This window comes from Panthera leo, chromosome A2 (genome assembly GCF_018350215.1).
Source record: "Panthera leo isolate Ple1 chromosome A2, P.leo_Ple1_pat1.1, whole genome shotgun sequence".
NCBI lineage: Eukaryota > Metazoa > Chordata > Mammalia > Carnivora > Felidae > Panthera > Panthera leo.
In genome coordinates, this window is record NC_056680.1 from 69,661,512 (window position 1) to 70,238,227 (window position 576,716).

General features: G+C 40.4%; 2 protein-coding genes, 1 long non-coding RNA gene and 1 other non-coding gene across 6 annotated transcripts; all 4 read right to left on the reverse strand.

Moving 5' to 3' along the window:
* Nucleotides 1-422: 422 nt before the first annotated feature.
* STK17A (serine/threonine kinase 17a) lies at nucleotides 423-38,889 on the reverse strand. 3 transcript variants are annotated; one of them, XM_042914349.1, is made up of 8 exons: nucleotides 38,541-38,889; nucleotides 28,094-28,306; nucleotides 17,638-17,782; nucleotides 6,191-6,317; nucleotides 2,450-2,498; nucleotides 2,182-2,361; nucleotides 985-1,100; nucleotides 423-885 (listed from the first exon to the last, which is right to left on the reverse strand). In XM_042914349.1, the coding sequence occupies exons 1-8, from the start codon at nucleotides 38,735-38,737 to the stop codon at nucleotides 776-778; spliced, it is 1,137 nt and encodes a 378-aa protein (XP_042770283.1). In that variant the 5' UTR covers nucleotides 38,738-38,889; the 3' UTR covers nucleotides 423-775. The 3 variants fall into 3 exon arrangements, with proteins under 3 accessions (XP_042770283.1, XP_042770274.1, XP_042770285.1); XM_042914340.1 differs by having other exon boundaries at nucleotides 423-1,100; XM_042914351.1 differs by lacking the exon at nucleotides 38,541-38,889 and adding an exon at nucleotides 35,543-35,846 and having other exon boundaries at nucleotides 423-1,100.
* LOC122205707 lies at nucleotides 6,813-16,889 on the reverse strand. The gene is made up of 2 exons (XR_006196218.1): nucleotides 12,755-16,889; nucleotides 6,813-9,305 (listed from the first exon to the last, which is right to left on the reverse strand). It is a non-coding gene; the product is annotated as an uncharacterized LOC122205707 (long non-coding RNA).
* Nucleotides 38,890-57,863: 18,974 nt separating the features above from the next.
* On the reverse strand, nucleotides 57,864-458,907 carry HECW1 (HECT, C2 and WW domain containing E3 ubiquitin protein ligase 1). Its single transcript, XM_042914353.1, has 32 exons — nucleotides 458,866-458,907; nucleotides 457,794-457,876; nucleotides 431,313-431,405; nucleotides 428,172-428,273; nucleotides 352,256-352,313; nucleotides 294,191-294,515; nucleotides 285,605-285,712; nucleotides 250,496-250,590; nucleotides 209,177-209,252; nucleotides 203,332-203,501; nucleotides 168,657-168,799; nucleotides 166,565-166,665; nucleotides 163,686-165,023; nucleotides 158,518-158,619; nucleotides 153,844-153,994; nucleotides 145,959-146,098; nucleotides 144,080-144,201; nucleotides 140,418-140,603; nucleotides 129,518-129,652; nucleotides 120,834-120,939; nucleotides 119,818-119,914; nucleotides 114,566-114,649; nucleotides 113,599-113,708; nucleotides 108,223-108,343; nucleotides 107,383-107,496; nucleotides 106,409-106,561; nucleotides 76,814-76,912; nucleotides 76,142-76,271; nucleotides 71,057-71,203; nucleotides 69,584-69,698; nucleotides 67,392-67,590; nucleotides 57,864-58,388 (listed from the first exon to the last, which is right to left on the reverse strand). Exons 5-32 carry the CDS (start codon nucleotides 352,280-352,282, stop codon nucleotides 58,277-58,279), a joined length of 4,806 nt encoding a protein of 1,601 aa, XP_042770287.1. The 5' UTR covers nucleotides 352,283-352,313; nucleotides 428,172-428,273; nucleotides 431,313-431,405; nucleotides 457,794-457,876; nucleotides 458,866-458,907; the 3' UTR covers nucleotides 57,864-58,276.
* TRNAQ-UUG lies at nucleotides 105,039-105,123 on the reverse strand. Its single transcript has one exon. It is a non-coding gene; the product is annotated as a tRNA-Gln (tRNA).
* Nucleotides 458,908-576,716: the final 117,809 nt, after the last annotated feature.

Below are 576,716 nucleotides of genomic sequence, written 5' to 3' on the forward strand. Positions count from 1 at the left end.
GTGTGAGGAGGGAAACAGCCGAGAAGCCAATGCTGGTTTAATATTACAGGATTACTTAATCTACCTTGACCTTAAAACCAGAATAATGGGAGGTGAAAAATCAACACCACTCTTATTAGTGACGTTGAAGAGAAAAAAAAAAATGAGCAAGGGTTTTCACTGATAGGTTATAAGCATTAGGCAAAAACAAAGACAAAAGAAGTCAAATCAAGTCGATACAAATCAGTAATAAAATATAAAAATAAGACATTATTAAACTATCATGGATGTTATTCTAGGTCTCAAAATTTGAAAGATACCTAATTAAAATCTTACTCCTCCAAAAAAATCCAAAGTGAAAAAGTATCAATTTTAGTAAAGATATCAATACATATATGCATATATAGATACACAAGAATAATGCAAATAGATTTACAAAGATGTTAATTTGGCACTTTTACTTCGATTTTTAAAGAAAGTAAATACAGATTATCTTTGCATAACAAATTTTCATTCTGGAGAAATAGGATTTAGAAATAAAAGGTTCAAACATCTCCCTTCTTAAAAATAACATTGACACAGATAACTTTACCCGTTAAAACTCCTGGTTGGCAACTTTATAAATCTGTCTTGATATATCTAAATCCACAAGTTTGACAAAGTAATTTTAGTTTTTTTTTCTATCAGTGATACCTGGTTTGTCCACTTTCAGTACATGTACCATTTGGCCAGAAGTCCATAAATAATATTAATGTTTTCAATGTAGAAATCTTAAAGTTCTAAAGGGAAGTATTGCTCAGTAGATAAATTCTCCTGGAATTTCTTGTAGCAAAGGTTCCTCAAATTTAAATCGTTTGGAAATGGCCTTTTGCTCCATTTTCTCTTTTTCAGACTGTCTGCATTGTCCTAAAGTATATGAAGTAAATACAATTAACTCCTCTGTTACAACTGATTCCTCGGTTTCTGGTTTCTGAGTATCTGAATTAATTTCAGGCACAGAATCACCTTCTTGGAGTGCATTTGCTTCTTCTAATGTCCCTTTCACCTTGAAAGAAGGATCCTGAATACTGCTCTCTGTCAACCACGGATGCTTTAGACATTCTTCAGCTGTGGCTCGATGTCTATAAAAAGATACACATTTTACACTTAAGTAGTTTAAAACTTCAATTATAAACTGGAGCATAAGAGAGGTGCCTGGGTGGCTCAATTGGTACAGCATGAGACTCTTGATCTCAAGGTTGTGAGTTCAAGCCCCATACTCGGTGTAGAGATTACTTAAAAAAAAAAAAAAAAATCTTAAAAAATAGTGAATGAATAAATCTATAAATCAACCAATTTAATAAATCAGAACGTAAGGTAGATTTATTGTATTATATTTTGGGAGTTATGAAGAGTTAACAAGAATCTTATTGTGATTCCTGGATAAGACTGGAAGTTTTGGTGTTTGTGTGCAATGCCATTCCCACAATCATGAAAAATATTTTAAGTAAAATGTCTCTGAAAAGTCCTTTTGGAAGACCAAACACAGCAGAGGATATCTGTTATACTGAGATGCAGCTTACATTTTCTAGAGACATTCTCATTTTTTTTTTTTTTTAATTTTTTTTTCAACGTTTTTTATTTATTTTTGGGACAGAGAGAGACAGAGCATGAACGGGGGAGGGGCAGAGAGAGAGGGAGACACAGAATCAGAAATAGGCTCCAGGCTCCGAGCCATCAGCCCAGAGCCCGACGCGGGGCTCGAACTCACGGACCGCGAGATCATGACCTGGCTGAAGTCGGACGCTTAACCGACTGCGCCACCCAGGCGCCCCTAGAGACATTCTCATTTTTTAAAAAATGTTTATTCATTTTTTGAGAGAGAGAGAAAGACAAAGCACTAGAGGGGGAGGGCCAGAGAGAGAGAGGGAGACATAGAATCCGAAGCAGGCTCCAGGCTCTGAGCTGTCAGCACAGAATCTGACACATGGCTCAAACCCACAAACTGTGAGATTGTGACATGAGCCGAAGTCCGATGCTTAACCAACTGAGCCACCCAGGCGCTCCGAAACATTCTCAGTTTTGACACTTTTTCTTTCAATAGGTATAATAAGCTCAAGGTCTTATCTAGCTTAATGTCTACACTTTTGTGTTTCAGTTTAACCTGCTTTTGTTCAGAGCATACTAAAAAATTGACAAAGATCAGTATTAACTAATACTTACTCAGGTTTCTTAACTAAAAGTGTCTTAATGAAGTTAATAGCAGACTCAGACACAACATCAAATTCTTCCTCAGAATAGCTTAAGTTCATCTGAGAGATGTTTAGGAACGTTTCTTGTTTATCATCACCTAAGAAAGGCGATACTCCCGTAAGCATGACGTATGTTAACACTCCAATGCTCCTAAATCAGAATGAAAATGTAAGAAAAATTAGTGACTTATTCATTTCTTGAAACTAATTTGATTAATTTTTTCATAAATAGCTCTTACCACATATCTGTTGCCATGCTGATAGGATCATAACTAAGAATTTCAGGAGCTAGTATCAGAAACAGAAGAAAACATTTAGGTGTGTGAAACAAATTCCTAATTTGCTTTTCAAGATAAAAGTTTTTTTTAAAACCCACCAGAAATTCTAAGACACTATTCAAGATTTGGGCTAAAATAAGTTAACATTATATATATTGTATAAATTAATCTGAATTATTATAAAGTCTAACTAGATATAATTAACTTGTTTATTTTTCACACCTGCACCCTCCATTGTTGGGTCTTAATATTTTTAAAATATCTGAATGCATAAATAGTGTAATAGAAACTGATAACTGACACCTTTCTCTTCCCATATCCTCTATAATCATGCATTGTATCTAACAGATTACTACTTTCAAATCTTTCTCAATGCATCTGTGACTCTCCTTCCCTACCTCCCACCCTAGTCGAGGGTACTTTCCCCTCCTGACTTCCCCATTCATTCCACATGCCTGATCTATTTTCCATGCTGTAGCTTTAAAAGGTCTACCCACTGACAAAAAGTCAGCCAACAAAGTTAAAAAAAAAAAAAAAAAAAAAAAAAAAAAGAGCCCTGGGCATTCTCAGATGACATGCATCACACACAAAGACAACAAAGTTGCCTCTGTGGAGTTTGTAAAAAACAAGTTTGCTTTGATAATATTTAATTAAACTGCTGTCACACATACAGCAATAGAAAGACATTCGCAAATGTTTAAAAACTTAGGAGAGGTTTATGAAAACCTCCTTTAAAGAAAAACCTACTCATTGATACAATCCAGTCAACCAAAAGATTATTTTTTTTCAAAAATATGCAAATAGGAAGAAAAGATAGGCAATCAAGTACTGGATCCATTTAAAAACAGGGGGGAATGAAGATGTTCCAATTCTAGGAAAAGACAAAACAGTCAAGTCACATATTCATTACTGGTTGGGGACAACCTTCTCCCCTCGTCCGTCCCCTGAATATGAGGAATGACAGGTTGGGAGAAAATGTTAAGTAGGTTAAATTTCCTCAACTTCTACTTCTGAAACTGACTTGTGGAACAGAAGCTACAAGTATTATTTAAAACTTTATCAGTAAAACAATTTTTAATAGTTCAAATTTAAAAGTTTTAAAAGAAACTACTAGAAAATTTAAAATGAAATGCATAGCATCCAAATTACTGGAGGGAAAAAAGTAAAATAAGAGACCATAGAGCAAAAGATGGTGGGAAGACCATATGATTTCACTCATTTGTGGAATTTAAGAAACAAAACAGATGAACATAGGGGAAGGGAAGGAAAAATAAAATAAGATAAAAACAGAGGGAGGCAAACCATAAAAGAGACTCTTAACTACAGAGAACAAACTGAGGGTTGCTGGATGGGAGGTGGGCAGGGAGCCGGGGGGCGGGGGATGAGCTAAAGGCTGATAGGCATTAAGGAGGGCACTTGTGATGAGCACTGGGTGTTGTATACAAGTGATGAATCACTAAATTCTACTCCTGAAACTAAGATTATTAGTATGTTAACTAACTAGAATTTAAATAAAAACTTGAAACATTAAAAAAAGATAGTGGGAAGAGGGGGTAGGAAATAAAAACAGCTTCCTTTTTTGTGATTATATGCTGAACACTGATATAAGAGCTTGGTATAGCAAATCCAATAAGGCAGTATTATGGCCCCATGTTATGGACAGAGGAATGAGAGGTACAGAGATTTCAGTACTGAGGTCACATACACAGCCAGTAGATAGCATACCGTTCCCAGGCAGGTGATACTGTGTAGAAAACAAGGTGGGAGTCTTACACTCATCGCTAAAAGTCCATGAAAGAAAGAGGAGAGGCCCCCTTGTTTTTCTTTATTATATACTTTTGAATCATTTAATTGGGATTAGTTGTTTGGGATTGGGTTTGTATTACTTTTATAACAAAGATACTTCTATTTTTTGGAGGGAAAAAAAAGCTCTCTTGGTAGAAAATTTAGAATTTACCAAAGAACAGAAAGCATAAAACAAAACAAAACTCATTCAGGGCAATAATTACTATAAGATTCTTAGCTCGCAACCCTTCATTCTAGTTTATAATGCTCTAAACTGGCCGAAATATCTGGACTACCTCTTTCCCAGATGAAGCCCTATTAAGCCACATTCTTAAACCTTACTTTGTGGTCATGACACTTGCTGAAATTTAAGTATTCTAGCCACAAAGAATACATCAACTGGGATGAGCACTGGGTGTTGTATGGAAACCAATTTGACAGTAAATTTCATATATTAAAAAAAAAAAAAAAAAGAATACATCAACATTTTCAAGGTTGTTTTTCTGCCTGTGATATCATTTATTACCTAACTAAAGATCTGTTTCAAATTGTAGAACTTATTTTTTTATGTTTATTTTTGAGACAGAGAGAGAGAGAGGGAGAGAGAGACAGAGAGTGTAAGCAGGGCAGAGAGAGGGGGGGACAGAGAATCTGTCAGCACAGAGACTGATGCGGGGCTTGATCTCACAAGTTCATGACCTGTGCCAAACACACATGCTTAACTGACTGAGCCACCCAGGCGCCTCTCAAATCGCAGGACTTATGTTAAAGCTTTGAGTTATTTTTTTGTACTATCATTGCCAAACAGCTTGGTTTTCCTCAACCCTATCGTCCTCCCAGCCTTGTGTCCTTGGAATTAACTTTCCCCTGTAAACAAAGTCCCGCTATCCTCCACTCCTTCAAGAATGACTTTCACTGTCTCTTCTGTGAAAGGAGGCCTAGGCCGCCCCAAACCCCGTAAAATGCAGCCTGTCTGCCCACCTGACACTTCTACTGTCAGGTAAATATGCTTCCCTTCAGGCATGGGCCCTGGGTGCTTGCTGTCATCGGACACAAAAACTATCCTCCTTAACCTGCCTGCCATCACCTCTGACAACTTCCACACTCGTGTTCATGACCCATGCAGCCACCAGCATATCCATGCTTCTTGACCTACAGGTCTAAAGAGCTGCCCTTCCACAGCTACATCCAAGGCCTTAAAATTACAAAGGGCTGTTTCATCTCTGAAATTTTAAATGTTGATATTATAATCTCTGGTCACAACCTTTAGATTATTTCACTGCCTTGCTCTGCTTACAGATATCTTTTTTGTTGTTGTTGTTACTCATTCAAACCACTATTCTTTTGCATCCTATTTTTCTTCCAGTTTATCAAAAAGGTCAAAAAGGTCATAGTTTATTTATTTTTGTACCAAACGTAAGAGCCACAGTTCATCACTTCAGCTGCTCTCTTACTAGTACCTTCACAGTTTAATCTCCTTTTTCTTTCTGGCAGAGGCTCTCAACCTTGTATCAATCCAACAAAATACCTCTGTTTCACACATCTATGGAATTGCAGGGCTTGCAATTACTTTAACAATGTTTACTGAACTTGAAATTCTTTAAAGGCCCTTACTTGTTTAATATCCTCCCACTTTCAGATAATATGATATCCTACACTTTGTGAAGAAAATCCTCTTCTATTCTTTTTAGAAGTAATACCTTCAAATTCAGTTAGCCTTTCGGGAAAGGGATCATCAGTTTGGTACCTTAAAGTTTACCATTTTTATATTTAATACAAAGGAAGGAGTCTCTGATGGCAGAATTTTAACATAGCAGATGGCTGGCCCCACTATTAATCATGCCACATGTGAATTTGCTAATGAAGATGATGCCTGACCCCAAACACACAACACAACCCAGTCTTATGAATACTTACCCACATATTCAGGAGTACCCATAATTTCTCGGAGCTCTTCACTGTTCTTCATTATTCTTGAAAGACCAAAATCAACTATCTTAATGTCACCCAGTGGAGATTCACTTGTCAGCAGAATATTCTGAGGCTAAAAACATAACATCCCACTCTCCAAATTAATGAAACCATGACTGAATAGAAAGAGCAAGTAGTGCATAAAACATACACATTTCAACTGTGAAACTGAAATTGACAAATTTAACAATAAGCAGTCATTCATTAAGCAAATATTTTTACAATGTACTTACGATGTGTAAGGAAACAGGCCTTGTACAATCTCCTTCTTTACACTGGCTCCTGCTCAGACCATAAATGTGCATCTACCCCTATTTTAAAAACAAGACCAAGCTACTCATAAAGGAATCCCCTATGACTCTGCATTTCTTTCTAGCCAACATACTTATTGCTATTCCCTCACTTCTCAATGCAGTTGATTCTGGATTTTGCCCCCTCTCCTAGATCTGTCCTAAGATCATAAAATCTTTAATAATCAAAGACCCACCAAATCAATGGATGTCTTTTAGGCACCATTTTATACACACTGATTGCTACATAATGTACTACTGGCAACCATCCTTATATGCCCTCTTGGACATTTTCCTCCTCAATAGATCCCTCACTGTTTTCTTAGGATTTTTTTCCCTTCTTTCCTTTTAAATATTGGTGTTGCCCCAGATCTCTTGCCTACTGGCCCTCTATCTTTCAGCAATCTCATCTACTATCAAGGCTTCAGCTACCACTTACCTGCTGATGACCTCTATCTACCTTCTACCCTAAGCCCCCTGCCGACTCATAGCTCCAATTAAAATCTATCTTGTCATTTGGCTGAAATGGGCCACACCTTCAGCTCCCACTACTGAGCAAAGGCCATCAGTTCAGTAAACACCTCAAGAACAGGTTCTTCCTTCAAACCCCACTAAACCCATGCCTCCCCTTCTGTACTCCCAGTCTCAATGCCCAGCTCAGCAACTAGGGAATCATCCTACAGTAGTTCATCTCCTTCATTTTCAACCATGTCTCACCCTTAGTGAAGTCACTGGCATGCCAATGCTATTTCTTAAATTGCAAAAAACCTGCTGCTTAAAGTTTGGGCTTTCATTATTTCTTACCTGGACTACTAACCTCCTGCCTCTAACTGCCCCCACCTTCAATCCATCCTTCACTGTACAACGATCTCATCATAATGTAAGTCTGATCATGATACTGATGCTAGTCCTCACCAATGGACACACTCTCAAATGGGATGTATTTGACCATGGGTGAGAGAGAACTACCCAAGGCCACAAAATCAATAAGGTTCATATTCCTGGAGTCATTTTTTTTTTTTTTTTAACCCAAATGAAAATAACCTAAGACACTTTTACATAAAAAGTCAAACAGATATATTATGGACTAGAATATAAAATTCATTAGAATTTTTGAAATGGCACTTGAAAGAAAAGTTTGTGTTGCTTCAGAAAGTCTACACTGTCTTCTGCCATTAAGAAAATTTCCAAAGATAAATTGAGAAGCACCAGTACTAACAAAGTATAAATACCTCACTGTAGCACGACAAGTGTTTTATAACCCAGCTTCTGCTTCCTCTCTAAGATTAACCTTCTGCCACTATTCTGTAGGCAATCTGTGTTCCAAATCCAACAAGCTGTAATCCCTAAACAAGATGTGCACTCCCACATCTTATGCTTTTGCATTATGTATTGCCTTTTCTCAGGAAGCTCTCTCCCGGACAAATTTAGTTTCGTCATTCACTCCATGCATGGTGGCTCTCAACAAAGCACTGATTCCTCAATAAAGCCTTTTCTGATGCCCCCTCTGGTCTTCCAGGGAGGGTTTGATGCCTGACCCCTCTCTATTCCACAACATCTTATACATAGCAAACTTATCCCACTATTTAGCTAATTGTATTTTTCTGTCTTCTCCATCACACTGTGGTTCTCCAGAGTTTTACAATGAATGTTAACATTTCCTTTCCTTCCATGCATATTCAACCACTCCACTGGGCTTCTGTGTCCTCATTCCTCTACCGCAGGTCACTAAAATCCAGCGACGTATTTCCATGCTTTCTGGACTACCACCTTAGCAATGCTTGGCATTGCCGCCACTCCTTCCTTGTTTACAAACTCTTTTTCTCTTGGCTTCCAGAACAAACACTACCCTGGTCTTCCTCCTAATACTCTGGCTGCTGTGTGTGTCTCCTCATCTTCCTTTAACTGGGCCATTAAATGGTGGGTTTCTCACAGCCTGATCTTGAGGCTTTTTGCTCTTTTCACTCCACACTCTCACTTCACACAAGGTATCTGTACCCAAGGCTTAATTATCACCTATACATTAGGAGTCACAGATTTTATCTCTGGCTCAGACTCTTCAACCGCTTACCTAATCTCTCTCCTTTGATGTCTCAAGGCTATCTCGAATTCAACATGCCCAAACCAGACTCCTATTTTCCCTCCCAAATCAGATTTCCTGTATGTCAATGGTCATTACACCCCAGGGAATGCCATCCTCACCCAGCAGGGTAGAAGAAAACACTAAGAATCACCTTCGTCATTCCTCTCTCCCCACTTTCTCCTCATTTAACTAACATGTCACCATATCCTACTGATTTTAAATCATAAATGTAAGCACTTCTAAACTTTACTTATTTCTCTCCAACTAGAGAACAATCATTCAAGCTACCATCAATTTTTGCTTAATTGCAACAGACCCTAAATGGTTTGCTAGGATCTATTTTGCCCATACTTAGCCAGAAGGAGCTTTTGCACTATATAAATTTGATTGGTCACCCCCCTGCCTAAACCCTTCAGTAGCTTCCCATTACTCTTAACTTCCAAATGTATTTGGAAGCTGCTAATTCGAGCTCCTGCCTAGCTCTCCAGCCTCATTATCAACTTGCTGCCCTTGGCCCAGGGACAGTGAGTCTCAATGGACACTGTTCAGTCTCTCCTACTTGCCATGCTCTCTCTCACAAAAGTATCTTTGTATACTTTTTCCCCATTCTTCTTTTCCTGGTGTCAACTTGCTGGGAAGACCCAGGAGGGCAGTGAAGCAGATTCTAACAATGTTCAACAGTGAAGAGCTGCAATATGAAAAAAGAAGTTGAAGTGTAGACAGTCCCTTTTTAAAGGGGTTCAATGTTGACCCAACCATCCATTCTGCCCTTATCAGAAAATACTTGTAGATTATTCAAAGTCTGGATTCAGAAACAGAGGATGGGGAGAATCTAAAGATCCATGAGCCACAGTACTGGTCACTGTGATAGCACCAGGGTCCATGCCAGCACATGGGAGGCACACGTTATTTACTTTTTGAAAGAAAGGAAAAAACATAACTAACTATAAAAAACAATTTGAAGGGTGTCTATTTTGTGTCAGGAGTGGAGGCACTGTAAATATGAGTGATAACAAGTCCCTACTGACAGAGAGCTCACCATCAGAAGAGAAAACAGAAGCACCTATATCAGGCTTGACTAACTCTGCTGTGCATTTTAAGTGTTGTCATAGACAAAGTGCTCAGGTAACAAATAAATAAGAGGGAATAGGGGCGCCTGGGTGGCGCAGTCGGTTAAGCGTCTGACTTTAGCCAGGTCACGATCTCGCGGTCTGTGAGTTCGAGCCCCGCGTCAGGCTCTGGGCTGACGGCTCGGAGCCTGGAGCCTGTTTCCGATTCTGTGTCTCCCTCTCTCTCTGCCCCTCCCCCGTTCATGCTCTGTCTCTCTCTGTCCCAAAAATAAATAAAAAACGTTGAAAAAAAAATAAAAAAAAAAAATAAGAGGGAATAATTCAGCCTTGGAGAATTACACAGGAGGTAAGTGAGCAGACCCTGAAGGATAAGAAGGATTTTGACATTTATTAAAAAAAAAAAAAATTATGGACTGCATACTGGAAAAATAACAGAAAATAAGGCATGAGTTCCCTGTTCTTTTGGAACCTTACATTCTAATGGGGACAAACAAATATGAATAAATAATAATACCTCAGGTAGTTTTAAGCACCAAGGAGAACTCAGAGTAGGGTAATGGATGACAGTGCCTGTTGTGTGTGTTTGTGTGCATATGCATGTTATATTCAGAATAGTTGAGGAAGGTTTCTCTAAGACAGTATTTGGGGAGAAAGCAATGCTAAGAAGGAACGTCATGGCAGAATACTTTGGGGAGTGGGGTAGGCAGGGAGCATTCCAGGGAGAGGAAAGACCCCACCCAAGGCAAGGACAAGCTACTAGTGGAGGGACTGCACACTGGAGAACAGCACAAAGGTGAAAGGGACAAAAGTGGTGGCAGGCACAAAGAGGGTGGATGGACAAGAATCAGGGCTTTCTGAGCCATTCTGGAAGAACTGGAAGAAGTCAGACCACAGGGGAGGGCAAGAGGACATTCCAGGAAAAGAAAACGTCACATGCCAAAGAATACAGGTGAGCCAATATATAGCATGACACATGCAAAGTATCATCAAATACAAGAATGTCTCTGAAGAATGTGCCTTTATCCTATTTTTAAAGTCTTGAAAGGGAGAGCGTGAGTGAGGGATATGATGAAGCATGGAATGAAAAAACACAGAAGAAACTTTACACATTACAGTGGCAAAATCCACAGCCCATTGTGACTGTTGCTGTGTAGGAGCAGGAACAATAAGGTGCTTATGTCATTCACTGACTAATATAGTCAGGTCAGCAAGAGAGGACAACTGGTTCAATTTTGATTCTCAGACCCAGAATCTGAGGTGCCCGCAGAACCACCCAGAACAGTTGGAAATTCAGTCTGGAGAGAATATAAGGCTGAGGATACTGCTTTGGAAAGCAAGGGCACAGAGGCAAGACTAAAACCATGGAAGTAAACAAGAGGAAGAGAATATGGCAGAAGAGAAGTGGCCAAGATGAGTTTTGGCTGATAACCACATCTAACGAGAGACAACAAGAGTGATGAAGGCACTCAGAAATGCAGTCTGAGAGGGAGGCAAAGAACACAGGCATCGTGTTGTAGTAAGAAAGGAAGGAGAGGATCATCAAATGGGATGAGGGGAAGAATGGGGACTAAGAAAAAGCTACTGAATATAGCAAATAACCAAAGTCTGAAAGACTTCTGAGAAAGTAATTTTTAGTAAAACCATGGGAGAAAAAGCTAGATTATAATAGGTTGAAAAGTAAGTTGAAAGACTAAGCGATCTTTACGTTACAGGCCATTCTGGCTTAATTATCTGTGGATACTCTCTAAACTGGTGCTATCCTATGAAAGGTACTGCAAGTCACAGAATGTAATTTAACATTGTCTAGTAGCCATATTATCAAAAGTAAAATGAAACAGATGAAATTATTTTTTACTTCAATATGTCTAAGATATCCCTTCAACATGTAATATATAAATTATTGAGATATTTTGCCTTTTCTTTTCCATACTAAGTCCTTGAAATCTGGTGTAGAGTTCACACTTTGAATACACCACAGTTCTCAAGTACTCAACAACCACAAATGGTTAGTGGTACTGGACTGAACACTGCAGCTATAAACGTTGTTAATAAAAAAGGATCTAAGTGATATCCCAATAAATGTTTAGGAATTCTTAACATCTCTTGCATAATGTCCATATCACCACTATGCAATCACAGACTGTACTTCATTTTGAAAACATATGAAGTTTTGAAAACTTCATTCACAAAAACAGACTTCTCAACAGTGAAAATAACCATACCATGGCTCAGTGTAATCTGTGATTTTATATAAAAACCTGTTTTTTAAAACCATAGAAAGTTTTGGCTACAGTAAAAACCTAAAACTGAACAAAAAGACAAAACCAAATTGCTGTCACTATAGAAGCTTGGGCTGCAGACGCATGCTAAATTGTTATAAATACCCAAACCAGGTAAAGCACCCCTGCCTTGCCACACACACACAAAAGGAGTAAAAATGCTCAGCTGATCAGTGTTAGAATCAATCTCTCTTTTCAATGATAAAATAACGAGAGGTTTTGGTAATATATATAAACAAACTTCATTATAAAGTGACATTCTCCTTGTTAATTAGCTTCTAGCAATTTCTTCAAGGAAAAAACCTAGGATTATGAGTCCCAAGACTTCTCAAGGTAATTTTAGTTTTATTATATTAATGAAATACTATAGTAAAATAAAATGTCATTATTCAGGCAAATTAGATGAGTGAAGTTTGGTTCTGTTATATATATTCATCACTGAACGTGTTTTGCCATTCCCAGTACATAAAAAAATGCCAAAAGAAATATTGCCAAGTGGAAATCTTCACCATATCTTAAGGTTCATTTTATGATTAATAAAACATGCACATTCTGTGAAATGTTCTTAAATATCATTTGTTCACTTAAAACAGCTTACATGTTTTCATAAGCTTAAAACAGCTTATGTTTTGTTTATACTTTACATTACTTGGGAAATGCTTTCTTTAGTAAAACCCACACTAGTTGGGTGTGGTGGTAATGTCGTAAATTCTCAACTAGTGTGATCAAATTATTAAAACGTTACTGTACTTGAAATCTAGGCCCAGTCACATGCATCTATCACCTACCAACGTGAGAGAACTTAAACAGTTGACAGAGATGTTGCTAGGAAAAAACACATCTCATAAAATCAGAATTCTTTCATGGAATTTCAGTTAATGTTTATTATGTAGTTTCTATCAACTGTGCCTTGGTTTGAACACAGGTACATTTTAAAAACAGATCTTACTCCTCTAAATAAAACAAGTACAATTACAGGACTATAATCTGTCAGTCTTTGATGGCAAAATATACCCACTTCCAGTAAGTGAAATATATGGGTTGAAAACAAAGAGAAGTGCATTAGCATTACAGCTTAGACCTCCTTTCTAGGGAATCCAGTTCATGATAAAAAAGCTGTGGTTCACAATATTTAATTCTATTTAAGATGCATGAATCCCAGGTGGTAAGAAAGAAAATGACATGGTCAATTCAGAGGCAATGAAAGTGGGGGAAAAAAAGGAAACACACAAACTGTCCTCAAATAGACAAAGGCAGTAGGGAGGTCTTTGTAAAATCTTATTTCTCTGTTTCATGGGGGAATCCTTTCATTTATCTTGGTATTTTTATCTTTGTACATAACCCATTTAACATTTACTGAACAACCACTTCTGGGTAAGATCATTGTAAAGTTGAGGCTAACTTGCTTATTAATTAGCCTTAAGGTGCCATGGATAAAATTTTAAGGAACATTTTTATCAGGCAATGAGAATTCAAGTTAATTGGCTTTTTATTTATTAAAACCCAGGTCATAGTACAGAAATAGGTTAATAATACTGTCTAAATCAGTCTGGGGGGCTGTTTAGAAATGTTCAAGTAAATGTTACGGTTTCAAACTGTCAATGATCAACTTAAATCTCAGAAGGGAAAGCTCTGGCTTCCTGGTCTGCTCCTGCGCTTCTCATCATATACATCTACCAGGGTGGACAAGCTAACAACTGAACACCTACCAACAGAAGACCATCCAAACACAAGGAGCACTGGGTTTTAAGACTGGATTTCTTTGTGTTCTTTTTGGTCAAGACCTTCCTCTGACTGAAGTAAAAGCAGGCCACTATGCCAATGGCTAATTCACCAACTGAGATTATTTTGAGGCTTTTAGGTTTGTTCTGACTTTGGTAGAGTTGTTGTTTCTCAGATTTGTCAGTCCCGCCATGATTTACATGAAATGAATGGGCTTTCTCCTAATCATAATCTAGTGTCTTTTCTATTTTTGTCGTCCTAGAAACACTCCAAAATCTGCATCTGCTACCCCTCAAAGCATTTGCCATATTCAATTTAAGATATTTGGCTGAGAGTCTTCAGTGAATCAGCCTTTGGCAAACTGCCCATCTGGAGTCTGATCTGAAGCCAAGTAGCAGATTTCCCATTGTGTCAATTATCTCTTTCATAGGAGCAACTATAATAGTTATTCTAACTTCTAACTACTACTTGTCTCTGTGACAAGAATTTCCCATTTTAACCATAATGGAGAACAAATAGTCTACTAACTCAAAGTTACCCTATACATAGGGATTACCAAGTTTCACAGATTTAAAACTATTTTTTTCTCTAATTCACAGAATTAAACCTTTAGAAAACATATTTAGCTTTGTAGCTTTCAAGCTCTTATAGAAACTCAGAGTCAACATTACAAGCATAAATTGTCATTGGGCGGACAGCTGTTAAACGGTGTAGGACAGTAGACCCTCTGTCCAGATTCACAGAAGTCACAGAAAGTCAACTGCAGATGACCTTTTGGTAGAAATCATTCCTATCTGCACTCCTGCCACACCAACCCGACCTCCAACTTTCCCCCTCCAGCAGTTCACTTAGAGACAAATTCTGACTGCACATGTGAAGACTGTGAGGGCAGAAGAAAGGCTGAGGACCCATCGGGCCACCCTGTCTTCTTTCTAGTTCCTCTGGGCCTAGGCAACATGAAGAGTCCAGCTTCCAACATCAAAGGCCCATCATCAAAGCCTCTATTAAATCCAGAAAGAATTCTACACTAAGTGTACTGGGGAGAAAGGAATATGATTTATACTGAGTGTATTGGGGAGAAAGGGATATAATTTCCAGTTAAACCTGGTATTCAAGAACTTAATTTTCACCCTTGGCTGCTTTCAAGTAACATCAAAGATCCATGACACATAGTGTTGGCAACCTGACTTGCTACTTAATTAGTTCCTAAATAATAGTCATAGGTTGAGCTGTCATAAATTGAAAGCATATTTCCTATAAATGCAATGTTATTTAAATTGGGGTTCATTCCTAGAAGTCCTTTTTACTTCACAAAACTAGCAAAACATCATAAAAAATAAAACTTAAGTGTGTGAAACCAAATATGGAAACAAGCATAGCACAAACTTTACTTTTGGGAATTCTTCTGCATGGCTGAGACTAACTGAGGCTTCTTATAGTCTGAGTCCACTGAAGTCTGGACTGCAGAGACCATCTCTTTCTCTGTGTTCCTGAGGGAAGCACAGTTGGGTATTTCTTACAGCAAGGATCTTTGAATTTCTAACCATATGACAGGCTAAAGTATAAAAAACAAAGCCCCAGTTCCCTCACTCTTGCTATGAGGGTTGTACCTAGATCTCTAAGGCCACTTCAACTTTAATACCTTGGGACTACATGTGGGTACACACATGTCCACACTTACCTTCAAAAAATGACACTATAACTACCATAGTCTACAGTGTTATAATCATGCATTTTAGCTACCGTACTAAAAAATTAATTATCTTTTAGAAAAATATGTTTACAGAATGAATTTAAATTGACATTTTTCAGAAAAAAACAAGAAGTTTCCGAACTGTTTTCTTTCCCCTATATTTTTCGGTAGGACTACTATTTGAGGGAATATCTATTACCCTTCCCCCTTATTTCAAATGGAATTTTATCAAGTTTACTTTGGAAGTCAACCTCCAGAGTACACATTGTTCACTCTTCCTTGAGAGTGTTCCTTCATGCAGTAAAGATTAGACACAATTATTTATACAGTATTCTATCTATCAGGTGTCACGGTGTGCCCTACAGCAGGAGTTCTCAAAACGGTGCCTGGACCCATAGTATCAGCATCACACACCCCTTCCCTGAATCAGAAACTCTGGAATTGGGGCCTAGCAATTTGCTTTAATAAGCCTTTTCTGGTGATCCTGATCTCTGTCAAAGTTGGAGAAGCACTGCCCTAAGTGTCTACTTTCTGCTACGGGGCAAACTACAGCAGAGGTCAAGATAGATTGGGAGAGGATGAGGAGTGAAATGAGGCAGAAGTCCAAGATAGGAAAGCCTTTTTTGGGTCCAGGGGTTCAGCCTCCTCAGGTGATGTTCCTTCCTAACCTGAACTCCGCTGGCTAATAAGGAACTGGAGCCACTGGTGTAGTCCTTGAGGAATGTTTCATTTCCCCATAGCTACACCTGGACTTCATGTGGTAGCAACCATCAGCAGGGATCTTAGACTTTTCTACCCCAGATGCCTGAAGGACTATGCTAAGGATACTTGTAGTGGACATTCACTGTCTGTCTCCTGATCGCCCACCTACTCTCTATTCTTTCTGAAACAGAACTGGTCTGAGAATCCATCCTTTCCCCACTCTCAGTCCAAAAAAAACTTGGGATGGGAGGAGGAATTTAACCCTCCCAGGTTGGAGCAAAGGACACTGGTAATGCTGGCCTGGCCAGTCAAAACCCAGCACCCCCAACGTCCCCCTGACACACTTACTAGTTCCAGACTGATCTAAGTCAGTTTGATGAGAGTGAATCTCAGAACTTCTGAAAGAGCTAATAAATAGAACCTGGCTCCTTCCTGCTGAATCTCTGGACAACTGTAAGGCTAAAATGGCAGCATCTAACTTACTACCATCTTACTGCCATTTTTAGAAGGTAGAGCTGGAGACCGAAGAAAAACCAACTATGTACTTGCAATATTTGAATTAACGAATAGTGGCATTCCTTAAGTTGGAATTGTCCCTGGAATTTTTAGTTAATAAAATTTCCTTTTTTGCTTCCCTTACTGATCACTTGAAAGCATCATAACTGCCCTTTGTGTATTCTTTCCTCCCTCTTCCCCTTCCTTCTTTGATAATTTTAAACTAGAAATCTACCCACCTCCGAGGCCCCTGGGTGGCTCAGTCAGTTGAGCGTCTGACTTCGGCTGGGGTCATGATCTCATGGCTCTCATGAGCCCCATATTGGGCTCTGTGCTGACAGCGCGGAGGCTGGAGCCTGCTTCGGATTCTGTGTCTCCCTCTCTCTCTGCTCCTCCCCTGCTCACACTCTATCTCTCTCAAAAATAAATAAACATTAAAAAAAACAAAAGAAAAATAAATCTACCCACCTCTAATTTCTTTAGTTCTCTATTTTATTTACTGCTGCCTAATTTTCCACAAAATGGTTTTTCAGATATCCCTGCTAAAAAGTCATCTACCACTTCATGATATTTGAAACCCCTGGAATCTGGTCTTTCCTCAATTGTCAGCATCTCCTATTTCATCTCTCAATTCCAGTGACACTATTCCATTTATGTTTGCCCAACAAGTACTCTTAACTCTTGTGAATTAATTTTATCCTCTATTTTCTACATTTTCCTATATTTTCTCTATCTAAATCCCATTTTTTTTTTTTTTTAAAGGTCTAGCTCAAACTCTGTCTCTTACCAGGAAGAGTTCACCTACCCCACCAATATCCTCTAAGCTCTGTTTCTTGAGCAAAGTATTATTATTTATCTTTCTATGTACACAGATGTGCATTATCTCCTTAATATAACTAATTGGTTAGAGGATAAGAACAGACACAACCTTTATATCCTTATTACCTAATAAAATACACAATCTTGATAAATGTTTTAATAAATCACTGTTAAAAATATTTTACATCTGTAGTGTCATTCTCTAGCAATCTCAAAATTGTAAAGTAATCTAGATCTTACCTTCAGATCAAGATGTACTACATTATGAGCATGTAAAAAGCGAACACCTTCTAATATCTGCCTCATGAGTCTTTGAACATCTTTTTCTTTAAAGGCGTCTTCTCTGTCTGCAACACACTGGTCAAAGATTTCACCCCCAGCAGCACTAGAGAAGGATAGAAGCATACTTTAATTATAAAGGAAAAGGACTCATTAAAAATATTTAGCCTTTTGTTCTTAATATTTTACATATTAAGTGTCTTTATTTAGGTAAAGTATAATTTGAGTGTGTGTCCCTATATCCATTTTTCTTTTGTCTTTTTAAAATAAAAATGTGAAGCCTCAAATATGAGTTCAGATTAAGAACTTCAAAAATTAAACTTTAATGGTAAAATGTATTAACACACTCTCAAGTGAAAATTTTTTGAGAATTTTTGGTTGAAAAACACATAGAAATATTATTTTTAGAAAAAATACAAACGATGAAAATAAAGCAAATGCTCTTCAATGAATTAAAGACCCCTTCCCCAATCCTACAGCCACATCTAGAGGTAAACACTATTCTCCCTTTGGTGTACTATATCCTTCCAGAGTTTCTAAAAATATATACTTATTAAATGCATACAAAAATATTAGTTGCCTGGATTTTTAAAAAAACAAATGGTAATATAGGACACATTCTCCTGATACTGTTCCACAACCCTTACTTTTAAACATGTCTTAAGAATCTTTCCATGATGGTTTTATATTTATCTATTTTGTAATTTTGAACTCTTACATCCCTGTGAATAGATAAACCATACTTGATGTAACCATTCCCCTTTGAAGGTCATTTACTTTCTTCCTAATGATTCACAACTATAAACAATGCTGTGATGAGAAGGCACATTACAATTTCTCATATGTTTACTCATGTGTGAGGAGCTCTCAAGGGTAGACATCTAGAAAGAAACAGCTGGACTGAAGGGAATGTGCATTTAAAATTTTAATAGGAAGAGCCTATCCTCTCCAAAAGAGCAGTACTGATTTAAATTTTCTTTCAACCTCTGGCCAAAGCATCTCAGTTTTTCTCTAACTAATTTTGCCAATAAGGCGGGGGGGGGGGGGGGGGGGGGGGGGGGGGGGGGGGGGGGTGGGGGTGGGGAGGGGGAATCAACATTAAAAAATGTTCATTTCCCTTCAGCAAAAAGTCCATACTTAAACATTCATTCATACCATAAATAACAGCTCGTGTCATATCACAAAATTTCTTTTATGTGTTAAAAAAAAAAAAGGCAAGATTGCTTTCATAAAGTTGCTATAGAATTGACATGGAATACCTAACTGCAAACAGCCATGCTGCTGTCAGACAAGAGCTACTTACTGAATTCCTTTTCAGAAGATAATTTAGTTATTTCCTTTCCTGTTAAAGCAACCTATTTCCAAATTCTGCCCATATAAGGAGACACAATTTGTCACCAAAATTAGATAAGAACATATTTAAGTTTAGCTGAGCAGCTGCAGGTGACGAAAGTGAAAGAATAATTCATTGGCTGATAAGGTTTTCATTTTGACTAAACCTACACAACTGAATTTTTATTACATTTTGATTATAGCATGAAAAAAACCATGTGTGAAAGCATCAAAACCATTTTTGTTATTTAAGTGTAAAATGGCCATCGTGCATCTAGGCACAGTTAAAGTAATATACAAGTCAGAAGAAAGGAAATGGTGAACATTCACAACACAATTACAGAGTAATAATGGCAGCCTAGGAGTACCATATACTGTTAATATGGATTTGATGACCTAAAGTAAAAGTCAGTATGAACTGTGTCAACTCAGTCTAAGCAGCACGATGCACCATGATATAACATATAGCCCACGTAGCCCTCTGCATACACACACCGCAATTTGCCTGTTACACTCAGAACTGTCCGTGTTCCTCAACTAAAACAAAGAACTGTATTTTTGGTTGAAAAAGTTTTCCAATCACAATTTATTGTCCTCTGAGTCTTTCAGCTCATTACTAGCATCCACAATAAAATTCACTATAGGTCAATTTACATAAGTACAATGATTTCTTTACCTAAAATTTAAGAGCAATTTATTGTTAGTTCTTTTCACTATAAAGTTTACCCATTCTTGCCTTAACATAATTTAAGTACTTTACATAAGCACAAGATACGAAGCACAAAACTACCATTTTCTGAAAATTTTCAAGGATGTATTTCAAATGCAGACTATTAACAAAGCTGTAAAAGCTAGCCTTCAGTGACCAGCAAGACTTGCATATACCCTCTGATACAATCACCCTATTTTATACCTGCTTAAATGTAAGCTTGGCCCATTAACTCATTGTCATATTTACTAGTGGAACTAAACAAAATTATACTAAAGAACAATTTGCGACATTAAAAGCATTTGTTAGGCATGGTTACAGGAAATGTAAGAATATTATCAACTACTTCACAGGAAGTATCTTCCTTTACATAAAGCCAGAGAAACACTACATTTTGTTGTGCCTATCTTTTAACTACAGCAAGATTTTCATGTATATTATGGTATATTTACTTTAGTAGTGCTTGTTTTCCACTACTTTAAAACTATTCAGAAACTCAGCAATTAACTTTATTATGAATTACACACAATTTTTTACCAAAAAAAAATTTTATGAAAACATTAATTCAAAAACTTTTTACAAAAAATTTTACAAAAACCTATTTTTATAAAACATATTAAGAACTTTTAATTTCAACTTTCTAGTGGCCCTTAGAAAGTTAGGGGATAAGTATCTTTTTGATCAACATTATGCAGAGCCATATACATGATATTTGCAGGCTAAGAGTCACTGCGTTTTCTTGGTTGCCTGCACCTTGTCTAGATTTTAGCTCCCAACCTCGAACATCAAACACTCCTATTTCTATAGAAACTAGCATTTCCATTTCCATCCTGCTTAAAGGGTTGGTTTAGATCTTTATTCCTTCACTCTTAAAAATGAACAAATACCAATCAAACATGTTAGGTCTTGTGCAATGTGCTATGGACAGAAAGATAAATTAATTATAAGTATGGCTTATGACTTCATGTACCAGTAGGAGAGAGAGAAAATGAAACACATTTTAAAGAATATATGTGCATAAATATATATGGGTGTGAAATTATATATAAAGTGATGTGATAATTTAGCAACTGAGCAATTAATTGGAAAGGAGAAAAAAAAAATCTTAGAAAAATGACATTTATTCTGAGCCCTGTAAAATGAATAGGAATCCACCAGATGAAATGGTAAGAACACATCCCCAGCATAGTGAACACAAATAAAAGGGCATGGCGGTATCAACAACACAGGATACAGACTCACTAAAGGTTAAGTAAGCTGTTACTTCCCCTTTCAGCCAAATGGTATGGAACTTACCCTTCAGCCATGAACAACTAGAAAATGAGCAAAGTATATAAGCCAACTGTTTTCAGACAGAACATAGGCAGTTAGGACCATGACCCCTGAAAAGAGGGACACAAACAAGATGGGCTCTACTGTTTCTGTCTTCCTACTTGGAAGTAATTTATGGACTGTGGTATAAGGTGAAGGAGAAACCCAAGCAGAATATGGCGGCCTTGCTAAACTGAGGAAACAGACTAGGAGTTTGACAAAGTTGGATTTCATAGGGACAGTACCAGAGAGGAGTGAGCTACACAGAGAAAGACTGATCCAAGTAGTTCAAAATAAATCACAAGCAGGATAAACACAAGGCAAATCAAGGCACATTATGCACAAATTACTGAAAGAAAAAAATATTTAAAAAGACACTTATAAGGGAACCAAAAATCAAAACAGACTTCTTGTCATAAACAACGCAAGGCAAATGACAATGCAATGCTATCTTTAAGTGCAGACAAAAGAAAGTATGTCTAAAATGCAGGATGAGGTTGGAAAAGGACTAGCAGGAGATGAGGCAGAATAGAACACAGACAGGAAAGCATGAGATGAGGTCAGAACAATCTGAAACATCCTAGGTAAGGCAATAAAAGTGCTAATATATAAAGCTAAATGTCTCCTCCAAAAGCACTCCCCACTCTCCCAAGCAGAGGAAAGCAGGACAACACATGGCTAAAAGCTTTGGAGTCACACACTTCCAGACTAAATCCCAGCTCTATTTGCAGTGTGACCTTAGGTTTGATTACTTCTCTGAATTTTTTTCTCATATAAAATCCTGTTCTAAAATTTATAAATAAACAAATTCAGTAAAGTTGCAGGATACAAAATCAATATATCAAAATTATTGTGCTTCTATACACTAAAAATGAATCTTCAAAAAGAGAAATTAAGAAAACAATCCCATTTTCTATGACGTCAGAAAGGATACTCAGGAATAAATTTAAGCAAGAAAGTGAAAGATCTATACAATGAAAACCGTAAGACACTGATGAAAGAAATCAAAGAAGATACAAGTAAATGGAAAGATATACCATGCTCATGGGTTGGAAGAATTAATACAGTTGAAATGTCTATACTATCCAAAGTGATCTACAGATTCAACACAATTCCTACCAAAATTCCAATGGCATTTTTCAGAGACACAGACAAAACAATCTGAAAATTTTCATAGAACCACAAAAGACTCTGAAACGCCAAAGCAATCTTGAGAAACAACAAGTCTGGATTTGAGAATATTTTCCGATTTCAAAATATATTACAAAGTACTACTCAACAAAAAAAGGAATGAAATCTTGCTACCTGTAACAATACAGATAGACATTGAAGATATTATGCTAAGTGAAGTAAATCAGAAGGAAGAAGACAAATACTATAAAATTTCACTCATATATGGAATCTAAAAAAACAAATGAACAAACAAAACAAGAAACAAAATTCATAGGTATAGAGAACAGACTGGTGGTAATCAAAGGGGAAGAGGGGAGAGAGGTGTGCAAATGGGCAAAGGGGGTCAGTTAGAAGGTGATGGATGGTACCTAGACTTTTAGTGGTGATCACTTTGTAGTGCATACAGATATCAAATTATGTTGCATACCCAAAACATGTTTTATACCAATTATATACAATTTGTAAAAAATTTCTTGTGGAAAAAAATGTGTGTGGGTGTATGTATGTATCAAAGCTATAGTAATGAAAACAGTATGGTATTGGCATAAAAACAGATCTATCAGTGGAACAGAATAGAAAGTCCAGAAATAAAACTATGCATATATGGTCAATTAATTTACTAAAAAGGAGCCAAGAATGTACAATGGGGAAAGGAGACTTTCTTCCATAAATGGTTTTTAAAAAACCGGGTAGCTACATGCAAAAGACTGAAACTGAACACTTATCTTACATCGTACACAAAAGTCAAATCAAAACGGATTAAAGACTTGAATGTAAAACCTGAACTATAACACTCTGAGGAGAAAACAGGCAGTAAGCTTCTTGACATCAGTGTTGGCAACTTTTTTGAATTTGACAACAAAAGCAAAAATAAACAAGTGGGGGCTACATCAAATGAAAAAAACTTCAGCAGAGCAAAAGAAACCATCAACAAAACGAAAAGCAACCTACGAAATGAGAGAAAATATTTGCAAATCATATTAAATGATAATGGCTTAATACCCAAAATATAAAAAGAACTCCTACAACCAATCTGACTAAAAAAGGGCTAAGAAACTAAACAGACATTTTTCCAAAGACGACATCCAAATAGGCAACAGGTACTTGAAAAGTTGCTCAACATCATTAATCATCAGGGAATTACAAATCAAAACCACAACTGGGTACCATCTCACACCTATTAAGATATATATTTTATACACTTATGTATAAAATGGAATATTATTCACCCAAATAAATATATTCCACTTATATGTGGAATCTAAAAAAGTAGAACTCCTAGAAACAGACAGAATGGTGGTTACCAGTGGGTGGGGGGAGGTGGCAGAAAAGGAGAGCTACTGGTCAAAGGGTACAAACTTCAAGTTGTAAGATGAATAAATTCTGGAAATTTAACATACAGCATAGTGATAATAGTTAATACTATATTATATATACTTAATACTATATTATATACCTGAAAGTTGCTAAGGGAATAAATCTTAAATGTTCTTACCATACGTACACACAAAGGTAATTAAGTGACTTGATGCAGGTGTTAGCGAATGCTATGGTGGTAATCCTTACCCAATACATGAGTGTATCAAATCAACATACCCTACACCTCAAACTTACAAAATGTTTTAGGTCAACTGTACTTCAATAAAGCTGGAAAAAAATTTTAAAATAAAATAATGTATATAAAGCATGTAAATAATTTACATAAAGTTGGCTGACTTAGCTTAGTGCCTGGCACATGGTAAATTCTTAACACATTATGACTGTTACAATTTGTGTTCCCACAGCAACTAGCATTTCAAGTAAAACACCAACACTGCTGCAATCATTTATATTTCTCTCACTAAACCTGTAGCACCTGGAGGGAAAGGGCTATGCTGTTTTCACTTTTATACCACTTTTCACTTTTATACCTATTAGCACTAGTGCATATGGCAGGTATTTAAGTGTATGTGAAATGCATTACTGAAATAGTGATCATAAACCTGCCTGTTTCTGTAACAACAATCTATTGATGTTTGCCATGAATTTTGATACCTCAGTATCTAAAAGTATATTTCTAAGACTTTCCCTTCAAACAAAAAGTAGAACACAAACATTTTTAGCCAAATCATACTCATTTGTGGTTATAAAAACATGATCATTGAAGCAATAGAAGCCACCAAAGGTTTCTAAGCAAGGGAATAATATCACCACATCTATGTCTTAATTATCTAGCAGCAGTCTGAGGAACATCCTAGAACTGAAGCCAGGGTGATCAGCAAAGATCTCTCTCCTGTGAGAGTCCACAGGAGAGACAATGAGAACCCAATACAGAAGAGAAATAGCAAGTACCAAGAAAAGGGGACCAGTAGGGGAAAGGCTTAAGTGTAAGACTTGGTGATTTATTATACATGAGCTTTTAAAGGAGATAAACAAAACAAGGATAGATTCAAAGTTTCTAGCCTGAGCTATGAAATAAATAGGGCTATTATCGAAATGGGGAACAAAAGAAAAACAGGCATTACCAGGGTAATGCAGGAGTGCACACATATCGATCCTGAATTGGTAATGATGTGTGGTTGGATGCAGAGATATGCAGCAGGGAGTTGGAACTTCAGAAGGTCCAAGGTTGTAGACAAAGATTTGGAAATAACTGCATGTAAAGAATAGCTGAAGCCACAAACATAGACTGTTACCATTCAGAGTAAGTGTACAGAATGAAGGTATGACAAGAACAACACTAATGAACTTGGGGGAGCACTTGTATTCATACAGAAGAAGGGTAAAAGGCTGAGAGAGAAGTTTTTTGTTTTTAAAGAGGACCATGAAAACCAAAAACATCATTTCAAGAAAGTATAATAAAATATTTACAGAGAGTAGAATGAACACTAAAATGAGGAGACTGATTTTGGCAAACAGGGTTTGAGAAGAGCAGGTGCAGCAGACGAGTAGTAATGGGAGAACTGGCACATGGCAGATTCCTGGGTCAATGAAGAACAAAACAGACCAGAAGGTGAGGAAAGCTATAAATTCAGACTGCTCCTTTAAGGACTATAGATAGCAATAAAGGAAAGAGCAAGCCAGGACCATGGTTTAAAGACAGTCAGAGATGAGGAAAAGGAATCTGAGGATAGGAGAGACAGAAACACTGGAAGATGAGGGAAAAGAACCACCTTGGGAGAGGTGTTCTTTCAAGAGCACCTTGAAAGGCTTCGAGAGGTCAGTGAACTGATTAAAAAACAAAACAATGGCGCTAGAAAAGGAAGGAAGAGAATTAAAGAGCACAAGTAAAGGTTTAAGCCTTGGAGTTAAGTAGTGAAAACTTCTTTGAACAGAAGGGAAGGACTGAGAGGAGTAAAAGCAGAGGGACACTGAGGGAGTGTGTGCCATCCTTTATTTTCTCCATGAGGGGAGAAAGGACTAGGTATCTAATAGAAGATGGGAAGGAAGTGATGTAGCAAGAGTATTAAAGATTCTGATTAGCTCCTTTTGGGGCTGGGGGGGTACATTAATAGAAGGGGATGAGAGATTAGGTAAAAAATCACCCAATGACAGCGAGAGCCCAGCTGAGGACTCTCACACTTGTAACGAGCAGGTCACAGACTATACAAAATCCTCCCCAGAGTGTTCAGGACACAGCACGGGCCAGGGTAAACAGGCAAAACAAGTTGCAGAGGAAGATGAAAAGGAAGAAGGAAATAATGGAAGGTGCTGATGAGAGATTAGCTAAAATAACTACTGAAGAAGAGAAGGGAATCACAGGAAAGAAAAAAGTCAGGAGGTGGCTGAAAGACTGGAAGACCTAAGAAGAGTTCAGGGTTGAAGGCTGAAGAGCAGGTTTGGTGAGAACAGGAGAGGAACAAGATCTGGTCAGAGAATAGTATTTTGCAAAGTCTCCTCTAGATCAACTTCCAATTCTGCCTTGATCCTCTCCAAAACAAACTGGAAACCAAAAACCTAGGTAGGCAGGGGATTTATGTATGAGATTCCTATACCAACATTTTTTAAAAATCATAAAACAGCTCTATTCAGATATAATTCACATATATTACATTTGTTAACCATCCACCAATTTAAATATTTTTACTATTGTAATTAAAAATACCTTGGGTGAAACACTTTTGTGCTTCTCACTGTTCACATTTAACAATTTTTTTGGAAGGGATTCATATAAGTGAAATTACTGAATTAAAATATATGAATATAATGTTCTTGAAGTACATCATCAAGAGGAAGACACCACCAAGAATTTGCTTCCTACAAACTCTTAAAGTTTTTAAAAATAATACTACACATTAACTTTTAAAATTTTTAATATTTAAAAAAAATCTATGTCAATACATTTATATCTACCTTATCTTTTTAAATCACTGCACAGTAATTCATTTTGTAATATTATCACTTATTTAACCAACTCCCTCCTATGTTAATAATTAGATTATTTTTTGTTACATTTAAAAAAAAAACTTCACTGAACATTTTCTAATATATCTTTGCACAACTGGCCTATTTTCTTGTGAAAAAATATTTAAGTGAAATTGCTGGATGAAATAGTGTTGCTGTTTTTTTTTTTTTTTTAAAGCTTTTGATATATAACTCCAGCCTGTCCCCCAGATAAGTTGTACCATTAAGACAGACTCCCACCTGTAGTATAAATCAGATGGTTCAACCCATGAATATCACCTTTTCTTTATCATCTTTGCCACTCTTATAAGGGGAAATTGAAAACTTATTTTTAAATTTACATTATAAAAATTATAAGAATCAATACTTTCACGTACATATAGACCATTTATATATGTATGTCTATGTGGAGTTCTCTTCATATCTTTTAAAAAGAAAAGCAGGCTCAAAATGGTGTCACTTATACCAAGTCACCAAACTGGGGCTTAATATCTAACCCAAGTACAGTTTCAACCTCCCCCCAGAAATGTAAGTCTCAATCAGTCAGTCAGAAAATTTCTGATCAGCATCAATAGGAGTCTCACATGGGGCCTATCCATCCCCCAAAAGAAAATGAGGTAATCCACCTAATGAGACCCTCTGCTCTTTCCATAAGGGAAGGTGATGGATCTTGCTTGAAATAACCCTTTCTTTTCTTTTGCTAATAACTTCTTGCCATACCCTCCTTCCTAGAAAACCTATCCATTTTGTACAATGCCTTGGAGCTGCCCTCCGCTTGCTAGAATCATTTAATAACATTGATTAGATCTTCAATTTTATCTGGTTGAAAAAATTTTTTAACATATCCTTTGTCCATTGTTTTTAAACTGGGAGGTTCATGTTTTTGTGTAATTTGTAAGATCTAGTTACACACAATAAAGAAATTTTAAGCATTCTGGGTGAACAGGTATGAGAAGTACTTTCCCTGAGCTTGTCTTTTCCTTTGTGTTTCTTGATGTAGTAAGGATTTTAATGTATTCAAATCTGTCAATCATTTCCTTTGGTAGGAGAAGTAGAGAGGAAAACAGGATTTCTTAGGAAGAAAAAACTGTTCATTTTCCAAAGCTGTTTCCTATACTGTCCCTCCTTACTCAAATGAAAACATGGTATGAATCAAAAAAATTGTTTCTGAAAGATTAACTCAGACTATATGAACATATAAAGGATTGTAGAATGTCTTTTAATATTACCTTGGTATCACTTACTTTCTCACGAATGCCTCTAAGAATATAAGAGAATTTTACCCTACTATCAGGAGAATTTCATTAAAGAATGAAAATGAAAAATCTAATCTACATGCATTCTTGTTAATTTGAAAAATGTCAAATTAATATGAGAAATACATGAAAAAGTTCTGGAAATTCTTCAGATTTCCAGAGCCAGGCCCCAACAAGTATCACAGATGACTAGCTTCCTATAAAGGAAGTGTGAACTATCAAATAAACTCCATTTAAGGAAAATAATACTTACTATTCCAGAACTAAAATCATTTCTGATGGAGTTTCATAGACTTCATGTAAATTAATGACCCAAGGATTATCCTGTGCTAGTTCAAGAACAGCAATCTCATGAATTATTTCCATTCGACAATCTTGGCCTTTTCTTCTTTTTCTCATGAACTTTGCTGCAAATTCTTTTCCAGAATCTTTCTTTATACATTTCCTCACCACTGCAAATTTCCCCCTAGAATTAAACAAAAACATTCACTGTTAAACTTGACAACTTTCTAGAAATGGTAATAATTTTAATAAAACTTCCAAATACTCATCAGTGGATATTCAAATTTAGATTATATTCAAACACAAAAGCAGCACTATCATTTAGGAATTTAATAGGATACATCTATCTATAATAAAATGTAACTGCAAATCTGCAAAATTCCTTCTAAACTGAGGATAACCAAATATTAAACTCAATATTTTTGCAGCTATACATAATTTAATTTGTTACACATTTATACATAAGAATGATTTAAATCTTTTAAAAAGCCACTTGACTTGTTAGAAACTAGTTATCAGAACTCCTAAAAGAATTGAATTGACTCTAATACTATAACCTTCCAAAATTAAAAAAGTTAGGGATCTCATTTATATATTTCAACTACAGCATAGCTGGAAATGTCTTGTTTTCCTATAAAGACAGATACAACACACATTATTTTGATACCTTACACTATCATTTGTTATTAAACTAATAAAGCAAGTCACAGGGGAGTTGAACTAAGCAAACTAAGGGTATGAGCTCTGAAATCAGATGTGAGCTTGAATCCCACAAATAGCTCTACAGCTCACCTGACATATAACCTTGGGCAATTTATTTAACCTTTTTAAATCTCATTTTCCTTATCTGTTAAGAGGACACACTGGAATCCAGTTCCTAGGGTTGCTGTGAGAATTCAAGTACAAACACATATCAATTGCTTAGCATGGGACTTGCCACATGGTAAGTGCTAAATAAAATATTATTAAACAAATCATTGATTTGTGATAATCACCCATAAATACCCAATCTTTATACTGGAAGGCAACTTAGAAATCACAGGGTTGTTTATTTTTTAACCTATTGCCAGATGCCAATGCCTTCTTTCAAACTGTGAAGCAGTCTCTTCCACTCCTGGGTACATTTTTTTAAAATTAATTAATTTTGAGAAACGAGCGAGCACGCTCATGAGTGGGGGAGGGGCAGAGAGAGAATCCCAAGCAGGCTCCGCACTGTCAGGGCACAGCCTGATGTGTGGCTTGAATCCAAGAACTGCGAGATCATGACCTGAGCTGAAATCAAGAGTCTGTCGCCCAACTGACTGAGCCACCCAGGAGCCTCATTAATAAGTTTTCATGACAGGCCTAAAGTGAAGGGTTGTTAAGTCTGGGTCTTTTGCTGAACAGTATAGAAAGACGTTTCTTTCCTGAATTTCAAAGACCAGTTTGTCAGGTATTGATTGCAGCTAACATGATCTGTTAACTGCCACTCCCTTTTCCAACTTTCAATCATTCTTTAACCCCATAAAGGTTTTTAAGACTTTCTCACTATTATGCCTCATCAGAACTGCTGATAAAATAAAACGTGCCAACCAAATTTGAAGCAACCTACTTCAAGTACAATTGAATCAAAGGGTTGCATGATTATTATTTTGTTAATCCAATATTGCTTTAAAAAAAAAACTTGACAGGTTTTTCATAGTTCATATTGGGCTGGTAAATAAACCACCTAGATCTTTTTCCTTTTGAAAATTTTCAAGCTGGTGTACTCATACTTTATTTAAAGGCAAGGTTTTCATTTGTTCTGTTAAATTCTAATTTCTAGGTTCAGCCCCAGCATTTGACACTACTGATGTAATTTTGAGTACTAATTCTTCCTAGCTAGTATTAACCAGAAACATGTTTTTCATGCCCTCTGTATTTTTGCAACCACCACAAATAAAAATGTTAAATGATACATCCTTAGGCATAGACCTCTCTAGCTGTTCAAATAAGTAACAATCTACCTAACAGCACCCTTGTTCAGATCAAAGTTTTTTGTTCACAAAAATGTGAAAGATTTCTACAGATGCTTGGAGGGATTAAATCATAAACATATTCATCACAGACTAATGCCTCCTTTTATTTTATCCTACAAAATCATTAAACTAACATTTCCATCAAATTTTAAGTGTTTATTTTGAGAGAGTGTGCACTTGAGTGCAGGCGTGGGGGAGGGGCAGAAAGAGAGGGAGAGAGCCCAAGCCCAAATCAGTGCTGTCAGGGCAGAGCCCAACCTGAGGCTCCCATCTCATCATGAGATCATGACCTGAGCTGAAATCAAAAGTTGGACACTTAACCGACTGAGCCACCTGAGCACCCTTCCACCAGATTTTAAAAGGTTCCTAATGACCTTTGGGTTCTTTTGAGAAAAAAAATCATTAATAACATGACTTCTTTTAATAGCTGTGAGAAGTTTTAAAAAGAAGAGAAAAAAGAGAAAGGTTCATTTGTAGAAAACTGACCAACATATATAACTGATAGCAAGCATATGCCTGGTATATCAGAAATAACTCGGTTGAACTTGCCTTCAAAATATTCCCACATCAAACATACCAATGTTTACTGTTACACACTTAAAATTCCAGGCAATACAGTACTCTGCAGTTAAGTAAAACACTACTTAATATCTGGCCAGAATGTGTATTTTTTTAATGTATATTTTTGAGAGAGAGAGAGAGCGCGAGCGCGAGCGAGCACGCACGCGCTTACAAGCACAGGGAAGGGGCAGAGAGTGACAGAGACACAGAATCTGAAGCAGGCTCCAGGCTGTCCGCACAGAGACAGACGCGGGGCTCGAACCCAGGAACCATGAGATGATGACCTGAGCCGTAGTCGGACCCTTAACCGACTGAGCCACTAGGAGCCCTGAGAATATGTATTTTTGAATAGATAGGGAGACTAATGACCCAACAGAGAAAAGGATCCACACACATCACTAAACTGCAAACTCTGGAAGCCCTTCTTACAGAAGAGCTATTGCTAAATTCAGGGACCAGAGGCAAATAGAGGGAAGAAACCCAGATGTATTCGACATCTGGGGCCATGCAACTGTTTCTTAGGGTCACCAGCACAGGTCCCAGAGCTCTCTTCCTACACCAGTGACTACTCTTGACATCATCTTAGTTTCTGTGGAAGCAATCCTCACAGTTTTAGTTTTATTCTTCCCACTGTGTCATGCACTATATTGCGAGTCAGCAAACTTCTTTTAAGGGCCAGGCAGAAAATTTTCTTTTGCTGGTTTATGTTGCCACTGTTCAAGTCTGCTATTATAAAATGAAAGCAGACATAGACAAAAGGTAAATTAATGGGTGGATCTGGGTTTAAAAAACAAAAAACAAAAACTTTAGGGATACTGAAATGTGAATTTCACATAATTTCCATGTCATGAAATATCACTCTTCTGATTTTGAACCATTTAAAAAATGTAAAAATCATTCTATATAGCTTGTGAGCCTCACAAAAATAGGTGGCCAGCAGTAGTTTGCCAATCCCTGCATTATTCCACACTGAAGAAACTCGTCCATCATTCTGATACGGAAACTGAGAGTAAGACAGCAGATCATGAAAGTTTTGATGAAACTTGTCTTGCCTTCATTTCTAAATGACTGGTGCAATGAGTAGGGAACTCTTAAAACTACTCAAGGAGGAGTCCAAAGGAGATCAAGACATTTCTGGAGCTATTCTTTGTGTAGAGCAACACAGTACACAGGAATGTGAGATTCGGCATTCAAGGTGAGGAGTCCTAGTGAACACATTAAATGAATTACATTATCACAGCACACCCCACAAGGATTCTAATATGTATGTTTTACCACAGCTTCATGGTAAAAATTGTGATTGTACCTAATCCTTTAATTTTAGGTTACTGAGACAAAGGCATAAAAATAAATGTTTCTCTGACACTAAGAGCCAGTTATATACAGACTTGAGGTAGATGAGATTCAAAGGACATAAGATGTTTGTTGCTCATCTACTTTATCTATTTAGCCAAAATTCTTCCTGGACTACATAGTTTTTACAATTTCCTGAGCTCTTCATCTATTTCACAAATATCTATGGTTCACTATTACATACTGAGAACCCAGGTTTTCATTAAACAGTTTTGGGGGGAATATAAAAAAAAAAATCAACGTATTTCAGAATTACTTAATGATAATGTATTGCAGAGTGGTGGTAAAGGAAAGATACATCAACAATTATTACAAGAGAAAGTGACATCTGAGTTAGACACCAGTCTAAGCTTCCTAAGAACAAGGATTAGGTTTTAGTTAACTTTGCATTGCCAGTGCCTAAGTGGTAAAGCTTAGGAAGGCATGGTGAGCATCTTTAAGTATGTATGACATGCTAAGGAGTTTGAGTTTTCTCATGGTAAAAATGAGTACATTAGAATTTTTAAAATAATTGTTTTTAAAAGATAATTCTGATAGTCCTGTGAAGAGTGTATTGCAAAATGTTAACAAGAAATCAGGGAAACCAATAAAATAATTCAAGGCAGTGGGACTCAACTAAAACAGCAGCAGTAGAGGCTAGGAAAAGACAATGCATTTAAAAGAAGGTCAAGGCTCATTAGCACCCCTGGAATTGCAGGCAGAGATGAGGGGAAAAGAGAAAAGTAGAAGCAGAGGACAACCTGTAGATTTTTACCTGAATACTGGATAAATGTGGTACCATCAACTGAGACTGATTATAAGAATGGTAACAGGTTTGGATAAGGGGATAATGTCTTAGGTTTTGGATGGGAGAAGTTTTATTTACTGGATAGATTCCAAATATAAGTTCCAGTGCTGTCTTATAGACAAAGGTGAACAAATAATAGAATACATAAGGTTTAGTCAAAGATCAAAAACTGGAGATGCTAATTCAAGTGGTATATAGAGGAAGCAAAATAAAAGTGATCTCTGAGGTTCTGGATTGGTTCTAGATTACAATAAAGTGCTTTGTTTATATCTGTATTATATTATTTAAGTTGGTCTGACATAGTACAATTTGTTCACTACGCCTGTCTCCCTAGCTAAACTGAGTTCCCTAGCGAGACCTCCCTTATCATTCATCTTTGTATCGCCATAGTGCCCTGCACATGGCAGGTACTCAAACAGGATATCAGCATGCTGAATATATACAACTGTTCTTGTTATTTTATTAAATAAAAGTTCTAAGGCAACTTAATCTCATAAAGTTTAATATCTTAACCACATTAGACTACTTGCTATTCCCTTTTATTGACTTTTTCTGCCACTGTGCTTATTTATTTTATTGCCAAAGGCGAGAGGAATATCTTTCATCACTACTACTGAAATTCCATCCATTCTTTAAGGCTCAGCTCAAATGTTATTTTCCCCGTAATATTTTCCCATGTGGCATGTCACCTTGCTGATAAAGGGAGTAGTGATTGATTTGTTACATTTGAGAATAATTTCCAGAGCCTAGTAAAGTGCCTTATGTGCTTAACATATAACATTTACTTAATAGCACTGGAGTAATACCTTAAATGTAAAGAAGTCCCATTCAAGGAAGACCTAGAATATATTCTACCTGTCTTCTTTACCTCGGAAAGGAAAACAACAAAACCCAAAATATCTGTTGACTCTAAGTATAAAAATTCATTGAGTCCATCAGACCAGATATCACCATGAGTAACAAGAACTGGCAGGGCTTTGAAAGTCAGACTTTTAAATTCTGGCTAATAAATGTGTATGTAATCTGAGGCAATTTACTCAACATTTCTGAGCCTTAATTTAACCTCATCTGTAAAATGAGGTTGATGACACTTACCTTGCAAGACAGTACAAAATTACATCTCTATAGTGTGCAGCATTCAGAAAATGATCAATAATCAGTAGCTACTTTTATTGTTTGGGGCACTAAACTCAGTTCTATGATAATGATAGTAATTTGTAAAAAAGAATCCTAGAACAGAGGAGTTTTGAAGGTGGTCTAATTTGAACTCTCTACTTGATGCAAAAGTTCCCTCAATAAATCTAGTTCCTTCTTTACCTGAATAGGTGAATCAATGACAATACCTACTTAGCTTTCTAACACACTTGGCTTAATAATCCGACTGTATAAAATTTTGTTACTTATGGCTTTGTAAAAAGGCTGAAATTCATTAAATCTTTAAGTTTATGCATTTTAAATTACGATTTTAACTTCATAAGCCTGAACTTTTTAAAATTAAGATAGGTGACTTAATGAATTCTGCCTTAGAACACAAGCCATACTTCCTAAGTAATTCCCGTTGCTGAACCACATACATAGCCAATTTTTTAAATCCATCCAAAAATATCAGATTACACACAACTATTGGTAAATATTCTTCAAACTAATACCTAGTAGCCAGGAAATCTTAAATAAGAATATCCATCCTAAACCAAGGCAATTTCTACATGGATATTATTTAATAAGGGTCTTAATTTCTAAAGAAATTATGACTTACAATTTATGACACATGCTTAAGTAGCTGTAACATACAAAAACCTGAAGCCATTACCTACAGCCATGAATCCAGGTAAAGAACACACAGCTCTTGAAATACACCTGCCCCTGCATCTGCTTCAGCTTGAACATTCTCTTATTCTCTGATAAAAATCCTTCCTTGTTCTTGTTACTCTCAACTGCTTTGAGGAGAAAGCTACAACATCCCTACCCACCATAAGGCCCAAATGAAGAGGGAACTATAAATGAGGAGGGTGGTCTAATTTGAACAAACACAGGGTTTGTCCCAACGTGGAACTCATAAAAACTCTGGGAAATTGCTTTAGCTACAAGATAGACCTCAGATTATTCTCTGAGAAACATCCATGACTTCTACAATGGCAGGGATTTCAGAGTCCCAGCTAAGCGGTCTATCATAAGAATCAATTTCTGCCTTGGTTTTCTCATAGAAAATGGGATTTACCAAACATGCATGTGATGAGAATTAAATAAGATAATGCATGTGAAAGCACTTGTGTAACTGTACATTTATGTAGTACTCATTCAGCAGAGAATTCATCTCTTTTGTCCCAAAGGGAAATTCAACTGTCAGTATATAATATAAAGAACAAAATATATTCTTTTGGCTTTAAAAATCCTTTTTTAAAGATAAAATTTATGAATACATCAAAAAATGTTAAAGTTGAGGATTAGATAATAAGATCACATGCAAAGCAAATCAGTCAATGTGAAATTACTATAATTTTAAATTTCTAGAAACCTCTTTTTGTTTCTGTACTGTCAAACTCAAGGCAAATCAACATTATGAAAATATTCTCAGAACTGAAGGTCACGTCTCCCACATCTATAATCATTAATGTGGTTTACACTGGCACATATCCTGCCTCAAGGAAAGGCAACAAGCTTTATGAATAACAAGTCAAGCTTTTAGCAACAAAAGAAAATTTTACATCATATATTTACCCACATTTAGGTTGCTATGGACTCTGTTGGAGACATGAAAGAATGTGACATTTCATAAAATAATCAACATCACATCCTGTCATTAGATGGATATAGAACGAATATTGACCATTTCAAAAATCCTCTTCAACCATTTCACTGAAAGCTTTAATTTTCTGTAAGATAATGGTAACTCCTGAAAGAACTCAATTTCTTTGTTTGAACAGTTGGCTTTTCACTCTTCAACATTTTTGACTAAATGAAAGACCACAGAATATAATGTCCTAGGAAAACCTTAAGATCAATTGGTCATTAAAATGTAACAAAGGTAACTTTGTAAGTTCTATATCAGAAGGAGAGGAGTTATATCAGAAATGCAACCACAGTTTATAGTTGGAAAAAGAGACAACTTCATTACTACTGAAAGGTTTATGAATAAACACTCAATTATGTCAGAACCATAATATACAGGCAGAATTTGCAAACTTGGAACAAAGATTGTTTATGACACAAAACGGAACTCTTGCTTCCTGAGAGTTCCAAACAGTTCCTCTACCTTTTGCAATGAGATTTCATCACTTTTGCCATAGAGAGAAGCATGAAGTTGTGCAGGTTTTCTTGTTTTGGCTTTCTGGTTACATTAAAAATAATGTACATTTATTGTTACACAATGAGTTATATTTATTGAGTCCTCCTCCTAAGGCAGGCACAGACTTAGTGCTATAAACACGTGTTCTATTTAATTCTCCGCACAACTCTAAGTCAATAAATGGTTAGGTAACTCACTTAAGTGTACATAACTGGTAAGTAAAAAGCTAAGATTCAACCACAGACCGCCAGACTCCAAAGCCCATGTTCTTCACCACTGCATTAAACTTCCCTGTGATCAAAAAAACAAAAACAAACAACAAAAAAGAAGAGGAGGAGGAGGAGGAGGAAGAGGAGGAACCAAAAAGAAACAAATAATTTTGTTTTTCAGTTTTAGATTTTTTTTTTATATTAAGTATCTAACTGCATTATTCTGCTGCTTCAGGAATTATTACTTGCATAAAGAAATTTACATAAGCAAATATGTATAGAAGATAAACACCTATAGGCAAGTGAATTGCATAATGCAGATAAAAACAAGAGTTGAAAGGAACATTCCTAGAGGAATCAGTAGCAACACCTGGTAGGGCACACATCAATTTTTTCAGATTAAATCATTCATTTTAAACTCTACAAGACAGTGCTTGCCACCTGAAGATCTTTCAGTTTTGTAATACCAGTTTTCCTTTTGTGGAATGAAGCCAGACAAGCAAATAATAATGGAAAGTCTTAGTTTTCTTTCTCCAAGAGATCAGGGCTACTTCAGAATGTCCGGAATTCTGATGAATTAGAATACCTAGCTGAGTAGGTCCCTAGGTCTTCCCTGTCATATTTAAAGTGTGCACAGATCCAGTTCATCAGTGCCTGCCACAGTCAAGCATTACCTCTTGTTCTGACGGATGTTTTTCCTTTTGTTAACATTTGGAATAAGTATGACATTTTAAAATGGTAGGATCCCCTCCAAAAACAAACAAACAAACAAAAAAAACAAAAACAAAACCCAACCAACCAAACAACAACAAAAAAGCTACTTTTTTTTTAAAATTTTTTTAATGTTTATTTATTTATTTTGAGAGACAGAGCATGAGCAGGGAAGGAGCAGAGAGAGACACAGAATCCGAAACAGGCTCCAGGCTCCGAGCTGTCAGCACAGAGCCCGACGCGGGGCTCGAACTCAAAAACCGTTGAGATCATGACCTGAGCCGACGCCGGTCGCTCAACCGACTGAGCCACACAGGCGCCCCACAGAAAAGCTACTTCTAAACGCTACCTTAACATTTGTAAGGTAGCACATTTTCGATATTGTTTGTAACCAATGTTGCAAGACTCTCCTTTTCCAAGACTCCAGAGGAAGGCTGTCACGATTGTCAGACCCTTTCCCCATCGCAACATGGTGTTATTTTGCAACAACAACCACCATTTCTTGAAGGCTGTGTGCCAGGACCTGCAGCACGTGCTTTACAGGCATCTGCACAACACCCCCCACGAGACAGGTACCGTCATTGTAGGATTTTATGGGTGAAAAACAGGAGGCTGGGGAGTCTAAGTCACCCGCTCAAAGGCACACATGACAAGCAGGCCGGGACTTAAGCTCAGGTCGGACTCCAAAGCCGACGCTCTCGACAACTTCTCCAAAGTGTTCGAAAGCAAAAAGGAAGTCAGTCCTCAGGCCCCGATCACTGGATCATCCCTCTTCACACAAAAAGTGAAGTATCCAAACAGGCTTCGCTGTTTACCATTTTAAAAGACCGAATCAAGAGCGGCGTGGGGAGGAGAAGGCTGGGGCCAGCTCCCAGCAGAGTAGAAAGAGCGAGGCAAGGGACAGGCGCCTGTGAACTTAACAGCCACAAGGACCTGAATATTCTAGAAGTAAAACAGCACAAAGCCAAGGCACCGAAACTGAAGTCCGCCGAAGGCTGAGAGGTTCACACAGCACTGACTCAGAGGAAGCTGTCACGTCTGGAGCGATCCGTTCTTACAGCCACACAAGGAGACGAAGAACACGCACGGGTCGGAGGGCAAAGCCAAAGCCGCCTGCACAGCTCCGGGTCTGCTTGAGCCTCGCTGGCTCCGGGAAAAGGCGGCGGCGCGGCTCACACGCCACCCCCCCCCCCCCCCCCCCGCGCTCCGCCGCCTCGAAAACACCTCAGATGCCGAGAGGGCCGGGAGCGGAGGCAGGGGGGACGTCTCGGCGGCCCGCCGTTGGAGACTTTCTCACACCCGCTACCAAGTGAAAGCCGCACGGTCGCGGGAGCGCCGCGCCGGCGTCGGGAACCAGCGGAGGGCTGGCTGGTGCCACTCGACCGCCCCGATATCGCCGCCCGCACCCAAGTTTGTGCCTTGTCACAGAGCACGCTATCGGCCCCGGCGCCGCCAAGCCACCGCGCCCGCCGGCCTCGGCACTTATCGGCCCGCCCGGCCCCCGCCCTCCTCACCTGCCCAGCTCTCGGCCCGGGCTGAGGCTGTAGCCGTCCTGGAAGGGCTCGGTGCGCACGGCGGTGCGGATCTCCGTCAGCAGCCCGCGGGCCTGGGGTGGGGGCGGCGGCCGGCGCGGCGCGCCCAGACTCCGGCCCGCCCCTGAGGCGGCTGCCGAGGGGGAGCCGCGGCTGCCCGGCTTCTCCAAGGGGATCATGGTGCGCAGGCACGCTTCCTTTCCAGCCGCCCCGCTCGCTCTCAGGTGCCGGGCGGGTAACGGTCCCACCTGCAGCTCCCTCGCGCCGGCCCGAAAGACCTCCCGGAACCCGCTCTCCTCCTCTGCGCGCTTAAACTACTGCCGGCAGTCTCCCGGTGCCCCGCCCCATGCCCCGCCCCGCCAGACTCCCGGGTGCCCCGCCCCATGCCCCGCCCCGCCAGACTCCCGGGTGCCCCGCCCCATGTCCCGCCCCGCCCCCTGGCCCTACCCCTCCCCGTCCCCTCTTGGAGCTCGCCTGCCTTCTAGAGCGCCGGATACCTCACGCGCGCCCTCTGCAGCCGAGAAGGAGAAGGTGCAGCCTGGGGGCCGCCCTGGCCTCGGGGAGAAGAGAAACAGCACCACCCTTCTGTCCTGGCGGGGGAGTTGGGGGGGGTGGGGTACCCACTGCCTCAGCCAATTAACACACCTGTTGAGAACCCGAGTGTTCCAAAACCCGATCCCTCCTCAGTGAAAGGCATATGAGTTGCCAGCTGGAGCTTTACTTTGGGCGGGTGAGGAATGGTGATGAGACTCTGATCTCAGCTGCTGTACAGCACGTGGGAGTTGGCCAGGGCACCTGGTTCCTTCATACCATTAGGAGGAAATCTGGAAGCAGGAGTTGGGATAAATATTATTAAGCCCTCACACTAGCCCTATGCAACAGACACTGAAACTGTCTGTAGTCTACTCGGTTTTTAACATGGTGTTCTCATCTGGTCTTTTAAAAAAATGTTAGCTCGGGTTTTTTAAAAATGTTTATTTATTTTTGAGAGAGAGAGACAAAGTGTGAGCAGGGGAGGGGCAGAGAAAGAGGGAGACACAGAATCTGAAGCAGGCTCCAGGCTCTGAGCTGTCAGTACAGAGCCCTACCTAGGGCTGGAACTCCGGAACCGTGAGATCATGACCTGAGCCTGAGTGAGATGTTTAACCCACTGAGCCACCCAGGTGCCCCTAAAAGGAATGCCTTAATAAGGTGTATCTCTCAAAAACGTACAGAAGCATTGCTATTGAAGTCAGGGGCGTAACAATGATACTTGCCACTCCTATTCACTCCTAGTCACTCCTACTCAGCGTTGCAGTAGAGAAGGGAAGCAGTGTCATAAGACTAAAATGGTGTTAATATTAGAAAAGAAGAGTTAAAAAGGTCAAGAAGGAAAAGACAAAGTCATTAAATATAGACAATTCAATTACACTTCTAAAATATCCAAAAGAATTGACTGAAAAATATTAAAATTAAAAAAAGAAGGGTGATTAGATATAATAAAATAAAAATAAATCAACAGCTCTTTTACCTCAAAACAATATGAGGCATGCAGGATAGTGAGGATACTATCCCATTTGCAATAGAATTAAAAAAAAGCATGCAGAAACAACCCTAATAAAAATGCACAAAGCTTACATTTTATTTTATAATTATATAGAATATAATTATTCTAGAAGACATAAAAAAAGACAAATAGAGATACATAATCTGTTCTTAAAGAGATTGGATCCTGTAATTTTTTGTAAATCAATCAATACATTTAACAAAGTTTAATAACCCAACAAGATTTCTTTTGGAACTTGTTAAGGCTATCCAAAAGTTATTATAAAGAATGTTCAAACAAGAATAGCAAGGAAATTTTTAGAAAAGAAAGTTTGTAAGAAGAGAATTATCCTAACAGATACTAAAATGTAGTATGAGATAAGACAGCTCAACATAATAGAGCACAGTGTGCAGTTTTGAGATACTTTTTTAAAAAATTTTTAACGTTTATTTATTATTGAGAGACTGAGAGACTCAAGGCATGAGCGGGGGAGGGGTGGGGGGAGGAGTGGAGAGAGGGAGGGAGACACAGAATCTGAAGCAGGCTCCAGGCTCTGAGCTGTCAGCGCGGAGCCCGACATGGGGCTTGAACCCATGAACTGTGAGATCATGACCTGAGCTGAAGTTGGTTGCCCAACCAACTGAGCCACCCAGGCACCTCAGAGATGGAGACTCTTAACGGAAAACAAATGATGGTTACCAGAGGGGAGAAGGGTAGGGGGATGGGTGAAATAGGTGATAGGGATTAAGGAGGGCATTTGTGATGAGCACCAGGTGATGTATGGAAATGTTGACTCATATTGTAAACCTGAAACTAATATCATACTGTATGTTAACTAACTGGAATTTAAATAAAAACTTAAAAAAAAAAGAAACTTAAATAGGCCCCAAATATTCTAGATTATTAAATGTAATAAAACAAGACTATAAAGTCTAGAAAGAGTATGTAACAATTAGCTGATTTCTAAAGGAGAAATAATTTATAAACAGTAAAGTAGTGGGGACAAAACTCACAGGAAAACATTTGGCTATCAAAAACTTAAAAATTCTTGCATATCAAAAAATGTTATATATAAAATTAAAGGCAGACCAACTACAGAAACATTTGTATCAAACATTATAGACAAAAATCATAGTAAATTTATAAAGAACATATAAATCACTAAGAGGTATGCTAAAACTATATTAGAAGGAGGTCCAAAAAAAGACATTAAAAATTTTTTTTAAATGTTTTTTTATTTTTGAGAAAGAGAGACAGAGACAGAGACAGAGCATGAGCGGGAGAAGGGCAGAAAGAGAGGGAGACAGAATCTGAAGCAGGATCCAGGCTCTGAGCTGTCAGCACGGAGCCAAATGTGGGGCTCAAACTCACAACCCGTGATATCATGACCTGAACTGAAGTCAGACACTGACTGAATGAGCCACCCAGGCATCCATTAAAAAAAAAAAAAAAAAAAAGAAGAAGATATTTTAAAAGGACAGATATAATAAATCCATATTAATGGTCAAATTTACCAGGAATCAAAGAAATATAAATTAGCCAATGAGGTTCCACTTTTGCCAGTAAAATTAGCAAAGATTTTTAGTGCTATTCAATTCCCGTCATCAGTGGTAGTGGAGGAAAAGACCAGAAGGATAAAAACACAGGTGCTTTTTATTTCCTTGTTTGATTCTATGTGTATTTTACCGCACGTTTCCAACAACTCTGATTATTACTTTCTTTTTTTTTTTTTAATGTTTATTTATTTTTGAGACAGAGAGAGGCAGAGCATGAACGGGGGAGGGTCAGAGAGAGGGAGACACAGAAACTGAAACAGGCTCCAGGCTCTGAGCTGTCAGCACAGAGCTCGACGCGGGGCTCGAACTCACAGACCAGGAGATCATGACCTGAGCCGAAGTCGGCCGCCTAACCGACTGAGCCACCCAGGCGCCCCTCTGATTATTACTTTCTATAGGGCACCTTACCTGATTCTATCAGACTGAGATAGAATGTGGCCTGTCTGCTTGCATATCATCATGAGCTTATCTTTATCAAACTGCATTATAAATGCATAATTTTCTCTCTTCCTAGTTAGATAGGATGGAGACCATTTATTTCTGTACCCTCAGTGTATAACTGACACTCCATAAGTATCAATAAATGTGGTTGAATTGAATACAAAACACTCAGTTATCTTTCAATAAGGGAAAAATTAAATGAATTATGATATATTTAACGGATAGGCTATTATGCAACACTGTTCAAAGGGTTAATAATACTGAACTATACTTGCTTTGCAATTATAGCCATAAAGATGGTTCAATATTATTTCTATTATATATTATATTTTAAAAATGCACTGAAGAGAGAAGACACAGAATTATCATTCTGTGATTGTCTTTGAGTGAGGTGACTATTGTTGAGTAATTTTCGTTTGTTTTGTACTTCCTAAATGTCTTTCAACTATTATGTTACTTTTGTTATTGAACTAAATTTAAAGCTTTGTTTTTAAAATAAATATTCCATAGTGCAGCCATCCAGGCACAGACAATGGTTATTTTAAACACCACTCACCTCTACCCAGGTGCTCCCTATCTCTCCATTTATTGATGGGGGCTTAAGTCACAGCCTCTTTCTCCCAGTTCAATTCAAATGGAAGCTTGCCGGGGCGCCTGGGTGGCTCAGTTGGGTGAGCATCCGACTTCAGCTCAGGTCGTGATCTCATTGTGAGTTTAAGCCCCATGTCAGGCTCTGTGCTGACAGCTCAGAGCCTGGAGCCTGTTTCAGATTCTGTGTCTCCCTCTCTCTGACCCTCCCCTGTTCATGCTCTGTCTCTCTCTGTCTCAAAAACAAATAAACGTTAAAAAATTAAAAAAAAAACAAAAAAACAAATGGAAGCTTGCCATATGTCCAAACCTCTGTCATTTTTTAAATATCAGAGCACTGTTCTGGGAAATGATGTGCAAGTTACAGATCTAAGCTCTTTGAGGATAAGTATGCCTGTGAGACCGGCAGTTCAACTGAAAAACATAATTTCCTTTGATATCTGCTGTCAAAGAAAAAAGATTGATTTGTACTTCTCATTTGGGTGCCAAAATTAGCATTTAGGTCAAATGTAAGACTAGGCTCTAATCTGTCAGTGACTATTTCTCGGAATTCTGTTTAGAAAGGAGTAGCTTATGATGGCCATCTCTTTTTTTTTTTTTTAATTTTTTTTAACGTTTATTTATTTTTGAGACAGAGAGAGACAGAGCGTGAACGGGGGAGGGTCAGAGAGAGGGAGACACAGAATCCGAAACAGGCTCCAGGCTCCGAGCTGTCAGCACAGAGCCTGACGCGGGGCTTGAACTCACGGACCGTGAGATCATGACCTGAGCCGAAGTCGGCCGCTCAACCGACTGAGCCACCCAGGCGCCCCTGCCATCTCTTTTTTCATTTTCTTTGCCATTTAGCATTTCTAAGCCAAGATGACATTTGAAAGAATGATAATTGTTCTATCAGAGTTATATATGATAAATCCTGTGAGGAGATTTGTTGTGAAACTAAAGAAAAATTCACAAATATTGAGGATTCAGGCTTGATAGCACCAGGATCTGAGAGAACATAAATGAAGCCGCTATACCATGTAATACAATAGCTGTTTGGTGAATGTTGTGGAATCCAGTGAAATGATCAGCTAATACTCTTTGATATGTTGATAAATGTGCAACTCAATTCCTAGATTACAACTTTCTATATAACTTTGAAGTGTTTATTGGCTAAGGAAATTAAATATCTTTTTTTAATGTTTTTTTTAAATTTTATTTTTAAGAGACAGAGAGAGGGAGAGAGAGAGAGAGCCAGAGAGAGAGAGAGAAAGAGAGAGAGAGAGAGAGAGAGAGAGAGAGAGAGAGAGTATGGGTGGGGGAAGGGCAGAGGGAGAGGGAGACACCGAATCAGGCTTCAGGCTCTGAGCTGTCAGCACAGAGCCCAATGGGGGGCTGGAACCCATGAACCATGAAATCATGACCTGAGCCGAAGTCGGCACTCAACTGACTGAGCCACCCAGGTGCCCCAGAAAATTAAATATCTTAATTCATGTAGAAGATATAATGAAAAGTATAAGAAATATTTTCATAAGTTGAATGAAATTCTTGCAGTTCAGTGTTTTACAATGCAAATATTAAAATGAGAGCATGTCAGCTTATGAGAGAAAATGTGGATCCACTTCAGAATGGTTGAGAACATAATATAACTGGTATTTTATTGGCTATAATGTTTGGAGTTTGGGGGTTATTATTACGTAAAATACATAACAGATTTATGTAAATCTTTGAGCAAGAGGCAGAGGGCATCATCAAGACCGCCTAAACAGCAGCAGCTTAGGTGCCTAGAATCCCTCTCCTAAATCCTATTTAAATATTCATGGAGAGATGGACGTTGAAAAGGGCACTTGTTGGGATGAGCACTGGGTGTTGTATGGAAATCAATTTGACAATAAATTATATTAAATAAATAAATACTCATGAAGAGGATGAGGAAGAAATACCCACATGAATTCTGAAAAATAAAAGAGAAATAAAATCAACCATAAAAATGACTCTACAAGAGAGACAAATCAAGAAACAGACTCTTATCTATAGAGAACAAATTGATGGCTACCAGAGGGGAGAGGGGCAGGGGTTGGGTTAAACAGATGATGAAGATTAAGGAGTGCACGTGTCATGAGGAGTACTGGGTGTGGTATGGAAGTGTTGAATCACTATACTGTATTCCTGAAACTAATGTAACGCTGTATGTTAATTACCTGGAATTAAAATAAAAACTTAAAAAAAATACCCCCCCCATGACTTAGTTTCTACTATTTACAGTTTGATATCTGAAGGCACAACATTAAGAAAGATTAGTACATTTACTTACAAAATCCTTTCTGATGATATCTCCCAGGAAATGAAAGGAGAGGAAAGGTCAGCCTTCTTATGTTCTATGAAGACTGCAGACACAGACGTAATTGTTTTGTACTGGACTTTACTGACCTGATGCAGGAATGTTTAGGAATGTTTTAATTCCTAAATTCTGTCTCCTATGCAAGATAAGGTGGTTGAGGGGCACCTGGGTGACTCAGTCAGCTAAGGGTCCGACTTTGGCTCAGGTCATGATCTCACAGTTCGTGAGTTTGAACCCCATGTTGGGCTCTGTGCTGACCGCTCAGAGCCTGGAGCCTGCTTCAGATTCTGCGTCTCCCTCTCTCTCTGCCCCTTCCCCACACATGCTGTCCTTTTCTCTCAACAATAAATAAACATTTAAAAATTTTTTAAAAAGATAAGACTGTTCAGAAATGAAATTTATTAAATCCCTTGACTAAATGTATTTTAGGCACTGTTTTTTTAAGACTTCGCTTCAGGTACTTTCTTGAGGCCTCAAAATAACAGCATCTTGGTCTGTAGATTAAACATAATCTCAGTAAAAATCCCACTGGATTATTTTGTAGATATTGATTCTAAAATTCATATGGAGAGGGAAAAGACCTGGAATATCCAATACAATGTTGAAGGGAAAGAACAAAGCCAGAGGACTGACATAACCCAAATTCAAGACTTATCACAAAGCTACAGTAATCAAGACAATTGGTATTGATGACATCAGCAAAATGGTAGAATTACAGGTTCCCAAATCACATCTCCCACAGAAGCAAATATTTGATAGCTACCCACAGACAAAAGTGACTGTGAGAATTTTGGGATCTGGGAAGGAGGTTGTAACACTTCAGTGGAACCCAAGACTGAGGACAGCCACTTTGAGAAAGCAGGCTCATGCACCATTGGCAGGCCTGTTGACTATCATCTCAGCTGTGGAACAGAAGCAGCCCTGTCCTGGGTGGCTCAGTTCGTTAGCATCTGACTCTTGACTTGGGCTCAGGTCATGATCTCATGGTTCAGGAGACTGAGTCCCTCATCAAGCTCTGCACTGACAGTGCAGAACCTGCTTGGGATTCTCTCTCTTTCTGCCCCTGCCCTGCTTTCTCTCACTTTCTCCCTCAAAATAAATAAATGAACTAGAAGAAGAAGAAGAAGAAGAAGAAGAAGAAGAAGAAGAAGAAGAAGAAGAAGCCACCTTGTCCCTCTGTGGACTTGGCTCAGTCTCTGCTTGTCCTTGGTTCTGCTACCAGCCCCTTCTACCAGGGGATGCAGGAGCCATGCCTGTCCATGCCCCTAGTAATAGGGCATGTTGACCTCAGACCCAACTACAGTCCCTGAAGTAGTCATGTGACCCAACTCTAGCTCCACTCCAGAGGATCTTGAGGCAGTTATACCTGCCTAGGAACCTGCTCAGGGACCCAGCAGTAGACAAGCCCATGGGCATCTCTGCTAAACAGGTCCACCAGCTTCAGATCCGTCTGTGCTCCTTGAAGCAGTCTTATGACCTTACTCCAGATCTGCTCTGTTGCAGTCCAGGGACAGTCCTGCATATGCAGGGACCAGCCCAGGAATCCAAAATGAGAATGCTTTAGGGACCTGGCAGAAGTTACACCTGTTTCGTGCTCCTGGTAACATACCTGCCAACCACAGACCTGACCATGGACCCACACCTTTTGTAATTGTTCCACAATGCTTTCATAGTCTGCTCTACTGTTTTATTTCCCAGTCTTTGTTTTCTTTGCTTTTCAGTCTCGAGGTTACAATTGAGATATCCTCAATTCTAGAGATTATTTCCCCATCTGTGTCCAGTCTACTAATAAGCCCATAAAAGGCATTCTTCATCTCTGTTGCACTGTGTTTGATCTCTAGCATTTCTTTTTGGCTCTGCCTTAGTATTTCCATCTCTCTGCTTACATTTCCCATCTGTTTTTGCATGTTGTCTATCCGTTAGACATGTAGCATATTGGTCGTGGTTGCTTCCCAGTCTAGTCATTCCAGCATCCCTGGCATTTCTGGTTCTGATGTTTTCTTGCTCTTTCCCTTCAAATTGTGTGTTCCATTTTGGTCTTTTGATAGGCATAATTTTTCTTGATAGTCAAACATGAGGTACTGCATTAAAAGAATTGCTGTACATAGGCCTTTAGTAATGTGGTGGTGTGATGTTGGGGAGGGAAGTGTTCTATAATCCATGATTAGGGCTCAGTCTTTCAGTGAGCCTGTGCCTCTGGACTGTGAGCTTCACAAATGTTTCCAAGTCAGTTCGCTTCTCTTTCCTTAGCTGGGAGAGTATGGAGTTGGGTATTTTCTCTTCTCCCAAGTGGAATTCTAGACTGGCTTGGAGTCTGTGGTATTTCCTTTTCCTGAAGTCAATTAGACTCTAATAACACCCCAGCAGGTTAAGATCTGATTAACTAGTTTCCTATGAGGACAGGCCTTGACAAGAACAAAGTGCTCTAGGGACACCTGGGTGGCTCAGTTAAGTGTCCAACTCTTGATCTTGGCTCAGGTCGATGAGTTCATGATTTGTGAGATTGAGCCCTGCATCAAGCTCTGCACTGACAGTGTGGAGCCTGCTTGGGATTCTCTCCTTCTTTCTCTGCTCCTCCCTCCCCACACACGTGTGTGTGCGCGCGCGCATGCGCGTGCACGCATGCTCACGCACGCATGCTCACTCATGCACACGTTCTTGTTCTCTCTCTCTCTCAAAATAAATAAACTAAAAACAAACAAACCAAAGCACGCAAAGTGCTCTGGGATGTTTCAGAATGGTTCCATTTGCCCTCTCCCCGCCAGAAGCTTGATGAGATTATTCTCTGATATCTACTGTGGGGACCTATTAAATATCTGAAAGTAGCTGTCATAATATTGTGGAGGCTTCCCTGTGACTGGAGTTTTTGACTCTCAGATTTGTCCACATTGAACTTCCAGCAATTTGTCAATTACAGTTCAGGGTTTCCTACTTTGGCAAAGGTTCCTGCAGCAATTTCTGCTCAAGAATCTTTGCTCAGCTTTCTCTGTGTCTTTCCCTCTGTTATGGATCCAGGGAGAGTTGATTTTTGAGTCTGTTCAGGTTTTTATGTGTTGCTAGGACAGAGTGGCAGTTTATAAGCACCTTACATGCAGAACTGGAAATGGAAGCCTCATTAGTTTTTGATACTCTGTAGAAAATTAATTCATTAATTTATTTAAGAAATATCCAGTGAATATTTACTCATCCAGGAACTGCTCTTGGTACTGTAAGGGTAAAGCAAAAAAATATCCCAGCTTTCCTGGAGTTTACATTATTATGGAGGTGATACAATAAAAAAAACTGATATACAGGTGACCCTTGAACGACATGGGTTTGAACTGTGTGGGTCCACTTATATGCGACTTTTTTTCAATAAATGCAGTATGGTGCTATACTTGTATTTTATGATTTTCTGAAAAACATTTTCTTTTCTCTAGATTGCTTTATTGTAAGAGTACACATAACATACAAAATATGTGTCAATAGACTGTTTATATAATTGGTAAAGCTTTTGGTCTATAGAAGGCTATTAGTAGTTAAGTTTTGGGGGGTCAAGAGTTGGATTTTCAACTGCGTGGGGAGTCAGCATCTTAAGCTCAGTGTGGTTCAAGGGCCAACTGTATAACACAGTGTCAGGTACAAATGAGTAAGCAGGAATAGGGAAAAATATGAAGCAAGAATAGGACATAGGGAGGGACTGGAGGCAGTACTTCAGATACACTGGCCAGGAAACATCTCTGTGAGAAGGTGACAAATAGGGAGAGACCTAAGTAAAGACAGGAAGAGAATCTTGCGGACATGCAGAAAAGCATCTCAGGCAGAGCAAATCATGACTGCAAATGCTTTCAGGTGAAAAACGTGTTGGGGGGTGTGGCTAGGAGAGTGAGGTAAGAGATAAGAGAGGTAGCAGCAGATCGTGTAGGGATTTATAAACTGATGGAAAATCATTGGAGGGCTTAAACTGAAGAATGACATGATTTAACACATGTTTTATAATGATTATTTGGCTACGGTGTGGAGGATAGGGTGTAGCATTGTGAACTGAATGTGGGAGGGCTGGCTAGGAGGCTATGACAATCATACAGATGAGAAATTACTATGGCTCAGACCAGGGATGTGGCAGGGGGATTGATGAAAAGCAGTGGAATTCTGTCAAGCTAGGTTCAACAGGAATTGTTGGTGGATTCCATGAAGGGTTTCTCCGAGTTTCTCTGCAGTTTCTCTGAGTCTTGAGTCAGGAATATGTGCAGCTCCATGATGAAAAAAACCATCACTTTTGGCAGGTCACCAACCTGAAGAGGCTTCTAGTTTGTTCTCATGGGTTTCAGTTTATCTTAGTTTTTTGTTCTAGTTCACCCCTGCTTTATGTCTGACTTTTCTTCCTGATTCAGGCCAACCAGCAGCTGCAAAGCTTCCACAGATTTATTCACCAGCTCCCACAACTATGTAAGGTCTATTTTTATAATAAATTCCTTATTCTGAATCATTCGGAGTAACTATACTTTCCTGATCAAAACCCTGACTAATCAAATATGATATGTTTATTAGCCCACTGAATAGAGATGTTCATTGACCAGTTGAACATGTAAGTGTAAGAGATGTTTTAGCTGTTTCCACGAGTTAGGGATGCTTCATGCTTTGTTACTATCCTGTGGTAAACATTTTTTTTTTTAAGTTTGGTTTTAATTATGTCGTATTGTGGTCAGAGAATGTGGGGCTATTTTTTTTTTTTTAATATTTCTTGTGCTTGGGAAGAATGCATATTCTCCGTTTGTTGAATCGTATGGGTATTTACACAATAAGTGAACATAGATATCCATAGAACCCTTAATAACTCTTAATAACCAAGATAATACAATTTTAGGTGAATATTGATGGGGACTAAGAAGGTCATTACATATTTGTGAAATAAACAAGACATAACAATCATTACTTATATACATGTAATACATAGTCTCAAAATATATGAAGCTTAGTGAACTACAAATTCAAGGAGTTTTGATTTATAAATTACACAAATTAAACAAATTAATAACAAAAATTAACAAACCAAGTCATATTTATGTATGTGTGTGTTGCTATGCCAATGAAGCAAATTGTATTTCCTGTAACAAAATGAAATTTAAATACCATTTATTAAGCTACACATCTACTTTTTGAAAGTCGAAGGTCAGCACTCTAAGGGTAGAAGTTCAGCATTTGTATGTTCTTACCTCAACCTAATAGTTGAATTTATAAGATAAAAACCAACTGAGGAATATTTGTTTTTACCATGCAATTCTGATAAAATTACATTTTATAAACACATCCATATGAAAAATACAGATTCACTTATTTTAGAAGCTACATCTTCCAAGTGCTGTGAGCTGTCATATACATTTTCATACAAGTTAAATACTTAAAGAATTCAAGTGGCTTGTTCCAGACCAAAAAAAAAAAAAGAAAAAAAGAAAAAAAAAATAAAAAGGAAAGAAGCACAGTGTTGTCCTTGTCAAGCTTGCCTTTCTAGGTTTATAATCTTCTCTTTCTGATTTATGTATTCTATTACTTCCTTGTCCATTTGAACATTTCAAAGTACTTATTTTATGCCTCTTTTAGATTGTAATATTTCAAATTCCTCCTGTTCCTTCTATCTGTGGATTCTCTTTCTGGGCAGTGGAGTTCCTAGAAAATATTATTTTCTAATATTTTTGTTGATGAGCTCATATAAAGATGTCAATTGTCTTCTCTCTTCAGTATCATTATTAATTTAAATTAAAGAATGGCTACTGTGCCTAGTGTGGATGCATTTATAACATTAAACTCAACTTCCAGTGCTTGGTTTCAAAAGTTACCCCAGAGAGGAAGAGATGCCTCCTGGTCTTTGAATCCATTATATACTTCCACAAAAATGATGTGTAACAATCACAAAATATCACTGACATATAACCATAAACTTTCATTTCATGTTTCTGGGGTCAGCTGCAATTTGGCTTAAGTGGCTTTCATAATCTTGGCTGCATTTACTCAAATACCTGGGGGTCAACTGGCTGTTGATTGATTTAGCCTGGTCTCAGCAGCGTTCCCCATGTGTTTATCCTCCTCTTATACCACACATGTACTCCCCATGACAGTAGAGCATCAGGAGAGAGGTCAAGCTCAATTGTGCAAGTAATTTACATGCCTCTGTGCTTGACTCCCAGTAGGAGGTGACTGCACAGTTACAGGTAAAGGGTATGGTTATAGAGAGGGATGAAGAATTGAGGCCATTTTATGCGAGCTATCACAATCTTAGAAAAGAGACATTCTCTATTGTCATTTATTTTTTCCTGCTAAAATAATAAGCTTAAAAGAAGAGTAGCTCTTTTTATAAAGGACAAATATAAAAGTCTGGATGTGATAAAACTCATGACCCAATTTTTATTACATTTAAAAAAGTCATGAGGATTACGTAATTATAGAGGAAAAAGAAAACTATGTGAAGTACTTTTTGGAATAAAATGGAAAGAAATACAAATTCTTGGGCACACATAAGATGATTAATCTCAACAAGTTTTGACACTAACTCACTCAGAGGTTCCAGACATTAAAATAAATCTCTTTGTAGCTGTAATCCCCCAGCTGTTTAAGATATGAAGGTGCTTAGGCTGATTCAGTCACTTCTAATCCTTTCTCTGTTTACTGTCATTCCTGTCTGCCTTTCCTCTCCGGTGGAGCCAATGGCTCCTGTTTTCTCTTCCCCGTAGCATTTTGTTTATTTATTATTATTTTTTTAATGACATCATATCTTACTTGGGAGTTGGGGTAGGGTTGGGTGCGAGGGACTATTCATATCAAAAACAAGGGCCAAATCTCACATGAAGCAGAAGAATGCACTGCATATTGCTAGACCAGAACTCACTGAGGGCAAAGACTGCTATTTCCCCCCTGTACCTAGCACAGGACACAACATGTAATAAGTATTCAAGGAAGATAGTGTGGGGTGATGCTTGAGTGTTTGGGCTCTGGAGCCTGGCTTTCTCCTTCAATCTTGCCTATACCATTTATTTTGGACAAATGAATTAACTTCTCTATGTTTCAGGGTTTTTTTTCAGCTTAAGATAGGGTTATAAGTTATTTCATAGGGTGATACATGAAAAGCACAAATTAGGTTTTTCTTAAGTAGTGAAAAAATTTATTGTGATCACAGTCATCTTCATTAATCCAGTGATTAAACTGACACCACAATATTAATTATTGATTTACTATATTAAACTATTTTAAAAAGCAGTAAACTTATACGCAATGATTTTTATTCCTTCTGTGATTAGTATTAGAGCAATTAGAGAGCCTAGTGAATAGTGTTGCTGTAAGTATGTTAGCTTTTATTATTATTACAATTACTGTTGGGGCTGATGACAGCTATTAATGTGGCAGGAAAGAGGATAGTATGGACTGGATTGTGTCCCCCATAGAAAATATGAGCACCTCAGAATGTGACCTTATTTGAAATTAGGGTCTTTACAGAGGTAATCAGGTTAAAATGAGGTCATAGGACAGGCCCTAATCCAATATGACTGCTGTCCTTATAAAAAGAAGAGATTTGGATGCACACACAGAGAACGTCACATGAAGATGAAGGCTGAGGTCTCCAAGCCAAGGAAGGACAAATGTTGCCAGCAAATTCCTGGAAGCTAGGAGAGAGGGATGAAACATATTTTCTCAGAGGGAATCAATCCCACCATCACCTTGGTCTTGGACTTCTACCCTTGTTTAAACTACCCAGTGTGTGGTCCTGTGTTGTAGCCACCCCAGCAAACTCATTCAGAGGGGCTATAGCCATAAGCAGCCTGCGTCCTTCTCTGGTGAGTACACATTGATTCCTGGCATTCCTTATGGTATGCCAGATACATTTCAGCTTCCATCTCTCCCACCTTCCTGGCAAATTTATTTTTCTTTCTTTCTTTCTTTCTTTCTTTCTTTCTTTCTTTCTTTCTTTCTTTCTTTTCTTTTCTCTTGAGAGAGGGAGCACCAGTGGGGAAGAGGGAGAGAAAGAGAGAGAATCTTAAGCAGACTCCACACCCAGACTGACAAGGGGCTCGATCCCACGACCCTGGGATCATGATCTGAGCTGAATTCAAGAGTCAGCACTCAACCGACTAAGCCACCAAGGTGCCCCCTTTCTAGTCAATTTCTTAATGGTTCTGCCAGGTCTAGGAGCTCAGGACCCCAAAGGATATTTTGAGGGCATACCTTTAACCCTCAAGATAATGCTTCTGGCCTTGAGCAAATCATCTCTCCTGGTCTCAGGTTCTTTATCTCCAAGATGAAACTCTTCAGGCAAAAGCGTCTTAAGTGTCTCTCTCCAGCTAAAAATGTGATGATTCCTGCAGCAGTGATAAAGGTTAGCCTGACCTTCCATAACTCTCTTCATTTATTCTGTTAGAGAACCAGCCTCTATAAACATACTTAAACTTCATCTAACTTCATCTGGAATATAAACTATATGTGCTTTTTTTTTTTTTTTTTTTTTTTTTTTACAGCTGTCAGCATAGCATATTGGAAAAACATGACCATAGAAATCAGGAGGTCTGAAATCTAATCTTGATCTCAGAATAATTACCAGATTAAAATATAAAATAATATCATTTACTGTCTATAAATTATGGTTTAGGCTAATTTTTTTCTTATGCCTTAAGAGAAAAATCATTTTCAGTTAGAATGAATGAAAGTAAACCCAGCATGTGCATGAAATGAAATATTGAGACTTCTTAGATTTTTCCCTTTCTCAGTCCTACCTGCACTCTTTTTTAAAATTAAAAAAAATATATTTATTTATTTGAGAGAGAGAGAGAGACAGAGAGAAAGAGAGGAGGAGAAGAGACAGAGGGAGACACAGAATCTGAAGCAGGCTCCAGGCTGTGAGCACAGAGCCCAACGCAGGGCTCGAACCCACGAACCGTGAAATCATGACCTAAGCCGAAGTCGAACACTTAACTGACTGAGCCACCCAGGTGCCCCATATCTGCACTTTCTAATAATGTTTTTCTTTTTTTCCCTCAAAGAATAAATCAGCTTCTGACTGCCCAGTGACAGCCACATGGCTTGTCTTTTAGAAGTTGGAAAGGAAGTAATACCACTGCAATTTGGGAGTAATGATATGTGTCATTGGACACAACATTTTGGCCTGGTGCTAAACCTTTTCCTAGGGTCACACTTGGTATTAGGCTGTGTCCTGAAGTCTTTGAGAAGCATCTCAACATGTAATTCAATAAGCCAGTGTATGCGTGGTTCAACATAAAGGACACTCACAAAGGAAGCCCACGTGGCTTGTGTGCAGTTCTAATAGGCTTACACAAGGAACTTGTTACAAAAGCCGTTCCTTTATTCATGGGTTTTTGAACACAGACTATGCTTTTTTGATAAATAATTTTTCCAGGGATTGTTCTTCATAGCGCTGGTAGCCTTCCATGTTGTTTTATTGCTTATATCCAATGAGAACATAGGCATAATACAAATTGTTATGCATTATCTTGGCTTTTGTTTGGAAGAAGGAACACACACAATGCCATACCAAAGTGAGTTTATTGACATTCCTTGAAGGTGGTATGATGGAAGAGAAAGCTCTGCCTGAGTATCACGTGACATTTCTCTTGCTGATGTAAGCAAAATCAGCCCAGTAATGTGGACTTCTCCTGCTATTGACTAGAACAAAGACTTTTAACAAAATTGTTATAGACATTTCCTTAGATAAATTGGAAGCTGCAGGAAGTAGGCTAATGGAACAATATTTACTCTATACACTACCTCTAGGCACCTTTTTTTTTTCTACTAGAACAAAGGGACTACATGTCACTAACAGGAAAATAACACTTTCTCTTTTGGACCTCATGATGGCTAGAACGTCCATCCCAGATTTTTATGATATAGTATTGCAGTAGATTTAATAATGAACACTGAAGTACATAATAATAATAATAATAAAGCACCACATTTGTTATGTAAAGTTCTAACTACTTTCATTTGAAAGTGTTTCATCTTGACTGGGAAATCATTTGCGGCAACTGAGAAATTTTTTGAACCCAAATTTTGGACACACAGTTTGACACATGGACTGACAATGCCATAGATGTAACATTAAAACTGTTCTGGAAAGTCTGGCTTATTGACTTGCCACACAAATATACTTACCATGAATGGACATGTGGTCATGGATTAAAAGAGAAAAAGATTTAGAAGCCTGCCAAAGAATCCAGATCTCTTTTTCTTAATTTTCTCATGGCCCGCTAAGAAACTGTGCTACAGCAGTCAGTGATGGGAAGGAAAAGTTCTCACAACCACTGCCAACTTCTCTCTACATAGGAAGTAACAGAGAACTCCTACCCTGAAGAGGCAATTTCTAATTTTAGGAGTATCATTTTCATGTGATAGAATAAAATGTCATATCCATAAAATTATTATGACACTTCATAGCATTTTAAAAGCATTTTTCTACTTGAAAGATAAATTTTCTCTTGCTTATTGTTCTTGTTTATCCTCTAGTTAAGGGTAATACACTCTTACCAAACTAACTCTAAAACGTTTTGTTTTAGGAGAATTGTGGTTTATAAGTAATTAATATAAAATGTCTCCATGGAGAAAATTCATACTTTTAATAAAAAAAAAAATTAGAAGTGGTAACAAACAGATCTGCCTTGCCCATTGAGTCACATGATTGGGGGAGGTTTACACCTCCAGCTGATGGAATTAATAGCATAATTATATATGTAATGAAAAATTATACATAATTTTCATGTATTCCAGCTTCACATGTTAGGGAATAATAACTAAAGAAACATGACTTGGGACATGGGGAAATCATAGAATCATTCCATAACAACTGTCTGTTCTCCTCTTCCCTTTGTTTACGATTCTGTGCAAGATTGTCATACAATCTGGGGCCCTGTCAAGCAAGATTTGCTTCCTTTCAGCTGACTTTGACATCAGTATTTCTTTTTGGAATTTTATACTTTTATCAAATACTGATCTTGTAATGAATGCTTCGTGGGACACATTTAGAGCCATGGCATCAGGGCAGGAGGGAGGAGGAACAGGAAGAAGGAAAAGTTAGTTGAAAATCCATTTATGCCCGAGATATCTATCTCTATATATTTTCTTGGATACCTTGTTCCTTCTGTGTATGGGTGGAATAGACATCAAGTAATCTAATTAATATATTAATTAGATGTTTGTGTAAATGTAAAGCTCCTCACGAGCAGGTTCCATCTTTTGAACATCTTCCTCCCTTGCCAATGCCTAACAAGAGAAATACTAAAAAGAGAATGGATGCTTGAATTAATGAGTGTTTACACATGTATAACACCAAGTTCTAAAAATGAAAGATGCTCCCTATACTAGATATGATGTTCAAAGAGTTAAAATGGTGAAATGATTTGTATTACTCTTATGCTCTGATTTTATAAATAACAGCTTCAATGGAATTCATAACTTTTCAGACACTGAAATATGTACTGAATTTTACAGATCCTTCAAATTTATATTATATAACTTACACATTCCATCTTACCTTGGCAAATAATAGAAGCTAAATTTCTGAACGTATTACTTCCTGATTGACAATAGATACACAGCAGCAAGGTGTGCTGGACATTATAAATAATTCCTACTAAAAGAAGTTTCATTTTGGAGGGCAGGAAAAGCAATGTGCTGCCTGTACACAAACCCATACAAGGAGCAGGAGGCATGGCTTCCTGTGAAACTGACTTTGTCTTAAATGTCTCACATTTCTCCCTTGTTTGGTATATTGGAAACAAACGATGTGACGTTTCAACAGTGAGGCCCCTTTAGCTCTTCTTTTCCCAGTGAAGAAAAACACTTTCACTCACGACATATTTCAGACAACATGGATAACAAGTTTAGAAAAATAGAGATTCACCATTATGTTTGCACTTATTCCAAATGGAATCAAGAGGTTAGGCTGTCTTTGGAGCCTGCAACTGTTTTCTTGAAAACACTAAGTTTTCTGAGATACCTCTTTACTGAGTGCTAAAAGAAACTGGATCTCTATTCTGACAAATCAATGTGCCTCTGGGGGTGTTAGGTGTCTGCTCCTGGAGGATTGCTATGGATGAAGAAGGAGTATTATATTGCCCTTGACCCCGAACAAGCACCATCACTCTCTGCAGCTTCTTGTTTAGTGTGGTCCCCATGGGACAATCAGATGTGAAGGAATTTGAACACCATCATAAAGAAAAGAAAAAAAAGAAAAAAGCATGAAAAAAACAGTATCAAAGTTAAAACAAAGTTTGTTTGCCAAGCAATAATTACCTGGCTTTAACAAAGTCATGAGATTATCTATACATTTTTTTCCTTTGTGAAGGAGAACTGTAGCTAGACCGAACAAAGCAAAACAGAACAAAACAGTACAGAACTCAGGTATTCAAACCAACCTAACATGGCCTTCTTCCCTCTCTCCTCTTTGCACCATCACATTCCACACAACACAATGTGGGGAGAAGCCTCGTCCTTTATGCTACATAATGAGATCTCCTTCGTGTGCACAAGTTTTCTGCTTCTTGTGTGGTAAGTGCTCATGAGGGGTGCACCCCTCCTAGACTTCTCTAAACTCAGGTTGAGCCACAATCCCCACAACCATTGAGATGCACCACATTGCATCAGCAGGAGGCGTTTTTCTTGCTTTTGTTTTTTGTTGGAAAGTGTAATATTTGCACCATATGCCTAGGCTCGTTCCAGCTAATGGGACTGATGCCACATATGAATCATGAGTTGAATGTATAAAAACTGCAGCTTTGTCACTGCTGTTTCTGGATGGATAGTGTGCACAGGGAAAAGTAGAGTGGGAGCAAAAGAAAATGTTGATTGACTCCTAGACCTGGAGTTGCTCGTTAGAAATTATAAAAAATGGTGGCTCTGCTCAGAAGACATGGGCATAAAAAAGCTCGGAATGCTTAATGCTCAAATTTCCCTAAAATTATATAAATGGAAGTAAACTTTTATTACCATTTGGTCAAGTGTAGCATAACTTGCATTCATATTTCATTGTTAGTAATGGAGGTATGTGGAGATACACACAGACCTTGAGACAGCTGTTGTTTAATATTGCATACAGGCTAGCAGTTCATTGAGAGTAGAGGAGATAAGCCTGAAGGTAGGATCTCAGAAGAAGGCAGTTCTTCATGCACAGCTTTTGTTAATCCTGATTTGGTTTGAAAATGAAAATCATGGAATACCAAAATCAAAGGAGAGTTGATTCAGGGAAAGGGCAAGGGGATGATCCCAGAAAGGGTGATGTGATTGCCAGGAAAATGTCAGGTGAGTTTCCATTTCCTCATTCAAGTCCAAAGGTGCTGGTTTCTTCTACTGCTGTTAGCAGCTTTTCATATAACATGGAGTATGAGGGATAAGGTGGAAGATCCAGTCGGTTGAAGCATGTGTGTGCCCTGAATGGGGAGAAAAGATTGGTGAAGGTGTTTGTTTCAAGGTACAACTGGTCTGTATGTATCTGTATGTATCTGTGATCAATCTGAAGGTATGAAGCAAAAGGGAATAAAAAATGAGCACAACCAGGTTTTGGACCACCATATAAGATTGCAACTAAGAACGATGGCCTTCTAGGCATGAATAAACTAGTTGAGGGAGTAGAATAACTAGAAACATTTACAAGCAAACCACACTCATCAATCGACAATATCAGTTTTATTCTGCAGTTGAAATATGAATTGGATGTGATCAGTGAAGGAGGCAGAAACATCATTAGTACTACAGGATCATATTCCCAAGTCTCCTTGTCTAGCTCTGATTTCTGGGCCACAGTAAACCATGTGTATTGATGTAGAGATGCCACCGGATGCCCTGAAATTCTGAGATCCAATGCTCTATCAAGTCAGGTGTGCCCTGGAGACAGTGTGACTCTTCTGTTTCAGGGGGACACAGCTAACCTGACATCAGAGTGCGTCACTTCCAAGAACAGCTGAGCTTTTGGAATAGTCTTCCCTGGTTGCCTGGAGCATCCCTGTGCCCTGAGTTCTGCCTTATTTGTCATATCCTTCATTCATCCTATGGGCCCATGCACACCAGTATCTGGTCTAGATAACGAATGGCTTTCCCTGCCTTGCACTAATGCACGGACCAGGACCAGACCCCGTATTACCTACATAGGGCTCAGTGGTGAGCCCGAGAGGCCCAGGACACAGTTTCCCCTCGTGGAACTTCAAATAACCTGACTAATTTCTTCCTGTCAGATGTGCTTTGTTTTTATGGAATTGTTGGTTGAGGCCAAGGTCTATACCAAAGTAGGGAGAAAGGTGGATGGGTGCAGCTCAAGGTCAATTTAATGTCTTTTGCTTCCTAAAAGGTGTGTTGCAATGGTGTCTTGAGAAGCCAACCAGCACAGAAAAGGGCACATGAAAATGGAACGAAATAAACTAAACTAAACTAAACTAAAATAACAATAAACGAGAAGATAAAACATCACAAAACAAACATATACACAATAAGACTAAACAAAACTCTAAGCAAAGAGACCATTCCCCTTCATTTGAATTTCACTTGGGATACTGAATTCTTCTTTTAATTACAAGATCCTTAAGGAAGTTGTGTATTGTTTATACCTTTGTTTTCAGAGTTCCTGACCAGGCTGATGCAGTGCTCAGGGTATGAGAGAGATTATTTGGGTGATGGGGAGGTGGGAAGAGGGAAGAGGGAAGAGGGAAGAGGGAAGTTGGGTTCTCCTGCACGGGAAGAATAGTGGGAGGATGCTGATGTTTTTGCCTCTCAGCATCCATTTCTCCTTCTCCTGGCCATAGCTCCCTCACTGTTCTTGGAAAACTAACCCCCGAACTCCTTGTGCCCCCACAAGCTCCAAGGGTGGGCACAGGATAGGAGTGTATCTGGCCTTAGGTCTTAAGGATTTACCTGGGAAGAAGCATAAAAATAGACCAAGATTAGCAGAGTCTCAGATTATGATTGAAGATTCAAACAGGCCTCTGTTGACCTCACAAGAGAATAATTAAAATATCTTACCTAAACTCATTTGAGTAAAAGTGGAAGAGCACTCAATGTAGGATGACAATTACAGCGACCCTTCTCTATGTTTAGAAAGATTAAAACAAAGACATGCTCCGGTTTCTGGCTAACCAAGTTAAGTAGGGTGGGAAAATCCCAAGTATGCTTCTGAAACTAGCTGAACTAGTTAGGAGCAAGGTATGAGCAGCCATCATTGCCTTGGTTTTCTTCCTCTGGCCATTTTAACTGGCACTCATGAGTGGAAATGTTACGTCAAAGATCCCATATTTGCAAAATAGCTGGAACCAAATGAATTGTGTAGAAGATACTTTCTGGGAATAATCTGAAAGCATTAGCAAATGGCACCTCTTCAAGACCTAGCATGGCTACCCAGTTTCTTCGAGTTGGTTTTACTGCATTTATCACCAGCTTTGGTTGATTCTCTTAAGTAGACTGTAGTTTGTAATTGAGAATGAATGAACACAATCAAATCATGGTTTGATTCAGCATTCTTCTTCTTTTTTTTAATGTTTATTTATTTTTGAGAGAGAGACAGAGAGAGAGAGAGAGACAGAGCACGAGCAGGGGAGGGGCAGAGAGAAAGGGTGAGACAGAATCTGAAGCAGGTTCCAGCCTCTGAGCCATTCAGTGCAGAGCCCAATGTGGGGCTCGAACCCACGAACCATGAGATCATGATCTGAGGTGAAGTCAGACGCTTAACCGACTGAGCCACCCAGGTGCCCTTGATTCAGTATTCTTAAATGCTTGCAGTTCTCCAGGCATGGTTCTGACAGCATAGAACACCTGCTCATTCCCTCCCTAGGCTCTGGGCCCAGTGCTCCCGTGTGCAGTAGGTGGCAGAGAAAGCACAAAACCAGGGGTTGGAAGACGTCTATTCTGATTACAGCCTAGCCACTTGCTAGCTTTATCACCTTGGGAAAGTCAGTTAATCTTTCTAAGTCTCAGTTTTCTCACTTGTAAAATGAGGGCAATAATATATGCTTTGTGTACCTCAGGGGGTTGTAGTGAGGACCAATGTTAGAATGCACATAAATGCCTTTTGTAATCTGTGAATATTTATTTATTTATTTATTTATTAACTTTTCCTTTCTTTTTTTTTTTTAGTTTTCTTTATTTTTTTAATTTAATTTTTTAATTTTTTTAAATTTACATCCAAATTAGTTAGCATATAGTGCAACAGTGATTTCAGGAGTATATTCCTTAGTGCCCCTTGCCCATTTAGCCCATCCCCCCTCCCATAATCCCTCCAGCAACCCTCAGTTTGTTCTCCATATTTATGAGTCTCTTCTGTTTTGTCCCCCTCCCTGTTTTTATATTTTTGTTTCCCTTCCCTTATGTTCATCTGTTTTGTCTCTTAAAGTCCTCATATGAGTGAAGTCCTATGATTTTTGTCTTTCTCTGACTGACTAATCTTACTTAGCATAATACCCTCCAGTTCCATCCACATAGTTGCAAATGGCAAGATTTCATTCTTTTTGATTACCAAGTAATACTCCATTGTATATATATAACACATCTTCTTTATCCATTCATCCATCCATCGATGGACATTTGGGCTCTTTCCATACTTTGACTATTGCTGATAGTGCTGCTATAAACATGGGGGTGCATGTGTCCCTTCAAAACAGCACACCTGTATCCCTTGGATAAATGCCTAGTAGTGTAATTGCTGGGTCGTAGGGTAGTTCTATTTTTAGTTTTTTGAGGAACCTCCCTACTGTTTTCCAGAGTGGCTGCACCAGCTTGCATTCCCATGTGAATCATCATCTAAACATAAGATTCTCTTAATAATGCAACCACAACTGCAGTTATAATTTCCGGAACTGTGTCACACCTGTGGGTACTCAAAAGCCTCTTTCATATAAACCACTGGTAAATGAATCACCCACCCTGATCTCCCATTTGTGCAACTGATACTTTGGAACTCCACATGAATCTTTTCAATCATGCCAGGTCAATTTTCACTCTGTTGTTGTTAATCTAGGGTTCCAGCATTTTGAGATAATTCAGGATTTAGATTGTGCCAATCACTGTATTATTTGCCCTTATACTTTGTAACATCTACAGTGTCTCCTTGATTTTTTCCAAGTTGTTGATTAAAATGGTAACCAATGATAGCATGCTCCTCCCCAGAAGAGACCACTTTAAGGCTGGCCAAAAGCAAACAACACTACTAAAAGCAAACAAAGCAGCTCTCTGCTGCTGGTTGTTCAGCTAGTTGGGAGGCCAATTTTAGAAGTCCTGTCTCCCCTTCATGTCACTTTCTTCCACTGTCCAACCATAGCCTCCCTGTACATATGGTTCTTACTCTCAGGGGTGCCTGAGTGGTTCAGTCGGTTGAGTGTTCAACTTTGGCTCAAGTCACGATCTCATGATTTATGAGTTCAGGTCCGGCATCAGGCTCGCTGCTGTCAGTCTGTCAGCCTTTCAGCGCAGAGTCAGCTTTGGATCCTCTGTCCCCCTCTCGCTATCCCTCCCCCATTTATGATCTCAAAAAGAGAGAGAGAGAGAGAGAGAGAGAATAACAGATGGTTCTTACTCTCAGTACTACTAAACCTATTCTTTTTCAACTTGAACCTCTTGGTCCCCAAATCCAGAGGCCCATTCTCTGCCCACACCTCCTCAAGTTTTTTAAAAGCCTTTGATATCTTTTCTTCTTGAACATCTCTCTCCTCTTGCCTTCTCTATGGCTTCTCAGTGGCTGTCAGTTTCCCTTTCAAACTCCCAATTGCTCCCTCAAGCCTCCTTTGTAGCCTTATAGCCTACAGAGCAGGGTTTTTCACCTTGGCACGACTGACATTTTAAACTTGATAATTCTCCATTATGAGGGGCTGTCTTGTGCATCGCAGGTGTTTAGCAGCATCCTTAGCCTCTACACTAGATGCCACTAGCCCCTCCCCAACAACCAAAAATGTCTCCAGACATTGCCAAATGTCCCCTGGGGGGCAAAGTCATCTCTCCCATCCCTCTTGAGAGCCATCCCTATAGAGTAAGTCAATATCTACCTCAACCAGGCCTTCCCCTCCACCTGGGCTTGGGCTCAGTTTACATCTGCAGTGGAGCATGTTGTTAGAATTCTGTTTGCAACTTTTAGGCCAATCTGCCCATGACTCATAGTTCTGGAATCCCTGGTTCCCACTCCAAATGTAAACCCTTAAGTTCCCCTCCTCTCCTTTATTCCATCTCCATGCTGCCTTGTGATGTGTCTATTCAGACTAGCTTCCACGCTTTTCTTTGGAGCCTCTCCTCTGTTCCCTCCCCAGTCCTTGTTGTACAGTAAGGAAACTCTCCCACTCTCCCTTTCTGGATGTGGCCTACAAGTCTTAGTATCCTGTCTCAGTCCCCATGAGTAGAGATGGTCAATGGTCATCCTGTCACATTCTTTGATGTGAATGAGCACTTTGCTCACTCTCCACTACCAATTCTAGATCATTACTTTTGAGTCTTTGATAAAAAGTTTCTGTTCCTTTTACTCAGCTATAACAAAGGATGAGATCTTGCCGTTTGTGACAACACGGATGGACCTTGAAGGTATTATGCTAAGCGAAACAGATCAGACAGAGAAAGAGAAATACCAAATGACTTCACTTACATGTGTAATGTTCAAAACAAAACAAAGCAAACAAACAAAAAGCAGAAACAGACTCATAAATACACAGAACAAACTGATGGTTGCCGGGGGTGGGGTGGGGAGGGAGGTTGGGCAAAATAGGTGAAGGAGAGTGGGAGGTACAGAGTTCCAGTCACAGAATGAATAGGTCACAAGAATAAAAGGCACAACCCAGGGAACATAGTTAATGGCACTGTCATAGCATTGTATAGTGACAGATGGTAGTGACACTCATGGTGAGCACAGCATAACCAACAGACTTGTCCAATCACTATGTTGTACACTTGGAACTAATATAACATCTTGTAGCAACTATCCTTCAATTAAAATGAATAAATAAAAATAAAGGGAAACAATGTTTAAAAAATTCTATTTCTCTGAATCTTGTGCCACTTAGATTTTTTTCTATTTACAGGTTTTATTTGGCATTTTATTTCAATCAAATAGGATAGATTAGAAGAGTGTACTACCTGCAGGTAATAAGGGTAAAGTATTGTTTTTTTTTCTTAATTTTTTAAGTGTTTATTATATACTTTTAAAAGAGAGGGAGAGACACAGAATGAGCAGAGGAAGGCAGAGAGAGAGGGAGACACAGAATCTGAAGCAGGCTTCAGGCTCTGAGCTGTCAGCACAGAACCTGATGTGGGGCTTGAACTCATGAACAATGAAATCATGACCTGAGCCGTAGTCGGACGCTTGACCGACTGAGCCACTCAGGTGCCCCAGGGTAAAGTGTTGTTTTGAGGAACTTGTATTTCAGACAGACAGACCTGCACACACACACACACACACACACACACACACACAAACACACAGAAGTAGATACACATGTACTGGGTTGTGACGTTATGTAAAAGGTATTTCTTTCTGTGGCCTGTGATTAAAAAGTTTGCAAATCAGTGCTCTAGATATACCTTCCATACCTTCTGACCTTCCAGCTATAATTACATTTATTAAAATCTCTATCACTTTGCTTAAATCCTTCCCATTCTCAATACATTCTCAACAGACTGTGTAGCTTCTGAGTCCACATGGATGACCTGTTCAATGCCCTAACATGCTAGCTCCTTGACCTCAACCTTAGTCACTGTCCCACCTGTCTTACACCGAAGTTTATCAGGCACTGTAAAATTACATCCTAGAAACCATTATTCTCAAAGTCCTCTTTCCTAACCCTCCTATAGTTTTGGGGAGGCAAGGGCTTGGATTGATGTAAAGGTTTTATTTAGCTGGGCTATGATTCAGGTTTGGTTGCGTCAGTATTTGGCATTCTCATCTGGGCATCCAGTTGTCTGTAGAGGGGAGATCTGCAGACAAAGCAGCTCCAGACCACCTCTCCTCCCAGTGTGGGCAGTGTGCATTGAGCTCACATTCTCTGGGAAGTCCTGGGTCATCCTGTGTCTGCTTGACTCTCCTGCCAGCCTCTGGGCCCTTCCCCGCCCCAACTCATTGTAGATGTTGCTCCCGCCCACCTCAGGGCCTCCTGCCACCTGCCACGTCACCTGGCCAGGTCTTTCCAAACTACCATTCTTAGAAGTCAGAAGTTACTTCTTTCTCTTCACACATTGGTGACACTTTTTAGGTTCTTGGATCTTCAGAAAATGCACAAGGAAGACTAGTTAGGGGTTACTATCCAGGGGGTTATTTTCACCGTCCTCCCAGGAGCATCTCAGCCTTTGCTTCTTGGGGTCCTCCTGGTCCAGGGTGAAGTCCCTGCCTCCCCAAAGAATCCTCTCTGGGGTTTGTGGAACAGCAGACTTTTTAGGGATGCCTTGGCCCCGATGTGAAGAGCCTGACGATAAGCCCAACATCCACCTCATAAGCTGTTTGTGTAGGTGAATAGAATTAATGCACAATTCAAAGCTACTCAAAGCAAATACGTAATTAGACTCAATCTGTGATCCCCAAATGACAAAAGCAATTCCTATTTCCATTTCCTAAAGAACAAAACTGAGACTCCTCAGCAGGGGCTTCTCTCTGTGATTCACCAAACTATCTCTCTCAACCTTATTCCTTGTGAGTATCACTTAGGACATTCTGTCCTCCATGCTGGCCCAGCACTCCTTCCTGAACACATGCTGGCCACCTCCCACCCCCAGGCCTTGCTCAAGCTGCTGCTTCAGCCTAGAGTTCCCCTCCACCCATTCCTTGGCCCTCAATGCTCACCTAAATACCAGCTTCTTTGTGGCATCCCCTCCTACCAGCTCAGCTGGGATTATTAGGTCTGTGTTCTACATCCTCATAGCACCTTGTTTTTATCTTCCCTTCTCAGTGCCCCTTGGATTCCACCTTGTGTTGTAAGTTATTACTACTGGGCTGCCCTCTTTCCTAGACTATAAGACTACCTTCCTCTGGGAAGGTAGGTGGTTGTATCTTAGTCCCTCCTCGGGGCGGAGGCTATCATCAAATGGTGACTCAACACATTCTCCAAAATAAGAACAGAGTGTTTCCAAATAACCTTGTCTTTCAAATCTATCATTAAACTAGACAAATGGGAATCTTGCCTTTTTAGCATTATTTTCTTGCCAGATTTAATTCAGTAGGTTCAGCCATCAGCAGAACCATGCAAATGAGCCCTGAGGGGCTGCTGAGCAAGTGGGTGAAGCCAGGGCTGAAAATTGTGCCAAGGCTTTTTGGCTGTTATTAACCAGCTGGGCATGAGCTCTGTTTCCTGGGCCTCCTGATGCTCACTGGCATCAGGTGACTTGTCTTCAGGACATTAGAAGGTGTGGGAGATCTGGATGCAAATCATAGTTCAGTAAATCCTTCCATCGGGATTTAGCAATGGTATCTGGGAAGTCATGTGGAAATGGAGCTGAATGAAATGTGAATCTCCTTTTATAATTAGAAAGTATCATAGAAGAAAGTAATATGGATCAATCTTTTCTTTTGTTGTTGAGTAGGATTTATTACTGTAGTACCTATACAGAAGCATGTCTTTAGTGCTCTTTATTTCAGGGCAGGAAAAGGCTGCCCAGAGTGGATTATGAAGGACCCAGGAAGTGTAGGGATTAAAACTCACAGTGTAGGAAATTCATCAGTTAAACTGCCGGGATCTTTAGTGTCTCCTTTTTTGCATTTATCCCACAATAATCTCCTTGACAGCTTGCTATATAGAAGTCTCTCTAGAGGCCTGAGATACATATAGTCTTGTCCTCACATGGTTTAAAACACAGTAGGATAGGGGCACCTGGGTGGCTCGCTTGGTTAAGTGTCTGACTTCAGCTCAGGTCATGATCTTGCGGTTCGTGGGTTTGAGCCCCATGCTGAGCTCTGTGCTGACAGCTTGGAGCCTGCAGCCTGCTTCTGATTCCATGTCTCTCTCTCTCTGTCCTCCCCCACTTGCTCTCTGTTTCTCTGTCTCTCTCTCTCAAGAATAAATAAACATTAGGAAAACATAGTAGGAAAAATGTGCCACGTACATGCATAACTATCCTACAGAGTATCAAGTGACATGCTGGAGGAGTACAGATATGGCGTTGGAAGGGTTATTTTGGGCTTCCAGCCTCTCCTCCCACCCTCCCCAGGTGAGACCTTCCTCCTTAAATTAAACGGCTATGTACAGATTGGAAAGCTTCCCACAACTCACACACGGACCATGACATTATTGCCCAAACACCATCAATAGTCCAAAAATAACTAAGAATACGGTCTAAATTCACATCCCAGAGACTCTTCATTGGCACCTTTCATCAGTAACTCGTAACAAACTGTAGGTGGTGGGGAATTCTATCCTAAAGGATCATCATCCAAACTTAATAACAAAGTATACTTGGTGGGTTTCCTGAAGGCTGGCAGGAGCCCGTACCTGGGGAGAGACGTAATCTTCCCCCACTTCTCTATGCAGAAACGCCGAAGCCCATTGCTTCCTCGAAGGGCTGCGAAGCCTTCATAGGGCACGCTTGACGTTCCCGTGACGAACTGAAGTAATCTCAGTCTCTGCTCATTATTGAAGCGCTCCACGGCGGCCCAGAACCAGCGGATCACAAGATGCCCGTCATGATAACCTGAATGGGGCAGAAGGAGGAAGGGAGGATGTGCAGAGAGGAGGAGGAAGGGAGAGAGGCGAAACACGCAGCAGGTGCAATGGGGACCGACTAGCTGCTGCTGGCCTGCCGATTTCTCTGACGGCCTTCACACAAGTCTAAGACCATCTGTGTAGCTAGGTCAAATTTTATAACAAAAGCAGATTTAGAAAGTAGCCATTTTATTAAAAGATTTTATGCTCTGAGGGGTGTCCTCAGAGATGTCTGCTTTCTATGTAAACAATTGGGACCACACTAGTCATTTTCCTGCCTCATATAAATGAGACAAGGAGTGGCTAGAGATCCTTGGGACCCTAAGAGACAAAACCCTCTATGAACATATTTCACTGTATTTTCTCTGTTCTGAGGTCTTAGCTCTTGGTAACTGCATACCGTGGGACAGTCTAGGACTTAAGAAGGACGGAAGGTAAACAACAAGCGTAGAGAACAGAAGATGCTGGAATCTCCAGTGGCCATTAGTGATTAGTGCTTCCGGAACAGCTGCTCTCAGGCCATTTGGGCCCATGGAAGAGGTATTGAGCCGCTGTCACTGTACAGTTGGGAGAGCAAGCTTGGGTCACCTGATTCAGGTAAATGATTCACCACCCCTGCAAATGCAACAGGCACTCCAAGATGGGAGAGATGTATGTCAGCAGGGGTAGAAAGAGAGAAGTGAGGTGTACGCTGAGCGCAGGAAGGCTTTGTGGGAGTGGAGAACAGGAGAAACGGAGAACAAGAATGAGGAAGAAATATGCAGGGAATTGCAAGCTGACTAGTGCAGAGAGGGGTCTGAGGGAAACTGGCTGAGGGCCATAGAGGGCTGTAGTAGCCAGGCAGAGACACTGGGACTCGACTCCTTGGTTTTCCCCTGCCATGCCAAGAAGTGCCCAGCGGTCCCACACAGGCTTCTCATGGCTGAGTACACTGGGGAGACGAGGGAGGCTGGGATGGCGGGCCCAGCTTTCTGTCTATGGCTCCAACTGAGGTTTCTCTGTCATATTTTACACAAAGAAATGGTTTTGAGCCTTAAAAACAAAACACTTTCAAAAGTAATACGGAGTTTGTTTTGTGGATAAGGAAATGGCTTGGTGAAAATGTCTCAAGAAGACTAGTTTGGCAGCGTGAAGGCCAAGAGTTAGGAGAAGTTTAGGGTTTGGAGAGACAACAGAACCAGGTTGCGGCGAACTGAGACGGAGGGGAAGAGGATTCCAGTTCCAGCTGGAGCAGAGACGCTTCCTTGCCAGCATGTAACCTAGCTCAGGAGCTGGTCTCTGGGTGGCCATCTCGGTCATGCAACTACATGCAGTTAGGCCAGAGATTACAGTAATGGGGATCACCTGAAGGAACATTCAGGATGGAAGTCACTGGAAGGCTTGTTAGGAGAACCTACTCTGCGTTGAAGGCCAAATCAAATTAAGGCCAAATTTTATTCACTCTTTAAGAAGTTCTGAAATATATATCATATATATAGCTATAACATGGCATTTTATCTTATATTTATAACTATACATGGAATATAAATATAAAAGGAATATCATTCAACCACAAAAAGGAATGAAGCAGCGAAACACACCTTGAAAGAGAATGTCTAATGAAAGAAACCAGATCCCAAAGACCACAGACTGTATGACTCTGTATGAAATATCCAGAATAGGTAAATCTACAGAGACAGAACGCAGAGTGACGGCTCTCAGATATGGGAAGCAACTGCCGAATGAGTCCGGGGTTTCCTTTCGGGGTGAGGGCAATGTTTTGGAACCAGCGAGAGGTGATGGTTGCACAACATTGTGAATGTACCAAATACCACCGCACTGTTCACTTTAAAATGGTTAATGTTACGATCTGTCAATTTCACTTCAATATAACATGTTTTATATTGAATATATTATTATATAAATAAATATTAATATATTTATATGGAAACATGTTTCACTTCAATATAACACTGTGTCTGTGCTGGGCCCCGCCGTCTCACCTCCCCGGTACTCTGTGTTATTCCGCCAGTCATTCAGGTCGATTTCCGCCGTGCCCGCTATCACCAGCTCCAGCTCCCTGGCGTCGAACACAGAGACAAGCCTCGAGTCTACTACCTGAAATACAGATTAGGCTTCAGGTACAACCACACTGAAAGGTTTTGTTCACTTATTATTACTTCTGTGGGTTAAGCTGGGAAACTGATCATCATTTACAACTTTTATTTTCTCTTTAAAACAATTTTTTTTAACATTTATTTATTTTTGAGAGAGACAGAGAGACAGAGAGAGAGTGGAGGAGGGGCAGAGAGCGAGAGGGAGACACAGAATCTGAAGCAGGCTCCAGGCTCCCAGCTGTCAGCATAGAGCCTGATGTGGGGCTTAAACCCACACACAGAGATCGTGACGTGAGCCAAAGTCGGTTGCTTAACCGACTGAGCCACCCAGGCTCCCCTACAACTTTTTAAAAAATGTACTATCATGTTTAAGTTCAAAATCGTGACTTACACATTTGAAACACAACCCATTCACGAGCTGTGAACTCAAAAAAGGTCCCAGGGTTTTCACTCCCTCTGTCTCAGAATGACGTTATGGGCAAACCTGACTTGACTTTCTCTAGTCACATTTAAGTTCCAAGTATCCTTGCATTTTAAAGGCAAAAATCCAAACACTGTGTAGTGACTTGATGTTAGTATTATCACTTCACTTAAAAGGTATCCTCTCTTCCACATAAAACTATGACTTGTTTCCTAGGAATGGGCATTCTATATTAAAACAAGTGTATTTTCCTTCCTTTCTCCCCTCTCTTCCTTCCTCCCTCTAAAGAGGGAAGACCTCCTTTGTGAGGGCGCTAAGCTCTGACTTTATACCTTATTGCCAAATGTGTCACACACAACTGAACACCTGAGGTCAGTCGGTACCTCCTCTAATCAAAGTAGAGATGGACAAGCCAGTGAGCCATGTTGTTGTCCATCACGGCAGGGAAAGAAAACTTTCCAAGACTCAAGCCTTGAGAAAACATTTACAGTGTCTTGTTTCTTAATTGCAAAAGTTTAAGGGTGTCGACGTTTGGAGCATAGGAAGCTGGAAGCTGTCCCTGTCCTCTTGATTTACCACCTCAGTATGGATTACGTGGCACCGAGTGACACTACAACAAAAGAGAAATCTACCAAGAGTGGACAATCCCCCCGAATGCCTTCGCTTCACTTATTTTTATTTCGCTGAATGAAAGGAAACACACACGCACAGCTCTTGACAGGAGATAACAAAAGCTTTCCTATCTGGCACACTGGGGCCACAACAATATCTTTGTGAGAGCATTTTTCACCTACCGTAAGAGTTTGGTTTCCCAGAGAACTCTGACACCTTCTTCATCCACCCCAAGGGTGTCCTCTTTGCCCTCTGGTGACGGGAGCTGAGCCCTTTGCCCGCCTTGGTTCTTCTTCTCCGTTTTCCCCACAAGCCACCCTCCTCACCTCATAGAAGCCCCGCACCAGGGCCTCGGTCTGCTGCACCACACCGCGCTCCACCCGCCACTTCACCATCCTCTCGATGTACTCCTTCTTGTTCTTCTCCGTCACCTGCGTGTTGGCTCCTCCAGATTTCAACTCCCTTTCCGTTACCTTGTGGGGAAACAGAGAGACTGTGATGCTTGTCAACTCAGTGGATCGTGCAGTGACTCACATCAATTCTAGGAGGATGAACTATTTACAAAAAGTCCTCTTCAACGTGGCTTCTGCATTATTGCCTCCTTAGTTCTTGTTCCTTTCCTGGAAGCTACTAAAAAAAGCTCTGCGTGTTCTAAGATGATACTGATGCACCTTACTGCAGTTTTTGTTTTATAAAGAGGAAACATGTTTCTTTAACTCAAGAGGCATAATGGAAATAAAAGAAAAGTGCTCCTGGTTGTCCCAGGGGAACAGATGGACCAGAATGTCCTTATACCATAATCACACATTCAATTTCCCCAAATCCCAATTAGATCAAATTCTCAACAGCCACCAGCCTCCCCACCCGAAGCAGATCATTGGCAGAAAAATAGCAGATAATGAGAAGATGGTTTTTACATCCCAGTGTAATAGTGGCTGAAGAATGACAGACTGAGAAAGGAAACAGAATGACAATGCCACTTAACGTGGTGACACTTGTTTGTTAGGACAAACGAGTCACTGAGAAAAGTTACGATCTGTGTTCTGTCTTTTGAAAGGCAAGAGGGTGGGTAACATATTAGACATTTTTTTTTTTTTATCAGAAAGCTTTGGTGTTTGGAGGGGGTCATCTTAAATTCACTTAAGGGGCTCACCTCATGTCTCAAAGCTATAAGACATGTAAGGCATACCTCTACTTAGTCATTGGCTTAATAAACATAGATATGTATATTTGCACTCATTGACACAGCTACCTGAATAGTCCACAAAAGGCTGACAGTTATTTTTCTCTCCAGCACTTAGGTGATTAGTGCTAATCACAAAATACTGGCCGATTATAACATCCTAGTTGCCACTAATTCTCCACATTCCTTGGAACCTCTGATTTTTAGCTGCCCAGTAAAAGACTTTATTTCCTAACCTCACTTGCAGCTGGGTGTGCCCTGTAACTAAATTCTGGCCAATACTCTGTAAGCGGGAATGTTGTATGGCACTTTCAGGAACCCCCTGAAAGGGAGGGGTTGTTGCTCCTTTGTCCTGATGCCTCAGGCAGGAACATGATGGTTCGGGAACTATTAGCATCTGGGCCATAAGTGCAAATGCCCTTGGTAGGTGTTGCAGCCTTGGGTTGCCTGCCTCTACACTTTTCTGTGAGGGAAGAATAAACTGTTTAGTTTCAGCTGGGTCATTTTGGGTTTCTTCTCTGGCAGCTGACTCTAATCCTAACTAACACACCCAGGAAACGCCCATCATGTCTTTCACCTGCATCTATCTGTCTGCTCTGCAGTGTCTCATAACTTGCCAAAAGAAGGGCTATAACTCGGTTTCCTAAAACCCAAGTCATAGTTCTTAGTGACCTCATTTGAAGAGGAACGAGACACCCATTTACAGAGATATGAGTTATTCTAGACCTATGGCACATCCTCTTTGGGAACATCTTAAACTTTTCTGAGTTGTTCCTATGCCACATACCTGTGAAGGATGGCTCTTTATTTTTTAGATATTATTTTTTCCTTCTAATTTTATATATTCAGTTATTTGTGGTTTACCTCATTTTTTTAAGTAGGTAATATGCATCCATGGAATAACATTCAAGTGGCATAAAAGGCCATAAATGAAAAGCAAGCTTCTTTCTCATTTCATCTCCCAGCCATACAATCTCCCTACCTGGAGAAAAATTGCCCTTACTTCTCTTCCAGGAAGATTCTATGTATTTATCAGAGAATATGTATATATCATCTCTTTTTGTTCACAAATAGTAGCATATTATATACACTGTTCATCACCATACTTTTCACTTAAAAATGTAAGAATTGTTTTATACCAATTTAGAATTGACTTATTCTATTTTTGTTATAATACCCTATTTATTGTTTATGATTTACATGTAAGTTGATGGGCTGGGATGTCTTGCATTTTTTAACCACACATCCCACTAGCTCACTATTCTGTTGTGTGGATGTATCATAATTTATTTAACCAATGCTCCATTGCTGGACATTTATATTGTTTCAGATCTTTTTCAAGTATCAACAATGCTGCAGTGAAGATCTTGATACATTACTCATTTGAATTAGGTGTGAATAAATATATTAGCAGGACAAATTTCTAGACATGGGTGCTGAGTCAAGGGCAGGTGCATTTATTTTCTTATTTTTCTTAGTTTAATTATTTTAATTTTTATTTAAATTCCAGTTAGTTAGGGGCACCTGGGTGGCTCAGTCGGTTAAGAGTCCGATTTTGGCTCAGGTCATAATCTCATGGTTTGTGAGTTTGAGCCTGCATTGGGCTCTGAGCTGACAGCTGGGAGCCTGGAGCCTGCTTCGGATTCTGTGTCTCCTTCTCTCTCTGCCCCTCCCCAACTTGTGCTCTGTCTATGTCTCTCAAAAAATAAATAAATGTAAAAAAAATTTTTTTTAAATTCCAGTTAGTTAACATACAGTGTAATATTAGTTTCAAGTGTAGAATTCAGTGATTCACCACTTACATACAACACCTGGTGGGGGTGTGGGTAGGTCCATTTAGAATGAGGGTAGCTATCCCAAAGGTGCCCTTCATAGAGAGTGAACCAAACTTCTATCTACACTCCCATACAGCGTGTCTGTTCTCTACACCATCTCCAAAACAGAATACTGTTAAACTTTCTGACTCAAGATAATCTCATAAGAGAAAATGGCATTTCGCTATGCTTTAATTTACATTTTTTTTTTTTAACGTTTACTTATTTTTGAGACAGAGAGAGACAGAGCATGAATGGGGGAGGGTCAGAGAGAGGGAGACACAGAATCCGAAACAGGCTCCAGGCTCTGAGCTGTCAGCACAGAGCCCGACGCGGGGCTCGAACTCAAGGAACGCGAGATCTTGACCTGAGCCGAAGTCGGCCGCCCAGCCGACTGAGCCACCCAGGCGCCCCTACATTTTTACAACTTGTGAATGAGATCGAGTAGTTCCTCATATTTCCGTTTCTGGGAACCATTTATTTTTTGCTAATTTTCTATTGTGTTGTTGGTCATTTCTTATTGATCTGTGGGATCTCTTCCAATGTTGAAAGAATAGGCTTTTGTCTGTGTAATACATTACAGCGTATTCGATATTATGCCATGTTTACTTTGCTTATGTTGTATCGTGGCCACATAGAATTAAAACAATAATTTTAGTTTGCTATGTCAATCTCTGCTTTTATGACTTTGAAAGTTGGGTCATATCTACAGGAGCATTCCTTACTGGAAGATTAAAAATAAAAATCTTGGCATTTTCGTCTTTTTATTTATTTATTTTTAACAGTTAGCTTTCTGATCCAGGTGGAATTAATTTTGGTGTAATGAGTTAGGTTAGGAGTGTAATTTAAACTTTAAGATGACTACCCATTTGTCTTAATAAAACTTTCTAAATGATTACCTTCTACTACAGGACAGATATAAAGAATGAACTAAAAGAAGTCACACACAGGGAACAGTGTATTTTATACTTTCATCTAGCACAAGGTAGGACAGTCATGTGAATCGTATATTCTTTTTTTTTTTTTAAGATTTTATTTTTTAAGTAATCTCTACACCCAAAGTGATGCTTGGATTTACAACCCTGAGATCCAGTGTTGCATACTCCACTGACTGAGCCAACCAGGTGCCCAATGAATCATATATTCTTGAACATATTTACGTGTACCCTTTATAGTTATAAGGAGAAATAATTTTTTTCTCAAATATGGAAGAGGGTATTATTCAGAATACCTGAGTGTCCTTTACACAAAGGAAATTCAACAGAATGCTGACCTGTCCAAAATTTATGATTATGGTATGGTGCTGCAGGGGTCAGTGGGTACCTCTCACACAGACTCAGCACACTGTGCACATTCATCAAGATACTTATACAGCCTATCAACTCAATTCTCACAACAACCCATTTCAAATTATCATGTGTCAGAGGCTTTTGAAATCTCTTGTAAGTGACTCAGGCTATGGTTAACCTGAAAAACTGTAACCCAGAAGATTCAAAGGTATATATACTGGTGGGAATAAAAATGCAAAGCTTTATCTTATTAATAGTATTGAGATACGTGCAGTTTGGAGGAGCAAACATCTAGATGCTAGTGATAAAAAAAAGTATTTTTGTCGTTGCGCAGATAACAGAAATACCTTACAAGTGTATTTCACACTTCAAAAAATGTTTTCTGATCCATTATCACATTTGATTTTCAAAAAACTCTCTAAAGCAGATCCATGTCATAACAAGGAAAAGAAAGAAGACAAGGAAGTAGTCCTCAAAGAATTGTATTTTAAATGGATGAGATTCTTTGTTTTCTAGATTAAAAAAAAAAAAATCCCATTACTTTACGATCCAGCAATCCCACTCGTCAGTATCTATCCAAAAGAATTGAAAGCAAGAACTTGAACAGGTAAATGTATACCTATGTTCACAGCAGCATTATTTACAATGGCCAAAATGTGGAAGCAACCCAAGGGTCCATCAACAGATAAATGGGTAAATAAAATACGGTATATACATATAGCAGAATATTATCCGGCCCTAAAAAGTAAGGAAATCCTGTCACATGCTGTAATGTGGATAAACCTGGAGGACATTGTATTAAGTGAAATAAGCCAGTCACACGAAGACATATACTCTATGACTCCACTTATGTGAGGTATCTAGAGCAGCCAAATCCATGGTAAGAGAAAGTAGAATGGTGGTTTCAAGGGATTGGGGAGAAGGAAAAATGAGGAATAATTGCTTAATGGCTATAGCTTCAGTTTTGCCAAATGAACAAGTACTAGAGATTATACAGCAGTGTGAATATACTTCACAAGTTTGAACTGCAGACATAAAAATGGTTAAGGTGGTAAATTTTGTGTTATGTGAATCTTCCACAATAAAAAAACAAATGGTCTTTTCCAAGCACCACATCTCACAAACCTGTCCAAAAACTTCTTCGTTAACAGTGAAAGTGAGGTCTAGGATATCTGTGATGTTGTTGTCCTTCATCCATTGCAAACTCTGGTGAAATTCCTCATCCAGATATTCCAGATCACTTAAATCACAGGGCCTGGATGCATCCCAAGGGTGAAAGGTAAACAGATTGTTAAACAAACGGCTGCCCAGCCCTGGCTAAAACAATATACACTGAGTCTAACAACTTGATACTTTTGAATACATTGATGAATCTTTCCATTCATTCGATGCTTTTTTTTGTTTTTGCGAATGACAGTAATAAACATGGGATAGTTACTGACTCAGGAACTCTTGATGGCAATTGGATAAAAGTTTTAAAACATTTAAAAACAACTAAGTTTTAGATCAATTCTACTTAGTAGTGTAATGCAAAGTTTGTAATGTTACTGTAATTATTTATACAAACTGATTCATATCCTTTATATGATGTTACAATTGTCTACTCCTATGCTTACATAAAAACTCCAAATGCCTTTTTATTGTACTAAAAGGTTTATGTGATATCTAAGCATTCAGGAAAGTGAACAAACAGGAATGGTTAGGGCAAAACAGGGACAAAGGGTCAGTGGTGCCAGGGAGGTCAGCGACTGTTGTCCCATAGGCAGGGCTGCGGACCATGGCCTGCAATACACTTACAGTCTCAGGAGTGCCTTATAGAAGGGCCTTGTGAAGAAGGCATCAAGAAGGTACTGATGGATCAAAGCCAGGCCTAGGATCCGACCACTAAACCTGAACCTGGAACACAGACAAGGCAGAGCAATTTAAGGCCAGGTAGAAATTTACACTGTTAAAAATTTCAATTTGTATTTGTGTTTGATGTATTTCTTGATAATACTCATTGTAAGTTGTTTAAGGAATTTGCCAATTAATGACACAAGGGAGGTACCCATTCTCCTTCTCCTTCTTACTCTTTACCATAAACAATGCCTATGTGCTTGGTATGTGCTAAAGGAACCCTCCTTTCCCCCAGGTACAAGAATAGAGTCATTAGGCTGGAATTCTCTCCTCAGAACTGATGGTATAAGGACCCAAGAGAAGAAATGCACTGTAAAGGGGAAGTCTGGAACCTAGATAAACAGTCCACATTGAACCTGAGGAGGACCTGAACCCAAGACACAGAAAATTTTTTTGGACCGTCCATCCTTATCTGTTCAGATATTCCAGAGATACCACCTGAAGGTCAAATGTGCACCTGATACCTGCCAAGAGGTGGAGAATTTGAGTATGAGTCCCATATGGCAGTTGTGCTTACAGTCAGTGGGAAGAGTTACATTGAATCACATTGTGATAAGCAATAAGCTGAGCGGACATTGCTATTAAATACTGCCAGCCACATGCAAACAAAGAACAGGTCTCTGCTGGAAGAATTGGTCCTGTAGATCTAGCTACCTCCAGCTGTAAGGGCCTTTACCAATTTAAATCCTTGTTGGGGCAAATCCTGGGATTTTTTTCTAATATCCTGGAAGTTTTGCTAATAACCTGCTTGGCTGAGTGCTGAGGCTCCCTTGGTCCCATTGTGGCCCTGCTCCGCAACCAGATTCTTATCTGCTTGGTCTAACACCCTGGTTTCCTCACTGTGTGGGCCTTGGCCATCTCTGGCTCCTATGTCCATATAACAGGGGTCTCCCTGGTCTCTTTCCATCCAAGTAGATTTTTCACCTAAGTGTGAACTTAATTGTGATTTTTCAGATGGTCTTAGTTGGAATTTCCAATTAACCCATCTTTACTACCTTTCATGAGGTTCTTTTCAGGCTCAGAAGATTTCCTATTCTTTACTATAAAAATTGTTTAAATTAATAGATCATTTGATCCCATAGAATAAGCATAATTATAAACAACACTTCAAATTGGCAATAGTCCTGGGGCTCCTGGGTGACTTAGTTGGTTAAGGGACGAACTTTGGCTCAGATGATGATCTCACAGCTCCTGAGTTCGAGGCCCACATCGGGCTCTGCGCTGACAGCTCAGAGCCTGGAGCCTGCTTCTAATTGTGTTTCTTTCTCTATCTTTCCCCTTCCCTGCTCACACTTTGTCTCTCTTTCTCTCTCTCAAAAATAAAAACATTAAAAAAGTTTTTTTTTTAAAAACCCAAAAAACAAAGAAAAAAAAACAAATTGGCATATTTCAGGTGGTCAATTGTATTTGCAGGAAACAACATGGGAATATTAACATAGAAATATTATTGACTCCAAAGAGACTAGAGGCAAAGGGAAGCTCAGTGAAGGCGTTATGGGCTGCACCGTGGATGGAGAAGTTCATAGGATAATTAGACATCTTAGAGTCCTTGAGTCCTTGCGGCCAGGGTGCCCCACCAGTGCTTCATCCCTCAGTGCTCTCTCCTGCCCTGCCCAATCAGTCCCAAACATGGTTACCACAATCCTGTTTACTTCTACTCCAATATAGGCTTACCCATTCTAACTGTACTCTAAGCATTACAGCTGATAATTCTAGCATGATGATGGGGTTGGTGACCATCCAGATGGAGATGACCAAGGCCACCCAAAGCAGAAAGACAGCAAAGATCAATACAGGTGCCTGGCTAAGTACCCTCCTCATTTGGAGGTGGCCCCAAAGGGCCTACTAAAGAAATATTGTAATCTCAGCAGGGACTAAGTACCCACAGATATGGAGTAGATAAAAATATTACACAAAAATCCAAGTTTCAACTCAATGTTGAAAAAATGGAATATTTCAATGAATTGTGAATTTTCTAACAAAATATAAAATTATTCAAATCTATTCAAGAAGAAGTAGAAAACTTAAATAGACCAATAACTACAGTGTGAACTAGAAAATTATAAGGAAAAAGGACTTGTACAAAATTGATGCTGGGAATGGATATATATACCCATGTATTTAAAGACATAGTCTTTCAAACCCTCCACAGATAGAAAACTCCCTTGCTATATAAATAGTTCAGAAATCATAAAAGTATAGAAAACTCAGTTCATCATTATGAGTTACATCACCATAAATGGAATCTGGAAAAGAGCAAAAGAAAGAAAACTAAAGACATCTCACTCATACATTAAAAAAATCATAAATAAAACACCAGAACCTACCAATCCATTCCCAGAACAATGCAAAGTGATTAAAGATATTTGATTTTAGGAAACTGAGGACAGTTTAATATTAGGTATTCTATTATTAGAATAAATTATGATGTCAAAAGACAAAAGTCATATGGCATTTTTGGTTGTTGTTAGAAGCTGAAAAGTTAGTTGTTAGTATCTGCCATCAATCTCTGAGGAAAAAAATCTTTGTAGTAACCAGGACGAGAAGAATCCTTCCCTACCATAATGAGGAACATCTATCTCAGCACACTATTTAACAGTAAAAACACAGAAGGATGCTGGTTACCACCACCCTTTACAATATGCCTGGTATGTGACCTCGTGCAAGGACTTAACTACCTGATTTCCATTTCCTCTTCTGGAAAACTGCACTCTTTAAATGATATCATTGTCTTATTTTATTTTTTTTTTTATTTAAATTTTTTTATTTGACGTTTATTTATTTTTGAGACATAGAGAGACAGAGCATGAATGGGGGCGGGTCAGAGAGAGAGGGAGACACAGAATCTGAAACAGGCTCCAGGCTCCGAGCTGTCAGCACAGAGCCCGATGCGGGGCTCGAACTCACGGACTGTGAGATCATGACCTGAGCCAAAGTCGGTCGCCCAACCGACTGAGCCACCCAGGCGCCCCTCATTGTCTTATTTTATGTGGGCTTCCAACACCAACTTGTGGTAATTAGAAATATTTCAGTTTAAGTAAACTTCAACTAGCTTAAGCCAAGGGGAAATTCTTTATAAGTCCCTAGTGGTGTCTCACAGAATCCAGGGTCAGGAATGCAGTTGGGCATCAGAAAAATGAGGGACTCAAGTGACTTCTCCCTTCTGCATCCACCTTTTCCCTTTGGCTCCTCTCTGTGCACATCTGCTCCCTTCTTCTCTCTTGCCATCAGCGCTTCTCATGGTTTTCATCCTGGAGTTCAAGAGCAACTTGAGTCTCTTTGTCCTAGGTCCAAATTTCCAGCACGATTTCTTGCTTGTTGCAACTCAGGTTGGATGCTCACCTTGGATCAATTGTAAGTGATCAGGAAAGCAAGGTCTGGGGAGGATATCTCAGGGTTTGGTGTCTTGCTCAGCACTGTGCAGCAAAGATCACCACTGCCTACCTCTCAACAAAGGGCTGTGACCAGATGGAGTGTGGCAGATGGCATGGTTTCTAGCACAGCGGACTTGCAATGCAGACCACCAATAGACCGTTTGTTTGTTTGCTTTGAAAGGAGTAGACCATAAGATGGAATTTCTAAAGACCAAATTATACTGGTTTCACAGTATAGGCTGATGCAGGCCACTAGTAAGCTCTAGATATTTTTTTGTAGCTGTGCAAGCAATCTATGATAATGTGGTTTGGCTTTGCATAAACACAGACAAGATGGCTCATAGCCAGACCAAAATACATATGGTAAGATATATTCCAGAGTGATGAACTGTGATCTAGAATGAGTTTGTGTAAAGCACGATACAACTGTACAATTCAAACCCAAAACAATAGCTTAAAAAGCATAGATTGGAATGGAAAGCCGCCTTTACCAGTTGATGAATTGCCATGGTGCTTAATTTCATTTATGAGAAAACATCTTCTAGTGATCCTGCACTTCCTTTATTTATCTCATTTAGCTTGAACAATTACTTGTTGGGAGAGTGATTGTATGTGTTGTTACAAATGTGTAGGAATTATGAAATGGAAAGAAATTATGTCTCTTTACTTCTGTATTAATAATTGAAGAAATTATGCACATAATTTATTTTATTTTTTTATTTTAAAGTGTTCTTTTTTTAATGCTTATTTATTTATTAAGAGAAAAAGAGAGACAGAAAGTGAGTCAGGGAGAGGAAGAGGGAGGGAGTCACAGAATCTGAAGCAGGCCCCAGGCTCTAAGCTGTCAGCATAGAGCTCGAACTCATGAGCTGTGAGATCATGACCTGAGCTGAAGTCCCATGCTTAACTGATTGAGGCACCCAGGTGCCCCTACTGTGCACATAATTTAAGCAAAAAAAAAAAAAAAAAGTTTGTTTTGATCTAAGTTACTTGGCACAAATGGGTTTTTTAAAAATGTTTATTTATTTTTGAGAGAAAGAGAGTACAAGTGGGGCAGGGGTAGAGAAAGAGGGAGACAGAATCCGAAGCAGGCTCCAGGCTCTGTGTTGTCATCACAGAGCCCAATGCAGGGCTTGAACTCACGGATCCCGAGACCATGCCCTGAGCTAAAGTCGGACGCTTAACTGACTGAGCCACCCAGCACCCTGGCACAAACAGTTTTAAGGACAGATAAAAGTAAGTCACTACAGGGGGCACCTAGATGGCTCAGGCAGTTAAGCATCTGACTTCAGCTTAGGTCATGATCTTGCGGTTTGTGGGTTCGAGCCTCGTGCTGGGCTCTGTGATGACAGCGCAGAGGCCTGGAGCCTGCTTCCGATTGTGTGTTTCCCTCTCTCTGCCCCTCCTCCTCTCATGCTCTGTTCCTCTCAAAAATAAACATTAAAAACAAACAAAAAAAAGTAAATTGCTACAGAAGTACGAGATTATGCCTTCCCTGCCTGTGAGTATGCATGGGTCACTTTAATATCCAGGCCTCAAGCCCCCATTGCAGAGCCCCCATGAGTGAACTTGCAGGGCCTCTGTCCTTCCTTCCTCCTCAGGGACCCCATAAGGAGTCTCATCGGATACTGCAGACCAGCCTAGCTCTCGGGGTGTGGCCCTGTTCCTCCTTCTTTGCTGGGCCGCCATTCTTAAAACCATACTGATCTCAGCAAATCCCAGAGATAGTTAATGTGCTGCATGTTCTGGTGCCACTGCCATCGACCCCCAGGCTGCTGCCCAAGATCTACGCTTCGAAGAGGCTTGTGCTCATTTTTATTTTGCTGGTAGGGAAACAGCTCCTCGGTATTGACCTGCTCTGGTAGAGGGACTTCACAGCACAGTTTCTGGGGACCTGAGAGTTTCCTGGGACTCTTTTTGAAGTGCATTCATTGTCCTTGAATTCCTAGGCTGGCAAAGCCATGGTGGGCCTAGGGAGCAGCTACCACCCCTCATTCACATCTCCAGCTCAGGCTTGCTGGCCACTCGGGCTTGCTGTGCCATTTTTCTGCTTCTCTTGAGCTGTGTTATTTCTGAGGACCCCAGATTCCCTGCTCACACTTGCTTTTTGTTGGCTTCCCTTTGCAAGCATATCAGACATGTCCACATGTGTTCAATTCCACTGAGGGACACCATTCAACTTCTCTTCACAGGAGGGGCCTCGGACCCCAGGTGAATCAGAGGATGCAAGTGAAGACAGCATGGAGATATCTGAGGACACGAGGAGACAAGGCATCTCCCTCAACTGCATGTACCAGGCATGTCTAAATCCACACACCAGCTATACCAGGGCAGGTCCCACAGGGGCCCTTCCCCTTGTACCAGATGGTGGGTCTCAACCTTTCCTCCATTCCAGCTACTTGAAGGATACAGCACTCTGATGGGTCAGGAGTGGGGCCTCCTTGCATCAGTAATCCTCAAGTTGTGGGAAGACAGAGTTTCCCTCTAGCTCCACCTTGCATATAATATGAAAACTACCCAGGATATTCAGATATGCCAGCACCTTAAGATATATTCCTGACTTTTTAAAAACACAGAAGCCATTTTTCCTATTTGTTTACTGATCAGAGATGAATCCACAGAAACCCATTTGGACCCAAGACACCACAAAAATATGATCAATGTAGCAAAATACCAAGAACTCTATATTTAATAGAAAAAAAAATCACTTCTATTGAGAGCCAATCAACAACAGGTTTCACTGGTAAGAAGGAATGGTCTGTTTTCCTTCAGGGGAAGAATATGCACAGCTTATAAGCAGACTTATCGACATAACCCCACCAACTTTGTGATTTGTAGAAATAGCACTTGGACCCTAGTTCTTTCCCATGCATTGATTTTCCATGCATTGCAAGTTTCTGTTATTGGCGTCATCGACACTTACCCTCCTGCCAAATCAAACCAAACCAAACGAAACAGAATTGGGCATTTTTGAGTGTAAAGAAAAATATGAACAACATAGAAAATACCAAATAAAAGCACATCAACTCCATTGCATGGGGGGACATCTTTCACCCTGATGGGTCTTTCCCCTGCATATCCCTGGATGAGCACAGACACACTTGTGTGTGTTTATGGGGTTGCCTTGACACTCCTGCTCCTCTGCAGCGTCCTCTTTTCACACCACAGGACAGCTCAGAGGCCCTCACATATCTGCAAATATAGATTTTCATCGTGAGATTTAAGTAAACTGGCAAAGTATTACAATTTCATAAATGTTCTTCACTTGGTTTGGCCCCTCCTGCTCTGATGGAAACATAAGTATTTCTCATCTTTATCCATCTGCTCACAGGTATTGGGGGAGGCAGCATGCAGCCAGTTAACTCTGGGACCATCAGAGGACTTTTGAAATGGGCAGATGTCAGTCTTCAAACAGCCTCCTCAATACCTCACTAGATGTCTGGAGGATGAACGGAGTTGCCTCTGTTCTCATAAAGACATGGAGGGAGATTATGGCAGGAGATCTAAAAGGAACCAATGTCACTGGCACGGATTTATCTCAGTTCCATCTGCATTTTGTACATTTTAGTGAGTTCAAAAGGTAATGGAGTTTCACACTTTCTAGCACATCTTCCCACATGGCTTAAAGGCCCAACAAAGACCTGACTCCCCTTGAATGTATTATTGTTTGTTGACTCATTACTCTCTGGGCTATTTGCTAATAATTCAAAACAGGCAATTTGGTGGGAAAGAAAAAACTGTCAGTTCTGGTGTCAGGCTGCCTCAGGTTAACTCTTCTGACCTGTGTGACTTTGGACAAGCTGCTGAGCATCCATGAGCCTTAGTTTACTCATCTGCAAAATGGGGGTCATGATGGTACCGCTTGTATAGAGCAACTGCTAAAACACTAAAAGACTCTGTCCAAGGACTAGGGGAGGTCAGTCTACCTGGGTATTTAATACATATGATCTGTAGATCCCTTATACCAGGCTCAGAACCCCAGGGCTGTACATCCATGCTGGATTGAAGGATGAGAATTGGACTAAGCCAGTGGACTAGTCTGCTGTTTGCTGCTGCTGCAGAACCGCAAGCTTTTGCTCTGTTTACACATAGCATTCAGGCGTCACAGTGCATGATTTATTGAAATGAATTAAAAATTATCATCTGATTTTATCCCAGCGGAGCACAACTAAACAAGCCTACTGAAAATTTCTGAAACATCGTATATCACTTGATGCCTGTTGATTAGGTTAATTGCTCACATTCCCAGTATTGATAGCAGGTCTCTAGTCAAGAAGAAAGCAAGAAAGACTGAACTGCAGAGGAGACTAGGTGACTGAGGCAATGTATTGAAAGACGTGGTGAATGTTTTACACCAAGAAGCCGACATAGCAGGTTTCCTCCTCCTTCCCCCTCTCCCTCTTCAATCTCCCCAATGGAACTTTGCGTGAGAGCATGTTTTAGCAGGAAGGTATTATGTAATGATTTCACAGTGTATTTTTCAACTGATTCTTTAAACAAAAACAGTTTGTGCAATGGCAAAAAATTTAGTCAGGAAGTTTAGGAGAGGAATTTCTTGTTCACAGGCTGAATTTAGGGTAGTGAAAGCAGACGGCTTGCCAAGGGAAGAAAATAAAAGACCAAATGACACCTTGGAAGGACAATTTGGAAAGTGAAACGAAACACTCTTAAAAGGCTTCTAATTAATCCCTTTATATAAAAGTGATATAAAAATGGAATAAAACCCTCAGTGCACTATCCAGGCAATATGCTAAGTCTAAAAGATTCTGTAGTATGTATCTGGCATTAAACTTGCCCCCCTAATAATTGTCTCAAGGTGTCGTTGGGTTTGGTGATCTTCTCATTTTCTTCTTGACTTATAAGTAAGCCTTCAGTCTCCCTCTGTGTGACTCTGGTTTCTGGATATTTTGATGCAACACTACTCAGCATCATAGAGGCCCCTTGCATCAGCTTCAGCCTTGAAAGACCCAAAGCTGACCCCATCTCCTGGCCTTCCTGCCTAGAAAGGTAATCAGATTATTGAGTAATCAGTATATTGAGAACAGTAAAGAGGCTGGACACTTGGTTATAACATGCTTGGCTCTTGCTGCCTTTGGTGAGGGGATAGCAACTGGAGTAGATGTGGGAACATCTGGCAGGAAACAGAGATTTGCCCCAAATCCAGTACAGTTTTCAGACTTTGGAGGCCTCTTCCAAATGCCACAGCATCTCCTGGAGCAAAAACACCTGTCAGAAGCAACAATGTACTGGCAAATCCGAGGGGCTCAAAATCATTTTGTTGAGTCAATGAATGAGGCCATAGGGCTGCTAAAACTACACCCATGCCAGAATGCTCCCAGAACACCATCACAATGGCCTCCTTTCCAAGCTGTGACTCTGTGACTGCACCCACCTGTGCCCTGCCTAACACTTGCAGACTTGACAGCAGGTGGTTTGTATCAGCTGAATTCTAGAAGGCTCTCTCTGCAGAAACCATGTTTTCCATTCCTGCTACTTTCTTGACTGCCTTAGGTCACTGGTAATTGACCAGACTTGTGGGGTTAAGGTCTTTTAAGAGGTCTCAAAAGAATAGAACTTGTTCCTCAACTGCAGCACTATTGACTATTGCTGTCCAATGCACTCTAAGATGTCTGACACTACCTGTGGCCTCTACCCACTAGATGCCAGTACTTGTTGTGATAACCCAAATTGTCCCCAGACATTGCTCAATGTCCCTTGGTGGACGTGGCGGCAAAGCCATCCTCTCAGGGGAAGAATATCCAATTAGGTGATCAGAGTCTCCTTTCTAACTGACACATAGGCACCACTTGCCTCTCCTGGACCTTCTGAGGCAACGAGGTTCACCAATCTTAAGGCTTTATGCTCTACTCTGCAATACCTGGGCAGTTGTTCAGTACTCCTAGAATCTCTAAGTATACCTTCCTACTCCACCAGATGTTATTTTAGACTCCCACCAGGAACTTGGCCTCTAGGTTTCTCTTGGGGAACCGATGGGAGGGAAGAATGATTCTTTCCAAGAGCACCAGACTGTGTCATTCTTTCTGAGCAGATGACACCTGATCTGAATTAAGCCTCCAAGAGAATGAGCATTATAAGCTTGGGGAACAGCAATGTCCAAGGGGGACACATACAGTTTGTTTGAATAACAGAGAAGAGCCTAGTGTGACTGGACCGCAGACAGACAAAGGGGGAATGGTAGAACATGAGTTTGGAGAGATACCCAGGGCGCAGTCCATGGTAAGGACTTAGGATTTTATCCAAAGTGTGACAGGAATCCACTGGAGATTTCATGTAGGGTCTATGAATGAACTGATTGATATGCTGAAATGATCACTCTGGATGCTGTGTGGAGAGAGGTGAGTCTGGCAAGAGTGGAAGCAGAGAGAATAGTTTAGAGGTTCCTGCAGTAATCCAGATGGGTGATGATGGTATCTTACACTAGGTTGTGATAGTGGAGGCGATGAAGTCAGATTCAGGATGTATTTTCACGATAGAGCCAAGAGGATTTGTTGATGGACTGGATGGGAGATGTGAGAAAAAGAGAGGCACCAAAGACATTCCATGATCTTGGACCAGAGCGATTGTGTAGATTGTGGTGTCATTTATCAAGACGGAAAACACCAGAAGAGAAAGTTGCAGGAAAAACTTGAGAGTTCTCTTTCAGACATATTAGGTTTGTCACGCCCATTAAATATCTGGGTAGAGCTGTTGAGTAGGCAGCTGTACCAATGAGTCAGTACTTCCGGGAACAGGGCCTGGCTGCAGATATTAATGTAAGGGTCAGCAGGATGTAGGTTGCAGTTGTAGTTATGTAGCTGGATAGGATTTCCCCAAAGAAGCGTATGCAGATAGAGAGGTGGGCCAAGGGCTGAGCATTCATGGATCTGAAAGATGAAGAGGCACAATAAAATATATTGAGAAGAAATGGCAATGAGGTTGGAGAGGAACCAAGAGAACATGTTTTGGGATGGAGACAGAGACCAACTGTGTCAAGTGCCTCTGAGATCAGGTCACAGGAAGTCTGAGAGTTGCCCAGTGGATTTGGCAACCTTGATGAGAGCTGTTTCCACGGGGGTAAAGGGGAGGAAAGGCTAGCTAGAGAGAATGGGAGAAGAGGAAGTGGACAAAGTAAGCACAGATACTCTATATGAATGTGTCCCTAAAGAGGAGCAGTAAATCAGAGTGGTAGGTGGAAAAGGGTGTGACACCAAAGAAGGCTTGGGTTTATTTTTCACATGAGAGAAATTATGGTGTGTTCATGAATTTCCAATTTCAACAAATTTACTGAGTGCCTTCTATGTATGAAGTGTGTAGAAAGATGACAAAGGTAAATGTTCATTCTGAAGAGTTTACAGGACAGTAGGAGGAGAGACATAACAATGCAGCATTTCATTGCCACATGAGATGTGCTGTAGAAAAGTACACAGGGTGTGTGAAAACACAGAGGAAGGACACTTGTTGATTTGGGAGGGATTAAATCTAGGCAGGGTTCCTGGAGGAAGTGATGACTGAGGTAAGCTTGGAAGAATGAGTAGAAATTAGATCACTTTAAGGCAGGGAAGGGGTTTCCAAGAAAATAAAATCACGTGAGGAAAGAGGTAGGAAATAGAATGGAATGTGTTTAGAAACGCATGCAATTCATGATGACTAGAGCACAAAGAGTGAGGAGGGGCAAGATTAGGCTGAAGAAAGAGGAAGTAGGAGGTCCTGCAAGGTCTTATTTTCCACGCCAATAAACTCAGCCTTTAAATCATAGAGAATGGGGACCCACTGAAGGGTTCAAGCAAGGGAGTGATATATTTGGTTTGTGATTTAAGAAATCAGTCTGCAGTCAAATGGAGGGTAGACTTGAGGAGGGCAGATAGGAGGGTGTATTAAGTATGTTCAGGTCATTGTGAGAAAAATTTTGGAGGTAAAAATGTCAGGACCTGGAGCTTTATGTGAGTAGAAGAAGGGAAGGATGGTAGGAGGTGGTTCATGGGAGAGATTAGATGCTAACTTGGAGGAGGATCAAGATAAAGATGTCTAGTAGGTATGTGGATAAAAGAGTCTGCAGCTCAACAGAGAGGTCAGGCTACAAATAGCTTTAGAATTCATATTGTAACATGGAGAGAACTTTATAAAACTATAAACTTTGATTCTATTGTTATATTTTTATAGAATTATATCTATCTTCCCATCTATCCAACCGCCTATAAAATATCATGGGAGGACTTGAGACAAAATATTAATAGTACCTACTTCTGTGTGGAGATATTTCCTTATGTGAATTAAATTTCTTACAATGAATGCACAATACTGATATTATAAAATTATATATGTTTATTTATGTAAAAAATATGTAAGTTAAAGTTTCCATTAAGGGAAGGACTGATAATCGTTCACTGGGTTTGTTGATTAGGTGCTCATAGAAAGGGCAGTTTTGGTGATGAAACTGATCTGATACTGACATCAGATTCAGTAGGAGATTGAATGAGGGAAAGGAGTCATAACCAGGGGGAGAAGGTAAACTATAAAGATGGATGAGAAAGAGAAAATTGCTGGAGCAAGGGTGTGGAGGAGATGGAAGCAGATGGATCCAGAGCCTAAGTGGAAGGGTCTGTCCTGAACAGGAGGAGGGCAATGCCGAGAAGGTGTCAGCACTGGGAATTTGTAGCTGGGGTGGGAACTTGAGGTGGTCACCTCAGTGTTTCTACCTTAGTAGGATCTGAAGTCATCTCCCCAAAGTGAAAAAGTCTGGTTGGTAGGGGCTTTCAGGCCAGTGGAATGCAAGACTCATCAGTCCAAGGACTGGTGAGCTTTGCTGTACAACCTGCTGAGGTCAAAGAGTGTGATTTAGGACTATAACATTTCTCAGGATTATTTCATTTTCTTTGGTTCTAGAGGTACAGGAGACAGCTCTGGCACTGAATGTGGGAGAGTGTGTTTTGACATTGAACCAAGGTGGCGTTTTGCCCATCAGATGGAGTGTAAGCATGGAGGCCTGGGGTGAAGGGAGCCATGCCAGATGGGAAGGAGATGGCAAGTCTGAGGCGCAAATGAACTTGGTGAGCAGCTGTGATAGGGGGAGGAGGTGGGAACACTGGCTTTAGAATGACTGATGGTGGGATTTTAGAGTTTTCAATTTCAAATATGGCACAGTTCTGGGTGATAATGAGTCTGGGAGAGCCATTATGGGAGCAGGTGGATGAAGTGCAATGTAGGTCAAGGCCTCTGGGGTTAGGGAAGTTAGGTCTATTCTCTACACCCACCTTTATTCACATAATGTTTCAAGGAATGTGTAAAGAATCCCCTCCTTCATATTGCCAAAGTTGTTTAAATATTGCATATGCGAGGCATTTTTATTTGGTTTTCATAGCGCCATGTGTGAGGAAACAGTGTTGCTGAGAAACCTTGAAATTTTCCTTATCTGCCACGAAAGAGACTCTGCCAACACAAGATAATGACAGGATATTATCTTCTGATTGCTAATTAGCAACTAAAATGAGTGTCTAGCCCTGATGCCTGCCAAGTGCCCGCTATTAATATCAGCCTTGCAGGGAGCAAACGAGTAAGAACAAGGCTGCTTGTTCCTCAACATGGTGGCCAAATGAACGACTTCTTTTTAGAGAAATCTCTTCTAGAAGTATATAATGCAAATTATCTGTGTCTGTAGTGGGTTGAATGGTGCCCCCCAAAAATATACATCCACTTCCTAAACCTTGGAATCTGGGAATGTGAACTTATTTGGAAAAAGGGTCTTTGCAGATATGATTAAGGATCTCAAGATGAGATCACTTGGATTATTTACATGGGCCCTAAATTCACTGACAAATGTCCTTACTAGAGACAGAAGACAAGACATAGAAACAGGGGAAAGGCCACAAAAAGACAGAAACAGAGATTGGAGTGACAGCCACAAGCCAAAAAGTGCTTAGAGCCACCAGAAGCTGAATGAGGTAAGAAAGGATTCTCCTCTAGAGACTTCAGAGGGAGCATGTCTTTACCAACACTTTGATTTTGGGATTCTGGCCTCCGGACTAAGAATGTCCAGTCTGTGGTAATTTGGTATGGCAACCCTAGGAAAGTAATATTGAGCACAAATATGGAATCCAAAAATCCTCTTCTTCAGGTTTCTGGAATGCATATTGTATATTCTCAATAAGCATATTGTTATGTAGTTTGTAAGTTGATCCACTAAAGTCATAATATTTAATTTTATGAAAGAACAAAATTTATCTAATTTTGAATGAGACATGGAGTCTAGTTCCATGCCCAGAATTATGCAGAAAAGTTGGCCGAAAAGGGCTGCTTGCTGGATCACTAAAATACTCTCAAATCTGCTATATTCTCATCTAACTGAGTAACTTAGGAAAGTTAAGTTTCAAAAATCTTAATTATCTGAGCTACACAGAGCAGAGAATATAGGAATAGCAATGTCGCTGTGCTCTAAGCAGAATCCACAATGCCTAACTGACCCTTTAAACGTTATGTCCCTCTCTTGCCTATGACTCATTGAGCAATGCACAATATTTCACTAAAACTCAGGTTAAAAAATAATCAATTTGATATTGCCTAAACAACTATTAGGCCTACTTGCCTTCTTTCCGAAAAATCATAATGAGGTACCTACCATTTTTGGGCACTGGCTGGTTGTTGGCCTACTTGAATGAACACAACAGAAAAGGCTCCCAAGTTCCCATGGAGCATACTATCTAGCGACTTAGGGTTCAGGAAATTATTAGAATTACTGAAAGCCTCAACTACAGTGACATTCTTTAATTTTCATGTGAGTGGCAAAATAACAGTGGCTCTGACAACACCAAGTTCTACACATGTACCGATGTAACCAGGAAAGCAGGGTGACTTGAAGCTACTTAAGTAATTGGTTCTGAATTAACTGTATTGATAGAGGGAGAGTATGGGAAACATAAACCAAACAAAATAATAAACAAATATGATATTGAGGCTTGCAACTATGTTTTATTTGGCTTCAGTGTTTTGAAGATTTATCTAGTAACTGTACTTTTCTTTAGATGATAGAATTAGTTGATATTCTTTGAGATTATAATATAAAGACAAAGTCCCTAGGAACCTGGACAGTAGGGAAAGCCAATTTTGGGGTCTACATTTGTTACTCATCATCTGAAAACTTGAAGCCCTTCTTGCCCTTTTTGCCCTTAAAGATCCCAAAGTCCCAAGGCATCTGCCCAGCCTATGCCTGGGGGTCTGTCTCCTGGATCATATTAGATACTTCCTTAGAAACCAATGATCTCCCTCCTCAGATCACTTGGATCCCTTGATCCTGTTCTCAACTTGATTAAGGTTAAACATCTGTCCCTGGCTCACCTCTGCAAATGCCATTCTCAACACTTTTTCTCAAACAGCTTTACTATTTTCAATTTAGGAAACCCATTCTAGGTGGTTCATATTGATCCCAACCCTTTGTTCACTCCCGTTTCTGTTGCTGCCAAACTCCACCCTTCCCCCTGCCATGAATATACATCTCATCTCATGAGATTGAGGCTAAACAGAAAATAAACCTCTATATTTTCACATAACTTATGTCTCTTTCAGTTTCTCTCAATAGACAAGGTGCTATTGACTCTCTTAATTCCATTCAGTATTTAAATAAATCAGAAAATGAACAAATTTCATGGAAAGTGCATCTTTCAGTGACTTAAACAATAGCTCCAACTTTGTCAATTTTTATACTTAGAAAGAGTCAAGCCTATGGATTCTCAGCCATGATGTTGGCCACATATTCTAATTTATCCTTGGGCTTGACATTGTTACTAGAATGCTCTCCTTTTTCTTTGTGCTCAAAGCAAATATTTAAGGTGGGCAGCATCAATTATCATTTATTTAATCAAGCCATAATAAATATATTCATAAAAAAGAGTTTGAGTCATATAATCAAAGCATAATTTTTAATCCCCATTTTATATATATGATGCAGTCAGGTAATGTAAATAGTCTGGTCAAATTAATTAACTCTGATTCTTTCAGAAGCATTCCTCAGTTTAAATCCCAATACACCAGGGAAATCAAGAGAACAGTAAATGGCATCTCTCCTTCCTGTGCAGCAAGGAGTTTCTTCCACCCTTCCACCAATGATTGATCATACAAAATCTGCTATAACTTCTTTTCCAATACTGTAAGCACACAGGAGAGCTGGAGCAAAATAACAGCCTGAAAACCCAGATCTTCTCTACAGTGGGAACTTTTTTTTTTTTTTTTCTTTTAAATCCTTTCAATTTTAGGTCTACAATGGGCATGTCACAACTTTTGCACTCCTCTCTTCCCTTCTACAAATAAGGGATAATAATGTTAACATTTGCTTACCTACCACACAGGAGAATTAAAAACAAGAGTAATTTAATGTTAATAGGTTCTTTGAAGATGAAAAGGCCTTTGTAATTGCTAAGATATATTCTACTTTATAAACCTATCTCAAAGATACTCCTCTTTCCTTATGCTCATAACAATTATTAATTAAACATAATTATCCTTTCTCAACCTCATTATTTAAGTGCATACAATATTTATGATGTTCCCACACAGTGTACATTTCTATGCTTTACCAAATATCATTGCCTTCGTTTTTGGATTTTTATGTTTTCTAACTTCTCACACTTTGGTAAATTGAGTGAAAATCTGTTGTTTCTGCCTGTGGTGATTTCATTACTCTGTGTGAAAACTGCATGAACTTCTAGCTTTCTTCTTCCCATGTCTCTGAGGGCTCATGAAGCTGCCAGCATCTATGGCAGTGTTTCTTCAAGCGTGGCGACCCTTCTGTTGGCATCAGACTCCCTGGGGTGCTTGTTAAAATATGGGTGCCTGGAGATGAGACTCTGTGGATGGGTTCTGGAAATCTGCATTTAGAACAAGTTCTGCAGTTGCCAACTAAAGAGAACCATGGGCTTCATATCCCTCGTCCTTTTATTTATTTATTTTTAAATGGGAAAAAAAAGGTCTGAAAGTAAGAAGTGAAGTTTTGCCTTAGTTATCAGCCATTGTGCTTTCAGCACAGACATCAGAGAAGGGATGGGGTATAAAGCCCTGTCTCTTCTCAAAGCAGAGGGTACAAAGTGACCTGCTTGGCCTCCCCTCAGGCCACTTACCTGCAGCCACACACATCTGTCTGTGCCACCTGCCACCCCGATAAATAGGAAGGTTCTTCTTTTTGCCAAAGCTAATCCCCTTTACACATTACCAACCTCACGTGTGCATCTGCAGCCTCCACTAGTCAGTTCTTTCCCTCTGTCCAGGAAGTGGGAGCTGTCCCGGGTTCAAAGATTCTCTCTTCACTCGTGTGACAGTGTCTTTCCTCCTGTCCCTTCAGGGCTCTTGTCCCATCAATTTTCTGCTCTCTCTTAGAAGTCAAGTCTTTGCCTCTTTTCTTACATCATCTCCTTACATGCTTCTAGCTGCTGCACACCGCTAGGCTCCCAGAAAGAGACACTTTTCAGGGCCATTGATTGCTAAAATAATTTTTTTAATAGAAGTATAATTAATATACACTATCCTACTAGCTTCAGGGGTACATCATTACAAATTTATACATTACAAGATGCTCACCACGGTAGTCTAGTTATCATCTGTCCACCATACCAAGTTATGACAATGTTACTGATTCTATTCTCTATGCTGGACATTACGTCCCCATAACTTACGGAAGCAGAACTCCCTTTGGAAAGTGAACACACCTTGCAAACATCAGGGGCAAATGCAACAACAATAATATCCCTGCTACGGAGCTGTTCTGGAACAAGTGTTAGGAAAGTGAGGTTTTGATTCTTTGCAGCTCCTAGTCCTCCCAGAGGGGTGACATTTCCTTGTTCCTTGTTCCGTGCCACACCCACCATTGTTTCATTCCCTGTTTGGTGCACATTCCTGCTAGCTGAGTTCAGCGTTTGGCCCCAAGCTAGTCTCCCATTTCCACAGCTTATCCTGGGCTGCACTTGGCCCTGGCATCTCCACCGGTGGTTTTGTCTGTAATTGCTCCCTCCTGGTCTAGAGGAAGACTGAGGCATGGTATTGGGCCCTCCTGTGCAGCTGTAGGCCTGCTAGAAGGGACAGGGTAGCCGGTGGTGTAGATGACAGCACTCAGCCTAAGAGAACCGGCTGCCTGCAGCCCTCCCAAGGGACTCCACTGGTATTCTGATCCCTGAGAGGGATGTCCTCTAATCTTTGCCCCTGGGTCCATGTGGCAGTGGTTGTGGAAGCAAATGATTACAGTAGGTGGGAGGCTCCCTTCTGGATGGACAAGAAGGAAGCAGAGCATGGAGTTAGGGGCCTGACTGCACCGAGGTTCTTGCCTGGTCCCCACTCAGAGGCTGAGTCATGCTGCTCAGGTAGCCAGAGATGTCTAATAGGTGACTTGTTCCAATGTTGACTGTGTTTTTATGACACTAAAATAGGCCTGCAGAAATATTCTTTATCCTGCAAAAATGTTGCTGCCCTGGTTCAGCCACAAGACACTTAATCTCTTCCGAACCCCTTTCCATATGGGAACATTAAAACAGTTGTTCTCAACCGGGAGACATCTGCCTCCCAGGAGACATTTGGTGATGTCTGGAGACATTTCTGGTTGTCACAACTGGGGGTGGTGATGGGGTGCAACTGTACCTAGTGAGCAGAGGCAAGGGACACTGTTAAACATTCTCCAGCACATGGGACAGTCCCTACAGTAAAGAATTATCTGGCCCAAATGTCAACAGTGCTGAGGCTGAGAAATTGCGGATCAGATCGAAGGAAGCACTCTAGCTCTCTCTAGCACCTTCTCATGTCCCTGTAAAATGTGAAGGAAAGAAAAATAGCATCTACATTTAAATGCATATGGGGTGCCTATTACTTACTCAGTACTTTTACAACCACCATGCAGAATAGGCACTGTTATCTCAAGGACGCTGAGATTCAGACAGGGTAAGACACCAGACCAGGCTCACACAGCAATGAAGAGCTGGAGTAGGAATTTATACCCGTGTTTGCCTGGCTCTGATGTCATCACCCTTGCTGAATGGCACCCTGCCTTAGGAACTGGAGAGCTGCCTCCATGCCAGAAACCATGCTGGGTGCAAAGGGTAAACAAAGACAATGGGGGTGGGGGAGGGGGGGTTGCCTGATCCAGTTTCAGAACTATCACAGATCTTTACAATGCAAGGAGCCAGGGAGAGATGGAAAGAGAAATGCAGGCAGGAGGCACCCAGAGCAGTGTTTTTCAAACTCTTTTGAACAGACGCATAGAGATAGGGAAGGAGAAGGATTTGAGTGCGCAGGTAAGCAGCCACTCTGCTCCTGGAGGTGACAGGCTCTGCTTTCATTGTTCTGGGTACTGGGATTGAACACGAATTCCATTGGCAAGCAAAGTTTCAGCTAAAAGTATTTGAACGCCTTTGTTTCTAAAAGAACTCAAGAGAAGATGAAGTTGTTTTTCAGAAGAAAGTTCAGGAGAGCAATAAGGAAGGAACCACAAAATATTTTACATGGGCTTTAAGGGCCAGTGAAACATGGACCCCTGTGACTGAAAGAAGAGGGACAGAGGAACATTAGGGAGTGGAAGGGAGTGGAGTGCAGCCCCGGGGAGATGAAGGGGGAGGACAAAGTAGGAGCTGGCCAGGGGAGTCCGATGGTGTCTTAAGGCCAGAGGTCTCAGAACTCGGGCTGTCCTGAGGATCTGAGGAAGCCGTACTTCATTCTGTAGACAGTGGGAATTAGTGAAGATTTTTGTGCCGAGTGACAGGGGGAGGGGTGGCAGAATGAGGTGGAGAAAGGAGGAGACCAGGCTGGGAGAGGCAAGGTAGCACATGTACACATGGCACTTACAACATGCCCCAGGAGGCTCCCTGCGGGGCCGTCCCTGTGCCCAGCACCAAGTGCCCAGGAATGGGAGCGCACAGAGGAATTCATGCCTGAGACGTGCTTCCCTCCAATAATCAGCTAAGCCCTTTGTAGCAAATGGCATTTTAGCTATTAGGAATTTACTTTTTAAAAATTACACACATGTAATTTTTAGATAAATTTTTATTGTTGTTGGTTTTGTGTTCTCCTGGCTCGATTGGCTCCTCTCTCCTCACCTCATCTCCTGTGACTCACGTTGACTAAGACGTATCCTCCCGCATTTTTCATATAAATCCTATAATCACATACTAATTTATTTATATTTATATATCTGTGTTTATACACACATAGGTTTTGCATCAATGTTTCCCAATTTTGGATCCTATTGTTCATACTTTTCTACTTCTTTCTTCTCTCTACATATCTTGAAGAAATCCCCCTTCATCATCTGGCAAGGTTCTATGTCAGTGCTTTGCTGCCTCATGTCACTGTACAATGTGGATCTGCTGGAATGAAGTTAACCAGTCCCTGAGGATGGACATTTAGTTGCTTCTACATCGTGTCTTTGCAGAGGATGCTGAAATAAACACCCTTGTTGGTTTTGTTAGGCAGCACAGGACAGCTGTTAAAAGTCTACATTCTAGAGCTGGACTGAGTTTGATTTCTGGCTCTGACACTTATTAGCTGTGTTACCTTGGGAAAGTATTAAACCTGAGTATCAGTTCCCTCATTTGTAAAATAGAAGATCATAATAAGATGTGTAACTCATGTAGAGCCTTTAAAAGATACCTGGTCCATAATAAGCACTTAATAAGTATTAGCTATTATAATTATTTTTTAAAGTTTAGTTATTTATTTTGAGAGAGAGAGTGAGCAGGGGAGGGGCAGAGAGAGAAGGAGAGAAAGGATCCCAAGCAGCTCACAGAGCAGAGCCTGATGCAGGACTTAAACTCAGAGTTGGATGCTTAATCGACTGAGCCACTCAGGTGCCCCAATATTAGCTATTACTATAGGAGTCCTCATAGTTGTGATTTTGTTTCTGTGAGATAGATTCATGGGCCAAAGGGGTATATTGGGTTTTACATTTTTAGTATATATCATTCGTTGCATTTTTAAAAATGCTGTAATAATTCATGTTCCTACTGGTAATACATGAGAGTATCCTTTTACCCATATCCCTTTCCAAAAGTGATAATATAACTTCTTAATTTTTGCCAATTTGATAGTTATGAAGTGATAAATCTTTATTACTTTATTTTGCATTCCCATGGCCATAAAATTGACAGTAAAATTGAAATTCTTTGGCTTTTTGATTATTTGGAATTTTCTCTTCTCTGAACAGCTTTTTCATGGTCTCCTTTGATTTTTGTAGAATTGTCTTCCCTCTTCCTTTCAAGTTGTAAGATCTCTTTGAAATCCATACTATAAATTTGCAATCTCAAAATCAAAAGCTTGCCTTTTGACTTTATTTATGGTATTTCTGTCATCAAAAGTATTTTAATTTTAAATATTCAAATATATCTTTTCTATTATAGATTCTAGGGTTTCAATAATGATTTTAAAAGTTTCTACCACTCAAGGTTTCTGAGTTTCTTTTATGTTTTTAATGTTTATGTTCTAGAATATCTAGAGGTTTGAATTACTGAGGTTTGAAGAAATTTTGTTACATTTTTTTACATATGCTTTCAAATTAGAAATTGAACCTATTTTTGTTGTTGCACAGCTAATTGTATTGGCATCACTAACTAATGAATCCATTCTTTTCCAGCTGAATTGAAGTACATATATTAAATCCTCAGGTCTATTTCGGATAATGCAAGTGTTCAAAGGGAGCATTCTTTCTAATGGTTTTGAAACTTTTCCAGAAATTTCTCACAAGTTCTGAAGAAAGCTGGGTTAAGAGATGAACAAAATGGACACAGTCACAACTGGTCATGCACATCTGAATGGTGACTTCTATCTAAACTGATTTATGCCCCACAGCTACTCTAGGGCATTGTTGGGAGGGCTACTCAGATTCAGTCATAGATGAGAGCCGTGAAGCTCTTGGTCTAGGAAAGATCCTAGGGACTGCTGTTGGATGACTTGGGGCAAGGGAGTTCATCTGATCCTTGACTCAAATGAAAACTACACACTGACCTCTTCTGTAAGGAGGGACCCCTTCTGTAAGGGGAGGTTGAAGGGCCAGGAGACATCCAATGGGATCTTGTGACATTGTGGTTTCTAACTACTAATTCAAGGCTCTGCACATGTAGCAAGGGATATTTAAAGTGTGTTATCCAGGACTTCTTAAGTTCCATAAAACTCTACAATTATACTTAATACCCACTTGGCCAACCTCTAAACATGTTCAAAGGAGCCTCCCTCCTCCCCCCAACCTCCCCTTGCTAAAGACCTGAAAGCAGAAGATTTTTACCACCCAAGTAGTGTCTGCTTGGAAAGGGAGAGAGGTCAGGGTAGAGGCAAAGGCTTTAAGAGATTTTCGCTTGAGAGGTCCTAGAATTTCTGGTTGTGACACTGATAATGTTAGATCTGTCACCATTACTGACATGAAATGACCACATGGACTCTAGTTGTTGCACAAAAACTGATTAAGCAGTGTCAGATTTGAAACCTGGCTTCTGAAAATTCTTCTTGTGCTGACAACTATGGAAAGAGTGACTCATACCACAGTAACTGCTTAAATGATGCATGATAATACTTAAAACAGAGTGTGTCTGACACTCCAGCATGTGGCCTCAAAATAGAGAAGGTGTTCACCTATTTCAATTGTTTAGACATCAATGCATCTTAGATTTGCTCTGGGAAAAGTGGCACTTAGAATCATCAAGACAGAAAAAGAATTTCTAGTGGTAATTTCAGAGAGGACAACTGGTAGAATCTTTAATGACATTCAAAAATAAGCACTTGTTCTGAATCCCAAGTATTCTGAATTAAAAATTAAAATGAGATTGAAATTCTTATAGCAAAGGATTTTTAACTGAGGGTTACTCCATCCATCCATCCATCCATCCATCCATCCATCCATCCATCCATCCTTCTTGCCTCCATTCCATCCTTCTTTCTTTGCTTCCTTCCACACATATTTATTGAGTGCCAAATTGTGATTAGGAAAACAGACCCTGGTCTTACAGGGCTTACATTCTAGGGGGAGAGGCAAACAATAATGAATTATAAGTATATAAGTTAAATATATAAATATGCCTTATTTCATATAGCAATAAATTCTGTCACTATAAAAAGCTGTTAAGTTGGAGAATTATAAATGGATGGGATATTTTAAATTGAGTGATCAGGCCTTTAGAGATGTTTAAGCTGAATGTGAATCTTTACTATTCAAGCATAATAATCTGAAAATATATGCATTTTCACCATTCATACTTTATAGTAGATACAAAAATAAGATTGGAGTTTTGCAAATTTATAGTTTTGTTGCTTCCATTCAAAAATCTATGAGAATTTCTTACTTGATATTTTCTTATACATCATATTTGGCAAGTGGGAAATTTCATATACTTAAACCCCCATCATCTATAATCCAACATCAAGTGTTGATCATTTGTTCATTATCCTTCTGAAATAACTTTCCATTACCACTGTTTCTGCCCTAGTTTATTTTCTTTTGAAAGAACTATTTCAACAGCCTCTTAAATGACACCCCATCACCCACTCCAAATCAACTACTTATAACCAGAGCTGACTTTCTAAAATACAGATCTGATCAAGACATTCCTCTAAAAATATTACATTGTCATCTTCATGATAAAATCTGAACTCCCTGGAATCCCATCAGAAGCCCTTTCCTACCGGACATGAGGATGCCTTTATATCCTCCTTATGTCTCATTTTGCATCCACACCAAACTGACGTGTTTGTTCACCCCTCCACCCCACTGTGAATGTTGGGACCTCTATCTGGAAGTCCCTTATTCCCACTCATTCTTAAAGCTCCTTATACCTAATACCAATTACCATACAATGTGATATGTGCATAATAAGGTATATATGGCAATTATCACTTTGTATTGTAATTTGCCTTATTAAGTACCTGCCTTTGCCTTAGTATGATGTTTAGAGCCTGATGCTGGAGCCAGGTTGCCTGGGTTCCAATCCCAACTTAGTTGATGACTATCTCTGTGACTTTGGTTATGTCTGTACCTTATTTTCTTCATCTGTAAAATCAGGATACTCAGTATCGGGTTATAGTATTGTTATACAAAAATGTCTAGAACATTGCCTGGCATGGTTAGTAAGCTTTCAATGGATGCTTTATTATTTAGTTTTATATTAATTTCTGTATCTCCAGGGACATAAAATCAGCATACAATAGAGATTAAAAGAATAAAAATATCAGCATATGAACACCTCACTACTATGCAAATGGAATAATCATGATCAAAGAAGTAAGATATGGAATTTGTAGTATTAGTTTGAGATTTTTGTAGTCAAAGACACATACGGTAGATATACAGTTTAGCAAATGGTAATAACTCTAGTGGATGGATTGAAAGTCCTGAATTGTAGAAGCTCTTCTGGTTATTTTTAATCCCTGCCTTACACCTTCATGGGTTTCCCACCATTCCTTGCCTTGCATGGTGACCTTGGGACAGGCTGCTATGGGCTACAAAATCTGGAGATCTCTTGCCTTCTGGTCTATGGTTGGTTTGGCTGATGGGACTGGAAGATGGAAGAAAGTGTCAGGATACTCTTTTCCAGCCAGTCTCTGCCTGACTCATGTCTTTTGTGACCACAAGTCCCATGAGAGGACCAACAGGGCTTTAACTCCATCTGCTCTCTCTTGCTTGTCATGAGTGTTATCACTGCTGATTGACAGGATCCTTATCACCTTGGAAAGTCAGTGGTACAGATAAATAAAGAAACAGCAATTACAAGACATCCTTTTAGGGCTATGACAAAAACTTGGATTTTTTTTTTAGTTTAGTAATTGTATATATAGATTCCTCACTGTATTTATTCATATTGGGATCTCTTGACACTTGACTAGAAACAAAGGGAAGCAAGTGGAATCCATATACCCTTCTATATATGCTTTGGATTTCCCTGGCTGTTTTCCAGTGTATGTGAAGCCCACAATTAGCAAGCAGGAGCCAGAGAATTTCAAGTGGCTGCAGTCAGGTGGGAGCTTGCAGGGAAGGCCCCTCTGCCCATCTCTTTGGGTAGTGCCTGGCCTGCAAGTGACTGATGGAGAGGCCCTGAGCAGTGTGAGAAGAGATGGAGGCTTTCTGTCAGTAACAGGTAGAGTTTGGGCACCGAGCAGAGTGCAAAGCTCCCAGGGGACATGTGCGTTTACTGCTGACATTGTAAGAGCTTTAAAACCATAGATGATTTTAAAAAAAGTGTGACTTTTGAGCAATTAATTGCACATGGAAGGTATGAGCCCTCTATATTAATGGCCCTGGTACAAGGAAGGTGTGGCTTGTGGAACAATACTCATTTATGAAGCCAATCTTCAAAGACATGTTATTTCAAACACCTCAAAGTAGCAGGTGTGTGCTAAAATAAAATAAGATGGATCTGTCTCTGCTCCAATGGAGTTTACTTTCAAGGGGGGAATCACATAAAACAGAGTATGAGACACAGAAGAAGGCCAGAGAAAGATAAAGACTAGAATAACAAATGAGCAAAAAGTGACCAGTGCAAGGATGCCTCCTCCAGCCACACCTGAGCAACATTTCAAGCCTGGGTGATGTTTGAATCCTGCAAAGCTGACTAATTTTCTCACTTTTCATTTCTGGTGTATATAGTGAAAAGGAGGGAGTCACTCCTCCTCCCTGGCAGACCCCTGCACAGGCCTGTTCTGCATCAGGAACAATTTCCAGCTTTACAAAGTCAAGGCTGTGACCGTGATGGGTCTCCTAATCTTTATGATCTGTTTTCTTAGGTGTGATGTATTGGTCACATCAAGAATCATCTTTCTAACTGCGCATGTGGGTGGTGGGATAAAATGTCCTGGGGACTAAGGAAGGAAGGAGAGCCTTGCACCTAGGTCTAAGATCAGCCACAGCTCTGCCCAAGGTTGGGGGTGGGGGGAGTGGCACCTGCTTGGGCCATCAGATTTGAGAACTCAGGATTCAGGTTTCCTCAGTGTTGTCAACCTCCTGGCTGCAAGGGTGACAGTAACAAAGCCTCGGGCGGGGGCCTCAGTACCCACTCACTGCCCACACATTGTGCAAGGCCTAGAGTGACGTCAAGGTGTGAGCCCTCCTTGGCGCCCCTCAGTATAAGGCCCACCAAAGAGCTAACCTAGCACTTGAGGGAGCTCAGTTTTCTTTGTAAAACCATTTGCTACAAGACACAAGGATGGCTCGTAGGAAAATACCCCGAAGGGATAGCTGCAGCATCACCATTTGGCTGAGATGCCCACAACCCAGGTTTCCCTCCCAAAGCTAAAGCAAACTGTGCCCCAGTGCCTAGGTTTGCTCAGCCATGGCCATGACCGCCCAAAGGAAACCTGTTCCCTGCTCCCAGGACCCCCAAGGTGAGGATGAGAGAAGAGTTTGAATTTCAGGGCTTTTTCAGGGACCCGCGACTCTGCCCACACCCACGTGAATTTCACCATACAATCTGGCGCCTGTGCTGGTTCTGCATCCCTTGTCTCCACCAGCCCAGGGCTAGAGGGACTGGAGGTTCAGAGCTTCAGCCTCACATCAGAGGAGAGGTCCCTGCTCACTTTATAACAATTTGTTGTGCAACGTGCAGCACCACAGGGAACTCATCTGAATGAGCTTTGTGTAGACTGCTAGCTGCTCAGAAAGCTACCTGCAATTTTGTTCCAAGCTAAACAGTAAATATCCTCAAGGAGACTGGGAACGTCCTCAGGCGGAAGTCCTCACATCCCTTCCTTTGGGGAGATGAGGTTAGCTAGCACCTCCAGGGCAGTCATTTTCGGGCCTTTGACCTTTCTGAAGGAGCCATCCAGAGAACTCTGTTACTGCCTGCAATATCCCCGAATAGCCAGTTTCCTTCCTCACTGCAGTGAAGTAACTCACACATGGATAGAGCATCTTTAGCGCCTCTGTGCCAGAGATGAGCAGAGGGCAACCAGCCAGATTGACAGCAGGGGCTGGGCAGTTGGCCAGCCACCTTATCCAGTGGCAGGTGACTGAGGCCACCCTCATGTAGCACATGAGCAGGTCACAAGTCCAGCAAGTCTTCTGTGCTTCTCATTAGACCTCCATCTGTAGCCTCACTCCCTGTTTGCACGAAAACATGCTCAACTGCAAGGTTTTCTTCAAAATGTTGAGTCCCCATAATGCCACCATAGAGCTGACCCCGTGACCCTGTGCCACCATCCAAATGCGGCTCCCTTGGTCATCTCAACGCTCTTACTTCCTTGATGACCTCAGTTCTGTTCACTGAATCATATGTTCTGGAGCCCTGGAGCCCTGGAGCTCCCCTTCTATTGCCTGCACACCCCCTCTGCTTCCACCCCTCCAGCCCTCCTCTCCCTGCCCCAGCAGGTCTCCCCTGAGCACCTCCTGTTCCACCAGGCTGCTCCTTCTGTTGTCACTCTCATCCTAGGCGCGCAGCTCTCTGCCCATTCCTTCTTAGCTTTTTCAGGGACCCGCGACTCTGCCCACACCTTGCACATCCATGTTGTCCACTTCACCGCGGTCCTCTGCTCTGCTGGCCCTCCACCCAAGCTCTGCGGGCTCTCACCTCCTCTCACAGCTAAGTCACTCGGCTGTCTTCCAAACCTCAATTTCTAGCCCAGATGCTCTCCTGCCAACCAGGGCTCTAGTTCCAGTTACATAATACATCAATCTGTCTTTATAACAGAAACTGCAAACTACCTGTAAAAGAGTGAATTCCTCATCTTTCCTCTAAATATTGTTTACTTCACATAACTCCTGTTACAGCTAGCAGTATCAGCCCACCCAACCGGGAACTCCAGACACATGCTATACTTCTCTCTCTCTCTCACCTCTACATTCTGTCCGTGAACAAACTAGCTCCATCTCTTCTCCCTCCAGGATGTCCCTGAAGTCAGTCCCTTCCTTTTTCAGATGCTGCCTCTGCCTGAGTTTGAACCTCTATTTCTCCCCTTGACTCATCAACAGCTTTATAGCTAGCCTTGCTCTTTCCAGCCTTACCTCCTCAAATGTGTCTCCATGCTATAGCAAGATTTGTTTTTCAAAACCACAAATCCGGTGACAGCATTCTCCATACAGGGTCATCTGCCTCTCCCTTCCGTCCCCAGCCTCACCTCCCACCACAACCCCGAGGTCATTCTCTGCTCTGATCTGTCTTCACTGCTTGCTGAAGGCTCCATTCCCTTTCATGCTTTTCAATTCTTACTTCCCATTTTGGTTTCTGCGAAGGTCTTCTCTCCCTTTCTCTGCTGAGTCTCCTGTTCAACTGTTCCTTAAGACTTGGTGCAATTAATCATCCCCTTTTTTTATAAGATATACTGGGTTCACTCCCCACTCCCCACCCCCTACCTTGGGTGGAGTGAGACATTTCTTCCTGTGATTTAGCACAGTTCTCGGGCTTATATATGCACCCCAGACTTAACACACACAAATGCACATGCACGTTAAGTATAACCTGGCATTTAGGACACTGTAGCGTAGCTGTTGGTCTACTCTTGTGCTTCTCCCACTCCCACTCCACAATTTCATCTTTATATTATCCTGACACATAGTACATACTTGGTTTATAATTGCTAAATTCATGAAGCATCCCCATAATACCTTAGCATAGTCATATGTGGTATCATATTTGATGAAAATATTTATTGATTGCTCATTCTCATTCATGACTTCTAAGGCACCGTCTTTTTTTTTTAAATTTTTTTTTAATGTTTATTTATTTTTGAGACAGAGAGAGACAGAGCATGAATGGGGGAGGGTCAGAGAGAGGGAGACACAGAATCTGAAACAGGCTCCAGGCTCTGAGCTGTCAGCACAGAGCCCGACGTGGGGCTCGAACCCACGGACCGCGAGATCACGACCTGAGCCAAAGTCGGACACTTAACCGACTCAGCCACCCAGGCGCCCCTAAGGCACCGTCTTAAATTTCATGCTCACAGTATAATCTGTGTATGTAGGTACTCTTGTGCCACGGGCACTACAGCACTCTCTACTGTTGGAATGAACCCTGCCTGATATGACCTAAGTCAGAGCTGGCATTCAATTGTCAGGGTCATAAGTCCCCTTAAGGGCCACTTGCCTGCTCCACCGGCCCTGTCTCTGTGTTTCTGCCTCACAGACTTCAACATCCACTCATTGATAAATTACAGGAAAAGGAGCAACAAAGGGCAACCTTTGGTTCTTCCCTTATGTCAAACACTTGATGTAGACACAATGCTGCCTCAGCTCAAGAACTTCAGAGCTCAGAGTTTTTGGAGAGAGAGGACGTGTGCAATAGCTGGAAGCTTCAGCAGAGGTGAGTTATTCGGATGCTGTAAACCAAAATGCGGGGATCAGGGCTCTGAGCCCAGGAGGCCACGTATCACCCCAGGAATTCCCTTTGCCAGTAGCTGCTGCAACACATGATAAACAAGCAATGCCAGATAAGAACCCACATCTGCAGTTTCCAGGACTCATTTCCCTCTTAACAGCAGGAGCACCTGCAGTGAGAGTGGGGGTAATTTTCAATCCAGGTGTGGTGGTGCCACAGCAGGAAAAAGCTTGCAACCTAGATGTCCTATGTGGCTTTTTGGAGACTTCTAATACCCATATCTGAGGTATCTCATCCACAGAATTGCATTGTGTTGACTGATGCTTATCTTCTTACACATCTAAGTGGTAATATGCCTCAATAAAAGAGAACAAAAGAGAGATTGGATTTTCAAGTCAGGAGGATGCTCAGAGAGCACCTGGCCCAACAGCCTTATTTCCCAGTAAGATGCAGAAGCTGACGTCCACAGTGCTAAAACCTCTGGTCCAAAGTAAAAAAAATTCAAACCCACAAATACCTCTAAGAAGCCTCCAGCAAGGACTAATGATTTTAGTAGAGTTTTCAATATTTAGTAAAAATTTCAACATTCAACTGTGTCTACTTACCTTAGGGTTTCCTCAGAAGGCAATTACTGGATTTTACATCAATTTGCAATTGATAGTAAATTTGCAGTGTCTTTAGCAATTTATTTCATGTTCTGGGTGAAAATTAACAGTCTTCCTTCTAGGGCTTTGCTGTTCACTCTCATCACCCCTCATAAGATCTGGCCCTCTGCTCTAAACAAGAAATAGTGCTGCTCAAGAAATACAATCCTACTGACTCCTGACCAGGAAAGACCAGAACTTACAATCACAGAAAGCCAGCCTTCCAGATCTTACCATTCAAGATGGTTTTCCACAAATGCCGACATGGGGCTGATCTGCACCGTGTAGGTATCATTTGCAGAGTACTCAAAGAGTCCGTAGTAAGGGTTGAAGAGCTCCTGAGACAAAAGGAAGAAGAACTCTCGCGAAGGACCACTGTAGTCCAGACTGCAAAGGAAGCAGAGGCCCGGGAAGTTCGTTACATGCGGGAGGTGGGGGCCTGTTTCTATCCAGGTTCTAGTGTGTTCTTTCAGACTCAGTGCAGGGAAAGCAGAGAGCAGCCTCTGTTCTTTACAGTGGATCCCTGCGGAAGCATAACTTGCTGTAGAAAGTAAGGATGCAGTAATTGGTAGGGATGTTGCTTACTAGATGTCCATGAATAAACCCTTAGGGCAGTATTTCTTAACCTTTTTTTCAATCATATAACACCTATTGTATAAACCACACAGCTGGTCCATTGAAAAGAAGGACTTTGTTGTGAGAGGCATAAAAGAATTTCCCGTGATAGTGCATGTGTATGAACTGAAAGAACTTCCCAGTTTGTTTTGATATACTCTCCTAGGTAGGCCGATCCTCCACTGTTGAGATGGTTTTCTATGAAATCACTGAAATGCTATGAAAAATTTGGTATGTAGTGGTGTATGCGTGTTCTAGGAGGAGGAGCTCTGTGATCAGATATTCAGAAGTGTATGCCACCTGAAAAAGTGAAGATCCAACAGCTTAAGTCTGTATTTTTGGCTCATGCACAGTATAAGGGTATAACCTCAGACTCTAGCACATGTCAATAATCTTAGGCTTTTGAAGAACATGAAATCTAAAGCTTGGCAATACCTGGAGAGAGAAAGACCTCCTGGAAGGACATGATCAGAATCACCTTGGGGCAAAGCTAAGAGCCAGCCTCCTCTTTCCTGAGCAAAATAACCAAGATACGGTGGCTCTGGCCTGCCCACATTGAGTGAGGTGTCTGCATAAAACTGCTGGTGCCTCACCCCTCCTCTCCAACAAAGGTAACGTAGAGTTTGTTTCGCTGAAGCTCCTTCCGGGAATAGGCCATCACCTGATTGAAGGTTCCTTCTAACAAGTGGTCCCGACGAATGATGAGCCTGGGAAGAAGAAGCCATGTGGGCGGTGAGTGGTGGCTCCAAGCTCTGATGTTGGAGGGTGTTCTAGGTGAGCTGTGGGTGCCCTGCCTCTCCAACAAGGTGCAGATTCCATCAGTTCAGCAATGGACTCATTTTAATGCTCTTTGCAAAACATTGGGAGCACAAGGACAACATGTACACTTTTATAATTGGATGTATTCCATCATACTGGACTACTTTTAGGATTCTTTTTGATGAATTCCAAAAAGAATCTCTTAAGTTGGATACCTCAGTTTAGACTCATATTTTAAAGATAAAAATAATAAACCTAGAGGGGAAAAATACAACTATTCACTTAGACCCCAATTACAAAGCTATAGAATCCATGGCTTTGATCAATGAGTTAAATTTGTCCCCAAAATAAGTAAAAGGAAATATACATTATTTTATTCTGTTCAAGATTCTTTGTTTTCTGAAAAGGTTTATCATTAATTTTATATATATGTCTTTGCTTGAAATCTGATTTTTCTCTCCCTCCTTCTCTTCTCTTTCCTTTCTTTCTGCTTCTCTTCCAATTTAACTTTCTTTCTTCTTTCTTCCCAACTTTTTTTCTTTCCTCCTTTACATGAACATGAATATTACCACACCAAGGAATCCAATCTCCAAAAAGTATCACAAAGGTTATGGGGGAGAAAAGGATAGAAAAATCTAGCTTCTGAATTCAGGAATAAGCACAGGAGCACTCACTTAATTTTCCCTGGACCCTGACCAAATCCTTTGGCTTCCAGTTTTCGGTAGAAATTGCGGAGCTTGGCCTCGAAGTCTCTCCGGTAGGGTGAAGGGGCTCTTGCACTGGCTCTCTGTAAACCTGCAGAGAGAAGCACATGGTCTGAAGGCCATCACTGATACGTGAAGCAATGTTAGAAGAAGGGCCAACCAGAGGCACATTCCTATGTCTTCATATTTTTCTTCTCAAAGAAGTTTCCCTTGATTTCCATTACTCTTTCAGTTACTTTTATAATAAATGGAAAAAATATTAATAAAGAGATAAAGGAATTCTGATGACAATAAACATTTAAGTCTTGCACTCCATTTCAAGTTGTATTTCTCTTAAAAATACCTTGATTAGCATATCTATTGGCTTAATTGTACTTAAATAATCTAAAACAACATAAATCAAACTAGTCTCAATTTTTCTTGTAAGTTTCTATACTATAAGAAGTGATTGTAACTATGATGAGGCAAGTCAGACTGTAATACATATGTATGTCATACTTCTCTAACTATATTGATCCTAAATTAAACATAGGTGTCCAGTAGGGCCCAGAGCATTTAGGAATTTGAATTAGATTACCTTGCATCATAGAAGAAACATTTATAATAATAATAATAATAACAACAACAGCAACAACAATAAGTCATTCACTCTATATAGAAGAGAGTTTTTATATCATTCAGGATCTTTGTAAATGTTTTATTATCTTTATACACTTTTTAATGAAAATAAGGAGTGGAAAAAATAACATTCTTTTCCAAGTTTTACAGATGGATAGAAATACAGCTTGCCCCTTCAATAACAAATAAATAGTTATATTTAATAGTTATTACTTATAAACAGGTATTATTTATTAGTTATATTGTTAATATAATATTAATAGTCATATAATTGTATATTATTATATATAATCATATATTATATATAATAATATATAATTACAATGTATGTTATAATTATATATAATTATATAATTAATAGTTATATTATTAACAACTATTTATTAGTTATTGAAGCCCCTTTAATTACTACTTATTATATTCCAGGTATTGAATCTATATTCTAAAGAAGACTGATACCAACAAACTCACAGGAATGAGAATATAATTACAAGTTGAGATGATTGCTGCTCATGAAGGAATGGAACTCAGTTCTTTGAGATCATGTTCTTTGAGAACTTGCCCTCTGGACAAGTTCAGGAAGGCTTTCCTAAGAAATAGCTGAAGAACAAGTAAGCATGAATTAGACTAAACTAGTTAGGAAAGGCCTCTATTGAACTAAGACAAGAGATGAGCTGGGAGAGGAGCAATCTAGGTAGAGGATCAGCATGTGCAAAGGTACTGCAGCAGAATGGAAAGTGGTGCTCCAGTTTATCTGGACCACAGGGTATAAGGACCAGAGTGATGCAACACAAGCGTTGAGAGGTGGGCAGGAGATGATCAAACAGGATAAAGTCTACTTTGTTAGACAGTTTTGTTTAATGCTAAGCACAATAGGCAGCCATTGCATGAGGGCTGACATGATGAGACTAGAGTTATGAAAGCATCAGTCTTTCTGAAGTAGAGGCAAAAATAAATGAGAGGGATAAGGTGGATTTAGAGAGCTTAAATTGGACTAGGGTGGTGTCAGTGGAGGTGAGAAGTAGACAGACTGGAGGTGTGTTTAGGAGGCAATGAACTGGACATAGGTAGTGAGGGAGAGGTGGGCTTCAGATTTTGTAATTGAAGGGACTGCAGTGACAGTCATTGAGAGGGGAACAATGGAAGAACAGATCTGTAGGGGAGATAATGAGCTTGGCCTTTGATGGCATTATCTTTGAATGGATGATTGGAAAGAGATATAGGTTGAGAGAGAAGAGAAGAAACCTGGGACTGAGTCTTGAGCATGGTAGGAAGTGAAGGATGAGTTTGAAAAGGTGGCCAAAGTAGTAGATGAAATGCATACAGTAGTGTCACAGAAACTAACTGAAGAGGTGACTTAGGAGGGAGAGCAGTCAATAATGTCAAATGTGGCTTAGTGTTAAATGTGAGAATTACCCAGTGAACTGTGTGCCCAGATGTCATGGTGACCTTAGTGAAGACACCTCCTCTAATGCACAGGTATGGAGCAGAAGGAGAGGCAGGCTTTGTAAGCTTGTAGGATTGGTAGCAGGCATTTGAGAAAATGTTTATCTAATGGCTTCAATTTTCTCAGTGAAGGGAGAAGGGACATATTTGCTAGGAGAGACACAGAGGGTTGGAGGTTTGAGGGGAGCATAAACACTTGAGATTGCAGTGGAGAAGTTTACAAAGGAAATGTGGCAGAGTTTTCTTTTGGGTGTTCAAGGTCCATGTGAAGTGAGAGATGACTAACTTATAATTTATAATCTGCCCTGTCAGGTGAATTTGATCAAGAACGCCTGAGCACAGATGTAGAAGATGCAGATAGCACACTTGTCTAGGGGCACAGTTCTGAAAAAAAAAAAAAAAAAAAAGAGGGGACCGTGGAATTTATATCACTGGCAGAGATGTTACTGAAATAATGAACCATGGAATCTATGCCAGATAAGGGAAGGACAGAAGGGAGGGGAGAGGTGTGCATGAACTAGAGGTCCTGATGAAGGCAAAGGACAATAACGGGGACAGCAGTTGAATAAGTGTGTTGGACGGGAACAGGATGCTTGAGTCAGTGATTTTAGAGATGACAACAAGGGTGGGAAGGTGACTGTGGGAACAAGTGGTTGTGGTGGGGAAGGGGAAGGTCATTCCAGACCAGAATTCCAGAAACCTGAAGGCCAGGGAAATGAATGGGTATCCTTGTGGATGTTGAAGCCATTCAGGATGATGGAAGGACTCAGCGAAGGAGAGGGAGACTATGAGACAGGTACCATAGTCTTTGGGAATAAGAAAAAGGCTGGTAGATGACAGCAACTGGGGGTGGGGGGAGAGACATCTGAATGGTACAAGCAGGGAAACATGAAGGGCACCAGCCCCACCTTTGGGCTCCCCAGCAACTGAAGTGTGAGGGAACCAACAGCCACCACTTGAAAAGATGTATCCTCAGTGAAATGCCAGGTTTCAGGCTACAGGTAGAACTAGAATACAAGTCTGTAGGTGCAAGTATCATTTTCTGTCCAGTAGATTACAGTATATTTTATAATATGATTTTTATGCTTCTGGTATTACCACTGCCCATGATGTATTTTTCTAATCATTTATGCTTTACAAAGTACTTTGGCATAAATATCTACGATTTGCTATCTCTGTAGCACCCAGATAAATTTCATGAAAGTCTAGAAAAATGAGAATTACAAAATTTAACATCAAAATTTTTGGATTGCGTAATCTAGAACCTCATGATCAGAGCTAGGATAATAAAGAATTAAAATGAATTGAATGATTGTTTGGATTCATGGTATTAGTAATGCCTCATTAGGAAACTTGATTCCTTTTATAAAAGTCATACAAGTAATACTCATTTAGCAAATAACTCTTTATTCTCTATTATTTTTCTATTTGTAATATGATATCTCCCCCATGCAATGATGTTAAAAGCATACTGTAGTGTCAAATGTTTCAACCAAAGTGCAGATACTTTATCAGGCTGGAACAATCTCTATAAGAAAATGGCAGATCATCATGCAGATGATGGTCCCCGCAAACGGAAGGCTCTGCTTCCCAAAAGTAAGTCATCCTGTGTGCACAGGAACATTTGACTGTCCTGATGCTGGCTCTGGAAAAGCTCTTTGTCCTTCTTTTCCCAGGCCATGGCATCTCAATTATGTTGTATGTCAGAGGCAGCACACATTGGGCATTTCCTCAGCAATGCCATTGGTGCACTGGTTTGGAGGAAATGACAAGGAGACACTGACTTAGAAACAGATTTTAGCAATTAATAAACTCTAAGAGACATTTCTGAGTGACATGAGTTGGAAGAGGCAAACTAAAAGATATTCTAGTTTTAGAGACCTATGGCAGTACTGAGTGATGCTGAGTGAGACATCCCTTCTGAGGGACTGAGCACACTGCTAAATTCTGTATTTCTTGTGAGTTTCTCCACTGGTTTCAAAAGCCAAGCTCAGATTCTGACTCTAGAAGTTGTGAGATAGGAATCTACTAGGTTTTTTTTTTTCTTTTCTTTTCTTTCTTTCTTTTTTTTTTTTTTGAGAGAGACAGAGAAAGAGAAGGAGAGAGAATGTGCATGCGTAGGTGCAGGTTAGAAGGAGGAGAGAGAGAATCTCAAGCAGGCTCCATGCCCAGTGAGAAGCTCAATGTGAGGCTTGATCTTATGACTGTGAGGTCATGACCTGAGCCCAAATCAAGAGTTAGATGCATAACCAACCTTGCCACCCAGGTGCCCCCCTTACTGGATTTTTGAAACTAAATCCCTTTACATTTATCTATATATCTATATCCCTTTACTTTTAAAGTTATGAAAAGAAATTTGGGTTTATCCTCAAGACTTAGAACAAGGTGGTATTGCAATCAAACAAGTGAGGAAAAACTTTCCAGTGTCTGGATCCCATTTGGGAGTATGAATTTGACTTACACTAATTATCTGGATGAACCCAGGAACAAAAGCTTCTTTATTTTCACTAAACAGTTCAGTATACATTTCCTCATTTGGGACAGAAATTACCTATAACGAATTTCTGTGATATGAGTAAATTAATCCTAACACATAAAGAAAACTGTAGGGGAACAATTTCACATGTAAGAAAACTCTTCGACAGACAGCTTGGTGGGTACATAATGGTGGTCCCTAGTAACCATATCACCTAGTAATTCCTTTACACGTTAACACAAAGTTACTAAAATCGGTATCTAATAACATTCAGAATTATAAGGCAGAATGTTTCAGAAAGGGCTCTTCCCTTCTAAGTGCTTGCAGAGTACCTTTGGAATGTAATAGTAATTTAGAACAGGGGTCAGCAGACTTTTTCTGTGAAGGGCCAGATAGTAAATATTTTAGGCTTTTGTGGCCATCTGGTCTCATTGCTACCACTCAACTCTGCTGTTGTAGTATGAAAGTTGTTATAGAAAATACATAAATAAATAGGTGTGGCTGGGGTCCAATTAAATTCTATTTATAGACACTGAAATTTGAATTTCATATAATTTTCACATGTCATGAAATACTGTTTTTGTAAAAACATTTTCAAATTATTTAAAAATGTAGAAAGCATTGTAGCTTGGGGGCATTACAAAAACAGCCAGCAATTTGTCAACACCCAATGTGACAGTGTGCTTTCAATCAGGAAATTGAAAGGGATGAAGGGAGAGAGGATGTATATACAATCACCTTTTTTCCTCTTCATCTGGAAACACAGATGTCTCTACAGGATACAGAATGCCAAATATTCAAGTTACCTGGGGAGTTCTGAGGTGAGGAACAGGGTGAACAGCGGGGAGAGAAGCTGTACCCGGGATGAAAGGCAGTCTGCAGTGGGACGTAGGACATAATCTCTTCTTCAAAGAGACTGCACAGTGAGAAAAGAAGGAGAAAGAGAAGGAAATGGTAAAGGAGAAGGATGAGAAGGAGGAAGAGCAGGGGGGAAGAAGAAGAAGAAGAAGAAGAAGAAGAAGAAGAAGAAGAAGAAGAGGAGGGGGGAGGAGGAGGAAGGAGGAGGGGGGAGGAGGAGGAAGGAGGAGGGGGGAGGAGGAGGAAGGAGGAGGGGGAGGAGGAGGAAGGAGGAGGGGGAGGAGGAGGAAGGAGGAGGGGGAGGAGGAGGAAGGAGGAGGGGGAGGAGAAGAGAGAGGAGGAGGAGGGGAAGAGGAAGGAAGGGAAAAAGGGGAGGAGGGGGAGGAAGGAGGAAGGGGAGGAAGGGGTGGAGGAGGAAAAGAAGAGGGAGAGGAGGAGAGGGAGGAGGAAGGGGGAAGAAACAAAGGGGGGAAGAAGAAGAAGAGGGAGGAAGGGGAGGGAGAAGAAGAGGGGGAGAAGAGGAACAAAAAGAAAGAAAGAAAAGAAAGGAAGGAAAAAAGTTAGTTTTCTGTCCATGAGTGTTCACGAATTGGGGTGATAGTGGTTACAGTTCTCACAAGGCAACAAAAGCACTTAGGTTCACTTAGGCAAAAGCCAGTATGCAAATTCTCAGAGTTATTTTATACTCTAATTAATCATACAAAAATAAATTCTCTATCAAGTACTGTACACAGTTCTTGATACCCCAGTTGTAAATGTAAAGAAAGCAATGGACAGCAGGTATAAGGGTGGGGCCCTACTTTAGTTGCAGTCACTAGAATCCTCTAGAACAAATGTTGAATGTTTCAGTCATAGCTGTAGTGGAGAACTACCCAGAGCAGCTTTTCCAGAAGGGTTTCAGGCTTAGCCCCTTACCTCAGCAAAATGACTAGATCTGCATCACAGGACAACTTTTCAAGCCCATGATTACCCTCAGTCCGAATGTAATGGATTTTCTCCCTAGAACAATGTGGGAAAGAAAATAAGAATTACACACCAATACATAAGCTAAGGAATAAATCCCTTTCTGATTCATTTTGTCTGTCAATATGGCTGAATAGCAATTTTCTAATGTCCAGTGAGTTTTGTGGCATTTTAAGTTTCTATTGCAGGTTCCCATGATGCTCTACTAGGGACCACCCTTCCTCAGACTCACACAGGGATGGAAGCTGAGGAACACAACAAGGATAGGACCTCAGATAGCAATGACAGTCAGGAGTGAAGATGGATAAAGAGAGCTGCTGGAGGACTGTCATGGGCTCATGGTGTCTCGGGAGCCATGGGAGGAAAGAGCAAGAGGAAATCTCTTGAGAAAACTTACGCCTGCTGGAAAATGTATAATGCCACACTGAGTAAGGGAGGGTCTGGTGTTCAGAATGCCAGAGTCCCCTAGGTCAGTCTGAGCACAGGCATCAATTTCTCTGTTTAATTACAATTTGCATTCTCTCTTTCATGACCTCCAACTATAACCTGGCAAATTATTCCGAGTCTATAGATAAATAACATTTATTTTGATCAAATGAACTTTGTACTTTGCTTCTCTGACATTCAAATACTCAAATATTATAGGGGTGCCTGGGTGGCTCAGTCGGTTAAGTGTCAGACTCTTGATTTCAGCTCAGGTCATGATCTCACAGTTCGTGAGTTTGAGCCCTGCATCAGGCTCTGTGCTGATAGCATGGAACCTGTTTGGGATTCTCTCCCCCCCACCTGCTCTGCCCCTCCCCCCCATAAACATTTAAAAAAACAAAAACAAATGTTCAAATATTACAAATACCACAACCAATGGTTTTTAATGGTTTGAAAAAAAATAGAGCAGATGTTTCCGCACATCATTTTGCAGGGAGGATGTGGAAACCTAGCCAAGAGTGCAAACACCATGCCTCCTCCACCACCTGTTTCTTCCTCCGGGTCCCTATGTTCTTGATTCCATGTTCCTGAGCTTTGGCCTCTAAATCCTGATACCACCTCACAGGCCTCTTGTTTGGAAGACTTTTGTGGTTAATTGACTTCAGCCCCACAAAGGACTCTTCAGTTCATATGTCCTCCCAATGACAATGTCCCTAGGGCAGATTATCCTGTTGCCCTAGGTACCCATATGTGGGTAAGCCCCTGGTCTCCTTGCTTGGAGGAAAAATGGAGAGAAAATTCTAGTGATTGCCCTTTGTTCCCAGGGTCCCTGAGGAAACGAAGTCCAAAGGGGGTCAACTCTACTAGGGCAGCAAAGTAGTTCTATTATCTCACCACCCACATGGAGCATATCCATGTATCAGCCAAACACAGTTTTCTGAGACTTTCAGTGGCTTTCCACAGGACATTGCATCCTCTGTCACATATATGAAAATTTCATGCAGACCCAGTGGTCTGGGGGGCCTCCAAATGCCTCTGGGACTCAACTCCAGTTCCATTGGAACTGGGAAAGATCTCTGAAGGCAAGAAGGCCATCTGCTCCTTCAACATATATCCCTTGCTCACCAGGAAAACTCCAGTGCAAAAGTCTCCTCAGAGCTCAGTTCAGTAGAGCCACCTGCCTTTCTGAAATCTTGACATCTCCCTTTGTAGCTTCAAAGACCTCAAAGCTTAATATCCAAATGAAATCCTTGACATTCTTCTATCATTATCACTGAATTCTGATCTTGTCTTTTGTGGCCTTTAAACACATGCTATAGCTATATATTTGACTTAGGGAAAACAAAAAGTCAAATTTGTCTATCGTCTGCCTTCTTCAATAGGTTGCAAATACCATGCGAAGTAGGGCCAATGTCTGTTTTGCTATGCTACTGCATACACAAATCCAGCACAATCCTGATTCAGAATACTGGTACAACAAAAGCACTAGTTGAAAGAGGAATGAATGAATGAGGACTAGTACCATGTCCCTTAATGTGAACAGATGTCATTAACCTCTGGGTTTTCTGGCTCCATCTTGCCTCTCCACATGTGGCTTCCTTATGATTCACTGTTGTCTGCTGAACACAGTTTTCTGATAACTCACTCTCTACCCTTTAACTCAGCAACTGGCTTTGTGGACCCAAGACAGTGGATCGATGGCTCCCTGAGATGAGCAATGGCTTAACAGGGTCACAGTCTCCACTTGGGGACAACAGAGGAAGCAGGTTTTCTTTTCAACTTCTGGACCTATAAAATGGAGCTGATGCACCCTCACAGCACATCGAGGGGCAGGCACAGGCCCAGTCATGGTAACTAGTGCCTGGCTTCCTGCTTCCTGTAAGCCTGATTCCCTGAGGAGCAATTTCTTGTTCTTGTTCTCCCTTTTTAAATCCATGGCCTCTTAGTCGTTGTGGGCCTTCTGTTTTTGATGAGATATTTGGGTTCTCATCTTGGGTCTACAGGTCCTTAAAAGAATCCATATCTTAAAGAAGTTATTAGTTTCTGTACAAAATAATTGCCAAGATTTTTTCAATTCCAATATCTCCTAATTCCAAGTTCTGCCATATCTGGAAAATCATAATTATACAATTCTGCACTGCAACAAAGCCTTTAAAAAGTCTTTTAAAAAGTCTTTTTAAAAAAGTCTTAAAAAAGCCTTTAAAAAATATCACTATTGCATGTGATACTATGCAAAAGTACAGAAAATGGCTTCCCTTCCCTTGAAAACAGTTCACTCTTTTACCCAGGGGATTACATTTTTCACTTTTAAAATAACTTAAATGGGACTCTAGTGCCTTTGGTGAGATCAAATTCCTCCAAAAAATAAGCTGTGAAACTCATTACTTAGTGGTAGAATCAGAAACATAAAAAATGTTCAAGAGCAGCAAGCTCTCAGAAATTTTTCAGGTAGTACAACTCCTCTGAAAATCCCTTGAAATTCCCTTAAATTATGATGTACCATGAGTCAGAGAATAGCCCACAAATAAATGACACAGTAATGAAATGGGTAGAGCTGAACATAAGTGGAAATGACAATCACTTGTGTGAAAGTTCATCTGTTCATGCTAAAGATCTTTCATTCACTCTAAATGTAATTAGTCCTTCTTCTCTTCAAAGAGGACTAGGTTCTGAAGGGGAGAGTGACACAAAGGCAAAGAATGGAAGGTCCTGCTCTAAGGAACCTATGTATTGTGGGGAGACATCAGTATGGACAACTATAAGAGATAATGGAAAAATATCCTAGAGGTACAAAAAGGAATGCCGTTAAAGCAAGGTAAAAGAAATACTAAAGTTTGCCTGGGTCAGTGAGTCTTTGCATTTGGTTTGAGCCTTTAAAATGAGTTAAGAGGTCCTTCAGAGAAAAGCCACTCCCCAGGGGGCAGAGGTAGGAGATGACACAGACTGTCTGGTGAAGATAGAAGACTCTAGAAGGAAAAAACTAGTGTGGGATGGCGAGTTAGGTTAGGGCCAGACTTTGGAGACCATGGAAACTGTGCTTAGAAATCCTGACTTTATTTCACAGACAATGGGAAGGTGTTTTTTTGTTTTTTGTTTTTTGTTTTTTTTTGAAGGGAAGTAGTAGTATAATTTAGTCTATGTCAAAATAAGGTAATTCTGGTTATAACAGGGTGAGAGAGATACATGGTATCTTCTAGGACATTCCTGCAAAATCCAGGAGAGAAATGCTGAGCACCCAAACACAGGCCGTGACAGGGAAGAATTAAAAAAAAAAAGCTGGAAGAGAGAAAGTGAGGAGGCAGATGTTTGGGTTTGGAGACAGAGAAAGAGGGAGGAGTTGAGACAAGGCAGTGCGGAGGACGTGGTTCTAATTCACACAGAGTAAAACACAAGGGAAAGAGGTGTCAGTGAGGGTGTGTGTGGAGGGGGAAGGACAGCGAATGATCCACTCTGGCATGATTAATAGGAATTTGAATAGCAAAGAGACTATTTTCAGGTGTTGGTGATTCACTGAGGAAGTCAAGGCAGAGTATTACAGTTGTCAACTAGATTCAAAAGACCACCAAATGGGAGGTAAGGAATCAGAGGCATTCAGTGACTGCATTCCCACCCACCTTGCCTGATCCTTTATACACATACCCATAAAAGCATCTCCCCAGTGCCCACACAGTGACCTGTTTCCAAGGAGATTAAGGGCAGATTTGGGCTGAATAACATGCCTCCATCAATGGTTCCCAAGAGCTGGAGCAAGAATTCGAACTCCAAGGGGACACACTTAACCATCATGCATTGCCAGCTTCCAAAATGCTGTGTAGTCAACTGAAGCAGAGTGATACTGAGATAAGTGGGATTTAAGTTCGGAGGATATTTTCCCTTTTTATCACTTTTGGTGGCTATCCTTTCCAAATGAAGTGACTCAGTTTCAGAGACACTCATGCAACAATGACATTAATGGACAGTAAGATTTAACTAGTTAGAACATATATTTTTGATACTTTTTGTTTGCTTTTTGGTTTATTTTCTAATGTGTTCATCTAGTTTTTGGTTTACCATTAAACAATGATATTTTAAAAATAAAAACATTTAAAATGGATTAAAGACCTAAATGTGAGATCTGAAACCATAAAATTCCTAAAAGAAAATACAGGTAGTAATTGCTTTGACATCAGTCATAGAAAGATCTTTCTAGATATGTCTCCTTTGGCAAGGGAAACAAAAGCAAAAATAAACTATTGGGACTGCCCCAAAATAAAAAGCCTTTGAACAGTGAAGGAAACCACCAACAAAACAAAAGACAACTTAGTGAATGGGAGAAGATATCTGCAAATGATACATCCAATAAAGTGTTAATATCAAAATATATAAAGAATTTGCACAACTCAACACCAAAAATCCCCCCAAAAATTCAGTTAAAACTGGTCAGGGGACATGAATAGATTTTTTTCCAAAGAAGACATACAGATGGCCCATAGACACATGAAAATATGCTCAACATCACTCATCATTAGAGAAATGCAAATTACACCACAGTAAGATATCACCTCACACCTGTAAGAATGACTAAAATAAAAAACACACACACAGAAAATAAAATAAAATAAAAAACACATTGTGGAACTTCAGAGAACATTAGAATTCCTGGATCCTTCAGTTGGAGTATTCAAGACATAATTAAATGCATGAACAAAATGCATCATAAGCTTTTATGCTCTCTCCACAGATATGTTGTCCCACCTGGACGACTAGTTGGAGCTACAGGGTGAGGGACAAGCCCTTACCTGAGTGTGTGGTTTCTCGCCAGGCTTGGCTGACGCTCTTGCAGCATTTCAAAAATGTTTGGCTGGCGGAGAAATGCCACAATCTTGTCATTATATGCTGAAACAGACAAAAGTGCAAGTTGTGGTTGAGTTTTCAGCCCAGAGATGATTTCTCTAATGGTTGGAAAATAGCTGCTTGATACCAGGATTAATGCAAGAGTTCGAAGGGCAGGTAGCACACTCATCAGAAAAATGTAAGCTCTCGAGGGCTCTTTGTCTGTGACATAATAGCATTGTCATTTCTAAAAGATCAAACCAAAGTGAACTAGATCTAAGTTAATTATCCTTAATATTCTAAGACCTTAACGGGGTGTTAACTCACCCCTGTGTGAATAGGTGAAGGAGAATAAAATCATTCTTCCACAAGCTATTTTACTCTCTTCCTTCTGACTTCTCTTGGTTATTTTGGCATAGTTATTATGGCCAAAGATTCTTTGTAACTTCAAAGAAATCCATTTCTGAACACTTGACACTTACAACCTGTGGCCATGGTTGATTTCCCAGTAGTCATAATGGAAATATCCAAATCCATTTGGGCTTTCTTACCTCATTTCCCTTGATACAAGTGGCACGTGTTTTAGAAGGAGGTGGCTGAGGTTAGGAATGAAGACTACACAGACTTGTCCCCAGACACACATGGGAAAAGAGGTCTAAATTACAAACTGCATCTAGTAGCAATAAGATCCATCACCTCATTTAAACTATGCTCTCCTGTACTCAGCTAACAAATCACTGAAAGGAATAAAGAAGGGGCTGAGAGCCTGGAAAATAACTGAGACAGGGAAGAGGGAAGAACAAATCAAGGAGGGGAGGGAAAGGGAAAAAGGGCAAAGGAGGGATGGAAGCAAAGGGTAGGGGATAGATTTTATCATAGGAAAGGAAAAAGAAAATACAGAATCCTGAATATTAAAGGACTTGTGATAAGAAAAACAAGGCTAAGGACTGGGTATCCAGGATCCCAAAAGCATGATACATACCTAGTGGCAATGACTCATGTTGATGTTGGCTTCGAATAGCAGCTACCAGGCTGTGTCCTGGCCTGGCCAGTAAAGAGGCTCCTCTGTTTCGAGAGACTTCTGAAGCCTAATTTCAAATAAAATTGTTAGCATTGGAAATATTATCAAATTCAGATGGTCTTTTGATACTAATTTTCCAATATGAGGGGGAAAGGACCCAGATATCACTTAAGTTAAAAAGCAATGAAGTTACAATCTTCAAAATGAATGGAAATAAGCAAGTTAAAAAAAAGATTAGGTAGGATGGTTGATGTGCTATGTTAGGGTTTTTAAGAAAGTGATTGTGCATGGGGCGCCTGGGTGGCTCAGTCGGTTAAGCATCTGACTTCAGCTCAGGTCATGATCTTGCGCTCCATGAGTTCGAGCCCCACGTCGGGCTCTGTGCTGACAGCTCAGAGCCTGGAGCCTGTTTCAGATTCTGTGTCTCCCTCTCTCTCTAACCCTCCCCCCATTCATGCTCTGTCTCTGTCTCAAAAATAAGTAAATGTTAAAAAAAAATTAAAAAAAAAGAAAGTGATTGTGCCAAATGTCCTAAATGTTAACTAGATTAACATACTGACTAAAGAACATTTCTCTTCGTAAATATGTTCAAGAGACATAAATGAATTCTACATGAATACTATCAATAAAGATGGGTTTATGACCTTAATTTGTGAGAGTTGGTACTGAACTTCAGAACTGAATGTGGAATGGACTTGCTCTTTCCAACAGCACGTATCACCCTCAGATGGCCGCTCTTTGCTAATTGCCTATTATTCCATTCACTGTGCTGGCTACTCTTCCTTAACATAGTATCTTTTTATTTTCTCAAAATTCTGGAAGATAAGCATTATTAACCACATATTACAAGCAGAAAATCTGAGGATTGGATAAAATTAAGTTTTTACAAAATTTTCAACTGTAAGAGGCAGAACCAGGATTTGCTTGATTGCAAAGCATTTGTTGACTTCTCTCATGCTGCTAGCCTGCATCCAGTACCTTGGTTTTGGATGGGCATTTTGACAAAACGTCATGGAATACAAAACTTGCACAGCTTAAAGCTGATATTTGTGATGATTGATTTAACTCAATTTTAAATTTCAGAAATCCCCTAAGTCCTAGAGCATGACGATGAACTTTCTACTGTGATTCCATGTACATTCTGTTTCTTAAAGGACTCTTGAAGGGTAAGCTATTTAAACAGAGGCTGTATAGATCTTCCACAAATATATGGGTTTGCTGTAGAGTATGACTCATTCTATGATATTTGGTAAAGTATGCCAAAATAGGCTTTAAAAACATTTAAGAATTACATTGAAGATTACTTTGTAACATACTTATAAAAAGCTCAAACATCCAGACAAAAAAGGAGAGAAAATTCTCCCTCTGAGACCAGTATACAATTCATTCCCACAGAATTCAGGAGAGGTACTGAGATCCTATGCTACAAAGTCCAGAAAGGTCAAGTCAATCTCAAAGGGGTCATTTAAGACGAGACCATGTGTCCTAGTGCAGATGACAAACAGGACAGATTACTTAGGGCTTACTAATTAAAGACATAGTAATTGCAGGTTTTCCTTCGGGTCCTACTTCCATACTTCACACAGACAGGATGAACATCCTTCCTTTGCAGAGATGTGCTATCAGTTCACTGTCTGTACATGGCGGTCTTTGAACTGCTCTTCTGGAAGTAGCAGAGATGAAGATCCATCCCTTTTCTCTCCTGGTTCTTCTCCTTGCTCACTGCTTACTTGAGGGACAAGGAAATGGATTCTGTGCCATTGTGGTGGACTTCTCACTTCGGTGTCATTAACCCTCAGCTACTGTAGCCAGCCACCAAGATTTAGAAGTAGGTACTTCGACAACAGCACTTTCCAGTCCCAATTAAATGGTTACAACGCAAAGTGGTAAAAGAAAGGTTTGCTGGCTCTTCAGATACACAACACCGAGTCTCTACGTTTCTTCCACCATGAATTAATATGTAAATATGTAAAGCCTTTCTGGCACTGAAATGTTAGGTTTCTTTTCCTTAGAGGGAATTATGTCAGTCTGCTTTATTGTGTGTTTGAAATATTTTCCATGCTGTAAAGACAGGAATCTCAAAGACCACTCAGCAGAAGATTATCTAAATGATGCATTACAGAGAGAAACTGAGGAAGTGGATCTGATAGCAGACTTCAGGAAGGCATGACTGTAATACAGAACTCAGGTGATGTCTGCTGTCACACCCTGGGCTAAAGTGTGTCATTGTTGGTGGGTTGCCTGAAATAAATGGGGCTTTGAAACAGGAAGAAACTCACTTCTCTTCCTAGCTGTCAGAGGGAATTCACGTGTTACAGATATGCTTTAGGGGAAAATGGTGCCTTCTCCTGAGGTTACCTGTTCACCGGCAAAACCAAGCCAGACTGCAAAACTTCAGAAATCAGATGAAGGCCAGCCACCCCAAAGGTAGATGACTGACTGATGAATATGCTTCAGGACAATGACGAGTGAGATGGAGAAAACAATCCAGGGGGAAGGTGCGGCATGTGGGGTACCTGAACCATAGAAACAACTGCCAAGGGCAAAGGAGGTGATTGCAAAGTAGTACTGGAAGGTCTACAGATGAGCTGGAGGATGGGAAGGTTAAACAGAAACAGGCTTCTCCAACAAGGAGCCAGGAATTTATAGGGATAAGGACAGTTCCAGACAGGGCTAGAGAGAATTCTGAGATTGGGCGAGAGTTTAGTATGTGCTAGGATCCTTGTAGCCCTAAAGTAATACGAAATGGTCCATCCTGAGGAATATTAGGTATCGACTGAGTAACTGATTTGGATCTCACCGCAAACATGATGCTAACATTTGCTTTCCGAACTACTGAAAATGACTAGAAGTTTGAATTTTCCATTTAAAACCAAAATTATACGACTCACTGAATTCCCTGGCATTTGACACCTTCTGTGTTCCCGAATTTCTCAGGGATGTATGTGAGAGACAGACAAAGAAGGGACTCCCCCAGTGGCCTGCCTCTCACCAGACATGCTATGACTACTCTATGACTGGCTAAAACCCAGTTTCCAGTAGGGACTACTTTTAAGATTTCTTTTCCTTTTGATGTTGAAATAGCTTTAATCATAATTGCAAATGTGAAAACTTCAAACATTTAGCTCTCCAGAAAAAAAAGTAGATATGCTCAGAAAATAGTTTACAGTGACTGGTAAACAAATTTCTCTTCTGTGTTGCAATTTAGAAATGTAAACTGGTGTGTTTTTTTTTTTAAAGATGTGATTGAAAATTGCAGGTTTTAGACTGAATTTGGGTTAATAATCAGTGAATACTCTCTTTGAAAACACTGGAGATCTGATGATGAAAAAAATAGTGAGTTCAGAGGAAAGGCCCAAGTGATGAATTTTAATTCATCTCTAGAATCCTTTTGTGTTCTAAAAACAGATCATTAACAAAGTTTTCAGAATTAGCTTAAGGAAACAAAAGAGAGAGAGAGATCTTGAGCTATTCAACATATTTATAAAAGCGAAAAGTGGGCGATAAATAATGTACAAAGAAAGGCTTGATTTAAATTGTGGTAGATCTATATGAATAAATATAGAAGAATTTTAATTGCATGGGGACAGTCTACAAGGTACTGTATTAGTAAAATAGGATGCAGAACCATAGACAACATGATTCAATTTTTTATTTCCATGGTTACCAGAAAGTGTCTCCAGATCGGGAATTATACTCGCCTTTTAACTTCTTTCCCACCTGTGTCTGTGTTTTCTACACTCATTGCTTACTGTTGATAATTCAAAAGTTTATTTTCATAGGTGCCTGAATTTTATAAACTTCCAACCAAACTGTAATCAAATATTGGTTGCATGGAATCAAGAGAAAAATTCCCAAAATTTAGAAGCAGTGCAGAAGTTACCTCCCCACACTTCCCTGTGTCATCCGAGGCAGTGAAATAACTTTTGTCATCAAAAAATCTCACTGCAAAGAACGACCAAGAGTGACTTCTGCTTTTAAAGTGAAAAGTCAGTTTCTCTTCCCTGCCAGATTCTTATCCTTTCATGAGGCAACGCACCCATGTGTGTACCCTTCCAGAACTTTTCTATGACTAACGATTTTCTAAACTGGTAAAAGAAATAAAACTTAGGTGCTCTGTTATCCTTCCTTATTAATGTTAATTTATATTGCTAATTGCAGTATAAATAAGGCAAATGTGACCTCCAGTGACTTCCTTACTGATAGAGAGATGGAAACCAATATTTATAGCCCTATATGCTCTTTCCATTTGTCTGTGTCCATTTCCCTTGGGACATTATGGGAAGATACAGACTTGTTTTGTTAGTACTTTTTTTTGTGTATTGCAGACAGACGTGACCCTGTACTAAAATGCAGGCTAAAGTGTCAAATAATGATCTTTTTATGCATAAAGTATTATATTCCTGATAATGGCTTTCAGCAAACTTCCTGAAAAATGTTCACTTGAAGTAAAGGCTAATCCAAAAGACACTTAACTGTGTCTCTTTTAATAACCTATCTTAGGGGTTTTGAGAAAAATTTTTATCAATTAGGATCCTGAATATAGAAACTGATTTCAATTCTATCCTTAAATTCAATTGATAAAAATATCAACTGCTGAGCAACACTCGAGAGAATGGCCCATGAAGGTGAACAGAAAATAACTGATTCCTAAGGTTGTAGTATAAGAAACATCTATAGTAAATCCCCCATTGCCCCTGTTATGTGACACAGAAAAACGATGGATTATAAAAACAATTCATTGATTATTTGTGAGTCTAATTATTCCATATTTATGTCTGCTTAACTGTCCTTTCAAATTGGATATCCTGCTGTTTTCATACTCATTATCAATTTATCTAACAGCAAATCTACCATTGTCCCCAACTGGCTTTCCTGTTCATCTTACCAATGTGTTGATAATGTGAGTCAAGCCCCACAGACTCTGAGAGTCACAGAGCTAGCTGGCCATCCAATTCCCTTGTCTCCACTTGCAGATGAGGAAACTGAGGCCCCAGAAAGGAAAGGAAGGAGCAATGATACACAGTTCCTCTGTGGAGAAGCCAGAGCTGAGACTCTGTCTGCTAACTGAAGTCCCAGGTACCCCTTCCTTTGCACCTCTTGACCACCTGAGGCTTCTTCCCACACGGTGTCCATTATCTTCTGTCTCTTTGCTGCTTCCAAGGCCTCCCCACCTTATACCTGGTCTGTGGCAGAGGCCCCTGACAGGTCTTTCTCTCGCAGATCACTCTTTGCCACAATCCTTCCTCCTCTTGGCCATCATTATCTCCTTTCTAAAATACTAGTATACACTGGACTGGGACTTAGGAGATCTGAGTTGTGGTCTTGAACACCCTGTGTCACCTGAGTTTTTGGTATTTAAGTTTACCTGACTTTAAAATACAATTCCTAACTAAAGTGGCATTGCCACATGGGAATATTTAGAAATGCTTAGGGGTATTTTGTTTTGTTTTTTTGTTTTGGTTGTCATAGTGACTGGTGAGGTGAGGGCACTCCTGACATTTAATGGATGTGACCAGGAAGAAAAGGTCCAGCAATGACATAAGACAATTCTACACTTCACAAAATTGTCCTCAAAATGCCAATAACCTTCTCTTCTTGAGGGACAATGGGTGACTTGATCTCTAAAGCCCATTTTTATACAAAAACCATCATATTATTCCTCTCAATTTCATTCAGTGGGCTTTTAAGAAAGTGCCAACCATGTGGCATTCAAAACTTAACAAAAACCAAGACAAAAACCAAGTGGAAATGGTATTCTGGTCATACCAAACTGTTTGTTGTGTCTCTACTGACACTTCTCAATCCTACCGCTGCATCTCTGCTTATGCTGTGTCTCTGAGGGATTGCCATTCCTCTTTGTTCCTTGCTAGATTCTACCAATTTTCTAGGGTTGGGTCAAGTACCTTATTTTATTTTATGTAAAAAAAATTTTTTTTAACGTTTATTTATTTTTGAGACAGAGACAGAGCATGAATGGGGGAGGGTCAGAGAGAGAGGGAGACACAGAATCAGAAACAGGCTCCAGGTTCTGAGCTGTCAGCACAGAGTCGGAACTCACAGACTGCGAGATCATGACCTGAGCTGAAGTCGGACGCTTAACTGAGCCGCCCAGGTGCCCCAAGTACCTTATTTTAAAGATGCCTTTCCTTGGCCTCTTTTGAACTCCTATTGCATTTGTCCTAACATCTCTCTTGGCACTCAATCATATTCTAATTGTTCTTGTTACTTAACTCTGTGTTTTTTTGGCCTGGCTTCAAACATAGAATATAAAATTCTCCTAGGGAGGGATCATATCTCATACTTCCTTGCATTCCACAGTGCTCAGAGCAGGCCATGAACTTAATCAATGTTTGTTGAGCAAAATCACATCACGGCAAACACAATTAACCTTTCTCACTACCCCCTCCCTCTGTTTTTATATCAAGATCCTCCTATCTTCTCATTCCCAGGCTGCGGGCTCTCTCAGCAGGAGGAATCAGATATTTGTTTTCATAGAGGCTGGGTCTTTGTTTTCTCTGGTATGCTGCTTCTAGATCAGATAGTCTCTGCCTCCCAGCTTTTTCTCTCTGTTGCTTTTCTTGGTTTCTCCCTGTGTCAGTGCAAAGGTACCAGCAGAGAGTGGATGCACAGGGGGACGGGAGGGGTTTGAAAACCTGATGAATTGAATCAGTTGGCGAGTGGATGAATTAGGAAGAATACAGATCGCTGGTACACATTGATGCCCTTTCATTGTTACGTATTACAGTCTTTCTGGACTGATGCAGGTGGTCCTTTGTCATTAATGTTGATATTCAATGTAACTGGGCTTGGGCTATTCAATTGTATTAAATGAATGTTTTAGAACTGGTAATGCAAGTGGTACTCGTGATCTTAATCTCGTTTCAACAGAAATGTTTTAGTACTTGTATTTTCAAGTTAATTTCTTATAAATGTGAGAGATCTATATCTTTAGGGGGTTCATCTTACATTTGAGTAATCTACATTTTTGTTTTATTGATACCGAATCTGTAGTACTCAGATTCTTTTATCAAATGTGATTACTCGATATTAACACTGAAACTGCCTTAATAAAATTAAAGAATTTTAAATAAACAGCATATTTCAAAATTTTAAATAAATTTAAATTTTAAATAAATTTTAAATAAACAGCATATTTCAAATTGATGCAGAGTTTTGAATCTATCCACTATTATCTCATAAATGTTGTACTTTCTAAAGTATTGTAAAAATGCCACCAGAGAAGGATACAATGCATGTTGAGATGGGAAGTCAGGGCACTGTTTTCCGTAATCTGTGAATGTGCCTGCTGCTGAGTGTGTGCTACCTGAGCATCCTGACACCCACATAACCCTTGGGGATGCATAATATGCCTTCTCTGCATAGTCACATACACATTTTACATCTATGCAGAAAGGAAGAATTAACACGTTTTCAGCAGTTTCCTAAAACAATACCTAAGATGAGCCATGAAAGAAAAATTCATTTTATCACACTGGCCTTAAATCGTGAATGCCCTTGGTTGGAAACAGTTATGCCTGTCAGAGCATTCAGATGATTTCCTTAAAAAGTAGTAAAGTGGTGCCGATACACCAGCAACAGGCCCTTCCCCTGAGACTTATGTTTGCTGTCTGGAGTCTGCCAGGTAGATTGTTATTTTACCCATTTCTCCTGAGATGTTCACTCTAGTTCTCCCAGGAATAACTCTTGGGGGACAGGGTGGGAGAGGGGGATACACACACACACACACACATATATATTGTATATACAATACATATATATACACTTTTTTTTCCTACACTATTTATTCATTTTTTACTTCATTGTAATCCAACTCTACAAGCTGTTTTATGAGAAGTGGTTCTTAGCACCCACATCTCCTGAGATCCTGGTGATTTTTATGAAAACATGGTACCGATACTTGGGAAATGTCAGTCAGGACATAAGAAGGGATTTGCTCGTAATATTGCCAGGAACTGACTAGAAGTAGAAAAGAGCTATGTTTTGAGTTTTGGCTTGAGAAAGGAGGCCAGGAAAGGGTATGGAATACAGAGATAGCAATTCAGGAAGGCAAAGAACATCATGTTTTAAGATGATGTTTTTCATCTTTTCAGCTTTTCATGATTCAATGGAAGGTGACCACAGGCAGGTAGGAGAGAGCACAGGGTAGGATGGGAACAGAGTACTCATGTGCCTTGTTGATTTCCCCCAATCTTTAGTTCATATATATAGTATTGATGTCTTCTCCAGGATCTATGAAAAGCCAGAAGTTTAATGTCGGTCACACACTGTATGATCTTTTAAGAATTCACATGTGACTGGAAGGCCTGAGGAAGCACAGCTCCAACCATAATGTAGGGATCTCCTTCCTGACCCTGCATTTTCAATTTCCTTTAAGCTAGACAGATTTTTCATAGTGACAACTGTTAGGACAAAAGGGAAGGCAGAAGGAAGGCGATATCAAGATGGGTCTAGGGAGTTCAGTGGGTGTCCCTGACTTATCATTCTTCTACAGAGCAGTGTGGATATGGCAGAGGCCCTTGAGGAACAGGCAATCCTAGATCCCAACCATTAAAACAGTGCTGGCCCCACTAAACGAGGGGCCTAAGGAACTGTGAAGGTGGCAGGGGACCTGGGGGTGTTACCTCTCCAGCGCTGTAACTCCGGAGCCTCTGGAGGTGCTGTCGATGTGTCAGGTGATTGGGAAGGCGACCGTTCTGAAGAGGGATTCGGGGGTCAATGAAAGTGGTGGCTCGACTATTGTGGTCCACGAAAAAAGACTGCAGACAGACCAATAAAAAAGAACACTGCGTGAGAATGAGCCAAAATGAAGTCAGTAATGTAAGGGAACGCGACGGGGCTCAGTCTTCATGTTTATTTCTGTCCCTCCTTTTTATCTGCTCAAAACTAGACTGAAGACTGGGGCACTGTGCATCTGTTTGCTCAGTAGTTGAATGAAACAATACCAGCCATTGATAAGCACTTTACAGTACACAGTTACAGAGTCATGATCACAGCATTTTATTCACGATGGAAAAGAAGAGAAATGGAGACTTTGAGACAGTAAAATAACTAGTAATTAATAATTTGTGAAGCATTCTATTTATTTTTTAAATAAATGCTCTTTTTTTTTTTGGTTAAAGAATTAGCAGTCTCCCTGAGAAGAAACTTTAAAAGGATAAAAAAGTAAGGAGAAAGCCAAAATCATCCCAAATGTCACAATCTAAGGGTAATCACCAAAATATTTTGATAAATTTTTTTCTATTTTTTCTTTTCTTATGCAAATATACAATTATTTACATCTTTTCCCCACATTGGTACTTACAATTTTGTTGGAAGAATTTTTTCACCTATTATTTTTTGAGCATTTCCCTAAGTTATTAGACATTCTTTTAACACAGAATTTTAGTAAGCATATGGTATTCAGATGGATGCATAATAATTTCAGCACCTTCTGTCATTGGACATTTTACTTTTTTACTGCTTTAAAATAATGCTTCAGTAAACACTCTTGTTCATAAATCTTTGCAGTATGTCTGATTACATGTTCCAATATATGACAAAAATTATTCTTTAAATCTAAAATTACTTCTCATAAAAGAGAAAATTAATACTTTCTTTATAATGTCATGAAAACATATTTACATCCCTAATTTACTAAAACTATGTTTTATTTTTAAAATATAAATGTGTACTTAATTTTTATCATGTACTTGTATAGCATTTCTTAAAATAATCAACTAAAATTTCTCCTATAAACTATTGGTTAATGTACTAGAGATAATAGATTTACTAGTAGTAAATGAGCCTTACATCTTTGGGAGAAAACCTACTTAATTGTGGTGGGTCACTCTTTCAATATACTATCTAATTCAACTTTACTTTCATTTATTTTTATTTTATTTTATTTTACTTTTTTTTTAATGTTTTATTTTATTTTTGAGAGAGACAGAGACAGAACACGAGTAGGGGAGAGGCAGAGAGAGAGGGAGACACAGAATCTGAAGCAGACTCCAGGCTCTGAGCTTGTCTGCACAGAGCCTGATGCAGGGCTCAAACTCACGAACCATGAGATCATGACCTGAGCCGAAGTCGGATGCTCAACCAACTAAGCCACCCAGGCACCCCTCAACTTTATTTTTTAATATGAACTTTCTAGAACTCAGGTGAGTTTTGCCTACAGTTCTGTTTTGTTTTTTTAAATCAGATTTCCCTACTTTTACTCGTATTCGTGTGTGTGTGTGTGTGTGTGTGTGTGTGTGTGTGTGTATTTAGTTTTACACAGTTTTATCACCTGTGTAAGTTCACGTATCCACCACCACAGTTATTGAATGGTTCTCTCCAATGAGGATCCCTCATGTTGCCCCTCTGTCACACCCATCTCCCTCCCTTATTCCTCCACCCCTCAATTCCCAGCCAATCACTGATCTGTTCTCCATTTCTGTAATTTTGTCACATCCAGAATATTCTATAATGAAATCACACACTATGTAACCTTTTGGGATTTTTTATCCCCCCACACAGTACAATTCCCTTGAGCTTCATCCAAGTTGTTGTACCAATAGTTTGTTCTTTACTGCTGAGTAAAATTCTACGGTGCAAATTTACTGAAATTTGTGCCAATGATTTTTGCTTTTTGTCTGGTTTCATTAGCAAAGATATGACTGCTCCAAAAAATGAACTATGCTGTTTCTATTTCTATTTTTCCCTTCACTATGGAATAGATCATAAAGAAACGTGGCACTGGGCAAGTAATTCATTGTTGCATTTTCCAATTTATTCCATAAGTCCACTTGATTTCTTGTATTTCTTAAGTCAATTTTTAAATCACATATATTTATTTTTAAATTATCCATTTCTTCTAGATTTTCTTTTTAAAAAAAAATTCTTTTAACATTTATTCATTTTTGAGAGACAGAGCACCAGCAGGGAGGGGCAGAGAAAGAATGAGACACAGGATCCGAAGCAGGCTCCAGGCTCTGAGCTGTTAGCACAGAGCCTGACACAAGGCTCAAACTCATGAACTGTGAGATCATGACCTCAGGTGAAGTCAGACACTTAACCGACTGAGCCACCCAGGCACGTCATCTTCTAGATTTTCTAACTTTGATTTCAAACATTTATATAAGTAGGTATGCATTTTCTCTTTAAAATTTCCCTGCATCTCTTATAACTCATTCCTTGTTTTTATTTATTATTTTCCTTAGATTGATTTATTTCTCTTCTAAAACAACTCTTACCTTTATTTCTTATACTGTTTTCCAGTTCATGAACTTCTGGGTTTTTATTGTCACATAAATTTTGGAAATAAATTTTTGCTTCAATTACTGTTGCTTTTTAACCTTCTCTATTAATTTGAAAGCTTGTATTTTAAAATTTTTCTTGTTTGATAATAAAAACCAATGTGCAAATCCTTTGAGCACAGTCTTTCTATATCACGTTTTATTAAGTACTGGTGATATGCATTTTCAATAATTTCTCAATGGTTTATAAGTCTTGATTTTATTTAAAACCCAATAGTCATGAAGAATACTGTTTTGAATCTCCAAGTGGCAAATAGTTGGTTTTTGATGATTGTGTTTAAAGTTATTGTTTATTTTTGTTGCTGTTTCAAGTTTTTATTTAAATTCCAGGTAGTTAATATACCGTGTAATATTGGTTTCAGATGTAGGATTTAGTGATTCAACACTCACATATTACACCCAGTGCTCATCCTAACAAGTACCCTCCTTAATCCCCATCAACCGTCTAGCCCATCCCCCACCCACATCCTTCTATCAACCCTCAGTTTGTTCTCTACATTTAAGAGTCTGTATTATGGTTTGCCTCTCTCTCTGCCCCCACCCCCCACCATGTTCATCTGTTTCATTTCTTAAATTCCACATACAGTGAAACCCTATGGTATTTGTCTTCTTCTGACTGACTTTAAATTTGTTGTTTAAAATTTAGCTCTATTACTTATGGCCATGGAATGCAACATGAGTATTTTATGCTTTTTTGTTTCCTTTGTGTTACAAAATATTATCCCCTAAAAAAATGTTCCATAGGATCTTGTAAAGAAGTTGTAAACTATTTATTCCTTATTAAAAAGATTGTGGTAAAATGTCCAAAACACAAATTTTGCCCTTTTAATAATTTTTAAGTGTCCAATTTAGTGGCATTAAGTACATTCTGAGTGTCGTGCAACGATCACCACTATTCATCTCCTGAACTTTTTCATCTTCCAAGACTGAAACTCTGTACTCATTAAACACTAACCCCTCATTGCCTCCCTCCCCCAGCCCCTGAGAACTTCTATTCTAGTTTCTGTCTCTATGAATTTGGCTACTTTTAGATACCTCATGTGAAATATAATACTTGTCCTTTTGTTTCTGACTTGCTTCACTTAGCATGTTTTCAAGGTCCATCCATGTTGCGACATGTGTCAGAATTTCATTCCTTTTTAAGGATGCATAATCTTCCACTGTTTGCACATAGCACATTTTGTTTATCCATTCATGTAATCTCTATTTTTTCCACCTTTATTGAGGTACAATTGACAAATAAAATTGTATGTAATTAAGCTCTATGTTAGCTCTATTTTTAACAAAAGTATATATGTTCCATTAATACAAAATTATTCAAATCCTGACTTATTTCGTCTGTTTGTCAAACTGATGGATATAAAACACATTTTCCTATTGTGTATTTATTTCATTTCCTTTTGTATTTCTCTTCTAGTTTTCTTCATATGGTAGATGTTATTTCACTCATAAGATATATGATTATTGTAACTTTATTTTAGTTGTGCCATTGATTAATATAAAATCTTACTTTGACTCCATTTAATGGTTCTGGATTTGAACTCTCCTTTGTATGATATTAATATACCGCCACTGATTTTCCTGTTAATGTTTTCCAATTCTATTAATATTTATTCTTCTATTTTTTAAACTCTCTGGATCATTTCTTGGGTATGTCTTTTAATAAGCTGGATCTGTTTGTTACTAAATCTGAAAGTGTTTTCCTTTTGGTATGCAGGTTTATCCTATTTCCATCTACCACTATGACTATTATGCTTGGCTGTGCTTATGTTATTTTATTTTTATTATTTCTGATTTCTTTGCTTCCTGGTGGATTTTTTGGTGTTTTATTATGTAAATTGTATTTTGTTTGATTTTATTTTTGTAGGAATTTGAAACAGCAATCTTGTTTTCAATGGTACAAATAGTTGCCTTTTAAGTTGATCAAATAACTATATTTAGCCCTTGTTTTTCAAATTATCCAATTTGACTTCTCTTACACTCAACTGGGGACTTAGCACAACCTTCTTTGCCCCGTTCTCTGGTCCCCTTTCTGCTTCCTTGTCAATTTTATTCCAGGCTAGAGATATGATTCAGATTGTCTTTATACATTTATTCCATTTTCCTTATACATATTTTCCCATATTTTATTGAGTCTTTTCCAAAACATTTTAAAGCATTTTAAAATCAATTATTTGTATTAATATTCCTGTATTTGATTGATAAATATTTACCACCATAGTCCATTTATACTATGTTTTCCCCATTATTGATTTCTTGTTCTGCTTCATTTGTGAGCCATCTGGAAAATGGCTTTTGGTGTTTACTTCGGACAGGGAAAAGAGGATGTGAGCTCTGAAATTTTTCTAGTGTCTTCACAATTGAATGACACCATTTCTGGATATGGAATTGTGGGGCTATAATATTTTCTCACCAATAACTTGTACTCTTTGCCCTGTGGATTTCTATAGTTGAGTTGTATAAATGGAAAATTTTAAGCTTGTCTTATTTTTATCCTTTTTTAGGTGACTTTCATATTATCATGGCTATACATTGGTAAGATTTTTTTAAATCTCCATCTACACATTCCAGAGTATGTGTAGATATAGAATTTATGTTAATTGATTTTACTATAACTCAGTGAGCCCAATTAATTTGCCTACTTGAACAATTTATTTTAGAACAGAGTTTTATTTTCAATATTTAATTAATAATTTAATTTAATTAATATTTATATTTAGTATTTAATTTTTGCTGCTGTACCTATTATTCTGGTTTCTTCTTTAGAAACATCTATAGATCATTCATCAAACAGAGATGTTTATTGACTGCCAATTATATGCTGGGAATATTCTAGGTCCTTGAGGTTTCATCAATGAGCAAACAAAGATGCCTTTTCTCAAAGAGCTTAGAATTCTGCGAGGAGAAACAGAGAAAACAGTAAATCTAACAAATACATAAATTATATGGTGGAACACATGGGTTAGAGATCTTGGGATGCTTTTTGTATTAAATTAGGTGGTTAGGGTAGGCCTTGCTGAAAAGGTGAGATTTGTTCTTTTTGGTTTTTACTTTTTTTTTTTAACCTTATCCCTCTTTGTTTGCAATCTGGTTCCCTCCCTCACTTTGAGGCTAGTTTCCATGTCCTATATCAGTGATTTGATTTTACACAGCATCAGTTATGCTCTGTTTTATCCCTATGCTATTACACTTTGCTTTTCCTTGCAATCTTAAAACGTTTATTTTGTCTGCTTTTTCCTTTTTAATGTTTATTTATTTATTTTGAGAGAGAGAAAGAGTGAGCAGAAGAGGTGCAGAGAGAGGGAGGGAGACAGAGAATTCCAAGCAGGCTCCAAGCTGTCAGTGTGGAGCCTGATGCAGGGCTCGAACCTATGGACTGTGAGATCATGACCTGAGCTGAAACCAAGAGTCAGATGCTCAACCAACTGAGTCACCCAGGGGCCCCTTTTACTTCCTTCCTTCCTTCCTTCCTTCCTTCCTTCCTTCCTTCCTTCCTTCCTTCCGTTTCTCTTTCTTTCTTTCTTTCTTTCTTTCTTTCTTTCTTTCTTTCTTTCTTTTTTAAATTGTAGTAAGAACATGTAACATAAGACTTACTCTCTTAACAAAATTTTAATTGTACAGTATTAAGTGCACAGGATGGAACAGTACTGTTAACACAATGTTGTGCAGCAGGTCTCTAGGTCTCTAGAACTTACTTATCTTGAATAACTGGTAAACTGCACCTATTGAACCTGAACTCCCATTTCTTCCTGCACAAGTTGCTGGCAACCACCATTGGGCTCTGTTACCCTGAGGCTATTTCAGATACTTCATATAAGGGGAATTGTACAGCATTTGTCCCTCTGTGACTGGCTCATTTCACTGAGCATAATGTCTTCTAGGTTCAACCACCTTGTAGCATGTGTCAGAATTTCCTTCATTTTTAAGGTTGAATAATATTCCACTATATGTATATACCATATATTTTTTATAAGTTTCTGAATTCCAGTTGATTTAGTGTAATATTAATTTCAAGTGTACAATATAGTGATTCAACATTTTCCTATAGTGCCCAGTGCTCATCACAAGTGCACTCAATAATCCTCATCACCTGTTTAACCCAAGTCCCCCACCCACTTCCCTTCCACTAATTATCAGTTTGTTCCTTATAGTTAAGAGTCTAGTTCTTGGTTTGCCTCTCTCTTTTTTCCATTTGCTCCTTTGTTTTGTTTCTTAAATTCCACATGAGTGAAATCATATGGTATTTGTCTTTCTCTGACTGACTTATTTCACTTAGCATAATATTCTCTAGCTCCATCCATGTCATTGCAAATGGCAAGATTTCATTCTTTTTTATAGCTGGGTAATATTTTATTGTATATATACACCATATCTTCTTTATCCATTCATCAGTCTATGGACATTTGGGCTCTTTCCATAATCTGATGATTATAGATCATGCTGCTATAAACATTGGGGTGCGTGTATCCCTTTGGGTTTAAATACCTAGTAGTGCAATTGCTGGATTGTAGGGTAGTTCTATTTTTAACTCTCTGAAGAATCTCCATACTGTTTTCCAGAGTGTTTGCATCAGTATGCATTTCCACCAAGAGGAAATGCATTTCCAGTGCAAGAGGGTACCCCCTCATCCACATCCTTGCCAACACCTGTTTAACACTTAGGTCTTAATAAAAGATGTTACCTGAAAGATGCATTATGTACTGTGTAGTTTCACTGAATTAAAAGCAGCTCTATTCCCATATGCTTCTACACATAAGTTTACAAACACATCTTTTTTTTTAAAGTTTTTTAATCCACTTAGTTAACATTCAGTGTAATATTAGTTTCAGGTATACAATTCAACGCTTTCTTACATCATCTGGTGCTCATCACAACAAATGCACTCCTTAATTCCCATCACCTATTTCACCCATCCCCCCACCCACCTCCTTTCTTATATACCACATTTTCTTTACCCATTCATCTGTCAATGGACATTTAGTTTGTTTCTGTATTTTTGCTATTGTGAATGACGCTTCAAGGAACATGAGAGTTCAGATAGCTCTTTGAGACTTTGATTTCAATTCTTTTGGATATATACTCAGAAGTGGGATGCCAGATCACATGGTAGTTCTTTTTTCTTATATCTGCTTCTTCTCAGCTTTTTTTTCCTGTTTGTGGCTGCTGCTTCTCACTCAATAGAAGTCAAGTTCTCCTAAACATTTTGTGGATGATAATCAGATACCTTTGAAATGTTTCTGTTTTCTGAAGAATATTATACTATGAGATATATTTTTTCTCAGATAAAGATTCTGTTTCCTTCATGTCGTAGTTTAGTCTTCATAGGCTCCTTTTAACTTTGCTGTTGTGTGTCCATTCCTTTGTAGAGGTTGCCTCTGCCTCATCCGGGCCCCAGATAGGGCCCGCAAACCTGCCCTCAAACCTGCAGCCCCACCCCGTCTCTGGTGGATGAGCCCCCTCATCGGCTCAGGCCTAGACCCACTTGAAGCCCACACACAATCTCTACCGAAGTTGGTAGGAGGCTGTGTCCTTTCCAAGACAAGAGATGAGTCAGATGCCATTTGGTCCTTTATTCCAGTCCTCTTGAAGTGGTGCAACTCTCAGAGGTCTGTCCCTGTCACCCTTTGTGGGGATGATCAAAGACCCCAAACAGCTAGTCCTGGTCCTTCTATTCCTACTACGGTATACACTAAAAACGAAGGCTGTCGTCTCTGCATGTGTTAATAAAGCAAGAAGCAGATGGGATGAGAAGGTGATGTGGCATTCTGGAACCTGCTCTGGCCATCTATGAAGATGGCTTTTGCATAGAGAGCTATCACCACACCATTTCTCGGTGAGTGGGTTTCCTAAATCCCAGGCTCCTATGCAGCACATTCTTTCCAAGTCAGAGGGCTGAGCCTGTAGGATATAGTCCAAAAATATTTTTCTCAACTTATTCCCATCATTGATGGGCTTTAGCAATGAGGTATTCTCGCATTCTTCCCAGTTGCCAGTCTTGATGTTGGATTTTTGTGTGTGGATATTTCCCACAGCATCAAGAGGAAGAACAGCAGATATTACTAATCTGCTGTATTATCATAGATTCCCACATCCACTTATTTGCTCTTTACATCTGGCTATAAAATCATGAAGGCAGGCATTATTACTGCTACTTTATGATAACGTGGGGCTCAGCTATAAAGGGACTTGCCCCCAGTCAACGTGTTTAGAATGGGATGGGGCAGCCTTTTACACATCCCCCTCCTCCTATTTTCCCCTCTATCCTCCATTGTTGCTCTTTACTCTGTGGGTTGTGATGACACATTTCTTTAAAAAAAATTTTTTTTAGAGTTTATTTATTTTTGAGAGAGAGAGAGAGAGAGAAAGAGAGAGAGAGAGAGGGAGAGAGTGGGGGAGGGAGAGCAGAGAGAGAGAGCAGAGAGAGGGAGACACAGAATTTGAAGCAGGCTCCAGGCTCTGAGCTGTCAGCACAGAGCCCGATGCAGGGCTCGAACTCACGGACCGCGAGATCATGACCTGAGCCGAAGTCAGACACTTAACTGACTGAGCCACCCAGGCTCCCCAAGCCCTTTCATTTTAGATGCAGACTTTTTCTTTCTTTTTTTGTATATGATACCATCTCACTAAACAAAATTAGGGGGGAAATGTTTTTCCAGAAATATGCACTTCAAGATGACTAAAATTCTTGGTGCATGTCTCAGCTGCTGTGCTTCTTTGCTACTGTGATGACCAGGAGGCCACGTGGACCACGGAGGACCAGGACTGATGGCACTGGGAGGGGGTTTTCCCTGGCATCCCACTGGGCCTCCTGCTGTTTGAACCCTAGTGTGAGAGCTGCAGTCATGGCCTCATGGTGATCTGAGTCTAAGCAAGGTGTTTGCATGAGCATGGGCTATTTGCATAATACACCATAGTGACCCCTTCTGTTCATTGATTCATAGTGGTGTACTCTTCGCAGCTTGGTTAACCAATAAATGTATCTGGGGCCACCACAGACCACTGAGATGAGGCATGCGCACCCCAGCTCTGATGAGATGCTCCTTTACTTTCTGTTCCGGCTCAGGCTTTATTTCCCACCCTAACACACATTTCCAAGTCCTCCCAGCATAAACCACTGTCATTCTCCAAGTGGAAGACACATATGGTAAAAGAGGAGGTCCCGAGGAGCAGATTCTGGCTATGGTGGCCTTTCTACTACACAAAGCCACCCCTGCCCCCTATCCCAACTGTCTTCCAACTCATCCAACCACACAGGAGCCGATCAGACAGTCTTATGGAACTAACACACTTGCATTGGTGGAAATCCTTTCTCCACACACTCCAGAGAGCCAGATTCTGAGACATGCTAAGGGTTTGTGGGGAGGAATTTGTGGATCCCAGGGGACAACAATGCCCTATAAACCTACTTTGGGGAACTGCAGCTTTGCACATTGACCATCACAGGGCATAGGAGCTGTGTAATGTAGTTTCCCCCTGAGACATGTCTTCTGACAAAATTTCTGATTCCTTTGACCCCAAAAAAAGGGAGGGATTCTCCCTTCCGCAGATCATAAAGGAATACACAGAGACTATTCTTTAATAAACAGTTAAGCCTGTCCTATGAATACCTTTGATGTCATTGATAGTGATTAAGAAAAAAACATGTTTGTTTTAGCAAACTCAACTACGCTTCCAAAACATCACTGGGAAAGATCAATTTGGTTAAGGTCACACGAAGGCACAATGCAAGCCAATAACATCACATGGGCCTAATACACCCTACCTGTTTGTCAGGCTGTTTTAATGAGAACTGAAGGCTTATTAGGAAAATCACAACAAGTAATCTAATAATGTCACTCCCATTTAACTAATAATTTCATTCCCTGAGAGTTAGCTGTCTAAGGAGGCATAACAACAGAAAGGTCATTGAACAGACTCTGGTTTCAGGTTCCAAACCTAAATTTAAAATCATGGAAACAATAGTTCTCAACTGGGCATGATGATTATACCCTCCAGGGGACATATAGCAATATCCCAAGTTGGTGGGGATGCTATTGGCATCACTGGGCAGAGGCCAGGGATGCCGCTAAACTTCCCATACAGGATGGAAACCCTGCTGTGAATAGTTACCTCTCTCTTCTTCCTGGTAGCTGATGGCACATCTCTGAGACACAGACTTTCCTGTCCTCACAATTTCCCTGCTCACTTTCTCATGGGTTTTCTCTTTCACATAAAGAGCCTGTTTAATGACAGGCACACTCACCTTTCCCTGCTGGTCCGTTTTGATCTCCCAGCCCCGGGGCAATTCCAGCCGCGTGTCTGCAAACATGTTGATGAAATTCACCAAGTCACGGTTGTGCTGGTAACGTTCGAAATTGCGAGCGTCCCGCCGGACTTTCAGAATCATGTGCTTTAAGCAGGTGCTACTGGTGAAGACTCGGTAGGCACCCTGAGAGGGGGTCAGGGACGATTTGGGTGGGGTGTGGGAGGGGGTGGGTAAGAAAAACACAGACCAAGTACACTTTGAGTGCCACGAAGTGTAACCTGATAGCTAACACAGTGATTTATTGTGAGCCTTGAGGGGGAAACCTCAGAGGTGGAGATCTTGCCCCCAAATTAAATGTGCACCGTAAACACACATGGGCCTGTTGGCAATCTCTACCCAAAGTTCCTCTGCAACCTTGGACACTGTCGACCTCCGGGTGCGTCTCAAAGGCTCTCCTGCCCCTCGTCCCTCCTCTGTCAGTCAGCACCGGACTGGGCTCTCTTGAGTCTCCTTCCACCGTTGGGACCATTGCTGCTCTCTCCTCCACCCTTCCTTCCTAGTCTGCACAGGTCTGCCCTCCCTCCTCTTATAGGTCTGTAACAAGGAGGATTAACTTAAGGTCCCTGGGGATTTAAGGCTGGACCTTTGCGTGTGGACGAGTTGGAGATGAGAAGACAGGAAGAAAGTTTCAGGAGTTTGCAATTGTGCCAAATTGTGGGAAATAAGTTTAGGAATTCCCTGACCCTGCACTGATGGGTTAACAAGGCATAAAGAATTACAAAGCCATAGGATGCTCACACCCAAGTTTGGGTAAACAAGATTAGGTAAATAGGTGTAGAGAGGGCCGGGCAAAGGCCCCAGTATAGAGAGGGTGGGGCAAAGGCCCCAATGCAAAGGTATATGAGGTAAATAAGATTAGGCATTGAGGGTGGTTATACCCCCCAATTTAGTACTATGGCAGAAAGCTGCTTTCACAGGAAGGAAGGACCAGATTAGGTAAACAGGTAAATAGGGCTATAGACCTCTGCTGGATGAAGTTGCTCAAAGCAGAGCTAATTAGCAAAATAAAGGCACCTTGTTGACCCTGAGGTAGCATGCTTTAGCTTTCTTATCCCCTAGGGAGCTAAAATAAACAGACACGGCACCTCATGTCTTCCGTTAACAACCATCTGCCCAGCACCAGGATTTTGTTTTATACTGACCCAAACCTCTAACACTGGATATCTTCGAAGCCCCCTTTCCCTCACACCCATGAGTTAATGTTCACAGATTTACTGTCTCTTTGTGCACGTCCATCACCATGTTTGTAAGACTTCTGATCCTAATAAAAACAGAGCAAGGACCCTTAATCAGGGCTCTTGTCTCCTCCTGGACATTAGCCATCTCGCATTTTTTTTTTTATTTTTTTTTTATTTTTTATTTTTTATTTTTTTAATATATGAAATTTACTGTCAAATTGGTTTCCATACAACACCCAGTGCTCATCCCAAAAGGTGCCCTCCTCAATACCCATCACCCACCCTGCCCTCCCTCCCACCCCCCATCAACCCTCAGTTTGTTCTCAGTTTTTAACAGTCTCTAATGCTTTGGCTCTCTCCCACTCTAACCTCTTTTTTTTTTTTTTTTTTTTCCTTCCCCTCCCCCATGGGTTTCTGTTATGTTTCTCAGGATCCACATAAGAGTGAAACCATATGGTATCTGTCTTTCTCTGTATGGCTTATTTCACTTAGCATCACACTCTCCAGTTCCATCCATGTTGCTACAAAAGGCCATATTTCATTTTTTCTCATTGCCACGTAGTATTCCATTGTGTATATAAACCACAATTTCTTTATCCATTCATCAGTTGATGGACATTTAGGCTCTTTCCATAATTTGGCTATTGTTGAGAGTGCCGCTATAAACATTGGGGTACAGGTGCCCCTATGCTGGAGAGGATGTGGAGAAACGGGAACCCTCTTGCACTGTTGGTGGGAATGCAAATTGGTGCAGCCGCTCTGGAAAGCAGTGTGGAGGTTCCTCAGAAAATTAAAAATAGACCTACCCTATGACCCAGCAATAGCACTGCTAGGAATTTATCCAAGGGATACAGGAGTACTGAGCCATCTCGCATTTTAATCCTGTATCCTGCTTCCTTGCTGGACAAGAAAGAACTTTAGAACGACACCAAATGGTGCACAGGGCTGGTGTGCATGTGGTGAAAGCAAACACTGCTTGCTGGCCCAGTGCTCCAGGGCACCAATATCCAGCATCTGTGCCCCCTTTGTGACTCATCCCTGTACTAGTGGGCAGATGCTCTGGGTCTAACAATGGATGTCCCAGTAGCTTCTCAAATATAACCTGCTAAAAACTGGTCTCCTCCCCAGCCATAGCCTCTGTCACCTAATCAAACAATTGCACCTGCTAATGGAAACACCCCCTAACTCAGGTGCCCAAAGTGGAAAGGACTCAGACTTTCTCCAGTCCTCACTCCCACCACTCCTCCATCACAATTGTCCCCCTTTCCATTCTCCTGGCCCCTTCCTTAGGGCGGGCCTCCATCATCTCTCAGTTATGAGCCTGGATCAGCCTCTAGCCTCACAGCTCCTTCATCTTTCCTGCACTTCTGCTCGAGAAGATGTTGAATCAAATGTTGGACCATGTGACACAAATGCCTAGGACTGTTGTTGGTTCCTTTCAAAGTAGAACCAGGCTCCTTTTCATGATTTACCCTGCATTTTGCTACTCATTCTCCAGCCCCTCTTCCCAGCTTTGTGGGTCACCACATCCCACCCTCACAGACCCAACCCCCGGCTGGGTTGGGTCACAGCTGTGTCCTCTCTCCCTCTCTCTGGAGCTTCTCCCCACCAACTTTCAACCTTTATGACTCAATTCAGCAGTTGCCTCATCAGGGATGGCTCCCCTGTGTTATATCTCCTGTGTTCTCAGAGCATTTCACTCCTCCCTGAGGTCAGGCCCTGTCCTGACTCATCACGCTGGTCTTTGTACATGTCTGTTGCTGCAGAAATTGGGCAGCTTGTACCGTTCAGGTGTCACACTGTCTCTGTAATGCCAGCACCTAGGTCTGTATCTGTCCACAGAAAATGTTTGTCAAATGAAAGGATTAATGAATATAGTGATAGCATGTCATTGCTTTCCTGAAAATACAAAAAAAAAAAAAAAAAAAAGAAAAAAGAAAAAGAAAAACTGTATGTAAAACTCACATCAAATATAACTTAAGCATGATACTTAAACAACTAGTTTTATTAAAAGGAAAACTAGATATTTATCTAGGAGAAATCTATTTCAAAATTTCTTTAATGAAAGTGATTTTATAATATAATCCAGGCTGAAGGGAATCTGTCAACTTCAGAATCTTGTTCCTTTAAAATTTTAACAGTAAGAGAAACATGCATTTACTTCTGAACCACTTTCACTGACATTAATACATTTGAGCCTAACAAAATTGAAGAAGCAACAGCATGGCCAATCCAGCTTTTCTCCTTTTTGGGAGACTCACAGAGAACAAAAACAGTGGGCTGAGGTGTTTTTTTTTTTGTTTTTTCAATCTTGCCAGGGTTAAAATGCTACCCTCTTTAATCTATCAAACAACTTTGCAAAAGAGTGTTTTGGGTTTGATGGGAGCCAGGTGGGCTCTTTATGCGTTCTGGAGCACTTACATAATTGGCGTGTAGTACAGTGAAAAACTCGGGATTGGTAATGAACTTCACTGCTGGGGACTGCAGCAACAAGGTGATTTTTTGTGAGTTCACTGGAGAAAGTGACCCTTCTCTCCTCAGATCTGGAAAAAAAGTGAAGCAAAGCAAAGGATGCATCAGAAAAGGCATTTCAAATACAGTGCTTCTCTCTACAACAGCAGCACACAAGCCTTCACCCAGACAGCTGGAACAGACTGTTGTTTTGAATGGTGATCTGATCAGGTGTCACAGTGATAGGAGCAGGTGTCGTATCACTTTGTGTGTGCCAGTTAAGAGTCATTGCTTCCTAAGAGACCTTCTGCATAACTTCAGTTAGGCTCAGGTCCTTGAACATCTTGTCCCTTTTATTACAATGACTTTACTTCTTATTCTCTTTATGAGTTGCTAACCATAGCTTGGCTGTTTGCAGGAAGGAGCACAATTCTTGCCCTCCCTGCATCCACACCCACCTGTACAAGACTGCAGCTTCTCCCCTTGGGGAGCTGGGGTAGCCTTGTGCCTCTCCCCTTGGTGAATTGAGCCAACCTTGTACCTTGCATTAAGAAACAGGATTTGGCAGAAGTTCTGAGCCAGGGTTTCAAGAAGTCTGTGTGTCCCCACTCTCTCTGAGAACCCTGCACCTCCGTGAGGACAAGCTTGGCCTACCCTGGTGCAAGATGAGACACTACGGGGAATAGGGACAAGCCGGCCCAACTGAGGTCCTCTCAGGCCGGCCAGCCAGTGGCTAGTTTGATAGCTGACCCAGGATGCGTGCGTGAGCCCTGCGGAGCTCAGTGCCAATGGCTCACCTGTGGGAAAGATGCAGGACTGGGAGTTTAAGGTACTACACTTTGGGATAGTTTGTTACACAGCAAATGCCAAGGGATCTAATACCAAACTCAGAAAGAAATTTTCTGTTTATTGTTTTCCTAATGTTTTTAATTACTCAACCACTTTACCACATCTCTCCCAGAGGTCGAAGAAATTAATAACAGAAAAACCTAAGCCAGTAAGTTTAGCTACCATATGTGGTAAAATGAATAGAATGGATGCAGTTACAATTGTTGGTGGGACTGTGTACACACATGAAAATGTCCACTAATCTGCATCACTGTAGGCAGCTGCGAGCTGGCAGAACGGGAGGCACATTCCTGCTTGCTCACTGCTTCCAGTGTGCTGTCATTTAACCCAATTTAAGAGAGAGGGGATTATTAGGATGTCACGGTGATAAGCTTACATCATCACAGGTATAAAAAGCTGAAGGCAGTCTCCTATGCCTTTCGAATATTCTTGTCTGAGCTCCACTCAGGCAGATTCAGAGACATGAAAAGCAGACCCCTGGCAGATGCCTCGCCTACAGTATTAGGTAAACAGACTCCGGGGTGGAGTGCATCAGGTAAACTCTCCGGAAAACCTCTTTACTCCAGGTTGCTCCCTCAGGGGGAATTGTATTTTATTCTAAATGCAAACAAATAATTATTCCTAGTGTTGTCATGGGGCTTCTTTGAAGTAGACTGTGAAATTTCATTGCATGTTTTATCTATAAGTGGAAAATCCTTAGGACACCAACAGATAAATTTACTTAACACGAAATGATTAGGCCACTGAACAAATTGCCTTGATGCACAAGTATGAGTTCTCTTACTGTGAATTCACTTCTCCTTGATGTTCCTGGTAGGAAACTCCTGTCTGTTTCTCCCTGCTGGCACCAAGCCTCTTTCCCCTCCACCCTGACCTCCCCAATTCCATTCCCAAGGCCCACTGCGAGGCACCATCCCACAAGGCAGGGCAGGGGCTCACACTCTCTGTCACACTGCCGCTGAATGCCATCCCAGGAGTCTCGGCCCCCCTCCTCCCATACCTAAGCTTGATTGAGAAGAGTCAGCCTCTGAGTCGCTCCCACCACCTCCACTGCCTCCTGTTGGGACCTGCTCACAACTTTGGCCTCCAGAATCTTCTTCTGGTCTCTCTGTTGCAATGGTTCGCTGAATATTTTGATACCTTTGCATCAGAAAATGGAAAGACAGGAATTAACTTTTGCTTATTGGCTTGTTGGGGGCTGATGTTCTGAATCAGATAACTGGAGAAATCTGTGAAGAATTGTCTTGGATGTCAGGAAAGAAATGCTTAAAATTCCCATAAGATACCAAAACAATTAACAAGACAACTATCTCTGGATGGCTACACTTCTTTTTGTTTTGTAAACTGTGATGAGTTTCAAGTATAGTGACATTTTACACATCAACACAAATAATAACTAGTCACAAAAACAGCCTCTGCCCTGCATTAAACAAAACCAGGCTAAGTCCAAAATAATGGTATGGGAAGTAATTTAAACGTTGTAACTAAGATATCACATTACCTTTACGTTATTGTGACAAGTCTACAAGCCAGAATAACAGTCCTGCTCACTTACTTTTCTCCGACAGGTAACTGATACCACGGGCAGGAATTGTGGAAATATTAAATGTTAGACACATGCTGGCTGACAAATGAATGTTTTCTGCTGATTTGAAGGCTCATTTTATTTTTCTTCCCCAGTTGGGGAATCAGTCAGTTGGCAGTTGGCCAGGTACTTGCTAAATATTTACTAACTCTTCCAATATGCCCAGGCTGTATCCTGGACTTTTAGATCAAAGTCAGGATGAGAATAGGATATCACCCTCTGAACATACATAGTCAAGACAGGACAAGGGTGGGGACAGAATATAAGCCATGACTCTAGCAACGTGAATTAACTGTCCTGATGTGTAAGACATAGATGCGGAAACACCTAGCTGCATGTATATATATATATATATATATATATATATATATATATATACATATACACACACACACACACACATATATATTTTAATGTTTATATATTTATTTTGAGAGAGAGAGAAAGAGAAAATCCCAAGCAGGCTCTGGGCTGACAGTGCAGACCCTGATGCAGGACTTGATCCCATGAAGTGGGAGATCACGACCTGAGCCTAAATCAAGAGTTGGACACTTAACTGACAAAGCTACCCAGGCACCCCACCCAAGCTGTATATATTTTGAAGTCAGTGTGAACCTTTTGGGAAGCTTGTAGGGAAAGAATGTGGACTACCATGCACAGAAGGGTTCACCTGGGGGACTCTCAGATGCGTAGGGGTGGCATCAGGGTGTGTGGTTCCCGGGCGGTACTAAGGCATCGGGGGGGGGGGGGGGGGAGGTGGGGAGTGCTGACAGGATGCCCTGGCCACAGTTTGAATGTGATTCTCTAGGCACAGAGTTGCCAACTTGACCTGTGTCTGAATCACCTGCAGCTTTGTTAAAGCACAGATTGCTGGCCCCCCCTCCCAGAATTTCTCGGATCCAGAAGGTCTGGGAAGGGAGGAGGCAAGAGTTTGCATTTCTAACTCATTCCCAGGTGATGCTGATGCTGTTGGTCCAGGGACCAATTCTGAGAACCACTGATGTAGGGGCTGGCTAGCTGCTGAAAAAGAGAGAGAGGCTGAGCTATGCACTGAGGATGATGATGCCATCTGGGTGGGGAATCCATTGGAGGAGGAGAGTGTGAATTAGGGAAAGCAGCTGGGAACCAGCCACAGCAGCAGTCTAGGCTGGAGGTGCTAAAGGCTTGGACCCGGGCAAGGATGGTGGGTCATGGTGGCTCTGCAGGCATGCTGCTGGGGGGGGGGGGGGGACCCACACACTGCAGGGATACTAAGATCTCCTACCTCTGCCCCCCAAATCCTCAGAGAAATTTCCTAAACCTCCCTGCCCCTGAGAGCCTGCTCTGTGTAATTCACGCTGTATTTTGTAGGCAGATGTCCAGCTGTGTTGTTCCCCTGCTCTCCTTCCTCCATGCCGGGTAGCCTCCTTTTCCTCCCCATATAACCTCTGTTTTGCCTAATGTCTCAGCCTGCTGAGGCACATGACCAGGATTCAGCTTCCCTTTTCCTCAAGGCACAGCCTGAATGGGAGAAAAAGCCAAATTCAAGAGAAATTTAGCCATAGAATTTGTGTGATTTTACAAGTAGACTCAATAGGACTTGGGGCCTGCCTGGATGTGGAGGTTGAAGACAGAGGACACAGTTGTGAAGGCAGGTGAAGGAGTCAACACTTAAGAGGAGGACAGGCAGGTGGGGAGGGAAAATTTGGTGTGGATTTGGATACTTGACTTGGAGGTCGTTAAGATCATACAAGTGACAACAGCCAAGGGAACGATGGTTGCTGTATGAGTCTTGTGCCCAGGGAAGAGATATGAGGGTAGAGGAAGAGGTATGAAGAGGAGGAGAGCGAGAATCTGGGGAGCAGTGAATAACCAGGTCTGCAAATGCAGTCTAACATGGGGCGAGGGGGACGTACCATGATAGACAAGGTCTGTTGTGGCAGGGCTTCTGAAGACCAGTGACCTCTTTCCCTGACCTTAAAAAAGAATTTTTTTCTCAAGTGTGGTCTCTAGACTGACCACTTGGGAGAGAATCAGCTGAGTAACTGTTATAATCGCAGATATTGAAATAAAATTGAAATCTGCATTTCTAAGAAGTTCTTCAGGTAGCATTACCTACATCTACATTTAAGAATCACTGGTTGTTTCTTTACATTGTATTTTATCTAGAGAGGCTCAGCCACTCACTCCTGACACCTGTCAGAAGACACCTTCGCCTGTAGCAGTTACTGTGAGGCATTCCTGAGAAGGCCTCTAATAAGAAAACATGGAGGGGGCAGGAATGAGCAAAGAATTGTACAGAGAAATACCCATGTTTATTTACCCCCTTGTGGGGAAGGTCAGGAAGGATGGCTGTCTGAGGTGTTCTCTTTGTTGGAACTTAGGGAGTGCCCCATGGTGGGAGTAAGTGTGCAACTTTGACCAGGGGAGGCATGGGGCCTGCCAAAGATCAAGGGAGCTGCTGTCGGGAGGATCCCCTAAATGACTCATGGCAGGTTGCATTTTCCAAAAATGGTTCAATAATATTTTTAGTCCCACATGCTCTTCTAGAACCTTCTAGACTCATCTCTTAAGAAGTAGAATCAATGCCCCCTCCCCTTGAGTCTGGGAAGATCGTGTGGTGACCTTGACTAACTGACAATAATGTAAGTGACAGTTTGTAATGGAATGCTGTAGCCATGCTGTGAGGAAACCCAGGCTACACGGAAGTCCACATGTAGGTATTCTGGCTGACAGTCACAGCTGAGGTCCCAGCCAACAGCCAGCATGAACCTCCAGATATATGGGTCACCAGCCCAGCCCACTCTTACTGCAACCATAAGATACCCTGAGAGAAAATGGCTTCACTGAACCCAGTCAACCATGAGAACAATGACAAGTAACAATAATGATAATAATAATGATGGTAGCAATAAATTATCATTGTTTTACACCACCAGGTTTGGGTGGTTTGTTACTCGGCAGTAGATACTCAGAACAGAGCTTAGACAAAGTTGTAGCCTCACATTTCCTTCCCAAAGAGCAGTGACCACAGAAGAGAATTTTAATGAACAAATATGATCTCATTTGATGATGAAGATGTCAGTAATTTCGCAACCTGCTGTGTCTGCAGTTGGACCTTGGTTGTCTTGTGCCTTACTGCCTCAAATTTCAGGTACCACCCTGATCTTTGCTGAAGTATAGGGGAAGTTTTGGGGAAGAAGGTCACTCAGCAGTTTGTGGAGGGATCACTCAGCAAGGGCAGGTTGGCAGCCTTAGAGGCTTGCTCTGCTTTAAAGGTGAGAGAGGGAGTCAGAAAGCAGGTTCTCTTACATTTCATCAAGAACCATCCTTCAGTGTCATCACTGACTTTTTTTTTTTTTTTTTCAGCAAAAGGCCAAATTTTATATAAAGAGTTTATGGAAATTGGTAAGAAAGACAACTGGAATATCTAATTTATAAATGAACAGCCCTCCCCTCACAGGCACACACAAAACCAAACAAGGAAAAAACCTTCCAAAACCAAGCCAAAGCAAGCAAAACCCAAACAAAGCCCAAGAACACACAACTCTCAAGGGAGGAGCTACACTTGGTAAAAGAAAAGCTTAAGGAAACAAAAGTTGACCCTCCCTGTAAGAAGTGAAACTAAAGAAGAACCAAAATACCAGGAGCACCTCTTAAGTCAACAAAAACATACCAACAGACAAGACCAAGTAAAGCTATTGTTGCTGGCATACTGAAACCGCAGAAACACTTTAAAAAACATTTAGGCATTGATATCAAATACCAAAACCACAGTGATCCCCCTTGGCCTGCTCTTTTGGAACTATAACCCCCAGGAAACATTCTACATAAGACAATACTAATATTTAACAGGAACTTTAGCCTCATCCAAAATAGTGATAAAAAGCAGCGAGGAAAACATCCAATAAAATGGCAAATTAACTAAAGTACATCCATTCATTGGAATACTACACAACCATCTAAATGATACTCTTAAGGCTATGTAGCAATAGGAAAATGCTTATAGTGTGGCAAGTGAAATGTGAATATAAAACTAACTATATTTTATCATCACAACTATGCAAGTCCTGTGCATGTACATGGAGATTAAAGAGAGGTAAGATTTTTTTCAAAGGTCAACCTTGGGGTGGAAGAGTTATGTATACATCACTTTTTTTTCCTATTTAAAAATTCCATTTCTCAATAATAGAAAAACTTCATCCAAATAACTAAAAAACCAACCTTAAGTGTATTATTTAAAATGCGAATATATACTTCTATCTTCTGTTTGCTCAATAAATATCTGTGAAGGTAAATTTAATTAATTCAGGATATTCTGAAAGTGTAAGAATTAACTAGAGAAACTGTCTTACACTGAGTCCTGTTAAACTCTGGCACCATCCCAGGCACTGGCAGGGATACAGAGAAGAATAAGATGGAAGGTAAGGACTGTGCTCGAGGCAGGCACGATCAGTCATAGGGTTGTAGTAGAGGTGACCACGGGCTCTGTTTGGAGGGTTCTGGGAAGATTTCCGGGACCACACGATGTTCTCATTGAGCCTTTGCAGAATGGAGACGGATACCAGGTGGAAGGCAGACAGTGAGGGACGTCTGTGCAGTAGGAGCACGTGGCAAAGCTATAAAGGCTAGGAAGGGTGTGCTAAGTTTGGGGAATGGCCAAGTTTGAGTGTGGTCACCATAGGCTGCTTTGTGCACTCTGTCTGCATTTCTCAGTGTGTGTCTCCTTGCACAAACACACCTGACTTTCACAATCATGCTGTCAGGAGTCCAGGGAAACTCCTTTGATGGGGTCCAGGGCAGGCCACCTTAAAGTATGCCATTTTGGCATATTGATTATTTTGAATTAAAGTTACTTAAAAACCAGCCAGTGCAGAAGGACACTCTGACCCTCCTCTGTTCTCCTGAAAGCAGGAAATGAATTCGCCTTGTGAAGGGCACCCTTCCTGTACCCGGAGGCTGGAAGTCATCCTTATCACCAGGGATAGGGAATCAGGGTGGGGAAGACTGTGTAAACAAACCTTGTTACTCTTCACTAATTTATTACCCCAAGCCGAAACTTTTTTGTCTTGTCAATTCTTCATCCCCTGCCCCACCCCAAATGTTTCTTTCTCTAAAAGATATAAAAGCTGTCTGCTTTGGTCACTTCTTTGAGTCTCATATTTCTAGGAGCTCCCATCCATAAGAAATTAAGTTTGCTTTTCTCATGTTAATCTTACGTCAAGAACCTAGAAGTTTCCTTCCTTAGGAAGTTTTCCTCCCCTACATCTTCTTGCAACACTGACAATATTTCCGTTTTGCTGTTAGACAGTGATGGTTGTAAACTCCTCCCGATAACCAACTGCAGGTTATCAAAAACTGACCCCCGTGACTGATCACATCCGTGATGGGGAAAAGACTGGCAGTATACTTTCTGTGGCTGCTGTTATCATGCCAAATCACTAAAAAACCGTACATGCTTCAAAGTGATAGCTTAAGATAAGTGCTGAAGAGCCTGAATACTTATCTCAAGGTCATCTGACCTTTCCTTCCCTAAGCAGGCTTTTTCACAAGAAATAAGTACTTTCTCAAATCTTTAAATTCCTTTTCTTTTTATCTGTCCAGATGGATGCAGCAAAACACAACTTCCTATTCCGCAAAGTCTGGCTGCCTCTCCCAGAGTGTTGGGCTCCATGGAGGGCACAGGAATTTACACATTAAAGCCTTCAGAACTTCTCTAGAGGCCTGATTCAGGATGGACTTGGACTAATTTTTATATTATACAACACGAACATGATGAACTTTCATGGATTTTTATGTCAGAGGTCAAGGTGCTTACTTTGCTTTGATTTATTGTTTTCTTCTAGTGCTCAAACTGCACCTCTCATAGATATAGCCTGGTGATGCTCTCCCAATTTCAGCCTCTCTGTTCTGGCAAGACAGACCTAGAGACTATTTCTGCCTATGGAATTTCAACCCGGGCTCTACGTAAAATGAGCTTGCTGTGTCCTCTACATTTTTATTTACAGGAGTTTGGTTGCAATCATCATGAAAGGACTCTCCCATGGAGTTTTGGTGCATTCATATCTAGTAAAACTGGGTTATCACATGTTCCTCTTGTAATGTGTTTTCTTTCTGTGGGAATGACTGTAGAGAAATGCACTGCCAATGAAAATCCTTCCTGATTCTCATTTTGACTTTAAACACTCGGCTACTGATGGAGAAAAAGTGGAAAGTGAATGTCTTCCCAATGCTCAAGCAATTAAAGAATCCTGATGATTTTTACCAAATCATGCTGCTCTGTGTACAACAGTAACTAGAAGTTGAAATTTTTTGTCTCTGTGTATTTTTTCATAGGACTAAACTGTCCACTTTATTTTTCTGGCTGATACAGTTAATTTCCAAAGGAAATCTGTTATCAAGAGATGTGTCCCTCAAGCCCATGGGGCTCCTTATTCTTTATAATTCCTCCCAACCATTCCTTTATTTTGTACTAATGAGATGGCATGTGGAGACAGGTGAAGTTTGCATTCCTGGCTACTAAAAGTATCCCAAAGCTGCAGTCTTGGCCTGAAGCAAGAGGTCATACGATGCTCATGCTAGCTTACAGCATGAGAGAAATGTTATGTTGGGTCTCATTTACAGGTTAAAAACAAAATGGCATCTTTACAAGTTAAGTAAGGGTCTAGCTTTTAGACAAAACAATTCTCAAAAACTGTTTTTAAAGATTTCTTTTTCTAAGATGAAAACTTTTTAGGAATTACTATTCCTGAGTATATAGCAATTAGGAGACCAGCGCAAACATGAATACAGTGATTTAGAACAGGGTTTTTTTTGTGTTTTTTTTTTTGTTTTTTGTTTTTCTCCAGGCAGCTTTTAATATTCTATGGAACCATCCTTGGCATGTTTTCAGCTGTTTGAGTTCTGGACCCTTTTGAGAGTCTCATATGGACCAGTCGGACAGAAAAATGTGCATCCATATATAATTTTGCATACAATTTCTGGACGGTTCATGGAATAGGGGCACCCTCATAAAATACTGGGCAGGGGGCGGGCGTTCTGGGGGCTGTTGGTTTAAGAACACCTCGTTTCAAGCATGTGCCATCAAGAAGTTCAGAGGATTGTCTATGCTTAAATGACATTCAGACTTTAGCTTGGCTCCTGCCACTAAATTCTGAGTCTAGCTTCCCAAGTACCTACTGTAAATGGTTTTCTTAAGATACATAATTACTTCCCAGTCTCCTCATACAATCTGAGCAGAAAAGTGTAAGAGGGGGCTTCTCTGGCTGCCACTCTCCTTTCCCAGTGCTTCACAGGGGCTCACTGCATGCTGATCACCAACCGCCTGTTGAGTTGCTCCATCTGCTGGATGGACCCCGATCTCCGCATCCCATCGGGGGTGGCTGCTGCTGTCGGCCGCTGCCAGGTGGTCGTGCGGTTCACGTGGTCCACATAAAAGACCCGCCCATGGCTGTCAATGCGAGCTTCCCAGTCTAGTGTGTAATAAAAAGGCAAAAATAAAAATCAAGGACAAACTATTGATTCATGTGAAACAGATACCACTTCCGGGTCTTCTGTGGGTAGAACTCCCTATTGGTTACTGGCTGAAGGCCAGACACTGCTCACAGCACCTGCCCTGACTTCTGAGGTACTGGTATTGAATTGGCATTCCAAAAGAGAGCCTATTGGACTCAGCCTCTCTGCTGGGCCATTTTAAACAGTAACTGTTTCCTCAAATACGACCTGTGTTAAAAAGTCTAACATTTTCTAAAGAGAAAGGCTGATATTTACTTTATTTCTTCCTTTAACAATTTCCATCATGTCAGTCTTGTTGGCTACTCAACTTACAGCTGGAAGACTGGAAGCATCCTGCACTGAGAGTGCACAGTCTGATGCTGGAGAATCCTTTTTTTGCTAAATCTGAGGGACAGCAACTAGTGGGTGAGGGAATGATGGCCCTCATGTTCAAACCACCTTTAACTACAGTTCTAAGATACTGTACCTGAAACTTCAGAGGACCTCTATTCAATACTTAGCAACCTTGATTGATTGCCATTCCTCTTGAGAGGAAGAATGGACGGATTTGATCCCTTCAAACCATCCTTTTGACAAGTTGTAGGTTCACAGTGTATATTCAACCCACCTGTGGCTGCCAAATATCTCTTGACAAAACAAAACAAAACAAAACCAATAACGACTATTAACACACATCAAGCGCTTAAATACCTCTTTGTTGATAAATAACCATGGCAAACAGCAGAGGGAGCCCAAGACTAAGATAAATTCCTTTACTTCTCAGATTTCAAAACCAACAGACTGAAAGGTAGAAGCATGGATGATACACTACATAATACATATGGGGGGGTGTGTGGGTGGGTGGAAAAGTCCTCGAAACTGGAAGAGCTGGAAATAATACATACATATCTGAGCTTCACACACAAGAGCAATGTCTGCTGTACAGCAATGGGCAAAGCTTTTGGAGTCCACATGTGAAAACGTGCTGGAAATAACAGCTTCATGATAAAGTTATGCTGAAAAATGCATTTGATTAAAGAAGAAAAAGCAAAAATGGCTGCAAATGGAGGGAAACTATTCAGCTTTTTAAGTGAAAAAAGCAATAGCTTTTGGGAGTAGGTCAGATATTAACAATTCTATTAAAAAATGATTATTCAGGTAATGACATAGCAACTCTCAATTTTCTTAAGGAAAAAAAATCAATGTATTTGGTTTAATTTTGGTATTATATGTGCATGGTACATCTGTTTGTGAAGATTGTGGCTTATGTCTGACATTTACCTGAGGAATTGTCAAATAATGCCCAATGAAAACCAAAATACCAGAAAACACCAAATTTACCTTATCTAAGACAAACTGAAGGAAAATGGAGTCAGATTGTATAACTATATTCTAGGAGGTGTTGATTGAAATTGCTTACTATATAATCCAGCTCAACTGTTAGTTGTAAATGTTAATTAGCTCACTGATGAAATTGTGCATATGTGTAACTACTAGGTAGTTAATGTTGGAATTTCAGTGATTCCCAAATTAGTAGCAATTGGACACTTTTTTTCTTGAATTCAACATGACTGTCTTCCAACAAAGAATGAACATTAATCTTTGAAGAGTATTGTGGTCTCTAGTTCAATTAAACACACTCCTCCCAACACTCTCTAGGAGTGACACCATGCCAGGTCCCCTGGACACACTGCTGAGAAACTAATGCCTCCGCCCTCCAGGTTCCTATAGTAAAGGAAGGATTCCTTCAAAGACATGGCTCAAGTCTCAGAAATTTGCTAGGGAAAACATTAGAGAATAGCGCAGTGGTAATAACAATTTCACTGTACAAGTTTCCATATTTCCAAATCTCTCATGGAAAAGGATGGCAAGCCAGGTGGACAGGCCATCCTGTCAATATATTAAACAACAAATAGTGCTAATTGTAAATGCATAGTGCTAAGTTCTTACAAATATTCAGAAAGTAATAGCTAAGCACACTTATAGATTATAAGTGTATTTTCTGGATTGCTTTGTAAAGAATTTGCTTTCACATATTGTGTAAAGAAAGACAGAATTTCAGGCCTCAGCATGTCCTGATGGATTTAGGACTGTGTTGTGTAAATAGATTTCTGCCAGTGATTACCTTCATGATGGTGGGGCAAGTTAGGGTCATTCATTTATGACTGAAAGACCTATAAGATACAGAAGTATATCTTTTCCAAGAAGTCTAGGAACAATGTAGAGCCTAATAATGTATCATTTTTAGTTATTATACTAACAAAAGCCTGTGAAACTGTTCCTCCCCCCTTTTTTTTCTTTTTACTTTAACAAATGCAATATCATGTTTGTAGTCTAGACCTTTCCCTTGAACTTTAGCCACATATCCAATTGCCTTCTTGACATCACTACTTGGATAACATCTCCAGTATAACTTGATCAAAACCACACTTCAGATCGTTCCCACCCAAACATGCTCTATCATCAGCCTTCCCTTCCCATGTCAGTTGAGGGCAACTCCATCCTTCTAGGTTAAAATTTTTGAGGTCATTCTTGATTCCTATCTTTGTCTCACACATCACATCTAATCTGTCAACAAATCTACCTACAAAACATATGTCTAGAACTTGACCAGTCCTCACCACCTCCACTGCTTCCACCTGGGCCTAAGCCACCACTGCCTCTCACCTGGGCCACAGTGATAACCTTATGTTGGGTCTCATGCTTCTGTCCTTCCTCTTCCAAATTTAACGCCAACAGAGCAACCATAGAAACCTAAGTCAGAGAATGTCATTTCTTTTCTCTACATCTACAATGTTCCCCTTTTATTCAGAGTAAAAGCCGAAGCTTTTAAGTGATCTACAAGGCCCTCTGTGATCCAGTCCCTGATATCTCCCTGACCTTATCAGCCACTGCTTTCTTCCTTCCTAAATCCATTCCAGACACACTGCCTCCATGCTGTTCTTCAAACCTACCAGGCAGGCAGTTCTCTTTTCTCAGAAAGCTCTTCCTCCCCAAGGATAACCTTTTTACTTCCTCTAAGGCTAGCTTCAAATGTTGCCTCTCAATGAAGCCTACCTGACCACCCTATTTAAAATGGCAAACCAGCCACCACCATATACTCCAAATTCCCCTTAGCATGCTCTGCTCATGCTCTGCCATAGCACTTATTACCATCTAACATGTTATACTATTGCCTCATTCACTCTTCTTATTATTCATAGGTCTCTGTCAGGCTAGACTATAAGCTCCATGAGGGCAGGGATCTTTGGTCTGTTTTGTTTGCCTAAGATAGTACTTCACACAGAGTGAGCATTTAATGAATATTTGTTGAATGGATATCAGTAATGAAGTCATCCATGTACCATATGAGATTACCTAGAAAATTGTTATAAGGCTTCACTATCAGCTTCTGTAATATTTTTCAGGGTTGCATGAACAGAGAATTGAAATCTATGATCTTGTTTTCATTATTGAAAGCAGCTTGTATAAAGCAATTCTTTGAAATATACTTACATTCAATTATTTACAAGGTTTGTGTACATAACTAGTTATTACTCTTGCATGGATTGGAAGTCAATTCACGCATACATGCATTGATAGGTTATTTATTGTGGGGAAAGTGTTCCTTCACTGGAGAGAACATGTGATAGATATTTTTACATAAGTGCTAAGTAGAAAGTATAGACACTGAAATTTTACTAGTCTTTTGTGGACTATCCATAAATCAATGTATAAATAAAGAAATCGGTTATCAAAAGTTAAAGAACATAATGTTTGCCTTGACCCCCCCAAAACAAATACAGTGTTCTTTTAAATGTTTACATATTCAAGGTATTTATTGCTTTGTCAGTGATAAATTACAACTGAATAGGACAAGAATGGTGCAAATGCAAAATATATCACATTATCAAGAATCGATCCATCAGGGAATAGGCATTTTTTCTTAGTTTTGCGTTTTGCAGTTACCAGAAAATGATGTGGAATACCATCCCTAAAGATAATATGTATATATTTTTTTCTGGAAACCCCTAAGAACTACAGAAGAAATTTGAGACTGTCTCCTATTGATGGAAGTTGATAGCAAGGAAAACGCAAGTTCTTTCATTCTCTTGGGTGGAATGTTTTATTATATGGAGGTGCCTGTGGCATAATAGGTCCAATGGAGAACAACAGAATTATTCTATTTTGACCTGTGAACTTTTAAATATGAAATAGTAGAATTTAGGACTTAAAGGTCAGGTGCAGTTTGCAAGGACTAGTCAAGTCTTATAAAGAAATACTCTCTGTTTCAGAAGGTGAGGGGGCACTGAAAATACTGGGTTATCTCTTCAAGACCACATACTGAAATCATTAGTCCAAAATGCCCCATTTTTATAGTAGTAGGTGCCATATTGATTTTTGATCACAGTGTGAAGTATGGAGTTGGGGAAGAGTTTGGATGTGTACATACAAGTTCATACTGACCTGTTCAGACTTGATAGGAAGAATTAAGACATAGATTTTAAAAACTAAAGCTTACTTGGTGGAAGAGGCTCATCGATTGTTGGGTAGTGATGATGTTCAGGCCTCAAGGAAGGAAGCTGGCTTACTGGCTGGGAATTATGGAGTATAGGACATTCACCTACGGACAAGATAGTCAAGACATTCAGATTCACTCATTGCTGCAGCAACGCCATCAAAAACGCATGACTGTAAAACAAACTAGTACAAGAAAAAAAATCCCAGGATGGGAAATCTGTTTTTTATGTCAGTTTGCTACATTCACAGTCATTCATGAGAGAGGGAGTAGAGGGCACTTTTTTGTTTCAAACCCCAAAGAAAATAAACACTTCATGACTATGATCTGTACCACACAGACCAATATGTGGGGATCAGGGTCTGATTCTATAACCACCTGACTTTTCTTTGATGGGAAGGTGGCATCAGACAGGGACACAAAAGAAAATGAGCAGAGCCTGACTCTAGCCCAGCTAAAGAAACAGGCCTGTCTGAGGGAAGTGTGGCATTTCTAAGGTCCCATAAAACTCGGTGAGCCAGTGTAAAACCATAGGTCCTTATCTGGATCGGTTTCATCACAGGGCTGCTAAGATGCTGTTTTTCAGGTTTTGTTTTTGGAATGAGATTCTTAGATGGTGCCTTTCCAAGATGGGGCTGAGAAACTGGTGGGCCAAGAAGGCATATTCCTGTAGTATGGGAGCGTAGGGGCTGGGGTGGGGAGCCAAGCAGGTATGGAATCTTGTGATTGTTCCAGATTATCTTGAGGAAAAACCAGACAAGTCAGGGTGCTCTGGAAAGAGAAAAGGACAAGAGACGAAGGAAGTAGATAAGAGGCAGGAAGACTGAGACAGGAAAACTTGAAACACAGAAGTGGGATAGAAGGAAGAAAGACGGACATGGAGAGATTTTAGAAGTAGACATATCCACAGAATGCATGCCTCAATTATTATAGACATAGCTGATATTATTGTCATTCACACTTATAATAGACTGAACAATGTCCTAAAATGATGTTCCTATCTCATGACATCCTCAGGTCCTGGTAATACTGCATGAGAGTGGCTATGTGGAAGGCAGGCCAACTCACCAGCTGTTTAGGGCATATTATCAGAGGCAATTGCTCTTGACCTTTGGAGAGCTAGAAGGGCCACGAGACAGCCCCCATTCAGACTGGTATCCCTCCAGCTCACACGCTCATGGCTCTCTCAAAATAGACCCTATTAGCCAGAGGACAAAGGTCAGGCCTTCTCCTTCTTCTGCCCTCCATGGCTGATGGAAATATCACGTGTTCCATTATCCCTTGAGTCAAAAAGGGTAGAAACTGAAAAACGGTGGTTAAGATCTTTATGGGATCTCACATTTCAAAAACTTCCTAGAATGTCCATACATGGAAAGGACGGTAATTTCTTCTCATTCTGGATCCATAAAACTGATGAAATTAATTAGGAAGGAAGTTAGGCAGGTTGAATTTGGCAGTTTGATTCCTAGAGCTAACTGTAAAGCAAAAACAGAGATGTATTCAGGAACAACGGATCCTTTTAAATGTTAAGTATATAGCATGGTTTCTTGTGCAAACTTTGGTATGTGACTCAAATCCTGGGGTGGAGTCTCAGTGCACAGCTCCTATGAACTGACTCCTGCTTCAGATAGGGGTTCTGTTTTTAGTGGATCTCACACTCATGTTTGTCGTTGTAGGTGTTTCGTGTCAGAAACTAAAAAGCAATGGCACAGTTGTTATGTCACCAGCTGCTGCATTTTCAATTTGGTTTCTTAAAAAGAACAACAAACTTACCTCTTGTAATTAATTCAACCAATCAGGTTAATTACTCCTCCAAGCTAGTGGAAACATAATATTGCCGCTCGCTGGGGTTAATGGAGCTGACCCCGCCTGCTCGTGAAACCCAAGCAAATGCAATGATGTGACGGGCGCAGCTCAGCCTACTGAATGGATGGAGCGCACGAAAGAAGCAAGCGATTCTGTTCTGCAGAGGCCACGGCTCCACACACTCACCCTTGCCTCAAACACAAAGCAAGTGTTCAGAGCTGCTAGAATCCCTGAGAAGGAAACATACTCCACTTAAAAAGTTAGCCTCACTGCTTATCTGCTTGGAAGAACCCTCACTCAACGAGAGTCAAGCGCTTCATATGTATTATCTTATTTAATCCTTCCCACAAGCCTTTGAAATAGATTCTACCTCTGCACCCATTTCAGACAAGGGCATAGAGCACTCAGGTAACTCGGCTTGGGTATCACAGCCAGAAAGTGGCGGGGCTGAATTAAACCCAGGAGGCCTGACTCCAGGGCCCGAGCTCAAATCACAACTTTATATTGCTCTTTTCATTCGATCTGCAGACAATTTTTTAAAAAAGTATTTTATGTTGAGGTTAAAAAGGAGGTTTTCACAGAGGGGGGAAAAAAAGCAAAAAACAGATACAGAACACATCTTCCCAAAATTGCTGCAGATGCAGTCTTGCGGGCATGGGTATGGTAAGTCTACCTTTGCTAAGTTAACTGAAAGAATTTGCAATCTTAGAAGTCACAGTAAAGGGGCACCAGTGATTCTTGTGGAAGAAGATTCTTGTGCAAATATCGGGTGGGTTGTGGTGAAGCCCTGCTTTCTCAGAGCATGTGCCAGTGAGGGACAGAGCCACATCACTGACACAGGTAGCTCAGGGGCTCACTGCTGACAGGGGAGAAGATGGGCTGTGAAGAAGTCACGCGCCAACATATGCCCAGCCTTCGTGAGATTGACAGTCTCAGGAATCTTCGGATTGCCCCTTGCAACCACCTGAGTGAAGCCTGTAGGTGCTTCTTAACCTCTTCTGAGTTTATAGTCTGCAGAATTCAGGAATTCAGAAATGTCTTTAGAAAACTTCCCTGTGAAGACTTCCACTAGGTCTCTGAAATGCTTTCCTGTCCTTTCTGTTAAAGAGGAGTTTTCCCCCATTGGGCTGTTAGTCCCTCAAAGGCATGTTTTGTTTGTTTTGTTTTGTTTTTGTTTTCATAATGCCTTTATATATGAAGGCAATTGTTTACTGAGCCAATTTTCAACTAATCATATGTGGGTTGTCTCCCAACACAGCAGTCAAAATATATACCATAGGCTGCAGCAGGTTGACAAACTACGAATCTGGCCTTGTTTTTATATGGCTCTGAGCTAGGTAAAACTGTTTAAAAAAAAAAAAAAAAAAGAGTAGCCTTTGGTGAGAAGAGTTGCTTAATTTTATCTCTTGATCTATAAAGCCTGAAATATTTATTGTCTGGCCCTTTATAAAAAAAGTTTGCCGACCTCTGGACTAAAATATCCCTGCCAGCTCCTAGTTGCGCCCTTTATGTGTATCCCCAAATCTCCTTATACTATACTTATTTTTAATTGTTAATAATTACTGAGCACCTTTCACAGGTTCTGACACTGATCCATCTCCCTGTGCTCAGCACATAGCATCTGGCCCAGAACAAAGGGACTCAAAACATCCACATTAAAGAAAGGAATTGTCTGTCCCGTTTTCAATTGTGCCTTTTCCTATTCTATGCCGCTATGGTTTCCTCTCTGTGTTTCTCTTTCTTTTCCAGTCTCCTCGCACTTCTCCTTAGCCCATGTACCACTTTCTGAAATGTAGAATTGGGCATGGCTAAATACTCAGGATGAATTTTTGTGCTCATTTTGGTTCCTATAAAAATTTACAGGTGTCAGGCATTTGTGTAGGTGCTAAGAATGAAACATAAAGAAAATACAGTTCTGGCCCTTGATGAGCTTACAATCTAGAGACAATACCACCACCTTTGTTTGGAAGCTAATATAAGCAGTAGAACAGAAAAATAGCAGAATCTATATTTTTTGCTCTTAAAACAACTGAATTATTTCATATTATTTTGTGCCCTTTGAATTATTTCCCCCATGTCACTGTCACTTGACTGGAAAATGGTTCCCAATTCTGGATAAAGAAATGTGAGTTAATTTTACACACGATTCCACAGGCATGACTAAGAAGAAACATCTTGAGTTAAAATACTGAATACATTTTAAACCTGAAGGTGGCAGCTTTTAGGTTAGAATCCCACTTGAAACAAAGCAATTTACGAATTCCTGTTATTTTTCCTTCCATTAGCCAAAATAGCCAAAACAAAACAAAACTAACAAAAAACAACAAAAAACAAAACCGTAATTAATTACGATAGCTTTGTAATGTAGTTTGAAATCAGAGAACATGATGCCTCCAGCTTTGTTCTTCTTTCTCAAGATTGCTTTGTCTATTTGGGGTCTTTCATGGTTCCATATAAATTATAGGGTTGTTTGTTCTATTTTCGTGAAACATGCCATCAGAATTTTGATAGGGATTGCATGGAATCTTGCAATCTTGCAATAATACTGCTTTGGGTAGCATGGACATTTTAACAATATCGATTCATCCAATCCATCAGTATGGAATACCTTTCCATTTATTTGTGTCTTCATCAATTTCTTTCATTACTGTCTTGTAGTTTTTCAAGAGAACAGGGAACAGATTGATGGTTGCCGGGGGGAGTGGGGGTGAGAGAAATGGGTGAACTGTTTTTGTTTTTGGATTGAATAATAGTAAAAAAAAAAACAAAAACAAAACAAAAAAACAAAACCAACAATAACGAGAACTGAGCAGACAGAAATAATGACAAATATATGTAAGCTATACATATCCATATGTACACAGGCTAAGTTAAATTCTAAAGCAGAGGTAAAATCAATGTTCTTTCAATTTATATTAACATTTATTGCTAATCTTCAGTATGTTTTGGGAAGTGAGCAGGTATTTATACATTATCCACTGAATGTTGATGAATATTTTCTGCTTATATCATGAGATACTCCTGTTGGTGCTCTGGTCACTGTCAAGACTAGAAAGGTAACATGTACACTAACCAGTTCTAATGATTAGTTAAAAGAGAGATGCACACATACAAGTGCACACTCACATGAGTGTGCTAGTTGTGATTCTTGGTGTCTACCTGAGAGGTGGTGGATATCTGCTCTTCACAGTCACGAATACTTACATACACATATACGCATGCACACATACATGTACAGGACAGGCGTACATTGCCCCAGCAACCCCACTGGAGACTGATCCTCTCACTTGTTTTTAAACCATGTTGGTGAGACCTGTGTCCCCCTGCTGGTCCTATTCTCACTCTGATCAGGTTTGAGGTCTAACCTTCTCTCCGATTGCTTGGCCCTGCCACGGGGGATTCCAGACCTTCCACGGTTCTTGCCACGCTGGCGGCGGGGGCGGCCAGCTCGTCGTGCCACGGCCCGGCGCCATTTGCCGACTCCGGGTCCAGCTCCGGGCTCTGCACCGAGTCGGGCACAGATTCGAACGCACTGTTCTCCTCCTCCTCATCGTCTTGCGACGAGAAGACGGTGCTCTCAGAGATCTTGGCGCTGTCCACGGAGGAGAAGCGGGTGTGGCTGGCGAACCTGCTGCCGTTGTAACAGGAGGGGCTATAGCAGGAGGCGCTGTAGCAGGAGCTGCTGTAGCAGGACGTGCTGTAGCACGAGGAGCTGTAGCAGGAGGGGCTGCAGCAGGACGTGTCACAGCCCTCGCAGCTGTGGTCCCCGCCCTGCCGGGGACTCGAGTCGCTCTCACTCCCTGTGCTGGGGAGCGTGTCGCCGTCCGGGCCCAGGCCGTTGGTCAGGCCGGAGTGGCCGGGGGTCGCCGTGCCTGGAGTAGCCCCCTCGAGTTCCTCCCCATCCTCTTCGAGGGGAGGCGGCGCGGCAGCTAGCGTGTCCACCTCGCTGAGCCCGTCTTTCTCCGAGGCGTCTTGGAGGGTGGCCTCCTCCTCGGCGCCGTCGTCGCTCGCCGCGCCGCCGCCCTGGGCGGAGGGCATGCTGTGCAGCAGGGTGTGGATGCGGATGTAGTGTGTCCGCGGGGTCTCGGGGTCTCCGCAGGCGGACGCGATCACAGTCTCCAGCTCGGACACCGGCAAGGAGCACGGCCTGCTTTTCCTCTTCACCGAGGCCCGCAGCTGCAGCCTGTCCTCCCCCTGCCCCAGGGCGGACACGTCGCCCTCCTCCTCCTCCGCCTGCTCCTTCTCCTCCTCTCCCCCCGCCCGGCTCTCTGTGGCCGCTTCCTCTGCCTCGGGCTCCCCGGTGCCGCCCGGGCCTTCGCTGTCCTCCAGCAGCCCCGGTGGGGGCACCTCCCCACCCAGCTCCAGCCGCTCCGCCAGTTCTTCCGCACTCAGGGCGGGCTCGGCGTCCTCACGCCCCGGGCCCAGAAGCTCCCCAGCCCCGTCAGGTCCCACAGAGCCCGCGCCGTCGTCTCCTGCCTCGTTGGTACCTGCCGCTTCCTCAACCGGCTCGGCCAGCTCCAGGCTCCCGTTCCCGGCAGCGTCCCCGGCGCTGCCCTGGCTCAGCGGCTCGGGCTTGGAGCCCCTGGGGAGCTCCGGTGCCTCGCCGGGAGGCTCCCCGCGGCTGCTGGCCAACAGGCTGTTCATGGGGCTGTCCTGAATGTCCGCGGACTCAGGCTCGGCGCTCAGGGACATCTCCTCATCATCTGCGGGCGAGAAGAAAATGTCATTTCTTCCAGAAGAGCGCATTGTGGGGTTAGTGTATTAGTGTACTCTGCCGGCCATGTAAGCCATCCTAAGGGATTTCTGGTGAGGATATTGGATGTAGGGTGGATGAAGGTTTCTCATAGGCCAAAGCTCTGCTAAAAAAATCTGTAAGGACTTCTTCTGTTAATGACAATTTGCTGTCATGATATATTTCAGAATTCTGTTTCAAGGGAATTCATAGTTTTGGTTAAAATATCCAAAGCCTAGAACTACCCAGTTCCCGGCACATAGCGGGTGCTCAACAATGTTGGCTTGGCGGAAGACTGCGGAGAAGACTTGGGGGGGGGCGGTTATAGGGTCTTGCGCATGGCAGCTAAGGTTAATACTTGCTCAGAGTGTTTCCTCTGGCTGGGTCCACCAGGTGGCAGAATGGGAAAGCTGGGTTTTTAGCAACTACAGAGAAGAAAATGGCTAGTTGATGGGAGCAACCACAGTCCTTCGGTAGCTCAGACCCGGAGGCCACCAATATTTGGAGGTTATTGCGATGGAAAATAAACACATCTCCACATCAAGCAACCATTTAAGGAGCAGCAATCACTGTTTAGTTCTCCTTCCTCCCAGGTGCTTTATCTATTGGATCCCCAGCCCAGTGTGAACTTCCCATTTCAAAAGCACTAGTGCAATTGACTCATTCAAGAGGAATGATCTCTCTTGGTGAGCCATAGGCCCTCTTTTTTGCTACAGTGAGGGAAGAGTCAATTTTATTCTCAGGATGAAGAAAAGGCTGAGTGAAAGGACCAAACAGCATGTTTTCTTCCAATCTGCATTATATATTGGGCATAGACAAGTACAACAGGACTTTAATGAGCGGGCAGTGATAAACTCCAGACCCTGAGTTTTCAAAGCCTCATTAGCTTTAACGGCAACTCGTAAATGTGGCCCAGAAGGACTGGCTAATTCTCAGCATGATCTACACTTAGTATGGGAGTTCAGGAGAAGAGCTAAAGTGGAATTAGGAGGCATCTCATCATTCTTATTTGGAAATGTGTTTTGGCTTGAAAAACTGGACACTGGATGATTCTGAAATTTTCTGTCCAACTTATGTTTTTCATTGTGATAAATCCATTGGATAATAATAGTTTTTCAATAATATGACATGTATCACATTCACTCATTTTCTCATCCATTCATTCATTCATGTATGTAATGATTAAGTATCTATTGAGCACCTCCTATGTGGGTGCTGGAAGTAAAATGATAAATCAGACATGGCTCCATACCCACGTTGGCCTCATTGTCAATTCCCACTCCACTGTCTAACCCTCTACCTTTGGGTCACCAGAATGAAGAGGAGCCTCTCAATCAAGGGGACAGCAATCTGGTTTCCAGAACAGATCACTGGCTTCTGGGCCTCAAATGGAGAAGAGAGAGAACCACAAAACCTAGGACATGTCTGGAGAGAACCACGGTTATTGTATTTTAGAGAAAGGAACACACTGACCCTCTGCTAGGACAAGACATGAATTCATGCCAAAAATACCTGGGTGGATGGAAGAAGTGATCTCAAATCGGAATTGCAGCTGTCCACTCACATGATCTGTTGGAAGCCTACGGCCAAGTGTATAGCTGACCACCCTATCCCTAGAAGGAAATAAGCACCATTACAGATCTGGTCAATACCTCTCCTTAAAGATTCTACAGCATGGTTTCTATGCCAGTGGGTGAAGTAGGCAAGCCCAGGGAGGCCCTGCTAATAGGAGGTGATGATCCACTCAGGTACATAGGAAATGGTCTTAAGGTAAAGATGGGAAATTACATCTGCTCAACAACAATGTAAAACTTCAAGGAAATCCCTCTCGGATATTGTAAAGCAGAAGTCAGCAAACTACAGCCCAGGGGCCAAATTTGGCCCACCACCTATTTTTATAAAGCCATGAGTTTTTTACATTTTAAAATGGTTGGGGAAAAAAGCAAAAGAAGAATAATATTTTGTGACACATGAAAATTGTATGAAATTCCAATTTCAGTTCCCCAAATAAAAGCTTTATTGGAATGTAGTCATGCTTATTAGTTTACTTACCATCTGGGGCTGCTTTCATGCTACAATGGCAGCGTTGAGTAGTCAGAGACTATATGGTCTACAAAACCTAAAATATTTACTACCTGGCCCTTAACAGAAAGTTACCTGCCAACCTGTGTTCTAAGCCAAAAGAAGCCCCCCAAAAGACAACAATAACAACAAAAAAGATGGGTATCTTTGCTTGCTTTTCCTGTGCAGGCTGGTATTTCCCAAATATGCCCTTAATAATGGACATTGCCAGCAACAGATACATATCTTGCGGTACATATATGTAATGTCTAACAAAATATGCCATCATGGTTACTGGAGTATCCTCCTCCATGTGAGGAGCTGTGGAGTGCTTAGAAGGTGGCCTGCTGCAGGATGGACCGAAGCAAGACTTGTAGGCTGGTGTCCAACTACACCAACATCACGGCCCCATATATAGACCTTGAAACTCCACCCTGGTCTGTTTATAGGACTTCAGGGCAAACAGAGAGCCATTGAAGGGCTGGGGTGTTACAGGCAAAGGAATTGAGGGAGCCTTCTGAGTTGCCTTTATTTTAAAAATCATGTAATATTCTATTTAAAAAAAAATGAACAGTTTAGAGCAGTTTAGTCTCTATGTACCAGGGACTGCTTTGCATTCTTTATGTACATTTGTTTGCTTGTTTAATCCTGTGAGGATTTCCATAAATGGAAAGTGCAAACCCTGTGTTTGACACATGGTTGTAGCTCCATAAATGTCTCTACCTTTGGCTTGAGAGTTAATGGCATGTCTATATGCATATAGCTGTACACGTGGTTCTAATTAAGTGTCTCCATGATAATCATTAGTGATTCCAAAGTCCTGAAAATCCAAAAAGCTTTAATTGAAGACACTTGGAAATTCTGTAAATTCTCCTCATTCCTTTGATATCCTTCTAAGGATTACATTGTATAGCATAGCATACATTTATGGCCAGAGAGCCATACCCAGTGTTTTCAAATAGAGTAGCTGTTAACTAAGGAAACATATATTATATATAAATATTTTACCTGTTAGAGTTCACTTTAATGAGAATCATGAGTGGAGATGAATGTAAAAGATACAGAAACATTCTTATATACAACTGAATTCTGCGAGTAACATAATTGCAGTTGCCCATGACAATTCATGCTTTTAAAATTTCATACATACTATCTAGCATTTTCTAAGTCTCTCTACTCTAGTAACCTAGCATTTGATCTTGTAATACAAACATCTCAAATGATTAAATCCCACAAGCAGAAATAATATTCTTCATGGTAAAACAAATTTTTAATTTCTACCTGTCTAGAAAAATGCCTCATTAAGGGCTTCTTTCAATATTGTCTTAGGATTTTCTGCTGTCTTGTGTAAGTAACCAGTGGTACAGAAAAGGGGAAAGGTAAGGGTTTGTTTAATTGAATGTTGTGGCTCGAGCAACAAAATTAATGGAAGAAGCCAAAGAGATTCAATACCACCATGAGACTATATTATTGCAGCTTGCAGGCCTCCCTTTGTCTGCTCACTGAAGCCTTAGTGATAGTGAGGTCTCAGTCACAGGTTTACCCTATGGCGTGTCTCTCCAGGAGTCTTTGAACGGGCATCGACAGCTTTCCCAAGAAGCGCTTGATGATGGGGCGGCTCTTAGCAAACTTGTCTTTCACCTCAATTTCCAGTACATCAGTGGGCAAGGACACAAAGCTGAATTGCTGCAATGAAATTATATGTCACATCAATTAACTGAGAGGTGCAAGGGCTGGCCAATTCCCAGTCCATCTGCCTTGGATGAAGTCATTATAAAACATCCCAGTGGCAATATATATATCAAGGTCTTAGAAATGCTGTGAGCCCTATTTATTCAGTAAATGAATAACAGTAATATTGAGGTACTTCTTCAATGCTTAAAAATAAGGCTATTCTCTGATATTCAAATAATAAAAACAACTCACCTTAAGGAGAAAGAGTCCACTTAAGCCTCACTATACTAAAGGTATTAACATATTTAAAGAAAGAACAAGCACAAACTCACCTATTATTAAGGAAATGCACTTTAAACCGGAACAAAATACCCTTTTTTAATGATTATAATGGCAGAGATTTAAAGTATTTGATAGTACCTTGCATTCTTGACAGTGGAAAGAGAACTCTCACACTGTATTGATGTACAATCTCATTCAATTGATTCAACCTTTGGGACAGGAATCGACAATATTTATTGACGTTTAAGCTGCAAATTCCCCGCAACTCAGAATTCTAATTCTGGAATTTTTCCTCTGAATTAATTTGCACAAGTGTGCAAATTATACATTTTATAAGGACGTTCACTGGAGCATTAATAGTAGCAAAAGACTGGAAAGGCCAAAAATGTCTATCAACAGGAAACCAGTTAAATTAAGGATACTAAATCTTTGAAATTGACAACTCTGCTATCGTTCAAAAGAAACATGTAATATGCACCAACATGAATAGATAATTGAAAAACAAAGTAAAAAAGCAAGATGTTAAGAATATGAAGAGTGGGATTGCATTTGTACCTGGAACTGCAAAGAAAATGCCTGGATGGGTTTACTCCAAACTCAACCCAAGGAGGTAGGCTAGTAGGGAGGACAGAAAGCAGGACCTTTTTCATTTGATTCTAAATTGTTCATTTTTAAAGTAGCATGCCTTATGACTTTTAAAATAAAGGCAACAACAATTAAAGAAGATTGTGACTATCAGGAGTTGGCATGGCCAGCAATGAGAGTATAGAAAAGGAATAAACAACCTAACCTTATACCTAAAGGAGCCAGAAAAAGAAGAACAAACAAAACCCAAACCCAGCAGAAGGAAGGAAACAATAAAGACTAGAGCAGAAAGAAATGATATAGATACTAAAAAAAAAAAATGCAATAGAACAGATCAATGAAACCAGGAGTTGTTTTTTTGGAAAAAAAACAATAAAATTGATAAACCTCTAGCTAAACTCATGAGAGAGAGAGAAAGAGAGAGAGAGAGAGAGACAGAGACAGAGAGATAGAGAGAGACAGAGAGAACTCAAATAAACAAAATCACAAATGAGAGAGGAGAAATAACACCTAACATCATGTAAACAATTATAAGAGAATATTACGAAAATTTTATGCCAACAAATTGGACAACCTAGAAGAAATGGATAAATTCCTAGAAACATAACCTACTGGAGCAGGAAGAAACAGAAAATTTAAACAGACCAATTCAAGGAAATTGAATCACTAATCAAAAACTCCCGACAAAGAAAAGTCCAGGACCAGATGGCTTCATAAGGAAATTCTATCAAACATTTAAAGAAGAGTTGATATCAATTATTCTCAAAGTATTCTAAAAAATAGAAGAGGAAGGAAAACTTCCAAATTTATTCTATGAGGTCAGCATTACCCTAATACCAAAACCAGATAAAGATACAACAAATAAACAGAAGTACAGGCCAATATTCCTGATGAACATAGAGCAAAAATCCTCAAGAATATACTAGCAAACTGAATTCCACAATACATTACAAAAATCATTCAGGACAATCAAGTGGGATTTATTCCTGGGATGCAAAGGTGGTTCAATATTCACAAAGCAATCAGCATGATACTTCACATCAATAAGAGAAAGGATAAAAAACCATATGATCATTTCAATAGATGCAGAAAAAACATTTGACAAAGTATATCCATTCATGATACAAGCCCTCAACAGAGTAGGTTTACAGGGAACATACCTCAACGTAATAAAGGCTTTGTATGAAAACCCACAGTGAACATCATACTCAGTGGAGTACAACTGACAGCTTTTCCCCTAAGGTCAGGATCAAGACTAGGATGTCTACTCTTACCACCATTATTTAACATAGTACTGTCAGTTCTAGCCACAGCAATCACACAACAAAAATAAAAAAAAGGCATCCATGTTGGTAAAGAAGAGGTAAAATTTTCACTATCTCCAGATGACATAGCATTCTATATAGAAAAACCGAAAGATTCCACCAAAACACTGCTAGAATTGATAAATGAATTCAGTAAAGTCACAGGATACAAAATCAATGTACATAAATCTGTTACATTTCTATACACTAATAATGAAGCAGTAGAAAGAGAAGTTAAGAAAACAATCCCATTTACAATTATAACAAAAATAATAAAATACCTAGGAAAAGACTTAGCCAAAGAGGTGAAAGTCTAAAAACTGTAAAACACTGATGAAAGAAATTGAAGAAGGCACAAAGAAATGGAAAGACATTCCATGCTCATGGGTTAGAAGAACAAATATTGTTAAAATGTCTCTATTACCCAAAGCAAGCTACAGAGTTAATGCAATGCCTATCAAAATACTAGCATTTTTCACAGAACTGGAACAAACAATCCTAAAATTTGTATTGAATCACAAAAGACCTTGAATAGCGAAAGAATCTTAGAAAAGCAAAACTGGAGAAAAACTACCTCCAGACTTCATGTCATACTACAAAGCTTTAATAATCAAAACAACATGGTACTGGCACAAAAATAGACATATAGATCAATGGAGCAGAATAGAAAACCCAGAAATAAACCCACAATTATATGGTCAATTAATCTTGACAAAGGAGGAAAGAATATGCAATGGGAAAAAGATAGTCTCTTCAACAAATGATATTGTGAAAACTGGACAGAAACATGCAAAAGAATCAAACTGGACCATTTGCTTACACCATACACAAAAATAAATTCACAAATGGATAAAAGACCTAAATGTGAGAACTAAAACCACAAAAATCCTAGAATAGAGCATAGGCAGTAATTTCTCTGACATCAGGTATAGCAAAATTTTTCTAGATGTATCTCCTGAGGCAAGGGAAATAAAAGCAAAAATAAACTATTGAGATTACATCAAAATAAAAAGCTGCTGTACAGTAAAGGAAATAGTCAATAAAACTAAAAGGCAGCCTATGGAATGGAAGAAGATATTTGCTAATGACATATCCGATAAAGGGTTAGTATCCAAAATACATAAAGAACTTTTAAAATTCAACACCCCAAAAACAAATTATCCAGTTTAAAAATGGGCAGAAAATATGAGCAGACATTTCTCCAAAGAAGACATCCAGACACATGAAAAGATGCTCAACACTACTCATCATCAGGGAAATGCAAATCAAAACTTAATATCACCTCACACCTATCAGAATTTCTAAAATTAACAACACAAGAAACAACAAATGTTGATGAGGATTTGGAGAAAAAGGAACCCTTGTATACTACTGGTGGGAATGTAAACTGGTGAAGCCACTGTAGAAAACAGCATGGATGTTCCTCAAAAAATTAAAAATAGAACTTCCCTACAATCCAGTAATGGCACTACTGTGTATTTACCCAAAAAATTAAAAAAATACTAATTCAAAAGGATATATGACCCCTATGTTTATTGCTTCATCATTTACAATAGCCAAATTATGGAAGCAGTCCATGTGTCCATTGCTAGATGAATGGATAAAGAAGATGTGGCGTGTATATATATATATATTTATTTATTCATTCATGGAATAATGGGATATTATTCAGCCATGAAAATGAATGAAATCCTTGCCATTTACAACAATGTGGATGGAGCTAGAGAAAGTAATGTTACATGAAGTCCTAGAAAGACATATACCATGTGATTTCACTCATATGTGGCATTTAAGAAACAAAACAAATGAGCAAAGGGGAAAAAAGAGAGAGAAAGAGAGAGACAAACCATGAAACAGACTCTGCACTGTAGAGAACAAACTGATGGTTACCAGAAGGGAGGTGGGTGGGGGGATGGGTGAAATAGGTGATGGAGATAAGGAGTGCACTTGTCCTGATGAGTACAGGGTGATCTATGGAATTGTTGAATCACTATCTTGTACACTGGAAACTAATATAACACGGTATATTAATCACACTGGAATTAAAATAAAACTTGATAAGTAAAAACATAAAAATAAAAATAAAGTGTAGGAAAGGAGAGGGAGGTACCTGTTGGCATTGCCCAGCTCAGACTATCTGGGGAAGAGAGTGTTAATGATACTGAACATCACAGTACTCTTAAGCAAGGGCTGTGTAACAGCTGAAATAGATAATTATTTCTTTTTATTGTGATTCATTTCTAATAGGAATCTTTTAACTTTAGTTGATTTCTAATTACAGAGATTAAATTTGTTAAGCGTGCTAATGTTAAAATCTCCTTTGTACGGTGATGATGGGTTACGGTGTGCTGCATTAACAACCAAATTCCGAGTTTCAGTGACTTTTGATGGTAAAGTTTTGTTCCTAGCTCACTCTGCCACGGAGGACTGGCAGAGGCCTCTGCTCATTAGTTATTCAAGAAGCCAGGCTGATGGAACAGACATCCCCTCAAAAGTTGCCAGCCACAGTGGAGAAAAGAGAACTCTGGAGTGTCTTCCTCCAGCAAATAAGCATTGTCTTGCAAACCCCACTCCTCATCAGGACTAGACTCATGTCTCAGCAGGAGACAATCCTATAGTGTGTCTGGAGGTGGAGAATTATTTGGCAAACAGCACTAATGACTTCCATACCTCCATGCTGTGCTTCTAATTTCCATTATACATTAGTTTAGTTCACTTCTATACAATTCCTAAGAACCAATCATTCCTGATACTAACAGAACAGAATTTATGGACAGGCTAAGCTTGAGGATCAATCTAGGAATAGGTACTCCTTTAAAAAGGCCTATCTAAGCAAGAATCCAGCCCCCCTGTCTCAGGTCCTCAAAACTTCTGTATCTTTGATCCAGTAACTCCATTCTAAAGTGTACGTTAATAAATATCCTTACCTAAATGCTCAACAATAGGTTAGGTACATTGTAGTAAATGCATATGATAGAATAGTTTATAATTTTCTAAAGTACAGTAATTTATAGTAATATTATAACATGTTAAATGAAAGATAGAAAATGCTTGTTTTACAATTCTAAGTGATAAGAGCAGGAAATATTTAATTCATGATCACAAGAATATGAATTATATGAATAAAAAAACTGGAAAGAATTACAATCAATTTTAATAGCAATTGTCTTACCAAGAAGGATTGTTTCCCCCTCTTTATTTTCCACATTTTGTATAATGAGCATGCGTTATTTTCATAATGGAAAATGTAATCACCTTTATTAAAATGAATATTTCTGAGTATAGCAGCCTGCACAGGACACTGAAGTCAGCTTAGCAAAACTCACTCTGAAATTTGGGGGCAATGCCTGTGTTCTCTCCTCCCTCCATATGGACTTCCTTCTCAGCCTCTCCATATATCCATCCCTCCACCCAGGCATCAAGCTCTCCCCACTAGGCCTTTACTTCTATGCCATGGTTATCGGAGTCCATGTAAACCCCCAGCTATGTGAGGTTCTTTTAAGAACCAGTGAGCAGGGGTGCCTGGGTGCCTCAGTCGGTTAAGTATTCAACTCTTGATTTCGGCTCAGTTCATGACCTCATGGTTCATGAGTTTGAGCCCCACGTTGGGTTCTGCACTGACAGTGTGGATGGGCTGTTTAGCCTGGCTGGTTCTTCTGACCTGGCCTTTATGTGAAGACCCTGAAGAACCTTTGGAGTGAGATGGACTTGGCTTATATTTCTAGCTCTGCACATCCAACTTCTTGAGTCTCATTCATAATCTCTCTGAAGCTCAGCATCTTTAATTGTAGAATGAATGGGAAAAAAAGACCCACGCCATGTTAGATTAAACCGTATTCTTTTTTTTAATGTTTAGTTTTGAGAGAGAGAGCGAGCGTGAGTAGGGGAGGGACAGAGAGAGAGGGATACAAAGGATGTGAAGCAGGGTCTGCGCTGACAGCAGAGAGCTCGATGTGAGGCTCGAACTCACAAGCCATGAGATCATGACCTGAGCCAAAGTCAGATGCCTAACAAACTGAGCCACCCAGGCACCCCAAACTGTCTTCTTTCCTTCCATTTCTGCTCTATCCAGATTCCACCTGCCACATCCACTACAGATTCTACTTATGATGGAGTTACATCCCAATAAACCCATTGTAAGTTAAAGATACCATAAGTCGAAAATACATTCAGTATATCTAGCCTACTGAACATCAGTAGGTTAGCCTAGCCTGCCTTACACACGTTCAAAACACTTACCTCAGCCTACAGTTGGGCAAAATCATCTAACACAAACCTTTTTTATAATGAAATGTTGAATGCCTCGTATAATATTGGATGCTGTACTGAAAGTGAAAACAGAATGGTTGTAAAGTATTCTGGTTGTTGACCTTCACGATCGTGTGGCTGACTGGGAGCATCACTAGATAAGCCAAGCATCACAAGAGAGTATCACACATGTATTGCTAGCCCAAGAAGAGATCAAAATAAAAAATTTGTAGTATGGTCTCTACTGAATGGATATCACTTTTCACACCATCATGAAATCAAAAAATTAAGTCCAGCCATCCTAAGTCAGGAACTATCTGTGCTACTTCCTTCTCTTTTTGACTTTCTAATTATTGTCCTTTTTTCAAATTAACTACCTCATTTCAGCTGTTGCTTAACAACCACTAATTCTACAGCTGTTTGTAGTAATCTATATGGCCTAGTTCAAATGCCTACAGTACAGACAAAAGCTACAATTTCCCTATAACTAATGTCCCCTCTGTCATTCTATTCAGAGAAATAGCATGGTTCTGGGACAAAAGAGAAATCTATGAAATGTATCTGCAAAAGATCTTTGGAAAAGATGCACTATTGATCCAAGCCCTGTTTGGGGAATTTTATCTTTTTTTTTTTTAAATCCCAGTTCACCTGTGAAAGATAACCAATGTGGCAAATGAAGGAGCCAATCCTGAACATTCTTAGGGTTTAAATTCTGGCCACTTCATCTTTTCGTTCATGAGCGTCTAAGAACAACTGTAACAGTGTTGGGGAATGTGATCAAAAAGACCACAAATGACCTGTGAGCTGGACCCAGATGTTCAGAGGCTCCTCACCCCCACCCTGTCCTTGAAATGTGGGTTCGGCTTGCCTTTCTCACTCCCAGAGCCTGCTCCAAGGACATAGGCTTGAGATGGTGATGTGATGTTGAAAATATCTTCCTGGCACATGTGACTGAACCCAGTTAAAGCCTCTTTTTGAGCTTTTAAGATTTGGAGGGTGGCGTGGGGATCTACTTGTCTTGCTGCTGCCCAAAGCACGCCTCATATGTAAGTTCCCTTTGCTATTTTTAAAACTGCCAACTACTGGGGCGCCTGGGTGGCGCAGTCGGTTAAGCCTCCGACTTCAGCCAGGTCACGATCTCGCGGTCCGTGAGTTCGAGCCCCGCGTCGGGCTCTGGGCCGATGGCTCGGAGCCTGGAGCCTGTTTCTGATTCTGTGTCTCCCTCTCTCTCTGCCCCTCCCCCGTTCATGCTCTGTCTCTCTCTGTCCCAAAAAATAAATAAAAAACGTTGAAAAAAAAAAAATTAAAACTGCCAACTACTAACCTGGCCTGACAAGCCTCTTTCCTCCTCTCTCTCTGCCCTCTGCCTATGGGGGCCAGTTTCAGATTATACCTGGGAAGCTTCCTAGAGAGTTGTGAGCACATGCATGGACCAACCAATACATAAATGCCTCCTTATGTCTGCATAAACATGAGACTATCCTAAACAAAGGTGTCTCCAGGGTCAGATAGTAAAGTTCCATAGGTTACCTTTCCATTAGAGCAGCGGATTCTCTTTCTCGGCTGTACTTTAGGCACCAAGGGTCAGATATCTTACACTTGGTCAACAAGGGCAGAAATAGAGCTGTCCAAGGCCCAATGCCTGGGCATGAGCTGGAGTGATACATGCAGTATTCCTAGAGCATCAAGTTTCCTTTTGGTTAAAAGGAAACTTCACATAAAAGTAAACTTTCAAACAAAAAGTTTACTTTTTGCTTGAGCACAGGTTGTTGGGACTCTTATTTCTGTTTTGAGCCATTGGTACTCAGCCCTGGTTCTCCTCAGCATAATCAGGGGAGCTTTCACAAAAATACCCATGACTGGATCCAATTTGTGACTAATTAAATTAGATTCCCTTGGGAATGGAGCTGGGTCCTGGTAGTGTTTCTAGCTTCCCAGGTTATTTTGCTGTGCACCCAGGGTGAAGAGCCATAGTTCTCTCAATAATGATCCATTTTAACTTCCAATAATCTCATTGTTGGGAACTTCTCCTTCGATCTAATCTAGATCTTTTTCTTAAATATTTAGCCCAATGATTTATAACCTATTCTTCAATCCCCAGTTTAATATATATATATTTTTTGTCTTGGCATTCTTAACAATAGCAGTGGATGGTAGTACGTCTCTACTCAGTAGATGTCAGTAATACTTCCCAAGTTGTGACAACCAAAAATGTGTCCAGAAATTGCGCAACGTCCCCTGAGGGACAAAATCACCATTGTTGAGAACCACTGATGTAGGCCATATTCAGTTTTCCAGAGAGATGTTAAGACTGGTGTTGCAATATGTGAGGGAATTTATTTATTTTGGTTGCACTGTTACTCAATAGGCCATTTATAGAAATAACATAATTTATTATGTTCCATCTTGCTTCATAAAAAAAGAGGCATTTTTTTTATAAAAAGAACCTCCATGAATTGAACTTATTGAAAAAAAAGAGTAGCTAACTAAAGGGAATATTTAGTTGGCAATTATATAAACTGGCAGCAGTTCCATAATGGGCAATTGAGGCAGAAGTTAAATGTCGCTAATAAAGGAACCAATGACTCAGAAGAAGGGGAACATTATACACTCACAAACACTTGTTGAGCACTGGCTCTGAGCTGGGTACTGGTGGCACAGCCACTACCCTTAAGTGTTTGGGGCCATAGATCTTTTACCTTAACAGTCACAGTATTTATGCTGTAAGTAGACAACCCTAAGACAGGAAGTACTTTTAGTGAAGGTCTGCAAAGGCTCATCCAGATGGAGGAATACAGAGAGGATCCATAATGTTGGGGAGGAGCCTGATAGACAAGTAGAGATGACTTCTCAGAGGATGCGATGTCTTAACTGAGACTTAACAGATAAGCAGACAGACAACTGCCAGGTGAAGAAGATGTGGGAAGAACATTCCAGGGAGAGAGAGTGCCATGGGCAAGGGATTGAAATTCACAGAATTCACAGGTCCCTCTGGGGACTGAGGGTGGTTCACTGCATCTAGGCCCTAGGGGGGATCTTGTTGTAAGGTAAAACTGGATAGAGAAGTAGGATCCAAATCATGAACAGCTTCCTGTCTAGAGCTGGGATTTATCCCAAAGGCATCAGGGAGCAACTGAAGGATCTGAATCATGCAAATGAGACACACTGAGGTCTGCATTTGAGAAATGAGGTAGGGCTGAGGAGGTGGCCTATACATAGGTCAGACCTGTAGGCGGGCAGATCAGGTGAGACAAGTAAGATATGGGGAGGAAGACTGGCAGGGAAGGAGGAGAGGGTGGCCAGGGAGAGCTGTGGCATGTAAGAGAGAAAGAAGCCACAAATTCCTAAGATTGGATTCCCAAGATTGAGGACATGTGGGAGGGCTAATAGCTAGGAATGAAGAAAGGGGATGAGTGACTGAATGTCCCAAAGTAATCAGGGAACAGAATGATGGAAATAGAGGGTTGCATTATGCAAGGACAGTTGACTGTAAGAGCTTGTGACATTTTAACAAGATCTAGGGTATAAGCATCGGAGTTGATGGTTGCTGATGAATGGGAGTGAAGGTCAAAAAGACCAAGGAGATTGAGGAAAATAGTATCTCTAATGGGTCATTCATGGACCATGATCAACCATACTAATAGCAGGTCTTGGGTAGAAAGGGAAGATAGTACCACAGGTAGAAATGTCTCTATTGGCCATGGCTGAGTAAGTAATGGGACTTATTATTGCCTCAATGTAGCTAAGATGATACAGATATCTATGTGAGGGTGGAACTATAATAAAAAATGAGTAAATAGTTGTGGGAAATTTAAGAGATATGTTCAACATGATCTGGAAAGTATTTTCACTTGGATGCTTAGGGAGGGGTATGAGAAAAGATGACCCCAGTCTGAGACAGCAGAAGTATAGTGACTCATTTATAAACTTATGCAAGTCAGGAAAGGTTGAGAACTGAAAATTAGTAGGGATGGTTAATTCAGGTGATGTTGCTTTTGAAGAGGTAGGAAGATATTCAGGAGTAAGGCAGGAACACCAACTAGAAGCCAAGATTATATAACTGGTGATGTGGGAGTAAGAGTGGTCCTAACTGTTATGTGAAATAGGTCAGTTACAAGGGAACCCAGTTTTGCTTCTCCTCTATTGCAGTGGGGCATAAAGGGGAAATAAGACACCAGTTCTGTTCACAAGAGGCTGCCTGGTACCATCCAGCCAACACCATTTTTCATTGCTAATGAAAGTTAAATGGACTAGGCCTGCTGCTTCCCGTGCAAAAATTCTCCAAGGAGAAGGAAAGCAGGAAAGAAGTAAATGGAGCATGCAAACTGGGCAGCTACTCTTCCTTGGAGCCTTGCATAGTACATGGCTTTCAATCCAGGTGGCACTGTTCATTGAGTTTAAAAATGGCTCTCAAAAACAGGGCTGCCTAAAGTCAAGGATAGAAAAACAAATTCATTAGTAGAGCAATAATTGAATCAAGAGAAACTTTTTTTCCCTCTCATTAGCAACCACACTGTTTTATACTAAAAAGTGGTGCCCTTGGAGTCTGGGTGTAGGAGAAGACCTGCCCCTCTAAGCGATGTGTGGCTTGACTCTGCGCTAGGAAGGGAGTGCCAGAGACAATCCTGCTGGGACATGAGCCTTGTAATTGCAGGGAATCTAGCTGTTTTGAATAATAAGGGCTGCTCTTACAAATTTGTGATATACAGGAAGTTTCTATTTCTTATAAGAGCAAATGAACCGGATCTTGGCAGGGCTTCAACCATCTCTATATGAGGCTCTAAGAATCTTAAGTTTCATAATAGAATATTATTAATTTTATTTGCAGGCACTGCTATGGCAAAGTTAGGCCAAGATTTACTCATGGTTTGGTCGGTGGGAAGCAAGATCTGTATGTGTGTGCATGTAAATATGTAATGTGTATATTATATATTACACATAAAATATATGAATGCAAAAGTGCATATTATACATACATGCAATCTATCTTCAACCATATCTATATCCATGTCCTTGTCCACATCTACAACTACATCTCTATTCTTTGGCTTCTGAAGACGATTCCTTAAAAACACCTATTAAGAAGGAATGGGATTAAATTACTAGATTGGGAACAAAGACCAAAGTTTGCCATGTGGTCATAAGCAACTTAACTAACTTTTCTGTCTCTACTTTATGGTAACTCTGACAGTTTTACCATCTGCACATGTTTTGTTGGTAAATTGCCATCATCACTGATATAATTCCTCAACTGTGGGTCTTGGGCCAACCTGAATGTTCTCTCACCTGCAGGAGCCCATCCAGTCAGTCAGAGTCTAAACTCTCTTACTAACTCTCCATTATCTCTTCTTCACTTTGGCTGCCCTCGCCATTCCTAACTGGTCTCCCTGTCTTCATTATGGTTGCCAGTAAACCTATGTCTCTGAAACACAGATCTGATCATTTCATTCTTCTGGTAATAACTTCATTTTTCTTCTCATTTTCAGGATGAAATCTAAATGTCCTGATGACATGTCCAGCTCCTGCCAACCTTTCCAGGTCCAGGAACATACTCGTTCCCTGAAGACCTTATTTTCTTTCACACATTTTCAGACTTACTATTTGCCTGGGAGGTGTTCTTTCCCAGCTTCCTGGCCATGCTACTTCTATGCATCCTTTAAAATCCCATTCACATAAAATTTATTCTGTGAAGCCTTTTCTGACTTTGGGAACCATCAAAAGAGGCAGATATTCTTCTGCTTCAATATCTTCTCTATAGTTTATTTATATTCTTGTGGTTAATAAGGATACACATGTAGTATCTGCTTTTAGTAAACCTCTTTGTGCACAGAAACCACACATTACCTTTGTATTGAGCACATCAATAAATGAGGTAATGAATGACTTCTGAGGTAATTCCACTCCATATGAGACACCAGTGCTGCAAAAGTGAAATACAATCCAAGCTTGTGGGTGAGCCAAAATATTCTATGAACACTAGACTGAAACATCAGTGTCCTAGCCATACTAGTTATTGTTCTGGCAGAAAAATCTAAGGATTATATTATAGTGAACTATTACATGAACTATTATATATATATATATATATATATATATATATATACACACACACATATACATATACATATATATACATATACATATACACATATGTATATATGGAGAGAGGGAAATAGTTAATCAAATATAAGGATTATGCTATAGTGGACTTTGCCGAAATAAAAGGAAAGTGAAATTCTATTTGCGTGTGTGATATGGATACCCACAGGATATGAAGAATTAATAAATATGGTAGGGAGAATTCTGAGATGAACCCTCAAGATTCTCCCTCCCCACCCATCCCATATAATCCCCTCCACAGAGTAGGTGGAGCTTGTTAACATCATAGATGCCACATCCACAATTAGGTTAATTAATTAATTAATTTGAATTAATACAAAAGAAGATAATCTTGGTGGGCCTGACATAATCAGGTGAGCCCTTTAAAAAAGACAGGGCATTTTTTGAAGTCAGAGAGATGGAAAGCGTGAGAGGGATTTGATGCAAGGGAGAATCTCCATTACTGGTTTTGACGATGGACAGAGCCACATGGCAAGGACCAGAGAACAGCCCCTAGTAGCTGAGAGTGGTCTCCAACCAACAACCTGCATGGTCTTGAAAATAATCTTTTTTCTAAACAAGGTTAGATGAAGACACAAGTCAGCTAACACCTTGATTTAAGTCTCTTGGAACCCTGAGCAGAGAACCTGTTAGGTGGGCCCAGATTTCTGACTTACAGGACTATGAGATACTAAATAGCTGTGGTTTTATGTTGCTAAATTTGTGGTAATTCGTTACACAATAATAGAAACCTAACACAATAATCTAAAATAGGGTAAGTAACAGCAGGATGAGGAGACTTTCTGAATATGTATGTGGAGTTATTTTTTGATATTTAGTATTTAAATCTGTGTACTGTAGTATCTCCTGAACTGGTTTCCACATGATGATGAGACTTCCCCCCAAAAAAAGAAAAGAGAGAGAGAGCTCTGATGAGAAGCACTGGGCTAAACAGGGGAACCGTTCTTTACTGGCTGGAACACAAAGGCTTTAATTATACAAATGTGCATCATAAGTCTGTAAGATAGAATGCAGTGTTTCCATATTTGACTGTGGCACCTTCCTGGGCATGTGCGTGCACGTGTGTGTATGTGTGTGTTGTTCTGTGTAGACTGTTACTAGGTAAATCATAGTTTGAGAAATTGGTGTTTTTGTGTCCAATTATAGTTCAAAGTGCGGAGGAAAAAATAATTGTCATCTTAGAGTTTTATACCTACTAAACTCTCATTCAAGAGTGAAGAAAAATAAAAACATTTTCAAATAATAAAGACTTAGAGAGTTTACCATCTACAAATTTTCAGGGCCTTTTTTCAGACTTATAATTTATAAATTGCAAATCAAAGCATCAGATTAATAAAAAGAGATATGCTAGAGATATAAAAATCATACATATATATACACTAACATAGCCTCCACATTTGTGTATATTTTGTATATATTTTTATGAACAACTTTATAAGAATAAACAGAAAACAAATATATAACAGGTACTTTCTAGAAAAATTGTAAAGTAAATTCAAGAGGAAATAGGAAACCTGAATAAATTACAACATTAAAAAATTGCCACCAGGTCATTTTATAAGTAAATTTTACCAAAACTCCTTGGAATAGATAATCTCTATCTTATATAAACTATTCAAATTAAAAATAAAAAAAAGAGACAGCTACCCAAATGGTCTGCTGAGGATCATCTTTGATACAAACTGCACAATGATTCAAGAAAAGAAAATTAAGGACATTTATTAACATAGATAGTTGCAAAAATCCTAAATAAAATTGGCTGCAAATCAAAAGCAGTATTTATATGACAAATACCAAAGTATGGCTTCCAGGCTGAACACTACCTGTGTGACCCTTCCTCTGAGGTCAGAAGCCCTTTTCTCCTTGGTCATTACTAATGTTCTTCTAGAGGGTGCACAAGGCTTTGAACATTTACATTATGTGCTAACTTTATCTTTGTACTAAAATATTTTTCTGATTTCATTTTTCTCGCTTACATTAAATATATTTTATCATGCTGTATGGTATGCATTTTGTGGGTGTCCAGGAATAAGAAGAGAATTGAATGTTTAAAATGGTATGTTATAGAGCACCTGGGTGGCTCAGTTGGTTAAATATCCCACTCACGGTCATTAGATCAAGCCCTGCATGGGGCTCTGAGCTGACAGTGCTGAGCCTGCTTGGGATTCTCTCTCTCCCTCTTTCTCTATGCCCTTCCCTCACTCATACACACAGGTACACACACTCTCTCTTTCTAAGTAAATAAATAAACAAAAGATATAAAATGGTATATTTAAAGGTGAATATTTGAAAGGGTTTATATGCTGTGTGGCCTCAGATTTGGTATTTGTTTTTTATTTTTTTTATATATATACTTTTTTAATGTTTATTTATTTTTGAGACAGAGAGAGACAGAGCATGAACGGGGGAGGGTCAGAGAGAGAGGGAGACACAGAATCTGAAGTAGGCTCCAGGGTCTGAGCTGTCAGCACAGAGCCCGATGCGGGGCTCGAACTCACGGACCGTGAGATCATGACCTGAGCCGAAGTCGGACGCTTAACCGACTGAGCCACCCAGGCGCCCCTCAGATTTGGTATTTATATGCTCAGAGGAAAAGTCAGGTCACTAAGGGATCCATGTCTAAAGAGCTGGTCCAACATCTAGGGCCAGACTCCCTTCTCTTCCCTGTACCATCAGGTGGATTTACCATCTGCTCTTTAATGTTAAGTGTGGGCTGCATAATATTCCCTTTCAATTGTTCTGTTAATCACTGGAATTGTGCTGTATTACTTCTGTCTGTATGTCTTTCTTACAAATGCACTAAGTTACACCCATACCCACTAATGCCTCCCTTAAATGTAATGTTTTCTTAGACAAAGATGGATACAGTTAGTGACCTAAATGTTTACCAGAAGATTTTTCCAGATACATATATTGTCTTTAAAACAAACCAAACCCCAAAAATGTGAGATTAGCTAATTAATCATGCTGGTACCATAATAATAATTTCATAATACATGAAATCAATAGCCTAACACAGTAATTCAGTTGTAACAAAATTGCAAATTAAAGTCATTGATAATATGACAAGAACTCTATTGATTTTCCCTGGTATTTTTAACATTAAAAATACCATTGTCTATATTTGCTTTTGTTCATATATCTTTATTTTTTCTAGATAAATTACCCAAAGCACTGAAAAAGCTGAGAAAGCTAAACAGATTAAAGCCTGACATGAGTTGGGATTTATCCCTGGGGCACAGCCATTACTTCCTGCAAGACAAGAACGAGGGAGGCAAAGATGGGGATCTGCTGTAGGCCTCCCAAAAGGACAGGATCACTGCCAGAGATGGGCCTTGCTGAAACAGCATTTCTATTAAATGAGTAAGGAAAGCAAACCACAGGATTTGGCAGTTTCTATGAGTTAGTTCCCATTGGCTTTGTTTTTTTCATTCTTTCAAATAAATGTGATCAGCTTGTATGGGTGTGCTAAGCACAACTGCATACCGCCTCTGAAATTCCCCAGGGCATCTCCCACCTGCCTGCTCCATCATCCCCGACCCTTGTCTTCCTTGGTTTCTAGATCCTCCCCTTTGGCTCATCTGTACTTGATTTCTTTACCTCTCAAGCCTTTATGCTTAGAAATCCACCTAGGTCGGGTACCTATGACTCTAGCCTCACTTTTGATTTTTGGTATCAGCCCTGGAGGATGTCATTAGCTTAACAAATTTTGATCAGTGAAAGAGGCACCACCCCATCCCATCTTTGATTTGTAGTGTTTGCAAGTTTTCTTGGTATAAATACTCCCACAGCAGACTTCACTAAATAGGCTGGGGAGAGATGTGCGTAGTGGACGCTGTGAGCCCACAAAAGTCAACTCCAGCACACTCTGACCCCATGGATGGATGTGCTGAGCCAGCCCTCACTCAGCTCGCTCTATTCATGAGACATTAGGAGGCATTGGGTTTTATTGCATTCTCAAAACCTCCACTTCTTATTTCCTCAGAGGCTGTAAAATGATGCTAACAGACAAGTATAAGGAGCACTTCAGCCAGTTGATAATCAAACCGTGTGCCTCCTGCAAAGGAAACAATCAACAAAACTAAAAGGCAACCAATGGAATGGGGAAAGATATTTGCAAATGACATATCGGACAAAGGGCTAGTATCCAAAATCTATAAAGAACTCACCAAACTCCACACCCAAAAAACAAATAATTCAGTGAAGAAATGGGCAGAAGACATGAATAGACACTTCTCTAAAGAAGACATCCAGATGGCCAACAGGCACATGAAAAGATGCTCAACATCACTCCTCATCAGGGAAATACAAATCAAAACCACACTCATATACCACCTCACGCCAGTCAGAGTGGCTAAAATGAACAAATCAGGAGACTATAGATGGTGGCGAGGATGTGGGGAAACGGGAACCCTCTTGCACTGTTGGTGGGAATGCAAACTGCTGCAGCCACTCTGGAAAACAGTGTGGAGGTTCCTCAAAAAATTAAAAATAGATCTACCCTATGACCCAGCAATAGCACTGCTAGGAATTTATCCAAGGGATACAGGAGTGCTGGTGCGTAGGGGCCCTTGTACCCCAATGTTTATAGCAGCACTTTCAACAATGTCAAATTATGGAAAGACCCTAGGTGTCCATCAACTGATGAATGGATAAAGAAGTTGTGGTTTATATATACAATGGAATACTACATGGCAATGAGAAAGAATGAAATATGGCCTTTTGTAGCAACGTGGATGGAACTGGAGAGTGTTATGCTAAGTGAAATAAGTCATACAGAGAAAGACAGATACCATATGGTTTCACTCTTATGTGGATCCTGAGAAACTTAACAGAAGACCATGGGGGAGGGGAAGAAAAAAAAAGAAGAGGTTAGAGAGGGAGGGAGGCAAACCATAAGAGACTCTTAAAAACTGAGAATAAACTGAGGGTTGATGGGGGGTGGGAGGGAGGGGAAAGTGGGAAAAGGCTTGGGATGAGCACTGGGTGTTGTATGGAAACAAATTTGACAATAAATTTCATAGTAAAAAAAAAATGTGCCTCTGAGTTCAGTGGATGAGCCTCAGGCATCACCTGGGAACCGGAGGCAGTATTATGGAGTCGAACCTCTTGTGTTTTTACATGGGTGTTCATTCATGAGTTCTTTTCAGATGATTTTAAACCCCTGGTTTAACGAACTACAATAACTGATTTGGTGCTTAGATGATCATTGTATCAGAGAACTTCAAAAAATCTTTCTCAAAAACTACTGCCCTGGGACAGGGCTGTTGGGTTAGGGCTTCTCACTCACCACCAAAGTCAGCTTTGCATTTTGAAGAATGCTTTTCTTTCATAAATGTGGTTTTTGTGTTTATGAAACTGTTCACTTAGTCCAGGTCAAAAGTACAATTTAATTTCTGAGTAAATTATCTCTCAATTTCTAATCAGTCAGGACTGGGGTTAACAACCTATTTGAAACCAGAGTTTGGTTAAAACCTGTTAGGGCTGGCTGATTACAGTAATCATTTAGCAATTGTCCTTACTTTCTACAGATCATGAGCCTTGGCCAGGCTCCTTTATTTATCTCTGGAGGATGAGGCTTGTAGCCTAACCTGATCCCCTTGCTCTGCTTGGTCAGTCAGGTTTTGGCCATTTCCCTGCTAATTACTAGCAGGGAGTTGAGTAAACATTCTTACCTCCTCAAGATGTTGTTGGAGTGATTAAGTGTGGTAACAACCTATTCCTACTTGGTATCTAGAAGAGTACTCTAAGTGGTCAATCCATGCCTGACTCTTGTGAGTTCATGCCCACATCTGACACTTCCAGTTGTCAGGGCAGTGGTTTGTGGCTTAACCGTAAGATAATGTTTTGGTTATTGGTACCTACCATAGACTCATAGCCAGCCTTACAAGTAGGAGCTTCCCTGAGCTACCTGTGCTGCTTGAAGTCCCTCTCACATGCCAGAGCCCTATTTTAAGTGCATAATAGCTGAGGATATTGAAGGGACCCAGTAGACAAAAGTGAGGCATAATGGCTAATTATGGCTACACCTACACTTCTCTATATTCACTGCCACCATTCTGGTCCAAGCTTCATCATCTCCCACCTAGCTTCTGCAACTGCTTGTTAACTGATGTCCTTTCTCCCCCTCCTCCCTCTCACACCACCCCAGCATCGGCAGAATGTGAGAATCTTATTTGTTCCATACCTCGCCAGCAATAGTTATTGTTGATCTCCTTCATTTTAGCCATTCTGGTGGGTGTGCAGTGGTATCACACTGTACTTTTAATTTTCAGTCCTGGATGACTAATGAAGCTGAGAACCTTTTTATGTGTATATTGGCATTTGGACAACCTCCTTTGTGAGGCGCCTGTTCAAGTCTTTGGTTCATTTTTCTGTTAGTATGTGTCCTTTTCTTCTTGATTCATAGGGGTAGTGTGTGCATTCTAGATACTAGTTCTTTGCTCTCTAGGTAGGCTTGCTCTTAATGTAGAGTTTTGATGAACAGACACTCATAATTTCAATGTCATCCAATTAACCGAGCTTTTGCTTTATGGTTAATGTTTTCCATGTTCTATTTAAGACCTTTTTTTCGGCTCCCACAAGGTCATGAAAGAATTCTTGTACAGAAGCTTAAAGTTAAACTTTCATATCTAGATTTATAATCTATTGGGAATTGATTTTTATATATGCTATGAGACTGCATTAAAAATTCATTTTTTAAAAAATTTTTAATGTTTATTTATTTTTGAGAGAGAGAGAGAGAGAGAGAGACAGAGCGTGAGCAGGGGAGGGGCAGAGAGAGAGGGAGACACAGAATCTGAAGCAGGCTCCAGGCTCTGAGCTATCAGCACAGAGCCGAACGTGGGGCTTGAACTCACAAACTGTGAGATCATGACATGAGCCGAAGTCAGATGCCTAACTGACTGAGCCACCCAGGCACCACAAGATTCATTTGTTTTTTATATGGATAGTACATTAACCCAGCACCAAATTTTGAATAGGCTCTTCTTCCCTTACTATATTGCAATATATCACCATTGTCATGAAACAATGTGTATGTATCTAATTTGTTATTCTAATCTATTTACTTAAATATAATAGTTATTTGTCTATGCCAATGCATACTATCTTAATTCCTATAGCTTTATATTTACCATGGCATCTGGAAGCATAAGTCCTTCTGCTTTTCTTCTTCAAGATTTTCTTGCCTATTCTTGACCTTTTGTATTTCTACATAGATTTAGAATTAACTTGTCAAGTAACATTAGAAATACCTCTTAGGATTTGATTGGGATTCGCTGAATCCACAAATCAATTTGAGAATGAATTGATACCTTAACAATATTGAATTTTATAAGTCTTAAACATATAACATCTCTCTTTATTTAAGCTGTTTTTAATTTCTCTTAGAAATGTTGCATACTCATATAGAGGTCTTTTTGTTCGATTTATTCCTAGGTACTTTATGTTTTGTGGTACTATTGTAAATGGCATCTTTTTAAAAATTTTATTTTCTATTTGCACATAGAAATACAATTTATGTTTATATATTAACCTTTTATTATTTAGTGACCTGGTTAAATTCACTTATTAATTCTAATGGTTTATTAATTATTTTACACTATTTACTTAAACAATGTTATTTGAGAATAAGTACAGTATTCCTTTCCAATCGTGATATATTTTCTTTATTTTTGCTGTATTCCATTGGATGGATCTTTAATAAAATATTAAATGAAGTGGCTAAAGCATGTTATCTTGTTGTTATCTTGTTCTCAATTTCAAGTAAAAGTATTTTAATATGATGTTTAAAAGTATTTCAATATGATGCAGATTTTATCATTATTATTCTTAATATTTTAAATCCTCTATCAGATTGAAGAGGTTCTCTTCTATTTTCAGTTTTCTGAAAGTTGTTAAAAATCAAGAATGAATATTAAATTTTGCCAACTACATTTTCTGGGTCTACTGGGATAAACATGATTTTTCTCCTTCATGTTGTCAATATGGTAGCTTATATTGATTTATTTTTTAAGTTTAATAGATTTTAACAGCACCTTAAAAAGAATAGCACAGAAGAAAGCCAGCCATTGTTGCTTGTTTAAAAAAAATCCAAATTCTGGCAATGTCCAGAAAAGTGTAAAAGGATTGTTTATACTTGTGATACAGTTGAATTGTGAAAACTTGTTCGGTGAAATAAGGGACTGGGGGTCTTTGACCTGAATGCAGCTACAGTTATTCCAACAGAAGTGCACAGCAGCTAAAATTTCAATAAAAACCGTAACATATTTTTGGCTGGTGGAACCAGGCAGAGGAGCCTGGTGTAACCAGCATCAACAAAGAGTGAAAGAAGAATGCCAGAAAGAAGAGAGGCAAAGAAGGAAAGCACCCACATTCTGTTTGTAAACTCAGCCCTAGTTTCTGGCTGATCACAGAATCATATACGCACAGGGGAAATGAAATCAGCTTGCAGTTAGGGCTTAAAGAACTGAACTGAGATCTGAGCTGTTTCTCACCACACACATAGCAGTGTAAGCCTAAACCAAGCTAACTGCCTGTTATGGCAAAAACAACAAAATAACAAATAACAAAAAATGACCCATATGTTAGAATTATCAGAAAGGGACTTTAAAGATAAGCTCTTGCAAATAATACTCAGTGAGGTAAAGGAAAATATACTTGTCATGATTAAATAGATTAAAAACATCATCAGCAAAGTACAAATAACATAAACAAAACCAAATTGCAATTTTAGAATAAGAAAATCTAATACATGAAAAAATTCATTGAATGGAGATAATAATAGAATGGAGGTGATAGAGAAGGGTCAGTGAAATTGAGGACAGATCAATAGAAATGATCCAATTACAGGAAGAAAGAGAACTGCCTTACAGTTGTACCTGTATGACCTGTAGGACAATATCCAAAGGTCTAACATATAGTATGTGGAGTCCAAGAAAAAAAGGAAAGCGAGCACTCAACATAAAAATATTTGAAGAAATGATGGCCAAACTTCACCAGTTTGGTGAAAACATAAGTTCAGTGAATCAATAGGATAAATTATAAGAAAACTGTTATGGGTTGAATTGTGTTGTCCCTCCAAAATATGCTGAAGCTCTAAACATATAAATGTAATCATATTTAGAAATAGTCTTTGTGATGTAATCAAGTTAAGATGAGGTGATTAAAGTGGGCCCTAATCCAATGTGACTGGTATATTTATGTATTAGGTGTATTACTGGTGTAATATGGACACAGAGACATATGGTTAGAACGCCATGTAAAGAAGCAGGCAGAGATTGGAGTGACACATCTACAAGCCAAGAAGTGCCCAAGACTGCCAGCATCACCAGAAGCTAGGGCAGAGGCATGGAATTTGCTCTTAGGGCAATCAGAAGGAACCAACCCTGCCTACTCCTTGATTATGGACTTCTTGTCTCCAGAACTTTGAAACAATACATTTCTGTATATGGCAGAACAATGTATATGGTAGCCTTAGGAAACTAATGCAAAAAAAACTATACCTAGAAATTTCATAATCAAACTTGAAAATCAAAGATAAAGAGACAAACTTGAACCAACAAAGAAAAACGACACCTTCCATACAGGGGAGCAATGATTTAAAATATTGCAGATTTCTTACTAGAGACTACAGAGACCATAACACAGTGGGGCCATAACACAGTGGGACAACATTTTTAAAGTTTTGGGGGGTGGAAATACCAGTCACCCAGAACTTCATATCGAATGAAAATATCTTCCAAGATGAAATTAAAATGTTCAGATAAACAAAAAATTAGGAGAATTAGTTGTCACTCTACAAGAAATGCCACAGGAAGGGTTCCACACCTAAGGGAAATGATACCTGAAGGAAACCTGGATCTTCAGAAATGAATGAAAAATATTAGAAACAGGAAATAACTGGGGGAACCATGAGGGACTATACTTTTTCTTAACTTATTTAAAATATATATGTCTGTTTAAAGAAAAAAATTATAAATAGTCATGTGGGGTTTATAACACATTGTAAAATGCACTACATATGGCAAATATAATGTAAAGGATCACAGGCACAGGTAAATGAAGGTAAATATTGTTGAAATGTTACCACACATTTGTGAAGTGGTATAAATTAAGTCAATGTAGATAATGAAAATATAGTAAGGTCTTTGTAGTCCCTAAAGCAACTACAAAGAAAGTAATGTAAAAACGTGTAGCTAAAAATCCAATAGATGAATTAAAATGGAATTTTAAAAAGTACTCAAATAATCCAAAAGGAAAGAAAAGAAGAAAAAACTGAAAAAATTATGGACAGACAGAAAACAAATGAAAAAATAACAGACCTAAATACAACCATATGAATAATTACATTAAATGGCAATGAACTAAATAAATACTCTTATTTAAAGGCAGAGATTATCATAATAGGTGAAAAGCAAGACCCAAGTATATACTGTCTATAGGATATGCACCTTTAGTGTAAGATCACAGATACTTGAAAGTAAATAGATGAAAATAGATACACCATTCAAATATCAAATATAAGAAAGCTGGAGTTGCTACATTAACGTGAGATAAATTAGCCTTCAAGACAAAGGGTATTATCAAAGATAGGATATTTCAAAGAGAGATATTTCACAATGTTAAAAGGGCCAATTCATCAGGAAAACATTAGAATGCATGTACCTAACAAAAGAGCCTTACAATACATGAAGCAAAAATTGACAGAACTGGAGAAATAGATAATTCCCTGATCATAGCAGGAGATTTAAGCATCTTTTCCTCAGAAATTGATAAAAAGCTAGACAAAAAGAACAGTACCTGGAATTTGATTTTTACAGACCACTACATAAAATAATAGAATACACATTCTTTCCAAGTGCACGTAATAAATCCACCAAAATATACCATATGCTGGACTGTAAGACAAAGCTCAATGTATTTAAGTAGTTTGAGATCATATCAGGTCTATTTTCTGATCACAATAAAATTGAAATAGAAATTAGTAGCAAGAGGCTATTTAGGAAAAACCTAAAATTTGGACTATAAACAATCCAGTTCAAAATCATCCATGGGTCAAAGAAGGAATATTAGAAAATGTGTTGAACTGAATGATGATGAAAATAAAAAAATGTCATATTCATGGAATGCAGCTAAACCACTGTTTAGAAGAAAATTACTAGCTTTTAGATGATCATATTAGAGAAGAAAAATAAGTCTAAAATCAAAACCTAAAATGTCACCATAAGAGGCTAGAAACAGAAGAGCAAAATAAGCCTAAAGTAAGTAGAAAGAAAGCAACAAAGGCAAAAAATAAAATTAAGAGTAAAAATAGAAAGAATTAGGAAACAAAGAAATTTAGAGAAAATTATCAATGTCAAGTGCTGGTTCTTTTGAAATAAATCAACAAATTAACCAATCAACCCATAGCTAGATTGGTTAACAAAAATGGGGTGCCTGGGTGGTTCAGCTGGTTAAGCGTCCAACTCTTGATTTCAGCTCGGGTCATGATCTCATAGTTGTGAGATCGAGCCCCACATTGGGCTCCATGATGACAGTATGGAGCCTGCTTCGGATTCATTCTCTCTCTCTCTCTCTCTGCCCCTCACCTGCTCGTGCTCTCTCTCTCTCAAAATAAATAAACATTTTAAAAAATGAGAAATTATCCTTAGCGAGTTTATAAACATTAAAGGATAATAAAACACTATTTTGAACAACCCTATGAAAAGTAACATGAAGAAATGGCAATAATCCTTGAGAGACACAAATTACTGGAGCTTACTCATGAAGAATTAGTTAACTTGAATAACCCTATTTCTACTTTTAAAAAGTGAATTCATATTTTAAACTTTCTCACATATTTTAAAACTACAGTCTAAAATGTCTTCACTCATATATTCTAACAAACATTTAAGGAAGAAATAATAATTATACACAAACCCTTCTTGAATATATAAAATAAGGAAAACTTCAAAAACTCATTTCATAAGACCAGCATTACAATCATACCAGGCTAATAAAAGAAAACTGCAGATAAATATTCTTCATGAATGTACAGGCAAAAATTCTTAATAAAATTAGTAAAAGGAACCCAACATAAAATATAAATACATAAAAATAATGATACAGTTTACCAAGTAGAATTCATCTTAGGAATGCATGGTTGATCTAACATCAGAAAATCAATCATGGTAATTTACCATATTAATAAAGTAAAAAAATTATATAATAATTTCAACAGGTGTAGAAAAGGGTTTAATAAGATTCAATATCATCTATGATTAAAAAAAAGAATTCTCAGCAAACTAGGGATAGAAGGAAACATTCCTAAGCTGATGAAAAGCATCTGTACAAAAAAATCCAGTATTGCTACACTTTGTAGTGAGATATTGAATGCTTTCCCCCTAATATCAGTAAAAAAGCAAAGATGACTTCCGTCTCCCCTTCAACATTGTACTCAGGGCCCTAGACATTGTAATAAGGCAAATACCAAAAATAAACAAACAAATCAAGAGACACAAGTTTTGAAAGAATTGAGTAAAATTACTTTTATTTGCTGTAGCATGATTGTTTACCTAAATATCCTCACACAAAATAACTACTGAATAAAAGAAATTAGCATGAATGCAGGATTCAAGGCTAATATAGAAAATTTTATATATTAGCAGCAATAATTAGAAATGAAATGAGAAAAAGATTCCACTTACAATAGACCAAAAAATAAAAAGTATGCAAAACCTGTATACTGAAGACTACATAACACTAAAGACCTAAATAAATGGAGAGATATATCATTTCATAGAATGGAATCATTAATACAATTCAACAAATTTCCAAACAAAATTCCAGAATATTTTTTTTGCAGATTCAAAGGGCTTTCTAAAATTTATAAGAAAATCAAAAGACATCATGGTTGCTTCCAAGTTTTGGTAATTATGTGTAAAGGTGCTATTAACATTCTTGTGCAGGTTTTGGTGTGAACATGTTTTTAAATCCTTTGGATACATACTGAGGACTTTGACTGCTAGATCATATTGTGAGAGTACATTTAGTTTTTAAGAAACTGCCAAACTCTCTTCCAAAGTGAATGTACTGTTTTGCAAGCCCACCAGCAATGTATGAGAATTACTGTTGATCTACATCCTCTCCATCTTTGGTGTTGTCAGTACTCTGGATTTAAGCCATCCTAATAGGTGTGCTGTGGTATCTCACTGTTATTTTAATTTACATTTTCCTGATGACATAAGACGTGGAGCATCTTTTCATATGTTTATTTTCCATCAGTATATCTTCTCTGGTGAGGTGCCTGTCAAGACCTTTCGCCCATTTTTAAATCGAGTATTTGTTTTCTTTTTGTTGAGTTTTAAGAGTTCTTTGTATATTCTGGATAACAGTCATTTATCAGATATGTATTTTTCAAATATTTTCTCCCAGTCTGTGGCTTACCTTCTAATTCTCTTGATATAGTCTTTCACAGAGAAGTTTTAATTTTAATGAAGTCCAGATTGTCAGTTATTTCATTCACAGATCATGTTTCTGATCTTATATCTAAAAAGGTACCACCAAATCCAAGGTCATTTAGGTTTTCTTCTATGTTAATTTCTAGAGGTTTTATAATTTTGGATGTTATATTTAGGTCTATGATCCTTTTTGAATTAATCTTTGTGAAGGGTATAAGGTCTGTCTCTAGATTCTTTTATTTGCATGTGGATTTCCAGTTGTTCCAGCACCATTTGTTGAAAAGACGGTTTTTCCTCCATTGTATTCTTTTTATTACTTTGTCAAAGATCACCAAAGATCAGTTGGCTATGTGGGGGTCTAATTTTGGGCTCTCTACTCTGTTCCATTGGTCTAGGTTTTTTGTTTTGTTTTGTTGTTGTTGTTTATTTGCTTGTTTGTTTTTTTGCCATTACCACATTTTCTTGATACTGCAGCTCTGAAGTTGGGTAGCATTGGTCTTCCAATTTTGTTCTTCTCCTTCATGTGTTAGATATTCTGGGTCTTTTGCCTCTCCATGCAAGCTTTAGACCAGTTTGACAATATACATAAAATAACTTGCTGGGGTTTTAAGATTGCGCTGAATTTATAAGCGATGTTAGAAAGAACTAGTATCCTGACAATAGTATCTTTCTATTCCTGAAGATGCATTCAATATAGTTTGTGGTTATTCTTTTATAGATCTTGTATATATTTTATTAGATATATAGCTAAATGTTTCATTGGATGGTAATATAAATGCATTATGCTTTTAATTTCAAATTCCATTTGTTTATTGTTGTATATACCATTGTACAGCAATGGACGTTTTGTATATTAACCTTGTGTCCTGAAATCTTGCTACAATCAAATTGTTTGCTTTAAATTAATGCAGTTTTTCCCCTTGTTGTATGTAATAAATTGTATTTATGTATGTAAGTTATCCCTTAAAGATGATGACAAAAATAATCGTGTAAAGAGTGTTTTCCATTTCATTGAAATTTTCAAATTTATTAGTGTAAATATTTTCATAATACTCATCTTTTTAATATATGTATAATCACTAAATTATAATTTTTGTTAATTTTCTCTATCACATTTAGTTGTTTTCTAATTCAGTGATTTCTGCATTTATCCTCTTCATTGGACTGGTACAGTAGCTTGATCACATGAAAACTCGGTTCACTGGGATCAGCTTGTCTTCTTTTCTTTTTTTCATTAAAAAAATTATTTTTAATGTTTATTTATTTTGGGGGGGGGAGGGGCAGAGAGAGGGAGACATAGAATACAAAGTCGGTTCCAGGCTCTGAGCTGTCAGCACAGAATCCCATGTGGGGCTTGAATTCACCAACCGCGAGATCATGACCTGGGCCAAAGTCAGACGCTCAACCGATTGAGCCACGCAGGTGCCCCATTCTCTTTTTTTTTTAATGTTTATTTATTTATTGACAGAAAGAGAGAGAGACAGAGCACGAGTGGGGGAGGGCAGAGAGAGAGGGAGACACAGAATCCGAAGAAGGCTTCAGGAACCTCAAACTCAGGAACCATGAGATTATGACCTGAGCCAAAGTTGGATGCTTAATTGACTGAGCCACCCAGGGGCCCCAAAGCTTGTCTTATTTTCTAATTTAGCTACATCCCACAAGCTTAGATATGTCATATATTCATTATTATTCAGTTCAAAGTATTTTCTTTTATTGTGATCTCTTCTTTGACCCATATAATTTTTTTTTAATGTTTATTTATTTTTGAGAGTGAGAGAGAGAGAGAGAGACAGAGCGTGAGCAGGGAGGAGCAGAGAGAGAGGGAGACAAGGAATCTGCAGCAGGCTCCATCCAGGATCTGAGCTGTCAGTACAGAGCCCGCCGAGGGGCTCGAACTCAGGAACTGTGAGATCATGACCTGAGCCCAAGTCAGGCATTCAACCAACTGAGCCATTCAGGCATCCCTTGACCCATGTATTTTTTAGGAGTTTTTTGCTTAATTTTCAAGATGAATGGGCATTTTCTACTTATATACTTTTAAATTTATGTTGAGCTTCTTAAGTTTAAAAATATAAAATAGTGTTTAAAATCTACCTCTAATAACTCCAAAAATAGTCACCCATGGTCCGTCTGTCTTGTTACTGAGGTGAGATACTATTTTAACTAATCAGAGACTGACTGAGTTGTTTGAGCTGTCTTGAAGTTTTCTACCACTGGTTTGTCCTGATCCTTCACTGCAGCCAGCCAGGGGTCCAACTGAGAATCTAGGGTTTTGCTGGGACATCTACCCTTGGAGGATCCAGAACTTCAAGTTTTGGCTCTTCAGCACTCAAATTATACAAAACTCCTCTTTGCTCTTCAGCAGCTTTTGGCCTACTTTCTTAGCCCTCTTATAAAAGCAGGTGCAGAAAGTTGGCTCACTTGAAATTCCTTTCTCTCAAGATTCGTGACCACATGAGGTCTGTTGTCCTGACCATTCTCTCATGTTATCACAAATGCTTAAAAAAAATTTTTATCTGGCTTTTCTAGGCGTTTTGTATTAGCATGCCACATGCTGCTCCATGACAGCCAGATCAACTGCTTCCATTCTTGCCTCTTTGTAATGCATTCTACACAGAGCAGCAGGAATGTTTGTATAAATTTTGATCAGAACATGATGCTTCCCTACTCCAATGGCTTCTTACCACATTTAGCATAAAATCTTCCCACGATTTACAAGAAGCTGGACCTTGACTCTCTCCCTGACCTCATCTTATACTCCACCCCCATCCTTCACATATGGCTATTCTCCAGCCACAATGACCTTCTTGCTGTTGTTTAAGCATGGCAAGTTTGGTACACCCAGGCCCTTCATACTAACTACTTCCTCTATCTGCAGCATACATCTAACCAGGTCTTTGTGTATCTGTCTTCTCAGTTCATGTGACAGTAATTCAGAAAGTCCTTCCTGGGCTGTGGACACCTAAGTTAGCTCTTCTCCATTATCTACATCATATGACGATGTAATATTTCTTTTGTGTTGCTTATTTTCCATTGCAATTGTCTTGTTATTTATTTATTTATTTATTTATTTATTTATTTATTTATTTATTTTCTTACATTAGAATATAAGCTCTGGGAGGCAAAGCCTTGTCTTCTAATCTTGTGACCATACTGGATCAGGCTGATAGTGTACATGTATGGGATTAATCCACCCAGCTTTGAGGGCTGAGACAGAGGGAATGGAGTGGACGCTGACAAACACCAACGCCCCAGGCTTGATTTTAATATTTGCTCAATCCACTGGATATTTCTGAGAATTTGCTTTTAGGAGTTTCTTGTTTGATTTAGAGGTATAAATATACTCTCCACATAGGCACTCTGAATAAATAACCCAAGACTCTTCAGTTGCTGCCATTTTCTATTTAACTTCTCTGTGTAGCTATAATCTTATAAGTCCTCATTATATCCATTCAGGAAAGTAAACAGACCTGAAAATCAAGGAGAGGTGCTCCCTGGGTAAAAATAGTTTCTAATTACAGTAATAATAATAAAAAAAAGAGATAAATCAATCAATGTGGTAGTCTCTTTTAAAATTTTTCTCAGTTGATATTACATTTAATATGTATTTCTCTCCATTTTCCCTCCTTATTTTAAAATTCCGATAGTAACTATAATTTTTCTAAGATTTATTAGCAAGTTTTAATCAGGAAAAACATGTTTCAAGTTTGAACTTGCATAAATTAAAAAAAAATCACATAAGACTTTAATGCAGCATTAATCACAGAAATAAATTTAGCATTTGAACTACACATTAAAGGATATTCTTGCTTTTAAGTGCAGGCAACTTCAATTATTTCTCATGAACATCCTTTGTATATTAGTCAGTACATAGAAAATAGGACAGTTTGGTTCTCACTTACCTGCTGGCAGAGAGATTTAAAGACGTGCATGAATTCTGTAGGAGCAGGGAATCTTCATTTCATTCACCAAGGTACAATGTGAGACCCAGAAGCCAACATTAGCTTTTGTTTTTAAGAAATAAGAGAGCCATGCTGGATGTGTGCAACTGGAGTAAGCCCAGCCCAATCACCATCACTTATCTGTGTGTACCATGAGCTCCAACCACATGGCATTTCTAAACAGTTCCCTAAGAGTTTGTGAGATGCCTTGGTGCTTTTGCACATGCTGTTCCTTCTACCTGGATGACCCCCATCTCACTCCCCAAAAATGTCTCCTCACCCATCAAGACCTCAGTCCACAGCTCACCATGGGGGAAGTCTTCCCTCAGTATGCTGCAGCATTCTGTCCACACCTTGACTAGAACATATATTTCATTGTATTGTCTCCTTCCACCAGCCTGAGAGGTCTTACCTTATCAATTATACTCTGTCCTTCCAGGGGCTTCTATTTCTACTACAGTGTATATACTTAGTAACATTTCTTAAATGAATAATCAGTCATAAGAATTTCAGCTGGATTTCCCCATTAAAAGAGTTTTCATCAATCCTTCAGACTTATCCTCCAGAAGTTCACGATTAGCTGGAAAGACCAAATAAAGCTCTTTGATAACTGTTTTTGGCCTTATCACCCAATGCTATAGATTTAAACTTTAGTTTTCCTCTGAAGGGGAGGGATTATACTGATCACTTTGAGTACCTGATATAAGCTATGGATACTTTCTCCAGAATTTATTCACACCCATCTGAACACAAAACTGATCAGTATCAGGCTCTTAGGCAGATGACCTGCTTCAAATTCTCGTTCTGCCATTTACCAGCTCTGAGACCTTGGGAAAATTACTTAACTTTGCCATGCTTTGTTTCCCCTTCTTTAAATGGGGATAAAAATAGTATATATCTCATAGAGTTGTTGTAAGGATTAAGTGAGTTAATTATATAAAATGTTTACACTTGCAATAGTAAGCCCTAGATAAGTCTTATATAACCTATTGCTAGTAGGTTCCAGGAACTGGAGGTGCTAAGAAAAATTGGGTGTGATTCCTTCCCTTGAGGAACTCAAACTCTCACAGGGAAGACAGACGTGCAAATAAAAGGCAGTATGGTAGAGGTCTGGACAAAGGGGCAGAGAGAAAGGAGCTCTTTCCTCCTGAGGCCTGGAGTGGGCGGGGTCAAGGAGTAGCCCACACAGGAGGTGATATTTTAGTTGAGCCCTGATGGATGAGCAGGTGTTGCTAGTTGGGTTAGTTGGGAATGCACACTCTAGGCAGATAAGCAAAGACATCTATGCAGCCATGTGAAAGCATGAGAGGCAGTAGGGTACTGTAGCTCTCAAGAGTGGCCTTCACATAATGTCTGAGGAGCAAGGTACTGAGGAATAGAGCTGAAGTACACTGCACACACTACAAGTTGTTTTATTCAACACCCATGTCCAGCCACCTTCTCCCCTGCCCTCCCTATCTATAGAGTCGGAGAATCAGAGCACTAAGTTTTCCCAAACAGAGGTCCTGTGACAGGTAATAGAGCTTTTTCTGGGAAGTGCTTCCCTTAAAGAATAAAGATGCAAAGTCTTAAAAGGAGAAGACTCTTTGCATTTTGGCTTTCTTTCTGCCTGGTACTTGAGTTTGAGGCTTTAAGACAGGAGGATGAAAGCCATCTGCTAACAGTGCAGTGCGAAGACCCAGAGATCCGAGTCCTTGATGGCTCTATCAGTGGCTGCACTACCAGGACCACCTCTGTCTGGACTTCTTGTTTGTGAGAAATATCAGAGCTGGCCCCAGTTCCTCTAGCTTAGAGCCAAATGCATCCATACCTGACACAAGTGGCAAGTGATGCTGGTTCACCAAAGTCCTGGAATACTTTGCATAGGAGGTATGCAAAGTACCTCCATCAGGGCACTGGTTTCTCCATCAGGGCACTGGGCACTATAGTATACTTTAGGGGTTGAAAGTACAGATTTGCATCTTTTGCACTACTGATGGGAATGAAACTGGTGCAGCCACTCTGGAAAACAGTATGTAGGTTCGTCAAAAAATTAAAACTAGAACTACCCTACAATCCAGCAATTGCACTACTAGGTATTTATCCAAGGGATACAGATAGGTTGTTTTGAAGGGACACATATACCCCAATGTTTATAGCAGTGCTATCAACAATAGCCAAAGTATGGAAAGAGGCTGAATGTCCATTGACGGATGAATGGATAAAGAAGAATGGATATATATATGTATATATATATATACATGTATACATGTATATATATATACATATATATAATCTTCTTTATCCATTATAATCTTCTATATCCATATATAATATCCATTATAATCTTCTATATCCATATATATATATGTATATATATACACACAATGGAGTATTACTCGGCAATCAAAAAAGATGAAATCTTGTCATTTGCACCTATGTGGATGGAACTAGAGGGTATTATGCTAAGCGAAATTAGTCAGTCAGAGAAAGACAAATATTATATGACTTCACTCATGTAAGGAATTTAAGATACAAAACTGATGAACATAAGGGAAGGCAAGCAAAAATTATATAAAAACAGGGAGGGGGACAAAACATAAGAGACTCTTAAATATTGGGAACAAACGGGAGGTTGCTGGAGGGGTTGTGGGAGGGGGATGGGCTAAATGGGTAAGGGGCATTAAGGAAGACACTTGCTGGGATGAGCACTGGGTGTTATACATAGAGGATGAATCACTGGAATCTACTCCTGAAATTATTGTTGCACTATGCTAACTAACTTGGATGTAAATTGAAAGATAAATAAATAATAAATAAATAAAATTACAAAAAAAAGAAAGTACAGATTTGCAGTCAGGTTAGTTACTTGATGTTTAACTTGAGAAATCAGTTATCCTCAATCTGAGCCTCATCAGGGAAACACGTGGCAAAACCTATTTTAGAACACCAACTTCAACCACAGCACGTTGGATAGAATGCAGGAGGTCAAGAGCAGAGGACGAGCAAGAGTTTGCCAGGATCCTTCCAGAGAGAAGTAAATCTTAACTAAAGACTCAGAAATAATTGCAGAACTTAAAGCAGATTCTAGTTGACATTTTAAAACAAACAAAAAAAAAACATTCTGATGGTGCTGGATTTTTGAAATGTTCTTTGAGACTTATAATACCTTTATGACTAAATGTTTTAGAACAAGTTGCTCTGAAGTCCTTCAGAAGAGAGAAGGCTTCTTCTTCTTCTTTTTTTTTTTTTTCATGTACTATAAATTCCTGTGGCATCTTGTATTATCCCCAGGAATGCAATGAAGAGACCAGAAATAATTGGCAAGAATAGCCTGGACTAAAGGAACAAATAATTTAAGATTCATTATTCCATGCTACTGGTACTCTCAGTGCTTTAGAATCTGTTGATAACCAAAGTCATAGGAAGATTAAATATAATTCCATTTCCTTTATGTTGCTCTAACTTCAAAGCTGTAACGTTGCTCTTCTGTAAGGCCTGGGTCAGGGTTAATTAAGCCTAGGAAGTAGGTGGTATAATTTAAGAGACAATGAAAAAGCTTTGCCCCAAAACATCTAATTACACTTTCTTGCTCAAGAATGTTTGAAAGGTCTACATCATAGATGATATACTCAGAAGAATAAAGGAAGGAGCCCTGTCTAAAGCAAGTGGCTTGGGTAGGAGTCGCATATTTCCTTCAGTAACAGACGGATGAAGGTAATCTGAGGCTCAGAATGAGGATGACGGATTTCTTAAATCTACACAACTAGCAAGTGGCTACACTGGGATTTGAACAAAGGTTTGTGTGGCTGCAAAGCTGTGCTTTTAACCCCTACATTATACTGTAGCCTTTCCCATGACCTAAGCCTCTTTGCTCCCCAAGCTACACAGTTAGCAGGTCATACCCTCAAGCTAAAGCATGTGAGTTAGGCTGCCAATGGGTTGTGACAACTTTCTGCTAGTTCTCTAGGAGAGGACTGAGCCACTGTGAAGCCCAGCCTGACACACATGTGGCTTTGCTCAGGAGCCTCCTCACTCCTGGCCAGCAGAGGACCCATTTGAGAGTGGAGACAGGCCTTCATGAGACAAAACAAACTGTCAATACTCCTTCAAATTGCCTAGCAGGAAGATGGGATGCACAATTAGGTTTCATGTTTATTTAGATCAAACAATATGTAATTCCCAAGGATATTTTGGGGCTTATCTATTTACCTGTCCCAGGAACCTGGCAATTTTAGAATCTCTGGAACTGGTCTAGAGGGACTCATTTAAAATTTGGCACTCTTGCCTAAGGACCGCACATGTAGGAGGGGTGTGAGAATGCTCAAATCAAAATTCTTCTCTTCCTTCTCCCACACAGAGGCAGAGAGAGGCTGTCTTGCTTTCAGATGCAGGTCCTGAATCAGAAGAAGGAGCTATAACAGGGCTACTGAGTGTAGGAGCAACAAACAGTTTCCTGGTACTGCCTTGAGGGGCTCTGTCAAGATCCCTGAGTTATAACCCACAGAAAACACAGCCTCCTTCCAAGACTGGAGAGCCACAAACAGAGCAGTTTAGGGCTCTAAGAAAGGAGGGCATAGCATGTAGGCTGCTTTATGGTCAGTTGGTCACTGAAGTTTCTTCTCAGGGCCCACAGCACTCACCTCAGCCTGCCAGATGGGGTTCACGGTGTTGCCTATGATCTTGGATCTCCTCTCCTGTCCATGGTGTGGGAGGGCAGGGAAGATGCTGTGCTTTCCAGGCTGAATGGAAATCTTCAGGTAAGGGTCTGGGTTGAAAAACATCCCTTTCTTCAGCCCCATGGCCTGGAAATCTATAAAACAAGGAATATTTTAAGTTAAATGTGTTTTGGTGAGGTGAAAGATCACATCAGGGCTTACACAAGGAGTAAAGCCCAGCCAAAACATGGAAAAATCTTCTCAGTCTTCAGTCTACTTTTCACCTCATTATGAATATGGACTGGTATGTCTACAGAACCCATTATATGGAACACTTACTGGCATGTATAAAACCATTCCTTAAAATAAATCAATTCAACTGACATTGTGGTCATGATGTGTTTCAAGAGAGGACCATTGGCTTTTACTGGACTGGACTACTGGCATTCCTCAGGCAAGCTGGGGTGAGGGTCTGAAATCACCTCAGGAAACTTGGGTTGTACACTGAGGGAGGAAATCCAACTTTCAAAATTCTATGGGTCCAGGTGAAAATTCCTCTGCAAAGTGGAGGTGGAAGAAAACCAAAGGCTATAGTCTCACAATGAATATAATTGTTCTATCAGCCCTTGTCTGTATGGTAGAACCAAAATGGGAACCAATTAACAGAGAATTTCTCTCCTTCTCCAGGCCCATGCTGCCCATCCTGCATGGCATCCCTCTTGGGCTTCAGGATTTCACTGAGCTTTGGTTAGTGAATTTCCTACAGGTTTTGTACAAATAATTGTTATTTCTCAAGCATTTCAACAGGAACATAAGAACGGAAAATCAGGAGTTGTTGGTTTTCTGCCCTAGTAATACAAAAGTACTGAGTTTCTTCCTTTTTCTTTTAACTTAGAGAGACATATGCTAATGTTGTCAACATTTTGATTTTTTTTTAATGAAAGACTTTATTTTGAGGGGGGAGTTATAAGTTCACAGCAAAATTAAGCAGAAGAACAGATTTTTCCATATACCCCTTGCCTTACACATGCAGAGCCTCCCCATTATCAACATCTTCTAGCAGAGGGGTACATTTGTTATAGCTGATGAACCTACACTGGCACATCATTATCACCCAAAGTTCATAGTTCACATCAGCATTCACTTTTGGTGGTGTACATTCTATGGGTTTTGACAAATGTATCCATTATTAGAACATCATACAGAATATTTCCACTGTCCTAAAAATCCTCTGTGCTCCATCTCCTCCATCCTCTCCCAGACCTTGGAAACCACTGATCTCCTTACTGACTTCACAGTTTTGACCTTCCCATAATATAGTATGTAGCCCTTTCAGATTGGCTTTTTTTTTTAACTTAGTAATATGCATTTAAGATTCCTCCATGTCTTAGTCTGGTTTGACAGCTCATTTCCTTTTAGCAATGAACACCAATCCATTATCTGCCTGTACTACAGTTTATTTATCCTTTCTCCTACTGAAGGACATCTTGGTTGCTTCCAAGTTTTGGCAATTATGAATAATGCTGCTTTAAGCATCTGTGTACAAGCTTTGTACAGATTTAAGTTTTTAATTCGTTTGGGTAAATACCAAGGAGTGCAATCACCGAATCCTATGGTAAGAGTGTGTTTAGCTTTGTAACAGATCACCACACTGCTTTTCAAAGTGGCTGTACCCTTGTGCATTCCCACCAGTGACCAACGAGAGTTCTTATTGTTCTACATCCTTGTCAGCATTTGATATGGTCAGTGTTCTGGATTTGGGCCATTCTAATAGGTGTGTAGTGGCGTCTTGCTTTCATTTGCATTTCATTTGCATTTCCCTGATGATATATGATATATGATGTGAAGCATCTTTTCATATGATTATTTGTCATTTGTATATCTTTTTTGGTGAGGTGTCTGCTAAGATATTTGGCCCGTTCTTTTTAATTGTTTTTTTTTTGTTTGTTTTCATATTGAATTTTAAGAGTTCTTTTTATATTTACAATAGTGTTCCTTTAACAGATGTGTGTTTTGCAAATAATTTTTCTCAGTGTAGTGTAATTTTTCTCACTCTCTTGACGTTGTCTTTTTACAGTACAAAAATTTTTAATTCTAATAAGGTCCATCGTTTATCAATCATTTCTTTCATGCACCACATCTTTGATATTGTATCTAAAAAGCCATTGCCATACCCAAAGTCATCTAGGTTTTCTCCTGTTACCTTCTAGGAGTTTTATAGCTCTGCATTTTACACATAGGTCTGATCCATTTTGAGTGATTCTTTAAAATTGAGATATAATTGACATATTATATTTAGTTTCAGGTATACAACACAATGATTCATGTACTTGTATTATATTTGGATATAATGCAAAATGATTACCAAATAAGTCTAGTTAATAGTCATCACCACACATTGTTATAACTTCTGATGAAAACTTTTAAGATCTACTCTCTTAGCAATTTTCAAATATACAATACAGTATTATTAACTATAATCACCATGCTGTACATTACATCCACTTTACTTATTTGTTTTACATTGGAAGTTTGAATCTTTTGACCACCTTCACCCATTTTTCCCACCTCCCACCTCTGGCAACCCCCAATCTGTTCTATCTATGAGCGTAGTTTTGTTTTGTTTTGTTTTGTTTTGTTTTTCAGATTCCACATATAAGTGAGATCGTATGGTATTTGTCTTTTTCTGTCTGGCTTCTTTCACTTAGCATAGTACTCTTTAGCTCCATCCATGTTGTCACAAATAGCAAGATTTCATTCTTTTTTATGGCTGAGTATCACTCATGAGGGTGCATGTATTTTTTTGAGCTCATGTTTTCATTTTCTTTGGGTAAATACCCAGAAGGGAAATTCCTAAATCTTATGATAGTTCTACTTTTAATTTTTTGAGGAAACTCCATAGTGTTTTCCATAATAGCTGTACTGTTTACATCTCCCCCAATAGTGCATGAGGGTTTTCCTTTTTCTATATCCTCACTAACACTTGTTTCCTCTTGCATTTTTGATACTAGCCATTCTAACAGGTGTGAAGTGATATCTCACTGTGGTTTTGATATTTTGCATTTCATGAATGATGAATGATGTTGAACATGTTTTTATGTACTTCTTGGCCATCTGTATGTCTTCTTTGGTGAAATGTCTATTCAGATCTTCTGCACATTCTTTAGTCAGATTGTTTTTTTTTTTGATAAATTGCATGAGTTCTTTATATATTTTGGACATTAGCCCTTTTTCAGAGATACAATTTGCAATTATTCTTTCTCACTTCTTTTAATTTTGTTGACATTTTTCTTTGCTGTGCAGAAGCTTTCTAGTTTTATGTAGTCCCATTTGCTTATTTTTGCTTTTGTTGCCTTTGCTTTTGGTGTTAAATCCAAAAAATATCATCACCAAGACCGATGTCAAGGACTTTACTGCCTATATTTTCTTCCAGGATTGTTATGATTTCAGGTCTTATGTTCAAGTCTTTAATACATTTTGAGTTATTTTTGTGGATGGTGTAAGATAGTGGCCTAGTTTCATTCTTTTGCATGTGGCTGTCCAGTTTTCTCAGCACCATTTATTGAATAGATTGTCCTTTCCCCATTCTTGGTTCCTTTGTTGTAAATTAATCGACCATAATATGTGTGTTTCTTTCTGGGCTCTCTATTCTGTTTCTTTGATCTGTGTGTCTTGTTTTTATATAAATACCATACTGTTTGGATTGCTATAGTTTTGTAATATAGTTTGAAATCAGGAATCATGATTTCTCCAACTTTGTTCTTTCTTAAGATTGCTTTGGTTATTTGGGTCTTTTGTGGTCCCATACAAATTTTAGAATTCTTTATTCTATTTCTGTGAAAAATGCCATTGGAATATTGATAGAGGTTGCATCAAATGTGTAGATTGCTTTGGATACTATGGGAATTTTAACTACATTATTCTTCTCATCCATGAGCATGGGCTATCTTCCCATTCATTTGTGTCTTCTTCCATTTCTTTCATCAATGTTTTCTTGTTTTCAGTGTACAGGTCTTTTACCTCTTTAGTTACATTTATTCCTAAGTATTTTGGTCTTTTTTTGATGCAATTGTAAATAGGATTTTTTACTTAATTTCTCTTTCTGACAGTTCATTATTAGTATTAAAACATAGCAGATTCTTGTATTTTGATTTTGTATCCTGCAACTTTACTGAATTTATTAGTTTTAACAGTTTTTTAGTGGGTTGAGTCAATTTTTGTGAAGAGTGTAAGTTCTGGATATAGATTTTTTTTTTCCGCATGTGGATGCCCAGTAGTTTTAGCATCATTTGTTGAAAAGACTGTCTTTGCTCCAATGTACTGCTATTGCTCCTTTGTCAATGTTCAGTTGACTAAATTTATGTGCATCTATTTCTGAGTATTCTACTCTGTTCCATTGATTTATTGTTTTATTGTTGTTGTTGTTGTTGTTCTTTCACCAATACCATGCTATCTTGGTTACCATAGCTGTGGTAAGTCTTGAAGTTGAATAAGTCAGTTCTCCAACTTTGATCTGCTCCTTCATATTGTGTTGGCTATTCTGGGTCTTTTGCCTCTCTCTATTAGTTTGAGAGTCATTTTATCAATATCCACAAAATGATTGGCTCGGGTTTTAATTGGGATTGCATTGATTCTATAGAAAAACTGAAACTCTGACAACACTGAGTTTTTTAATCTATCAACATGGAGAATCTTCCACTTAGTTAGTTCTTTTTAAATTTCATTCATCAGAGTTTTTGTAGTTTTCCTTACATAGACCTTGTACATATTTTGTTAGGTTTATACCTAAATATTTCATTTGGGGAGGTGCAAATATAAAAAGGTATTGTGTATTTAATTTTAAATTCCACTTGTTATTGCTGGTATGTAGGAAAGCAATTGACTTGCATCCCGCAACCTTGCTATAATTGTTTATCAATGAATCTTTAGAAATGCATTTTCTTTACTGGGGTTCACATAGACATAAAAATGGCAGTTGACTGTCTATCTCCCAGGAACACTCATCATTTCTGTGGTCTTAGATCTCTGACATTCATGGTCTGTAACACTTGTTGGTTTGACAACAAGCTAAGGCAGTACTTTCCAAACTGTGTTCAATAGAGTCCTAGAGCTTCATGCCATTGTGTCTCCTCAAAGCCCAGTTAGGGTGGAATTCAGTGTGTAGGGCTCTGAGATTCGTATATCATTTTAGGCAGGGTAACTCAGTTTTTCTTTATACTTTTAATTTTGAAATTATTCTAGATTTACAGAAGAATTGCAGAGGTAGTACAAAGATTTCCCACATACCTTTTACCCAGTTTGTCCCATTGTTAGCATATTATAGAACTACGGTAACTTGTGAACACTGAAAAATTAGATTACTCAAAAAAACCATTATTAACTAAATTACATACTTTATTTGGATTTCACTGACTTTTCCACAAATGTACTTGCTTGAGCAGTTTGGCTTTTATCGATTTTATCAATTGAGCTTCATGTGAGATTTTATTTAGACAAAGGGTCTGCTGGCTGCTTTTTCCCCAGGTTTTCTCCTACCTCCACTTTATAAACTTTCAATTAATGCTATTGATGATGGAGGTAAAGTGGAATTGTGGCTTCTCTTCTCATCATCACAAAGTGCTTAGCATCTATTACTTATTGACTCCTCCAATATCCTCATGAGGTCAAGGAAAATGGAGCAGACATTTTTAATTTTTCTTTTACAGATGGAAAAACTGAGGCGCATAGAGCTGAAGTAACTTGTAGGTAAGAGTCAAATTGAAGTAGGTGTGCTGACTGCTGGTTGACCTTCTTATTTTCTCCGCAAGGCTTTCAGGTGAGCAAAACATACCTGAGAGAGAAAAGCTGATCAGCCTCCGACTTCCTTGCCCTTGGACGGTCTCATCAGAGCCAATGCTTTTAAAAATCTGTAAGAAGGAAAATGGGAGACAAGCAAAACAAGCATTGAAACAGCTACTCATATTGTAATACAAACACACTTAATCACACTTATTTCTCCAGCTACAGTCTACAAAGACAGCAGCGTTGTGATTTCATTAGGCTACTATTGATTAAAAAAAGCTTCTCACAATCTAATGTCTTTCCCAGTAATAGAGGATCTGCTAGTGGGGATGAGGGGTATTTTTCAGGGTAATGGAAATCAACAAACACAATTACTGTAATATTAGAGGCTCTTTGTAACTATTTATGTAAACAACGTCTTTTCACATTTAAATTTGCAAAATGTATTTATTAAAGCCAACCCTAAGGCAATAGAATGATAGGTCAATAGATGTTTACTGTTGTAATTACAATGTTTCCACTTAGCAAAGTATAGTGTTAAACTGCCGTACCTTCATTTCTTCTGATCTGTATTATTATCTAGGGATTTCCAGGAAATTCTGTTTATTAGGGAGGAGCCTGAGCATAGCATTAAGAAACTACTCTGAGATCTCTCCTCTTTAATTGCTATCCTGGGAAATTTCAGAACATAATTGTTAAATGGCTTATCTGTAGTCTAGTAGGTATTTGCAGACCAGGTTGTTAAAATGTTTTCTATCCCATCCTTGCTCAATATATATCTGCTAACATATTAATCAGAACAGCTAGAGTCCTTGCTTCCATTTTCTCCTAGGAATGTTTTACTCAGAAATAATTCTGAATATTTATTCAAAGGCAGAGTTACTGCTGAATACACTGCACTTGCAGGAAATAATTTTTAAAATCTGAGTATCAAGCAAATCCATAGAGTATCCACTTTTTAGAAGATAATCTGTACCAAAGAAGGAAAAAATGGAAAACTCGATGACCTCTAGCTCAAAGTCTCTTTGTTGTAGGTCGTGTGGGCTGTTCTCTGACTCTTTCTACTGCCTCTCAGTATGCTGTAAGAGTGTGATTGGATGTTACCATCAGCTTGCCTTTATGAGACTGGAGCATAATGATTGGGCATCTCAAAGCTGGGCTCACTCACAGCTTTGGCCCAGGAGAGTACAAAGGGATTATTAGAATTCCTCCCCACTTTGAAGCTGCTGCCCCTGGTGTGCCTATGTGCTTGGCTACAGCTTGTGTACAAATCTCCTCAGTATGCTTGCTTTTAGACCCAAGTGCAAGGTGCCTCTCAGGGATGCTGGGCTGCTCGGCAGAGAGAACCAATGTGAGTGGCAGATGGAATGGATCTTGGCATGAAGTGAGATAAGAGACAGGTCTGTGTCTCTAAGAGTCTCATTTGATAGTAGAGAATCAGAGGAAGGCACAGCTGGGATTCATGCATTGGGAATGTGAGCTGGTCCCAAGGAATGATCTCCCTTCAATTTGGAGACACTTATCCTTCCTACTCTGGGTTTGTTCTTCACTTTGCATGGTTAACACAGAGTAATCGAAGTCAAAAAAACAGCTCAGAACCTGCATCCTCAGGCTGGACCACACTCCTAACTCTCAAAGTGGCCAATATATATAGGCATAAATCAAAATTCCTTAATGTTGTAAAGTTCTCTTCTTTGTCAAACCTATGCCCAGATGAAGGCCACAGCAGCTCTTGGCCAGCTGGCCACAACCCTTAAGTTGCTGTACCTGCCTAAGTAGGACAATGACAATCACCCTCTTAATTCTAGTTTAAAAATGTCAACATCTGGGGCTCCTGGGTGGCTCAGTCAGTTAAGCGTCCGACTTCAGTTCAGGTCACGATCTCACAGTTCTTGAGTTTCAGCCCCACGTTGGTCTCTGTGCTGACAGCTCAGAGCCTGGAGCCTGCTTCAGATTCTGTGTCTCTCTGCCCCTTCCCCACTCACATTCTGTCTCTCTCTCTTGAAAATAAATAAACATTAAATTTTTTTTAAAAAAATGAAGATGTCAACATCTAGCTTGTCTCTTCAGACTAAGTTCCTTGAAGACACAACAAAAACTCCTTTCGGTAGAGCCTTGTAGAATTATTAAGTCTAAAGCGTGTGCATTCCCATTTTAAAAAGTGTAGGGTAAAAGTACACATTTCATAGGAGGCTAACATGAACTTAAACATGCACTATGATAGCAAAAGATAGTGTATTTTTTCCTTCCTGTTTAAAGCATACACATTTTGGTTCTTCATATTTAAATATTCCCCTGCTGGCTATTCAGGATATTTACAAGCAAGTTCTTCATCTTTATGGCATCAAAAATCAGGTCTGAGACAAAAAAAAAAATGTCTATTTTTCAGAAGCTACTAAGCTCAAAGGGGAGACACACATTTAAAACTCCACAGAAGTCTACTTAACTCGTGGCCTTTTGCTAACATCATTTATAGTCATCGCCAGATTGATGACATGAACGCGGAGACAACAGTAGCCGTGATAAACATTTTCCAGGAAGTAAAGATGTTTGCCTGTCTCAGGAAGGTTCTACATCCTGACTTCTTGCTCCAGATGAGTTCCGGGGGCATGTCCGAGGTTAACAAATCTGTTGCCCTTACAGACTACCATTTATTGAGTATGAAAGAGGTGTGATGACGCGGCCAAATCGCTCACTCTGGAACAACCTGGGGTGACAGAGGCGCATGAAGGAATTGCTCACCTTCTCAGATCTGCACGTTCCACGAGTCCCCTTTGCTCTTCCTCGCTGCTAGTCTAACCACTGGGTGCTGGGTCCTGACTCCCCCTCTCAGATGCAGCCCTGGCAGCTTCACTGTTTTGCACACAAACGTTTCCACGGTAAAGCCTCTCTGGCAGATGGTTTCGCAGATTCAAAGCCACATCTGCTGGTGGTGTGCAGGAGACCCCGTAGGTACTGAGAAGGCCCTCGGAGTTGAATTAAGGGCTCTAGGGTTAATTCTGATGTATCTCTCCTACTCCCATTCTCGGTTTTCTCTTCATGTCTGATGTTTGAAAGGCTCTAAGTATGAATCCACACCACTGTTGCACACTCCCAAAATGCAGTTCGCCAAAAAATGGAGTGAAGATCATGCCTTTTTACCCTGGCAAGGGAACTTCTGCCTCAGCAGGAGGAAGACTGTAGCTCTCACGACTTGCTGCCCTCCGCCTTAACTCTACACGTTCTTCAAATTCCACCTTTTCCTTTCCTGGTACCAGCTCACGAAGATGAGGCTGTTTACTGGAAACATACCTGTGTCTCACACACACGATCATGTAAGCATGCCGACCTATATCCTCCACCTTCCAGTCTCCGAGGCAAGGGAGGCTTCTCAGGTGCGTGCTCATTCCCAGAGGTAGGCAGGTGTGCCCAGGGGCAAGAGTGCCTGTCTTGGAGCATCCACTGTACTCAAAGATTGGGGTAAAAATGAATTTAGAAACTAACATGAAGAGATTTAAGGTCGAATGCAAAACATGCGTGCATTTTGGACGTAACACAGGAGTTTTCAAAGAACTTCCTCGCAGGTGAAAGGCGACTCCGAGTTGCTCCTCTGAATGTCCCAGACCTGGCTTTTCTTCCTCAGGTAAGAGCTGGAAAAACTCCATGTAGCATCCCCGGCATTTCCAACAGGGGTGTGGCCACATCATGCTCAATTCTGATGCATTAACTCCATTTATATGCCCACAATTATTCTTAAATAATTATAGAATGACTCTGCCCCCTAAAAATGCTGATAAGGTTTGTGTTTAGTTACAGAATAATTAAATCTACAATGATGCCAGAAATCGAAATCCATGCCTTTATTCGACCTTTATTCATTCACCTGACCCAGATAACTCTGATTTTCCTATGAATGAAAAGTGCAGGGCTCCATGACTGATAATGTAAATCTAAAAATCAGGCACCAACTAACAGTGCATTACAAATAATAGAATATCCAAGCCATGGCATATCAGCAGCCAAGATACAGGTCACAGCTTCCATTTTAGATCAGAGATCAGTGGTTCCCGTACACTTCAATATCTTTTGCCTCCAAGATAAAGTCTAGTGAATAATCTGATATGCCTCCAAGCCACCTTAAAAAAAACCCCACAAATATCAAACAAATCCAGGTCTCAAATTCCATTTCTACCTCCAAATCTCTGAAATGTTCAACGCGCAAACAGAAAACAGCGAACACACACACTACAAATGTGTATAGAGCACTTTTGGGTACATTTGCCTCACTGAATCCTCATAATATGAATATTGGGTAGTTAGGCAACTCATTCCAAGTTCTCCAGCACCAAGGCCTATACACCTCAAGGGCAAAGTCATCTTTAGGGGCATTAAAAGAATAAAACATAAAACTAACAGTCAACCGCATCCCAGGCAATTTCCCCATCTCAGGGACACATGCAATGGAAGACTCACAAGGCCCATCGAAGGGGCAAGAGACGAGTAACAGGGATGGGATCGGATTATGTGCCAAGTACAGAGCCAGTTCTTCTAGACACACTCTTAACAGTTTGCGAATTAAGCATCATTCACTCCCCACCAGTTCACAAATGTGAAAGTTGAGCTAAGACCAATTTGTTGACTTCCACAAATTCACCTGGGATGAATCCAACTCTGGTCCCTCCAACTTAAATAGAATGAATGACAGAACCTGACGTAGAGTCTGTCCACCCATGAGGTTGTTTCTTCAGACCCAGCCTGGCTGCTCAGCTGTCGTGTGCTCATATTCTATTCATATTTTGGTCCTATTCTGCCTGTTCCTCTCTGCTTTCTGATGCTGCTGTCACCAAGTCAACTTCCAGAGCCCTCAGTGCTTCTACTCTTCCCTTGAAGGCAAGACGCAAGCTTCCCAATTGCAGGGCTCTTCCGCTAATCACTGTGGGCAAAAGAGAGGCGCTGGAAAAATGAAGAATTCCTCCTACTTTCCATTGTGTGAATTGGGCAAAACATGTTAATTACGTAGGGATGCTCTGACTGCTTTAGGCAACATGGGATTGCAGATATTAGCACCAGGGGCAAATCTGTGTGGGGCAAGGGGCTGCTGTGTGTGAGAGGCTAAGCATTTGGTTCACTGAGAAGAAAGTGAGGAGACTGTGTAAGAAGCACTGTGCCATTGAGAATGTTAGCTGGAAGTAATCAAATCCTGGATGTTTCCTGATGATTTTTAGTTTTTCTAGCTATTCTTTTTAACATAGTTTCTTGTGTAGTGCAGACTGCTCTGAAAGTAAGCTTATGACGAACTACCAAATTCTAAGGAATAGCTGAACCATTCTGTTTGCCCTAGGGCTGACGTCCTCTGACTTCAGCACGCATCAAAATCTCCTGCAGGGCTTGATAAACTAGAGATTTCCAGGCTCCATCCCAGAAGGTCTGCTTTTGTAGGTTTGGGAACGGCCCGAGAGTCTGCATTTCTACCAAGTTTCGTCAGATGAGAGAGATGCTGCCGGCCAGCAAGACGATGCTTGGAGAAGCATCGGTCTCAAGTGTCTACTTCTTTCAAATGGTAATAGAAAGATGTGTTAGCTTTGTAACTCTTATCTCAAACTGTCTTGATCCTAGTTCAAGCACCAGAAGCAGGTTCTGTGATGCCTTAACCCATGGAGGCCCCATGCCCAGTGCTCAAGCCTGTACCCATTAGGAACAAACAATTCAATTCTCTGCAGATCTCACTTCCTTGTCTGGATGACTGTCACCTAGCCAGCTGCTCCCTTAGTCTGTGAAGGATCATCCTTCACTCTGCTCTCTGAGCTGATCATTGTTGCCTCGTTGAAACCTACAAAAGGCAGCCTTTTGCACTCACTGGGCACAAATGAGGCTGCAGGCTGTACGGCCCAATGACAGGTTTTCTTTGGCCCATGCAACAAGTGAATTTTTAAAAAATTAGTTTCCAACGTATTTTTCAAAATCAAGCAATTTGTTTAAGTTGTGGGTTTTAGAGTCTTTTGGAATGTCCATCAGTAAGCAACTGAAGCTGGGCACCTTCCCAGGCCTCTTCTCTGGAGCCACTTTCATCAATCCTAAGATGCCCATTGGTTTCCAGGGGCCCCTGGGTGGCTCAGTTGGTTAAGCATCTGACTTTGCCTCAGGTCATGATCTCGCGGTTTGTGGTTTGAGTCCCACATCAGGCTCTCTGCTACCAGCACAGAGCCTACTTCAGATCCTCTATCCCCCTCTCTCTCTGCCCCTCCTCCATGTGCACGTATGGGCACTCACTCTCCCTATCTCAAAAATAAATAAACATTAAAAAAAAAAGATGCCCATTGCTTTCCATGTTAATGCTGTGAAATCAGGGTGTGGCTAATCATCAATGTGCCTTATAACTGTAACGGGAAAGCTTTTTCCAGAATGGTGGTATGAAAATCAATGATGGATCTTAAAATCCATAGCGTTGTAGATTCTATGAATGTGATACCAGCTTGGTTCCTTGGAAGCTTTTGAATCCTTCCTCTGGTGTGTACGTACGTATGTACATGTGTATGTATATATGTATGTATGCATGCACATTTGTACGTACGTGTATATATGTGTGTACATATGTATGCATGTGTGTGTGCATACATATGTATGCATCCCCTACTTTTTCTGTTTCATTTAAAATAATTTATGAGGCAAAATTCACATAACATAAAATTGACCATTTTAAATGGAACAATTCAGTGGTATTTAGTACATTCGCAATGTTGTGCGACCACCCCTTCTACCTAGTTCCTAAACATTTTAACGACTTAAAGTAAAACTTTATACCCTATGACCAGTAAGCAGTTTCTTCCCATTCACCTCTCCTCCTCAGCCCCAGAAAGCCTCCAATTTACTTTCTGTCTCTACGGATTTATGTATTTTACATATTTCATATAAGTGGAATCATACAATCTATGGCCTTTGGCGACTGAATTCTTTCACTTCATAATGTTTTTGAGGTTTGTATGAATCAGCGTTCTCCAGAAAAGCAGAACTAATAGGGTGTGTGTATGCACATATGTGATAAGGAATTGGTTCACACACTTATGGAGGCTTGCAAGTCCTAACATCTGCAGTCAGCAAGTTGGAGACTCAAGAGAGTTGAGGGTGTAAGTTGGAGCCTGAAAGACAGCAGTCTTAAGACCCAAGGACAGTTGATATTCCAGTCTGAGTCTATAGGCCGGGAAAAACTCATGTCCCAGCTAGAAGGCAGTCAGGCGGGAGGAACCCCCTTTTATTCAACAGATGGCTAGGATTATTGCCCCATTCAGATCTTCAGTTCATAGGATGAGGCCCACCAACATCAGGGAGGGCAATCTGCTTTCCTCAGCCTATCAATATAAATGTTAAGCTCATCTAACAGTACCTTCACTGAAAAACCCAGAATATCATTTGACCAAATATCAGTGTACCCTGTGTCCCTGTCAAGGGTTCCCCCATGAGGTAGCATGTTAATCCTCTTTATATCGAATAATCCATTGTATATATACACCACAGTATGTTCTTTTTGCTGTTGAAATCCTGTCAAGTTATTTTTTTCTCCAGTTTTGGGATATAATTGACATACAACATTGTACAACGTGTCGATTTGATACATTTATATACTGCAAAATTATTATCGTCATAGTGTTAGGTAACACCTCCACCATGTCATATAACTACCATTTCATTTTTGTGGTGAGAACATATACAATCTACCAACGTTCAAGTTCATAATACAGAATTATTAACTATAATCACCACGCTATACATTAGATCCCCAGAACTTACTCATCTTATAATTAAAAGTTTGTGCCCTTTGAGCAAAATCTCCCCATCATCCCCCACCTCCCACCCATGGGAACCACTACTCTACTACTCTCTGTTTCTTTGAATTCTGCTCTTTTAGATTCCATATATAAGTGACACCATATAGTGTCTGTCTTTCTCTGACTTATCTCACTTAGCACAATGCTGTCAAGGTCCTTCCATGTAGTTGCAAACAGCAGGATTTCCTTCTTTCCTTCTTTCTCATGGCTTAATAATATCCAATAGTGTGTGTGTGTGTGTGTGTGTGTGTGTGTATCTATGTCACATTTGCTTTATCTATTCATGCACTGATGGACAACTTAGGTTGTTTCCATAGCTTGACTACTGTGAATAATGCTGCAATGAACATGGCAGTGCAGATATCTCTTCAAGATCCTGCTTCCAAATTTTTGGATATATACCAGAAGTAAATATATAATATACATATAATATATAAAACATATTTATAATATTTATGCTATATATATACACACTATATATATATATATATATATATATATATATATATATATATATATATATACCACAAGTGGATTATATGGAAATTCTACTTTTAAGTTTTTGAGGAACCTACATACTGTTTTCCATAGTGTCTGCATCAATTTATATTCCCACCAACAGTGCACAAGGGTTCCTGTTTCTCCACATCCTCACCAGCATTTATCTTTTCTCTTTTTGGTGATGGCCATTTTTTAATCTTTTCTCTTTTTGGTGATGGCCATTTTAATCGGTGTGAGATAATAGTTCATTGTGGTTTTGATTTGCATTTACCTAATGATTGGTGATGTCAAGCACCTTTTCATGTCCTTATTTGCTATTTGCCTGTCTTTGGAAAATGTTTATTCAAGTCCTCTGCCCATTTTTAAATTGGATTGTTTGCATTTGGGCTATTGAGTTCCATTATTTCTTTATATATTTTGGATATTGATACCTTATCAGATACATGATTTTCAAACACTTTCTCCCACTCTGTACGTTGCCTTTTCATCTTGTTGATTGTTTGTATTGCTGGGCACAAAAGTTTTTTAGTTTGATGTAGTCCCACTTATTTTACTTTGTTGCTTGTGGTTTTGGTGCCACATCCAACATATCAGCGCCAAGACCAATGTCAAGGAGCTTTTTCTCTGTTTTCTTTGAGGAGTTGTATTGTTTTAGATCTTTCACTTAAGTCTTTAATCCATTTGAGTTGATTTATGTGGCTATCCAGTTTTCCCAATACCATTTATTGAAAACACTATCCTTTCCACATTAAGTATTCTTGACTTCCTTGTCGAATATCAGTTGACTGTATATACAAGGATTTATATCTGGGCTCGTGTTTCTTTTCATTTGGTCTATGTTTCTAAATGTATGCCTGTAGCATACTGCCTTGATTACTATAACTTTGTAATATAGTTTAAAATCAGGGAGTGTGATATCTCTAGCTTTGTTTTTTCTCAGTATTTCTTTGATTATATAGGTTATTTTGTGGCTCCATACAACTGTTAGGATTTTTTTTTTCTATTTCTGTGTAAAGTGCCATTGAAATTTTGATAAAGATTCCACTGAATGTGTAGATTGCTTTGGGTAGCATGGGTATTTAACAGTATTAATTCTTCTCCTCGATAAATATGGAATATCTATTTTTGTATGTGTCTTCTTTAATTCCCTTCATCAACATTTAGTATTTTTCGGTGTACAGATCTTTCACTTCCTTGGTTAAATGTATTTCTAAGTATTTAATTGTTTTTAATGCTATTGTAAGTGGGATTTTTTTCTTTATTTCTTTGATATTTTCTGCTAGTATACAGAAGCAACTGTATGTTGATTTCATATCCTGCAACTCACTGAATTCATTGATTAGTTCGTTGGAACTAAGAAACTGTTAAGTTTTTTGTTGTGGTCTTTAGGATTTTTATATATAAGATCATATCATTGCAAACAAGGACAATTTTACTTCTTTTCCAATTAAGATGGATTTATTTCTTTTTCTTGCCTGTTTCTGGCTAGGACTTCTAATACTATGCTGAATAGGAGAGGTCAGAATGGGAACCCTTGTCTTATTCTTGGTATTAGAGGAAAAGCTTTCAACTTTTCACTGTTGAGTATAATGGTAGCTCTGGGTTTGTTATACGTAGCCTTTATTGTATGGAGGTACATACCTTCTATACTCAACTTGTGTTTTTTTTTTTTATCATGAAAGGATGTTGTATTTTATCAAACGCTTTTTCTACATCTATTGACATGATATGACTTTTATCTTTCATTCTATTAATGTTTAGTTTACTTACTGATTGATTTGCATATGTTGAACCATTCTTGCATCCCAAGGATAAATCCCACTTAATCATATTGTATGATCTTTTTATTACACTGTCAAATTCTGTTTGCTAATATTTTGTTGAGAATTTTTGCGTCTATATTCATCAAGGATATTTGTCTATAGTTTTCTTTCTTATAGTGTCCTTATCTGGTTTTGGTATCAGGGTAATACTGGTCTTTTAAAATGAGTTTGGGGTGTTCTTTCCTCTTCATTTTTTTTTAAGTTTGAAAAGCACTGGTGTTAAATGTTTGACTGGAAAAACCAACAAAACCATGTAGTCCTGAGCTTTTTTGGAGAAAGTTTTCGATCTTGTTATTGATCTGTTTATATTTATACTTCTTCATGATTCAGTTTTGGTAGGTTGTATGTTTTCAGGAATTTATCCATTTCTTCTAGGTTATCAAATTTGTTGGGGTATAAATAGTCACAGTAATCACTATTATCCTTTGCATTTTTGTGGTATCAGAAGGTCTCCTCTTTCATTTTTGATTTTATTTATTTCAATCTTCTTTCTTTTTTTTTCTTAGTCTAAGTAAAGTTCTTTCCATTTTTATCTTTTAAAAAATAGTTCTTAGTTTTTTTAGTCTTTTCTATTATTTCTCTGGTCTTTATTTCATTTATTTCGGCTTGGATTTTTGTTATTTTTTTCTTTCTGCTAACTTTAGGCTTAGTTCTTTTTTTCTAGTTCCTTTACAGTATAAATTTAGGTTGTTTATTTGAGATCTTTCTTTTTTCTTAAAAAATTTTTTTTTGAGAGCGAGAGCAAGCAAGTGGGAGAGCAGTAGAGGCAGAGAGGGAAAGAGAGAATCTTAAGCAGGCTCCACCCTCAGTGTGGAGTCCAGTGTGAGGTTTGAACTCACTCCATGAGATCATGACCTGAGCCAAATTCAAACAGTCAGACACTTAACCAACTGAGCCACCCAAGCACCCCTTTATTTTTTCTTAATGTAGGCATTTGTCACTATAAAATTCCCTCTTAAAGCTGCTTTTGCAGCATCCTGTAGGTTTTGGTATGTTGTATTTCCATTTCATGTGTCTCAAAGTATTTTTTAATTTCCCTTTTATTTCTTCTCTGGCCCATTGATTGTTCAGGAATGTGCCATTTAATATATAAATATATAGTTGCTTATATGCTCTTGATAAATGGTCCCCTTTGTAATTATATAATGACCTTTTGGCATACACAGTGATGAAGGTCAGCCATGGGGGTTCGAGAATGGCATCTTGCACTTGTACAGCTGCAGAGGCCTAGGCTGGCTGCTGGTGTGGTTCTCAGGTTCTGGTGGGAGAGGGCAGAAAGGGAGCTAGGAGGGACTCTGGTAGTTTGTATATGCAAACACAAATACCTGGGGGCAAAAGCTGGTAGAATCAGGAGGGGTTCTGCCACAGCTGAGCTGGTCATTAGTTCCCTCCACAGTGGTGAAAGCTGCTGGGTTTGTCTATAGAGCATTTCACTGCGAACCACAATTGCTCCTGCTGCATGGCTGTTATTGGTAGACACTACTTTTCTTTCTGGTTCCTAGCTATCTCTATACAGCACAGTTTTGCTGGTCTGGGTGCAGTGAAATCCAAGTGGGGCCTTTGTGTGGTGCCCTAAAAGACTGGGGTCACTTGGGCGTTCCATCTTGGTGCTGAGCAGTGCCAGCCTGGGGAATGGGATGATGCAACCAAAACGAAACTCTCTTCCCTCATTTCTGGAGTAATTATTAGGATTTTTGTTCACTGTGTTGCTGAAGTTTCTTAAGCGGAAACTTAAGGAACAACTTTCCCAGAACTGTTTCTTCTCATGGATAGCTAATTGTTGATCTTCCTGGGGGCAGGGGTCTCCTATACCCCCACCTTGATGACATCACAACCACAGTTTGTTTCTTGCTCTGGTATTTAACCAAAAATTTCTGGAGGTTGTGATAGGTAGGTGTATTACTGGGTGTTGACAGCTCAAGCCAGAGTCTGCACACCCCTTTCTCTACCAGCTCCTCCTCACCATGTGGCCCAGGGCAAGGCAATCAACTCCTCCAACTCTCAGTTTCCCTTTCTATCAAATGGAGGTCAGAATAGAACCTACCTCTCTGAGTTCTGAGAACTGAATGAGGTGGTGCATACAAAGCATTTAGCACAAAGATTGGTACACAGTAAGTGCCCTCAGTTAGGCCAATGTTGTTATACTGTTACTTGTTTTCGAGCCTCTGTCCTTTTACTGTTAAGAATTATGTTAGCAGATTATCTAATATTTGATTCTTTACAATGAGAAACGTGAAGCATAAAAAGATCAATTGAGGGACCTGTTTGGCTGACTGTGAAAAAGAGACATGACCAGAAAGTATTCTGGAAGCTGCCTCCATGGCTTTGTATGTCTGGGTCATTTTTCTGCTCAGCCAGACTCTCTTGTAAATTCACACCCCAGGACAACAAATGCATTGTCTGCTATGCCATGTTCGTCTGGATTAATTTAATATACTTGGAATCTTGTCTATATTTTTCTATCCTCAGTCTTCCAACAAATCCATGTCAAGCTGCTATTTTAATCATTTTGTAAATAACACCTGGCCTTTATGAAATAGAAGATAGAAGCAATTGTGCAGTAAGCATATGTTAGCTTCTACACCCTTCAGTTGGCCCAGAAAGACGATGAACACATCTCCCTCATCTTGGAACTGATCTGAGGCACCAGGGGCCTGGATGAAGGGTCACAGATTGAGATTAGGGGTCACAGAGTAAATCAGGCAGGAGTTATGGGTGGGCAGAACTTCTGGAAGAGTTCCCTCAGAAGACAGGGGAAACATGTAGGGAGTTTTCAGCATCTCCCTGATGACTTTGGGATAAGGCTGGACTTAGGGCAAGTACTTGGCAGCTCATGGGGAAGGAACGGTGTTTGATCCAGGGCAGCACTGCTTCTTCAGGGTCCATGTGCATCCCTGGGGGTGAACGTCTACATAACGTGGGTAGTTGGGAATTCTGGGCTGGCTTGGCTCCTCTCTTTCCTCCTTCATCTTCAACCGCCAAATACTGGGAAGTCTTTTAAGCCGTGTACCAGGCAGAATTCTAAGAGGAGTCCCAAGGTTTCCTAGCCATGGTATACCAGTGCTGCATAATCCCAGGGACTGTGAGCTAGTCCCATGATTAGGTTATGTCATATGTCATAGTTGACTTTGAGAGAGGGAGATTATATGGTAAGTCTAATCTAACCACACAAGCCCTTTAAATTTGGGTCTAGAGGCCAGAGAGAGAGAGAGAGAGAGAGAGAGAGTCAGAGATTCAGAGTGAGAAGGATTCAATGCACTATGGCTACCTTCAAGAGCCATGAAGGAAATGGGAACTATAACCACAAGGAACTGAATTCTTCCCACAAGACTGAGCTTGAAAGCAGACTTTCCCCTAGAACTCCCAGATGAGAACTCAACCCGGCTGACACCTTGATTTCAGGATTTTACCTGCAATCCACAGAGCAGAAAATGCAGCCATCATGTGCTGGACTTCTGACTTATAGAACTGGGAGCTAATGTGTGCTTTTTTAAGCTGCTAGCTTTGTAGTAGTTTGTTAAACAATAGGAGACTAATATAGCCTTCTTCACTCTATTTCCTTTAGGAGCCAGAGCTCATTTTCAACACATTTTTTTGACTTGTGAGAAATTTCTGCCATATCCTAGAACCAACAGGTGTACTTCTCCTGAGCAACTGTGGCCAGTTTTCATCCCCCGGTAAACCATGAACTGTATAACTGGACTTGTTCCTCTGTTAGCAAGGACCACTTGAGCACATAGACTTCAGCCCCCACCACAGCCCCTGTAAAATGTGTGCCCACCATTGTTAGGAGCACCTGACCTGGGAGCCCCACTCTTCATTGGCTAAAAGTACATGCTCATGTATTCTGTAAATAGCCCGAAATCTTCTCTGGAGCAAGGCAGGGCTTGTGCGTACACACACACACACACACACGCACGCACACACACACGCACACACACACACACACTTCTCCCTGTGATTCCAGACTCTTAAGACACTTTGTAGGGACACAAAAATTGAAAACTGGATCCATTGCTTTAAATTTAGAACACCTGGGGGCCCCTGGGTGGCTCAGTCAGTTAAGCTCTGACTCTTGATTTCAGCTCAGGTCAGGATCTCACAGTTTGGGAGATGAAGCCCTGTGACAGTGCTGAGCGTGCTTGGGATTTTTTTCCCTCCTTCTCTCTCTTCCCCTCCCAACTCGTCCTCTGTCTCTCTCAAAACAAACAAACAAACAAACAAACAAACAAACAGAAAAACACCTGGAAAGGTGTTTGGAGGGTAAAGAAAAATATATTAACTATATTATTTGGAAATACAGTAAAACCTTAGGTTGCGAGTAATGGTCTGTGAGTGTTCCACAAGACAAGCAAACATTTCTACTAAATTTTAACTTGATAAGTGAGCAATGTCTTGCAAAACGGGTAGTATGTGATTCTGAATGTCACATGATCACAACTGAGCCAATGGCTCTTCTCTCCCTCTCTCTCTCTGCAGGATTGTGGGTGATTGTCAATGCAATGTCACACTTCCACAAAATCCCCAAAATGAGGCAAAAGCAAGTGTCATTTGGATAGGTTCCTTGTTAAAGTTGCATGAAAAGAAAAAGATTCCATTGAGCCAACAGATAGCAGTGATTCCATTAGTGATAGTGAAAGTCGTTCTACATGATAACCCTCCTCTCTCTTGTGTCCCTTACAGCAGTCATGAAGGTTTTCAAAGGTAATTGCAGGTTAATTTGTATATTTTTATTTATATTCTGTATTTTCTTTATTATTTTGTATTATATTACAGTATTAAAATAATTTTTATATAAATATTTTTGGGTTGTGGAATGAATCATCTGAGTTTCCATCATTTCTTATGGGGAAATTTGCTTTGATATACAAGTGCTTTGGATTACAAGTCTGTTTCCAGAATGAATTATGCTTGTACACCAAGGTTTTACTCTATAACTAACCTCCTACCTAAAAATGAATGTATTCTGTTTCCAACTTTGTGAAAATATGTGTGTGTATAAAGCATCATATACCATATAGAATAATTTGTTGTATACTATAAACTTGTATAGGTATGTACATTCTTGAATGATAACGTCCCCTTAAGTAGCAATGCTTTCATGACCCTGTGTTCCTCCCATATCTGCCACCATTTTGTGTGTTCTACACACTGATAGATCATAATTTTACTAAAGTCAAGCCATGCAGAGTACGCTCTGAAAGCCAGGGGCGGAAGTCAGGGGAAGTGGCCATAAGAGTGTATAAGGGGGAGAATGGAAGTTGGAGAGGCGGGGCCAGGGGGTCAGTCAGAATCTCATCCTGACAGACTATGAAATTCCTCAAATCCGCTGTCCTTCCAGACCTGGGTTTTTCCTGGTGGCCTGCCCTCAGTCATCTCTCCTGCCACCTTGGAGTGCCATGGGGGGCTTGTCATCTTCCGTTATGGAACTAATCTTTGACAGACAGGCAACCGATTGCTTCAATACTCCGCAATTGGAGGTATGGCCTAGGTTTGCTCTGGAGGCTGGACACTCCTGAACTGGGTATCTCTGGATGAGGTGGAATGAGCCAGAAGAGGAAGGGGAGGAAGGAGGCAGCAGACAGAGCTGCAGCAGCAAAGGCAGGGCCATGCAAACCAGCCTGGTGTTCTGGGAGCCACAAGCACTGCCACATCTCTGAGCTAGAATGATTAGTGGCCCTGAGGCTCTGCAGGGGTCAGGAAATGGAGGCCAGTGTTGCCATGTTTGGAACATTTAAATTTATTTATGTTTTATTTTTTTATTTCTTTTTTATTGTTGTATATGTTTAGGCACTTGACCTTTCCCTATAGGCACGAGAGAGCCACTGAATGTTTGGTTTTATTTTTTGGCAAGTAAGTTTGTATTTAAATGATCAAATTTGCCTTAAAAAGGAAGATATACTCATTGCAGAAAGTTGGTGTCACTCTGGATGAGGATGCGATACTTAGATTGTGTCCTGAAGGCTCGCTTGGCCATAGCTTAGAGGGTGTAGTGCAAGAGATTTCCAGACCTGAGGAAGTGGACCCTCGGGTTGGGGGGGGAGGGCAGGTATCTGTCCTGAAAGCTCCTCAGGTGAGTCCAGGCTACACTGCAGGCTGAGAACCATGAAAACAGAAGGCACAAGACCAAGGCACTTGCAAGGGCCCAGGTGAAGCATAACGAGGAGGGTCCTGACAACATGGACAGAGAACAGAGAGAAGGAGGCCTCGCTCCATTAGGTGGTAAATAAGGGCAGTCTGGGAACCTCTGTCTTTGTATTTTCTTTGAATTTAGAATCTCGTTCTGACAGACTATGAAATTCCTTGAATCCCTGGGTTTTGTCCTCTGCCACCAGGCCCTGCAGCTAAGGGGATAAAAGCACCAAGAGTTAGGTCTGTGCCTCTAAACCGATGAGGATGGAGGGAAAACAGCTTTAGTTCTGCTTCTTAAAAACAGCTATTAAATTAATTTACTGAAAACCTTTGGGTAAATTAAATTGTGGGGGAGTACATCAGCTGCTGTTTGTTGTGGGTCAGAAGTCCGCTGAGTGAAACAAAAGGACTACATTCTGCACAGAGCTCTTTGCCGCCACCCACTTCCTCTGACTGAATGGTCCAGCCATGTGAGGGATCACCCAGGGAGGGATGTGCATGGTTCTTCCAGTCCAGCGCTGGGTGACATCGCGGCAATATCTCCACCTCACTAAATGAAACGTGTTCCTGAAAAGATGCCTATAAAATGATTTTGCTTCCACACAAACCATTGTCCCCTCACTTGCTTTAAAATTTCTAGGATGTGTTCCCATGTAAAAAATATATTTATGTGCAGGCAAAAATGTGTGTCTGTCTCTCTCTAGTGCAATGTCTTTTGTCCCATGAAGTGCCAGAAGGGTACTCATTTTGCAAGAGAAACTAGGAAGAGGTCTCCTAAGTCCTAGGGTGGGCTTGCTGTTGGCCCCCAGGCACTCTGCCACCTCAGGGCCCTTGGGCAGCAGCTGCCTTCCCTCCAGATGCATCTGGTTGGGGAGGGGGGGCGGGGACAGGGCTCATGCTGCCTACAGTTTGCTGGATCATGAGATGAGTGGTACTTTTCCTTCTTTCACATATGGCAGGAGAGTTCTTGCTCTTTCATTAAGTATCTCTCAACATCCAAGAACCTCACACCTACCTCACACCTCTGCATTTCTAGGGGTTTTGTGGAAAGCCATGGCCCTCCTTCTAATTGCCTAAACTGTGATTTTCTGAATAACAAGACTCACTTGTGCACTAGAAGTTATCCATATACTTCTGATCTAGTTCTTTCCTTACAAGTATTTGTTAAAATCAGGGGTGCCTGGGTGGCTCAGTTGGTTAAGCGTTCAACTTCGGCTCAGGTCATGATCTTATACTTCGTGGGTTCGAGGCCCGCATTGGGCTCTGTGCTGACAGCTTAGAGCCTGGAGCCTGCTTTGGATTCTGTGTCTCCCTCTCTATTCCCCTACCTTACTCACCCTCTCTCTCTCTCTCTCCCAAAAATAAATAAACATTTAAAACAAACAAATACTTGTTAAAATCAAACCCATACATTTGGCCATCATTTTGAATTATTCCCATCCATCCACTCACCCATCCATCCATCCATCCATCCATTTTATAGGTACTATTCTTGGGCTAGTGAATTCCTTTAAGGAAAACATCTTAAATGAAGGAATTAAACCCTATCTTATAGATACTAACTCATGATTTTTGGTGCTTTCAATCTTTCTTTTTAAATTTTTTTTAGTGTTTATTTATTTGTGAGAGAGAGAGACAGAGCACGAGCAGGGGACGGGCAGAGGGAGAAGCAGACACAGAATCTGAAGCAGGCTCCAGGCTCTAAGCTGTCAGCACAGAGCCCAATGCGGGATGCTCCTCATAATATGAATTAATTCTCACCGTATCCACACTACATGACAGGCACTGAGGACAGACAAGCCTGCTGTATTCAAGGGTCAGAAAGACAACCAGTGAGGCTAAAATCATGGAAAAAGAGGAGGCAGCAGGAAGCTGACCATCTAGGACTGAGGGCTATGGAAAGAATGTTGTTTGGAAAAAAGTCAGTTTTGAGCAGAAATATTATGTGATGGCTTGGGAAAGGTCCAGTAAAGGAGATAATTGATGCAGGAGACAGTTACCAATTTCATGATCAGGGTTTCTTAGAAGGCAAGATAGAATAGGATGTCACAGTGGTGACAGGAAGGAGGCATTGCCCACATGCAGGCAGGCTAGTAGACCCGGTGGTGGGAGCACAGGTTGGCTGTGTTGTGATTGCCTCCATTTCTCAGTGAGGAAGGCAGGTCATCAACTGACAGTGGAGGGGTGCTGAGGTTTGAAGAAAAAGAAGAAAATGTGAAACAGCCTTCTCTAAATGTGGTAAAGGTGGAATACTTCTGGGGAATGCTATAGGGACCCTGAGATCTGTGGTCATAAGACTAATGGAAGACTCTTCTGCTGCTTAGAAGCAAGTAAAGAGCAGAAGGAATTGCGTTTAATCAGGGCTAGATTTTTCCAGGTGACAATGACACAAGGATAACAGGAGCAAGTGATAGATTAGAGTGAGGTATGGCAGAATCTTAGCCAGGGAGGAAGGTGAACACATGGGTGCAATCATATAGTTAAGGCAGGGCAGGGAAGCGGGCTGCAAAGTGCGGGGAGGATGACCCAAGAGTCGTGTACCCAAAACTGAATCTGGAAGTGATGCTGTCACTGGAGGTCACTATGGGAGTCTCTGCTGGAATAGATCGGCATTAGGAACTGAGAAGCCAGAGTGTGGGACAGGGCGTCTCTTTTAGATGACATGGAAGCCATCGTATCATCAAGAATCACAACAGAATCATCTTTCAGCGCCATATTATAGTACAGTTCTAGGTGATAAGAACAGTCGTCACTGACTTTTGTCCATGCTGATACATGGGCTTAGACTTGTAGGGGACCAAACCCTTAACCCATAATGCCTGCTTCTGGACCCTAACTCTACATGAATAACCCTGAGAGCCAGGAATATAAACCCATCCCAGTTTTTTGACATCCTTGTATATTATTTGGGGAAATATAGGGCAAGGGGATATTTTCTTTAATATCTGGCAACAAATGAGTAAAGCATCATTTAAAATTTTAATTTGCATAATCCAAGTAAGAAGAAAAATTATGACAAAATGGTATTATCCATTTCTTTATTCCATTTCTCCCCACCCCTTAAATTATTTTTAAAAAGATTTTAAGAGTGGGAACTAAGTGTATGAAGGAGTAAGGCAAAAAATCCCCACACAACTGTTGGGGTTGGGTATCCTATTCTCAGCTTCAAATGGATACAGCTAGTCAGTAGGTCAGAGAGCAAGGGTTTGAATCTGGTTCTGTTTGCCTTCAGTGTGCTTTTAACTTCCTACTTATATTAGCCTAACAAGGTGTGTCCCTGTGCATGTGCACAAACACACACACACACACACACGTAAGCAATAATTAGCCCCCAAGCCCTACACCTGAAATGTACATTGTCCATATTTTCTTCTCAGTTCAAAGTGCTTCATCATGCACATCTGGAACATTGGAGAGAACAATGCAGAATCTTCAAAGGCAGGTTATTTGGGAGCACTCCACCCGTAAACCACATGATTGTTTCAGGTTATAAGTAGCTCTTTGAAAAGTTAGATTCCCGGGGCGCCTGGGTGGCTCAGTCGGTTAAGCATCCGACTTCAGCTCAGGTCACGATCTCGCGGTCTGTGAGTTCAAGCCCCGCGTCGGGCTCTGGGCTGATGGCTCAGAGCCTGGAGCCTGCTTCTCATTCTGTGTCTCCCTCTCTCTCTGCCCCTCCCCCGTTCATGCTCTTTCTCTGTCTCAAAAATAAATAAACTTTAAAAAAAAAGCCCATATGACTTTGGGAAAATCATTTGAAAATTTAGATTCCCCTGCTCTTGAATAAATATTCTGAAATAAATCTCCTGACAAGTCCCCTCTCTTCTCACCTGATAGTTCCTGTGCACATAGGAGAGCAAAATGACCTCATATGAGCTCTTTAAGTCCTTAAGAAAAGGCAAACTAAAGAGACTTAGACATTGCTAGACAGAGTCTAGAAAGAAAAATAACAATAATTTCAAATAGATTAAAAAAAAACAACCTTAGGTTAATGTTGGCAATTTTAAGCAAGCAAGATTTTTTTTTCATCTGAAAGTGTGACACACACATATTATATACTTAGCCAATAAAATTAAATAGGCTCCAGTAAAACTCAAGGAATTCTTCAAAGCAACCTGTTAACGACTATATAGAAATGCATCTATTTGGATGTATACATAAACATTTATACCCACACACCAAAGCATTAAGTTTTGGTGCTAAGTTTCTACTGACCTCTTCTGAAATGCCGGCAAAGTAGACATTTTTCATAAAAGATGGTTATAGCTAAGCATACGGAAGGAGAAATTATCCACAGCCCTGGGAGCAATATAAGAAAATCCAGAGGATCGGGCTTCCACTTTAGATCCTAGGGCTACCTGATAATTATGGCTTTTCTTTGGTGGGGACACAGATAAGGGCATTTACACCCTGGTAACATGCCTGAGGACTTTATTAATTTTAGGGCTGCTGCCATCTTTGTCAAAAGTAACCCAGGAAAACTCCAAAAGGGAAAAGAAATTATCTCTGTGCATTATAAATGGAAGGATCTGATCCTGACTTTTTGAAACTCTAATGAAACTGCACCTGGGAAGATGCCTGATCTAAAAGTGCTGGTCCTGGCTTCCAGGTCAGATGTTAGCACCTTAAATCCAGGACCCTTCAGGTGGTCGGAGGAGGTGGGACTTAACTATACACCACAACCCGAGATTAATTATTGTGAGGGGACAGGGTAAACAGCAAACTCTTGAATAGGTGCATTTTGAGAGCTTGGCTCCTTGGTCAGTCTGGTGTATTTTGAAGCAAAGAAATGAGAGATGGGAATCAAATCACTTGCTAATCAACCTTCACTTTCCTCATAGACCAAGGATGGCAAAAATGTTGATGGCAGTTTGCTGTATATCACAACCATGAACTTTTAATTAAGCTTGAAAATGTGGTCGGCAGAAGGGAAGTGTGGCCCTCCTGGGGGTGGGGACCAGGCCGGCTGGTAATGGCTATCTCTCTGCACCTCCCATGGGTGGCCAGTTAATTTTCTGCTTGAGGTCAGTAGGAACTGAGCCCACCCTTCCAAGTCCCAGGTGTATCTCTGTCAAACCAGAATGTCTTATACCCTACATTCATTCAGTCTGTGTATAGCTCAGATTTAATTTACCTAATTCGCTCTGTGAGATCTTTGGGAAGTAAGAATCTACTTTTTCTCAAGATTTTTTCCTTGAAGGCAAGTTTTTCCAGAGCGTGACCATTGAGTTGAACACTGGAACTGAACGTTGCAAATCTGGAATCAAGATCTTTATATTTGAAATTTTTTATCCTTCAATGAAGTGTTAATAAAAAGAGTTTTTATAGATAGCTCATTTGGGTTTAAAAAAACTGGAAAGTTTTCAGCTAGATTTTTGCCAATCTGATGACCCTTTATCGGACACTTACTGTGCAAAAGACACAGTGCCAGATGGCCATGAGAGTCCACATAACCCAGATACTGGCTGGAACCCCCTCACTGGGAGACTTGTTAAATTTTCTCCAAACGCTGGCTCCAGAGCTGAGAGAATCAAAAGCCTTTCATTTCTATGAGTTCCTCAGGCTCTTAAGTGGTACGATTACAGGTGATACTTTATATATATTTCCAAAGAGCATACACTATTTATACTCTTTTAAAGTGTTAAAAAGGATGATACCCTATATACTTATTTTGGTTGAATTTTGATTGTAAAAACCTTTACTGTGTCAAGGCTAAGCACTGCAATGCATGAGTATATTTTTGGTTTGTTGGACTGTGGAGAGATGATCAAGCTCACATAAATAAGAAAAGAAAAATTCATATATAATTGTATATATGCATATATCTGTATACCTCTATTTATATCTATATCTACAGCTACAACTATATGTACATCTACATCTGTACCTATATTTATAGGACCAGGGAGACAAGACTGGTACTTTAAGGTCAACCTTCTTCCCCAGTGTTGTATCATTAAAGAGTCCCAGAAAATTAGACTCAAATCCTTACGTTTTAATATATATAGATTAAATATACATATTAAGTATATAAGAATATATTAAATATATAATTATATACTTATGTGATAATACATATTTACATAAATATATAATATATATTATTTATAATAATGGTTAATAGCAAGCTAGCTCCAGGAGCACAGAGACTTGACCAGATGGCTAGGGTAGATTTCATCAAGTCATCCGAAGAAGACAGTAGGCCTCTGTTATGAACTGACTTCTGTTCCCCCAAATTCACATGGTGAAGCCCTAACTCCCCCTGTAACTAACATATTTGAATATAGAGCCTTCATTAGAGGTTTTAAGGTTAATGAGGTCTTTAGGGCGGGGCCCTAATCCAATCAGACTGGCGTGTTTATAAGAAGTGGGAGAGCCACCAGAGATGCATGTGCGCAGAGAAAAGGCCAGGTGAGGCCACCGTGAGAAGGAGGCCATCTGCAAGCCAAAGAGAGAGCCCTCAGGAGAAACCAGATTTGCCAAAACCTTGCTCTAGGATTTCTAACCTTCAGCACTGTGAGAAAATTAACGTCTGTTGCTTAACCCATGCTATCTGTGGAATTTTGTGATCCTGCCCACTAATACAGTCACCATGTTAGTCCTCATGGCTGCTCAAGAGCCCTTTATAAACTAGTCATGAGCTAGAAGTGAAGCTCATGAACATATAAAGGTATATTTCAATGCATTCAAAATAATAATTTACATTTCCAACATGAATAGATCAGACCTATGTGTACAATCTACTCCTGTGGACACCGGCCCCTGTGAGGTTAGTGGTGGGTAAAAGCCCCATCAAAGTCCCTCTGCGCCTCAACAAGTATGACACTGACTTTTTGTTTTATTTTATTTGTTCATATTTTTTATTTTTATTTTTTTTTCAATATATGAAATTTATTGTCAAATTGGTTTCCATACAACACCCAGTGCTCATCCCAAAAGGTGCCCTCCTCAATACCCATCCCCCACCCTCCCCTCCCTCCCACCCCCCATCAGCCTTCAGTTTGTTCTCAGTTTTTAAGAGTCTCTTATGCTTTGGCTCTCTCCCACTCTAACCTCCTTTTTTTTTTCCTTCCCTTCCCCCATGGGTTTCTGTTAAGTTTCTCAGGATCCACATAAGAGTGAAAACATATTGGTGCAGCCGCTCTGGAAAACAGTGTGGAGGTTCCTCAAAAAATTAAAAATAGACCTACCCTATGACCCAGCAGTAGCACTGCTAGGAATTTACCCAAGGGATACAGGAGTACTGATGCATAGGGGCACTTGTACCCCAATGTTTATAGCACCACTCTCAACAATAGCCAAATTATGGAAAGAGCCTAAATGTCCATCAACTGATGAATAGATAAAGAAATTGAGGTTTATATACACAATGGAGTACTACGTGGCAATGCGAAAGAATGAAATATGGCCTTTTGTGGCAACGTGGATGGAACTGGAGAGTGTTATGCTAAGTGAAATAAGCCATACAGAGAAAGACAGATACCATATGACTTTTTGGTTTAAACAAGTATTCTTTACCATGGTTAGTCTTGTTACTGAGTTGTGTTTTTCTTTGTAGAGTTTTTCAGGGTGGCTTTTTGATTGTTAAGGTTAAAGTATTTTTTCTTTAACCCATTCATGCAATAAGTCATACAATGTATATTTGAATAATAAAACAATAATGTACCCTCACAATTATTTTCCCTATCTCTTTATAGCTAACTAGTTTCCTTATTCATTTCCATGCACAATTTCCTCAAACCTGGGATTGTATCTCTGATGTGTGGGCAATTTCTGTCTTCTTATAGTCTTGAGGATATCTGTCTTTCCTTGTCCTCACACACCTTTGACAGTTGAACAGTAGAAAATAAAACGTTTCCTTTAACTAATCATTTAAATAATCATTAGTGCTTGACAGGGAACACTCAAAAGTTTCTTGGCTATTGTTTTTTTCCCAAGGATCCTGAAAGTTTCTCCTGATTGTTTATAGGATTCATCAGTTTGAAAATTCTTCTGGATGTAGTTAACAGAGGCTTGCTGTGTGTTGGGTTATCAGTTTTCTTCTTATTTATGTGCTTACTAAATTTTCTGCCATGAACATACATATGTATTTTAGTATATAAATTCCAGATCTCTGATGTATGATTAGGACTTTCAATGTTAAGTCTAAAGTGTATTTTTTTAAGATCAGAAAATGTTTTTATCTTTTATTTCATTGGTAATTTTTTTTTTTTTTTGGAATATCCTATTGTTGCTAGATTTGATCTCTAGATCTTTTTTATTGTCTATTTTCATCTCTTATTTCCACTGGGTTTCAGGTGAATTTTCTTAGTTTGTTTTCTAACTCAGTGAGTGCCTTTTGGGTAGCCTCTATGTCAGGCATCTGAACCAGCCTTTCAAAGGTGCCCCCATTATCTCCTAGCTGTCCTTTTCATCATTCTCTTACCAAGTTTCAAAGATACAATGTTATTGTGGATCACATTGAGAACACAAGTGAAATTTTCTAAAATGTTATTCTGTTGATTACATTGAATTTACTTCAGAAGGAGCCAAACACTGTGAGTTTCCTGTGAGTTCTCACTTGAACTGCAGAAAACTTTTTTAAACCAGTGGTTTATTTTTTATTTTTTTATTTTTCATAACATTTATTCAGTTTTGAGAGACAGAGACAGAGCATGAGCAGGGGAGGGGCAGAGAGAGAGGGAGACACAGAATCTGAAGCAGGATCCAGGCTCTGAGCTGTCAGCACAGAGCTCGACACAAGGCTCAAACCAACGAACCACGAGATCATGACGTGAGCTGAAGCTGGACGCTTAACCGACTGAGCCACCCAAACATCCCTGAACTACAGAAAACTTTTTAAAGATAATGAGTTACATCCTTCAGTGCAAGAAATCCTACAACTTAATTTTCCTGCCCCAAATACCAATATTGATTCCCTCTAAAAATATCTATGCCAAACAGCCCAAGTGTCCATCAATGGATGATGAAGGGATAAACAAAATGTGGTATATAACTACAATGGAATATTGCTCAGCCTAAGAAGGGAGGAAATTCTGATACATGCTACAAAATGGACATTGAAGACATTATACTAAGTGAAATAAGCCATTCATAAATGGACAAGTACTGACTGATTCCACCTATATGAGATACTTCAATTCATAAAGTCAATTCATAAAGACAATAAGTCAGTGGTGGTTGCCAGGGACTGGGCTAGGGAGGAGGAAAGAGGAGTTGTTATTTAAAGGGGACAGAGTTTCAGTTTGGGATGATGTTAAAGTTCTGGCGATGGATGGTGGTGATGGATGCACAATAATGTGAATGTAATTAATGATACTGAGTTACATGCTTAAAAGTGATTAAATGTATGCTTAAAATGGTTAAAGTGGTAAATTTTATATTACATATATTTTAGCACAATAAAAACTTTTCTAATTTTAAATGAAGTACACCAGCTGTTCTCTGTAAAATGGGATATTTTACACAAATTTGTATTTTTACATATAGGCAAATTAAAATTAACATGCTTCAAGGGGGAAATGACACCAAACTGCATCAGCAGCATGCACATCACTTACTGTGGGCAGGGGGGGCAGGTGGTGACCATGGAGTCCCCAGTGCTGCCAACCTGCTTTGCCTCTCTAGCTTTTCCCCCTTCAAGCTTGGGACATCCAGTGACACCGTCATCACCAGAAATTTCTTTTGATATCTGGCCTGAGCACTTTCTTCACCTATGGTTTTAATAATTGATCATGCTTTTTAATATTGACAAGTTTTTTTTTTTTTTTGCCTTTTTTCTGTTTATCTATCATTCCTGTAGGAATGGAGGTGGGGGGAGTAGGGCAAACTAAAGTGGGCAGTGGACATCTGCTTCCAGCTGTGGAAAAGGCGGACTTGGCAGGTGGTTTTAGTGCTCTTATGTTAATATCTGCTGGGAGATATTCCTTCCCTTCACATCATGGATTAAATTGTGACACTACAAATGTTTCAGTATCCAGATTTAGCCAGCCTAGTCCTGGAAAGAAAATGGGAAGGGAGGAAAGGGAACATTTTTTTTCTTTGATGCAATTGGCCTTTTTGTTAAAAAAAATATTGATTTTAAAATGGCAAAACAACTATGATGAAAACACAAAATTTCACAATCTCCCTATTTTGATGACTCCTGCTGCTTTTTAAAAAAGTAATCTATTGTTAGGGAATATAAACAGGAAAAAAGGGAAGGAATCCATTGTTGGAAAATATAAACAGGTAAAATCCTCAAAGGTCACCACTGTTATTCATTTCTTATTATCTTTTCCTGAAAATAATTTTGTATTTATCTTCTTAACTATTAATAAAAAATTACATAAATAGGGTAATATTAAAAACACTGTTCTATGCCTTGGTTTTTCACTTAATAAAACCTTCCCCATAATCACAATCAGATCCTCCCAATCTTTTCCCCTTGGGATGTATCATCCTGTCTCCCAACTATGGACTCTTGGTTTTTCCTATTGTTGCTTTTCCTTCAATGCAGCAATGAATGTTATTGTATGTGTATCTCAAAGGTATTTTGCAACATGTCTAATGAGGAAAATGGACGGAGTAGTGTACACATGCTTTTTCCATACCCTCATCATTTCTGAGTACCATTAACCTTTTTAATTTTTGCTTTCTTATTAGAACATCTCTTTTTTTTAATTGACGTTTTTTTAAGAGCAGTTTTAGGTTCATAGAAAACCTGAGAAGGAAGTACAGTGTGCCCCTACTCACACGCATCCTCCCCCATTACCAACATCTTCCAACTTTGTTACAATGTATGAACCTACACGCTTAAGTCATTATTACCCAAAGTCCCTGGTTTACATTGGGGCTCCTCTTGGTGGTGTATATTTTATGGGTTTGAACAAATGTATAATAACATGTATGTACCCACCATTATAATATTGTATAGATTACTTTCATTGCCCTCAAAATCCTCTGTGTCCCTTCTGTTCATCCCTCCTTCCCCACCAGCCTTGGCAACCATTCATCTTTTTACTGTCTCTATGGTTTTGTTTTTTCCAGAATACTGTATATTTGGAGTCATACAGTATTTGACATTTACAGATTGGCTTTTTTCACTTAGTAATATGTATTTAAGATTCCTCCATGTTTTTCCATAGCATGATAGCTCATAATAATATTCTATAGTCTGGATGTACCATAGTTTATTTATCCACCCACCTAATGTAAGACATCATGGTTGCTTCCAAGTTTTGGCAATTATGAATAAATATACAATAAACATCTGTGTGTAGGTTTTTGTATGGACTTACGTTTTCAACTTTTTGGGTAAACACTAGGAGGGTGATCACTGGATCATATGGTAAGAGTATATTTGGTTTTGTAAGAGACTACCAAACTGTCTTCCAAACTTCCAGTTGGCCCTCCCACCAGCAATGAATGAGAATTTCTATTACTCTACATCCTTGTCGGCATTCTGTGTTGTCAGGGTCTAGATTTTAGCCATTCTGATAGGTGTGCAGTGGTATCTCCTTGGTTTAATTTGCATTTCCCTGTGGACATATGATGTGGAGCATTTTTTCATGTGTATATTTGCCATCTGTATATCTTCTTTGGTCAGATGTCTATTCAGATCTTTAGCCCATTTTTAAATTGGGTTGTTCATTTTCTTATTGCTGATTTTAAGAGTTATTCGAATATTTTGGATAACAGTTCTTTATCAGATATATCTTTTCCAAATATTTTCTCCCAGTGTGGCTGTTTTTACATTCTTTTGATGGAGCATCTTTTCATGTGTTTATTGGCAATGATACTTTTTCCTCCTAAAAACTGACTTCAGGTTCTTTGCTTGCTTCTAAAATGGTTTGATTTGATTGTATTTTCTCTAACAATATATATATATAATTAACAATATAAATGTAAATAAACAATATAAGTTCTATGTAAATTAAGGAAGTTGGCTTTTTGCCTGATTTTTTTTTCATCAGTTTCCTTTCTTCTTTTTATTTTCTACTTTTTACTTGTTAGAGTTTTTCTCCATTCAGATTTTTTAAATTGTATCTAATGAAATTTATTGGTACTTTCCCTTTATGGCTTTGGGTTTTGTGTTCTGATTAGAAAGAACTATTCCTCTCCAGGACTTTAAATTGTTTATCCATGCTTTCTTACCAGAAGTTTTATGTTTTTTTTAATATTGAAAACTTCTATCCATTTTTACATAAGGAATTAGGAATAATAAGAGGGATTAGTGTATATATATATTTCTCAATTGTTTGCTTTGTTGCCATAATACTGTATATGGCAAAATCTCTCTTTCGCACACTGATTTTATTTTTGTTTAAATTTTATTTAGTTAACATACAGTGCAATATTGGTTTCAGGAGTAGAATTCAGTGATTCATCACTTATATACAACACCCAGTGCTCATCACAACAAGTGCCCTCCTTAATACCCATCACCCATCTGGCCCACCCCCCACTCACTTCCCTCCATCAACCCTCAGTTTGCTTTCTATCTTTAAATGTCTCCTTAAGTGTCTCTTAAAATGTCTTTAACACTGATTTTAAATACTATCTTCACTGTTAAAGTTGCCAATAACCTGGGGCCAATTTCCTTACTCTCTTCTTTTCCATTGTTCTACTAGTCTCTTTCTTCATCAACTATTTTAATTATTATAGCTTCATTGCACATTTCAATTCCTGGCAAGCTAATCTTTCCTCATTACTTTCATTTTCCAAAACCATTATAACTTTTCTCACATATTGGTTCTGACAAGACCAGGGTTACTCTGCTGTCAAAAGCATCCTATTTATATTTTAATTGAAGTTGTTTTGAATTTATAGATGAATTTACAGATTAATTTATAGTTGATCTTGGCATATATTCAAATCTTCTACATCTTTCAATAGTTGTAAATTTTTCATTAAATTGGTCCTGCGCAATTTTTCTACCCTTATTGAGTATAATTGACAAATAACATTGTGTGAGTTCAACTTTTTTAGATTCCACATATGAGATCATGCAGTATTTGTCTTTCTCTATCTGACTCATTTTACTAGCATGATGCCTTCAAGGTCCATCTATGCTGTCACAAATGGCAGGATTTCCTTTTTTCTCATGGCTGAATAAGACTCGTGTGTGTGTGTGTGTGTGTGTGTGTGTGTGTGTGATATTGTCTTCATCCATTCACCCATTGACAGACACTTAGGTTGCTTCCATATCTTGGCTATTGTGAATAATGATGCAATGAACATGTGAGTGCAGACATCACTTTGAGATCATGGTCCTGCACATTTCTTATTAAGATATTTTATTTTTCTTGGTTAATCTAAAAATGAAACATTTTTGCCATTATGTTTTCTAATTGGGTGTTTTTTTTGCTTATAGTAGAGTTATCAATGCTTACATATTAGAAATAATTTATTGTTTCTAAGAGTTTCAATCAATTAGTTTGGGTCATATAATAAGGTTATTTATAAGTGGTGATAATTTCATTTCTCTTCCCAATATTGAATCTTCATTTCTTACTCATGTTTACTGGGGAACTACTAGAAATGGTTTCACTAAAATTGGGAACAAGACAAAGAGATTGTTAGTAATATCGCTAGTAATACCACTAATACTTAGCATTGTTATGAAAGTAGAAGCCAGTGGGATTACTAAGAGAAAGAATTGTCAGATAGATGTTGTTTTTTGGATCTATGGAGAGGATGATATGGTTGTCTATTAATATAGTTTATTGTAATAACTTCCTGAATATTGAGGCAACCTTACAACCTGGGTCTAATGTTCTATTTTCTTGTACTTTTGAAATCTATTTGCCAATATTTAACTTTAGGTTTTTATATTTACATTCACCAACAAGATTGACCTATCATTTTCTATTTTAGTGCTAACTTTGGCTGCTCTAGTTTCAATGATATCTATGGTGGATAAAGAAAATAATTTAGAAGATTTTTCTTTCTTTTTACTCTAGAATGTTTAAATTGTACCAGATTTATTTATGCCTCCGTCATTTGAAAGACTTCACCTATGAATTCATCCATTTTGCTTGTTTTGGAAAGAACAATACTTTTTAATTTGTTGACTCTGTGCCAAGCTCCTGGCCTCTAATCCTTGGGAAGTCAGCATTTGTATCCTGTTGCAAAAGAAGAATAAGAAGCCTTCTGATTAAGAAGGCTTCATTTAATTTTCATGTCCTCCTGTATCAGGCTCACTGGATATATTCATGTCTAGAGTCATCTCTTTTCTAGGTCTGGGTCTCTTATCTAGATACTTACTATCTGGTTCCTTTCATTAAGAACACTCCTTGCTTTATGTAGGGTTGCCATAGACTACGGTGTTTACTCCAATAAAGGAAAAGTAGACTTTTAATAGCACAAAGCCTGACAAATTAGGTCTGTATATTAGCAAAGAATGATATTGGTGTTTTCTCCACCAGTGACACATAAGCTTTCTGGGACCATGACTCCTGTTCAGAATCTGAACAAGATCCACTCCCTGTTCAGAATCTTCCTTGGACCCACTCCCTAGGACATGCATGAACACATTCATATAACATCAGGGCTTCACAGATATCCCGATCCCAGTGTAAGTACATGGCTCTTACAAACATAGAGAGGATCTCCACTTTGCACTAGTGATATGTGTCTAGGTATTTTAAAATGTGGTTTCTATGGAAAATGAAAATTGAAGAGATGATTTGGAATTAACTATTGGTAATCACAGAACATTATTTGGCATTTTGCTTTCTACATCCCAGGAAAGAAGGATGAAAACGAACCCTATGCAAACGTAGCTGAAACAAAGCTGGTAGAGGAACATTATCAGGAAACACCACCTCCAGACTCAAGACCCCAAAGTTCCACTTGAGAATAAGCTCTGAACCTTTCCCCCTGAAATAGAACAAATTTCTTAATATTGGGCCAAAATGGAATCTAAACTTTCAGGGTGCCTTTTAATTTTTTTACTGTTTATTTATTTTTGAGAGAGAGAGAGAGACAGTGTGTGAGCAGGGAGGGAGCAGAGAAAGAGGGAGACACAGAATCTGAGGCAGGTTTCAGGCTCTGAGCTGTCAGCACAGAGCCTGATGTGGGGCTCGAACCCACAAACTGTGAGATCATGACCTGAGGCAAAGTCAGATGCTCAACTGACTGAGCCACCCAGGTGCTCCCAGGGTGCCTTTTACAGAGGTACAAAGGTGGGCAGGGCGTAGGCAAATTCTCTGAAAGAAGATGCTTCATGTGGCTGTGACCGCTCTTCCTGATATTTCTCTTCTAAAAGAAGGAGTCCATCTAATGTGTTACCCAAAACACAAATGTCTAAATGTTCTGCTGCGTTTGGTGCTTGGGTGGCTCAGTCGGTTAAGCATATGACTTCAGCTCAAGTCATCTCACAGTTCATGAGTTCGAGCCCCATGTCGGGCTCTGCTCTGACAGCTCAGAGCCTGGATCCTGCTTCAGATTCTGTGTCTTCCTCTCTCTCTTCCCTTCCCTTGATCATGCTCTGACTCTCTCTCTCTCTCAAAAATAAACATTAAAAAAATTTTTATAAAAGAAAAAACAGAAAACAAATGATATGTTATGCCAATATCTAACCATCAAATGGGCTCAGTGAGTCAAAAGTTTAAAAAACATCTGACCATCAACTTCTCCCTATTCTCCTGAGAAACTCCTTTCCCAGCGCACCCTAGACTTTGTGGAATAGAGATAGACTTTAAAGTTAAAATAGTCAGGAAATCCTGTAAAATACCCCCTTATAAAATCATTCTATAGCTCACTAGTAAATGTCTGGGTAACACTGATCCTTTGCATGTAAATAAATCATGTGTGTGGTTTTAGCTGGAGCCCTCAAGTTTACATTTATTCTCTTTTATCAGTAGCATTTAATTTATAGATTATACAAATCAAAATGTTTTCTTAAGCTGTCTCCTAAACAAAGGCTAACAGGCATATATATGAAAGAAAGAAATGAAAAATTAGAATATTGTAAGTCTTATTACTTCAGGCTTCTTGCCCTTCTAGCATAACTGAGATTCTTTCATTTAGAAACTGACTTTCAGACTATTAGGAACTAAGTCTTGGAATTGCATTTCATCATAGGATTATTGATGAAGTTCTCTTTTAGTGCCTGGTTGGATAGCTACTGGTGAAATGCTACAAAAATAAATTATGGATGTGTTAGTGAGAAAACAAACAAAACAATTAATTTTCAAAGGCTCCTATGGCTATTATTAAAATACAAGTCATAAAATAAACATCATGTCACCTTCTCAAAATGCCATGGGGCCAGGTTTACAGAACCAGAACTGGAAAAGAGGGCAGATTTAAGAATATGATTGCAGGGCACAAGTCTAGTGAGATCATAAAAGGCTCAATTCTGACTAAATCTTCAGAAAGCCCTGTTTCTCTCCATCCTAAGATTTGCTCAAGCCTGCCTGTGCCTGGGCACTGTGAGATCCTCTGCCCAGTCTCTCCCAGATCCAATGCCAAGACCTCTCCAGTAGAGCAGTGCCGTCCATCCCAGTTAACAAGGGAGGATAAACTATGTGCTCCTCCATTAATTTTTTTGGTACTTTAAAGGTGAAGCTGAGACTCCAAGTGGACACACAGGATGAAGGGGGCCTTTGGTAAGCTGGGAGACCTTCACCCCGAACTGATGATACATTGCAATTGATGCTTATCACAATGATTTCAATCAGCACCTAGGCTTGCCACTTAATCTCTGCCACACATAAACCACAAGATCATTTACTATAAGACCAACATGCCTTCCAGATTATCAGTTTATGTCTAACAGTTCTTGACTGTTGGTCTCACCAGTCAGTTGCCTATGAGTTAATTTTGCAACTATTTGGCCAGGAGGTTTGGTAACTTGAAAGGAATTGTTCTATAGTTATTTTTAATGATTTAAAATATTTTTCTGAAAAATCTGCTTTTAAAATTCCCAACACAAATATTACTAGAACCAAGTTTAATGACTTAGGCTTTGGGTGCTTTTGACCTGTTTGTTCATTGCAGAAGACCCAGACTGTCTATGAAGGAAAATCTCAACCTGATCTTATTTTTAGAGTACTAACTTACCCTACATTCCCAGGGAAATGGCCTACTGAGTTGATTTTTTTTTTCAAATAGGAGAATGTGAACTCTTTAAGAATCTGACAAAGCAAATAAATCTGTGAACATGAACTTAAGGAAATACATTTCAATGTTGTGACAGAGAACTTTGCTTTGGACTTTCTGCTGTTCAATTGTTATCAAAATCTTGGTTGCAGAGACACTGGATCAAAGTGATAGAAGAAGGGGAGGAGCCAAGATGGAGGAATAGCATGGAAGTTTTTTTGCATCTTGTGTCCATGAAATACAGCCAGATCAACACTAAACCATCCTGCACACCTAGAAAACTTATTTGAGGATTAATACAACAATCTGCACAACCTGAACCATAGAACTCAGCAGGTACGTGGCACAGAGAAGTGAAGTGGGGGAGAGAGAAGCTGTGGAGGGCAGGGAGCAGTTTTTGTTTGCAGAGAGAGGACAGATATGGGGAGAGAGTGTGGGAAAAGCACCCCCCCCAAAAGCAGCTGGAAAGAAAGTGGAAAAATGGAAACAGCCGCAGAGACTGAACGAGGAAGAGAGAAAGGAGAGAGGAGAAGGCTTAAATTCTATTAAGACTCTGAAAACAGGGGGAGCACAGAGTCTTAAACTCTGCAGCTCAATACCTGGTGGTGCTCTGGTGGGAAGGGTGAATCCCCTGGAGCAGAGTGGGGTCCAGGTGGTCCACAGGCCACACGAGGAGAAGCGGTTCCACTGCTGGAAGGACATTTGGTAGAAGCTGTGTGGCCACCGAGTCCCAGCAGACTCCAAAGAACAACTACATTTACTGGTGCTGGAACAAGGTTGTTAAGGGTGAAGACTGGTGCCAGATGTGTGTTGTGATTTTCCATTTCCTGAAATGCTGCTGCTACACGATTGCGTGAACATTTTCTGGGGTGAGCTGGCACCCAGCCGCAGTCTCTGGGCATTGGTGGCAGCACGGTCCTGCAAACATTCCTGGGTGCATTTCTGGGTTCCACAGAAACTTGACAGGCCAGAAAGGAGTGGCAGGATATGTTCAATGTGCTGAATCAGAAAAATATGCAGCCAAGAATTCTTCATCCAGCAAGGCTCTCATTCAAAATAGAAGGAGAGATCAAAAGTTTCCCAGACAAATAAAAATTAAAGGAGTTCGTGACCACTAAACCAGCCCTTCAGGAAATTTTAAGGGGGACTCTCTGAGGGGAGAACGGATGAAAAAAAAAAAAAAGAAGAAGAAGACCAAAAGCAACAAAGACTAGAAAGGACCAGAGAACACCACCAGAAACTCCAACACTACAAGAAACATAATGGCAATAAACTCATATCTTTCAGTATTCACTCTAAACATCAATGGACTAAATGCTCCAATCAAAAGACATAGGGTAACAGAATGGATAAGAAAACAAGATCCATCTATATGTTCTTTATGAGAGACCCACTTTAGACCTAAAGACATCTTCAGATTGAAAGTAAAGGGATGGAACCATCTATCATGCTAATGGTCAACAAAAGAAAGCTGGAGTAGCCATACTTATATCAGACCATCTAGACTTTAAAATAAAGATTGTAACAAGAGATGAAGAAGGGCATTATACCATAATTAAAGGGTCTATCCACCAAGAAGACCTAACAATTGTAAACATTTATGCTCCGAATGTGGCACACCCTAATATATAAATCAATTAATCACAAACATAAAGAAACTCACTGATAATAATACCATAATAGTAGGGGACTTCCACACCCCACTTACAGCAATGGACAGATCATCTAAACAGAAAATCAACAAGGAAACAATGGCTTTGAATGACACACTGGACCCTGGACCAGATGGACTTAACAGATATATTCAGAACATTTCATCCTAAAGCAGCAGAATATATGTTATTATCCAGTCCACATGGAACGTTCTCCAGAATAGGTCACAGACTGGGACACAAATCAGCCTTCAACAAGCACAAAAAGATCGAGGTCATACCGTGCATATTTTCAGATCACAAAACTATAAAACTTGAAATCAACCGCAAGAAAAAATGTGGAAAGAAAATAAATACTTGGAGACTAAAGATCATCCTACTAAAGAATGAATGGGCTGTTATTCAACATACTATTGTAAGTCTTAGCCTCTGCAATCAGACAACACAAAGAAATAAGAGGCATCCAAATCGGCCAGGAGGAGGTCAAACTTTCACTCTTCACAGATGACATGATACTCTATGTGGAAAACCCAAAAGATTCCACAAAAAACTGCTAGAATTGATTCATGAATTCAGCAAAGTTGCAGGATATAAAACCAATGCACAGAAATCGGTTGCATTCCTATACACCAACAATGAAGTGACAGAAAGAGAAATCAAGGAATCGATCCCATTTACAGTTGCACAAAAAACCATAAAATACCTAGGAATAAATCTAACCAAAGAGGTGAAAAATCTATACACTGAAAACTATAGAAAGCTTATGAAAGAAATTGAAGAAGACACAAAAAAATGGAAAAAGATTCCATGTTCCTGGATAGGAAGAACAAATATTGTTAAAATGTCGGTACTATCCATAGCAATGTACATATTCAATGCAATCTCTATCAAAATAACACCAGCATTCTTCACAGAGCTAGAAAAAACAATCCTAAAATTTGTATGGAACCAGAAAAGACCTTGAATAGCCAAAGCAATCTTGAAAAAGAAAACCAAAGCAGGAGGCATCACAATCCCGGACTTCAAGCTGTATTACAAAGCTGTAATCATCAAGACAGTATGGTACTGGCACAAGAATAGACACTCAGATCAATGGAAGAGAATAGAGAAATGGACCCACAAACGTATGGCCAACTAATCATTGATAAAGCAGGAAAGAATATCCAATGGAAGAAAGACAGTCTCTTCAGCAAGTAGTGCTGGGAAAGCTCTACAGCGACATGTAAAAAATGAACCTGGGCCACTTTCTTACACCATACACGAAAATAATGAATGGATAAAGAAGATGTGGTATATATGCACAATGAAGTATTACTCAGCAATGTAAAAGGATGAAATCTTGTGATTTGTAACTATGTGGATGGAACTAGAGGGCATTATGCTAAGTGAAATTGGTCAGTCAGAGAAATACAAATATCATATGACTTCACTCATATGAGGACTTTAAGATACTAAAGAGATGAACATAAGGGAAGGGAAGCAAAAATAATATAAAAACAAGGAAGGGGAAAAAACATAAAAGACTTAAATATGGAGAGTTACTGGAGGGGTTGTGAGAGGGGGAATGGGCTAAATGGGTTAAGAGGCATTAAGGAATCTACTTCTGAAATCATTGTTGCAATATATGCTAACTAACTGGGATATAAATTTAAAAAATAAATTAAATGAAAATTTTAAAAACAGTGATAGAAGGAGCAGAAATGGATATATTCACTTCCAATCTCTCATTGAAAACACTAATAGGTAGCTAGACAATAGCAATGTGAATTAAGGATATGAACAATCCAGAATAACAAAATTCTGATGGAATTTCCACAAATTAAAATTTTGATTAAGACTGAGTAAGAAATACATTCTTGGTCGGGGTGCCTGGGTGGCTTGGTTGGTTGAGTGTCCAACTCTTGATTTAGGCTCAGGTCATGAACTCACAGTCCTGGGATTGAACCCATGTCAGGCTCTGTGCTAACAGTGCTGAGCCTGCTTGGGATTCTCTCCCTCCCTCTCTCTGCCCCTCTCCTGCCCGCACATGCTCTCTTTCTACATAAATGAATAAACATTTAAAAAATGAATAAACATTTAAAAAATACATTCTTGGTCTAAATGTAAACCTGGGAACCATCTACAGCAGGCCCCAGTTAAGGGGGCATAACGTCCTCTGCCTGCCCCTCACTCTGGTGGCCCTTCCCCAACTCCCTGTACCCTGCCTCCTGATCCTGCCACAGTTATTCTTCCAACAGCTGCTTATTTTCTGCATCCAGAGGCTACAATCCCTAGGCCTCCACACTGTTGGGTGCAAGGGAACACAAACCCTCTTGAGGGAAAGTCCTGGAAAGTAGGAGTGGCAAGCAGTGTGCTCAGGACTCTGAACATACATCGAGAAGAGCTACAAGCTGCATCGGAATCTCACTCCCATAGAGAACCCAGCAGGCGAAGGGAGAGCTCTCTCCCCTCCAGCAGCCCCCATTAGAGGATGCCCACTTGGTCCACAAAGAGGGAAGGGCAGATTGAAAAGCTACTGTGGAGGCACAGACCTGAAGGGAAAAGCTGCAAAACTCCCAGTGTGCTGAGCTAAGGACAATTTATCTTCCCTGTCTTTTGGCAGTTTGTAGGTATGGAGAGATTTCTGTCCTTCGATGTATAAAGAGGGAGAGAAAAAAAAATATCATGAGGCTTATAAAAGATACTGTAACGCACAAGGTAAAAGTAGCAAAAGTGCTGAGAGAAAGAGCTTATTGTGAGCACAATTTTTTACAGAAAATAGAATAAAACAGAAAACATATGCGAGGTGCTCCCAATGACATACAAACAGTATGAGAAACAAAGTGCAGGGTGCTGTATGGTGAAAATTAAGTAAGTTGTATGTTCTTCAGACCTAACACACAGTAGGTCTCCTTCCCTGCTAGGCCTGCGGCACCTCATACCCCCACATGCCTCTGCACATGCCGTTCCTCCTGCCAGTGCCTTACTCCCTCCCAGGCCTGGCAAATCCCATTCATGCCGCCCGCATGCCACTTCCTCTGGAAGCTCTCCCAGCTGCTGCAGGCACCTTCTCACTGCCTTCTCTATACACCAGCACAGTGGGTTTTTATACCCCAGTACCAGGCATTTCAAACAGTATTTATAAATCATCATGGAATAGCCATGAGTCCTCAATGTCAGGACTTATATTTCATTATTTCTATACCTTTTCACTCATCATAGTTTCTGATAAACAGTTAGGACTAATACATAAATAAGAGACTTGGAAAGATAAAGACAGGTGACAACCTCTTTTCATAACTGGGACCTTGGGGCACCTCGGTGGCTCAGTTGGTTAAGCATCCGACTCTTGGGTTTTGGCTCAGGTCATAATCTCACAGTTCGTGAGTTCGATCCCCACATTGGGCTCTGTGCTGACAGTGTGGAGCCTGCTTAGGATTCTTTCTCCCTCTCTCCCTGCCCCTCCCCTGCTCTCTCTCTCTCTCTCTCTCAAAATAAATAAATAAATAAACTTTAAAAACATATAACTGGGACTTCAACAATTTTCAGTGAGACAAAGACAAAGGATAAGGGGAAACGAGGAAATGAGAAAAAGAATGAAAACATATCGAGAATCTTCTGTGCTCAAAACATCAAAGCACTGATTATATACTAGATGGGCATTTGACGTCTTTTCCTCCTTTACAAAAAACTGTACTTTCAGCATACTGTTTTGTCACCAACTAACTCAGTGACTCTTGGGGCATGACACAATGGCCATTGACAGCCAACTTTTCATGAGAGATTAGTGCAGCACCAGAGATCTGGCTTAAAAATGGATACTCAAAGTTCATTGGCAAAATGATTTTGGAAAACTTGAATAGCATTTCCCCTTAGTAACAGTGTGTACAAGGCCTTAGACCAGACTGTAAATACTTATTTAATCCAGAAGGCTGCTAGATTGTATGAGTAACTAAACCGAGATTCATTCCAACTCGATCACCAGATAGCCAAAGGGTCACATAACCAAAATAGCACTTCCCGCCTGTCTCACAGATGTGCTGTGAATCACCTAAAATAAGGCAAGTGAAACTCCTCTAAAGAGTGCACTGTGCTGTAAGAGCCATGAGGTTAACTATTATAAAACCCAACTGCATGTTAAAATACTGTCTGCAGGAAGATGCATGCTCCCAACGCAAAGGACGTCCAGCACGGCAGCGGGAGGACTTCTGTCTGTCCTTGGCATCACTTGGCCTTACGATCAGGCGCTAACATGTGTGGGGATTAAGAAGAGAAACGAAAGTTGTCTGTGGAATATATATAAAAGCAGCAACTCAAGTGTCTACTGATTTATGTGAGAAAATCATTATGGAGATGGCCATCAGGATGACAGCAACGTGTCCAAGTATTCCAAGGTGTCTGATATTTAAGTACAGGCAATGGTAGCACAGGTTAAATAACAAAGATGAGGTCAGGGCTGACTCAGAATCAATGCAATCTCCTGAACTTTTCTGTCAAATAGCAGGTTGAAGCAGCTCACATGATGTTTCCTCTTCTCAGACATCATCCTTGTTTCTTGTTGGCAGCCCCTGGAAAGACTTGTTTGTTGACAGTTTATCCCATTTTGTAAAACTTGTCTGCTGTGCAATCCAGGCAGTATTCCAGGTAGTTGGCACCTTGTTTTCTTTTAGGCTTATACTGCACATCTCTGTGATGATGTGATTGCAGTTTGCATTGGTCTGAGAAACAGATTACATCTGGAGTCTCCAGTAGGCTGAGTTCAGAGAAGCCAAATGCTCCAGAGAGCCTTCTCCAAAAAGGGCTTACCTAAAGATTGAAGGGCTGGCCAAGCTCACTCACAGGAGTACTCCGAGCAGAGGCAGATCAGGAGCTCTTCTCCCATTCCAGCCTTGAGACAAAAAGGCTTGTCCATCACTGGTCATGGTCCATCCTGGCTGAGAAATCAGTGTATCCGGAGAGAGGCTGCCTAATTGCAAGACATGCTGTGCTGTGGCAAAAGGCAGCCAAGCCTGCGTCTGAAAAGTTTTTCCCGAGTCAGCAGACTCCACTTCCAGCCTCTTTTTTCTTCTTGGTCTGCTGTGTGTTCTGTGCCTCCCTGCTTTGCCCATCTCGCCTCTGAGTCAGTGCAGCCCCAGCTCCAGGTTCACTGCCTCGATGTAGCTGACTCTACTGCCTTGACAACTGGAGGCCTGTGTCAGGGCCTCTTTCGTTTCCCCAGGCACCTTCTTTTGAGGATTTCCCACACACAATGGGCCCAGAGAGGAGGGTGTGGCACCTGGGGATACTTTCCCAAATTGCCATACTTACCTTCCTGTTCTACCCAGTAATATGGCAATATCATCCTCCAATCTGCCTGGTTAGTGTAGGGGAAAATGGTACAATGGGTCAGAGGTGCGGATGGTCCCTCCCCTTCTACCCTCCCTCTTGCTGTGTATCCCCTGACAAGGAGTCCTGGGACCCCGCCTCCCTGGCCAGTGTCCAGCTCTGCACCACCTCCCTGAACAGAGGCACACTTGACTCACTGATCTTCTGCACACTGAAGAACTGACTTGTGAAACAGTGAAATGTTGTCCTTTGGAGGCAAAGTTCTTTCTGGGTAATTCATATTTCATTTCAAGTTTTCTCGATCTCTCTTTTTTCACATAGAAGAAACAAACTGTTTTTTTACTTATACCACCCCAACAAAGTCCTTACTGGTTTTTGGTTAGCCTCCTCCACTGAGTAATCTTTAATTCATGTGAAAAGGAAAGAGAATGCCACTTGTAAGTAGATGTATTGAGAACCAAGGAAAGAAGCACCACAGAGATACAAACTAGACTGTAATTTAGGAGAAACGGCAGCTATTCTCAGAATACTCAGAAAAACCAGAGAGTAAGAAACAAAAGATTTGACTTAAGTCCCTGGTCTGCAACTAGCTAACTGTGTGAGCTTAGGTACATTCCTTGGGCACTTTCCTCGTTCATATAAACGGAAAAAGGACCAGAGATTCCAGTCTTTTCTAGGCCTACCATTTTCTCGTTCTATGCTCAAAATCACTCTGAGATTATAAATGCTATTCCAGAAATTTATTTATAGGCCTAAGAAGAAATCGAGACATATGAAAATATAAATCCTTAAACGCAAGGAATTAAAAACAATGCATTCCAAAGAAACACTTGTTATTCACAGACATTATGCATGAGTCTACTAGAAACATCTCACTATCTAAGCTTAACATTCCTCAAACAAAAAGTGGTGTGATTTTAATCAGTTTACCTTTGGATAATTTCTATCGAACTACCTCTCATAATCTATCACTATAATCACACACACACACACACACACACACACGAGTGAAATGGGAGTGAAAAAGCACCAGGGTTAGCTCTGACAAAGAGGAAGAGATGGGACTTACAGGAGCTGCAGAGTTTTTGACCGTGACACTGGGGGTGGTGGCTCGCAGGGCTCCACTCACGCCATGGTAGTATTTGAAGCAGATCTTAGTTTCGGCTGAAAGACAAAAATCAAATGGTACTGAGAAGCCAGGTATAACCCAGGAAGAGATAACCATCTCCAGAGGAACACCCCCGGACACTGCCACTGAACTCCTCCCATGAGCCAGGCAGGCCACACTTGATGACACTTGTTCAACATGTGACCCCATGGACAGGTCTGATGTCTTTCTAAAAATGTATCAGCAAAAATTACTCTTTGTAAGTGAAATTCAATATTCAACTTCTCAGCATCCATCCTATCTGATTATGGATGATTTGTTTTGTTTTATTTCATTTTAGGTAGGTTTCACACCCATTGCAGAGTCCAGTACAGGGTATGAACTCACAATCTTGAGAAAAAGACCTGAGCTGAGATCAAGAGTCCGACGCTTAATGGACTGAGCCACTCAGGTACTATAGAAGTTATTAGTTTTAAACTCGATGAAGAAAAGTATAAAATTTCTTCTCTGAGTGTTTTTATGCAAATTTGAGGGTATAAATTTTAATAGTATATGTAATGTCATAAAATAATAATGCAATGAAACTGCATTTTTAAAAATTAACATTAAACAAACAGGTTCAATGATCAAACCTTTGTTGATAACATTCTTTGTTTTATAGAATCATTGAATCGATTTGTAATTTGTAAATATTCCTGTAATTTTGGAACTTTGGGCTTTTCCCTAAAAATGAACGACTTTTTGAAAATTATGTTGAAGTTCAATTTTGCTCCCTAGTATAAGGGAGCAAAAACTGCTGGTTACCTACCCAAACACCCATTCTCCCTTTCCTCCTTAATGACAGAATTTCAATTTTATTTTATGTAGTAATGTCCAACTGAAGTATCATGTTTTGGAGCCTCCCTTGCAGATAACATTTATGTTGTTTTCCATTGTTATTTTGGGGTTTCTGTTATCTGTAAACCTAACTAGATAGATAGATAGATAGATAGATAGAAAGGCTTCTTGACATAGAAGATGAATACTACAATACTCTTCCTTAGAAGATGTGAATTTTTTTTTAGAGAGAGAGAGAACAAGTGTGCACACAAGTGGGGGAGGGGCAGAGAAAAAGAGAATCTCCACACTGAGCATGGAGCCCCGGGCTCGATCTCATGAACCATGAGATCATAACCTGAGCCTAAGTTAAGAGTTGGAAGCCCAACTGAGCCACACAGGGGCCTAAGAAGATGTAAATATTTTAAGGATTCTCCCTTCTTGTGGCCCAACTGCTTTCCAAAAAGCACTTTATGCTTCTACCAGAAAATGTAGCTCTGACTATTTCATGGGAACCTTGTCAATATTGAGCATTATCAATTAAATATGAGTTTAAGACAGTGTCCATTTTTACTTCATGTATTTGATTAGTAGTGAGATTAAACATTTTTCACCAAATTAAAAAAAAAGTTTTTTAATGTTTATTTTTGAGAGAGAGAGAGAGACAGAGACAGAGTGTGAGCAAAGAGGGGCAGAGGGAGAGGGAGACATAAAATCTGAAGCAGGCTCCAGGCTCTGAGCTGTCAGCACAGAGCCCAACGCGGGGCTCAAACTCATGGACAGCGAGATCACGACCTGGGCCGAAGTCAGATACTTAACCGACTGAGCCACCCGGGTGCCCCTCATCAAATTTTGATTAGCCAACGTATTGACTCTTTTTTATTCATTGAACTGTAGTTGCTAAGACCTCCTGTTGCCTGGATAAAACCTGGGTGCTCACCTTTTAGTGGATATGTCCATACTTTCGATATGTCAATACTTTCCATTTCCCTCCTGAGTCATTCTTTCCTTGCAGTCATTTTGCATTATTGTTAATTGCCTTTTAAGCTCTTGGTGGACAATCTTATAACCTAGTTCTATATTCTCCAAGGCACCTCACAGTTGTCCCCACATTGTTAGATATATTCACCCAGATCCACTATTGCTTCAGCCTGACAGGCAGGTTAGGGATCATGGAGGAACACTGAATAAAGCAGTGAGCCTATATAGCAACACAACCCCACTGGGCCAGTGCAGTTCAGAATGTGAGGTACTCTGCTTGTAGGTGCCAGTGAGATCAGCATGGAGGGGTGACTGGCCTCACCTCAAGCACAGTTGGGCGCAATGAAATTTTAGATAACAGGCATTCAGAAAAGGCACCACTAGCTTTCCTTTTCAAACAAAATTAGCCCAATGCCCTTAAGTAAAAAAGATCGGTAAAATTATATACAATCTTGTATTGAATCCTATTGCTAGGTGAACAGACTAATGCATATTTTGTGCCAAGAATTCATAGAAAATTTCAAAGCATGTTAATCTTCTTAAACTGCTGGCAAAGGTTTTTTTTTTTTTTTTCAAACAACTTGTTTTAAAGCAAGTGTTTTGTCTGTTCCAGTATTTAGCAACTTGATTAATAATGAATCTTCCTTTTATTTAACCTAAATAAATATCTCCTATAGCTTAAAATGATTTTCTACTCAAAGTTGAAAGAAATTGAATTATGTAAAACTTCTTCTTCTTTAGGTATGTAGTGTGAAGAGAAGTCACTCACAAATGTTAAAACACACACAATAATATATAAATGATGTGTTGTATGGATTTTTAAAAGGTTCATTTATTTATTTTTAAGAGAGAGAGAAAGTATGAGTGGGGAAGGGGCAGAGAGAGATAGAGAGAATCCCAAGCAGCCTCTGCACTGTCAGTTCAGAGTCTGAAGCAGGGCTCGATTTCACTAATCATGAGATCATGACCTAAGCTGTAATCAAGAGTCAAACATTTAACTGACTGAGCCACCAGGCACCCCTGTTGTATGGATTTTTAAAAATCACTTCATCTTACAAATTCTATGCTACATCGCTCTGATTTTGGTGACAGTTACATTAAATTGATCTGTTTGATTAACCCCACACTAAGTTTTTCCAGGAGAAGGAGACTGCGTACTATTTATTTTTATATCTACAGTGCAATATAATGTAGGGATCTTCCAAAAAGACCTGTTGAAAAATGACTAATGAGCTGTTAGTTTCATTTAATTGACTCCACTGCCTTATTATTAACACAGGATCAGGTATAGTGTCCTGATGGGTCTTAATTCTTCATATAGAATACAAATTTTCCATGGCCTGATATCACATGACTTTTAAAATAGACTCAAATATAGACTAAGAAATGGGCACATTTTTAACTTTATTGTTCTTTTTTGAGAAAAGTATCAAGGTTCAAAGGCCAAGTAATATGAAAGAGCTGTTGGTTATTATGTCAGATACTTCATCTAAGGAAGCCGACAGTGGCTCCATCTTTCTCTACTCTTTTTAGATAAAATAATAATCATTCAAAAATCTCAAAGTTTTAACACCAGAAATCCCTGCTATAATAGTTGTATTGCTTATTTGTAGTAATTATGTGTGTAGTAACAGAACTTTAAGAAAGCAATCTAAAGAAAAAGAAGGAATGTGGAATCAAATAGATAGAAGTCCAATTCTTGACTTACCTGTCATTAATAGAGTGAGTTACATAGACTCTCCAAGCCTTAATCTTTATGTAGAATAGTGATGTCATTGCCAACGTTGCATATGTTGTTTCACATATGGTTGTTGTACAGAGAAAATGGAATAATGTGTGAGGCCTACTATACATGAGGTGGTCAGCACATATAAGTTACTCTTCTCAAATGTGCCAGCCAGATCAGCTTTTATGATCCACAGAACTATCTTGTATAGCTGTTCAGATATATCCTACAATAGGGTGTCCAACTATGGGTTAAGTAGGGGGTCAAAATCCAACCCAGGCTCCACTCAGTGTTCTTGCCATTCCAGAAGATGAAGTTTACATCCTAAACTCTCGTAGGCCCATGGTGGCCCTGAAGTAAGTCTCCCTATTTTGGTTGCTTTTGCCTGGCACATGATTTGTTTTCCAATGTGGGCAGGGGTACCAGCTCATTCACAAAGTGGAGTAAAACTGATGTTTCTGCCTATATAAATACGTATGTTTACAAATGTAATTTTTATTTTGGGGGAATGTATCCAGAAAGTACAGGTTATTTTACTTCACTCATAGTATCACTTAAGCAAACAAGAAAATTGTTGGCTTTTTCCACCTCCACTCTTGAGGGATTGGCAAGGTTTCTGTAGTATCTGAGACATCAGTATGCCATGATGGTAGTAGACCTGGCAGAAGTATAATATTCAGTTAAGTTTGAAAGTTATGATAGAGAACTACTCAAAGAGCTTGGGAAGATGGTGGAGCAGGACCCTGAACTCTCCCCATCCAACGTTTACAACTAGATATAATCCACATACAAGTAAATCACTAGAGAGTGACCCAAAGGCTGGCACAACAAACTCCACAACTAAATATAGAGAAGAAGCTGCATTTGAAAGGTTAGGAAGATCAGGAAGGTGAAGGGAAGCCGCCCACAGGAGGAAGGGAGCTGCACACTTAGAGAGGGCAGAGACATGGATTCTTGCACCAGGGAACTCACTGGGGAAGACTAATCCCCATAATATTTGGCTTGGAAAACCAGAGGGGCTGAATTCCATGGCTTTGTATAATCAGTGGGACTTGGAGCCTGGACTGTTAAAAGTCAGCTGACTCAGCACTGGGCAAGCCAGGAGGGTGAGTGACAGCTGGGTTGCTGCCCTTAAAGAGACAACAGCCTGCACACAGAGAGGCAACATAAAAATGGCAGTTTATGCAGCACCAGAGGCAAATGGGAGACAGCTCTCTTCATACTGATTTTGGAGTATGTTGGGGATTTTTTTGAAAATGAAGAAGTTGGCAGGTGTCATTTTCCTCCCCTGCCCCCCAGCAGGGCCATCTGTGGGGGTAAGGAGTGGTGCTGTACTTGCTATGTAACCTGCTAGCAGTGCACCACACCCAGGAGTTCTCCTGAGGACTCGCTCACTCAAAGCTTGCTAGCTTTGGCCCCGGGAACAGGGCAAATTTTGTTAAAGCCAGGTATATGACCTGTCCAGTCGCTGGGTGCCCAGCTGCTTCTGTCCACCTCATCCAGCCACCCCAAAGTGCCTAGCCATGCCCAGCCATTGCCATGTGCCCTGCCCAGCCTCACAACCCAAGCCAACCCAGGGGATTTGGCATAAGGCCAGCAGCCCAGTGCAAGTTTTGCTGACACTGCCACCTTGCTCCCAAGTTTCCAGATAGGCATGCCCACTCAGAGCTGGCTTACCTGGGTGTCACTAACAGGAAAGAGAACAAGCACAGACCACAACAGGCAAAGTCAGTGCAGACAACTGCACTGAAAGGAAAGGTGACTCAGACACACCAGCAGGGCATAAGAAACACGCATAGGATACTTTCCCGAAGTGCCAAGTTTGGGTGCAGAGGGGACACTGAACTGCAGGCACTCCAGGATCTCCTCTTCATAAAGTAACTACTTTCAAGAGCAGAAGACAGATGAATTTCCTAACACACAGAAACAGACACAGAGAGGCAGACAAAAATGAAGAGACAGACAAATTTATCCAAAATGAAAGAACAGGACGTTGGCCAGAGATCTAAGCAAAACAGATAAGTAACATGCCTGATAGAGAATTTAAAGTAATAGTAATAAGGATACTCACTGGATTTGAGAAAAGAGTGGAAGACATGAGTGAGATACTTAACACAGAGATAAGGAATAACAAAGCAGCGACAAAGGGCTCAATAAACAAAATGAGAAACACACTTGATGTAATGAACAGCAGGCTAGAAGAAGCAGAAGAATATATTATAACCTAGAAGACAGAGAAATGAAAAGTAATCAACATGAGCAAAAGAGAGAAAAAAGAATTATGCCAAATAAGAATAGACTTAGGGCATTCAGTGATTTCATCAAACATAATAACATTCATATTATAGGTGTTCCAGAAGAAGAAGAGAGAGAAAAGGGAGCAGTACATTTTTTTGAAGAAATAATAGTTGAAAACTTCTCTAATTTGGGGAAGGAAACCGATATCCAGATCTAAAAGGCACAGAGAGGGGAACCTCAGTGGCTCAGTTGGTTAAAAGCCTGACTCTTGATTTCAGCTCAGGGCAGGATCTCACAGTCATGAGATCAAGCCCCAGTTTGGGCTCCATGCTGAACACATGCCTGCTTAGGATCCTCTCTCTCCTTCTCTCTCTGCTCCTCCCCCATGCAGTCTCTCTGTCTCTCTCAAAATAAATAAATAAATAATAAATAAATAAATAAATAAATATTTAAAAAGGGCACAGAGAACCCCCACCAAAGTCCACAAAAGCAGATCTACACCAAGACATATTGTAATTAAACTGGCAAAATATAGTGATGAAGAAAAAAATTTTAAAGCAGCAAAACAAAAGAACGCAGTAACGTACAAGAGAAACCCCATAAAGCTAGTGTGGGATTTTTCAGCATAAACTTTCCAACCTAGAAGGGAGTGGCATGATATATTCAAAGTGCCGAATGGGAAAAATATGTAGCCAAAAATACTCTATACAGCAAGGCTACCATCAAGAATAGGAGAGATAAAGAGCTTCCCAAACACAAACTAAAGGTGTTTATGACACTAAACCAGCCCTGCAAGAAATATTAAAAGGGACTCTTTGAGTGGAGAGGAAAGACCAAAAGTGAAAGTATAAAGGTAGGTAACAAAAAAGCAGTAAAAAATGAGTTTTTCTGTAAAAAGTAGGTCAAGGAAGTCACAAGATTAAATGGTGCAAAAAAATGACAAGATATAACTAAAACATGGAGAGAGTAACGAATGGGTTCAAACTTAAGCAACCATCAATTTAATATAGACTGCTATATGCAGAATATGTTATGTATAAACCTAATGGGAACCACAAAGTAAAAACCACTAATGAATATACAAAGAATAAGGAGAAAGAAATCCAAACATATCACTAAAGAAAATCGGCAAACCATGAAAGGCAAGGAAGGATCAGAGAAAATCTTCAGAAACAACCACAAAACAAATAATATAATGAAAATAAGTACATATCTATCAACAATTATGCCGAAATTAAATGTCCTAAATGCTCCAATCAAAAGACACAGGGTGACAGAATGGATAAAAAAAACAAGGCCCATCTATATGCTGCCTTACAAGAGACTCATTTTAGACCTAAAGACAACTTCATATTGATAGTGAGAGAATGGAGAAGCATCTTTCTTGTGAATGGATGTCAAAAGAAAGCTGAAGTAGTAATACTTATATCAGCCAAAATTGACTTTAAAACAAAGACTGTAACAAGAGAAACATAAGGACATGATATAATGATAAATAGAATAATCCAAAAACAATATATAACAATTGCAAATATTTATACACCCAACATAGAAGGAGCCAAATCCATAAAACAGTTAATAACAAACACACAACTATTGATAATAATACAATAATAATAGGGGACTTTCAACATTTTTTATTTATTTTTGGGACAGAGAGAGACAGAGCATGAACGGGGGAGGGGCAGAGAGAGAGGGAGACACAGAATCGGAAACAGGCTCCAGGCTCCGAGCCATCAGCCCAGAGCCTGACGCGGGGCTCGAACTCACGGACCGCGAGATCGTGACCTGGCTGAAGTCGGACGCTTAACCGACTGCGCCACCCAGGCGCCCCTACAATAATAATAGGGGACTTTAATACCCCACTTACATCAATGGACAGATCATCTAAATAGAAAATGAACAAGGAAATAATGGCTTTGAATGACACACTGGAACAGATGGATTTAACAGACATATTCAGAACATTCTATCCTAAAACATTCTTTTCAAGTACACATGGCCATCATCCAGAATGGATCACATATTAACCTACAAAGCCAGCCTCAACAAATTCAAGAAGATCTAAGTCATACCATGCATCTCTTCTGACCACAATGCTATGAAACTAGAAGTCAATCACAAGAAAAATATCTGGAAATACCACAAATACATGGATGATAAACAACATGCTACTAAACAATGAATGGGTCAACCAGGAAATCAAAGAAGACATAAAAATCCATGGAAAGAAATGAAAATGAAAACACACTGAGCCAAAACCTTTGGGATGCAGCAAAAGTGGTTCTAAGAGGGAAGTTTATAGTAATACAGGTCTGCTTCAAGAAGCAGGAAATATTTCAAATAAACAACCTAATCTTACACATGTAGGAGCTAGGAAAAGAAAAACAAAATAAAACCTTAAACCACCAGAAGGAAATAAATAATAAAAATTAGAGGAGAAAGAAATGATGCAGAAACTAAAAAACAATCAAACAGATTAATGAAACTAGGAGCTGATTCTTTGGGAAATAAAATAAAATAAAATTACACCTCTAGCCAGATTTAAATCAAGAAAAAAGAGAAAGAACTCAAATAAATAAAATAACAAATGAGACAGGAGAAATAACAACCAATACCACAGAAATACAAACAATTATAAGACAATATTATGAAAAACTATATGCTAACAAATTGGACAACTTAAAAGAAATTGATGAATTCCTAGAAACACATAACCTACCAAAAATGAAAAGGAAGAAATAAAAAATTATAACAGAGTGATAAGCAGCAATGAAATTGAATCAGTAATCAAAAACCTCCCAACAAACAAAAGTCCAGGACCAGATGGCTTCAGAGGGAATTATATCAAACATTTAGAGAGTTAATACCTTTTCTTCTCAAACTCCCAAAAAACATAAATGGAAGGAAACTTCCAAACTCATTCTATGAGGCCAGCATTACCCTGATGCCAACACCAAATAAAGACTAACTGAAAAAGAGAACTACAGACCAATATTCCTGGTGAACATGGATGCAACAATCCTAAACAAAATACTAGCAAACCCAATCCAATAATACATCTAAAATAATAAGTCACCATAATCAAGTGGCATTTATTCATGGGTTGCAAGGGTGGTTCAATATTCACAAATCAATCAACATAATACATCAGATCAGTAAGAGATAGTATAAGAACTATATGTACATTTCAATAAATTCAGAAAAAAAATTTGACAAAGAATAACATCCATTTATGATAAAATCCTTCAACAAAGTAGGTTTAGAAGGAACATACCTCAGGGCACCTGGATGGCTCAGTCAGTTGAGCCTCTGACTTCAACTCAGGTCATGGTCTCAAAGTTTGTGAGTTCAAGCTCCATATAGGGCTCGCTGCTGTCAGCACAGAGTATGCATCATATCCTGTCCCCCACTATTTGCTCCTCTCCTACTAATGCTTCCTTTCTTTCAAAAATAAATTTAAAAAAGCATTAAAAAAAGAAGGAACATACTTCAACATAATAAAGCCATATATTAAAAGCCCACAGCTAACATCATCCTTAATGGGGAAAACTTAGAACTTTTCCAGTAAGTTCAGGATCAAGACAAAGATGTCCACTCTCACTTTTATTCAAAGTAGTACTGGCAGTCCCAGCCACAGCAATCAGACAACAAAAAGAAATCAAAGGCATCCAAATCAGTAAGAATAAGTAAAACTTTCATTATTTGCAGATGACATGATGCTCTGTATAGAAAACTTGAAATACTCCACCAAAACACTGCTAGAACTGAGAAACAAATTCAGTAAAGTTGCAGGATATATAATCAACATACAGGAATCTGTTGCATTTCTATACACCAATAATGAAGCAACCAAAAGAGGAATTAAGAAAACAACCCTATTTACAATTGCCCTAAAAAAATAAAATACCTACAAATAAACCTAACCAAAGAGGTAAACAATCTATCCTCTGAAAACACTGATAAAAGAAACTGAAGACAACACAGAGAAATAGAAAGACATTCCACGCTCAGGGACTGGAAGAACAAATATTGTTAAAATGTCTATACTACCCAAAGCACAATGTACACATTTAATGTAATCCTTATCAAAATACTACCAGCATTTTTCACAGAGCTAGTACAAGCAATCCTAAAATTTATGTGGAGCTACAAAAGACCCCAGATAGCCAGAGAAATCTTGAAAAAGAAAGGCAAAGCTGGAGGCATCACAATTCCAGACTTCAAGTCAGATTAAAAACTATAGTAATCAAACCAGTATGGTACTGGGGCAAAAACAGACACATAGATCAATGGAACAGAATAGGACACCCAGAAGTAAACCCGCAACTTAATCTTTGACAAAGCCAGAGAGAATAGTCAATGCAAAAAAGATAGTCCCTCTAACAAATAGCGTTGGGAAAACTGGACAGCAACATGCAAAAGAATGAAACTGGACCACTTTCTTACACCAAACACAAAAATAAATTCAAAATGGACTGAAGACCTAAATTTGAGGCCTGAAACAAACAAACAAATAAAGCCTAGAAGAGAACACAGGCAGGAATTTCTCTGACACTGGGCATAGCAACTTTTTTTTCTAGATATGTCTCCTGAGGCAAGAGAAATAAAGACAAAAGTAAACTATTGGGACTACATCAAAATAAAGAGCTTCTGCACGGCAAAGGAGACAATCAACAAAACTAATAGGCAATACACAGAATGGGAAAATATATTTGCAAATGACACACCCAATAAAAGGTTAGTCTCCAAAATATATGAACTTGTATAAACTTGTACAAGTCAACACCAAGGAACAAATAATCCAACTAAAAAATGGACAGAAAACATGAACAGACATTTCTCCAAAGACATACAGATGGTCAACAGACACTCGAAAAGATGTTCATCATCACTTACCATCAGGGAAATGCAAATCAAAACTACAATGAGATATCATCTCACACCAGTCAGAATGGCTAAAATCAACAATACAAGAAGCATTAGGTGTTGGTGAGGATGTGGAGAAAAAAGAACCCTTGTGCACTGTTGGTGGGGATGCAAATAGGTAAAGCCACTGTAGAAAAAAGTAAGGAGGTTCCTTAAAAAGTAAAAAATTGTGGGGCACCTGGTGGCTCAGTTGGTTAAGCAACCAACTTTGGCTCAGGTCATTATCTCACAGTTCTTGGATTCAAGCCCTGTGTCAGGCTCTGTGCTGACAGCTCAGAGCCTGGAGCCTGCTTCAGATTCTGTATCTCCCTCTCTCTCTGCCCCTCCCCCACTTGTGCTCTGTCTCCCTCTCTCTCAAAAATAAACATTAAAAGTTTTTTTAAAAAGCGAAAAATAGAATTACCCTTTCGTCCAGCAATGGGTATTTACCCGAAGAATACAAAAACATTAATCCAAAGAAATAAATGCACTCCTATGTTATAACAGTATTATTTATAATAGCCAAATTATGGAAGAAGTTCAAGTGTCCATCAACTAATGAATGGATTAAGAAGAAGTGGTGTATCTCTATCTCTATCTACCTATCTATCTATCTAAAAGTCAGAGAAAGACAAATACCATATGATTCTACTCAAATGTGGAATTTAAGAAATAAAACAAATAAGCAAAAGGAAATATGAGAGGGAGACAAATTAAAAAATGGACTTTTAATTATAGAGAATAAACTGATTGTTACCAAAGGGGAGGTGGGTGGATGGGGATTAAGGAATCCACTTATCTGCTGATCACTGGCTGATGTATGGAATTGTTGAACTGCTATGCTGTACGCCTGAATGCATATTAACTATGTGGGATTAAAATAAAAACTTAAAGAAATGTGAAACTGACATATAATTCTACTGGTTATTTATCCAAAAGAACTGAAATCAGGCTCTTGAAGAGATGTCAGCACTTCTGTGTTCACTGCAGCACTATTCACAATAGCCAGGATGTGGAAACCACCTAAAGGTGTATCAATCAATAAATGGATAAAGAAAACATGGTAAACATAGTATATTCAACAACAGAATATTATTCAGTCTTCAAAAAGAAGGAAATCTGCAATATGCAACAACATGGATGAAACCTGAGGACACTATGCTAAGTGAAATAAGCCAGTCACAGGACAAATACCATGTGATTCCACTTATATGTGGTATCTAAAATAGTCAAATCATGGAAGCAAAGAGCAGAATTGTGGTTTCCAGGGGGAAGGGAGAGAAAGGGAAATAGGGAGTTGTTAATCAATGGGTGTAACGTTTCAGTTACGCAAGATAAGTCCTACAGATTTGTTGTATGAAATTACTCCTACAGTTATAAATAACTGTATTGTACACTTAGGGGTTTGTTAAGAGGGTACATCTCATGTTAAATGTGCTTAATACAACTGAATAAAAATACAAGTAAAAAAAAAGCAAAAATAAAAAAACATAAAAGTTATGACAAGTTGACCTTAACAGTTAATTAGCACTGAAAACATTAGAGGCCATTCATACTATTTTCTAATTTGATCTTCATAAAATCCTTATGAAGTATAGGTAATTATTATTAATCTTTTTTTAAAGTGCTTAGCACAGGGGCACCTGTGTGTCTCAGTCAGTTAAGTGTCTGACTTCGGCTCAGGTCTTGATCTCATGGTTTGTGAGTTTGAGCCTTGCGTCAGGCTCTGGTGCTGACAGCTCAGAGCCTGGAGTCTGCTTCAGATTCTGTGTCTCCCTCTCTCTCTGCTCCTCCCCTACTTGTACTCTATCTCGCTCAAAAATGAACAGACATTAAAAAAAATTTAAAAGAAAAAAATAAAGTGCTTACCACAATGCTTAGCATACAATAAGACCTCAACAAATGTCATCTATCGTTCCTTTTTTACATCTAAAACCAAAGAGGCCAAAATGTGAGGCCACTTATACAAGTTCACAGATGTAGTTCACAGCAGCTAGGATTTAATTAACCTTAACTTTCCATCTGGTGATTGTCTTTTAAAATTTTTAGAAAGTCAAGATTATTGACTAGCTAGCAATAGCAAACTTCCACTTCCAGTAATGACGTACTGGGTAAATTCAGAAAACATCTAGAAAAGCTGGAAAAATATGAAAATAAATCTGCCTAAAGTAGGGTTGCCAGATAAAATAAAGGATACCCAGTTAAATTTGAGTTTCAACAAAACAGGGAATACGTTTTTAGTATAAGTCTGTTCCAATTATTACATAGAACAGACTTGTACTAAAAAAGATATATATTGTTAATCTCTCAAATTTAGTTCGAGAGTCTTGGAAGTTTTCCCCCCTATAATTGGAAATCCTAGCCTGGAGGCATCAGAGATCCAGTGAGACAATGGGAATATGAAGACAAGATCCATAAAAAGAAAACTCAGAGATAAACCTAGTATTTGGGGTTGCTGTTTCTTTAGTTGGGCTGGGGAGTGCTGTGTTGATTCTGATAAATGCAGCTGAGAGGCTAGAAAAGTGAAAAGAACTTCTTTCAGACTTTCAAGGCTAAGGGGATCAAACTTAAGAGTTCAGGGCTTGCCAAATATGAAGACTCTGGTAATCCTTCACGATTCAAATCGGCACACTGAATAGCAGAACAGAAATGCTGTTGACTATACACTTGCCCTTACCCTTCAAATCATTTCAAGCCTTGAAATTCAACTGAGTGTATTCTGGATTGCTAGATATCATCCAGAAGGAAATGTAACTCCTCTCTGGAGGGAAACAACATCATTCTAAGCCTCAAATTATTTCTACAAGTTTTCATTTACAATGGCCAGTCCTCAATCAAAATTGCCCAGGCACTTGCAGATACAATGCAATGTACAAAATACCGAAAGAACAAGTAGGCATTATAAGCTGACTCATTTGACTTCTAGATATTGGAGTTATCAGACACAAGCTTTAACTGAACTTATACTGAAAACATTCAAGGAAATAAAAGACAAGATTGAAAATATCAGCAAAGAATGAAGTCTATAAAAATGAACCAAACAGAAATTCTGGATCTGAAAAACTACACTTTTGAAATAGTGTACTCATTAGATGGGTTTAAAACAGATTAAACAAAATACAGGAGAATATTTAGGGAACTGGAATATAGGTCAGGAAAAAGTTCAGAATGAAGCATGCAGAGAAAAAAGGTATAAAATATAAAAGAGAAGTAAGAAACATATGTGATACTAGGGGGTGGTCTAAAATATGTATAAATTAGAATCCAAAAGTAAAGGAGACAGACAGTGGTGCTAAAGCCAAAAATTCTTCAAAACTTAAAAATTCATCAAAAAGTTCCAAAAGTTATAAAAAAACATTTTTTCCTACAGGGTCAGGAAAAACCCCTATGAATCCAAAAAGAACAGAGCACACAGACATCACTGTAGAACTTTGAAAAAGGCAAGAAAAATCACATCATCAACCAGTGAGGGAAGGAGCTGGATTATCTTCATAGGAGCAATAATTTGACAGATAGCTAGTCAATATCAACAGAAACTATAGAAGACAAAGGAATGACAGCTTCAATGTGCTAAAAAAAGAAAACCAAAACACCTTGTTACATAGAATTCTTCAACCCAGAAAAAATAAGAAGTCTTATTCTATAAGAATAAGGTGATCATTCCTATTGCTGTCTGAACATTGCACAGGCTGCCAACACCATGAATTTTGAACTTCATGGCAAGTTTTTAGCTATCCATATGTTACAATGCATGCAATGCAGAAGTGCCCAAATCTTATGAATCAAAGTGTGATCAGAATTGATGACTTAGACATTTGGATCAGCACAAATGCCTTCCTTTGTGAACCACTTATTTGTGCAGAAAGAGCCAAATTATCTATGCAATAACATTCTGTGGCAAGAACAGTGAGCTTAAATCTAATATTCCATTAGTAGATTTATAGCTTAAATCTACCAATATTCCATTAGTAGATTTACAAATCTAATATTCCAGTGAGCTTAAATCTACTAAAATAGATGTGAGCCAAGGTAAACCATAACCTCAATATCTAGGTAAAGCACTTTTAACTCAAGAAGTTATAATCACAGTGAGACAGTCAGTCCTGACAGTTATTTAGAAAGGGTAATAGAGAGTACAATATCTTCACATGCTCAAAAAGATCTAGAAGCAATGGAGAGGATGTGGAGAAAAAGTAATCCTCATGTACTGTTGGTGTGAATGCAAACTGGTTCAGCCACTGTGGCAAACAGTATGGAGGTGCTTCAAAAAATTAAAAATAGAATGACCACATGATTTGATAGTTCTACTACTGGGTATTTACCCAAAGAAATGAAAACACTAATTTGAAAAGACATACACACCCCTATGTTTGTTGCAGCATTATTTACAATAGCAAATATATGGAAGGAACCCAAGTGTCCATCAATAGATGAATGGATAAAGAAGATGTGGTATACATACACAATGGAATATTACTTAGCCATAAAAAATGAAATCTTGCCATCTGCAACAACATGGATGGATGTAGAGGTTATAATGCTAAGTGAAATAAATCAGAGAAAGGCAAATACCATATGATTTCACTCATATGTGGAATGTAAGAAACAAACAAATAAAAAAAAAAAGACAGACAAAAACACAGAATCTCTTAAATATAGACAACAAACTGGTCATTGCCAGAGAGGAGGTAGGTGAAGTGAAATGCATGAAGGGGATTAAGAGTACACTTATCTTGATGAGCACTGAGAGAAGTATAGAATTGTTGAATCGCTATATTGTACACCTGAAACTAATATAACACTGTATATTAGTTATACTTGAATTAAAAAAAAGAAGCAATGGATTTCAAATTAAAATTTGAATCTGAAGAACATTTACCTTCAGTAAGAGGAAATACCAAGAGCAGTATTTACAAAAATAATCAACACTAATGATATAAACCTTCTTAGGTCCTTCCAGTCTATCCTGTATAGCAATATGTTTACTTGTATGCTTTTTCATTTTAAAATTAAATAGAGCTTAAGAAATGAGTAGCTTAGAGAACAGCTGTGATTTTTGACCAAAACAAAAGGAAGGGTTTTCCAGTAAAAGGGAATGAATGGGATTAGTGTTCATGGAAAAAGCCTCTAACATTGAAGATTCCATGACATATGTAAAGAGTTAACACTGGAAAAGTAATTTTATTTTAAAACTGATATTGTTTGTTGGATATCTTGAAGGTAGAGTTTTAAAGCTTTTCATGCATCAGGCTCTTGTTTTGGACTTACACCAGATTGAAGGAGTCACCTTTTATATACACTTGTCCTGTAACATTTCATTTTAGCAGCGTGCATTCAAGAACTCATTCAAAAAAGAAAATTATGTAAGTGTAAACATAAGAGGTTGTACCAAAAAAAAAAAAACAACTTTGTTCTATTATAAATATTTCTGAGAAATATGGTGTTTTAACTTGGTTCAAATGATATTTTTTGTAGTAAAATTCTCATTAAAGTAATATATGACTCTAATAGAAAAAAATCTTATTGTATTACAGGATATCATATTGATTTGTCAAAACGTTGTCATTTGGTAAAGATATTATCTCAATTAATATCTTCCAGAGGTGGTTTAGAATGCTATATTATGGACTAATATTAGCTTTGTAATTTGAAAATAATTGAAAAAAATACAGTCATAAATTTTGAATAAACAGAGGAGATGTTCACATCCTTTAGAGTTTCAGATTTGCCTAACTTGTAAAAATTGCTATGTGCTAAGGTCATGTTTCTCTAATAGCTAAATTATGATGAAAAATAGTTAATTGCAATTTCTGTCTGAAGTAATTTTAATAATGGATATATCTTTTTTTACATAAAGAACTGAACATTATTTAACTAATTTCCTATTTAGAATAGCAGCATAAATCTTATGTTAATGCTTTCAAATATGGTACTGCAGCAAAAGTGAGAGATTGATCAAAATGAACCATTACGTAAAATAATGTTACAAGTTCAATTTATGGGCAATATTTATTTCAGGTGCTGGAGGGCCAATTCTAAACCCAAAAACAATCTCATAAATGCATTTTGTTCCTGCTTCAGTGCTGGTTATTAGGCAAGTGTTTCTGGTCTCTAGGATCAGTACATGTGGGGTATTTGCTAAAAGGAAATTAGACTTCCTCTTCCTGCTAGAATAATTGTAGCAGATTAAGGCTTCTACTGCTAACTTGGCAAACTGATTTTGAAATGAAATGTTTAAGGCACTGCATAACAATGGAAACAACAACTACAAATTCTGGACAGGAGAGCTAGTCAGGTGAATTGATAACCTACAGCCTCTACCCTTGGTGGCAGAAAACCAGCAGAGCTGCTGTTGGCCATGTGGGCCCAAAGGGGCAGGACCGAAGACCTCAAGACCCAGCTGGTTTCCCCTCAGACCTTTGCCAAATCCTATGCTTTTAGGGCAAAAGTCTAAAAATCCAATCATGAAAACATCTGAAAAGTAGAGCCCTCTCTTGGTACTGAGGACACCTGGCAGGGACAGGGTCAGGGAAGGGTCCCTGATGAAAACTCTTGGCTCTTTGTGAAAGCCTTGCAGAGGGGTCCCTAGGAACAGGGTGAGCTAGAGGGAGACTGAGGCTTTACCATGACTCTACTGCACTTCATTCTGCTCATCCTTTAATTGGACCACCACCCATCAGCATCTGCACTGCCTCGTTGAGAAAAGGGCAAACCTTCTGCAGGGGAAGATGCTACTGCCAAAGTTCCTACATTTCACACGCAGCTTATGATGATGGATAGAAAGCTGCCAAGGATGGTAAGAGACAGAAGCAACTGACCAAAAGCAAGAAGGGAAATGGAAAGAGGATCCTGATATTGAAGTCATTGAGCAAAGACTTTAAGAAACCATGACTTATATTTGCAGAAAACAGATAAAGTGCAACCTTTGTCAGAAAATTAGAACCAATAGAAATGAATCAAATAGTGACTTTATTATTGAAAAATAGAAAAGCTGCAATTAAGAATTCAATGTATTGGCTTAGCAGCATAGCAAATACAGCAGGAAAAGGGTCAGTACGATGCATTCATAGAATACATCTAGAGTGAAGGAAGAGAAAAAAGAATGATAAATACAGAGGAGAGAATAAGGGACATATGGGACAATGGAATAGCTGGGTTCCAGAGAATGGGGAAGAGGCTTTTAAGGAGATGATAATAGTTAGCCATCCAGCCTCAAGATCAAAATGAGAATCACTCATAAGAACATCATAGTTCAACTGCTAAAAATGAAAGAAAAAGGGGAAAGTCTTAAAAGCATCAGAAGGAAAGAAAACCCCATGTTATTTTCAAAGGAATGACAGAGACAAACAGATGACTTTTTGGAAGACAGAGAAATGACATTCTTACGTGCTACAGAAAATAACAGCTAACCTAGAATTTCATACAACTATGAAATTATTCTTCAAAAGTCAAAGTCAAATAGTGATGTTTTCAGACAAGCAAAAACTGAGGGATTTATCACCAGTAGGCCTGCACTAAAAGAAGTACACAAAAGAGGCTCTTTCCTTTTATTGTTTTTTTTTTTTTTTTTTTTTTTTTTTTGCGGGGGGAGAGAGTGTGCAAGTGAGTGAGGGGCAGAGAGAAAGAATCTTATGAGGGGCAGAGAAAGAGGGAGAGAAAGAGAAAGAGAGAGAGAGAGAGAGAGAGAGAGAGAGGAGCAGGGCTCACCTGAAGCAGGGCTCGAGCTCACCCAAAGCCAGGCACGAGCTCATGAACCATGAGATCATGACCTTCGCCAAAGTCAGATGCTTAACGACTGAGCCATCCAGGCAACAGCTCTTTCCTTTTAGAAGGAAAATGATCCCAGACAGAAACACAGATGTGTGGGGCTCAAGCTAAGACAGTGGCAGTAGGACCCTAGGCTGGTCTAGTGCCTCTGACACAGCTGGATAACTATCAAATCAACCTGAAGATTAACAGAACAAACTCCACAACCAGAGGGAGTGAAGAGCCAACACGGAGGAAGGTAGGAGGTGTGGAGACACAGTTTGGGACTGAAACAGACAGCGGCTGCCACAGAGGAGGGAGAGCCGTGGTTGAGGAGAAAGGCGAGAGAGAGTGGGGTACAGAGGGGAACACACAGGAGAATATTTCCCCAAAGCCATTGTCTGGGAAAGCGAGAGGGGCTGATTTTTGTGAGTTCTAGTAATCAGTGGGGCTTGAAGACTGGAGTTTTAAAGATCTGGCTTGGCTGGGAGAGCCCTGAGGGTGCTGCCCCTCTCCTACAGAGAAGGCAGGCAAGCAATTTGGGGGCATATGGGGCATGGCATGGAAACAGCAATCTGAGGAGCACCTGGGACACAGTAGGGAGATTGTTAACTCTTCTTGGAGCATATGCCTGAGAGGTAGTATTTATGGAGGCACCTCTCAGGGACAAAGGAGATGGTTGGCACCATTTCCTCCCCCTACCCCTCAGCATAGGTGCAGAGCCACCTGAGGAGGGCAGCTTGGCCCTGACACTGGCTGCCTAGCCTGCTTGCTCCAAGTCCTACGCCCCGGTGCTCTGGTGCGACTACCATTCTCAGTCAAACCTCCCTCAGTCCCAGTGCAGCTAGAGGCTCCTCCAGAAGACGAGCACAGGTCCCTGCCCACACTACATTCCTGAAGTCTTGAGTTTTAAGTCGGCAGGCTTGGCTGGGATAGTGCCCTCTGGCTGCCCAGAGGGCACTGCACTGCTCCTAGAGAAAAGGCAGGCAAAGAACTTGGGGGCAGTGTGGAAACAATGAAATGAAAAATGCCTGGGACACACAAGGGGAGATTATTCACTCTTCTTGAAGTGCTTCCCTGAGATGCCACATGCATTGAGACTCGTCTTCAAGGACTAAAGAACTGACTGGCACCATTTCTATTCCCCACTCCTCAGCATAAACACCGAGCCACCCGTGGGAGGAAGCACAGCCTCTACACTGACTGCTTCGCTGGCTTCCACTAAGTCCTACACCTCTGTGCTCTGGCAAGATTGCCCTTCTCCTGTAAGTGTACCTCAGTCCCAGCATGGTGGGTCCCTTTCCCTGAAGGCCAGCAGAAACTCCTGCCCACACCATGTCTCCTGACCAGACAGTTCTGTAGGGTCTCAGTTCCAGTAGAGGTGGTGACAGGTCTGATTTCATAAGCAGACCAAGCACACCTAGTTAAAACTTGTCACATCCTGGCCAAGGACAAAACACTGCCTACTGCAAGCAAAGAGAGCCTCTGCAGATGACCAGTCTGAAGGATAAAGCAGCCAAAATACAACAGCAGAGAGCACACAGCACATACCAGAGACATGGAATGGAATGGAATATTCCTCAGCCATAAAAAAGAATGAAATATTTCTATTTGCAAGGATGTGGATGGAGCTAGAGAATATTATGCTAAGTGAAATAAGTTGGTTAGAGAAAGACAAATACCATATAATTTCACTCATATGTGGAATTTAAGAAATAAAACAAATGATCATAGGAGACTAAAAGAGGAAAACCAAGAAACAGACTCTTAACTATAGAGAAAAACTGATGGTTACCAGAGGGTAGGTGGTGGTGGGGGGGGGGCAGGTTAAATAGGTGAAGGGGATTAAGGAGGGCACTTGTGAACAATGGCTATTGTGTGGATGTGTTGAATCACTGAATTGTATACCTGAATCTAATGTTACACTGTATGTTAACTAACTAGAATTTAAATAAAAACTAAAAAAAAAAAAAAAAAAGCATGCAAGATAAAAAACACATACACACATCAATGTATAGGAAGGAGGGAAGAGAAACAGAATGGGTTAAAATGTGAGTAAAGCTCTGCTTCTTGATTTGGGTGCTATGTACATGGATGTGTTCACTTTCTGAAAATTCATAAGCTCTTCATTTAAATTTGTGCATTTTTCTATGTTTGTGTTATGCTTCACTTAGAATTTTACCAAAACAAAGCAAAACAAAAACTGCTTAGTGGAAAATTTACAGCCTTAAGTGCATACATCTAGAAGAATAGCTAAAAACCAATGAGCTAAGCAGCCATCTCAAGAAATTAGAAGAACAACAACAAATTAAACCCAACGAAAGTAGATGGAAGGAGATCATAAAAATTACAAATAAGAGCAGAAACGAATTAAGCAGAAAACATACACAGAAGATCAAGAAAACCAAAAGCTGGCCCTTTGTAAAGATTAATAAAATTAAAAAATCCCTGGTGAGAGAGAGATAGTTAGAAAAATAGAGAATCTGAAAATGAAAAAGCAACACTTAGCTGCTGACCTTCTTTGTGTTATCTCTCCTGGGTGGAGTTGGATGAGCTGTCTCTAAGCCTCCCAGGGGGCATTCAAGTTGGAAGCAGGGATCCCAACAGATCCTCAGAGGCCAAGTGTACATGATTGGCTATGACACCACAGATTCCAGTACCTTCTGTGCCACATGTTTTTATCCCTAAATCTGGATTACTGGGGTAGGTCTCTGCATGTTAGTCCAAGTAGTGGGAAGGCTCTTGACTGGTCAGATGCTGGAGAACTGAGTTCCTTAGGATTGAGGTAGGGCACGTAAATCAGAAGGACTGACAGACTGAAAGTTCCAGAAAGTAGAAAGTACAGCTCCTGGCATAAAGGGAAAGGGTCAGATGGAGACCCTTCCCTATATTCTATGCTGATTACAAATGTCTTGGGGCGCCTGGGTGGCGCAGTCGGTTAAGCGTCCGACTTCAACCAGGTCACGATCTCGCGGTCCGTGAGTTCGAGCCCCGCGTCAGGCTCTGGGCTGATGGCTCGGAGCCTGGAGCCTGTTTCCGATTCTGTGTCTCCCTCTCTCTCTGCCCCTCCCCCGTTCATGCTCTGTCTCTCTCTGTCCCAAAAATAAATAAAAAACATTGAAAAAAAAATTAAAAAAAAAAAAACAAATGTCTTAAGCCAGGTCTTGACCTGCTGGAGTGTGTTCTAGAGGTCTTTCAGGGCAGCATGTACTTTTTCTCAGGTATTAACCAACTTTTTCCAGATTGGTGGTGCCATGAAGTACAAGGATATATTAGGAAGAGGTTTAAATGTGTGAAGGGCAGTGTTGAAAGTGTGTGGGTACAGGAGGGAAGCAATCTCAGCCTGACGTTTAAAATGAACTGCTCTGATCAGTAAGAGAATTTTGAATATTGACTTATGAAACTAGATCAAGGTAAGAACCACAAACAAGTGTCAGGGGCCTATTTCAGAAGACCTGAGTGACAAATAGCTTTTATGACATTGGAGTGTGAGTAATGCACTACCACAGTAAAGCAGGTCAGAGCTTCATACCTATGGCTATTCAGGAGGTTAGGAGGGTAGTCTAATCCTTTAGGCTAACAGGGTATATCTTTGACCATGCACAGATCTTAGGGATGGTAGTATGAGGCAGTGTAATTTCTGATACATGGTCACCAGACATTCCTGTGGCTATATGTAACAGGACTGATGCATTACCAGCTCCAGAGACACAGCTCACAGAAACCTACCAAAATGGGTCTCTTGGAATCATATAACACAGACAATCACGTTTTAATCTTGTGAATAGGCTGCACGACAAGGTAGACTCCTCAGAGGTGGGCTTCTCTGGTAAGAAGTACAGGAATCCACCCTAGTAGAAAATGTTGCTCTGTCCCTAGTAGAAAATGTTTCCCCTCAGGGTGCCTCTCTTCTCCCTTTACCCAATTTCCCCTTGGGTTCTAGGAGACATTAAGCTTTCTCGCAATTTGATGCTCAGTCAGGACTAACGTGGTCGGCTGCAGATGGGACCACAGTTTTCTGTGGGGAGACTTTTGCAGGCCAGGAATACTCAGACCTGCAGTTCCGGCCCAGGAAAGCCCACCCACCAGTCTGGCTCCCTGGCACACAGGACGTGGTAGCTCAAAGCACATATAGACATGCCAGGCCATCTGGCATGCTGCATATTGAATTTGCTGCTTTTCCCAGGTGCAGTTGATTCTGAAACCTAGGATACAGCAAATGAATGCTGGGTCCCTTTTAGGGACCTCTGACATAAAAAAAAAAAAAAAAAGCAGCCTTACAGCAAGCAAATTCCTGAGAAAGGAACAATGCACTCCACTGGTGTCGGATTTCATGAAAAAAAAAAAATATTTTCAGCTTTGGAATTTACTGGAATTGTTGCCACTTGAGGAAAAACTCATTTCTGAGTTGGAAGCTTTGATCTTCACTATACAGCTGAGTTGGAGAGGCCATCCAGAAAGAAAGTCTACAGACACTGTGTGGTATGATGGTGCAGGTTAGAGTCACAGCCATTAGAGAAAAAAAGTGATGAATGAGGCACACATGCCATCCCATAAAACACAGAAATATTAACCTGGCTAGTAGCACAAGCCTTTACTGGGATGGCAGAGCCCTGCGTTCCACCAGACCGGCATGTGCAAGGCACTTGGCTGAACTGGAAATTTCAGCATCTTTTTCAGGGTAGGCTCAGAGATGAGTCTATACCAGATGACCAAGAACTGTCCTAGAGGAAAGTGTGTGGAGGTGGGAGGGGTGACAGAAGATTCTCGAACACACCAAGGTCAGACTCTTGCTTGTGTCAGAGGTGGTCAAGCAAGAGGGGCATGCGTCTTACAAACGGTCCTAATTTGATATAAACATCCCAATAACTATCCTGTCACTTCTACACTTTCTCCAGGTGGCGGGAAACACAGGCTTTATGAAATTCTTACTATCTTGCATCTGGTTTAGCTTCTTGCCCGCTGCAGCTTGGAGCTGCCTATAAGCTTCGCATCATTCTCTTGCGTCTCATACAAAGAGTTTTAGGACACTCTGATCCTTTAGTTGAGTTCCGGATTCTCTGGCTCCTTTCCAGCCTTGGTGGGATGGGGACAGAAGCAGCCTCACGCGCAAAGGACCTTCTTCCTGCTCCTCTTCACTCGGTCGCCGACAGAGGGCGCTGCAGGGGCTGAGCGCAGGGACCCCAAGGGCCCCCTGGGCTGAGCCGGTGATGGAGACAACTGGGGACCCTCATGAGACCCCAGGAGCCGAATCCTCTATCAGAGTCCATCTCTTGTAAAAATTTGCTTTGTGCAGTTGCTTATGAGGTCACTTAGTTTGTGTCAAGTATCCAGAGCTTCCATTTAACTGGTTGTGATGTTTTAATGTTCATTTTTTGTATTGAGTTTGCCCAAAATGTATTTTATTCAATTTGAGAACTACCTGTGATTAGGCTGGCAGTACAAAGGGTGCAGTCTCGTGATAAATTATTTTGACTATTGTTTATTTTCCATGTTCCATTACCCTTTTTGCCTTTTTGCCCTTCTATTACTGTTTTTTTTTTTTAATGTAATCTACTCTTCCCCTTCAAAAAAATACTTTGTATTATTTATATTGTTATTATTTCATCTATTCCTTTGTTAAAGGGTCAGCTGGGCCTTAAAGGTTTAGTGTTCACTAGAAACTCATGTCCTCTGTTATGGAAAACCCACACTGTAAAATAAGGCTCTTTTATTCTAGGGTAACTATTAATGGAGAGAGAGAGAGAGAGAGAGAGAGAGAGAGAGAGAGGTTTTAAATATAAGGAATAGAAGTCTCATGAAAGGCTTTGAATATATAGGTTCAAATTTCTAGATTTTGTATAAAAATAGCAGTGTTTCATAGATGCCATTCTCTAGTAGACAGTGTGATATTTATAACTGTATTTTCTCCAAGATATGAGAGGCATAATGACACAGATCATCTCTTAGAAGATGAGTTCTCTGGTTTGGATTTTAAGGATTTTAAGGAGAGATTGGAGCTCATTCTGGTGAAGTTGAAAGAAACTCAATTAGCTCCTTCCTCCTTTCTGCTTTTCGTCTGCCATCTTCTCTCAGGTAACAGCTGGCAGTAGCAACGTGGGTCTGAATGTGGCCCAGTACCTGCAAACTCTGGTTTTGCTTGGAAAGAGGGAAACAAGGCTGAATTAGCAGCTGCCACAATGGACAAGGTGTTTGTATTTTCTAGACTTTGTGGGTGTTCGTGGGTTTTGCAGTATTCTTGGGTACCATATCAACTCTGGAATTTTGGGAAGGTGGGATGCATGAGATACTGAGGTCTGGATTAATGAGAAATTGTGAGGACTTAGTGCTATTTATATAGTATATGAACTCTGAACTCTTTTTTGGCTGTACAAAGCCCATGTGGACAACATCGCTGGCATCATTCAAAAATGGCCTTGGAGTTGACTTGGAAGAGACCTGTCTTGGCTGATGACAGCAACTCCTGGGAGTGACCTCTGAACTGGCCCCAGGTAGGTCCAAGGGAGCAGTGACAAGTGTCTAGGGAGGCACACATGGTGTTCAGGCAGGCTTCCCTTACTTCTGTGGGTCTCTGTCCTCACCAAGAACACTACCTACAATTGTGCCTGACCGTAGACTCAGCTGAAAGTCTCAATGGGTCAAAAGGAAGCAGTGTAAGTTGGGGATGAGGTGGAAAAGGGAAAGTTCTCCCTTCCTATTGCTTGTCTAGCATCAGCTTCTAACTAATCAAAGGAGGAACTGCTAATCACTAAACTGGTTGGTCAGATTCCCAGTGTGGACTGAGCCATGTTTATTGGAGAGCAGAATAACTCTTCTTTAAAAGGTGGGGGGCACCTGGGTGGCTCAGTTGGTTAAGCCTCTGGCTCTTGATTTTGGCTTAGGTTATGATTTTACAGTTCATGGGATTGAGTCTGGCTCTGTGCTGACAGTGTGGAGCCTGCTTGAGATTCTCTCTCTTCCTCTCTCTCTCTCTCTGCCCCTCCCCCGCTCTCACCCTCTCCCTTTCTCTCTCTCTCAAAATAAATAAGTATTTTAAAAAATTTTTTTAAATTAAAAAATGAAAGGCTGTACCTCTCTGCCCCCTCCTTATTCCAAGAAGTTGGACATATCTGTACGCTGTATTCCGTTTTTGTGGTGCCCACTTGCCATATGTGTCTGACCAGGGACCACTTGGTTCTCTCCCTCACCCATATTTCCCTGTTTCTTCCTCTAGATGGCTCAGAGGCCACTTGTGGGAAAGATAAGACATAACAGTTGTTGTCCTTGAGCATGAGTCTCTTGCTTTCTACACAGGAGTTCTGAGCACTAGCTTAAGTAATTCATTAATTAATTGAATAAATATTTATTAGGCCCCTCTTAGGGAGATGCTACTAGTGATAAAAAAAATCTCTAAAAATATTATCTCGTGTTGAACTTATGGGTGATTTTTACTTTGATCTTTTCTTCAAATTTTCTGTAGGGAATCAGTAAACTTTAAAAATGCATATACAAATGAGATTCATACACACATAACAACTATATTGAAATGGAGAAGATTCTGGGTTTATGTGTGGGGAAGTAACTGACATCTTGGATAGCATCTGTCTTCTAATTTGAACTTTCTCTGTAGCTTTTTATGGTGGAGCTTACTGAACCCCTCACTCAGAATCATATGGATAGGAGGAAGGCCATATGTTAATCACTTCTACTTTCCTTCCTCTGGTCAAGGACTTACTATCCCAGTGACATCTGGGTCCCCATTTTGATGCCCAAATAATCCCCTGCCAGTCACTCTGGGAGGTAAGCCCCCAGCGCTGACTCCAACTTCAAAGTTCCATCCAGTGTATTGCCTGGATATGATACCTGGATGTAATACCCCACCCCCCATGGGACCAGAACCCTGCACTGAATCTCCATCCTCCTGGTGGTGGCCCTTCTGGCCTACTTTGATCTTATCAGGACATCACGGGAGTGAAAAGAGCAGGCTCCAAGGTCACACTGCCAAGGTCTGACGGGTCCCACCCTGTGAATAGTGGAGCAGCTGCATTTTTCCTGCACCTCAGATTCCTTATCAACAAAAAGGGAAAGTATTATCTGCCACCTAGGGTTCTCATGAAGGTTAAATGGGACAATACATGTTAGGGTGCTCAGCATGTGCTTGGCACATCAGGAGAGCTCAGAGATCTTCAGTTCTGCTATTACTATTATTACTCCTCTATTCAGGACATCAGTCTTTCCCCAAATGGCAGTTCAGGGATCAGATCTTATGAGCCAGGCTCAGGTCCCCAGGGACAAGCACAGGCCACCGTCCGTGGGATGGCTGCAGCCGCCTTCATTCCCATCTGCTATATCTGTCTAATTGGACATCACGGTAATCAGCTGGGCATGCCCTTCAGACATGGCCTCACCCACCTGGCTGCAAGTCCAGACACAGCGTCCTAGTTAGGTCAGGTTCCCTTGTCTGCCCTACATATTCTCCTGCCAAACGCGGTGTCTCTCTGCTTTGTCCCACACCGGCCTTTAGGAGAAAGCTATCACGCCCCATCTCATGGACATTAAAATGGGCAGAATACTTCCTCCTTCTCTTGTTGAAGCACTGTCCAGAGGCAGGGGTATGGAGAATCTCAGCAGCCCTGCTTGTTTCTAGCTCCCTGTGTCTATGGCATGGAGAGAAAGAGACTCATTTTGTGTACAGAGTGGCTTTGAGAGGGACCAAGAGAGTCTTTTTTGTAGAGTGGTAATTTTGCTCCACCACACCTATACAGGTGAAAATCACTCCTGAGTCTTTCCAGTTTCTTCTTATATCCCTTCGGTAGGAAAGGGGTGCTATAAGGTGGTCAGCACACACGTCTTGACCCCAAGTCCTGTCCCTATCCTGCCCCACCACACTTCCAGTCTCCTGGTCCCTAGCAGGTCAAGGACTTCCAGGAAAGTCTGGGCTCTTAACTTTCTCTGCATCCAGTGCCTTCTGACTGCTTATGGGCCCTGGTCCATCGAACATCCAACATCCCCTACCTCTTCCCTGGGGCTGATGAGCACAAGCAGGTGAGGCTGGTTCATACCCCAGCTGTACCACACACACTACCATGTCTGTTTTCTCCTCAGAAACAATGGTGCTGGCACCCTCCTCATGGTGCTGTCATCAGCATAATAGGGTGTAAAAAAGTGGACACGACTGGGTACTAAATCAATGAGAGCTCTTATGTTATGGCTCCTTCCCCTCATTCTGTACACATGTTCAAGCCCGTCTCAGTCCTATTCCCCATGCTTCCACCTCAGAGTCTCTCAAAGCCTCCTCACTGGAGGAACGCCAGGACACTTCGCTCTCCTCTGTCAGTGCAGATGTACCAGAGGGCCACCACCATTCCAGTGTGCCCAGGATGGACAGGTTTCCTGGGACTGGAAACTTTCAAAGCCAAAACCAGGATCGCTCTGAGCAAGGCAGGATATGAACTGTTCACCCTACTCTTTCTCATCAGCTTGTTGAATTTTCTTTTTAAGATAACCACCACGGCCCCCATATGGCAACTGTGCATAGATGCATTCCAGACCATGTCTCCCGTGACCGCTCCATTGGCACTCACCAGGTTGTGTTGACGATGCCTCTCTGATAGGTTCTCCTCCCTGACTCCCACGGCCCCACTCTTTCCATTTCTCTGGTGCTATGGCAACTCTTGCTACGTAACGAAGGAATCAAAAACTTAACTTAAAACAGTACTATATTGTGATCTCTCAAGGTTCTGTGAGGTGACTGGGTCCAGCTGGACAGCTCTCCCTTGGGGGTCTCACATGCTGTTGCCATGGATAACAGCCGGGCTGCACCCCACCGTCCCTTGGATGGGGACAGCTGGAGCAGCTGAGCTGGTGAACCATCTCTCTATGCAACCTTTCACGTGGCCACCAGGGTTTCTTACAGCACTGCTGTCTCATGGTTCTAAGAGTGAGTATTCTAAAGGGTAGGAAGTGGAAGCTACCAGAGTCTCTTAAAGCCTGGGCCTGGAAGTTGGCACAGCATCACTTCAGCACGGAAACTCTCATGGGAGAGGAGACATGGACCCCTCCTCTCAAGAGGACTGTCAAGGAATCTGTGGCCACACTTAGTCCTCCACACTTGATGATCTCTCTTCTTCCCCCTCCTCCTCTTCCTCTCCTCCTTCTGTCAGGAATCTGTCTTAACTCTCACCTATCCCCGCCTGCCCACTCCCCATGCCTTCATGCCTTTGTAGGTGCTGTCCCTTTCCTGAAATGACCTCTCTACACTTGACCCCCAACACAGCCCTTCCCACTGGCCCAGTCTGCCTATGAGCTCCTCTTATGTATGGGGATGATTAACTCTGTGCCCCAAAGCTGGGTTGGGTGCTCCTCCGTCTTCACTGATATGGGACACTATAAGAGGTATGTGCTAGTCTCCTGTACTAGAATGCAAGAGCCTTGGCAGGGACCAAGCCTCTACCTCTAGATCTGAGGTCCTGAAGACTAGTACAGTCCAAGAGGCCTCCAGCACTATAGGGTTAAGAGAGGCAGGTGAATCTGTATGTTCTTTTACTGACATGGTGACTCATCCAGAAAGGTCCCAGTCTGTGATAATAGGGCCTGACCATTTATTTGTGTTGATGAAGAGCTTTCATGTCATTGGGAGAATCTGACACATATCCAACTAGAAGTCAGCACTATCTGTATTGCTGCAAATCTGAATTGACTGGTTATATCTTTCTGTTTTCTGTAATAATGCTGAGTCACTCTTTGTATGGTCTGTTATTTAATCTGATAGACTAACACTTCTGTGGACTGAAGATCAATTTTGCTGCCCCTGATGTAATGGAATATTCGACATGGTAAGAAGTGATTGCACCCAACACTTTGGCTTCTCACATTGGGTAGACTGGGGGCAAGCCGGCTGTGTGTGTCTCCTTACTTGTATGTCCTGTTTTCCCACCTGGACCCCTGCCCTTCCACTGCCACAGTCCCATCGTTTTATTGGCCCTGTTCGGCCAGAACCACTGCACACTTAGATTGGCTTGGCAGCCAAGATGGTATGATTATGTGAATATCTCCAACCATTTCACTCTGGTCTATTGAAGAGTGAGTGATTGTGTCTTTGGTGACGTGGGTTCCTTTCTCCACCACTCCCAGAGATTTATCTCCAGAACGATCACTTTTAGGCTTCTAAAGCAAAATGTGAAGGAAAAAAGGAAGGGAAGAAGAGCACCTTGAGTGTGAGCTACAACCAGGAGTACGTTTATGGAGAAGTTTAGGTGGAAGGAAAACCAGGGGAATTGTGTGGTGACAGAGAAAAATGAATTTTAGGAGTATTGCTGTGAACTATCCATTTTTTTCCTCAATCTTGAAGAAATATAAGTAAGAACATAAGCAGTATGTTATAGAGTACAATGCTGACCATGATTTCCCTTTGGGACAGTATTAAACTGGATGAACAATGGAGATAGTCATGGTGTCCCAGGAATTATGGATTATTCCTATAATCCTATGGATAATTATTGGGAATTATTATAGAATTATTCCTATAATCCTATGGATAATTATAATCCTATGGATAATAATTCCTATGGATTATTATTATAAGATGACATAATAATATTAATGTCCACTATCTTGCAAATATTTCTATGGAGCCATTCTTGTTCCTCACAGAAAACCTGTGAAGCAGCATGAGTACCGGGGTTATGTTTAGTCTCCCCAAGTAGACTTGAGACTTCCTGAGGGCTTGAAGTCTATGGCTCAAATGTTTACTGTAGTACAGATGGAGACACCTCCTTGGAAATCACAAAACAGTGATTGAAAATGGCAGCCTGCAGTGCAGTTCTCAGCCATACTGGTTCCAACAGCAGAGCAGTGCTGGTGAAAATATGCTCAGGTTCAAATAAAAGGCTGTAACAATGTGTCACCTGAACCAACTTGATTGTCCACCTGATGAGACCCCTGTGTCTAATCATGGATCTGGGTGGCCTCCTGGCTCCAGGAGGACTGGCCCTTGCTCTTGCTGCATTACTGGAGAGGAGAAAGCTGTGCCAGAAATGCTAATGAGGGGAAGCCAGCTGGTTCTCCTGCAGCCCTACTTTTCCTCCAGTGCTTTCGGTCTTCAACTCTAGCTGCAAAGCATTTCTCACAGAAAACTCTCCGAATAAAGCCACTCAGTTCACACAGTTGTCACCATGACACCCCCTTGTCCATTCCCTGAGGAGAAATGCCAAGTGCAATGTGCACTGCTGATCTGACTCCCTTTCCGAGTGGCACCGCAATCCCTAACTCAAAGCCTTCTTCTTACACAGCGGATCTGGTTACACCAGACACACCTGGCCTTCACTGGGTGAATCACCCATCCTTATGGGGCTGCACTGGGGGCAGTACACATTAACTTCATTGTACAGATGAAGAGACAGAGCGGGCCACACCGGGGTTGATGTTGAGCCCACCTGTCTCTCACTGGGAAGCCCCTTGCTCAAGTGTGGACTGAGAGGCAAATGCTGACCCCTCCCACCTGTGTAAATTTCGCCTCACCAGGCTCAATGGGTGTCATTAAAAACTAGGTGCTTAGATTTGGTGTTAAGTATAATCAGGGGCCACTGTGTGCTTTTTAACTTTGGGAGGATGGATGGAAAAGGATCTTGGGAATGTGCTAATGTTTGACGGACATTCTGACAAACGCAGGATGATAGAATCAAAGCGGGCAGTAGTCAGGGAGTGATTCTGGAAATGAGGACACAGTAGGGAAGGATCCAATGTGGGAGCAGGGCAGGACCAGTGACCTGAGCAGGGGCAGGAAACCAAGGCAAGGCAGAGCAGTTAAAGGACTGTGGATTTCTGGTTGGCATCCAGACAGCTGTGAGAAGGCAGAGCTCCTGACCGTGATAACAGGACACAACACAAAAGTGGGTGGAGAAAGGAGATCCCTTCGGGAGAAACTCTTTTTGGCTGTAATTAGTGGTGGCAGCAGGCACATTTTTCTTCCTGCTACCGATGGGGAGCAACAATGAACAGGGAGCTACATGGAACAGATTTGGGCCAAGGATCAACACAAAGATGCCTTCCCTGTAGAATCATCACCCTTGTCATTGCTTCTGGGCAACATAAGCCCCAATTTTGAAGGAGTTCTGATAGGAGCACACGATCAGCAAGGACTGTGGTGACTCCTGAGGATTAAGCCTAGCCTGCTCTAAGCCTGACTACACATATTAAAAAATAGTAATGGAGTTACTATAATGATACGGCATTTTAAGATTTGATCAGGATGAGTAAAGCTGAAACTTCACTAGTTCTTTCTTTTGTCCGTGTTAAAATTTGCATCTTTTTGCAGTTCTCATATTACAGCAATTATTAGTATAGTCAAACCGCCAGGGGCCCACTAGGGAAAAGTTATGCCAGAGAAAAGGAAACAATTCAGGTTTTATTTCTTTTGTGTTTTATCATGCATGTAATTCCTTAAAGAGTGCAGAAAATAATCTGTTTTGAATGTTCCTAATTTGGAAGTACGTTCAAAATCCGATTTAGCCAGACCTTAAAAAAAATTGTATAAATCAACAGCAATTACCTAATTCTAAATTGAATCATAACCCTGAAGAAATGTACTGTTAGAACATTATAGACTCCAAGTAATCAGTGATGTATCTCTACTCTTATAAAAGGAAATAATAAAAGGAAAAAATAAAGACAAAAACGGAAAATAAAAATGAAATAACAACCCCATTTATTTTATTACTTTAATTTAACCCTCAGATAGAAAGAATGACCTCCTGTTGTATTTCAACATTTAAAATCTGGCCTATGTGCAAAGTTTGTAAAATAATTTTTAATTTTGAGAAGATATAATTTACCAATTAGATTAATGTGTTTATTACTATTTAGAGACTTCAAGAGTCTTATTTCTATTAACGTCAAAAACTTCTGTAAACTTCTGGTTAATGGACTGTGTTCTGCATTTTTATTATAGCAAGAGGACCTTTGATACTTTGCTGCATTAATGAAAGATAGTGATATTAGAACATTTTGTACATCCAATCTCTTCCTGTTTGTTAATTTGGCACTTTTTCAATCATACATTTTTGAAAATATAAGTGATTTCACATTAAAATATAAATTCACACAGCATATTTATAGTTTTAATGCATTCAGACTCCTAAAGCTATAGTCCATCACAGCATTTTAATTTATTTGATTTATATGTGTGCCCTGAGCTAATATTCTAATCATTTTTAAACTCAATTAATCTTTTTCTGGATACATTTTTAGTTTTTGACAAATTATATTACATTTGTACAAAATCTTACATTCTTTGTATATTGAGCACTGTTTTGATGTATTTGCAAAATGTAAATATCCGCCTTCTCAATTTCATCCATTTGTCTAAAACACTGAGATATTGCTAGTCCAACAGGGATACTGCAGAGTGAGATTGTCTCAGTTTTGCACCAGAACACTTATAAAATTCCATTTTTCTAAAGTGTTCGATTTTTAGTTATTTTGAATATGACGTGGCAAACCATTTGTTTACTATAGAACATTGCTACTTAACCAAGTTTGAATACACTTGCACTCAGTTATGGCAATATATTTTGTAATTTACAGAGCTGCTTTTATATTATAATATCTTCTAGTGGTATTTAAAGTGTTTCTTCATGAAGACAATTATATGATATGGCTTGTTATTTGAGACGAATATACAAAAAATATTCTATATGTCACAGAAATCTTGGAAATCTTGAAAAGAACTTCTTTGGAAAGAATGGCACTATTGCTAGATTACTTTATACACAGACTCATCTTTTTTACGTTAGCTCATAAGATTTCACATTATCCTTAGTACTTATTTCCTTGACTCTAAAAAGACAAAAACTTGTAAGCTGTGCTCATTCCTGCACCATTTTGAGCTGAGACTATATTTTGACCCTAAATGGTGTCGATTTCCCAATTAGTTGGAACTCCAAAGAAGGAAACAGGTGTGTAGTAAAGAAGTCCTTTCCTACCAAACTTCCAATGTAGATCAGATCAGGGCATATAGTCAGTTATTGTGTTTAATATTCATTGCTAATGCAAGTTTTTACCTTTTTTGTTCTTTCTGGCATTTGGGAAGTCATATTAAGTACTACTAGCTGGAACCTGTCTTTGTCCCCAAATCAAGCCCACCTATGTCCTTTATGATAAACGATGCTATTTTCGGGATGGGGAAGATACTGGCATGACTTGGGCAAAGGGGGCATGCTGGGGAGGGTGGAGAAATAGGGTTGAGGGATGAGGGTGGGTTTTGTTGGGGCTTGGCAACAAGGCAGAGAGGTTTCAGCTGATGTAGTCAGAAAGCAGAGCCATGAGGCTTTTGAGCAGATAGTATCAGAGTTGAATATAAAGGCATTTTGTCTGGTATCAGAATCAGAATGGATTAGGAGGAGAAAAGCTAGAGACAGGGAGATAAATACTAAGGAAAAGGGAATCTCTTGTTGGGAACTTCATTATGACTAAACCAAAGTCAAGGGCCCAACCACATCTCATAAAATCATGTCCCCTCTACATCTGATAGTATCAATCTCCTATCTACATATGTTTGCCAATAAAAAAGGGGGGCATTTGTGTCATTTCTAGGAGCAGAGACACCAAAAGCTTCTAAAGTGCAGACACCAGACCTTTCATCTTCAAATCTCTGGTTTTTGGAATATAGTAGGTCTTACAAAATGCTTACTAAGTGAACAAATGGAAATGAGAGTAAATAAAAATGGGAGCAAAATATGCTAGAGCCTGTAGTTTTTCCTGAACAAGTCAAATGATTATAGACTTTAGTTTCCTGGCCATGTATCCTTTCCTCTGAGAACTGGACAGTTGGAACAAGGGACTATTCCATCATTACCTTTCAAAAGTGACATACTGACTGAATCCCTGCTATGGACCAGAAGATGCAGGAGGGATTTGTACATTTAGCACTCTCCCATACCCAAGTGGGAAGGGAAGAACTTGCAGATAAGGGTATTCTGTGCATTCCTTCAGTTGGTAAACATGAGGCCCACATAGATATTTCCTTGTGCAATGGGAAATGCACCAGTATGGGGATTTTTGAAAAGAATCCTTCCTTACCTACAAAAATGACTTATTTTCAAAGATAGCATAAAATTTTAGGAAATATCTCAGTAAAATACATGATGACAAGTTTATACACCCAGAGATATCAGTAGATCAGGAATCAAAGAAACAGGTCAGTAGTAGTAACGTATCACCTCCATCCTGGGGAATTATGGCCAGAGCCAAAAATCAGGGTGAAGTGTGGAATATCCCCAATATTCTGGGGCCATGATCAGGGAGTCTTGAAGAACTGGCTCAAGCAAAGCCAACACTGCACTACAGGATACAGAAGGGGCAACTATCGCAAATTTGGAGAGCACGTGGAGGAGCACGGAGTGAAAGTTAAAAGATCTGAGCCAAAAGGTTCTGAATCCAGAGGCCTATGAATGACCATGAACCAAACATCTCTTTGAAACAAAAGGAATGGCCGTCTGGGCTGGTTTGTATGGCTGTTGCCCAAATGCTCTAAATCTCACCTTTCATTATTTTTAAGCATTTCATTAAACATATGCCTCTCTTACACAGCACATTTCTCAGGGAAGCAATGCAATAGAACGAAGGACTTGAAACAGTTGAACCCCATTGCGAGCAACAGGAATGGGAAAAGTACTCACGTTCCACAAAGTAAGAGCTGGCATCGATCTTCCAGATGATCTGGCCCCGATGAGAACCATTGACTCCACGGTTCTTATAGTCCAAAAAGTTTTCTGACAAGACCTCATCTATACTCCCATGAAAGAAAGAAAGCAGAGCAGAAAAATGTATCAGCTAACAGCATATTTAGGGAAAAGAAAGAAAGAAAAAGAGCAAAGGCTATTAATGCTATCTCTAACTCAACAGACGAAAAAGCACATGGAATCCAAATCAGCGAGCTAGAAGTATCCTCAGGTACCCTCTCGACCAACCCTTTGTAATACAGAGCAAATCCCCGCTCTGCAATACTCCTGCGATCATCTAGCTGGTTTGCAAACACTTCCACAAACAGAAAATAATTGCTTCTATGGCAGGCCATTTCATTTTTGAATAGTCTTTACGTGTGTGAAATCTGAGTGCAAAAATCTTCCTCCTAAAGCTTTCAGGAATTGGTCTCGCTTTGGGTTTGTGAATGAGGCATAAAGAAAACATTCAATCACACTTTCTGTTTGGGGCCCAGCTCTCATAGACCCCACTTTATAGCATCTCTTCTCCAGCCTGGATACCTGTCATCATCTAATACCTGGGACTCATCCATGAATTTATCCATCCATCCTTCATGCACTCATGCATTCATTTGTTCATTCAACAGATACTTATCAAGACTGAACCGTCTGTCATGCTGGGAAAAATGCAAGAGCCATGGTGTTGGGCAAACTCAATATGGTCCTTTCTGAGCTAAAGCTTTCAAACAATTGAAGATGCAGACTTTATTTTTTAAAATTTTTTTTAAACATTTATTTATTTTTGAGACAGAGAGAGACAGAGCATGAACGGGGGAGGGTCAGAGAGAGAGGGAGACATAGAATCTGAAACAGGCTCCAGGCTCTGAGCAGTCAGCACAGAGCCCGACGCGGGGCTCGAACTCAGGGACCTCGAGATCATGACCTGAGCCGAAGTCGGATACTTAACTGACTGAGCCACCCAGGCACCCTGAGGATGCAGACTTTAAACACTAAGTGAAGAAATAAAGGTATTATTACAATTTGTGATAGGGGATGGGAAGGAAAAGAACAGGGTGCTCTAACAGGGAGTTTGAAGGAGGGAGGCCACCTGGAGTTCAGGGAAGCACTGAGGGATAAGAAGCCACAAGGGTGGAGATGGAGGATGGGTGTGGAGGGGGCAGAGAGAGGCCTTGATGTGGTGTCCAGGACCTAAGATGACGGAGAGCCTCCTGCATGGAGGCACTAAGAGGAGCTTGTGGGGGACTGTGTACTTTTCCTTTCCTGCTCTTTCTCTGCTCATCACATTGCAGTTGCCAATATCCTCCTTAAAGTTGGTGTCCAGACAGGAACAGCGTTCCTGGAGAGGACTGATCTGTGAAGGAGAAGCTGACTGCCCCCTCTCTGGTTCCAGACCTCATGTTTTCAGTGAAGGCTAAGACAGGGATATGAATTTTACTTTGGTTACCTATGGGGCCCTGGCAGAAAGTAAACACTTGAGCTAGATGGGTCTGTGGCTTTGAGAATCCAGATCCACTGCAGTGACAAGACGAAAAAACAGAACTCAGGGGTTCCTGAGAGCAGGCTCCAAGTTCCAGCTCTGCCAAGAGGAGCAAGGTCATGGTTGTCCTTTTTGCAACTAAGATTGTATCTGCCTAGACTGGGAAAACAGGCAAGAAGGAGGTGAAAGGAAGGCAGGACTTGTAGCAAAGGACTCAGTTATCAAGGCTCTTTGTGCCATATACCAATGGCATCGAGTCTACATCTTCAGGTCCTCCCCTACAAAATGGGGGTGGGGTACTAATCACTGGGACCTCCTAGTGGAGGAATAAATGAGACAACTGGTCAACGTGCTTGTGCCCTCCCATGTTGACTGCACATTTTTGGCTATCTTGTCTTTGGTAAAGATAATTGGGCACAGCAACACTATCTCTGCTTCATTAATGGCAGGCACTGTATCCCCTGGAAAATCACTTGGTTGCAAAATTTGCCAGTCTTAATATTCACAGTGTGTGCTCACAGCCCTGGTTGGGTTACTAAGATGATTGCATAATATGTCTTTTACCGTAATTGCCTCATTTCTGCCAAAAAGGCATAATATTTTCCTAGCTCCCTGGGTTTTCAGTGTAGAGATTTGCCTCATTATAGCAATTCTCTAAGGAGAGGTATTTACTTGAATCTTCCACTCTGATCACCAGAATATTCATTTTAACAGTTATGATCAGGTATCCCTGTAAATAATATCTAGAAGGGATGCTCATTCATGCATTAGGTAAATGTGCAGTAAGTATCTCCTCCACTCTGGGCATTGTGCTAAACCCTGCGGACACACTGGTGAACAAGATATGGTCTATGTTCTTGGGAAGTTTCTAATAGATTTGGGGACCTATTCAAGAAAACAGGCAATTCCATTAGACTATAGTAAGTTTAAGAATAGGTTAACTATTAAGGAACCACAGCAGCACAAGGAGAACCTCAAGGAGAAAAGGATGGGATGAGTAGGTGGGAAGAATCTGCAAAGACTAATGAGGATAGCAAAATAACACACATTTTAAAGAAAACAAGATACACTTCACTGTACACATTTAAACATGACACCTTTTGGGGCGCCTGCGTGGCTCAGTCGGTTGGGCGTCCGACTTCGGCTCAGGTCATGATCTCTCAGTCCGTGAGTTCAAGCCCCGGATCGGGCTCTGTGCTGACAGCTCAGAGCCTGGAGCCTGTTTCAGATTCTGTGTCTCCCTCTCTCTCTGACCCTCCCCCATTCATGCTCTGTCTCTCTCTGTCTCAAAAATAAATAAACGTAAAAAAAAATTAAACATGACACCTTTTAAAAGACTGTCAATGGTCCTGATAAATAGCCTATTCTCTTACATTTATAATACTTCATAACACATAGCACATAAGAAAAAAGAATAGTCGATATTCCTGCCTGAACCATCTGTGCTGAGAGGTCAACTCCTTCCCCAAAGGCATTCATTGCCAATTGTTGGAAAAGTTATTGGTCTTTGCTTGGGAATTCAAGTGTATTGTGGGGGTCAGATGCAGAGAAACAGAATCACTCCAGATATTTTATGCAGAAGGGGATTCAATGCAGAGGATTGGGTTCCTAGAGAAATGGACTCCAGGCTGGGTCTCTGGGAACAGCCCCAGAATAACTGGTTCTCCAAGGCCCTGCTTCCACCTCACTCAGAGTGGCCTCATGGAAACTGCTCAGCTCAAGAACCTCATAGAGCAGCGGTGGCCAGTGGGCAGGACAGCAAGAGGCTGCTTCCCAGGCCACAGCGATTGCCTCTCCACCCACAGAGAGCAACCAGCCTGTAGCAAGATGGGTACCTGCCACCACCACATCACCCAGGAAGTGAGTGAGTGGATAGCAAGGCACTGTGGTGGACGGCTGAACTTTCCAAAGCCATGTTTGAGGCAGCCACAGGCTAACCAGTAGGAGGAGGAACCCCACAGTTTGCTGCCTCCTTCCCTGTCTTGCACAGGTGCGCCTAATGAAGGGACCAGTGTGCATCTGGGACATGGTTGCACAGGAGTCTGAGAAATACAAATTTTAGGGACAGGATTCTGCACTAGAGGAAAGCACTGGAGAAAAGAAGAGGCCTGGAATGGATGGTGGGGGCCCAGCCATGCTCTCTGCCACCCTGAGGATTGATAGGCCCTGGGCCGTCTGTCCCAAGGTTCTTTTTTTCCGTATTTTTTTGTCATAGTGGAAGTCATTTTGTGGGAGCAATGTTTGTGTGATTACAGGGATATTGACAACCCCTTGAAGCAGGAACGTTAGGCTACCTTAGCACCTATGTGAACCTAGGTAGCTTATTTAATCCCCCTGTGTCTTTGCTTCCTCACTACAATGCGGGGATAATATCAATACCAGCTTCAAAAGTCTGTTGTGAGGACTGAATGAGTGAATACAGGTACTGGTCAGAGAACATTATCAGACATCACTAGTAAGCAGATCTTACTGCTTATAGTCTGGGCTAACAATGGGGCAAAGCCCCATGAGTAATATGCAAAACCATTAATAATAACCTGAAGCAACTGCTTAGGCCAGTACTATTTTAAATTTTGTCATTACTCACTTTGTACGGAACACATAGAGATGTATTAAGTTCCTCAAAAAAGCTATTTGCTTAATGACATTTATTTTTTCTAGTGTGTAAAATCCTACCTCTTGTTCCACAGTTTATAACAAAGAAAAGATCTCTGCAGTTTGTTAAAAATTTGGATCAGAAAGTTCTAGTGAAGTTTACAGAAACAGCACACCTAAAAAACATGAAATGTACTTTTCTTGCGTTGTCATCAAAATGAAAACTGTAACTCTGCTTTCCGGACCCTAATCTGTAATAGAAAAGTATACAACAAAAAGACTATTGCTGTTGAGAAGAGAATCGACAAGTAAGCGCAGAACCAGTTAAAAAGGAGAATTGATCCACTATCTACATCTCCTAAGCCCAATAAAGAAAATGCAACCTGACTTCTGCTTCCCAGAGGAACTCACACTTTCTGATAATCAAAGGGGGGCAAAACCACTCTCGATTGAGAACCTCTGGTCTATGATTAAAAGCACTCAGCAAAAGAACAGTAAGAGAATGTTAATCTTTTAAATGTTTTTCATTTATTTTTTTTTGGGGGGGGGGGGGAGAGGGGCAGAGAGAGAGGGAGACACAGAATCTGAAGCAGGCTCCAGGCTCCAAGCTGTCAGCACAGAGCCCAACAAGGGCTTGAACTCACAAACTGAACTGTGAGATCCTGACCTGAACTGAAGTCAGACACTTAACTGACTGAGCCACCCAGGTGTCCCAATATTTTCATAATTTTAATTACACATTTATTCCATGTTTAAGCAGTTTTAATAAGGGCTGCTTCCAACAGAGTCAAAGGAATGGTTATTTTTTAAAAAACTGATAGTCCTAAAGAGGGTTTTAAGATTTTAAATATTATTTTAACATGAATGTGAGATGAAGAGGTGAAAAATACTTGAATAGATACATTCTCATTGACTTAGCATTCTAATGACTAGAGGTATTAGTTGTATCCTCCAACTTATGTATCCTAACTCAATTATACAAGACTGTTCCCTTAGTATGAGTAAGCCATGGGCATTGCTGACTCTCTAACCCTAAATATAGAACTCACAAATAATTAGGTTTTATTTGTCAAAGTCAAGTAGGCATTTTCAAATGAATAACGGCAGAACTATTTTCTGGAAATGCCGATTTCTAATAAACATGCTTCTATGTACTTATTTTTGACCAGGTGATGACCTTCTTCCCATTTACTGAACTTTAAAATCTGTTTCCATGTTCCTATTGGTTTGGTAAGAAGCTTTTGTCTATAGTGCACAGTTACAACGATTGAGTACCCATCTAAGGGTGAAGGCTAGGCTGAACGAAGCCTGGGAATTAAGGTAATTTGCTATCACACATCCAGAGAATAGAGCTCCCTGACAAGGTAGATCAAGACATGAAGTATTGATCAACGGGCAGTAAATGTGCAGTGTCTCATCAATTCTGCTCAATGATCCTGAGAAGAAAGTTATGTTTTCCCCTCTGTTTTGGAGATAAGAAACCTAGAGCTCTGATGACAGTACTTGTCTGGGGCCATACATCTGGCCAGTGGCAGGATAGAATTCTAAACGAGGTCAAGCTGTCACTGAAACCACATGATCTTTCCCCATTCTGTGTCACCAGGAGAGAGAATCCTTCGTTACTCCATATCGAGCTCATGGCCACTCATAAAGGAGGGCAACCAAATTGGATTTCACGGATAATAACGGTAATGCTACTGTCACTGTCCCATCACTGGGTTCCTGGCTAAGGACAGCACTGGTGTTGGTGAGAGGGCCACACGTGCCCGTCCACATGCAGGTGTCTCACTCTCTATGGCAGAAGAAAAGTCGTGTATTCCTGGAGCTCTAGAGGCCAGAGCTAAAAGCATCACAAACCTGGCCTCACGTGGACAGGTTGTCCACTGGCGTGGAATGATACCATACCAGATTCCACTGAGATGTTCCTATGGGCAGCATGGGGTCTGCCACCAGGCGAGGGCAGCTGTGTGGCCTTGGGAGCCACTGCATCGCCATTTCTTCAGTGGTGAAATGACAGATTAAAAGAAATCATCATCTCTAAATCTTTAGGCCTAGAATGGTGATTCGATCTTTGGCAAGACACTGCAAATCTGACAGACACGTTACTAAGGACCTACAAATTATGAACTCTTAAGGCACACAGATAATTTTGGATTTGGAAATTATTTCTGAAATGCTATGTTGCCGAAAGTGTTGGCGTTCTGCATTAAATAACTTCACAGTTATATATGTGCAGCTACTATGAGAAGAGCAAACTGTCAAGTTAAGATCCTAAGATGACGAGCTGTGTTTACTTTTGTCTCCATCAGAATGTCATGTTAACACCAGATCTTATTCATTCCTAGAGTTTTACGACATTTGATGCTGCTGACTGCCCCTTCCTTCCTCCGCCACTTTCTCTTGACTTCTGTGACGTGGTCTAAGTCTCCATCCTTCCTCCACCTCCTTTGTGAGCACCTTTCCTGTCCGTCCCTCTGACAGAGGTGTTCCGGTCCTCTTTTCTACACAATCCACAATGACTTAATTGACTCTTGGGGTGCCAGTTACCCCAAACCTCCACCCACAGCCTGGATCTAGGGCTGAGCTCCAGATCTGCCCATTCCTTCATCTTGGATGAATGTCTTTGGATTTCTCACCTTCCCCACAAAACACTCTCCTCCTCCAATGGTTCCCTGAATGAATGAATGAATGAATGAATGACAACAGGACTCACCACTGCAGGAAGGTACAGCTTCAAAGAGCTGGTTCAAAACTAGATCTGGGGCCAAAACCCTAATTGCCTAAGGTGCTAAACAAGTAACATTTCACAATGAAAGTAGGGATGGGTGGGAGGGAGACTGTGGCAAAACTAAAGGGTGCAGACCAGGCTAAATGAGGCAGTTAATGCTTAACTTTAGCAAACTAAAGCCAAGTAGAATTACAGGCTCAGTCTGCCAAATTGAAGGCTTTTGTGAAAGAAGCTAGAAATTTGGATTTCAATGTGAAATCTCTACATTTTTCAATGTTGATAACTTATCAAATTTAAAACAATGTGGACTAAAAATATGCTTGGTGGGCTGTTATTTTGCAAGCTCTGTGTTAGATTGATGGTATCCAAACAATTTTACACAAGAACTATTTTTTCAGCAAATTCAATTTTACCTAAGTCCAACTTAGCTAGTAACCATTACTTGTGTACAAATTTAAAAAACTATGTTTCTCCATCTTTACAATAATGCATATATTGTAAATACATCAGCCAAGCTGATTGCAAAGCCGTTAAGAGATCTAAAAATATTTCCCTCACAGCTAGTTAGTTAGATAAGATCCCCTTTAGTTTATCAGAAAAACAGTCCAGGTTGCAAAATACTTAGAACAATCCACTGGGTTCTGTGATATTCCATGTTAAATCAGCATTGTGTGTCAGAATGCGTAAATTGCTCCTTGCACAGACTGATGGCAGAAGGCCTGGTCTCCCTTGAACTTGGTGCCTGACTTGAGCAACTCCCCTCCCCCACCCAGCAACCACACCTCTGCTTGCCAGTTAACCAGCATAAATGCATCAATTTCTAACACACTCAATTCTATCATGTAAAATAGATCAAATACATTTTTTCATGGGATTTCAAATTTGTGAGGTCTGTTTTCTGCAGCACACAGACTTGTGTGGCCATTTTCCTCTCAACCATCACTGTTCCCAGCCTGCGGTCTGCTTGCTGTCACTGTCCACTGAAGCCCGTTACATCTTTTGAATACAAAGCAGTAAGAATGGTCAAAGAACAGGTGAAAAGAGGCACATGATTACGTTGGAAACAAAGTAGAACCCCCTCCGTAGAGATGTGTGTCCTTTGCTTGTGTATATGGTGTTGCTTTGGTGTTATAAACATACGGACTTGAAAACAGGCTTTTGATATTAACTTATTCATAATTACAAGAGCGTCTATACTTGCAAATGGTAATAACATTTGTGTTCAACCATAGCTGGCCCTTCTAACTCATGGTTTTCTTCCACTGAATAGAGATGGTAAGAGAAGCCTTAGTGAATGGGTCTCCAGTGTGTTAGAATTTGCTGTACAGGGGCGCCTGGGTTGGGTTAAGAGTCGGTTAGGAGTCCGGCTCTTGACTTCGGCTCAGGTCATGATCTCACAGTTGGTGAGTTCAAGCCCCGCATCAGGCTCTGCGCTGACAGGGAGGAGCCTGATTGGGATTCTCTATCTCTCATTCTCTCTCTGCCCCTCCCTCACTTGTGTGCTCTGTTTTTCTCTCTCTCAAAATAAATAAATAAACTTAAAAAAAAAAGAATTTGGTGTATAACACATTTGGTTGTAAATTGTGCACTTTAATTAAAGTATGGAGTCTGTTGAAATATTAAAGCATACCTAAAAGTGCATTGTGAATGCTACGCTCATTGACCACCTGACCCACATGGCCAAGACCATTCTGTCTGCAGCACTCTGTCAGCGAGTCTGGCTAAGTGCTGTCCTACTCACCAATGAGATACATGCCGATCCAGTCTCCAGCATCCACTTCCTCCTTGATGTCCCAGTGGATCACCAGGTCCTGAGAGTGTCCTATGGAGTAGTAGGAGCTGCTGACCATAAGTGTGGAGCGGCTATCTGAGGTGACCAGGTCGGTGTCGCTGGTGGAGCGGGGGATGGTGACGGTGCCGTGGGGGCCGGTCCTGATGGCCATGCTGTGGAACTGGCCAGGGTTGTAGCTGTGACGGAGTGGCTCCTTGCACCGGCGGCGATTCTGGGAGTTTCTAGATGGGGATGCCATGGCGGCCAGGCCTAAAAACCTGTTCTGGTACAGATTCTGTGGGGGAAAACAGACAATGAGCAGGGGTGGAAGATGCCGGCTCCACAATCACTGTCTTCCCAGGGAAAGAAGTATATGCTGGGAGAGATGGGCTGTGAGAGAGCTGCTCTCCAAGGGAGATCTGAAATACGACACAAAGCATCTTCCTCAGGGTTTACACAGGGATGGCAAGAACAAAAATGCAAGCTCCCCGAGGGGCCATGCTTTTCCATGCTCTGCTGGGGTCTGTCTCTCCCCGCTCCTTCTAGCCCACAGGGATTAGGAGGACCAAATGGCCCCGGCGGTGTGACTGCCCCCCAGAGTGCCGTCCTTTGAGAAATCCAGCATCAATTCAATTGGATCCAATTTTATCCTTCTTTAGGGTTGATTATGGTTATTATCACTGAATATTTTAGTGATCCCTGCAGCCTTCGACACCCTATACACAACCCGGAATTAGAGGCGGTCCCTGCTGGGTGAGGCCACCAGTCTTGCATTACAACTCTCTATCCTACAGAATGTCCCGGTCATCTGAGATTTCTATTAAGGACCTCTGATACCTTAGTAATCTTCAAACACCATAATTTCCAACAAAATCCAATCTCAGAGGACCATGTCTCCCTTGGAGCCAACGTTATTGTAGAAGCCATTGTATCTGATGAGAAAAAATGCATTTTTTTTTTTAATCATTTGCTACATTGAGCATTCCATGTGAGCTGAGCCGATACTCCGCAATAGCTGGGTTGTTTGTAGCTTTTAAAACATGGGGAAAAAACATCCTTTCGAACTCGCACAAGGTATTCTTTTTTGAAACAAGCAAGTGTTCTGACTCCATCAAAGTATATTGAAACTGGGATTTAAATGTACATTTTTGGGGTTCCTGGCTATAAAAGTACATGCTATTCTACAACTAATAACACTTTTGTTTTCAAGAGAAGATTAAGGCCTAAAAATGTGTTGAGTCATGCAGTTTAGATCCCAGGGGCAGTTACTTATTACACACATCAATCAAATGCAAGTTCCTGACTTTTTGTTTACACATCATGAGGACCAGGCCTCAGCAACAGTCTACTCTTTGGATTACATAAGTCTATTTAGCAGCAATTTAGGCCTGCACTTTTTCCATCTTCCAAGAACAGGGCACTTGTAAAAAGTCCATTAACCTGATGAAGCACAGTGTTGGCATTCTGTGTCTCGGTCCTTAATGGCCATGTGGCATGCCTAGTCATTCATTATTTGAGTCTCTTGTTAGGCATTCTTCTGGCCCCACTGGCGGTAACCATGCAATTTACCATAGGCAGAAAAGCCAGACTTCAGAAAGCATCTCATCACACTATTGGTACCATGTGGTCATTTTTTTTTAAATGCTTGTCATTACGACAGTATGAACATGGACAGACCCCAGTGTCACCTGGAAACCAGTCTTCCTGTCAGGAAGACTGGCAAAGCCCAGGAAGCATGAGCTATCTGTGCACTTCCCAGGTGCCCTGGGCTCTTTTGGGCAGTTCAGAGACCTCAGTTACCTGACCATCCTCCAGGGGCTTTGTCCAGAGACCTTTGTAAATCTCCAACAAAGAAAGGCTGCTGCTAGAGCATAAGATTTCTGCAGTTTATATAAACTTCATGTGGACTGATAACATCTTAAAGTATTATTATGGAGATTAAAAGCAACTAGGAATTAAATACTCAAGAATATAATTGCAAGTTAAACCAAAGTTGGTGCAGCACCTACCAAGTTCCAACCTGTGTATCCTGAGACGATTTACTTAATTAATCCTTCTGGTCCTCAGTAACCATTTGTAAATGGGCTGTTGTCAGAACTTAATGAGATAATGCAAATCAAGCCCTTAGCATAGTGAGTACTCAACAAATGAAAATCTGCTACTAAAATACTACTGATATTGCTTTACTAAAAAAGCCTCACTGAAACACAGGTCTTGGGCAGTTGGCCAGGCTCATTCACTGGCCAAGGGTCCCCTCACACCATCCCCAGAGCCCTCATACTTAAATCCTCCTGCAACAAACCCACAAATCGTTTCTAGTCATGGCCCTGCAGGTTTAATCACAAAACTGAAATTCCAAACATTAAACAGTCTAGTGTATTTGTAAAGGTATCATACCAATTTTTTGGAGGGGAGCATCCCTTTATCTGAAAAGTTTGTGTTTGAAAAAGGGTATTTATGCATTAATGTTGAGGCAGAGGGATTTTTATTGACATAGTATCAGTCACGGCCTCAAAAGAGATTATAGAGAGCTTTTCTTTTGTTGAAGACACTTCTGCTGTGGTATTTTTATCAGAATTCCCTGGAAACCAGGCAACTCTCCTGAAACTGTCAAGTTACACCAGTGATCCCTGTCCACGTGGTGGGAACTAAGGCATACAAGGAAACATTAGTCAAGGAAGACATTTGTCAGTAATTTACTTGATTGGAATAATGGCATTTACCTGGAATAAGAAGGGCGCCCTCGGAGCTGTTCCTTGAAGGCTGCACTCTCCCATCCCTGTCTTTGCCCACATTCTCTCCATTTGTACTTGCAGCAGAAATGCTTCAAGATTACGCTCCAGCACCAACTCTGCTATAACCTCTCCTTCCAGCCTTTTCCCATTCCTGAAAACATGGGCCTCTGCTCCCTGATCCCACAGGAATCCCCTTCCCCTGCAGAGATCCTTACTGTATTATTGCTAGTTGACCTGTTCATGTGCATCCCTATGCTGTGAAGACTTGAAGCCAGTGTTCCCTGCTCTTTATATCCCCTGGAACTGGCATGATTCCTGGTGCACACACACACACACACACACACACACACGCAGAACTTCAAAACTTTAATTAATATGACGGATTTTCTTCAATCATGTCATTTCTTTTTGCAGAAAGTGTTTAAGTTTGCCATTAAAAATAGATAAAATACAGAAAGACATGACAAGTTAGTAGATAGTGCAGAGAGAGAAGAAAATAGAGACAAAAAGTTATGTACAAAGGCTAACATAAAACTAAATGCCATCATGTCCCTAAACAGGTGTTATCGTTAAAGACTCACGACAGCTGCCTCTGGAACGCAGCAGGTGGATAGCTGATTCCCAACGTGCGATTCCTTTGTGGCTGTGTTTTCCCGGGCATTCACAAGTGTTCCTAGCTCACACTATAGACTCATCCGGGTGGAAGAAATAATTTAATCATTCTCCCTTCACATCTGAACCATGGGAGATAGAGGTGGATCTGTCCTGTTTTTAAATGGCCGTGGATAAAAGACCACTCTCTTCCCAGACAGTGATTCCACTGTTTTACCATCTCGCAATTCTTCCTAATTGCTAAGGCAAATCTCACGGGACAGAGACCTGACTTCTCCTCCATCCCTGCAAAGAGGAGTGGCTTTCCCATTCTCTGTATGAGGAGGATTTTAACAGTATCACTAAATTGCTTCCAGTTTTTTCTCCATCCCACTAAGTAATTCAAGTGTCTTTTATTTTCTCTTGCCTGGGTGAAGAGTAACAGACACTGATAAGAAACCAAGAGAATATTAGTCACAGTTTCAGCAACACTGTAATTTTCCAATTATTGGTTGTAATCAAGGCTCTCTGGTTGTGGGCTATGTTAAGCATAGATTTTAACTGACCCTTGAAAAAGTGAATCCAATGTGTGAGCCGCTGAGAACAATCTATCACATTGTGACCTACTTCATAGGGAGTAAGCTTGCATTTGCTGGCTGTTTTCCTATGTGCAGCAAGGATCCAACAATGATATTTTGTTTACTTGTTTTGCTTTCCAACTTAAATAACTCAAAATTGTTAAAATGTTTTTAATTAAGTGATATATTCTTGGACTTTTAAAAAATCTTGGGCCGGCCTTGCATGTTTAATGTTTTAAGTTATTCTTATGCACTATAGTAGATTAGCAAAAACAAAACCTTCTGTAAGGAGATGGAATCTTAAAGGAAAAAATTGTCACTTCTAGGGAAGGGACATGTTATCATAGATTTTTTTTTTCAGAACACAGGGAGACAAAAGATTCTGCTTTGTCAATTTCTAACTGACAAAGTCATTAATAGCTTTTCTGTTTTGGAATATATAAAGCCGTGAGTGAGTACCATCTCAGAAATGAAAAGAAAGTGGACAAAAGCCATATCTACAATAGAGAAAATGATTCTTAAAAATTGCCTCTACACTAAGAAATCAAAAACAGTGAGTGGAAAACACAGGCCCTGAAGGAAACCTCATTAAAGTATATGAGACGAGGTTATAGAAACTGGCATTATTTAGCTGGAAGAAGGACCATAACAGTTTTTTGAGTTCAGGAACAGATTTTATTTTGAGCAAGTACATGCCTGAAGCTTTTTTATCCTACTCTCAGCTCTGGTTTTGCCATCAGGGGGTAATGGAACTTAAAAAAAATTTACATGTAACTTGTCTCTTTCTACAATGGATTTGAGAAAATTTGCAACAAAAGAAACGTACAGGGAAATAGAGGAATAGAGACCTGACAGAAATTGCAAAGTAGCAATACGGAAAAGGATAATAATTATGAGCATTTACTCTATGCTGGGAGCGTGGTGCATTATCACATTAGAAACCTCCTGAGTATCACCCCTCCCTTGTCGGTGAAAACTCAGCTCAGAAAGGTGGTTAATAAACATTCCCAAGGTCCTCTTACAGTAGGAAATGGGGATGTGAGCCTGCTCTGTGTGACTGAAGTGGGCGCTTTTATCAATCTTGAACACTCTCTCCAAATTATAACCTGGGCAGATATAGTTGCAGAAACTGATTCAAATATTCCTCTGATCTTCTTGACAACCAAGAAGACATAAAGAAAGCATAGTTCTCATGATCAGAATATTAGAATTTTTGCTCCCTCCAGGTTCTTAATAAAATGCTTCACTTTAGACTTTACATGGAGAATACCACAGGATGTGGTGAACATTATCTTTTAAAAAACTTTAAAATCACAAACAGTGGCAGATTCTCGCACAAGTTTTTGACGCAAGTCAAGGTTATAATAGAAAAAGTCTATTTGGGGCTGTGTTTAGCTGTGTTTCCTTCTGACCACATGCAAAAGCCCCCTGGGCTTATTCCACCCTTTATGCTCCAAACCTCCTGCTCTCAGTTCAGTTCCTATTCCCAATCCCACATCTCTCTGTCCGGCCTTGATGCAGATAAACCAGAGCCTGAATGACCTGTTCTATCTGCAACGGTCTTACTTATTTCTTATCAGTTCCCTTCTATTAATAAGCAAGTGCCAAAAGAACACGGGCCTTGCCCAGCTCTTCTGGATCTGCATTTCCAGCTAAAGTGGTGCCTGGTGAGAAGGTAGTGAGTGCTCGGTAGATGTTCTGTCGGATGAATGAATGAGTGAGTGGATGGTTCGGGATGGGGCGTATCTGCCTCTGTGTTGCAGACCCATGACATGATGCTTTGCTGTTTGAGTTCAGGAACCCTTCTCAGTGCCTATTTTGCCTAAAGCACAAGGCTTGTTGTCCAGAATCCCCATGACAGGCTCCTGAATGACACTGGTAAGAAGGGAGAGGTGGGGATGAGGTCCCAACCCTGGGTCCCCTTCTGCATCTCACATCCTGAGATCCAAGTCTAGCCTGTACATTCGCATGTTTGCTCACAGGACAGAGGTGGCTGATCTGACAGATCATCAAATGGCCAAGCACTTCCGAGGAGGAAAGTAGGAGGTAGCTGCAATATTACCATCTCTATCCAACTCTTTAGCTCCTGACACCTGTCCCTGAGACTGTGCCTCAAAACTGTGTTTTAAGCCTCGAAGCCATGTGTTGAAAAAGCTGTGTTTTGTGGTGGCCATTGTGCAGAGGAATATCACAGAATTACATAAACTAAATTGTGTGGGCTCCTTTTCTTTGAAGAAGAAATAGAATCCCACACATTGCCGGCTGGAAGGGAACATTAGGCGGAAGAAATTTTAATAAGCAAATCAAACTAAGTCAAGGAATATCCACATAGGAAGTCATGATTTAACAGACAAGGGACTTGTTAAAATGACAGTCAAATGAATTATTTTAGGAACACAAAAAGCCTTACCCCTAACAGAAAAAAAAATCCAACAATAGGTTTAAGAGAGTTGAACAGCTCCCACCCGCACTTCTTTCTGGGGCCCCCAGTGATGGTGGCAGAGGGACGTCTTTGTTTCTTGTTGCTCTAATGCCATTCTTGCAGCTTGTATGTAAGAGAGGTGAGCAGGAGGCCCGGCCGTGCTTTGAGGATATGTACCTGTCACCATTTCAGTCAAATCTGGAATTCTTGGTGCAAATCTGGGCCACTTGGGAGATTTATGCTTGAAGGTGTTCAATAACAAAGCTGTCAAAGTCTGGGCAGGGGTAGGGGGACAGGGTAAGGAGAGAGAGGAAGTTAGGAGGCAAGGGGGGGCCGTCCCATGTTATTTAAGGGAAGCATCTCCTGATCTACTTGAAAAGAGACATCGCTGAAAGTGGTCTTCCTCTGTGTGTGTGTATGTGTGTGTGTCTTTGTGAGAGAGAAAGATTGGCAGACAGATGGACAGACTGACAAGAGACAGAGAATGAATAGAAATGCACAGATGCCTTTCCCTTTTCGATCTCAGACATGTCCTTGTCTTCCTCAGGAGAGTCTCATCTTGATGCAAGTTGGAAAGGTCCCTTCTTTAGGTGTTGACACATGCCAAAGCAAAGAATATGCTCTCGTTTCCCAGAACCACAGTGTCACTCCCAGCAGGTCATGGCGCCCAAGCCCCAGGGACCCCACTGACCACTTGGGAGCCCCCCGGTGGGAGTGCGAGGGAGCAACGAGGCTGTGGAACTGGGCAGCCGTAAACCACACCCCCGACCACCACAACTCCATTCCTGGAGCCACACAGGGCTGCTGTGCCAAGCAAGGTCACTGTGTCTCTTCCACACCCAGGGCACCGCCACCTGCCTAACAAACCTGACCCATAAAACCAAGTCACAGAGACCCCCAGAGTGAGTGGTGGGATCGTGTCCAGTCCCTCCTGCTGCTCTAGAAGGGCAGTGGCCTGCCTTGGGCACAGCATGTGAGCAGGGGAGCCACGCCTGGAACCCAGGCTAGGACCCCACTGCCTTACTCAGGAGGGAGCATCAAGCTTGCAAAGAATGTAAGCCATGGTGTGTTTTGCTCCTCTGTTCACAATCCTGTTCAGATTTGCTGACTAATCGTCAGTGTGGTCAGGCAATGAATATAGTTCTAAAAAGGACATTTCTGCAGGATTGAAATGAGGTGCTAAGTTTGCATCCTTATTGAAGTTAATCCTCAAATACCTTATTATTTGTTGCGGAGGCTCAGGGCGCCATAGAGATGCTCTCTTAAGTTGTGGCACCCCCTGGGAGGCTGGGTCCAGCAGAGTTGGTCAGATTTTTAAGTAAAAAACTGTCTTTGGTTTCTTCCTTCCTTTAGCCCATTCAATGAGCAGATGTTTATTGAATCATTAGTGTGTACAAAACATTGCACCAATTATTGAGTATGCACAGAGGGATGGATTAAACAGTGCTCCTACCCTCAAAGAGTTTTGCACAGGAGGCAAGCATTTAAGCAGTCAACTCTGAAACAACAACAAGGACCACAACAGGAGAGGTAGGCAAGGTCCTTGTGGGAGGGAGAGAGATGCTGGAAATAACCTTCCAGATGGGAGAACAGAGCCTCCGTGTTTGGAAGGAGAAGTGGGAAGGTCACCAACTGGACCTGGGCAGAGGGAAATCCAATCTAAGCAGAAGGAGCTCTGTATATAAAGACTGGGTGTTGTATGGAAACCAATTTGACAATAAATTATATTTTTTTAAAAAGGCAGAGCTTGACAAGCATACCACTGGCATACCAGTGGATTGAGGGGAAGCCAAGGGGTGAGAGGGGAGAGGGTCCCACAACACACCAAGACATAGGACCTCCTCCCTTGGAGGAAGGGCCACAGGAGATTTTTTATCTGGGGAAGGATACAGTCTGTTCACCTTAGAAACATCAGCCTGCATCAGTGAGAGGAGAGCTAGGGGCAAGGAGCCTGCTATGTCTGGGGAAGCCCATACTACATCAATCCTGAAAGCCAAGTCCACCTGTAGGGAGCACCTTCATCAGATGATTCTTTAAGTTAAACCCACAGTGCCATCTGCAACCGAGGCTCTAAGTCTCATGGAAGGATGAGAGGTAAAGGAACAAGGTTCTTGAGGGGGTCCTTGAGGGGGTCCTTGAGGGGAGTGTGTAAATGAAGGAGGCACAGTCATGGAGACCATGGACATCACCGTGTGTGGCCTATTTCCACTGGGATCTCGTGGTCCTTGCATTCGCTCTGGAGTCTGGCAGTGTCAGTGCATCTAAGGCAAGTGGTACTTGTGCCTAATTTTATTGTCGGGGACACTGAATCACTTAATAACATGTGCCCTGGGACACTTTGCTCCTCAGAACTAATCAGGAAAAATAAATGTCAGGATTTTCCCATCCTTCATTTTCACAGCTTTGCCAACATTTACGTCAATACAAACTGAATTGGATTGGTTTTCTGGAACGTACTGTATTTGAAATCTTATTTTGCCATAGAATACAGTACAAAGGCTATTCTGTACCATTATAGTGCAAAGTAACTTCACCAATGGTATATGATGGCTAACTAATATGTAATTTAAACACATGTGGGCACATACAGTGTAGCTTGTACCACACCGGAGATGAGGCATATGTTATGAGCTGGATACTATCTAGTGGTGAGAAGATACATAAATTAATCATTTTAATATAGGGTGACAAAGAAACAAGTTTAGAGGGATTTGCAGGATAGGAAGGTAATTACTCATTTTGTTAGGGAAGGAAATAAGACTTAGAAATGTTTTAGGCAGAAAGAACATATGGAAAGGCGTGAAGAGAGTTACAAAGACTGCCCACGTGTGTCCAGGGACTGAAAGACCAGTGTGTCTGAAGCAGAGGGTATGCAGAGCAGGAGCAGGGAGGGGGCGGGGGGTGTGAGGCTGGAGCAGAATCAAGACCGACTTTAAGGCCAAGAAAGCCCAGGTAAGGAGAGAGGCTCTTTGGGGGACACTGAGCGCTTTTGAAGACAGGAAGGAGTAGTGGGGGACTCCCCTACATTGTGCTTTCATGAGTACTGTGATTCTGAACACTGTCCTTTGGGCAGAAGGAACACAGCAGACAGTTTCTGCCAAGGTCCTAGAGGAACTACCGGCCAGGTATATAGACATGCACAGCTCTCCCCTCAGGAGGATAGGTGGTCATCAACATGGCTTTTTTAGATCACCCGTCAGGACGGAGGAAGGCACCACCCTGGACTGCAGCTCTAACAGAAGTGCCAATCCTGGGGAACATGACCCAGGATGGTCCACGATCAGTATACAGGGGTGCTGAACCAGCCACAGCAGCATTTCCTTTTGCTATCAAAGTGCCCCAGATGAACACATCCATAGCTGGTATTAATTCAGCATTCATACGTGAGACCATTTTTTTGGAAGACAACTTAGAGCAGTAATAAAGAGGCAAACATAGATCACATCTGGCAACATAAATGCATCTGGTTTCTCCCTTCTGTGTCATACTTATGCCTCTCCCTTAACTTGAGAAGTGGCACGGCCAGTTCACATCCCAGATGGGGTCCTGGGTGAGACATTCCTTCCCAAGTCCCTCTCCTCCCCTCATTGTGCCCACTCCTGATATTTCCAGTCCAGGCTATTCAAATCCAATGCTAGCTGTCACTCATTCTCTTAGCCACACCAGGTTGTACCAGTTCAGCACCCAGGCTATAATACAAGAGCCGGTAGAGATGGTTTAAATCAAGAGATATCCTTTGGAAGAAGAAGGAAATAATTAAGAACTGATGCTATTAAAAAGGATGAGGCCTATCTTCAGTGATTTAGTTTATTGTTTTAAGTTTATTTATTTATTTATTTTGAGAGAGACAGAGACAGTGCATGTGGGGGATGAGCAGAGAATGACAAAGAGAGAATCCCAAGCAGGCTCCATGCTGCCAGCACAGAGCCCGATGCGGGGCTTGAACCCACGAAGCTGTGAGATCATGACCTGAGCCGAAACCAAGAGTCAGACGCTTAACTGACTGAGCCACCCGGGAGCCCCTTCAGTGATTTAAGATAATATGATTGGGAAAGTTGGAACGATAGGGAGAAAAATCAACCCACCAGCATCTCCATCAAGATTTGAACATCTATAGGAGAGTTAATACAAGAGCAGAGACAAAGCGTTGCATTTTAAGTGAACCGCAACTAAATGGACAAGTGTCTAGACCTGCGAAAGTCCCTTGAAAGTTCCCACAGCATCAGGATATCCCCATGGTCAAAACAGCAAATCAAGTGACCTAGATAAGTACCATATTACTTTGTTACCGGTTATTTATGGAAATGTCAAAAGGAAGGAAGAATTCTATTTTGAAAACAAAAAGTAGGATTCGTTATTCAGCTCTGATGGCACTGGGGGAGGCATCACTAAGATTATGGCCAGAGTGGATTGGGAACTGGCATTCAGGCTGTGGTTATCCAGATAACTGGGTTCCCTACTTGACTTCTCATGTGTGTCTTGCTTAGTTCTAAAAGAATATTAAGAGAAAAGAAACACTTAGCCATCCCTTTTTCAAACATGACACACTGCTGAAATTCTTGAATATCTTTCACAGAGAATCCCTTCCGACATTTGTCATACAAATTCACCTTTTTTTGATTTTTCAGAACTAAGGAGAAGGGATAATCAACTGAGGCTGCTAGGAACCTTGGAATCATGGACAAAAGCTAGAGTCTGCTGGGGATTTTAGACAGTGTTTTCAGTTTTCCAGACTAAAGGAATAGAATGGTTTTCTCCTAGTCCGTCTCTTGTTTGGATGCCTGGGACCATCACCTGAGCTTGTCTGTGATACACAAAAGCTACAGCTGACACAGTGCTTCTCCCAACAATTCCCAGCCACGGGGAATCTTTGCTCAATAGTATGGTATAGGTTTACATTAAATTCAGTGAGAAGACCATTTAATTTGATTCTCTGTGGCAATCTCCAGAAGGCGAACTAGATGATTATTGTCTGGCTAAGACATTTTCCACTCTTAAGCTGATGCCTAGAAGTCGTGGGTCTCAATGATACGGTAATATATTCAAGAGCACTTGCTGCCATTTCAATTAGTTAAAAGATAAGCCACCTACCCAGATAAATAGAACACAGGAGTCTCAATGATCTGGATATTTTAGAAAAAAATCTTTTTTTTTTTCCATCTGAGGCTTGAATTAATTATTCAGATAACATCTCTAATTTTCCCTTCTACCTCGTAGGTGGGAAACATCAGAGATTAAAGTCTTGTATCCTTCCAGGGAGTGACAGCTGTAGGAGAAGCCACGGGATGTAGGAGCAGCAGACACAGCCCTCCTTCATAGGGAGGCAGCAACAGAGACAGTGTCATCACAACGAGATGCCTGGGTTGCCATTCAAACTGCTCGTTAGGCTTTTTCACAAAACCCCCAGAGACAGCAGTATTAAAAGGGAAATGAGAAAATGAAGTAATCTGGGTTTCTGAAAGGCTGTTCAAGATGAAACATTAGTTCCCATGAAGTAAGAGTCACAGGTACCTGCTAATGAGTCTTAAGTGCATGCATTTCCAATACATTAGCTTTGTTCTTTGCAGAGGACAGGTCTTATCGCCTCTGTACCATGCGCTCCATGTCAAAACCTCAACTAACACCCACAGTCAGAGGCCAGCATTTTACTCTGGCTTTATTAACATTACTTGAAGGTGGCTAGAGCCACATTTCAGGATGGCTTTAAGCTGCTAAAGGCGGGTTTCCCAGCCAATCTTCATGTATTTATTCATTCGGTCAACAAATGCATGTGTCAAACGCTGGAAAATGAACACGAATAGAAACTATGGCATCTTCCCTGGAAAACCAGAACACACCTGAGTGAAAAATCAGTGAACCCAAGGTCCTCTGTGGAGTCATACTCTACTGACAAGGTGAGAGTTACCAGAAGAAACAAATGCAGGGCGAGAGTGGGGTGGATATTCCTGAAGGGAGAATGGTGCAAGCCAATCAGAATGTAAAGGAACCAGGAAATATTTGAAGCCCTACCCAATTTAAGTTTGCAAATATCTTCTTCCATTCAGTAGGTGCCTTTTCATTTTGTTGATGGTTTCCTTTGTGTGCAGAGACTTTGTAGTTTGATGCAGCCCAATTTGTTTACTTTTGCTTTGGTTTCCCTTGCCTTTGGAGTCAGATCCCACCCACCCATCCACCCCCCGCCAAAAAATTGCTGCAAAAAATGTCATATATATCCAGTAAGGAATGAATATCCAAAATATATGAAGAGTTCATGTAGGTGAACAACAAAACCCCAAAAAACCTGATTTAAAAACGGGCAGAGGACCTGAACAGATATTCCTCCAAAGAAGACATACAGATGGGCAAGAGGCATATGAAAGATGTTCAGCATAATTAATTATCAGGAAATATGAATTAAAAACCACAATGAGATATCGCCTCACACCTCTTAGACAGTTATTATAAAAAAGACAGAAATAACAAGTGTTGGACAGGATGTGAGAAAAGGGAACCCTCATACACTGTTTGTGGTAATGTAATCTGTGAATCCACTGTGGAAAACAGAATGGAGATTTCTCCAAAAATTAAAATATAACTGGGGCTCCTGGGTGGCTCAGTTGGTTAAGCGTCCAACTCTTGATTTCAGCTCAGGTCATGCTGTCACGGTTCATGAGTTTGAGCCTGGCATCCATCTGTCTCTGTGCTGATAGCATGGAGCCTGCTTGGGATTCTTTCTCTCCCTCTCTCTCTGCCCCTCCCCTGCTTTCTCTCTGTCTCTCTCTTTCTCTCTTTCTTTGTCTTTCTATCTCAAAATAAATAAATTAAAAAAAATTAAAATATAACTACCCTATGATCCAGTTAATCCACTTCTGGGTATTTATCCAAAGAATATGAAAATACTAATTTGAAAAGATATATGCACCCCTGTATTCAGTACAGCTTTATTTACAACAGCCAAAATATGAAAATAATCACTATTTGAAGATGACATGATAGAAGACCACAGCCTATGTTTTCTTCTGGGAATTTTATGGCTTTAGGTCTTAAATTCCAGTCTTTAATCCAGGTTGAATTATTTTGTATATGGTGTAAGACAGTGGTCTAGTTTCATTCTTTTGCATGTGGCTCTCCAGTTTCCCCAGCATAATTTTTAAAAAAAAATTTTTTTTAACGTTTATTTATTTTTGAGACAGAGAGAGACAAAGCATGAACGGGGGAGGGTCAGAGAGAGGGAGACACAGAATCTGAAACAGGTTCCAGGCTCTGAGCTGTCAGCACAGAGCCCGACGCGGGGCTCGAACTCACGGACCGCGAGATCATGACCTGAGCCGAAGTCGGCCGCTTAACCGACTGAGCCACCCAGGCGCCCCCCCAGCATAATTTATTGAAGAGACTTTCCTTCCCTTATTCTATATTCTTGGCTTCTTTGTAGTAAATTAAGTGACCATATATGTGTATGGGTTTATTATTTGCTCCATTGATCTATGTGTTTCTATGCCAACACCATACTGTTTTGATTACTATAGCTTTATACTATAGTTTGAAATCAGGGAGTGTGATACCTCCAGCTCTGTTCTTCTTTCTCAAGGTTACTTGCTTTGCCTTTTTGAGGGGGTCTTATGTGATTCCATACAAATTTTAGATTTATTCTAGTTCAATGAAAAATGTCATTGGGGTTTTGATAGGGATTGCTTTGAATCCACAAGCACAGAATATCTTTTTATTTATTTGTATCTTCTTCAATTACTTTCATCAGTGTCTCACAGTTTTTAGCATACAGATCTCTCACCTCCTTGGTTAAATTTACTCCTGAGGAATTTTATTCTTTTGATGCAATTGTATGTGGTATTGTTTTCTTAATTTTTCTTTCTTATGGTTCATTATTAGTGGGTAGAAATTCAACAAATTTCTGTATATTGATCTTGTGTCCTGTAACTTTACTGAATTTATATATTAGTTCTAACAGCTTTTTTGTGGAGTCTTCAAGGGTTTTCTATATATAGTATATCTGTAGATTGCTCTGGGTAGTATGGACATTTTAATGATCTTTTAATTCATTCATTGATCTTTTCTTTTGTGCTTTTAGTTTCTATTTCTTTATTTTTACTCTGACCCTTATTTCCTTTTTCTACTTACTTGGGATTCATTCTTTTTCCTGTCTCCTTTAAGTATAGATTGTTTATTTGAGACTTTTCTTGTTTTTTTAGGCAGGCCTGTATAGCTGCAAACTTCCTCCTTAAAACTGCTTTTGCAGCATTCCACAGAGTTTGGACTGTTGTACGTCCATTTGCATTTGTCTCCAGGTATTTTTATTTCTCCTTTGATTTCTTCATTGATCCATTGGTTGTTCAGTAGCATATTGTTAAATATTAACATATCTGTGATCTTCCCAGTTTCTTCCTATAATTGATTTCTAGTTTCTTACCATTGTGATTGAAAAAGATGCTTGATATGATTTCAGTCTTGTTGAATGTACTGAAACTTGTTTTGTGCCCAAACATGTGATCCATCCTGGAGAATGTTCCATGTGGACTTGGGTGTCTCCCTGCCCATGTTCCCTGTGGGTACCTCTATAGCCTCTTGTGTGACAAACGTGATGCCTGACCCACAAGCTGAGGTTCCAAGACAAGAAACTAGGGTTTTTTTACATGAAGACTCGGGATGTGTTTCTGCTGTTAGTACAGTGTCTTGGGGGTGGTAGCCTGATGAGGACTGTCTCTCTGACTGTTTCAGACCCATGAGGCCCAGAAGCACAGCGCCTCCCCACAGCCCCCCGCCACCAGAGGCTGGTGCTCAAGGAGTGTTCCCTGTGTGGGCTGTGCATGCCCACCAGCTGTGGTAGGGCTGGCCACAGCTGCAGTACACAGGATCAGGGCACTCCTATCAGAATTAGCAGGCTAAAAGTGGGGTACCAAAATGTTGCCTGCCGGCAACAGCACCAACAAAGCAAAAGGAGAATGCAAAAATGGAGCCCACCATTCTATCCAGAAAGAGCTCCTAACAGGTTCTTGGCCCTCTGGCAGATTCTTTAAGTTTAACAAATGAGAGGGACTCCTTCACATATGGTTTAGGCACTTTTCAAATTGTTGAGAATGAACCTGTGCATGAGACTCCGCAGAGCAGATTTTCCATTCCCTACAGCCCTGTGGTTCTCCTGGAATTAAGCCTCATTGGTTTTCAAGGACAAATGCTTTGGGATGTTTGATGTGTGGCAGAGAACTCTTGTGCCTCAGAAACAAGCTCCATACTATGAGATCCTGCATGAATGGGGGGGGGGGGCATGCCTGGGATGGGGTTTCTGTGAGACCATGTCTTTGCCTCTCCTACCTATCTTGATGTGGCCCTTCTATCCTTGTGGAGGTGCTATTCAGCTAGCCTTCAGGTCCCTAACTGTTCTATGTGTAACTGTAGCTTTGCTGTGTTCATGGGAAGAGATGAGTTCAGATCCTTCTATGCTGCCATCTTAAACCCCACAGGTTGAGCATTTAAAGGTTGCTGGAGTGCTCAACGTCTCAAGAAGACACTGAATGTTTGGATAAGTTGGTCACAGAATGGGTTCGGATTGATACTAGCTCCCCCACCAAGCTCAAGAAAATTTCCATGCAACAAGGTACACTATAAAACACTGCACAACCCAGTGACACATCCTTTTTAGGTGACAGATTGGCTTTGAGAAACCCAAAGCCTTGGCCGATAGGATCCTTAAATCTTAAAGAGCCAGGCATGCCACCTTCTGGCACACCTACTTATTTTATGTCTAAAATCTATGGCCTTAGAAACTATAAATATCTATAAAAATGGCAAAATCTTCCTAAAAACAATCCAGAATTTGGAACTTTCCAATTAGATAAGATCATGTAAGAAGTGCACTTAAACATAAGAATTCTAAAATTAAAAAAACAGAATGGAATACTTATTTTAATTGGCATGCACCAGATCCAAAAGGTTTCACAATTCCAAAATAGCTGCATTGAAATATTTTTCATTAAAGGCTAATGAAAAATTAAAGAAACAAGAGGTACCTAAAACAAAGGAATATAAGACTTATGTAATTCCTACTGCTCTCCTCCATCTTTCTTCATTTAAGTACTCGTTCTAGCTATCTTTTGTCTGAATCGTCTTTATACAACTGTTAACAAAAGTCCTCCAAGTAAATGGCCTTACAGACATTCCCATATCTACCTTCAAAGCCTTCCCAGAGTTAAGGAGACTCTGAGAGATTTTCTGGTCAACTTCTATGTTATCATCTTAAATGACCAAGGGACAACTAAAACTAAAAATAATGAAAACTCTTGCCGAATTCTGGGAAATATTAGAGCTTCAGATGGGAGCCTGGAAAAATTGGCAAAAGCTGGGTAAAGGTGAGAATGCTTATAGGGTAAGCCTTTATGAACATCTGTCTATAACCCCCAGTCTTTACAGGAAAATAAAATTTCACAATGTCCGTTCCTTTCCAAACCCACACCCATTGGTTATTGGTCTTTTTCGCCAGAGATTGCTACTGCCTTCTAGCTTGTCTAAGGGCGTGGCTTAAGTTTCTCACTGCCTGGGACATGCAGATTGTCACTTCTTTCTTCTGGCTGTGACTCTGGATCTTGGGACAGTAATAATTCTTGTACCTTCTTTGAGGTCACCTGTCGAGTCCAAGGAGCTACTCAAAATTGCCAAAAATGTATGCTGTTTGTCCCAGACAAAATTACAAAGTGGCTCCATGATTATAAATTGGCCAAACCACCAAGCCTAAAAGAATTTTTTTTAATTTTCGGCCCTCTCCCCTAGGCTTAAATAAAATTTTCTTGGGCTGAGGGGCGTATGTGGAGGGGATTTTCTAAAGCCTTTATAGAAAGATGGATAGATGGATCAACCTACAGTGTCATTTAAGTTGCAATCCAATTCTTTGAGAAATTGTGAGCAACTGTTCTTACCTTACAAATCTTTGCAAAACTAGAAATGTAACTCTAAGGGCAGTTCAAAGATCACCCAATCCTTTTAACCATTCCCCAAGCCTCCCTTATTTATATCAAAAGGCTTGTAACTTGCCTTCTTTCCCTGTGCCTTTGAGACATAAACGTTAAAGTACACATTTCAGAGAGGTAACCCTTATCAGAAGAAGAACCAAAGTAGGGAAAGGTCATTTAAAACTTAGTTTTAGACATCTGAGTAGAAAACCTTAATTTATTCCACCTACCAGAAAAACAACTTAGATCCTATTTCTTTTGATTCTATTTTTTAATCCTGCTTATTTTCATAAAAAGGAAGCTATAAAGTTTCTGTTTATATATTTCCATTTGTTATATGTGTCTACATATATGTGCTCTAGATGTGTGGTATTTTCTTTAAAAAAATTTTTTTTAACATTTATTTATTTTTTAGAGAGAAAGACAGAGTATGAGTGGGAGAGGGGCAGAGAGAGAGGGAGACACAGAATCTGAAGCAGGCTCCAGGCTCTGAACTGTCAGCACAGAGCCCAACGCAGGGCTTGAACCCATGAAGCACAGGATCATGACCTGGACCTAAGTCGGATGTTTAATTGACTGAGCCACCCAGGTGTCCCATAGATGTGTGGTATTTTCTACCTTTGGATGACATTGCTAAAATTAACTTGTAAAAGAACTTTATTTATTTATTTGACTTATATAAGCCCTTATGTGAATTAATTATTCATAAAAAATCTCAAAAATGTAATAGAAACTAACCCAGCTACTTTTCAGGTTCATGTGACCTGGGATAATCTTTGCAAATAAAAGGTAGTTTAGGTTTGGTTTAATTAAAATAGGCATGTCTTCAGAGTTGCCAGCATTAAATATAATGCAGACATACAACTTCTTTTTTACCTGACTTTATTAGTCAAATAAGTTCATGTTATCTTATAAAATTTGTCAGCAAGAAAAATAAATAGCTTGGGATGATGGCTGACTTTGATGTCTCATGAAGTTTTTGTAAGTAATCTAGACATAATTATTAAGAATAAGAAAATTAAATGGGTGTAAATAGAATGAAAAGGTTTTAGGTGATCTTTTTTATTTACTTATTTTTAATTTCAGAGAGAGAGAGAGTATGTGAGATGGAAGTAGGGCAGAGGGAGAGAGAGAGAATCTCAAGCAGTCTCCACGCTCAGTGAAGAACTTGATGTGGGTCTTGATCCCATGACCCTGGAATCATGACATGAACTGAAATCAAGAGTCAGACGTTCAACCAACTAAGCTGCCCAGGTGCTCCCAAACTGTTTAAATAGTTCCCCCCAAATCTTTTTGGTAACCTGCAATCTTAAAGTTTTGGGGAGTTAAATGATGAATAGTCATTAAATATTAAACATATAAAATTAAATACCTAGGTAATTTCTAAATAAGATAAAATACTAAAACATTAATTACTAAAGATAGGTTTCCTTTTACAGAGGAACTAAAGATATTTGGGTTATTAATCAGTGTGTTTTGTGCCATGCAAAAAAAGAATTTACTATGAGAAAACATGTTTCTAGAAATTATAAAAAGTATTTTTAAATTTGCCAAACCACAGAATGCTAATATAAAAGACAAGTCATAGTTGTTTACTTCTTCATTTTCACTAAAAATTAAGGTTTTTAAGAATTTTAAAGTTCTTACATAATTAAAGCTGTTAGAAATTTAAACTACCAGGGAAACATCTGTGAATGCAAGTCAAGTAGGATGTGTGTTTCCAGGAAAAGAAGGTGTGAGGAATGGAAATGTATCTTTGTGGAGGAAAATGAAAGTAATTTCATCCTAAAGAGAAGCTAATTATTTCAAAATGGGAAAGAAGAAAAACATAGGACAAAATCTTAATGTAAGATAGAACGTTGTGAAAGGCTTATGGAAAGGTATTTTATAAAAGAATTTTAATGTGTGATCAAGCTAGGATTAGAATGAACTTAATTAAGTGAAATGAATTTTGATACCCAAAATAAACTGGTACAAAGTTAAATTTGATTTTCTTTCTGTTAAAAGGACACCATTTTCTTGGGAAAAGTTTTCTTGATTTGTTCTTAAGAAACTGTAAAAAGTTTTTCTTGACCTTTTAAGTAATCTGCCTAGAAACATATTTTATGTCTTGTCAAAATATTTTCCTGAGTTCCTGTGTATTTATCAATTCTTTCATTACTTAAAAAAGTGAGTCTATTTAAAAACCTAAGTTTTGTTTGTTTTGTTGTTTTTCACAATTTGCCAAGCCACAGAACTATTCAACTTTCTGTATTTGCCTGTGAAATCTTCATTTGTCACTATAAGTAAATGGATAATTAAGTACTGTTTTACAATGGCCTATAATCTTATTTTACCAAATGTTTTAAAAACCTTTTGATAATTTTTTTAAAGTTTATTTATCTATTTTTGAGAGAGAGAGAGAGAGAGAGAGAGAGAGAAAACACCCCTGCAAGCAGGGGAGGGGCAGAGAGAGAGAGAATCCCAAGCAGGCTCCATACTCAGCATGCAGCCCAATGCGGGAGCTCAGTCCCACGATTGTAAGATCATGACCTGAGCTGAAATCAAGAGTAGGACACTTAACCGACTGAGCCATCCAGGCACCCCAAACCTTTTAAATTTTTGACAAACTTTACCCAAATCAAATTCTAAATAAAGTGTTTTTGAAATCAAACTAAGTTTAGGAATTTTTTTTAGAGGATCCCTGGAACATGTACAAGATTTATTCTCTCTCCTTATAAAATAAGAGATAAACTAATGAGGCATATTTGATATGTTTTTTAAAACTTTATTTTAGAGAAAGGGCATGTGCAAATGGGGGAGGGAAAGAGGGAGAAGGAGAGAGGGGGAAAAGAGAGAGAGAAAGAGAGAGAATCTCAAGCAGGCTCCATGCTCAGCACAGAGCCAGACATGAGGCTCAATCCCAAGACCCTGGGATCATGACCTGAGCTGAAATCAAGAGTCGAATGCTCAACTGACTGAGCCACCCAGGCTCCCCAGGCATATTTGATATGTTAAATTACATGGGAAACACTGTCAAATAAGAAATAATACTAGGCCTTCTTTATGCTGTGTTTGTATATGTTATTAGTTTCCTAGAAATTGTATGAAATCTCTAAATTCTGTTAGGTCCTGGCATAATATTATCAGTCATGACTCTAGTTATTTTCTCAAAATGTTTATGTTACAAAAATAACCAAATTTCTTTGTCAATTTCATTTAATGAACTCTCATCAGATCTCTAGCAACGGACATTTTTTTAGTTTTTGTCATTTACAGACAGTTACTGTTTTACTCTGATGACTTGCTGAAGTGTTCCTGCAAAAGTACTTCATCTTAAGGAGATTCAAAGAAAGAGTTATGGTAAGTACAGCTTTCTGATCATAAGAAGCCTGTAAGATCATAAAGCTGAACTGGGTAAGAATTTCTAGAGCTAATGGAAAAACTGGATTCAAGCAAAATAAGAATTAATTACATGGGACTGAATGAACTGAGGAGGATGATTATAATTTTTATGACTTTTTGTTTGAAACAGTGCTGGTCCTTTAATGTTTTGTTTTTCCAGATCTAAGGAAATCTTTTGTCTTAAGCTATCTATGGCTTACAACAATTTGGTAAAGCATACCCTTGTAAACAAAGATGAAACATTTACTTCTTCTCCCTACCAGATCCATCCAGAATTTGGAAACTCTTGAGTATTCTTTTCATGGTAAAATAGTTATTATATGAGTTCAATAAGAATCTGTTCTCCTTGGATGAGCACTGGGTGTTGTATAGCCAATTTGACAATAAGTTATATTAATTTAAAAAAAAAAAGAATCTGTTCTCCTTGTAACAGGACACAATTGGAAACACTGGTTATATTATCAGGCTTTGACCAGAATGTCATATTTTATATAGCTATGCATGGACTCAGATTTGACCAGATAGTTTTAAGGAACTCAAGTTGACTTCATGGAGCCAATGAAGCCCCTTGGAAAAAATGGCCTGGTACCTTGCTTACAAGGTTCCGACAAAGCTATCCTAAAAAGAGTTTACATGGTCAAACACTATTCTTGCTGCACTTATGTAAATGACCAGTTCAAGTCTAAAGTAAGCAAATTAGTTTTACTGTGATTATCCTTGGAAAAAATGGGGATAATTGTAGAGAAAAAAAATACGTACACTTGTCTATACTAGACTGTGATCCTGTTCATTTTCTTTGAAATTTTGTTATATACCTATAAACTGGACTGGATCCTGAATCCTTCTAGTTTCCTGAAATATCTGGCAACAACTTACTAAACTAATGTTCTCACTTTTCTCCAATCCTTCTGATTTGGAATCACTAAAACCAAAGACTGCCCTTGAATCTCCTTGGCAGGAGATACCAGATCCTCTTTACTCCCCAGATGGTAGCCAAACTTCAGGGATCTGAAACTTAGATACACATCTCACAGCTGAAGAAGGCTCCACCTGACACCTGGTCCTATAAAAACACTAGAAACCTCCAAACCAAACTAACGAGGAAGAGAAGAAGCTGACATCTTGGTAGACCACTTACACACAAGAAGCCAGATCAAGACTTCATACTTTAACTGAACATTAAACTTCTTTTCTCCTCTTTCTTTCCCTCACTCTGGCATTGGCCTGAAAAGATAATTCCCCCATTTGTTTCTCTCAGGACATTGCTAAGGAATGGGGCCATAACTTTGCCTTTCAGACTACTGGATTTATCATCAAAAACTCCTATCTGTCCATTAATAGTGTCACCTTAGTGGGAGTGATTTGTGCCCTGACAGGAATTAATTTTAGCTGCGGTGGTCATCATGCTCCTTGAGCCTATGAAGGCCTAGATGGCTGGACATAACCAGGCAATGTGTCTCAGATTATCTAACTTTCCACAAAAAAACTTTAGACACACACACACACACACACACACACACACACACACACACAAACTAAGACACCTCATTTGTTGACTTTCCTGGATTTACACCATCAAGTTAGAAAGGAATTACCAGGAGGCCTTTGTGACTCAGAATCAAGATTCACTTCCCTTGGCAGGGCCATACTTTCTGGTTAGGAGTGAATGTAAATGAGAATATGGTCAGAAACCTCTTCTTAAAGATACTGCAGAATCCATAGCTAAAACAGTAGCTGCCCACAAAGCGTCTTAGACTCTTTGGCCAAAGTCATTCTTGGTAATAGGATAACCTTTGATTATCCTTTATCTGAGCAGAGAGGTATCCGTGGATTACTTCACCTGGATTAATACTTCTGAGGAAGCTGAAGCTCAGTTATGTAAGGTCACTGAGCAAGCTACTTGGCTTTAGAAGGTGACTCCTTCAGCAGACTCTTTCTTTGACCTCTTTGATTTTGAACGTTTGGGTCTTGGGGATGATGACTCCAAAGTGCACTCCAGATATTGGGAATTATCCTGTTTATAGTAGTCATAATGATCTCCCTGGTGCATTATAGTCTCTCAAAAGCTTTTAAATGCTTTTTTCAGCTGCTAACCACCAAGAATATGATCTCCCTAGGACTGGAATGTCAGAAAAGGAGCAAAGAAAATGGCTGACTTAAAACTGTGAACCTGAATTCATGGCCTGTGCCTATCACAGAGATTAGGTAAAGGATGTCACGACCTGTGACCCCACACAATGAATTGGCAAAAGCTGCAAGGACTACAGAGTCCTTGGGTGATGCTGGTGCCTTACATTTTAATCACATTTTTCATTCAAGCTGAATCTGATCAAAAAAAGAGAATTGCTAAAAAGGAGACAGCATACCCCAAATGGAGTCACTCGCCTGTGCCAAATCCCATGCCGGCAAACCCAGGCTTAATGCCGAATCTAACTGCAGTTTCAACCCCTCCAGGACTGTAATTTTTAAGGAGATAGCATGGAATTACCTGGTCAGCACTGGTGAGTTCATCCACCCAACAGACCCCTTCCATTCCCCTTAGGAAGGCGATCTTGCTGAAACAATGCATTCTTTGGTAATAATTTCCCTTTTCTGCCTTTCAAAACCTCTCCTTTTCTACAGTTTGGTGGAGCTCTTTTCTGTTGCTTGATGGGACGCTGCACAATTCATGAATCACTGAATAAAACCAATTTGATCTTCAAGTTTACTCAGCTGAATTTTTATTAACACCAGCCAGGACCAGAGATACCAAGGCAGCCAAGTGCCTCCTGAAGGTTCAAACGTCTTGAGAGGTGCCAGGGAGAACCTTGAAATGGTTACTGAATGGATTCACCAGGCTCAGTGCACCTTTGCCCTCACTTTTCAATCTAGAAGGGTGCAAAGGGGCACCAAGGTGAACCAAGATAAGTGAAATGGCATGGGTGCGTTTACTCTGGACCTGAGAGACCCAGTGGAGGATGAGCAGGGACAATGTCACACCCTGGCCCTTCTTTCAGCTTCATCATCCCATGGGGGGCCATGGCTGTGCTGCCGACCTCAGAGCCAAACATTCAGGTGTGTGCCTCGACCATGGGCCTCACTCTCACTACATCCTTTCCTGGGCAAGAAGAAAACTCGAGCTACATCATGTAAATTCCCAGGACCTAAGGAAGTCCCGGGTTGGGATTTTGGTGTATAAAAATAATACTTGCTAAAAACTGGAAAAATACCAAAAAATTTTTTTTTAAATATATATCATGCTCCCATAACCATACTACTCAGAGGCTCCCCAAATGGTCATTTACAATATTTTCTTCCTTTTTGCTTTGCTCATTTTGTCAGGTAGTTGAGACTACACATTTTTGCATCCAGTTTTTATGCATAACTATCAGAGTGTAAGAATTTCTCCATGTCACTAAAAATATGCTACAAAAGTCATTTCAATAACCATAATTAGCACATGGATATTTATAGTAATTATCACACTAATTTTATTTTTGGAAATTTAGATGGCTTGAATTTTTCTCCATTGTAAGTAATGCTAATTAAGCTGGCATGACCACGGACTAGTGAAAATGTCCAAGTCAAAAACGGCATTTTGAGATTTTAAAAACAATAATCTATAATTTGAGATGTTAAAAATAATTTAAAACCATATGCTTTTGTCACCGATGCCATTAAAACTTAAAAACGATTTAGTGGATCTGTGTTTGTCTGGTAGGAACGGGCTTACAACCACTTGTCTCTCTCTAACCAAAGTGTCCTGGGAGCTACCACTTGGAGCTACGACAGATAATCGGGGATAAACAAAGGTCAATTTGAAAGTCTTTAGATTGGCTGGAAAATACTCATGCAAGACGGAGTTCCTCTTCTTTCATGGCCACCTGCCCCCCTTGCCTCTTGCCCTCTCCTCGTCCTCTGGTTTTCCTTTCATTCTGTAGAAAACCTCCCTCCAAGAGTGTGCTGATCCAGGTCCCCTGCCCAGAATGGTTCTCAGTCCTCAATCTTGCTGGCAGCTCAAGGATGGCCGAACAAGAGAACAGGTGTCCCAGTAACACACAGGCTAGGGATGGGGGCAAAAGCCCTTGAAGTCAGACTGACTGGCCTTAAATATATTTCTAACTGTTGCATGATCCTGACCTCCCCAAACTTCAGTTGATTCAATAAAATAAGACCTGACCTCCTCAGGAAATGGTTGCTACAGCCAGAGTGGCGACAGGGATGAGGACTGAGGAGCTAGGTATTAGCGAGCTGAGTAACACACCTTTGCTGCTTCAGTGGGACTGGAAGGAGCTAGCTTCACCGCGACAGTGGCAGCCAATCCCTCTGGGGCTTCTCTGAATCAAGTTACTTCTCTCTGCCAAGAGATGCTTTCTCAGAAATGCCCTTTCTGGGGTGCTTGGGTGGCTCAGTCGGTTAAGTGTCCGACCTTGGCTCAGATCATGATCCCATGGTTTGTGAGTTTGAGCCCCACTTCAGGCTCTCTGCTGTCAGCACAATGCCTATTTTGGATCCTCTGTTCCCCCCACACACCTCAAAAATAAATAAACATTTGGGGTGCCTGGGTAGCTCAGTCGGTTAAGCATCCGACTTCGGCTCAGGTCACGATTTCATGGTCCGTGAGTTCGAGCCTCGAGTCGGGCTCCGTGTTGACATCTCAGAGCCTGGAGCCTGTTTCAGATTCTGTGTCTCCCTCTTTCTCTCCTCCCCCACTCATGCTCTGTCTCTCTCTTCTCAAAAATAAATAAACATTAAAAAAATCACCCTTTCTCCCACTACCTGCCCCAGGCCCCAGAAAGGCTGGTTGTAGGACTGTTGTCATTGTCTTGAAGATTTCCCCTGTTGTGGTCACCTGCGTGGCCACATGTGTTGCTCTTGAGAAAAGGGGATGCCATGTTAAAGGTACCAGAGTGTCTGAGGTCACGGGGGATGCAGCAAGGTCTCTGCCAGGCAGCACTTGGAGGTTGCCACTTGATTGAGTCTAAGAGTTTTCCCCTAAGGGGTTTAAAGGTTATGTGATACACTAAAATTAAGTTGTTTCTAATTTAAAAACACAAAATCCCACCTTCACTCCAGAGGACTCTCTTGAGATCTGGACAGCACCCTAGAGCATGCGGTACTGAAGACTGGAGACGGGGCCTTGGGAAAGTGCTGGTGAAAGCAATGGAGCATTATCTGACACAAACACCTAGGTTTTGCCTTGAACTATCAGAAAACCTGAGCTCAATACAGAGCTCCCACAACCCCCAGGAAACACTGCTTCACACACGGTAAAGTCAGAGGAGTCCAGGGTGGTGTGACAAGTACTGGATGGAGAAGAAGGTCATCCACAAGCGACCTGCCCAGCTCTGCCAGCCCTTCCTCACCTCACAATATGCCACTTGCTGCTGGTGGTACCTGGCCACCCCTGTGACTAGTCCATCATGGGGAAGTAGGGTGACACAGCAGGAAATTCAATTTGCTTCTATTCTGCTGTGACCTGTGACCAGGGTTATTGGCTCTGGACATTACAACATTCTTGCCTACTTCCCTTATACCACCTGTGGGCCAGGTCAATCCCGCACACACCTGGTCCATTGACAGTGCTTGAATAACTGTCTCCGGATCCTCATTCTCCTCTACTCTAACCCATGACCTCCTGAACCCTTGAGTTGTCATTCTGGCAAGTGAGAAGACCAGGGAGGTCTCAGAAAGGGGCTAGAACTCACCCTCCAAAGGGGTTTAGTGCTGAATGGCATCAGCAGGCACTAGAAGACTGTACTCCATTCCTTCGTTGAACAAAGATTGTTGAGTGCCTGTTACCAACCAGGCGCTGTTGTGGGCAGTGAGATAAACCAGAGAATTAAACAGGCAAAAGGCCCCGCCCACGTGAAGCTTGCATTCGATTGTGCAAGGACATGAACCTAATTGGAATGGGAGGGCAAGGTGGGAGAGGCAGGCTGGGATCAGGTTTGGGGAGTTTTGAGTGTTAGGAATTGTCTTTGAGATTCATTACGCCTGATGGGGAAGAACATGCCATTCATTGCAAGTTCTTCAGGAAGGATGGAGAGTAACAGGATGAAAATGAACTGTTGGAAAAGCAAGACCGACAGAAGACAATGAAGGAATGATAACAACGAGATTTTGCACAGCATTTTCCAGTTTCCAAGAAATTTCCTCAATTGTCATGTCACACAATCGTGTCAGTGGCAGTGGCCCAGGAAGACAGATTACAGTCCATTCAGGGGGGGGAGGGTCCTGCCTGGGGTCCCAGCGAGCCGTAAAGTGGGGCTTCAAACCTCTGGCTTGTGACTCCTGGTCTTCTAGCTTATATTTCTTTTCCTCGCAATAATTTTATTTACTCCAAATACAATGCACATTTTCTCTTTAAAAAAACCTCTCAATTTAAAAATCTGGAAAGCTTTATCACAACATTCCCACAAAAATGTCAGGAGGGGGGAATACTATCAGAATTACCTGGGGATTTTTTCCAAATACATATGGGCATCCTGTTCCTCCCTCCCTCCTCTGCTCCCAAATTCTGACAGTGTCATTGCGGTGCATCTGATTTGCAAGAGCTCCTTGACTCTGCTATTTATCAGCGTTCACTGCAGCAAGTCCTGCCAACCCCCTCCCCCAGCTGAGTCCTGAGGCAGCTCAGTCCTGGTGGTTTCAGCTGTGTGTTCAATCGTGCAAGCCCAGGAGAGAGTGGAGATGTTACTATAATACTATCAATGAGAAAAGGCGTGGAGAACATGTCCCCATTTGTAACATGCAGAGAATCATATGATTACTGCTGGTGGGTTTTCCCCCCAACTAGCTACATCTATTTGGATAGAATATCTACTAGGAGCCTCAAGCACAACATTGGTCCAAAAAGACCAAGTTCTTGGTCAACGTAGCCCCAAATCTGCCTTTCCCCATCTCAGTAGATAGTAACTCCACTCCTCCCCCTGCTCAGGCTGAACATTTGGAGACATTCTCGACTCTCCCTCTCACACCTCTGATCCAATTCAGCGCATCTACTCATCCCCAACCATCGCACACCAAGTAGCATCTTTTCCCTGTGGCTAATAGTTTTCCCCTTTCCTTTGTGCTATCTTCCCCACCCCCCCCACACACACAATGTTTATTTATTTTTGAGAGAGAGAGAGAGAGAGAGAGAGAGAGCACACGCGCGCATGAGTGGGGGAGGGGCAGAGAGAGAGGGAGACACAATCTGAAGCAGGTTCCAGGATCTGAGCTGTCAGCACAGAGCCCGACTCGAGAGCCACAAGATCATGACCTGGGCCGAAGTCAGACACTTAAACAACTGAGCCACCCGGGCACCCCTCCCTTGTGCTGTCTTGATAGCACTTAACGTGGACAAACAAATATAGATCCATTTGTTTGTATGTCTATCTTCTTCCAGTACAAGGGCATGTTTCATGAGTGCCACAACTGTTTGCTCACTGCTGTGTCCTCCTGGTGTCTACAGCAAACCCCTTGATTACTTTGGAAGGGTGAATAAATGAATGTTACTGCTGTCATTGTATGTGAATCACTTGCAAATCTATTGACTTTCCGGTTAATTAGTATGAAGAAGTTAAAGGACCACCCCAGGAAGTTCAGGGTGCTTCAGTAACTCAGGGCAAGCATTTCTGTAGCCTCATGGAGCTTCCTGAATTCTGTGACCTTCAAACTGTATGTAGCCTGGGGCTATGACTTTCCAGCAGTTAAAGGTATGATTCTGGGTGGCCATTAGGTTGGTGGTAGTTCGGACTTCTGTTGGACACAAAACCATTTTAAAAGTGGCAAACAGAAAATCTGCATTTGCCAATAGGAATAGAAAAGAAAAAAAATAACAGCTACCGTTTTTGAGAGGGAAAAATTTACCAGCACTGGCTGAATATTATTTTAAATATTTTCTAAAAAGAAACTGACATTATATTCATTCTTATAAGGAATCAACTGAGCAGAGATCAACTGCACCATCAGGAGAACAGAAGTGAGAGCAGGAAACGTTGCAGCTATGAAGGCTTGAGGACCAGCTGAGCCACAAACTAAAGGAAGGGCATCACGGGGCTCCTTGCTGCTTTAGCAGAGGCTGGTCTTGCTGGCATGATCACTGGGCTTGATGGTTTGTGGTTGGCTTAGTCCCAGGTGTTGGGTCTCTGTAGCCTGCTGCTATGTCTCTTCTTCACTGAAAGCTACTTTTTTTAAAAAAATATTTATTTTTGAGAGAGGAAGAGATAGAGTGGGGGAGAGGCAGAGAGAGAGGGACAGAGGATCTGAAGCGGGCTCTGTGCTGACAGCAAAGATCTTGATGAGGGGCTCAAACCCACAAACAGTGAGATCATGACCTAAGCTGAAGTCAAATGCTTAACCAATTGGGCCACTCAGGCGCCCCTCACTGAAAGCTCCTTTGGACTGTTTTGATTTCTCATTTCATCTCTGTTCAATTCATTTCTCTGTCTGCCCTCCTTGAGCTCCCACCCTCCAGGCTCTTGAGCTCCTCCTTTGCAACCAGGGCAGGAACACACTTGCTGTCAGCCTGTCCTTTCCCTCTTGGACACAGCTTCAAAGTCTCTTGTGATCTCTCTTTACGGTGTCCCATTTATAGGCAAGGTGTAAGTATAGACTTACACACCATACACCAAGAGACCTCTGACCGGTTCTCGCCATTAGACCACTGGCCTCTGCCCAACTTGGATTCCTGGTGCTTTCAATATGATTTATTCTTCCATGTCTAGGCATTTTCCTGGGATCAGAGATTAAAGCTTGCTATTTGTTATTTGCTTTTTTTTTTTTTTTTCAGACTGGTCTGGGTCCTTTGTTTTTTATGACTCCGAGCAAGTCCATTCCTGACTGTACTCCTCGTAAATAGTTGGAATCCAAGTGGCATATGCTTCATGAAATTCAGAGAGCCTCACTGACCTTTGCAGAGCTGTATTTTGATTTTCTAGCCCACTAGTTGTCAATAGTGCTTGGACTAGCCTGAGCAGCTTTAACAAATACATGTTAATACCTAGACCCCAGCCCCAGGGATTCTGACTTAATTGGCTCCTGGACATGCCTGGGTACACAAAGCTCCCCAGGTGAGAGCCTGATTCCATTTGTTTCAACATCTAATCCTGGGAGGCTCTGACAACAGACCCCCTCCTGGTCCTTTGTTTTAAGCTGCTTTTTAGAGTGAGGGCTCCAAGACTCACACTATGTTAAATAATCTCCCAGCAATTCCCAGTTATTGGTAAAATCTTCCCTTTTAAAAAGCCAGGCAACTTATTTTGTAACCAAAAGTTATATATACTAAGTTCATACAACTAAGTTTAATAAATTTGAATAAAAATTTAAGTCTTAAAGCAAGAAAAAAAATCCATATAGAAAGCTCACATATGTGAATAAAACACAAAGGGAATAAAATCAGACCCCTTTGAGGTTTTGAATTATAAATCCTGCCCCTGTTCTGGCTCAACGCCTCTGGCTTGATCTGTTAAACTTTGGCAAGTCTCCTACCCTCTTGTTCCTTACTGTCCTCATTTGTAACAGCAAAATGTAAATACTATGAGTTCACAGGTAGGAAGAACGTGGACTAAGTGCTTGTGAATGTATCTCATAAAGTTAGTATTTTTTTTTAATTTTTTTTTAAGTTTATTTATTTTGAGAGAGAGAGAGCATCATTTGGGTAGGGGCAGAGAGAGAGAGAGAGAGAGAGAGAGAGAGGAGAGAGAGAATCCCAATCAGACTCCCATGCACTGTCAGCAAAGAGCCCAATGTGGGGCTTGAACCCACGAACCGTGAGATCATGACCTGAGCCGAAACCAAGAGTTGGAAGCTTGAGCCACCCAGATGCCCTGAAAGTTATTATTTTATTAAGAATAGAATAAAAATTATTTTAGAACCTGGGAAAGACAGGCCTCGCATTTAGGTGCCCCTGAAGCTATTATTTTATTAAGAATAGAATGAAAATTATTTTAGACTCTGGGAAAGACAAGCCTCACGTTTCTTATAGTAAAATGGCCTGTGACTAATAGAGCCCACAGACCCAAAAGAGAAGGGTCCCAGTCCTGGGACTCCACTTGCTTTAAAGTCACATATCTCAAACGCTGTGAGCCTTTACCGCTGGAGACCTCTTGTGACCATCACCCAGGCCCTGGAGACATGCTCCCCCCTCTACTCAGGTCCTTGACTCAAAGGGCAGCCTTGTATCTGAGCACCAGGAAGGGGCATGGCTGTTCCACTGCTGACCTGAGGCAGCTCGTGATTTGGGTAGTTTTTGAGCAGGTAAGTGCCCAAAGGAGATGAAAGACGATTTAGTGAACTTTCAATGGTTTCTCTCAGAAAGCCTGAATGAAGTAGACTGTTGCATAGCAAAGTATCCTTTTCCAGCAGGTCAAGCTCTTGCTTCTCTTCCCATTCCGATCCTGGGTTCTACAGGTGCTCACAACCTAGTAGGATGGAAGCTGAGGGACACTGGCAATATTGGACAATACAATTACCCTTAAATTAGTATAGCTGTAGATCTCAATCTGTGATTCTGAACGTTTGGTTTCAAGATCTCTTTACACTCTTAAATATTGAGAATCCCAAAGAACTTTCATTTATGTGGGTTTTATCTATCAATTTTCATCACATTCGCAATTAAAGCTGAAAAATTTATATTATGTCCTATATCATTTAAAAGCAACAGGAATAGGGGCGCCTGGGTGGCTCAGTTACTTGAGTGTCTGACTTTGGCTCAGGGCATGATCTCCTGGTTCCTGAGTTTAAGCCTCTTGTCAGGCTCTGCTGACAGCACGGGGCCTCCTTGGGATTCTCTGCCCTGCTCTCTCTCTGCCCCACCCCCGCTCATGCTCTCTCTCAAAAATAAATAAACATTAGAAAAAATAAAAGCAACAAGAATAAACTCATAGAATATTAACATGGGTAACATTTTTTATGCAAAATAACTATGTTTTTCAAAACAAAAAAAGAGAACTGTAGCATTGTTTTACATTTCGCAAGTAAAGGTCTGGTAGAAAAGAAGACAGCTGCATTCTCATGCCTGCTCCTGACTTTAGTCTGTTGATCATCATGGAGCTTCTGAAAAACTCCAGTGCACCACATGAGAGAATCAGGTGAAAAAGGCAAATAAAGTCTTAATATTACTATACAGTTGGTAATGACCTTACAGATCTTCTGCTCGTCTAGGCAAAAGCACAACGCAGGCAAACAGAAAAAAGGGAATTGCTGACGATTCAAGGAACCGCATGAAGACTGCATGAACACAGTGCACACAGTGAACTTGGAGACACACGAGTCTGCACATAGTGAACAAGGAAAAGAGAGGCACAGGACAGAGGTGGCAGGGACAGGCGACACAGAACCATGGGAAGACCTGCAGTTTGTTCTCAATACAGTGGGAAAGGCTTTGAGGGCATCAGACATGATCCAATGGAAGTTCAGGGGTTCCGGTTATGAACAAATCACTTTTTGTTTAAAATGCTTCTTCTTTTCACTTAATTGAAACTGGGAGATACCCCTCCCGCACACAAAAGTACTCATAAAAATGTTCATTCTAGAACTTTTCTCCTTGTCTATTAAGTAGTAACTAGGAAAAAAAATGAAAGAAAGAAAAAGACACCACTGCAAAAGCCCAAGGCTGTCCCTGCGTCTGCTGCTTGTTCAAAATCAGTTCAGGAAAATGCAAATGTAACTCAGTTCAGGATCACAGAGTCCCCTCAGCTGGAAAGAAAGGGCCCTTACTTGTAATTCAAATTGATGCCCCTCTCCTTGAACCCACCTAAATGTTGCATCTAAGATAAATGAGGAGGAAATGTAACCTGGATTAGCTCAAAGGAATAAAAACATGCATCCACATCTGTGTGTCCTCGTTCTTAATCACTGAAAATCTTTGGATATATTCATACATGCAACTGATTGTGTCCCTGCCTCTGTGCTAGGCACTCTCGATTGAGCAGCAAACAGTAGACAAAAATCTCTGCCATCAGGAAGCTTAAATTCTGATGAAGGAAAAAGGCCATAAACAAGTCAACTGAACCAACTATAGACTATATTAGGAAGGGATAAGGGCCGTCGAGAAAAATGAGGCAGGAAAGTGAGTTCCAGTGTGAGGCGGTTGCAATTTTAATAGGATGGTGAAGGAGGCTGGTGTCTGAGGAGGAGAGGAGGCAGGCTGTCTGGACATCAGGGAGCAGAGGGGAGACCGGGCATGAAACACCCAAGTCGGGGTGCTGGGAGTGCCAGAGGTACAGCAAAGAGGCCCATATGGTTGGGCCAGAGTAGGCAGGAGAGGAAAGTGGGAACCAGTTCACATAGAGCCTCAGAGGCTGCTGAACCGGTCTATGGAGCCATCCATTGGAAGCTCAAACAGAGAAGTGGGATATTCCAGATTGGGTTTGAAAAGGGGCCTGCTGGCAGGAGCGTCACCATATGTACTGAGTGTGGAAACAGGAAGAGCCGTTAGGAAGCTGCTGCTGTGATCAGGGGAGACATGCCGATCCCCCAACCAGGGTGGTAAGTGTGGACGTGCTGAGAAACCATCTATTTTTGAGGATGGAGGTTTGGATGCGGGGTACAGAGAAAGGATGAGTCAGGGATGACTCTGCAGTTTTGGCCTAAGAAACCGGAAAGATGGCATTGTCATCAAGTGGGGAGACTGAGTGGAGGAAGCTGGTGAACAGACAAGGACGTCAGTCGGAGAGTTTAAATGTGAGGTGTTTACTGGGTATCCAACTGCAGCTCTCAAACAGGAACTGAATGTGCAAGCATACGGTTCAGGGGAAAGGTCCAAAATGGACATATAAACATGGGAGTCACCGGCTTATGGACGTTTTGTAAAGTCATGGCAGTGGATGAGACCACCAAGGGAAAGGAGAGGGCCAGGTTCTGAGCTCTGGGGCAGCCCACAGTTTACAGTTTGGGGGAGTCAGGGAAAGAGCCCAAGAAGCAGTCAGTCAATTAGGGACGAAAACCAGGAAAGGATGATTTCCTGGAAGTGGAGAAAGCAGTGTTTCATGGAAGCCGCTGTCCACTGTTTCAGGTGCTGAGAGGTGAGGACTGAAAATTGACCCGTGGATTTTCCGAAGTGGAGGCCAGTGGTGAGTGTAACAAGAGCTGGAGTTAGTGAAGCTTGATTACAGGATGGAAGGAAAGGAATGGGAGGCAGTCCAGATACCTTTGAAGTCCTGCCTGACAGCAGGGTGGGAGGAGGCAGGAGATGAGAAGGTGAGGGAGATGTTGCTGGTGCACACTTAGGGAATGATCTAGCAGAGACTGGGAGTGTGGGGGTGCTGAACTGATGTCCTCCTAGGAGACAGAGGGCAGGCGCTAGTGCACAAGTGGGTTTAGAGAGGAGGTAGGCAGTTCACCTATCCTGAAAGGCAGGAAGGTTTCTCTGGCCATTTCTGACCCTTGCAATAGTCTCAGCAAAATGTGAAGCAGGGATATCCCTCATCTGAATGAGACAATGAGAAGGACATGATGAAGATCTGTTCATCACCACATTTTAATTAATAAATGAATTCATTTGTCTTTCAGAAATATAAAATCTTGTCTTATATGGAGAAAGAAGAGCAGGACTAGAAGGAGGAAGAGAAAAAAGCCCTGAGCATCCCAAGGACCCAAGAGAAACCCCAAATGAAGCTTCCAGACAACATGGAGAGTATCCAACTGATATTTTCTGAGAGACAAATGTACGTGGAATAAGAGGTATTTGCATTTCTGCTGAATGTACTTTCTATCCCTCAGGCAAAGGAGGGCTACAGTGCATTCCTTGTGATTCAGGTGGCTGACTTCAAGGTAGAAAAACAAAATAGAAAAAAAGAAAAGCTAGACCATGCGTCATAAAGGGAAGCACTCCTCAGGAGACAGCAAAGTAGAACTAATTTTGCACATACTATAAAACATTAATCATTTTCGGTTTGTGGTCTATTTTCAAATATGTATTCTATGATAGTAGACAGGCATATTCCAAGAAGAACTACGGCCATGTTTCCAGAAGACTACATTTGACCTAATCTAGCTGCTCAAAAATAAATAGTACCATCTAAGAAATGCAACACTTACTTTTCATTGGGATTAAAAAAAATTTATAATGACATAAAGATGATGGAATTCTCCTGAATGAAGGAAGAAACAGGGCTACTCATCACAACTCTTAAAAATATAATAATGATGTGAATTTCTGCCTACATTTTATTTTGAATAGTATCTGATAACATAAAAGTTTTTAAAAAGATTTAATTCAACATCTAGTTAAATTCTAAAACCCACTGTGTAAGACCTTTGTGTGTGTGTGTGTCTGTGTGTGTGTGTGCGTGTGTGTGTGTGTTTAAATTAATGACAAACTGGGAGAAGCATCACTGGAGGTCTCTGGTCATTGCTGGGACAGAAGGGGAATTCTCAGAGGAGCCACATATACTGGGAGTTTATGAGTCTTGACGTGGAAATCAATGTTGCTGGCCTTTAGATAACTCTAAAGAACAGGCCAGGCTGTAAGTCAGTCTGTTAGATTGATCCAAAACAAACTGTCCGTTGCATGGTTTTTATGTAATGTGATTTCCCACAGTTTCTGGTATCCTTTACACAGACAGCAAAATAAATAAAAGGGTCACTTCTTGCCACAGGGCCTCCATCAACTGGAACCAGACTGGCCTTTTGACAAGAGGCCTTCTGCACAATCAATTCTTGAAATCTTATGACTCTCCCCCTCCCTCTGTCTCCTTCCAGCACCAGTATCGAATGTCATTTCCTATAATAGATCTCAATTTATGAAACAATTCCAACAACAAAATCTAGTAAGGAAATTCAATTATAGCTGACACCATAAAATACCATAAATCACTAGAGGAAATGGCCCATGGATCAATTAGCGGTATATTGGCAAAAACTCTTTAAAGCATTTGATTGAATAAACCTAAAGCCACCTATCCAGTTTTCACATTGTTCTTTTGAATGGTGATTAGATTTGTTGCAGGTGTGTGTGTGTGTGTGTGTGTGTGTGTGTGTGTGTGTGTGTGTGAGAGAGAGAGAGAGAGAGAGAGAGAGAGAGAGAGAGAGAGAGAGAGAAAGCAGTGGAGGGGAACTACATGGATAAATTAATGATCAAGCTACAAAGCAGTTCCATAATTTGGAGAGAGGCTTCCTGCATCTACATTACTTCCTCCTCTTGCCTTTGCAGAACTAATATATTCCATTTCTTTCTAAGTCACAGTTTTTATGATAAAAACAATGCCACCTAATTATAAATAGCTTATAAAATAAACAAAAACATACAGAGAACAACTAAAACCACCTCAAGCCCCATCACCTCCAGATATTCAGTGCTGATCTATCAGGGATTTCCTCCCCAACTATTTTCAATGCATGCATATGCATTTTTCAGCCAAAAAATATTGTGCTGTATACATTGTACTTATATAATATTATGCCATGGGCAATTCTTATTAAGTATTCTTAGGAGATTTGTTTTATAAAGGTTACACACTATTCCATATTATGGTGTTGCTTTAGGTATCTTAAGTAATCCTTTTTTGAATTCTGTAATATATTTCTAATTTTTCATTATTGTAAATGCATGCTTCAAATAAACTATTTTTTAATTTTTTTTAATCTTTATTTATTTTTGAGAGAGAGACAGACAGACAGACAGAGCGTGAGCAGGGGAGGAACAGAGAGAGAAGGAGACACAGAATCCAAAGCAGGCTCCAGGCTCCGGGCTGTCGGCACAGAGCCCGACGCGGGGCTCGAACCCACGAACTGCAAGATCATGACCTCAGCCGAAGTCGGACGCTTAACCGACTGAGCCACCCAGGCACCCCAAAATAAATTATTTATAGCTTATTCTTTGTACCAATATCTCAGTATTTTGTTAAGTTATTCTCTGAGGACCCTGATAACTCAGTCATAGTACTGATGCATGCAAACTGCTAGCCAAAACCTATGACTCACATCAACTCATTTACACTTGCTTCTGCATATTTTGAGTGCCTGTCCTAGCACACATCAATGAGTAGTGTCATTTTAAAAAGTTTTAGTTTGATAGGCAAAACAACAGAGTGTTTTTTATTATTTTGTGTTTTGTGTTTTAGGACAGCTAAATATATTCTCAGTGGTTCAATAAATTTTGACATGTGTGACTCACATCTATCACAGTGTCTGGTACACCATAGGTGGTCAATAAATATATACTAAATGGGGGTGCCTGGGTGGCTCAGTAGGTTAAGCATCTGATTCTTGGTTTCAGTTCAGGTCATGATCTCACGGTTTCAAGTTCAAGCACCTTGTCAGGCTCTGTGCTGGCAGTATGGAGCCTGCTTAGGATTCTCTCTCTCTCTCCCTTTCTCTCTGCCTCTCCCCCACTCATGCTGCCTCTTTCTCTCTCAAAATAAACAAATTTTAAAAAAATGAATGAAGAATTCTATATATATATATATATATATATATATATATATATATATATATAATGAAGAATCAATGGAGAGACAACTTGTGTCTTTTCTATTTTGTCATAGGATATTACTGCTTTACTTATCATAAAAAGATATTTTACTACTTCTCTTAAATACTTAGAATATTCACACTTTTCCATAAACATGACAAAATTTGCTGATATTTACTTGTCTTTAATTTTGTTTGTGGGTTTTTTTAATTTACAGAGAATCTAGCATTTTATATTGGCAAATATCTGGATTTCTTTTCCATTGTTACAATTCTATTAACTTATACTTAAGAGATGTCTCTCTCTCTAACTGAACATAATAGTTATCCATATTTTCTTTTGACCTTTGATGATTTCACATTGTATATTTAATACGAATCTATTAGGGACAGTTGTGTGGCTAATGGGGGAAATAAATGTTAAGTTTTTTTTTTCTAAGTAGTTAATTAATTGTATCAAACATTTACTGTGTAATATATTTTTTACTTAAAGAGTCTTTTATTCCATCACTATTACTTACAAAATTTATATTAGGGTCAATTTCTGGCCTATTTATATAGTTCCACTGATCTTCCTTTATATTACTGTACTAATACTGTACTCAAATTACATTATAATATATTAATGTTAAACTGAACATCCACACTTCTTTCCCTAAAGTTTCTTGGTTATGTCATTCTATTTATTCATTGACATAATTTCTGTAATTGTTTAATGAAATATATATATATATATATATATATATATATATATATAGCATACAGGAAATTATATTTACATAAATCTCTCTCCTTGGATTTTAGATTTACATCCAGCCTATATATAATTTGTGAAGCATGAAGTTATATAAAGTTCAGTGTTTCCATCCCAACCACTTGATGTATCTCTCAATAATATTCAAATCTTTTATGTCCCTTTGTGAAATTTTATATTCTTCTTCAAAAAGTTTCTGTAGACTTCTTTTTGCAGCTAGCTTTAGACACTTTATAATTGGATTTTCTTTCCCTCATATTTTCTAACTTTATATCACTGGCTGAGATGAAATCTATTGACATGTATTTATTTTGTTTCCTGTCATATTATTTAACTCTTTTTAATTCTAATAATATTTCAGTATTTTTTTAGTTTGACAATTGGACATCTCTAAATGTTATACTAATTTATTTTCTTTTTACTTGTTTTCTAATATTTTATTGGGAGCCCCATAGATGGCTTCCAATGATCCTCACCTCCTGGTATTCACACCATTACAAAGTGCCCTTCCTCACTGGGTCAGAGCTGGCCTGAGTGACCAATACAATATGGCAGAGTGACAGATTGTGCCATTTCTCAGGCTAAGTCATAAGGCATTGTAGCTTCTACCTTGGTCTCTTAGCTCACCTGTTCTGTAGGAAGGCAGCTGCCATGCTGTGCCAATGGGCACACGGTATGTTTACTGTGTTTCTCAACCTTGCTTTATATTTTGAGCTGGACAGTTCTTTATTATGGGGCTGCCTCGTGCACTGCAGGGTTCTTGGTTTCTACAAGTCAGATGCCACAAGCAGCCACTCAACTGTGAAAACCAAAACATGCCTCCAGACATTGTCAATTGTCCCCTTAGGGCACTGCCCCTCTCCCCCAGTGAGAACCACTGCTTTATTTTCCTGGCTTCGTTAGACCAATTGTGTGTTATCAGACACTTCAGACTTGTGGCAGCAGTTACAGGTGCTCTAGGAACGCCTCAGTGTTCTATGTGCTGGTTTTTCCTTGGACCTGGTCTATCCAAAGATGGGTGAACTAGCCCTTTCTGTTCATTTACTTTCTTCAACTCTCCAAATACCCTCTCCAGTTCCTTCACTCCTATACTGAAATTGCCTTCCCAACCCAAATCTGTTCCAAGTTTTCATTTCATGAAACTCTAGAATAAAGTTTGTTACTGTGTCAGAGAAGTGCCAAGGGAGAGTAGTATATGGCTGCAGGCCTGAAGTTTCATAAAAAGCCTCCTGGAAGAAATGGCATCACACGAAGACCTGAATGAGCTCATCAGTGAAGTGTGTGTGATTGTAGGCAATGCATACTGTTATAGCCTCAAAGAGGAGAAGATGTGAGGTTCTGTGGTTCTGTGGCCAGTGCAACTAAAATGTAGAAGGTTCCTGGCATGCTTGTTACAAGAGGGGCAGGAACAGGAATGGTAGGAAGACTGAAGAAGTAAGTAGAAGTCCCACAGAGGAGCATGGTAGATGGATTCAAGAGATATTTAAGAGGGAGACTGTCAAAATTCCATTAAAGATAGTATTTCCATGGTGAGGGAAAGGATGGCACTCAGAGTTCTAGTGTGAGCAAATGGGTAGATAGTGGGGTCATTTACTTAAAAAAAAAAGAACTCAAAGGAGGCAAGTTTTCCAGGGGAAGATGACAAATTTCAAGTTTGAAGCTCCTGTGGGATATCAAGTGGAGAGGCCTAGTGAACAGTTAGATACATGGCTCTGGCTCTTTGTCCCCCACTGGAGAAAATTTGGGATTCATCATCATCATGTACTAGGGTTTCTCAGCCTCAGCACTATTGATATTTGGAGCCAGGTAATTGTTTGTTGTGGGGGGTGCCCTGTGCACTGCAGGATGTTGTTTAGCAGCATCCCTGACCTCTACCCACTAGATGCCAGCAGCATCTCCAGAGTTGTAACAAACAAATGTGTCTCCAGACATTACAAACATCTTCTGGGGGACAAAATCACTCCCTGTTGAGAACCAGTAGGTCAAAAGTTTGATAGCTAATAAAGCAGCAGACCTTTGATTCAAATTCTGATGCTCTGGTTCTGAACTACATCTCTCAACTACTGAGCCCATGAGCAAGAGCCACCTCATTGTGCACTGTTCTAGCACACAGTGGGTCTCCTAGTATTTATCTCAAACAAGTAACTAATTCTGTAGTTACTTGTATATATCAGTCTTCCCTACTAGAAAGGAACCTCCTTGAGAGCAGGGATGCTGTATTTGGCAGGCTTAGCAGAATGGCTTGCACATTAGAGAGACTCAGTAAATACTTTTTAAATAAAGAAATGAAATCTAGATTGGTAATTTTGATTGCTAATGATCTAAAGGGATGTTAGCACCTCTATTTATGAAAGATGTCAGTCTCTAGTCTTCTTACTTTGTGATGTACTTGTAGGTTTGGACACTGGTTATGAGAGCCTCATAAAATAAAGGGACAAGTGTTTTATCTTCTCTGATTATTGTTACTGCTGATAATTACTACTCATGTTTTACAGTTATCATGGGAATTATGTATTTCTTGAAAATTTATAAACATCCATTTCTAAAAGGGTGTGGTTCTGGAAACTTTAATAGGTAATTCCCTGGCAAGTTTCATAATTTCTTTCATGGCTTTGGTATTTTGAAATTTTCTACTTTGTAAGTATGGTAATTTTCCTTTTCTAAAAAAATCAGTCCAAGACTTTAAAATATAGTATTATAAGTTTAAACATAAAAATTTATGTTAATATATCTCTTTGAACTTTCTGTAATTTTAGATGCCTTTTCTTTTTTAATTTTTTAATGTTTATTCATTTTTGAGAGAGAAAGAGAGACAGAGCTCAAGTGGGGAGGGGTAGAGAGAGGGAGACACAGAAGTCAATTGGCAGGCTTTAGGCTCTGAGGTGTCAGCACAGAGACTGACACAGGGCTCCAACCCACCAACTGTGAGATCATGACCTGAGCCAAAGTCAAATGCTTGACTGAGCCACCCAGGCACCCCTAGACGCCTTTTATGATTCTAATCAAGGATATTTGTTTTCTTTTAATTAGATCTGCTACAATGTTGCCCTTCCCCAACTAAATGCTTTTAGATTTTTTGATCAATGCCACTTTTTTCCTGTGTTTTATTTTTAGTATGTCAATTTCTTCTTATATTTTAATTATTTAATTTTTCTTTCTAAATTTAGGTTTGTTTGGCTGGGGGTTCTCTAATTTCTTCATCTGAATGCTTAGTTTTCTTTTCTCTGATTTTAAGTAATAAAACATAATTGTGAATTTTTCCCTATAAATAACTTCAGCAATATTTGATGAGTTTCAATGTATAATAATCACATGGACATTATTTCCTAAATAGTGAAAATTATAGCTTCCATTTCTTCTTTGGACAACAGTTATTTTTCAATTTTAAAAATAGTTAGAATTTTTAAAAACCTTATTGTCTAATTGTATTGTGTGTGGAATTGTAATTGTAATCATTATGGTTTCATTGATTTTCTCAATTTATTATCTGTTTTAAATTTCATTGATTTCTGCCCTAAGTCCTATTATTTATTTTCTTCTGCTTACTCTGGCTTTGATTTACTATTCTTTTTCTAGTTTCATGAGATGGGAACTTAGATTATTGATTTCTTCTTTCTTAATAGATCCATTCAATGCTAAGAATTTCCTTCTAAGCACTGCTTTTGTTTCTTTTCACAAATTTTGATAAGTTGGTTTTCAATTTCTTTTTTTTTAATTATTTTAATATTTACTTTATTTTTGAGACAGAGACAGAATGTGAGTGGGGAAGGGGCAGAGAGAGAGGGAGACATAGAATCTGAAGCCAGCTCCAGGCTCTGAGCTGTCAGCACAGAGCCCGACACAGGGCTCAAACTCACAAACGGTGAGATCATGACCTGAGCTGAAGTCGGACACCCAACCGACTGAGCCACCCAGGCGCCCCAGTTGGTTTTCAATTTCAATTAGTTAAAAATATTTTAAAATATTTTAAAGAAGTGCTTCTTTAATCTCCACACGTTTGGGGATTTTAAGGCTATCTTTCTGTTACTGATTTCTAGCTTAATTCTATTGTGGTCTGATAGCAGATACAGTATTACTTCTATTATTTCATAGCTTTTAAGGTGTGTTTCATGTGCCAGAATGTGGTCTATCTTGGTGAATGTTCTATGTTAAGAAGCATGTGTATTCTGCTGTTGTTGGATGAAATTGTCCAATAGAGATCAATTGTATCTGGCTGATCAAGGGTGCATTGAGCTCAACTCTGTCCTTACTGATTTTCTGCCTATGGGACCTGTCCATTTCTGATAAGGGTTGTTGAGAGATCCAACTATAAGAATGGACTCATTTATTTCTCTATGCAGTTCTATCAGTTTTTGTCTCATGTGGTTTAACAGTGTTTTTTAGGTGCATACACATTAAGGACTGTCATGTTTTCTTGGAGAACTGACTCCTTTATCATTATGTAAGGTCCTTCTTTATCCCTGATAACTTTCTTTGCTTTGAAGTCTACTATCTGAAATTAATACAGCTACTGCTGCTTTCTTCTGATTAGCATTAGTATGGCATATTTTTCTCCATCCATTTACTTTCACATCTTTACACTGTTTCTTGTACACAATATAGAGTTGGGTTCAGTTTTTTTGATCCACTCCGACAATGTCTGATATTTAATTGGTACATTTAGACCATTGGTCTTCAAAATGATCACTAATATATTTGGATTAATATTTCACATTTTGTTACTATTTCCTATTCACTGCCTTTGTTCTATGTTCTTATCTCTGCCTTCCACTCTTTTTCTGTCTCGGTGGTATTAATCAGAAATTTTATGTGATTCCATTTTTTCTTCTTAGCTTATTTTCTTGGCTGTCCAAGTGTTTCTAATATAAATTTACAGCGAATCTACGTCCACTCTCAAATAACACCCTACCACTTCATGGATAGTGTGAGCACTTTATAATAACAAAAGAATCCTAATTCCTTCCTTCTCTCCCTTGTATCATTACTGTCAACCACCTCTCTCATAAAAGCATGCATAAGTATGTACATAAGGTATGCATATAAGCATACAGAATCAAATACACTGTTGTTATTATTACTTTGAACAAACTACTTCCTGCATTTTACCCTCACTTATTCCTTCTTGAGTGCTCTTCCTTTCTTTATGTAGATCTGAGTCTCCGACCTATATTATTTTCCTTATCTCTAAAAACTTCTTTTAACGTGTCTTTCAAGACACATCCACTGGCAACAAATCCCCTCAATTTTTGTTTGCCTGGAAAAGTTTTTATTTCTCCTTCATTTTTGAAAACTTTCGAATACGAAAGGTACAGAACTCTAGGTTGGTGTTTTTTTTCTCTAAACACTAACTATTTCATTCCACTCTCTTCTTGCTTGCACGGTTTCCAAGGAAAAGTTAGATGTAATTCTCTCCTTTGTTCCTCTATAGGTAAGGTTATTTTACACTGGTTTCCTTCAGAGTTATCTTCGATTTTTCCATAGTTTGCATCTGATATGCCTAGGTGTAGCTTTTTGGTATTTATTCTGCTTGGTGTTCTCTGAGCTTTCTGGAACTGTGATTTTAGTGTCTGACATTAATTTGGGGGCAATCCTCAGCCATTGTTTCAAATATTTATTTTGCTCTTTTCTTTCTTTCTTCTCCTGGAATTCCCATTCCATGTATGTCACACGTTTTGTAGTTGTCCCACAGTCCTTGGTTGTTCTGTTGTTTTTTTCAGTCTTTGTTCTCTTTGCTCTTCAATCTTTTAAGGCTTCCACGGACATATCCCCAAGCTCAGAGGCTCTTTCCTTGGCAGCAACCTGTCTTCTAATAAGTCCATCTCAAAGGCATTTTTCATTTCTGTTACAGCAATTTTGATCTCGGGCATTTAAGTGTCTTCTTAGGATTTAATCTCTCTGCTTATTTTGCCTATCTGTTCTTGCATACGGTGTCCTTTATTAACTAGAGTCCTTAGCATATACATAACAAATGTTTTAAATTCCCAGTCTGATAATTCTAACATCCTTGCCATGTCAAGTTCTGATGCTTGCACTCTCTCCTCAAATTGTGTTTTTGGGGGGCACCTGGGTGGCTCAGTTGGTTAAGTGACCGACTCTTGGTTTCAGCTCAGGTCATGATCTCACAGTTTGTGAGTTCGAGCCCCATGTCGGGCTCTGTGCTGACAGTCCAGAGTCTGCTTGGGATCCTCTCTCTCTCTCTCTCAAAAATAAATAAGCTTAAAACAATTGTGTTATCTGCCTTTTAGTACGCCTTGTCATTTTTTTTCCTGATAGCCTGATATGATGCACAAGATAAAAGGAACTGCGGTAAACAAGCCTCTAAGAATGTGGTGGTGAGATATGGGGGGAAGAGAACATTCTATAGTCCAATGATTAGATCTGTGTTTTAAGTGAGAGTGTGAAGTTTGAAGGGGTTCAGGACACTTGGCATGTGAGTTATTTTAAGATGAAGTCACTTGAGACCCTGTGGGCCCAAAAGAAACTTTTGCCCCTCTCTTAACTACACAGAAGAAACTAAATTGTTTTTTTTTTCCCAGAATACAGGTATTAGCAGAGATAAATTTTATCTGAGTGACTCATCTGTATGGTAGGGCAAATATCCAATTACGAAACATCTGTTTGTCTTATCTCCCTGTGAACTGCATTCCTATCCTCTGAAATCCCAGACCCCTACCTCTTTCTCCTTAGTTCAGAATGGCTTATATACCTCATTTTTGCCTGACTGTGTGGATTCCCTGTGCATACACTACTAAATTTGATTTTCTTCTGTTAACCTGTCTCATGTCAATCTGATCCTTAGTTCAACTAGAAGGATCTTTGAAGAGACCCAAATTCCTCCCAACAAGTTCACAAGTGTTTTCCTATATTTTTCTCCCCAGTTAGGTAAGACAGGATAGCTAGAATGGGCTGGAGTTGGGTGTTTCCCTTCCATCTAGTCAATTAGGTTCTGATAATAATCCAGCAGGTTAGACTCTGGTTAACTAGTTTCCACTGAAGGCAGGCCTGGTTAAGAACAGAGTGCCCTGAGGTATTTCAAGATGTTCCTTTTCCCCTCCCTTTGCCAAAAGTATTCTCTTATTGTCAAAATCTGGTTCAGCTCCTGGAGAGAAATCTCTCAAAATCATGGGGGCCCCCTAAGACTAGGTCCCTGGAATTTCTAATTCTCAGAGTTGTCCGCCCTAAGCCTCCAAGCAATTCATCAATTACAGTTTAGGCTTTCCTACTTCTGCATGTGTGATTCCCATGGCTGTGTCTACTCATGAGTCTGCTCTCGTAAGCCACGACTCCGTGTATTTGCCAGTCTGGCTCTCCAGTCGTGGGGGGAGCAATTTGCCCTGTGTCTCCCTTTCTTTAAATATTCAGGAGTTGTTGCTGATTTTTCAGTCTGTTCGGCTTCTTGTTTGTTAGGATGGAGTGGAAACTTCCAAGCGTCTTACATGTGGAATCAGAAAGCATCATGCAGAACAAAAACTGGAATAATTTTTAATTTCATAAATTATTTGGCTTCTGTGTAATAATATTTATCTCACATTTGTATGCCAAACGATGAGCCAAAACTCTCAACAGAAGTACATTTCTGCTCATTTCCTGAAGTTTTACCTATTTCAATGCTACATTATTAGGAGGAACATAGAGGTTCGTGGCTCTCTCACTGGGGACTGTGATTTCCATCAGTACAATATTAGCATCTTTGTCACATTAAGAATTTTTCCCCAGCAAACAGTACTTGACTTGACAGTAAGCTGACTTTTATTTATTTATTTATTTAGTCTCTTACTTCTCTTTCTTAATTATTTACTTTATACACGTCTCTTTTAAATACAATATACATAAATTTTGTAGTTTGATTCAGTTTGAGAATTTTCTGTTCTTAGGAGATGTTTATTGATACTTATAAGAGGTGTGTGGTTTCATATATGTATTTGGTTTTTGTCCTCAGTTCCTGCACAGAGCAACTTAAACCCTTGGAATTTCCTGAATGATAGAAGCATCTTTTCGTATTCATATGAACCCCTTTCAGCTGTGTCTGAATTTATGCTAGTGAGGCGACCTGAGCTGGAGGATGGGTCTAGTCACCAGAAAAACCCAACATATGGTCAGAAGATTGGAACTTTTGGATCAATCACCAATGGCCAATGATTTAATCAATCGTGCCTACCTAATGAAACCTCCATAAAAGCCCCTAATTCCAGCTTCCAAGTTGGAATACATCCATGTACCAAGAGGGTGGTACCTCCCAACTCCACAGAAACAGAGGCATTATGCCTCAGGAACCTGTTAGGACCTTGCCTTATGTACTTCTGGCTGTTCACTGGAATCCTTTATGATACACTGTAATAATAAGTACAGTGTTTTTCTGAGTTCTGTAACTCATTCTATTATATTATTGAACACCAGGGGAAGGAGTCATGGGAACCCGTATTTGTACTTGGTACTTGGCTGAGAAGAATTTATAGTTGGCCTGAGGAAGGGTAGCCTGGGTGCCCCATTTGCAGGTAGGACTTAAAGCAGGAGCAATGTGGTGGGACCGAGTCCTTAAGCTGTAAGGTGTATGCTAACTGGGAGTTTGTATCAGAATTGCATTGATATTTTGGATACCCAGTTGGTGACAGAGAATAGAAAAAGCACACAGTGTGAGAAATGGTGTCAGAAAAAAGACCAGGTGTTTTAATCTTACTAGTGTGAGCCTTCTGAAATTGTAGTTTTGTAGATCAAAACAGAATCTTAGCAATTATATACATTGCAACACATACTTAAGTTATCTGATATGAAGGTTCTTCTTTTTATGCTTTCTTCCTTTGCAGTATTATTATTACTATTTCCATTTACATATGAAAAACTGAGTTTTAGAGAAGTAAAGTAACTTACCTCAGGTCATAGAAGTCAGCAGTAGCAAAACATGGATATAAACCTAAAAGTCTGAAGCGAGAGCCTATAGACTTTATCCACTCTGCTGAAATTCCTGGCAATTACTGACCCTCAACCCCTTGCTTTCACTATTCGTATTCAATATTATTAAATTTAATGATGCAAATAAAATAAGTTACCCTCAAGTTTGTTTGGTCTATATGACTGTGTTCTCTCTTGGTTCTCTACCTACTAGAAGTTTGCCGCTTCCTCCATCAGAGTCAGAACTCTGTCTCACATGATCCCCATGCCTCCTGCTAGGAAATTACCAACCCTACTAATATCAGCCTCCTTACCCAGAGGGCAGATTCCTGCTCAAAGGCTTAAATGTGCAACTCTCAGAATATACCCAAGGAATCATGAATTACTAGATGATGTTAAAAAAAAAAAAGCTATATAAATGCTGCATGCCTGAATCTCCCTCTCATCTCTTAAACTCTCTTAAGAGGTCCTGCAGCAAAGAAATCAGATTACGTTTGTTTATGCCCGTGCTGCCCAAGCTTACTTGATCACAGAAGCCTTTTATGAACAATTACTAATAGCTCATCTTGGAATATCACACATATACTGTACTTATGTAAACATGTGTTTGTGTCTTGTTCATTTGGATGGCCCCACAGCCCTTAGTACGGTAATCAACTAACGTTCACAGAATGAATAAATGATGGAGAGAATGAGCAAATACCTAGTGGTAATCACTGTAACACAAATTGTTAATTCTGGGACAGGAAGAGAGTAGACATTTTTCCTTTCTGTTTCATGATTTCTGTATCAATTATACTAAAATGTTTAGATCTCAGGCTGAAATTGAGCCTTAGAGAGCACAAATAGAATCAAACAAATGATTCGCAATACCTTATCCATATACATTTCTTTCCCTGTGGGGCAGGAGGAAGAGGGAAGCCACATTCAGAGAAAGGAGATAGGAGAATGCTCTCTTTTAGGAAATATCACTTTTAGTGCAGTAGCTTTTACTTAACCAATCACTCCTTTGGTACACATTAGGCTAATGCGTTACTTATTAATTTTCCAGAATTTCACTGTGGTATTAGTAATTAGGAGAAATTACTTTGGTGCTCATCTTTTACTTTACTATATTCTTACTTGGCTTGAACTGTAATTCTTCCTTTTTATAGGGCTCAGTAGAGCTTTTCTGCTATGCACGGCTCTGTGACCAACATACTAACTCTTCAAATTTATTAGTTTGGGTAGTATGATAAAGCAAATAGCCAGTCATTATTCTCTTCCTTGAAGACTCTCAAAATATTTATGAGAACCTCCTACAGATCCAGAGTGTGAAATAACTTGAAAAGCAATTGCCTAGATATATAGGAGATGGTTTGCAAGGTAATGAGCAGTAGACTTTAAATGTTACATAGATGGTTCTAGAAAGAACAACTAGGAACTATTAACTTGCTTTATTTTATTTTTTTATATCTCTCCATATTAAATAATGAGGTCAGATTTTCTTGGAAGCAGATGACATCAATTTTAATAATAAGAAAATCTTTCTGTCTTACCTAATTAACTACAATCCACGTGTCAGTTCCTAGTAAGTGCCCCCTGCATCAAGTACGCTTCCTAAACCCCAGTCTAAGTAGAGTATTCCCTTTATGTGTACTCACAGAGCTAAGTTCTTTCCCTTCTGAACACCCAGATAAGCTATAAGCTATGGTTTGAGTGACTTTTCTCTTTCACTAGACTGTAAACCTGGAAAATCACTGTGGGCTTTGTTCACCATTTTATCCCCTGCATGTAGCACAACACGTCGCCCAGAGTAATTACTCCACAAATATTTATGAATGAATCTATAATATGAAAGTATCTGTAGTATCTGAAATAGCACTTGACTCCTCAGTTGTTTTCACTGCAAACCCTTTGAAAGTAGGATTCCTGATGAGGAATCAGCATAAATGAGTTAGCACCTTGGATCACATTGGGCACACCTATTGAGCCTCCAGATGCCTTAATTCTTAAATAATATGGAGTTGGGGGTTATAGTGTAAAATCTATCATGTTGATTAACCAAGACACTGTGCTCCCCTTCTTGACTTTTAACTATACTTTTCATACATGAATCCTAAATAAATGGAGAACAGATTACTGGACTGAGAGTATGGAGACACCACTGGGCAGCACAGTGAGCAACGGTAAAGTGACCTGAAAGAAAGTAATTAAAAACCCCTGTTTCTAGTGACACCACTAGGGTCTTGGGGGTATAAGGCCAACAGTTACAGTTGGTCCTGTGGTTTTCAGGAGAGTAGAGAGTGGCCATTTCTCTGGGAGGTTGGCCCCATGCTGGTGGAAAAGAGAGGAGGGACGATAATTCAACAGAGGTGGAGCTGAGGGTGCCCTGGCTCCTCACACACTTTCATATATCATGTTCTGGGAGCTGAAGGGCTGAACCCTCTGCCGGGACAAAACAGTGCTAGACGAGGCAAGAAGGTTTTTGCTGTGGTTCCCATGAGTGTGGTGTCGGTAGGTTGTATATCGACTTAACGTTTGATAGATGTGATTTCTACTACGTCCTGTGAAACTCCTTGACATAGCTTTCCAGTACGAGCGCTTGTCAGATAATTCCAAGAGGTTGGGAAAGTAGAAAGGTAGAAAAGTGCCGCCTGGCAATATCTCCTAAAACTAATTATGTTAGGGAATTCATGAAAAACTGCAGATACAAGTGCTAGAGTATAGGGTTAGTGGACCGTATCATATTTGCTGCTAACAATTACCTGAATTGTGTTATTTCTTCACTTAAGTGGGCCTTTGTTATTTTTGCCCTCACTGGTCATTGATTCTCCACTGGGGGGAAAAAAAAAGGTTCCTCTGTATTTGGCCTCCTCAGATTTGAAAAGACCTAAATACAAGACTAAGTTAGAGCTTGACCCAGGAAACAAAGCTATTTCCCAAACAGTTGTTAATCTAACAACTGGGGGAGATTCATCGGCAGTCAACCGAGAAGATTTGCCAGGAAAACTCCCTTTAAAATGAGCTTTTGATAGAAAAACAGCAGTCCAAAGACTTGAGCCCCACTCTGGTTGTGCAGTGGGCAGAGTTCAGCAAGCCCCTTGCTTCTCTAAGTCCTTATCAAGTGAGCTTAAGATCATGTGAGAGTTCTGGGCACGCCTGCAGATCACAGGGAATGTCAAGGGTGATGATGTCCGGTATGGCACCTGGAGAAACCGAAGGTACAAAACAAACATAATACATGCTATTATTCTCTATGCTGTCTGTACTTTTCACCCCCATGACTTACATATTTTATAACTGGAAGTCTTAATATTATAGGTCAGCTATACTTCAATTAAAAATAAATTTTAAAAAACGCAAATAAAAACCCCAGCATTATTAAAAGGGAGGATTTGAGTCCAATGCAGATCTACCAGCAGCCATGATAAAATAATCATATTTATTCTGACAAGTTATGTTAATAAGCCTCCACAAAGACAGACCCATATGTAAAGTAATGCTTATATTTTAGAAAAAGGAACGAAGATTTGTGCAAGTCCAGAGGGTGCGTAAATGGAACAGTCATTGTCGTCATCGTCACTGCCGGCACCACCACCATCTTCCTTATCATGGTCATCACCATCACCATCACCATCATCTGTGTCAGGCATGTGACGTGACCTTTCCCTCTGTGCTACCATTAAATTCTCTCAAAACCCCACCTTATTTCCTCATTTGAAGATGCCAGTGGTTCCCAAACTCAGCTGTGCTTCAAAGTGACCCAAGGTTCTTTAAAAATCCTGATGCTTGGGTCTCAGCAGAAAGCCACTGAACCAGTGTCTCTACTGACGGATCCCAGGCAGCTGAAAATTTATTTCCAAATCCCACTGAGCAGGTGGGCTTGCAGATGACTGGGCTCAGTAACTTCCCCAAGGTCACACAGTGGGAGCAAAGCAAGACCCTAACCTACATTGGCCACTGGACTCCCATGTCAGCTCTTAACCACTTCTCTGTCTCGCCTGACACGTAATAATATTCTGTTTAATTTAACAACTTTTTTTTTAGTGGCTTTAATTGGTTTTTCCACATTCTATACCCAGTGTTAAACTACACTACAAGATTAGTTTTTCCCTAATGACCATTTAGATATTTATGATGAATTACTTAGTTCCCAAGGACATTTTATACTGTGGCCAATGCTTAAAGGTCCACACAAATTTGCCGGGAATCTTATTAAAATGCAGGTACTGATTTAGCATTTCCTGAATGGGCCTGACAGTCCACATTTCCAAGCTCCCAGCTGATGCCAAAGCTACTGGTTCCTGGGTACAGGCAACCTAGGGTAGCTACGGAGAGATCTACTCTCAGCAGAATGAGCACAGGCCTGTGAGTGAGGATCAGACTGCCCCTCGCTGACAGGGATACTGACTGGGGCAAAATGTTGTAGCGGACACTCAGACATGTGCTTCTGACAGAAGGAAAGACACGTGCCACAGGGGCAAGGCATCACCCACAAAGAATCTATTATATCATTATGGAGTAAGGAAAGATTATTTAAGTGAAAATGACACTTATATACTGATTATGGGGGTTGCAAACATATGGTTATGAGAGTTACGTACACTTGCAAACATCCTGTATAAGTCAAATGAGTGAATTCTAGGCCAACCCTGGTTGATCCGGTTAAGAGAAGGAGGAGGACACTCCTGAACGCTGACATTCTTGGGAGTGAGCCAAGGATCCCAGGGCATGTGCCCCTTGAGCACCACTTTGAACTCAGGGGACACGGCCTCTTGCAATTCCTGTGGTCACACTCTTACCAGGTAATAAATGTCATCAGTCTCTGAAAAACCGCATCAAACTCAAAGAAACGGTAAATGGAACAAAATAACATGCTTTGGCTAATTACATTTTGCAGGGGAGAGAAAGTCTGGGAAGGATCTGGGAGGCTGAACTGATAAAGGACAAAGGATGAAATAACTGGAGAGTGGGCAGGAGTGTAATGAACCCATCACTCCAAATCGTCTTAGTTATTTATTTATTTATTTTATTTATTTATTTTTTTTAACGTTTATTTATTTTTGAGACAGAGAGAGACAGAGCATGAATGGGGGAAGGGCAGAGAGAGAGGGAGACACAGAACCGGAAGCAGGCTCCAGGCTCTGAGCCATCAGCCCAGAGCCCGACGCAGGGCTCGAACTCACGGACCCCGAGATCGTGACCTGAGCTGAAGCCGGACGCTTAACCGACTGAGCCACCCAGACGCCCCTCGTCTTAGTTATTTAGACCTGCAACTGTCACCAATGAAGTAAGTGTCGACTGCACTGAGTCCCCTGCTCTGCTGGCCTATGTGAGACAAGGAAGGAGGAGAAAGCTCCATGGTGTCCGCACAGTGAGGAATGGAATCAAATTTGGCATCAAAATGGGCTGAAGCCAGAGCTGCCTTCAGAGGCCAGCAGGAGGTGAGCTAAGTGGGAGCAGTGACAGTCAGAAGGTCATAGGCCCCGGACCTAACAGGGGCCCCCTACCTCAGCTCCTGAAAATTGCTGCCAAGCAGAATGTGGGTCATGTAATGTAAGAACTTTTGATTTTTTTCTTCAAAAGAGGCTCAGATTCTGAATTTTTATACAGAACTGTTTTTTTTTTTTTTATACTGTCCTCTACAAAATCAAACTCTGTGCCAAAATAAAAACCACAACAACGACAAAAACACCGGTGGCCAAATAAAATAATCTTGTCAGGGAGTATAAAGGTGACGACCTCTGGGTTATGTTTTTATGCAAGTTCAGGGTCAGCATGGGCTTCTGGAGACTGTACCCAAAGGTGGGGTGCAATGGCCAAGCAGACAAACACAGGGTGTCCCTGGGGCCTCTCTTCTCCACCTACCCTTACCCTGCTCTCTCTTTCCTCTTAGAACTTCCCAGTTCCTGACATCATGCTGTATACTTACTTTAATTTCTGGTGCCTCCCCTCCCCCAACTAGAATGGAATCTTCATGAGGGCAGGGGCCTGTTTGTTCGCCGCTGTGTCTCCCACACAACAGGGTCTAGTACATAGTGTGGTCAGACCCTGCCCAATAAATACTTGCCAAGTGAATTATGAATGACTGTCGATGTCTCCATCTGCAGCATCTGAATCAGATGAGCCTGTCCCATAGGACCTTTATTCTGGGGTCTGACATCTAATTCCTAGCAGTTCATGACACCAGAGTGACACGGATAATCTATATCCAAAACTTCTACAGGGAATAAAATACTCTAAAACCCTACTTCTACTTTGTAAAAAAACAAAACAAAACAAAACCCAAAAAACCAAAACAAAACAAATAAAACCCTGCAAGAGACAAAGAAAAAAAATACATATCCACTCAGGGTATATACTTAGCTGTGATCATGAACACACTGACTTACTGTTTGAAATCGTGTAAAACAAGGACCTTCGTTAAGAAAGCACAGCTAAGCAAACAAACCCAGAACCCACATCTGCTGACACACAGCACGGTACCCAGACAGCAGCAGGACACCAGCGATGCCGTGTTCTTGAAGAATTCCTTCTACACAATGCAAACGAGCAGAAGGGCATAGAAATCGGTACCAAGGGACTTCCTGTTCTTGCCGAAAAAGAAAATTCGGGTTCTAAATCCGGCACTACCGAGCAAGGGGGGCGTCTCATTTGTGGCTGCATATAAAGCTGGCACTCCCTTGCCTGAACTAAGGCACTTACTCGGTGCTACTTCAAACCAGCAAAGCTCAAAACAATTAGCTACTCGCACACGTTTTTGGCCAGCTGCTGTCTGAGGAAAACGGCCCTGCAACGTGCATGCCCTAGTTTAAACCAGTCTTTGAGTTGCACACAAAAGCATCCTTCCCCTACCTGTCTCGCTCTCTCAAGTTGAGTCCACAAAGAGACTAGAAATACACTTCCCTTTAAGTGAGAGAAAAACATGTTTAAAGGACAGTCCAGACCTTTTTTATAAAAGCACTTACTTTGAAAGAACAGCACAGATTATGTATTCAAAACAAGACACCTTCTTAAGAGCAGACCGAGAGGTTGTCCAGTGCCACAGCCTTGCTCTGTGCTGGCAGCTCTGCTCCTGCTGGGCATGGTTCACAGAGAGAGTTGAGTCTGTGGGGCCTGGTCTGCTGGGGCTGCTGCGTCAGGATGACGCCTGGAACAATTATTGGGACAGGCTCTGGGCAAGTCAGCAGGACAGTTTTATTTCTGTGCTGAGATTGCTGCTTCCTCACGGGAAAATATTGGTGGCAGAGCTCCCCCCAGGTATCAGGCAGTGTCGATGCTCCCCAGATGATCCGAGTTCTGAGGGAGGCGAGGAGGGGGGTGCCTGCCACCTGTTGGGGGGCAGAGGGCAAGCAGCCCCTATAGGAGGCCTCGTACGTCAGATCAGGCCCCTTCCAGATTCACCCAAGGATATTGGTCTCCTTGACGTAGTGCCTTGACTCGGCCAAGGGCATGACTCAGCTCACCCACTAGCAGTGCTAGACTACACAGTTGCTCTCTCATCATCCAGTAGAGCTGAATTCAAGACAGTGACAGGAAGAAGGGCTAGGGGGAGAGCCTGGTGGTCCCCAGCTCAGTGAATCTAGAGCTTGTGGCTTCACGTGCCAGGAGATTTAGCGCTTATATCTTCAGTAGTTATTGCAATACAGTGGTTAGGACTTCGGAACCTGAAATCTATGAGGGATGGAGGAGGTAGAGGAGGAAGGGGAGGAGGAGGAGGGAGAGGGGGAGGAGGGGCAGGAGGGGTGTAGTGGACCTTTCAACTGAGTTCCCAAATCGATAAATGTAGAGAATTAATGATTCGCTGTTGCTGATTTTCTACTGGTGTCAAGATAACAAATTGTGGGGTGGAATTAAAGGCCTCCGATGACTTTTCATTTATGCCTGAGTGGCACTATAACTGAAAAGCAAGACTGAGAAACAGTGGGTATTTCAGTAAGCCAGCTGTGGGCTTCAGATGCTCAAGGATCCATACCTCCGTCTACTAATACATACATTCTAGATACAGAGCTTACCTCCAGCATGTAATGGGGTGGAGATAAGGTGTAGGAAACTTTGGGATCATTTTTCATTTGGAAGACTTATGTAAAAACACTCAAGTTATGAAGATATATGATTTCTTTTATCATGCAGTTTGGGGTCAAGGAGAATGAACAGACAAAGAATATTCTGTATCTGGAGGAGTGTGTAGTCATGGGCAGACGTGAAGCTGGTGGAGCAGGGTCTGACCCCAGGGCTTCCTTAAGCTCTGCCTCTCTGGACAATTTGGGATAGCAGCACACAGCCTCTCTGGGCTTCACTTCCTACATGAGAAGTTTTTAAGATCCCTCAAGTCTTAATGCCCTACTCTTCCTAGTCCTGCCTTCTAGCACATACCCTGACACAGAGAGAAATCTAACGAGCCAAGTCTGTCTCCCTATTTCTTCCATTCCCCTCTCTCCCTCCAGGAAGGTGGCGAATTCCAGCAAAGAACCACAGCTTCGTTCTGCCTCCCTATTCTAGCTGCTTCTGACCAAACTCTGAAAAGCCCAGAAGCACTGATTTTTCTAAAGTCTCCGGAGAGTGGGGCAAACAATAGAGATAAGGACTCATTGCTTATAGCAGACAACTCCTTCAGGTCCACCTCTGCTTATGAGGTGTGGTCATGATCTTCTCAGGGTGCCCTGAGCTTGGTGGGGGTCCAAAGGCCTGGCTGTTCCCCATTCAACACAGGTGTTTCTGAAGACAGATTTGCTCCTGGGGGTCCCACTTGGTGGAAGACGGTCAGGCTGCAACTCAGCCCAATTCTACTTCCTCCTTTTTTCTTTCACAGGTGTTATTTCTCACTTGCACAACCAGTATCTATGTTCTAGGGGACCCAACAGACACAGAGGTGCTAGTCATTGCAATGTGTAAGTCCTAAAGTCTATTTGTTTGCTTTTCCAAAAAGGACCTTTTACAGGCTTCAGGAAGCTTATCTTCAAGCAACAAGATCCTCTTTGTGCCCTAAAGATCTGCAGTGTAGATTTCTGTTCCACTCTCATTCACAGACACAGAGAGGCTGAGATCCCATCAATTTTCGCCAGCCGTTCTCAAACAGGGGTGCATATAAGAATCGCCCCCAGAGACTTTTTTCAAAATGCAGATGGCCAAGCTGCACACGCAAAGCTACAATTGGTGATGAAACAGACCCCTAGTTGGAACCACTAGTCTTAGTGTGAAATTCTGCCTCATCTGGGCTTCTTCGAGAGATGAGCATTCATCCTGCTGAGGATCATTCCAGAAGCTGAAAAGTATATCTGCACTAAATGGTCAGTTGAGTGATCCCTTATTCATCTCCAGATATTTTTATAAATCCAGCTAGTAATGCAGACTTATTTTGGATCATGTTGAATGAATCTTGGAAAATATTATAGAAAGGCATAGGGCACCTTGGGATCATTTTCAGTTTTGAAGATCTAAACAAAAACCACAAAAGTAATGGGGTTGTAACATTTCCTTTATCATGCACTGTGGGGCAAGGAGTTTTGCACTGATTTTCCACAGAAACTGGAAATAAGGTTGCTGTGTTCGGTCCCTTTAGGTTTCTAGTGTCATTGCTGTGTAGGAGGTTGTGGTTATGCTTACATTTCACAAACTAAGTCCTCTGGGACCACCAGTCCTGATCTCTGTCTTCTCCCTCCTGTTACTCAGGGAGAGCTCACTCACATAAATATCGAGGGAGAATATTTGGCCACCATATTTCCCGGATCACTGAATACAATCCCCTGAGATTGTTTGCATGCACACTTAGCTTCGTGGTTACATTCAAGGCAGACCGTATATATCTGAAGAGGCACATAAGCTGAGATTTCCTGGGACGGGAAAGCCCTAATTTTCCAATGATCCCCGTCCTGAAAAGAGGGAAGTGAGAACATTCTCCTAGAACGTAAAATGCATCCAAAACGTATTTTTTACGACTTCCTCCTGTATCTTTATAGCCAAAGAGACAATTCAGAAGTCCCAGGGGAATGTAAACAGACAAGAGCACTGTGCATTGGGGAAAGCATTCTCTTAGCAAAAGTCAAGCCTTCCCCACGTGGGGAAAACTAGGGGATGGGTGGCTCAGTGAACTCAGAGAAATAAAGCAGCTGCTCGACAGCACAACAAACTCGGAGACACAACAGGAAAAAAGTTTAACATTTAAAATTTGAAATTGCTGCCCTGTCACTGTCCCTGTACATTTGGCAGCACGTGATTAAGTAGTGATTAATCCTTCTTGAACACAACACTGAAAATGCTCATTCTCTAAGTGTGCTGCTCTAAACTTACTAATTAAGATCACTCCCTGTGAGTGAGTTGGAAACAGTGCCTCGTGGTGGGAGAGAGGACCTCAGTCTGAAGATTCGTTGCCTCCTGTGAGCTGAAAAATGCCAAGATGCGCACTGAACATCTCAGAGCTTTGGTCCTCTTACTGCAGGGCCATTTCAGGGATTAGCTGAATATGCACGTGGCTATGTTTAGCACATCTGCAAAGCACCATGCAGATGTGAGCTTTTAATTATTTTTTAAACAAAAGCCTCCTTTAAGGGTTGCCAGAGTAGGGCCTGTAGATGGAGATTCCAGCTCACACAGGCACGGACCTGCTCTTCACTTACCCACCCAGAGACTCAGCAGTGACAGAGCCCTCTATACCCAGTTCCTTAGAACATAAGATGGGAACAATGGTCATACCTACCTCTTCAGACTGTGGCAGGTAGAGAGGATTCATGCAGAAAAGCATCTAACACATATCATGACACAGAGTGTCCGGGTAATATAAGCTGTGATTATTGTAAACCAAGACTGTCACTGAAAGTTATAAGGCTGTGAGATATGGGAAGGAGGGGACTTGGCACAAAGTCTGCGGGGATCTGGGGAAAGCCCTTCCCAGGAGAACCCACCCCCCCCGCCCCAGCTACAAGAGGCCCCCTGCAATGAACTGGCAAACTCCTGGTGGCTGGCTTGACCGAGGCAGCAGGAGAGATTGCTGCTCTGGTCTCCAGGTGAATTTCCATGCATTCACATCAACTATAAGGCAATTCCCCACAGCCCAGCAGAGTGCTCCACTATAATTTGGGAAGGACCATCACAGAGTGCTCGTTTCCAGGTACAAATTCACTTGCGACAACTGTACGTTCACATCACACAAGGGAAACTTGACATGCAAAGAACATCATCTCAGAATGGAGCACAGTCAAAAAGGGGTAGATGCAGGTGGCAGGGGAGGGACGGGTGATGGATCTCAAATGTCCGAGCTGCGCTGGCGGGAGTTCCCGGGCCGGGCGACTACCGTGGCCTGTGGGCTGAGGCACATTCCATTATGAGTGGCATGGGTTTATAATGGAATGACATGGATGGGTTCTTATAATCAGAAAAACACACTGACCTTCACACTACAGAGGTGCAGCAGCATAATGACCCACCACGTGCACGCGCATCAATTCCTGGGGAAAAGTCCAACGAGGTTAACTCAGTGTGTATCCCGAGCAAACAAAATCAGCGACATTACCCAAAAGAAGAATGCCGTGCCCCCACCCCCACTGAGGTACCTGGCTCAGGCAACCAACATGTAAAAGGAAAACTTACACGAGGATCACAATCATTTTCATAAAATTGACAAAAGGTAGCAAACAACATTCTTTTATGTCATGAGTCATTTGATTTAGATTTTAAAACTTAATGCTAAGGAGTGAGAATCACAGGACTAGAAAGAAATCTTTTTGTCCCTTTCAGAAAGCAAGGATTTGGTTGGTGTGGGGCTTGTGGGGAGGGGGAGATCTGCTTCCCCAGCCCTCTGAGAAAACTACCTAAAGACGTCCTCAGACATGCTCCACTTGTAAGACTCCCTCAACCACAAAGGAACCTGATCTATAGTTAAGCTGCTGGAAATATCACTGACTCATCTCAGCGCAGTTACTCGGATGTGAAAGATTCAAGAGGAAGCAGTGTCCCTTACGTGCCCAGTAGAGTATTGCCCCAGATAGCCATCACTGGTCACAACATCTGCACTTGAGTACAGAGAAACCATGTCAAAAATTAGGAGTTGAATGGAGACATGCCAGGCATAGGAAAATTGCTGACGGTATTCTACCAGGGTCCTATCAATCCCAGTGTCACTGAGGCTCATGGGTCTTAATTCTGATTAAGTTAACGTTGCTATGAAAGTAACCGATATGGTCTCATACTCCAGAAAAAAGTGGTATATGATATCAGCTTTCCAAAAACCCCAGTGAAACCTAAAGCTTTGCTGACAAATGGGTTTGGGTAAGAAACAAGTCGCAAGCTTGCATTCTGCATGTGTAGGTTATATTCTCAGCCCTGGTGTGAGCAAATTTGCATAGGGGAGAGTCAGAGAATTTAAGGTACACGTACTCATGTACTCAGATCCTGCTGTGTGCCCCCCCACTACCGCACGCTGGGCACTGCATGCCTTCTCAATGGTGAGGAAACAGCGTGGCGTTCACCCCTTTCCCTATGGCTGCTCTTCAGGCTTCCCCAGCCCTGCTCCATTTACAGGTTCTTCCTCACTCACCCTTTTCCATGTTGGAGGTCCTCAGACCCTCCCACATTCACACTAGGGGCCCATATTCCCTTCCATGGCCTCAATTACTCTCTTAACATTGACAATTCCCAAATTTCCCTGACAGCTCAAAGCTCTTGTCTGAGCTCCAAACCAACATCCACTGGGGCTTCTCACAGCCCCCAGACACAGTGCAAAAGGAACTCAGGATCTTTATCCTTAAGCCTGATGCTCCCCACCAAAGCCCAGACTCAGTAACAATTCCTTCTCCACTGGGTCTCCCTGCCAGTAACTCTTTTTTCCCTGTCAATAACTTTTGCTACTACTTTTTAACCATTCTAAGAATCCATTTCTACTCCTTCGTCATGGCCCAAGCCTCTCCCCTCCCCAGTCTAAGTCTCCCCACCCTGCCCATGCCCCATATACATTCTGTACAACAGGTAGAATGCTTATAAAAGGACATCAGATTGTGGCTTTAATGGCCTCACACTTCCTTTAGGCTAAAGTTTGAGACAAGAGGAGACATTTCATACAAGCATGGAAAATGGATCTGGCCCTTCCTCCTCCCTGGCCCTACTGTCTGTCTCTCTCCACCCCATGCATGACATCCCAGTCACTTGGGGAGTTTTGCTCGGAGGTACTCCTCTTTTTCTGGGAGATGTCAGTATGCTGTTCCCTCTGTCTGAAACATGCTTCCCTCAGTCCTCCTTCTCCACAACCTTTCGTCCTCGCTCCTCTGGGCTCCCCACCCAGAACAAATATCCCTAGAACAATACCTGGTACTTACATTAGTGTCTTTGAAAATAATTCTAAAGAACTATTTGTGTATTTTGTTTAAAGTCAACCCGAAGTTCTGTGGGGGCCGGGCTACCGTCCTCAGTGCTGAGCACAGACCTGGAACACAGGCTTGCTCACCACGTGCAGTGAGAATAGGACAGATGAAAGAACTGCTGAACGATGGGGGACTGACATCTGTGTCCTTGAGGAATTCACAGTCTAGACTTTAGAAGACAGAAAAGAAGCCTCTTGATGCACCTGTCCTTAACCAAATGTTGATCTAATTAATCAAACATACACATGCACATTTGAAGAGTAAGCAGAACAGAAAAAAAAAAAAAAAAAGACCATTCAAATTACACGTTACCAATTTAGCACTTAACCTGGGGGAAGATTGGTTATTTTACTTTATAGTTTCCTGTAAATTGTTTTTTTACAGTTTACTAATAGTTTAGCAGCAAAACTTGACACTGGCAAAGAAGAATAGCAGAGTGAAGACTTTATAAGTAAAGTGAACGGGGATTAAAAAGGATCCAGCTCTAGATCCCCAAATCTCATGGCACCCCACCAGCCAGGACCTCCTGGATGGAACCTCCTCCATCAGGAATAAGCTAGAACCCAAGCAGGTTAAGGAATGAAATGGGGACCAAGTGACCGTCTACATGAACACAACCAGGAAAGTGCTCTACTCTTTGCCTTTGGCCCATCCAGGCTTTACAGATCTGTCCACACTCTTCAAAGATTTCAAGTGGAGGAAAAGACAATTGACAGTATTAAGGATCACAAAGTTGTACCTTGTAAGTAACCTGAGATTAGATAATTCTTCCTTCAAATGCATGAGCATTTATACGAGGTTATATCCACTTCTCCCACTGCACTCCAGGGGCTAGGAACCTTAGGGACACTCTTGGAGTCCACCTTACAGGGCAACAGGAAAATCAAATGGGAAGGACGCCTTTGAAGACCACTGCAGCAGGGCCTGAGTCAGAAGCCCTAACAGCAGACAAGCACAGCCCTTGACAAGAACGCTCCTTCACGGTCCCTGATTCAGCCCTCTGAGGACCCAACATCCATGTAAGTGCCCTGGAAACTAACCCTCTGTCAGCCCCATCGTGGGGGTCAAGGCTGAAAGGCAGAACACTCTGCCACTGCTTCCAGGTCACATGGGTGGAAGCTACCATTATTAAAAATCAAATAAACCATATAAGATGTTAATCCAGGGCCAGTATCGATCCTGCCCCTACCCAAATGAGTCAAGGTTAAAAACTAATAACAGAAAGCATACCACAGTGATTTATAATGTGCTAAAAAATTTTTTTGTTGTTTTGCTTTTCCCCTGTTCCTTTCCATCTGCATCTAGGAAGTAAAGGGTTTTGAGGAAGAGATCAATATCATTATGGGTGAAATGGATAAAAGGGAAAATCCTTTTTTTTTTTTTTTTTGTAATTATAGAAACAATGTACATTTGGTATTTAAATTCCCAAACCAGGGGCGCCTGGGTGGCTCAGTCGGTTAAACGTCTGACTTCGGCTCAGGTCACGATCTCGCGGTATGTGAGTTCGAGCCCCGCGTCGGGCTCTGTGCTGACTGCTCAGAGCCTGGAGCCTGTTTCAGATTCTGTGTCTCCCTCTCTCTCTGACCCTCCCCCGTTCATGCTCTGTCTCTCTCTGTCTCAACAATAAATAAATGTTAAAAAAAAAAAAATTAAATTCCCAAACCAGACAGACAGTACAATAAAAAGTCACTCATAAACCTACCCCTGAAGAAAGCTAGAGATTCTGGTTGGGAGTGGGTTTCTTCTTTCTAAGAAGTGGGTTGAAGAAAGCCTGGCCAAGAGATCACCTTCAGGGTGGCCCGGTCTCAGCAGGTCCCACTGGCCTGGGGGTGGGGATCCTGGAAAAGAAGCCCAGAGTTGCTGGCCTTCCGAGGAGGCCTGTGATATTTAAAAAGACTTTACACTCACTTTAAGTGGATGTATCTGATATCCTCAGAAAGCTGGTCAACCAGCATAATCACTCCCCATAAAAGACTGCAATCATGTCTATCAATTATTTTAGGTTGTCCTCAGAATGGATGATTGACAATTAGGATCGACTGAATTCCAACAGGAGATGCCAAGCTGCACTTGGGCAGTTCCAAATACAACACGACAGACCCGCCTGCGAGGACAAATTAAGCTCAACTGTACGTGTTTTGAATGAGATTTTTTAAAGCTTATTTCTTCTTGGATATCAGAATATTACATTCACTGATTTAATAAGATGATTCTGGTTGAGAGCTCCCAGGAACATGCTGTGTCACCAGATCTTCCCTCGTGTTGTGTCCCAAAGGCAAGGTGTCCTCTGCTAACAGTCAGCGTTGACAGTGCATTGACACAAATGAATCTGGTCCTGTTACCAATTTGGTGACCATGAGGCTGGTGGGTGTCAGCACTACTGGGGGGCTAACCAGTCTGGCTTCATCCTGAGCTCCTTTCTTTCAGCCCCTTGTCTTGATGCCATTTGCATCTCCAGGACATATAAGATTTACTATCACATGACCTTAAAGGAACTACTCTCCTTGAATTTGTCTTCCTGAGAGGAGGTGTCTTCATGAGCCACTACCTAAATCATCACTTCCTGTCATTAATGGCTTATAATGCCTTCCAGATTCTCAGGCCCCACCACTCATATAGATCATCTCTCTTAAATTAAACACAAAAAAAAAGGCTTTGACAAACTGGCGAGGCTCTTCTCAAAGAACACGGACTTGGTGGCATAAGCTGTGAGCCTTTCATTTTTTATACTCACTTCATCAGCATATTTTTAATTTCATTTGTGCATATATTTTTCCAGGTCTCTAGCATAACCGTGACCAAATTTTTATCAATAGTGATGCACATATTGAAGAGGGCATCTCTTGGGATGAGCACTGGGTGTTGTATGGAAACCAATTTGACAATAAATTTCATATATTAAAAAAAGAAAAACAGCAATACACAGAGGGAAAATAAAGATGTCTTGACTCCCAAGTTCACCAAGCTTCCCCATTGACTATTTCTTCCCAACATGATGGACTCATGCTGGTTCTAAGAAAGGCTGGCCCCAGAGACGGCCAGTTGGTCCTCACAGGGACAGTTCCAACTCCATGAGCAGACAACATAAATATGTGAATGCAGCCTCCTCCATCCAGCACCTTCTTCCTCAGACCCCAACTCTGAGCAGCAGAGGGGAAATGCCAGGAGGAGGCGTGCAGCTGAGTCTGGTGGCCAAGGTGGTGAGGGCAGGGTGGAGGCAGCCCCCAGCAGCCCTCGCGCCAGGGTCAGTGTTCATGGCCCTGAGCTGGGTCCCCGCCTTACCACTTCCATCCTTCCCAGGGCTGAGATTTACTGCTGTTCAGCCCACGGCTGTTTGCTTTTCCTCAACCTTCATGTTCCAGCCGCAGGACATCTGTGACGGGGAAATTCTCATAACAGAGCTCCATACTTGACTAACTCCACAACAAAGCTGTCTTCTAAGAATAATAGCTGATCCCAGGATGTTTTCATTAAAAACAGATTTCAGTGACAGACTATCAAAACATTTTCTTTGTACAATAAGCAATATGATGGGGGCAGAATTATGCAAAACATATGGGCTTAACACTGCCCTCGGCAGCTAGGAGCTCATTTCCCCTGTTTTCAATAGCTTATTTGACTCACCCATCACGGGTATGTGCAGACTTTGTCCTACACGGTGCTTTTTCATGCTCCAAGTGGCAGAAGAAAAAGGCTGGTGAACTGCATTTCTGCCTCTGTTTCCAAAATCTGTCACTGGTGGTCTTAGAGGGGTGGGGCTTGCTTGTATCCTTAGAGAGTCAGAGTTGTTCATTTATTAACCATTCACCACTTGCCTGGCATCATTTTGGCATTGGAAAAATGCCGTCGTGAAAGCTAATATCTAGTATTTCTATGGCTTCCAACGTGCCAGGCCCCGTTCTAAGTGCTTTACCTATAGAACTCCCTAACCCTCGCAGCCGCCCCAGAGGCAGTTGCTATGACTGTCTGCATGTTATAGGTGAGGAAACAGAAGCATGGAGAGGTTATGTAACTTGCCAAGTGTCACACAAAGAATAAAGAGCAGGGCCAGGACTCAGACCCAGGCATCGGGGCTCTGGAGCGCATACATACTTGGTCCCTGCCCTAAAGGAACCAACACACGGACCCATCACCTGAATATGCAAGATGTCTTGGGTCACTGAATTTAAGAGTGGAGGGGGATCCAAGCAGTCCTTGCTCAGTGTTGAAAAGTTATTTTTGTCGGTAATACCTTTATGACACTAATGGGGATATACCTCCTGGAACCCTGTTCTCCTCAGTTAAACACTTTGTTTGCCCTGTTCTTTTTTATTTTTTAGTCTAGTTTCCACTTCATAGCCTAATTCTTCTGAAACTTATCTTTGTGTATGGTTTATAACAGTTGCCGTCTCCTTCATTTTCGGTTTTGACCCTTACAAATAGTTTTCCAAGGGCTATGTGTTAAGAAATCGTTTAAGGGGCGCCTGGGTGGCGCAGTCGGTTAAGCGTCTGACTTCAGCCAGGTCACGATCTCGCGGTCCGTGAGTTCGAGCCCCGCGTCAGGCTCTGGGCTGATGGCTCGGAGCCTGGAGCCTGTTTCCGATTCTGTGTCTCCCTCTCTCTCTGCCCCTCCCCCGTTCATGCTCTGTCTCTCTCTGTCCCAAAAAATAAAATAAAAAACGTTGAAAAAAAAAATTAAAAAAAAAAAAAAAAGAAATCGTTTAATATATTAGAAATCACTAAACTTTTTAATAAACTCATATGTATTGCAAGAGTCTCAATCTCTTTGATTGTCCTTTCTGTTCCTATACTGACACATTAAGTTTTCAGGTTTGTGTGTATGTGTGTGTGTACATGTACCCAGAGTCAAACATATACACTTATTTACTATATATGTATGACAATTTATCACATTGGATAGCACAAGTACCCCCTTTGTTAATTTTTGAAATATATTCTTCTTAAAAATCTCCTAACAATGCTTGCATTTTTATTTGTCTAGAATCTGGAGAACCAGGGTTGCTGTGGACCCAAGCTAGGCATGGAGAAATGCCATAAGAGTCCTATGTTTATCACAAGGCACTGACAAGGTGTGTTTATCACAAGGCACTGACAAGGCAGGAACCTGGGGAATGCTTGCAATACCCACACAGAGGATTCCCACCAAAGATTCAATGGAACTCAGTCCTTACACTCAACTGGCCACATTCTAGAACATGAAAATCCCCTGGATCTTGTCAGTGGAATTAAGTTAAACTAACAGATGAATATGATAAGGGTTTGTACGTTAAGTTATTCCAACCCAGAGCATGATCTGTTTCTCCACTTATTAAATTCCTATTTTGATTTTTTAAAAATTAACATTCATAGCTTTCTTCACGTAGGTCCCACAAAGTCCTTGCTATTTGCAGTTCAGGTTTTCTTTGTTAAGATTGCAAGATGGTTTCTAAAATTATCATGGGTTTGGGCCAATAGATGCCTTTCTAATTCTGCATGTTTTATGATTATGGCACTCTATTCCCTTCCTTTTCCTTCAGATTCTTGTTATCAGCCTAGTCTTCATGCTCACATTTTATCATGTAATATACATGTTCGGCCAAATATCAACATGTTTGCTGGTCTGGGGTTCATCACCAGCCAGGAGGGCAGACTCCTACCTACATCCCCCAGTACAAAGGGCCAACATTTCCTTCCCTCCAGCCACTCCTGAGGCAGAGGAAGGTGGTTCTCTGTAGGGTTCCCCCAGGGAGTGAGCTCTACCTTCCTACAGTGTCCCAGAGGGAGAGCTCTGGAACCCCTTGGGCAAGGCTCTGCCTGGTTCCAGGTGAGGGCTCTCCCTTACCCAGGTCTTCTCCCTGCAGGTGTGCTGGGGCTGGGCTTGCATGTACCATGGTGGTCAAGGCTTGAGTCAGGACCATGGCTCTAGCAGGGATTGATCTGATTTGCTGATCAATCTTGAGCCAACAAGATTAGGTGGACCAACAAGACCTTGCTTTGGGTCTGCTGCCTAAACCTGGATAGTCACAAAGCAACCTAACATTTTTTTTCATCTCTTGTGCATCCATTTCTCTCTAGGGCCTCATGTGGAGGAGTCTTTTCATTCAGTCATATATCCAACAAGTGTTCATTGAGGGCTAACCACACACCAGGCACTGGAGATGAGGAGGCATTGTTAGTTACCATCACAGACTATGAGCCTGGCTGTGCAGCTTATGTTTGAGAGGAGAGAGCAACAAAAAAGCCCCCTGGAAATAAATAAGTAAAATATAGATGTTAGAGGGTAGGAAATTTTAAGGCAAAATAATAAATGAGAAATGAAATGTTAAGATGTGGATAGGAGGTGGCATTCTAGATTGGATTTCTCAAAGGAAAGAAGATTTGGAGTAAAGAACAGAAGGAAGAAAAGAAAGTGTCCAAGGAAATGTCTAGGGAAAGATGGTTCTGGTCAAAGAGAACAAGTGCAAAGGTCCTGAGGTGGAAAGTGCCTTTTTTTCCTTCTTTGTTTCCTTGTTGAGAAACAGCAAAGAGGCCAGTGTAGCCAGAGCTAAGAAACCAGAGGGGAGAATGGTAGGAAATGAAGTTGAAGATGTAGCATGGGGCTGGGTGGTGCTAGGTTTCCTAGTTCAGTGGGAGTGCTCTGGTCTCCACACTAAGCGAGGTGGGGAATCACTGGAGAGCTCCGAGCAGGGAAGTGACACGACTTGGCTGGCAATGAGCAGAGTGTCTCTAGCTGCCGGTTTAAGACCACACTGAAGGAGAGGCAAGGGAGGAGGTTGGGACAGCTTGCAAGAATCCAGCACAGACACAAAGGTGGCATGAGCAGCGGGAGGGTGAGAATTCGGTCAGAATTCTGGAGAGCGGAGCATTGTCATGGGCAAGGCTGTATTACATTTCATTTGTAATGTCTCTAGCTAAGCTTCTGTTCATCGAGCAGCCATTTCATCACATGCAGCTCTTGCAGACTGAAGGGGATGCTTGCCACGGCTTACCTGCTCATCTACCGACAATGAAACTTCCTGCTGGAGAGTATGAAGCAGCTTCTATTTCCCTTGCCAGACACCGTAACCTGTTTTCATGTCTCTCTGCAAATCTTTTGTTTATCATGGTCATCAGAGCTCCTGTTGTGCCCATTGTATCTCTAAGTCCACTTCCAGCTCCACTGCATTTTGGGGAGGGGAGGACCCCAAATGAAAACAGGAAGAGAGGAGCAAATGAAGGCCAGGATGTGGGTTGGGGCTGGCCCAGAGCTACAGAGGGCAGGTGGAATGTGCAGCCTGGCAGAGGTCCAGCCCTGGTCTTCCGGGCCCCAGTCACACCCTGTGTCCTAGAAATCAGTCCCAGAGACAGATATATCGATCACTATCTCTAGGCTCCAGAGCACTATCATTTGGTATCATTTCGGAAACTTTTCACAAAATTATGTTCGTAGAAGTTGTACTTGGGGGAGGGAGATGCATCCGGTGACCTTCATGACGACCAGTCAGTCAGTTTGGTAACTGAATATCACCGCCATCTCCTTCAGTGCACTGGCTAACATTTTAAGACTCTACAGACACACAGAAGAGTTTCTCAGACATTGAAAAACAAGCAATATCAGCTTTTCTTTGAACATATGATCCATAAAGATATTGAATCCATAGGCATATGCTGGCCCTGATATATGTGACTGTGTGTCACTTATCTTTTCCACAACAGCATCTCAAAAGCCCTGGGGACTAAATGTAAGCAAATTGTGTCACTCGATGCTAAGATGTTGAGGGCTCGTGAGGCAAGAAAAATTATAATATCCAAGTTGCAGTTTCTTCAGTAACTTTACTTTCTCCACATTGATGGTGTGTATAAACATGAACAGTTTCCAGATGTAATATCTAACCCAATAATGTCCACCAGATGGGATAGGAAGACAAGTGTTAGATTTTCACTCTGGTCTCAGAATTTCAGCCAGAGAATATTCACCTACTGAGAACTGTGGACCAGAGGGTTCTCATCTCCACCTCTGAAAATGTGGGTCTACTAAAACTTAAAAACAAAACTCAGAACATTAAAAAACACGAGTGTTGGGAAAAATACTCTATGAATATTATCATGTTTCTGGTCGTTAGGGGTTTCTGAGCAAAGAGCACTAATACCTGGGTTTGAGGGTGATTCATGGCCCCCCTAAAGGTAGAGACCTCTGGAAAGATGTAATCCCACCTCCTCTGGAAGCATCTGTTTACATGCAGGTGTGTAAGCCCAGAGTCTTTTGGTTCCTCTCCTCGGAAAGGATTTCATTATATTCCAAAACAAAGGTCTTTCTTCCTTTCTGCAGAGAGGAAGGCAGCCAAATATTCCAGTAGCAACTATATAAGCTCTGGGATTCATAACTTCAGGGATCTCTCCTCTGGCACAAACCTCTGCCTGCACGGGGGACATCTGGCTCCTATCACGTCATCCCACGGGGATGGTAAGATTGCCAAGAAATCAGTCTGTCACTGATCCTAAGACCTCATGTTTTCTGTCAGAATAAATGAATACAAGTAGATGTTTAATTTAACAATGGAAGGAGAGTTGGCTGTGACAGTAACACCACTTGCTATTACACAGTGGATTATGATGCCCCTCAATCATTCCATTCTCCTCTGTGGGGGGTCAAACATCTCTGTCTGCCATGAGACTTGCTCATGCTGCCTGTAGGAAGACCATATACATCCACCTCACACGCTGCGTACGTGGTCATGGAATATGTAAAATGCTCTGGCCAATTACACATGATGTTCACTTCCGAGCAAGAAGTTTTACGAGGTGTCATGGGTTTACACCAACCCCCTTGCTCCCGTTCTCTCCCCAATAACAGCATGTGCCAGTTCTAGACTAGGCCTCCAGCCTATGCCTCAGAAACCCAACCCACAAACTGAAGGACAGCAGCAGCTGACCCACAGACTCCATGTGATATGAGGGAGAAATAAACATTTGTAGCAGAAGGATGTTTATTTCACAGCCTACCTGGGAAAAGCACATTGTGTGGATATTTGTTTCACAACATAACCAGCAAAAGCAGACTAACACAGCCTCACACCAGTCTCCATTTCTACCCCCTTCTTGAACTGGACCCCACTGCTCAATGGAAGGGGGCACATCCAGATTCTTCTGCGCCAACCAGCACTCGGCATTCCCCTAAACTGACCTTCTCTAAAAGAAAGGTTTTCAGTTTCATGAGTCAGGGAGAGTTTTCAGCACCAACATAAACTCGTGAGGCAGCAAGGATCGAAGACACATCTTCCTTCTCTCCTGTGTCCCATTCAAACCATCCCATTCCACCAAATCCTCTACTTTCTGTTTCGGGTACTTGCTGGTTTCACTGCACTTTCAAGCTCTTTACAATGACTTTCCCCTAGTAACTGTCAACTCTCAGGTCAAATTTCTCCCGGTAGTTATCATGTCAGGACGCATATTGTATCCTCCCCTCCTCAATATTTCCCACAAAGAAAATAATCTTTGCTAACAAGGGAGAATGTTGGATTCCACTCTGTGGCGGCAGTGCTGTTTTGCTGATAAAGGCTCATAGTTAAATTCTTGTATTTACTACTTTTTTTTCCTCAAAGCATAAAAAAACAGGGAAATAAGTCTCTTGCACCATCGAAAGGCTACATTTCCTACTTGAATCTGCTGTCTTGACTCTTTTTCAATCTCCCAGCTGGCAAACACAAAGTCCCCTTTAGGGCACTAACACAATTACAAAATTGGAGTTTAACAGACTTAAACGGGGTCCTCCTGGAGGCATTTACACTTTAGAGTAAGAGCAGTCTGAGATCATAGCAGCTGGGATGGGGAGGCAGGAGGAGGGAGAAGACCTGCCAGGAGAGGTTAGTGTCTTGTCTCTTTTCACTGTCTACCATGGCCGGGAGGGGCTGCTGACGAACCACAACCAGGGAATGTTAGAGATTGCTCATTCTACACCAAAGAGCTTTAAGGACCTCAAATTTAGAGACTTAATGAAATAGGTCACTGCTTCGTCTTTCCTATCCAGAATCTCATCGTTTAAGGAATAACAGGGCAGAACTTCAACGTGATTTTAACGGCAGCACACTGAGCAAATGGGGCAACATGTGTTGGTACAAATCAATTTGGCGAATCCACATCATGTGTAAGGACCACAGGGATGCTTTTAGGGTTGTAAATAGCCAGAAAGAAAGAGTGGTGTTGAAAGGATTGTGATGGGAGAGACAGATGGTTCCCAGATGTGGAACAGGCAGAAGGGCAGAGGGAGGCAGAGAAGCCAGAGTTTAAGTCTGATTCTGCCACTTTCCGGCTCTGGGATCTTGAGCAAGTTACTCAGTCTCTCCAAATGTCAGAGTTCCCGCTTGTACATGAGGATTATGATTGCATCTACTCCATAGTGCTGTTAATAGATTTAGGGAGGAAAATATACGGAAAGTACCAGACCCATGGCACCTACAGGACCAAGAGAGACAGAGAGCTCAGTATCAAGAAAGGAGGGTGAAGTTCAGGACATGAGCGGCCTTCTCACTACAGCCAGGGCCCTAAAGAAGTACTAATGCTCAGCTGAGCCTGCGAGCACCTGGCCACTTTCTCCTTTATTGTTTTTCTTTCTTTTCTTTTTTTTTTCCATGTTGGCATACTTCCAGACTTGAAGTTGCAAGAATATTACAATGAATTCCCTAATATATTTCAGACAGATTCTCCAAATGCTAATAACGTTAATATTTCTCTCTCCCTCTGCCTGTGTGTGTGTGTGTATATACATACATACACATTCATGCATATATACATATATAATCTATATAATTATGCATATTGATATGTGTGCATGTCTAATTTTTTTCTGAACCATTAAAAAGTCATCTGTAGACTCTTTACTCCCAAATAGTTTGGTGTGTCTTTCCTAAAAACAAGAAATTATTTTATAACTTATTATTTTATAACTATGGTATAATTATAAAAGTTAGGAAATTAACATTGAAGCTACAGAACTTATTCAGATTTCACCAATGTTTTCAATAATATCATTTATGGCAAAGGAAAATCCAAGATCCCAGATCACGGATCTTTCTGCATATTTCATGATACTGATAGTCTTCCAGGGTAAATACCAGTGATTTTGTAGAATGTCCCTCACCTTAAGTTTGCCTGATGTTTCCTTGTGATCAGTTCCAGGCTCTGTTTTTTGGGCCAGAACACCAAAGAAGTGGCGCTGAATTCTCCATCCACCATATTCAGTGATAGTGGGCTATCACTACCCCATTTCCGATGTCAGCTTTAATTACTTAGATAAGGTGATATCTGCCAGGCTTCTACACTGTAAAGCTATTCTATCCTTTGTAATTAATAGCTATCTTGTGGAGAGATATTTGGAGATTATGTAAATACGCTATTACTTCTTAAACTTTCACCCACTTCTTCTAGCATCCATTAATTATTTTTGCCTGAATCAGTTATTATCTTGATGGTCCTTGCCTGTTTCTTACAGAGGTTTTGAATTCTGTCTTTTGAGGAATACTTTCCATGGCAATGAATTTTATAATGAGACTCACCAATGCTGCTATACCGTAAAGCATCTTTCCAAAACATGAGTTCCTGCCTGATGTCAGCTCATTGCAAAGACTTTAATTTAGGAAAGGTGGCCATGACCAACACTAGGAAAACATTTTATTTGCCAGAAAGTCTTCTAGACTTCAATTATAACAGACATTTCACATTTGGTTTCCACATAGCACCTTCCTTCCTTCCTTCCTTCCTTCCTTCCTTCTTTCCTTCCTTCGTTCCTTCTTTTCTTTAATTATGAAAGAAACTCATAAGAAAGTGTGTAAAATGTGAAACTGTGAAAAATGTGAAAGCAATCAAAAGCATAAAACAGAAAAAGCAACACCCATAAGCCAGAATCTAACACTATAAACCAATTTGCTATGTTCTTTGCCATCATCTCTTTCCTATTACTTTATCTTAAGACACACTGGAAAAATGTCTATTCATGCCTTCTGCCCATTTCTTCAAAGGGGCACTGCACACCAATGTTTACAGCAGCAGTATCAAGAATAGCCAAATTATGGAAAGAACCCAGATGTCCATCAACTGAAGAACAGATAAAGAAGATGCAGTATATATATATACAATGGAATACAACTCGGCAATGAAAAAGAATGAAATCTTGCCATTTGCAACAATGTGGGTGGAACTAGAGGGTATCATGCTAAGCGAAATAAGTCAGTCAGAGAAAGACAAATATCATATGATTTCACTCATACGTGGAATTTGAGAAACACAACAGATGAACCAGACGAACAAAGGGGAAGGAAAGGAAAAATAAGATAAAAACAGAGAGGAAGGCACACCATAAGAGACTTTTAAACACAGAGAACAAACTGAGGGTTCTTGGAGGGAAGGGGAGTGGGGGGGATGGGTTAAATGAGCGATGGGCATTAAGGAGGGTACTTTTTGGGATGAGCCCTGGGTATCATACGTAAGAGATCAATCACTGGGTTCTACTCCTGAAGCCAAGACTACACTGCATGTTAACTAACTTGAATTTAAATGGAAAAAAAAGACACATTGAATATATAATTTTGCATTCCAATTTTTCAATAAAATGTAAACATTTCCAATGTTGTCAAAAATCTTTTTCGTAAATAAATCTTAATGGATGCTCTTTAGAAATATGCTATAATGGAGTTCATTTTGCTCTATTTTGAACATTCAGGCGGTTTATGTTTCCACTATTCAATAATGAAAGGACTAATATCCTTGCATACATGCAAGGTATTTTCTGCATTTTTTTTAAATTTCTTTCGGAAATATAGGGCCTGAATGAGCACGGCCTAGTTGCAGGCTATGAATACATATTGTCAAGGAGCCTTCCACAAAACGCCTTACACCCATTTATATACCAATTAGCAATCCACGTGAGTCTTGTCCTCCCCACAAACTCAACAACACTGATTATTCTCATGATTCTAGCTCTTGACTGTACATGCTCCACCTCCTCTTAGCCACTCCTATTGCCCTTTTGTTAACTGTCTGATCCTGCTCTTTGAGTGCTTATCTACTGAAGCTTAGTGTTATTTTTTTACTGAAGTACATGAGTTCTACGCACCCTAAAGTATTAAGCTTTCATTCAATATGCTTGTTGCAAATATTTTTCCAATGTATTATTTGCCTTTTAATTTTGTGTATTTGGATATGAATGGAAGATCTCCAATTTGGGGCAGTTAAGCTTTCTCTGTGGAGTCCTCACAAGTTCTTTTAGGAAGCTCTCGTCTCCCTCTCTCTTGCACCCACTAGCTGCCGTGGCGCAGTTGGAAACCTTGCCTCTCAAATCCATTCGCAGTTTATTTGGGAACATGTGAATTACATCCCTCTTCCTTACTGATATCTGCTGCCTCTGATCATGTTAGAATTTATCCTTGTTATGCAGTTCCATAAACCTATTGTTGTTTTCAGAGTCAAGACCACGTTTTATTCATTACTATAGTTTTGAATATGGTAATGTTGACCTTATTTCATCCTTTCTCTTTTGCCCTCTTTAGATGTATCTCTTGTGGCCTCTTCATCCTTTCAGAATACTTTAGAATAATTTTACTAAATTAAATTAATAAAAATTTGTAATTAAATAGGAAAATTGAGTGTATTTTCATCATAACACTGTACTCTATATATGAATTACCATGAAACATATCCTCAATTTTGCAATATTCAGTTTTCTCCTGAAAGAACATGCAATATCTATAGATTAATTTAAATCTTTTGTGTTTCTTTTTTTTTTAATTTTTCTTAATGTTTATTTATTTTTGAGAGAGATAGAGAGAGACCGAGTGCAAGCGAGGGAGGGGCAGAGAGAGAGGGAGACACAGAATCCAAAGCAGGCTCCAGGCTCTGAGCTGTCAGCACAGAGTCCAATGCGGGGCTTGAACCCACAAACTGTGAGATCATGACCTGAGCCGAAGCCGGACACTCAACCGACTGAGCCACCCAGGCGCCCCAAAATCTTTTATGTTTCTCAGTAAAGTTTTGTATGTTTATTTATATACTTCTTGCACTTAATGATTACATATGGATATTTCTTGTTTTCATTACCACTGTGAATCGGATGTTTTTTAAATGACTTTTAAATTTCACATTCTGTAATTTTTAATTTTGTAAACTGCCTTAATTATTCAACTAACTAGCTATTTCTCTTCCATTTTACAAGTATACAAACATTGTGTAATATTTGTCCAAAAATAATTATCATTTTTTTCCCAACTTTACAATGGCCATCCACATTGCTTTTTTTCTATATCTTGTTGCATTAGCCTGAACGCCAAGATCAATGTTAAAAAATCACTAAGAATGGCAGTCAATTTTATATTTTCTTTCTGACAGTGACAGAAATATATTAAAATAAAGCAGGACATTGGCCATTAGTTTGAAACAGACATTAATTCCCATCTTATATTATCTAAATGAATACATGCTTTAATAAGGCCTTTTACTGTGAATAATGGCAATCATGGTCATCGAACATAAAATAGGATGAGGCGTTTTCATGACACTGTGGCCTGAAAATGTAACTCAGATTTCTGACTGCTGGAGATGGGCCCAGTCCTGTGCTCTGGAACCCATGGCTTGTCACAGGTGGCTCCTGCCAAGGGCTGGGTGTGGCAGGGAAGCTAGTGTGGGCCCATTCCCTGGAGACGAAAGGCTCTCCTGAAAGGCCACATTGAGAATCACACTGAGGATCCACTCAATCTTCTTCTTCCCTCTCCCCTGACCATGGTCAGCCCCGATCTGCTGGGTCTGCCAGCCCTTCAGACTCCCTCCCCACATCCCCTTCCAAGGGATTCTCCTAATCAGTTGCCTGTGTGGCTAATCCCATCTTGTACCTGCTGCTCAGAGGACCGGAAGTAACACAGATATGAATAGTTTTGGTCCGTGAATAGAAAATTCAGGCTGCTTTACTGTCCTTTCACACCTGCCAATTGAGTGATAATGTTATTTCAAAATCTATTACCTCAGTAAGATAAAAACATAAAGCATGTGGTCAGTGAATTTAGAGTGACAAGCTTGGAGGGCACTTCAACTTCTCAAAGCCCCTTTTCTCTGCACATTTTCACTTGGCCTTGACCATCACACCATCAGCATCAGGGCAGGTGGTCCTATCCTCACTTTTCCATGAACACCAACCAACAGAAGTCTCAGAAAGTTTAAGTGACCCAAAGGCTACAGAATTAAGGACAGAACCAGGGCCAGAGCTGACTTCTTTTCAGTGTTTATTCAAAACTCTTTCCATTTTAACCCCATGTTCCCTAAATTCAGACAAAACCTATTATGATTATGTTTACAAAAGAAAATATGGTGTTTAGTGGCATTTTGACATTTCAGGTAGGTATCTAAAAATAATCTAACAATGCAAATCAAAGATCGCTTCAACTAGTAATCAGGTATCCTATGCATATTCTATACTATAGAAATCTCACAGAAAATGTTCTTTTTTCTATTATCACTTATGGCTTTTAACTAACCTTCTCTAGTGGCATGAATGATTTCACATTAGTTTATCAAAAAGCTCCTTACATTCTAGAAGTAGCAATGTTATGTTTGGGATATTTATGTGCTTAGAAGGTAGCTCCAGACTTCTGATTTATTCATTTTATAGTATTTCATTGCCATATATTCCAAAACTTACTTATCTACACTCCTATAAATGAGCATCTGGATTTTTTCCATTTTTTTTTGTTTGCCATATAAGCATGTTACTTTCTTTTTAAAAAAATTGTTAATGTTTTATTTATTTTTGAGAGAGAGAGAGAGAGCATACAAGCAGGGGAGGAGCAGAGACAGAGGGAGACACAAAATCCAAAGCAGGCTCCAGCCTCCAAGCTGTCAGTACGGAGCCTGACATGTGGCTCAAACCCATGGACCGTGAGATCATGACCCAAGCGGAAGTCGGACATCTAACCAACTGAGCGATCCAGGAGCCCCAGCATGTTACTTTCTTAACGACAAGCGGTGACACACATTTATGAGAGGTTCCCGAGAGTGTGCACGGGAATGGTTTTGCTAGAACAGTAAGACAGCTCATCCTTCACTTTGCCAGAGGGGCCACAGTGCTTGCCAAAGGGGCAGAACCTATTCCTTCTCCCATATCAGAGAGGTTGCCATGTTTCTACATTCTTGCCAATACTTGCTATTGTCAGCTTCCTTTGTGCTTAATCTGATGGGCGTATATCACTGTGGGTTTAATTTGTATTTCTCTTATCACTCGTGCTTAAGCCTTTATTCCACAGTCAGGGTTTTATTAGAACCAGGCCAGTCACCCTTTCATATTTCTGTAGGTCGCTTGCCCCTCCTCACTCCATGGCCAGGCCCTAGCCCAACCTCCATTGTCAAACCACTGGCCTTCACTCTCCTTCATCCTTCGCTGAACTTTCACTAGAGATATTTACCTGCCATCAATTTAATCTGGTTATTTCTTTGCCTACAGGATCAAATCCAAACTTGCCAGTCCAGCAAACTCACCCTCCACAGGCTGGGCTCATTCCTCCTCTTTCCAGGATTATCCCAGCTGCTCCCGCCCACAGACTACACTGATCCTGCTGTTCAGTGATTCTAGAAACACTTCTTACCCATGTCCCTTTTCACATGGTTCAGTCTCTGCCTGAGATGCTTCCCTTTTCTTTCCCTGGGGACTCCCACTCTGCACCACATTCAATGCCACATCTCCTACCTCAGCCAGATTGTTGCTGCCCCTCTGAGCTCCCAGGACATTTGTTTTTCAGCCATAAGCATGTGAATCACATTACACTGTGCTTGTTCACACATCAGACCCTTTGAGCTTAGAAATCCACAGATAATGTCTTAGTGATTCATGCTGCTGGCAGGGGGCTGATAAGCACTGGATGACAAGCACATGATGTTTTACTTTAAATGGGGTTCAGTCTTCTTTGGAAGAGCAAATATATCCATTCATTCATGGTATGTGCCTTTTCTAAGCAAGAGTTCACAACAGTGAGCAAAACAGTTGAAATGCCTTTTTCTACCATCTTGGAGCTTACCTTTAGACTGTGAAGACAGAGGAAGAACAAAACTGAGTAAGTTATATAGTGCGGTAGAAGTGACATGAGCTTTGGGGAGGACAGGGTTCAGACATGGGATGGGCACTGGGAGGCGGGAGGCTGTGAAGGGCTGAATCCTAGAAGGGGCAACAGGAGAAGATGGATGTGAAGGTGGGGAGGGAAGGAGATATGTGGGTATTTGGGGGAATAACTTTCCAGGCAGGAGAATGGAAAAAGTCAAAGCCCTAAGGAAGGGACATTCTCAGCACCCTGGAGGAAAGCTGGAGCAGAGACTGGGAAGGGAGGTGGAGATGAGGACAGGGAGGGAAGTGGGAAGGCCACCTACATAGCACCTCCTAAGTCCTAGTAAGGACTCCAATTTTGCTCCTAAGAGATAGGAAACCTGTGAACAGATTTGAGCAGATGTTTTAACGGGCTCTCCCAAGGTGTGAAGGTGACCAAGAGAAAAAGCAGGGAGACAAATAAGGAGTCTTTGAAATAATTCCAGTAAGAATTGTTAGTGGTTTGCACTAGGATAGTGGCAAGAAGTTGTTTGGATTGTAGACATCCATCAAAGATAGAAGCAAAAGATCTGCTGCCAGATTGGCCATGGAATGTGAGCAAAAGAGAAGGAGGATGCCATTGTTTGACCTGAGTCACCCAGAAGAATAGACTTGCCATGTACTGAGATAGGGAAGGGAGTGGAGCAGGTTCTGGAAAGAAAAACCTGAGTTCAGTTTTGGACATTTTAGGTTTTAAAATGTTTATGAGGGGTGCCTGAGTGGCTCAGTCGGTTAAGTGTCCGACTTCAGCTCAGGTCATGGTCTCACAGTTTGTGAGTTCGAGCCCCGCATCAGGCTCTGTGCTGACAGCTCAGAGCCTAGACCCTGCTTTGGATTCTGTGTCTCCCTCTCTCTCTGCCCCTCCTCCGCTCGGGCTCTGTCTCTCTCTCAAAAATAAATAAACATTAAAAAAAAATTTAGGGGCGCCTGGGTGGCTCAGTCGGTTAGGCGTCCGACTTCGGCTCAGATCATGATATCACGGTTTGTGACTTCAAGCCCCACGTCGGGATCTATGGTGACAGCTCAGAGCCTAGAGACTGCTTCAGATTCTGTGTCTCCCTCTCTCTCTGCCCCTCCCCTGCTCATGCTCTGTCTCTCTCTCTCTCTCTCTTTCTCTCAAAATAAATAAACATTAAAAAAATTTTTTTAAATAAAAAAAATTCTTATAAAAAATATAATAAAAATGCTTATGAGACGTCCAGGTGAAGAAACAAATACAAATCTGGCATTCAGAGAAGAAATGTGGGGTGGAAATACAAATTCACAAGTCATCAATACCTAGGTTAAACTGAAAGTCTTCAGAATGGATGGAACCTCTAGGACAGTGAGCACAGAGAAAACAGGAAGCCAAAGGCCTGAGCCCCAGGATGCAGGAAAAGGAAGAAGAACCTACAAAGGCAACAGAGGAGTCAAGATGGCCGTGAAGGTCATTGTGTGGCCAAGGGAAGCTAAAAGGAAGGTCATAAACCTCACACATGTCAGGTTTCCAGATTAATTTCGTAAACTGAAGCATCTGTGCAAGCTGCCCCCTACTGAACTTGGCTCTTTATAGAAGAAAAACAATTTCTCCACACTAATTCAGTGGTGGCATCAGAAAAAAATATTATTAAAAGACCTGACCTTGCAAGTTTCTTACGAGATTCCTCAAAGTACTTCAACCATACTCTTCAAAGTGCACATTTTGAAAACAGCTGATCCTAGATTAAACATGGCTTGAATGCAATCACCTCTAACACAAAGTATCTTCCAGACATGAATGTTCTATAATTTGTAAGACGTGCAAGATAGAGAGATGAAGCCAGATTTTATTGGAAGGAAAGGTGACTCAGTTCATTACTGTAGCATCTGATTTTTAGAATAAAAACCCAGGTTGTCCAGATACATGCAAAAGAAAGAACCTGGACCACTTTCTTACAGTATACACAAAAACAAACTCAAAATAGATTAAAGACATAAATGTGAGACCAAAACCATAAAAATCCTAGATGAGAGCACAGGCAGTAATGTCTCTGACATCCATTGTAGGACCGTTTTTCTAGATATGTCTCCCGAGGCAAGGGAAACAAAAGCAAAAATAAACTACTGGGACTTCATTAAAAGAAAAAGCTTCTGCACAGCAAAGGAAACAATCAACAAAACTAAAAGGCAACCTAGGGAATGGGAGAAGATGTGTGTAAATGGCATATCTGATAAAGAGTTAATATCAAAAATATATAAAGAACTTATACAACTCAACACCAAAAACCAAATAATCCAATTGAGAATGGCAGAAGACATGAACAGACATTTCTTCAAAGAAGACATCCAGCTAGCCAACAGATACATAAAAAGGTGCTCAATATCACTCATCCTCAGGAAAATACAAATGAAAAACCACAATGAGATATCACCTCACACCTGTCAGAATTGCTAAAACCAAGAATATAAGAAACAACAAGTATTGGGGAGGATGTGGAAAAAAAAGAACACTTGTGCACTGTTGGTGGGAATGCCAACGGGTGCAGCCACTGTGGAAAACAGTATATAGGTTCCTCAAAAAATTAAAAAGAGAGCTACCATATGATATGGTGATTCCAGTACTATTTACCCCTCAAATACAAAAATACTAATTTGAAAAGATATATGCACCCTGGTGTTTATTGCAGCATTGTTTACAATATCCAAATTATACAAGCAACCCAAGTATCCATCAATAGATGAATGGAAAAGGAAGAAGTGGTATATATATACAATAGAATATTACTCAGCCACAAAAAAAGAAGGAAATCTCACCATTTGCAAAATGTGTATAGACCTAGACAGTATAATGCTAAACGAAATAAGTCAAATCAGAGAAAGACAAATACCATATGATTTTACTCATACGTGGGATTTAAGAAACAAAACAAATGAGCAGAGGGAAACAGAGACAAAGGAGAAAACAGACTCTTAAAAATAGAGGACAAACTGGTGGTTGCCAGAGGGGAGGTGGGTGGGGGGATGGGTGAAACAGGTAAAGGGGATTAAGGGTTCGCTTATGGTGATGAGCTCTGAGTAATGTACAGAATTGTTGAATCACTGTATTGTACACTGAAACTAATATAATACTGTATGTTAATTTTACTGGAGGTAAAATAAAATTTAAAAATTAAAGAGAAAAAAAAGCCAGGTTGTCCAAAGTGACCAAAGCTGCTTCCTCCGGAGTTACAATGAGCTCCCCTGTGATTTTCCTTGGGAGTTTTAAAAAATACCAAAACCTGTTTCCACCCACAGAAAGCCTGACCTAATTGTCTGGGATTTTAATTGCCACTAGGCTTAAGAAACACAGTCCAGAGTGGGCTTCTTAAACCTAAATGCGTATGAATTTCCCACAGACACTGTCAAAATGCACATTCTGATTCAGCAGGTCTGGATGGGGACCTGAGCCTCAGCATCATTATTAATTTCCCAAAGGAGGATGTGATCTCGTCCAAGGACCACACTTCGAGGAGCAAGAATCTACACTTCATAATCATCTTTACAAAACTCAACTAGTATTCCTATCTATGATAATAAAATGTAGTCAACTCAACTATTAAAAGCTAGTTCTCCAGAAATTTCATTTAGGAAATATTAACTGGGCAGTACAATGCATGAGGTTTGGCATTAGAGGCTTCAAGAGATACAGAGGGTAAGAGGGAAAAAGAAGTCAGGGTTCTGACCAGCAAAAGGAAGGTCAAATAGGCTTTAAGTCTTTTCTCAGATTGACTGATAAATATGTCATCCTTAGCCTAAAGAGATCAAAATGTAAAATAATCCTGGACAATCAATGGCAGAAACCACAGAATCTCCCCAAAACCCTAATGTGATACTAGGTCCCATTACATTTGTCTAGTACACATGAAATGGGACCCCTGGCAACTGTCTATCTAAACTCCCTCAGCCTTAAAGTTCAGGTAATTAATAACTCACCACGCTATTTGATAAGGGACCTGCCAAACCCTGTTCAAAGTGCTTCCAGGCCTTAGAAGAAAGATTCATTAAAGACTCTTGAGCAAGCCTAGAGTGTCTTGCATAGGTGGGCACCAAGCTGCACCTGCATGGTCCTCTCGAGTAGGAGGATCTGACCATGAATGTGCAAGTCTCAGGGCTTCCTTCTGTGACACCAGCCACACCTGATTATACACAGTGAAGCCTGTGAATTTCTGGCCCAGCTCTGCCCACTTTTAGAGCCAAGATACATCTTATCTTCTTGTTTGGAAAAAAAACATGAGCATTACAGGAGTCGAGAGCCGGGCTCTCAAGGTGACCCTGTGCCACTGCATGAGAAATTAGAACCAGGACCTGACACCCCTCCTGTTCTCTCATATCATGTTGCTGCTCAGGAACAAAATTCAACCTGTGATCTAAATATACTTGAAGTTGAATGGCCCAGCGTTGTGATATTGATTTTTTAAGTTAAAAATACGAACTATCAGTTTTCACCTGCAAAATTCTGTTCCTAATGCTTCAAAATCCTTTTGGACACAGACAGTGGGGCCATTTATACAGGTCTCCTCCAAGGGGAATGTAAAACACCTCCTAATACCTCGGTGATCCTCTGCCCTTCTCCCTCCTCTGCACCACAACGAGCCTCACTCCCTGTCCTTCTGCCTCAGAATTTCCTCTTCTGGGAAATTCTTTCCTCTCCAGCCCCACAAGGAGCAGGTGCTGGTAGCCAGGTTTGCCCTAGATGACATCACTCCTGGGCCAAAGCTGACTGCCAGAGATGGATATGGCACCAAGTGGAGCCAATTAATTGGCTGGTCAGTGACCAAAAAGAGTTCTTTTCCTGATGGTTCTAAGATAACATGAGTGGTGGGTATTAGTTCTGTGAGGTCATCCAACCCCCAGGCCATGTAAGGACATGGACAGGCAAAGGAATACAGTCCAAAAAGAGAAGTAGAGAGAAACCTGAGCCCCTTGTGAGTTTGCAATCGCATCTATCTGTTGTATGATTTCACAACACTGTTCCTCTACAACTCCCCCTTTTTTGAATCAGCTCAGGTTGGTTTCCTTTCCTTGCAAGCAATGATTCTGGAGGGAATAAGACACACCTTCCTCTCTAGGACAGAACGATTCATCCACAAAGGGAAAGAAGTTGCAATAGACCTCATTAATTTAATATAGACATTCAACTATAATCCAACACCGACCCTATTTAACAGAATTCATGCATTTTAAGTAGGAAGACACATGTTTCTTATTTCTTATCTGCATTCCCAGGGAGAGACTTCATTTAGCTGGAGCCAAGAATACACTTTACACATCTGAGACTCAATTATAATTTATAGCACTGGGTTCAGGATCAGAATTCAAGCCAAAATTGTCTAAGAAGGAAAATACGAAGAGAAGATAAAAATAAGTGAATCTCTACATTTTTCTAGTATAACGTAACTGGTAATAAGCTGCTGTCATTAAAACGTGTGCATCTCTAAGGGTGGGACACAAATGGGAAAGAGTAATCAGAGAAGGAGCTGTTAAAATAGTGCCACAAAGGACTCTCATTCCACTTATGACCAGATCCTGAGCAACGTTCCCTTGAAGGCTAGTCCAAGGATGCTTTAAGATTGCACAGCTTTTGTGACTCAAAAAAGGCGAACAGGATATGTGCTAGGAGGCTATTGCCTCTGGATGGACACAAACATTGAAGAGCAGTACCAGGCAACATCTTCAGCTTCCCGTGGCCCAGGAGAAATAGAAGAAGCCAACAGTGCTGACGACTAAGCCGGATGGACTGCCTACTGCTTCGGCTGAGACCTTTAAGGTTTTAAAAACTTGCTTCAGGTCAGCAGACTCAAATTTCCTTTCATAAAACCCAGACCCATATGACTTCTAAGTCCGCCTGCTCTGTGCCTCAGAGGGCCTGAGTTTATTCCCATAAAACACTGGGCAAATATTTCTCCTTTGTGGGAGTCAGGCATTATGAAGAATTATAGTTGTTTCTTTTATTATTATTTTTTAATTGTTTTCAATGTTTTATTTATTTTTGAGACAGAGAGAGACAGAGCATGAGCAGGGGAGGGGCAGAGAGAGAGTGCGACACAGAATCGGAAGCAGGCTCCAGGCTCTGAGCTGTCAGCACAGAGCCCGATGCGGGGCTTGAACCCACAAACCGCGAGATCATGACCTGAGCCAAAGTCGGACGCTTAACCGACTGAGCCACCCAGGCACCCCATCTTGCTTTTTTTTTTTTTAAGAGATAGAGAGAGTTTGTGAGTGTGTGTGTGTGGGGAGAGAGAGAGAGAGAGAAAGAGAGAGAGAGACTTCTAACCAGGCTCCACGCCCAGTGCAGAGCCTGACGTGGGGTTCTGTCCCATGACCATGAGATCATGGCATGAGCTGAAATCAAGAGTTGGATGCTTAACTGACTGAGCCACTTAGATGTCCCAGAACTAGAATAGTTTCTGTCTGCTCCCTTTTCTGCCTGGATCTCTACACACTGTCCTTACATGTCCTCTGGCACAGCCATGGCCAGAACAAAACTATTGAAGAAAGCCTTCAAGATTCTGACCATCAAAGAATAGATTTTGTTTTCTAATATTCACAAGCCATTTACAGAAACTAGTTATACACAGCCTCAGAGAAAAACTAGATAAATTACAAAGATATGGAAAGGATATGGATGACATTTTCTGACCATGAAACAACGAGGAGATACTAATAATGCACATTTGAAGTTTTAAAACACCTTAACCAATTTAAAACTAAGAACCAAAACAGCTTTTTGGTGAAAAGGCATTTTAAATTGCAATTACAGACTTTAGAAATTAATGATGATGATGAGAAGGCGACAACAGGAACACAGGTTGAACTATATGCAAAAGGAGAATCTGTGGCATGAAATAAGACTTCTTCCCCGCCAGCACTCACTGGGTCAGCCATCTAAAGGTTAAAACATACAAACCCTTCTGTATGGGATGACAAATAGTGCCACTCCGAGCCTCTTTCCTGGGAACACCAACTCTCCCGATTGCGATGGGTCAGACATTATACAGGACCAGTAATGAACTAATATGTGGTTAAACCGTTTTTGCTATGAAATGAGACAACAGGTAAATAAAGGAAATGAGAATTAAATCCTTACACTTTTCAAAGTGAGAAAGAAAATAAAAGCAGGTTAGCCCAAGAAGAGGATGTAAAGTGTGACACCATATACCTAAGATGTGGGGAAGAAGAGGAATAAAAAATGGGTTCAAACTTAAGTGACCTCAACTTAATAAAGACTGCTAAATACATAACGTTATATACAAACCAAATGGTAACCACAAAGCAAAAACCAGTAATAGATATGCAAAGAATAAAGAGAAAGCAATCCAAATATGTCACTAAAGAAAGCCAAGAAACTATGAAAGAGAGCAAGAGAAGAAAGGATCAGAGAAAATCTACAAAAACAAACAAAAAACAAGTAATAAAATGGCAATAAGTACATATCTATCAATAATTACTTTGAATGTAAATGGACTAAACACTCCGATCAAATATTTTGGTTAATGGAATAGATTAAAAAAACAAGACCCATATATATGATGCTTACAAAAGAGTCATTTCAGACCTAAAGAAACCTGCAGATTGAAAGTGATGGGATGGAGAAATATTTTAATTTTTTTAAGTTTATTTATTTTTGAAAGAGTGCAAGTAGGAGAGGAGTTGGGAGACGGAGACAGGGAATCCAAAGTGGTCTCTGGGCTGATAGCAGCAAGCCCAATGTGGGGCTTGAACTCACAAACCATGAGATCATGACCTGAGCCAAAATTGGATGCTCAGCCAACTGAGCCACCCAGGTGCCCCAGGATGGAGAAACATTTATAATGGAAATAGTGTGGAAAGAAAACTGGATATCAGTATTCATATCAGACAAAATACACCTCCAAACAAAGACTATAACAAAAGACAAAGAAAGACACTATATAATCATAAAGGGAACAATCCAACAAGAAGATATAAGAATTGTAAATATTTATGCATCCAACCAACATGGGAGCACCCAAATACTTAAAACAATTAATAACAAGCATAAAGGAAATAATCACTAGTAATACAATTATAGTGGGGGAGTTTCACTCCTCACTTGTATCAATGGACAGATCATCCAAATAGAAAATCAAAACGAAACAGTGGCTTTGAATAACACAATGGACTAGTTGGATTTAACAGATATATTCAGAATATTCTATACTAAAACAGCAGAATACACATTCTTCTCAGGTTCACATGGAACATTTTCCAGAATAGATCACATATTAACACACAAAACAAAATTCAACAAATTCAAAAAGGCTGAAGTCATTCTATGTATGTTTTCTGACTAAAATGCTATAAAACTAGAAATCAGCCGTAAGGAAACATCTAGAAAGAGCATATATACAGAGAGAGGTTAAATAACCTGCTACTAAATAATGAATAGGTCAACCATAAAATCAAAGATAAAATAAAAAAATACATGGAGACAAATGAAAATGAAAACACAGTGATCGAAAATCTTAGGGATTCAGTAAGAGTGGTTCTAATAGGGAAATTTTTAGTAATACAGGCCTACCTCAAGAAGCAAGAAAAACCTCAAACAACCTCACCTTACACATAAAGGAGCTAGGAAAAGAAAGACAAACAAAACTTAAAATCAGTAGAAGGAAGGAAATAATAAAGATTAGAGCAGAAATAAACAAATTAGAACCTAAAAAAATAAAAACCAATAGAATGGATCAATGGCACCAGACACTGGTTTTATGGACAAGGTCAACAAAATTGATAAACCTTTAGACAGACTCATTGAACACAAAAAGAGAGAGAGGACTCAAACAAAATCAGAAATGAAAGAGGAGAAATAACAATAGACACCACAGAAATACAAAGGATTATGAGAGAATATTATGAAAAAGTATATGCCAACAAGCTGGACAAAACAGAATAAATGGATAAATTTCTAGAAACAGATAACCTTCCAAAACTGAATTAGGAAGAAATAGAAAATTTGAAGAGACCAATTACCAGTAATGAAATTGAATCAGTTAAGAAAAAAAAAATCTCCCAACAAACAAAAGTCCAAGACCAAATGGCTTCACAGGCAAATTCTATCAAACATTTAAAGAAGAGTTAATATCAATTCTTCTCAAACTCCTCCAAAACACAGAAGAGGAAAGAAAACTTCCAAATTCATTCTATGAAGTTTACATTACTCTGATGCCCAAACCAGACAAAGACACCACAAAACAAGAGAATTACAAAAGTTGAACATAGATGCAAAAATCCTCAACAAAATATTAGCAAACTGAACCCAAGGATACATTAAAAAAAATCATTCACCATGCTCAAGAGGAATTCATGCCTGGGTTGCAAAGTGGTTCGATATTCTCAAATCAATCAACATCAACAAGAGAAAGGATAAAAACCGAAGGATCATTTCAATAGATGCAGAAAAAGCATTTGACAAATTACAATATCCATTCATGATGAAAACCTTCAACAAAGTAAGTTTAGAGGGAACATAACATAATAAAGACCAAATATAAAAAACCCACAGCTAACATCATACTCAATGGTGAAAAACCGAAAGCTTTCCCCCAAGATCAGCAACAAGACAAGAATGTCCACTCTCACCACTTTTATTCAACATAGTACTGGAAGTCTTAGCCACAGCAATCAGGCAATAAAAAGGAATACAAGTCATCCAAATTGGTGAGAAAGAAGTAAAAGTTTCACTATTTGCAGATGACATGATACTCTATAAAGAAAACCTGAAAGATTCCATCAAAAAACTATTAGAACTGATAAATGAATTCAGTAAAGCCACAAGATACAAAATCAATGTACAGAAGAAACCCCTTACATTTCTATTCATTAATAATGAATCAATAGAAGCAATAATTAAGAAAACAATCTCATTTGCAATTGTACCAAAAATAATAAAATACCTAGGAATAAATTTAACCAATGAGGTGAAAGACCTATATTCTGAAAACTATAAAACACTGATGAAGAAACCGAAGATGACACAAATAAATGGAAAGATAATCCATGCCCATGGACTGAAGAACAAATTCTGTTAAAATGTCTATACTACCCAAAGCAATCTACACATTTAATACAATCCTTATCAAAATACCACCAGTGTTTTTCACATTGCTAGGACAATCCTAAAATTTGTGTGGAACTGCAAGACTCAATGGCCAAAGCAACTCTGAAGAAAAAGAACAAAGCTGGAAGTATCACAATTCCAGATTTCAAGTTATACTACAAAGCTGTAGTAATCAAAACAGTATGACACTGGCACAAAAATAGACACATAGATCAATGAAACAGAAGAGAAAATCCAGAAATAAACCCATAATTTTATAGTCAATTAATCTTCAATAAAAGAGGCGAGAATATGCAATGGAAAAAAGGCAGTCTCTTCAACAAATGGTGCTGGGAAAATTGGCCAGCTACATGCAAAAGAATGAAACTGGACCACTTTCTTATACCATACACAAAAATGAACTCAGAATGGACTTGAGACTTGAAACCATAAAAATCCTAGAAGAGAACACAGATGAATTTCTTTTAAGATATGTCTCCTGAGGCAAAGGAAACAAAAACAAAAACAAAAACAAAAACAAAAACAAAAACAACTATTGGGACTTAATCAAAAGAAAAAGCTTCTGCACAGCAAAGGAAACTATCAACAAAACTAAATGGCAACGTAGGGAATGCAAGAGGATATTCAATGGCATATCTGATAAAGGGTTAATATCCAAAATATATAAAGAATAAAATCTTGCCATTTGCAATGACATGGATGGAGCTAGAGTGTATTATGCTAAGTGAAATAAGCCAGTCAGAGAAAGACAAACACCATATGATTTCACTCATATGTAGAATTTAAGAAATAAAACAAAGGAAAAAAGAAGAGAGAGAATGAGACAAACCAAGAAAGAGACTTTTAACTACAGAGTGTTCTCTGATGGTTACCAGATGGGAGGTAGTTGGGGGGATGAGTGAAATAGGTGATAGGGATTAAAGAGTCCACTTATCATGATGAGTACTGAGTAATGTACAGAATTGTTGAATCACTACATTATACACCTGAACTTAATATAATACTGTATGTTAACAGTTGAATTAAATAAAAAATTAAATTTTTAAAAATAAACAAAAATTTAAAAATTAAAAGTATGAATCCCTTCCCAGAAAATTATTTCACAAATTCAATGAAGTGATCATTATTATACAATTTCCATATTTCAGAATATACAGGACAGTTTCCTAATTTGTTTAACAAAGCAACACCTATGCCATGCACCTTCCCCTCAAAAATTACAACCTACCCATTCTTAAGGTAAATGATGCAAAAATTCTAAATCAAGATATAGAAAATGAATTCAGTAATATGTTTAAAGAAAATTAATACATGAATAGTTGGGAATTTGCCACTTTTCCCGCAGTGTTGTGCTCGTAAACTGGCTTTCTAGGGCTGGCAGAGGGCATTTGCTAATCTCCATGGTAGAAATTCCCCCACCCTGGTCAATTGCAAGTTATCACTGGTTTAACACCAGACTCCCAAAATTCCTGAAATTGTAGCCATCATTTCTTGCAAGCCTATGCCTGAGTGGGCAGACTCCAGTACCCCACTGCAATTCTGCTCAGCAATCACACTTCTGGGAAGGTATGCTAAAGATACACCTTGAGAATATGAAAATATTGATGCACAAGAATATCCACTTCAGCCTCACTGTAATTACAAAATACTACCTCAGTGACCAAGCATAGGATACTGATTGAATACAGTTTGCTTCCACCATACCTGCACACCTACAGTTCCCCTAAATGGGTCCTCCACGACGGGCCCCATCTTCTGCTTAGCTTGGCTCCTGTGCACCTTTTCTAGTCCTGGTGACTCCGGGAAGTTTTCACTGACCTTCCTGAGAGATGTGCCATATACTTATTATTCGTATTACATTCATGGAACCGTGTGATAATTGTTTTATTTCTATGTGAGCTCTCTTATAGTTCTTTTGTTCTCTTCACACATTTCTGTTACCATAACCAGGAAACATGTATTTTGAAAAACTATTTGGTTGCATGAACATTTTAAAATTGAAGTAGAAAATTTTTTCATCAACAATTTCAATCACAGCGAAGGAGGTGATTTCTTCAATCTTGTATATGTGTTGACATTGTAAAACTAAATGGTTGCATGTGTCTTTTAAATGTATCCAATAGACTCTAACGTACTCATTTGATGGCCACAACATACAGAAATCTTATCCCTTTTGTTATTGCATGCATGTTGCCATTGCAATTCCCTGCCATAATTTAATCCTAATGCTATGTATTTATGATGTAAATTCTTTTGTTAGTTATGCCTTTCTGTGACTCTATCTCTATCTCTATCTCTATCTCTATCTCTATCTCTATCTCTATCTATCATCTAAATATAGAGACTAAAGTGTAATTTAAAAAACTTCAGTGATCCCAGGCTGTAAGTGTTAAACAACTTCTTTTATTAACTTCAATTATTATTGTTGTTAAAATTATTATCAGTAGTGTACAACTGATCTAAATAAAAATAAATATATTACAAATTTGGTTTTAAAAATTACTAACAGAAAAAATGATAAAAAATGCACCTATCAATAATATGAATAAAGGCTGTTTCTCCTCAAGTAGCTTATCTAGCCATGATTAATATGACATTGCTAGAATGATTCAGGCTTCTAAGTTAATGAAACTATTAATCCTACTATTATCATTATAGAATTAAGCAGTAACATATCTTGGTAACATAAATAAGTAGATGTGACTGGAAAAGCTTTTATTATAGTAATACAATACAAGTCTTTGAACTATATCCAAGTTTTATAATCCAAATCTTATAGTTATTCATCGTTGAAATTATTTTTAATGCTCATAAGCCAACAACTCAATTAGATCCTGCTTCAGCTTAGTAAAAGTAAAGAACTAGAAAACATCTGACTTGAAAAAGTTTACTTGTCATCAGAGTCATTCACTTTCTGGGAAGCATACAAAAAAGTTTATCAGATGATTGATACTCCTCTTTCACTTGGAAGTATATTCATCAATTCATGAAAAGTTAGGAAAGTCCCTTATTAATTTCATTACACTTTTACGAATCCAACATTTTTAACAAAACAATTTTACATTAAATATATTTTTGGCATAATTCTGGACCTATAGATTTAATTATTTGATGTATGTCAATATTTACCATAGAACATAAATGGTAAAGCCATCTTCTTTGTCAAACCAATAAGTCAAAACAGACGTTTTTGTCAGAAAAACTCTGATTTCATTTTTAAATTCAAATCAGTGTGTTAATGCATATTTTAAAATATTATAAATTGACTAGATATAAAGTAAAAGATGCAATTTATAAGTTAGATCACTAAAAATATTCCAGTAAGATTAAAATTATATGATCTAATATATTTATCCTTTTTAAAGTAAGTTGTATAAACAAGATAATAAATCCTTCTCATTATTTAATTCGTTCTAGTGCAATGTAATTTGCAGCTAAAATTATCAGTTATTTGAGAAGAGTGGGGCCTGGCAACACCCTTGGCATTCCTTCTGTAATTGTTTGTATATGACTCAGTTTTGAAGGAAAATAAAGTGAGTCTCATGTATAAAAATCTGAAATAACTCAATAATTTTGTTAGATATAATCATGAGAATTTTTATATCTATTTTAAAAAGAGAAAAGAATATTTTGCTAATCAGTCTAGTAGCTAGCATATAATTACAATTTTATTTTGTGTTACAGTAGAAGGAAGGAAATATTAAACATTTAAACATGATAATGATTGTAAGACAGAGTTTGTGATATGATTTGAGAAACTAGGTTTTGACTATCTGAATTAAGTAACATACTGCTCACCTGAGGGAAGTCGGTAAGAGTTCTATTTGTGCATTTTATTTAACAGCATAGAAAATGTTGGCAGTGCCGGGAAACATCCTCACTGCATCTGCAGGAATCAGTGACTGGCTGGAGGATGGGCACTGAGGGTGGGTATAAAGAGCTGCACATATTTAAAGATGGTGTCCTGTTTTGGGTCGCCCGGGTGGCTCAGTTGGTTAAGTGGCCAGCTCTTGATTTCAGTTCAGGTCATGATCTCACAGTTCATGAGACTCCCTCCCCATTTGGTATTCTTGCTCTCCCTCTCTCTTTGGCCCTCCCCTACTCATGTGCTCTGTTTCTCTATCTTTCCAAATAAAAAAAATAAACTTAAAAAAATATATGTGACCTGTTTTCAGTATTTATTATGTCATACAGAAGCTCTCCTTGCTTTGCTGTCCAGCACATGTCCCTTAAGAACTTTTTTCACAATAGGCAGAGAATAAAGAGGTGAAGTCATTGAAATGAAGCCTGTCATTTCTCCACATACCATCCATCAGCTACCACAAATACATGGGGCCAACCTCTCCCTTTCAACACCACACTTCATTCTTAACAGAACTATAGAAGACAGGAACATAAGAAGAAGCTCCAAATGTTATGATGTCTTGATTTATTATTTACAAAAAGGTTTTCTCTTTGTTTGATGCCCTTGAAGTTTTGCCTGTGAGTAATCCACCAGGGTAAGATCTGAGGTAGGTGAGGGGAATGCCTTCCTTTTGTAAAAAGTTATTGTGAGCACAGGCTCATCCAAGCAGATTAATTTTAGAGAAGAATAGGTAGAAGTTGATGGTTTGAGAACAGAATTCTGTAAAATAGCCATGCTTGAGTACCTCTTGGAAAGCCTTCTTTTGCCCCTGGGAACCGTGTCTCCCAGTTTGAGGACCACTGCCCCATGAAACTATGAGTTCCCTGAGGACAGAGGCAATTTACCTGTCTCTGCATCTCTATTCCTTTCCATGGTGCCTGGCACATAGTGTCACAAATCAATACTTACTGAATGAATTAGTTCATTCATTTACAGAAAAGTGCCATTTCAGAAGGACTTAAAAGTGAGAACTGCCTGAATAAATTCAGAGCAAGCTGTACTTATGTAAAATTGTAAATGTTCGATTTTTCATCCTGATTTTTAGCCTATCTGCTTCTCTCTCTCTCTCTCTCTCTCTCTGTCACACACACACACACACACACACACACACACACACACACACACACACCTACTTAACCCTTCTTGGGTCCTCTGTCAGCCTCCTCCAAGCATGCACAAATTCTGTCTTCTAGATGGCTCTGAATCCCTCTCTACAATTTTCTATCAAAGCCATCCCAGGGCCTCAACCTTTGAAAGTTTCCTTATATTCATTCTGCTATGAACTGAATGTTTGTATCTCCCCCAGATTCCTACGTTGAAGCCCTAACCTCTAGTGTGATGGTATTTGAAGGTGCAGCCTTTGGGAGGTGACCGGATTTAGAAGGAGTCATGAGGATGGACGAGGGGGTTAGCATCCCTACAAGAAGAGGAAGAAATCAGAGCCCCTGCACTCTCTCCATGTGAGGATACAGCAAGAAGGGGGCGTGTGTGAACCAGGAAGAGGGCTTTCACCAGCCAGCACCTTGATCTTGGACTTTCCTGCCTCTAGAACTGTGATAAATAAATATCTGCTGTTTCAGTCACTCAGGCTAACGCACTTTGTTAGAGCAGCTGACTAGAATACACCCTCACAATGTATCTGTTCAAGGACTCATCCCCCCAAGTTATTTTTGGGCAGTGACAACAGACCCATCAACTTCTAAGAAATTCCTCCAGTAAAAGACTCACTGACCACCAAGGTGCCCCAGTCCAGGCAGGCTGACAGGCTGCAGGGGTCCTCGGGTTGAGGAAGGCCCCACATCAGACCCCACAGGTAGCTGCCTCCAGCCAGGCCAGGAACTACCAGTCCCATAAAGTCAAAAATCAAGGACAGTGATTTCAAATCTCTGCCAACCTTTTGGAGAAGAATCCGAAGGTAGGGCTGTGAGCTGTGGCATTGTCCCTTCAGTGAAAGTTTTCCCTTCGACATAATCTAGTGCATACCTAAAGTGGAGACATTGTGGGGCTGTGTATGTCAGGTCACCTCACAGGGGAAGGCTGTTCTGGTCCCTCCATAACTTTGTTCTATTAGTTACCTTCTGCTGTCTTGGCTCCTTCCCATCAGCCCTCAGGTAGGCTCACTCCTCTCCCTCGTGTGTCTCACTCAAATAACCTATTTATCTATCTTCTCCCCTTCTCAGCAGCCTTTTGGAAGGACAGTCATGGTCCTGGTTTCCCTTCTCCATGTCTCCCTCAAGTCTTACCCAGTTGTATCCTGGCTACAATCTCACCCTCCAATTGAAACTTCTCTCAGAGAGAAAAAATGGGGTGGGGGGCTCCTTCTTGCAGATTCTAATCTGTAGAGACAGGAGATGGGGGAAGAAGTTTCCCTGCAAATACTGCAGGGCTTTATAGAGGAGGCAGCAGCCCTAAGAAAGAAAAAAATCACCAGTCTGAAAGAGATAGGGAACTGAATCCAGAATGAACTGCTCAGAGAGCAGAGCAATGCTTCTTGTGTCTAGAGAATGTCATAGGCCCCCAGTCACTGACTGAGGACACCTGCCTGTGAGGGGTCACCTGCTTCTGGGCCGACAGGTGTGACAGGGAAGCATGGATCTTCCACAGGCCAGTGTGCCAGCGCCATCTTGAAACCATTCTTCACCATAGCATCATTATTAAGGGGTCTCAGCAGCTTTGACGTCAATGTTATGCTGGTTTCATGAAACACCTCAGGGTCTCATACAATAGGGCAAGCTGAGCTGACATGAAAAGGCTCCCATCTCCTACTCCTAATACTGACCTACCTGCTTCAAATACATAAAAGCACTAAATAAGAAATACTATTCTGTGTATATATCCAAGTTCAAGATCAAAAGAGGTGCCAGGAATGAAGAGATAACTAGAAGCTGGAGGAACTTGGCTAAAGCTGAAGCCCAAGCCAGGCCACAGGTATTTCAGAGCTGGATACAGGCCTTAAATTCTGGGAGCATGGCTTTCAATGAATGGAGACCCCAAGTTTCCTGCTGGAAGCCGGGAGATTTGGAGGGCTGTCTTGTCACTTAGTGGAGAAGGCACAAACACTGCCCACCAGCCCAGGGACACGGGGACTCCAAGGAGGCCAAGAGTGATAGGAATTATCGGAGAACATCATGCCCCAGACCTAACCTACCAAGAGAAATGGAGTCAAAATTCACATACATGGATAGCAAAAAACACATGACATCCCCAGCCAAAAACTGCCACAGAAGATTGCCCTGAATGCATGAATTGCATGAAGCCCAGAGAGGTAAATGTGAGCTGTCCTAATGGGAGGCAGCCATGGTCCAGGCCCACAGGACTCTGTGAGAGGACACTACCATAAGACACAGTAGGCAGGTAAGAAATGGGAAACTTTGAACCCTGAGTATCAAAAATAATAAAACAATCTAAGAGAACGTTTAAATTGACTGTCACTTTAAATTGTTCAAAGAGATCAAGGAAGAAATATGAATCATAAGACAGGGACCTATGGGACAAAGAACAAATTGATGCAAAGACATTCTACTTATGAAATATCAAGCCACTAAAATAGTGAAATCCACAGACTGGCTGATGAACAGACCTCAGAGAATTAGTCTATTGGAAGAAAGATATTAGAAAATCATCTAGAGTGCACCACAAGAGAGGAAAGATATGGAAAACACAAGACTTTAAGTAATATGGAGGGAGAATGAAAATGTCCACTATATACAAACAGGTATGTTTTTCAGGAAACACAGAACAGAGAAAATGGGGAAGAACTGATAGTGGAAACGTTTCCGATGTGAAGAATGACACAACCCATAGACCAAGGCCACATAGCAGGTGTCAAAGAGAATAAATTAAGCAGACCTGCACAGATACTGCAGAGTGAATCTGCAGAACATAAAAATACTTTACAAAAATTGCCAAAAGGAAAGGAAAGATTATCTAAAAAGTAATGGCAATTAGACAAAAGCATATTTCCCCAAAGCAACAAAGGACTCCAGAAGACAATGTAATGATACATTCAAAGTGCCAAGGGAAAATAGAACCGCTAGGCTAGAATTATATATTTAGCAAGTCTGTAATTCACGAGTAAGGGTTAGCTTTCAAATATAACAAAGACTGAGACATTTCCTCACTCTACATAGCTTAAACATTATTTCAGCACACAGTATATTGAATCTAGAAGTAAGCTGGATTTAAGATGCCATATGAAGCAAAGAAACAGGCAAACATTTCGGTTCATCTAAACATGAATTGACTATAAAAATAATGATAAATGAAGAGACTTGGAAGTTCACAAAAAGAAGAAAATAAAAGCAGTGCCAAATATGGGAGACAGACAAGGAAAGCTGGGCGTTTTAAAGCCTTTGTGTTGTTAAGGATAACGCGGAGATTAATGAGCTCTCGTGTTTGTAAAGTTAAGTATGCCTCTTAGAAACATAAAGTTAACCACTAGAAGAATTCAAATAGAATACATTACTTTGTGAAGGTGGGAGGAAAGCTGTAAAGAATACATAATTGATCCAATAGAAAGAAGAAGAGAGGGAAAGCAAAATAACAAAAATAAGCATGGTAGGTCTCTTTAGCCAAACCACCCTTTGTACTGCATTTTGCTCTCTTCTGCCCATCTACCCTTGTTTTATGGAAGTGTCTCCTGGAAGGCCCCTGGTCTCTGCTGCAGACTGGCTGATGTGTCTTGGTGTCTGCTCCCAGAGCTCCCTTACTTTCCCACCAGAACCCTGCAACTGCTTCTTTAAAAGTGCTTCTGGGGGCGCCTGGGTGGCTCAGTCGGTTAAGCGTCCGACTTCGGCTTAGGTCATGATCTCGTGGTCTGTGAGTTCAAGCCCCGCGTCAGGCTCTGTGCTGACAGCTCAGAGCCTGGAACCTGTTTCAGATTCTGTGTCTCCCTCTCTCTCTGACCCTCCCCCGTTCATGCTCTGTCTCTCTCTGTCTCAAAAATAAATAAACGTTAAAAAAAATTTTTAAAAAAGTGCTTCTGGCAATTATCTACATGTATCAATCCATACGTTTCCTGTGTTCCTGATTTTTCTCTCCTCACTGCAAAGAGGAAATAGAGACTGGAAAGAGCCACAGTCTTAGGCGTCAGACGGTGTCTGCTTATAGAGATTTTAGACTCCAAAGAGAACAGCAGTGGGGGCAGAGAGTGTTGTGGATGGAGAAGGGAAGTAAAGACTTTCTCTCTGGAAGACCAAGGGACAGGGTAGAAGGCAGTGGGGACCAAGTTGTACTCAGCGCTTGGATGCACTCAGCACTGTAGACCACAGTCAGTCCGGCGGTCCAACCCTCTCAAATGACAATGAGGGACTCAGACATCTTGGGTAAGGATAGGACAGGAGGCACCTTCCCCGCTGACCAAGATGGAACTAAAGGGAACCATCTGGAAATTCTTCTACCAGCTGAAGCCACTGTGGTCACAGGACTGCCGCACCTGGCCATGCAAGCTATACGCCACACAGCTCAGACGTAGGTAGTCATTCACATAGCCTATGAAGTAAATGGCACATCTAGAGTTGCACAGTGTACAAATTGCACACCTTTACCGGCAGCAACATAATAAGTCTCATGTTAATTGGCTGGGTCCTGGCAAAGACGGTCTCCCTGACCCAACTTTAGTCAGGCTTCTGAGCCCACTTCTCAACTGGGCTTCAACCTTTGCTTTTAAGAAGTACAACATTAAGGATATGAGCCATATGGTCATTTCAGTAGATGCAGAAAAAGCATTTGACAAAGTACAACATCCATTCACGATACAAACCTGCAACAAAGTAAATTTAGAGGGAATATACCTCGACATAATAAAGGCCATATATGAAAAATCCACAGCTAGCCTCATCCTTAATAGGCAAAACTGACAGCTTTTCCACTACCGTCACAAACAAGATAGGGATGTCCACTCTTACCACTTTTACTTGACATAGCACTGGAAGTCTTAGCCACAGAAATCAGGCAACAAAAAGAAATAAATCAGCAATGAAGAAGTCAAGCTTTCAGTATTTGCAGATGACACAATACTCTATATACTCTCTATATAACACCTGACAGACTCCACCAAAAATCTGCTAGAACTGATTAACAAATTCAGTAAAGTCACAGGATACAAAATCAATCTACAGAAATCTGTTGCATTCCTATAGACCAATAATGAAGCAGCAGGAAGAGAAATTAAGAAAACTCTCTCATTTATAATTGCACCCAAATAAGATACCTAGGAATAAACCCAACCAAAGAGGTTAAAGACCTGTACTCTGCAAACTATAAAACACTGATGAACACAAATAAATGAAAACACATTCCACACTCATAGATAGGAAGAACACATTTTGTCAAAACATCTATACTACCCAAAGCAATCCACACATTTGACGCAATCCCTAGCAAAATGCCACCATCAGACCTACGATCTTAAAATTTGCCTGGAACCACAAAAAACCCCAAATAGCCAAAGCAACTCTGAGAAAGGAAAGCAAAGCTGGAGACATCACAATTCCAAACTTTAATTTGTATGACAAAGCTGTAGTGATCAAAACAGTATGGCACTGGCACAAACATAGACACAGAGATCATTGGAACAGAATAGAAAACCCAGAAATGAACCCACAGCTATATGATCAAATAATCTTTGACAAAGCAGGAAACAATACCCAATGGGAAAAAGACAGTCTCTTCAGCAAGTGGTGCTGGGAAAACTGGACAGCCACATGTAGAAGAATGAATATGGACCACTTCCTGACACCATACACAAAAATAAATGCAAAATAGATGAAAGACCTAAATGTGACACAGGAAACCATAAAAATCCTGGAGGAGAACACAGGCAATAACCTCTTTAACACTGGCCATAGCAATGTTTTTCTAGAAAGGTCCCCTAAGGCAAGGGAAATAAAAGCAAAAAATAAAACTATTGGGACTACATCAAAATAAAAAACTTCTGCACAATAAAAGAAACAATCACAAAACTAAAAGGCAATGTATGTAATCAGAGAAGATTTTGCAAATGACTTATCTGATAAAGGGTTAGTATCCAAAATGTATAAAGAACTTATATAATTCAACACCCAAAAAACGAATAATCCATTTAGAAAATGGGGAGAAAATATGAATAGATGTTTATCCAAAAAAGATATACAGATAATTAACAGACATGTAAAAAGATGCTCAACATCATTCATCATCAGGGAAAAACAAATCGAAACTATAATGAGATATCGCCTCCCACCTGTGAGAATAGCTAAAATCAACAACACAAAAAAGAACGGGTGTTGGGAAAGGTTTGGAGAAAAGGGAACCCTCTTGCACCATTGGTGGGAACGCAAACTGTTGAAGCCACTCTGGAAAACAGTATTAAGGTTCCTCAAAAAGTGAAAAATAGAACTACCCTGCAATCCAGCAATTGAACTACTAGGTATTTACCTAAAGAATACTAAAATCCTAATTCAAAGGGATACATAAACCCCAATGTTTATAGCAGCATTATCTGCAATAGTCCAATCATGGCAACAGCCCAGATGTCCACCAGCTGGACTATATACAGAAGATACATTTCACTTGGCAGAATACTCTCTAGCTCCATCCCCGCTATTGCAAATGGCAAGATTTCATTCTTTTTTATGGCTCAATAATATTCCATTGTGTGTGTGCACACATGCGAAAGTAATGTGAATAATGTGAAATAAGCCAGTCAGAGAAAGACAAGTACCATATGATTTTACTCATACGTGGAATTCAAACAACAAAACAAATGAGCAAAGGGAAAAAAGAGAGAGAGGCAAACCAAGAAACAGACTCTTAACTACAGAGAAAAAACTGATGGTTACCAGAGGGGAGGTGGGTGGGGTGAAATAGGTGATGGGGCTTATGGGGTGCACTTGTTGCCATGAGCACCAGGCACTGTATGGAAATGTTGACTTGTAATATTGTACACCTGAAACTAATACTAGACTGTATGTCAACGAACTGAAATTTAAATAAAAACTACAAAATAAATAAGTTAATAAGAAGTACAACTTTCAGCATAGTTGTGTCCACACCTCCCACTAGCAGACTTAAACAAACACTAGCATAGTTTCTACAAGCTCAAGGCCTGTGTTCCTCAGAAGACTCCAGGACCTTTAAAATGCCCACCCAAGAAAACTCAATACTGCCCAAAAAGTTTATTGTTTGTTCCAGCCGAAACCTGACTGTAGGCGACCCCCATCTCCTTTTCTGAGAGCATGTACTTTAGAAAGCTTGCTATTATAAATCCTTGCCCTGCTGCTTTGAGATATAAATCCTCTACCAGCTGTAATTGTCTCCTCAAGGACCAGGAAGCTGGCTCTTTGAAATGCAGGCATCCAGGAAGGCAGCCTTCCTGTCTCCCAGTTCCTATGGAGGGTAAGACCCTAACGTGGATGGGGCACCTGACTCCAATTTGCAAGACCACCTCCAGTCCTAAAGAAAACGAGAAGTTTGTGTCTCCCCTAGATAAGCACCAATTACCAATTGAAAAACAAAATGGGCTAGTCACATAGATGCACCCCCTCAACATCCTTTTGTAGCTTTTCTTTGGCACACGCAGAGTTTAAAAGGCCTTTTATTTTGGCAGAGTTGAGCTCAGGTTATACTGCAGCAGTACTGAACCAAAAGAATATGTCCAACTGCATTTAACTAATGTCCAGCTTTGTTTTTCTTGGACAGTCCCAGCAGGGCCATAAATCCCAGGAGGGCAGGCCCGTGCTTTGCAAAATTGGCCACCAGCAGGGTAAAGGTGCTCAATAAATATTTGCATAATAAATAAATGAGTATTAAGAGAGTCCACTCAATTTGGACTCTGATCATGACTCGCTTACAAAATACAATTAAATATAGTCTGGCACAAACTAACCCACAAAGAAAATGACTTAGGTTTTGATGTGGGAAACAATGTCAGAAAGAAAAATGTAGAAAAAATCAAATTTCCTTATAACCTGCAGCCCATTGACAAATACTTGAGGCAGGCAGAGTACAACATTCTTCCAGGAACTCCCACTGTCTTACTGTTAATACTTTGCTAGAGGGAAAAACAACCTTAGCTTGACAATAGCTAGGCCTGCAGGATCCTGGGAGTCTTCATTAGCATATGAAAGTCCTTTTGGAAACTTCCCCTCGTCCTTACCTCCCCCAAATCCCAAGTATATAACCAGTCACTCCTCACAAACCCAGTGCAGCTCTTTCTGCCCAAGGGTCCTGTCCCAAGCTTTAATAAAACCACCTTTTTGCACCAATGACGTCTGAAGAATTCTTTCCCAGCTGTCAGCTCTAAACCCCAACATTTTCCACATCAGGTTCTTGAATGCATCTACGCAAATGAAGAAATGGAGTGATCTCACTGCCTTAGATTACCTTTGTTTCTTCAGTAGAGTGTACATGAATCACACAGAGTGGTCTTCAGAGATCTCCTCATGGTAAGAATGAATTCACATAATGATAGGGCAGCACAATTAGCTGCTCTGACATCTACAGGTGAAGAAAGCAAAAATATTTCTTTATGGTAGTGGAGGGGTAGGTAAAGTCAGAATCTGCCAAGAATTGAAGGAATTACTCACACCCTGAGCTAAGTAGCCACAATAAGCATTCTTGTAAAACAAAATTTAATTTGTTATTAATTACAACTTCCAAGTACTTCCTTTGGGAAAGACAAAGAGAGATCATTTATAATTCAGTTGGTGCTTTTTTTCAGCAATGAACACCTAAACACAATGAATAAAAGATATTACTATGTGATAGCCAGACTTGTCTGCTATTAGATAGATGTAACTTGAGAAAGTGGAGGTACACTTACAAAAGGATGTTAACATTAAAATACACCAACCCTTGGGGCACCTGGGTGACTCAGTCAGTTAAAGCAGCTGACTCCTGATTTTGGTTCAAGTCCTGATCTCAGGGTTCAGGAGTTTGAGTCCCTGCATCAGGCTCCAAGCTTACCCTGCAGAGCCTGCTTGGGATTCTCTCCCTCCCCCACCACCACTTGTGATCACTCTCTCTTTCTCTCTCTCTCCCTCTCAAAATAAACAAATAAGATTTACACAAAAATACTCCAATCCTTGTGAGATTGCAGAGGAATGGGTTGTGTGTCCTGTAACTGATGACCATGTACAACTACTCATTTGGAAAGTAATGTGACTTTATTTTTGCCACAAAAATGTTCTTATCCTTTGGTAATCTCACTCCTGGGGATTTATCATTAAGAAATAGCCCAGAAGAAGGAAAAGAAATCATTTATGAGATAGTCACTGCAATGTTATTTGCAGGATCACACAAAAAAGAAACCAGGAGGGGATTGCCTCAATAAATCATGGAACATCAACTTACTGAAGCATTTTACAGCTATCAGAACAATTACGATGAAGACAAGGTGGCAAAATAAAAATATCTGAAATAAAACAAGTAGAAAAAGCAGAGAACAAAGTTTAACTATCTTATGATTATAATCTTACAATAATTATGAATGCATATGGACCTGGAAAGGAATACAGAAAAGGTGGAAAAGGAAAATACTCTTCCTTATATTCTATAATTATTGTCATTACTGCTATGGTGTTTTTAGTGTACACAAAACCCCAAAACACATATGCAGCTTTTTAAAACTGAGAGCGATCCGTAGGGTACAGATCTTGACCAAAACACGTGAGGAATCTTCCACGTCAGTGTGCCTAGTACAGGCTTGAGAGCCAGAACCGAATGTTTGGATTCTTGCTTGGCCACCAACTAGCTGAGTATCCTTGCAAATTACTTAACCTCCATGTGCCTTGATGTCCTCATCCCTAGAGTGGGAATCTTAACAGAGCCTACGCGTACTTCTCAGACTTTAACGTGAAGACTAAGTAAATGCTTAAAACTATCTGGAGCACAAGGAACAGTTCCATGTTGGCTTGGTGTTACTTTTTTTATTCTCAAAAACCCTCTTTACAAAGAAGGTCCTCGTAACAAGTTTCTCTGAGTTTTCACAGAGCTGCTATCCACAGGCATGGGTTATAGCGCTTCACGTTACCACACTCTCTTAAATATGTTCAGACATTCAGCAAATATGTTTTCTCCTTTGTTTAATGTTTAGTTATTTTTGAGAGAGAGAGAGAGGGAGACAGAGAGAGAAAGCACAAGTGGGGGAGGGGCAGAGAAAGAGGGAGACAGAGGATCTGAAGCGGGCTCTGTGCTGACAGCACAGACCCTGATGCAGGGCTCAAACTCATGAACCAGAAGGTCATGACTTGAGCTGAAGTCGGACACTTACCAACTGAGCCAACCAGGTGCCCCCTCGGGTGCTTTCTTTTTGCTTTACATTCTAACATTAACGACATCCTCGTACATGCAGTCTTTTCACTTAGTAGCAAGAATATAACAGATATGTCTCTCCACGCGAGACCTTCCTCTACAGGTAAGTCATCACAAATTCCCCAAGATTCTCCAGCATCAGAGCCACAAGAATTGCTGGATTTCTTTGGCAATTTTGTGCAGGAAAAAGACTTGGCCAGTGTGTGAAGAAAATGGTAACTTGAACCAGTTTAGGTAAAAAATAATCCACCATGGGAAATATAAAGATGAATTCATGCTGGCTCTTACTGTTTTTCTCATATAATTATCCTAATAACTTATAGAAAGGCCCCATCACATGACTTCAGCTTTCCATGTCTTGACACAGCAGAGCTTTGCCCTGGACATTCACCAAACCCCATCTCCTCACATCTCACCTTGGAGATTTGTGGACGTCCATGGCTCACCTATCACCTTTACGACAAAGACTCAGAAACCTGCCTTTTTAGCTTCTAAAATCCTCTACACTGGAGCCTTGTGACTGGGACAGTCTCTTCCATCTGGATTGTCCTTAAATAACCAAGATATTGCTCTGCCCAGCATGCAGGAGGACCCGGCAGGCCAGTCACGGGGGACTTTGATGAAAAGGATCATAAGGGCCGGTGTGTGAGGGATTTGAGCCCAGCCCACAGTAAGGCTGTCACTTCATGTCCATGGTCCCTGAACCGGGTGTGCATACAACTCACCTTCCACAACTCCCTTCTGCCACGTTTCGAAATACAGGCGTACTTCTCCCCACCATGAATCCTACCCTGACTCCCCATGTTGAAACCTCTTGGAACTCCACAAAGGGTTGATGTAAACATCTCCTTCCTGAAGCTTCCTTCAATCAAGGTGCTTTGGTTAAGGTTTCCTGTCTTCCCAGTTTTACAGCTACTTTTGCTAAGGGTAAAGCATGGAAACACAGAATTGGAAATGAGCATTTTTGGCCCACGTTGCTATAGTTCATTAACCAGACATACTATCAAACGGGGACACAAAAGTGTCTCTTCTATTTCCCAGCTCATAGCAAACAATGCATGGCTCCTGACGGAGCCTCCCACAAAAGCAAAGCAAAGGGTCTGGTACAAAATATTGGTGGCAAAAGAGCCCTAATTTATCAGCCAAGACATGTGTGGGAGAGCTCCTTGGCTTCTCTATGTAATTATCTCCGAAGGAGAATTCAGAAGTGAGCCGGCTGTCTCAGAAACATGTATTAACACACACTGTTGGAATCTAAAAAACAGGAAGATAGGATTTTTCTTGCAAAAAGCAAATCTGATTTGGCTAATTGATTTGCCAAAGAGAGCCGGCTTTGCAAATTTGGTTAGAAGTGATCATTTTACCAATTAAATGACATACATGAAATAAAAAAGTCAAGTGTTTGCCAAAAACATTTAAAAATATATAAAATGTAAAAAGATTGTATCTCGTTGGCTAAAGTGGACTAAGTTAACAATATTTCAATCTCACCTTTGCTAACCATACAGACCAACTTTCAGAAGATGCTTCTAAGTTTAAGAGTAACAGGTATAATTAACAGTCATTTAGGAGAGCCTTCCCGGTTTTCAATACTCCCAGAAATACACCGAAAGAGAATCTAGTCAAATTGTCAGGGGACATAAACTTAAAAATAATTGTGATTTGGGGCACAGGCCCTAGAAAGAGTTTAAAAAATTGAGTGACTCCTCAGTATCATTCACAGATTATTACTGTTACCAAAACCGAACGGAATTAAAGCTAACAATTGTCCTCACCACTTTCAACTGTGAAATTGCTTATTTCAGTGCACAGAATTGATGCTGACAACTGTCTTATTCTGGCAGCAAATAACATTCATCTATGGGCACATGAACATGTGAAAACTAAATGCCCCTTCCTACTCAGGAAAAGAGAGATTTCTAATAAAATTGTATATTTTTCCTGATAAAGATTTATAGCATATTTAGGTTGTGAACTATTGTGCACTAACCATAAATATAAAAATACACCAATTCAGATATTTTTCACATAAAAAAGAAAAACTTCATGTTCGCAAGAAATTTAAAAAATGTAATTCCTACTTTCATGCGTATGTTGCTGCAGCAAAATATAACACAGCGATCAATAATACTGCTCTGCATAAAAATATATTTGTATTAGGATGAAATTCAATGGGGTCAGTGAAACAGAGGAATTCCAGAGGAAAATGAGAAATGCTAATATTCCATTTAGGTTAAAGGAAAGCTTTACCTGGACTTTGTAAATTGATGATGTTTTCAAAATACTATAGTATTTAGATTCCATTGAGTATATGTATTTACATTTTTTTTAATGTTTATTCATTTTTTTCAGACAGAGACAGAAAGACAGAGCTCAGGTGGGAGCAGGGCTGAGGGAGAGAGAGACACGCAGAATCCGAAGCAGGCTCCAGGCTCTGGGCTGTCAGCACAGAGCCTGACGCGAGGCTTGAACCCACGGAAGGTGAGATCATGACCTGAGCCGAAGTCAGACACTTAACTGACTGAGCCACCCAGGCACCCTGAGTATATGTATTTTAAAGCAAAATATTATTGGGGTGCCTGGGTGGCTCAGTCGGTTGAGCATCCGACTTCGGCTCAGGTCATTTTCTCACGGTTCGTGGGTTCGGGCCCCACGTCGTGCTCTGTGCTGACGGCTCAGAGCCTGGAGCCTGCTTCGGATTCTGTGTCTCCCTCTCTCTCTGCCTGTCTCCTGCTCAGTCTCTGTCTCTGTCACTCTCTCAAAAATATATTAAAAAAATTAATTAAAAAATAAAGTAAAAAAAATATTATTGTAAAATGTCACTATTTAAATAAATAAGTTATATATTTCCCCACTGTTTAGACTTATTGAGAAAATTTTTTGAATGTTAACTTGAAAAGTGCAAAAGAGTACACAGTTTAAAAAATTCTCTCTGGTTCGATCCCGGGTTTTTGGCACCACACACACGCACACGCACGTAAAACAGGGGCTCCTGGCTGCCTCAGTCGGTAGAGTGTGCAACTCTTGATCTTGGGATTGTGAGTTTGAGCCTCACATCAGGTGTAGAGATTACTTAAAAAAAAAAAAAAAAACATAAAAAAGGAAATATTAATTGATCAATCAAAAAATTCTCTCTGCGAAGCCTCCTATAAAGGAGCATGAAGACCACTACAGTAGAAAAGATCTAGAGAAAGAGCTACATGATGTGGCCTGAAGAAACTCGTGAACTGAAGAGAGAGGTGAAGACAGGTAGGCGAACTTCAATCACAACAGAACATTCTTAGTGTTAGAAGGGCTGGCTGAGTGAAAGATAGTTTAGCCTCTCTGGGGAGGAGAGTAAAGACAGTGAGTATGAAATGAGGTTCTAGAGAATTCTGCGTGTTGAAGCAGAATGTTTCGACTCTGCTACATAGACATTATGAAGCCATTCTAGACTTTGGACGCGGGAAGGAAAATCGTTTCCATCACTCGACAGGCACAAGGAGTGAAGCGGGCAGTTAGTCTTTAGAGACATAACATCCAGTTTGATCCTCACAGCAAGAATGCTGGAAAGGCGTAGTTCCCATTGTACCAATTCTCTCAGGGAGAATAAAATGAAAGGCCCAAAGCCATCCTGGCAGGAGTGTGTGTGTGTGTGTGTGTGTGTGTGTCTGTGTTGAGGGTCAGGACTGCTCAGGGGCAGAACCATGAGACATGTGGGGTTTCTCGAGGCAGTGACAAGCAAACGGGAGTGAAAGGAGTCAGGGCGGTCTCCACTGCCTGCTCTTACAAGATCCCCACATTTATTTTAATTGCCCTGCTGTGACCATCTTAAAATTTTAAATAGTTTTTTTCCATAAGGTGCCCCAAATTTGCATGTTTCACGGGGTCCCACAAATTATGTAGCCAGTCCTGTTAGGGGCTGCCCTGGGTGAATGATCCTCACCTTCTCCCTGCCTGCTTCACCCATCCTGACCCACCACCTCCTGGGGTCACCAAGTCCTGCTGCTTATCTTCCATCATGTGTCACACCTGGTTTCCTTCACTCGGAAGTGCCTTATATAGGCTTAGGAGCTCAGAGAAAGGGAGAAAATGCTCAGGGCTGGGGGACCTGGAAAAAACTGTAGAGAAGACACAGGCAAACCTGCAGGGGGCCAATCACCCAGTAGACACTGTGGCTTTGGAGGGTATTACTACCCCCCACAGATGGCAGGAAAGAGCTCCGAGCAAACAATGCCTTTCTCTAATTTGCCTGAAGTCATTATATAGAAAAGGTTTGCTCCCTCTCTCACTTAGCGAGTGCCCTCACGGATACCCCAAATAGAAATAAGAGACTCTTAAATATGGAGAACAAACAGAGGGTTATGGGAGGGATTGTGGGAGGGGGATGGGCTAAATGGGTAGGGGGCATTAGGGGAATCTACTCCTGAAATCATTGTTGCACTATATGTTAACTAATTTGGATGCAAATTAAAAAAATAAAATTAAAAAAGAAAAAAAATAATTCTCTTTTCTCTTCTTTTTTCCTTCCAAATTTGCTTGGATGTACACAGAACAGTAAATATTTTTCTAAGAACTATACTTCTGATTATATCACCTTATAGAAAGGTACACTGCGACCAGGGATGGGGTGCTTTTTGTGTTCCAAATGATACACATTTTTTTCTTTAAGGGTTTATTGGATGATATGAATGGGTTCAAGATATATGAACCTGTCCTCTAACTAGCTCACTGGTATCCTACAAGGAGCAGGTGCTTTTATGAAACGAACGTGAAAGCATCAGACACAGAAATGCACACAGACACAGAAATGCACACGTACATGAACATGCACATGCACTCACATGTACCGGGGACCAATGAACAACACAAGTTTGAACTCCATGGGTCCACTTACACGCAGATTTTTTTTCAATAAATACAGTGCAGTACAGCTGATGTATTTTCTCTTCCTTGTGATTTTCTTAATAACATTTTCTTCTCTGTAGCTTACTTTATTTAGGAATACATATATAGTACATATAACATACAAAATATGTGTTAATTGGCTGGTATGTCATGGGGAAGGCTTGGTAGTGAACAGCAGGCTCTTAGTAGTTTCGGGGGAGTCAAAAGTTATAAGTGGATTTTCAACTTGTGTAGGGGGCCGGTGCCCCTAACCTATAAGTTGTTCAAGGGTCAACTGTATATACTTTTTTTGGGGGGAGGCCTGCTTAAGTGGAGGGGAAAAAGTAGAATTCTTTTAAATGTCGTCCAGCCCATCTCTGGCTCAGTGTGGTTCTGACCTGTGAGCATGCAGCCGTGTCGCTGAGGGTTTTAAATCACTGGGAAAGGAGATTTCATGAACATCAATTATCCTCTGAGGGCCACAGCTAAATAGCCAGGACGCATGGCAAGCCTCTACCTTGGAAGGTATAAATGCTGAATTAGGTAGTCACTGACGATTGTCATCAAAGTATGGTTTACTCCATGCAAAGTGAAAAAACTGAATGTGAAAAATCCTCTCCCAGCCCTATATATTTAATAAAACAATTGCCTCTGAAACAGTAAGACACATTTGGGTTAAGATAAAAATCAAGTGAAGAGAGGCCCTGTCTACCTTTTGAATTAAGATGCCAATAAAATACCAGACTGTTTTAAATGCCAAAAAACTGAAGTCCCATAGAATGTCAAAATTAAGAAACAAGCAAAAAGGAAGATCTCCTACTACTAGTACTGGGGAGGAACAAGAGTCACCTGTGTGTCACCAGGAGGCAATTACTCGGGTCTGTAAACTGCAACAACCCTACTGGAATATAATTTTTCAACATCTATCTCAAGAGAAAAACATTTAGGTCTTTTCAACCAGTTATCCCCAAATCATCTTTACAAACAGTAATATGAAAGAGAGAAAAATAATATATAATATGTAAATATTATATTTCTCATACAAAATATAATAATACTATGAAAGAGAGAGAACACCTTATGCACAAATCCATTCATGCAGTGTTATGTACATTGTGGACAATCTGAATCAGCCAATTGTCCAAAAAGGACATGGTTTGTTAAATTGCAAACTCTAAAAAAGATATATTTGCACCACTAAATGGCTACAAGAACTGATACTAAGCTAGGAAGCGGCATATGTTATAAAATCTAGGGAAAAGATCAAGATATAGAAATGCATGTACAATCTTAACAGGTGAGGAAAGACGTCTACTAAAATAAGATAATAAAAATAAAGTACACCAAAATGTTGATATTGTCACAAGTTGTTGGCATCAAAGGTGCTTTTTTCTTCTTTATACTTTTCTGTGTTTTCCGACTGCCTAAAATGAGCATGTACAACTAACAATTACAATAATTAAAGAATTTCCTTAAAAAGAATCATCAGGGATGTACCATTTGCTGAAGCCATAGCAATTACTGGCTAAGCATCAAAAAATGTCTTTTCACAGTGTTTTTCTCTCAGTCCCCCTATTCTGTTGCATGACATGAATTTGCTGTATCATTTGACATTACTCAGGTTTGCTCAAGAAGACAAGAAAAACAAATAAAATGGAATAAATTCATAAGCAATGTAAAGCATAGACAGTGAGTTAGCAAGCGGCTTGTGAGCTGCAAGAGGAACTCAGTATGTGTTAAGTACAAATAATGATTCAACAAATGGCTTGGGAGGCATGGGCAGAATTATAGTGTGTGCTAAATGCCGACAGGAAGTTAAAAACCTATAATGCTACAAAAGATAAAAAGCAGAATATATAATGGCAGAAATGTAAATATTACTTAAAACTAGGAAAGGATGGACAGACCAAGTCATGAACTGACAGCTGGGTGACCCCTGTCATCAACCACCCATTAGTGACACATCTTGTGTCCCCATTCTGACTCCATTGGTGCTTTGCCCAAAAAGTGCAATTAGAAACCATAGCTGTTTAGCAGCTAACTGGCAAGCTACAGCTACAGGTTAAGCATGTTTCTCAGGGAGAGTGAGAGTGTGTCAATGGTCCCAGGCACCTGCAGCCTGTGGGTCCCCTTGCTCAAACCCAGCTCTGGATGTCACTGAGGAAGGCTGCTGCAATGGGTAGGATGCATCAACTTTACTAGCCCAAATTCAGACTAGCCCTACCTGCTGATACCTTAGCCTGATTTATATTAATCTACCCCACTGGTTTCTCCTTATTTGTATTTTAAATTGATTTAACAAACTGTGGGATTCAAGCATCTTAATTTGGTCCAGAGCCTTCTTAGTTTGGGATTTCTGGAATACCTTGCCTGGTAGGTTCTTGCCTGAAGTCCTTCCCTACACAATAGTGGAAGGGACGTGCTTTCCTTTAGTCCAGTCTCAAGAATAATGCTTCAGACAGACTCCGGTTTGGGATTTGATAGGAACTCATACAATGAACCTATTAGCAGCCAGAAACCAAGACTAGACCTAGGTCAGTAATGATCCTTTACAAACGTAGTGGAATTGAACAAGGTAGGAGTTTGGAATATGGAGGGTAGAGCATAGTTGGAGGAGGATGTGCCTCCAGGTGGGTTTATTTGTAAACCATAAGACTGCCCCACTTGGGGTGGCTGGCAGAGGGGCCATCTCTCGATTTACCCAACGGCAGCAAGCTCTGTGGTCCTTGGGCAGTCTAGAAGATGAGGACTGGAATTATTCTTTGTTGCAAATACATCACTAATCAACTGAATACGTTATGAAAATCATTCTTGGTCCAAGTTTCCCCATACCAAAGTATTCCACTGTCACTATTCTTTGAAAATCCCTCAAGCTTATCAGGATTTAGCAGTACAATGAAAAAATTCATTCTCCCTCCCCTTGCCTTCTGTGACTATAAAATACATTTCCTCAGCCATGACCACAGGTATGTGAAGGCGATGTCAGAGCAAAGAGCATTTATGTTGCTTTGAATCCACTCAGCACGTCTTCCTCTCTGCCCAGATTAACTCTAAAGTGTCGAATATCTACCGCAGCTAATAATCTTCCCCGTATTAGAAAACAAAATACACAAAAAGCTCCAAGGTTCAAGAGATTTTGCAGGCCTGCTATCCTATTCTGTGTAAAAGGCACCCCTAGAGTTGAGCAGCGAGGTAGCCCTGACTAAGATCTTGTGAGATGAATCTGCCTAAAGCCTGCTTAATTGCTGAAAGAGTCTTGGTAGCTTCCACTGGCAATCACACATCCCATGTAACTCGGTAGAAGCTCTAGAAGCTCTTCTCCAGTATGACTGCTCTGCCAATGTGAATAGGGTTTTGAGTAGACAATTACTTAAAAACAATAAATGAGCACCTGACAATTTGACTTCTAGCCCCAAACATCTACGTTTCACAAGAGGGTCAAGGTCTTTCCTTTGAGTATGTTTCTCTTAAAGTGGAAATCACATGCCCTCAACCACACAGCCAGCTCTCTAATGCAACCACCGTGTACTCCGGGAGAAGCGTCTGCAAAGTGGAGACTTCAGAGGACCAGATATGGTCAAAACAACCTAAAGGGGACGTCCTTCTGGACATTACTGATGTCCCAGAAAGCGTCTGTAACTATCTCATATTTTGCTATTACCAGTGTGATCTGTCGACGGGCAGTATCACCCTCACCTGGGAGCTAGTATAATCAGAATCAGAATCTGCCTCAAGCCATCTCTGAGTGGTTCTTATGCACATTAAAATTTGAGTGGCACTGATCAAGCCTACACTTATTTCTGCAGCAACTATTTATTTATCTGTTTGTTTATTTATTCATTTTGAGGCAGGGGAGGGGCAGAGAGAGAGAGAGAAAATCCCAAGCAGGCTCTGAACCATCAGCACAGAGCCCGATGCAAGGCTTGAACTCACGAAATCATGACCTGAGTCAGACACTTAACTGACGGAGCCACCCAGGTGCCCTTTCAGTAGCAAAGAAGATCTTCTCTTTCTTTCTGTCCTCGTATTTTATAATATTATATCCGATTTAACTGAGTTATGCAACTAGGAAAGTAAGCATAGCTAGTATAAACAAGTATGGGAGAAGCACACCTGACTCTGGAAGCATTCAACGCCACAGTGAGAATGGAAGAGAGCGAGTGTGATTAGTGACATGCTCGCCACATCATTGGCATCATTCGGGATGTGCAAAAGAGGAAAGACAGCGTCTATTAACCCAGTGAGTAGTTTATGTGCAGCTGTTTGAAGGCACCGGGACGGCCACAATAATTAATATTCACTGATGGATTTTGGTGAATGGTTTTTAACCGTACTGACAACACCATGGGAAGGCATTTGAGGTAGGTGCTTGTGCTTGCCAAGTGTCTCCAGTTCTCCCGTTTCCTGCAGGACTGCCCTTTCTGGAGCACTGTGGCCTGGAGGCAGGAGGCCCATCCAGTCAGTGAGTTGTGAGACAGAGTGACACATCATTCCAACCAGAGCATCTCATTTTTAGTGGGAGGCCCTCCAGAGCCCACTCTTTTCCTTTGGCCCAAAGACCAGAAACATCAAAAAGACTCAGCCAGAGAGGAAGCAGTGCTGACATTTAAAGCCCCTGAGATTCTGAGGTTTACTACAGCAGAACATGGTCCCTCCTGACTGAGACAGTACTCTTAAACTGAGTGTGTCGTCGTTAATTGTTGGTTTGGCTACTCTGATGGTTAATGGCATGCATCAATTTGGCTGGGCTAAGGGGTCACTGGGAAAGCACTATTTTGGGGTGTGTCTGTGAAGACATTTCTGAATCTGTGGACTGAGTAAAGACATCCGTCCTCACCAGTGTGGGAGGGCATTAGCCCATCTGTTGGGCGCGTGAATAGAACCAAAAAACGGGGGAAGGGTGAATTCTTACCCTCTCTTGTGAGCTGCGACTTCCATCTTCTCCTGCCCTCAGACATCAGAGCTCCTGGTTCTCAGACCCTCAAAGTAGATGATACCACTGGCTTTCCTAGGTCTCCAGCTTGCTGATGGTAGATGTGGAACTTCTCAGCCTCCGTAACTGCGTGGACCAATTCCTACAATAAATCTCCTCTTATATATCTATATGTATCCAATTGGTTCCATTCCTCTGGAGAACCCTGACTGACACAGCTACATTACAGAATTTAGATTACAAAAGGTGTGACTGAAACAGGAAGGTGAATAATACCACTTCGATGATTCCAATGAGGCTCTCCAAAAGGAGACTCTTCTTTGGCCTACAAACTTTTTAATCTGTAGGTTTCCACAATTAAATAAGAGGAAATTTTGGGTGGGAGAACCTCTGTTTAAGAAAATACTAAGTTTATTAAGGAGATGCAGCTGCGGGGAAAAATATCTTTCCATTTCTACTGTTTATTGTGGTGGACTATGCTCTCCACGCTTACTGCCAGTGATTACGAAAACAGCGTTAAAGTAAAACAAAATAGAATGCAGATAATAAATCTATGTTAAACAAATGTGAAAATTTAAAAAGTGCACAAAACAAAAGAAACTAAGAAGTTAAAGGTAGGAAGAACTCAATAAAAAGAATAAAAGGAATGACCAATATATAATGTAAAATAAAATTTAAGAAATTAAATGTTATGCTTTGGGAATTAAACATAACACACGTCAATACATAAGCAGAGTGCTTGAGTTAATCTGTAACCCAAGGGTAGTTGATTAATACCTGATGCTCCCTGACCCAAAGTCCCGCTCCCTCCCTAACATTGGATGAGCTGTAATGAAGCATCCTTAGCCCAGAGCGTGACTGTCCTTCAAAAATCCCAATCTGAATCTGCCTCTGAGAGACCACTAATTGGTCTATGGGATTTGGAGATTAACTTTTCATTGACCAGAAATATTATTCAGGTAACTCAAACCTGGTATGAACAGGGTTGGAGAATCCAAGGAGCCAGGGAAACAAACCTCTTTGCACAGAACTCCTCTCAGTCCTGTGCCCACAGGACATTCTCTCACCTGAACCCACTACAGATTTAGCGGCTTCAGAATGTTTGTTGTGTTGGCACCAGAATTTGTCTTCCCGGCAAGATGTGGGGCAGAACGCTGGAAATGTTGCAGGTAGAGGCTTCCCTGGGTTTACAGATGGGACACGCAGCTCTTTCGTGCCTACGCCTGCTTGCTAATATGATTGCACACGTGGCCAAACACAGTTTGAGACTTGTTTCTGCGGAAACATACCACTGGAGAGTGTGGCTGTGGAGATATGTAGCTCCCATTTACCTTTAAATGTCAGAGGTTGCCAATAATTATCGAAAGGCCTCACAGTTATCAAAAAAATCTGTGTAATCAAATTGGGTCAGTCTGCAACAACTAAAATATAAAATGTGGAAAGTTTCAAGTCAAGAAGATAGACGAGGAGAGATAAGCAGGGAGAGTACAATGAGCTAGGAATAAATCCAATTATTGAAAGATCATTATAGTTGAAATAAAAAATCACGTGATAATACAAATGAAAACCCAAAGCTCAATCGCATAAAATCGAAAGTTTCAAACAATATAAATTAAGAATATTAACGATAAAAGTCACAAAGCAAGGGGCACCTGCATGGTTCAGTGGGTCAGTTGAGTCAGTTGAGCATCTGACTCTTGATTTTGGCTCAGTTCATGATCCCAGGGTCCTGGGATTGAACCCCAAGTAGGACTCCATGCTGAGTGTGGAACCTGCTTGGGATTCTCTTCTCCCTCTTTCTACCCCTCTCCCTCATTTGCAGTCTCTCTTTCTAAAATAAAAAAAAAATTAAGTTACTTAACAAGATTTTAGAATGAATAAAAGGTAATGGTATCTATGAAAACAAAACATAGATAATGTAAGGAACTATTAAAAAGTAAAATAAAAATCCTAAAATTTGAAAACATAAATTAGAATGAACTAAAGTTATATGAAACTATGGTATGTGGTAGTTCAAAATATGCCCACAAATTCTTTGACACCACCTTCAAAAGGTGGAGCCTAATTTCCCTCTCCTTGAGTGAGCTGAACATACTCACTTCTGATGCACAGACTAAAGCTGAAGTGATGGCATGTGGTTTCTGAGATGAGATCATAAAAGCCTCTGTGGTCTCCTGCGTGCTCCATCTTGGATCTCTGGCTCTGGCAGAGACATTGTGAGGACATTCCAGTGGCCCTATGGAGAGGTCCGCGTAGCAAGGGGAATAGCCATGTGCTGAGTCATCTTAGAGGCAGGTCGTCCAGTACCAGTCAGGCCTTCAGTTACTCTAAACTTGGCTGACATGCCAACTGCAGCCTGGTGAGAGACTGAGCCAGAACCTCCCATCTAAGCCACCCCCAGACACTGGACTCTCAGAAACTGTGTGAAAAAATGAGTATGTGTTCTTTTAAGCTACTAAGTTTTAGATCATTTGTAAAGCGGAAATAGATCATGAACACAAATTGCTAGAACTATTTTTAAAATAAGCAAATGTATTAGAAAGGAGTCAAGTAAGGTAAGTTCTAATGGAACCCTCTCTTTGCAGATAGAGGGGGTCTCAAAGCATAAAACTCCCAGAGGAACTCTCTCAGGACCATGCCACTCTTGATCTTTGAACAGGTAAACCCCAGCAAGAATCCCTTATCTAGGACCTACCAAATGGAGCAGGCCCATCCTCTCTTGAAAAGAGAATCTTAAATCCACCACCTAACTCACATCCATTCTGGCATGCTGGGGCCAGCTCGTACTGGCTTGTGAGAGAACACTGCTATACTTTCAGTGATTGATTAAATCAGTTACATTAAAGAAAAAGGCAATAAACACTGATAGCTCATCACATCCTAATTATTTTACTACATTATACTCTTCTCTGTGCTTTTGAGGTAACTGATGTGTACTGAATCTATATGATGGAAATACAGCACTGAACATCTCTTCCCAACTGCTCGTTCAGTGGGAAATCACACTGGTAGCTGGTGACCAGCTGTGGTGGGAGTAATTATACCCTGGGAATTAATAGAAATCTGGCCTGGATTTACTATTTTTTTTAATTGTCTGTTCTTTAGGAAGTGATAGGGAAAATGTTAATAATGCAGTTATTCTGCAATAGGCTGTCATTTCTGTACCTGTTGCATTTGGAACAAGCACAAAGCTTTGAGGAAACATTCTTCCAGGGTTCAGAACACTTCGCCCAATTCAACATGGAAGAATGAGTGGAGTTCTAACACGTGCCTTCATGGGTTCACTTTGATCTTACCAGTTAAGGGAAATGAAAATACCAAACAATATGCAATTTGAATTGCATTCTGTCCACTGCAACCACAGGTTGCAAAACACAAAAATTTGGCAGAAATTAACATCGACATTCTATGAAAAAAATCTATCAACTTTATGGAATTTATAACAAAAAAGATGTATATGTGATTTGTAAACTGTGCGCTACCTATCCTCTATACCAGCAAAATTTTTAATAAACGTGTGTGTATATATACTTCATTTTCTTAAAAGAGCCAGTTTTTAAACATTGCCACTAACTCATTCTGATTATGACAGATGAACACTATTGTGTATGGCAGGGGCTGTGCTGAGGGGCAGGGATGCTCAAGGTACCTTTCTTGAGGGCAAAAGCAGAGGCAGTCAGAACAAGGAAGGAGAATCAGGTAACTATTTCCCAGCCTGATGGCACCTACCAGATCTATAGGATGGAGGGGCAGGTGGCAGGAGCTGCAAGAGTTTTCACAGGGGAAAGGTTTCAGTTCATGTTACTGTGCCCTCATTTGTAATAGAAGCCGTGAGGGCAAATCCAAATGACACGTGAGCACCTGCACACAAAGACTTATCTTATCTTACACCCTTTGCTCCCACAATCCAGCACCTACCCTTTCAGGGCACTGAGCCTAGTAGATGGTTGATAAATATTTGGTAGATGCCTGCATGAAAATAAAGAGGAAGCGAGAGCTGCTCTCACTTTATACTTGTATATAATTGGCAAGGGTTTCTTTCAAAGTTTATTTGAGAGAGAGAGAGAGAGCACATGCGAGTTGGGGAGGCACAGAGAGAGAGAAAAAGAGAGAATCCCAAGCAGGCTCTCTGCCCTCAGTGTGGAGCCCAACATGGGGCTCGATTTCACCACCTGTGAGATCCTGACCTGAGTCGAAATCAAGAGGCGGATGTTTAACTGACTGAGCCGCCCAGATGCTGCAATTGGCAAAGGGTTCATGGTGCTCTGCGGGGATGCCTGGGGAGGTTCCCTGGGAAGTTACAGCCAACATTGCACTTAAATCACTGAAAATACACTCCACGCATACAAGCCTCGGTTTAGGTACTCAAAGTTGTTGGGTTCTTTGGAGCCTCTAACCATGGGACAGCGTGAGGACTAGAGGACATTGTCCCTGGAGCCACGGTGCAGTGACAGTAAAGCCCTGTCTCTTCCCTGAGCACTCATTATCAGCAGCCTCAAACACAGACACGCACCCTGTGCTAAAAGTCCTCAACATTTTTCTGATTATTTTACCTTCTGCAGACAAAGGCAAAGGTGCCTACATAGCCTTCCTGGACAAACTGTACCCTAACTCATTTCGCCAATGAAAAATTACTTCTAAAATCCCTTGAGCTAACTAGTGAAACTTTTAGGACTAATTTGAATGTTGACAAATAAAGCTCAACCTTGCTCTGTTGTGAGGGGACAGCAATCTCTTGGTTATGTTCTAGTGACACAGCCCTTGATGTATGGGTTCCTGAAAAAGAACATTTGGTTATCTAACTTTCCCTGGGTATAAGGCATAGTCTACACTCTAGTATCTCATACGGACAATACACAATACTAAATAGATTGAAAACACATTTCTTTGTAGTCATTTGTCCTTAAAACTGCAAGTGTAATCTTTGCATGTGGATACATTTGATCTCTGGCTAAAAAAAAAAAAAAAAAAAAAAAAAAAAAAAATGGCATACATAAAACTTCCCTCTGCTGGACGTCATTTTAATGGGTGACCATAATTACGTTAAGGGGTCCAGGTGTCAATAAAATATAAAGACTGTTCAGTCTTAATACCATGCCGAGGCTCTTGAATACAAGGAACTTCTACTGAAGTGCAGTACAAATCAGGCCAAGGTTGACATTAATATCGCACCCAGGATTCTCAGACTCGGTAGTAAGACCATATGTTACAATCACCTTTGGTCTCAGTGAAGTAGATTTGAGCTTACCCTTTTGATGTTGCACAAATAACACAGCTTGATTCAAACTGGAGCCCTTGGGTAGAGCCGTCAGCTGCTCTCTCCAGCAGCCTAAGATGGCTGTTTTCCACTTATTATTTCCTGTGGAAAGTGAGATTCTCTTTGGAGTGTCAACAACTTTGATGATTTCTCACTGCAGAAGGAACAGGGATGAATTATTCTGGAGAAAATGCTTTCTTTTTTCTTGCTGGTATTCGTGAAGGGCCTGGCACTTCCAAGAGAGTGGCTGATATTCTCCAAGGCTTTGTCGTCTAGACAGCATTATGTTCAGGGTTTTATTAATTCAAATTAAATATTCTTTAAATGATATAATCTCATGGAAGTATTATCCTCCATTAGGAAAACATTTTCAGGAAGAGTTCTGAAAATACTATTTTTTAATTGAGGCTGCCATGTCGCCAAGCCGTCCCTAATTTAAAGAATGGACAATGAAAGGACCTTTGTAAGACTTAAAAGAGTGGGCCAGGGTAGGGCAGGGACATCAGCACAGCATAACCCTTCAAGACATGAGCTCTATCTGGTTTTACATCCTCTAACTGTGGGACTTTGAGCATATTTTCTTCACCTCGTTAAGCCTCTAGTTCTCACCTTTAAATTGGGGGTGTTGGAGAACCGAGTCAAAGCCATTGCGAAGGTTTGATAAGGGACAGATCTTCACACAGTGACTAGTGCATAATAAACATCAAATAGGGATGCCTGGGTGGTTCAGTCGGTTAAGCGTCTGTCTCTTGATTTCAGCTCAGGTCGTGATCTCTCCTGATTCGTGAGCTTGATCCCCGTGTGGGGCTCTGTGCTGGCAGTGTGGAGCCTGCTTGGGATTCTCTCCATCACCCTCTCTCTCTGCCCCTCCCTTGCTCTTGCTCTCTCTCTCTAAAATAAACTTGCAGTTGAGCACCTTTTAAGTGCAAAAAGCACCTTTTTGTCTGGGTCCGTGGGGATAATGAGACAGGAATCCTGCCCACAGGGAGCAGGGCAGGTAAGATTTTTTGTGTACCTAAAAGTCACACAAAGTAGGGACGGGTAAATGGCTGAGAAAGATAAAAATAAAATGTTACCTGTACTCAGAGGAGACACAGAGGGCCTCTTGCAGGGGAAGTGTTGGGAGACCCAAGGAAACTTCTGGGAGATGATAGGTTTGGGACTCAGAGGGAACGGGGGAAGGCAGAGGGACAGAAGGGACAGGGCCAGTATTCAAGCTCTTCTTGTGTGCCAGACACACGGCTGAGCTCCCCAACTTTTGCTGAGGGAGGTACAATTATTCTTATGTGATTATGGATGAAATTGAGACTCAAGGTGATTAAGCCACTTGTCTAGAGTCACACAGCTGACAAGTGGCAGTGCCAGGGCGGGAGTGCAGGTGTGTCTTACCCTGCAGCCTTTTCAAACCACACGACACGAAGGATGGGAAGGTGAGTGGCTCAGCTTGGCTGGGGTGAGGACGACGGGAAGGAACATAATGAAAACCAGGGTAGGGACCGACCTGGCCCAGAATGCTACAAAACCATTAAGCAGTGGGGGGCAGGTGACATTTTGGACTGAGAGGTAATATGATCAGAACTGAGTATTGGAAGAATAATTGTTGAGGTCCTCGTCACTGATGGTCTAGCGAGGGGAGCGCTGGGGCTTGGTTCTGGCAAGTTCTTCTGGCCATCAAGCCTCTCTGGGTGCCATTTCCCGCAGAAGCTGAGCCACTCAATCCCAAACTGTAAGACAGCAGGATTAATTCCTTGAGGGCCCACGGATTCTATTTTCTAGAGTAGTAGTTCCAAATATTTTGACTGTCAGGGGAAAATGTTCATATGCGAACCACAAAAATATTTGGATACAATTTCAGGAAATTTCAAACCCTGAAGCTATGGAGAAGTGGTTCCCAAACTTTAGTACACTATAAAGTGCAGCCAGAGAGCTCGACGATGATGCAGATTCCCAAACCCTAGTTTCTACGAGAGTAATCTAAGAGATCTACAGATGAAGCCCAGGAGCCTGCCTGTTAACAGACATTGTCAGGGGATCCTAATACATTTGGCCTGTAGACGAATTCCAGAAACTCTGACCTAGGGGTCCCCAGGCCTCAGGGGCAGAACCCCTATTCTAGAGCATCACAGATACATACTGAAAAATGGACCCCAAATACAAAATTAGGACCGCTTCCTAGCCCCTCACTACAGTTCCATTGTACAGGTTTGGTTGTGGCCTCTCTCTCTGTCTCTTCTTTTTGGAAAAAAAGAAAGCATAGGAAAGGAGACATTGGGGGCCTCTTTTCCAGTCCCCCCCCACAAAGCACTCTGCACGCAGTAATGGACTCCGGAATTGAACCAGGGGCACAGAAGGCCCACTATCATTTGTCAATAATTGCCCACATTTGCCGCTCTTTACCTGCAAATACCAACTCCATAAGGTAATCCATTTTTCCTCCTCAAGGAGTACTTGCAAAATAGGTAAACATTATGCTAAGAAAATGCCATGTGGCTCCCTGAGAAGAATTATCTAAAAGGTTACTCAAATGTGAGCAGGCCATTAGCCACAATGAACATTAAGAAGAAATGTGGTTTGGTGGGCAAGGAAAAAAAAAAAAACTTGAGACATAATTATCTATTGAAAAGGTAGCAAAAGCAAGAGACTGCTGAAATAAAGTATGCCTGTGAGAAGGAAAAAGTGACTAAAATATTAAAAACATTCACCCATGAAAGGTCTGCATTTATCAAAGTGAGCAGTCTACTGAAAGGAAGTGAGTAAAATGCCAGCCCAGCGCCCTGATGACTTCTTTGTTACATAAAAAGCTGCATACTCTTCCAAAAATACTTTCTCTTACATGCACAGAGCAGATCTAGCAAATATTAGTGGATTTACTCTGCCTACCTTCAAATCAGCTGCATTTTGGCAGTGACTCGTGCTTGTAAAGAGCCTTTCATCTGAGGATTCACAGCCCACAAGGTGAAGTGAACTCCTAACTACCCACTTGAATAAGAAACAACCAGCATTGACAGAGTCCTACGTTGCTGAAACTCCGTCTTCAACATTGGAAGACATTTTTACTTTGAAAATAATGTTAATGTTCACAATGAAATTCTTTCAACCTTCCTGTATGTTTGACAACGTTCGTAACAAATGCTGGGGAAAATAATAGCAAGAAATCAGGAAGACGAGCCAGGGGGTGGGGACATAGGCACCTGCACCTTCAGTTGTTCTAATTCTTCTTTTTAAAGTTTATTTATTTATTTTTCAGAGAGAGAGAGAGAGAGAATGAGCAGGGGAGGGGCAGAGAGGGAGAGGGAGACAGAGCAGATGTGGGGCTTGAACTCATGAACTGTGAGATCATGACCTGAGCCAAAGCTGGACACTTAACTGGCTGAGCCACCCAGGCACGCCCAGGTGTTCTAATTCTTAAGTTGTGAAAAGGCTTTATTAATATGCCCCATCACTTACATATGCATAGAACACTTATTTCTTTTTATCAAATATTAAATTTTAATTAAATCAAAATGAGACATGAAATTAAGTGTATTCCATTTGAGTTGCTTTGGGGTAAGAGCAAATGTCAACAATTTTTTCGTCATTTGCTTCGTATCCACAGACAGCACAGAAGAGACATTTTGAAAGTGTTCCTCATGTCAGTGAGTTGGTTGAAATAAAAACTTTGGGCATCCTGCAGTAAAGAAACAAAATCTTGTGGAAGTGTTTCTGTTCCTATAAGCTGACAAAAGAGACAGTGACTCGGGGGGTGTGAAGTAGTGGGTGGGGGGTTCCTCTGAGCTCATGCCAGCACCTGAGCACAAGGTCCTAGGCTGGGCTGGAGAGTTACTTCCTGGTCCAGGCTGACACTGGGAAAAGACCCAAGAAGCAGAGGAAGAAACCGGGGTCATCTCTGAATCATGATTTGGAGCAAGGACTAGGGCAGATACTAAAGCTGAGGAAGAAAGGACACTTGGGGGTTGGCTGGGGGAGGGCACTACTCAGAGGCCACCTACCCATGTCCCAGGAAACCCAGATTGGTAAGGTGCCAGCTTCCTCGTAAGGGATTTCCATGGATACTCCGGTGGCAAGAATGATGGCTCAGACCCTGGGGCTTTGCCAGGCACTGTGGTACAAACCCCTTCCCTATGCAGTAGGATATTCATGCCATCTTCCAACTTTGCCTGAGATTCCACTTATCAAGATTCACTGAAGATAACAGGCACCCAGGTAGTCGTGGGTACACTGGGAGACATCCATACCCTGGGTGACTATTTAATCAGATAGTTTTTCCCAACACATAGTTAGGAGTGGACATCCCCTGGAGGACAGCATATGGTCACTGGGTGCCAAGGGAGAAACAACCCATTTGGACACAGTGCATTTGATCATCCCCAAGTAGACCAATCCTTCCTTTCCAGAAACCAGACAGCAAAATCTTTCGGCCCTGCTCAACGGGCTAAGTGGCCCTTTAATTTTCCTCTGGCTCTTTCATCTTTCCTTCATGCAGGGTAGGAGGAGAGTGGATTTATGTAATCCCAGAACCTAACCACCCTCTGGGAATGAGACAACTGTTGTCTTCTTGAGTCCCCAGATTTACTGCTTCCTTCCTGGGGTGCCTCCACTCCTTGCCTCACTTGCCGCAGACCTGAGAACTGTTCCCTAGTGGCCCAGGTATGACTGGAACATTCTCACGGTGGTCATTTACATCTGAAAGCTGAAGTTTGCTGTCTTTGTTCATCCCCCCCCCCCCCCCCCCCCCCCCCCCCCCCCCGGCAACCCTAGTTTCAGATTACATTTTACACAAAATCAAAATGTACAGAGAATCAGAGCAGCTCTGGGTGTAAGGGATGGGAGGTCTGATCTCTCCTCGGAACCTGAGACTTTTGTGCACACAGTGTGAATAAAAACCACTGCCTCGCAGGGAATGAGGGTTAGGAACCATAAGTAGTGGGCACTTCAAGGCACAGTGAGGGATGGACAAGGGCAAACAAAACAACCAGGGGGAGGGGGGAGGGGGTCTAGCAGTTTGCATCCTTCCGGCTGCTCATCCATTCCTCCCTGGGATAAGAAGCATCCCTTTCACTGCGCACATGGCTTTCTAGAGAGCCTCTGCATGCTGTGTCCAAGGATTGCTTACAATGGGACTGAGAAAATAAGAGTATTTTCCAACACCTTGTATTCCTTTGAGCCTCTGATAATGAGGGCAGACTTCTAATTGTCACATTGGTTCCCTGTAGGGATCTGTGCCAATTAAGAGGATTCTGAGTTCTGGGGGAAGGAATGGGGGGTTGGGGAGAGACTCATGCCTCTTTTGATTGCTTATTTTCCTCCAACCTAAAGCATGCTATAAAGGTGATTTTGAACATTAAGTAACACATTACATTCAAGTGCATAGAATAATAGTTTAATTAGTGCATAAGTATAGTTCGGCCTGTCCGTTTGAGTGCATATAATCCTGTTTTAATTAATACACAAGTAAAATTTGACCCTGTCTATAAGTGCGCATATGTGTTTGATGTCAAACAGGCATATATGAAAGAATTATTATGAAAAAAACATCCTAGCAGTCTCTAAAGCCCAATGGTGAAAATACTGAGTTGTAGATTTTTTGTTTTTTACTTAATAATAAATAAAAGTAACTCTCAGTGACTGTGAAAGTCTTGTATCTGCTTAAATATTCAGCTCATCGGAACTTAAAACTCACAGCACACAAGTAACATTAAACTAATCTCAAAAGCTGTCCGATAAAATACCAAAAAAAGCATTTTACTTTTGTTATTTCCAAGTGCCATCTTACCAAAAAGATTTCCTACAATGCAGCTGACAAAGGGAAAAGGGATAAGAATGCCCAACCCTTTGAGGGAGAGTCTACATGAAACACTTGCCAGTCTGACAGTTTATCATTCACAGGCAATTCCTCAAATTTCAGAATTGTAGATTTTTCTAGGTACGAGCTAGAACTCCCAGGAGGGGAAAAAGGATTTTCCTTCCATTGCTTCTCATACATCTTTTACGGGACTGTCTTTTCCCACTAGATTGTCCACACGGAGCTCCTGTCCGTGGGGACTGGACGGCACACAGTGGGTTTGCTGAAACCATGATGCCTACAGAGCAAATACTCACTCAAATTTTGACCAAGACCTAAGGAAATACCAGACGTAGACACTGGGAGATGCAACTTGAAAATGAGATTTTGTAAAACAACACACCAGAATGTAAACACGTGTATGTGTTTAACTGGTGACTCTGAATAGCTCAACACCTCAGGGAGTTACATTTCCCATCCCTCAGAATGGTTTTGGAACTCCTTGACTATACAGTTGTAATCTTCGTTCCATATAAGAAAGTCAGATACTCTCTTATTTTATAAATTTACGCACTTATCTTGTTTTTATTTTAGACTTAAAATTTGAGGGGGCACCTGCGTGGCTCAGTCGGTGGTGCAGCGTCTGACTCTTGGTATTGGCTCAGGTCACGATCTCACGGTTTTGTGAGATCGAGCTCCACATTGGACTCCGTGCTGACAGTGGAGAACCTGCTTGGGATTCTGCCCCCCCCACCGCCCCTCCCCCACTTGCACTGTCTTTGTCTCTCAAAATAAATAACCTTAAAAAAAAATTGAGGAACAGAAGAATGCAATAGAAAACACAAGGGCTCTCCATGCTAGCACTTCCCCATCTTGCCCGCCAGTGTGCTCCCAGAAACCTTTTGTAAGTAGGTGAGAGTGCACACCGTGCCATGCTGGTGTCACTTTCTCTGAGTTAGAGGACACTGGTTCCTTTAATGTCCCCTAGATGCCTAAACTTTCAAGGGTATATTCCTCTTCACTGTGTGCGAAAGGACAATTGCACTGCATACGTGTCACCCAGGCCCCACTTCTAGCTGAACCCACTGTCTGGTTTCCTTGGGATCCAGCTACTTGCTCTATCCACACTGTCACCAGTCAGCTGGGCCACTTTCTTGCTCAGGGCTGCTGGCACCTACTTAACAGATTCCTCCTCACCCTGCTCTTGCTCCCCAAAATAGCCTCCAGGCCCGGGTGATCTGTGACCTAAGAGCTCTTCTTCTCTGGACAAACAGTGCTCACTCCCTAACACGGCTGACAGGGCCCTTAAAATACAGACTCTGCTCTCACTCAGACTTGGTTTCCAGCGCTCTGATCTCTGCATGCATGCGCTCCCCATGCGGGGCCCTTCAACAAGTTGTCATCTCCTGGTGACCGATTCCTGCTTTTGGTTTAGGCTAGTTTGTGTGGGTTTCTGTTACACCCAAGAGCCAAGAGCCATAGTGCATCTATGACTGGAAACCAAGTGCATCCACTGGAATCATCTTCTGTCCAAAAACTCTTTATAATGTTCAATGGACAAAATAACCACTTTCTTTCCATCATCTCATGGCTCTGAGCTACCCTGCAGGCTCAAAATCCACTGAGCCGTGCCAGGCAAAGAGTTGCCCCTACCTGGGCATGGGAAATATATTTAAGATACAAAGATAAGAAAAAGCAATAAAATACAATGTTGTCAAGGAATATGCAACAGTGGTGTAGGGGATAGCAAAGTACTACCATGCAATAATTAAGTCCCTATTTTTTTTTCTTCTATAAGTGGAATTGGGCTGAGTTGGGAAGCCTAAGTTCTTTTTCTGGGCTTTGCCTAGACCAGTGGTTCGTCCCAACTCAGGAAGTGGGCAGAGGACAGCAGTGCTGCTGAATATCCCCCATGGCACAGGATGGCCTCTAACAACACAGAAATGTTGTCAACCCAGCCAGCAAATAATGGTGCTTTTCTTGAAAAGCCCTGCTCTAGACTCTATTTTCCCTCTTAACTGGTATTTCCTTTACTTCCAGATTCTGTATCACTAATCATTAAAATATGGTGGAAAGATAGCCGAATTAGTAATGCACATCGTGAGTCTTTCTTGCTGCTGTGAAAGCAACAATGAGTAACACACGTCATGACTCCTTGTAATTACCCAATAATGTAAGATGGGGGAGGCAATGATTTCTTTCTTTATTAATTTTAAATATACAAGCAATGCATGAACACATTCTCCTGCTAAACAATTTAAACATCACAGATAAAAGTCAGGTTTCCCTAGCAACCACTCCCCCCTTTGCCCTCAGAAGTTGACATTGCAGTTTATTCTCAGTGTGGTTTGTACCTTTCTATGAACAAAGACCCCTTTCCTGCTCCCCTTAAACTGTTTATTTCACCAATCCTTCCGGAGTAAAATAACATCCATTGTTGCTTAACTTGCACATTGCTAATTACAGGTGAAACTGAGCATCTTTTCATACGTTCATTGACAATTTCTAGTTCCCCTGAGAACTGCCAGTTCATTTCCTTCCTCGTTTGTGTCAGTGTAGGAATGTGTCCCTTATCCCCATTGATTAGTACCCTAAATGCTTTGACAAGTATATGCTTGTGTTGCAAGTGGATTCTCCCAGCCCCACGTCTTCACTTGTATTTACTTTTGTTAACCTTCTTTGCGACAGAAGCTTTCCATATATTGATGCGTCAAATTTGTCAAGTGTTTCCCTTAAAGGTATTGCTTTCGTTGTTTTGTTTAAAGTCTTCCCAGCTCAGTGATTTCCAAATTCTGAATTCCAATTCATTCTTTCCGAACAGAGGCTGCCTGCCATTCAAATAGCTCCTGCAAGGCAGGACGCCCAGGATGCAGGACCTAAAAACCCAGCCACCCTTCAGACATCTGCACCCGGAGTCCTGAACTTATCAAGTCCCAAATCAAATCATTAACTTCCCTCCCCCCACAAGCTGCTCCCCTGTGACCACTGCAGGAGTCATTCCTGCCTCCCTCCTTCCCCGACTCCTCCATCTGCAACCAGGTTCTTTTGATCCTAGCTTCTAGTGATCTCCACTTCTCGCCCCTCTACCCCAGGGCCCTCGCCCCACTTCCCACGGCCCACACTCTCCTCACAGATTCAAAGCTGCTCTCAAATAGCCTCCTGCCTCCAGTCTAATCCCCCCAACCCATCCCCCACCATGCTGCCAGACAGCTGTCCCCAAAACTTGGGTTTGGTTCTTCAATTCTTCAACTCTCTAAAATCTTTCAGATGTTTCCTCTGAAAAAAGGTCAAACTCCACAGCACAACAGAAAAGGTTCTGATGGCTTTGCCACCACCTACCCACCCAAGTTTATTTTTTTCCCCATCTCCAGCCATTCTGAGCCACATGTGGAGCTCTTGTCTCTGCCTAGAACCTTCCCCTGGCTACCTCTACCCATCCCCTCAGGTGTGGCTCAGGCCTCAGTCCCAGAAAGCTACCCTGGTCAGAACCTCCCCTCCACTCCCCTCCCAATCTGAGCTAAGTGCTCCTCTTAGATTCATCCCAAGGTCCTCATGCTCACCTCAATCTTGGCACACAACAAACTGTTCCATAATTGTATGTTTCTTTGTATCTCATCCAGGATGGACATATAATTGTGGCTTGAATTAATAATATCCCTTTGTTCAATGAACACACAGGAATATGATCTTTGTGCAATGCAAGGTACAAGACACTGGGGGCACCATGCAAAAGTTGAAACAGGTCCAGATCATGCCCTCAAGACTTGCACACAAATCTATACAAAAAGAAACTAGTTAGGGGCGCCTGGGTGGCTCAGTCAGTTCAGCATTTGACTCTTGGTTTTGGCTCAGGTCATTATCTCACAGTTCATGAGTTTGAGCCCTGTGTCAGGCTCTGCGCTGGCAGTGCAGAGGCTGCTTGGGATTCTCTCTCTCTCTGCCCCTCCTTCATCACTCTCTCTCTAAGTAAATAAATCAACTTTAAAAAGAAAATAAACTAGTTATAAATTGACAAGGCCCAAAAGAGAAATAGACCTCACGTGGTATGGGAGTTCAAAGAAGGAGAAATAACTAACTACTGATGGGGATGCAGTGGGGGCATGTGATGTGTGAGTGTTCAGGAGTGCTGGCTTTGGAGTGTGCTTGTGTGGTTCAAGTCCTAGCTCCTCCATTTCTCTACTAGCGTATCACTTGGCCTCTCCAAGACTCCATTGTTTGGTCTCTACGGTGGGGTGGGGGGTGATCAGGATAGTACCTGTTTCTGAAGACTAAGAATTAAATGAGATAATACTGGTAACACTCTTAGCACAGTGCTAGATGTAAAGTAAGGCAGAAAAAAAAATGTGATCAGCCATTTTTACAGGAGGAAGAGTGGCATACGAGCTAGGACATAAATGATAGAAAACACCTAGATGGACAGCATGCAAATTTTGTGAAGATTCATTTTTTTTTTTCATTCCATAACCCCTCAAACTTCTTTTTACCACTTCCTCCCTCATTTTCCCTAAACACACATTTCCTAGAAACTGTCTCCCACCCCATCCTACCCATGTACTCATTCTGTCTCCTCGTAGGTGTCTCATTATAACACCTTCCCAGGTCCTTCCAGAATCTGATTATCTGGACCTCTCCCAACTTCTCCCCACCTGTAGTTGGTTGATAACATGCCCCCAAAATTCATTCCACCTGTAACCTCAGAATGTGAGCTTATTTGGAAGTAGGGTCTTTGTAGATGATATAACTAAGGATCTCAAGATGCAATCAACCTGGATTTAGGGTGGGTTCTAAATCCAATGACTAGTGTCCTTATAAAAAGAGGAGAAGCCACAGACACAGGGAAGAGGGCCATGTGAAGAGAGAGGCAGGGATTGGAGAGATGCTACCACAAACCAAGGAAAGCCCAGAACCACCAGGAACTGGAAGACGAAGACAGATTGTCTCCAGGGCCTTTGGGGTAGCACGTCCCTACCTTCACATTGATATGAGATTTCCATCCTCAGAACTAGGAGATAATCAGTGCCTGTTGTTTTAAGCCACCAAATTTGTTGTAATTTGATACAGCAGCCCTAGGAAACTAATCCACCATCCCATCAAAGTGCAATCACGCAGGATCTTTCTGAAACTTCCCACTCTGATCATGCCTCTTACCGTCTAGCATTCTTCAGTGGCTGGCATAACCCCTGGGAGGAAGTGCAACCACGCAGGCATGGCACACAGGCTCCTTCCTATTGGGCCACCTCTGAGCTCTGCAGCTGCCTTCTGTCATCTCACGTGGCCAGACACATGCAGGCCACATACCGTGTGCCTGTGTCACCATTCCTGACACCACTGCCCAGCCTGGCATCTGGTACCTCCTACTTTTCTCTAGGATTAAGAATTCAAATTGACCTCTCTGCTCAGTGACGAGAATGCTTGCAGAATGGATGGTATTCACCTTAATTCCTCATTACTCTTGAATGAAAAAGATTCCTACCATACTTTCAAGTAACTAATCTATTTTTTTAAGTTTATTTATTTATTTTGAGAGAGAGAAAGAGAGAGAGAGAGCAGGGGAGTGGCAGAGAGAGAAGAAAGTGAGAGAGAAACCCCAAGGAGGCACTGCACTGACACAGTGGAGCCCAACGTGGGGCTCATTCTCACCGCAAGACCACGAACCATGAGATCGTGACCTAAGCTAAAACCAAGAGTTGGACATTCATCCTACTGAGCCACCCAGCCACCCCATCGAGTAACTAATCTTCTATAATAATCTACAAAGAGTGATATGAAATGCAATATATGATCATACAGTACAGTACAAATTAAACAATTATTAGTATCTTTGTGCATAAGGAGGCCTTTATTTATTTATTATTATTTTTTAACATTTATTTATTTTTGAGACAGGGAGAGACAGAGCATGAGAGGGTCAGAGAAAGGGAGACACAGAATCTGAAACAGGTTCCAGGCTCTGAGCTGTCATCACAGAGCCTGACACGAGGCTCGAACTCACGGACCACGAGACCAAGACCTGAGCCGAAGTCGGATGCTTAACCGACTGAGCCACCCAGTGGCCAGGAGGCTTTTAAATGTGACTAACCACTATCCTTTCTAAAAGTATCAGCAATGGTTAAAGATTTGGCTCAGGGGTCAGCTTTTCCAGGGAGCCTTCCTTCACCCATCTCTGCCTCGCAGTTTGATTGGGTGTTTCGTCTAGAAATACATACCATTATATCCTGGCAGCTTCTGACCTAACATTTACCATATTAAAGACTTCTGACTCCTTATCAGTCTCCTTCACCAGACTGTAAGGGTTTTGACCGTGTCCTGTTCATCTTTATGACCCAGTGACTGTAACTGTGCTTGAACCATATGGGTGCTCATAAACACTGGTTGAATAACTGCATGGATAAATGAATGAATGAATGGATGGATGGATGAACAAGGAGTTGGAAGAAGGTCTCCTTTTGGGACCCAGAATCTCAACACACACCAATGGCTTATAGCATGGTTTCTTACCTCTGGCATGAATGATTGACGGGCATAGCCTCTAACTTTATTTGTCTGACTATAAAGCTCATGGCATGTTTTCATAACTGCTGGCATGATTGATTGAAAGGAAAACCACTGCCAAAGAAGTTAAATGATTACACGGAGTCCACAATGCCTGTCTATGTATAAAAGAGCCCCAAAGAAATGTAAAAAGCTCTTGGATAGCCATGGCCTTTTCAAATGCAAAAAGAGCCAAAACAAAAACACCCTAATGTGCTCAAAGTAATCTAAATTTCACAGAATAAACATCTTACACCTTTATGAATAATCTACTGAGTTGTTATTAATAACTTGTGATGACTGGAAGAAGGCTGGATGTCAGAAGATACTGTATTCATTCACACACACATATACACACACACACACGTCTGCAAAACCCCAGTTTCCTTGACATTATTTTCTAATTTCCTAACCTTATGATATATGTACTCGGACATAATTCACACACAATACACTAAAATTAGAAATTTCATGTAAGTGGTTACCAGTGTACTTTAGAAATCTCCAGCTATGGACACACAAGTCTTCAAAAACATAGGAAAGAAAAGAACACACACACACACACACTCATATACACAATAAACACAAACAGTTTCGCAATGCACTATAGTCACACTTGAAATACATGCCAGTGAAACATTAAAATCTTTCATTTTCATTATTTATTATTGACGGACTGAGAAGCCCCTGACATTAAAACAAAACTTACAGGTAGACGAAGTTAAGGCATTTCTCAAAAAGTAGAAAGGTACTGAAGCGGGGGGCAGTTTAAAATAAAAGCAGATATATTCCCAGACCCAGAGGGAAACAGACCTATTCTTCCTTCTGCCCTCACCCAGGACTCCTCACTCCTAAGGCACACCCTGATAAAAGAGCTCTCGTAATGACCTGCGCTCGGCACGACAGTATTCTAAATAAGCACTGGGTAAGTGCTGCTCCACACTGGGCATCTCCTCAATTCTGTAAAGAAAAGTCTGTGCCCACCTCCCCTTCACACTGCACTTGGTCAGTCCTGGAGACCTGAGCTAGACCAAGGTTGTGACCATGGTGCCTAGGGGAGAGTGGGGGAGACCAGGAGGTCCACAACCCCCTCTGCCCAATTCCTACACACATAATTGCACCTCCAGCTCAGAAATACACATCTTTGTTTTGTTATTTATGCACCTTTTCTTAGCTGGCTTAATTCCTTTCCTTAAGTAGTTGAGGCATAAATAAACAAAAAATAACTAATAAATAATGAATGGCAATGGAGCAGCCTTTCTCCCTGTGCTTTCCCGCTGCTTCTGTGTCTTCTACCCACACAGAACAAGATGCCCGCTCCCTCGGACTGATCCTCATTCCCCAGCCTGATCTGCGGCCTTTCTTTCAGGAAGGGAAAGAAAACCAGGAGCAGGTGGGAGTCCAGGAGTCGTGGGGGACCCACGAACGTTCCTGAATGACTGGCCTGTGGCCTGGGCCTTAAATGGAAGGTCTGGAGCTCAGTCATCGTGGGTTAGGAATACGGACAGAAGCAGAGCCTGCATCCATCCCCACTCTTCCCAGCACTTCCTCCAGACAGAACAAGGGGGAGTGGCTGGCATACAGACAGCACTCCTTCAGTGGGCCCAAGGATGTGTGTGTGTGTGTGCATGCGCATGTGTGTGTGGTGTGCAGGCACGCCCGTGAGCAAACTGGTCAACCATAACCATGTTCTCCTTTCCATATATGATTTATGATCAAATCAAATGGGATGGAGTTTGCACTCTTTTCTCTAGTAGCTTGGCAGTGGAGGGAAATTGTTCTGGGAACTGGACTGGTTATTTTTACTGGCAGCCCTTGGCACAGGGCACTCAAGACCTTTGAGTCTTTCTCTAACTCACGTGGTGTGTGCCACTGTGCTCCTTGTCACCTCCCCTGCCCTTGCTGGACAGGTCACAGGGGACAACACTGGGTTGCTTCTGTTCACGAACTTAACAGCCATGGTTACCAACACAGGTCTTGGTGTCTAACTCACACAGGTAAGTGACTCTTCTGTTTGCTGCTCACGTGACCTTGGGAAAGTTCTCTGACTTCTCTAACACTCCTTTGCTTCATCTATAAAACAACAGTTGCCTCCTCACAGACTTGTCGAGAAAATTGGCCAAGCTGATGCTTAGTTAGAACAGTGCCTGGCATATAACAAGTGCTCCCTAAATTGTAGCTGCCATTACGGTTATGTTATTATCCTAGTGAGAGGGGATCTTTGTGTAAAGAGGCCACTAACATGGTCTATGGTGGTGGACCTGGGATCTCCACATGAGATCTTACTCAGTTGCCTTTTCTCTTTATGAGATCTCCTGGTTTACTGCCTGTAGTGGCATGAATGGTGCCCCTGCCCCCAACCAAAGAGATGTCCACATCCTAATCCACTGGCACTGTAAATGTGACTTTATTTGGAAAAGGGGTGAACATGTAATTAAGCCAAAGATCCTGAGATGAGAGGATCATCCTGAACTACCCAGGCAGGCCCTAAATCCAGTGAGAAATGTCCTTATAAGAGACACACAGAGGAAAGACACAGAGACAAGAGGAGGGGGCATGGGACCACAGAGACACAGATCAGATCCATGCAGCCATCAGCCAACAAATGCCTGGAGCCACCAGAAGTGACAAGAGGCAAAGAACCCATTCTCCCAGAGCCCCTGGCAGGAGCACAGCCCTGCCACATCTTGATTTCAGACTTCTGGTCTCCAGAATAACTTTCTGTCATTTGAAGCCACCAAGTTCGTGTTCATTTGCTACAGCAGCCCTGAGAAACGAATACACTGATAAATACGTTTTGAAAATTATCTTGCATTTAATTTTTAGCTCCTTTTTGAATTTTAATTTGTTTTGTAAAGCAAAATGAAACAAAGAGTAGCAAAGAGTGACTCAATAGACAGGTCAACGTACTAGTCTATAAATCTTGATGTTTGCTGAAATGGGTATCCAATTGTTTATGGTGTTAACACGAAATCATTTTTTCTCTCTCCATCATTTATGAAAAAAGAGATATCACAGAGCAAGTGACAGATGTTTCCATCACATTTGCATATTCAATAAAGACAAATGGGCTGCCAAAGGAGCAGGCGGATGAAAAGCACCAGAATTTCCCAAGGAATTAACGGGAGATGATCGGAGCTACAGTCATCATTTAGAGGACGCAAATGCACACAAGTAACGTGACAAATAAACCTCGCAGAGAAATGAATAAAGGGAATTAGGGTGAGGAAAAAGTGAAAGAGAAAACTTAAAACATAAGCTTAATTAGCCAAGAATGATAGAATCACTCAGTCTTAGTGACACAGGGTCATCCAGTTCACCCTCCAAGATAATGAAATCAGTAATCACCTCCACAATACCCACTGACAGTTGTCAGTCAGCCTCTGCTTGAATACTTCCAGGAACGGGCAGTTCACTATCTCATGAGCCTGTGTTACTTAAAAGGTTTTTTTGAAATATCATTCTTAGCCAGAGCAAGACAAAATGTGTCTGTGTCATGTGTCTGCTTGTGTCAGCTCTTATTAAAAAACTTGACCCAATTCTTGCATTCATTCATTTGACAGAGAGTCACCAGGTCTGTGCTATGAGTCAAGCCCAGTAATAGACAAGGACCTAGAAACTCAGGAGCTGGTCTGAGCTCAGGGCCAGGCCAGTCACACCGTCACACAGGGGGAGGAGGACAGTGAGCAGGCAGGTTCGCTGCAGTGTTGCTCACACGGTTACTATGGGATATCTGAGGAGGGGGTTACACGGAGAGCTTTCTAGAAGAGATGACCCATTAGTTGAGTCCTGAAAGCTGATTAAGTCTCAGCCTGATGAAGGGAGTGTGTGTGTGTGTGTGTGTGTGTGTGTGTGTGTGTGTGTGTTTGTAGAGGATGCAGGGCAACTCCATGGCAAAGGGAATCCAGACTTTCATTCACTTAGACAAATAATTTTGAGCCCATTTAATAGGTGCCAGGGACTGTTTTAGATGCTGAGGATGCACAGAGAAGGAAAGAAAGAAAATACCCAAGCCTTGCATTCTGGTACAGGACACAAACAAATTAAATCGTTGACATGGCCAATAAGCAAAATAAAGAAGAAAATATGTGGTATGTCAGGTGATGACAAGTGCAATGGAATAAAATGTTGTAAAGCAGGAAAGGGGGACAGGGAGTGTCTGGGGCAGATGGGCTGGTTTTAAACAGGGCGTGCCCAGCTGAGCACAGTGAACGAGGAAGAAGCCCAAGGAAAGGCAAGTGCTACCTGCTGTCTTCTCCATGCCCCCATCTTGACCCTCAACATATCTGACGGTGCCTGGCCCACCTTCTCTCCACCAGCTCCTCATTCTCAGGTCAAATCCAAAACCTTAGGGATATGAATCCCATTAAACAGAACAAAGAGAAAATAATTATATCAATAGCATTGAATAAAAAGTAATCTCAAAATATAGTACCATAAAAACATGCAAAAGGGAGCTCTTTCAGAAAACTGACACTAAATCAAATTATTCTCTCACTCATCATTCCCAATCAGCACCCACAGCTGCCCTGGACCAGACAAGAGAGACCCCTGTGGGAGGCCATGAGCTGTCAAGGTCCTGCGACCCTTCAGCCCTGCCCCCTGACCAGCCCTGGGGAAACACACACTCAGAGCCCACATCCTCAAGAAACCTGGTGATTTAGAAGGAGAAATAAGCCATAGACACAAAGGAGAGATAAGCTATAAAAAATTAAATAAGGTAAATAAATTGAATAAGGTAAACAAAACAAATGAAATCGACACAGAAAGTGAAAGAATGGGGGCCCAGAACAGTTGAAGCCCTGAAATTCATGAAAAAAAAAGATTAAAAAATATTTTTAAAGGTCCCTGGGGTAAATTTTGACACATTTTTATTGGCCTTTCTGAGAGAACCAGACACAATGTCATTTTATTTGAGAGTAGTAAGCCATTATAATTGCTAAAGAAATTTGGGGGGAATAAAAGAAAGTCAAGGAGATGCATTAAAAGCATTTCAAATGTTCAGTAATTAACAGTGTTGTCCTTGGACAGGTGTTGACAGACCAGTGGAACAAAAAGAAGTTCTAAAAACAAACCCCAATACACTTAAAACTTTGCAATTGATGGAAATGCTGTTTCAGAATAACGGGGAATGGACGAATCACTCAAGAGTGGTTCTAGGAGATTTATGGAGGAAAACTATACCTCTGTCTTATCAAAACAAAGTCTAAACACTGAAACACGAAAGGAAATCCATTAAAGTATTAGTAGAAAACACTGGTAGAGAGTTTCCTCCTGTTGGGGGTAAAGGTGGCTTTTGTTTTTCTAACCATAAGGGCTAAAGCCTGACACTAGAAAGTGAGGGGCTGAGAATTCTAACTACAGACAGAACAAAATATTTTTTGTCTAAAAAATAATCATAAACAAAATCCAAAGATAAACGACAAACTGGGGGAAATATTGAAAACGTGCAAAAGGCGAAGGTTGGTATTATTTACAAATAAAAAGTATCTCAAATTATAAAACAAACAACAAATATAGGCATAGACCATGGCAAAGATCACGAAGACACTACCCCAAAACTCAAAGTGCAGACCCACAAAAGCATATGAAAAGCTGCTTCATTTCAGTAGTTATCAAAATAACTTGAAGAAAAACAAGAGTTCCATCTTCTCATTTGTCAATTGGCAAAGATTTTAATAAATGATAACTGCTGCACTATATTTGCAAAGATAGCACAGAAATGCTGGTTTTCATATACGCTGGAATTTACAAATTTATAGAGACTTTCTAGTGGGCCATCTGGCAATACAGATCAAAAACCTTAAAAATTTGCATATACATGTACCCAAGTTCTACTTGTAGGAAATTTTTTGAATGAAGCTAACAAATCTGTGTGTAAAGATTTAGCTATAAGGATATAAAGGTCAGAGTTACTTGTACAAAGGAGAGATGGTTGACTAAATAAATGGTCAGACTCACACAACAGAGTGAAAGTTTAATGCAATGATTCTCAAAGTGTGGTCCCTAGATCAGCAGCTCTAATATTGTCTGGGAACTTGTTAAGAATTCAGACCCTCTCGCCTTTCCCAGACCTACTGAGTCACTAATTCCCCAAGGTCATGCCCAGCAATCTATTTTAAGAAACGTTCCCGGAGATTCTGATGCACACTACAGAGGTTTGAGAACCTCTCACTCACTGTCTGAATCAGGGTCCTAGGAGGAGCTATATGGACACTCAAATTGGACGGTTTGAAGAATTTTAAGGTAAAGTAAACCACAGGGCTGGTACAGGATCCTGAGACTGGTAACAGTAGGGCTGCATTTTTACCCTGGGAGGGGATATAACTAGGCCCAGGGAGAGGCAGCTGTGTGGGAATGACTGCCTGATCACAGCCACAAACCCCCAGTGGCCTCACAGGAGTTTCCATTCAAAGGACAGACTCAGGTGCACAAAAAGTACCATTCAGCCTATAAGTACAATAAGTCAAACATTTATGGGATGTATTAAAAGATGTGGGAGGTATTGCTTCAGGTACAGTGTTTTGAATTCAAAATCTGTAAACTCCAATGAGTTCATTACTTCCACTCTATAGATAAGAAAACTTAAAGCCCTAATACATGAAAGTTACTAGCCTCAGACTTCATACCTCATCAGTGGGGAAGCAAAGACTCAGACCACACCAAGGCTAAAACCTGAGCTCTATATTGCTGCAGATGTGAATCAATTTGATTTTGAAAAGAACATCAATTTTATCCCTATAAAAGTAAACTCTGTGGCAGTGATCCACTGAATAAGATCACACAGTAATTTACTTCCTTAAGAGTAGAGCGATGGTTTCACACCAATTATTATTATTGGTACTATTATTATTATGTATTAGAATAACACATTTAATAATATTTAAAATTTATTATAAATTATAATTTAATTGTCTATGCAGAGGAAATTTGTTTCTCAAACATGAAAGCACTTTAATTTTTTTCCTTACTCTGGCCTTGAATAGTACAGCCAGAGGAATTAGTCTGCTGATAAAATATTTTCTGAGTGTTTGACAGAAGCCACTTCAACAATGAAATCGTTGGAGTTTACAGATTTTGAATTCAAAACACTGTACCTGAAGCAATACCTCCCACAACTTTTAATGCACCCTACGAATGTTTGATTTATTGTACTTATAGACTGAATGGTACTTTTTGTGCACCTGACTCTCTCATTTGAATGGAAACTTTTCTGAAGTAAAGATACATATTTTATCGGTAGTGGTTTCCACCATGCCTAGAAAAATGCCCAGCTTTGAGAATGGATATGTATCCGTCAGGACAGGCTAAATTACACTGTGGTAGCAAATAACCACCTTTATCTCATTGGCTCAATCCAACAAAAGTTCTTTTTCTGAATCATACCATGTGCCAAATCTTGGTCAGGGAGAGAGGTCTGTTTATCAGGAACAGACACTGATGGTAGCTTCAGCTTAACACATGCTGCCCGGATCACCTCTGTGTGGAAAGATAGTATGGTAAATAGCCTCATAAATCTCAACCTAGAGGTAACACGTATCACTTCCATTCATATTGGCCACTCTAAGGCACATGACCACGCCTAACTTCAACGTGTGGGAAAGTGCAATCCTACCACACACCTAGAAGATGAAGAGCCAGAAATACTGGATGACAGTCTTAGGGGCTGCTATCAAAGGTTTAAAGAATGAAACACAAAGTTATTAGTACTCATTAATATATTTACTCGCTAGTGATGGTTTCCTATGTCCATTTCTCTCTTTTGATAATAATCGAAAGACACATAGAAGCAGGTGGCTTTATATATCTCCTTGACATTACAGGTGTGTTACTGCTGAAATATCTATTACTTTTATCCATTATGTGTGGCAATTTGAATATGAATAAATTCATATTTATTATACATTTTATTCATTGGTTTTTCATAGCTACAAAGATAAAAGAAATAACCATTGATTAACAATGGCCAATAAGCAAGATGAGAGAAGACAGAATGGTTTGAAGATACCCCATAATTAATTCACTTAATTCAGTGAACATCTATTGAGGGCCGCTCTGGGAACATGAGGATGGCTAAGACCTAGATTCTGGCCTCAGCCCAAATGCAAGCACACCAGCATGGTAGAGTGTTACAACGAATAATTTATTCTTTATTCTTTCGATGGTAGTTTTTCATGTGTTACACTTTTGTTATCATGTGTTTCTTTTATAATTTTGTTAAAAGATAATTTTTAAAAATTAGCTATCCTTTTCATCAGAGTTCAGAATTGGTGTAATTTACATTCTCTAATTGCATGTTCTTAGATACTTAACTGCAGCTGCTAATTTTCTTCCTGTCTAGCTGTCATAGGATTCATTCTCAATTTACTGTTTAAAACACTTAAACAAGAAAGGGACAAGTGAAATGTAGTTCCTTGCCAGTTCAAGTGGCTTCATCCATGAATCAAAGACACCAGGCCTATATCTTTCCTGTTCATTCATAAATTCACTAACCATTACACCTGTGAGATTGTGCTGGGCACATGAGATGGGCAGGGCCCATGTGAGCACAGCAGGCCAGTGACAGCAAGGGTTCCCACCAAATCCATTCCATAAAATAGGTGTCTTTGTATCCCATGATAAATGCCTGCCAACTTTATTATCTTGGAGATATTATAATTATAGTAGTGAAAGACCATAACAATAATTTAGTACTTGATAAATATAGGAATACATGTGCAGTTAAGTCTATCAAATAGCATGTTTAAATTGATCTTCACATGTTTACTATACAAAGTATTTAAAAACATATACTTATAAGTCTTTTGCCAAAGTAAAATACAATTTCCATGAACACTGCATAGTAATATTTTTAAATGTTTATTTATTTATTTAGAGAGAGAGAGAGAGAGGAGGAAGACAAAGAGAGAGAGGGAGAGAGAGAATCCCAAGCAAGCTCCGTGTTGTCAGCACAGAGCCCAACACAGGGCTCGAACTCACAAACTGTGAGATCATGACCTGAGCTGAAACCAAGAGTTGGGCGCACTTTACCCATTGAGCCACCCAGGTGCTCCCTGCATAGAAATTTTTAAGAAGTTCAAATTTATTATCATACAGATTTCCTTTGCTCTGTTCACTAATTTCATTCAACCCTCCTCTATGTATGCCCTTCTTGAAAATTTCTTTGACAAGCTCTAAACCATTTTTGTCTCCAAGGCCTCCTTTGTTCTTCCCGTTTCCAGTTGCCATGGATCCTAACCCTCTTGGTGTGGTCTCTGTTTATTGTTCATGTAAAACAATTTTACCTCTGGAGGGCATCTGAAAGAGTTGTTAAATTTGATAGCAGTATATAGCGTCTCCATAGAGACATTTACACTCATAGGCAGTTTCATAATTTCTAGGGACTTTCCTATATGTGATCTCATTTACTAGAACAAAGCACGGGCTTGTGATTTTGAAGGTTATGCTACAAGTTAACCAGTCTCCCACAGGCTGCTCTTCAGAGGTGCATGGATTTACTGCATGGTTTGAAAGCCAACTGCAGACTCACCAAATACTGCAAGGCACAGACTGAGGGTGCAGTCCGTACCCTTTGCAGGTCATGCAAAATACAAGCTGGAGGCTGAGGAGGAATATCCAGGTGGATTCAACACTGTTAACAACGTCCTAGTCCTGAGGTTACATATCTTCTTTGTATGTATCACATGTTATATAATTTTTAAAAGAAAACAAAAAGAGAACATGAAACATTTACAAAGAGAATTACTCTTGTTTCACTACGTCAGAAACATTACTCTGCACAAGTGCATCTAGAACCTACCGAAAACAGAGCTATAATGGCTGAGACCCCCCCCCTCCACAGGACTCTGGTCTGGCCTTTGATTGAGCCTCAAGTAAGAAACACCAGAGCATGGCTTAGACACTCCTTCTTCCTGCATTCAAACACACAGAGTTCTTAAAATTTCCTCATTGGTGGCAAACCCAAGAATTGATTTAAAAAGTACTATTAGAATTGAGATGGAATTCAAGGAACATATCAGGATTAAAGGCTATTTCTCCAGAGGGAAATTGCTTTTCTAACTATCAAAAGACAACTGAAGTATTGAAAGTAAACAGCTCTTTTATCTTAACAGCAAGAAAAAAAATACACAGGCATGCACCTGGAAGTATCCTATATTTGTGAAATGGTAAATGAGGACCATCATCTTTTATCTCAGTTCTGTGTGCTTTACACAGACTCTTTCTACTTCCACTGCAGCTCCACTGGGTGGTCGTTAACGTCCCATCTGGGCCTGAGGAAAAGGAGGTCAGGACAATGGACTAAGCCATCAGATGCCACTCGGCCCCTAGGAGAGCCAGGCCAGAAACCTTTGTTTTTCTTCAAAGTCTTTCCACTCCCCACAGTCCTTGGGTTAGCTCCTCGATCCAGGCAGAAAAAAACTGAGATGTTGTAGAAGACATTTGAACTGAATGCCGAGTCATCTATGTTCCCAGATGGGAAAACTCAATATTAAAAAGAACTTTTTTTTTTGTCTCAAAGTAATGCACAGATTTAATGCAACTTCAGCCAAAATCCAAATGGGATTTTCTTTTTGACAGAAGAGCCTTTTTGTGGCGATGCTACCCCAAAGTTCCTGTGTAGGCAAAGACAGGGAACGAATGCATGTGCTTACCTCTGCTCCCTTCTTTCAAGCTAATGAGATAGCAGAAAACTTGAGAAGCAATAAAGTTACAAGAACCAAAAAATACAGGAGATAATGACAATGAATGAGAGATAACCCACCCACCTGTTTTTGAACCATAGATGGAAAAGGGAAATGTGATTAGCAAAAAAGAAAGCAGATACCAAAGAACTAGCCCAAAGAAAAAGCAGTCAGCAGAAACAAGCCAATTCACACTGCAGAATCCCAGAAAGTTCCAGAACTCGGGGGGGGGGGGGGGAGGAGATGGGGGGTAGAAATAGGAGAAAATAGGGAAAGTTGGCTTGTACATCTTCTTCCCCCATCCCACAGCAATACATAAAAAGTTTATCCCCAGAGGGAATTTTTTCAAAGAAGCTCCAGATTACAAGGCACCAAGCACAGAAGAGGGGAGAGGTGCATCACTGAACTGCGCCACGTTGACCCCCACCTGATCCAGCTTCCAGCACTCTGGCAGTCAAGCTCAAACCCACAGGCAGGAGTCTAGTCTTCTTTTCTGGGAGAAAATGACCAGCTCAAGGGAAAACACTGCTAGATAATGAGGACTGGAGGGCTCTTCCGATGAAGTAAGGTACAGCAACTGATAGATCTCATTCTTAAATATGACCAGACAGCCAAGGATGACCATATTTTGAAGAAAAGCTTCTAGTAGGAAATATAGAGATTAAAACCAACAGACACATTAAAAGGATTTGGAAGAAAAAAACATCAAGGAGCAGAAAAAAACTAACAGTAAGGGGAAAAAAGGAATGTTATATGAGAGAGTTCATCCACAAAACAAGAACAGAAGTCTATAAAAAAAGAATAAAGAGTAGTATAAAGCTCTCAAAATTAAAAGTAAAATACTTACTTCACCACCATACAATTTTTTGAAACCAGTTGGAACTTTACTTCCAGATTATTACGATACTGTTCATTTATGTCTCTTATTTTAGGATTTTTTTTATCAGAGTTACATTAAAATTCTTCCAAATACATGTTTTAAAACATACTTTGGTTTATCTATGAGATTAGCAGTTTTAGTGCTTCATACTGTTTCCTATCTGCACTGACTTCCCTTTTGTTGGTTCTGCATTTTGATGGATTTTAATGAACAGTGTACTTCCTTGAACATTTTTCCAGAAATAATGCATTGATAGACTATTTACACAGTACTGCCAGGTCACAAAGTATATTTTGTAGTGTGGCTCTACGAATACAAATTTGTTTACATAAAATACTCTAGCCTCACAATCCTGGTGAATCTTGTTCCTTTGTCAGGCCATTAGTGAAGCAAATGAGCTACTTGATAACACTATTGGCCTCTTCCATCTTTTTTCTTTTTTTTTAATTTAAATGTTTATGGATTTTTCTCTTTATCCATGAAATTAAAACATATTGTTAGGATACGTATATGTGTGTGTCTTTTTCAATATCCTATATAGGCTCGGGAGGCACTTTTACACCGGAAACCACAACTCTTTCTTTAGCGCAGGTAAATTTTCTTCTATATGTCTTTACTTTTAAAAATTTCTTTTAGAAATTGTGGTTTATATACACAATGGAATACTACTTGGCAATGAGAAAGAAGGAAATCTGGCCTTTTGTAGCAACGTGGATGGAATGGAGAGTGCTATGCTAATGAAATAAGTCATACAGAGAAAGACAGATACCATATGTTTTCACTCTTATGTGGATCCTGAGAAACTTAACAGAAGACCATGGGGGAGGGGAAGAAAAAAAAAGAAGAGGTTAGAGAGGGAGGGAGCCAAACCATAAGAGACTCTTAAAAACTGAGAATAAACTGAGGGTTGATGGGGGGTGGGAGGGTGGGTGATGGGCATTGAGCAGGGCACCTGTTGGAATGAGCACTGGGTATTGTATGGAAACCAGGTGGACAATAAATTTCATATTAAAAAAATTTCTTCTCTCCTATATATCTTTAAGTGTTGTTACTTCTCCACCTGCTCCAAGTTAGAGTGTGTGAGGGGAATACATGTATGTTAGATACTGTAAACCTATCCTTAGTCACTTATTTTTTGTAATGCCTATTTATTTACATCTTCACTCTGTTCTGTGAAAATTCCTCAAATTAGATTCTAAATCCGCAACTCAATTCCTAGCAGTGTTTAATTGGGATTTGTTGCCAGTATTGGTGGGACTCTGTCAGCAAGCAAATTTTCAATTTCCTTTTTCAAAGCAGCCTACTTTTTTGGCACAATATCCTCCTTAACTGTACTTCAGATAGCTAATTGGAGTGTATTTAAATGCCTCTTGAATTCTGTAAAAATTCATTCTATTTTATGTGTTTTCCTTGAACATGCCACATCTTCCCCCCACTCAATTTGACCTGCTGCTTCTCTTTCAAGTATCTTCAGCCAAGATTCTTCATTTTTTGCCCATATTTACCAAATGAAAGTATAAATCAATTGCTTTTACAAGAACAGGTTTTACTAAGTACTTTCTGTGTGCTAGGCAGAGTGCTAAATAATATAAATGTTATGTCATGTAAACTCCGAAATAATTCTATGAGATAAATGTTATTACCCTGCGTGTTGCTTGGAGGTGAAAGGACACAGGTAGCCTTGCTGAGTCATAAGTTCTGTTCTGCCCAAATTACTGAAGTCTTTTGGCCTCTCAACTCTGCTTGGTCCTCCAGCCTCTGCTTGGGACCATGGAGATATTTGTGCAGTCAGAGCTATGGGTGCCTGGAGGAAGTCCAGGACGAGCACCTGAAGTGATTTTCCTTTCTCTTTTCTGTATTTGTTGTGTGAGCACAGTCAGAGGGGACCTCCTTCCTTCTGCCCAGGTGGAAGCCAGCTGTGGCCCAGGCCCACTGCACCTAGTGAGCAGGCCACCATGTGGAGCCTGGGGGCAAGGCCGCAGCTGCCCTTGGTGGGTATGCAGGGTCAGACGTCTAAGTCCTCCATCACCTACCCTACCCTCCCAACCTCAGTGACTCAGGGCCGGGATTTTGAGGGGTCTGCGAGGACACCCTTTTCTCTGGACACCCTGCTTTGCCTGTACCGGGTTGAGGATCACAAATCACTGGTTGATTTCTTGGTCATTCTGATCTCTTTAAAATGTTGCTTAAGTGATGGTACCCTTCCATGTTAAAAAATCTGAAATCAATTGCTAATATTATTAAGCAGTGTTATGTAGAGTGTTAACTAAAAGCTTAGGTGCCAGAGTCACATAATCTTGGTTCAAATCCTTGCTTTATAAATTACTGTGAACTTGAGCAAGCTATTTTACTTCTCTAAATATTTGCTTTTCTGTAAATTAGCAGTAATAACAGGCTATTGGACAGAATAAAGCATTTAGCACAGTCTTAGTTTGCAGTAAACACACTAAATATTATCATTATTTTTTATTCTAAAACCTCTATAGTCAGCAATGCTGCTAAGATATCTAAGACCACCATAGTAATTTAGAATTGTTTGAGTTCTAGCTTTGGGGGAAGAAAAAGAGGTACAAATAATAGAAAATTAAGTGAAAAACCATCATTATTGACAAGTGATATGACATATAAAGTCTAAATAACGCTATTATGTAAGTGCTTTTGCAGGTAAAAATGGCTTAAAAATATGAAGAATATACCTAGAGATGTGTCTACTTTTTAAATTTATTCATTTTTAAATAATGTAGACTTACCAAAAAGTTGCAAAAATAGACGACTTCCAGTTTACCTTCCACCAAGCATCCCCTAATGTGAACACCTTATGTCACCATGATGCATTTGTCAAAACTAAGTATTTGGGTAATGCAATAAACTAGAGATTCCATTTACACATTTTACTGTCCTTTTTCTGTTCCAAGATCCAGTCTCAGATCCCCCAGTCATGTCTCCTTTGGTCCTCCATTTGTGACAATTCCTCAGTCTTTCTTAGTCTTTCATGATCATGACACTTTTAAAAGAGTTATGGTCTGCTATCTTGTAGACTATCCCTCAGTGCAGGGTCATCTAATATTTTCTCATTAGATTGAAGTTCCGTGTTTTACATAAGTGTGCTGGAAGTGATGTGTCCCTCTTAGTGCATCCTATATGGAAGTGCATATCAATATATGTCATTATTGGTGATACCAGTTGTGATCCCTTGGTGAAGGTGGGGTCTGCTGTAAACATATTATTTTCCTTCTGTAATCAATAAATACTTGATATTATGCAAATATCATGTTTGTTATCAAACTTTTACATTCTAAATTTAGCATCCATCCAGATCTTACCTGAAACAATTACCATGGGCGGGGCGGGGGGGGGGATCTATTGGTGATTTTCCATTTCCTTAATTTTTTTCTATATTTACCAACTGGAATTCTTGTCTAGGGAAGAGCTGTCCCTACATGTTTAAGACCCATTGAATCTCAGAGCTGGAGACTTCAGGGTCTTCCGAGGCCTCATACACCAGCAGCACTGGCATCACCTGAGAGCTTGTTAGAAATGCAGAACCTGAGGCCCCACCCAGGACCTGTTGGATCAAATCTGTATTCTAATAAGATTCTGGAGTGATTCGTGTGCTTCAAAGCTCATTTTAGCTCCATGTTTATTAACGAGTTTAACAACTGAAGCCACACTTGGAGTGAGCGGCAGAGCCAGTCAACAATCTGTCTCCTGACTCCCAATTCATGCTCCTCTTCTTACTTGGTTAATCCATTCCCAAAAGAAACCCAAGGCTGCACACAGGCTGCAAGTCAGAGCTGGATTTAATTTAAATATTTAGCACTATTTATATGAGATATATATAAATTCATTCTTTTTTTTAAATTCAAGTATAATTAACATACAGTGTTATATTAGCTTCAAGTGTACAATACAGTGATCAAAATGCTTCTATACATTACTCAGTGCTCATCACAATAAGTTTACTCTTAGTCTCCTTCACCTGTTTCACCCAGGCCCCCCACCCACCTCCCCTCTGGCAACCACCGGTTTGCTCTCTGTAGTTAAGAGTCTGTTTTTTTGTCTCTTTTTTCTTTGTTCATTTGTTTTGTTTCTTAAATTCCACATATCAGTGAAATCACATGGATCTGTCTTTCTCTGACTGACTTATTTCACTTAGCCTTATACTCTTAGGTCCATCCGTGTTGTCCTGAATGGCAAGATTTCATTCTTTTTTATGATTGGGCAATCCTTCATTATATATATATATAAATGAGATAATATATATACTATATATAATTATTTATATATCATATATAATATCTATAATATCTATAACTATGTATATATTATATATATATATTATTTACATTACATAAACATTTACATATATATATATATAAATATGTTTTATATATGTAAATATTTATATATATAATATGTATACTGTTTTCCACAGTGGTTGCACTATTTGCATTTCCACCACCAATGTGCAATTATTCCTTTTTCTCCACATCTTCACCAACACTTGTTATTTCTTGTGTTTTTTATTTTTGCCATTTTGACAGGTGTATCAAATGATATCTCATTGTAGTTTTGACTTTCTCTGATGATGAGTGAGATCGAGCATCCTTTTATGTGTGTTGGCCATTTATATGTCTGCTTTGGAAAAATGTCTATTCAGATCCTTTGCCCATTTGTACTTGGATTGTTTGTTTATATTATTTACTTGTTAACCTCTCTGAGCTTTAGTTTCTACATGCAAATGAAGGAAATATTAACAAACTTTAAGGATAACAGTGAAGACAAGAGATAGCACGTGAAAAGCCACTGGTGGAGTGATGGACACAGAGATGTGCATGTGCATGCGTGCCCAGCTGTGGGGAGTGCACACACCTCTAGCTACACCTTCAGGGTCAGCCTCAGTAGTAGACAGCTGCCTCACCCAAGGTCATGCCCTTCGGAAGGTGACTCATATCCAAAGACAAGGATACAGAGGCCCAGACATTTTGGCCCCACAGAAGACAGCCCTGTGATCATTGAAATGTGATCATTTTCAGCGCCAGAGGCACTCCCTACTAAACATCCCAAACACCCAACTCCATATCACAGTCCATTTTCAGGAGAACCAGAAACTGCCACATGATAAAAAGACGGTCTCAAGAATTGGGAACGGGTGTTATGAGTATGATAATATGATTGCTAAGCTTGTGGGGAAACACCTTTGCATATTGTCCATATCACTCAATACGACTTGATCCTGCGTGCATGAAGAACCCATGTTGCACCCCACACAGTGTTAGTTACAAAGACGGAGACTCCAGCAAAACAATGTTTGCTGTCAAGACTGAAAACTAAATGAGATTGTGCAATTAACCAAAATATGGTTTCGTCAAGAGTACTATGGCCAGTGGGCGGTGCCTTCCCAGCCCAAATTCTCCTCATATTCACCTCCTGATAGAGCTCCATCAAGGGCCACCACTGGGGAACCCTGGGCCAACAGAGGGAGGGTCACAACTGGTTTTCTAACAAAACAGAACAGAACAAAACAACCTAATTTTACACAAAAAACTCATTGTTTCCTGAACAACTCTTTGCTTACCCTTGTCAGAAAAGTCCACAGACAGATGTCAGCAAGTTTAGGACACCCAAGTTGTGAAGAATGTGGACCTGAGTTTTGTAGTTCTGCTTTTTAAAAATGCTTCTATAAAGTTTCTCTGCACCTCTATTTCAGCTGTTCTGCAATAACAAAGGAAAAACTACATTGGGCTTCTATTGTAAAGGAATGTACCCTGAAAGTGAAATGAAATCATGTTTCTTCAAGCAAAGGGCAAAATGCGCTCTATATCGCTATCTCTACAGGCAGAAACAGTGTAAAACTCAATTATTTACTCTGATGAAAGATCTCTTAGCCTGAAGTGTTATTCACACACACACACACACACACACACACACACACACACACACCACATTCTTGCATGATTAAGTCCCTATTGCCATTAGAAAAACCAGAATAGGCACATGAAAATGCTTGCCTGGGTACTACCTATTATTCTTTAGCTCTGGCTTTGAAAGGTTGGTAAAGACTTCCTTGGAAGATAGACAACTTTAATGGTCTTTCACAGAAAATTTTAAAAGTACAAAATGTCCATTACCCACTGCTGGCCAGAGGCAAGTTCCTCAAGGGATACGCAATTGTACTAGCACATAAAGCAGCCTTAAAATAGTCTTTAGAAGCAATAGGGCCCCCCGAGGTGCCAAATAACCCAATTCTTATGTCCCCATTTATGATCTCTATGCTCTCCTCATGTTCTTTGTCTTCGTTTCCCATGTCCACATTTTCTGAGTTATGTACTATATTATACTGGGCAGTGAAAGCGGTGGGAAGCTCTGCCTGTGTGTGGACAAGGGGCTTGACCAACCCCTGTGAATGATGGCTGCTGATACACCCCGTTTGTCTTGCTTGTCTATAGCAGAGTGGGAGTATCCAAAGAAGTCTGGTCCATTACACGTCCTCCATGTCTCTGCTTCAGAAGCTCCTCTCTTTAAAAACATGACAACCCCGTGGACTAAATCTTGCTCTAGCACCCTCAGGTGAATACCCTCACAATTGCCAGCGCAATTGCAGTGATGCTTGGGCAACTTATAAAGGCTCTAGACTCTCTCTATTGGTTCCTTATATAAATGCTCCACACCTCATTGTTTTCACCCATTAAGGCTTATTCAGTATTTATTATTAATTTAAAATTTTATACACTGTCGTATAGACAAAAATATTTTCATGATGACATGAGTACACATAGTCCAGTGATTCTCAACCAAGGAGCGATTTTGCTTTCCAGGGGACATATGGAAATGTCTGGACAGATTTTTGTGTGTTACAACTGGGGGTAATTGAGGCTGCTCCCAGTGGCAGAGGCCAGGGATGCTGGTAAGCATCCTACAAAGCATAGTGCAGATCCCCACAAGGAAGGATTTTGTGGCCCAGAATGTCAATAGTGTAGAGGTAGAGAAACCCTAAATTCAATACCGTAGAAAACTGAATGGAAAAGGAAGTAAGGACAAAGCAAAAATTGGAAGCAGGAAGGTAGGATTCAGTCAAAGGCAAATATTTTGTTATAAACGAACCACAGATAACCTGCTCTGAGCTCCCTATCACCCAAACCAAAGAGGGAAAAATACCATATGGTAGAGGAAACAGTGCCCAAGAGATAAAAACTAACCACAACCACCCTGGGGAAGTTTCTTCTGGCTGACAAATCTGATAAGAATTCTTCCTAAGGCTAGCACAAAGGAGACACAGGGTGATGGAGAGGACCACATCTTCCATCATAAAGGCCCCAAATGCTATATCCAAGCGTGGTTTCAGGGAAACTAGCTCTCATAGCAGCCCACAGTGCAAGGATGTGACAGAAACCAACACAAGAACAAATCTACAAAGGACCAAAACCGGTAGAGCCAGTCCACTTCTGCTCTGTTTTGCCCTGGTGGTACCATGTAGAAAATAGAGTATTGGGCAGACCATAGATCTTTCAGAAAATATATCATGTACTCTGTTTCTCACAACCACACCCCAGTGACACTTGGGCAACAGGGGGTTTGAAGATATCTTCTGCGGCACTGAGTTAGAACAGATGGATTTTCAACAAGGGGAGTCCACCGAGGTACACTGAAAGAGTGCTCTGTGGCCACAGCCAGAAGCTAGATTTCCCAAGCAACAAGACATGTATCCATTGCAAGTAGGAACTGTTCATTCAGATATAAGAAAAAAGGAGGGCAAAACAACTCTGATTTTACCAGTGACATATCGCTCAACTGTATTAAGGGGGCAACAGACACTAGACTGAGTTTGCACAGCTTAATCCATAATCCAATCAAGATTCAAAGGCCAAGGAAAAATTACTTAAAAAGTGTAAAATAAATCCTATTGAGAGAACTAGCAATGTATTTGAAAAAAACGTAAAATATTGACTTGATACCATGTACCAAATGTATAGCTTATCTACTCAAAGATTCAAATGTTAAAAATATAGCCAAGAAACAATTAAAAAGACATATGTTATTTGGTCTGAATTTATATCATCCATTCATCTATTCTTAGAAAGGAGAGGCATTTTAAGGCTACCCTTCTTGCAAAGCAAGAAAATAGTGAATAAAATATTGATAATTTTATTAAACCAAGTTTAATGTCATGGGTTTTTGCACATCAGAAATGCCATAAAACCTTGGACCCAGATTTCAGTGTCTAATTCCACTCTCCCATAAAGAAACCAGAGCTACTTGGAGAAATGGCTGATGCTAGCACTGAAACAGGAAATATATAAGATGGGCCTGCGTGTCTTTGGTGGTACCAGGAACTAAGGAAGTGCTCAAGCGAAACCAAACCCAAAAAACCCACATGATGATGGGGTATGTAAAAAGAACACAGAAGTCAACTGAAAAAGCTCCCAATGCCCAAAGCTGGAACAATTTGAGCAACAAAATAAATAATGTATCATCAGATTATAGCTTGAAGCATAAAAAAAATACTCATGAGTCTGTACCGACATAAATAAATGATTGAATGAACAAATAAGTGGAGGAGAAGAGACAAATCTCCCGTGGAGAATAATTCCAAATAATTTCTGTAGGTACTCTGCCCTCAAGGAGGTGGAGCACAGCTCTCACTCCCAGAGTATGAGTAGCACATTGTGAATTCCTGTGTGGAAAGGAGAAAGGAAGAGGAGGACTTCACAGTGGAGAAACCTGACACACACCTCATCCAGGTGATCAAGGTCAGCATCAACAGTGACAAGTCACACTGACACGTGCCCTTGATACTATGTGAAAATGGCACTCTGCCTCTGTGGCCTTCCTCCTCAAAACATACAACCTCACACCAACTGTGAGAAGAAATCCCAGTAGAGGGACATGCCACAAATACCTGACCAGCACTCCTCAAAATTGTCAATGTCATCAACAACAAGGAAAGTCTGAGAAATTGTCACAGCCAGAAGGAGCCATGATGACTAAATGTAATTTGCTATTCTGGATGGAATCCTGGAACAGAAGAGAGATGTTAGGTAAAAATTAAGGATATCCGAAAGTCTGGCTTTCAAGTTAATAATACACAAATACTGGCTTATTAATTGTAACAAACGTACCTTATTAACATTAGATATTAATAGTAGGGAAAACTGGGTGTGAGGTATACCGAAATTCTCTGTAATAAATACCTTTGCAATTTTTCTGTTAACCTGAAACTGCTGTAAAATTAAGTCTATCTTTTAAAATACCACGGTCCTTCAAAAAGTTAAACAGAATTACCAAAGAACCCAGCAATTCCACTCCCAGATTTATACCCAAAAGAAGTGAGAAGAAAACAAATATGTGTGCATAGCAGTATTATTCACAACTGCCAAAAGGTGGTAGAAACAGCACAAATGTCCACCAGCTGATGAATGGCTGAGCAAATTTGAACATATACATACAGTGGAGCATTATTCAGCCATAAAGAGAAATGAAGTACTGACATGTGCCACAACGCAGATGCACCTCAAAAACATTATGCTAAGTGAAAGAAGCCAGACTCAAAAGGTCACATTTTTAAAACAGATGTGCACAGGGGCGCCTGGGTGGCTCAGTCGGTTGAGCATCTGACTTCAGCTCAGGTCATGATCTCACGGTCCATGAGTTTGAGCTCCGCATTGGGCTCTGTGCTGATGGCTCAGAGACTGGAACCTGCTTCGGATTCTGTGTCTCCCTCTCTCTCTGCCCCTCCCCCATTCATACTCTGCCTCTGTCTCAAAAATAAAATAAAACATTAAAAAAACTTTAAACAGATGTGTACAGATTTATTTAAAAGGAAGGTTATCTTTTGAATAAACCAGTGAAAATTGGCAAGAACCTAAATGCCCAGCAACAGGACCTGAGTTAAACTGGATTATATCTATATCTAAGGACCAAAAAAAACAGTGTCAGAATAATCTTTCATTATTTGAAGATATTATCACAATAAATAATGGGGAAAAATGACTTGCAAAAGGTTAAAATGTGTATGTGTTATGCATGTACATTCATATGGTGATAGAAGAAACACTTAGATTTTCTATAATGACTATGGATCTCCATATACAGAGAGAAATATTATTTAAAAATAGCAAAAGGTTTAAACATTATTATATTATCCTGATAGATTTTTTTCACTTAGTGATGAAAAATGTACCTAAGGTCTTCCTGCTTCTACAACTGAGCTCTGATCAGGAAGCTGGCTTGAAAATAAGAGCTAAAGGGAGAACCATTTGGGGATCACAGTTAGCAAACCAAGGGTTTGATGAATGAAAGAGTAGGGGACTTCATCTTAAATATTAGGATGGGGCACTTGTGTGGCTTAGTCGGTTAAGAGTCTGACTCTTGGTTTTGGCTCAGGCCATGATCTCATGGTTCATGAGTTCAAACCCCCCTTCAGACTCTGTGATGACAGTGAGGAGCCTGCTTGGGATTCTCTCTCTACCTCTCTCTCTCTCTGTCCCTCCTCTGCTCACTCTCTCTGTCTCTCAAAATAAATAAATAAACTTAAAAACAATTTTTTAAAAAATAGGATAGACCTCACTGTGGGTATGTGGCCGTGCCTGCTGAGTTGATGAGGAGAAATGAACCAACCCTCAGAGTCCCACTTCTATGGGTAGAAGGTCCTCACATGCCCCTATCTACTTTCTAGATTAATCCAGCAAAGTAAAGCAAAGTTAATAATGCCCAATCAGAAAGAAGTGTGAGGCCTACAATATTTACATAAACGATTTGTCTTTCAAATAGAAAGCTGATAAAACTTCTTAAATTCAGAAGCATCTTCCTCGAGTCATAAAGGGACAACAGATAAAAAGTTAAATTGTCAACGAGTCTGGGCTGGACCCGGGGGAGCCACTGCTATTAGGCAAACACCACATCTCCCAAACTTGTGTATGCTTTGTGTTTTATTTTTGTGAGTGATAGGGTGTTCTTATTTTTTTTCTTGCTTTTTTTTTTAAGTTTTTATCTATTTATTTTGAGAGAGAGAAAGAGCACATGAGTGGGGGAGGTACAGAGAAAGAGGGAGAGAGAGAGAATCTCAACAGGTTCCATGCTGTCAGTACACAGCCTGACGTGGGGCTTGATCTCACGAAGAGAGATCATGAAGAGAGATCTCTTGAGATCATGACCTGAGCCAATATCAAGAGTCAGACACTTAACTGACTGGGCCACCCAGGCGCCCCAGGGATAGGGTGTTTTTAGAAAGACTTAAATTTGCTACAAAACAGTGGTCCCCTTTTCAAATTCTGACTCACATGCCCTGTCACCAACCTGGTCAATGTTTTGGGGTATGTGGGTTGGGAAGTGAGGATATGTGTGTGGTAAGCTCATTAATAGTTATTTTCAAACTGGGAACCAGAAGACAAACCTCCAGGTGGAGTGGATACATCTTAATTCATTAAGATTTATCTCTTATTAGGTGAAATCCCTGACTAAGCTTCAGAGCTCCTCAGAGAGCAGCAGGTCTCTGAATCACCCGCTTTCTCTCCTACCCCGTGTCACAAGCAGCTTTGGGACACCCATGTATAGGTTAAGAGGAGGACAGGATGACCACTTGTTAGTAACAGTGGAAGATTACTAACACTTATTAAGGGCACTATGGGCCAGTCACAATGTTAGTCATATTACATGTATATCCTCATTTACACCAGGAACACCCCTAGAAAATGAGTACACAGTCATTCCAATTTCACGGATGAAGAAACCAAACTTTTAAACTTGCCCGAGACCCACAGCTAAAAATGTGTGCAGAGCCCCTGCTCTTGACCTCCACATCAGTCCACCCCACTAGATGCTCCATTCCCCTGTCACGAGGTCACCCTTGAACACCCTGAGCCAAGTCTGTGGAAACCAGGGCAGGGCGAGGCAGCTGCTGAGGGCTGCAAGGCCCAAAATCACCAAAGAGGGGACAGATAAAAGGGGTAGTGATGTCCCCGGCGCTAACGCAGCATCCTCGCCCACATGAGGGAAAGGCAGCTGCAGCAGCCAGGGGGCCGTTCAAGGGGAGCAGCCAGCCCACTCCTCACAAGGCCATTGCCAGCAGGAAGTAGAGGGTCCCCAGTGAGTACAAAAGACACTCTGTGCACTCCCGCTGCTGCTTAACGTCCCAGTGCTGCAGGCAATGGAGTTGCTGAGGGCAGGGTGGCTGTGGACAGAGAGGTGTGCCAGGCTGCCAGCTCCATGAAGGCCAGAACCCTGGGTCAGCAGAAATGGCAGCCGATCCTAGCAAAGTTTTCTCACTTTTCCTCCCTGTAATCAGCGTTGGGAACAGGTGGAGGGCTTGGAGAATCCACACGAGGTGGTATCTCGATGTTTGCAGACAGTCTGTCTGTCTCAGAGCCTCCCTCCCGATACAGTGCCTCTCATCTCCATCCCATCAGAAGGCCCCTCCTCAGGGTAGCAGACCAGGCCAATGTGCCAGAGAGCTTTCTAGGAGTACCAAAGTCAATGTTGGAGACAACACTGGGATAGGGCAGAGGGTTTGGGTCCACATCAGGGTGGGGTTGATGGTTTACAAGAAGGAAAGACCAAGGCCCAGGGAAGCAACGAAAATGAATTACAGCCCCACCTCTGGATGCACACTGTGGAGGCATCGTCCCACAGACCATTCAGTTGCCTCCATACCCAAGAAGGCAGATTGGGTCCAGGCAGGCAGTGGGGCAGGTCAGACCAGAGCTTGGCTAAGCACTACATCACAACGTGAAATCCAGGCTCAACCTGGAGATTTGTGCCCATTGATCTAAGCATGAGGGATGGGGTACTTTTGGGAATGACGAGTAAGGGTTTTGAGCAAGTCTTCTATAGTCCTGGGAGGGGAGGGAAGGGGCACTCCAAGTGCCAGGCCTTCATGCACAGAAGCCAAATCTCTCCCTTACCCAGGGCACGCATGGCCATCTTGCCACGTGTGTGCCCAGGCTGAGGAATCATAAGGGAGAAAGTACACATTTAAGTGGATGGATAGAATAAATGGTGGCGAGCTAGGTAAAATAGGAGCCATTAATTTCATAAGACTCCTCCAATCCTTTTTTAAATTGGAGGTGATAACAGAGGCAACTCATTCTGTTCCAGATGTGACTATGAGGTAGATCCTGGAGCAGCCTGCCCCACACTACAGTCAACCACAGGACTCTGGTCAAGTCTTTTCTTTCTCTCTCTCTCTTAAAGTATGTACGTTTATCGAACAGTTGCAGCATCTCAGCCAACGCCCAGGGAGACCGAAAGTCTTCATACATTGGAATTTTGGTGGCAAAAAAGGGGGTCATGATGACTGACTATTCAAAATTGAACAAAATAGTCCATTTTGGAAAAAAAGACAGTCTCTTCAACAAACAGTGTTGGGAAAACCAGACAGCAACATGCAAAAGAATAAAACTGGATCACTTTCTCCCACCATACGCAAAAAATAAGTTCAAAATGGATCAAAGACCTAAATGTGAGACAAGAAACCATTAAAATCCTAGAGGAGAACACAGACAGTAACCTCTAACACTGGCATACCAACTTCTTTCTAGATATGTCTCCTGAGGCAAGGGGAAACAAAAGCAGAAATAAACTATTGGGACTTCAGCAAAATAAAAGGCTTCTGCAGAGCAAAAGAAACAATCAACAAAACCAAAAGGCAGCCTATGGAATGGGAGAAGATATTTGCAAATGACATATCTGATAAAGGATTATTTTCCAAAATATATAAAAAACTTATAAAACTCAACACCTCCCAAAAAATAACAATCCAATTAAAAAATGGGCAGAGGACATGAACAGACATTTTTCCCAAGAAGACATACAGGTGGCCAACAGACACATGAAAATATGCTCAACGTCACTGCTCATCAAGGAAATACAAGTCAAAACTGTAATGAGATATCACCTCATACCTGTCAGAATGGCTTAAATCAACAACGCAAGAAACAACAGGTATTGGCAAGAATGTGGAGAAAGGGAAACCCTCTTGCACTGTTGGTGGGCATGGAAACTGGTGCAGCCTCTCTGGATAACAGTATGGAGATTCCTTAAAAAGTTAAAACTAGAACTACCCTATAATCCAGCAATTGGACTACTAGATATTTGCCCAAAAAATACAAAAATACTGACTCGAAGAGATACACGAACCCTGATGTTTACAGCAGCACTACCAACAATAGCCAAATTACGGAAACAGCCCAAATGTCCGTCAACTAATGAATGGATAAAGAAGATGTGGTATATATACAATGGAACATTACTCAATTGTAAAAAAAGAATTAAATCTTGCCATTTGCAATGACATGGATGGAGCTAGAGAGTGAATATAGTGCAAGCCAGTTAGAGAAAGACAAATACCATGCGATTGCACCCTTAGGTGGAATTTAAGAAACAAATGACCATGGGGGAAAAAAGAGAGGAGCAAACCAAGAAACAGATTCTTAACTATAGAGAACAAACTGATGGTGACCAGAGGGAGGTGGTGGGGGGATGGGTTAAATAGGGGATGAAGATTAAGGAGTGCACTTGTGATGAGCACCGGGTGATGTATGGAAGTGTTGAATCACTGTATTATACACCTGACACTAATGTAACACTGTATGTTAATGAACTGGAATTTAAATAAAAACTATTTATTTTTTTAAATGCTTATCTATTTTTGAGAGAGAGAGCACGAGCGGGGCAGGTGCAGAGAGAGTGGAACAAGGGATATGAAGCAGGCTCTGCACTGACAGCAGAAACCCCGATGTGGAGCTCAAGTTCACGAACCTCGAGATCAGGACCTGAGTTGAAGTTGGATGCTCAACCGACTGAGCTACCCAGGTGTTCCTAAATAAAAACCTTTAAAAAAAAAAAAAAGATATTAGCTGAAGAACACATAACAAAAATTTTTTTTTAATAATTAGATATTCAGTTGATAAAAGAAAGAAACTAACAAGTATTCAGGCAGAAGGTGAAAAAAATGGACTACATAAATTACATAAAAGCAATGCTTTAGTGAGCAGACTGGGCGAGGTCTGGGCCATTATCCTTAGGGAGATGTGGGGAGGTGTTTGGAAGGCAAGGAGTTTCCTGGAACAATGCATCTCATATTTGGAACGACTTGAAAAAAAAAGCATACAATCAAAACACTCGATCACATTGCACAACTTTGGGGAACAGAAATTCCAACTGACCCCTACCACCTTCCGCATTCCAGTTTTTAAATCCTGGGTCAAGGTACAAAAAATGAATAAATGCATCCATGCCAACATCATCTCATCTTCTGTGCAAGTGTCGTCTCATCAAGAAAGGAGGTAATGCGCCATCTGCCTGGAAGCATTTGAGGGGGACGATGGACGGGCTGGACTCGTGGTTCTCCCACTCACTGACCACATCTGCTGGAAGGTGGGCAGTGAGGCCAGGAAGGAACCACCGATCTACGCAGATGTCTGCACTCAGAAGCACGATGATCTGGCCTTTCACGCTGGGGGTCAGTGGGGAGATCCCTTTCCATCCTATTGGCAAAGTCTGGGTACGGGTGGTCCCACCAGACAGACTGCACTGGTATACATGTCACGTGTTGTGGACGGTCAATGTCATACTCCACAGTGGAACTGCAGGTAGTTTCATGAATGCTTTAGGATCCCATGCCCAGGAAGAACCCAGGGCGGTGGAACCACTTGCTGCCAGTGCTAAGGACTTAACCTTCCGAGGCTCACAGCTCTTCTCCAGGGAGGAGCTGGAGGCTGCTGGCCATCTCCTGCTCCAAAGTCTGGGGCAAAACTTCAGGGCTTTTCCTTGAGGCCTCGCACAATTTCCTGCCTGGCCTGGTGGTGAAGCTCCGTGAGGATATCCTAAGGCAATCTGTCAAGTCCCAGCCAGCCGGGTCCAGACACACGATGACACGCACGGGTAGATGGGGTGCAGTGTGAGTGAGCTCGTTGCTTGAGTCCCTCGCACAGCTGTGGTATGGCCAGAAGTGTGAAGGGCAGCATGGCTGGCTAAGGTGCTAGATGTCTTGAATATGATCTGGGTCATCTTCTCCTGACCTTAGGGTTTCAGGGGCTTCTCATGCAGCTTTCTAATGAATGTGGCACCAGATGTCCGTCATCCCAGCTGATGACAGTGCCATGTTCGGTGGGGTACTTCAGGCCAGTGCCCTCTTATGATGGGTCCCCTGATCCACCTACAAGTCCTCCTGGCCAGGAGCACCATCATGCTAGGGGACCCCTCACAGTGGGAGGGAAAACAGCCCCACAGCCAGGATCCTCCGTGACAGACGGGGCTGGGGCCCAGACAAGTCAGGACCCCTCATTTCTGAGCATGAGGAACATGAAGCTAAGTGGATGCTGAAATTTGGTCCTAAAAGAACCAATATTTGAGCATGGCAGATCATCCAAAAACTGTGCTGTCAAATTCCATGTATAAAAACAAAACAGTAGAAGACATAGCTGGTGGGCAGAGAAGCCAGGCCGGCGGTTGGCGGGGGGATGTAGGAGGTGCGGAGCTAGCGTGGTTGGTGTCACTCCCGAGCTGAGAATACGAGGGCACACTGGCTCTGTTTGTGAACAGGAGCAAAGCAGGTTGGTCTCCTCAAAATAACAGCAAATCATCCTGGCACAAGGAGGAGCTAACTTCCTCCAGGCTCCTCTCTGGTGCCGCCTTTCCCTGTAGTAGATTCTGCGCGTGAATCCATTTCTAAGAAGTTTCTATTTGGGAGAGAAAACTGCACTCCGGGAGGAACTCTGTAGTGTGTATAAGAATCACCCAGGAACCTGTTTTAAAATGGTGATTTTAGGCAACATCCTCAGCAGGGGACAGATTCCAGGGCTCCTCCCAGGAGCACGGAATCTGCCTTTTTAAATTAGTGTCCCTTAAGTATTTCTGATGTGGGAAGTCCAGGCCACATGGTAAGGAACAAAAGCAGGCATCCCACTCCTCAATCAGACAGACCCCAATACTAGTCAATCCTAGTGTTCAGATTCTCAGAGAATTTTCTCCATCATAGAATATGTGCAACACAGGGCGACAGATAAATACAGACAGACCGATAGACCCCAGTCCACACATATTGTGAGCATTTTCTCAGGAGGAATAAAACACTGCAGTCAATTGCATCCAAAAGGCCAGAGGCTAAATTAGGACCAGAGGCAAAAATCCTGTGGTATCATTTAGAGTCTGGCAGAGGCCCCTCTGGGGCTGACATAATTCAGGTGGTGAGTTCTCCCTACCGTTACAGAAGATTTTTATTTCCTCAGTTCCTTACAAACTGTGGAAATCAGTTTTCTAAAATCTAAATTTCTCACATACGTGTGATATTAAAACCCAAGAGAAATGTCTACGCTCTCGGCTACATTCCAAGAAAGGCACACTCCAAGGAAACCACTGGCCCCAAAGGCACAGCGGATCGCCTCATGTCGCTCAGTTCCAACGGCAAGTGTAGCAGTTTGATGGATCAGGGGGCCAAAGTTCCTTGCCTTTGGACAATTCCTGGACAGGCAACTTCTGATGGATTCCAGAACCAGGTGGGCGGGGCTCCCTAGGGAGTGGAATCGAGAGTTTCCTCAGGACTCCACTCAGTGGATTCAGGCAAAGAGCAGCTCAGCCTGGGGGTGCAAGGAATGGAGGTGGAAAATGTCACCATCCAGTGCTGGCAGACAGACATGTCACCAGCCAGCTTTTTCCTTACCTAAGAAAACAAGGGCAAGACAGACTGCTCTACGTCGTGCTCTCCTGATCTGTGGGAGAAAACCGAACAACATATATTGAATCACCATTATAATCGTATAAGACTAGACTGATCATGACATCCTTTGGAAACAACCTTCCCAAAAAATAACAAAAAAAGATAAGCTAAGGGTGACGAAAGCCGGAAGTGACAGACTGGAGAGTTCTTGGCGTGGATGAGGGCTGCAAGGGAACAGCAGCATTACTCCAGCACTTAGACCCGCTCACAGTGAACGTAAGACTGACCTCTGCTCAGGAGGAATTCATGAGTAGAGCACAGTAGGATTTTTCTGGAGAACTGACGTGAAAACACACAGGAGCTTTCAGAGGGGCAGCAGTCGCTTGATGTGAAAGAAAAAGCCCTTGTAACCTGTGCTCTCCTCATTGGTCCTATGACCCTCTTAATTTCAGCTCTGCCTCATCCTTCTCCATGTAGCTAGATAAAGAGACGCCATAATAAAAATGACAACATTTGAGAGATATTGAAAGAAACTAATGAAGAGAAATATAGATTAAATAAAATTAAAAAATGAATTTCAAAATCCTAAATGTCAAAGATTAGAGACGAATAGAAAGAAAAAAAATAAGAAAGAAAATCATCGAAGATATCAAGCAAGTATAAATTTAACAACAAAGAGAGATAAAACCGCTTAAAATGCAGTAATATCAACATAGCTGTGAGGAACTTTCATTCGACACTTGTCGTCTAGGCACTGGGCTAAGGACTTTAGGCGCATTTTGTCATTCAGCATTTAAAGGAACTCATCACTAACTCCATTTTCTAGATCAGAAAACTGAGGCATATCCAGGAGTCAAACAGCTTGCCTAAAGATACTCAAGAGAGGAGCTGGTGGAAAGAGCAGGCAAAATCCCATGCTCTGACCCCAAGGTTGCCCCCTGCAGCAGGGCACTGTACTTCTCTTTCCAAAGATGAAACTGATAGCATCCAGGGCAGGCCATCCCAGAATATGCCACTTTTGATTAATTGATTGATTATTCTGAATTAACATTACTTGAGAAAGAGCTGATATGAGAAGGATGCTGACCCTTCTCTCTCCCCCTAAAGGCAGAAAATACACTTTCTCATGGGAAGGATAGCCTCCCTGTACCAGGAGGTGGAGAGACGCCAGAGATAGGGAATTCAGGGACAAGATGGTTGTGTAAACAAACTTGGCTTACTTTGTTCACTAATTAGTACCAGAGCCTAAGTTTCTTTGTCTGGACAGTTCTTCAGAAATGTATTGTTTTTATGTTTATAGGTATAAAAGCTGCCTGCTTTGTTCACTTCTTGGGGTCTCATATTCTTCTGGGGCCCTCATACGTACATAATTAAATTTGTTTTTCTCCTGTTAATCTGTCCTCGGTTAATTTAATTATTAGATTAGTTAAGAGAACCACAAGGGGTAGGAGAAAATTTTCCCCTCACCAACAAAATCCTCAAAATCAATAATGAGATAAAGCAATTAAGATAAAATTCAACTGAAGTTGAATTAAGAAAATAAAAGACTAGAGGCGCCTGGGTGGCTCAGTCGGCTGAGCGTCCAACTTCAGCCCAGGTCATGATCTTGAGGTCTGTGGGTTCGAGCGCCGTGTCAAACTCTGTGCTGACAGCTCAGGGCCTGGAGCCTGCTTCCAATTCTGTGTCTCCCTCTCTCTCTGCCCCTCCCCCGCTCATGCTCTGTCTCTCTCTCTCTCTGTCAAAAATAAATAAACATTAAAAAATAATAATAATAAAAAAGAAAAGACTAGAAAGCTGAGAAGAATAAGAGAAAGGGTGTTAAACTTCTAAATCAAGGAAAATTTAAAAAAAATCAAAAGCAGGAAAATTACAAAAAAAGGAAGTTATTTCAGTAAGATAGACAAGGAAGCAAAAAGAGAAAAAATTAAAATGGCATAAGCAAGGTGAAAAATACCATGTTAAAGCAAAGCTGAAATGCCAAGTGTTACAAAAGAGAAAATGTGACAGTAATAGTCTGTAGGAAATAGACTCCCACAGCATGGTCTCCCCACGGCACCAAGACCAGCTCTGGCATCTTGGTCACACATCATGCTATAGAAGGGGCCTTTTGAGCACTTTTAAGCCAAACTGGTGGCAAAACCCTAGCAAAACTCCAATTTTACCTTGATTACAGGGTTTACGACAGCCGAGGCTGTTTGACATGGTGTGTCCCATAAAAGACTATTTCTAAAATATGTTCTAAAAAAAAAAAAAAAAAAAAAATGAGCCTCATGGCAGATACTTCTGGAATGCCGCTGAAGTGCCCTCTGGGGTGGTGTCACCGGACCCCTTCCAGAGGCACAGTTCACATCAGAGCTGCTCGGTGCCGAGTCCAACAACCTGTCCTGCTACAGCTTTGTGCTGCACACCAGTGTACCAAAAACCCTGAGAAGTCCTGCAACAAAGAAACCTGTTTCTCTTTGTTGAAGCCACCTCATCTGACCTTGAAAATCCCAAACTTTTTTCCATGGATCAGTTCTATTTTCATCCTAGAAGCAGTTTTATGGAAAGAACTCCAGAATATGTGGTCCTAACAAAGGGTCACTTGGTCTAAAAGGGAGGGCAGTCTTTACTAATGTATAGACCATACCAATTTAAAAACAGATGCCATAGACATAGATTCGGAAAATGAAGCTTCCATGGGGGTGATAAATAGATCATGCAGACAAGTACATATGCAGACAGAAAAGTCAGGCATTTTGTAACAGCAATTCAGGAACCAGAAATGTGGGCAATAGGACGTGATAAATGAACTCCACCAAAAAGACCCTAAACTCCTGCCTCCCGGAAGAAAAACCACCTGGTGCTTCATGATTAATTTACTGGCAGTGCTAGAGCAATCTGTGCTTCAGGAACCAAAAAGAAAAAACAAAAACTCATGTTTTCGATAAAGAGGCATTCAACCCTCAGCAGAGATTAAGCCACTGACTACCTGTGCCAAGAAAGTATAGAGCACAAAATGAGAATTTCACCAAGCATTCCAATAGTGCCCATACAATGGGTCATGCCCACCTGAGCAGCACAATATCAACCTACAGAGAAGGATGGCATGTTCTTGCATTACCTCTCAAAGTCGGGTGGTTTTTATCCTGACTTTTAGTGCCAGGAAAAAAGACTGTCTATTTATTGCCCATTCTTTTTGCTCATTCATTTGTGCAATGAGACACTTAGATGAGAGTGATGTAAAAGGAGCAACACACAAATCTGGTGAAATTATTTCCAAATGTACATAAACCCTACTTAATTTATAATGGCCACAATCATTTTTTGAAACGCATTGGTTACAGAACAATCTGATCACTGGATTTGAGCTGGTCTTTGGGAAGGGGTAGAATCCAAACTAGTGATAAAGAATGGAGAAAATATTCCAGGAGGGGGGCAGGGGGGAACCAAACATCATAAATAAGATTTAAGAGCTGAGGATGAGCACTGAACGGGTGTGTGAGATCTGCTAATGAGTATCCGTCCTCGACAACAGTGGGAATCACTACAGGCAGATGAACGTGGAATCCAGCTATGGGGGGGGGGGGGGGGCGGGCTCTGAACCTGATACCACAGATCAAAGGAAGGACACAGCAGTTCCCAGGCAAAGTAGTAGAGCATGACTGAGGTTCTGTCTAAAGAAGATGAACCCGGAATTGATGTGCTTGGGGCGAGCACGGGGAGAAGAGACAGGATAAAGGAGGTGAGCGGGAATGCTCCTTTGCTGATTCAGATATGAAGTGATGAAATCCTGCACAAGAGTGGCAACAATGAGAATGGACCAGATGCAGGTGGAATTCTGAACAACCTCAAAGGTATCTAGAAGGCAATGCTTCTTGTGTCTGGCTGCTTACCTCCTATATGTTAACTTGGACATGGGTCTAACTATGTAACTACAAGTTTTAAGGGCCAGGAGAATTACAATGTCATTGCCAGGAGAAGTCATAAATTTGGCCTTATACATATCAAACTTGAAGTAATAAAAGGATGCCTCGGATGAAATGCCTTTAAATCTCAGCAGGATCAGACTCAGGTCTGGAAAATCTGGGCTTGATTTGGCCACCACTAAAACAAGTGTGAGTGGGCTTCCATCAATGGTAATGCTCCCGAAAGCACGGTGCTGGAAATTGATCATGTGGCCGATCAGTATTTCCAGCTCTCTGGAAGAAATCCCTCTCAGCTGCAGTGTGGATGGGCTGGATTGCAAAACTGTGGTCTGTTCAGAGGGTGACTCTGAAGAAAACAGGAGGAATGGCAAACCATCCTATTTCAGAAGTGAAGCAGGAGCCACACGCCCCCAGAAAACGTGTCTGGCTCCTCCAGCACTGTGGAGAACCTGCTTGCTCAGGTGATCTGTCTGCACGGAGATGGGAGCACCTCCCTCTATTTCAGCCCCGCTGAGGAAGGAGCACCACGCAGGGGTGTCATCTGCCCTAGGATTGGAATCAGCCTCCCTTGGGAATGGAGAGGAAGAGTCCTACAAGTTCGCCCCTTTTTATTGTGATCTAGGAACCAATTTCCATTCGGTGATCACACAGCCACACACACTAACCTTGGGAAGCTAGATAAACCCCAGTAGATAAATGCCAAGGAGGCACTAAAACCTGGCTGGAGCCAGGTAGGTACTTTACCTTGCCTCTGGGTAATATTGGCACTCCTCTGATTCGGGCAGGACACACACAGAACCCAGGAGAACAGACAGGACCATGTGCCCCTGGAAAACATCAGCCCAGATGGTTTTACTGTCCAAAGGTGAAAAAACCAAAAAGAAAACTGATGACAGGCAGACAACAGGGAATTCAGAGAAAAGTGTACTTTGAGAGGAGGTACAGCAAATAGGAGAAAAGCCTACACTGAATCTATTTTGCATTCTGAATAGATGTAGCAAGTGTGCAAAAGGCCTTGTGGATGCACATGGGAGGTGAGGTGAAAGAGAACTTAAGAAAAAATTTCAAGAGAAACTTATATTCAGAGATCAAAAGAGAAACTGGATGAAATGTAAATTAAAATTAAAAAAAAAGATATGGCTCAAATTGGGGATTAAATCAAGAAAAATTAAAAAGCAGTAAGAGAAATAAAGTCTGCTTTGGAGTGGAAATTCAAATTACAGATGTAGAAAAGAAATAAAAAGTTCTTTAAGAATACAAAAATAAGGGGGGGGGGGCAAAGGAGTGTGTGAGAAGATGATAGTTGTAGACAGTTTACCTTTAGGAAAGAGGCATTTGTTTATCAGAGAGGGAATTTGTTCAAAGATACCGATCAAAACAAAACAAGTCACTCATGGTGGCTTAGCCAAGAGACAAGTTTGCTTTTTCTCCTGTGAGAAGAAGTCCAAAGATGACATTTCTGGCAGCTACACTGCCAGGGTCCCGGACTTTATTTTAGGCCTTCTTCCACCAGCTTTAGTGTGTGGCTTTCTTCCCCAGCTCACAGGATGGCTGCTGGCACTCCAGCCACCAGGAGCACATTCCAGAATAACACGGAAGAAGAGTGAGGGCAAATGCAGCATGCCAGATGGGTGAGCCCCCCTCCTTAAAGAGCTTCCACAGAAGTCCCACCCAGTGACTTACATGTACATCTCACTGGACTCAAGTATGTCATTGTTATGTCCAGAATTCGTGATCCCCAAAGACCACCAGGGAGCCGAGTCCCATGCAAAAGCAAAGAGCCTTTACTCGAGCTAGCTCCAGCTCAATCCCCTACCTGCACTGACGCAGCGGTGAGATGCCGGGGAGAGAGAGCGAGTTTCAAAAGCACAAAGGTTTTATAGGGGTCTAAGGGCAGTTGGTGAGGTAATGGCTGTGGCCTCAGCTGATTGGCTGGGGAAGGGTCGTGGCCTCAGCCGATTGGCCGGGGAAGGGTCGGAGTCCTGTTACGCAGGTCGCCAGGTGTGTTTTGATGGGGAAGTTTGAACGGGTGAGCGGGAGGTTACTCAAGGGGACGAGGCGTGGTTCTGCGATTTTCCCGGAAAGGGGGCATGTCGGGGACATAGTCACTCAAGGTGGAGGACACAGAACAAGATGGAGTCGGCCGGCGTAGGTCCGCTCTTTTGAGTCATATGACTACCTCTATCTGCAAGGAAGACTGGGAAATAAAGCTTTTAAACTGGGATCATCCTAAAATTAAGTCAGAGTTTATGAGTAAGTAAAAAGGAAAGAGGAGATACTGGTAGATAAATAGACTATAAAAAATTCCTGAGATAAATAGAATGACAAAGGAACAGAACCAATATATACAGAACCAATATATACAGAACCAATCATGCAGGTCATGATTTTCCTGCAAATGAAAAGTTTGTCATGTTTCTAGTAAAGTCCAATAAAAACAACCACAGCAACAAAACCCTATATACCTAGATATCTTGATAAGATGTTCTAATTAAATTATTTTAAATCCTGAAAGTATCCAAGACAGGGAAAAAAAAAACCCACAAATTATCTACAAAGAATTTAAATTTAGGCTCTCCTCAGATTTCTCCATGATTCCCCAAGACAGGGGATCATAAAATAGCATGTCAAGAGTCTTGGGGAAAGATACTTCACAAAGGTGATAATCACAGTCAAAACACTGTTTATTTATAAAAGTAAGAGGAAAAAAATCCCCCATATGGTGAAAGAATCAAAAAATACTCCATAAAAACTTAATGCAACATAGATTTTTCACCCAAATCTATGAATGAGAAACTCATTACATTTATGTTTAATAATAAAATTAGTCTTATGATTTAAGAATGGGAAACCTGTGCTATACCTGATTTGGGTAAATTTGAACCTGTTAGAGAAGTCTAGGAGCCAACTGCATTTTCCAAAGATGGACACAGCAGCACCTTCTACCCTACATGTGACAACGTATGGCTTGGTGTTGAGAAAATCCTTAGGCCAAATCTGGGCTCAGCAGGAAAACGATGAACTGCGTAGAATTACTAGCATGACAAGATGGAAATAAATAGATTCGCTTTTTATCCAAGACAGCATAAAGAGAAAACAAGAAGAGACTCACAGAAGAAGGCATTATTAAAAACAGACACATAGGTAACAGCATTAGATAGAAGAAAGTGCTAAATAAAATAAATAAATACCAGCACTAGTTCTTGGGTTCAAGAAGTAAAATAAAATAAACAAATTTCTAACCAATTTTACTTTTAAAAGAAAGGGAAGAAGGAGGAGATGGGAAAAGAGGGAATTGAGGGAGGGACAATATAAAATTTAAAAAAAAAAAGGTAAGACCACATAGTAGGAGGCAATTTAAAATTTACAAAAAAATATAGTCAGCAATTTGAATCTAGGCAAATAGATAACTTTCTAGGAAAATAATTTATTTGTCTCAAGTGGAAGTAGCAATTCTATATAGACCAATAACCATGAGATTAATGAGTTAATTCATCATATTGCCTGAGAAAGGCATAAAGCCCAAGGAGATTTTACAAGTAAACCTGTCTGAATTCCAGGGAATAATAATCCTAACAGCACATTCATTTTGGGAGGACTAAAACAACAGTTTCCCAATTTATTTTTTACAAATTTTAAATATACAGCAAAATAAAAATGTAGACTAATCTAATTTCTTCATTTATACACAGAGATATAAGTACATTTATATGAAGTTTATAATTAACTTTGAAGATATTATATATATATATATATATATATATATATAACTAAGCAATATATATGTATACATAATTTATATATATATGTATACATATATATATATAACTAAGCATATTGAATCAACACAGAATTAAAAAAATAATAAGCAATTTTCAGGTTGGGTGAATTTGAAGACAATACAAATAGTTCACTATTAGGAAATATAGTAATGGGATTGATCATTTCATTAGGTCAAAGGAGAAAATGCACTATAAATTCCCCCGAAATTCTATGTTTACAACATGACTAAAACACTTTCTAACCTAGGAATAGAATAACTCTAACTTATTTTTTTTTACTGAAATAAACAGCCTATACCATTTAATAGCAAAAAATTAAATCCATTTTAATTAAGGGCAAGAAGAAGATAAGAAGACCTCTTGTTACCACTTTTACTTAATACAGCTCTGGTTTCAGCCAATGTTATAAACACCTCCCACTCCAATGAAAGAGAAAAAACCGAAGGAAGGAGGGAGGAAGAGATGAAAGGAGGGATAAGGAAGAGGGAGAAGAGAGGAAAGAAGGGTAGAAAATTAAAAAGAAATATAAGCCTTCAATTTCTGGTGTTAGAAATAGCATAAAAGGCTCCCACTGGCCAAAATTGGGTTAATTTGAGCATCAAAAAAAAATAATAATAATAATGACTGTAATTGTATCACACTGAGTAAATAAAAATTTATGAGAACATAGTGATTCCTTTCTTCCCAAAAGAAGAAGAGAACAGAAAAAAGGGAAAGCTCTTTTTTCACAGAAGAATGACAACTAATAAATGTGGAAGGAATTATACCATGGAAATGTCACTAATTTGGATGGATCCAGGGAAAGATCCACTGGATGATAAAACAATTAAGTGCAAGGTTATTGGGGGGATAGGAATCTGTCTCTATTACTAATTGTGAAGAAAATGGTACGTTTTGATGCAGACACCTAAAGATCACCACCTTAACCAATAGATCATCGTAAATAAAATTTAAAAAGTCACATTATAACCACATCAAATATGATGGAGTTGATATCTATAATATGTAATGACTTCATACAAATTGGAAACAGAAATACCAAGACCTTTCCTAGGAAGAGGGTGTTGGCAAAACACAGGTACGAAGAATTTGCAGAAACAGAGCTTCACTGTCTCTCTGTCACTTCAAGGGCAAGTGGGAGAAACAACACTGGATGGGACTGCCTCTAGATAAATCATATCAGAGCCCTAGCAACAGATGCTTCACTATAGAGGAGTATTTTTCCCACCCGGTGCCCCCAGGGACCCAGACCCCCAGATCACCTTTTCATTTGCCTGCCATTCTTAGCCTGCAACTTCCCATCCCTGGTCACAAGACAGCTGGAAGAAGTGGAAAGGCACAGGGGCAAAGATTTGTGATGAGAGCTGACCCTGTCCTATTTTAATCCAGAAAACATCTTTCCCAGAAGTTGCTCTCCCAGGGGTCATTGGCCATAACTACCTGCAAAGAATCAGCCTCCAGTATCCCTCCTCCCTTGATTAAAGAGTAAAAACAGAATGGCTAAATCATGGGCACCGAGGTGGCTCAGTAGTTAAGCATCTGACTCTTGGTTTCAGCTCAGGTCATGATCTCCCGGTTTGTGAGTTCAAGCCCACATCTGGCTCTGTGCTGATGATGCAGAGCCTGCTTGGGATTCTCTCTCTCCATCTCTCTGCCCCTCCCATGCTCACTCTCTTTCTCTCAAAATAAATAAACTTAAAAAAAAAAAAAAAAAAAAAACAGAATGGCTAAATCATAGCAGTCAGTACTGGGCACCCTCACAGAGTGTTGGTGGATGGTATATGTTGTTACAACTTTGCCCAAAGCAACTCTGACCCATTTGAGGAAGCCGCAATGTGCCTCTAGTTTTTATTCTGCTTTGGGGAATCATTTCTAAGGAAATAATAAGAAACACAGTTAATGATTTGTACACTTGATATTAATCAAAGTAGTGTTTCTAAGACACAGTGTCCCTCACAAACAAAAAAGGTCAGTTCAACTTCAGTGCCCAGTAACAGGTGAATGGCTGAAAATGCAGGACGGGGTGTCAGATAGGCTAACTGTGTGAGTTGATCAAGTCACAGAAACACTTTACATCTCAGTGTTCCCATCTGTAAAATGGAGTTAGTAATATTTCCTACGTAAGCTTAGAAGGATTAATAAAATTTTATATGTAAAACATACAGCTAAGTGTCACAATAAAATCAATACATAATAGATATATGCCTAATACATATGCATGGAAAGTTGTATAGACTATTATATAGCCAATTAAAATAACACATGCAAATATCAAAAATTATATGACAAGAGAATGTATCTGATACATCGTTAAATGTATTTATGGTGTGATTTCAGTATCATGCATATGCCTAGAGGAAATGCATTAAGATGCCAATGTTCTGGGTGCTGGATGGCTCAGTCAGTTAAGTGCCTGACTCTTGACTTTGGCTCAAGTCATAATCTCACAGTTTGTGAGTTCAAGCCCCGTGTTGGGCTCTGTGCCAACACTTCAGAGCCTGGAGCCTGCTTGGGATTCTGTCTCCCTCTCTCTCTGTCTCTCCCCTGCTTTGTCTCTTTCTCTCTCAAAAATAAATAAATAAACATTTAAAAAGATGCCAATGTTCTTCCGCCTAATCATTGAATCACAGGTGGTTGTTACTTTATACATGTTTTCCTTTTCAAGAGTCAGTAAACTTTTTCTTAAAGGGCCAGTTAGTAAATATTTTAGGTTTGCCTCTATGCCTTAACTACTCTGCTCTGCCATTACAGCTTGAAAGAACCACAGATCAAAATGCAAATTATGGGTGTGACCATGTTCCAGTAAAACTGCAAAAACAGGAGGCAAGCCAGCCCTAGTTTGCAGACCATTGTATAGTGATATACACATGTTGTATTAAAAAAAGAAACAGTGAGAGCAAACTATACCACTGACCCCTGACACGGCTTGGAACTGTGTGGGTCCACTTGTAAGCCAATTTTTCTCAATAAATATAGAACAGTACCGTAAATGTATTTTCTCTTATGATTTGCTTAATAACATTTTTTCTCCAGCTTACTTTATTGTAAGAACGCAGTATATAATACATGTAACTTACAAAATATGTGTTAATTGACTGTTTATGTTATCATTATGGGTAAGGAGTAGTTAAGTTTCTGAGGACTCTAAAGTTACACTTAGATTTTCAACTACATGGAGGGCCCCCTACGCCCATGTGGCTCAAGGGTCAACCGTAGGTGGATTCCCCCTGAAGGCTTTGGGCCATCCTCCCACGGCACACAGAAGCAGGAGGAGGCACGCAGGATTACTGCAAAGCCAGGTTACATGGCAGCCTTAGAGCTTATCACGGAGGTGCCAGGACCCCAGGCCTCTAGCCAGCATCCCAACAAAGGGCCCAGTGAACCCTGCTCAGTGGGACCCTGGCACACTAATGCCTCGCTGCTCCCAAGTAATTCCGAGTAGCAGAAAATGCTTATTATCATTGAATCCAAATCCTCTGCCCACTGGTTTTCATTCTGGACTCGGAGCAAGTCCCTCTGCCACATTTCAGATTTTAGTAATTTGAAGCAGTGTTCATGGTCCTTTCTTTCCATCCTAGAAATCCTCAAAGGACAGTTTTTATAGACCACAAGTTGCAACTTGGAGGCTTAAAGTTATGGCTGGTCTGGCCCACTAAGTGTTGCCATATCATTAAATAAAATAAGTAAAAAACAAAAAAAAATCGTAAAAAAATATAATTCTCTTCAATACCCAGCCTTTAGGTTTTCTGGGAGAAATCAGAACTAGCCACCCACTCCCACATGTCAGCAATTGGCTTGAAACTAAGTAGCCACCAGCAGGAGCCCGTGGTTCACAGTCCCCTGCCTGCAACTGCCCACCACCCCTCCCACCCCCAAATCCACATGTGCCTAGACCCCAAGGATATCCAAGTTTCCAGCCCAGGCCCAAAATGAGCTAGCAAGTGGTGCCACAGAGCATCAAGCCAGGAGCCCAGAGACAGCCTCCCATCCTAGGTTCCACAAATGCGGGGTCCATGACCCTGGGAGATGGCTGTTTCATTGTGCAGAACACGAGAGGGTTAAGTGGGACACAGCTTAGGTGACTTCCCCAGCCAGCATTCTATGAATCTATAAATGGCTTAGCTAATTTCCAAATCTCACTGAGCTCATTGCCTGAAAAATACCGGAAGTCATGAGTTCCACCTGCTAATGGCACTTCGGAAAAAATAGATTTGAAAAGGAAAATATCTGGATCCCTCAAAAGCCATTTGCAAATTCATACCAAGATGTGCTAAATGTAAAAACAAAGCCATTCACTCTATGTTGCCTCTAAAATGAAATTTCAAAGGCAAGAGCTCTTACAATTAAGACAAAATTCCTACCACAAAGTTTAATGTTTTTAAAAAAACACTGAATCGATTACATTATTCAACCGAGACAAATGAATACTTGAGAAAGGGTGGGGTCAGGACCCCAGCATGACCTTTTCTTCTCTTAAAGTGTGACACTTCTGACACCTAATTCCTACCCCACCCCTTTACTCCCACATGTCTACAGACACAGCTTGGGTTTAGACTGGTTTTCCTTCTCTTGCAATAATCCCTCAACTTTCTCTACATAGCTGAAATGGTTTGTTCAATACTTTCTTCAAGAAACTAAAAAAATCCTAGGTTTGCATGATAAACGCCATTTAAGCCAGAGCAGGACGCAGGCCTCTGAAGAGGAGAATCTGGCTTTCTGTCCTTTGCCTCCCTTCGCCACCCATGACTCACCCCATCGTAAGGGCTATGGCATCACTATTCCACAGCATAAAGCAAGCAAGCAGCCCCTGAGGGGGAGCGACCAGTGCAGTCTCCATCTGAGGACTTGTCCCCTTGCTAACAATGTGCATCAAACCAGACCATTCACTTCACCTGGTCCTGGGAGCCTATGGGTCCTGAGCAGGTAGCCAGAATGTCCCTTCACACTGCTGTTCACTGAAGTCTATCTAAAATACTTAGATAAAAAAGTGCTTCCTCCTCCAGAAGATTCTCTGGATCACTGGGGAAAACAACATTTGTGGCCAAGTTTCAAGTCATGAGGACACATGATCCTACAGCACTGTGGGCTCTCAAGTAACAGACCCAGGGCCTTGGCCCTAAGGTGCCTAAGATCAATGACAGGAGCATTCAATTTGGTAAAATTAAGTTTAGCTAAAGAATAGCAGAATGAGGGGCGCCCAGGTGGCTCAATCGGTTAAGTGTCCGACTTCGGCTCAGGCTGTGATCTCACAGTTCGTGGGTTCAAGCCCCGTGTGGGGCTCTGTGCTGACAACTTGGAGCCTGGAGCCTGCTTCTGATTCTTTGTCTCTCTTTCTCTCTCCCCCTCCCCTGCTTGTGTTCTCTCTCTCTCTCTCTCTCTCTCTCTTTCTCTCTAAAAAATAAATAAACATTAAAAGAAAAGAAAAAAAAAAGTAGCACAATGATTTCTAAATCCCTGACAAGGGCGATGTTCTGTTTAATGACCAAACTGTGTAAATTCTCAGAAGCAAGGTCACAAATTTGAGGACCTCAACTCTAAGCTCTGTGAAGACAAGGACTGGGGCTGCATGTCCATTCACCAGGGTAACCTAGCCCCCAGCTCAGTGTCTGGTACATGACAGATGCTCCATTAATAGTGTGAAAACAAAACAATCACTCTTGGGGCACCTGGCTTGCTTGGTAAGTGGAACCTGCAACTCTTGATCTCAAGGTTGTGAGTTCGAGCCCCACGTTGGGTATAGAGATTACTTAAAAACAAAAAGTCATTTTAAAAAATATCATAAAGGACACAACTTTTTCAATTTGCTTTCTCAAACTAAATGTTTCTCCACTGCAGGGATTTTATTCTGCTGTATCTTTTGTACATTTTCACCTTCAAGTAGATTTTAACTAGATGTTAAAATCCCACGCACAAACATAAGTACTTGTCATATAACAGAAGTTCAAGAAATTTCTTCTAGGTGAATGAAACAATTGAAAATTACTTTGAAAATAGTAAGAGTTTTAAAAAATTATATCATGTACTTATATATTTTATATGTATTTCTATATTATCAGTACACAGATATGTGTGTATACATATATACAATGCATTTCTATTTTGGTTTGTGATCCAGTAGTCCCTTGGTCAAATTTCTTATGAGAAGCAAGATGCCTCTTCATTATACATATAGTGATACTTTTCCTCTCTCCTAGGAAAAAGATGAAAATAACAATTAGTGACTTTCAACTATTTTCCCAAGGATGTCACACCAGGATCTGAATGTAAGTTTCCAAGACAGATACATTTTACTTGCTTGCAACAAAATGATGGAGAATGCTCACAAAGTTCTTCTGGGAGATATTTTCATCAAAAATTGTGCTAGCTTGCTACTCAAATTTGTCATGAAGATAGAGACCAGCATTGCCAATAAAATTCCCTGGTGAAATTAAACTAGATGACTTCATTGTGAATTGTTTATGCCATCAGAGAGATTCTAAGAAACACCGACCACCTCATTGCTTCAAGCAGACACCAGTTTTAAGCAAAATTCCTGAGGGTGGCCCACCGGAGCCAAGGGGCTAGATCTGCTCGGCATTTCCAAAAATGAATGGACCAGGCAAACAGCAAGGGAACATATAAATGTTGTTTCCTATTGACTAGTCTCTGAGTCCTTTGAAATGCTGCAATTTTTTTCTCTGTTGCTTCTTTCAGAAGATCTAAGAAGTCAGGCTTCTTCTGAAGAAAGAAGTTGCCCAGATATTGGTAAGAAAGTAACACTGTGACCATCCCTCTGGAAAGTTATGGGGCATTCTTCTGTTCAAGACCCGGCTGGACAGCAGGGAGAAGACAGGTTCCGTGTCTTACTGCGTGATCTTGGGAAAGCTTCTCCAGTCCTCGGGCTTGCTCATTTATATACAGTGATATTAAAAATTTAAGATATGGTCCAGCTATGAGCCGCATTCAATCTTTAAATAGTGAGTTCTGTTCCTGAGCACTATTCTAAGCACTTAGGAGAATCAACAAACAAAGCAGGATAGAAATTCCTGTCTTCGTGGAGTTCACCTCTTCCAACTTCCTACTTACTGTTATGATACGCATTTTGTGGATGCATACATTGTGCATAACGTCATTCTAGAAGCAATAAAATACAGACCTTCTCAACTCAGATTGTTCCTTGGGGCACTCACTCATTTAACATTCAGAGACGTACCTGCAGTGGCAGATACCAGGACAAGTGTATTCAGGATACAAAGATAAATGTGACACAGTCCTTAACCTTGGGGAGCTCATCATTTAGTAGGGAGGCTGAAAGGCAGGAGAGCTAATAGCGGGCATTCAGGGATACCTATCACAGGGGAACTCAGTGCAGGGAAAATCCTATCAATGGAGAAACTCAGTGGCAGCTTTGGCTAGGCTGTGAGAGTTAAGCTAGATGTTAAAAACAGGTAAATTTATAGAGGGGTAGGGAATCTAAGGGTAGAAAACAGCATACAGAAGAATGTACATAATTATAGGAAAACACAGAGCATGCTTGGAGACATGGAAAGAAGGTCTGTCTGGCATCAGCAGAGATCCATGGGGCATACTGGGACATGACTAGTCACAGCCCACAGACCCGCAAGGCCAGTCTGGGGAGTAGGCTCTTTATTGTGTAGATTTTTGTGCTCCCGACAGTTTTAAACATAGGAATGACGTGCTCACAATCAAGATGACAAAACCAGTGTGGCCCAGAGGAGGCAGAGACCAGAGGGCAGAGATTTTTCTCAAGTCCTGGCAACAACAAAGAAATGATTCAATTCAACAATAATTGAGTGACCAACTGCTACTTGCTGGGCGTTGAGGAGGAAGCAAAGACAAGCTCAAGCCTTAACTGTCAGAGGAATCCAGCCAGGATAAATAACACAGAGATTCACTACCAACAAAATGCCCAGACAGTAATGAAGACCCCTGACCCCCACCTTGTGGTGTGGGGGGAATCATTTATGGCAAAGAAAAAGAGTATTCTTGGAGGATCCAGAGACTGGAAAATACCATCCAAACTCTAAACCATCAGATTCGGAAAAATTTGTATCCCGTAAAGAGTGTGGCTACTATGTTCCAGGAACCAGGCAAATAAACAGGCCCCTGCTCTGGTGAGTTTAGAAGTTAGAATGGGAGACACACAATAGACACATGAGCAAGAAAATACATCACAAATCATGTGGGGCTAAGTGATGTGAAGAAAAAGAAAGCAGATAGCTGGAAGAGAAGGCAGTATAAATGGGTGCTCAAGGCAAGCCTTTCTGAAGAAGGTCATTAACCTTGTTAAGGGGCACGCTTGCAGGTACCTGGGAGACAAGCCCCTCCACCCCACACACCGCCCCCTTCCAGGTGAAGGGAGCAGCATGTGGGATGAGAGCGTGCCTGGCATGGTCAAGAAAGAACAGGAAATTTGGGGGCATTGACCTGGAAAGGCAGGAGCAGGAGGCCCAGCTCTGCAGAATCTTGTAGGCCAAATAAGAAGTTTGGATTTCATTCTGAGAGGGATGGAACCATCGGAAAATGGTGGGCAAAGAAATAACAGAGATTTGTGACTGTTCTGCGTTGTGTTCATGCTGCATGCCAACACCAAAAATAAGGCCTGGCACATAGCAGACATTTAGTCAATATTTGGTGAACGAATGAATGATCATTTGGGCTGCCGTACAAAGAACAGATTGCAGATGGGCAAGGAACACAGAAGACTGGTTGGGTGTCAGTGTTGAAGCAGAGACATCATGGTGGCTGAAATAAGGCTGGTCCTGGTGGCCAGAGGGGCCGAGAAGGGAGAGCCGTTTGCTAAAAGCTAGATGAGGTGAGGGAGGGAAGCCAGGGGATTGAAGGCATTCAGCCTGAGCAACAGGAAGAACAGAGGTGTCCCTTACACAGGTGGAGAACTACAAAGGTAAAGCAGCTCTGAGCAGTGAAAGTTGGGGGTTGTGAATTGCACAAATTTCAGACTGCGTGGCATTCAGGGAGATGTTGGTGATGGCATTCTAGGAATGAGTCAGGCAGGACAGCTGAGATAAACTTGGGCTCATCATACGGGTAAGAAGAGATGTCAGAGCCATACCCTGGTGGATTCCATCATGTGGAGGTCAGTAGTGATAAAATGTCAGGGGCCATCAAGAAAGCCTAACACAGGGACACAGTAAGAAACTGGGAGAACCTGGTGTCCTGGAAGACAGAGGGAGTGGACCCAAGTGTGCGATCAGCAGCACCCAGATGGAGAGCTGACCTTGTACTGGATGAGCAGAGACCATCGGTGACCACCAGGGGGACAGAGGAAGGGCGGGATGGGGACTGGAGCTTGGCGGGGGGCTCTGAAAGGCAGAAGAAGAATGAGGCAGGAGCACACAGGGCACTCCCTTCAAATGAACGGACAGCATTCTGGTCTCCGGCTGCATCGCCGGCCAGCACTTGTTTTATTTTCTTCACAATTTACAGATATGTTAAACATCTTGTTAGTCTCAATCAAACATTACACGATAAAATATGTTTCTACGGGCTTAGACGGGGAGAGCAGAGAAAGGCAGCATAGACAACTTTTTCCAGGCGTGTTCTGACAGAGGGACCAGAACACTGATTCAACTGTGAGGGCGTGTGGATTCCAGGGAGGGGTCTGTAAATGTCACATATCACAGCACATTTGTGTGCTGTCTCCTTCTCCTCAGCCCCTTTACCCGCAGGTCTAATGCCTCACCAGAGACAGAGGTGACACTCAAAACTACTTTTTTTCTCAACTTCAAAAAGCTCATTTCCACAAAAATAGCTTGTGCTCAAAATAGAGGAGAAATTTTTTTTTTAATTTAGCTGTCCTAAGTTTTGATGGTAGAAGGAATTAAGAATAACAATAAAAAAAAGAGAAGCCTTTTTAAGGGTAAAAATCTATGGATCATGTCCTGTGGTTTTCCAGCTGGTCAATGTGTTCCAGGAAGGAGGGTGGTGGATGGCCGCCGTGGTCCGTCCGTTCCTGCACCAACAGCGAGCAAGCAAGGTCTCCTGCGCTCGTCCCTTGTCTCCCCTTCGCCAAAACCTCTCAAGTGCAAGACTGAGATTTCTGCTAAACCCCGAAAGCAAACACAGGGAACAGGTGTGCAAGTTAAATGGGTGTCAGTTTAAGGACAAAGGGATTGAATTACAATCCCCGGCCATGGATGTGAATTTCGGTCTTCTTTTTTTCCCTTCCACACACATGATATTTCCCTGACATCTGTGCAATGCAAATAGATCTAGAAAGTGTGAAAGGGAAAATCTGCTCCACTAAATATATATAAGGGACCCCGAGTGAAGTCTCCATGATGGCATTCGTCATTATGGGCACAGATGGCATCCTTTTCCAGCGCTCTCTCCTCCCCCCCATCCCAATACCAGCTTAAGTCCCATCCACTGAATGCTCCCAAAAATACTTCAATGCAATAGATGCTGGATAACACCAGAAGAGCCTGTCTGTACCCTATATCCTTATTTTCAGTCTTCTGTGTACCTCACGCTTTGGGCCAATAAATCAGGAAAAGCGTGGGTTCTCAACAAATAATGTGCACATCACTTATGGCTACGGGAATCCAGAGGTTTTCCTCTAGTGACCTGGGAGCTCAGTGGTCTTTGTGGTATCTTGCCAACAGCAGTGACGTTATTGACATCCTGCACTGACTACTTCTCATTTTCTGTACCATGCCCATGTCACGGAACATGACAACCACTTCCCAAAAGATACTCACATATTCAAACATTATGGCATGGGATATATAAATCGCCTATATACTGCTTTGCTGCCTAAAGCGTTTAAGGAGGCTTGAAGACAAATGCCCAGTGGTCAGAAAGTCCGTGTTCACGTCTACTATGATCAAAATCATCAGACGAAACCTCATTGTATCTGGAGAAGCAACGTTTATGAAGAAAGTAGAAAATGTTCAGATAAGCAGAAGGTTATGAAGCTCTGACTCCTGCATCTAGCCGGGCAGGTAGGGGGTGGGCGGGCAGTGTTACCAGCACTGTATGTTTCATGGAGGCAACCAAGGGCCAGCCGAGCTTCAAGAAGGGGCAAAAACAAGAAACAGTAAGTGAATAAATACATAAGAGGAACATTGTTAGGTGAATCCCAGGGAACACTTTTGACCTCAAGAGCTACTCAGCTGTGAAACACACTCAGTGGTGAGAACAGAAATATTTTACTGTAGGTCCCGGAACCTTGACTATCAAACCCTAAACTTAAGAATCTTTTATACAGGAGTTGGGGATTGTTTGCTTTTTCACCACTGCCCTCCTCACTGGCAACAGAAATGCTACAAATCTTTTCCTTTAATAGAGTAAATCTAATTTAGCAATTAAGAAAGATTTACTATAGATATTTACAGACAATATTGTTAACAGAGGGTCCAAAATGATTATTAGGTAACCCAGAGACTAACACACATCGCCTTAAGTATTTCTAGTGTATACATATCACAAAGTTAAATTTATAAATAAATGTCAATATTAATGTAATTGTAATAATTAATACTAAACTTTTTCTCCCTCTAATTCAGTCAGTTGAATAAACCCACAAAAACAACCCCAGAATCACGGCATTAGACATGACCTTTGGGATTACCTGATTCAACTCCTTACTTTTATTTATTTTTTAAAGTTTATTTATTTTGAGAGAGAGATAGAGAGCGCGCGTGCACACACACACACACACACACACACACATACACACACACACACACACACACACACACACACTTGTGAGGGAGGGGCAGAGAGAGAGGGAGAAAGAATCCCAAGCAGGCTCTGCATTGATAGTGTGGAGCCTGATGCAGGGCTTGAACTCATGAACCATGATCATAACCTGAGCCCAAACCAAGAGTCTGATGCTTAGCCAACTGAAACAACCAGGCATCCCTCAACTCCCTACTTTTAAAGAAAAGAAAACTAAACCTCAGAGAGGAAAAGTGACTTGGAAAAAGAAGCCATGTGGAGCATTTCACACAGTTGTCTCTAGAAGTCCATGCATGTCAAACATGCCCCAGGCTGCATTACAGTAGGACACATGGGTTTGAACTTTCTGGTTTCCTAATGGTAACCTGTCCTGTTTTTCAGGACGTGATGGGACGGAAGCAAGGGTCTGTCTGTGAGTTACACCTGTTAGCACAGAAATCTGACTATTAGGAGACTCCGTCAGGGTGGGCTGACCCAGCAATGATGGTTGTCTCTGGTCTAACTACTGGGTCATCTCAGAGGCACAGCTCACAGTGGTTAAATGTGATTTGGACAAACAATGGGCAGTCCGGGGCATTGCCTAGAAAAGTCCATCATCCGAGCAAGCTGTGGGTGGTGGAACCAGCCTTGGAGAGGAGGTGGCAAAGAGGGGCTCACCCTCACTGTCTAATTGCAGGTTGGAGGCCAGAGTGCTGGGGCTGAATAAATTCCCTTCTAGGGCCACAGCAAGACAGAACCAAGAAGCTCTCAGATCGATTTTGTCAAAGGACAACCCTAGTCTTTCAAGTAAGAAAGAAGCCAAGCATGCAGCATGCCAATCTGCAGTCTACCTGGTTTCTCACTGAGAGTGGGGCGAACCCCTCCCTGGGGCAGCATGGGGGAAGGCCTGGATTTGAGTCCTGGCTCACCTGTTCCCTCAGATGCTTACATAACCCCTCTGATCTGCCCATCTGACTCACAAAGGGAAGAATTCCCACCTACCTCCTGCCTAAACGAGTAGAGGGCATTTTTTTGTACCTAAAATGCACTTAATCAACATTCCTGAGAATATGACTCCTGTCCCGGGCAAAGTGCGATGTGCCAGAGAGAGATGAATTTAACAATGTCCTTGACCTCAAGATGCTCGTAAGCATGTTTAAGACAAGGGGGCTATGGCCCTTTCACACCTCATGTAACAGCAATATGGTAAGTGCTGTCTTAGCAGTATGAACGAGAAGGCTATGGAAACAAGAGAGGGGGTGGTGATTCGTTGTGCCTGCCACGTAGCCTTATTTCTGGATGTTATTTTAATTGTAACTTTAAAACAAATCGGCATACTACTGTGGAAAATTGAGTAGATAAGCATAAATCAATGACCAAATACCTCAACCATCCCCAAACTGTAAAGATTACCATAAGCACATAAAAATGCTTTGCTTGCCTGTTTAGAGTAATTGTCGCCTCACTCATTTTTATAACAAGCACCCATGCTAGCAAGTTTTATCAAATCCCATCAGGGAAAGTAAGTCAGATGCTATTGCCAATTGCCGTGTAGGATGAAAACAGCTACTCGGAGACTTTCGTTAAAAACAACAACAAAATCAACATTGTTAATAAGCTACATTGTCCATTACCGACCAAAGATGGAGCTGCAATAAATAACTAACCCACAAATAAGGAGAAAATCCGATATCCAATATTCTTCTCAGTACCCCAGCCTCTACCTAATCTTTTGCTCTAGTGGCAAAAAATAAAAATAAAAATAAAAAAATAAATGACCTGTTTGAGTCGTTGATTAATTTCATTTAAGAAGAAAATGCAGATACCGGGGTTAAAACAAATTGTGATATGTAAAAATAAACCATAAATTCTGTAATCTGTCCCTGGTTTGTTTGCAAAATTTGGGCTATAATTATTGGCCTTAAGGAACTGGGTAACTTTTCTTATTCCTTTACCATTATCACACAAGGCTGGGGCTGGAGGGAAGGAACCACAGAAATCAGTCAGTTCAACTTCCTCACTTTACCCATAAGGAGGAGAGATGGCAGAGGCTTGCCTCCCATGATCACCTCTGGCCTTCTAGTATTTCCTGTACTGATAACCATATCTGATGCAAGCATCACGAAAAGTAAAGCTTCAGGCGATCTTTTAAAACATCCGTCTTTAAAAGCCAGAAGTGTAATCGGAATCAAATGATGCTACGTCCACAGACCACAGCAGCTGCAGTCTGTCCTGATGCACTGATAGGCTGTTCCAGCTTAGACTGTGGTCTCCCTACCAAGTCAATAATGTCACAATCCAAACAAACTTAGGCAAATTGCCTTCGTGAAATAACTACCCAGAGACAAAAAGAGAACTGTCATTCCACAAAGCTGCTAAAATGCACTAGACTGGGATTCCAGAATTAGTCACACTCTGGTTTATTAAATGAAACACTCTCGAGTCCAGTCTGCCTGTAGGTCTAGGAACTAAAACAGTGCGACGTTTTTCCGATGCCACATTCCAGAGGAGGCAGCAAACAGAGGGAAGGGTTAACAGGGAATTCTGCCACATTCTCTCGCTCTCCCAAGCAGGCACACACATTCATACCAGGATAGACATGTGGACTCTAATCCCTTCTTAGTGGAAAACACACATTTTCAAAATGAATCCCCGATCTAGAACGAATTACCGTAATAGCCACAGCCGGAGCGAGTCCGCTGATGAGAAACGCAGATCTGGCCACCTGCTTTGAGACGCCTTGGACCACGACACTGCCTGGGTCTTTAAAGTCTGGCCTTTTCAGGTAGGGCATCTGCCCTCCTAAATCGCGTTTAAATCCCAGGAAAAGAGAGACGATGCCTCCCTTAGTCTTTGAACTACGCTGCTCCTCCTGTATCCATTTCTGCTGAACACAGCCTTGTTAGCTTTGCAAAGAGAAAAAAATAAAAACAAGGGGAGAATTGCACCACTGCAGATCCCAAGAGAAGCAAGCACAAAACTATCGCAACGTCAAATAATATCTTCGGCAACTAGGAAAATCCCCACATGCTATCTGGTGTTAGCTCAATGCAGACTGGGGCGCGCTGTGCCCGGAACCACAGGAAGCCGGGCATCTCTGCAGCCTGTGTCCCTGCCAGCTCCCCCCACGCGCTCAAATTGGGCAGGGAAGTTATGGTCTCTGTGTGCAAGACAGAGAGACAGACCACGCACCCACACTCCGCAAATCCGCCAAGTGGCCGGGACGTCAAAACGGCAGAGCAATCACAAGGCACTGGAGGAGCGGGGGCTGGAGGGGCCACATTGTTTGCGCCCCCGGATTTTGCTGCATTGTCACTGTCCGGGAATGTAGGGGTAGAAGGAAGCGCACCTCCAGCCAAAAATGGACCGGACGCGTTTTTCCCAGCGGCTTCCTCCCTGCCTGTGTGCAGGTCGCAATACGGTAGGCGACGAGACGGGCTGCTCCCGCTAAAACTGAGCGGTGCAGCCGGCCGGGGACCGGGAGGCATTGGAGGAGCACCCACAGCGCGCATCCTCCCAGCCTGCCACCACCCAGGGGATCACGGCCCCAACCTGCCACGCGCCCCCTTAGCGACCACTGGCGAGGTCGTGCGGGGCTGGGGGCTCGCTCGGCTAACCACGGAATTGCATGGGACACAATTGTCTACAAGGGAGTCCAGGGCAAAGCCCCAGATCACAGCTGTGGTTCACAAGGGGTGGGTGTGGGCTGGGAAGGGGGATTACGTAGGTCTCTCCGCCCCCTCCCCTGACACCTCCTCGCCACTGGGAGGGCGCCGGGGGGCGGGGGAGGCGCCACGAACCCGCCTGGGGGCTTCTTTGTTTCTCTCCGTGCCCCGCAGAACGGCCCGGTGTGCCCGCGGTACCCGAGTCGGGGTCGCCACCCGGGATGCCTGCCCCGCCCGAGCGGCGGCGCGCCCAGGCTGACAATTGAACCTCGCGGGAGAAGCGAGAGGGTGGGGAGGAGGGTGGATCCCGGGCCCTAGGGAGGGAGGGCGCTGCCGGGGCCTCGGGAGCGGCGGGGAAGCCGCCCAGAGAAGGGCAGGGGTAGGGGCGGCAGGCAGAGTCCCCGCACGGCGCTCGCTTACCTTGGCAGCCCCGGCCTGGGCACAGATCGGGCTCCCGTCAGCTCGCAGGTTAGAGCCGGGGGGCGCACGTGCCCTGCATGGCGCGCCGGGGACTTGCTGGGGGACCTGGGTGCCCACCCGTTCTCGCCGCGCTCCGGGGGCTCCGGGCGAGCGGCGGCCACCGCCAGGGCCACGGCGAGGGGCGCGCGCGGCTCGGTGAGTGTGTGCGCGACGATTGGGCCGGCTCGGTCAGAGACGCACGGTATTCCGGCTCCAACAACGGCGCCTGATGCGCGGTAACGCAGCACACTTCATCGCTTTATCCTCCCGCCCGCATCCCCTCCCTCCCTGCCTGCTCCTCTGTGGGTACCAGACTTCCCGAACCAACCACAGGCCGGGCTTGCTCTCATTAGCGCTGCCCCGCCCTGCAGCCTCCGCGCACCCCCCCCGCCCCCGCCCCCGCCGTAAATATATATTGATTCTTGTTACCGCCGGCCCCGTCCTTCCCACACCCAGCACGGGTACTGGGCAGATCCAGCACCAGCCCCGGTCCACTGGCCCTTTTGTGTCGGTGCAAACAGTGTGCTCAGGGAGGATCTGGTACCCCAGCAGGTACCCTATGACAGGTGTTCTTGGCCTCCTCCTTACACACTTTCCCCACCTGCCCTATACACAGATACAAACGCTCACACATGTCTGGGCACCGTCCTGTGTCTGCACCGCAAACAAACAAAACAAACATTGTAATTACAAACGCAGAGGGTGAAAATACTCCCCCGCCCCCCCCCCCCCGGAAAATCTATTGTTGGGCAAGACTAGCTTTCAAACCGGGTTTTTATATTAAACTGCACGCAGTGTCAGGATGCTAGAACTGGAAGGAAGCAAAGAATAAACCCCTCCTCGTAACAGCCAACCGAGAGGCACAGAGAACTGAAATGTTGGTTACTGTTGGCTGCTGGCTGCTCCGTGTATGTATATCTATGTGCGTTGGTTGATATTTAGCCTAATGTATTCATAGAAGATGCAGTGGTTTTGAGCACATCATCTCCATAGTCTGGGATTCCATGAACTAATGGCATTTTTCGCAATGCTTATTTATCACCATTCTCCAGCCCAGCATCCCCTCCATGAGACATTTCACACACTCGGAGAAATCTTTCCCATACCGCAAACCCAGTCCTCCTCTAGAATAAACAAAGGGCTGCCTCTGACTCCAGAACTCTTCACTGAAGCCAGTGTCCCCCCTCTCTAAACCAAATCTTCTCCTTCCCCAAACACTCTGCGATGGGGTGCTTCTCAATGGCTCTCCTTTCACTGACCCACCTCTTGATTCTCTCTCACAACCAGAACTTGGGAGATGTGAAGGCGGTTTCACTGGCTGTACTCTTTTCCCCAAGGAGGCACCCATCATCAGGCCTTCCCTAGCATCCCACTGGGGGTGAGGTGCCCAGGACTCCTCTTTTCCTGACAGACACCTTCCCATTGCTTGACACTGTTAGATGCCCCAGTCAGATGAGCTCAAATCTATCACTTTTCAAATCTCAGCTGAGGGTCAAAGCAGGAAGCTGGCCACACATTTTTCCAGACTGTACACTGGTCATTATCACCTTGTATGTGAAGAAGGCCCCCCAAGAATAGACTAGAGCAGGTTGCAGCAGTAAACAGCAAAACATAAACCAATCGTGTGAAGTTTCCGACCAAAGACTTGAACGAAAACAAAAACTCTGCCAAAACCCGGCATCCACAGTTTCTAAATTAGCACAGTATCCCCCAACCACAAGAAAGAAAATCCTTTACCTCAGTTAACTGCCAACATATACACCTCCTTGTTTTCAGGGATACGGCATCAACCTGGCTCAGAGATACTTCTCTGTGTTCTTTCCATCATGGAGATAACTTGACGAGTCAACACCTTTCATAAAGGCCATTGAAGCAACAGTCTTGACGTGTGCTTTATTTTCCTCTGCAGAGTTTCCGTTTTTATACGGAAGGCAGAAGATAAGAAAGCAGAAATATACAACCTTTCACATTTTAATATGTTGCGTAAAGAAACTCTTTATAAAGCTGCTTCTCTGTGCTGGGGGCAATGGCAACATACATAGTAACCCACACTTATTGTCCTCTGTATTCCCCACAATCACATTGTCTTGTTTATTCCTCACGGTCCCCACTGCAGCCTGGATAGCATCATCCTCTTTTACAGAGGAGAAAACCAAGGCTCCCTGGGTTGTACAATTGCCTTAAGCTCCCACTCATGGCCAGAGGAAGACTTCAAGTCTAGAATTAACTGACTTTGGCATATTTGGTGGAACCAAACCTTAAAGCGAGGCATATTTGGTAGAGAAATAAAAAGACTTGTCACAAATTTTAAAGCCACCCGCTTGTGAATCATATTTACAAAGCTTGTAATATACTCCAAACAGTGTTATAAGTACCATAAAATCAAGTCACAGTCCCAAGTGCCCCTGACGATACTAATCTTACATAACGGCATAAAATGATGAAGGCATTTTGAGAAGCCCATTCAAACACTGGGTGTTATCATGATAGTCATGTAACCTAGTGTTTCCACCTTTTATAACTCAGGGAGGGACCAGCATGCATGCTCATCCAGGCCATATGCAGACAAAGATGAGCAAATGGCATCCTTTGTAAGTGGCTCCTAAAATACTGAGAAAGCTAGTGACTTGAACCAAAGAAGCAATCACCTTTGGGAGCACACTTCATCGTAATGTCCAAAGTGAATGTCTTATAGAGAAGTATCAAGCAGCCAGACCCACGTTTATGGTGTCGTGTCTGACATAGTCTGTCTCCATAGGACCAATCGTAGCCAGTGATACAGAATTATCATTTGAGAACACCTGAAGCTAAGGATAGTAATCCAGAGGCCAGGGTGTCCAACTTTGGTCAGCTGAACAAGTTACCTAGAAAACCAGGCCTTCCTCTGATGAAGGAAATAGGATTTTAGCTTGCAAATGACTAGAGAATGGCTGTGACTGTCTTGGTAGCTAAGAAAACCCAAGGGGGGGGGGTGAGGGTTGGGATCAAGGGTGGTTCAAACAGAGACCGAGGTTCATACCTAGGACTTATATGAATTTATCTACTCATTCAACAATATTTTTTCATGTGCTAGTTTCTGTAGCTATAACCTTGAAGAAGACAGAGTCTGACCTCATGGACATCAGAGTTAAGAATTCTAAAACCTCTGATTAAACAAATTAGCACTCTATATTTGATAGATGGAGTGATGGGTAAAACGGAAGGCCCATCATTACATATTACAAGGGTCACTGATTCACACCCAGGTGTGAGGAGTGAGGGTGGGGTCAGAGGACAGACTTCTTGGAATTAACAGTATCTAAGTTGAGTCCTAAAGGATCAGTAGGATTTGGCAGGTGAAGGGAGTGAAGAAAGAGGATGCTAGAATATGTGGCAAGGTCAGAAGATAGGCAGAGAGGTGTATAGTATATTCAAGAAAACTTCAGTCTGATTGAAATGCAGACAAATGCATAGGTATGTAGCAGTGTCTTATTGTGGTTTTAGTTTTCATTTTCCTATTGGTGAGTGAGGGTGAGCCTCTTCTCATGTGCTTATTTTCCATTTTTAGTGAAGAATCTGTTCAAAACTTTTACCCATTGGGTTAAAGCAACCCATGGGTTGCTTCCTCTCCTGTCGAGTTTCAGAGTTCTTTCTGTATTCTGGATACAAGTTCTGTGTTAGAAATGTGATTTCTGGGGCACCTGGGTGGCTCAGCCGGTTAAACATCCAACTCTTGATTTTGACTCAGGTCGTGATCCCAGGGTCATGATTCCAGGATTATGGGATTGAGCCCCAAGTCTGGCTACATGCTGAGCATGCAGCCTACTTAACATCCTTGTCCCTCCCTCTGCCCCTCCCCCACTCTCTCCTTCTCTCTCTCTCTTTAAAATAAAAAATAAAAATAAAAACACAAACTTAAGGGATGCCTGGGTGGCTCGGTTGGTTAAGCGTCCGACTTCGGCTCAGTTCATGATTTCTCCATTTGTGGGTTTGAGCCCTATGTAGGGCTCTGTGCTAATGGCTCAGAGCCTGGAGCCTGCTTTGGACTCTGTATCTCCCTCTCTCTTTGCCCCTAGCCTGCTCACACTGTCTCCCTCTGTCTCTCAAAAATAAATAAATGTTAAAAAAATTTAAAAAAAAGAAACGTGATTTCTAAATATTTCCTCCAAGTCTGTGGCTTATCTTTGCAATGTCTTAGTAGCGTCTTTCACAGAGCACAGTTTCTAAGATTGATGGAGTTCAACATACCAACTTTCTTCTAAAGATCTTGTATTTAGTACCATATCTAAGAAAGAACTTTTTGACTAACCTAAGGTTACAAAGAGGTTGGCTGATTTTTTTTTAACAACTTTTACACTTTTACATCTTACACTTAGGCCTTTGGGCTACTTGGAATGATTATTATTTTTTTAGATGTGAGGTATAAGTTGTGGGGTTTATTTGTCTGTTTTTGCGAATGGATGTCAAATTATTCCAGCACTATATGTTGAGAAGACTATCTTTTCTTGATTGAATACCTTTGCAGCTTTTCAGAAATAAATGTTTGCCTGGGTCTCTTTCTGGATTCTCTGTTCTGTACTACTGATCTGTTTGTCAATTTGCCAATGTTACACTATCTTAATTACATAGGATCATCCTAAGTCCTGAAATCAGGTAGAGTCCTCCAAATTTGTTCTTCTTTTCCAAAATTGTTTTGACTATTCTCACTTATTTGCTTTTACATATAAATTTTAGAATCAGTTTATCAATACCTACAAGAAATTCCTGCTAGCATTTTGATTTCAATTATGTTAAATTTATATATCAACATCAGAAGAACTGACATTTTGTTTCTTTTTTTGTAATTTAAAGATATTTTTCCCTTTTTATTTATATTCAAGTTAGTTAACATACCGTGTAGTCTTAGCTTCACAGAACCCAGTGATTCATCACTTACATATAACACCCAGGGCTCATCCCAAAAAGTGCCCTGCTCAATGACCGTCACCCATTTATCCAAAGGATATAAAAATGCTGATTTGAAGGGGCACACGCACCCCAACGTTCATAGCAGCGATATCAACAATTGTCAGATTATGGAAAAAGCCTAAATGTCCATCGGGTGATGAATGGATAAAGAAGATGTGGTTTATATATACAATGGAATACCACTCAGTGATGAAAAATAATGAAATCTTGCCGTTTGCAACAACGTGGATGGACCTAGAGCATATTACACTAAGCAAAACAAGTCAGTCAGCAAAAGACTTATCATATGATTTCACTCATATGTGGAAATTGAGAAACTCAACAGATGAACATAGGGGAAGGGAAGGAAAAATAAGGTAAAAACAGAGAGGGAGGCAAACCAGAAGAGGCTCCTAAATATAGAGAACAAACTGAGGGTCACTGGAGCGGGGAGGGTGGAGGGATAGGCTAAACAGAAGAACTGACATTTTAACAATCTTCTAATTTCTTTCAGTGTTCCAATCTATACATTTAGTGTATCTTTGTATTTATTTAGGTTTTCTTTATGTCATCAGTATTTGGCGATTTTAGCATACAGACCATACACATGTTTTGTTAGATACATACCTAAGAATTATATTTTTTAGTCCTACTGTAAAAGGTATTAATTTTAATTTTGAATTTCACCTTGTATTAAAATGTACCTGGGATTTAGTTTTAATCAGTTATGGACTTGCAGGCACAGAAATTATTGTCAAGAAGCAGGAAGTTTACAGATTTCTAGAAACAGGAAGCAGGATATGCCATGCAGGGCCACCTGGGGAAGTACCTGGTCTGTCAGGAGGCAGAAAGAGCAAGGGGAGACCATGGCCCAGAGCCTTTATTTTGTTCTCTGTAGGAAGGAATCAGGGGAGCAGGATAGGCAAGTTCGAACAAATTTAGGATTGGAGAGTTTGAATAATTTTAGTAGGCTCTGGGCTAAACAGGTGGTCTCAAGTTATTCTCTACTTGGCCTGGGGGTGACGCAGGGCAGGGGAAATACTGTTTTGGTGTGTGAGAGTTAGATAAAGGAGATGGTTGGGAGTATGGACTCAGAATTAGTTGGTTTGTATGTGAAAGGTGTATTCACAGGAAAGTTGTTCACTCCCCAGGTAGCACGGCCCCTATAATGTCAAAACATTGTAAAATACAGAAAATTTAAAAACATGATTAATGGATAGTGGGTCATCACTAGAATATAGAAAAAAAATGAAGGATTATTTTTGTACATTTATCTTTTATCCTATGATCTTGCTAAACTCACTTATTAATTCTAGGAGCTTTTGCATAAATCACTTGGAATTTTCAATGTAGACAATTAGGTTGTCTGTGAATAGAGAGAATTTTATTTCTTCTTTTTCTGTCTGTGTGCTTTTTTGGTATTATCTTTTCTATCTTTTGGTATTATCTTTTTTGGCTATCTTTTCTAATTCTTGCATATATTTAATATTATTAAAGCAATAATTTATTATTTGTTGAGCTTCAGTGTAAAGATGAATAATACTTGAAGAGCATATAAACTTATGGTCAAGTAAAATATATAAATACAATATGATGTAAGTGCTAGGACAGAGATGTGCTATCAGTGTGATGGGACTGGGCATACTAATTACGGCTGGGAAGCTAGGGAAAGCCTTCACGAACAGGGCTTTAAAGGAAGAATAAGAGTTTGCTGAATGGCCAAAAGGGGAGATACATACTAAGAAGAAAGAAGAGTGCACATGCAGGTGCAGAAAGGCCGAGGGGATAGAATGTATTTGGAAATGGTGAAGAGTTCAATTTAAGTGGAGCAAAAAGAGAGGTGATCAAGGATAACAGGATAGAAAGCTTTGAGATAGACTGTAATGAAACTGAATATGCCCAGCTCTAGATTTTAAACTTAATTCTGTAAGTAATGGAGAACCATAATGCTTTTTAAAGCCAGGAAGTAAAACAAGATTTGTCATTTAAATGTATAGTAAAGTAAAATTCACAGTGCACTTTTAAGATTATTAAGATGTGTTGATAACAGAATTATCAGGACAGGATGGCAGCTGGCTAATCTGCTTGCACCCAGCTTTCCATCAAAATACATATTAAAGAAAAGTGGCAGACCATTATGAACTATGAATGTTTATCAATTTATCACACTCCAGAAGGATTTTTCACTAATCAAACTATGGCTTAGGCATTGAAACACAGCCAGACTGGGGCACCTGGGTGCTCAGTCAGTTGAGCGTCCAACTTTGGCTCAGGTCATGATGTCACAGTGCGTGAGTTGGAGCCCCATGTTGGGCTCTGTGCTGGCAGCTCAGAGCCTGGAGCCTGCTTCCGATTCTGTGTCTCCCTCTCTCTCTGCCCTTAACCCACTCACATTCTGTCTCTGTCTCTCTCAAAAATAAATAAACATTTAAAAAAATTTTTAAAAATTAAAAAAAAAAGAAACACAGCCAGACAGAAAAAACAAAAATATAGAAACAAATATTGCTGTGTTCCCCTTTCTTGGAAACACAAAGCCTTCATCTAATGAGAGAAGTAGAGAGTAGTGGTGATGAATATAGACTCAAATCAATGACTGGATTTGAAAACATGGTTCTACCATTTACTTGCTTCGTGTTGTTAAAAATTTTACTTAAATTCAATTTTCTTATATATGAAATTGACTTAATATTACTTACCTTAAAAATTGTTGAGGTTGAAGTGGGATAACAAATGTGAAGTTCATAGCATTGAGCATGGTGGCATTCAATATTCCTTAGCTTGTTCCATCAGTAATGTTTTTTACATAAATCCATTTGGGGATTCCAACATGCTGCAATGCATATGACTGAGTTTTAAAGTGTCTGGACAGGGGCATCTGGGTGGCTCAATTTGTTAAGCGTCTGACTCTTGGTTGTGGTTCAGGTTATGATCTCATGGTTTGTGAGTTCAAGCCCTGCATCAGGCTCCATGCTGTCAATGAGGAGCCTGCTTGGGGTCCTCTCTCTCCCCTCTCTCTGCCCCTCCCCACTCATGCTGTCTCTGTCTCTCTCAAAATAAATAAATAAATAAACTAAAAGAAAATAAAGCCTCTGGACAAAAATTAGACATTTAAAATATGTAAAAAGGTTTTTCATAAAGATTTTTAAAAACCAACTTATACAAAAGAAAGTGGGACAAAGTACACTCAAAAATGTTAATGGACGATTTAAAATTAATAATGAAAGCATTAAAAACTTTTAAATAGCCCTGTGAATCAAATAAGTGCAAATTAAATTGAGAAACCGTTTGCACTCATTAAGTTGCCCCCCCAAAAATACACATTTAAAAAGTTACTTGTCAGGGTGCAGTGAGCTTCTGCTAGTGAGAAAGCAAATTATTCTAATACTTCTAAAGTGCAATCCATCACTTGTTTATGAATCTTTAAATAGCTGATGTGCTTAAATGTAGCTGCATCAGTTAGTTTATGCTGCATAACAAACCATCCCAAAATTTAGTTTGTTAAAACAACAACCATGTATTATTTCTCATGAGTCTGTAAATTGGCTATAAATTGCTGATCTGAGTCCAACTAAGCTGATCTCAGCTGGGCTCATCCATGTGGACAGTTGGCAGGTTTCCTGGGAGCTGGCTGATCTAGGACAACCTCATCCAGGACAGCTTGGCTCTCTTCCATGTGATCACTCATCCTTCAGCAAACAGTCCAAGCTTTGTTCTCATGGCAGCAGCTTGGGTGAGAGAGAGACAGAGAGAGCAGAAGCATACAAGGCCTCCAAGGTCTAGGCTCAGAATTGATGCACCGTCATTTCCACCAAATTCCATTGGCCGTAGCCTGTAATGAGGCCAGCCTAGATTCAAGAGATGGGGAAGTAGACTCCAGCTCTTGATGGGAGGAACTGTGAGTTCACAATGTAAAGGTCATGAATACAGAATAGAGAATTGGGGCCCAAAAGTGGCAATAGTATGAGAAACAAAAGAGACAATATCATATTGGCCAGAACCTGAGCAGGAATCTAACAATTGCATCCTTGATATGAAGGACTGAGAAGTACATTCCTAGACTATGTATCACGTGCTTTATTCTGTGGGATCCAGATTATTGACACCCAATGACACCAGACAAGGTGGGTTACAATGCAGAGAAATTTGAAGTACATATGATTAGAATAATATGATGTAAAAGTTCAATTAACTGGCATATTATCAAAAGTTTTGAAAATCACGGGCGCCTGTGTGGCTCTTAAGCATCTGACTCTTGATTTCAGATCAGGTCATGATTTCATGGCCTGTGAGTTTGAGCCCCTCATGGAACCCTATGCTTGGGATTCTCTCTCCCCCTCTCTCTCTGCCCCTTCCCTGCTTGCACTCTCTCTCTCAAAATAAATAAATAAAATTTTTTTTTAAGTTTTAAAAATCAAATAGATGTGTTTTATTTAATCAGCCATGAAACTTTATGAAAACGGATTATATACAACTCTACAAAGTAAACCTCCAGAACGTCTAAAGTGAAACCTTTTATACCCCATGTATTATGATAGATTAGTATATTAAAACATCATTGCATTCCCTCACATTTTCCTCTTAGGATAAATATTCCCTGTTTTTTTTTTCTTCGTAGATCTTAACTGCAAAATCTCAGACCTTGCTGGTATACATTAGTCAGGTCTTATAATTCTTTCATTGTAAAACCTATTTCCTCCTCCTGGAAGACAGACAGTAATCACTAGGACCGGACTCTCGTTTCTCAGGATGGAGATAATGACAGGAGATGAAGGAAAAGCATCATCATGTAAGGTTTCTGCCTCAGGTGAACCTCACCAAGGACTAGAACAAAGGAAGCTTTCTCTCCTCTATCCAGAGAGAGAGAGAGAGCGAGCAAGCTGCAGGCCTGAGATATTCCAGGAAGTCAACCAAATGTCCCAGCCTTAGGGCTCAGGGTCTCATTATCAGAGACCTCACTTTGACAAAGGTGACCCATCAAGGATGTGCCTTCAGTCTCCCTTGCAGCAATCTCTTATAATAGGATCCATGGCCTGATTTTCAGCAGTGTCTTCCCTATAGCTGAAAGACCTAAGGGTTTCCCCAAACCCTGTCACGGAGACCTCTGACTGTCTGGTGGATAGTTTGTTAAAGGATTCTAATGCAATCAAGGCAACCCAGCCTGGATGTCATCCCTATGCACCTAGAAAAATAGTTAAAATTTGTTTTGCTTTGTTTCAAATACCACGCATCTAAAAAGGCATCCTTTTTCACTGACCAGATTTTCACCCAAACATCCAGTGCTTTTGTTTGTAGATGCTTTTTTTAAAAATTGTATTAATGTTTTATTTATTTTTGAGACAGAGAGAGACAGAGCATGAGCAGGGGAGGGGCAGAGAGAGAGCAAGACACAGAATCCGAAGCAGGCTCCAGGCTCTGAGCAGTCTGCACAGAGTCCGACTCAGGGCTCGAGCTCACAAACCGCGAGATCATGACCTGAGCGGAAGTTGGATGCTTAACCGACTGAGCCACCCAGGCGCCCCAACCAAACGTCCAGTGCTTTTGTAACCCAGGTATCAGCTGGGACCTCCCTACCTTGGAGTTCTTGATACCCTTCATAATTAGCTCAGACTCGAATCCCACACCCTGAGAAAGCTCAAAGCCTACTAAGATCTTCAAATTCCTGGTCTGCTCATCATCTCACAGCCACCTCTGCCCATGGACAATGTCTTCAGTGTTTGTTTGCCATGTGCTGTGTTGACATGGATGTGATGCTTTTCTTCAGATACCCCCCTCAGAAAGGTGGGGGGAGAGAAAAGGAAAAAAAAAACTACTCACAAAAATATTTCTGGATGTTTGGAGGTAGGTTGTGGGGAAGGGAGGTGGCATTGCAAACATTTCCTGACTCTGCATTTAACAGTGTTGCTCAAATTCTTTTTGTCACCCTGCCACCCCATCTCATCGACTCTCCTCTTTCCTCCGTTGCTCACTTCCCCCCACTCAGATTGCCTTGGAAACTAAAAGGCACTTTGTCCTCACTGTTATGGAGAGCTGAAGTTCAGCTTTCCCTTAATTCTTACTCCCAAACTTTCCCACATAAACCCTCAGTCCAGCAGGAAAGGGCTGCTGTTCCACGGAAGTCATCTTTGTTTTATCAGCTGTACAGATTATAAATAGTAACATTTGCTTTTCTCTCACACTTTACTGATCCTGTGACTCATTATTATCCCCAAGAAGTCTCAAAACATGTAGCCCCTAAACACATTTCTTTCTCAAGGAAACCCTTACACAAAAAAAGCAAGACTATCCTTCTGAAGTCAAGGTTTCCTTATTGCAAGGGAAAGACTTCTATTCCTGTTCTGCCTCATTACCTCATGGAGCTCTGAAGTCCAATTCCTTCTTTTCCTAATCATTTCCAGCAAGAGGGGCTCATGTGTATTTATTTAGCTATGTTTTTCAGCCTCTTTGTCTCAATTTCTCTCATTTAAAAGTGGAAATAATAATAATGTCTTCTTTATAAGTTTATTACGAGAATTAAATAAATGAATACACTTAGAACAGTGTCTACCTAGCACAAAAAGGGTTCAATGTACATTATTCACTTATATTTTAATTATGATTATCATATCTGGACCCAAGAGTCTTTTCATTGACAGTAAAAAGTAAAGTGGCCTAATGTTTCTGAATGTCAACTAGGTGTAAGATAGGGCTTATTTTGAAAATGGCAGCACAGAATTAAAATAGCACTTTCTACAAAGTACCCTCTCTCAGTCCCTTTTTTTTTTTCTAATATCAGACTCTATCCCATACTTAATTTAATACCTCTCCAACTAGAGAGTAAAAAATAGACTGAATGCCATGTTTTCTACACACACACACACACACACACACGCACACACACACACACACACATATACATACATGATGTAGGAAAAGAGAGGGCTATACAGGGTCAAGGAGATTTGGGGAGAAGATGCATGTGACATCCTTTCTGGCCATGCCTCAACACCAGCCAGATTTCAGGGCTTCCTCTTGGATACAGCCCATCAGAGACAATCTTGTTTCTATGCATGCTGAAGAACATTTTCTCTCTTAGGGAATGTTGGGAGAATACTGTCAAAGTCCTGGCAGAGCCTTATTGGGGACCGTGCTCCTTTTTTTTTCTTTGGCCCCTGGAAATGACTTCCATTCAACATTTGCCTTAATCAAATGGATAAGATAAGCAATGTATCTTAAATAGCCCTCTTATAATGCACCTGGGTGGCTCGGTCGGTTAGGCGTCCGACTTTGGCTCGAGTCATGATCTCGTGGTCTGTGGGTTCAGGCCCCATGGCAGGCTCTGTGCTGACAGCTCAGAGCCTGGAGCCTGCTTTGGATTCTGTGTCTCCTTCTCTCTCTGCCCCTTCCCTGCTTGTGCTCTGTCTCTTTATGTCTATCAAAAATAGATAAATGTAAAAAATAAATAATAAAAAAAAGATATGAATGCAATTTTGGAATTTATGCCTTTTTTCCCCCAAAAAGTATGAAATCTGGGGAAAAATCTGGGGAAAATCTAAAATCTGGGGAAAAAACAGATTATGTTCTTAACATCTCTTGAAAAAAAATCTCAAAAAGCCTTCTTATTCCCTCCAATATCATCCTGCAATCTGAAGTTTAAAGATGAGAATAAATTTAAAATATAAGTGGTAAGAAAAACTAGGCAAATTTTTTGTCACCTATATGATGAAGAAATCCATAATATTTAAATTTTTTTAATGTTTATTTATTTCTGAGACAGAGAGAGACAGAGCATGAGTGGGGGAGGGGCAGAGAGAGAGGGGGACACAGAATCCCAAGCAGGCTTCAGGCTCTGAGCTGTCAGCACAGAGCCCGACGCAAGGCCCGAACTCACAGACCGCGAGATCATGACCTGAGCCGAAGCCAGACGCTCAACTGACTAAGCCACCCAGGCGCCCCAGAAATCCATAGTATTTAAAGAACAATTACAAGCTAATGAGAAAAAGGAACAATCTGTTAAGAAAAAAAGGAGGATCTAGCTAAGAAAAGCAAGTCACCACAAAACACAAAATAATGTGTCACCTTACTAGCAATCTAAGGTGAACATATTTACGAACAGTAATTATGGGTCATTTTTGCCTAAGAAATGTGCCAATACTGGGGCGGCTGGATAGCTCAGTCAGTTCAGCTTCCAACTCTTGGTGTTGGCTCAGGTCATAATCTCAGGTTTCGTGAGATCGAATTCCACATCTGGCTGTGTGCTGACAGCACAGAGCCTGCTTGGGGTTCTCTGTCTCTCTGTCTCTCTGTCTCTCTCTTTCTCTCTCTCCCTCTCTGCTTCCCTCACCCACTCAGTTGCATGGCACACACTCTCTCTAAATAAAAAAACATTGAAAAAACAGATATGCGCCAATACTAATAGTAAAAGAAAAAGAAAAATACCTGATTTGGGTGATGGTGACGATGATAAACTGTCATTCTTTTGTTGAATAGAATAGGAAGATGAGTTGGTTCAAAGATTATAGTTTGAAGGTAATTGTCAATACTTAACACCTTGTTCTTTGACCCCCAAATTGTCATTACACAAATTTATCCTAGAAATGTATCTACGATATATTTAAATACTTATCTCTGGAGATGCTTAATGGAGTATTTTTTGTAATTAAAAAAAATTATAAACAACTTAAAAATACAATATAGTGTATTTGTTATAGTATGATGTATTCTTAGAATGGATTACTATGAGGAAGTTGAAAATGCTAATGTAGGAATACTAGGTATGATATGGAAAAATATTTACGGCATTTTAGGGGAAGATGAGAGTGAGAAAACTACCTCCTTAGTTATGCTTTCTTCTTAACAGATTCAAACCTTCATCACTCCTCAAGTTCTTTATCTAACACATTTAGTTCTCAACTCTTACTTTGAAGGAAAAAAAAAATCTGCCAGATTCAACCTGTCTAAACTTCTGTCATGACACCTACAAGTTTCCTGACTTACCCAGGGCCACTTCATTCTCTCTTGTGATGATGACAGAGGCATTCCCTTTTCTAGCCTTCACCTCATTCTGCCACCTGGACTTTGGGGAGCTATCTGCCCCCCTCTAATATATGAGGGGCAGGGCAAACTTTAAATGCTGGCCTGCATACCTGGGTCTAAACATTTTAAAGTTATAAATCAAACCAAATCTTACATCAAATATGTTTCATCATCCTAATGAAAAAATATGCCTCTCTAATGACCTGGAAAGCCAGGCCGGAATCCAAATTTACCAAATAATTTCTTCACTTTCACTGAGATTATTATATACAATTTTCTTTCTTGTTAATTTGGTCATTTATATTGTAAATCACTATAATGGTTTTGATGGTTTTAATCTTATATCAACCTTACTTTCTGAGAGTCCCACATGTTAGTGAGGTATTTTCTTTTCTATATATACTAAGATTTTTTTAAATCAGGTTACAGTGACAAAGTTTCTCTGGCTTTATAATATAAATTATCCAGTGATCTCGTTATAATAGTCGCTTTTTATAATTTTAATGTTTGCAAGATCCATAATGATGTCCCTTTTTTCATTCCTGATATGAATGAATAACATTGGTTCCTTAGTTCTTGATCAGCTTCCCAGGAGTTTAATTTTAGTAGTATTTACCAAGACTCAACTTTTGGAATTACTGACCTCCCCATTTTATTATTACTGTTAATGTTATTATGTCCTCAGTTTTTACATTTAGCTATATTTTCATTAGCTATATTAGATCATTTTTTTCTGCCTTTTGGTTTAATTGGGTGCTCTTTTACTAATTTCTTTAGATGAATACTTAGATCATTGTTTTTCAGTCTTTTCTCTAATATGTGCATTTAAGGCTATAAATTTTGTATAAGCATAGATTTAGCAGCATTTAACAAACATTAAAATTTGATATATTTGTCTAGAAGTAGAAACCATTTTTTGTACTACTTTTTAATTGCTACATTCTTTTTTTTCAATATATAAAATTTATTGTCAAATTGGTTTTCATACAACACTCAGTGCTCATCCCAAAAGGTGCCCTCCTCAATACCCATCACCCACCCTCTCCTCCCTTCCACCCCCCATCAACCCTCAGTTTGTTCTCAGTTTTTAAGAGTCTCTTATGCTTTGGCTCTCTCCCACTCTAACCTCTTTTTTTTTTTTCCTTCCCCTCCCCCATGGGTTTCTGTTAAGTTTCTCAGGATCCACATAAGAGTGAACACATATGGTATCTGTCTTTCTCAGGATGACTTATTTCACTTAGCATCACACTCTCCAGTTCCATCCACGTTGCTACAAAGGGCCATATTTCATTCTTTCTCATTTTCACGTAGTACTCCATTGTGTATATAAGCCACAATTTCTTTATCCATTCATCAGTTGATGGACATTTAGGCTCTTTCCATAATTTGGCTATTGTTGAGAGTGCTGCTATAAACATTGGGATACAAGTGCCCCTCTGCATCAGCACTCCTGTATCCCTTGGGTAAATTCCTAGCAGTGCTACTGCTGGGTCATAGGGTAGGTCTATTTTTAATTTTTTGAGGAACCTCCACACTGTTTTCCAGAGTGGCTGCACCAATTTGCATTCCCACCAACAGTGCAAGAGGGTTCCCGTTTCTCCACATCCTCTCCAGCATCTATAGTCTCCTGATTTGTTCCTTTTGGCCACTCTGACTGGTGTGAGGTGATATCTGAGTGTGGTTTTGATTTGTATTCCCTTGATGAGGAGCGACATTGAGCATCTTTTCATGTGCCTGTTGGCCATCCGGATGTCTTCTTTAGAGAAGTGTCTATTCATGTTTCTGCCCATTTCTTCAATGGATTATTTGTTTTTCTGGTGTGGAGTTTGGTGAGCTCTTTATAGATTTTGGATACTAGTCCTTTGTCCGATATGTCATTTGCAAATATCTTTTCCCATTCCATTGGCTGCCTTTTAGTTTTGTTGGTTGTTTCCTTTGCTGTGCAGAAGATTTTATCTTCATGAGGTCCCAGTAGTTCATTTTTGCTTTTAATTCCCTTGCCTTTGGGGATGTGTCAAGTAAGAAATTGCTATGGCTGAGGTCAGAGGGGTCTTTTCCTGCTTTCTCCTCTAGGGTTTTGATGGTTTCCTGTCTCATATTCAGGTCCTTTATCCATTTTGAGTTTATTTTTGTGAATGGTGTGAGAAAGTGCTCTAGTTTCAACCTTCTGCATGTTGCTGTCCAGTTCTCCCAGCACCATTTGTTAAAGAGACTGTCTTTTTTCCATTGGATGTTCTTTCCTGCTTTGTCAAAGATGAGTTGGCCATACGTTTGTGGGTCTAGTTCTGGGGTTTCTATTCTATTCCATTGGTCTATGTGTCTGTTTTTGTGCCAATACCATGCTGTCTTGATGATGACAGCTTTGTAGTAGAGGCTAAAGTCTGGGATTGTGATGCCTCCTGCTTTGGTCTTCTTCAAAATTACTTTGGCTATTCGGGGCCTTTTTTGGTTCCATATGAATTTTAGGATTGCTTATTGTAGCTTTGAGAAGAATGCTGGTGTAATTTTGATTGGGATTGCATTGAATGTGTAGATAGCTTTGGGTAGTTGACATTTTGACAATATTTATTCTTCCAATCCATGAGCACGGAATGTTTGTCCATTTCTTTATATCTTCTTCAATTTCCTACATAAGTTTTCTATAGTTTTCAGCATACAGATCTTTTACATCTTTGGTTAGATTTATCCCTAGGTATTTTATGCTTCTTGGTGCAATTGTGAATGGGATCAGTTTCTTTATTTGTCTTTCTGTTCATTATTAGTGTATAAGAATGCAACTGATTTTTGTACATTGATTTTGTATCCTGCAACTTTGCTAAATTCATGTATCAGTTCTAGCAGACTTTTGGAGGAGCCTATCGGATTTTCCATGTATAATATCATGTCATCTGCAAAAAGTGAAAGCTTAACTTCATCTTTGCCAACTTTGATGACTTTGATTTGCTTTTGTTGTCTGATTGCTGATGCTAGGACTTGCAACACTATGTTAAGCAGCAGTGGTGAGAGTGGACATCCCTGTCGTGTTCCTGATCTTAGGGAAAAAGCTCTCAGTTTTTCCCCATTGAGGATGATGTTAGCTGTGGGCTTTTCATAAATGGCTTTTTTGATGTTTAAGTATGTTCCTTCGATCCCAACTTTCTCGAGGGTTTTTATTAAGAAAGCGTGCTGAATTTTGTCAAATGCCTTTTCTGCATCGATTGACAGGATCATATGGTTCTTTTATCTTTTCTTTTATTAATGTGATATATCACATTGATTGATTGATGAATGTTGAACCAGCCCTGCATCCCAGGAATGAATCCCACTTGATCATGGTGAATAATTCTTTTTCTATGCTGTTGAATTCGATTTACTAGTGTCTTATTGAGAATTTTTGCATCCATATTCATCAGAGATATTGGCCTGTAGTTCTCTTTTTTTACTGGGTCTCTGTCTGGTTTAGGAATCAAAGTAATACTGGCTTCATAGAATGAGTCTGGAAGTTTTCCTTCCCTTTCTATTTTTTGGAATAGCTTGAGAAGGATAGGTATTAAATGTCTGGTAGAACTCCCCTGGGAAGCCATCTGGTCCTGGACTCTTATTTGTTGGGAGATTTTTGATAACTGATTAAATTTCTTCACTGGTTATGGGTCTGTTCAAGCTTTCTATTTCCTCCTGATTGAGTTTTGGAAGTGTGTGGGTGTTTAGAAATTTGTCCATTTCTTCCAGGATGTCCAGTGTGTTGGCATATAATTTTTCATAGTATTCCCTGATAATTGCTTGTATCTCTCAGGGATTGGTTGTAATAATTCCATTTTCATTCATGATTTTATCTATTTGGGTCATCTCCCTTTTCTTTTTGGGAAGCCTGGCTAGAGGTTTATCAATTTTGTCTATTTTTTCAAAAAACCAACTCTTGGTTTCATTGATCTGCTCTACAGTTTTTTAGATTCTATATTGTTTATTTCTGCTCTGATCTTTATTATTTCTCTTCTTCTTCTGGGTTTTGGGTGTCTTTGCTGTTATGCTTCTATTTCCTTTAGGTGTGCTGTTAGATTTTGTATTTGGGATTTTTCTTGTTTCTTGAGATAGGCCTGGATTGCAATGTATTTTCCTCTCAGGACTGCCTTCGCTGCATCCCAAAGCATTTGGATTGTTGTATTTTCATTTTCATTTGTTTCCATATATTTCTTAATTTCTTCTCTAATTGCCTGGTTGACCCATTCATTCTTTAGTAGGGTGTTCTTTAACCTCCATGCTTTTGGAGGTTTTCCACACTTTTTCCTGTGGTTGATTTCAAGCTTCATAACATTGTGGTCTGAAAGTATGCATGGTATGATCTCAATTCTTGTATACTTATGAAGGGCTGTTTTGTGACCCAGTGTGTGATCTATCTTGGAGAATGTTCCATGTGCACTCGAGAAGAAAGTATATTCTGTTGGTTTGGGATGCAGAGTTCTAAATAGATCTGTCAAGTCCATCTGATCCAATGTATCATTCAGGGCCCTTGTTTCTTTATTGACTGTGTGTCTAGATGATCTATCCATTTCTGTAAGTGGAGTGTTAAAGTCCCCTGCAATTATCACATTCTTATCAATAAGGTTGCTTATGTTTGTGAGTAATTGTTTTAAATATTTGGGAGCTCCTGTATTCAGCTCATAGACAATTATAATTGTTAGCTCTTCCTGATGGATATTCCCTGTAATTATTATATAATGCCCTTCTTCATCTCTTGTTACAGCCTTTAATTTAAAGTCTAGTTTGTCTGATATAAGTATGACTACTCCAGCTTTCTTTTGACTTCCATTAGCATGATAGTTCTCCACCCCCTCACTTTCAATCTGAAGGTGTCCTCAGGTCTAAAATGAGTCTCTTGTAGACAGCAAATAGATGGGTCTTGTTTTTTTATCCATTCTGATACTCTATGTCTTTTGGTTGGCACATTTAGTCCATTTACATTCAGTGTTATTATAGAAAGATATGGGTTTAGAGTCATTGTGATGTCTGTAGGTTTCATGCTTGTAGCGATGTCTCTGGTACTTTGTCTCACAGGATCCCCCTTAAGATCTCTTGTAGGACTAGTTTAGTGGTGACGAATTCCTTCAGTTTTTGTTTGGGAAGACCTTCATCTCTCCTTCTATTCTAAATGACAGACTTGCTGGATAAAGGATTCTTGGCTGCATAGTTTTTTCTCTTCAACACATTGAAGACTTTCTGCCATTCCTTTCTGGCCTGCCAAGTTTCAGAAGAGGGATTGGTCATGAGTCTTATCAGTCTCCTTCTATATGTTAGAGCATGTTTATCCCTAGGTGCTTTCAGAATTTTCTCTTTATCCTTGTATTTTGCCAGTTCACTATGATATGTCATGCAGAAGATCGATTCAAGTTACGTCTGAAGGGAGGTCTCTGTGCCTCTTGGATTTCAATGCCTTTTTCCTTCCCCAGATCCAGGAAGTTCTCGGCTATTATTTCTTCAAGTACACCTTCAGCACCTTTCCCTCTCTCTTCCTCCTCTGGGATACCAATTATGCGTAGATTATTTCTCTTTAGTGCATCACTTAGTTCTCTAATTTTCCACTCATACTCCTGGATTTTGTATCTCTCTTTTTCTCAGCTTCCTCTTTTTCCATAATTTTATCTTCTAGTTCACCTATTCTCTCCTCTGCCTCTTCAAACCAAGCCGTGGTCATCTCCTTCTTATTCTGCAGTTCATTTATAGCATTTTTTAGCTCCTCCTGGCTGTTCCTTAGTCCCTTGATCTCTGTAGCAATAGATTCTCTGCTGTCCTCTATACTATTTTCAAGCCCAGCGATTAATTTTATGACTATTATTCTAAATTCACTTTCTGTTATATTGTTTAAATCATTTTTGATCAGTTCGTTAGCTGTTATTTCCTGGAGATTCTTTTGAGGGGAATTCTTCCGTTTTGTCATTTTGAATTAAAAAAATTTTTTTTAATGTTTTATTTATTTTTGCGACAGAGAGAGACAGAGCATGAGCAGGGGAGGGGCAGAGAGAGAGGGAGACACAGAATCCGAAGCAGGCTCCAGGCTCTGAGCTGTCAGCACAGAGCGTGATGCGGGGCTTGAACCCACAGACAGTAAGATCATGACCTGAGCCGAAGTCTGATGCTTAACGGACTGAGCCACCCAGGCGCCCCTCCTTTCGTCATTTTGGATAGTCCCTGGAGTGGTGCGGCACTTCCCCTGTGCTGTCTTGAATAACTTGCGTTGGTGGGCGGGGCTGCAGTCAGACCTGATGTCTGCCCCCAGCCCACCGCTGGGGCCACAGTCAGACTGGTGTGTGCCTTCTCTTCCCCTCTCCTAGGGGCGGGATTCACTGTGGGGTGGGGTGGCTGTCTGGGCTACTTGCACACTGCCAGGCTTGTGGTGCTGGGGATCTGGCGTATTAGCTGGGGTGGGTAGGCAAGGTGCACGGGGGCAGGAGGGGCAGGCTCAGCTCGTTTTTCCTTCAGAGATCCGTTTAGGGAGGGGCCCTGCGGTACCGGGAGGGAGTCGGACCCGCCAGAGGGATGGATCTGAAGAAGCACAGAGTTGGGTATTTGCACGGTGCCAGCGAGTTCCCTGGCAGGAACTGGTTTCCTTTGGGATTTTGGCTGGGGGATGGGCGAGGGAAATGGCGCTGGCGAGCGCCTTTGTTCCCCGCCAAGCTGAGCTCTGTCATCTGGGGCTCAGCAACTCTCCCTCCCATTGTCCTCCAGCCCTCCCAGTTCTCCGAGCAGAGCTGTTAGCTTATAACCTTCCAGATGTCAAGTCCCGCTTGCTGTGGGAACACACTCCGTCTGGCCCCTCCGCTTTTGCCAGCCAGACTCGGGGGCTCTGCTTGGCCGGCGAGCCGCCCCTCCCCCCGGGCTCCCTCCCGCCAGTCCGTGGAGCGCGCACCGCCTCGCCGCCCTTCCTACCCTCTTCCCCGGGCCTCTCGTCTGCGTTTGGCTCCGGAGACTCCTTTCTGCTAGTCTTCTGGTGGTTTTCTGGGTTATTTAGGCAGGTGTAGGTGGAATCTGAGTGATCAGCAGGACGCGGTGAGTCCAGCGTCCTCCTACGCCGCCATCTTCCTACCTATCCCAATTGCTACATTCTTATACACACTTGACTCTGTTTCTAGACTTCTTTTTCTATTCTATTTGTCTGTTTATCCCTGCAAGAATCCCACCTTGCTTTACTTTTCCTCATTTTATAAGATGATTTGATAGCTCACAGAGTGAGGCCCTTTTCAATGTAGTGATTATGGACAATTCTCTTGTCTCTTCTTATAAATTCATTCACAGGTATAAACTTTAAAATAATTTTGTCAGGCTCTCTAAAAAATATCATTAGACTTATGTTCTGAGGAGAATTGAAAATATACATTAGTTTAGGAAGAAGTGACATGTTTATAATATTAACTTTTTACATCCAGGAACAGGATATATCTGTACATTTATTCAATGAATTTCTTTTATTTGTCTTTAAAGTATAATTGACATATAATACTATACTAGGTTCATGTATACACCATAGTGATTTGACAATTATCTACATTACAAAATACACCACAACAAGTGTAGTTACTTTCTGTCACCATACAAATTTATTACAATATTATTGACTATATTCCCTATGTTATATTTTTCATCCATGTGACTATTTTAAAACTGGAGATTTGTACCTTCTAATCTTCTTTTCCTATCCCACCCAAGCCCATTCCCCTCTGGCAACCACCAGTTTGCTGTGTGTATGAATCTGTTTCTGTTTTTGTTTGTTTTCTAATTTGTTTTGTTTTTTAGATTCCACATATAAGTGAAATCATATAATATTTGTCTTTCTCTGTCTCACTTGTTTCACTTGGCACAATATTCTCTAGGTCTTTCCATGTTATCACAAATAACAAGATTTCATTATTTTTATGGCTGAGTAATATTCCATTGTGCATATATACTACATCTTCTTTATCCATTCATCTGTTGATTGATATTTGGGTTGCTTCTATCTTGGCTATTATAGATATTATATATATAATATATATGATATATATTATATATATTATTATTTTATATAATACATATAATATTGCAGCTATATTATATTTGCAATAAACATAGGGGTGCATATATCTTTTCAAATTAGTGTTTTGGTTCTTTGCATAAATATTCATAAGTGTAATTACTGAGTTGGATGGTACTTCTATTTTTCATTTTTTGAAGAACCTCCATATTGTTTTCCACAGTGGCTGCACCAATTTACAATCTGACCAACAGTGCACAAGCATTCCATTTTCTCTACATCCTTGTCGACACTTGCTATTTCTTGTCTTTTTGATACTAACCTTTCTGACTGGAGTGAGGTAAAGTCTCATTGTGGTTTTATTTGCATTTCTGGGATGATTAGTGATGTTGAACACTTTTTCATGGGTCTGTTGGCTATGTGTACTATGTGTATGTCTTCATTGGAAAAGTTTCTATTCATGTTCTCTGCCCATTTTTTAATTGAATTGTTTTGAATTTTTTGTGTGTGGAGTTGTATGAGTTCTTTATATATTTTGAATTTTAGCCCCTTAACAGATATATAAATTGCAAATATCTTGTCTCATTTCTGTGGGTTGCCTTTTTGTTTGGTTGATGGTTTCCTTTGCTGTCCAAAGTTTTTAGTTTGATATAGTCCCAATTGTTCACTTTTGCTTTTGTTTCCTGTGCCTCAGGAGACTCATCCAGAAAAATATTGCTAAGGCTGATGTCTAAGAGTTTACTGCCTAAGGTTTTTTCTAGGTGTTTTATGGTTTAATATCCCACATTTAGGTCTTTAATCCATGTTGAGTTTATTTTTATCATTACATTTGTCTCCATGTATTTGATTTTTATTGACTCATTGGTTGTATAGTAGTATGTTGTTTAGCTTCCATATCTTTACGCTTTTTTTCCATTTTTTCTTGTGATTGATTTCTAGTTTCATACTACTATGGTTGGAAAAAGATGCATGATATGATTTCAATCTTCTTGAATTTACTGAGACTCGTTTTGTAACTTAATGTGATCTATCTTGGAAAATATTCCTTGTGCACTTGAAAAGAATGTGTGTTCTGATGTTTTTGGATGGAATGTCCGTATGTATATCTATGAAGTTCATCTGGTCTAATGTGTCATTCAAAGCCACTGTTTCCTTGTTGATTGTCAGAATGATCTATCAATGTAAGCAGGGTGTTAAAGTCCTCTACTATTATTGTATTACTATCAGTTTCTCCCTTTATGTCTGGTAATATTTGCTTTATGCAGATGTTCCTATTTTGGCTGCATAGTTATTTACAATTGTATTAACCTCTTGTTGGATTAATCTCTTTATCAGTATGTAGTGTCCTTTGTCTTTTGCTACAGTCTTTGTTTTAAAGTCTATTTTGTCTAAGTATTGTTACCCTAGTTTTTTTTTTTTTTTTCAGTTCTATTTCCATGGAATATCTTTTTCCATCTGTTCACTTTCAGTCTATGTCTTTAGGTTTGAAGTGAGTCTCTTATAAGCAGCATATAGATGGGTCTTTTTTTTTTTTTTTTTTTATCCATTCAGTAATCTGATGTCTTTTAATTGGAGCATTTAGTCCATTTATATTCAAAGTAACTATTGATAGTCATGTGGTTATTGCCATTTTGTTCAGTTTTCTGGCTGTTTTCATAGTTTTTTGCTGAGCCTTTCTTATTCTCCTACTCTTTTCCATTGTTATTTGATGACTCTATAGTGTTATGCTTGAATTTATCTTTTGTATATCTATGATAGGTTTTTCATTTGTGGTTACCATGAGGTTCATATATAATATCCTATGTATATAACAGTCTATATTAAGTTGATGGTTGTTTAACTGAACACATTCTAAAAGCACTACGTTTTTACTCTCTCTCCATGTTTTAAGTATATGGTGTCATATTTTACATATTTTTATTTTGTGATTTCTTTGATTAATTTTTGTAGATATAATTGATTTTACCATTTTCATCTTTTTAGACTTCATTCTAGTTTTATAAGTTCTTGATCTACTGCCTTTACTGTATATTTGCTTTTACCAGTGAATTTTTTTCCTTTCATAATTTTCTTACTTCTAGTTACAGCCTTTTCTTTTCCATTTAAAGAAATCCTTTTAATATTTCTTGTAAGGCCATTTTAGTGGTAATGAACTCCTTTAACTTTTGTTTGTCTGGGAAACTCTTTATCTCTTCTTCAATTCTAAACAATTATCTTGCCAGGTAAAGTATTTTTGATTGTAGGTTTTTTTCTTTCAGCACTTGGAATAAATCATGCCTCTCTCTTCTGCTGCAAAGTTTCTGCTAAAAATCAGCTAATAGTCTTATGGGGTTTCCCTTGTATGTAACTGCTTGCTTTTCTTTTGCTGCTTTTAATATTTTCTCTTTATATTTAGTTTTTGCCATTTTAACTATTATGGGTCTTGGTGTGGACCTTTTTGAGTTCATCTTATTTGGGGCTCTATGTACTTCCTAGATCTGGGTGTCTTCTTCCTTCCCCGTGTTAGGAGAATTTTCAGCTATTATTTCTTCAGATATGTTTTCTATTCCTTTCTCCCTCCCTTTTCCCTCTGAGACACATTTAATGAGAATGTTATTATGCTTGATATTCTTATAGAGATACGTTAACCTATTTTTGTTTGTTCTATTTTTTTTTCTTTTTGCTGTTCAGTGTGGTTGCTTTCCACTACCCTATCTTCCAAATTACTGTTCCATTTTTCTGCATCCTCTAATCTACTGTTGGTTCACTCTAGTCTATTTTTCATTTCAGTTATTGTATTCTTCAGCACTGACTGGTTCTTTTTTATATGTTCTAACTCTTGAAGTTCTCCCTGAGTTCATCCACTCTTCTTTCAAAACTGGTGAATATCTTTGTGACAACTACCTTGAACTCTTTATTAGGTAGATTGCTTATCTGTGTTTCATTTAGCTCTTTTTCTGAGGTTTTGTCTTGTTCTTTTGCTTGGATCATATTTTTCTTTGTCCTCATTTTGTCTAACTCTCTGTGTTTGTTACTATGCATTAGGTAGATCAGCAATGTCTCCCAGTCTTGAAAGTAATGGCCTTACATAGGTGTCCTGTGGTACCCAGTAATGAAATCACTGTGGTCACCAGAGTCATGCATTTTAGAAGTGTCCCTTTTGTGGGCTGCATACAGCCCTGTTGTGGTTGGGCCATGACTGCTGTGAGTGTACTAGTGTGTGGGGTCACCCCTCAGCCTAGCTGTCAGCAGTGACTGGCTGCAGCTGCCATGGGTGCACTGGTGGGCAGGGTTTGTCTCTGGCCTGACTGATTGGGAGATCCAGCTGGTAGCCACTACAGGGTGGGGTAGTTCCAGGGTCAGCTGTGGCTACCGTATTCATCCTGGTGCAATTGCCCTGCTGCCCCAGAGGCTGGGCATGACTGCTGCCATTCCCCCACTTTTTGTTTAATAGCCATTTGAACTCAGAGTCAGTGCAGTTGACCAATCTAGGATTGTACTCAAGCCCTGGATGCAGGATAAGCTGGGAAAACTAATTTCATCTTCTATATCACACCAACACTCACAAGGTTCAGGATTCTCTAAACATTAAAGATGCCAGACAGTAGCCCACACATGGTCAAAAGATGGCTTTTACACTTTAATTAAGGTTAACGAATGTCTCCTTTAACCTACTAATGTGAAAAAATATATTAGAGTCCCTTATGTTGCATATATGGAACACAAATTCTACTTGGCTTCATTATTCTTTAAATATAATCCTGATTTCAACTTATTCATACTTACCTATATTTATCATTGGGAATGGTCAAGAATTTTCCTTTTTGTGCTAACTCTGTCAGGGTTTTCAGAGCTATATAAATTGTGTTGGAAAGATTTCCCATTCTATCTAGGCCCTTGAGAAATTCATCTAAGAGAGGCATGATCTGTTCTTGAAGGGATTGGTCTAAATGATCAATAGAACTTCCTACTCTATTACATTTTGGGACAGTTTTTTGACAATATTCCCAAATTTTTCATGATTATTGATCTATTCAGGTTTATGTCTCTTCTGCAGTCAATGTCTTAGAAAATGTCGAGGAGTGAAGTTAGTATGTTAAAAGCTGAGAGAGGCTGGCAAGAACTGGTTTGTAGTCCATGAACATGAGTGATAGAGATTGCAAATGGATTATTTTTAGAAAGTGTGTAAGAGAAACCCTTCCAGTTCAGTAAGGTAAGGTTGTCACACTGTTAAGTTACTGACGTTGTTTATATTGAGAGTGTGTCTGTCCAGAGATTGAATACTGGAGGTATTTAGTTTGAGAAGTTTAGTGGATTTCTTCTTCATTGAGTTGGTTCACTCCTGTTTGCTACAGTTTCCCAAAATTCCAGGCCTTGTCACACAGTCACATCATCTTGAGAATCCCTGAAAGCATTCAAGTCTGTTTCTTTTTAAGGCACCATTTTTAAATTATTTTATGCTTTGAAAATTATAACAATATTATATGCATGCTATACAATAAGACAACCAGTACATTATAAATATATATAATGACAAACCTAACCCTCTCCCTGCCATCTCACCCATCCCTGTGAGATAACCAGGATAAACAGCATGCCATATGCCAGCTCTCTGTTCCCTTATTCATACAGGTACCTTTAAATGTATATGGTTTCTTTGTGTCTTTGTTTGCTTGTACTAAAATGGAATCATACTTTGCCCAGTTTACAAATTGTTTTTCCTTGAAGGCTTAATTTTGGAAAATCTCAAACCCATACAAGTAGTATGATGAATTCTTATGTACCCACCATAGAGCTTCAACTCTTATCAACTCAAAGTTAATCTTGTTTCAAATTCTACCCTCACCTGTCCATATACCCCCCATATCTGAGATTATTGTTATTTTTCATATATAGTATTCTTCCCCAACATTTAACTTTTAAATCCTCACACCTATAAAAATTGTTGGAAGGCTAGTACAATGAACAATCATCTACCCATCACCTGGATTTACTACTTGTTTTTCATCATTGAGAACATTTTATGAACATTTTTATATTTAGATATAACTTTATCTTTCCCCCCCTAATTCCTTGATACAAAAACACACATATATACTCTATATAATTACTCATTTTTCTAGAACACTGTTGATGTGCAGAAGCAAAAGTTGGCTGAAATGCTTCAAACAAGATGGCCAAGTTCACCCAAACAGAAGGATTTAACCAAAACGGTTGCCAAATGGAAAAAAAAAAAAAAAAAAAAAGGAAGCTCTATGCAACAACAGTGTAGGCAGGCAATTTTTCATGCTTAGCAGGGGAACTTCAAAAACTTCTTCTGCCAAAGTGCTCGCAGACACTTAACTTGAGGCCCAGGCAGCCATCTATATGAAATGGCCCCACTCCTCAGGGAAAACAGGGCAGGTAGGAGCTCTGAGTCCTGGACTTGGGCTCAGCAGACCTCTTCAATGACCAGACTGCTAGCCAAAGTCTTTTTAAATAAACCGTTGGAACAGTAAGTAATTCCAAGTCCAACTGCTTTTAGATCACTCAAATTGCTTTTTGAATTGGGCAAAGCTTACCACTAGTATTGTATTTTTGTCAATTCTTGTATTTCTAATAGTCTGCACTTTATATACCTTTTCAAAGTATTATTAGGTATATCAAAGTTCATGAAAATTATCACTGCATTTTGAATTTCAGTTTTTATAGAAGAAAAATGATCCAATTTGGTAGTAACAAATGATATATGTTTGCCTAGCCTTCTGTGCACATATCTCTCTTCTCACCTTGTAGCAGCAGGAAACAAGTCTTGTAAGACTGAGAAAATCTGGATACCAGCCTTTTCTCTCCATATATATTTTCCCATTTTGAACAATGATGAATTATACCATGAACTTAACACCACTTAGGTGGTGATTAGATTTCTTTTCCAGGTTTATATATGAAAGGGATTTTAGTATTCATAACTCAAGACTTGGTCTACATCAACTAATGTTAACATCATGATCCCAACAAATTTTTGTTTGCATTTCCCTGATATGCTGTAGCCATTGTAATAGGTTTAACGTATCAGTTTGTTTGAGATTTGTTTGCTTTAACTTCGTATTTGTTAGCTATTATTGCATCACAAATTGTCCAAAATGTAGTGGCTTAAGCAATAACTGTTTATTATTTCACAGTTTCAGTGTATTGGGAATCTAGGAGAGGCTTGTTGAGTGGCTCTGGCTCTTGCCTGAGGTTACAGTTATGTCACCCAAGGAGACAATCAACCTGAAGTATAGATGGGGGCTGAAAGACCTGCTTTCAAGATGGTTCTCCCAATGCCTGCCGGTTGCTGACAGGAAGCCTCAGTTCTTTGCCACATGGACCTCTCGATAGTGACGTTTCAGTGTATACTCATGACATGGCAGCTTGCTTCTTTTACCACAGTGACTGATACAAAAGAGAGAGCAACAAGGAAGCCACAACACCTTTTGAGACCTTGGTTCAGAAATTACATATCATCGTTTCTGTCCCATTCTATTCATTAGAAGTAAGTAAGTTCTCGACTAAGGGGAGAGGAATTCGGTTCACCTTTGGGGAGGAATATTGAATAATTTGTGGACCTTCCATTAAGCCATGACACACTCTCATAAACAAAAATACTTAGACTTTGAGGACACAACCCAAAACTCTTTACCATCCAACTGCAGAGTTTATTTATATAAATCATTGATCTCTTAGCTCTTCTGCCTCTTCTTATTCGATTCCTTCTGCTTTTATGCATTCTAGCTGATTTGCTCATTTTCTTGTAGTATAGGTCTCCTAGTGAGTCAATTCAGATTTCATATGTCGATAAAACTCTTTATTTCACCTTTGTTTTTGAAAGATATTTTGCTAGGTATAGACTTCTAGGTTAATCGGGGTTTTGTTTTTGGTTGTTTTTTTTTCTGTCAGTATTTTAAGAATATTGTTCTGCCACCTTATGGTCTGTGATGTTTTTTATTGCTTCCAACAAGAAGTTTACTGTCACGCATAAATTTTTTCCTCTGGCTGCTTTCAAAATTTTCTCTCCATCACTGGTTTTGAGCCATTTGATTATATGATGTTCCTTGGTGATGCTTTCCTCATGTTTCTTGTGTTTGAGTCATTGAGCTTTTTGGATATGTAGGTTTATAGTTTCATGAGATTTTGAAAAATTTCAGCTATTCTTTCTTCAACTATAAATCCCAACTCCAATGTGGACTTCAGGTACATATATGTTAGGCAGCTTGAAGTTCTCCCACAGGTTACTGATACCTCATTTATTTTTATAAATCTGTAATGTCCAATTTACTGTTCATCCCACCATATATATTTTTCAACTCAGATACTGTTTTTTTTTTCACCCCTGGAAGCTTAATTTGGGTCTTTTTTATGATTTCTGTGTTTCTCCTTAAATGCTGATTCTCTTATCTACCTACTTGAACATACGAATATGGTTGTTCCACTTGATTGGTAAAAATACAAACCATTATTGGACCTGTGTGAGTTCCTAGAATTGTTCCTTCTAATCCTCTTGGGAAGTTTTTCATCGGCCTCTGGTGTTTCCTCACACTCTTGTGCAGATTAGTACTTAGCAGAAGATATGAGAGGATCCCTCTGGAGAACCCCAAAGCTCTTTCTTTGTGCACCTCTCTCCTCTCTGAGAAGTTCTCTACTCTCTTGTACTTTGCTCTGTGAAGTCTAACCTCCATGGCCTATGGAATTCTCGAGTCTATCTCCTTAACTTAGTTAGACTTCTGGGCTCTATTTGGGTTTCCTCTCCCTGCATTATAGTCTAGAAACTCTCTAGGCATAAGCTGAGAAAATCTTTAGGCTTATCTCATTTATTTCTCTTCTCCCAGGTCTTGTGCGAGTAGTATCTAATGTTTGGGAACCTGTGTGTGTGTGGGGGGGGGGTGGTTTTTGTTCATTTTTGTTTTGTCTGAGTTTCTACTTATTTAAGGAAGGGGAGTATAACTAATCTCCATTATTCTATTGTGTTTGACAACAGAAGACTCTCTAGAAACTGGCTTTCAAATCAGCATTCTGCACTGTATCATTACCCATTTTTACACAGTAAACCTCCCAAAAACTTGTGGTTTAATATGATAACCATTTATTTCTTCACAGTTCTGTGTTGATGACTCAAGATGCCTTCAAGCCCAAATTTTTCAGAATTGTTGAACATTGGGCTCAACTAGAAAATGCTGCTCCTTATGATATTAGCTGTGCTAACTCATGCATTTGAAGTTAACTGGCAATTTGGCTGCTGGCTGGTTTAGGGAGACCTCACTCAAATGTCTGGCTGTTGGTGTAAACTCTATTCTCTTTATTTTCTATCTGTGGCTGTATGGACCATACTTTCTTCACCTTTGTCTTCCCTAGCATTTTGAAGGTAAATGTATGTGCATTGATTATTGTGATAAAAATGGTCAGTATTTACCAATATCCAGTTGTACTCTCCTTCTTGGGCTCAAAGCTAACTATTTCCCAGCAACTATCCCTTCACCACCCCACATTTGGTTGTGACCTTGTGATTGCCCAGTGGAATGTTAGTCCCAACTGGCCATGAAAAGTCCAGCAGGATCTTCCTTATGCATACTATCTCCTTTCCTCTGTATGGCTGGAGTAAAGCTCTCCAAGATGGTGAAACCAATACATTAGAAGAAGCCCAAATTCTTAATAAGAGACATTCAAACAGAAAATCTGCACTGGACTTTGGATGAATGAGAAATAAACTTGTGCTGTGCTAAGCTACTGTAATTTTGCTACTGCAACTAGTTGTATACTCAAATTAATACAGTTACCAGCAAGTTTTAAAACTGTTCTTTAAGTTTCTGCAATGTCAGTGAAGAGCAAAATGGTATGGTTTTATCCATTCCACTTAAGATGAGGACACCATAGCTTTCAAGTTTTCTTCCTTCCCTTTCCATGCAATTCTGTTTATTAATTTGTTAGCATTATTTGTGGTATAATATTATTATATGATTTAATTTATTCATGATATATAATATAGATAAGATAAGATCTTGGCCTAGATTATTGCTAATACATCAACATTTTTTAAAAATTTAAATTCAAGTTACTTAACATATAGTGTAGTATTGATTTCAGGAGTAGAATTGAGAGATTCATCACATACAAAACCCAGTACTCATCCCAACAAGTGCCCTCTTTAATGCCCATTACCCATTTAGCACATCACCCCACTCACCTACCCCCCCAGCAACCCTCAGTTTGTTCTCCATATTTAAGAGTCTCGTATGGTTTGCCTCCGTCTCTGTTTTTATCTTTATTTTTCCTTCCCTTCCCCTATTTGCGTCTGTTTGTTTCTTCAATTCAAGTTATGACTGAAATCATATGATAGTTGTCTTTCTCTGACTGATTTATTTACCTTAGCATACTACACTCTGGTTCCATCTACCTTGTTGCAACTGGCAAGATTTCGTTCTTTTGGATCACCCAGTAATATTCCATTGTAGATATAAACCACATCTTCTTATCCATTCATCAGTCGATGGACATTTGGGCTCTTTCCATACTTTGGCTGTTGTTGAAAGTGCCGCTGTAAATGTTGGGGTGCATGTGCCATTTCTAATTGTTGTAATACAATATTTTTATACCATATGTATTCTTTTTTAAGAATGACTCCTCATCTCAGCATTCAGTTTTATGTTCAGAATGGCCACTGTTATGGAAGGTTGTGTTGCCATTTCACTTGTTTCAGTGCTGTTCCCACCAGTTTTTTTGGAGCATGGTTTTCTCTTCCTGGGTTCTTAATTCTATTTCCTTTTTCCATTTAGCTACAGTACATCTGAACATAAATTTTTCAGAATCTGTGAACATTTTTTTTTCTTCTTTTGCCTATAAGATTTTTCGTGTGTGTTTGATTCACATTTTTTTGTTAGGAAGGGTCTAGATACAATTCTCTTTTTGGTGATTTTTTTCTTAGAACACTGTGAAGCTTTTCAATTTGTACCTTGATGGTTTATCAGCTAAGAAAAATTTTTAAATGATATCTTTAATTTTTCCTGGTTTTATTTGTCTTTGTGTCTTCCTTAAGGGAATCTAATTCCTTGGCTGCACCTCTGTTCTCTGCATCTCATATACAAACTCCACACTTCCTTGTAACTTACGTTTTTGCCCTTTTGTCTTGCTCTCTAGGACACCTAACCAGATTTGTTCCTCGTATCATTTACTCTGTGGTGACAAATTTTATTCTTCATTCCCTGCCATCATGTGTGCTTTACTTCTTCTGTTGTATTTTGAGTTTCCTTGCATGATTTTCCTACTTTGACAATTTCATTCTCCATCTTTAAAATTTTCTCAGCTTCTTCTCTCCTTATGGATTTATTTCAGAGATCATGTTTTCAATTTGATTTGAGGATACAGAAAAAAGTCCAATCAATCTAAAAGATATATGAGTAAAAGAACTTCAATTATATGTCCTTCTTTTGATACTTATCCCACTATGCCTGATTCTGCATACTTTTTTCTTAGCACACTCGCCCACCCCCATGACAATTTGAACTCATTCTGGTGTAACGGGCTATTTGCAGACCTGATATTTGTTAATTTTCTTGTATGACCCTTTTCACTGCTCATAACTGTTGTTGCTAGATTTTCAAATAAAAGTAACACATGAAATATTTATATGGTCATACAGTCTATTCTTGTTATTTATGATAGTTATGTTGTGTAAAGTTGCCCTGGACGTCTGAATTAGTGAATATAGAACCATTGTTCCTAGGGGAAATTTGAGGTTAAGTACCTCAAACCTCTAGTTATAACATTTTTGTTAATTGATTAAAACATTGCCTTGTTTTATGTGTTTCTGTTTAAAGACAACTTATTTAACATACACTGTTGATTCATTAACACTGAACTTATGGCTAAATGCACCATAAGTCATGCCTAAATGAAACTTAACCACACACATGTTTTCTCCATCTGGCATATCACAGACTTCTCGTGTTTGGAACTAGACAGTACTTGTGCACTACTCTTGGGGGCCATTTTAAGCAGAGAAATCACCAAAAAGCACAAACACATGAAAAATGTGGCACTAAATCTACTAAGACATACAGAAGTTAGAGTGTCACCTTAATTCACCCTTAGCTAGAAACGCGTGTTGGACAGCCCCAAATTTTCACTGCTCTGCACATGTCCAGGAATGACTGTGGAAGTTCTTTCGGTGTTGATTTTGGGGTTACAGACAAATTACAGCAAGTTGGTGAATCCTAACACTGGAATCAGCGAATAATAAAGAACAACAGTAAATGTTAAAAGATATTTTGGTCTTTCTTTTTTCATTATCTACTATGTCAAACCTACCCAAGCCAATGAACTATCTTAATGAAGCATAGATATAATCACATAATTTCCCCTACATTTTTACCATCTGCTAATCTCTATTTCTTACAGAATGTACACAGCAAATATGTATTCAGTGCTGCCAAGCAGGATGTGACACAGTGGGATAGGACCAGATACCTGAAAGCGCCCTTGGGTTATATTGATGTACGTTGATGGAACCTCCCCCCACTGATGTGCAACCAGAGGCCGGATCACAGGCAGCATCTATGAGGCCAATTGACATTCTCCTGAGATTGGATTAAGGTATAATTTTCCTGAGATTGGATTAAGGTATAAATTTCCCCAATCTCTCTTGCTCTTAAGCTTTATAACTATGAACAGGGTCTAATATTTTTTTTTTTTTTTTGTATAACACTAAAATGTCTAGCAATATTTACCAAGGTGCATTTTTCATTTATGGTAACTATACCCACTTGAGTGCAACCTGCAGCTATGAAACTTCTGTTATCTGCATTCTGGTTTTGTGATGGTTGTATTTTCTGCATGCATGTAGAGTTTGGGAAGCAGTACTCAGGTTGGAAGGGCTAACATTAGAAGAGCATCTCTGAGAGAGAGGGGAATGGAAGCCAGCTCCCTTTCTGGTAATACCTGGGAGCTGGAGAGGAGAAAGGTGCTCAGATTTCAGAAGGCAATGGCATGTACGACCTTGGAAAGACTAGTCATTAGACACCAGGGTGCCCAGATTTCAGAAAAATTTTTTAGTACCTCACTACTTTCAAGTCATCATGAGGCTTTGAATAGTAACTCACCTCTGGTTACTAGTGTGAATCAAAGGCCACAGGAATTATTTTAGGCAGCATAATTCCTTTGGAACTTTTGTATAAACCTCGACAGCCAGGGATCCAGCACCACAGTTAGATTTGATTTTGAAAATAAGAAAAAAATTTATTTCTTACATCCTTTATGGTTGTATAAAATTCATAAGACGAAACTTGCTAGTTTACTTTGCCTTTTTAATTTTTAATTTCTTTATTTGTAAAACAGGGACTGTAATGCTTATCTTGTAGGGTTGTTTTGGAGATTGGTTATTTTTGTGTGTAGGTTAGCTAATAGGTCTCAGAACATGACACTCAATCAATATTGTACAGGGTTCTCTCCTTGCAGCCCTCCTCTGAGTTCTCTGTTGTTTTAAGGTCATCCTCGCTGCCAAGCATTTATATTCTCCCTTGTTCATTTTTATAGAACTTTGCAACCATGCATTTATACAGATACATCAATATTTTGATGGGGTCATATCATCATTTCATTCACTGGTTAGTCTTGGGTCCACCTGGGTTGGCTGCCCTGCTATTCTGCTCTTCTCAAGCATACCCCAGAATTCACTCCAGATCTGCCTGAGCAGGAACCCCCCCCTTTCCTTAGGTAAAATGACTCTGTCAACTTTAATTATGTCTAATTTCTTATTTAAATAGTATATAGGGGCACCTGGGTGGCTCAGTCAGCTAAGCATCTGACTTCGGCTCAGGTCATGATCTCATGGTTCATGGGTTAGAGCCCCACATCAGGCTCTGTGTTGACAATTTAGAGCCTGGAGCCTGCTTTGGATTCTGTATCTCCCTCTCTCTCTACCCCTCCCCCACTCGTGCTCTGTCTCTTTCTATGTCTCAAAAGTTAATAAAAGTTTTAAAAATTCAAAAAAATAAATAGTATATAGGTATAGGTGTATAGTGTATTTATCAGTTATTTTATTCATTTACATCTGAAATCTTCTTAAAAGGGCTTAAAGATACTCAGAAATATAAATAAATAAGAAAAAATTACATTAAAAATAAGCAGGTTAAAAACTCTGGGCAAAAGAAAAAGAAAAAGAAAATTGGGATGCCAGATGATTTTAATAATAATATTGAACATGCTTGGAAAAATGTGTCAAACATAAAAAGTACATTAATAATAATCTTAATTATATTGTTATGTTTCGTATCTGATCATGGAGCTGTTTTTTTTTCCTCTGCTGCTCAAAAGATTTTTAAAAATCCTCAAAGACAATGCAGTTTATACTAACTTCACACTTAATCTGTTATATTCATTGATCCATAGAGTAATCATGACACTGAAATGAATCTTTATGCTTGTATTTATCACAGGAATTTGAAAAGAATATTAAACCAGGTTTTGACAGATCTGGGCCAACAAGTAAATCTTTATTGAAAAAAAAAAAAGCCTACTTTAAGAAATGGGAAGCACAAGGGAAATAGTAATTATTTCCCTAAAGCATCAATATTTACAAAAAGAGAATGTAGAAGATTATTTTCCATGATTTTAACAAAGCACATTTACTTCTCTCTAAAAAGAAGACAACTTCTCCCTATAACTCTCTTAAAGTGCTGAGGGCACACTGTAATGCAATTTCAAAAGGAAACCACTTCTACAGATTCTTACTCACTCTGATGTGCGTTGATAGCTTCAGAGGTAAACTTATTGACTGATTGTAACAAGAAATTAGTCTTTATGCAATGCAAATTTAAATTCATTTTCAAGTGTTTAAACAAATATCTTGAAAAGCAAGATATTTTAGAACCAAAAATTAGTAAATTATTTTTAAAGTCAGGCACCTTAAAAAAAGGTTCTCACTTGCAGACTTGCTGTTATCAATAGTTGAATTTATGTAACATTTACTTAAGCTATAAACATAATAATGAACACCTGTGAGCCTTCTACTCAAATTATGAACAAAGACCCTGCCAATATCACTGAAGCTACCTGTGTGTTTCCATGCTCCCACCTCTTCCCTCCCTCCCCAGTGTCGCTCCTACCGTGAAATCTTGTAGTTTGCCACATACTCATGAATTTTTAAACATGATACTGTTCACCTTTACCTGGGTTTGAGCCTTAAAAAATGTTATAATACTTGATATACTATACATTAATACATTGTAATTATTACTTTTAAAATATATGAATTGCTAAGTTCCATCCATTTTGTTTTAGTAAACTGCAAAATATTCATTTTCACTACTGTATATTTCATGTGAATATTCCACAATAAATTTACTCATCCTCTTGTCAGTGCATACCTGGGCATTTTGAATGTTTTAAAATAACAAATAATGCTGCTATGAACAGTTCTATGAATGACTTCTAGAACACATATTTACAAGTACGTACCTGGGAATGGAATTTTTGGATTGCAGGAAACTCAAGTGCTCAACTTTTTAAAGTGATGCCAAATCCACACTCTCATCAACAGCATCCTTTGCTGTCTTCTTTCTTCTGCATCTTTTCTAATGGTTGGTGTTGTTAGAAGTCTTGAGTATTTATTCTTTTACACAATGTGTTTTTGTTTTTGGTACTTCCTTGACTAAGCATCTTTTTTATCTCTCTCTCTCGCTCTCTCTCATCTATCTATCTATCTATCTATCTATCTATATCAGCCATTTTTTTTTCTATAAAATGCCTAGTTGGTGCTTTGCCCAATTCCCATTGAATTTTTGATCTCTTTGTTATTAGTTCATAAGAATTCTTTAGATTTATAGATATTATTTTTTCATTAGTAATATGTGTTGTAAATAGCTTCTCTCAGATTGTGGCTTATTTTAAATTTTTTATTATAATGTCTTTTGAAAAACAGTAAGTCTTAATTTTAATTTAAGATTATCTGTTTTTTATGTTCATGGTTTTTGGGTCAGGTTTCAGTAATACTGTTCTATCTTAAAGTAAGAAAGGTAGTGTCTAACATTTCTTCTGACTTTTTTAAAAAGGTTTTATATATATATCTTCTGTATTTGTCATTAATCCATTAAATTTTGTGTGTGGCATGAGAGAGAAATTCAATTTCACTTTTTCCATGTGGATAAGTCAATTATTTCTGCATCATTTACTGAAAAATCATACCTTCTCTCATGGACGGACAATTCCATCTCTGTCATACATCATTTTCTTATATGCACTAGTCTAATTCTAGGCTTTTAACTTTGTTGCCTTGGTCAACATGTTTAACTGTGCATCAAAACAGTTATTTTAAAAATCACAGTACTGGGGGCATCTGGGTGACTCAATCCAACTCTTGATCTTGGCTCAGGTTGTGATCCCAGAGTCGTGGGATCAAGCCCCCTATCAGGGCTGCTTGGGATTCTCTCTCTCTCTGCCCTTCCCCCACTTGTGCACGCTTTCTCTCTCTCTATCTCTGTCTTAAAAAACAAAAACAAAAACAAATCACCATTCTGGAAATGTTAAAACTATAGAGACATAGTCAGGTCAGAGGTTACCAGGGCTGGGAATTGGGGAAAGGATTGATGAGAAGGGAACAGGGAACTTGGGGGAGGAGGTCATGGTGATTTTCTGTATTTTGATTGTCGTGATTATAGACAATATATATTTGTCAAAACTCAAAACTGAACAACTAAAAAGGCTAAATTTTACTGGACATGAATATTACTTCAGTAGCTAACTCAGAAAAGTTTCAAAAGATCCAAAATAATATTTTGATATGTTGTTAGTTTTCTTCAAGAATAGCTTTTGCACACCAGCATTCTTCACAGAGCTAGAACAAATAATCCTAAAATTTGTATGGAACCAGAAAAGACTCCAAATAGCCAAAGAAATCTTTTTAAAAAATTTTTTTTTTAACGTTTATTTATTTTTGAGACAGAGAGAGACAGAGCATGAACAGGGGAGGGGCAGAGAGAGAGGGAGACACAGAATCGGAAGCAGGCTCCAGGCTCTGGGCCATCAGCCCAGAGCCCGACGCGGGGCTCGAACTCACGGACCGTGAGATCGTGACCTGAGCTGAAGTCGGACGCCTAACCGACTGAGCCACCCAGGCGCCCCAAATAGCCAAAGAAATCTTGAAAAAGAAAACTAAAGCAGGAGGCATCACAATCCCAGACTTCAAGCTATACTACAAAGCTGTAATCATCAAGACAATATGGTACTGGCACAAGAACAGACACTCAGATCAATGGAACAGAGTAGAGAACCCAGAAATGGACCCACAAACATATGGCCAACTAATCTCTGACAAAGCAGGAAAGAATATCCAATGGAATAAAGACAGTCTCTTCAGCAAGTGGTGCTGGGAAAACTGGACAGTGACATGCAGAAAAATGAACCTGGACCACTTTCTTATACCATACACAAAAATAAACTCAAATTGGATGAAAGACCTAAATGTAAGACAGGAAGCCATCAAAATCCTCGAGGAGAAAGCAGGCAAAAACCTTTTTGATCTTGGCCGCAGCAACTTCTTACTCAACACATCTCTGGAGGCAAGGGAAACCAAAGCAAAAATGAACTACTGGGACCTCATCAAAATAAAAACTTCTGCATAGCAAAGGAAACAATCAGCAAAACTAAAAGGCAACTAACAGAATGGGAGAAGATATTTGCAAATGACATATCAGATAAAGGGTTAGTATCCAAAATCTATAAAGGACATCAAACTCAACACCCAGAAAAACAAAGAATCCCGTGAAGACATAGGCAAAAGACACGAATAGACACTTCTCCAAAGAAGACATCCAGATGGCCAACCGACACATGAAAAAATGCTCAACATTACTCATCATCAGGGAAATACAAATCAAAACCACAATGAGATACCACCTTACCCCTGTCAGAATGGCTAACATTAACAACTCAGGCAACAACAGATGTTGGCGAGGATGTGGAGAAAGAGGATCTCTTTTGCGCTTCGGGTGGGAATTCAAACTGGTGCAGCCTCTCTGGAAAACAGTATGGAGTTTCCTCAAAAAACTAAAAATAGAACTACCCTACAACCCAGCAATTGCCCTACTAGGTATTAATCCAAAGAATAAAGGTGTGCTATTTTGAAGGGACGCATGCACCCGTATGTTTATAGCAGCACTATCAACAATAGCCAAAGTATAGAAAGAGCCCAAATGTCCATCAATGGATGAATGGATAAAGAAGATGTGGTATATATATGCAATGGAGTATTACTTGGCAATCAAAAAGAATGAAATCTTGCCATTTACAACTACGTGGATGGAACTGGAGGGTATTAATGCTAAGTGAAATTAGTCAGAGAAAGACAAAAATCATATGACTTCACTCATATGAGGACTTTAAGAGACAAAACAGATGAACATAAGGGAAGGGAAGCAAAAAGAATATAAAAACAGGGAGGAGGACAAAAGAGAAGAGACTCATAAATATGGAGAACAAACTGAAGGTTACAGGAGGGGTTTTGGGAGGGGGGATGGGCTAAATGGGTAAGGGGCACTAAGGAATCTACTCCTGAAATCATTGTTGCACTATATGCTAACTAATTTGGATGTAAATTTAAAAAAATAAAAATTAAATTAAAAAAAAAGAATGGTTTTCCCATTCCTTAGGCTTTTGCTTTTATGATAAATTTTAGAATCCTACTTTGAAAAGTTTCACCAGAAACAAACCTGTTGGAATTTTCATTGGAATTAAATTGAGTCTATAGATAAATTTTGGGATATGATATATTACCCATGAAAACAATATTTTTCTCCATTTAGTTAAGCCTACTTTAATGCCATTTCATATTTAAATATTCTAAATATTCTAATATTCTGAATACCTAAATATAAAATATTGAGATATCTATACAAGAGTGGGCTAGACTATTAAGCCACTCTTATTCCAAGCCAATCCTTCCATACTCTGCCATATGATGCTGGGCTAGGTCTTTGCAAACTGTAGGTCTCCTTTGCCAAATGACTTCTTTTTAAATTCTGCAATAAGGGATATTGGAGGAAAGGCGAAAGATAAGGGAAGAAGAATCTTCATCTCTGCTCTGCTGTCCTTGCCAAAATCACTCTAGCAATGGGTCTTTATCATGGCAGGTGGGTTCTATTTCCAGCTTTCTTCTATTCTCTCACACCCTACTTAATTGTCTCCCCTTAGAGGTATAATTACCACCTGGGTAAAGGCCCTTCTTAGAGGCTTGAGCCCTATTTGGTGGGTCCTTTATTCAAAGATTTTGAGGGACTAACACCAGCCAAGCAGCTCCCCTTAATTGCTGTACAGAAATTAATCGACTTAGGTCTATTGATCTTATATGCAGAAATCTTGCTATACTTTCTTATTTCTTATAATTTGTATGTATATTCTTTAGAATTTTCTGTGTATCAGCCATATCATATATAAATAATGACAGTGTTCTTCTTTTCTAGTTTTTATGAGCTTTCTCTTCCCCCCACCCTCACTTTGCTTGATAAGGTCTGCAGTATAATGCGGGATAAAAGCGATCATAGTAGTAGGGTGATTAGGTCTCTAGAAACCTAAATAGCAAATCATTATCATTTGCAAATCCCTGAATTTGTACATGATCAGTGATTATTTAATTCGCGGGGTTAATTACAATAAGAGTAATGGTAATAATAATATAACAAAAATATATTAAATCATTATTTTTTCACTTTTTAAAAGATGGATATAATGAGCCTAGGTCATCTTGGATGAGTAGAAGCCTCAAATGTCCCGAATTTTTCTATCTATCTATCTATCTATCTATCTATCTATCTATTGAAACTTGGGGGTTTACAAAGGATAGAAATTTTAGAGAACTCCCCAGATCTCAGATTGTTTAGCAAATTTGAGTTTCTAAAACTCTTTACTTCTACTTCCCTCATAGGTAGTATTATTTCAGACATATCAGCCAGATTTTCTCCTTGCCCTAACCACCATACTGATGTTTATTTTCAGAAGTCTTTATATCACTATAAGGATAATAGCAATAGTAATAATAAATGGTTAACTCTCATATGGCACTTTCTATGTTATAAGCACTTTGAATTCATTAAATCATTTAATTCTTACAAGAAACCTATAAGGTAGATATTATTATTGTTATTATTATTATTATTATTATTATTATTATTCCCGATTTCCAGATGAATAAATGGAGGCATAGAAAGGTAAAATAAGCTACCTAAGGGTCACCTAGTGAATAAGTAATGGATCCAGGACTTGAACCCAGACAGTCTTCATCTGGAGTTCTTGCTGTTGAAGGTGTGCTGGATTGATCACCATCTGGTACTGGAGACCCAGGTAACTCTGCTACTTGGTGCCCATATGTCTAAGAAGGGCCAGGAATTTCCTACAGTGATTATATGTTCATAAACTATGTACTTGCGGTCAGAAATGTCAAAAACTCTTCTTTCCAAGAGGCTGTCTTGGAAAAAGGGAAAGTGGTCGAGAGTACCCTGATGCATGTTTAACATGTCTATAAATGCCATTCTGCAGATGACCTCAAGGTGAATGGGGGTTTCAGATGACCAATTCCATCAAAGAATGTAGGACAGAAATGAAACTTTACTTAGGGCTCACACTTTTACAAAATCTCCCTGTAGAATAAATAGACTGAGTAGTGGTAAGAAATGCTACACACTGAGTCCCAAGAGGAACCCATGTGTTGCTGAAATACTGGGTACTCCAAGGGAGTCAATAATAATCTTCCAGGCTTCTGTTTGCAGGGGAGCCTAACATGGGTGTGCAGCCCCTTTCTTTCTCACCACAACTTATAAGATGAGCAGACTAAGTAGGAGACAAAGTCAATGACTCAATGAGGTGCTAGAAATCCACTGTTCTGGTGGGACTGGATGTTTTGGAATTCTTATGGAAAATATTTTGGGAGGGGCAGAGTGTGGAGAAGATGAAGACTTTTGGGAAAGTAGAACCGTAACACCCAGCCCTTAAAGTTCTAGTCATCTAGGAATTATGGATCCAACAGTTTACAGACCTTCTTGAAAAAGAAGAGCTCTTTTCCAGTCTCACAGGTCCAATCACTTTGGAAATGGGAAGAAATAGCTGGAATAGGAAAGTTGTTCTTTACAGATGCCTATGTACATGTACATACATGTAGATGCATGCACGTGCTCTCTCTCTCTCTCTCTCTCTCTCTCTCTCTCTCTCTCTCTCTCACACACACACACACACACACACACCTGCTTTCCTTACTATCAACCATGGATTTCCTCCCTTCTATTAAAACCAATGTTTATAGGAGCACTTTCAACTATAGCCAAATTATGGAAACAGCCTAAATGTCCAGCAACTGATGAATGGATAAAGAAGACGTGGTTTATATATATAATGGAATACTACTTGGCAATGAGAAAGAATGAAATCATGCCGTTTGTAGCAACATGGATGGAACTGGAGGGTATTATGCGAAGTGAAGTCAGTCAGTCAGAGAAGGACAGATTTCATATGTTTTCACTCATATGTGGAATTTGAGAAACTTAACAGATGACCATGGGGGAAGGGAAGGGAAAAAATAGTTTCAAGCAGAAAGGGAGGTGAACATAAGAGACTCTTAAATACAGAGAACAAACTAAGGGTGGATGGGTGGTGAGGGAGAGGGAAAATGGGTGATGGGCATTGAGGAGAGCCGTTGTTGGGATGAGCACTGGGTGTTCTATGGAAGCCAATTTGACAATAAATTACATTCATAAAAATTTTTTAAAAATTTAAACAAAACTGTCTTGGAGTTGGGATTCTTATATAAAAATATTGTCACAAAGGGAGGATGGAAAACAGGAGCAGGTGGGGTTGCAGAAGCCACGAAAAGACAGAATTTTATAATTTATAAGAGGGTCCAAAAGTCCAAGGTAGCCAAATTTCTGCCTAACATGTTGTGATTACAGGGTCCTGGATTTGGCAGTGAGAACATGGTGACTTCTCACAGAGGCACTTGAGTGGAGTACCACGGGCAAAGCCAGATGGCCTTGGATTGGAGAGAGAAACCAATGGGTGTACTGAGTATAGGTTTCACCTTCTGCTTCACCTTGTACTCTTATGTGATAGAGATGGCTTCTTTCCTTAAACCAAATGAACTCTGCTGGCTTCAAAGTTTTCTTCTGCAGCCTCCTCATCTCTCTCAGCCCTCATAGAATTGAAGAGAGTCAGGGCCTTGCCATGGATTAGGCCTTGATTTAAGAGAATGTTGAGTCTGGTTTGATCATCTCTCCAGACTCCTAAACTTTCTCCATATCAGCAATAAGGCTGTTTTGCTTTCTTGTCATTCATGTGTTCACAGGAGTAGCACTTTTAATTTCCTTCCAGAACTTTTCCTCTACGCACACAACTTAAGAGGCCTAGCTTTTGGCCTGTCTCAACTTTCGACATGCCTTCCTCACTAGGCTTAATCATTTCTAACTTTTGATTTAAAGTAAGAGATGTGCAATTCTTCCCTTCTTTTGAACATGTAGAGACCATTGTAGGGTTATCAATTGGCCTAATTGAGTATTGTTGTGTGTCTGCAAACAGGAAGGCCTGAGGACAGAGAGAGAGCTGGGGGAACAGCCAGTTGGTGCAACAGTCAGCACACACACATCTATCAATGAATTTTGCTATCTTATATGGGTGTGGTTCCTGGCAATTACAACAGATCAAATATTGCTGCTTATGAATCACCGTAATACATACATAATAATGAAAAAGTTTGAATATTGTGAGAATTGCCAAAATGTGACCCAGAGACAAGAAGTGAACAAATGTCATTGGAAACAATGGCACAAATAAGCCTTGCTCAGTGCAGGGTGGCTGCAAACCTTCAATTTAAAAAAAAAAAAAAAAAATGTAGTGTCCACAAAGCCCAATAAAGCAAAGTGTGATAAAATGAGGTATGCCTGGATTATGAACTATTATAGCATGGCATATAGAAAAAAATATTCCTCAGTAAAGGAATGCTTGTATCATTAGCATTTAAGGTAAGAAAATGTTTATTTTGTTCTCTTTTTCTTTCTGGAGTATTTGGAGTTAGACTTCACTTACGATCTATAGTCCAGCTTTGTCCAAATAGCAATTCAGAGGGTAGAAAAGAAAAATGGGATGAATTGCTAACTCCCTTGGCCACCTGTTCTAATTTTAAGCTCTTTTTGGAAAGAGGAAGGACAGGAAGAACTGTCAAAGTAGCAGTCTTCCTAAATTGCTAGCAATGACAGTTGACAAGTGCCAGCTCACCAGAAGAGTGCCATGGTCTTCCTGTGGGTCTCCTCCTTTGCAGCCACAGCCACCAGAAGAAACATGATGTGGTTGTTTGCCCTGATTGTCTAGGTCAGCGGGATACACAGCAGACCTGCATACTCAAGCCTCATTCCATTGTTTTTAATTATAACCCTGACATTATCGCTCAAACTCTTTCCAAGTTTGGTTTCCACCCAATTCAAGATCTTTGTTGATGAATGGCTTCCCTGACAAGGCCAGAATCAGTAACACAGACAACAGCCAGGGAGACTTGTGGAGCCTAACTATTTGTTTTTTTTTGTTTTTTTTTGTTTTTTTTTGACATTTATTTTTGAGAGACAGACAGAGTGTGAGCAGGCGAGGGGCAGAGAGAGGAAGACACAGAATCTGAAGCAGGCTCCAGGCTCTGAGCTGTCAGCACAGAGCCCAACACAGGGATCAAACCCATGAACTGTGAGATCATGACCTGAGCCAAAGTCAGATGCTTAACCGACTGAGCCACCCAGGTGCCCCTAGAGCTTAAATATTTGCAAAGAACTTTCCACCATTTGTATGAATCCTGGCCACATATTTAATTGGTTATAAGTATAATTGAGGGTGTTTTTTCTTTCTGTCAACCATAGTCTTTCTATTTATCATGCGGACCAAGAAAGATACTTAATATACTCCAAGTAGGTATATCTACAGAGGACCTTCTCTCCCTCATAAAGCTTCTTACTAAATACAATTATAGCTTTTATGAGTACTTATACACTTCACTATAAATTAGTAGTCTGTTTATTCGAACACAACAGCTTTTCTTTTAGAAGATGCCTCTTTGTTTTCTTATAAACTTTTCTCGTTTTTTCAGACCTAGAACTTCCACAGAATGCCTGGTTTATATATTCAGTGGGAAAGTAGCAATGTTTAACCCTTATGAAACATCTCTGTGTCAGATTTCAGTACCTGCAGTTCTGGAAGTAGCGAGCCAAGTTGATTAGGCATTGCTTGGTGTCATTCCCTAGAGACCGTGGGTTTCCTCTGTCGCAAGGCACGGCAGCCTAATTAACATGCTGAAAATACCTTCTCGACTCAAATTGCACTTGAGACATTTGCAGAAGATGACTTTCAGCTGCCCACAAGAAAGCCAAAGGATCTTAGGCCTTGTTTTTAAAAATTCTTGACATGATTGCTAAGTTTCCAAAAAAGCTTTCTGTTTTATTACGTTCTTTGACACCTTCCTTTGAAGAGGTGGGAAAAAATGTGGTGTTTTTGGTTTTGGTTTTTTGGTTTTTTGTCTTCTTAGCCTCATGAAGTGTTGGGATAAAAACCTCAAGGCTCTGCATCTGAAAGAGTTAAAGCAGGCTGCATGGCAGAATATCAAATCCCACCGCTTCTCCCTGCCAAACAGGAAAAAAACAACAACAAAAAAAGAAAACCAAAAAAACCCCAAAGCAATAAGAAGGAAGAGAAAAGGGGAACATTGGTGTTAGTAAATCAATCAGTTTCTGTACAATAATCCTCTTAAATCCTCCCTCAAGGTGGGGAGAGCCCTCTTATCAGGGTCTTTGGTGAAATTTATACCAAGGTCTGTCAACTCTCTCATGGTTGACAGTCCACATTTAGTCCTATTTATCTGGATTTCGGGATCATCCTACGGAAATGATCCACGAGTACAATTATAGGAGTACTTAGTAATTTTTATCCTTTTACTCATTAATATTAATTAGTGCTTGGAGGGGAAAGAGGACAAGGAACAGCTTCTCATATCCAAGCTAATTAACTTTGTCTAGCTTGTATGAAAGAGAGAAAGTACTTTATTAAAAAACGATAAGATAAGCACACAAGGGACTTTTATTTTCTGCTTAGGCTAAACTGTGATAACATTTGGCTCTTCGTGAGCATCCTAGAATTGCCAGCAAGAATAAAAGGATTGTTACTGGAAAGTAAAGGCTCCAGCATGGTTTCCAAGGCACCCACTCAGCTGGTGGTAACGTACATTTGACGGTTTTCATGCTATTTTGGAAAATGAAGGGTGGTTTCCAAGCCTCATATTTAGGACATGATAACATTAAAATGACAAGGAAAAGTAAGGTAACAGAAATACTTGTTACTTCTTTTTCGGTATTATAGATTTATATATTATCTAATCTATACTGACACAATGAGTTGAAGGTCCTTTTTAATCTAATGCCTAAAATGTATTTGGTTTCTAGTTAGGATTAGGAGCATCACACACACACACAAAAAAAATTTAATGTTTTATTTATTTTTAAGAGAGACATAGTACAGGTGGGGGAGGGGCAGAGAGAGAGGGAGACAAATCTGAAGCAGGCTCCAGGCTCTGTGCCGTGAGCACAGAGCCCAACGAGGGGCTTGAACTCATGAACTGTGAGATCATGACCTGAGCCACTTAACCGACTGAGCCACCCAGGTGCCCCAGGATTAGGAACATTTTTTAAACCAAAGATTTCAGTGGACATATTTCCTATCCTCTATGAATAAAACACTGAAAGAAATATGTAAGGTTAGTAGCATTAGAAGTTATGCATTCCACACATTTTTACTATAATATTCATTGATTACTTTGTTCTTTTGGCAAATTTGATTGAAGAAACTATGTTGAGCGCTAAAACTTTAGAAATAAAGACAAAATCTTAAAAAATTAGCTATCCTAGTTTTTCCTCGTGTTTATACTTTGTCCGAGGCCTTTGAGAAGTGAACACAGAGACAAGACTCAATGTGAGGACATTACTGGGTAATAAAATAGAAGATGGAGCTGGGAAGAGCCCAGGAAGCTATCAGACTGGACGCCAAGCCTTCCCCTGAATGAAGGGGAGAGGGAATGGAAGGCTGGGTGGGAAACATTGCAGATCCCCAGGCAGCCCATAAGGAAGAGGCAGCGACTGTCAGGGGGTTGGTTCATGAAAAACAGTTCCCTGTCAGAGGAGGCCCAAGTCTCCCTAAACAGGCCTGCTTTAGTATCCCTGCTGTGCTCAGTTGCTGGCTGGGAACAGTCCATAGGAAGCATCACTTTGGCTCAGATATGGTAATGAATTTCAGAACAAGTATCTGAGCTCTTGGTCAATTATGCTTCTTGTACTTAAAGGCTGTGAGGTGTAATCTCATAGCCGAACCAGCCTCTCTTCACATCTTTATTGAAATCTCACCTATTTTAATTCATTTTCCTGACATTTTTTACTGAGAGTAAACATTGGAATCTTATTTATGCCCAAATCACAAAATTTTGATTTTTTTTTTTCTAGAATTAGATTTTGGAAACTTTACTGTGACATCCCTAAAATATCTAATTCTTTAGTCCCAAATCTAAATCTAAACATATTTGTGGTTTATGTATTCAGCACTTGATTCCAACCTGAAGGCAATGAAATGCATTTGCAAAAAAAAAAAAAAAAAAAAAAAAAAAAGCAAAGCTTTAAAATCTTTCATAACAAAATAGCATGCAAAATATGGACTCTAGAGGATAGCTTCAGTGATATCCTAATGTGACTTTTATTTCTTCTGAGCATCTTGAAATGGTATCTTTGAATTGATATCAGAGTTGGTGTCATTCTATTGTTGAAATCAAGGTCATTGTGAATTCAAAGCATTGTCAAGGTTCATTGATATCTTTTACTTTAGGATATATCCGTTTAATTTGAGGCCATTGAGTCTTAATGACCTTTAGCAAATTTGGAACTTGATTTTTTTGTTGTTGTTCTTTGCAATAGTTCTCTATTTTCAAATGACCTTACTGGGTTAAGTATTTGTTTATATTTTTAGCACTTTTGCAAAAGAAGTTTTAAAGGTTGTGTCATAGGATGGAAGGACCATGATCTTTGAGGTAAAATAGACTGTATTTGGGTCTCACCTCTGCCACTCCCTCATTGCACAACTTTAGACAAGCTGATGAACCTTTCTGAACTGGCCTCCTTCTCTGTCACTTAGGGATCACAGCTCCCACCTTGTAGGTTGCTGTGGAAAGGAACTGAGGCAACAACACCAGCTGATGCTGAGGATCTCCACCTGCACTCTTGTGCTACCTGGCATTTTGCCTCCTCACTTAGGGTCACTGGAGATGCACAGGTCCCGTGTTTGGCCAGCCCAGTGGCCCAGGTGCCAAGTACAGACCCGCAGCAGCTGGTTGCACAATGTCTGTCCTGACAACCTGTGGTCTCCCACGGTCTATGCTCCCTCAATCCCTCCTTCAGCTCACGTGTTTGAATGCTGTTCTGTCCCCTCATGCCCAAGACTGTCCCATGATTGTAACAGTGAGGGAGTGTTTTCTGAAAAGGTCCAGGAGTGCATGAAGCAACGCCCTCTAGGTCTGATTCACCTGGATCTGAACCAGTCAGTGGTCTGCAGTGGTGGAAGCTAGCAATCAGGTGTGTGCATATGGCGGCACCAATTCTTGCCTGGTTTCTCACTCATCTCCTCTAAGTGCTTCCTCTGCCACGGCTCTCGTTTCCATCTTCTCTGGCTCTTTTTCTTTATTAATTTTTTCATTATAATTCCAATGTAGTTAACATACAGTGTTATATTAGTTTAGGTATACAATGTAGTGATTCAACAATTCTATACATTACTCAGCGCTTATCACGATAAGTCTACTGTGTATCCCTGTCCCCTGTTTCTCCTACCCCCACCCTTTCCCCCTCTGGTAACCATCACTTTGTTCTCCGTAGTTAAGAGTCTGTTTCTTCATTGTCTCTCTCCTTCTCTTTTTCCCCTTTCCTCTTTTGTTTTGTTTCTTAAATTCCACCTATGAGCGAGATCGTATGGTGTTTGTCTCTCCCGGACTGATTTCACTAGGCCTAATACTCACTAGTTCCATCCATGTCATTGCAAATGACAAGGTTTCATTCCTTTTTATGTCTGAATATATCTCCTGCTCTTCAAATCCCGTTCACCTCATTCTCTCCGCTGCATTTGCTAATCTCCTGCTTTGCCACACCTGGATTACACACCCTCCCAGGCAGAGGGTCCTAACAATCCTAGGTACGTGCATGGTGGGCCTCCTGAATGTCCTTCACCTAGTTTCCTGCCTCTTAGTAAAAGGCGAAAAATTTATTCGATCTGAAGAAAAGCCAGAGTATATAGTTTCCTGCCTCTTAGAAGCAGCCATACAATCTAGGTGGCCTAAGCTTGGAGCCTCTGCTCATCACACATCCTGGGAGATCTTCTAACGAGCTGTTGGGTTTCTGAGAGATGGTTGTGTTGGACACTCCTGACAGACACTGACAGACAGAGCTTCTGCCGAAGTTTTTTAAAAGGCTTTTTTGTGGCACATGCAGAGGGGCAGAGTATGTTTGCATTTTTGTTCATGAAGTCATAGAAGGAAATACATATTGAACAAGGAGATGCCTCCCATTATGCAGATTTCTTGATCTGTGGGGGAAGGGAGCTTGTAGGGTAGGGCATTTGTTACAACGCTGGTCATTTGGTCCCCTCAGTTTCTTGTATCTAACACAACATAGTCTCAGTTGCAATGAGGAGTCTGGGGAGTTGAGAGACTCTGAAAGGGCTGGGGGATGTGGAAAATCTCCATGCTCGGGATGAACCGAGCAGCCCAAGGGTTATCACTGAAGTAGGGATCCAGGGATAGACACTGTTGGATGTTGGAAGCCAGGACTAGGGTGAGATAGGTAGGCATTCATCTTGGGTGTGAAATTTGTAAATAATATTCTAATGCACTATTTCTGAAAACTCACAATGTGTGGAGAAAAATCCACCGTGAACGAAATGTCAAAATGTTAAATGAAGTAACCATGCAGTGTCAGGGGCAATGTTGTGCCCAGCCAAACTGGGGCTGGCAACAAAAGAAAAAGCCAATAATGCCAATTCTGTCTTTATTAAAATTTTTAATATTTTATTCATCATGGATTTTATTTTGGCATTCCTTTGATGTTTCAGAAGGCTGTATTAAAATATTACTTTTCTTCAACTATTGAGTCTTTTAGCACCCTTAAATTGTGAGCCCACGGCGAGTCCTCAGCCACCGCACCCTCGTTCCAACCTTGCCAACAGCCACTGGATTCGAAGAGCATTCCTTTGGCTAATCTGAATCTAATGACACCTTCCGTTTTGCTTCCTTTCATCTTCTGCCCACTCACAGAAGGTCGTTATAGCCCAAGGGCCACAAAACTACCATATATCAGAAGCTGTATTGATAGTATTTAATATTAATCTGCATGTGATTTATTTTTGGCTTTGCAACTCAATCTTCTTCTCTACCAGAAATCCCTCAGGGGAAAATCGAACAGTACTAGAGTAAATTAGTAATGAAAAAAACACATGATTTTTAAAAATAGATTTCCAAACACTAGAAACCTTCAGGGTGTTTTGAAAAATAACGGCTTCCTTTCTCACTCCAACACGTCTTCGAAGTGGAGTCACACTCCTCTTGTGTACGAGATGATCGCATGGTGGTGTGGCTGAGGCATATTTCAACCTTTCACCAATTGGGAGTCGTGATCAGTAGGCAGTCTGCGTGTGTAAAGCTGCTGGGAGGGTGCTTGTGCTTAACACTGGGCCTGATGCTCCTATCAAAGGTAGTGTGAGATGCAGGGAAGTGCCCAGGCTTCAGGATCAAAAGACATTGATTCCTCATTTGTCGCTTATTACCAGGTACACTTCAACCTCCCTAAGTCTTGATTAATTACATTCTTTCAATAGAAATCACAACAGATTCTTCCCAGGGTTGTTGGAAAGAACAAATTGAATCACAGGGGGAAATGCTTTGAAAACTGCCAAAGGGCTCTACAAATAAAACAAGTTCTTTCCCTATGTATGTATGTATGTATGTATTTATATAATTTATTGTCAAATTGGTTTCCATTCAACACCCAGTGCTCATCCCAACAGGTACACTCCTCAGTGCCCATCACCCACTTTCCCCTCTCCCCCAGCCCCCCATCAACCCTCAGTTTGTTCTCAGTATTTAAGAGTCTCTTATGGTTTGTCTCCTTCCCTCTCTATAACTCCCCCCTCCCCCTCCCCCCTGGTCTTCTACTTAACAAGTTCTTTCCTTGATCCTGTGTGTGTGCAACTGTGGGGCTGATGAAGCCCTGCAGGGAGCTGAGGCTGACTTCTCCGTTAGAAGCCCAGAGAATATCTAGGTTGCATTTTTAGTGGTAGTATGTTATTCTAAAATACACTAACTATATAAAGAGGTGGTGAAAGGAAATCCTTAGAGGTCTTCACTGAAAAGTTCTTGCTTATAAAATGCAAAGTAATCATAAAGACTCATAGCAAAGCTTCCTGGGAAAGATAGGTGGACCTCAAACGCATCTAGCTAATTGCACAATATTTTCATTGACGTAGCAGTGTGGAAATAATGAAGAAGAAATGGCAAATGCTCCATAGAGAAGGTAATTGTTTCTTTAAGGGATGAAATAGTTGCACAAATTCCTAGAACCAAAGGGCCAATGTATCTTAACTAATTGGACTAGAAATTGGTCATCTCTGCTTTAAAAGTGTCCTAGCTATTGGAAGCCGGAATAGTCCCTTAATAGATCTAACTGGAAAACCAAAGAGATAAAAGTATCCTGTAGGGTTTTCATCTGTCAGATAAACAGATGCCATTTTTGAAGAGTAATTAATTAAAAAGCCCTCAATTGAAAGAATGCCAGTTTTGTTGATTTCTCTGTCCTTGTGTGGTCAGCGACCAGGTGATGACAAAAGTCTTGTCTTTAGTTAAACTGATGACAATAGCTTGTGTCAAGAGAAAAATATTTATTGTTTACTGACTGCATCATAGGATGTGCCATGTTTGAACATGAAGTTAGAGATGGATCAGCTCCTATCTGACAAGGTTCTTGGTTGGCATTAGGTTCATCTCTGGAAAACCATAACGCTCCAGAAGAACCCTCCAAGGAAAATGTCACTGCTGTAAAGGAAAAAGCAGAAAAGCAGACAGGTGCTTACTTCTACTATGTATTCATCCCAGATCCCAAGAACGTAATTCCCTGAAGTGAAGGGTTTATTTGGTCTTGCATAGTGGTGTCTCCCAAACTGTTTGCCAATTGTAAACTAAAATATCTTAGTGAGTGAGCCTATTTTTAAATGTCAGTGCTTATCAGGCAGCATTTTAGAAACCCGAGTATTATGTAGAACCCATTATGGGAAAGTAACAGACACCAGCTATTGATTTAAATTATTTTTATTATACTGTTACTTAAAATACAGCAAACATTGTGACACACTGAGCAGAATCATCATGTGCTCACACTGGGTTGCCTGGGCAATGAACAAGAAGGGACCAGGGGATTCATCTCCTCCCCCTCTGTCGGCAGCTGTCTTCCTCTGAGAGCAGAGCCTGGGTTCCCCTTTGCAGACTACTCTGGAGACAGCTGGTACCCACTTCCCAGCTGGTGCTCTGAATACCCCCATTGATGATGATTCGTATACCAGCCTTGTAAAGAGTAACACCCACATGGGGAAGGGTCCCCCCGTTGGGACACAAGCTCCACCGTGTGTCCATCAAAGTACACTGGCTTTGGCTTTACTCTCCCTGGGGTGATGGGAAAAGGGCAACCCTGTGCCTTCTCTTATATTCATCTGGCCTCGTCAGTTTTTTCTTTCCTCAATAAACCCTATCCCTCATCTCTTTCCTTATGGAATTTGTCCTAAATTCTAATGGATGACAGATGGAAACTGTTGGGACCTAGTTCTTATGACAAACGTGAAACTAGGTGAAAATGCCTTATGAGTTTCTACAACCAGGAAACTAAAACTTAAAACTTAAGTACAAGTATAAAAAATCATACTAACAACATTAATGTAACATACTAACGGATTGTTGTTTGGGTGAAATGAAATCATCCAAATTGAGTTTAATAAAAGAGTAGCCTTAGTTTCAGTTGGATGTTCTATTTCTGTATTTTAACTTGAAAGATACTAATTTTAGAGAAGGCCTGTCTGGATAAGTTCAATGGCTAAAGTGATTTCATAACTTCAAGGCTTTTTCAGTAAATAGGTCTCCAATTTAGCCAAAATTCTGCCAGCAAGCAATTGTTGAGTGAAGAAATGTCACATGGTAATTCGTAAAGCTGACTAGTTCACCTTAAAATAAAGTCAGCATTGTGATGGTATTGAATCTATAATAAATGGGTGCTTAATCCATTTATTTCTGGCATTGCAAAAGGAAAAAAATCTTCATTGCAATTCTAGTAGTTGCTGCTAATGAATTGTTCATTAGCACAGAGCAAGATGGGCTAGACTCTATGCCGTGTACCTGCCTGGAATGAGAACCCAAGGCTTGTTGAGCCGGGGCATCACATGATCTGTCTTACAGTTTAGAAGGGTCACCCCGGAAGGATGGAGGTGCCTCCAACCAAGCTGGGGAAGCTGCCAGAAGAGTAGGTGTGGGGTCGAGGAGAAATAGGAGTTCAATCCTGACCCAATTAATTTGGGGACATCTGGCAGGCATCCAAGTGGAGGAGAAGCTGGGTACAAGAGTCTGGAGTTTGGGGGAGAGGTCTGCACTAGAGATAAAAATTTAGAAGCCAGTGAATACAGAGATGGCATTAAAGCCAAGGGACTGAATGAATAAGACAGAGTGGATGAAGCTAAGACAGAGAGTGGATGAAGCTAGAGAAAAATGGGGGACCAAAGATCGCAACTGGGGGCCCTCATATCATGGAAGACATGTTCCCTGAAATCCTACAGGAGGCCTCAGGATAGAGTCATTCAGAGGGTCCACACTACACTACAGTTACAAGTTATCATTCATTACTTACATGTTATGCCAGAGAACTCACAGTCCTATGACGCATCATCTGTGGTCCTCATTTGAGGAATCCTGCCCCTCAGAACTCAATCATAAGCAAGGTATTTCTTCAAACGGATGGAATGTGATTCTACAATCATGCTCATGGCTGACTTGCTCCAGACAAGTGATTTTCACATTTATGCCTTTGTTCTACTTTATCAACATATCAAAAATTATATTGAAAATGTTCTATGCCATAGAAAATGTAGAAAACCTAAAAATGGGAGTTTAAAAAATAAAGAGCAGTGGGGAGTCTGGATGGGTCAACCGGTTAAGTGCCTGACTCTGGCTCAGGTCATGATCTTGTGGTTCATGAGTTCGAGCCCCGTGTTGGGCTGTGTGCTGACAGCTCAGAGCTGGAGCCTGCTTTGGATTCTGTGTCTTCCTTGCTCTGCGCCCCTCCCCCGTTCACGTTCTATCTCTCTCACTCTCAAAAACAAACATTTAAAAATTATTTATCATAATTCATTATATCTTTAAGGTATTTTGATTTATAATAATTACTCTACTTAAAATAGAAGTTTTAACTCTAGAGTTTTTTTTTTTAATGTTTATTTGTTTTTGAGAGAGAGAGACAGAAGGAGACAGAGAGAGAGCAGGGGAGGGGCAGAGAGAGAGGAAGACAGAATCTGAAGCAGGCTCCAGGTTCTGAGCTGTCAGCACAGAACCAGACATGGAGCTCGAACTCATGAACCACGAGATCATGACCTGAGCCGAAGTTGGATACCCAACCCCACTGAGCCACCCAGGCATCCCTACATTTAGAGATTTTTAACCAGGGGAAATGAAAAATAATTTTAATTTATGGACATAGTTCTGCTTAAAAGAAATTTGATAGTGTTAAAAAATTAAATACTTTATACATAAAAGTCGTATTGGGATATAAGTCTACGGGGGAATTGTGATAGAAATACGGTGGTAAGAGGAAAATGATTGATGTAAACTTTCTGACTGTGAAGGAAGAAATGTTCACATATTTTAAAAATGGATGATGTTGGGTATCAAATGGCGACAGTGTTTATGTTCCAATTTTCAGAATGCATTTCATATTTATCAAAGCAATGTAACCATTTTATTTTAAAATGTTAATATACAAATATATCAAAATCACATCCTTTGAAACTAAGTCGGAAAAGTTTTAGAAACTATTTAAAAAATATAAAAGGAAATACATCAGTTGTCAAACTCCATTCAGGGATCAACATAAGTTTCAAATGTCACAGTGATTTAAACAACGTCAGTGAGACCTGCATCAAGAGATCTCATCAACGATGGAAAACTTCGTCCTCAGAAGCAGAACAAGCAATCTTCAGTCGGTTATTTCTTTCTTTTGTAACATCCATTCCTACTGTTGCTGACCTGAAAACCTTGTTAAGAATTGATAACAAACCTTAGTCCTTGCCTGTGGGTCACACCAGGGAGTATCGACCACACTTAAGCATTAATCCCCCTCCGGATGATCTGTCCCACACATGTCTCACTGAGAGCAGAGGGCTATGCAAGTATAATATCAAGGAGCTGTTAAAGGTCCCCTTAGCTCAGTGGCTTTGCATCGCCCCTTCCCAGTGTGGCAGCTGCCCTCATGAAGAGCAGCTGAACATGAAGTTCCTTCCATCTTGACATCTTGCCTTGGCAGTCGCCCTCCCGTCTCAATTTTTACCCCTCCCATCACAAGTTGCCAAGCTTTGCTACATGTGGCTGCCCCAGCAACCAGCTCTCTTGTCTGCTCTTCTTGACTCTCCAGTTTGTAAGGAGGAAAGGGCATTGGTTTCTTTTTCCCACTGTCACTAACTCCTCCCCTCTCTTCTATCACTTATCCACGTTCTCCTCATTCCCAGTCCCCTTCCTGACCCCCTTCCTCTCTTCCAGCTGGACTCGGACTTTTGCCATCACCAATATCTCTTGCCGAGCAGCTGTGGGCAGAGGATGGGAGAAGAGGCGCTGAGGTGTACGTAACCGGCACACAGTGAGCTCCTGCATCCGGGCCAGGACCCTGAACTGACCCCAGGTACAGGGTACGTGACCTTTGCCTCCATCTCCTCTTCTCTCTCTGCGGACTGTGGCCTTAGGCATTTAACTCCATCAGATGGGATGAAAGAGAAAGAGGGAGGTGGGTGGCCTAGTTAAAAATTGAAAGCACAGAAAGAGAGGATGCAGTGGGGAAGAAGGCTCTGGAAGACTTCACACAAAATATTTGTTGACGTGGTCCCTTGAAAAGACACAGGGTGACTGGGCATGCAATGGGGGTTCTTCAGAAATGGCAAAGTTCCATGACAAAAGGAGGGCACCCCAGGGAGCAGACGTGGTAGGTTGAATGTTGGGAAGAGGGCCAACATTCTAGAGCACCAGTGTGCGTGGAATGGGAAGTGCTCTCCTAAGAGCTTTGGGAAGCAGGCCTGGGCTGACATTGCAACCCTGGGAAGGGGCCTTGCCCTGCCACGTGAAGGGCTGTAGCAGGTGCACAGAGCAGTTGGGGATGGCTCCATCCTGTGAGAGGGGCGAGGTTTCCATGAAGGTGTGTTACTGAGCCCTTTGTCTCATTTCAAGCTTCATTTTAAGTAAGTGAGGACTTGTTTATTCAGGCTAATTCATGATGCAGGGCTCCTTGGGACCTTCCTGAAAATAAGCGGGTATCTTGGCTCTTTTCCACATGCCTAGGTGGAAAGAACTCTCAAAAATGTTCCTCATAGGGGCACCTGGGTGCCTCAGTCGGTTAAGCATCCAACTCTTGATTTTCGGCTCAGGTCATGATCTCATGGTTCATGAGTTCAGGCCCCATGTTGGGCTCTGCACTGACAACATGGAGCCTGCTTGGGATTCTCTCTCTCTCCCTCTCTCTGCCCCTCCCCTGCTCGCACTCTGCCTCTCTTCTCTCTCTCTCTCTCTCTCTCAAAGTAAATAAACTTAAAAAGAAAAAGGGTTCTTCATGTATCTGAAGGTATGTCACCATTTGGCATATTTCTCTTATGAATTATACATGTGTGACTATATGCATAGAGATATTTAGAAAATAATCTTTCTAGGCTGCTTTTAAAAATATAAAGATCAAAGGAGAAGCCGATCGGAGAGAGCCAATACTTTGGGTGCATAAAGAATGTGTCAGAGAATCAGCCTCACCTGAGAAACCACTCACACCTTCCCAGGTCTTGCCCACTGGCACCCATGAGAGGTGCAGTCAGAATGTCCTTTCCCTCAGCTGGCATAGGTGGGACACACATGGGCCAGTCTTCCTGAGTAGAGCTCCCAGCACATTCTTCTGAAGAAACATCCCTCTTCCAATTTCACATTCATGCCCTGACAAGGTTCGGTGAACTATGGGTCAAATGAGCTTCTAGAACCCACCTGCATGTCTTTTTTTCTTAAATGAGAAAGTTCATTTGGTTTTACAACCAACTTAGAATACAACCCATTGTAACAAAAGACTTATTATTTCTTCTAATTTGTTATAATTTACAATCGGTGGAATTATTTATCAATGTTTTTCCTGTATTATTTTTACATGTCAGAAGTCTGTATCTAAAATACTTTAAGTAGTATTTATTGCGTGTGTAATTATATTGCATATGATGATTGATATTCTTTGCACATGTACTTTTCCAATTTATCGGTTGCTTTATTTGGAAAATTAGTCTTGTCGCACTAAATGTTTCTCTAAAGGTGTTGTACTAGGCCCAGCAATTCAAGGTGCGTTTCATGGAAAAAGAATAGAGAAGCAGAAGATGACATTGATTTCAGCTTTGCTTTCTAAAAGAGACCAATTACAGCACTAAAAATGCCAATTCCTAGCTATATTATACAAAATAACAGAGTTTGGACATTATAAATAACCAAAATAGTTTCTCTGTGATTACATGGAGGAGAACTTTCCTATCTTGTATTTCAAGAGAGTAATTTGATATCTGGGATTTAATTTCTGCAAGTAAAACTATAAATGTACCATGTCTTTCTTTAAATTATTTCTAAACTTTTACATCAAGTAAGGAGCCATAATGATGTTTTCAACAGACAGGCTCATGATTTAAATATGGCCAAAAGGATGTTTACATCAATTAATTATATACATTTTTTCTCCTAATAAAAATAGTACATGCTCAATGTAGGAAATTCAGAAAATTCAGAAAATTCAGATAATAATTCTACATGTTACAAAGAAAAAATGCATTTTTTCCGACTAACGCGAACTGTTTATATAAATCACTCAGGTCACAATCTTTGAGCGCAATAGATAGAACTTAAATTCACTTTAAAAATAAAATGAGTTGGGAATTAAAAGTAGATATTCATAAATAAATCCTGAGGGAAAAAGAAAGTTAAAATCAAACTGCAGACTATTAGATAAGACATTACATTAAACAGAATAATGAGATAGGGTTAAGGTTCTTCTTAAAAGAAAATCCTTGGCTTTATTTTTTGTGCACACACAGTCACTTTACGTACAATAAAGGGGGGGGGGGGAAGGGGACAATGAGAGAATAGACACAACTATACTGTAGTAGTAGTCAGAATGCGGTGAAACCAAATTGCAGTTTTCTGATTGAGAATGTCTTCCTGGTCCGGAGGAGCAGAGTTTCTGGAGGAAAGTAGCAGATTCCCTTTTCAGTAGACACCTTTGTCTGCTGGAACACACCGACTGTGCTTCATCTTCCATTTCCAGCTGTGCAGATGTGTCTGTTTTATTCATGGGCTGCCCATCAAATCAGAATCTGCCTCACTGACAAATCCTTTGCTTCGCAACAGACTTTCAGTGCTTTACTAAGTGACGTATGCCTCCTTTTTCTTTCTTTTTTTTTTTTTTTTAAGTTTATCATTTTGAGAGAGAGCAAGCAAGAGAGATCAGGAAAGGGGCAGAGAGAGGGAAAGACAGAATCCCAAGCAGGCTCTGGGCTGCCAGGGAGGAGCTGGACGCAGGGGTCACACTCACCAACAGTGAGACGGTGACCTGAGCTGAAATTAAGAGTGGGATGCTTAACCGAGCCACCCAGGTCCCCCTAAATGGTGTATGCCTCTTAATCTTCCGTTGTACCATAGAACCATCCTGCCCACCACCTTCACGTTAAAATGATCGCTGTTCTCAGTCTTGACCCCTTCCTTGGGCTATTTGCCAGACCCCAGTCTCCTCCACTGCTGCCTCACAAAGAGGTACCAGCTCCCCACTGAGCAGGTGACAAGCAGCCCCAGGAGCGGCAGAAGGAGGAGGCAGACCCTATGGAGCACAAAAATCCTTGGCTTTAAATATGATTATTAAACAAAAAACAATATTTGTGTAAGGATTCAATAAAATAGCCTAGAAGACACAAATAAATAAAAGACACTGTAAAGGAAAAACAGTGTTGGGGCGCCTGGGTGGCTCAGTCAGTTAAGCGTCCAACTCTGTATTTCCACTCAGGTTGCGATCTCACGTTTCATGGGATCGAAACCTGTGCCAGGCTCTGCACTGACAGCACAGAGCCTGCTTGGGATTCTCTGTCTCCCTCTCTCTCCACCCCTCCCCTCCTCGCACTCTCTCTCAAAATAAATAAACATTTTTTTAAAAGATAAAGAAAAAATAGTGTTAAACATCAATAACTTGCTTTAAATAATGGAATTGTTTCATTTAAAAGCAGCTAATACCAGTGTTTTGCTCACTCAAATTTCTAAGAGAACTGGCTTCATGTTTTTTAGTGCTATTTTCACTGGTCCCTTCATTATTCCTGACAATTGCACCTTTACTTGAGATTCTGCCTTTGGTCTGTGAAATGGCTGTCATTGTTCAAGTGATTCCTTTCCATTTCACGCTAGTTGGTCCAGTATTAAAATTGTCACTTCTGCTTTCCATTTGTGTTCCTCGGGTGTGTCTTTGTCCATCTCTGTGAAAAATATGTTTCTCTCCAATTTGTTTTACATGTTTTTTGAAAACAACATTTAGCTAGATTTTGTTTTCCAAACCCAATGCGAAAACCCATTCTCTTCTCAAGATGGAATTCGACCCTTTGGCTCTTATCTTACTTAATGCAATTGCATTTCATGCTTGACTGTTGTATTGCTTTTTGGGGTTTTATTTTATTTTATTTTTGGATGTGTTGTATTTTATCTTTCCACTGACTTGGAAAATAACACTTTCTACTCATAGTCTATTTGAGAGCATCTTTCCTTAAAAATAGGGAGCCATTTCTTGCCCTGTCTATACTATCAATAAATCCTCAATGCCTCATAGAAGGGGAAGAATTAATTGAGCTTGCTTTCATTTTTTTTCTTTTTTCTCTGCCTCTCAGATTGTGTTAGAATTATCTCAGATTTTAAAACCAGGGTGTTACAATTAGGTTTATCAGTCTGTAACTTCTCTTAAACCATTTTGACATTTTAATTACACGTAACCATCTAAACAGTAATTATTCACTGAGGACCTTACTTTGTTTCATTATTATCACTATTATTGACCACATTTACCTTCTTGAGTATTTTTCATGTGACATGGGTGGTTTGCTCCCCTGAATACTCACACATCTCAGAATATGGTTATTTCCTAATGTTGCCATGATAAATTGTCACAGTTTGGAATTCCTGGGCCACACTCTTTTCCCTAAAAACTCTATAGATCTTGTTTCACTGTCTTAGCATAATTCCATTGCAGAGGAGATGAGCCATGGCCAGCAACCAACTAGGAGTTACTGCTTTTGTCCTTTATCTTTGAACATCTGAAGTTTTACCAGGATAAATTTAGGTGTGAGTCTCTTTTTGTTCTCAAGGTAAAAACCAAAATAAACCCTGATATCCCAAAAGTTTCTTCAATCTGAAGTCTCAAGGATTTCTTTTATGATTTCTTCAAAAATTTTTTAAGTTTATTTATTTTGAGAGAGACAGAGACAGCATGAGTGGGGGAGGGGCAGAAAGAGAGAGGGGGGAGAGAGAATCCCAAGCAGGCTCCGCACTGCCAGCACAGAGCCCAACGCGGGGCTCAAACCCATGAAATGGTGAGATCATGACCTGAGCCAAAACCAGGAGTCAGATGCTAACCTGACAGAGCTGCCCAGGCACCGCAACTTCTATTAATTTTTTAGTTGTTTGAGGTTTTTTTTCTCCATTTGGTCTATTTCTTCACTGTGAATTTTCTTATTTCGTATTTCAACTCCAATATTTTATTCACTGGTATTTTAGTTTCCATCTAAATCTCTTCTTCCGGCACATCTGGAAGGTTGCAAGGTTGGAAAGCAGGCAGGGAGAAATGCATGTGGCTTTAGCTGTTTTGCAAATTAGCATCACTCTGAGGGCAGGGGTGGCCTCGTAGCCCAGGGCTGCTGCTGGTGGTGCTCAAAAGGCTCCCAAAGAGTCTGGATTCCCAGCACCTTCACCCCTGGCACTCTTGGGTTGTTTGTGGACTCGCCAGATCCATCTTTCTGTGGCCCCTGAACCTCTGTGTCATGAATCTTCTCTTGGTAACTGAGATCAAGCTGCTGGCCTTGGCCTACTGTACACAGAACTCTCAGTCACCATCTTGGGTGATTTCTTTTCCTTTCTTTCTTCCCCAGATATGCATTCCATGAAGAAGTATGTTCTGGATGCCTTTGCAGAGTTCTGACCTGCAATGGGGCTTCCAGAGCATCTCCTGCCTTTGCGCCCCTTCTCTGGAAATGTCTTCGGGACACACCACCCCTCCCTTTTCTTCTGGAAGTCTCTGGCCAGAACTTTTACACTTTGAAGCTTTGGTTATGGTTGTTTCCTTCCCTCTTGCCACCACATATCCCAGTGAAATATTTGCAGCTTTTTGACCAAGGATTCCTACTTCAGGTGATATGAAAAATGGCAGAGATCATGTTAGTGATCTTAGGTTTTTTTGTTTTTTTTTTTTTTTGCGTTTTTATTTTACCTTTTATCCAGGAAGTCCATAAATGGTCTTTGCATATGGCCTCCAAAATGCTCGAAATAGCTTAAAGAAACATGAATGATACCCCTATTCATGGCCCGTGTTCAGAGATAATCTAAAGCAAAGAAAATAAGTTGCAGAATGGGTTTCCACTTATTTTCACTGGGACTCAGACCCTGCTTTTCCCAGATTCAGGAGTGCTTTAGTCCTGTGGCTCTGTTCTTTCTGACACCTCTGGGGTAGCATTGTGAGAAGCAAAATGTCAAAAGACAGTCACATATTTATTAATTCCTATGGAAGTGAAAGGGTTGGTGTCCAAGCCCCATCTTTCAATCTCTCCTATCCTGTTTTTTATTCTTCTTCCTCACTACTCTCTATACCTCAGTCGTCCTCTTTGAGGAAGGATTTGACACACGAGATCCCAAATTTACTTTGAGGAGTGCCTTTTTTCTTCCCATCAACTAATAGGGCTAAGGATCCTTCTACCATTTACAGATTATTTCTCTGAGACATCTTAATTGAGCCCATTCCTTTTGTTACCTGCATTTTGTCCATGGATCTCCAATGGCTCCACCATGAGAGAAGAACTCACGTGGGATGGCCAACTTCTACAACAGAATCTAGAAATCTTCTCATAGCTCCTGTCCTTTCAATGGTATTACAGTGTGCAGCTGTGTCCTATCTCTTACACGTGCAAAACTGATGTCTGGTTTGCATTAACTAATTAGTTGCCAGAACAGCACATGTTAGTATGCAAGGCTGGCTGGACAACCACCCCGGAACATATATGTTCTTTTTTCCACTGACCTCCATTTATTTAAGAGGATGGTGACTCTGCTTTTCCTAGTCCTGAAAATGCCCTTCTGTCTTCCTCTTCTTACCAGGAACCCAGTTTAGAATAGAAACCTGAGGTCAGATAATTAAAGATTTGTAATAATGGAATGGATTTTTACCAACCTTCTATAGTCTTCAGGGACTCCCACTCTTGTGCTAATGGTCCATGATGCTGAATTGTGGATTTGCAGTTCTTTAGAAGTGTTTCTAGAAAAATCCAGGTATCAACAAATGCAGCTAAATGAATCCAATGTGATGACCAACTGCCATGGAGTAAGCCTAGTTCTTTAACTCCAGAAGCTGAATCCTCTCGGGAAAATGATAGTGAAAATTTCTCTTCGCAGGAGATTTCATTTAGCTGCCTTTGTCTTATTTTCATCAGGATTTCCCAGCACCAGGCAGAGTACTTTTTCCTCTTACCATTCTCCATAGCCTAAGGTTTCTAATTAAAGCAATGGATCATTCACACTGCTCTTCAGAAAGCCTATAGTGAACAGGGTGCAGCCATTTCAAAATGGGTTTTTGTACACAGCCTTGTAATTGTACATAAATACTGCTCAATTATATTGAGACACTCGTAGACATTTATTTCTTTTCCTCTTCAAAGAAAGAGCACACATTTAGTGAGCCATAGCATGATTTGGAAGACAAACATTTTACATAAATTGGAAAAAAAATCTCTAATAACATACACCATTCTTGTTCGTCTCATTTTTCTTAATTTTCTGCAATCAGCATGTACTATTTCTGTTAAGAGATAAGAGATACAAAAATAAATTGGCCTAAAAATCTTTGTAGCCGTCTTTAAGCCACAAGTCTGCTGAATGAAATTAGCACTATAGCTTTTTAGTTATTGATAGAAAAGATTAGAACTGTTTCAGTGAGAGAAACAGTGCCTTATAGTTTTGAACCTTGAAACATGGAGACAACCTGGAGTGCTAAGGAAAGGGATCTGAATTCTGAGGTACATACTACAGTGGGGAAGACTGTAAGTCTTGGAAAAAGATTCTGATTATGTAACCCAATTATTAATGCAAGACATGCTTTTAGATAAGCTTTTTTCATCAAATTCATTTTCAACGAGATAGCTGGGTTTAAAAAAACCCGACTTACTTTTTACTCTAAAAGCACTGCAAAAAGTAGCTGCATATCTATATCATTAAAAGAGTTATTTGACTTGTTACAGGTACCATTCTGGGACTTCCAGCAGGCACTATGATTCTGAGCACCCCTCAGTTGGGACACGAGGGAGAAGACACCAGTCAGGATGACAGAATGGGAGGACATCACATGCCGGGGCCACAACTGGCACATTGTGAGTGCAGGCCAAGTCCAGGCAGCCTGCACAGACCTCTCTCATCACTAGCCATCTCTGGGTGGAGATCCCGGGAAACGCTGTCATCTCTCAGGGTTCAGTTGTTCCTTCAGTAGAATGAGGAGCAGGGATACGTGAGTTAGGCTCTTCTGTCTTTAAGTGTGATTCTATTCTGTGGTCCTCGGGGATACTTCTAAGTGGCCAGTGTGCCACAAAGATCCAAAGCCTATTTTTCAAGGCCAGGGTCCTCCAGAGTTCTCAGACCTTGGCTGGGCCCCTTCTCACACGCAGACACACACACATGCACACACACACACACACACACACACACACACGCACATTGTCTTCGGCATCCCCTGCGAAGTGAGTTCTGATCACACTCACTGGGTAGCTAAAACGCTCTGACACGACTTTAACTGGTAAGGGGTATAAGAGAGGAACAGAGGAATGGGGGAAAGGGGTTCTGAAAGGGGACACAGAGCTGAGATGGGAGATTTGTCTTCCTCTTCACCCCTCTTCCAGCACCCCCGCAACACCACATGGTGACCAGTATACTCTCCGGGGAGCTGATATCACCACAGAATTTGGTTGTTTCCTGATTTTGCCTTGTGAGAGTCAAATACGTGTCATCAATACTGTCTACCACCCTACACTTGGCCAGATGGATACCGGGTAAAAATCTGAGGCTACAAGGATGAATCCTTAGACTTTGTCCTCGAAGTCTTAATTAAGGGCAGAAAGAGGAACGCACCTGACCAACCTGAACGCAGTATTGATGGTACCAAGGTCAAGATGGGGAAGCTCAGCAGACAGCCTGGGAGCTGAGGAATGAAGGCCAGTGGGGCTCTGCCGGGCTTACTGGACCAAGGTGAGTAGGAAGGCATGGAAACACATCTGAGTGTGGCACGTGCCGGGAAGACAGGCTGCTGTGTGTGCCTGGTTGTAAGGCACTTGTGGGAAGGGACCAGAGAGATAAACCTGAGAAGACAGGCAGAACTCTGGAAATAAAAGGCTTTGGATGATGAGCTAAGAAGTCCGGAATTCATCCCTAGACAGCAGTGATTCTCAGCCATGTCAAATCCAGTGACCCTTTTTATAATAAATACTGTGTAATGCCTCCTATCTAGTGTATTCCGAAATGAAATTTGTATTACAATAACTTACCGGAAAGCATAATGAAAGATTACATAAAAAGTGAAAATCACTGTAATGCGCTAGCTATGACACGAAGGAGACCGTAAAAGCAAAATGCATTTTCAATATGTAAATGCCTGAACCTCACTAAAATAGCAGACATAATGCAGTGGCTGGAGGTTTGTACCTATACGTGGAATCACCAAGGACATGGCAGCTACAAATATACATGATACAGGGGCGAGTTCTAGTGACTCAAGGACTTCACTGTCATCAGTGCTGGATCTTCTGAAATGTCAAACAACCCGTGGAGGAGTGCTGAACACAAAGTCCAATGGTCTCATGATTTCCTTAGGATTTTCAGTTCCGGGTACCAGAATACATGAAATCCATGCAAGACTATTTTGTGTGTCTTTGTAAATTGGAATTGGTCCCAAGTCCATATACTTATAAACAGCGTTTTCAACTATAGGAATGTTTGGTGAGACATTCAAAAGTCACACTGCAGGTGGGACTGTTACTTCTCAGAGAGAACACCTCTCTGTGTGTCTGGGGGACCTAGATATGCCTCTTTGGGGGCCGAGGTGAATGGCTGTGAAAGTGAGGAGCTGTGAAGACTGTGGCACAACCAGGGGAGCCTCTGAGAGGCACAGGAGTGCCCTAGAGAAAGAGTGAGTTTGAAACCTCAGCCCTGTCCAGAGGAAACTAACTACAGATTATATTGGTTACATTGGCACCACCAGCCAGGTCAGAGCTCTTCTGCCCTTGCCCTCTCCTCCTCGGTCCTGCTTCAACTCTAGAAAAACCTAGTGAGTAGGGGGAGGAATGCAGAAAAGCTGAAGTGTCAGAAAAATTCATTATCCCCTTGGGAAGAGTTAGACCGCTTAATACCATATATAAGATTAATTCCAAGAGGATAAAAAACATCTAAAAACAAAAAGTAAAACTGTAAAAGAACTAGTCGAAAATATTGTTAAATACTTTTAGAATCATGGGTTAGAGAAAGTCTTCAAAATCGAGATGTCACAAAAATGTACAGAGTTGACAACATGAAGCTTTAAAATCCCTCTGAGTTGTGAGATACCCAAACCAGAGACAAATGACAGAGTCGTAGAAACTAATTGCAAAATATATTACAAATACAAATATCCTGGGGGAAAGTGGGTGATGGGCATGGAGAAGGGCACCTGTTGGGATGAGCACTGGGTGTTGTATGGAAACCAATCTGACAATAAATTATATTTAATATTAAAAAAAACAAATAAAAATATCCTGAAAATATAGTGATGGTTTCTGAACAGCAAGGATAAGAAACAGAAAAGCAATTCCTTAGAAAAATCTAAGAAAAGTGAATAGGCAATTCTCCAAAGGAGAAATACAGACACAAAATTTGACAGAGGTAGCACTAGAAACTAATGGAGAAGAAAAGGTCTCTTTAGTTAGTGCTGTTAGGTCAATTAGTTATACACCCGGAAAAAAGGAAATTCGATGGCTAACACATATTATAAGAAAAACTAATTTCCAAGTGAATAACTCCTTACATGAAGAAAAGAAAATGTTAAAGTACTTAGAAGAAAATACGATTTAACACTTATGTTTTAATAACCTTGGGGCAGAAGGGGATTTCCTTAAAACACAAAAACTACTTGATACAAAGCCAAAATTTTACAAATGTGATTATATGCTTTTTAAATGTTTATTTTTGAGAAAGAGAGAGAGAGAGAGCAGGGGAGGGGCAGAGAGAGAGGAAAGACAGAATCCCACGAAGGCCCCTCACTGCCAGTGCAGAGCCGCACATGGGGTTCAATCTCATGAACTGCAAGATCATGACCTGAGCTAAAACCCAGAGTCAGAGGCTTAACCGACTGAGCCACCCAGGCACCCCAAATATGATTATGTTTTTAAAAATTGTTTTCCTCAAAACCATCACTTTACAAAGAACTATGAAAAAGACAAGCGACAAGTTGGGCAATATGTTTGCAACATGCGTAATTGAGGCAGTGTTAGTTTACAGGATGTATAAAGTCATCTTATACAAATTAATAATCAAAAAGATACTCAACTTCTAACAATATTGACAACAAATGGGTAAAAGAAATGATCTGACAGTTTGCAAAAGTGTCCAGATGACTCACACACATCTGAAAAATTTTCAACCATGTAAGTAATCAGGGAAAAGCAATTAAAATCATAAGGCGGTATCTTTGTACACTTTTAAGATTGGCAATATTTGAAGCGTCTGAATAGACCAGGTATTTGTGATGTGGGGAGAGTCAGAACCTTTCATGCAGTGCTGTTGAGAAAATACATTAGTAGAAAAATTGGGGGCTGAAGTTTGTCAGTGTCTATTAAAGTTGAAAAAGGCTTAACAAAGAAATATAGTCTCAAATTATGATAAGATGTTCAACTTAGCCAGTAATCAGAGAAATGCAAATAATGTCCAGTATACGTCACCAGTGCAAAATCGATAATATTCAATGTTGTCAAGGAATAAGATAGTATCTATCAACATTTAAAAACTGTGTCGTTGGGGTAGCTGGGTGGCTCAGTTGGTTAAGCATCCGACTGCGGCTCAGGTCATGATCTCGCAGTTCGTAAGTTTGAGCCCCGCGTCGGTCTCTGTGCTGACAGCTCAGAGCCTGGAGCCTGCTTCGGATTCTGGGTCTCCCTCTCTCTCTGCCCATGGCCCACTCATTCTCTGTCTCTCTTCCTCTTTCTCAAAAATAAATAAACATTAGGTTTTTTTTTCAATTGTGTATCGTGAGTCCGGCAATTCTACTTAATAGATCTCTGTCTGTGAGAATAAGTGTACAGAAAGCAGGGTAAAGATTTTCATTGCAGCATTGTTTCTAACCATGAAAACCTGGAGACATTATATATGTTTATCTACAGGAATGTGCTTGAATGGATTATTGTGCCTCCATACTGTAGAATAATCTGTACAAGTTAAAGAAAAATGATGTAAATTTATAATGATATGGAAAAAAAACCCTCCATGATTCATTAAGTATAGAAGTAAATTTCGTAGCAATATAAACAAATAATCCCATGTATGTAAGGAATAAAAATTATATACATACACTTATACACACAAACACACATAAATGTATACAAACATGTACATTGAGGAAATTGACTGAGATATACCACGAATTAGTTAACAGGTTTCTTCTCTGTTAGAGGATAAGACTGGGACATGATCAGAAGTTTTACTTTGTGCTCTATGTTTTTTTACATGTTACATGAGAAAATGTTGATGTATTTCTTGTGCAAACATTCAACAAGGACTTAAAAATTGGCAATCATGGTTTTTATGTGGATATTGTGTATGGGTCCTCCTCTCTTCCTGACCTCTCAATGTTGGAGTGTCCCAGTGCTCACATATGCAATCTGTTCTTTCTTAGCCAACTATTATTTCCTACATATTCACAATCAATTCCATGGCTTTGTTGACAAGTCTTACCTTTAGCTCCAACCTCCAACTTGGCCCTGAATTGTTGAGTCTTACAAACAGTTGTGTACTCAGTATTGAACATCTGAAAGTAACTGTATCTTCAAAAACAAAGCTATTTATTTAACTTTTTCTCTTCAAACCTTCTCTTCCCACTGACATCCCCATGTCAAGAAATGGCACCTCCATTCATCAGTTTGCTCAGGTCAAAACCTTAGGGCCACTCTTGACCTCTTTTTCTTTCAAACCTTGACTTCAACCCATCAGACAATTCGGTTGACCTTCAGAACAAACCCAAATACACTGTTTCCAGGACTTTGACTCTAGCCCAAACCACGTTATTTCTCACCTGGACTATCACAATAGCCTCACAAAACGGGTCTTCCTACCTCCAGTTCTGCCCCACCTGAGGTCCATCCTCCACCCAGCTGTCAAGGGATCCTTCTAAAATTGAAATGAAATCATTCTCCTCCTCAAAAGCCTTCAAATCGCTTATCAAGGTTGATGGTCTTACAAGACCATCTTACAAGGGCATCTTGTAAGGGCATCTTACAAGGTCTTACAAGGGCATCTTACAAGAAGTTACCCCTGATTAACACCCCCTTTCAGCCTCTGCTCGCACCACTCTCCCCCTTCGTTATCCCTTACGATTCCACTACTTTGGCAAACTAGCTGTTCTTTGTGTACAGAGGGGCCTGTGTTACAACCTCTGCTCTACTCTGCGCCTGAAGCTCTTCCCTCATATGTGTAGGCATTCTTTTCTTCCTTCATTCAAAAGTTTGCTCTAAACTCACCTCCTCAGAGATGCCTTTTCACATTACCCTAACTAAGAAATAATCTCTTATCCCTCTCAAGTCTATCTTTTTTTCTTCATGGCGCTTATTGTTACTGATGATGGATTACACATGAGGGGAGGAATTTTCTGCAGAGTTCAGTCGAATCCTTATCACTAGAACAGCATGTTGAATAAACTAGTTAGAACTCCTTGATAACAAAATGTTTTATTTGAAGTAATGCCTTCTCGATTCTCCTTAGGAATAAAAATGACAGATTTTTAATAATTTCTTTTTTTGAAGTGAGCCTTTTGCTTTGATTTTTAAAGTTTATGTCTTTTATTTTTATGTATTAAATTTTTAAGTTTAAAAATTGTATTTTTGTTATATAGATAATGGATTATTACTCAGCAACCAAAAAGAATGAAATTTTGTCATTTGCAACAACATGGATGGAACTAGAGGGCATTATGCTAAGTGAAATAAGTCAGTCAGAGAAAGATAAATATCATATGATTTCACTGATGTGGAATTTAAGAAACAAAACAGATGAACATAAGGGAAGGTAGGAAGAATAAGATAAAGAGAGAGAGGCAATAAATACAGAGAACAAACAGGGCTGCTGGAGGGGAGGTGGGTGGGGGGATGGGCTAAATGGCTGATGGGCATGAAGGGGGGCACTTGCTGGGATGAGCACTGGGTGTTAAATGTAAGTGATGAATCACTAAATTCTACTCCTGAAATCATTGTTACACTATATGTTAACTACCTTGAATTTAAACAAAACTTAAAAATTAAAAAATTAAAAAAAGAGAGAGAGGCAGTGCTTCATTGTAACAGTTCAGGTTAAAATGTTATTATTGTCTCAGCACTGGATTTCAGTTAAGCCATCATAATCGTGGATCACACAATTATGATTATCACCATCCTGGGTATTCTCTTTACTTCTCTGCTATTGAATCTTGTGTTTCTTGTCTTTAATGAAGTCCTCTTTCTTAGTTACTTCCTTATTTTGGTGGAGCACATCCTCTAGTAGCCTCCCGAGAAAGGGTGGGCAGGAGGTAAATTTTTTTGAGAATCGGGCTTGTCTGAAAGCATCTTTGTTCTTTATTCTATCTGTTCCATGGATGTTGGCTTAACAAACTGTAGAGCTCCAAGTTGGGCATAAATGTTCCTGGAGAAATCCTGTAGGACCCTTCTTTTGTCTTCTAACTTGTAGTGTCGCTGTCGGAACGACCACAGTCATTCTGATTTTTATTCCTTTATTTATGAATTTATGACTTGTGTTCTCTCTCTCTCTCTCTCTTTCCCCGTTGCTGTCTCTCTCTCTGTCTCTCTCGTTTCTCTGTATAGAATGTCCTTCTATCACTCTGTGCATCTATCTCTGTTTCTGTCTGAAGGATGTTCTCATTGTCCACAGGACTCAGAAACTTCACAGTGATGCACTGTTTGGGTCTAATTTCATCTATTTGACTTCATCTCTCATCCTCTGTCCTGGAGAAATTGTGAGTTATTTCATCGACAATTTCTTCTCCTTTTCCATTTTGTCCCTCTCCCTTTCTGCAATTCCAATTATTTAGATATTGGACACTATACACTGCCTATTTTCTCATCATTTCTTTCCATTTTTTAGTCTTTTACCTATATTTTCTAGATATTCTCTCAACATTATTTTCTAACACTTCTTTTGTGTTTTTCATTTCTACCAGCATAATTTAATTTCTTCAATTTCCTATTTTTTTAAGATTTATTTATTTTTGAGAGAGAGAGACAGAGAGCAAGCGTGGGAGGGGCAGAGAGAGAGGGAGACGGAATCTGAAGGAGGCTCCAGGCTCTGAGCTGTCAGCACAGAGCTTGACATGGGTCTCAACCCACGAACCAGGATATCATGACCTGAGCCAAAGTCAGATGCTTAACAGACTGAGCCACCCCAGGTGCCCCCTCAATTTCCTATTTTTTAAATAGCATTTCATTCTCTCTTCATTGACTTTGTCTGTTACGCCACTGAGAATAATAGCTTCTTTTTACGGTTCTTTTTCCCTGGGTAGTTTCTGTTTCTCTATCTTCTTTCATATACATGGTCCTTCCCTTGTACAAATGGCGGTTCTTGGAGGTATGCTCAAAATTAAGGGAGGGGGAAAAAAGCTTCAAATGGAAGCTCTAAACCTGTGCTGACAGGGTGGTCTGTCAACTTTGGGCTTCGCTTTACGGTATTTGGGTGCTCATTGCCTGGACAACCCTGATATCAATATTTTCAGGTCTGTTCTGAGTACAGAATGGCATCTCCCCTGAAAAGTAAAGGTTTAGCTGTCAGCTCTCTGGAGGCTGGGAGGAGAACATGGCTCAGGAGTCAGCCCTCTGCAGACATGCAATCATTTCACCACCCTGGTTTGGGTTAAGGTCCAAAGGCTCTCCCCAGTATTCCCAGTACAGAGTGCCTTTTACAGTTGCTAGGGTTTTCACTCCCAGATATCTGTTGGTTGGGGTGAGGTGAACAGGAGGGGCAGCTGCCTAGTGAATGGGGTGGGGAGCTACAGATGAATTTCCCAGGTAACCTATGCGACCCTCCTCATTTTAGTGGTCCCCTCTGTCCTGTGAGCCAGAGATTTAGTGCTGGTAGTTCTCAAGCCTTATGAGGACTCTGCACTATAAGTCAGGGTGGGCTGTCAGCAGGACCCCTGACAAAATATATGTGTATGTAGAAGAGTGCCTTTCTAGGCAAAGGCAGTTACATATATCTGGGCACCCATAGCCACATGCCAGGGTCCATTGCTTGGCTGAGGGATGTGGCCAGGATTTCATTTACACAGCTCGGTGCATTTACACAGTGAACAAGCCACACATGGTTACCCTGGTTCTCAGCTTCCTCTGTGACTCTTTTGTGCCCACCCAGTTGGTTTCCCTGCATCCATTTTCCAGAAATATGTTGCTGTTGTCTTCTCCTTGTTCCTATGGATGTACGTGTTCTTGGTAAATGTCCTTGTTAATGTGATTTTAGCAGGGCTTGGGAAAGGAATACAATTAAGAGAATATATTTAATCCATTATTTAACTAAAAACCTTTCTCCTTCTTTTGAACTATTGCACTTTTTCAGGTCCTTATATTTCCTGTTTGTTCATCATTATGTGGGAGGCATTTGTGTTTGCTTCATACTGGAAATTCATGTGGAACCTGCCAAATAATGTCAAAAATATTTAATGCCAAATATTTGCCAAAATGATGTCAAAAAGATAAAGGGAGGAGATAGAAGTGTATGCTTCTGGCTATTAAAATGAATGCCCTACACATTTTGGGATGAGCACTGAGTGTCATATGTAAAAGATAAATCACTGGGTTCTACTCCAGAAGCCAAGATTACACTGTATGTTAATGGACTTGAATTTAAAGTAAATAAGTAAATAAGTAAATAGATAAATAGATAAATAAAATGAATGCCCTTATGATCATCTTTGAAGGTGTCTATTTTGTTTAATTTTAAGCTTCATCTTGCCTTTTAATAAGAGCATCCAATACATTTATACTTCTTGGTCATAATTGTATATATAACTTCATGTTGTTCCCATGGTTTTGCTTTTCTTTTATATTTTCCTTCTCCATAGTATTTTGTTCTCCATGTTGTGTTATATATTCTCTATTTTTTCTTTCTTTATATTTTACTTATAAGAATGATTTTGATGTATGCATTCATTTTAAATTCTATATTTAGTTGTCCATGTTCCACATGCAAGAGTTCTATAAACTTGCCATATATCTATGCCACAAATTTCCTATTCTTTTTATTGGTTTCTCAATTAACTGGAATACTTTTGATAAATATTTATAGCAAGGTTACATATGAGGTTTATTTCAGAACTGTGTCATATGTGACCATTTTTCTGTTGCTATCTCTTGGTTCCTCTTCTGTGAAGGGGAAATCTGAAGCAAGCTTGATTTTCTTCTATGAATGAGTTAGGTGGAAATGTTTTCCTGTGCTGAAGTGGGATTTTTAATTTATATGTGGGGTTGTTTTTGTATGTGCATATGTGAGTATCTGAATGACTTGTTAAATTCTTTCTTTAACTTTGAAAATCAAGATTTCACTGCAATTTGTTGACATCTCTCTTATTCAATGCATGGAATGGACATACAGATGAACAATAAAACTTTAAAGGTGCTCAGTCTTGGGGTATTTGGGGGAAACCAAGTTAAAAGTATAACAAGACACTTTAGATTGCCAGCATTTTTTAAACTTTCTGATTGAAGTATGATATATGTATATATCTTAATTGTGCAGCCTGATAAATTACCACAAACTGAGCCACTGAGCATAACCAGCAGCCAGATAAAGAGCAGGGCCTTGCCAGCTCCCTGGAATCCCCCCTTGAGCCCCATCCACCCTACTCCCCTCCACAAAACAACTGACTTCTAACAGCCTAGATGAATTCTGAGTTTGCAAACAATATAGTTTTGTGATATCAAGCAATTGCAAAATTGGAAGGGAAGTCCTCTCCTTCAGTACTGGGAGGAATTTCTGGAGCAGTTAGATAACACTCATGTTCTTAATTTCTCAGCCTCCCTTTTCCATCATTCATTTCTGACTCTCCCTGTCCTTTTTAATACAGGTTCATTTGTGTTTCCTCTTACCTAATTATGATTCATCCAACCAACAATTGCTATTGTACTTCCTGATAGAACAAGCTTGCTCTTAGAAACAATTGTTAATGTTGACCTACGGTGCCTCTCATGTTCATCAATTCTGAGCTGCCTGCCAAATGTACCTGCCTCAAAATATCTTTCCAAATGTTGCCTTGTCCTTCCGGTCATCCCCAATTCCATTTATCATTTCCCTGATGAAAACTGAAATTTCTGCCAATTGCAAGTGTACTTAAAGCACTCCACCAATGAGATAAAATGGAAATGATATCTATGAAGCATCTCCCATAGAATCTAGTGCAGAGTGTGGTCCAAAATGTTTCCTTCCTTTTCCTTTTTGTTTAAAAAGCCTCACTTGCCCTCAGAACAACTCTGAACATCATGAAAAGCCACACTGGGGAACTTGCACAGAGCATAAAGAATCCTTTTCTCTTTCAGAGAAATGTTCTTTGGCGGGCCAAAGTTTTTAAATAATATTTGTGCTTATTCTTTTGACAGTGATAAATACAATCTGTGAAGTTGCAGTTTCCTATAGATTAATTTTATTAAGCTGTTTCTAATCAGTAAAATTCTTACGGTGTTTCATTCTCAGGTAAGCAAAATGACAGGGACAGAGAGCAAGCAACCTGAAGCCAGTAGACATGGCACACGGTGTGTGTCCCCTACAAAGCCAGGGGAACAACTCTCCAGAGTAGATGTCAGAACCACCTCCAGTGCAGGACCTGCTGGGCTCTACCAGGTATTTCAGCGTGGTGGTGTTTAGCCAAATTCTCTCCATTTCCATATTCCTGTGATATAGCTTCCTGTAGCTTGTTGTGGCTTCATTTGTCTGACTTACCCCAAATTACACCACAACACCCCAGAAAATATTTATTCTGATAGCGGCCTAATTTTCTTGGAGCTAGAGAAGTAGGCAAGAAGACTGAGAAATTGACACATTCCTTCAAAACTTAGCTGCTGCAAGATTTAAATAAATAGTTGTAAATTCCATGAAATCCATATTGGTACCTTATAGATGCTAAAATGCTATCTTGTATTCAGAGAAGGCTCTTTTCTTTCTACAGTGTCAATGAACAGTCTAAACATTCATGCAGGGATATGTACGTGAGGCATTTTTTATTCCCTGATTGAAATAGAATTGCACTAAACTCCTTCATCTGCTTCTTGCTCCCACATGACCAGTGGCCCAGAGCTTTTGATTTATTTAACTTGTTTATTTATTTATTACCAAAAACACAGAGAATATTCTGCAAATAAACAGCCCTTTCAGAGACTGCATCTTTAGTTGTGGTCTTATTAGGACTCCTTCCCTTGGAGACGCCCACCATCTTGGAAAGATGCAAAGCTGTTTTTGATACATTTAGTAACTGACAAACCCCTAGTCTTTGAGTTTCCTCATCATCACGAAAGTTAATTGAATAACCTTTTGGCCCTTGATCTTCTGAACCTCTCAAACACTGTTTGTGTAACTATGGAGACAGGAGCAGGAGTTCTATGACTAATTGGAACTTGCGGGAAATGGAGAGCTCAACTTGGAAACAACTATTCTTTTTCTAACTTCTCTTTCTTGTCCCCCAACTACAGCCATGCCCTGCAGCTCTATGCAAGGCCATCTGCTTGTTTCTCACTGTACTTGGCTCTAAAAGGACCTTGTTCACTTTCTTGTTTTCTTTGGAAGGCTTTCAAGACATGCCACCCCAAAATTTGCCACTTTGGTATTTTGATTACTTTGAACTGAAGACATGTGAAAAAGAACAAATGCAGAGAGACGCTTTCTCTCTTTGAACTCCCCTTATCTGCCTAAAGACTGGTCCTCCAAAAGGAACTCAATTGTCATAAATCCCCTTCCGGGAAGTTTCATCAACCAAGGAAGATAGACCCATCACAGGAGAGGAGACTCAAAGTCGACACCCTACCCAGACACACTCAGTCACACACTATCACATCTCCCACCTCTTCTTTTAAGGGCCCATTCATCTCTCCTAAAAATCACTTACTGTCCAAATGGTCTACATACCCTCTCCCCTTCTCCTATTAACATGGGTATATAAACTCTCAAATCTCACTGCTTTTGGGGGTATTCACTTTTTCCCTGCAGTGCCCTAAGCATGTAATGTTAAAAATTAATAAACTTGTATAGTTTTTCTCCTGGTAATCTGCCCATTGTCAGTTTATTTCATAGGGTCAGTGATAGAGCCAAGAAAAGTAGAGAAAGAGAGTCTTTCTTCCTCTGTACTGTAATCCTTTTATCCTGATTAGTATGCACATAGTACAAATACCCTCATGATCTCCAGTCTTCTGTTTTTAGCTGCTTCTAGGATGTTGCCACTCACTTGATCCCAAAGCATCCAGAGCTAAACTGCTTATCTCTTCCTGCCTCCTAGAATCAACTTCTCTTTCCCATTTCTAAGATTGTTCTGGTTAAATTTTCCAAAGGCTGGTGACCTTATCTGGAAACAAAAGGGGACTAAGTATTTTCTTTGGTTAGAAGATGAGATTATGAGTTTCTTGAGGGCAAGAGTTCCTTTTTATTTTATTTTTATAAAAATGTTTAAATGTCTATTTTTGAGAGAGTAAGAGAAACAGAGGGTGAGTGGGAAAGGAGCAAAGAGAGAGGGAGACACCAAATCTGAATCAGGCTCTAGGCTCTGAGCTGTCAGCATAGAGCCCAATGTGGGACTCAAACCCATGAACCACAAGATCGTGACCTGAGCCGAAGTTGGTCGCTTAACTGACTGTGCTACCCAAGCCCCCACAAGAGTTATTCTTTATGATTTTTATTTACTGTAGTGCCTGGTGAAGCATCTCAATGAATATCTATCAATTATTGACTGGTTGATTACAATACTGTGTTAAAAGAGACAAAATATTATACTTCCCAAATGTAATAATGATTAGCTAAAACATGGTAAGAAAATGTAAATATATCAGAGCCTATCCATTTCTGCTATCAAAGCAATTGGCTTATGAATGGCGAGTGGGTTCTGGCCCTCCATGAATTTCAGTCCTGTTTAACCAAACTTGTGTGGAAAGAGATGAAAGCGAATTATACTTTACTAATCTCATTCGAACTGGCCCTTTACATACAAAAATTAATAAATTAACCCCAAAGGTAAAATCCTAAAACTCTCTTCAATCATGGCATAATTATTATAGTACCTGAAGCAACAAAAGAAAACAAAAACAAAATAAAACCCAACAACCCTCATTCTAAAAATATTCAAACTTTTCTTCTAAATGTAACGATTCTATGTGCATGATTACTTTGTGCAATACACCATTACTATGACTGGGTATAGCCTAAATTCTTCAAAGGCATTTTATTCTAAGAATGACTAGGTCTTCAGAGACTCTACCCCATAGTGATGCATGAACTCTTTACCTTGATGTAAGAAAAACATCAGCAGAAGATTACCATGAGGTTCATGAGATTAACACCTTCCCCCTTTAAGAATCACCCTCGGGTCCTACACAATTAATCAACTACATAAGGTTGTTTTTCAGCTTTCTGAACTAACTATATTGTCACACAGGATTGGAAGATAGGCTGCAGGATTAAGGGCTTTGCTATGGGACAATGGCTTGAATACTCAGGATGACTTTGTGAGAAAGACACCACAGTTCCCTGGTGTGATATCTTTAATGGAAGTGATAAAATGTGAACTGCTTTGGAAGATGACTCCCTTTTCAAATGATGGCTGTGAACCTATTTACAATACTCTTTATTTAATGTCTTCCTGTTCATTGTGTTTTCTTCTTCTTAGCCTGGAATTAACAATTAAGTGTGTTTTGTTGGCTATCACCTAACGGTTTTTTTCCCCACTAAAACATGTTCCATCTCTGACAATAATGAAAACTCCGTGAATAAGTGTACTTTGAGAATACAGCATATTAAGGCTATTTTTTTCCCTGACAGTTCTGTGTAGATCTAGGTCATTCATTCATTTAATTAACCATTTGCTGCCACCATTATTATGATTATTATTAAATTATTATTGAGCACTCGTAGTGCAAGAAACAATGCTTGTGTAAAGTGGGATGAAAGATAAGAAAGTATACAAGAGTTTTGAGTCTAACAACAGGGTAGAACTTGTAGCCTCAATAGTCACAATCAAAGCAGAGAATTAGAAATGTCACCCACTTGCCCACTCACTTTCCATTGCTGGGCTTCCATACTTTATTCCCAGCATTTGACTCCATCCCTTTAGCCACCACCACTTTGCACATAAGAGAAGTTTCCCTCCCCACCAGGTACCTGAATCTAGATCTCATTTCCTGTCCAGAAGAGTGGGTGCTCAGGGTTTTTGTCTCCAAGTATGTTCTCATTTTGCTCTGTTTTATCCCCTTCGCCCACGCGTGTATCATAGAGGTGGGTCATTTCTAAAGAAGTGCCTCTATTGCTGCCTGTCCAACAGGTTGTATAAGCGGATGACTTTCTTCTCCATTTCAGCACTGAGGTGGTAATTCATTGCACTTTCTACCCAGAGTGTGCCATTCCACAGCAACCACACCCCGCCCTGCTTCTTGTGGCATTCTGGATCACCACCATGACACCCTCCGACAGGCTAGCACAAAACAAACGCAAACAGGCAAAAGATTCAGGGGAGAAAATTTGGCTACCTATCAGCATCACAGCATTCAACTGTTCCCACAGCTTCTTCTAGAACCCATCCACAAAGAGGAGAAAGAATTGGGCACATGGGGGAGGAAGATGAGACTCTGGCCAGCATCATACTCAGTTCTACTGCCAGTGGTGATAGAAAAGATGTGGGCTGCAAAAACTGTTACTGAATCTTCCCACCATCTCAAAAATAACCTGAGAGGCACCAAAGCAGTCCAGTGGATAATCCCCAGCACTGAAATTTGTGAGGGGATGGGGTGGTGGTTGTATCTGCTCTACCGAGGACCTTTCTTGAGGACTTAACAAATTGTTCACTTCTTACTTTCCCCACCCTACACCTTTCCCACATCTGCCAGCTTTGATTCTCCTGCTCTTAGTAGCTTCAACAACTTGATTCTAAACCCTTGGTTCCTCGCTCCACATAAGACCTGGGTGCTTACAGTTTAATTGCTCTTTCTGTATCTCCTCCAGCACTAGCGTCTTTGAACTCATGCTGTCTCAAAGGAAGATTCCCAGACCTGGTTCCGGCTTCCCCAAAGGCTCTTGTCCTTTTCTCTTTAGGGTTATGATATTCAGACAAAGACAAGGTAATGAGTTTGCTAACTGAAAGTTTTAGAACAGAATTGTTGAGTCAAGGCAGTGCTGGAGAAGATGAACCAAGTTGTGTTAGCTTTTGCAAACCATGACAAACAACCTCAGGAAATCTGGTGGCTTACGAAAAACCCCAAAAGCATTTCTCACTTAAGTTACAAAAGGAGGGCTGTAGATCTGTTTCAGTTCGGCTGACATGGGTAAGCTCTTCTGAGACCTGCTTAGTTCTGGCACCCAGAGATGGAGAAATTTCTATATGACACCTGTTATTCTCACAGCAGAGGACATGACTACAATAGAGCCTGGGCCAATCCACGTAATATAAAGCTTTCAGTCAAATAAAGCTAATGTCATGGAGATTTGCAACCCATCTGCTAAAGGACGGTGAGCCAAGTCCTGATCACATATCTTCTTTCCCTGGTATGTGGGGCAGATCACTTAACACAGGGTAAGGATGCATAGTTGTATTTTGAAATAAAAGCAAATATTTGGAAACAATATCATAGGGAATATAGCTAAAGGGAGGGGAGAAGAAGTAAGGGTCCCAGTTACCAGAATGGGGTACAAAGCAGTTTTGTCCTCAAGAGATAGGCAATAACTCAATTACTAATTTCTATTGTGTGTGTGTGTGTGTGTGTGTGTGTGTGTGTGTATTTTATTACAAGCAATAGACACCTAATTCAAATTAGCTTAATTGAAAAGGGGACCTAATGGGTTTACAACTCTGGATGGAGTTAAGGGATGCCAGCTCTATGCTCACAGATAATGTCCCCAGGAATAACTTTTTCTCTGTTTTAGCCTCTTTTATACAGTTTCAAAATGGCCCCTAGGAGCCCCAGGCTTACAGTTTATCAACTTAACAACCCCAATGGAAAGAAAAATACATATTTACCAATAGCTTTAGAATAGTCTTGAGGTTGACACTCATTAGTTCATACTCCTAAAACTAGTTCATATGTTAAGAGGAATGTGATAGTTACCTAGACCTGGGTCACATGCTCACACATAGAAATGGAAGTGAAGTCAGCCACACTTGAAATACTTGAGTGAAGATTGGGGAGGAGTTCTCCAAGGAAATTTGAGGTGCTCTCGCCAAATGGGAATGCTGAGGGTCCCACAAGGAAACTAGGGAGAATTGTTGGGTAAGTTAAATGTATTCTTGCTAGGCAAGGGAAAACAAAGTCTCACCAACAGGGAAAGTTATGGCAGCATTTTTATAGGAGTAGGCTAAAAAGGTCAAGTGAAACTCTGGTGATGTTGGGCAGGATTTTGGAAATGAGGAATGAGTAGGGCAGGTGGACAACACTATCAATAGGTTGGAAGCCATTAAATGAGGATTTTCCAGTAAATTGTTTAATGTAATATTTCAGTCCTCCTCTGAGACTGGTTTTTCCAGTACAGTTATAAGCACTAGCTTGGCTCTTCACTGACTGCAGGCTGCATTCTTGGTAAATATCCATTTCATAGTGAGGGGATAGATGCCTGGCTGGTAAAAAGAGCAGATGTCCACAAGATGGGTCATAGTGCAAGCCTGAGGACAGCCATTGGGCTGACTTGATGTGGAGTCACTTGAATGACTAATCCAAGGCCTCATATATCCCTCTTGCCTGAGTGCAGGGTTAGATCAAGGGCTAGGTGACCATCAAGAATTTCGAGCTGTGGTTATTGGCCTTCCAATATTGGTTGACTGGCAGTAATGGAGCATGAGTGACATTTCTTAGACTTGCCTCATTGGTCACTAGAATATCCTCACAACTTTTAACTTCTCTTTTCATTACTAAAAGCTGTAGGCAGCATTGTATTTCAGGGGAGCAGGAAGAAGGTTTAGAATATTGGAAAACAAGACAGAGAGTGGACAGTGGTGGACAGGAAAGGAAAAAGGATGTGTTGTCAAGGAGAAAGTCAAAGTTTTCTTTTTAAAATGACTGGGGGTCACTATATGAAGAAAGCTGAAGAGTCAACCCATTTAAATGAAATACCACATCCCCTTTTCCACCAAAAAACACCAAATAATTTATTCCTCTCTCACTCACACGAAAGACTCTTTTCTCCTAAGGAGACCCAGAAATGGGTTTTAAAGAACTTGAAAAGTGCTCATTAATTCCTATGAGTTCAGCAAAATTCCCAATTTCAATGTTCAGTGTTGTATCCCCTAATAATTTTTGTCTAATAAAAAAAATCATTTTTCTTTCTTCTCTGACTGCCAGAGAATCTTGACAAAGGGTGCTAAAGAAATAGGACTCAGGCCACCCCTGTGAGGTAGAAAGAACTTTGACAGTCACCATGTTGTGTGAACAGTCTCTTAAAGGTACCCTTCTCTGCTTGTGCAGGGTTTTGGGCCTTGGTTCCAAATCCCTTTGCTTCCTAAATTGTTTCTTTCCTCCCCATGCTTTTCAAAAACAATGAACACAATAAATTTAAGGGGTTAATGGCAGAACTAGAGACTCTTTTCTCCATTTTTCCAGTGTCTCTCTGAGAAAGGGCCCTCATGTAGGGCAATCAACATGCCTTGATTTCTGACAGTAATCAATTGGTGAGTTATGCCAGAAAGGCCAATCCAGAATTAAAAGCATTCTTCTAAAGAAAGGCGAAGTTTTAAAAGGTGTTTTCCTGGTGTTTAATGATAGTGTTATATATATATGAGTAAATTAGGTTCAAATTGTAAAACTCATATATATGTATATTACTATATATACTATATTCCTTTATACTGTGTGTGTGTGTGTGTGTGTGTGTGTGTGTGTACTGCTTTACAGTTCTCACCTTTGAATATAGGACCCATTGTAATGGTCTTGTCCTTACTTTGCTGAGCTCAGCACAATAGATTCAGCCAACAACCTGTGTTTATTGTATTCTGCTAATGTGCACATAGCTTGGAATTGGTTCACTTTCTAATAATGAGAACTTTAATTCCTCCCCCATGCACTGTGCACAGCATATCCTGCATGGAGAGACAGGCAGGGGCTGCTGTTTCTTTCCCCATGCACAACTGACCAAAGAAATCATACCTCCATCCACTGTGGTCATCAATAATACTCGCTCTTCTTGAAAGATAAAAAGTGAATAGGCGTCTATTGAAAGAATTAACAATATTTTAATTTTCAGAAAAAAATATAAATGTAGATGTTGAAAAGCAAGACACATATTTGGTTTGGAATATCATTAGGATGGGCTTTTTGTCTTGTGCCCTTTCAACAGATATCTATTGTACAACCAACCTTTTAATTGTGCACATGTGTTTTCTGTCATTTTGAGGACACATTAGAACTCCCATTGCCTAGCCTCTGCTAGCCAAGGTAAATATGAAAGGATAAGAGAAAATCAATGAAAATAATAGACTTACCATGTACTAGATATATTTTATATACTATTAGTACTTCATAATAAGTTCACTGTAAATGTCAGAAACTACTTTGATTAACTATGGGTAGTATTAGGGAAGGTTTGCAAGAATGGATTATAAAATGTTGAAGTTGATCAGATGTCTGTGACCCCACAGGGAGCCATGCTGTTTCTCTCTTCCCCTTTTAGATAGAGAAGGAAGAATGCCTGAAGGTAAGTGATTGTGTAAGAGTCACAAGAAAGCATGACCCATTGCTATCAGCCAAACATTCCTTGCCTTAACCTAAGCCTCACTAGTAGAGAAGCCAACCACCCCCCGAATGACATTGTCAGAACGTGGGCAAGAGATTTTTTTCTGTGAGCCTGGGTTTCCTCCTCTGTCGAATGAGAAAATTCTCCCAGTTGATCTCTAAAGCCCCTTCTAGTTCTAAAATTTGATTATTCTTTTTATCTAGACTTGCCCTCTCAAATAGCTCATGGGATTATTATTTTTTAACACCCCATGAGAAATGAAAGACAATTATTGTTAACCCTCCTTTAGGATGATTAAAGAAAGAAGGAGGAATTAATTTTGTACTTTACACACAATAACATAACATTAGTCAAATAACCAGAAATAGAATACAAATCCACAGATGACTTGACTTCAAGTCAGTTTAGCATCCAGCTTTAGTAGAGTGCGTGCTATAAAGAAGAAGGATAGACTTTGGAGTCAGGAAAACAAGGATCTGAATCCTAGTTCCATCTCCACATGACCCCAACTTACTTTCCTCCTTGTTGAGGAAGGAGAACACCCTGCACAGCTCAGAGTGGTTGCAAGACTGAAATGATTAGTCACACTGTGTGACTAGTGTGATGTTTGGTGTATTGTAGTCCTCAATAACTCTTTGTTTCTCTCATAACCATCGTCTATTCTTTCCTTTTATCTCCATTTCATTAGTCTTTCTAGGGGTCTATTCAATAAAGCCTTTGAACCACAGTTCTGTTGTAATAACCCTTGCCCATAATTATATTTTCATTATGTGCCTGACACTATGCTAAATCTTTACCGGCATTCCCGTACTTAATATTTACAAAACTCCATTAGATAGACACTATTCTTATGGCCCACATTTTCTAAATAAGGAGCCTTTGTGTTTAGATATGTATAATTCTCTAAGATCACATAACTAGTGGGCTCTAGGATTTGAACAAAGCTAAGTTAAGTACTAAAATCCATGCAATAAGCCACCACTCTATAATTTCTTCTTTCCTATTATGAGAAGCATAGAATAAGAGGCCATCATTACTTTTCCTAGTGTAAAAAAATAACAAATTAATATTCAATCAACTGAATTGCCAACGTTGGTTTTATAACCTAAAATCAAGAAGGTAGAGGGGCACCTTGGTGGCCCTGTTGGTTAAGCATCTGACTTTGGCTTAGGTCATGATTTCATGGTTCTTGAATTTGAGCCTCACATTGGGCTCTCTGCTGACAGACAGCACAGATCCTCTGTCCCCCTTACTCTCTGCCCATCCCTGCTCACATTCTCTCTCTCTCTCTCTCTCTCTCTCTCTCTCTTTCTCTCTCTCTCTCATTCTGAAAAATAAATAAACATTAAAAAAAAAAAAAAAAAAAACAAGAGGGGCACCTGGGTGGCTCAGTCAGTTAAGTGTCTGACTCTTGGTTTTGGCTCAGGTCATGATGTCATGGTTTGTGAGATTAAGCCCCATGTCAGGTTCTATGCTGACAGCACAGAGCCTGCTTGTGATTCTCTCCCTCTCTCTCTCCCCTTTTCACTGTCTCTCTCTCTCAAAATAAACCTTAAAAAACCCCAGGAAGGTAGAGTTTAGACAATGGGTATTCATGGATAACAGATATTGACATAATCTTCTGGTTCTTGACTTTTAGGTAATATTTCCAGGGCTGCTGTCACTGGCAGAGTACAGGGTTAATTGTTGCTTTTTGGCCTCCTGGAATCACATTGACTAGAAGAAATATACATCAGAGAGGGAGAAAGATTGCAATTATACCAGATATACACTCTTTGAAAATTGGATGCATATTGAGGTGCCTGGGTGGCTCAGTCGGTTAAGTGTCTGATTCAATTTTGGCTCAGGTCATGATCTCAATGGTCATGAGATCGAGCCCTTTATCAGGCTCCATGCTGCATGTGATGTGGAGTCTGCTTGGGATTCTCTTTGTCCTTCTGCCTCTATCTCTCCCTGTCCCCTCAAAAACACACACACACACACACACACACACACACACACACACACACAACAAGAAAAAAAGAAAATTGGATGCATATTGAGTTTACTAAACAGATACATACTTTCCAATATTGCTATTATGTTGAGTACTAAATTCTTACAGGCAACAATGAAGATGTACAATACATGTAATCTGAAAGATTTTTTGAAGGTGTGCATTATTACTTGAAGACTTTAGAATAGGTTTAAACCTTTTGATTTTGTTGAAGACTGCTCTGCATTAAATTCATGAATCTATTTTCTTTAATTAGATGCAAACTTTAATTAGAGGAGAAGGTGTTTCATAAGAGCAAGTATGTCATGGTATACCATGGTGGCATATGCTTCAGCATGAGACTGATCTGTGTTCCAAACATAGCTTTACTCCCTACTAATTGAGTGACCATGAAATTCCATATATAAAATTGGTATAATTCACCTCTGTGTTGTTGAGAGAACTCAATGAGTTTCAGGTTAAACATAAGGGCTTAAACACATTACCCAATCAAAATGAAAGCAATAGAGCAAAATGCATATACGCCCTTAAAGGAAAATAGAATAGGAAAGAAAAGGATAGCAGATGAAGGAAAGTTTTTGGAAAATGAAAAGTGGAAGAAAAACTGGCAACTTCCTTAACACAGAAAGTTAAATCCATGTGTTTAAAGAAGGGATGACCAACAAGAAGCAAGCAGACTGTGTTGCAGAATTCCAGAAACTGGAGGCATCATGGAGAATGGATGAAACATGGGAGGATTTAGGAAAAAACTTTGTAAGAAATACCTAGATCCATATATCTGCTCCTATCTTGACATAGCCAGGTGACTACCCCTCTCCTACTCAAGCATGAGAAAGGTAAGTGTGAGGGACAGACTGAAGCAGGAAGATTAAGTGAAAGTCTACTTACTGAATGGTGACACTAGTATAACTGATATGAAGACAGTTAAATTCCATTAATGGAAAGTATGAAAAATTAGAAAGACAATTACATGAGCAGAGGACAATATAGCAGGAGCCCAGATGGAAACAAAACTTCTTGGGACTCCTAAGTGTTCTATTAAAAAGGTCACATGCAACTGCCATTATCATTTGCCATGCATGAGGTGAGGATTCCACAAACTAAGGGTGACACCATTTGTCTTCTCCAGTTCCACTAGAGTGTTCTGCAAATGGCTTATAAGTCCACACGATCATCAGGTAAAAGTCAAAACTGCAAAGCAACCTCAATGTATTCTTAAATTTTGCCAGAAACCTTGATGTACTGAAGGTCAGTTATCCAGCCATAACGCACCTCAGAATCCAAGATTCTTTATGAAGCCACCTTTCATAAAGCTGCAAGTTTCCTTCTGGAGTATTCTATGTAGAAACTCTCAGAGGACAAAATTTGAGTACCTTAAAAGATTGCAATAAATTTTCATGTCTTTCATTTGTAAACAGTAATGTCCAGGAGAACTAGTCTATAAGAAAATGATGTTAATTAAAAATAGGGACAAATCCAAACAAACAGAAAAAAGAAAGAATAACAACACAAAGAGCATGAGAAAATTACATACCTGTGTGTGTGAATGTACATATGTATGTGTGCAAATATGTGTGTGTGTTCTATACAGAGATTTAATAAAATATTATGAAACACTAATAAGGTGCTATATAAAAAAGGAAAAACTAGAGATAATTCAGACAAATTCTTATACTAAATTATATAATTATAAAATTATAAAATCCACTTGACTGAACCAAGGAGGTGAAAAAGTTATACACTGAAAACTACAAAACGTTGTTGAAAGAAATTAAAGAAATAAATAAATGGAAAGGCATCCCATGTTCATGGATTGGAAAGCTTAATGTTACTAAAATGTCAATACTATCCAAAACAATCTATAGATTCAAAGCAATCTCTATCAAACTTCTAATGATTTTTTTTCAAAAATAGGAAAATCCATCCCAAATTTATATGAAATCTCAAGGGACACTAAATAGCAAAAACAATCTTGAAAATGAAGAATAAATTAAAAGATTCACACTTCCTGATTTCAAAGTGTACTACAAAGCTTCAGTAATCAAAACAGTGTGGTGCTGGCATAAAGACCAATGGAATAATAGAGACCCCCAAAATAAATCCTCACATATATGGTTTTCTACAAGAGTGCCAAGACCATTCAATGGGAAAAAGCCATCTTTTCACCAAGTAGCATTGGGAAAATTTGATATCTAGATGCATGAGATTGAAGTTGGACCTTTACATTATACCATATACAGACTGTAAATCTTTGATCTACAATAAAAGCTATAATTGTAAAAGTCTTGGAAGAACACATAGGGAGAAGCCTTCATAACATTAAATTTGGCAATGATTTTTGGATATGACACTAAAAGCCCAGGCAACAAAAGTAAAAATGGAAAAATTGGACTTGATCAAAATTAAAACTTTTTATGCATCAAAGGACACTATCAACAGAGTAAAAGGCAGCTTACAGAAGGAACATAAATATTTACAAGTCACATACATAATAAAGAATTAATACCCAAAATATATAAAGAAGTCCTAAAACTCAAAAACCAAGAAACTAACAATCCAGTTCAAAAAAGGACAAAAGAGTTGAATAGACATTTATCCAGAGAAGATGTACAAATGGCCAATAAGCATAGGAAAAGATACTCAATACCACTAATCATTACAGAAATGCAAATGAAAACCACAATTAGTTGTAAACCTCATGCCTACTAGGATGGCTATTATGAAAAACAAAACAGAAAACAAGTATTGGGAGGATGTGGAGAAATTGGAATTCTTATGCAATGCTGGTGAGAACGTAAAATGGTGCAGCTGCTGTGGAACACAATATGGGGGCTCCTTAAAAAACTAACATAAAACTACTATATGATCCAGTGATTCCACTTCTGGGTATATACTCCAAAGAAATAAAAGCAGGATGTCAAAGAGATATTTACACACTCATGTTCACAGCAGCATTATTCATAATAGCCAAAAGGTAGAAGCAACCCAAATATCCATTGATGGATGAATAGATAAACAAAATATGATATATACATACAAGGGTAAATTATTCAGCTTTAAAAAGGAATGAAATTCTTATACATGCTACAACATGGATAAACCTTGAAGATGTTATGCTAAGTGAAATAAGTCAGACAGAAAAGGACAAATATTGTGTGATTCCACTTATGTGAAATATCAAGAATAGTTAAATTCATAGAGATAGAAAGTGGAATGGTGATTACCAGAGGGTGGAGTGGGAGGAGGGAATAGAAGCTTATTGTTTAGTGGTTACAGAGTTCCAGTTTGGGGTGATGAAAAAGCTCTGGAAATGAAATGATGATTGCATAACACTATGAAAGCTCTCAATGTCACTAAACTGTACACTTAAAAGTGGTTAAAATAGGGGCACCTGCGTGGCTCAGTTGGTTGAGTGTCTGACTCTTGACTTCGGTTCAGGTCACGATCCCAGTGTTGTGGGATTGAGACCCACATCGGGCTCTGTGTGGAGCCTGCTTAACATTCTCTCTCTCTCTCTCTCTCTCTCTCGCTCTGCCCCTCTCCCCAGCTTGTGCACACACTCTCTAAAAATTAAAAAATTAAAAATAAAATTGAAAAAAAGTGGTTTAAATCTGCTGGAAGTTATCAGAAGACTGACTAGAAGGTGAAGATTACTTGGTTAAGTCTGAGAGAAAGCAACCAAAGCCAAAACCAAAACAAACAAAAAACTGAAACCAAAAAACCAGATAACAATCCTATCACTTTGGACATCTTTCTGCCCAGGAACAATTGCCAATCCAGAAGAGGAAGCTGAGAAACTGATCAGCATTTCTCACAGCCCTGTGGAATTTAAGAGAAGAAAATAAGAGTTCAACACCATTAAAAATGAGGCCTCTGGTAAGCTCAATGTAGTCTAGGTTTGGGTCCTAAAGGATTGTATCTTAAGAGTAAGGGAAAATTGGAAGTAAACTAGTGTTCATTCAAATTGAATTCTAACTTCAAATCATGTGAGTGGCCCAGGAGATGTCAAACTTTGAAAATGTAATAACATGAGCCTGTATTTCTAGGACCCCATAAAAATGTAGCAAGAGCAAATGAAAATAATGTTCGGAGGAAAATGACATGACTCTATGCATCAAATTATTTCTACAAACTTCAAATACAATTCTTGGAACACTCCCACCCCAGAAAAAGAAAGATATAAATCAAAGTTAGTCATGTCTAGTCAGTCATGTCTCCTACATGAAGGAGAACCAGCAGAAACAACACAGTTTCTACAGAGCTAGAGACATTGGAATTATTAGACAGATTTTAAAATACCTCTTCTAAATATGATCAAGGGGCTAAAACACAAGATGAATATTTTTGCATAAAACTAGAAAAAAATACATGTTAAAAATAACAAAATATGGGGCACCTGGCCGGCTCAGCTGGTAGAGCATCCAATTCTTGGTCTCAGGGTCAAGAGTCTGAGCCTACATTGGGTGCAGAGATTACTTCAAAAACAAAATAAAACAAAACAAATAACAAAATATAATTATAGAAGTTAAAAATATAATTACTAAAATTAAAAACTCAAGGTTTACAGAAGATTAGGAAAATTTGAAGAGAAAATTAATGAAATGGATAAAATACTAGAAGAAAAATATCCAGAAGACAGGATAAAATAAAAGGATGAAAAACACAGAAGAGAGGGTAATAAACATAGGTGATATGGTTTAAGTCCTAATGGCTTTGAACTTTACAGGACTAATGAAAAGTATAGATTCACAGAGTCAAGAATTCCAAAGAAAACCCAAGCCAGAAAATAAAAATAAATTGACACCTAAAAATATCCAAGTAAAATGGGAGTAAGAGGAGTGTGGAGGAAAAAGAAGGAAAAAAAAAAATCACAAAAGCAAAGATTACTTTCAAAAGAGTAATGAAGCTTAAAGTTAATGGGATACTATCTTCAATATTCTGAATCCTACTTTGCAACAAAAATGTCCTTCAAGAATGAAAGTGAATTAAATATATTTTCAGACAAATGAAAGCTGAGGTAGTTCAACAGATCCGACCCACATGGAAAACGTAAGGATATTCTCCAGACAAAAGAAAACTTATCCTAAATAGAAAGCTTGAGATGCAGGAGGAATGAAAATGATAAATATAGATATTAATCACAATAAATATTGATTACCTATTATTTAAAAAAAAAATTTTTTTTTTTTAATTTTTGAGACAGAATGAGTGGGAGAGGGAAAGAGAGACAGAAAGCTAGAGAATCCAAAGCAAGTTCTGCACTGTCAGCACAGAGCCTGATGTGGGGCTCGAACTCACGAGTCCTTAGATCATGACTTGAACCAAAATCAAGAGTGGGACACTTAACCAACTGAGCCACCCAAGCACCCCTTGACTATTATTATTTTCATAAGATTTAAAATTGTAGAAAGGGTTAAGATTGCATGGCCTAAGGAGAATAAACTGAATTAAAGGGTTCTAATGTCCCTGCATTGCCCAGGAAGAAGGTGAAAGGGTAAAGTAATGTTCAACTCTGATGAGTCAGGATGCATGCTCTCATCTCAGAAACAATTGGTGGAAGAATCATAGCATGCATATATTCCAAGATGCCAATAAATGAAATCACTTATTTTTAATCCAAAAAAAGTTGAGAAGAGAGAGTATAGAATAAGTAAGAAAAACAAATTATATACTAAGGTTATAGATTATATTCAGTAGAAAAGAATGAGAACTCAAAAGACAAAGCTTATGAGACTGATAGAAAACCTTTATGCAATTTAGGGGAGATACATCTAAAACACAGATACAGAGAGGGGTTCCTGGGTGGCTCAGTCGGTTAAGTGTCCAACTTTGGCTCAGGTCATGATCTCGTGGTTTGTGGGTTTGAGCCCCGTGGCAGGCTCTGTGCTGACAGCTTGGATTCTGGAGCCTGCTTCAGATTCTGTGTCTCCCTCTCTCTCTGCCCCTTCCCCACTCATGCTTTCTCTCTCTCTCTCTGTCAAAAATAAATAAACATTAAAAAAAATTTACAAAAAAGGTACAAAGAGATTAGAAATGCATGAATAGAAAAATATTTCATAGAAACAAAATAAAATTGAAATGGCAATATTAATATTGAAGTAGAGTTTAAGGCAAAAAAAATTACTAGATAGGAGGAGAGGTACCTCAAAATGATAAAATATTTGATTCACCTGGAACATTCTAACTATGTATGTATCTAAAAGCAAGTCTTATAATATATACAAGAAAAAGTAGGAGAAATACAAGGATACGTAGACAATTAGCAGTAAATGATAAAACAAATAGGCAAAATATCAGTAATGATTTGGATTTAAATAGATATGAAGGACATACATAGCTGCATTCAACAACCACAGAATGAGCATTATTTTCTCTTTCTTTTGGTATTTATATTTAATTTATTTTTTAAATTTACATCCAAGTTAGTTAGTATATAGTGCAACAATGAATTCAGGAGTAGATTCTTTAATGTCCCTTACCCATTTAGCCCATCCCCCCTCCCACAACCTCTCCAGTAACCCTCAGTTTCTTTTCCCTATTTAAGAGTCTCTTATGTTTTGTCCCCCTCTCTGTTTTTATATTCTTTTTGTTTCCCTTCCCTTATGTTCATCTGTTTTGTATCTTAAAGCCCTCATATGAGTGAAGTCATATGATATTTGTCTTTCTCTGACTGACTAATTTCACTTAGCATTAATACCCTCCAGTTCCATCCACGTAGTTGCAAATGGCAAGATTTCATTCTTTTGATTGCCTAGTGATTCTGTGATTACCACATCTTCTTTATCCATTCATCCATCGATGGACATTTGGGCTCTTTCCATACTTTGGCTATTGTTGATAGTGCTGCTATAAACATTGGGGTGCATGTGCCCCTTCAAAACAGCACACCTTTATCCCTTGGATAAATAACTAGTAGTGCAATTGCTGGGTCATAGGGTAGTTCTATTTCTAATTTTTTGAGGCACCTCCATAATGTTTTCCAGAGTGGCTGTACCAGTTTGAATTCCCACCAGCAGCTCGGAAGAGATCCTCTTTCTCACATCCTCACCAACATCTGTTGTTGCCTGAGTTGTTCATGTTAGCCATTCTGACAGGGGTAAGGTGGTATCTCATTGTGGTTTTGATTTGTATTTCCCTGATGATGAGTGATGTTGAGCATTTTTTCATGTGTCGGTTGGCCATCTGGATGTCTTCTTTGGAGAAGTGTCTATTCATGTCTTTTGCCCATTTCTTCACTGGATTATTTATTTTTTGAGTGTTGAGTTTGATAAGTTCTTAATAGATTTTGGATACTAACCCTTTATCTGATATGTCATTTGCAAATATCTTCTCCCATTCCGTTAGTTGCCTTTTAGTTTTGCTGATTGTTTCCTTCGCTGTGCGGAAGTTTTTATTTTGATGAGGTCCCAATAGTTCATTTTTGCTTTGGTTTCCCTTGCCTCCAGAGATGTGTTGAGTAAGAAGTTGCTGCGGCCGAGGTCAAAGAGGTTTTCGCCTGTTTTCTTCTCGAGGATTTTGATGGCTTCCTGTCTCACATTTAAGTCTTTCACCCATTTTATTTTTTGTGTATGGTGTAAGAAAGTGGTCCATGTTCATTTTTCTGCATGTCGCTGTCCAGTTTTCCCAGCACCACTTGCTGAAGAGACTGTCTTTATTCCATTGGATATTCTTTCCTGCGTTGTCAAAGATTAGTTGGCCATATGTTTGTGGGTCCATTTCTGGGTTCTCTATTCTGTTCCATTGATCTGACTGTCTGTTTTTGTGCCAGAATGAGCATTATTTTCAAAGGCAAATGGACCACTTACAAATATTGATCATACATTGATTCATAAAGCAAGTCCCTACAAATTACAAACGATGAAAAGCATACACTATCTTCTCTGATCACAAGGCAATTAGGGTGAAATAAATTTTAAAATAACTTAGCAAAACATTATATGTTTAGAAAATAAGAAAACAAAAATAATATAAAGGTAAAAAATAAATGTAGCAGAGGCGCCTGGATGGCTCAGTTGGTTAAGCCTCAGACTTTGGCTCAGATCATGATGTCATGGTCAGTGAGTTCAAGGCCTATGTCAAGCTCTGTGCTGACAGGTTGGAGCCTGGAGCCTGTTTCAGATTCTGTGTCTCCCCTCTCTCTCTTCCTCTCTCCCGCTCACACTTTGTCTCTCTCTCTCAAAAATAAATAAACATTAAAAAAAATTTTAATGCAGCAGTAAATAAAAATTAAATTGAAATCGAAGAGAAAAGAATAATGAAAATCAGAAAATCTTTCATGCTAGGGGCACCTGGGTGGCTCAGGCAGTTAAGCATGTGACTTTGACTCCAGTCATCATCTCTAGGTTCATGAGTTCCAGCCCCACATCGGTTTCTGTGCTGACAGCTCAGAGCCTGGAGCCTACTTTGGATTCTGTGTCTCCTCTCTCTGCACCTCCCCCACTTACGCTCTATCTCTGTCTCTCTCTCTCTAAAATAAATAAACGTTTTCAAAATATTAAAACAAAATCTTTCTAATTAAATGTCAATATTTCATATCAAAACTTGTGGGAAAATTTTTTCTGTACATGAACTCATCTACCTTGCTACCATCTCATGAACTAGATGTTATTATTATCCCTGTTTTTACAGATAAGGCAGTGGAGGGCTCTGGGGAAATCACACAGCTAGTAAAGGGCAGTGTCAGGCTAGTGCCCTGGGCCTTCTGACTGTGGCACTCTCATCCTGAGCCCTAAGACACAACCTCAATTCGCAAATACACCAGTCACTTCGTTTCCAGGAGAACTCAGACAAGGAGCCCAGACTTTCTCAGTAATTATCAAGAGCTTTGATGTATTTTTAGCGAAATAAATTAATTGTCAAAAATCTCAACAGGCTTTTTTTTTTTTTTGTAGAGATTAACAAGATGATTCTAAAATGATTATGGAAATGCAAAGGGCCTAGAATATCTAAAGCCATCTTGAAAAAGAAAGCAAGTGGAGGATTTACACTACCTATCATGAATGACTAAAGTTAGTCATCAACGCACTATGAATTTGGCACAGCTTAGATTAAAAGTCAGGACCAAAGCCAAGAAATAACTAACAGGTTGTGGATTTTCCATATTTCCCAAAAGTTCCCATTAAAGATGTTTTTCTCTTGGGCCATCTGGGTGGCTCAGTCTGTAGAGCATCCGATTTCAGCTCAGGTCATGATCTGTGGTTCATGAGCTGCAGCCCCATATCGGGCTCACTGCTGTTAGCCTGTCAGTGCAGATACCGCTTGGGATCCTCTGTCCCCCTCTCTTTCTCTGCCCCTACCCCGCTTACGTGCCCACTCGCTCTCTCTCTCAAAAAATAAATAAAACATGAAAGAAAGAAAAAAAGAAAGAAAGAAAGAAAGAAAGAGAAAGAAGAAAGAAAGAAAGAAAGAAAGAAAGAAAGAAAGAAAGAAAGAAAGAAAGAAAGAAAGAAAAAGAAAGAAAGTTTTTCTCTCTCCCGGGCATGCTCGTCACCGGGACTTTCACGCTGCTAATTCAGGTACGCTGGTGGAAGAGAAGGTAGACCCAAGACGTTCCAGAACCATGAGCACAGCCCGCAAGGAGGCAGCATCCACAGCAGCCACTGGGGAGCTTTTGCGGCAGCCGGAAGGGGTGGTTTCCCAAACAGCCAGGAGCTCGCCTGCAATTCCACGTGGGGTGACAGTGAGAAAGTGGGGGCTTCAGCAAAAGCGTTTGCATTGTTCAAGTGATGTTTCACAAAATTAATGACTTTGGTCTTTTATTAATTTCACGAGCAGATATTGAGTCATCGTGGCGAGATGCAAGCAAACTGTGTTAGTAGAGGAGAACAAATATAAAATAAAACGAGGATAGGAAATGAACTTCTCTTTGTAGAATCCGCCGTTCCCGGCAGGCCGGCTCCCACTCTTTTCCAGAAATCTGGGTCTAAAATAAGTATGTCCTTTGGGTAACTTATGCTGAGAATCAAAGGGAAATATTTTAGAGCCTCAGAACTCCAGACTAGATGTTTCTCAAATCGTTCCCCGTGGTACAAATAAATTCAACAGAAGTAGCGGCAGTCCGTGTTCCTGAGCAATTACTTTCGCCTTTCATCCTTCTTTGCCTTCAAGGTTGAAGTCCCCCGGGAAACGTTCCCCGCCCACCCCGCAGGCTCTGGCGCCTGGGGCTCTCTGGCTCCCCCATTACATTCCTGGTTAAGTTCACAACTCAGCTGTACTATCATCCTCAGGACTGGAAAAGAAAACCCTGGGAGACAAGGACATTTACTACCCTGAGAAGTGATCTGCTCTTTCTTCAGTTGCCTAGGGGTAAACAAGGCGGGGATGGTGGCTGAACCCGTAGCACAGAGCAGGGATACTCCCTCCTTTTTTTTTTTTTTTTTTTTTTAAAGTTTCTTTTCTAGAAAAATCTTCCAGTAAGTCACAGAGTAGTAGAATGTTCAGGGGCTTGATTAGCTAAAATAGAAAAAAAGACATTCCAAATCACTAATATGAAACTAACAATATTTAAAATGGAGGAAATATAAAACAGAACAGAAGGAAAATGGCTTGGGATCCAGTTGTAACATCTATATTGCCAAACCTACAGAATAGGGGAAATCTAAATATCAAACTAAACAGTACTGTGTTTATTATTTAAAGATAGAAGGAGGTTAAAGATAAATAAGGAAGTTTGCTAAGAGACTATATCCCACTTTACAGGTGAATTTTAATTTGGACATAAAAATTAACACCTGTATATGCAGAAGTCACTGATCCAAACCATTCTTAATATTTCCTTGCTCCAGAATGTCACCCTGTAACTCTCCTTTTGAGAGAAAGAGAACAAATTTTTCTTCTGGAAATGGCCAGTGTGTTTTATGTATATATAAACATCCCAGTTGAATAACTGAGCTGCATTCTGGGCTTACTGCATAAGAATTTCAAAGATGGAGTAAAAGCATCCTTGCATTCTTTTTATTCCAGAGGTGATGTACAGGGTTCTTCTGGTAGCATTATTCCAGGCTTGGCTGAGAATAGCTTAACGACTGTATGTGATGTTCAAACTCCAAAAATCTGTTTGTTTGTTTTTTTGTTTTTGTTTTTTTTTTTTTTAGTCAATATTCTCCGCCCCCCCCCATTCTAAATTACAAAAGGAATCAAATTTTCTCTCTCAAACTTCATCTGGATGCTTCTCAAAAGCCAAAGAACCCAGAAGCACAAGAGGAACCTGAACTCGAGAAGGTTCACTGAATAGGTTTTGTAAGCCTAGCAAATGTCAAAGTAAATTCAAAGTAAGATTTCGGGGTAGAATAAAAACACTTCCTGTCATGCTAAAGCACTGCAAGTACATTTCCACCCAGATCATTATAAATTCAGGTTGCATTTGGCAATTCTTTTAAAAATGGAAAGAAAGAAAGAAAGAAAGAAAGAAAGAAAGAAAGGAAGACAAGGGAAGCTCTTCAAATATCTGGACTCAGCCTGCTGTACAGTAAAAGGTTGAACATTGGAGGAAAGCACACCGAGGCTGGAAACCTATTACTAATTCAGGAGCAAATGCATTAGGAGGGCTTCTGAGCAGCAGCCCGTCAGATACTATTAAAGAGCTGCACATTGAGACAGCCTCTTCATAATTCATGGGGCAATCTCACTTTCTTTGTGGGGAGAAGGTTTTCCTATCAATAGAAATTTGTCCTTGTGAGTGAATTGTTAGGAATACCAACTATGTGCTTGACTATTAAATTCTATAGCTACTCTTAGATAATCGTGAATGTGTGTGTAGTTGATCAAAATCGATTTCAGCATCTTTTACAGTGTTGTTTTTCAATAGTTCCAGTCTTGTTAAACGTGAGTGGATACAAAGTAAAGTTTATTAGGAATTTCTTCTCTGATGTTCAAAATAGCTCTAAGGCCAAAAAAAGAAAGAAAAAAGAAATCATTCAAGTATCAATGCTCCAGCCATCCCTCCTCCTAAAATACTTCTGGCTTTGATGCAAGTAAAGTAATATTTATTTATTTATTTATTTATTTATTTATTTATTTTTATTTATTTATTTTATATATATACATATTTTTAATTTTTGTTTTACAGTTTATTTATTTTTGATATACAGAGAGAGAGAGAGACAGAGCACAAGTGGGGTAGGGGCAGAGAGAGAGACACAGAATCTGAAGCAGGCTCCAGGCTCTGGGCTGTCAGCACAGAGCCTGACGCGGGGCTTGAACTCACAAAGCGTGAGATCATGACCTGAGCCGAAGTCAGACACTTAACCGACTGAGCCACCCAGGTGCCCCATATTTATTTTTTATTCAGCGTTTAATGTTCTTGACTTGTAATAAAGAAAAATGTCCAGCTAACACTACAGATGAAAACAAGTAGCTTCACTTACAATCAGTTCTTATGTATTTAAAGATGTTAAAAAGGAAAGGGAGTTGGAGTTTAGATTACAAGTTCTTGTCCATATGAAATTGGGATTTCTTATTCATAAATGTATCTTAATGACTCCATTAAAAAAACTTCCAATCTACTACCAAGAGTTACTGTATTTTAAATGTATATTTGTTGGAATTCAGCCCAGTGCTTGCAGTATTTGAGTACATACTCTCATAAAACATTAGTCCAGTTCACAACTATATAGGACAAAAAAAGTAAAATTTTAAATGGAAGACAATGAAAAGTATACCTAATGCCTGAGATTAGAAAAACCCTAAATATTAGATCTTGTACCAATTATGACATAGATTCCTTTTCTCGATGTAGGAATAATCCTAGGAAACCAAAAGGAACTTTGAAAAGAAGATACTTATGGAGGGGTGCCTGAGTGGCTCAGTTGGTTGAGCATCTGACTTTGGCTCAGGTCATGATCTCATGGTACCTGAGTTCAAGCCCTGCATTGGGCTCCGTGCTGACAGCTCAGAGCCTGGAGCCTGCTTTGGACCCTGTGTTTCCCTCTCTTTCTGCCTCTCTCCTTCTCTCTCTCAAAAATAAATAAACATTTAAAAATTGTTTGTAAATAAGATACTTAGGGAAAAATTTCTGTTTGGAAATATTTCACTAAAGCATTCCCAAACACCCTTGCTTTTTTCCCCCCTAAGAGCACATATTTTGGAATTCTGCTTTTGAAACAGACATGTAAATCACTGCAACTGGAAAGTTGAGGGTTCTCTAAGATTTACCTTTACCCTGGAAATTTCAGGCAACGGCTTTTCCTTGGGCGGGGGGGGGGGGGGAGGGAAGGGGAGGTCTACATGGTGTGACCTAACATAGCAATAGATCAATGGATTTACAGTAGAGAGGATCTCCCAGGTGCACTAAAACAATCAGTGCCTCCCTTTCTACCAAAAATGGTAAAAAAGTCAAGATTCAGTGTGATGCAAGAGGGTAGACATCAACATCCAAGAGGAAACAGTGGTTTTAGTAAGCGATCTCCGATGGTAACATGGAGTTTGGTGTGCCAAACAAATTCAGGAGGGTGACTGATCTGACGAAGGGGCCATGGTAGTAGATTAGACCTTAGGTGGGGATGGTTTGGTGAGAGGAGCTGAGACTCAAGACTTAGATTTAGTATATATTCAGTTTGAGTTCCAGAGGCGGGCTTCTCCATGGCTTTTAATTCGACATACATTTGATTCCCAGTAGAGAGATTTATTTACAAAGTTGAGTTGTTTTCTTGATATTCAGTAGGGAGAATCCATAAGGGGTTATGTTAATCACAAAATTCAGCATCTGACTTAGGCTCAGGTCACAATCTCATGGTTCGTGGGTTCAAGCCCCGCCACGGGCCATATGCTGACAGAGCCTGGAGCCTGCTTCAGGTTCTGTGTCTCCCTCTGTCTCTGCCCCTCCCCCACTTTTCAATCTGTCTCTCTCTCTCTCTCTTTCAAAAACAAATAAACATTAAAACGTTTTTTAATTTTAAAAAAGCACGCAACCAACAAACCCTCAATGCATGTGGGTAATGCATGCAACAGTAAATAATTTCACACTGTTCAGCCAAAGGTTTTTTTTTCCCTGTCTATTCATGACCACATCCAGGGATAAGCAGCAATTTCTCTTACTATTTCTTTGTCTTCCTCACAGGTTTTGAGAATAGAATTAAGTTTTTAACTTGAAACAGTTGGAAGGTGGCTGACTTGATACAGTTTTGCATGTTTGAGTTGTAATATTGGTTCCTCCAAAAGGCATTTTCTGTATCTGATTGAAGATTAGCTCATGCCTCAGCTAACATTACCAGATTCTAATAGAATGCCTTTTCAATCCAAAGCACTCAAAGGACCATGATGACTTCAAGTCACATAAGTCTTAGTTATGGAAATGAAACTCATTCAAGTCTCTACTACGGTGTTTACACTCTAAGCCTCCCTCTCATTTGACCACAGCAGCGTTTACAAAGGCAAATTCATGATCTGGGGAAGGGACCCTGTCTTTTGCTCTGTCCTACTTGGTATTTCTACTTGTTTCTCTCTAACCACTGGAAGAGATGACCCTGCAGCGAGTATGGTAGCAGGGCCAAGTGCCCAGAGGAAGGTGGGGCCTCTCGGACTAGGGGACTGGGAGAAGAAAACTGCCACCTCAGAGAAAGGGAGAAATCAGGAATGGAGCAGTGGCCCGTAAAGGAAATTTGAGGATCGAATGCTTGGAAAAGCAAAGGTGGAGCGGGATCAAGGATGAAAGCTGAAGTCGAGTTTGGGAGGCAAAAGAACATGAATAGGAGGTCAGGCAGAGGGGCCCTGAGCTATGCTCTGGAATACTACATTCTGGAAGGCCCCTTGGATTCCTCCAGCTATTGCCTCCTCCTTTAAATCTCCCTATTAGTGACTTTTTCTGGCACAACTAGTAATGTGCTTTATAATCTATTGGGGGATTTGCCAAATCCTTAAGGTCTTTCCTCTGTATCTAAGTAAAGGTAACAAGGAGATAAAACTGGTATTTACTGAGCACCTGCTATGTGTGTGAACCAACTTAAGCATATTTATATATTATTTAATAGTGCACATTTGACAGATGAGGAAACTGAGGCTCAAGATTGCTGAACTAACAAGCAAGGGAGGGAGGCAGGACCTAATCTTCCACCTCAGCCCCCATAGTTTGCCTCCCACCGCACCATCAGCCGGCTGTCCGGGAACGAGGGAGTGAGTCCCGATTGCAGATCTTCTCTGTCTTTGCTCTATAACCAGGAGGAAGCCGCAGGGCCTCAGCCACCTCCTGAGTTCTCCCAAGTGGATGTTCCAGCTTGTGCTTTATTCAGCCTTGGTTCCTTCCTTTGCCTGTTCTCAGGGTTTGGATCATTTTACTTGCTCTTTTGTAGGACTGTTAGCCAGGGAAGCTGAGACAGAACCAAGGAGAACCCTGGTGTGGATTTCACTCTTTGTTGGGAGCTCTGGAGAAATGTTGCAGACAGAAATGATTTGCT

Bases quoted from the DNA above. Each gene is read 5' to 3' on its own strand.
- STK17A (XM_042914340.1), bottom strand. From the start codon at position 38,737: ATGATCCCCTTGGAGAAGCCGGGCAGCCGCGGCTCCCCCTCGGCAGCC. The intron at 2,362-2,449 runs GTAAGAGCTATT...ATTCTGATTTAG, and splicing joins AGCATGGCAACAGATATGTG to GAGCATTGGAGTGTTAACAT. The intron at 1,101-2,181 runs GTAAGTATTAGT...ATCTTTTTATAG, and splicing joins CTTTTAGTTAAGAAACCTGA to ACATCGAGCCACAGCTGAAG.
- HECW1 (XM_042914353.1), bottom strand. From the start codon at position 352,282: ATGCTGCTGCACCTCTGTAGTGTGAAG. The intron at 294,516-352,255 runs GTCAGTGTGTTT...TTTCCCCCACAG, and splicing joins TGCACCTCTGTAGTGTGAAG to AATCTGTACCAGAACAGGTT. The intron at 129,653-140,417 runs GTGAGTGTGCCT...GTCTGTCTGCAG, and splicing joins AAACGGACCAGCAGGGAAAG to TCTTTTTTCGTGGACCACAA.